This window comes from Doryrhamphus excisus, linkage group LG19 (assembly GCF_037039965.1).
Source record: "Doryrhamphus excisus strain RoL-2023G ecotype Guam linkage group LG19, RoL_Dexc_Guam_v1.1, whole genome shotgun sequence".
Taxonomy (NCBI): Eukaryota; Metazoa; Chordata; class Actinopteri; order Syngnathiformes; family Syngnathidae; genus Doryrhamphus; species Doryrhamphus excisus.
This window is the reverse complement of record NC_136375.1, coordinates 10,500,555-10,912,713: the sequence shown is the minus strand read 5'-3', so window position 1 is coordinate 10,912,713 and position 412,159 is coordinate 10,500,555. Positions and strand designations below refer to the sequence as shown.

General features: G+C 43.0%; 16 protein-coding genes, 1 long non-coding RNA gene and 1 other non-coding gene across 29 annotated transcripts; 9 read left to right on the top strand and 9 right to left on the bottom strand.

Moving 5' to 3' along the window:
• Window positions 1-1,517: 1,517 nt before the first annotated feature.
• On the top strand, window positions 1,518-87,823 carry syne1a (spectrin repeat containing, nuclear envelope 1a). 2 transcript variants are annotated; one of them, XM_078799295.1, is made up of 148 exons: window positions 1,518-1,894; window positions 4,422-4,483; window positions 9,676-9,771; window positions 10,202-10,285; window positions 11,410-11,430; window positions 11,537-11,629; window positions 11,880-12,061; window positions 12,133-12,329; window positions 12,629-12,756; window positions 13,440-13,493; window positions 14,547-14,654; window positions 15,029-15,166; window positions 15,240-15,398; window positions 15,935-16,047; window positions 16,129-16,297; window positions 16,718-16,814; window positions 17,595-17,797; window positions 18,066-18,230; window positions 18,565-18,717; window positions 18,898-19,041; window positions 19,117-19,293; window positions 19,382-19,540; window positions 19,625-19,789; window positions 20,115-20,249; window positions 20,481-20,642; window positions 20,717-20,925; window positions 20,986-21,085; window positions 21,167-21,331; window positions 21,406-21,573; window positions 21,655-21,819; window positions 22,075-22,215; window positions 22,311-22,471; window positions 22,607-22,763; window positions 22,856-23,083; window positions 23,163-23,261; window positions 23,329-23,516; window positions 24,514-24,637; window positions 24,701-24,867; window positions 24,952-25,093; window positions 25,654-26,303; window positions 26,394-26,573; window positions 26,655-26,808; window positions 26,894-27,052; window positions 27,483-27,656; window positions 27,728-27,829; window positions 27,937-28,140; window positions 28,220-28,427; window positions 28,885-28,997; window positions 29,285-29,490; window positions 29,564-29,725; window positions 29,806-30,085; window positions 30,216-30,388; window positions 30,553-30,862; window positions 30,937-31,101; window positions 31,582-31,941; window positions 33,954-34,090; window positions 37,317-37,494; window positions 38,594-38,776; window positions 39,394-39,537; window positions 41,270-41,425; window positions 41,979-42,143; window positions 42,212-42,384; window positions 42,456-42,609; window positions 42,842-42,985; window positions 43,052-43,216; window positions 43,306-43,623; window positions 43,703-43,858; window positions 45,679-45,849; window positions 49,233-49,559; window positions 49,661-49,813; window positions 49,880-50,047; window positions 50,331-50,507; window positions 51,591-51,737; window positions 51,831-51,956; window positions 52,029-52,205; window positions 52,284-52,549; window positions 52,622-52,778; window positions 52,840-53,238; window positions 53,332-54,930; window positions 55,567-55,895; window positions 56,023-56,167; window positions 56,257-56,478; window positions 57,045-57,310; window positions 57,394-57,559; window positions 57,630-57,785; window positions 57,912-58,064; window positions 58,235-58,417; window positions 58,486-58,623; window positions 58,820-59,005; window positions 59,705-59,827; window positions 59,903-60,085; window positions 60,625-60,768; window positions 62,025-62,240; window positions 63,743-63,883; window positions 64,345-64,458; window positions 64,523-64,684; window positions 64,761-64,955; window positions 65,018-65,191; window positions 65,400-65,591; window positions 65,950-66,081; window positions 66,218-66,318; window positions 66,808-66,958; window positions 67,030-67,158; window positions 67,240-67,413; window positions 67,503-67,718; window positions 68,317-68,418; window positions 68,744-68,863; window positions 68,951-69,151; window positions 69,227-69,400; window positions 69,481-69,612; window positions 69,748-69,944; window positions 70,012-70,144; window positions 70,213-70,395; window positions 70,471-70,620; window positions 70,694-70,870; window positions 70,927-71,082; window positions 71,318-71,473; window positions 71,554-71,724; window positions 71,798-71,931; window positions 72,004-72,208; window positions 72,699-72,881; window positions 72,960-73,106; window positions 73,187-73,341; window positions 73,403-73,550; window positions 73,631-73,725; window positions 74,401-74,638; window positions 74,729-74,980; window positions 75,174-75,299; window positions 75,945-76,100; window positions 76,226-76,384; window positions 76,449-76,615; window positions 78,755-78,917; window positions 79,027-79,214; window positions 79,288-79,438; window positions 79,694-79,876; window positions 79,979-80,116; window positions 80,177-80,368; window positions 80,447-80,765; window positions 81,350-81,418; window positions 81,757-81,890; window positions 82,006-82,132; window positions 82,209-82,420; window positions 82,495-82,701; window positions 83,179-83,307; window positions 83,560-83,802; window positions 83,887-83,976; window positions 84,676-84,734; window positions 86,402-87,823. In XM_078799295.1, the coding sequence occupies exons 1-148, from the start codon at window positions 1,750-1,752 to the stop codon at window positions 86,682-86,684; spliced, it is 26,658 nt and encodes an 8,885-aa protein (XP_078655421.1). In that variant the 5' UTR covers window positions 1,518-1,749; the 3' UTR covers window positions 86,685-87,823. The 2 variants fall into 2 exon arrangements, with proteins under 2 accessions (XP_078655421.1, XP_057912429.2); XM_058056446.2 differs by lacking the exons at window positions 1,518-1,894; window positions 4,422-4,483; window positions 9,676-9,771; ... (126 more) ...; window positions 76,226-76,384; window positions 76,449-76,615 and adding an exon at window positions 77,129-77,591.
• Window positions 57,900-61,420, bottom strand: LOC144902143 (uncharacterized). Its single transcript, XR_013630434.1, has 3 exons — window positions 61,261-61,420; window positions 59,687-60,079; window positions 57,900-58,037 (listed from the first exon to the last, which is right to left on the bottom strand). It is a non-coding gene; the product is annotated as an uncharacterized LOC144902143 (long non-coding RNA).
• A 93-nt stretch (window positions 87,824-87,916) lies between the features above and the next one.
• Window positions 87,917-97,430, bottom strand: esr1 (estrogen receptor 1). Its single transcript, XM_058056454.2, has 9 exons — window positions 96,575-97,430; window positions 95,839-96,065; window positions 94,374-94,490; window positions 93,873-94,045; window positions 93,641-93,794; window positions 92,474-92,612; window positions 91,187-91,320; window positions 90,502-90,685; window positions 87,917-89,238 (listed from the first exon to the last, which is right to left on the bottom strand). The coding sequence occupies exons 1-9, from the start codon at window positions 97,012-97,014 to the stop codon at window positions 88,980-88,982; spliced, it is 1,827 nt and encodes a 608-aa protein (XP_057912437.2). The 5' UTR covers window positions 97,015-97,430; the 3' UTR covers window positions 87,917-88,979.
• Window positions 97,431-99,129: 1,699 nt separating this feature from the next.
• On the bottom strand, window positions 99,130-102,108 carry dcph1 (damage control phosphatase 1). Its single transcript, XM_058056457.2, has 5 exons — window positions 102,002-102,108; window positions 101,565-101,670; window positions 101,224-101,465; window positions 100,953-101,118; window positions 99,130-100,628 (listed from the first exon to the last, which is right to left on the bottom strand). Exons 1-5 carry the CDS (start codon window positions 102,058-102,060, stop codon window positions 99,846-99,848), a joined length of 1,356 nt encoding a protein of 451 aa, XP_057912440.2. The 5' UTR covers window positions 102,061-102,108; the 3' UTR covers window positions 99,130-99,845.
• A 1,997-nt stretch (window positions 102,109-104,105) lies between these two features.
• On the top strand, window positions 104,106-111,378 carry zbtb2b (zinc finger and BTB domain containing 2b). The gene is made up of 3 exons (XM_058056456.2): window positions 104,106-104,808; window positions 107,001-107,181; window positions 108,509-111,378. Exons 2-3 carry the CDS (start codon window positions 107,009-107,011, stop codon window positions 109,830-109,832), a joined length of 1,497 nt encoding a protein of 498 aa, XP_057912439.2. The 5' UTR covers window positions 104,106-104,808; window positions 107,001-107,008; the 3' UTR covers window positions 109,833-111,378.
• A 789-nt stretch (window positions 111,379-112,167) lies between these two features.
• On the bottom strand, window positions 112,168-145,281 carry akap12b (A kinase (PRKA) anchor protein 12b). Of its 4 annotated transcripts, none has more exons than XM_058056448.2 (7): window positions 145,146-145,281; window positions 144,777-144,874; window positions 144,195-144,335; window positions 142,675-143,077; window positions 130,263-130,338; window positions 114,719-118,321; window positions 112,168-113,047 (listed from the first exon to the last, which is right to left on the bottom strand). In XM_058056448.2, the coding sequence occupies exons 4-6, from the start codon at window positions 142,816-142,818 to the stop codon at window positions 114,723-114,725; spliced, it is 3,819 nt and encodes a 1,272-aa protein (XP_057912431.2). In that variant the 5' UTR covers window positions 142,819-143,077; window positions 144,195-144,335; window positions 144,777-144,874; window positions 145,146-145,281; the 3' UTR covers window positions 112,168-113,047; window positions 114,719-114,722. The 4 variants fall into 4 exon arrangements, with proteins under 4 accessions (XP_057912431.2, XP_078655346.1, XP_078655347.1 ...); XM_078799220.1 differs by having other exon boundaries at window positions 130,263-130,329; XM_078799221.1 differs by lacking the exons at window positions 142,675-143,077; window positions 144,195-144,335; window positions 144,777-144,874; window positions 145,146-145,281 and adding an exon at window positions 130,941-131,472.
• A 593-nt stretch (window positions 145,282-145,874) lies between these two features.
• On the bottom strand, window positions 145,875-167,607 carry mthfd1l (methylenetetrahydrofolate dehydrogenase (NADP+ dependent) 1 like). 2 transcript variants are annotated; one of them, XM_058056451.2, is made up of 28 exons: window positions 167,234-167,607; window positions 166,005-166,089; window positions 165,831-165,881; window positions 165,702-165,755; window positions 165,217-165,341; window positions 165,021-165,121; window positions 164,808-164,944; window positions 163,967-164,078; window positions 163,687-163,730; window positions 163,518-163,615; window positions 163,270-163,443; window positions 163,064-163,200; window positions 162,738-162,784; window positions 162,491-162,598; window positions 162,343-162,417; window positions 162,014-162,116; window positions 161,279-161,355; window positions 160,512-160,652; window positions 159,778-159,846; window positions 157,346-157,457; window positions 154,389-154,528; window positions 153,177-153,218; window positions 151,947-152,050; window positions 151,673-151,850; window positions 151,154-151,261; window positions 150,935-151,087; window positions 146,767-146,876; window positions 145,875-146,018 (listed from the first exon to the last, which is right to left on the bottom strand). In XM_058056451.2, exons 1-27 carry the CDS (start codon window positions 167,467-167,469, stop codon window positions 146,787-146,789), a joined length of 2,901 nt encoding a protein of 966 aa, XP_057912434.2. In that variant the 5' UTR covers window positions 167,470-167,607; the 3' UTR covers window positions 145,875-146,018; window positions 146,767-146,786. The 2 variants fall into 2 exon arrangements, with proteins under 2 accessions (XP_057912434.2, XP_078655348.1); XM_078799222.1 differs by lacking the exons at window positions 163,518-163,615; window positions 163,687-163,730; window positions 163,967-164,078; ... (5 more) ...; window positions 166,005-166,089; window positions 167,234-167,607 and having other exon boundaries at window positions 163,064-163,094; window positions 163,175-163,200; window positions 163,270-163,290.
• A 687-nt stretch (window positions 167,608-168,294) lies between these two features.
• Window positions 168,295-171,271, top strand: stx11b.1 (syntaxin 11b, tandem duplicate 1). Its single transcript, XM_058057882.2, has 2 exons — window positions 168,295-168,613; window positions 169,952-171,271. The coding sequence occupies exon 2, from the start codon at window positions 169,959-169,961 to the stop codon at window positions 170,853-170,855; it is 897 nt and encodes a 298-aa protein (XP_057913865.2). The 5' UTR covers window positions 168,295-168,613; window positions 169,952-169,958; the 3' UTR covers window positions 170,856-171,271.
• A 132-nt stretch (window positions 171,272-171,403) lies between these two features.
• On the top strand, window positions 171,404-174,077 carry LOC131107658 (syntaxin-11-like). The gene is made up of 2 exons (XM_058057883.2): window positions 171,404-171,630; window positions 172,656-174,077. The coding sequence occupies exon 2, from the start codon at window positions 172,661-172,663 to the stop codon at window positions 173,537-173,539; it is 879 nt and encodes a 292-aa protein (XP_057913866.2). The 5' UTR covers window positions 171,404-171,630; window positions 172,656-172,660; the 3' UTR covers window positions 173,540-174,077.
• Window positions 174,078-176,589: 2,512 nt separating this feature from the next.
• Window positions 176,590-176,672, top strand: trnal-uaa (transfer RNA leucine (anticodon UAA)). Its single transcript has one exon. It is a non-coding gene; the product is annotated as a tRNA-Leu (tRNA).
• Window positions 176,673-178,091: 1,419 nt separating this feature from the next.
• utrn (utrophin) lies at window positions 178,092-295,377 on the top strand. 5 transcript variants are annotated; one of them, XM_058055990.2, is made up of 79 exons: window positions 178,092-178,470; window positions 180,611-180,718; window positions 190,849-190,910; window positions 191,333-191,425; window positions 191,891-191,968; window positions 193,585-193,677; window positions 193,770-193,942; window positions 194,476-194,591; window positions 195,295-195,461; window positions 197,207-197,413; window positions 198,727-198,908; window positions 199,243-199,393; window positions 200,533-200,652; window positions 200,794-200,895; window positions 200,959-201,066; window positions 201,144-201,323; window positions 201,388-201,551; window positions 201,629-201,752; window positions 201,833-201,920; window positions 203,003-203,247; window positions 203,318-203,486; window positions 204,849-204,967; window positions 206,364-206,501; window positions 206,575-206,688; window positions 206,846-206,998; window positions 207,577-207,747; window positions 207,810-208,001; window positions 208,071-208,205; window positions 209,941-210,090; window positions 210,215-210,376; window positions 210,455-210,586; window positions 211,236-211,409; window positions 211,483-211,638; window positions 211,706-211,876; window positions 212,087-212,266; window positions 212,363-212,491; window positions 213,493-213,663; window positions 214,257-214,313; window positions 214,407-214,541; window positions 214,852-214,989; window positions 215,061-215,144; window positions 215,214-215,387; window positions 215,483-215,655; window positions 216,711-216,861; window positions 217,144-217,319; window positions 217,605-217,740; window positions 218,163-218,312; window positions 218,614-218,766; window positions 218,841-218,942; window positions 219,130-219,250; window positions 219,760-219,977; window positions 220,449-220,566; window positions 220,638-220,843; window positions 221,364-221,518; window positions 221,999-222,188; window positions 249,207-249,379; window positions 251,067-251,223; window positions 258,503-258,632; window positions 260,181-260,449; window positions 261,120-261,266; window positions 261,529-261,607; window positions 262,922-262,982; window positions 267,726-267,787; window positions 268,812-268,886; window positions 270,346-270,547; window positions 271,778-271,863; window positions 273,147-273,304; window positions 274,824-274,990; window positions 276,551-276,662; window positions 277,110-277,246; window positions 279,563-279,601; window positions 279,980-280,045; window positions 282,664-282,729; window positions 289,035-289,196; window positions 289,873-290,110; window positions 291,573-291,651; window positions 291,729-291,812; window positions 292,188-292,213; window positions 293,320-295,377. In XM_058055990.2, the coding sequence occupies exons 2-79, from the start codon at window positions 180,646-180,648 to the stop codon at window positions 293,326-293,328; spliced, it is 10,563 nt and encodes a 3,520-aa protein (XP_057911973.2). In that variant the 5' UTR covers window positions 178,092-178,470; window positions 180,611-180,645; the 3' UTR covers window positions 293,329-295,377. The 5 variants fall into 5 exon arrangements, with proteins under 5 accessions (XP_057911973.2, XP_078655275.1, XP_078655274.1 ...); XM_078799149.1 differs by lacking the exons at window positions 178,092-178,470; window positions 180,611-180,718; window positions 190,849-190,910; ... (17 more) ...; window positions 203,318-203,486; window positions 204,849-204,967 and having other exon boundaries at window positions 206,357-206,501; window positions 291,624-291,651; XM_078799148.1 differs by lacking the exons at window positions 178,092-178,470; window positions 180,611-180,718; window positions 190,849-190,910; ... (18 more) ...; window positions 204,849-204,967; window positions 279,563-279,601 and having other exon boundaries at window positions 206,357-206,501.
• A 19,321-nt stretch (window positions 295,378-314,698) lies between these two features.
• epm2a (EPM2A glucan phosphatase, laforin) lies at window positions 314,699-320,841 on the bottom strand. The gene is made up of 4 exons (XM_058057229.2): window positions 320,354-320,841; window positions 319,727-319,901; window positions 317,109-317,353; window positions 314,699-316,986 (listed from the first exon to the last, which is right to left on the bottom strand). The coding sequence occupies exons 1-4, from the start codon at window positions 320,607-320,609 to the stop codon at window positions 316,703-316,705; spliced, it is 960 nt and encodes a 319-aa protein (XP_057913212.2). The 5' UTR covers window positions 320,610-320,841; the 3' UTR covers window positions 314,699-316,702.
• Window positions 320,842-320,929: 88 nt separating this feature from the next.
• On the bottom strand, window positions 320,930-326,644 carry LOC131107320 (hydroperoxide isomerase ALOXE3-like). Its single transcript, XM_078799061.1, has 14 exons — window positions 326,477-326,644; window positions 325,219-325,423; window positions 325,069-325,150; window positions 324,886-325,005; window positions 324,680-324,783; window positions 323,808-323,980; window positions 323,576-323,719; window positions 323,286-323,489; window positions 323,124-323,210; window positions 322,877-323,043; window positions 322,683-322,804; window positions 322,507-322,607; window positions 322,252-322,422; window positions 320,930-322,180 (listed from the first exon to the last, which is right to left on the bottom strand). The coding sequence occupies exons 1-14, from the start codon at window positions 326,621-326,623 to the stop codon at window positions 322,001-322,003; spliced, it is 2,007 nt and encodes a 668-aa protein (XP_078655187.1). The 5' UTR covers window positions 326,624-326,644; the 3' UTR covers window positions 320,930-322,000.
• A 300-nt stretch (window positions 326,645-326,944) lies between these two features.
• Window positions 326,945-332,559, bottom strand: LOC131107319 (arachidonate 12-lipoxygenase, 12R-type-like). Its single transcript, XM_058057226.2, has 14 exons — window positions 332,328-332,559; window positions 332,050-332,254; window positions 331,263-331,344; window positions 331,075-331,197; window positions 330,902-331,005; window positions 330,662-330,834; window positions 328,757-328,900; window positions 328,467-328,670; window positions 328,315-328,401; window positions 328,086-328,252; window positions 327,664-327,785; window positions 327,492-327,592; window positions 327,266-327,436; window positions 326,945-327,134 (listed from the first exon to the last, which is right to left on the bottom strand). The coding sequence occupies exons 1-14, from the start codon at window positions 332,472-332,474 to the stop codon at window positions 326,958-326,960; spliced, it is 2,007 nt and encodes a 668-aa protein (XP_057913209.2). The 5' UTR covers window positions 332,475-332,559; the 3' UTR covers window positions 326,945-326,957.
• A 944-nt stretch (window positions 332,560-333,503) lies between these two features.
• On the bottom strand, window positions 333,504-336,908 carry LOC131107288 (F-box only protein 30). The gene is made up of 3 exons (XM_058057180.2): window positions 336,746-336,908; window positions 334,363-336,234; window positions 333,504-333,948 (listed from the first exon to the last, which is right to left on the bottom strand). Exons 2-3 carry the CDS (start codon window positions 336,217-336,219, stop codon window positions 333,754-333,756), a joined length of 2,052 nt encoding a protein of 683 aa, XP_057913163.2. The 5' UTR covers window positions 336,220-336,234; window positions 336,746-336,908; the 3' UTR covers window positions 333,504-333,753.
• Window positions 336,909-338,102: 1,194 nt separating this feature from the next.
• grm1a (glutamate receptor, metabotropic 1a) lies at window positions 338,103-362,015 on the top strand. Of its 3 annotated transcripts, none has more exons than XM_058057177.2 (9): window positions 338,103-338,199; window positions 338,994-339,827; window positions 342,192-342,441; window positions 353,403-353,638; window positions 354,223-354,469; window positions 354,865-355,033; window positions 355,646-355,772; window positions 356,366-357,302; window positions 359,671-362,015. In XM_058057177.2, the coding sequence occupies exons 2-9, from the start codon at window positions 339,125-339,127 to the stop codon at window positions 360,380-360,382; spliced, it is 3,381 nt and encodes a 1,126-aa protein (XP_057913160.2). In that variant the 5' UTR covers window positions 338,103-338,199; window positions 338,994-339,124; the 3' UTR covers window positions 360,383-362,015. The 3 variants fall into 3 exon arrangements, with proteins under 3 accessions (XP_057913160.2, XP_057913162.2, XP_057913161.2); XM_058057179.2 differs by having other exon boundaries at window positions 359,706-359,951; XM_058057178.2 differs by lacking the exon at window positions 338,103-338,199 and adding an exon at window positions 338,579-338,597.
• A 1,589-nt stretch (window positions 362,016-363,604) lies between these two features.
• On the top strand, window positions 363,605-375,022 carry rab32a (RAB32a, member RAS oncogene family). Its single transcript, XM_058056786.2, has 3 exons — window positions 363,605-364,035; window positions 372,590-372,867; window positions 374,166-375,022. Exons 1-3 carry the CDS (start codon window positions 363,822-363,824, stop codon window positions 374,313-374,315), a joined length of 642 nt encoding a protein of 213 aa, XP_057912769.2. The 5' UTR covers window positions 363,605-363,821; the 3' UTR covers window positions 374,316-375,022.
• A 599-nt stretch (window positions 375,023-375,621) lies between these two features.
• adgb (androglobin) lies at window positions 375,622-408,789 on the top strand. Its single transcript, XM_078799254.1, has 34 exons — window positions 375,622-375,755; window positions 375,983-376,121; window positions 377,627-377,762; window positions 377,846-377,938; window positions 380,375-380,446; window positions 380,549-380,728; window positions 381,594-381,760; window positions 383,101-383,187; window positions 383,876-384,021; window positions 384,902-384,978; window positions 385,098-385,272; window positions 385,588-385,681; window positions 385,814-386,010; window positions 392,556-392,625; window positions 392,703-392,766; window positions 393,314-393,416; window positions 394,128-394,266; window positions 394,980-395,094; window positions 395,633-395,800; window positions 395,943-396,081; window positions 397,003-397,137; window positions 398,354-398,447; window positions 399,661-399,792; window positions 399,921-400,074; window positions 400,155-400,342; window positions 400,633-400,835; window positions 401,033-401,202; window positions 401,815-401,917; window positions 403,908-404,047; window positions 404,796-404,951; window positions 405,669-405,792; window positions 406,080-406,179; window positions 407,305-407,488; window positions 407,962-408,789. The coding sequence occupies exons 2-34, from the start codon at window positions 376,057-376,059 to the stop codon at window positions 408,097-408,099; spliced, it is 4,308 nt and encodes a 1,435-aa protein (XP_078655380.1). The 5' UTR covers window positions 375,622-375,755; window positions 375,983-376,056; the 3' UTR covers window positions 408,100-408,789.
• The last annotated feature ends 3,370 nt before the right edge of the window (window positions 408,790-412,159 follow it).

Sequence of the window (412,159 nt, the reverse complement as noted above, 5' to 3'; positions counted from 1 at the left end):
CATGTGCTGATTAGCTAATGTAGCCTCCGTCATTATCGTGGCTAAATGTTTTCGGGCTTATTTTGAGTCTATTGTAGTTCTCACCGTGCAAGGAAAGGCACTGTGCATAAGATATAAGTATATACAATAGAGAGAAAGGTGAAATGGAGAGTGGACTTGCCTGAATAGGCCATGATGGCCTGTTTCATGGCTGTTCACGGCCAGGGAGAAGTGTCATATTGCGTGATTATCAGCAGATAGATAACAGACGACAGCTGCCATTGGTTATGGATGACTTTTATAATTAAAATCCCTTGCATGTGTATGGACGGCGGGATGGGGGGGTCACCCTAAAAGAACAAAAGAGGGAAATCGTACAACATGATGAATGGTTCTCTCATCTTTAAGGCTGATAGGAAATCCACTGCATGCTGCATGGTAATATTGCTTCTCAGCCTCTTCAATGGGAGATTTCAAAGTAGAGCTTTTGTGCTTTGATATTGCATCACGCTACTTGTGTGTGTATGTGTGTGTGTGTCAAAGGAGGGCCTGGAAGGCGAAACGCTGTATAAGTAAGAGGTTGTATGGGTCAGGCAGAGGTCGTGATGGAGATCGATGAAAGGAATAGTGATTCTTCTACTCTTGTGTTCGTGATGGGAGTAGTGTGAAGTAGTGTATTGAGTTTAGTAGGTATAGTAAGAGTCTACGAGAATTGACCAAGTCAACCTCTGATTTGTTCACATTTGGAAACTTTTTTAACCAATAGGAAGTATTTAAGGCGGGCCACATTCTTATCGATGTTGTGATATATATTGATATTTTGTTCTTTTCAAATCAGCCTCCTTTCAGTCAAGTGCCATTAGGTCAGTATAGGCGCTACTTTTAGTTATTGCTAGCCTCAGCAAGTTACCGAGCCGCTGATGCCGTCAGATGTAAACATTCCTAGTGCTTAAAATTGGACGTGTGGGAGCACTTTGACTTGTTGGAGTATAAAATACTCGCCAAAGTAATGCTAGCGTAGGCTATCAAGAAGCTACAAAACAGACCATGCTTGTCTTGGAAGTGAGTTGTTTTGCAGAGTAGAGGATGAGACAGTGCCACAGTCATCGTGCACGTGATGCTGCAGGCTGTGTGCAAAAGAAAGTTGGCAGCCTGGTAGCGCAGCATGCCGTCAGCTCGGATGAGAGAGCAAGACGAGACGGCGTGTATTTGCGAGCGCCTGGAGCTCGCAAGGCATGCTTCCTGGATTCCGCCATTGTGAGCAATGTTAGTGTAGAAAGAGAGCTCCCACTTCCTCCCATCCCGACCTGCTTGTGAACGGTGCCCCTCAATGCCACCAAAATGCTCTGTGACATCACACATTCCCGTGCCTTCTGATTGGCTGGCAAGTGGAGGGAGGCTTGGTACCCACTAGCCTACAGTAGGAAATGAAGAGGGAGGGGCTGAGGTGTTAGTGAGCGTGCTTGATAGAGAGAGAGACGGAGAGCGGCACTAAGCAAGAAAGATTGATGCTGAAGCAAGCCGGTGCTGCACACACACACACACACACACTCACTCTCCCGCCACACACACACTTTTTCACACTCCTGAGCTGCTTAGCAGGCAGGAAAAACACTTGACTGTTACTGCGGGACATGAGGACATTGAAGAAAAGAATCTGAAGAAGAACAGCCTCAAAGCAACAGTTCTCACCAAAAAAGGTAGCAGCAAGGGCAGGCACAAGGGCAAAGTGTAGCCTCTCTCTCTCTCTCCTTCGCTTTTCTTTTTCGGATGTCCTTCCGACGCCCCCATGACAGCAGGTGGGAACAGAGGCGCATTCCGGGGTACGACATGGCAAGACGAGCAGGGGGCGACGCCTCCCCGAAAAAGAACGTATCATTCAACCTTGTGACCGGCTTCTACCGCTACCTGCGCGGTGAGTGAGTGTGCAGTCTGCCCGTGAGTAAAAAAAAAAGACAGTAGAAAGCATGGAGTGTGTGTCAGGGTTGTGTGACTTTAATATGGCACTGCAGTACAGACGGTTAAGAAGTATTTGGACAATGAGTGTAGTTGCTGAAGCTGTGATTGGCCAAATACTTCTGAATGGAAGTGTATGTCAGTGTTTGGGCTTGGTGTGTGTGTCTTGAGTCAGATATTTGTTCAGCTGTGGAGAGCGGGTGATAGATATACTTCAGGGGATGGGGGTGCAGCATGAGCTCCATCTGTAAGGACTTATAGAGGGTGGGGTGGCAGGTTCGAGACCCACTGTGGACTCAAATAATTATGGTAATTTGGATGAGTTTTTGGAGAGATGCCACTGCATCAACTGCAGAAACTGATGAGTGTATTTGGACTATATGGACTATATGGACTATATGGACTATATGTGTGTACATGTTACGTAGAATGTCATGAACTTGATTATTCATACACAACAACATAATTAATAAGGTGAAATCATATTCAGACTGTCAATATTGTTGGGTTTCTTTTTAGTTGAGATGTTACGTCAACTATTGACTATGACATCCGAACCTCTTTCTGTAGTTAACTGAAAAGAAAGGCACTACTCATTTTTTTCCTGTATGCATATTTTTAAGTCATACAAGTAAAAATTTGCTCACATGACAGGAAGCCACCAAAATTCTAAACTCATGTGTTATTTGTATTGTATATTTCTTAGCTACCCTTTGTTGTTGTGTAATGGTTTTAGCATTCTTTGCATGATGACCTCTTGCGATTTCCAATGGGATGGTAGCTCTCCGTGAGTTTCTTCACAGTGCATGATTGGCACCTGTCAAATGAAGATTTTTTTTAAGTGTAGAAGCGATTTTATGGTCACTGAATTGAGATGTTGTGTCATGTCATACGTGATGGTACTTGGAACTTGCAAATTTAGAGGCCTCTGAGTTGTACTTGGACTTCAAGACGTCTGAAGTGAGACTGGCTTCATATTTTGAATTCTGTCCAGATTTGATTTGATTTGAAGAAAATGCTTTTGTTTTGTCACCTAACTCTGCCACTTTCCACATTGAGTTTTCACTTCTGCTTCCTTCCATTTGTGTGGACCTGTGCTTGTTACCACAGCAACCACCATTTAATGATATTTCATTAAGATAAGAGACTAGCGGCTGTTGATGAGACTAATGATATAGGCTAATGCTGCCCGAGTAGGTAATCAAGAGTGGTAAAATGCCGCTCTAAGGCTTGCTTGCTGAGGTTGCCGTTTTCTTACCCCCCCCCCCCCCTTTGTGCTATTGAATGGATGCCAGCTCAAAGTCACCTCGTCCCACAGACCGACTGCACCACACACAGCCATCGATGCTCACCGTCAGGCATGTTCTGTCTTTAGAATGGATGGTCGGGTGAAATCATTCCTTTACGATATTACCGGTCATCAATATTTGATCATTGCTGCAACCAATCAAAAGATGAATTCATCCAAGAGAGACCTGCTCACTGACTCGTTTTAGTATCTGCATTATGAATGAACAGCCCACTCGCTCTCTGTCTGTCCCCCACACACACACACACACTCACACACCTGACTGCCCACTGTACCTGGTGACCCACTAGCCAACTTGACTTTAATCATATTGTCAGCGTATTTATTAAAGGAACCCAATATAGACGTCCCTCTCTCACTGATGACATCTCAAGGATATTGCAGTGTGCCGCAGACAAGATGGCAAGAAAAAACATTGTCACACTTGCCAGCAACTAAACTTAATAACTCCTGATTCTATTTCCAGTACCCCTGCATACTGTGTGCACATTTGATGGGAAATATTTATACATAATCAATAATTCATCGTGTTTTATATTCATGTTTTATACTCATTTCAAATAACATAAAATACAATGCAAAGTGTAACTACTGTATCTCCCACCGCAAATTACAATGGAATGTTGACTACTAGACCTGAGGCTCAGAGCTAAATCTCCTCATACCGTACTTAAATGTGCATATGAAATTTAGTAACGAAATTCTCGTCAATCATAATCAATCCAGGTACCAAAATTGATATGAAAACGAGAGGCTAACTTTACCAGCCTCAGGAACCCAACTCCATTGTTCCTCATTCTCATTCTCAAAAACTCCAGAATTGTCTCCTTTCTTTGTGTTGGAGCAGGATATAACTCGCCATGTTCACTCCACGCTGGTAAGACGTTGCTCGCATGATGATGTGTTCGAGGGCACTACATAACTCTTAATGTGAAAGTACAATAAAATACAGTATAAATACACTGAAAACATGGACATTCAACTTGAATTATGGCTTTTTTGAGATGTTTAAATGTCAAGTTGCTCATTTCATTGCTTTAATATGAAGCTCTTAACAATTGACAACACAGATTTTGAGAGAAAGTAATAAAGTTATTATGACAAACAATAAACAATGGTGATATAATCCCCCCCTTTGTTTATGACTGATGGCGACACTCTGGGCTCTGATTTACAGATGAGCAGGAGGCTGTGCAGAAACGGACGTTCACCAAATGGATCAATTCCCACTTGGCAAAGGTAAGAGGGCGTTTGATGCCAGCCGCCAACACTATTGTTGTGGGTCCTCACTTCCTTATGCTTCTTTGTGTTTTTTTTCCTATCCTCCAGCCACTATGACATTAAGCTCTATTGCTCAAAACACATTGCTGAGCCGGTCATGGGACCCACGTGCTGGCTTAGACGGCGCACATACACCAACAGGCACGCAAAGTTGTTATTTTCATCCTCCCGGTCTCATTTAGCTGGGAGCAAGGATTTATGCTCACTCTAATTACCACTTTCACATTACAGCAATTAACACAGCCGACAAGTTAACATCAGTTATTTAAAGTCTTGGTAACCTTTCCTCTCTTAATATGGAACTATTTCCATTGTTGTGGATACCAGCTTAATACGCACAGACAAACTGGAACTCAACACTGGACATCTGCACCTGATGCAGCTGCCAGACTGAAGGGCTTTATTATGAGCGTGTAATTGTTTTATTACACAGCATTAACTTGCACAATTTAACCCATTACCGCTTGGGTAGCGGGTCAGGAATGTGCGGACAAGGTAAATATGTCACAGTGCAACGCAATTAAGTTTTCTTTCAATCTGCTTTTTTTTCCTCGTTGACTTTAGACAGCTGTGGAGACCTTGAACCGTGCAGAAAATTCATTTGAAAAGGCAGCCCATGGAGAGGAACACTTGACATAATATAGGATATCATGGTTCCGGATAGTGCCAGCGGAAAATTATCCACGGGAAAATATATCTAAATGGCTTGAATCTTTAATAGCAGCAAAAGCAAACACATGGTTTATTTATTGTGTAGGATATTTAGGCGCACTGGGGTGGAGCCATGATCTGTTTTGGTTGTTTAGGAATGATTGGAGTGGCGTGGTGGGCATTGTGGCACAAACAATTTCTAAATACCATCTGAATTATCAATATTTCCTAATAAATAGATATTCATAACACATAACACAAAGACATCCTCCCAAGGTGGCATCCCACTTCTGACACCATTGACCCCTCCCAAGGTGGGCCACACAAATGCCCCATTCTGATCAACTTAGTGCACCTAATGCACCTGGGTAACCTCTTCCAAAGGTTCTTTCAACTGGGCATACCATGGTGGCCCATCCCATTTCTGACACCATTGACCCCCCTCCCAAGGTGGGCCACAGAGATGCCCCATTCCGATTAAACTTAGTGCCTTAGTACCTTGTCTTCCAAAGGTTCTTTCAACTGGGCATGCCATGGTGGTCCATCCCACTTCTGACACCATTGACCCCTTTCTGAAGGTAGACCACACAAATGCCCCATTCCGATCATCCTAGTGCACCTAATACACCGGGGTAACCTGTTGCAAAGGTCCTTTCAACTGGGCATGCCATGGTGGTCCATCCCATTTCTGACACCATTGACCCCCCCCTCCCAAGGTGGGCCACAGAGATGCCCCATTCCGATTAAACTTAGTGCCTTAGTACCTTGTCTTCCAAAGGTTCTTTCAACTGTGCATGCCATGGTGGTCCATCCCACTTCTGACACCATTGACCCCTTTCTGAAGGTAGACCACACAAATGCCCCATTCCGATCATCCTAGTGCACCTAATACACCGGGGTAACCTGTTGCAAAGGTCCTTTCAACTGGGCATGCCATGGTGGTCCATCCCATTTCTGACACCATTGACCCCCCCTCCCAAGGTGGGCCACACAAATGCCCCATTCCGATCAACTTAGTGCCTTAGTACCTTGTTTTCCAAAGGTTCTTCCAACTGGGCATACCATGGTGGTCCATCCCACTTCTGACACCATTGACCCCCCCTCCTCCTAAGGTGGGCCACACAAATGCCCCATTCCGATCAACTTAGTGACTTAGTACCTTGTCTTCCAAAGGTTCTTTCAACTGGGCATACCATGGTGGTCCATCCCACTTCTGACACCATTGACCCTCCCCCCTCCCAAGATGGGCCACACAAATGCCCCATTCTGATCATCCTAATGCACCGGGGTAACCTGTTGCGAAGGTCCTTTCAATTGGACATACCATGGTGGTCCATCCCACTTCTGACACCATTCATCCCCCTCCCAAGGTAGACCACACAAATGCCCCATTCCGATCAACTTAGTGCACCTAATACACCTGGGTAACCTCTTCCAAAGGTTCTTTCAACTGGGCATGCCATGGTGGTCCATCCCACTTCTGACACCAGAAATATGATTGGATGTCATCGCATTGTGCAGGTGTACCTTATCTTTTGTTTGGCATATGGCTTCACAGTGCCATCCTTCCCCTTGATTTACTTCCCCATTTACAGTAGACACTCCTTACTTTCTCGTCTCGCCCTTGTCACCTAACAGCTGGTGTTGCCTTGGCGATACTGATTGGCCCACAATTGTCTTCAAAAACGTCTAAAAGTGCTTTGTGACGAGCTAGCAAGGTCATTAAGGCCACGGTCATAAAAGAGATGCTCCTCCAAAGAAAGCCTGTGCAGTGTGAGAGAAAGAGGAGCTTTAACAGTTGGTTTAGCAGTCGGCTCTCCGAGGGATAGATCACGCCCTCGGCTATGCAGATGATTAGGGCACTCCAGTTATCACAGGTCTTTAATTCAGCGCCTAAAGCCGTGTGATTAATCGTTAGGTGAGTTGAGACATGGCGTTGGCGTTGGGGGTGTTTTCTTTTCACCGTCACTCCCCTTCCCCCTCACTTTTTTTTTTTTTTTTTTTTTAGTACTCCACAGGTATAACAAAAGGAATCTTCTCAGAGAATTTATGTGTGAGAACCGGTAATTCACAAAGACGATTAATGATTCTTACTACTGGGGGTATTTCACCAGATTAAGTTAGCAGTTAATGCACGAGCAAAACCATAAAGATGTCTGAAGAGATACATTGTGGTTGGCTGCAACCTAAAATTGCTCTTCGGGGTTTCAGTTTGTTTTCAGAGTGACAACATTGAGTATCCAAGTTTGCGTTATGACAAATCCTCTCTGAGTGGGTTAAAGCTTAATTACAGAGTGGCCGGTGTGAGCTGGAGAGGTCTCGTCGTCACTGAGGCGTTTTCTAGGCAAACAGATTTACTGTACTCAGAGATGACTTAGCCAAGTGGAACCTCTTATGATGTTTGATTAGCCTCACAAACACACTGTATGCATATACTAAATACTGTATAGTAGGGCTCTATTTCTGTACCCCAATATGTAGGACTAATTACCTGGCCCCCGAGGCAATTAATCTACCTGCACCTGAAATGTAAACACAAACAGGGTACCACCCACCAATGCCAACCCACACACCTCTAAAGGTACAATCATGCACTTTTCTTCTCTGACTCACTTTCATATGCATTGCTTGGAGTTTTTATATTCCCTGGTGTTAAAATGATTATGCAAAAAACTACCTGGTCCAAGAACCCATTAACATTGGCCTTGGCAGAGGTGTGCACCACCGCAGGCTGCACCTCAGATTCAGGCCCAAATGATAGTAATGATGCATAATTTCAGCATAATAAATTCTGACAATTTTTTGTCAGGATCTGCAGTTATCGGGACACTGGGGAGGTGGGGAGGGGGCCGTTTTCACCACCAAATATAAAAATGTACACTATGATTTACATGTGGGTAGGCTTTAATTTATCTTAAGGCAGGGGTGTCCAAAGTGCGGCCCGTGGGGTCATTTGTGGAACGCAGCTTGTTATTAATTGGTTTGTGGCACATTTTAGAAATAAAATTAAGCAACAAATGCGAACATGTTGATACTACAAACTTAGCTTAACTAATAATGTTAATATAAATACATGAAAATATTACAAATATCAAGAGGGAACCAAATATGGTTCATTTCCTTGTAAAGGGAGAGCTCCTGAGTTTTTTTTTTATTGCCCCCCACCCCTGTGTCTCCTTTACTGCTGATCTTGAGTGTGGAGTGCCTGGGGAATCAAACAAGAGCCCAGTGAAGACAAGCGTCCCCGAGCTCCTCCGCTCACAATCAATTATGGCCCAGACACTCATGTGTAATTAGCTCATTAAGCCCCTTGATTTATTTTTTTTGTGGTTACGCTCATGTGGCTCAGACGAGGAAATGAATATTACTTTCTTATTTTGTAATTATCCACAAATATCCTCATTAGCCTCGGGATCATCAAGTACAAAAAAGGTACATTTGACTGCAATTAGCCCATGGGGTGATTTAACCCTTTTTTGGAGGACTTCCTGTCTGTGTATTTTAACATCCAAAGCAATGCAATGCCATTATAGTAGAAGCCTGCACTGTTTGGGTTAATTGATTTTTAGCCAGATGTGAGCTTTGGGGTCTCTTCACTGGCTCTCTGTCCTCCATTATTGGTCTCGCTGCCACTCTTTCCACTCAATTATACCCCCTCTTGCACATCCACACACACTCATGCACACGTCTTTCCACCCTTTTTCCCCTGCTAATCTCCCTGTGAATGGCCCGCTAGTTTGAACCTCCCCCCCTCCCCATCCAGCATGTGACTGTACTTTAAGAGAAGTCCTTGATGTGGCCAGAAACACAGATATGTGGATTTCCCCCCGCCCCCGCCCCGTCTGCGAGGTTAGCGAGGGAGTCAATGAGAAGGATACAGTTTGACATCATCAGCATATTTGGGGGATTTGGAGACCCCACTCGGTGCCTGCTGAGCTTCTGACTGACTCCACTTATCACACATATTCGGCACATGAAACCACTCTTTTGGGCACATTTGCAGCAGGATTTCCTGTTGAAATTAATGTCTTATTATGTATGGGAGGGGGGTTTAATGCCTCACATATATCCTTGCTCTTTGCATCCCCTTCAAATTAAGAATAAACTCTCTTGGCAATTAGATTACATATGTAATTATGTTGCTGCACGGCGATCGAGTGGTTAGCGTGCAGGCCTTACAGCTTAGGAGACCCAAGTTCAATTCCTTCCTCGGCCATTTCTTTGTGGAGTTTGCATGTTCTCCTCGTGCATGCGTGGGTTTTCTCCGTCTTCCTCCCACATTCCAAAAACATGCTAGCTTAATTGTCGACTCCAAATTGTCCATAAGTATGAATGTGAGTGTAAATGGTTGTTTGTCTATATGTGCCCTGAGTACCCCGCCTCTCGTCCGAAGACAGCTGGGATAGGCTCCAGCACCCCCGCGACCCTTGTGAGGATAAGCAGTAGAAAATATAATTATGCATATTTAGTTGTTTACATGTAGTTCTTTGTCTTGCCAGCGTATCCCGCCTCTTGTTGTGAGTGATCTATTTGAGGATATCAAGGATGGCGTCAAGCTGCTTGCCTTGCTGGAAGTCCTCTCTGGGCAGAAACTGGTGAGGAACATACGTTATGATCACTTTCACGTATTTCCTTCTGAACATTTGGTTTAGTTTGGATTTAGCGCGTTTGTTGATACGGTTGCTTTTCAGTTCAATCTTAGAAGCTAAATAAAATGTGTGAACTCGGTGCATGCAGACCTTCCACATGGAAAAGTGTATTGATCGGCTCTTATTGGGATGTTAGAATTAACAGAAGTAGGCAGATTCACAAGGACAGATAAGACAAATAGCTTGTGGTATTTACTCATGTCAATATTGCCTCAGGTCTAAGTGATCTGTGTTCTATTAATCAGCCTCTCATTTATTTTACAGTCTGTTTTGCCATGAAGGCTTTTGCTGGTTTCACATCTCTTACTACAGCACCCCCCTCTTTCCCTCCCATTGTGTCTTTACTCCCTCATTGTTGTCTGCATCTCCCCTGCAGCCATGCGAGCAGGGCAAGAAGCTAAAGAGGATCCACTGGCTTGCAAACATCGGTACTGCTCTCAACTTCCTCCAGGGGAGGAAGGTAGGAGATCAGGGTTTTCTTTTTATGTTTTTTTTTTTTGTGGTTTCCATTTTACTGCTGAGCTTGGGGCTCAGCTGTTTTCCTCCTGGGTGCAAACATGGAGAAATCTTGACCTTTAACCTCCCCCCCCCCCCTCGCTCACTTCATATCTCCACCTGCTGACACCTTGAATACACCATCAGTCGATACAACCTCAGACTTTGTATTCATGCTGCTCACATCCCGTTGGCATTTTTTCGACTTGTTTGGCAGCAAACAAGCGAAAAAAACAAAATCGAGTCTGTAAACCGATACGTAAACACTTTTTACATACATTAGCCTTCAACAGTTTTCCCGCCATCTTATAAATCCCCGAGCAGAATTACATAAACTAATTATAAACTTCCCCTTCCGTGAGACCCCCCCCGCCCCCTTCCCCCCGCCTCGTTCTTGGTTATCCACATAAAGCCAAGAAGTATGAGCTGGCGTCTGCAGGAACATTGATTTCCCCTCTTCCTCAAGTGTGACAGGGTTAAACCATAAATCCCGTGCCAGTAATCTGCAGGCAGGAGATGAGACGTCAGCAGGCTGTGTATGCGTGTGTGTCGGCTGTGTAAATCAAAGTTTCAAATTAAATGTAAATACACACGGCGTGTAAATCTGATTTATGTCTAGACTGTATTTACGTTTAGCCTTAGAGGCCCAAATGCTTCATATGTCTGTTTGGGGAGTGTGCGTTTATACCTCGGTGACCCTATATCAAAGATTTGTGTAATTGTGGCACAATGCGGCGTGTCAGGTTTTATAATAATATAACCTGCTGTGATTTCAAATTTAAAGTCATGTTTTTCTTATCACCCTCCACACGCCGACCCCCTCCGAATCCAGCCACGACTCCTTGTACCTCCTGTCTATCGATGACCAAATGATAACCCAGATATAGGATGCTTATCTATATCACGACAGATCACTACATACTCATACCTCCAGCGGTGTAATCGGCGTGGTGTGAGTCGTGGTGATAAAGCTACGCTTCCACGCCTCATGATAGCGCCATCATGTCTGTCATCCCACGCTCAATGGGGCGTTCATTTTCAGTCAAACACATCTTGAGTGCCTCTAAGTTCTTTTTTCTCTCTCTTTAGTCTGCCTACAGGGGATCACCGGTCAGTATTTGCAGTATTCTTTTACATCCTTTGTGTACTTTAAGGACTTGGAAGTCCTCTATTGGATTATGTTGATTTGTAGGATCTTTTGATCCTGTCGAAACAGATCAAGTTGGTGAACATCAACTCAACAGATATTGTCGATGGTCGGCCGTCAATTGTTTTGGGGCTGGTGTGGACCGTCATTCTCTACTTTCAGGTAATATTTTGGTAAATTCTGTCTCTTTTGTATCTTTTTCCAGCCAGCAAAAATGCTAATGAAGCTGAACAGAAAGGAAACGTAAGCTAAGGGAAATCAATTTTACACTGGAAGCAAGTAGTTTCCACCTCAGGCATTTCAGACATGCACACGTCGACAAGAGCTTAATAATAGCGATGCTACGCTCTCTTTGCAACACCAGCTTAATATTTGCCTCCCTCGTTGAAATGTACTGACTATCACTCTGCAGATTGAGGAGCTAACCAGCAGTCTACCAGCATCCCAGGCCTCACCCAGTAGCTCCTCATCACTGGACAGCTCCGCCAGCAGCAACGAGGCCACTAGCCCGCCTCTCAAGAAGAAACCCCTCCCACTGCTGCAAGGTGGTGCCAGGAAGGCCCTGCTCAGATGGGTCCAGGAGACAGCCACTAAGTATGCTACCCAGAGACTAAAAAACGCTTGCTGAATGGAGATCCACGTTTCATTTCATGTCATTTTCCTAGACATGTGGGAATCGAGGTGAAAGACTTTGGTCCTAGCTGGCGTACAGGTTTAGCCTTCTTTGCCGTCCTCAATGCCCTCCGGCCCAATCTGGTGGACATGGAGCGAGTAAGGAGAAGACCCAACCGGGAAAATCTGCAGGAAGCCTTCTTAATAGCTGAGACGCAGTTAGGCATAGCGCAGCTTCTTGACCCTGAGGGTAAGTCACGTTTCCTATAACACTTCCAAGAGACTGTACTTCCAAAACTACCCCACAGGTTCCAATTATGATTGTCTATAATACAATATCACATCAGCGGACACGCTGCCAAAACATCTGTGCCACTTCATGCTGGCTCTTCAGAAAAAAAGCCAACAAATCAAGCCTGACATCACAGTCATTGAGCCTCATTTGGCTGTGGCCTTCATTACTGCCGATAATAATCCAAAGTCTATTTAGAAGCTTGATTTTCACATCAGCTTGATGTCTGATTACATTCCCCCGGCATCACTTGTCAGACGTGGACGTGGACAAGCCAGACGAGAAATCCATCATGACGTACGTGGCCCAGTTCCTAAAGCATCATCCTGAGCGAGAGCAGAGCGCCTCTGATGGACAAGCGGCGGCAGACGAAGAAGAGGAGGAGGTAAACAGCTGTCAGATTGATCTTGTTTTTGTCTTTCTGCTTCCCGCACGCCTTGTCCTGTCTACCAAATGTCACTGTAGCACATTTCAGTCATGACATTTTCCACTTAAAGCATGACTTACTAGCTTTTCTCATCATTTGTGTGGTCAGATCCGTAAAGTATTACTTAGATTTGGTGTGAAAAGTAAAGGTTCTCCATCCTTGTGAGTTACACACACAACATCCTTGAAAATACGTAATGTAAATATTCCAATTAAATTCATCACTCAGTCAATGAACACCCGCCGGAGTCTCTGATTAAAGGCGGTAACAACTGTGACTGTGGTCAGCATGCAGCAGCTTCATCGACCCTTCCGCTACTCAGCTACTGGTGTGAAACTCATTTGTCATTTGTTTGTTCCTTACTACTATTACAACATTGGTTCTGTTGCTGCTTTATTGTGCAATATATCTACTTAATGAGCGAGCTCAAAAGAGAGCTATTTGTCAAGCACTCCAAATCATTATTGAAGTCGTTTGAGCATTCATACTTTTAAACTTTTTGCACAAAACCCTACTAAATTCTCCCATCTTTTCAGTTAAATGACATCCAGCATCGTCTTACGTCTTTGCACGTTTCGGCCTTGTCTTTGTGCAGCTTTGTGTCTCTGTGTGGTGACTACTGTCCTGTGGTTGTTGTGCAGGCGTCTGTCACGCAGCATGGCCTCGCTCCTCGTGATATAGAGGAAATGTTGGAGGTAGGTCAGGGGCCTAGCTTTATCATTGGCATTTATTTGTCTGTCACGTCAAATTGGTACCACCCGGATTTCCATCTGAAGTTGCTTTTCCACCACCAATACCCTATATAGGCGGCACGGTGGTCTAGTGGTTAGCGCGCAGACCTCACAGCTAGGAGACCAGGGTTCAATTCCACCCTCGTCCGGTTTCCTCCCACACTCCTTCATAGGTATGAATGTAAGTGTGAATGGTTGTTTGTCTATATGTGCCCTGTGATTGGCTGGCCACCATTCCTGGGTGTTCCCCTGCCTCTCGCCCGAAGACAGCTTGGATAGGCTCCAGCACCCTCGCGACCCTTGTGAGGAAAAAGCGGTAGAAAATGAATGAATGAATGAATACCCTATATACTGATCCAGAGCATCTGGGATGTTTTTAGCTTCCAGGAATTGTCTACATATCCTTGCAACATGCGGGGCTATGCATTATAATGCTGCAACATGAAGTGATGCTTATGGACGAATGCCATCAATACAATAAAAGAGCTATATTTTACTGCTGCACTTTTGCAGTCCGATTCCCATAACAATGAAAGCCTCCAGCATCGGCGCTAGGTTTGTTGACAGTGCACTGACACATTGTTTGACGCCGGCTATCCCTGACGACTGTGACTATTAAAGAAGTTAATTCTAGAATTAGCTTAATCTATACCCATGTATTAAGCTGTCATTAATAATAAAGTTTGGGGATTGGGCTTCCGACAGGAGAGAAGTGATAAGACTGAATAGACTGGGAGTATTATCGTCATGGTAACTTAAAATCCACTGGTAGAGGGTCTTAGACAAAGTAGCATGTTTAAGCAGAGTGTTTTTGGCAGCTGTGACTGTTTGACATTTTGTCCAACAGAGCAACACACAAGATTAGCAGAGCGTGTTTAACCGTACCACTCTCACCTCCTTCCACCCTTTTCCTCCATCCATCACCTTTGCTCCTTACATGCCCTCCCCTTTTCCTCAATTTCCATGTCTGTGTTTCCACTCATCTTTCACCCCTCCACCACGGACGGCCTCCTACAGCGAGAGCAGAGAAAAAGCCTGAGGGAGTTGAAAATGTGGCTGGACCAGCTGGAAACAGACGCACTACACGCCCAGAAGACTGAGGGCAATCTCGCTCAGCAGTACCAGGTGAGAGGGTACAGTGTGTGCGTGTGTGTGTGTGTGTGTGTGTGAGCTGGCACACTGGCCGCAGATGCTCCCATTATTGGCTTTAATCTGTGTGGCAATACACTGAAGGGATCAGACGACAGCCCCGTCATATTTTCAGTCTGTCTGGCTTATACCGCCAAGCCTGGGGGATAAGTTCCATTATCAGCAGTGTGTGGGGTATCCCCATTCACTTTGCGGAACAGTGTGCTAATCATACTGTAGACGCAGGAGCGGCATTCACAGGCAATTAGGTGAAGGTTTTTTTTTTAAATCCTGATGAGAGCGCTCTGGTTTGTTTTATATTTGGGGACTTTCTCACAAATTAACCACAAATATAAATCTATTTATTATAGTTGTTTAAGAATCTGCGTGTCCAGCTGGAGATGAGGAGGAAGCAGGTGGAGGATTCCTTAAAGTCCACGCAGAAGGAAGGGATGCTGACTGTGGATCAGGCTCTGGTTAAGCAAGCTTGGGAAAGGCTTTCAAACAGGGTGAGTATGAAACAATGAAACATTATACACACAAGCACTGCCTAGGCTCCCTCTCATTTTGCCGCATATTTAGCTGCTGGACTGGCATCTGCTGCTGGACACATCCCTTCCTGCTCCTCTGGATGCGCTGGGGGCCTGGCTGCATCACACCGAAGGAGCTCTGCGGCAAGAGGTCATCACCCGACAAGAGAATGATGAGGCAGCCGTTCAGAGCTCTTTGGAACGACACAAGGTTTACAGACACTCACTGGGTTTATATGCATGTGTGACCTCGCAAGATTAAAACGTGACAAGATTCATTCGTGCATTCATTTTCTACCGCTTATCCTCACGAGGGTCACAGGGGTTCTGGAGCCTATCCCAGCTGTCTTTGGGCGAACTGGTGGCCAGCCAATCACAGGGCACATATAGACAAACAACCATTCACACTCACATTCATACCTATTAACAATTTGGAGTCGCCAATTAACTTTGCATGTTTTTGGAATGTGGGAGGAAACCGGAGTACCCAGAGAAAACCCATGCATGCACGGGGAGAACATAGTACATTGTCTGTTTTGCCTCCAAACAGACAAGAAGAAGGTTCACTCTGTGCATTGTTTTGTTCCGTAAAACAACGGCATGCATGGAGTGAGCCCTTTTGTCGGTCATACAGTCTTTATCTTGGTGGGAGGAGGCAGGACCTGTAGCATACACATAGAGTGTAACGTAGCAGATTGCATATATTCTCATACATATATATCCCCTATTGTGTTCATTGATGCACAGGATGTCTTGAGGAGCCTTGAAGAGCACCAGCAGGTTTTCCAGAGGATCCATAAGGATAGAAGCATCGATGGCGTCCCTGTTCCCCCAGAACAACTCCAAGATATGGCTGAGAGGTTGGAAGGGCAACACCCCTCACATTATTCAATAGAGAATACTCATAGAAGTACTCTTTTTTTTTTTTTTTTTTTTTTCAGGCTGAACTTTATGTCCACATCTTGCAGCATCCATCAGGCCAAGATGGAATTCCTGGAGACTAAACACCACATGCAGGCTTTTCTCACTGCAGCTGAGTCTAAGCTCAAGTCCTGGATCATTAAATACGGCACACAGGAATCTGTTGAACTGATGCTCCGCGATTACGTAGTAAGGCAGTTTGTTTGTCATATAGCCTAGTATTTTCATCCTGTGGATTATTTTTTTGAAGTATTTTGAATATTATTATGATTTGCATATTACAGGTAATTTACTACAAGGATGTATTATTTGTTTACTTTTTAAGACGAGTGATCCAGAGGTCAAAATAGGTGTCAGTTTCAAATGTTTTGGTTTTGGTGCCACAGCAGTGCTGAATAAGGTAAATTACTGTGTACGTGTATTATATATACTACATACTCATGTTTTTGCAGCAGGACTGCTTACCAAAGTGAAGAACTATATGAATTTTTGCAACTTTTGCCACTTTCCAATACCAAAATTGAGCACTTGCATTGGAGTTCTTGAATGCATAGCTTCATTTTTAGCGCACAGAAGTTGAGAAACCAATGTCTTGTCTGTCTCTGACAGGTTTTTGTGGAGAAGCAATATTTCTTTGAAAATTATAAGACCTTGTTCCAGTCTCTGAAATGTGCCGCTGAGGTTTACACCAGCGCTATCAGCTCAGGTAAGGACGACATCACCATCCATGTTGTGTTGGTCTCTTTGCGTCAATTAGTGCCGGGTCAAATCAGCATTAATAGCTGTGGCTGTAGACAACCTCCTTGTATTTGAGGCATCCATCAGCTTTATCTACCTCTGCATGCGCTTTAAAGAATGTTGGTTGCACCGTCAGCCAATGTTGCTGCTGTGTTATATAATTGCAGTATACGTGTTATTAAATAGCCATTTTATCAAAGAAATAGCACTTTCTCATGCACTCCGTATCATTACAGTTTTTATATATAATGACTTTAAAACAGCCTCCTTGCACCTAATATATATTAATGGCTTTTAGCTATTTTTAGTTTGCAGTGACATTAAGTTCCATCCCTGTGATTTGCTGCGTCTCACTACAAATGTATGCCCCCCTCCCTCCCCCTCCACCGCTAACAACAGGCTATAACCACCACAGCAGTGTCTGCTTCCTGGTCTTCAGGCTACAGCTAAATGAGGTTCCTCCACCGTGGGGACTTTCAGTGGGGAATACAACCCCATTTGGTAGTTAGGGGGCTGTTCCATTTCTGTGGGTCTCCGGGCACAAGCTGAGATGCTGGTTTCATTATTAGGTTTTTTTTCTGGGGGTTATTTTGCAAGCTTTAGGGTATGCAGAGCAAAAAGGCAAGGTTTCATTGGTTGACCCTACAAGTGAGGTCTGTTGTGAAAATAATATGGATATGGCAAACTAAAATCTGTTTGTGTTCACATGAACACAATCAGCATTGCTAATCTTGACATATACCAGCAGACGAGGGAGAGATGTGGGTGTCCTGTTTTGTGCGGGATGTGGCGGCCCAATGGAGGAGCCTGTCCATGGAAGTGCGCAGCGTGAGGAGCATGCTGGAGGAGGTGCTTTCCAACTGGGACAGGTACACATCCACGGTGGGCTCCTTCCAAGCCTGGTTGGAGGATGCGGAGGAAGCCCTGACCCAGCCAGAAAGCACAAAGCAGGTATTGATGCAGGAGTTGTGGAGGCCATGTTGCCACCTTAAGTGGAGTCTTATCAGCAGTAAGCGTTCAAGTAGCTGAGCTCAGTGACATGCCGCTGAGGGTGATTCCACATGTCTGACTGTCTCCACCGCTTTGTTTCTTTTTTGATGAGCTGTCCTTTTTTCCCTTGTTTCTCTAAATTTGCATGTCTAAATCTTTTTCTTGATTAACGCTCTTTGTTTCTGCATTCGCTTCTTCTTGTCTCTTTATCTCTCCACCCCCGATTCAGGAGTTCTTCAGGAATCTAAGCTCCTGGATGGATCAGCACACCGCCATGAACGACGCCGGAAATTTTCTCATCGAAACGTGCGACGAGAGCGTGTCATTTGAGTTAAAGCAGCAGCTCCTTCTCTTGAATGGACGATGGAGAGAGCTCTTCCTTAAGGTCAAACAGGTATCCAAAAACTGAAATTATTGTTTACCACCTTCTAAATATGGGTTAATATTATTAGAGCCCTCCAGACATGAAATAACACCCCTATAGTCTCCTTTACAGTCCTATTGGGTCTCCTTGCTGTGTGGCCTGCGTGCTAACCACTCGGTCCACCGTGCAGCCCTTAAAGAATAATAGAGTATAAAAGTGACTATAGGGGTGTTATTTAATGTCTACAGGACTCTAATCATGTTAAAACCCTGTGTTTCGAAAGTTCTAAACAGTTCTAAATACAAAAGCATTCCGTTTTCCACTTATCAGAGAGATACTCAATCTATTGCTTTCTGTATCGTAGCACACCCGAGCTAATGAGTTGGAAAAGTGGAGAAAAGACCACCTAAAGGCGATGTCGTCTTTGAAAGAACTTTTGGACACAGCCGAGGCAAAACTCAGTGCTCCTGTCCACGTGTCTTTCCTCAGCGTTCGAGCCTTTCTGCAGGATGTAGAGGTGAGAAAAGACATAAATGGACGTCTGTAGATAATTTTTTGATATTGTCCATATCACGTCATCCTTGTTCTAAAGAGTTCTAAATGCTCTTCATGTCAGGTTCAGACCATGTCAAAGCCCAGAGGTGTTTATTTAAAAAAAAATCAAGAACATGACCCCTCTCTGTACCTTTCATTTCAGAATACCAAGCAAAAGGTTGTTGCCATGGAGACTCAATATAAGCTGGCCGGCCGCAGCGCTCAGCTCCTCGCAAAGGATGCGGCGCACGACGAGGCCACTCGGGTCATCGCAGCCATGACAACCACAAAGAGTCAGTTGAGTCGGGTAGGTGTTCACCTGAGTCACTGTTTTCATTTCATCCACAGCATAGTCCTTTTGCCTGACATATCCCGTTGCCAGGTAAGGGAGCGGTGTCCCATTTTTGTGAGGGAATGTCATGCCCTTCTGCCATTGTTGGAGGAGATGGAAAAACACATCACTGCCTTTTATCAAGCGCTGGAGCGTGCCAGTCACATTACTGCCACAGCCAGTGACGCACGCACACAGAGCCCGACCATGCGCAGACACGAGTGGCAGGTTCGATATTATCATCATCATCATCCGGTTCGACTAAAGCTGTGGGAATTGCATCCTACAGCCACAACACTGTCCCCATTGTCCTCAGGATTTGTTAAACCAGCATCAGACCTGTAAGCGATGTCTGTCAGTGATGGAGAGGAACCACCACACGGTGCAGAGGGCGCTCTCCACCAGCAAGGTGCTCCAACACTTTGACACGAGCCTGCTGGACAAGACAGTTGCTGACGTGCAAGGCTCAGCACAGGTTAGAACAACAACAACAGGACTCAGGCACCTCATTAATAATAATTTTAAAAAAGCAAATATTATAACGACTTGTTTCAATCAGGCTCTGCTGAAGGAGGTCGGGGATTGGAGAAGGCAGCAAGAGGCCAACAGCTCTCTCAGGAGGAGGTTCGAGGAATCCCGCCAAGACCTGGAGAGAGTGCTGAAGAAAGCCCAGGAGTGTTTGGGAGAGAGCGGAGACGCTGAGGAATTACTCAGGAAGCACACAGTGAGATGAAAGCCAAATGTTTCCCCCAAGGGCAGGGGTGTCTAAACTTTTTCCACCGAGGGCCACATTTTGAAAAATGAAAGGATGCGAGGGCCACTTGGATATTTTGTAATGCTGAGATGTTATATTTATTTATTATTATTATTATAACATCCATTTTGGATTTTTTTTGGCCACCCCTGTCCTACCATCCCCGATAATGACATCACAGCAATCCAATTGGATGTCAGTGAGTGCTTTGAGATGATGCCATGACATCATCGCCTCATCAATGCCTTCTAACTCATTGTGGTTAGTCACTTCTGTTTCTTTTTTTGTCAAACAGGATTTTTTCAGCCAATTGGACCAGCGCGTGCTGAGCGTATTCCTGAAGGCATGTGACGAGTTGACTGACATCCTACCGGAAGAAGAGCAACAGGGGCTCCAAGAGACAGTCCGCAGGCTACACAAGCAGTGGAAGGTCAGGAGGTTAACGTGCTTTGTAGCACACTCGCTTATTACTCTTCATAGTGCGAGGAGGCATCACGGATACTTCATTAATTTAACAAAGGGGGCCTTGTGCTTTGAGATCACACGTTTAGTCTTTTATGATAATTTAGTAGGCAGTTGATTTAGCAATACACAGGCTTACACGTGCACAATACAAACGCTGCATCACATTCTTTCTATTTGATGTTGTGTTCTACCTCAGGACATCCAGGGTGAGGTACCATCTCACCTGCTGCGTCTCAACGTGGAGGTGGAGCAGAGTCGAGTAGACGACGTGCTACAAGACTGCAGAGCAGAGCTGCACAGAGAAATCCAGTCCTTATCGCACACCTCCACCAGTGAGCATGTGATCAAAGAGCATAGGGTGAGCCTCGTTGCAGTCGTAATAAAATCGCTGGGCCCCATCACCATCAAATCCCTTCTCTTTCATATCTCCAGACGTTCTTCAGGGAACGCAAACCTCTAACATTGTGCGAGAAGAGGATTAGGAACATGGAGGATCTGTGTCATAAATTGCCCGACAACGACTCGGCTTACAGGAGGCTAGACTCCACCAGGAAGTCCGTGGACCAGGTTACGGAGCAGATAAGGAGCACTAGCCTGCAGCTGGAACAGCATCCTGATAAGTGGAAAGACTGGAACGATAGGTACAGTATATGTTGATTATGCCCCTCCAACACAGGTTCTAAAGTTCTTGTTTTTCTTAGATTTTGTGAGCTCTCAGGCTGGCTCTCATCTCAGCGGAGGCTCCTCAAGGAGACGGCAAGAACTTCCACACATAAGGAGCAAGTTGAAGCTGCCGTGCAGGTGCACACGTGTGCTTCATTTGCATGCAATCAAGCTCAAAGTCTAGCTAACTAAGTCTAGTTAATTTGAAATGAATTTCAGGCATTGCGAGAGGCGGGAGAAGCTCGAGAAGAGAGCCTCTCGTGGCTTAAGAGTCGTCTTTCTAGCTTGACTGACGTTAGCTCTGAACTGGAGATACAGAGACAGCAAACAGCCCTGACCAAACTTTCAGCTGACTTTAGGGACCTTTTTTCATCACTCTGCCAGGTATTCCAACCCTGAAAGTTTGCAATCTGACCCAGCTTTTATTTGCTCGGACCCTAACATTTGTTTACTCATAGGGTAGTGGAGAGGGCTCAAACATGTTCCAGTTTGAGGAGCTCAGGGAGGAGGTGCGTGGTGCTTTGAAAGAGGTACTGAAAGCCGGGAAGGAAGCCGGGGAGCAAATCAGCAGGATCCTGGATGCTGAGGACCTGAGAGAAGCCCAGGATCTGTTCCTTATACACCAGGTGTGCATGCCGAGTTGTTGTTGTCATTTACAGGTCTGACATTGGTTCTCCTTGAGTGTGTTATTGTTTTTTGCATTACAGCAACGCCTAAAACAGCTGCAGGCTCTCAGGAGGGAGGCGGAGCTTCTTGTGTCCCACTCGCATCAGTTGCATACAGGAGAGACGCTAAGTCGCTCTGTGCACGAGCTGGAGGAGCGTGTCAGAGAAGTTGACCGCCAGTTCAGCGCCAAGGAACACAACCTGAAGGTAGTGCGTGAACATTAGTGCTTGCTTGTGTCATTAATCTGTCCACATGCTTCCTGCTGGGGGGAATCGATGGGTCCGCGTTCACGGGGCTTAACCAAGTATTGATTGGTGTGCTGGTTCGTTAATGTTGTTTGGGCACTGTCAAAGTCGATTCCATCCTGGGGAAGTAGCATTTCCGCTTGAGTAGCATGCTAAGAACAAGACGGCCTGCTATAGTTGCATATGTTTCTGAAAGCTTCTGATCTTATTTCCCAGGCCACTCTGGACTCCTGGCAGAGCTTTGAAAACGAGCGACAAACAGTCTGGAGTTTTATTAGGCAGACAAAGACTGAGCTGCGCAAAGAGCTGATATTCAACAATCTGGACAGCTTGAAAAGAGAAACGGATCTCAACAAGGTATCTGATTGGTGTTCCTCTATGCATGCAACTACAGTACTATATGTGATGTGTGTGCACTCATCATCTCATGTTGTCCATTGTATTGCTTTAAGGAGCTTTTCCTAAAGGTCGAGGACTGCAGCGTGCGAGCAGACGTGCTCCTGGAGGATGCAGTGGATCTCCAGCTGGGTCCGAAGAATCAAAGTCTGGTTCTGCAGCAGGCCCAGTTGGCCAGAGAAGCCATCAAGGAGCTTCAAGACCACCTCAGCAAAAAGTATGTTTTATCTACACGAGAGAGTTTTAAATCGCACTCGAAATACATGGGTTGTAGATGTCCACCATGTATTCCATGGGGCATCCTTTGATTGTTTATGATATTGATATTGTCAACTGTTTTTTTTTCCCCTAGTGTTGTACATCTAGAAAGGGTGTATACATCGTGGGAGCGCTTCAGTGTTGAATCGGTGAAGTTCTCCTCATGGATCAATGAAAATCAGAGGAAGCTGGAGGCCATCGAGATCTCCTCACCGTCAGATCATTTGGACCAACACATCAGCACAGTAGAAGTATATAGATTATTCTCATCGCTATCTTTGGAAATTTTTGGAAATTTTGGAATTTTCCAAGAAAAGTTTCCAAACCATTCTTCATTCTCCAGAGAGTAGCAGAAGGTCTAGAGGAGCAGAGAGCCGCTCTGGTGTACATGGAGGAGGATTGCAAGGTCCTGTCCAGATTGGTGACACCTGGAGAGAGCGGCTGTATCCGTGCGGACCTCACCCAGATGAGGCGCTCCTGGGAGGAGCTGATGGAGAACACAGAGAGGTTAACAGAGCAGCTGAAGCAGAGCTCCACTTACACCGAGAGATGCAATGAGAACCTTGAGCAGGTGCTAAAAAACCAGGCATCCAGAAATGATGCCCTGGGAATGAGCTGCTTATTTTTAACGCAAGTTTTTGTCGTTCTAGGCCAAGGAAACAATGAAGCATCTTAAAGAGAAACTTGACTCTCCGGCTACATTTTGCTCTTCATCATCTGAGACTTCCAAGAACTTGCAGAGTCACATGGTAAGAGACCAAAAGTCTTGTGTATTGTGTCGTGACACCCCTACTCATAACACTTGTTGTTTTGCAGGATGTGTCCCAGGCTGTGGAGCAACTGAAGCCCAGACTAATGGCGTTGTGTTCAGCTGTGAGGAGGCAAGGAGAGGCTACCACAGTGGAGCAAGACGTGCTTGACCTCCAGAAGCTGCAGGAAGAGTTTGTAGCAAAGGCCGCAGAGAAACAATCTACACTAGAGAGCCTTCTTGCACTGTGGCAAAGGTATTTTATGTGTTTATAGTCCATTTGTAGCTGAATATTCCATCCTTGTTCTTCCATTTAGCCTTAAACATAATCATTGGCACAGGCTTTTTTCAAAGTGGCCATAAATTCAACTGTCACAGCCCGACGGAAGATTATGTTTGCAGGATGAAAGGCGGACTGGTGCTAATTCCCAGCTAGATGATGCAATCATGCTGACAGAAGAGGTTAAACAGGCAGATAACACACGCTAAACCCTGATGCTATCATTCTGACTGCAGAGGCTACTGACAACATGCTATGGGGCGAATCAGCTACTAAATAAAATATAGTGTACTATATATAGTATAGGGCTGCATGGCAACCGAGTGGTTAGCACGCAGGCCGCACAGCTAGGAGACCCGAGTTCAATTCCACCTTCGTCCATCTCTGTGTGGAGTTTGCATGTTCTCCCTGTGCATGTGTGGGTTCTCTCCAGGGACTCCGGTTTCCTCCCACATTCCAAAAACATGCTAGGTTAATTGTCCATAGATATGAATGTGAGTGTGAATGGTTGTTTGTCTATATGTGCCCTGTGATTGGCTGGCCACCTGTCCAGGGTGCACCCCACCTCTTGCCCGAAGACAGCTGGGATAGGCTCCAGCAACCCCGCGAACCTCGTGAGGAAAAGCGATAGAAAATGAATGAATGATTATAATAACATTTTTTGCGTAATTAATTCATGCGAATCATATGCAGGATAGTTTCTTGGACACATATCTAATTATGTTTGTATGAACGCTGCTCTTCCCCTTTGTCATCTGAATCTGCCACTTTTTGTTCCATAAATAAGCGCCATCTTATCTAGAACTCCCATCTGTCTGTTTGCGCAGTCAGCCATCCGTATTTTTTTTGTTTTTAATAATACGCTTTTGTCGCCATTGTCTTAGCATTCATTGTTTTATTTATGAGGAACTAATAGCGATGCCGCCAGTATCTGCCTGTGCTGAAACGATGACACTTTTTTTTTTTTTTTTAGATTTGAAAAGGAGACCAAGTCAATGAAAAGCTGGCTAGACCATGGCGAGTCTATTTGCTGTCCTGACAATGAATTACTGTCTGCAGACAAGATGAAGATAAGGATGGAGCTCCTGCATGTGAAGGTAAATCACTCCATCATCCATCACTTGTTCCTCTTTTACTATTATTTAATTTTGCATTACCAGGAAATGCAGAGTGAGACGCCCTCCAATGACGCCCTCCTTGAGGGTCTGTTAAATCTGGCGTTATGTCTCCGTCCGTCTGCCCCTGAAGCTCCAGTGCAAGAGCTCAGTGATGATCTCACACAGCTCCAGAAGCGATACACTTCACTGAAGAACAACATGACACAAAGGCAATCATTATACTTATGCAAATATGTGTAGGACAAGGCTTATAAGGCATGAATTGCATTTAATTGTTTGAGGGTTTTTTTTAGATGCAAGCTGCTGGAGACTCAGTTGTCCCAACTTGAGCTTTTTGACCAGGAACTTCTGACACTGAGCCAAAAGAGTGAACACTTGAGAAGCTCTTTTCAGGTGGATATTATTGATCTCAACGGTGCCTTCACAAAACTCATGGTGAGTAGTTAGCTTCTTTCAGCATGTATGACCATTCAAATGAACGCAGGGTATCATGAGATTTTGTAAGATATCGCTAATTAATCAAACAATATATGAAAATAAACTCCCATCATTTTGCCCGCCTCATATATATTTCCATGTGTATGTGGCTCTGTTTTCCTGGATTCACTCGCTGCGTTTATTTTAGCACCTTGGCCTGTTTGTTCCATAGAACAACGGCATGAACGGGGTGAGCTCTTCTGTCAGTCATATAATCTCTTTGTCTCAGTAGGTGGAGGTGGGGCCGCTAGCGTACACACAGTGTGCAGAGGAGTGTATTGCAGTATATTTTAAATATATATTTTTTACATTTTTTTTTTAAAAAGTAAAGTCAAAGTCTCATCTCCTTCTCGGAGACCCAATCTTATGTACACAGTCTATAAATTAATAATAAAAAAAATGCTTGCACAGTGAATAAAAGTTTTATGATTGCCACAGTTGGACCCAGGAACAGACTTTTCCTGTTTATTTATTCAGGATATAATGGAAATATGTCTTATATAATGCTCTTATTCCAGGAACATGAATCCGAGTTAAAGGATCATGCATCACTTCGAGAAGCTCTCCAACAAAGAGAATCCTCCCTGCTTGACTGCTCCACTCCCGAGGCCCAGCAGCAGCTCCAGGCCCGGAGAGAGGACTGCCTCCAACCTCTCAGTGAAGCTGAACGTCTGCTGTGCATGCGAAAAGCATGTCTGAATGAATTAGAGTCCTTCCTGGAGAAGAACAAAGCAGCAGCTCAGGATGTCGACTGGATTCATGAAGCCCTGCAGAGCGGGGGCACCTGGACTCGATCAAAAACCGTAGAGCTCCATGGCCTTACAGGGAAAGTTGCTAAAGATGTGGTCCAGCTTGAGAGCGAGGCAGTGGGGTTGGATGGGATGCTGACCAAGGCCCACCTTCACTTGTGTGCCTCAGAGGAGCACAGCTCAGCGGGAAGAACCAAGGGAAGAACCTCTTGCAGCGGGCTAGTTGTTTCCCTCGTCTCATCCCTGGAGGAAGTGCAGTCGGGTTTGGGATGGAGGCTCAGTGAAGCAGACGCTCTTGCAGACATGTGGAGGTCTTTCACGGGAAAGAAGGTGGACGTGATGAAACATTTTGAGAAAATGGAGGATGAATTAAGGCAGGTGGTGGTCAGTGAGTGCTCGGTGCAAGCATTTCAAAGCAGGTATATGAATATTACAACACTTCATTTGGAAAAAAGATATATTTACTGTATTAGGATGAGCTAAGTTTGGGAATGACTCTTGTCTCCCAGGCTGCGCTCCTTGACCCAACTGGAGGAGGAGCTCCATTCCTTCCAACAGTGCCAGCAATGGTTAGAGGAGAGGGGAAGCCAGCTTGCCCAGAGAGACACTGAGCTGGCAGAGGAGGCTCTGAAGGAGCTTAAACTGGTGAAGGCGGCCTGGGACAATGTCAGGTCTCTTATTACCAGCAGGTTAGTCTGAGGTCGAACAGAGATTGACCTTCTCATCCATCGGGTTGCATAGTGAAAGCTCTCTTTCCATCTCTTTATTAGTCAAAAACAAACTACAGTTGTACTAGATCTTCTTCACCATTACCATCAGCTGAGGTCTACCCTCTGCATCACGGTGGAGAAAGCAGAGTCGCTCGCTCACAACCTGCCTGATCACAACCACAGCGCTCAGGAGGCCAGGAGCTCCTTCACAAGGGTGAGAAGTGGAGCACACATCCTTTCATCTCTCTACTCAGGCTTAACGCTGGATATGTAGCCATTCATAGTACAAATTGTTGCAGCATGAGAAGATGCAAGGAGAGCTGAGAGAAAAGCAGGAGGACATGGACCAGCTCATCAGCACGGTGGAGGATCTGCAGAGAGAAGTGGATGACATTCCCAACTGTGACATGTGCATCATCCAGGGAGAGATGGAGACATTAAGGGAACAGTGGTTGGGGGTATGTAGGACATAGAATTTGGTTGGTAATAATAATAATAGTCATAAAACTAGTGTAGATTCCTGTTGAAGGGGGCATGGCTCTATCCAGGTGGACCACGCCCATCTACTGGTACGTGTTGTTAAACACATACCAAAGAACAATGGAAGTTATGACCTTTAACCTTCTCCTACAACAGTACAAGGGAGGAAAATGTAGTTTCCTAAAACAATAGGTAAACAATAGCCCGTTGTTTACCTCATTTCATGGTGCTCAGCTGTCACTCCTAATTAGCCTGAAATATAAACAGGTCCTGACACGTCGGCTGCCTCACACCTATTTTATCCTCACACTTATCAAATTAAAGACTTCCAAAGCTCAAGAGGATTTCCAGTTGTGTAGAGCTGCACTTTGTGTCCTCACATTACTGAGTTTTCCTTCCCTGTTTTAGGTATCAGAGAGAATTCAAACTAATACGGAACAATTGAGCTGCTGCATGACCCTGTGGGATGACCTCAAGCTCATGGAGCAGGACATCTGCCAATGGACTATCACCTCCATTGCTGAACTCAGTGTTACTAATCTGAACGACAAGGAGACGGAAACTCGCCTCATTACCTTTCAGGTAGAATTATGCCAATAATATTTATGGATGGGGTAATATATTAGCTCAATTGGGTTCACTCTGACTTACAGGCTGATATGGAGAAAAGGGAGCACTCGCTGGATGCTCTCCAGGAGAGAGTGGAAGACCTAAAGGACCGAGCTAAACTGGAGGAAACGCCCCTACAGATGCAGGTGATAATGTTAAGAATAGATGCAATCTCCGCAACAATAAGAATAATCATTTACACTACATCATTGCTGCCTATTGTTATTGGTGACTGTGTATTTCATTGGCTTAGGTCCTGGAGTCTGACTTGAGGAAAAAGTTGGCCCATGTGCAGGAGATGCACGACCAAGCCAAACACAGCCTGACGTACTTCACTTTCCAGAAGCAGCGACTCGAGGACCTCATGTCCCTGATGACTGAGCGCCTTGATAAAATGGAAGGTTCCTTGTCGGGCCTCCCTGAGACCGCCTCCCCTGAAGCGATCAGTGCCTTAAAGGTACCCCGCCGCTGTTTCCTTTATTATGTAGCAGCACTTTGTTGTGTACTGTCCTCCATGATGATGCTGATCTCAACAGGGTCTGCAGGATGTTGTGGAGGAACAGAGGGCAGACATGGACTCCGCCAGAGAGGCTATGAGCGTCCTGTGCAGGTCTCATCCCTCTCAGGAGTTGTCTCGCCTCTCTGCCGACCTCACTGCCGTCGCCAATCGAACCGAGGTGGTCGCCCAGCGTTATGCTAAGGCCAGGGGCAGCCTGCAGGATGTGTTGCAGATCCACTTCAACCGTAAGCCATATAATATTATTTGTCTTTTTAAGTAGCGGCAATAAATGTAGCTGTTAAAATCTTATAATCAGATATTAAATCCTACTTGATCCATGTTCTCTGTTCATGTCAGAGATTAGCATCAGATTTTTCCCAAGAGGACTCTTTAAACGGCCCCACACTCCACTGGCACTCACTCGCCAGCGCATAAGTGCATACTGTTTGCTCTGACACACACCTGTGCTTCGCAAGAGTAATGTTGTTCTTGTCACATTTGCTCTCAAGGGAGTCATTTAGGGCTTGTTGCCAGGGCAACCCGGCACTGCACTGTGTCGTGTAGACACGCCCACCCCTCCCCTTTGCGTCAGCACCATTCTGTTGCCTCTCGTCCCTTCAATTTTCATATACAACGTCGCTATGCCCACCTTGCTATTATAGCTCCTGTGGTGTTTGTTGTTTTCTCTTTGCCCGGGAGCAGAGCTTTTCCAAGGATTTCACTCCTGGCTGTCTGGATTGAAGTTGGAGTTGAAAGAATGTTCAAATCAGTCTGGAGACGCTGCCGCCCTCGCAGCAAACTTGCAAAGACTGAAGGTACTTGTACAAATTGTGTTGCTGCAGTCAATCATGAAGTATTTATTCTAAAACTAAAATGAATCATTAGTGAGATATATTCATTGTTAATACACTAATTGGCGTTGCCGCATTTAACACAAAGATGATGATGTTTGATATTGACCTACATTGGATTTTAAATAAATACATTTATTTAAAATTTACATACAATTTACATACAAGTGGCCCCTGGTGGAAATGGTCTGGACAGCCCAGTTTTAGGATATTACTACGAGTTTGGATGGAACTTTCTCCTTCGTTCACAGTCGTTAACAGAGCGAGTGTCAGAGGGCGAGGAACGTCTCTCTGGGTTCTGTGAGGAGGCTGAGAGGCTCCACCTCCACCTGCCAAAAGCTGCACAAACACAGCTCCAAGAGCATCTTTCTTCTTGCCAGAGAGACTGGAGAAGCTTTCTGGACGGCTCTTCTCAGAGCCAACAAGACCTGGAGGAGAGTATTCAGCTCCTGAAAAGGTCAGTGTTGGCTTTTCAGTTACGGTGTTATTGATGGTGTTTGCCAAATTAATAAGGTTGCTCTTGTGTGCAGTTTTGATGACACTGTCGAAAGTGTCAACGAATGGCTTAAGCAGATGGAGCTCATCCTCAGCAGGGAGTCTCTTACCGGAGAAGATGGCCAACAACGTGCCCCTGATACCAGAGAGGAACTGGAGAGGATGGAAAATTTCCATAAGGAGCTTTTAGATAGACTGTATGTCTTGTGTGAGATCATACCATACTTTAGAACCTTCTAGTTGATGAATATTCACGCTTATTTATATTCCTCTGCAGGGACTCAATTGATGGTGTTGTCCAGGAGGCGCAGTCCTTGTCCGAAGCGGGACGTGGCTCCGGTGGAGAAATCCAAGTAGCGGGCCGGCTCCAGATGGAGTACCAAGCCCTGTTGAAAGTTGCCAGGGAGAGGCTGCGAGGCTGTCAAGAGAACCGAGCCTTTGGGGAGACCCTACAAGCGGTGTGGGCCTGGTTAGAGGAGATCCAGGAGAAACTGGGTACAGTTGATAGCACCATGGGGACCAAAGAGCAGTTGGAGCAGAGGCTGGAGACTGTACAGGTAAACCCCCAAACCCCCAAAAACTTTGCCGGCATTCACTCAGTCACACACTAGAGGGCGCTGTTTCCCTCTCCATTAGGATGCATAAATAATACACATTCCTGTGACTGTCCTGCCTCTGTTTGTGCAGGATATCCTGCTTTTGAAGGGGGAGGGAGAGGTCAAACTGAATATGGCAATAGGTAAGGGCGAGATGGCCCTGCGCAGCTATGGATCCACTGGACAGGAAGTGGTGCGCTCTCAGCTCCAGGAGTTGGAGGATGCTTGGGCCACGCTGCTTGTGACCGCCATGAGCTGCCACAGGTACACAAGCTGTGGGCCTATGTGTGTAAAATCAGTCCTCATCCCTGTCTAAATGTTTCAATCATGGTGTTTATGTGTATAGGAGAGGGAGAACAAGGGGGGTAAAGTTAATGTATGGCTATGTAAGGCATTTAGGGAAAATTGGTGCTGTGTTTGTCTTGTAGCCGTCTCGAGTGGACCGTCTCACAGTGGAGTGGTTACCTGGAAAATGCGGCCCAACTCCGTGGCTGGATGGAGGCTGTGGAGCGGGAGGTAGGGGCATCCCTCACCCCTCAACCGGGACCCCGAGAGAAGGCCTCGCAGCTGGAGAGGCTCAGATCCCTGCTGGCCGACCTGGAGGACCACCAGATGGCTTTATCCAGTCTGGAGGAAAAAGCCCGAGAACTCTTCAAGAAGACCGGGGATGCCAGTTTTAACCATGGTGCTCGAACGCAGTTGCAGGTGCACTTCGACGAGCTGGCAGCTTTAGTGGAGGTGCGGAGGATGTTACTTTTTTTTTGTAATGATGAAATGATCTTACCTCAAAAATAAAATGTTTTCCAAACCAGGCGCGGGTTCATCGAGCACAGAGCGTGGTGCTGGAACACCAGGAATACCTGGAGGCTATCCGGGAGCTCACTGATTGGCTGATGACCGCAGGAGAGGAGCTTCAGCATTGGTCGGACACATCTGGAGACTCCGCCTCCATCATGAAGAGACTCCTTGAAGTGAGGGTGAGGCACAATCACTCTGTTTTCCTAGTTTATGGTAGCACTAACCCTAAATGACATCATGTTTGACCGCTCTCAGATGCTCCATTGTAGTCTGTTGCTATGGTGATGTCCTCCATCGCTATCTCTTCTTAATGGACTTTAAAGGAGGCCAACATATGTGGAGAATTTCAATGTATTCAGCGCGGTTACTTTCAAATCCCCTGTAGGCACGTTTCACTTCTAATAAGTTGGTTTATTAGCCCGTGAATGAAGGTAAAGGAGAGCAGCATGTGGAAAAAATGAAATATGCAAATTGATTTACATTCAATTTTCACGCTGGGATCCTAATTATCGCTATATAAATTGTTTGGCGGGCACTAGTGTGAAAAACGCAAGCAGACTCAAAAGACACACAGAGGAGACTTTATAAATAGCATCCTGTGGTTGCCGTTTCTGCAGCCGCCAGTTTCCGTAGCAACTTTGTCTTCTCTCAACCCTCAGGAGCGTGTGGAGTGTGAACTCCTGGAGGGTCGGGAGCGCCTCAGCCGTGTGCGTAGGACGGCGGCGTCCGCAGCAGAGCACACGGCCGCAGGAGGCTGCGAGGCCATGGACCGACAGCTGGGGGCGCTGGCGCAGGCGCTTGAGCAATGGGAGGGCGCTGCTCTGAGGTCCCGGGACGGGCTGGAGGCCGCTCTCGCCTCTGCTGCCGCCTCGGAGGAGCAATACGAGGGTCTAACCTGTCGGCTGGATGCTGATTTGAAAGCGCTGGATGGACGGCTGCGGGGGTGGAGCCAGGATCTGATTAGAGCCGAGGGGCGGTGCAATGGCGAGGAAGCAGTGGCGGGATGGCGGCTGGCCAAGGTACTGTAACACGGGTTTAATTACATATGTCAGTGTCCTAATTGTGTATTGTTCATGTCGTCATATTGAAATAACGATAAACTGTAACTTGGGGAGTGGGAAAAAAAACTGTAGTGCTGTATTAATTTTGGTGATTAACGTCGTTCAATGGACACATTAAGGCCCTCCCTGCTTTCCCCAGCTGCAATTATTCATTCTTTTTGTCAATCAGAAAAAACAAATGAGTTTATAAATCAGCTTTGCCGAGACGACAAGGCAGTGGCGGCTACAATCCAATCAGTCAGCCTCATTTCCTACCCATCATCCCCCACCGTTTACCTTCCCCACCAATGAGGTTATGTTGTTTTAGGATTAGGCAAAAGCCAATTCAATTTTGGTGCGCATCCAGAATGATTTTTTTTCCATTAACTCCCCCAATGTATAGTCCCAGTCAAAATATAGTCTCTTATAGGCTCTTTATCTCATCCTATTGAATGAGAGAATGTGTTGAGACTTTTGACTGATACTGTATGCATTGTATTGTTTACAACATCACTTTTGGTGTGGAGTTTTTTAAAAGGGTCTGGAATGGGGATGCCGAGGTGTGGACTCGAGTCACATTTTTGATTGACTTGGGACTCGAGAGGTTTGACTTGAAGTTTTCAGTGAATGTGAGTAAAATGTGTCCCCATTCAAAGTATCCAGTGTGTGCCCCACATGATGGTTTGCTAGTATAAATATCTAGACCCGCTGCTAGTCTGTTTCAGACTTTACGCAGGGGGGAAAAAATAGCAGGTCGATGTGGTATGAGAAATCAGTTCAGATGTGAGATGAGGGAGTGTGTTGCTAGTCGCAAGTCAAGTCATGGGCTTGAAATTTGTGAGTCTTTTCAAATCATAAACACTGTTTAGATGCCTTGCATCATCACAAATTTCAAGCCCATGACTTGACTTGACTTGCGACTTGCAACACGCTCCCTCCCACATCTGAACTGATTTCTCATACCGCATTGACCTGCTATTTTCCCCCCTGCGTAAAGCAGAGGGTCTAGATATTTATACTAGCAAACCAGCATGTGGTGCCAAAAGAGGAATTTTGCCTAAAATGAAGACATTGAAAAAGAGAAGTCGTTTTATTCTAGCCAGGGGCCTCTTCTATTGGGGTCAATATGGTAAACCTGGTGTTTGGCTTTGGTATGACCCAAGGACCGATTGATCTTTAAATGATTTTGTGGTTTTGCCTTTAAGATGAAGATTATCGTTAAAATGTTCCTCAAAGCCCTAATTATTATATGACACGTCTACTTCTTCCTCCTAAGGTCTTTACGGTTGTCGTCTCCATTTGCAGTATCATGTAACGGCCTGTTTTCGGCCATGTGCTGTTAAAGCAAAACACAGCAGAGAGGCGGAGTCAGTCCCGCTAACATTCTCTCCTCCTCTAGCCTGTTTCCTGTGTCCTGCGGCGGGTTGTTTTTTTTTATATGTTCATTTCAAGCAGTCCTGCATCTGCGCCGGCTGACAGCTGAATTCCACCGGGAGCAAGCGTGAGAGAGAGCGAGAGAGAGAGAGAGAGAGAGAGAGAGAGAGAGAGAGAGAGAGAGAGGAGGAAAGCATGTGAGAAATAAAAAGTGGTGGGATAGGAGACGGAAGAGAGCGAGTGGTACGGAGGGAGGGAAGGGGTGGGTTAGCTGGTCATACGTCAGAAAGTGAGCGTCAGGGAGGCAGAGCGGCTGCACATATTTCACAGGACAGGATTTTCTGATTGGGCGAGTGCAGTGCAGTGTGTGTGAGGCGTGCTGAGGAGAGCGGGAGGACGTTGCTCTCGCCTCCTTCCTGCCTCTTCCTCACGCCTTGGAGAACAGACATGCGATTGTGCAAGCAGCACTGTGAGTATGTGTGTATGCATGTGACAAAAGCCAGTGTGAATAGGAATGTGAGGGCACTTTTTGAAAGCTGTCATGCGCACACACACACACACACACACACACACACACACACTGATCCAGCTGGGATCTTGTTTTGCGTTGTGTTCAGGACATACTGGAAGGCTTGCAGAGCGCCGAGCCCATGGCAGAGAAGTTGAAAGGTCAACTGAACGAGCTGGTGCGATACTCCAGAGACTTGGGATCCCAGTCTGACCGAGTCACCGCTCTTATCAAGCAACACAACAGGTGAGAAGACTTTTTGGTGTGTGTCAAAAAGGTGAAAGTGGGATACTCGTGCATGATGTGTATATCGGAGGAATGAGCAGTAACAGGAATGTATCATATGAAATCATGATGAAATAGAGGAAATAGCAACTGTCCTTCTGTCCGGGAGCACTCTATACACTTTATCAGTGTCTGCAAATTGTTTATACATTACATAGTAATTGGTTTGTCACTAATAAAATGCAAGTGGCGGCCGGTGCATTTGGTACCGGGACTTCCAATCCACCTCTTAATACCAACACATGTCTGTAAATTGAGCACTTTGCCAAATATAACAAGCGCACAATATAAAAAGAGTTTTGCGCTGATCAGCCAATCAGGAAAAATGTTTATTATTGTAGGCCAGCTACCTGGCCCTGAGTGGCGAATGTGAAATTCATTCATTCATTTTCTACTGCTTATCCTCACGGGTGTTGTAGGGGTGCTGGAGCCTATCCCAGCTGTTTTCGAGCGAGAGGCGGGTTACACCCTGGACTGGTCGCCAGCCAATCACAGAGCACATATAGACAAACAACCATTCACGCTCACATTCATACCTATGGACAATTTGGAGTCACCAATTAACCTAGCATGTTTTTGGAATGTGGGAGGAAACCGGAGTACCCGGAGAAAACCCACACATGCACGGGGAGAACATGCAAACTCCGGGGCTGTGGGTGGAATTGAAATCGGGTCTCCTAGCTGTGAGGCCTGCGCGCTAACCACTCAACTTTTTTTATTTTTATTGGTAAAAAAAAAAAAAAACAGCCTCATTTGTATTAGCCAAAGTGACATCCGCCAGCACTGTGGATTCTGAAGGCCCTGAGCAAATTAGACTAACATGGCAACTTCATGGAACAAATACTAGAATTTAAGGCCCTATTTCAGGCGATGTTATACACAAGACACGTTATACGTGTTATACGGGTGGCGTTTTCGTCAAAGCTCACTTCTGGTCACATGATGGCGACGGGACGGTGATGTCATCGTTTTGAAAAAGTACACAAGGAAACCACAAGACGGCGTTTCCCACTCTGGAAGTTTATTGTGTGGATACAATAAAAGTTACAAATGTAGATCAGACGGTCTTTAAGCCATCAGAGAAGGCCTTGCTGGCCCTGAGCGCCCACCACTGATAAAATGTAATAGTGTACTCTTATGCAGCTTGTACGGTGTCGGGAGTCACAGAAAGTAATGTAAGCAATGTGAGGATGAGTTTTGTAGGTGTGGTATAGTAAAATGTTTACATCATACTTGGGTGGCCTCCCCTATTCCTGGAACAAAATTAGCTACATTTAGTTTAGCAGGTTTCAAAATGTGTTTCTTTATGTTTCTCAAGCTTCTGGCACCCCTGATGTAATATTAAGCATTATTGTAATATTAAGGTCAAGTGGTTAGCACGCAGACGTCACAGCTAGGAGACCCGAGTTCAATACCACCCTCGGCTATCTCGTTTGCATGTTCTCCCCGTACATGTGTGGGCTTTCTCCGGGTAATCCGGTTTCCTCCCACATTCCAAAAACATGCTAGGTTAATTGGCGACTCCAAATTGTCCATAGGTATGAATGTGAGTGTGAATGGTTGTTTGTCTATATGTGCCCTGTGATTGGCTGGCGACCAGTCCAAGGTGTACCCTACTGGAATAGCCTCCAGCACCCCCGCGACCCTCGTGAGGATAAGCGGTAGAAAATGAATGAATGAATGTAATATTAAATCCATAACAACATTGCACCTGCAAAACTGGGTCAACATTTTTTTTTTTTGAAAACTGTGTTAATAATTTACCATAAACTAGTGGCCTCGGCTCTAATAGACACGAGACACTTTTACATTGCTTTCCCACCGTGACATGAAAGTCCCACTTTACATAAACATGTTCAAATAAACGCCTGGTACTCTCTGCAGGTGAGCAAATAAACACCCCAGATTATTTGAACCTATAAAGAAACACAGCACACATATGCATCACAAGCTGAATGACACATTTATTGCTTTGGGGGTACGTTTGTCAAATTGAAGAAAACGTCTGCAAATATCAATATCAGCTTATTACTCGCTGTCGAGGGGATGGCTTGCCGCACATGATGAGACGCTGTAGAACATCCTCATTCCTTGCCATAACAATGACTCCCTGAGGAACAACAGTTGGCGTGAGTGGGCCGGATTTCTAAAGCACGACGACGCGAGGTGTTTGGAAGCGGAACAGCTAAGCTTAAGTTGTGACATGTGTCAGGAAAAGACCGAGGTGAAAGTTGACCCAGACACCAGTTGCTTAGCGACATATCGCCTGGTTTGCTTTTTTTTTTTTTTTTTGGCTTGTGTCCGTCTTCACTTTCATTTTGGCGGATGAATGCCTTTTTTAAAGCCACTCAAGAACACTTGGGTGGGAATATACTGTCCATTCACTACTACACCACAATTCTAGAGCTCAAAGTGAAAATGGAAGTGCGTTGTTCTTGTAATATTTGGACTTATATGTAGCTCGGTGGATGTGTAAAATAAATAAATAAGCATGGTAGGAATAATAAAATGTCTGCAGTTTGGATCACATCTGTTGTTTTTTGGAGGCTGGGCATTTTTCACCGTAAACAGATGTGTGTGTGTTTTTCTTCCTGCTGCAGTTTACTGACACACTAGTGAATAGCTAATCAGTCTCCTCACTCGTTTTAGAACAAAACACCCACTCTTCTTTGACCTTCCCACTAATGCATATACATGAGCAGGAAAAGCCTTGCATGCTGCCCTGACAGATACTGATGTGTACTATATTTTGTACACAATTTTGTGTAGCACCTGTTTTGTATTATAAACTGCAGAAAGGATAGACCTGAATAGGACGTGTGTGTGTGTTAACCCACGCCTCTTTGTTAAATATGGCTGTCATGTCGCTTTGACGTCACCCTTTTCCTCACAGCATCGACCCGTCATCCCTCATCCTCCTCATGCTGTATGATCACCCTCGTGAACTCTCGCCCCGCTCATATGTTGCCTCCCGTTTAACCCCCACAGCCACCATCCCCCACCTTATACCCACAGCTCATCGCTTCCACTTCACCCACTTTTTTTCCAGCTCTCCACCTGCCTGCTTCTCATCCTCGCATACATCCACTTTGTACGCTATCACGCCATCTTTATCGATCGGACAGTCGGCACTTTCTTCTTTGTTCCTTCACCAAAGTTTTCACCCACTTCTTCTTTCCTCTTTTAGCCTCAGCCTCCGTGCGTCCAGGGAGTGCCAAAATAAGGAGCGCCTCCTGGAGCAGCGGTTCCGGGCCGCACTCAGAGACTTCCAGCAGTGGTTGGTCAACGCCAAAATCTGCACCGCCAAATGTTTCGACGTGCCACAGAGCGTTGCAGAGGCCTCCACCGCTCTGCAAAGAATACAGGTGTGATGTTTTGCAGAATTCTTGGCTGTTAATCGTGGAGTAAAAGTATACTTTGAACTGCATTGAATTTAATTTAGCTTGGAGATTTTGGAGACACGTCCAAATGGGACACAAGTGTGCTTCTCCTTTGGAAGTATGTCTTCTAAGGTTGTCCTCTGAGAAGCTGGCAGGTGCTCTTTGGAGCACCGCAGGGCCTTGGCGAAGGGGCGGGTTCTTGCTGGTTCAGGTAGATACCCCTGTATTGCCTCAGCGGATAATTACCTGCCTGTGTCTGTCACAACAAAGACTAGTCCACATTTATTAGCAGTCAGATTTGCGTTAAGTATGTGGAGAGTTCTATTTTTGTCTCATTGTCAGCGAGGATTTCAAAGACGGGAGGAAGTTGGCGTGCGTCCTCTTTCCCAAGTTGCTGCTGTTGCTTTGTGAGGATGAGAGGGATTGTCACCGAGTGTACGGCGGCCCAGAGAGGGAGAGTCATGTTTTATTTATCATTGACCTGGTGAGGAATGTGGAACAATGTTTCCACATGGCCGACCTCCAGGAGGACTGGCGTGGGAGGGGGGGGGTGGCTGTTTGGGGATGGGGGTTCATAAACACACGGATGTGTCACCCTTAATTGGTGGTGTATGAGAAGGAGGATAGAGAAGAAGCGGGAAGTTAAAAAACAAAAATGTGTGTGAGGCACAGATGGTAGAGTGGTCCCTGCTGCGCTGCTGTCATTTGCCGTGCTCTGAGGGAGGGGTGTTTTGTGTACTGTACATACATGTGTGTGTGTATGTGTACGTTTAGTGTGTAAAAAAAGACTCGCTGACTTCTCTAATCTGCCTACGCGGGTCAAGCCCCTCCTTGCGCCCACGCATAGGGAATTCATAATGGCTCTAATTGCGCCTGATTGTGTAAAGTGTCCATCATTGTGTTGAATTACCCACAACCGGGACAATGGAAGACAAAAAGTAAGTCACTTGGTTGTCACTCATTCTCTTTCACTTGCACATTTTCCTCCTGTTGTTTTCACTGTATATATATATATATATATTTGTGTGTGTGTGTGTGTTAAACAGCTCCTTTGTCTTTGTCTTCTCCCGTGTCCCCCCCTTAGGAGTTCCTGAGTGACAGGGAGCACGGCCAGGCCAGGCTGAGTACAGTAGGAGCCAGCGGGGAGCTGCTGATGGCGGTGGTGTCCAAAGACAGAGTGGAGGGGATCAAGGCCAAAGTGGCGACCGCCAGGGAGGACTGGAAAAGCCTGATGAATAACTTGCAGCTGAGGCAGGATGCGCTCAAGGTGGGGGTTTTTGTAGTTTGCCTTTTATTGAGCATGTAAAGGCAACATGGTGATGTTAAAATGAAGAGTTAAGCACGTGAATAGACTAATGTCAATAAGGATAATGAGAAAGAATGACAATAAAACAAGGCAGACTATAAAATAAATAGGTAGAAGAGGATAACAATGGCGGACATCCAACATTGGGTGTTCTTTCATCTGGGCATATGGCCGTTTATTACATCAACAACAAACGTTTGTGTTTGGAAATGTTTTTTGTAGTCTTCCCCATTCCATTCTCGCCAAAACTGATTAAAAAAAAAAATCTGATTCTCTGTCGACCAATCAAAAGACCACACTGATGCATCTCATGCCACCCTTTAGGCGGCATAGTGCTGTGGTTATTGTGCTGGTCTACGGCACTAAACTACAATGCAAACTGCATTGCTTTGTAGAAACTGTGCTGAAGAGACAATGCGGTATGCTAACTGTGTGGTTTTGCTTTGACATGAATCAAGTCATTGTCTTTGCTTGCTCGACTTAAAACCCTTTTATTTTTGGGAGCAAATCATGGAACTTCTCCATCTTAGTTGTGTATTTATTCTAATGAAATGTGTGTCTTTTTTTATATTTCACAGAGCTTGTATTGTCAGATGACAGAGTTTGAAGCCAGCGCACAACCCTTGCAGGTGTGGCTCAACAGCGCCGAGGTCAAGGTTCAGGAAAGCAGCGCTCGACTACACGACCTCTCGGCCAAGAAACAAGAGCTTAGCAAACTACAGGTCAGCGCCATGTTATCCTTCAACGGAACGCTATTGCACATCATCCACAATCCTTATGTGAGACATGAATGCACTTTCTATTTTCTGTATGTTCTAAAGATATACAAACAGCTAAAAAGAGGCAGGTAATTAATGCATGTATGCCTAAAAAGCCCGCTATTAAAACTCCTCTGAAAGGTTTTATGGATTTATATACATAACATGTAATACTTACAATATTTTGCCCTATTTTGGTCTTTTTAAGCATCTCTAGATTATTGATCTTGTGTTAACTTTTCCAAACTCAAAAACAAAAACACAGCAGGAGCTGTGAGGCATTGTGAGGGCGACGCTGTAAGCAAGCATGTCATGAAGCTACTACTACTAGTAGCCAGCCGGTGTCGTGTCACTACACAGTAACTTATAGTTCTTTGGCGTAACTGTGTTTAAAACAATAATTATAGCAATGTTGCTGTAGCTTGGTTAATATGCAGGTCGCATTTTGTAAATAGGACATTGTTGACAGTTTTTTTTCTCAGAAATAGGAATAAATTCGTCCCATTACGTGTATTCTTAGCTGCCTTTTTTAGCTGTTTGTATATCTTTAGAACACACAGAAAAAGACATCATGTCTGACATAATGGTGGGCCAATTTTTTTTTTTTTTTTTTTTACAAAAGTGCAGTTTTCGTGTAAGATGTTTAACTTCTATTTTCCCTTTGTCTTATAAATTGACGACTGAGTTGATTTTTCAAGGGCACAAAATACTGTACTCCCCGCTTTTCATCAGATAAGCATCCCCAAAGTGTAATCTGAAATCAGATGGGAAAAGAAGACCTAATTACATTTGTCGAGCACCACTGGATCAAAATAGAGCAGCGGCTTGACATAATAGTCACAGGCAAAGTCAGGGAATCTAATTAAATCCCCCTTCTGTCAAAACCCCGTTTTACCAGGATGCGATAACAGGATCTGTCATGTCTGGCAGAGGCACAAAAAAAAAAAAAAAGGAGAGGAGCGTTAAAAAGATAAAAGCGACAAAGGAGGGGGAAAATATATCAAGCCTGTCGCAAAGCTCTGCCCTTATCATTGTTGGTATTTTTTTGTATGTACTCTGTTGCTTTTGTTTGGCCCTGCTACCAATTACATGCTTCCCCTCAGCACCTCAAGTACAATACAATACATGCTGCATAAATCCTCTTTTCATGTTTAGACCTCGTACTGTCACTACTTTTTGTCTGTGCTTGGCTTAAAGGTCTCCTATTTTGCCACATTGGCTTCGTGAAAAAAAAAATATCCATCATCTCATGTTTGCTCCACTTTGGAGAGGTTGCTTTTGAAATTTCAGATGTTCATGACATGGTGACACCTAGAAACCGTTGCAGACTGCCACTCTACTGTCGCTGTTTATTGTTCAAGTAGAGACCCACCATGCACTTCAATCTGTTTATTAACAAGCAGAGAAATACACGTAGTGAACAATATCACAGGAGCTGCTGTCGGCCGCTCTCTACACCGCTGACATGCTGCTAGCACTCAGCTGACGTCAAACATGTCACTTCATTTAGCTGCATGGTGACATCAGACCTGATAAATAGATAAATAATCATCCTATAATCCCAGCATCAAGGTCTTATTTTCATCCGATTATGGGACCTTTAAGTATTGGTACATTTTATCAATGGAGGTCAGAAACAGCTGTTTTTACGAATGAACCCTCATCTGTGCATCTCCCTCTTCAAATGGGACACCAGAATGTTCTGGAGGAGATGTTTAGTCGCGACGCAGAACTGGGCCAACTCAGAGAGAGAGCTCATCGTCTCTGGGAGGGACAGGCTGCGGGCAAGGGCTTCGTCCATCGAGTGTCGCAGCTGTCGGCGCAGTACTTGGCTCTCAGCAACTTGACCAAGGTAAGACCGTGTAAACCTGCCTGATGACCTCCGCTGTCCATCTTTCTGTTCTTGTTCCTTGCTCAACATCGCTGATGGTTACCGTACCTGCCACGTGTAATTGGTCTCGCTAGCTGAAAAACCCATTTCCGAAAAAAGGTCCTGCAGCCGTATCATCACAAGAAAGGGCAAACGCTCTGTTAGCCCACCTACATCTTTTATCTGAAAATGTCATCTTTGAAATGTATGAGTGCTGCGGCAGCTGACCTTTGGCAAACCCTCATTAAGTGTCTACTCTATCTCCTAGTTGATGAATTTGACACACAACTTGGCTGCATCGTTCTTGTAGAATTGAAGTCTCTGCTTCCTTTTTAGGCTTGTTTGAAACTGTTGATTATTATTGCAGCTTTGCCTTGCCTATACAAGTAGGCTCGTATTAAATATGCATGAAGGATAACTGCAGACAAAATTAATCATGTTTTTCTGGTAATGTGGGGGTTGGGCTAGTGAGCCCAAAAAACATAACGTTACTGTGATAATAATCACGTGGTTTTATTGTCACTCTTTTCTGCAGGACAAGGCCTCCAGGGTTGAGCGTATCGTAGGGGAGCACCGCCTCTTCTCTCAGGGCCTCGTAGAGCTCCAGGAATGGGTGTGCAAAGCTCAGAGGATCCTGGGCACGTGCATCTCTGCCACTTCTGATAAAGTTGTGCTGGAGGACCGCATGTTACAGCTGGAAGTAAGGAGGAACACATTGATTAAGCTTGACAACTTGATGTTTAATTAGCTCAAATCCCCGCGTTGCAGACTTTGCTCGCCGCACGTCAGGAGCGGGAGATCCAACTGAAGATGCTGCTTACCAGAGGAGAAGCGGTCCAGCGGAACACGTCGGCTGAGGGTGTCCCGGTGATCCGGAAACAGATCCAGGACCTGAAGGACTCGTGGGACTCCTTGCTTTCTGCCTCCATCAAGTGCAAGAGGTTGTGCAGGATATGACAGTTAAATGTGGAGTTTAATCCAAGTGTTGACATGAGCTTGTGGGTATGAACAGCCAACTGGAGGGTGCCTTGTCGCAGTGGACCAGCTATCAGGAGGATGTGGGGCACTTTGTGCTTTGGATGGACCGTGTTGAGGAAACACTGAGCTGCTCGGACAGACAGTACTCTGAGATGAGAGACAAGACTGCCAACCTGGGAAAGACTAAGGTACTGGAATGTAAAATAAAAAAGAAAACATCTTGACAGGACGGATTTTATTTTAAGATGTGTAGCAAAGCCTGCCTTATTTTGTTTATTTTATACAAAGCAATGAGCGCATACATGGGGCTCATCCTGCTGGCTCACATTGTCATACTGTTGTGCTATACATGTATGCCTCGGGGGGCCCCCTTTGGGGTCTGCAACCTACAATGAATGTATGTGCGTGTTTTCATTCCAGCTTCTATATGAGGAAGTGCTGAGTCACAGCTGTCCCCTGGAGACCATAGCAACAAAGGGAGCCAACATGGCGGAACACTGCACCACCCAGCAGGAAGTGAAGCAGCTACAGACCAGATACACCGCACTCAAAGAAAAAGCCAAGGTATGTGAATGTGTTGGTTTCCCATTGCTTTTATCTTGAATAGTTATCTTCAAGCTTGTTCTCCAGAACGCCGTCAGCAAGGCTAAGGGGCTGGTGCTGATCCACCAGGACTACCAGCGAGGGCTACATGTGTTTGAAGATTGGTTGGAGCAAGAACAGGCCACTCTGGCGTCATTATCCCATCTGGAAGGAGATGTGGAGACACTTGAGGGAACACTGAAGCAGCTCCAGGTATCCATACCGAACCTTCTTGACACTTAGAAGCCTTTTTAAAGCTCCAGTTCTTCAGGTTCTTACTGCACCTGTTATGTTCATCCTAGCTTCTCCAGGAGCACTGCTCAGATGGCCAGTCGCTGCTGTCGTCAGTGCTGACCACCAGAGAGAGGGTCATCCCATGGGGTGTACCCCAGATAGAGGACAGAACCCTTGACACTGCACAAAGGGAGTGGGTGTCTTACCAGGACCGTTTGGAGGAGACCCAGACCCAGCTGAAGTCCACCTTGGCCAGATTAAAAGAGATGGGGCAGAAGTTCCTTACTTTAGCTCAGTGGCTTGAGGAGATGGAGAAAGGGGCTAACTTGAGACCTCATCGGAGGTCTGACAGAGGCACCAAAAAGACTCAGTTGTCGAAACTCAAGGTTAGTACTTAGTAAGGCCCGGACATTCACAAGGCAACAGCAAATAATCTCTAATCTTCTCTGCGTTGCTTGTGAGCAGTCGTGTCTTCAAGCTGTGCTGACACGGCAAGGAGAAGTGGATGGCCTCTCCTCGTTATCCCAGCAGATTTTGGAAGAAGCCTACATCAGTGGTCATGTTAGCGTCACGACAATGCAGCTCACCGCCCGCTACCACTCCCTGCTGCTCAGCATACAGGTTAGTCACTCTTTTGTTGAACAACATTTACCATAAACAATTCTGGTTGTCTATGACCTTGCAATAGGAGTTCAATTATGATGATTTACTTCAATAAATAAATCAATTCATAAATCACAATACAGTCGTCCCTCGCAACATTGTGGTTTGAAAATGGCTTCCTTATTGTTATCTAATTTTTGTCCAAATTAATTCATAAATAAATGATTGACAGACAATTTAGTCTGTAGTCTTAGTATGTTATCTTCTGGTCACCAGGCTTCTGTAATGTTACATAAACCTCACATTACATTAACTTCACACTGCATGTTGTCAGCTATGACACATCCAGCATGATGAAGTAAAAAAAAAAAAAAAATCCTCCTAGTCCATGTGGAAGCGGTACGTTTTTGGCTTCATTTTTACCTTCTTCCCTACTCTGTTTGAAACCCTTGCTCGAAAGTTTTCTATGGTAGCGGTGTCCGTCTCTTGTGTTTCTGCAGTGATTCCGTACCATAGCCTGTGCATTAGCAAAGGCGTCCATAAGGGTTCTGTTTCACGCCTGTTATGCTGTAACTACGAAAATATTGAATTTATTGATATTGAATCCCACTGTGTGGACTTTGCATGTTCTCCCTGTGCATGTGTGGGTTTTCTCCGGGTACTCCGGTTTCCTCCCACATTCCAAAAACATGCTAGGTTAATTGGCGACTCCAAATTGTCCATAGGTATGAATGTGAGTGTGAATGGTTGTTTGTCTGTAATTGGTAATTGTAAGTGTGCCCTATAATTGGCTGAATAGAACATGAATGAATGAATGAATCCCACTTCACGGAAATTCACTTATCACGGACGAGGCAAGAATCAATTAACCATGATAAACGAGGGATGACTGTAACCACATTTCTTTTTAGGGCTCCTGTTATTTAATTGGAGGTTGTAAAATAGTCTGTCAATCAATCACAATACGACCTTTTATACTTCCATGAAAAGCCGGGACCTAGTGTGCAGTGTCATTATAGATTGTATATATTGCCTGTAAGAGGGCTTTTCATCCCATGCTATTATTTATTCCATGGGGTATTTGGACTTGAAGCAGCTTTGAAGAGACCGTGTACTGTTCTGTGTACTCAGATCCAGCCTCCCCATGTGTTGCCTGCTGCTTTTATGGGGGGTTCTTTAAAGAAAAATTGATGGGACACAGGCGCTCACAGTGCACAGCATCTGGAGTGAAAATGCTACACACGCACTTGATTGATTTTTACACCTTCAGTGACACATCATAGCACGCACACGTCTTGCCATCTTTCCACACTCTCAAACTTACTCCAGCTTCAACACTGGGGGTGGGTGGGGGGTGGCTGTTAACTCCCTCTCAGAAAAAGGTGTGCGCTCAGCAATACCAGCTAATTGGAGCTTCTCACTACAGGATCCACATCCCCAATCCTGTAGTGAGAAGCTCCAATTAGTGTCAATGCCACTAGAAGCCCGCCACCCCTGTTTTCTCATCGCAGCAAGGGAGTTAACACGCCACCCTCCCACCCCCCCCTCTCTTGTAATAAAAGGGGGTAGTAGGGATTGAATATTTTTTGTTTTGATGGCAGTTCACAGAGCCTTTTTCCCTGGTGGTGGAAACCTGCTGGGAAGCAACTTTGAAAGAGGAAATGAGTCTTATACTAACAATACCAGCAGAAACAACCTGCAGGCTGTAGTTGTTTTGTATGAAATATCCAAATAACAGCAACTGAATCATGATAGATTCACATGCAGTCATACAAGAACATACAATATTGATTTTTTGTGCTCTTATATTTGCTTAAATCTATTTTCTGATCTTGCAGGACTCCATCAAGCAGCTGCAGGAGGAGCTGAAGAGTATTGAAGAGGCCGAAAACCTTTGCATGACCTTCACAGATTGGCTCAGCTCGGCGCAGAAAAGCTTCACAGAAGTAACTGACACCTCCGAACCCCTGGACCGCAACACGATGGACAAGAAGCTGAAGAAACTAGAGGTACTAGTCAACCCCTACACCCAATTATTAGTCAGAAATTACTACCTGAACCAAAATACAATTACATAGATGGACTCCAAATTGCCATAGTGTGAATGGTTGTTTGTCTATATGTGCCCTGTAATTGGCTGGCGACCAGCCCAGGGTGTAACCCTGTTGGGATAGGCTCCAGCACCCCTTGTGAGGATAAGCAGTTAAAATGAATGAATGAATGACTGTTCCACTAGGCATCACTAATAACACAGCAATAATAGCAGGTACAGTTTGTGGCTGTATTCTAGCTAAAACTCAACTCTGAATCCCTGACGTCACTTCCTGTCCACAAGTCCGGAAGGCATTTATTGCAACACACTTGAGCACGAGTCTTATTTATGTCTTAAATGGTTTATTTCCTCAGATTACATCTGCTATATTGGTTAGTATATGCGCAAATGTGACTGTAGGGGTGTTGTTATATCTGTAGAGGGCTCTAATAAAACAAAAAACTTATGTAGAAGGTTGTAAACTGGTATTCTATACTCTAACTATGAAAATACTTGATTCATACATAAGGAAATTAATTAATCCCAATCGGAACCAACTAACTACAATAAAGGAGGGATTACTGTAGTTAATATTGTGAGTTAGCCATACTATGTAGGCTGTACTGTAGGCTGGAAAATTTTATCTAATCTTGTAACTGTAGAGCTCTTTTTTGGCAGCTTCAGCATGCTTGGCCAAGGAAAATGTGTGATATCTGCATTTTCTGTGATTTTCAGCTCAAATGGCCACTTTTGGCTCGGAGCTATTGCTTGCTAGATTTGAAGTATTTTCCACAAGTGTGATACGGCCTGGATCACAATGCTCGTATCGATTGTCTCTTTATGAAGACAAAGCAGGCGCTGCCTTAGAAGAAGAGCGTTAGCAGGGTGCGACACCCCCGCTGTGAAGGCGAGGATGAAGAAGCAGCAGCAGTGTCAGGTTCCTGCTGGCTCAGACTCCATAATTGATGTGGCGCCCTTACTGCTTCACAACACTCTCATTTCCAAAGTAACAACTAATAAGCTCCTACACATCACATGCAGACGCTCACACTTTCAGTGACTATTTACGCCACGTGGTGCACGTCACGCAGCCCGGCGGAGTCTGCACTTATCCTTGCATCAGATCGATGGTGGTGCTTCTGAACAGAAAGTTGAGGCGTTTGGTCACCACATGTGCCCTTCCATTACTTCACCGGTCGTCATCCCCCTGTGGTGAGCTCTCCAGGGCTATTCATTGAACTGAGATAATTATGCAACGACCCAAAGATTACCGATCAATAGCAGAGCGACGGGCCATCAGTTGGATTTGTACTTTGTTTCAGGCTAACTTGTAACACTAGAAAGGTGTACTGGCCCTTCTCTGGTAAGTGATCGTGAGCTTCTAAAGGTTTAACCCCATATGTTGCTTGTCTGTTTTGCCACTGAAGGGTACCATTCATTCATTCATTCATTTTTTTACCGCTTATGCTCACAAGGGTCACAAGGGTCGCAAGGGTGCTGGAGCCTATCCCAGCTGTCTTCAGGCGAGACCCAATCACAGGGCACATATAGACAAACAACCATTCACACTCACATTCATACCTATGGACAATTTGGAGTCACCAATTAACCTAGCATGTTTTTGAAATGTGGGAGGAAACCGGAGTCCCCGGAAAAAACCCACGCATGCACTGGGAGAACATGCAAACTCAAACAGAGATGGCCGAGGGTGGAATCGAACTCAGGTCTTCTAGTTGTGTGACCTACACGCGAACCACTTAGTTGCTAAACACCACTTGTTTTTTTTTAGAAGTCATCCTTCATATATCAGTTAATTGTGATACTTGAATTTCTGCAAATTAGGATTCGGTATTTACTGCAGATGTCCAATATTGTTTTTTTTTTTAATGAAAACCCATATGCCGATATTGTCCAACTCTCAATTTCTGATACCGATACCATACCGGTATGTGTAACATGACATATCTCCAATGGTGGAATTAACACATATGTGTTGTATACAGCATTTTAATATTGTTTCTCTTGATTGTAAAAAAATGTAATACTGAAATCAACCTATGCTGATATCGGACATCCCTAATATTAACGGAATGTTTTGTTTTTGTTGTAACATTTGTTTTAACATTATTAGAGCTCCGTATACATGAAACAACACCCCAATAGTCACATTTACACTCCTATTCTTTGTTTACATCACATTGCAGGCAACGGTATCACTGCAGGGACATAAAAGTGAGCTAACTAGTTAGCCTCTCCAATTTGCTTATTCTAAACTTCAAGTGTTTCAGACGGACAAAGAAGCCAAAAACCTACCACTTCCACATGGAACGAGAGGAACTTTTTTTCCACTCTCTCTCGGCTCAAAATTATTTTTTATTTATTCTCAGGAAATTAAATAGGAGCTTTAGATGTATACAAAAAAATTGAAATATATATAAAGTGTAGAATATGATGCAGACAGGATGTTGGCACACACAGAGGGTGTACACAAGACTTTGAATAATTAATGTTAGCATGATAGAAGACCGTTTAACAACAGCCTAAAGGGCACCCAGTGTGCAGGACCTCATAAATAATGTTCAGCAGCCTGTAATGTCTGCTACTTTATCAGCGTTAATGAATGAGTGTGGCACCTAAATGCACCATATGGACCCTGGGATCGTGAAACGCTGGCAGCCGATTATACAGACACTTGATGCGCGCTGGGAGGTTAGAGGAGAATGTGAAGTGGGCAGAACGTGACACGGTCGCTTGAGCAATTATGGCAAACGTTTCTTGTTTTCGTTCAGGTTGTGTGATGTGTGGATGTCTTATTAGGGTCATCAAGAAGGAACAAAGGTGGGTCGTTAGAATGATTGGGCGTCTCGGTACGCAGCAAACACGGACGTGTGCAGGCAGACACATCATATCATTAGCAGCCATAGCTGGAGATGTCTCCTGGCATTGCGTAGCACATCTCCACTCGAGCAGTAATAGAAGCATGATGAAAGCTAGAAGGCGTCCCATTGAGCTTGTGTTGCGGTTACCCTGGAAACCCCCGTGGCTCCTTCTCCCCGTTAAGGGCCTCTTATAATTGGGTCCTCCTTTCATATTATTCTCTGTGGTTTCTCCACACCATGACCTGCCAAGCCTCTCCCCAACGCAACACACAGGTGTCAGCCTACCTGATGGCTACTGAGCCTTTTGAAACACTACCAGAAGGTGAAGGACAAAGAGAACCTGAAAGTCCCTTCAATGTGGGTCACATTTGCTATAAAAATACAATAGTACAAATAATGGGAAGAACAATGTGAGAATCACTTTGTGATTGTTTACAAACTCCTGTTTGATTGATGATGATTAATTGACTCCATCACCCAGACTCTGCAGGCTGATCTCCATCACGGTCACAGCTTCCTGAAGTCCCTGAGGGAGACGGCTGAGCGGGCAGCAGGTTTCCTGAACGAGGCCGGAGCAGAGAGCTTAGGAGGGGAGGTGGAAGCCCGTCTTTCCCAGCTGGAGGAGCTCTCGGGTTGGCTCAGGCAAGAACACAGCTTCCTGGAGCGTGCGTCGCTGCTGGCGAAGGAGTTTCAGGACCGCTACAAGGCTCAGGCCCAGTGGCTGGTGGAGACGAAGGCTTTGCTCAGCTCTCCAGTGGAGCCCAAGGCTGAACTATACCAACGGAGGGCACAGCTTGCCAAGTACAAGGTTAAAATGGCTACTTTTTACATTGCAATCATGAGTAAGATTCTGGTAGATAAGCATCATTAATGAGAAGGATTATATGTATTTTTGTTCTTCCCACCCAGGCTCTGCTACAGATGGTCCAGTCCCAGGATGGCTCCATCAGGTCAGTGGTGGAGAAGGGCGATGCTTTGCTGGCATCTGTCCATTACCCCTCCGTCAGAGACAAGATGAACAAGCTGCAAAAGGACTACAGTGACCTGTGCAATATGGCCATGGTAAGAAAACATGAAGGGGACTTCTCCTCACGGTCATCCCGTCTTACGTATCCTTCCAATGTTAAGTCCCACGTGGAGCATCTCAGCGGCCATGTGAAGGAGCAAGAAGTGTACCACAACAAGCTCCAGGAGGCGGAGCGATGGCTGCTGCAGATGTCCAGCAGGATGGTGACGCCTGACCCCAGCATGAGCCAAAGTCTGGAGGCGGCCACTCAACAGCTGGCTAGGCACAAGGTGACCATGACATGTTGTCACATGATATAAACACATAGGAGCTGTGTGAATGATGCAGCTTTGAATACACACTGTACATGTATATTATATATACTTTATATAGTGTAGTGAAGTAGTGTCCTTCAGAGCCTTAACCTTCAAACTCGATCCCTTCACGGCTGTCATAATAATTATCCCGTAAGACCACATTGTGTGCTATCGGTCTGTTGTGACATCCTGTGTCATTGACCATCCTGACATCTTTTTTTTTTTTTTTTTTACTCTGTCCCTTTGTCCTCCACAGGCCATCATGGAGGAGATAGCAGGCTTTGAGGATCGCTTGGCAGGCTTGAAGCAGCGAGGGGACCACCTGGTGCACGGCTGCGACGAGCGCGTGCAGAGTCGGCTGAGACAGCAGGTCCAGGCTCACCAGCAAGGCACCAGAGACAGCTACTCTGCCATCTGTAGCACAGCACAGAGAGTAAGTAAAGATGGGGGGGGGTTCTATGCTGGCTGAGCATTTTGCTCCTTACCATTATTACACCATTGGTTCTGTTGCTGTTTTGTTGTGCAGTACACCAATTAATAAATGTCTCATGTGAACATGAGAGAGCAATGTTTTCCTTTCTATGTTAAAAAATGTAGCCGTTCGGAAATCATTTTCTCGCATTATCTTCCAATGCATTATTTGCTGTTTGAATGAACAAACACTAATTAGATTATTACAGCAGCAAGTCTCATAGTGGTTTAATACGTTTGCAGCATACGGAATGTAATTTAAAGCAGTGATTGTGGCACACTTCTGTTCTAATGGATGAGTAAACATTTTTCCACGGCGACACGTGGACGCCAAATAAGGCCACAGCCAACATATCAATGTCATTACTGTTCCAGCCGCCAAGGCGACCACTTAATCCTAACCCAATCTGACACCTTAACCGTCTCTTGACGACAGTCCTTCCCCACCAGCCTAGAGGGCACGGCGGCGGCTGCCAGGCGGAGCCCAACAGCCGCCACTCTCAGGCGGACCCCCTATGCCAAAGTGGCTAACTCAATCCCGCCGTATTAATCTCCAGTTTATCCCCCTGTCAACTCCATGGTTTCATGCCTGTGCCACTATTCCAGAAGCCCTCTAATCCAGCGCCACTCTGTCATTCTGGCATCCTCCACTCTTGTCATCATTGCTCACCTCCCGAGACGCCATCATTTTTTTTTCCACCTCAGCCAATCTGGCATTTCCCCCTTTAGATGCACCAGTGGCTGCCAACTGCATCCCAATGTAAGCTCTAATATCCTGCCTGCCACTTTGCACCGAGCCAGCCAATAAGCCTTTGCCAGAAACTTAGGGCAGCGTGCCAATACATACCCCCCTTCTTCTGTCTTTAGAGCTTCCATATTAAGATTGTCAATCAAACATTGCTGTTTCATTCTCCCCTGGAGGGTATGGCCACCTCCGCATTCAACACCTGTCAAATACGCTGCTTGCTGCACAGTGTCTGATTTGCTTTCCTCAGTGCCCATCAACAAAAACAACAATGCTGATATCTTCTGAAATGGCTTTTAGGTATATCAAAGCCTGGACCATGAGCTTCAGAGACACGTGAATCTCCAAGACACCCTGCAACAATGCAAGACTTGGCTGACATCTGTCTCGGAGCAGCCCGAGCCTCCTGCACAGACCCCTCTGAGCCTGGAGGAGGCGCTACAGCAGGTCCCAACACATTTTTGACTATTTTATGCTTCCATTTTTTTGAGAACTGAATTGAATCCAAAATCTGTGAACAACATTGCATTGTTTTGACAGGTGAAGCAGGAGCGGGCCCTCCAGGAACAGGCCAGCACTTACCTCCAGCTGGTGTGCTCCTCCTGTGACCTCTCACTCTTAAGAGTGCAGGAGGTGGCTGCCGCTATCCAGCAGGTCAAACTACAGGTCAGTCGGCTTCATTATATTTATTATTTCATTGTTGGAGTTCATTGTTTCGTGTTTTGTTTCTACTTATAGGTTGAGGAGCGCATGTTGCTTTGCGAGGAGGTTGTAGATGGCTGGAAGGACGTCGAGGAGGAAAGGGCATGTCTGGAGGTCCGGCTGAGAGAGACGGAGCAGCAACATGAGAACCTCATCAGGTGTCCTGCAGAGCTTGAGCCCAGAATTGCACAGAACCAACTGGACAAAGCGCAGGTGTGCATTTATTTTACATGCATGATGAATAATATCCTTCCTGTATTGGAATTTCATCAAGATGTTTTGTCGCTGCAGGAGTTCCTCCAGCATGTGAGGGAGAGGCAGTCTGAGGTGAGCCGTCTGAATGAGACCATCGTTCGAATGACGGGGGGACAGGACTGTGCCACTCTGGAAGACATGAAGAAACTGAGGAGGAGCTGGGTGGAAATGGGCCAGCGTGCAGAAGAGCTAGAAGCGGAGCGAGGGGATGACATGCAGCGAAGCGGCGAGTACCAGGAGAGCGTGGTCGCCGTTGAGGAGCTTTTCCATCAAGTATCCAGGGAATGGGACTACCTCGCCAGGTACTCACCTTTTTTAACGCTGACCTTGATATTTAGAGCAGATATTCCTCAGTTGATGATATGTGTGATCAGGGCTGACACTGAAAGTACAAGTGAACATCTAGAGGCTCTGAGGAAGTTGTCCAGTGACCTAGTGGAGCAAAAGTCAACCCTAGAAGATCTACGGGACCAGAAACAAAGTATCCTACCTCGAATAAGCCTCCTTGACAAGGAACTGGTCAAACAACAGGTGAGTAACTTAAGAGCTGTTTGAATCGTTCTGTCTTAAACATATGCTCGCCCTTTTCTAGGTGGGTCACCTGGAGCAACGCTGGGCTCAGCTCGAGACTCTTATCCAGCACAAGATCCTGGACTCCACACAAACTCTAGAGGATCTGACACGGGTGGAAACACAGCTGAAGGACGCCCGCGAGTGGGTGGAAGAGCAGCGACCTGCGCTCACCTCCGGCCTGAAAACCAGCCCCCCACCTGACCTTGCCCAGAGTTTCCTGTTCGACCACTTGAGTGTGTGCGTGGAGCTGGAGGCCCGTCAACAGTTGCTGGGCCGAGCTTTGAGTGAAGCACAAGGTGTCGCCTCCAGGCTGGGGCTGAGCGAGAAGAGAAGTCTGCAGGAGCTTGTTGAACAAGCCCAGACTGAAGTGGAGGCCTTGGAGGCTCAAGTGGCCCAAAGGAGAAAGTACCTCAGCAAGGTAAGGTGCAGGTGGAAATTCCGTTCCTGGTTTTTCCCCAATTATAATTATTGCACCTAGACTAGGCATTCATACAATGATTTGTTTTCTCAGGCCTTCACAGAGAGGACTCAGTTCCTTCAGGGTCTGGGAAGAGCACTGTCGTGGGTACAACAACAAGAGAGGAAGGCCCTGATAGACGACCATATTGCGCTCCTCCCTGAAGACCTGGCTAAACAGGCGTCTGCATGTCACAGCATCCAGAGCAGCCTTCGAGCCTACCAGAGGGAGTTGGCATCTCTTTGGGTTCAAGGTCGGGAGCTGGAAAGGGACGCCACAGATAAAGAGAGAGCAGAAACCTTGGCAAAACTGAAGGAGCTGCAGTCGGTATTCGAAGCGTCTCTCCAGACAACCAGCCGGCGTGTTACAATCTTGGACAAAGCCTTCACATCCAGGAAGTACTTCCAGGTGGACCTGAATAAGACTTGTCACTGGCTGAGACACGCAGAAGCCATCACCTTCCCGGAAATCAGTCTCAGCGACGTTGAGGATACCTCAGAACTGCAAGAGCATTTATCCACTTTTCAAAAAGTCCTGGAACAAGCGTCGGAGAATGAGAATCTCCTTCTGATCGTGCAAAGGATAGGCCAGGAGATCCTTCCTACTCTGAACGAGATCGACCACTGCTACCTGGACGAGCGTCTCAACGCCCTCCCCCAACAGTACAACAGCATCCTGGCGCTGGCCAAAGAGAAAAAAGACAGGGTTCAACAATTAATCATAGAGAGGAAAGAATTCAGCACTTTGTTTGATGCGACTCGAAGCACGGTGGAGAACCTTCAGGAACAGTTGGACAATCTGGACAAGAAGACTATCAGTACCAGCGAAGAGGAGCTTGTTTGTCTAAGGAATGACTATCAGAGAATCGGTGAAGGTTTATCCCACATCAGCCATGCGGTCAGAGATCTTCAGGGTAAAAATGAAGGCTTTCTCAGTATGGGCCACACACACAGAGCTGAGGAAACACGTCAGCTCGTGTGCCTTCACAGCACACTGAGAAGAAGAAATAATCAGAAACGTAAAGATTTGGATGATGCCCTGGAGGTCATAGAGGAGCACAACAGACAAGCAAACCGCTTAGACCAGGAACTGAAGTTTGCCAAAGACAATCTGGTTGGACTCAAGTCAGATTTAGAACTAGATGCCACACATAAAATGGCAGCTCTTTATGCGTTACTTGAACGTCTGGATTGTGTATCTTTAGAGGCCAAAGAATGTAGCCCACAGACCCAGACCCTCGGCTTGAGCTTTGACCCCACTGCCTTTCAGGAAATGACATCCCTGCGTGACTCCCTGCAGTCCTTACGTTTGGATGTGAAATGCTGCATTGAAGAAAGCGTAAAAGACATCTCGCAAGACTTCTCAGGGGAGATGGAGAAGATGTCAGAATGGCTGAATGAGGTTAAAGCCGCATTAGGGGAGCCTGTAAGCTTCATGGAAGCCAAAGTTGAGAGGGTGGAGGAGAAAATGTGCAAACTGAGAATCACGGAAGAGGAAGTGAGGAGCAGAATGTGCAAGGTGGATGCCTTGTTTAGCCAGGAAGTGCAGATATATAGCAGTAGAAAGGAAAGCATTCCGGCCCATGTGGAGGTAAAAGGAGAAGAGCTGAGAATGCTGGGAGATGAAGTTCTAAAGGAAATTAACCAAAAGCGGGTATGTGTACAGTCACAGCCAGCAACTGAAAATGCACACAACAATTAAAAATGATTTGAAATGCATAAAAAATATAATTGTGAGTGTAACACCTGAACCAACATTTTAAAGCGCATGTAGAGAGCTGTTGCATGCTAACTACGCATTCATTCATTCATTCATTTTGTACCGCTTATGCTCACAAGGATTTGGGTGGGGTCTTGGAGCCTATCCCAGCTGTCTTCGGGCGAGAGGTGGGGTACACCCTGGACTGGTCGCCAGCCAATCACAGGGCACATATAGACAAACAACGATTCACACTCACATTCATACCTATAGACAATTTGGAGTCGCCAATTAACCTAGCATGTTTTTGGAATGTGGGAGGAAACCGGAGTACCCGGAGAAATCCCACGCATGCACGGGGAGAACATGCAAACTCCACACAGAGATACCTGTGGGTGGAATCAAACTCAGGTCTTTTAGCTGTGAGGCCTGCGTGCTAACCACTTGTTCACCGTGCTGCCACATGCTTACTTCTCATGGTACTTAAAATGTAGCTACTGCCATTGCGCGGTGGCACCTTTTGTTACAAATTAGGCTTGCATTTTTAAGAAAGAAGTGGAAGTTAATGTAATGACCTTCTGTGTTTTCCAGCTGACTCTGGAGCCAGCTCTTGGTGTGGTCCAGAGGCACCAGTCATGTCTGCAATCCGTGCAGAAACACCTGAATCATGCAGCGGCTTTTCTTCAGAGTGCCAACGTCGGCGTGGAACTTGAGGGCCACATAGACTGGATTGTGAACCTGGAAGAAATCGCAGCGCAGGAAAAAAAGTTTACGGGGGTCCTAGAGGAGATGAGGACGACAGCGGAGCCCCTGTTGACGGATGGCGCCATGACCCTGCTCAGAGGAGAAGCTGAAGCCGTGCAGCTGAGGAGCACGGAAATCAAACAGCAGATGGAGGCCTTCAGAGACGTTCATGAAAGGTGTTGATTTATTCTCATGTGTAATTTTTGATACATCTCACTGGATTGGGGACAAAACTTCAAACAGTTTGATGTTTAATGCCGTTAAATCAAAGCGGTGCGTGCTTTGTATGATTATTTTTCTTAGGTCTGCGTCTCTTTGGGCCTCCATCCAACATGAGAGAGACCGGCTGGTTGAACAGATGAACGATGTGGGGAGCAAGATGGCTGCCTTCTCCACCGCTAAAGCGGACAGCCTCCAGCAGGCGGAAGACAAGTGTGAGAAATACAAGGTGGGAGAAAATAAAGTGTCATCTACTACACCTTGAAAGCGCAACACACCGTTGTCATTGTAACGAAAGTCTGTTATCATTTTTTCCAGTCTTTGGCGACTCACACTGACCTCCAGGAGTTTGCTCTCAATGCTCTGAAAGAGAAGGCGGCCGAGTTGGAGCAGCTTGTCGCCAGAACTGACGCAGCCGTTGTTGTCAGCCATGCTCTCTCATCACTACGGCAACGATGGACCAAGCTACGCAGTGTGGTGAGAACCCAGGAGAGGGCACTGGAGGACACTGCCAGGGAGTGGAGGAACTTCACACAAAAGGTGAGAAGAATGTATAATGTAATTATGGGAAATGTAGTGGACATGATTGGAAGATAATATGAAGTTGTTGATATCCAGTTTTCTTTATTTTCATTGCCCCATATTGCTTATTCCATGTTCATTCCATACACCAATCTGTTTCCAAATTCACACTAGCAGCAGACAGACTCCGCTCAACTGCACCTCTTTTTGTTAGATTGAGGTCAAATAACTGAAAACTAGTTGGAAGTCTGTGATGTAACTCCACAGGCTTCAGGCCAGTGGTTTCCTGCTCTTTGCCAAACATGCAGCCTCTTTCCCGCGCTATTTTGAGTGTGAACGCGTCAGCTATCAAGAATTCCCACAAAGCACTAGTGTATGCCTAAAAGGGGAAATGAGGTCATTGTGTGGGAATGGTCGTTTCCTAATATGTGGCACTATCCAGCTGTCCACTACTTTTTATGAGCTCTTTCAAATGCAATAAACATAAATTGTTAATACAATAAAATAAAATGTTAAATTGTTAATAGTTAATCAGTTAATCAGTAACTTCTCTGCACACGCGTTGATGAAAAACATATCCTTAGATGGAGAAAGTGCGCTCCGTCTCAGCAGACCTTCACAGCCGTGTCCCTGACAGCACCGTCGAGAAGGCAGCCACCAGGGCGGCGCTCCAGAGCCTCCTTGAGTACCACGACTCCTTCACCCTGGAGGTGGAGAGGGAGCAGTCCATCCTGGCTCTGATGGGGCAACATATCCACAGCCTCAGAGGAGATGAGGAGGAAATGGAGAAAGGCCATCAGGACCCACAGTGCCTTCAAGAGATCAAAAACATGCAGGGCCGCTATGACAGGTGGGTGAAAGAAGACTTTTTAGCATAGTCTGGTACCTTTCTACTGCTAACTCTACTGTCATGTCTTGTTTGGCTTGTTCCAGTTTGGTGTTACAGGTCCGTGCTAGCAGGGCTCAGGTGCACCAAGAGTTGAGGGAGCGAGAGGATGTCGAGAAGGAGCTGGGCTTGGTTAAAGGTTGGATTCAAGACACTCGAGGCTTGCTCTTGAGTCCCACTGCAGACCTGGACACTCTTTTGCAAGAGTTGGAGGTACCGATAGCACCATTGTCTGCACTACAGCAGTAAACGTTCATAGGTGTCACGAGTGTTTCTACCCCAGACGGCACACGGCGAGGTAATCAGTCGACGACAGAGTCTGGAGCGCATGACGGTGCTGCAGCAGTCAAAGTACCAGGACCTCCAGGCGGGGCTGCCGTCGGAGCTCAGCATGCAGCTGGCGGAGGTGGCGCTGGCTCTGGGTTCTGCTGAGGACCAGGTAGAGACTGAACATTCTAAATGGGAATACAGTTGGAATAAATAAGTTAACCACTGGTTATTGTTAATCATACTAAACAATAAATAAATCAACCTTAGCTGAGTGTTTTTGTGCCTTGTGGTCCAGGTCCAAGCCAGAGAACGAGAGGTGCAGCAGACCCGAGACGTAAAGGAGGACTTCAGCTCCAGACTGCAGGACATCCAGTCCAAGCTGAAGAGCATCACGTTGAGATTTGAAATGAAGGGAGCCAACCTGGAGGAGGCCAAAGAGGAGACCAGGGTAATCAATCTGACTGATCTGAATAATTAGCAAGCAATTAACCCCTGGTAAATTAGCTATTCATTGGACAGATGTTGGGGTTAATGAGTGGCGGAATGGCACACAGTGGATTCACTGCCCTCTAGTATTCCAGACAGTCCAAGCTTCATGTCGCTATGCTTCCTCTTCAGACTCTTCGGGAAGAGTGCGAATGCTGCGCTCACACCCTGGCAGAGTTAGCTGCGGCCTTGCAGGAGTTTAGTGAGCAGAACCCTCTCTTGTGCAAGCAGTTGGGCGACGCCGTGGCCAAAATGGCCCAAGTGCAGCGCCACACCACACAGCAGGTCCAGGACCGAAGCAACAAACTGAAAAAGGTGAGCACTATAAGCTCCCTGGGAAAACATGATCACTCTCAATGGTGTTGTCTCTCTAAACTGACCAGGCGGAGAAGCAGATGCAGGAGTATCAAAGTATGAAGGAATTTATTTTGAGTTGGATTGAAAAAGCAGAGACTCTGGTGACTGGTGACATCATCTGGAACCCGGTATCTCAGCTCCAAGAGCAAATCAGAGCATATCAGGTGAGGCTTCACCCTGTGTTAATATCTTAACAGCCCACAAATACGATGCTGCTAATTAGAGTCCCTTACTCTCATTTCCAGCTGAATGTCAGACTGATCATTGTGTTGGCCACCCCTTAATTAGTGTCATTTGACAACCCGAAAGGCTCCTCCCCCTTTTTCTTTCCTCTTGTAATTTATCCTCTCGTGTTGACAGGCGTTGCTGCGGGAGTGTCGAGGTCTCCATGGTGACTTGGAGGCCATGGCAGAAAGGGAGGCGCAGCTGGGGGAGGTGTTGACGACTAAAGGGTGGAGCCAGCAGGTGAAACACCTCAGCAGACGCACTGAGGAGCTTCAGCTATCAGCCAAGACTCGGCTGCAGAGTCTGCAGGATGCGGCCAAGGTAAATGACGGTCACATTGGTGTGGAGTCACAACACACTAATGCTCTCAGCCGGCGCTTTCAGTTAAGAACAGCAAAATGAAATCTGTGAGTAGGCCTGTCGTGATAATCAATAAATAAAAAAATCAATCAAAATAAATGAAAAGGTTGGAATTTACGTTTCAGCTGATTCCCCAAAGTATAACACCTCATTGTGCACCAGATACATCCATGTAAACATACGCAGCGTATTCCACAAACACACACATGGCCTGCTGCTGAGCATCTACAGCTAAATGTCAACAGTGCAACAGTGCCATCCTATGGTCATTGCATGTACTACATCCTTTATGACTGTATCTGTTGAACCCTGCAGCAATCAATGGACACTAATCTTCTGTTTTTTTCTGGAGTTTGCCCTCATGGCTTGTCTGTTAGTTATGCATGATGGTTGCGTCAATTTCTCAATTTCAGGTCAATCTGGATGTATCCAGTATTTATGATCCCTCACAAATATCCTTGCACTAGTCTCACTGATGAGTAGTTTTCTTAAAGCGGCGCAGCCGTTTAGGTCCAGTTATTTGACCCTTTTGGAATAAGGTAACATGAGTTTAAAGACCACATTTAGTGTCTTTTTAAGTGAAAAGCTACTCACTGTGTCACTTCTTTCCTTTGCCAGTTATTTTTAACCCACATAACTTACCTCCTCGTGTTTTTACAGGATATTTTGCGTCTGGAAGCCGAGGTGAAGAGTCTCCACGCTGCAGTGGACCAGATCCAAGTCACGCTGGCCTCCCCGGATCTCAACAGGCTGAGTCTGAGAGAGCAGCTCACACAGAGACAGGTACAAGACGACACACATGTTCAATGTGACATTCATGTTTGAATACACATTTCTCCCCCGACTCTTCTCCTCAAGCGTCTGTTGGCCGAGATGGATGGCTTCAAGCGGCAGGTGGCGGCTGTACAGCAGTGTCAGAGCGCCCTCCGGCTTCCGGAAGAGGTAGTGGCAGGTCTTCCTGCGTGTCGCACAGCTCAGATCTTGCAGCAAGAAACCAGCCAGCTGCAGCATACAACCATCCAGCAGTGCAATATCCTACAGGTAGGGGGCAGTCAAATACACAAACACGCAGTTTAGTGACCCTCTTCACTGAATACATTATCAGTCAGTCTTCATAGCTGAATGGCTTCACTGTGTGTGAAGTTACAAGATGTAAACATCTATATAAAGTCTTTATAAAATGATTCAGAGGGGCCACTTTCATATATTTTGTCTATTAAAAATTCTAAAAAGCAATCCAGTGTAGGTCAATATATGTGAATGTTATTATTATGTTATTAGTAATGAATCAATTAGTTCACACTGTTGTTATATTATGCCTTGAATGATGTTGCCGTGTCCCTGCAGGCTTTTTCAGGAATATCAGGGTTTGTTTTGAAGCCCCTTCAGACTGGTATTATCCTCCAATCCTCTCTTTCTGGGCTGATTTGCTTTTAAGCTCATTGTAGTGAAGATTAGTCATTAAAGGATATGTCCTTGGAGACGACGCAGAGGACGAACAACTAAACTAAAATACATCATTTTACGCCTTTGCCTGCATTCTATTCCCCCATTCATGCTGACTCACTATTTCATGCTAGGAGGCTGTGGTGCAGTATGAACAGTATGAAGTGGAAGTGAAGAACTTGCAGAGGTTGATAGAGGAAGCCCACCGCATCATTCAGGACCGACCCGTGTGCACCAGCAACATTCAGGAGCTTCAGGCTCAGATACAGCACCATGAGGTGAGACCGTGTTTAATCGTGATGGTTCATATTTGGAAATATGATCAACAGCGCTCAATATGATGCAGTGCAGTTCTACATCACTGCGTGTTGTGGACGGCAAAGAGGAAGTGGGGCGGTTACACATTTCCTGCACTAATCTATCAACAAGTAGGAACAGGAAATACATAGCATATAGATACAGTGTATATATATATATGCAATCACAGTCGTGACATTGCATTGTGCTACTTCCTCACATAATGTTTTGCAAGCAGTCTTCAAAAGAAAGTTGTACTCCGCCTTTGCAAGCCCAACCCACTCTTTATCTGATGTGCAGAATCCCGTTTGACGCAGTGTGCATGCCTGACTTCAACTTTAAAGTAGAAGAGAGCAATGTGTGTGTGTGCTCAACAAACTGAGGCAGGGAATCTGAAAAAGAATAAAAAGAGCCACGAGGGACCAGATTCCCTGGAAGCGTGTTCTTCTATTTCATGTTATTTTGAGACTCACTCGCTCGTGACGGAAATCTCTCCATCACCGCACAGTGTTGATGTCTGCGGCCGGCCTCTTAAGCTGAGCATGTAGCCACGACTCCGCTGGCCTAGTTAGTCACATGACCTGATTATATGTGCATTGACCATCTGCAGCACTCAGAGAGGAGGAGGCGGGTTCATACCATAGCTGAAACCTGACACCATCTATGTCACTCCTCCGAACACTCCCTCTCTCCTTGCTGCTCTCTTTTGTTAGAAGGAATCTGCCCAGATGATTGGCGGAGAAGAGCAGGGTGCAGGAGGGGTATAGGCTGTGACATCACTTCCTGTTTTTCCTTACACTTTTGCCTATGTGGAAGAGAGGGCGGGTCGTAGGAATTTTGAACTAAATCTATGAGAGAGTCTCTTTTTTTTTTCAAGCAATCATCCTTCCTGTTGGCCTGACCGCCACTGAGTCATCGCCCGCTCTCTGCTCTGATTGGCTCAAACATACAGAGGAGAATAAGCGAGAGAGGACTAGGGAGAGTGAGGCAGAGCTATTCTCTTTCTGTGCTCACTCTGTGAAGCCAAAAGCAAAAGAGAGGCTGAGCAGTGAGAAGAATGCTACGTTTACTCTTTACACACCAACGCCACATTCAACATGGAGCCAACTCGGCCAGACCCTTTTTGTTAACCAGGAACTACTGTTCATCCATTGTGGACTGAACCACCTTCTCTGACCCCTGGGGGGGGGGTTCTCTTCTGGTGTGTGTGTGTTTTATGGGGGCTATGTTGTGACAGGAGCTAGCCCAGAAGATCCGTGGCTACCAGGAGCAGATCGCCTCGCTTCACTCCAAGTGCAAGATGCTGACGGTGAAGGCCAAGCACGCCACTATGCTGCTGACGGTCAGCGAGGTGGACGGCCTCTTGGACGGCATGGACGAGCTCAGCGACGAGGAGCTGCCGAGCGCCGGAGCCAGCGACAAGCAGCTTGCTGCTCACCCCTCTGTCGTCATGGTGAGTGGCAGAGCCTCTGTTGGTGTGTGTAGTTTGTGTCGGTTGGTTCTGGGTGTGTATGAGCGATGGTGGGACCTTAAATTTGGTGGTCAGTTGTCCCATCAAAGTAAACATACAGTTCTGTACCAGCGGTGGACTTGCACTTGCTAACATCTGTATCTGTCAGCCAAGTTGAGATAAGGGTTTATAAATATAAATTTCACTGTCTGTAGACCGAGTACCCCATCAAATCATATCTAAAATATGTATTCATATCATGACTGATTTTAAAATATTTTTAAAACTCTGATTAATGTCTTTTTCGTGATGCTAACACATAGTGATAAGCACCATGATAAGCATGGACAGTTAAGAAATTATTTCTTCAATTTGACAAAAACTTTTATTTTTATAATAATTAAATTCAACAATATTTCAGTATTTGTATATTTAATTATATTAATTATAATATATAATATATTGCAATTATTTATTAAATATTTATTAAATATTTATTATAATTATTATAATGTAATTATATTAATCTGGTATAATTATTATAATATAATTATATTTATATTTATTAATTATATTGTATATTTAATTTAATTTAATATATTTAGTATTTTTATTGTTTATAATTGTTTATATTGTTTAAAAAAAGTGACTGATAAGATAACCATACCTCACCATAACCCACAGTGACTGTGTCTTTATGTATTTACGGTATATTTGTTTTTGTTCATTCTGATTTAGCTTAGTTGAAATATTATGTGCTTCCTGTCTGTGTGCTGCTCCACCTTTTGGTGTCATTCATTAGCCTGTTGTGTTTACACATCTCAAACTATTCTGTCTGACTCAGATTCCATCATCATGTCGCTGTGTTTGCTGTTTGTTGTGTTTTTTGGCCCCCAGCAGGCCTGGAAACAAGATATCACAGTATGCGTATGTGTGTGTGTGTGTGTGTGTCTAAGCGGCAGCATGTAGGATCGTCTGACATTGACCTAGTGACCGTGCAGCTGCAGAGCTCACTTGTTTTTTTTTTTTTTCCTGTGCACACACCACATGCCAATGTCCTCCATTACACCGCATTGCATCATAAAAAGCATTTTTAACAAGGCCCTGAGTGACTTGGTAGCCAAGTTGTGCGTGAAGTGCCAAAAAGCAGCACAGTAGGGTTTGGCTGACGTTTCAGCTTGGTCTCTCATGCTCGTGGAGTCTTGCAGACAACCGGGACAATTCTAGGAATTGTTTAAATATGTTGCTTTTTCAGTGTTTTCACTGCAGTACCTCACAATTATTCCGCAATAAGCACACTGCAACCTGCTTAACCTGCGCACCCACTTTGATTTGAATGCCTATTATTTGCGCTTCCTTTCCTTACTTCCTTACTCTTCTGGTGTCTTACTTTTTTCATTTGACCCTTTTTTCCTGTTTGTTTCCCGTCCTGTGTTCCTACCCCCCAACCCCCCCTCAATTTCCCTTATACTCCCGCTTCTTATGGTGTGCTGCGCTGTGGCCAGATGACAGCGGGCCGCTGCCACACGCTCCTCTCCCCTGTGACCGAGGAGTCAGGGGAGGAGGGCACCAACAGCGAGGTCTCCTCTCCCCCTGCCTGCCGCTCTCCCTCCCCTGGGGCTAACGCTGACGCTCCTCTTAACCAGGTACTGCCTAACCTGCGCCCCCGGTAACCTGCTTAACCCTGCTTGGCCTGACAGCTCATCATACCCTCACCCTCTAGTAGGAATGGGCATCATAATCCATCGTTGGGGGGGTTAGTCAGTAAAATGGAGCGCAATAATTTTCTGCAACCAAGAGAAACGCTGTTACTACTGCAATTTGACATCATCTTAAAAAGTTTATTGAATTAATCTGTTAATTCTACCAATTAATTAATCAAGGAAATGTAGTCCAGTGCCCATCCTTACACTCCCAATTTATTTTTCACCTCACATTCCCATCAAATTAAAATTATTTTATTCCTTTACTGTATTTGTTTGAATATATTAACTTTTCTACAAATTATAGTAATGAGATATGAGAATTAAATGTGCATCATGAGTGCACTCTAGACCTCACGAGTCAGATGCTACTCAAGCAACTGAGATGTGTCCTCGTGCCACAGGGTCGAGGCGGTCTTAGTCGAGTCCCCCTGCAGGAACTCTATGATCCGTCTATGGAGAGCAGCACTGCCAACCTGGATGACCTGCAGAGATCTTGGGAAACACTCAAGAACGTGGTAGGTTTGATGTCAAAGCAAGCCCTCGTTCAACTTTTTGGAGATTAATTGCCCCGTCGTTTAGATAAGCGAGAAGCAGAAGAGCCTGTATGAAGCCCTGGAGCGACAGCAGCATTACCAGGAGTCCCTCCAGTCCATTTCTACCAAAATGGAGTCCATAGAGGCAGCGCTTAGCGAAGGCCTGGAGCCCAACAAGAGCCCAGAGAGCCAGATGGCGACACATCAGGTGAGAAACCATCCCACCACATCTAGCAGGTGTTTTTGTTTTATTCTTCATTTGTGGTATCTCAACGTTCTTACAGGCTCTAATGGACGAGATCCTGATGCTGCAAGATGAAATCGGGGCGCTGCAGACATGTTTCTCAGAGGAGCTGGCTGACGGAGACAGTGACGCAGAGGCTGCTGACCAGCTCGCCCTGCAGTCCACGCTCACTGTGCTGGGGGAGAGAATGGCCACCATTAGAATGAAGGCTTCTGGAAAGCGCCAGCTGCTAGAGGTGAGTGGTCATCTACAAGCACCATCAGCCTATTTCCCACCATGCCTCATCTTCGGTTGCAGGAGAAGCTCAGTGAGCAGCTTGAGGAGCAGCGACAGGAGCAGGCACTGCAGCGTTACCACAGCGAGGCCGAGGAGCTCGACCACTGGCTGCTCAGCACTCGTGCCACCCTCAGCTCGGCGCTTCAGCTTCAAAATGAAGACTTAGACATGGAGGAACAGCTCATTGACTGCCAGGTGACTTTTATGGAGTATTTGCATTGCAATGCATTGGCCTGTCAGGGTAACCAATCAAATAAACACAGAATTTGCTTATTTTTATTAGTTAATGTATTTGAATGTATTTTAAAATGTTTGTTGCTGTACTTCATCTTCTTCAACATTTGTTCTTTGTTCGACCTCAAGCAAGCCATTCATAAAAGCATTTCTCTTGCTTCTTCTCCAGAACATGCTGTTTGAAATCGAGCAGAAGGTGTCGTATCTCTCTGAGCTGTCCGTGCACAGCGAGAGCTTACTTTTGGAGGGACGGGCCGAGACCAAGGGCGAGGCGGAGCAGCTCACTTTCAAACTGCACTCTCTGAAAGACAGCCTGCTGGAGCTGCAGCAGATGCTGCAGGACAAACAGGTGGACATACAGGTCGGCTGATAGCATGTGTCATATTGATATGACGGATAAATGCTCTTTTGTTTGTGTGCTGACTGTGTGCTGTTTAATGATGCTGTGTTGCTGCAACAATGCTAGGATTGTTGAAATACCAAAGGTCACTGTCCCAGCATAAAATATGCACTCTTTTTCACTGTGGATAAACAACAAGAGCTTGTGTGCCTCATAAGGACCTCTCAGACAATGAGATGCTAACTCATGCTAAAGCTAAACGCTGTATGGTACCAGTACTTTAACATTGTTATATTAGACTATTACTTTTGGCTCCAGTAATTGTGCTACAAATAGCTCCTTTTCACCTCCTCCTGACCTTTTTGTGGCTTTTTCCCAGGGTTCTTTGCAGGAGCAGGATGACAGTGAGCCAGACTCGACGCTTTCGCAGAGCCCCAACGTGCAGGATTGGCTGTCTCAGGCCCGTTCGTCACGCACGCAGCAGCATCATGACAATCTGCTTCGCCAGAGAGTAAGAGCTAGGATGTTGGTCTATGCTTTTTTTTGTTAAGTGATTAATGATTCTATCATTTATCACCACTTGCCTTATTGCATTGCATGAGGAATTGTCCACATCCTTACATTTTACTTGCTTTTTGTGCTTGTAGGAGCTGCAAGAGCATGTTGCTGAGCAGAGGAGGTTGCTTCAGTCTGTAGCCAGTGTTGGCGAGAACTTCCTCAGCCAGCAGATCACACCAAATGGGGACAGGTAGAGTCTCTTTCATTGGACAGTAATTCTTCGTTTATCACGGTTAATTGGTTTCAGGCCCGAATATGAATTAGCATTCCTTATTTATGAATGGAATATTTTCATAGTTAGAGCATAGAAATCTTCCTACAATATCTCCTACAATAATAAGTATGGTTTTTAACATTAGTAGAGCCCTCTAGACATGAAATAACACCCCATAGTCACCTTTACATTTGAATACATTATAGTAGATATATAATACGAGTAAATAAGACATTAATATGTGTGTTGCAAATCTGTTACTTGGGGGAAACAGGCGGACAGGAAGTGTCAAGGGGGGTTCAGAGTTGAGTTTGAGCTGACTAATAATAGGCCATAGTCAACTACGAAACTGTGATTTCTTAATTAATATAGTCATTTTGAAAAACTGTGATAGAATGAATATGACTGTATTAAATGATGACAAGAAATAATCAGGTAGTACATTGTTTTCTTCTCCTTTGGCAGTGAGGTATCTTTTCCTGGGGGAGTATTGCTGGAGACGGAGAGCCTGTCCCCCGTTGACCACTTGAGACAACGCTGGGAGAACCTGAACAAAGATCAGAGTACCAAGCTGCAGCTCTCGCTCAACACGCTGGAACAGGACCAGTTTAGCCTGGTACTTTGCTCTCGTAGTGCATGTGTCCAAAGTTCATATGGGGTCATCTCTAATATCATTCTTGTGTGCAGATCGTCCACCGGTCCCGTCTGACTAGCCCTAGCATGGTCTTCAGGGGCGAGTCCATCAGCCAGGACTCTCACTCCCCGACAGCTTTATTTGAGGCCTGCAGCCAGACTCTGGAAAGAATTGCTGAGGAGGTAGAGCCTTGATTTCTAACCTCTGTTGCTTTCCTGACGTGGCTTTGATGCACCGGTGACTCTTTTTGCCTCTTCCTGCAGGCAGAGAGCGGGGACAGAAAGATGGTGCTGTCCACAGTGGGAACCACACTCCAACAGACACTGTACACCGCTGTATCAGCAGCCTCCACCTGGTTGGACGCCGCTGAGAACGAGATGCTCTCCGGACCTGTGTTGCTGTCTGAAGATACAGAGACGCAGCTCACAAGTCTCGAGGTAAGACCAAACATGCTTTCATTTCACAACAAGGTTAGAAAGGTGCTTGCAAAATGGTAACAAGTAATGCTGGCGTTTCAACTGCACAGTGCACAAATAAAGATCTGAAGGACATGAGCAGAGAGGTGAACCAGTGCAGAGACCTCCTGGGTGGAGGAGCAGGCCGCCTGTGTGGAGGGGAGGAGCGAGCCTTAATGGAGGACACCCTGGAGGGTCTGCAGGAGAGGATGGGGTTGCTGGACTCCACCCTTGAACAGCACTGCGACACCATGAGGGACAGGCTCCAGGAGCACCTAAACTTCCAGGTAATATAAATGATTAGAGATGCTCCGATCAGATTTTTATGCTGCCAATTCCGATACTGGGCTGCATGAGTGGTTAGCGTGCAGACCTCACAGCTAGGAGACCAAGGTTCAATTCCACCCTAGGCCATCTCTGTATGGAGTTTGCATGTTCTCCCCGTGCATGCGTGGGTTTTCACCGGGTACTCCGGTTTCCTCCCACATTCCAAAAACATGCTAGGTTAATTGGCAACTCCAAATTGTCCATAGGTATGAATGAGAGTGTGAATGGTTGTTTGTCTATATGAGCCCTGTGATTGGCTGGCGACCAGTCCAGGGTGTACCCCGCCTCTCGCCTGAAGACAGCTGGGATAGGCTCCAGCACCCCCTGCGACCCTTGTGAGGAAAAGCGTTATAAAATGAATGAATGAATGAATTCCGATACCTATCATCCATGAGTGAAATTGGCTCATCACATGGACAATTTCAATAACCGCTGTTGACTATATGATACGAAAAAAGGAACCATCAAATCACATCAATCATATTCCGTAGCATCCCTACTTATTATATATAACAAGACATGTCCCGTTTTAACACTGCCTGCTCTCCTCTGTGCTAGAATGAACTCCGGATGCTGTTCACAGCTTTGAGCGGGAGTAAAGACATGCTGCTACAGAAGATGGCTGCAACAGTGGAGCGGCCTGCTGCCAAACAGATTGAGGTTCGATCCCAGCACCAAAAAATAACAAACAAAAAAATGTTCATCTGTCATTTTTGAGTCGATTGAAAGCATCCATCCAGTATGTGTGTGCTCCTTGAAAGGTGGTAATTTCACAATGTATGTTATTGTGGCTATTTGGTTAACTGATAATTGAGTATGATGCAGTGCAGTTCTATAGCACTTACTGTAATTACTGTAATTACTGTAATTATCATCTTTTATACTGTCTTCAGGCGGCATGGGTGTCTTTGGATTGTACGGGTGTACCTAATGAATTACATCTTAATTAATATAAGGTGATGAAATGGAGGTGTTATTTTTCCAGACGTTATCAGAGGTAGAGGACAGTCTCAGGGAGTTTGAGCAGAGAGTGACCGAGCTCAAAACCAAAGCTGAGGGACTGCAATCCGACCAAATCTCCCACCAGGAACTTCTCAAATTCCAGGTAAAACTAAAGAATTATTTCCAGGCTGTTTAGTTAGCGAAACCGCACCGAGGATGAGGCGTTGATGATGATGGCGGCTGTGCTCAGGATGCATATGAGGAGCTGCTGCTGATGGTGGGCTCCAGGCGCAGCGGCCTGAATCGAGCCTTGTCGCTGAAAGCTCAGTACGAAGCTGCGCTCCGTGACCTTAAAGATCTGGTGGACACGGCTCAAGACAAGATGGCTGCAGACCAGAAGATGACGGTAGCCTCCGTAATTGAGGTTCAGATGCTACTGGACAAACACAAAGTAAGTTGGACTTTTTCTCATGTACTCATTTTGACACCCGTGTTGGTCCCGCTAACGTTTTTGTATTCCCTGCAGGACTTCTTCCAGAGTCTTGAGTGCCATATGATCCTTACCCAGACCTTTTACAGTAAAGTGTCAGGTCTGGTGGCACAGCGGGAAAGCCAGGCCCTGGAGGAGACCATGTCTTTAGCCCACAGCGTCCTCAAACAGGCCCACAGGAGGGGGGTGGAACTGGAGGGCATACTGGAGGTAGGAAGGAGGTTCACTAGTTCTGCATCAATTCATACAAATGTGGTTGAATACAAAAGATTTTTTATTTCCTCCATTAGTCATGGAGCAGGCTTGTGGAAGACTACCAGGCTTTGTGTAGGCAGTTGGAGGCTGTGGAGTGCAGCATACCTACTCTGGGCCTGGTGGAGGAGACGGAGGAGAGACTCCTTGAGAGGATCAGTCTCCACCAGGTAAGAAACTCATACAGGAAGTCAATAATGATCATTCATTCATGGGGCTGAGGTCAGAGTTCACACTTTATTTATTTATATTTCGAAGTAAATAGTGTATGTACACACTTGCCTGTCCTTGCTTTGGTTCTCTAGCGTCTGAAGGCCAGTCTGACTGAGCATCAGCCCCAACTGTATCAGGTTCTGGAGGAGGGCAAGAAGCTTCTCCTGTCTGTTAGCTGTCTCGACTTGGAGAACCAGCTGACGCAGCTGGGAGAACACTGGCTTTCATCGACCACCAAAGTCAACAAGGAGCTCCACCGCCTCGACTCCACACTCAAACACTGGAGCAGGTCAGCTTTGGGCAAAGTTAACATTTGCACCTTATTTTCTCCAGTTTTAATTTTTTTTCTTCCCTAGGTACCAAAGGGAGTCTGCAGAGCTGAGCCACTGGTTGCATTTAGCGCTAGACAGGTTGGAGTTTTGGACAACCCAGTCGGTCACTGTGCCTCAGGAACTGGAAACGGTTCGAGACCACCTCTGTGCTTTCCTGGTAGGTACAAATATTACTTTGACTGTACTTCTGTGCGTCCTACTGAGAGTCAATTGTGCCTCTTGCAGGAGTTTTCCAAGGAAGTGGATGCAAAGTCTTCCCTGCGTTCGTCCGTCCTGAGCACGGGCAACCAGCTGCTGAGACTAAAGAGAGTAGACACAGCTAGTCTGAGAACAGCACTAGGCCACATTGACACTCAGTGGGCCGAGCTGCTCACATGGATTCCCGTTGTCCAAGAGAAGCTCCATCAGGTGCAAAGAGCAGCACACTTCCGAGAGCGGATGTGTCTGATATCGTTGTAACCAATCACCTTTTATCCATCTCAGCTGCAGATGGAGAAGCTGGCATCAAGGCACGCCATAGCGGAGCTGATAAGCTGGATCTCGCTCATGGAGAACATCATAGATGAAGATCAGGACAAAATAGCTGCAGCTGTGGGCTCTGAAGTGGTCCAGAACTTCTTGCAGAAGTACAAGGTAAAATGAAAATAAAACCTTTTATTTCCTGCTTCCGTACCTCTTCTGATGATGCCCTCATGGTCTTCCACAGGGGTTCCGCATCGATCTGACCTGCAAGCAGCTGACTGTGGACTTTGTGAACCAGTCAGTGCTACAGATCAGCAGTCAGGACGTGGAAGGAAAAAGGAGTGATAAAACGGACTTTGCAGAGAGGCTGGGAGCCATGAATAGACGATGGCAGATACTACAAGGGCTCATCACGGAAAAAGTAAGCAGACTTTTGTCCTCTTGTGTCCACCGCACTGACTGAATTTTTCTTTTTAGATTCAGCATTTGGAAGGACTTTTGGAAAGTTGGTTCGAGCATGAAAATGGAGTACAGGCCTTGAAAACATGGCTGACACTCCAGGAGGAGAAATTAAAGAAGAGACACAGGATTGAGGATGTAGCATCAGTGCAGAATGCACTTAAGGATTGTCAGGTAGGTTTCCTAACATGGACTACAGCATATCTGATTTTATAGAGGGGGGCACATACACCTTGTCCGTTTCATTCACTAAAGACAACACAGCAAGGAAACTGCTCGGTACGGAGCGTCTGTGTGGAATATTCTAAGACACCTTTATTGGAATATGGTCTCTTAAGGCTCAGCGATAGTATCGCTCACTGTTATTCTAGTTTTGTTTCTTCCTTCAAATACATTGAACTTTTTTCAGGAGTTGGAGGAGTTAGTGAAGGAGAAAGAGAAAGATCTAGAGAAGGCAGAGGAACGAGGAAACGCTCTCATCCAGGATAAGAAAGGAGAGGCTTGCTGTGTCGTAAAGGAGACCCTCAAGGGACTGAGCCAGTCCTGGGCTCATTTGGACCACATGGTAAGTGCGGCACTGTTGAAGTCATCAACGGTGACTTGTCATTTTGTGCTAAAATAACATTGCCTCCTGTTTGCAATCAGATAAGTCAGATGAAAGTGAGTCTGCGGTCAGTGCTGGAACAATGGACCTTATACAGACGAGCTTCAGAGGAGATTATTGGCTACCTGATGGAGGGGAGGTACTGTGTGTCCAGGCTGCACCTTGTTAGTGGTTCTCTGGAGGCTGCGCAGCAACAGGTGGAGAGTCTAGAGGTCAGTCAACTGCACAAACATTATTGTGAGAGTTGTCGTATGTTATATTTTACTATATTTCTTGTCGTTTAAGAACCTGCAAGAGGAAATGGACAAGCAGGAGAGCAGTCTGCGCAAGTTTGGCTCTGTAACACAGCAGCTCCTCACAGAGTGCCACCCGTGTGTCGCCGAAACACTTAACAGAGCCCTGCGGGATGTCAACATGAGGTAACATTGAAGAAACAATTGATTTAAGAAGCAAGTTAGCAGAAATAACATTCTTACGTCATTTTATTCCAGGTGGAACGACCTGCTAGAGCAGATCTCGGAGCAGCTGAGGAGCAGTAAGGCCTTGCTGGGCCTGTGGCGGCATTATAAAGAACTGTATGGTAGTTGTGTGAAAGCAGTGCAGAGGCAGGAGGAGCGTGCTGACCGCCTGCTCAAGAGCGCCACCGACAAGGACATCACTGAAGAGGAGAGCAGTTCCTGGATGAAGGACTGCAATGTGAGTGTTGTCTCTTTTGACCTTAAACGTTGCTGTTTTAATACATCTGTGGCTGAAACCTCATTTGCATGTCATTGGGTTTGTTGGACACGGGACAATACTGCGATGTGATTTACAAGTCCCCTCTGCGGAATACTAAATTGCACCCCTTCTCTTTTAATGTGCTTGAATGCAAAGTCACAATCCAATTCAACAAAAGTCTTTAGAGGAGAGACAGGCTCCTGATTTACACAACAGGGGTCCTCTCCTATGCCCCACTGGGATTATGGGGCCTTGCTGGGAGATTTCTCCTGGAATGCTTGCCTTAATACTCTTCCCAGACTCTGTAATTTAGGAATCTAGTGCAGCAGCTTTTCTGGTTCCGTCCATTTTTTTTTACACCCCAGACAAATACAAATAATATAGTCACTATGGCTTGTAATCAAGTATAAAAGCTCAGGTAATTCCATGCCAACCTCACTTCCAATGACGGCACTTGTGTTGTATACAGGAGTGTCTTGGTGATCAAGAATTTGTGCAGCATTCCCTCCAGCAGCTGCAAGCATTGGGAGAGCAGCTGAGGACCAGAGTGGATGCCTCCTCCTTTGCAGCCCTTCAGTCGGACCACATGTCTCTGAGGCATCGCCTCGCAGCGCTGACACACGCCCTCCACAGGCAGCAGGAGGTATTGCAGGTAGGAGCAAGCATAGAGAGGTTAACTGCAGTCACAGTGAGACTAAAGAGTCGTGATGGTGATTTGTTTGTTGACTAGTCTGGAGGCCGGGCCTGTGAGGGCTTCAGGGAACAATTGGACACGCTTGTCCATACGGCGGCTGAGGCTGCAGAAGTGTTGAAGGAGTCTGACCAGCTTGGCTCGCCAGCGCTTAGTGAGATACAGACACGTATGGACAAACTGAAGGTACCAAATACATTTCTAGATGTGCATGTCTTTTGCTTAGGAGACATCTGGATTGATGGCTGTCCGTTTGTTGTTCCCAGGCTCCTCTCGCTAAGCTGAGCAGCCTTTCTCCAGACCTGGAGCGCGTCAATTTGCTCATGTACAGACTCCCAGTCAGCGACAGAGACCTGAAGCGTCTTCAGTGTCTGAACAGAGCGTGGGCGTCCCACTTGGCTCACCTCAGTGAGCGGTTCAGGTACGTAATGATTACTTATGGTGGCACGCCATCCCTTACCAAAACATGCATCCCACTCCAGTAAACTGCAGGCGGTGCTACTCCTGCACCAGAGCTTCCTGCAGAAGTGCGAAGCCTGGATGGACTTCCTGTCTCAGACTGAGCAAAAACTGGCTGGGGAGATCTCAGGCAACCATGAGCGTCTGCTGGAGCAGCAGCGAGACCATGAGGTCAGAGAGGCGCTGTGTGGTTGTTGCGTGCTAAATGTGTCAGACGGTGTTATCATGCGGTGTATGTTTTACATTTGCAGTTGTTTCAGGCTGAGATGTTCAGCCAACAGCAGATTCTTTACTCCATTATCAGCGATGGCCATCGTATGCTGGACCAAGGACAAGTGGATGATGGGTAACTTAAAGACCCGTGACATTACCTTATGAAAACATCTCCTGCACTCAAAAAATAAATGTTTAGCGTAAACAAAAAAAATCAATGCAACAGTTTCCATTCGTCTTTCTTAGTTCTGACAACTTAATTTGAAATTGCTTTGAACCAACAAACAATATTGCATTGCACGAATTAGCTTTTCCTCTTCACTCAAAGCTTATTTTAAGTAATGCTTACTGAATAATTGTTGTTAATAATTGTTGAATAAAAGTTTTTAAGTTTGTAACTCAAAAAAATATGTGTAATAAAGTGAACTGACTTAATAATTTTATTCAAAGTAGTTTAATTTGTTGTCTACTTAATTATAATAACAATGCACACAGCTTTTTATATATATCTATATATATATATATATATTCTCTAAATAATATTTGTTGCCAAGCTAATTTTATTAAGTCATGGCAACTTGAATTTTGTTTTAAGCTTACTAACAATACATTTTTTTGAGTGTATATGACATGCTACATTAAGTTCATGTAATAGCCAACATTATTATTTGAACATAACTTAAAAAATCTAAATCAATTATTTACATTTTCTACATTGCATTTATGTATTAAATCAAGTGGTGTCAACAGATACTCTGAATTACTGTGTGTGTATCCTTATCATGTAACGTTTTTGTAACATTAACAGAGACGACTTCAGTGTTAAGCTGGCCTTGCTGGCTAACCAGTGGCAGGGTGTGGCGAGGCGGGCCCAGCAGCGAAGAGGCATTATTGACAGTCTGGTCCACCAGTGGCAGAACTACCACGAGATGTCTGAAAAGCTGCTGCGCTGGCTGCAGGACGTTTCTCACGACCTGGATGTGCATCAGCCAGGAGGAGAACCAGTCGCTCTGCAGCAGGCTAGAAACCTGCTGGATCAGATACAAGTATGTAATAATAATAATAACACGAAGGAGAAAAAGTCATTCTTAACTAATCCCACGCTGATAAACATTCACCCCATCTCCCGACTGTAGATTCCCTTAGTTAACCTCTACCCCCTCGGTCCACTCTCCTTGTCCTCACTCATGCAGCTGAGAGAGCGTGTCCTCCAGAGGCAGCAAGGAGGCTACATCGTGACAGTGGAGGCCGGCAGAAGCCTGCTGCTGTCGGCCGACGCCCAAGCCGAGTCCATGCTGCAGACAGAGCTGATGGAGATCCAGGAGAGGTGGAGACACGCCCACCAACGCCTGGACCAGCAGAGGAAGGAGCTGCATGGTCTGCTCAAGGTCAGACTCAAGTGGACCTGCCATCATTTCTACTCTGTCTGCTTATTAGATTGTGCAGGTGTACCTTATGCATGAGCTCCTTGCATGCTACTTTGCATACGCTAAAAATAACCATAATCTGCACCCTTTGGAGCAGAACCTCCCCAAAATCTCCCCACTGGAACTGTTATTTTCGTGTTTGTTGTGTGTTTAGAACTGGGAGCGATGCGATAAAGGCATCGATGCCTCTCTGGAGAAGCTGAGGGCCTTCAAGAGGAAACTGTCTGTGGCGCTGCCTGACCATCACGAAGAGCTGCACTCGGAGCAGATGAGATGCAAGGTGATGATAGCGCCACTTAATATCCTGTTAATAATACACAGCCGTGAGATAAGCAAGCTGGGGCAAAATGATCTTTATTGTAGCATTGTTTGACCTGCTAAGGTGTTGATATAGTCGCTTTTTTTATGTTTTTGTGTAATAAGGATGCTTCAAGGCAATAACATGAAGGATGTGATGCTTTCATCATTGTTATTCAGCAGCGGCCCCATCTGAGAATTGACATCATAGCCAGTCCTGGTACAGGATAATTACTGGACGTGGTGTACATTCATGTTTCATGCACGACACATCCTCGGCCCCTCGGGGGAGGAGCAGAGCTGCACATGAGAGGGATGAAAAGATGGGGGTGGGGTGAAAAAGAAGGCGGGGGTGCATGCGCAGTGAGAGGATGTAAGTGGTGGGGGTGCATGGATGCATACATTTGTGTGTGTGTGTGTGTGTGCCTGGTCCACACATGATTGCACCAAAGCGAAACCTTCACAGTGACAGAAGAGGAAGAAGAGATGCAAGGTGATGATGTAGCTGGTATATTCTTAGGTATATTCTTAGGTAACCCGCTCATGTTTTTGGTTGTGGTCTCGAAGTCAAGTTAGGCTTTGACTGTCCATGAAGTGTGACCTTCTCCGTTGTCATGTGTGCATGCAGGAGCTGGAGAGCAGCGTGGAGGGCTGGAGCGATGAACTCACTTCCTTGTTCCTCCTGAGGGACTCCTTGGTGGGCGTGGTGGGCAACGATGACATCACTGTCCTTCAGGAACGCCTCCATCTTCTCCAGCGCCAGTGGGACGAGGTGTGCCATCAGGTAAAGTCACTTTTCCCCTTGTTTCAATTATTATTATTATTTTATCTAATAATAATAATTAGATCCAATCATAAAATATAATGCAGTATAGTATTCATAGTTATATTTGTACTTTGTGGCCTCAGCTTTCCCTGCGCCGGCAGCAGGTCAGCGAGAAGTTGAACGAGTGGGCCGTGTTCAATGAGAAGAACAAGGAGCTGTGCGAATGGCTCACGCAGATGGAGAGCAAAGTCTCTCAAAATGGGGACATCAGCATTGAGGAGATGATCGAAAAGCTGCGCAAGGTGACATATTACGTGTTATAGTACTAGACTTCATGTGCTAAACTGTCTCCCGGCTCTCCACCAGGATTACCAGGAAGAGATCAGTGTTGCTCAGGAGAATAAGCAGCAGCTTCAGTTCATGGGAGAGCGCTTGGCTCGGGCCAGCCAGGACAGCAAGGCAGCGGAAATACAACACAAACTCAATAAAGTCAACGAGCGCTGGCAACACCTGCTGGACCTCATTGCCGCCAGGTAGGTCAATATGGCCATATTTAATTTGAATACATTGATGGCCTCATTGATGGCTGCACGGCGGGCATGTGGTTAGCGCGCAGGCCTCACAGCTAGAAGACCCGAGTTCAATTCCACCCTCGGCCATCTCTATGTGGAGTTTGCATGTTCTCTGTGTGTTTCCTCGCACATTCCAAAAACATGCTAGGTTAATTGGGTACTCCAAATTGTCCATAGGTATGAATGTGAGTGGGAATGTTTGTCTATATGTGCCCTGTGATTGGCTGACCAGTCCAGGGTGTACCCCGCCTCTCGCCCGAAGACAGCTGGGATACCACTCCCCCCCCCCCCTTCCGAACGAACATATGAACATTGATGGCCATTAATGAATAATAAATAGTTCTCCATACCTTTAGCGTATAGAGTAAAATCCTGACCTCCTCCCCCTGCTATAACCCAGCTGTTGCCCCGTGGGACTGTACAGGAGGAGGGAAGCAAGGGAGGACACTCTGACCTCAAACAGACAGCTGCGTTCTTTGCTGTAAAGTCAGTCGAATGCTATAACGTTTTTCCTGATGCATGACTCCTGCCGCCTGTCCTGGTGTGTGTGTTTGCTGTGTAACAGTTCAGCCTGGCCACATGCCTCTGACTGTAAGTCCGCTTTTAGAAACAGCAGTACTTGTCACTCTCAGGCACGCGTGTGCGAACCCGCCCACACTTTTTTTTTTTTTTCCAACAGTTGATAAGTCACACTTGTGCCACCTCACAAATACCAGCTGCCTCCCCCACCCCAACCACCCCCATTGCACAGACTCCTGTTGGGAGAAAGTCCCACACGGAGACGAAAGAGAAGACGGTTTGCATGCAGACGAGTAACGCTTTCTTGTTAAAGTCATCTCCGGGAATCTTGCACCCCCATGGTTTTGGATTTAGGCTGGGATAAGATGGCAGACAGCCCGGGCGAGGATCTGCCACAGTGTGACTGCGATGTCAACAGGCAGGACAATCTTTGAGAAGCGTTTCTGTATTATGTTTGTGTCTTCTAACCACACTTTGCTGTCTGGAGCTTAAGTGGACTTGGATGGGGATCAAATGAGGATTCTTGTGTGGCTGCATGCAAACAATACACTTGTATCCAGAAACGGGCAGCATACAAGTAGTGTTTTACTTTTTTTTGCAGGAGGCTTGTTTGTGTTTTTAGCAAAGCTTTGCATCAAATTGAACATGAGTGATAGTCATGTAAGAATAAGAGTCAACAACAAAGTGCTCCAATTTATTTCTCCAGCCCGGATCCATAGTCTACAAAAGCAAAGAACTCTATTTAGGGCAGCATTCAGCTGCTTTGTCTACCTCTGTATGCACTTTAAATCGTTGGTAGTGTTTAGGTGAAACAATTATTTCTCGTCGCTATTAAGGCTGAGCGATTTTGTCCTATCTGCTTTTACAACATTGGTTTTGCTGCTACTGCAATGTAGCTATTTAAGCAAATTGTACTCATTCTTGGCCTAAATTAACCATTTTCAAGCATAAGAATGACTAAATGAACTAACCAAGGCAGAATAAGCGTACTAATTGTGAATGTAGTGTTCTACATTGGCCACTAGGTGTCATTAATTGTGTGGAAATTCACTTATACAGTCGGGTAAACAAGGGACGACTGTATACTTGTTAAGAAATTACCATGTTGTCATTGATTTTTTTTTTCTTTTCCACTTTCTCATGTACTCCAAATCATGATTAAAGTTCCAAAAAATAAGCCTCTCACCGGTTATCACAGGCTTCCAGTTAACATGGCGTCCTCTTTGCAGTTTAGGTGCAGGTATAATACCCAGCTATGAGGTAGTGCATTGGTTAGTTCTTCTTCTACGTAGCAAGCTTTAGGACAAATTGACATGAGAAGGAATGTCACAGCCACCTTCACCTTTATCAAGTCTGTGGCGAGATGGTGAGAGCTGTGTTGCTTTGCTGGGTGAGGCACTGAATGTCTTAAGTAGGTCAAATGCAATCAGATAAGATTTGACTATCATGATCATTGTTCTCCCTCTGCCTCCCAGCAAGAAGCTTCAGGTTATTTCTGTGTGTGCTTGTAAATAAAATATCCTGGATGAAGTAGTGTTTACAGTTGTGTTACTCCCCTCTATGGTTTTGCTTCCCTGCCAGGGTGAAGAAGCTGAGGGAGACCCTCGTGGCGGTGCAGCAGTTAGACAAAAACATGAGCGGCCTGCGCTCCTGGCTGGCTCACATCGAGACTGAGCTGTCCAGGCCCATCGTATACGACACGTGCGACGACCAGGAGATCCAAAGGAAGCTCAACCAGCAGCAGGCAAGACAACTTTGAAACAGTCAAGTAGTGATGCATTGCAGGAATACAGAGAATTGGGGTTAGCCTGTTTTTGTGTACATGAGGATAAGACTTGTATCTCCTTTCTCAGGAGCTGCAGAGGGACATCGAGAGACACAGTACAGGCGTGGCTTCCGTGCTGAACTTGTGCGAAGTGCTCCTGCACGACTGCGACGCCTGCTCCACCGAGACGGAGTGCGACTCCATCCAGCAGGCCACCAGGGGGCTGGACCGCCGTTGGAGGAACATCTGCGCAATGTCCATGGAGAGGAGGCTCAAGTCAGTGAGGCGCTGGTTGGCAAATGAATGCTCATTAGCGATGCCAAATCATGCATGAGCTTCTTCTGTGCAGGATTGAGGAGACATTGAGGTTGTGGCAGAAGTTTTTAGACGACTTCTCACGCTTTGAGGAGTGGCTGAAGACTTCAGAGAGAACAGCCGCCACGCCCAACTCCTCTGGCGTCCTCTACACTGTTGCCAAAGAGGAACTCAAAAAGTTTGAGGTGGGATTTATGAGCATTTCATGCTTATTTTGCTGTTTTGCTTCTTAGCCAAATACTGAGACGCTGCTGGTTAGAGGAAACGGAAAGTGTCATGTTACGCAAACTCGCCTGAGCTGGTCCTCTCAGCTGCTGCGGTCCATCATACTGCACATGCACACTGCTTCTCAGTGGTTCCTAAATGCTGTCTGCCTGCCTCGGCTCTCGTGTTAAGCATGCACAAAGCCTCCTTTCATTGTTCTTTAACAACACTTTCAGGCCTTCCAGCGCCAAGTACAGGAGTGTTTGACCCAGCTGGAGCTCATCAACAAGCAGTATCGACGCCTGGCCCGCGAGAACCGCACCGACTCATCCTGCCATCTCAAAGAAATGGTGCATGATGGGAACAGGAGATGGGACAAGCTTCAGAAAAGGGTGGCGGCCATCCTGCGCCGACTCAAGGTAGTGCCTGCACATGACACAAAGCTCATTATGTACTACAAGGATTCAAATATTCAGGTGATGTCAGTGAAGTATTCACATCCGCGCTCTTGTTTTCCGCAGCACTTCATCAGCCAGAGGGAGGAGTTTGAGACGGCTCGGGACAGCATCCTGGTGTGGCTGACTGAGATGGACTTACAGCTCACCAACATTGAGCACTTCTCCGAGTGTGACGTCCACGCTAAGATTAAACAACTCAAGGTAACCGTGCACTTTTCCACTGACTCTAAACGGCGCCTCATGAGCCCTTTATTGCTTTAGGCGTTCCAGCAGGAGATCCACTTGAACATGGGCAAGATCGATCTGGTGTTCAGGCAGGGCGATGCTCTGATTGAGAAGAGTGAACCCCTGGATGCAGCTGTGATCGAAGAGGAGCTGGAGGAGCTCCAGAGGTACTACCAGGAGGTATTTGGACGAGTCAACAGATACTACAAGAAGCTTACACGGTTACCTGTAAGTAGACTGTGGTGGAATGCTCCACTTCATTTGCTAGTACTACATTTTCTAATGTTTCCCGTACTTGTCTCACAGCTTGTGGACGATGAGCTCGACAGTTCAGACAGAGAGCTGGACATGGAGGAGGGTGCCGATCTCTCCGAGCTGCGGTGGAGCGACTCAACACCTCCACGACCCTCCAGCCGACCACCTTCTGGGGCGACCACCTTGATTCGTGCAGACCGCTCAGGCCGGGACACCCCAGCCAGTGTGGACTCCATTCCGTTGGAATGGGACCATGACTATGACCTGAGCAGGGGTCTGGACAGCCCAGGAGGGCGGAGTCACAGGGAGAGGAACCGAGGGCAAGAGGAAGAGGACGAGTATCTGAGGACGGCGACTGCAGTGCTGTCAGGTTAGTTGGTGACCTTTTGGATTTCTAAATGCATGAATCCCTCTTTTATCACGGTTAATTGGTTCCAGACCTGACCGTGATAAGTGAATTTCTGTGTATTAGCATTCAAAATGAAATAAACTGGATGATTTTGTAGTTAGAGCATAGAAAACTGTTTTGACTTTCTTAATACCCCTTTATAGTCACTTTTACACTCGTATTACTCAATATAGTAGATATAATCACAGACAATAAGCCATCTAAGACATAAATAAGCCTTGTGCTATTGTGAGATAAATAATAAAAGCCGTGCGTGTCACTAGTGGCCAGTGTAGACTACAGTTATCAATGTCTTGTATTGCCTTAAAGGCTTCATTTAGCCCAATAATACTTAGCATTTCCTTAAATATGCACCTTTTGTACCAATAGTAGTCCATAGCCAACCAGAAACAGCGATCATTTATTATTCATCGAACCAGAACTAGCAATGTTATGCTCTTCAAATGGTCTCCTGTAATTACCTGCTATGGCCACAGATGTCGCTGATTCCCAGCAAACACAAAGTAATGAATAAAAAGTAGTGAATGTTATGTTTTTCTCTCCAGATGTAGTTATTCCCGAGAGTCCAGAGGCGTATATAAAACTGACTGAGAACACGTTGAAATCGTCCTCTGGTAGGAACCACAGAGCTGATCAGGAATGACTCAGCATGATGACTCTGAAGCTCCAAACTAAAGCATGCTTTTCTAACAACACCCCACCAGGAGGCAGCACAGCAGCTGCATGTTCCATTCGTAGGGAATCATGTAGCTCTTTGTCCATCAGCATGCAGATGACTATATTGCATGATGAAGGTCCACGTGCTTTAATCATTGGTCATTGCAGGGATCATCTTTTGTCCTTGTTTAACCTGCCTTCAGTCACAACTAATGCATGCATCATGTCCATCTGCGACCTGCATGAACAACACTTCCATTTTCCATCTTTTCAACCTGATGTTGTTTCTGTGCAGGTGAGCCAGGACAGCTGGAGGCCAGTCTCAGACAACTGGACCAGGTTCTGGATGCAGGACGATACCACCTGCAGGCAAGAGAAGACGCCGCCAGCCGTTCCAGCCCTGACGCTGACTCCACCTACATGGGCTACGTGCGTTATATCACTCACTTACGTAACTGCTTCACATGTTACCAATGTATTTGACATTACAGTAATTGGATTTAGTTTGTATGATTGCAAATTAATGAAACTAATTTTGATGCAGATGCGTTTGATGGGCGAGTGTCGTGGCAGCATCGACGCCGTGAAACGAGCTGAGGAAGAACTCACAGAGGATGAAGATGAAATGCCAGGACTCACAAACCCAACCATTGCAGACAGTCAGAGCACAGGTCCGTCATACACACACACACACACAAATAAATATGGTGTGAGTTGTGTTCAAAGGCTCTTTTGTCCCCTGCCTAGGTGTGATCAAGCGCTGGGAGCTGATCCAGGCTCAGTCCCTCAGTGAAAAACACAAGCACAAACAGAACCTGCAGCAATGGCAGCAGCTGATCTTAGACCTGCAGACCATGCGTGCCTGGTTGGGTCAGTGCGAGGCAGAACTGGGCCAGCTGCGAGGCCTGGAGCTCCGCACGGACATCCACAGCATCCAGCAGAGGATCAAGAAGCTCAGGGTTCGTCGTACAACCCGTCTCAATTGGGTTTGTCAAGAGTGTTCTTGAGTCCTCAATTCTCCTCTGGTGCTCAGGAGCTGCAGAAGGGGATGGACACACACAAGTCGGAGGTGCTTTCCATCAACCTGAGCAGCGCCAGCTTCCTCCAATCGGAGCCCGACTCTGAGGAGGCGTGGGAGCTGAGGGATGGTCTGAAGGAGATGAACGCACACTGGGATCGCCTCGGCACTTGGCTGGAGGAGTGGAGGGAGGAGCTGCAGCGGGCTCTCATGCAGTGCCAGGTGCAGAAAAACGATGGAATACTTTTTTCCCCTGTTTGAAGTCATCACAGAGAATCAGTCGCATGGGTTTGACTTAGTTTGGATTCGGCCCTGTTATTATTCATTCATTCATTTTCTACCACTTATCCTCACGAGGGTCGCGGGGGCGCTGGAGCCTATCCCGGCTGTCTTCGGCTGAGAGGTGGGGTACACCCTGGACTGGTCGCCAGCCAATCACAAGGCACATATAGACAAACAACCATTCACACTCACATTCATACCTATGGACAATTTGGAGTCGCCAATTAACCTAGCATGTTTTTGGAATGTGGGAGGAAACCGGAGTACCCGGAGAAAACCCACGCATGGGGGGAACATGCAATGATGGCCGAGGGTGGAATTGAACTCCGGTCTCCTAGCTGTGAGGCCTGCGACCCTAGTGAGGATAAGCGATAGAAAATGAATGAATGAATGTCTATAACACGTCTTTCCTCTCAGGAGTTCCACGAGATGAGCCATGGTCTGCTGCTATGGTTGGAGAACATCGACCGGCGGAGGAACGAGGTGGTGCCCGTGCCTCCCAACCTGGACCGTGAAACGCTACAAGCTCATCACAGGACACTAACTGTACGTTAGAAGAGCACATCATCATGCTATTGTCCCATGATGCTGATTTGATATCAGTAACCACATTTCAAAGCTTTTATTTGATTTTATTTTATTTTTGGTACAACAGCAAAAATGTGTTTAACCAAAACAAAGTGTCACAGGAGTATTTTGTGAAGAAAAAAAGGCAATCTAATTGAAAAAACAGCATCTTCATCAAGCCTCTCCATATTTTTATCCCTGCTACATCACCTATCCTTTTTTTCTGTGCAGCAAATCAAGCGTGAGCTGCTGGACTCTCAGCAGAAGGTGTCGTCCCTACAGGAGCTCTCAGCTCAGCTGCTGGTCAGCACGGCCGTGCCCACGCCCACCCCTCACCTTTCTCCGGGCAGCGAGTGCCTGGAGGCCCGGGAGAAGGTGCACGTGATCTGGAATAGGCTGCGTCTGCTCCTGCGGGAGGTCGACTACGACCTGGAGGGTCTGCACAGGCGACTGGAGGCCATGAGCACGCAACAGGTGGGACATTGCCTCCTTGTGGATGCCGGCGTCATCGTCATGAGATGCTACTTGAGCTGAGTTGTGTTATTTTGTTGTTTGAAGGATTTCATACCCCTGTCTGTTGGGAAATGTGACATGACTGCTGCTTTTCCTGTGTCTGAGTCAACAAACATCCAACCTTGCAGACGACTGGTAATGTTTTTTTTCATTTAATATCATCATAACTGCAGAAAAGCAATATTATGAAGGAGTATTAAGGCCTGAAGAAAGTGTTTTTCATTCATAATGTGACTTTTTTTTACAAAAATCTGTATTTATGCGTAATATAAAATTATTTTTTTTGCCCGAATAACAAATTTTTTGTTGTAAAATTAAAATTACAATTTTTTCCTTAAGTTTCAGTTTATTTTCATAACATTAAGACTTTTTTTCATGTCAAATGAAACCCTTTCTCCTGCTGGGGGTTCTTTTGAAATTGCCCTTTTTCCTCATAAAATATATAAATATGTAATACTTGAATTTCTACAATGAGATATGAAACATGTTTTTATTTTTTTAGCATTAAAACAAGAAAGTGTCTCCTGTGTACTTTCTAGTACTCCCTGCTTTTTTAGATGCTGCTTTCAGCATGTTGATCCGCAAGAAAACCTGGCTTTCTCCTTTTTTTTTAAAACTACTAGAGCCTAAAAGTGGTTGATGTAATAATTTTCAGGAGTTGAGAAGCCAGATTTCTTGCACGTTTCAATCAGTCACATCATTGATTACGTTGCTGCTTTATTGATGATTCTTTCTCTCCAGCAATTTTAGTTCCTTTATGGCCTCATTTGCCTCTTGACTGAAACATTTCTTTTCTTTCTTTTTTCACCCCTCCCTGCTCATTACGCCGTTCAGCCTCGAGGCAAAAGTAGTCAGGCCCACCCCGGACCCCCTGAGAGCAGCCCCCGCCACAGGTACCTCACCCTCCCCCTTGGACCTCGAGAAAGACGGGAACATGATGGAACCAAATGTGATCATCAGCTAAATTGATGTTCCATGAGCTTTTTCTCGAGGTCATGTGACCAGCTCCTACGACGAGCAGGGTCATCAGGCTGTCCCTTTTTTTTTTCCCGCCGCTTCACCTTGATCTGCTGCTGCTTCTTTCATAACATTGTAACACTGTCCTGGCCCATAGATGGCGGTAACGCCTTTCACCCCATTTCCTGCAGCAAGCAGAAGTCTCCAGAGAGACATTTTTACTTCAGCATTAGTGCTGCTTGTGTTTGGAAAACAAAACAAAAAAAAAACAAAACATGGCATTGAACTCTCACACACTCTGTCCTCCCACTGACTCGTCCGTGCGTGCGTGATGCTTGGTGGTTGACGTCTTTGGTTTGCGTATGTACCAGTGTTTGTGTCTGCCGGTCATGTGTCTTATCTGATTGTGTGTCTTCTGTGTACAATTGGATGCACTTTTCTTTTAACCTCCCTCTTCTCCCCTGCCCCCACTCTTTAACCAGACATGCTACTGCGGATCATAATACATACAAATGTTAGTAATTGTAAATGGCTAATATATACTGGATATAGATATGTAGTCACAGGATTTTGTGCTAAAAATGATACAATAGTAATATACAGAAAAGTGTTAACATGTAGTACTTTGAAATTTGTGCCAAAATGATATAATGACAGTAATTAGGGATGTTCGACTTTGGCTTTTTTGCCGAAAACCGATATTGCCCAACTCTCCGATACAGATATATGACATATAACATGATATCTCCTGTGGTGGAATGAACACCTATTTGTTGTATACAGCATTTTTTAATATCGTTTTTTCTGATCAGGAAAAATTACCAGTCAAGCTTGTACGCCGCCTCTCACCCAAAGACAGCTGGGATAGGCTCCAGCATACCCCGGCAACACTTGTGAGGATAAGCGATATAGAAAATGGATTTATGGATGATCAGGAAAAAAAAAATCAGATACCAATGTTGACCGATATCACATTTTTATGCTTATATCAGACATCCCTAGTAATAATACATTTTAAAAATCATTATTTTTTATTGTATATATTATTTGATCACATTGATATTATAAGCTTTCAATATGGAAAAAAAGCTTAAAAATAATTAATATTCACATTTTGTGTCAAAATTGTGTAATTTTAACAATATACAAAGTATACTTTGTGCAACATGCATTATCATATGAATTTTGCACCAAAAATAATGACTTTTACATTAGTAGCCACAACATTAAGTACGTCTGCACAATAATGCTCATTTAAAAATTTAATTTTTCATTCAACAATCCCACTGAGAGCAGTTTCTAATATCTATATGTGCCTAAATCATATAACTAAAATGTTAGGAACAGCCCTCAGTAGTCCAAATGACAAGTATGATAATAGATATTATAAAATAAAAGTGATACTTTTTGACAGTATCCAGATTGATGCGGCTCGTATGTTGGATATCAGGTGTACCCAACGTTGTGTTGTGACGTCTGGACTGGTGTATTTAGATAAGATAAGAACGGTATGGTGCCTCAATTAAAACAAGTTTGCCTCCACGAAGTAATGCTTTGCAAATACTTGGCATGTCTGACTCCTTTTGTGTATCCTCCCTCCCAGCCGCAGGAGGTCACCCGGCGCCGCTGGCTGCGTTTCCTCCCGTTCTGACATTTTGGACGGTGTCTCCTGGCCATCCTCCTCCCCCTCTTCCTCCAAGGGCCAGTCCTTCCTGCATCGTGTACTGAGGGCCGCGCTCCCTGTGCAGCTGCTGCTCCTGCTCCTCATCGGACTGGCCTGCCTGGTGCCCATGAGCCAGGAGGACTACAGCTGCCACCACGCCAACAACTTTGCCCGCTCCTTCCATCCCATGCTGCGCTACACCAACGGACCTCCACCGATATAGCTGCCTCCGCCACCTGTATTGCTTTGCCAAGGACTCACTCCTATGAATGTGCCCTTTTTCACCCTGTGCCCTACAGCGACAAGCTCCGCCCCCTGCTGGGATGCACCATTATGACAGCCCTTTAAGTACGAAAGGACCTTTATGTGGAAAACCCAAATATTTTTGTTTTGTTTAAACTTAAATGTGTATATGGGTTTTTTTAAGTGATATCAATAAGGAGGAAGAAAGCACTCTTTATCCACACTTACTGATGGGAACCAAAGTCGTCCGCTATTCCCAGTGCTGCTACTATTTATTGAGTTGAAGAATATTCGTGTGAACAAAGCTCAAGTGTTTAAGAATAATGGTCCAAAAGAGATTTAATGATTATACAACTCAGTAAATATAAAGTATGACGCCATTTCGATTACATTATGGCCGTTTGTTTACAGACACAACGCTGTTCGTAAAATACCCGGATATACGATATTGCGAGAGTGAAAATCCCCGGATGTTGTAGTCCTCGCGGACTCAAGTACCCGGATGTGGTTTTGCGCGTCAGTTTGTTACGTCCCACACTAATGTTGACACGACGTTGTGAAGTCCACTACCTTTCTAATTAACGATTTTTTTTCATGGACTAAATTGCCAACTTAATTTTTTTCGGATTCTTACCGACTTTGCTGAGGAACTGTCTGCGCACTCGTGTGAAGGTACTGCACTGACTGATTGAAGCCTTTGAGCCAACATGGCCGACTTCTCTCCTCCAAAAGCTAAGGCTTGTATTCCAATTTGTTTTTAAATTATTACCAGTATTTAAACAATTGGGGCACTTGTGATAAAGATTTTTTTCTGTTACATTTTTGCTTCCGTTGAATACAGGCTATGTTATATATATTTATATCTATATTTTTAAACATTTCTGTTTGAGCATGCACTTGAAAGCCCCAAAGCCAATCACTGGTTGTGTAGCTGTAGATTTAATAATCCTCATAATAATGTGCTTTGTTATAATGTTAAAAATTACTATTCATAAGTGATCAAACATCACTACCTTATCTCGACACAATGTGTAAAAAAATGTTCTGAAAATTATTTATGTTTGTACAGTTTGCTAATGCCGAATTCTCTTTGCAGATAATAAAACATTAAATATTTAACACTGTGTAAATTGATCACTTCATAGTGAAACCCTGTATTAACTGTGGTAAGTGGAGGCTTCATGTGTGTATACATCCAAATGGTTGTTTTTATTTTTTTCTGCAATTCAATGCACACATTACACTTACTTCCAAAGACCATCAGTGAGTATTTTTCACCTCTTAACAATATTTTCACCAGAAATAATTGTCATTAAGAATAAAAGACAAAAATCAATTATCACCGAGAGAATGTAGGACACAAATATACACTTCTGCCCAAAAGTAAAGGGAACACATCCAAAATCTTGAGTGAATTAAATATTCCACTTGAAATCTTTATTCATTACATGTTGGAGAACATACGCAAACTCATGAACCCATGGAAGTCTGGATTCAAAATCATACTGGAAAGTGGAAAAATCATCTCACAGGCATCTGATCTAACTTGTCTTTTTTTTCCCCTAGACTCTTCAATCTTTTGGCGTCTTCACCTGCTTCCTTCTTAGTCCTCTGCGTTGGTGATGTAAGCGATTCCTTGACTATTTTTTGTAATCAAGGTATTCAAATTATCTGAATAATTGTTGCAGCCCTACATTCCGCTACGGCATGAATGGATTTGCAAATGGAATATTTAATTCATAGAGATCTAGGGTGTTTTGGGTGTTGTTTATTTTTAGAGCATGTTCCTTTAATACAAAACAAGTTCACTTTGAAAACAAATGTTCAAAGTTAACAGATGATACAGTTTGGCTTGGATTTTGAAGCTGTATTTTTTTTTTTTAATTCACCAACAGCGGACTGAAACACAAACACTTGAATTCTTATCAATTGTTTCCAAATATGACAAAACCACAACACCAGACATGCTGATCTCAGCTGGCAGTTGAAACCTAAAATACATTACACATTTAATCACATTCTGCAACAAGGTGAAAGTAATGCCCAATAGCCCCTTAAAGCCAAGAGGAAGTGCACTTTGGTTGAATGGGAAAATGAAAACTGAAGAATAGCTGCTCATTAATTTGAATGAGTGTTACTCACAGTTTGCTACAATGTGATGTAAAAGCTGGCACTTGCAATGTAAAAGTGATGATTTGTGCCTGAACGAACCACAGAAATTGATCATCTTAATCATGAAATCACCTCCACAACAACACCGATTGTTTGTTCCGTCTCATAGGATGTCGGCGCAGTCAGAGCGGGACCCTCCAAACTGCAGGACTCCTGGACATGGAGGGGCTCTGCTGAGGCTCTCCTGGCTGCTGTTGCTGCTACCTCCTGAACTGGAGGAGGGGCCACCGTTGCTGCTACCGCTGGGAGGCACTTTGGTCGGACGGTGCAAGCGATGGGCGTCCAGCATCTCCAGCAGCAAGTCGTAAAGTGGCACTTTGTTCTTACACTTCATGCTGTACAGGTGCTCCATGCCTTTGTTACTGTAAGTATACATGTCAAGATATGGTCAAGGTCTGTAGTTATGTCACTTGTAAGACCACTTTGTCCCTCTAGGGGCAATGAAATGCAGTCTTGTGATCTTGTAATACCACTTTTTTTCCTCAATAGATAATAAGTCTGTTTTGCAATACCACTCTGTTCCTCTAGGCACAAAATAGTGACTCATTATCACCCCTAGAGTAACAAAGTGGTATTACAATACTTACTCATCGCCCCCAGAGGAAGAAAGTATTATAGACTAATTGACCCTACAGGAACAAAATGGTATTACAAGACTGACTCACCATCGTCCCTCGAGGACCAAAGTGTTCTAGACAGGGAGACTGCATTCCAATGGCAGTTTAAGTTGCCCTTGTTGACTTTATCTAGGTGCTTGGTATTACGCCACTACCGACGTCATTCGGAGACCACTCGCAGAGCCGAGGGAAAGTAGATGTGGGAGGAGTAGAAGTGATAAATGGAAGGCACCTGCCCTTGTTCGCATACAGCCAGCAAGCATTGGTTTGGCCAATACTTGTAGGTGTAGCGCTGAATGACATTCATGACGGCGGCACAGATTCCCCCGAGGGCAAGTACGGAGGGGAAGTCAACAAGGGCAACTCAACTGTCATGAGTCCTGTAATACCAGACTGGTCCTCTAGGGGCAATAATGACTTGTAATGCCACATTGTTCCTCAAGGTGTGATGATGAGTCATAGTCCTTCATTCATTTTCTACCGCTTTTTCCTCACGAGGGTCGCGGGGGTGCTGGAGCCTATCCCAGCTGTCTTCGGGCGAGAGGCGGGGTACACCCTGGACTGGTGGCCAGCCAATCACAGGGCACATATAGACAAACAACCATTCACACTCACATTCATACCTATGGACAATTTGGAGTGGCCAATTAACCTAGCATGTTTTTGGAATGTGGGAGGAAACCGGAGTACCCGGAGAAAACCCATGCATGCACGGGGAGAACATGCAAACTCCACACAAAGATGGCCGAGGGTGGAATTGAACCCTGGTCTCCTAGCTGTGAGGTCTGCACGCTAACCACATGTCCGCCGTGCCACCCCGAGTCATAGTCCTGTTATATTAAAATAATCAATGAGGCATAATCATCCAACAACTTAATGATGAAACGTGATTTCACTGATATTTAAATGTAATGAAAAATGTTCCTGTTTTTGTCTTTGATTTTGTTCGAAAAATTGTTTTCCAAAAAGTGGTTTAACACGGTATGTTTTTTGCGAGTAGGCTTTCACCTCATGTGCCTGATGTGAGATAGTAGGAGGAGCAGCTGGGCCTGGCGCCTGGCCTGCTGCTGCACTGAGCACCCTGATTGGCTGATGTGATGTATGAGGGCGTCGGTGATGGTGTCCAGCATGCCTTGCACCGCCACGCTGTCATGGAGCGGCTCCATGGTACCCGTGCAGAACGCAAAGGCGCCTATATAGAAAGACACGTTTTTAGAAGCAGCATGTACTATGAGCTATGTTCAGAGACAAAACAATAAAAGATTGAGGGCAGAGGTTGAATTGCGAGTGCCCACGCAGCAATCGCGAGTTCATCGGGCTCCAGCAGCTGAGTCGTCGCTGTCATCTCTGTGGTATTTTCACTTTGCTGCTCTATGGAATAGCTTCATCTGTGGGACGAGCTCAGCCCTCTTGGGTGCGCTGTCATGTTGCCATGGCAATGCTTATTGGCCTCATCCGTGGTACGGGCCTTCCAGGACACCATGTTCGCGTTCAGTGCTACGTCTCAGTGTACCATACACAGGTGCATCTCATTAAATAACCAATAGCGTGCCAAAGTTATTTCATATCAGGAGTTCCAGTCAGATTAAGAGACTAATTAAAGGCTCAGGAAGTTTTGGCAGTTCTTTTGCTGATTTGAGCGCCAACCAGTAGATTATTTTTCACATAATAAACAAATAAAATGTCTCCTTACCAGAGTTGAGCAAGATAATTGCTTTGAGGCAGACAAACTCCTCAGGCTTGAGTCTGAGCATGCGAAACCGAGAGGCGGTGGCCAGCAGCATGTCAAAGATCTCAGCCATGCCTTCAACGCAATCTCCTTCGCTCCTGCACACCACAGCATGTCAGCAAACAAACAATTAGAAGTGCAGTTTTCAAATTTCTGAACAAGTACAGTATATTGCGCAACATATAACTATTACAACTTGTAATAGCTATATAGCTCAGGCAGCATTAATACAGCACTACAGCAAATGAAACACACGGATTTCACACCAATAGCTGAGTAACATTTTAAAGCGCATACGGAGATAGATAAAGATGCTGGACGGTCATCACACACGACTACTATGAACGACTACCTCGGGAGGTTACTACAGCCACAGCTGTGAATGCCAATGTTTAATGTTTTTTTTTATTTGCTTTTAGAGCCATTAATTGGAGTTTACAGTGATAATTAAATATGCAAACTCGATCTTAATTTCCTATCCTGCATGAAATATATATTTTTTAAAACAAGAGTTTTTCTGTCAACCAAAGGCCGCAACATAACTGAGCAAAAGGGTACGTGGTTCAAGTTTTCTGGTTCAAGTGAGGGAAGGGCAGATGATACCACAGTGGTCATGGAGCTGCACCTGAGGGAATTCATCGACCGTGACCTGCTGCGTTTTAGTCATCATGTCCAATCTAGGAGGACACTTATAGCGTGGCCAGGTTTTAGAGATAATACGGTAATACACTTTTCCGATCAAATGGGACCATCAGGCACATTGCAGGCTAAAAGCTTTGTCTGTCTGCCTCGCGTTCAGCTGTCATTCTGTGTTTTTTTTTTCCCCAGGTAGAAGTGAGGATTGGGCTAGGATGTTTACTCCGAGAACAGGAGAGGCTGGATGGAAGGAAACAGCAAAACCATCCTTCCATCTCTATTTCCTCGTCCTCTTAACTCCTTCCCACCATCGTCATTCATTTTCTATCATTCTGTGCATTGAGGCTTTGATTACATCTGTCCTGCCTGCCAGCTCGGCTCAATAATGATGACGAGGGAGGTGGTCCTGTCTTCACTGTGGGAGACGCGTAATTAGTCTTTCACTGTACGACAGACGTGTTGGGATGGCACAATGGATGCTAAGGTGCGAAATGGAAAATCTACAATGCTGATGTGTCACTCTTGAGGTGTGGGTGAGAGAGAGAGAGAGTGAGGGGAGGATGAAGAGTGCTAGGATGAGAGAGAGAGAGAAGTAGGCCAGTGGTACTCTCTTACCTGTCCAAAATGAGGTCCTGAGCGAAGATGAGCTTTCCAGGACAGTGGATGGACCTCCAGATGAGGCCGATCATCAGCACCTCCAACCATGAGCTTTCTAGCAGCTGCACCTGGTCGTGCAGGGAAAGCTGCAGGAAACCTGAGCACAAAGTCAGCATTTTGAGCACAGCTCCAGGTGACACACACACTTGACACTTTGTGTGCTGATGAATCATAACAACAGTTACTTAGCATGCAGACCAAACACAGATAGTGCTGATTAATGGGGTGGTGCAGGCGTGATGCGGCATATCAACAACATTAGCAGCATCTGCCTACTCATAGAACACAAAATATGCATGCACTTGTTTTGTGCCTCAAAGACACCATGCGCACTGTACAGTATAGCCTTATCACGAGCACTCACGTCCTTGTTAGCTGCTAATGTCTCAAATTGGGATTTACTCTGTGTGTGCATGTAAAAAGGTGATGTTCATGTAGGCACTATGGGGGGCCTCCCTAATGGCTCAACAATCCTGTCAAAGGTGATGACTGTAATTACCAGCACTCTGATAGCTCTGCTCTTCCCTGTGTGTGTTGCAGTGACATTGATTTGAAATTGCTTTCAAACCTCACACACACACATTTCTGTTTACAACTGTTATACAAATTTTAATTTAATGCTTTTACATCCCTGCCAACCTAGTGAGGACAAGCAGCATAGAACATGGATGGATGGATGCTTTTATATTAGGAGTAGGGGTGTCACAAGACACGTGATAAGTACCAGATGAGATTTCAACATTAGTTTTAACAAAAGTACCCTACCATTTGTTCACGTTTCCCCACACAAGACGTGTCCGATATTTTTCTGCTGAATATATTTACTGTATATCTCTGAATTTTGAGGCCAGTTGAGGAATCACTGCAGACGCAGCATCAATCAGCCTGAAATAGTAGTGATCTGTTCCAGAGTCAAACAGTCACCAGTTTGTGTCATACAGGCGTAAAATTAACTGACAAAGGTGTAATGCAAAACGTGAATCACGTCATTGATGCACACCTCACCATTTTCAAACTGTCACTTTTACAGTAGGTACAGAAAGTACAGTAAGTCCAGAACTGAGCTCTTTTTTTTTTAGATGATTGTACCGTCAGCTTGAAACTGCTAACATGAATCAGCCTTACCAGGAAGCTTCTTGGCCCAGGCGATCATGTGGACTAGTTCCTTGTCAGCCATGCTGGTGAGCAGGGTCATCATGGTGACCTCCGTGTAGGGTCGGCTCAGCTTCTGCCGCGAACACAATATCGGGGGTTCGGCCCCCTGTAGCAGGAGAAGCACCTGTCGACGTATAAGATATTAACATGTTTACATGATATGAAACAATGGCTATATCCACTCAGGAGTTTTGAAACAAACCTGGTCAGGTGGGATGTCCGTTACAGATGATCTTCCCACACCGGCACAGCTTCCTTGTTTCCTCCCGTCTTGTGGGGACACTTTTCTATGCTCTGCGTCCTTGGTATTCTTCTCAGATGTGCCTGTGCGCCGCTTGTCACGGCGTAGCACGCGACCGCGGTCTTTGCGCACACCTTGTAGCAGACAGTACAACTCTCACACCACAGAAGATACATCAGGCTGTGTCTCAAATAATAATATATGATCATTGTTGCACATTCTCCACTCAAGACACAGACACAGGTCTTGGCATAGAATCCAGCAGCACATAGTTTAAGGATGCTGTGTGTCCAACAAGTATGAAAACAAAAAACGTGGGTGTGCACTACTTACTCCTTAAGAAGGAAATCACTTCAAGGTCGCATTAGAGTTAAAGTTAGACTCAAGCATGCCAGTGAATGCAACAAGAGCCTCTCTTACTAAGTGGATATTTTTCATATATAAAATGAAGTTCCCGCCCACCTCCTTTCATCATGCCCACTTCGTAGCACTTCCTTAGTCGGCATGCCTGGCAGCTCTTCCTGCGATTCCTGTCAATCGTGCACTGATTGGTTGCAGGGCACACGTAGTCATTGTGGCCTGAAAATGTGGAGGGAGAGTGAAATCTATTACTACGAGGCTCCAGTGTTCAGTTCAGATTTAGGTTATTTAGTGTCCAGGAACACTCCATTCCCATTTTAAATGGATCTGTGATGGAGGAAATTAAAAGGTGGCGTCTTTGGCTTTGCCATCCCCATGGAGACTACTGGTTTCTCTGCATCAATATGGCGATGCATGACGTCACAAACATGACTAAGCCTCACAGAGGAGATGGAGCTTTGTGGTCTGCACAGAGTGAGGCACTCGAAAAATATTTGACAAGCTGTTGCTCGTTTTGTTTCTTTGTTTGCATTCGTGTGGCAGCTATTGGTTTGTCCGTCATGCTTAGATGCACACTTTTACACACATCACTCATTTGACACTTTCTGTATTAGAAAAAAGCAGTGCCTTAGGTTAGTTTCTGGGTCAAAGTGCTGCCATTCTACCTTATTAACAGGAAATGTTTCATTCACTATAAAGGGCTGTTGTGAGATTAAAATGTGATGAGATTTCTCACCTCGAAAAAAAACTAAAAATAATATTTTTCTGATGCCCATTACATTGCAATGCGGATGCACATCTCGTGCCACTTTGCGCATTGGTTCAGCACCGACAAGCTTTATGTTGATACATATATTCAACGGCAAACAAGTGAGACCTCTTGTCAGTCTTGCAGTTGCTTAGCTTTGTTGCTTTGTCAAGTCAAGTCAATACAAACGTAACGGTGCCAAATTGCATGCGTTCACAGAAAATCATCGCAAAAAGCAATGCTGCTCTTTAACACAGTTAAGAAGCCAGCATTTCAAGAAATGCTGCAAACAATTGACAGACTTGCCTGTGAAAAAATACACGTCACAAACACCAAATCTTTGGTGATTACTAGTTATTAGTATATATAACATTAGTAGTTTATTTGGTCTCAAAAAAATATGGACAATGATATCATTTAGCATCAATTTCTGTGTCTATAAAAATTTCCAAATGCACCCGCATTGTTTTGTGACTCGGTTAAATAAAGTTTGTTTATTCAGTCGTATTTTTTTCATTGCACATCAAATCTTGTGTGTCGTCTCACCTCGTGAGTTGGGTGTCTTGTGACACTCTTAAAAAATAAGTTAAACACTATTCATGTAAGATGGTGTTTCACATGACATGATGTTCATGCTCATGTTCATTTTATTTAAAAAATATTGTGGGATATGTAACTTTTGGCACATTTTTTCCAAAAATCTTGGTTGACTGGCATTTGCCTGGTACGTAATCCACTATAATCCAGCGTGTTTTGTACATTTTCCCACTACTGTGAGCTATACTTATGACTGTTTGATTTGTAGGAAGTTGTCGCTACCTTGGATGCTCCTCTTGAAGAAGGCCTTGCATCCCTCACAGGACCACACCCCGTAGTGGTAGCCGGAGGCGTAGTCGCTGCATACAGCACAGAACCGTGTCTCCTTGGCCATCTCGAACACCCCAACGGCTGCGGCGACCTCTGACCCACCCACAACGTAAGGCTCTGCACTGGTGCCACACTGCTCATCCCTGGTGACCTGCTGCTGACCGGCTGGCTCGCTGGACCTGGGACAGGTCAGACACTTTCTTATTCATCTCACTTGCTTATTCATCTCTCTGTAAGACTTGGCTTAACTCAGTCAAAGGGCACCTTTTATCGCGTAGCAGCTGATAAACTGCACTATAATCCTACATTGGTTTACCATTTAATTGCACGCACATGGAAACATCGCTGTGTTGCTCTTACGTATTGTTCCTAGCTCAAGGTTCCTGACAAAGTGCTTAATCTGTGGAATTAGGAAGCAGAGTGGAGCTTGAGGCTGCTTCCAGTGATAATGGCCATGTTTTAACAGATTAAACGTAATGTTGCATAATTAGTATATGCGTGTCACTGCATGGGTATATTTTACACAAGCTTATCAAATGAAGCGATGTAAGACGGAAAGGAATCCAGGAAACTTGACTGGTTCTCGTGGTTGTTTTTGAGAACTGTCAAGTTGCATAAACAACAAATAAAACTGACCAATCAAAGTCATTAAAAAGCGACAAAGAAGTTGACAGACAATACAACTGACCTGTAGCCAGAGGTTGAAGTCGCTTCCAGATAGTGATGGCCGGGGGGGTGCATGAAAGGGCTGAGCCGGGGGCTGGTGGGCACAAAGACGAGGGGGCTGTTGGGCCCGCTGCCCAGCGACTGAAGGCTGCCGTCCGAGGGAGGGCCGTGAGTGTCCAGGGGTGCCGAGTAGTAACCCGTGGTGGGGTGACTGTAGAGCGGAGTCGGAGCCGGAGTTGGGGAGGCATAGTCGTACGTCCCCTCCAAGAAGTCCACCGTGGCGACCCCTCCGGAACCCCGGCTGTCTTCGGGGTACATGCCGCTAAGGGGGGCGGCGCGAGGTGGGGGCGACAGGCGCGGTGGGGACAGGCTCTCCAGCTCTGGGGCAGCTGGGTGGATCCCGGGTCTCGGCGGAGGTCCACAATGTTTCCTGCTCTTTGCCGGGCTGTGCCTGAGCAACATCACAGCACAACAGCACTGATAAGCAACATGATTTAGACTTGCTCTCCCCTTGGTGGGGAGGGGGAGCGGGGACGAGTGGTGCTCTCTCTCCTATTCAACTGGATCCTCAAAAACTGTCTCATGTAGTTGTGATACTCTTCAAGTCCATTTGCCGGGTCTGCCTTAAGCGTTCCCTCATCCAGACCCCCCAAAGACAACCCAAAATGGAACACCCACCCTCCTCCTTTCCTCTTATGTGTAGGAGGCAGAGAATGCTTGCGATGAAGACAAAAACAAAGAAACAAAATGGAAATGGTGCTTCCTGGACAACTTCACTGCCCTGTCCCACGCCACGATATCATCGCCTCCTCTTCCTCCACCTTTGTTTCACATGGAAAGGCTGCTCTCAGAATATTCATGCTGCATTTAGCTGATATTCAAAATGGTGTACGGGCCCCCATATTAATGTACACACCTGAGACTCCCTAAATCAAATAACAGTGCAAACCAGGACGGCGGCTTTAAAACAAAACGGCCTAAAAGCAACGTTACGGCGCTTCACTGCTCACCTTATTAAACAGGAGTCATCCCTGTGCCGCTGTGCTCGCCTCGTTCATCATCCCTCGCACATCCAGCTGGACTCACTGGGAACAGTGGAGAGTTTAGAAAAAAAAAGGAAGCAAAAGGGATAAACAAATTAAAAGATGCAGTCAAATCGATGGAGGCAGTGCATTTGAGCGCCAGGTCACCATAACACAGCAAACAACGCAGGAGGTCAAATCTCATTTCAACAGCCAGTAATTACACAATCCACCCTGAATGACGGAATAGATGCTTGCTTTGAAAGAGATACTGAATATTTGTATTTAGCATCTAATATTTGGATTTCAACCACAGTGAAATTCACTCGTACACATTTGGGTATTAATGCAAATAAAAGCTTTACGGAAATATGTTGAGATTGGAGTTAAAACAGGGGTGTCCAAAATGTAGTCAGAGGGCCTCTTTTGAATTGCAGCTCATGTTTTAGTGGCATATTCTAAAAATGAAATAAATTATCAATACCAGGTAACTTGCATGATTTTATATACACTAATAACTTGTTTTGTTAACTATAACATAAAATAATTATTTTCTTCAGAAATATTAGCACATATTGACCTGGACAGGTGTCAGCATCTTAACGTACAAAATGTATCAAGGTGGCCCCAAAAGTGCAGCCCTCAGTGGAAAACGTTTGGACAAAAGCTGCATTTGTCAGGAGTCCTTGCATGTTTTGGGTCTCCGTGTCAAGGCAAAGCAAGGAAAAAGCCTTGCACTGGAGGAATCCCAGTAACAAACTGTAATGTAGCTGCTCCCTGCGTAAACGATAAAAGTGGTGATACCTACCAGTACCTGCCAGAACGATTCTCTGCTTGGGTTAATATGTTTTGGTACCCCTATAGGCCTCTGTTGATACGTGAGCCTTCAAGGCAACTGCAGACCTCCAGCTTTAAAGAGGAAGCGCTCAACATTTGGCAAAAGCTTCATTTTCCCATCTCTGTGCAACATCTTTCTTAAGTAAACAGCCCCATTTTCAGAACATGTCAGGTCAAGTGGAAAACAAGTAGCCCTGATGATATATATTTTTTTATTGCAAGTCCCCAGAGAGGGTGGGGAACAAATTGAGGCTCTATTAGATAACGGGGTAAATGAAGGGTCCCAACTCGCCTAATTGACTCATTTGGGGTGTAGTTTAAGCTCTTTTAGCATTGTTATGCACCTGCATTTACAGCTGTTTTCTCGGGTGTGTATTTAGTGTAAGCTGACCTTGAATGCACAAGGTCAACAAGTCAAAAGTAAAATGAAAAAGCACTGAAGCACCAGTATTAGTTTTTGCCAGCATATCACCTTTTCTTTTTGTTGCCTTTCAAAAAAAATGCTATTTTCATAAAAGTGAATTTAAATGCCAATGAGGTTGATTTTTGAGGTCTTACATGAAGGCAGGGAAATAGGGGGAAAAACAAGTCACCGCAGTTCTTTATTTGATGAAAAGCCATTCATTAGAATGATAAGATCTTGCCAGGAATCCAGAACGAGCTACAAACTAAGACAATAATCGCATCACTGTGCAAACAACAAAAAAAAAAACAAATATGAGGCACACACACTTGCCTTTATTGCATCCAGTTTATGTTGTGTAAGTACATAACACTATCCTTGTGTTTACCTGAATGCAAAACAAGGTAATGGAAGTTTAGAATCCTTCTCACCTGTCGACATGTCACAGGAATTTAGTCGGACAAAAAAAAAAAAAAACATTTTCAAGCCATACTGCACCCACCAACCAAAACAAGTGTACAAAATACAGTACATTAATTCCTATACAGAATCCAACTAAATTGTTATGAGATATGGCTCCTGTATTAAACATTAAGCTTAATTCTTCAGGTTCATTAACCTGGTAACATTCAGACTAAATTTTACATTTCATGCTTTTTTTCCTCCCCTGCTCCTCTAATCTGGTTCTGGGTTGGTTGTATTTCACTAACTTTGTGTAGCGATATGTGCCGTGTTGGGATGTGCAATGTTTTCACTGTGAGTCGTCAAAAATACAGTATTTTCCCGCTTTTTTGCAATGAAGAACCATCCAATTGTCTGTGTAGGTTCTTAGTCATCCGGGTCATGGTAGTCCGCAATGGTTAAATGTTCCGATTCAACCTTTGCAGGTAGCTTTGCCCCTCTAACTGACACTTCCAGTTAAGAATCACGATTTGTTAAAAAGAAAGAAGCTGACATCCTGAGAGAAATCCAAACATGATATTTAAGTGCTTTCTGTATTAAAAACAAGGTCCAAAGGCTTCAAGTCAGTCTCATTGTTCTGAATTGGGACTGTAGAACTGAATCACAGCGTACTTGCCACTGGTCATCCAGTCTGGATCCTGGGAGCTGAGCTTGCTCCCCTGGCCTGGCTGTAGGCCCACTTGAATATTAGCCTTTAGAGTCCTTAAGCTGCACAGAGGGGCCGGTCCAAAACCCCTCAGTGCGGCTTCAAAGCCTGCCGTATGGTCCCAGTCCCGATCCCCTGCCAGCTTTCTGTAGTTGAGATCACCTTTAAACAGCACCAGGTTTGCCTCCTGCAGAGTGGCGTACAGGTCTGGCGCCTCAGTTGCCATATCACAGAACTCGTGTGGTTGTGTCCAGAAGGGGTGGTCGTGATAGGACCACACTCCTTCCTTCACATAGCGTTGCCACTGCACACCCCTCTGAGACATCCACTTGTGATTGGCCGCCATAGTCTGTCGAATGGTCCAATGAAAATCATTGGAGGTCACATCAGAGACAAACCACGGGAAGGATTTGCCGAGGAAGCGGACCTCGTGGGCCAGACCGAAGGACACAAGGAAATCGGCGAGGACCAAGTCGGTCACTAACTCAAAGCCGGCGTTGTCGAGAACAATGTCCACTCGGGTGGAGCACGCTTTCCCCGACTGTTGTTGTCTACGGGTAGAAATGAGGGTAGACCACACTGCGTCAGAGTGGTCCACTAAGATGAAAGGCTGCAGGCTGACGAGGGAGTCGATGGGACTGGACTTCTGGGAATTCTCCATCCCAGCAGAGATGGATAGATCACATTTGTTTCCCCATAGAGAAACCTTAGAAGAGCCAAGTAAGAACAGTGAAGAATCACATCAAAGCATTCATTGCTTTAAATTTGTTAGTGTCAGTTTGACAGGCCGGTATTTTGTGATAAGGTTAGAACAGGTCGTTAATTGATGTTAATTCACGCTGATCAGGATATTGCCATTTGATACCTAAATTTTCTCCTCTATATTACCACCTGTGGCAAGGCTATTATAAAAGAGTTATTTTCATTTTGAAGTAAATCTCTAATGTTCCTGTGCACCACTAGATGGAGCCCATTCACCATCAGTAGTAGTCTCAGATTGGGAATCATAGATGAATGAGAATATGCTAACCTTAAGTAGCTGGTTGAAATGCAGCTGCAGGTGATGTTCAGAGATGTCATCTATGTTCTTGCTGATGCCCTCAAAGTATGTGCATAAGGTCATGATGGCCTGCTGCGACTCAAAGAAGCTCTGAGTCTTCCCCTCATTGAAAACATCATAATCACTGATGGGTGGGCTGCAATAACAACATAATCACTTAACTACATAAACTGCATGTAATGCATATTGCCAGCTTTGTCAAAACATGTCAGAATGTTTTAATGTAACATTTGCTTCTCACTTGAGCCAGAGGGCCTCTTGTATCTTGCGGTACATGTAGCACTCCACAAACAGCCACGGAGACTTGAACCAGCTGACCACTTCCTGGTCCCCCTGCAGGCCCTGTTGCCTCAGCAGGTATCGGTTCCAAGAGTCCGCATCCGCCAGCCCATCGTTCAGAGCGACTATGGGTTTGTCTGTTTGCAACTCATTTCTCAGCTTGGACAGCAAGGAGATGGTTTGCTTCTCCGCTTGGATCCCCTCCTGATGACAAATCCACAAAAGACAGAAAAGTCAGATTCACAGATTGAATTTAATGGAAAATAAAGTGGAGGGAAATTAAAGACACAAATATACACATACCTCTCCATATTCCTCGAAAAACTTGTTTTTATTGCGATGAATTGTGTCAATAACCTTAGTGAGGATTGTAGGCAGCCGGTCTTTCACTGTCAAATACGCGAATGACCTACAGGAAAAAGATACACAGTATATAATTGAGGCCAACCTAGCTAGCTCCTACTTAGCAACATGTACTGATTCCCCACAAGCTTTGCATTTGATTAAAATGAATATATTTACATCACACTACGTAAATATATAATTAGGCAGACTAAACGAACGTCATATCTTCCCAATGCAGACATTACAGTCAGGCATTGGCAGCTTAAGCTAAATGCTAAAGCTACTACTAGTTCGGCCACGTTCGTCCTCGCATTAATACACGGTTATCCAATACCGCAGTGTTTCCAACAATTTTTCCAATTATGGCAACGCATTAAAGAAGCTGTCAGTCGTACCCAACCACTTTAGCTGACAGAGAAGGAGGAACTACGATGCTGGTCTGGTCGGCTGCCATGTTTCACCCTAACAGCAGCTGAGCTCGGGATTCAACAGGAAACTTTATTGATTGGATACAAATAAACAAACCGGAAGTTGTTTCGATTACTTTGAAACGACGTCGTCTGGAATCCTTATTTAATTCATTTCGACTTATTCAGCTCATTTTCACAAATAAAACTACGTTAGTTTAGAAATATTTTACCAAAGAAAACTCTTGGTCGTAGTTGTACTCGTTTTATTTATGGTTCTGTGCTGCCACCTAGCGTTTACAGTCAATTCTAAGAAACCATGACGTTGTTATGTTTTAGCTAAAAAAAGAAAAGCACCTCAAAATACTTACAAAAAGTAATCAGAACGTGCTATGTGTCACATACATTTGTGGCCGACATCCTCGGGCATCCCAGATTGTCAATGGCAACGGTTGTCAAGGAAACCTGAGATGGTCCAATCAGGAAACGGCACATTTTGAAGCCCTGGGGCTTTTTTGGCGGGAAAGAAAGGATGGTGGGGGTCATGCTCAATTCGGGTGGGGGGAATAATTTACTTTAATATAACATATGGCGCTATAGTATGTGTTTGTAGATAAGTAGTTGCCAAACAGTCCCGCCAATGGTCAACAAATAAGTTGAAGAACAGACATGTTCAGGATCCCGGACGTCACTCTTCATGACCAAATGACTGGCCCCAAGCTATCCTGCTTACTTTGCAAGAAAATATAAGCATATCAATTGATTGTGGCAGCGTCACTATGGAAACATGGCAGAGCATTGTGAGGATGTTGGGGGGGCCTTGAGTGTGGGAGTCCAGCTGCGTCCACCTCCGGTGTTCAGCCACTGCCGGCCAGAGCCTCCCTTCCCCCCACCGGGCTCCAGCCTGGCCGGATCTGTGAGTCCCCCCCCACCCCCACCCCTCCCCTTTCTAGACCGAGAGAGAAGTGACTCACCACTCCGGTTTCCAAACGGGCGGTGGACAGAGAGTGGGGGAGGGCGACGGTTAAAAGACCTGTTTAAACAGGTGTTGCGGTACATGCTTGTGGCGTTCACCCGGTTGCATCCGCGGCAAGTTTGCTATGATGTCAGCCAAATTTCACCGTGCTCATTTCTTGGTTTTACGGCAGGGACAAAAATCAATTTAGCGGCAATCACTAGTGAGACAGTCATGTGAAACGTCCAGGCCTCAAGAGACAGAAAGACTAGAAGACTAGATGTCTCTCACTCATCTGAAAGGCTTTTCAGAAGAGTCAGTTCATCTACCTGCTGTGAGCCAGCCAGCATGAGTAAACATGCTTTTTATCCTGCCGCCATTAACTACATCAACTACAGCTCCACCATTGCATTGTTTGTCAAAGATTTTTTTGTGCCCCCGGTCAGCCTCTCAGGCTCAGATGTGGGCCTGTTGTTTGTTGATAGGACAAACAAAACAGTCACAGTCCTGCCCCCTCCTCCTCCCATGTCTCCTTTTACAGACTCTTTTCCTGCAGCCCGGCTAAGCATCCTGTGGACGCTATCAATCAATGGCAGCATCTGATGACGACACATTGCATACTGAGAGACTTTCTACTGAAGGTTAAAGAGCCAACAAACACCTGGAATAACAATAACCCATTAAGTGAGCAACAAGCAGCTGATTACTAATTATGTGTTACTGAGCATGTGATAGTAGCTATTATACAACGTAACCAAATTTGTTTTGCATTTACGCAGATATGCTGTCAGAATGTAAGTTTCTTCATTTGCACTCGTAAATAGTGTGACAGTTATGAGTATTATGGTGACATTAATTGGGTTTCCATTTAGGTAAAAACGCAATACGGCCATTGGATCACATACTGACCTGCATGTCCAGGTCAAAAACTGGGATAGACTAATGTTTTTTGCAGTAGATTCTCAAAAACTGTAGTCCTAATGGGATCTTTGATTAGATTTTTTTCAGAAGATGCTTAAAAACAGCAGAACATTTCTTTAATGAACAGCATGATGGACTAACATTTTTGTCATAAATTCCTAAAAACAGCAAAGCTCTCCGATTATATAAAAGATATTTGACTGGGGCATTTACAATCAGTCCTTAAAAGCAGCTTAACTCAGATGTCATATGGAGAATCTCTGACTAGCATTTTTGTAGTCGATCCTTATATACACCAGCTAAAACTATGGATAACATTGTGTTTCTCTTAATTAATGACTTTCCCAATACCACTTGAAGTCACTTTTTGATGTGACATAATATTCAAAATAGGAATAATAATAATAAGCTACCGGGAACAGTTGAGTTGAACAGCCTTGTTCTATATAGGGTCAATCAACAAGTGTAAATATGACATTTAGATAATACAAACGGTGAAGGGTAAGCTAGCATTTAGCATGTAGCAGAGGCTAAAGTCGCCGGCTTGTCTCCGCACCGCCGGGCTTTTTTTTTGGCTCCAACGGCGGTTTAAACCAACAACAAAAAAAGGGTAGAGCGTTGTGTGCATGTGTGTGTGTTGGTGTGTGTGTGAAGGGGGGAATTAACGTTAACGCGACCGCCCCCTTGCCCAACGGATCCTGCAACGGCTGGCTGGCTCCTTCGCCACAGTCATGTGATTGTAACGTAAAACCCCCTAAACCGGAAAACAACCGACGACCCTCTCCGCCGCCGCTACAAAGCTGCTGGGAGCCCGGAGAGGACGGACGGACGGCGCAGAGCAAGAGTCCCCCACCCCGGTGACAAACAGACGGTGGCGGCGGCACGGCAACGACGATTCAGACAGACGGCGAGTGCTAAGGTACGGCTAGGAATATGGAGTAAGATAGCTCCATATAGGAAGAGCTTAGAATACACCATTTGAATCCTAAGTTGCGTTATTTTCACACATTAGCTTGTTTGTCACACAGGGAAGTTGTTCGTCTTTGCTAGCAAGCAGCCCCATCCCCCTCGGTGCGCGCGCTCGCCGGGCCGCGTGCGCGCAATGCACGTCAGTTTCTCGTGCTCGTTGCATTGGGTCAAATTTGTGTCGAATCTGCCGTTTCTGTTCTCATTCACAGAAAAAAAATGTTAACGTCGCTTAGGTGCTGCTCGTATATACATAGTTTTATTTTTGACCGTTTAAATGTAGGAGTAACATGAATATACATTTTCCGAAGTGGGAATAACTCTTATGTTGTACCATGGAAGTGGTTGCTCCACGTGTCTGTGTGCTATCCCAGCGGGGGCGGCGCTATGTCGCCTGCAAACAAGCCGACACAGTAATGCTACCGAAACTGTTCAATAACTCTCAGGCTGGGTTCAAATTTACTGCCAATTCGACTTGTTAATGCCCAGTTTTGCCACTATTGCTACACAGACGTTGTTCTGAACTAACACGTATAAAATTAATTTTAATCTTTCAAATGTTAACATTTTTAATTATCTATATTTTCAGTTCTATTTGGTGCTTTTCATGTATTTTCAATTCATTAATTCTCAAAACATGCTAACTGACCCTTTTGGGTTGCTTGTATCAAAACAATTGCACTATAATAGGCACAATTCTGTGTCTTTTACTATTTTATTATTTGACGTGACTGAGGTAGGGAATAGTTTTGCAAACATAGCTAGAACTGTCTGGTATATACGTGGATTACTTGGGATATTCAATGTCAGGAATTTGAGTGACTTTTACTTGGGTAAATAACAAACGATGATGATAAACATAGAACAGATTGACATCAATTTTCAGTCGTTATAGCCATTTAGTGCTGAGTGAGTCTTCTATTTTTTTTTTAAAAACCTATTTAACGAGGTGAGGGGGAGACCCGAGACTAGGCAGCACCGGACGCCGGGGGTGCGGCCATCTGCTCGAGGCAGATGGTGAGATGGGCTGCCGGTTTATAGGTGCGCTGAGCTAATGCCGTGTAGAGATAATATTGTCTAAACAATCCTCGTTCACACTGAAAAGTCTGCAAAACCTAAAAAAAAATATGCAGTATGCACACCAGGCGGGTAGTTGGACAGGCACTACACACTTGCAGCAACAACTACCATGAGTACCCTTCTTTGGCGTATATGTGGTGTGATAATGCTACTTTGTATACACAAAGTACACCATAGTTGTTTTGAGTGTGCACACCCTCCATTGGAGCAGCGCTGTGTAAATGCCCCCATCGAAAACATCGTTTGTGGTGTATGATCACATCCTCTAATGCCACATCACTGGAAGTCTTTGCAGCCATACCTCTTGTAGTATATGCCCGTGAAGTATCACGTGGTGGGGGTGCACAGTTACACACTGGAGGTTATGCGAGGTAAATGAACCGAGAAGCAACCGTCTGCCTTCCTGATGGAGAAAGTCCTCCTCTTGGGAGGAATGTGTGCCGACACCCATCACCCTGATCATGTGATGGCCCCAAGCCTTCCCGCTCCTCCAGTGACCTCTAGGGTTGACAGCGCTTGTTCCAATAGGTCAACGGGACATGCCGAGCTCTGACACGTCCTCTGTGATTGACTCGAGAAGAACAGGGTCCTGCATGAGCAAGCTTGTTGGATGTCCGTCTCAGCAGGCCCACCATAGTGTATTGGAAGTGTGGTGTCCATCATCTTATAGTAAACAAGCTATTGTGCTCTTTAGCCACTTTTTACATATACACTGTTTACTCTGCACTTAAATTAAATAAAATAACTAACTTTCCTACGGATAGTTGGCAGAGCTACAGCCTTTATTTTACAATGTGTAGAGAAGCCTCTCCCCACCCTTCATGAAAAACATTATCCACCTCTTCTGTCGTAAGTGGAGCAAACAAACAGCAGCATCATTAAAAGGTCACTTTTGTGTAACGGGTGATGTTTAAACCAGTAGATGACCTCTCTGATCATATGAGTGGTGCTCATGAACAGAATGAGCACACTGTCTTTGTAACGTAGTGCTCATTCTTTGCGGTTGCACCAACCTCCGGCCTTGTTGCAGACAGGAAACTGACTTGTGTGTGTGCGTGCGTGCAGGTTGAATAATGGAGTTGGCCAACCACGGTCTTATCCTGCTGCAGCAGCTCAACGCTCAGAGGGAGTTTGGCTTCCTGTGTGACTGCACGGTGGCTATAGGAGACGTCTTCTTCAAAGCCCACAAGGCCGTGCTCGCCGCCTTCTCCAACTACTTCAGAATGCTCTTCATTCACCAGGACAGGTACAGAGGACACACAGGCAAAGTGGCACCTGAATGAGGGCTTTTAGCAAGCAACCACACTTTTAATATAATATAAATATATTCAAAAATATATTTGGCCTTTTGTCAAACAACTCAAAAGTTGGTTTGTGCCATAAGAAATGTGGGCCAATGTCTTCTTTAGCATCAGAACCTAGCGTTATTGACTTAGGGGTGTCATGTCATGCCATGCAAGCAAGCACATCATTGTACATCTCATCTATAGCTATAGTCCTTATCAGGGGTGTTATAATGGCCGACCTAACCAGCTGGAGGGTTCTGATTGGCCAAAATGTGCACCACATCCAATGAATGTTTTATTATATGGCCACAAAATGTATGGTAATGTTTTCATTTTATTTGAATATACATCAGGTTCCAATGGAACGTGTCTCATAATCAGTGTACAGTTCCACGTGTCCCAAAGGAGTAGGAAGAAGCAAAGCTTATTGAACCCCCCTCCCCCCATCTATTACTTTTACAGTCTGTATCAGTTACATTTGATCACTTCCTGCCTTTCTGGTATGATTGTTTTTTTTAACACGTACATACAGGCGTATAAGGTGACGTAACCATATACATTTACTTGTATTTGTTATTTAAAATGCACAATTATCTATGTATTTTTATTAACAAAATTATTATATATTATTATTTTTAAGGTATATGTTTTTATAATCTGTTTTTGAAAGATTAGTTACACAGCTAAAGAGTCGACTATGACTCAGCAGCGCCTCTGCTGGGTGCTGCAGAGTAGTGCACTCCATCTTTCCTTAATAGCTTTAAGACATGACAATCAATTGGTCACATCATCCATCTATTTTCTATATCGCTTATCCTCACAAGGTGGTATGCTGGAGCCTATCCCAGCAATGGTCTATTATTATTATGAATCCCATGCAGCCCGTTTAGTCATCGTTATCCAACTATTGGCTGCTGACTAAAAACTTTTCTACTCCTGAACGGCTGCACACAAAAGGGTGAACATTTCTCCAAATGTGCACCCCTGCCGTTTTGCCTGTGCTATTATTTTTCTGACAAATACGCCACATGGTGGCGCTGTTATTAAGCACCACTATAACCCCATAAGTGGGGTAGAAATGTTACTTTATGGTGGTTAGTCGGATCAGGGAGAAATTTGGTACACATCTAAAGGGGCTGACGTGTGTGTGTGTGTGTGTGTCTGTGTGTGTGTGTGTGTGTGTGAGAGAACTTTGAGCAAGCTTGGTTGAAAAACATGGCTGCCATCAAGCAAAGCGTCCTTGCATGGTGACTGATGCAGTCATGTTGCTAATTGTTGTTTTTCCAGCGACTGCGTGCGTCTGAAGGCGGCCGACATCCAGCCTGACATTTTCAGCTACCTTCTCAACCTGATGTACACTGGCAAGCTGGCCCCCCAGCTCATCGACCCCACTCGGCTGGAGCAAGGGGTGCGCTTCCTCCACGCCTACCCTCTCCTGCAGGAGGCCAGCCAGTCGGCGTACTCCCACCCGGAGCAGAGCCTCAACCTCTCCACCTCCCTCTACGGCATCCAGATCGCCGACCAGCAGGCGGCGCTGTCGGCGAGGAGGCCGCTCTCCTCGCCCGTTGACATGGAGCAGCTCCCGGCGGCCGCCGCGGCTCCGTCCAAGCTCTCCCCGCCGGAAGCGGAGGCCTCCACCAGCGGAGCGCCGCCTGCCACTGAAGAGGGGGCGGGGTCAGACATGCTGACAAGCGCTGATGTGGCCTCCGCCAACGCCATCCTGCATGTGAAGCCCAGCATCATGAAGAGGAGCTCCTCCTTCAGGAAGCACTACTCCTGCCACCTATGCAGGAGTCGCTTCAACCAGAGGAGCCTGCTCAGGGAGCACCTCCTGCAGCACACCCAAGCGCTGGCACAAAGCTCAGGGGAGCTCAGCAGCGCCCCCTCCCCCCTAATGCCTGCTGACCAGACCATGCTGGAAGGAAGCAAAGCCAGCACCTCCGTGGAGATCATCAGCGACAGCGAGCAAACGCCGGCTTCGGGCAACAACTCCGACTCCCCCCGGGCTGAGGTGTCCACCTCCGGGTGGGGGATGGGCGGTTTAAACTCCCAGGCGGACACGCCGCCCCCGTCGGACATTGCGGACATCGACAACCTGGAGACCGCCGACCTGGACCGTGAGCTGAAGCGGCGGAAATACGAGTGCTGCACGTGCGGCCGTAAGTTCATCCAAAAGAGCCACTGGCGAGAGCACATGTACATCCACACGGGCAAGCCCTTCAAGTGCAGCGCCTGCGGCAAGAGCTTCTGCCGCGCCAACCAGGCCGCCCGCCACGTGTGCCTCAATCAGGGCGCCGACGCCTACACGCTGGTGGACCGGCAGAGCATGGAACTGTGTGCGGCGGGCGACGACAGCAGCCAGATGGAGGCCATGTTCCTGGCCTCCTCCAAGCCCTACAAGTGTAACATCTGCGCCACCACCTTCTCCAGTCCCAACGAGGTCATCAAGCACCTTTGCTTCACCCAGGGGGGCTTGGCGGGGCTGCAGGGGAACGCCACCGCGGGAATGCTGGTGCAGCACGAGGAGGTTTCCAAAGACGACGGATCCGATTTGTCCAACTCGGGCACGCCGCTCGACGCCATCAAAGTGGAGGACGTGCTGGTGGAGTAGCGGCGCCACGTTTCCCGAAATGATCTTTCATGGGTAAGCTAACAGACGTCAGTCAGGGCCTTTTGTCAGCCCGTCGCGTACACAGGGACGCCACCGCCATCTGGCCTCACCTCGCAGGGAGGGGTCTTTTACTTTCAAACAGGAAGCGAGAGGCCCGACTTAGAGATGTTTGACTGCACACAACTCAAGCATGCTTTGGCTGCAGGGAGACCAACGGGGACAACGCCTGAGACAATCTGGCTCTTGCTGTCTTCCTTTTGACTTCAGATGAGTTTTCTCCATCGACTTTAATGTAAGCTGCAACTTCTCTTTGGTTGTTGGTGTCCTTGTCTGTCCACCACTGGAAAAGCACACTTACTTTGACAGTATCTTGCTTTGGTAACCTCTAAACTAATGGAAGCCTGTTTCCCCCACGGAAAGAAAAACACTAATCGTGAGATAAAAAGGCCAAGTTATAGGCTAAGAAAGTCAAATGATGGGGTCAAAGGTGGAACTGATGTGATAGGAAAGTCATCATGAGATAAAAAGTTCAATATAGGAGACAAACTGCACATCGTCACACGGGACACATTTTCATTTTTTATCTCATGATTATGACTTATCTTATAATTGACTATCACTATTTCAACCTTTTTATCTCATGATTACTACTTGATTATCATGATTTGAAATTACAGGTCATAATTGTTATCTCATAATTGGTTTCCATTATTTTGACTTGGCATTGGGATTGCTCAGTGGCGGAAACAGGCATCCATACAAATGTGCCATTTTCACTATTATTTGATACTCCATCCCCACACAGATTTTATCTTTTTGAATATCAACTTGAATGCACCCCCTAAATATTTTTCAGGCTAGTTTTTGAAAAATTTACAAAGAACCTATGAAGAGAAAATGTAGCTTTTATGTGTAGATTTCCAAGAGGGATGGCCAAGATAGACCATTACCATAACTTAGATATTTTAACGCCCTGCTAGGAATAATCAATAGAGTTGTCATTTCATAGAATCCATCTCGCTATAATATTGTAGTAAGATACAATTCCTTGTATCATCCCAAAGAAAAGCATGCATCTCCAGATTTTATAAAAACAAACTATTTTTAAATGCCATGTCATGTTTGTTTTATGTGGGGAAAATGTAGAGGTGCGTGCTGTTAAATAAAGTGAAATGATTTAGTTTAATATGCCCCCGCTCCTCCATAGAGGCCCGGAGTAAACATTAAAAGCCGTGGTTGTTATGGCAGTATACCGCTAGATGGCGCCGCTGAGAGGTCCAGCACTCTGATCAGTCATCGTGTGCGTGCGTGTGTGCAAGACAAGTGGCTATCTCAGGAAGTTGAGAAGTTTGACACCGTCCTGTCTGTCCCTCACCTTGTTTATGACATGAGGACTAGTCCATCCCATAATACTTGAGTTAACACATGATGTCCCCGCCACCCTACTGTGATCAATGTGCTCTCAGGAATGTCAGTCTTTTTATTTTTCTCTAACAACTACTTTTTTAAAGTGAAGAGCAAACAAATAAAATGTGTCTTTTGATAACGACGTGTCGTTTTATTACACTAGCTTTCTTGTGCGACGTTTTAAGTGTTTAGACCAGTGATTTTCAACCATTGGGCCGATGTACAACGTAATAGTCGTCCGTGTTGCAACACGTAGCTGATTACCTCGTTCCTCCATTAGACCCAGTGATGCACGTGAGGTGGTTAGTGGTGTGCCGCTAGATTTTTCCAATGTAAAAAAACGTGCTCAAAAAAGGTTGAAAAACGCTGGTTTAGACCACATACTCCCAACATTAAGAAAAGAACATGCTTTCTAATCAATTGTTTGAAAAACTATTTATAGACAAAAAAGTATTTTAACCCCCCCCTTAAATCACTGCAATTGAACAATCCCACTGGAATACATAAGTGGAACCCATTTCTTGTTGTCATAAGTCGTACGTTTTCATTTGATATAATCAGATACTAATATCTTAGTAATCTTAGCCATCATTTTGCTTGTTACTTTCGGCCTTTTCCTGGCTAAGGTATGAAAATGAAAGACACTTTTTCCTCCCCTCTCCAACTTTATTGAATGAAATATAGACAAGGTTCTGTATCGTTACTATGAACAGCTTGGAAATATAAAAGACAGTTAAAACCATGCTTACATGATTATTACAGTTGAACTTGGCTGTCGGAAGGAGATTAGTTATTATAACAATACGTACATACGGTACAAGGGCATACATACAATCTGTACAAATGTTAACAGGCTCCACAGTTAAAGTGTGTTACAAAAAAGCTACAAGTTGCTGAGATCCACTAAGTCAATGCAGTTTTGTTCAGATTGTTTTTTTGTACAAAAATCAAGGATTGATACAGCAACTCATTGATTTACTTGGTACTAATGTGTTATTTGATGGAAAAAAAAATAGCGTCAAGTCAAAGTATTCACGCACTACTGTCTACAGCCACTAGAGGGCGCCGTTTCACCAGCTAAACCGGATGAAGCAAAGTTGAGTGACACTCACCCGATAAAACAGCATGTTTTTGTATTATTATAAGAAATAATGTTTCACAGTAAATTAGGCAGCTTATGTTTTTCTTATATACAATAAATGAAAAAAATAACTCCCAAAACGCTGTAATTTGGGAGTTTTGTGGTATGGGAATCACAGTTTGTACCATGGCTGCTACAAAACCATGCAAGGCATCAGTCCTTGTATGCAACAATTTGCTTTGGTAATCTTGTTGTTGCTCGCATTGTTTGCATTATCTTAAGGGGGGGGGGAAACACAAAATAGGGCTCAAAATGGAAAAAAAATAAAGGGCAACTGAAAGAATATTGGATATAAATACAATATACAAGGTAATAATCCTCAATCTGTTTACCTTTTGATATACTCTGACACCTATACAGATCACACACTCACACTCACGCAGGTAAACACTCGTCCAGGTGGGTGATGCTTGCGTCATTACAGCAATAGAAGAGGTCACTGAGACACTGCTGGATGCTGGGTGGGTGGGCTTGGTTGGATGGATGGATGGATGGATGAGAGGATTACTCGGTCTCTCTGTCTCGGGGCCGAAGGAGTGGAGCCCAGTCTCAGTGTCTCGATGTCTGCGTTAGCACCGAAAAAAATTTTTTGTCCTCTCTCGTTCTCGTCACCCTCGTCCTGGTGTAGACGGTGCGTCTCCCAGGCAACATCACTGCATCTTCTCATCTGGAGGAGGACAATGTGTGTCATGAAATGGACTTGAATGCAACATGTCTTCATCATAAGGGAAAGAAAGTTTGAACACTATTGTTTTTCGGAGTTTTTCCTTGCCTTTGTCGCCAAAGTGCCTGTTCAGTATATAATACCAGTCAAACGTTTGGACATATTTTCTCATTCAAAAGTATGCAAAAGTGTCTTCAAACGTTTGACAAAAGTCAAGCCTTTCCACATCATATTGAATGAGAAAGTGTCCCCAAACTTTTGACTGGTACAGTAAGTCAAGTCAATTTTATATCTACAACAGAGACACTTTTGCATCCTACTGAGGCATAAAAGATTAAACATGACAGTATGAATCTAAAAAGTTTGGAAAAACTTTTGACATTCGACAGTTTATCAAAGTGTCTCAAAATATTTGACTAGTACTTTATACTGTAAGTCAAGTCCATTTTATCTTTATACATTAGAAACTCCTTCACATCATATTTAATGGGAATGTGTCAGAAGTACTGTATACAGTCAAGTCAAGCAAAGTCAATTTTCTTACTAGTCAAAAATTACTTTCACATCCTTTGGAAGTACAGTAAGTCAAGTCAATTTAATTTTTTATCAATAGAAGTTTAAAGACACTTTCCCATCCAGTTAAATGAAAACGTGTCTCTAAACTTTTGATTATTACTGTATACAGTCAAGCAAAGTCAATTTTGTTAGCAGTCAAAAGTTACTTTCACATCCTTTGGAAGTACAGTAAGTCAAGTCAATTATTTTTTTAATCAATCAGAAGTTTAAAGACACTTTCCCATCTAGTTAAGTGAAAATGTGTCTCTTAACTGTTGACTAGTACTGTATACAGTCAAGCAAAGTCAATTAATTTTGTTACCAGTCAAAAGGTACTTTCACATCCTTTGGAAGTACAGTAAGTCAAGTCAATTTTTTTAATCAATAAGGAGTTTAAAGACACTTTCCCATCCAATTAAATGAAAACGTGTCTCGTAACTTTTGACTAGTACTGTATACAGTTAAGCAAAGTCAATTTTGTTACTAGTCAAAGGGTACTTTCACATCCTTTGGAAGTACAGTAAGTCAAGTCAATTAATTTTTTTATTAATCAGAAGTTTAAAGACACTTTCCAATCCAGTTAAATGAAAAGTTGTGTCTAAACATTTGACTAGTACTGTATACTGTCAAGTTAAGTCCATTTTTGTATTAATAGCAGATACAGTCTGTTTTGTCTCTTTTGTAGGAACAATTTCTGGAATATTGTTAGCCACCCCCCCCCCACCCCCCAAATAAACGACCTGAGATAAGACATACTATAAAAAATGTTGCTGGTATAAAACTTGCCCTGTCTTGGTATATCAAAGCTGTGATTCACATCACTGGAAAAGACATCTAGAAGGGGGGGGGGCATAATCAGTCTTTCAGCAGAAGTTCATCTCCCCCCCCCCCTTTTTTGCACAGCACTTCCCTTTAAGATCCTGGCCCACAAAGAATAAGTGGGTCCACAACCACATTCCTACTTTGATATCAAAGGATGCCTGGTAACTCAGCGCCTGAACAAAAAGCTTTTTCATTTGGACACGTCCCCCCCCCCCCAATAAAAGTAGAGCCCATTGATGTTTAAAAAACACATGAGATTGTTTGATGAAGGAATCTGGGATTAAAAAAAATCCTCACCTGCTCACGATGCTGGCGTGACCTCTGTGGACACGGGTTCGATCTCCTTCACCGCCTCCTCGATCACCTCCATCACCTGCGCCATCACCGCCGCACACTTTCCCGATGTCGTTCTCTCCCCCTCCGCTTCCAATGTCGCTTCTGCCGCGGCGCCGTTCTCCTCGGCGTCCACGAGGCCGTTGGTGTCGAATTCCTCCACTGCCTCCTCTTTGATGGACTCTTCCTCGACTTCCTGCCCGGCCTGCAGGACCACCTGGACGGGCAGGTGCATCGCTTTCTCCTCTGGTCGGAGTTTCTCGTCTTCCGGCTCCTCCTCGTCCAGCTTGTCATCAGTCTGTAAAGGGCTGATGATCTCTACGACTTCTTCCATGATGGTTTCTCCACTTTCTTCTGCAGCTTTCTTCAAACCTTCCTGTGGTTTCTTGTTCTCGGAGGTATCAAGGATCTCTGCGACCTCGATGGGGATGGTTTCGCATTGCGTGGCAACAAAAATCGGCTTCTGTGCTGGTTTCTCACAGAAGATAGGGGTGGGCGTGTCGGTGATGATGGGGGTCTGGATCTCTAGCTCCTTTTCCGTAGCGGCAACTGCCTGGGATGGAGTTGGACTGGAGGTTTCTGGGGTGGTTGGTTGTTCTGCAACTTTATCCATGGCATCTTGAAGGACCGTCTGGGCGATGACCATACTCTGGACCTCAATTTGATTGGCGTCATCTGCCAGGGGCTCGGCGTCCATTTGGTCTGGACTCATGGAGCTGACGAGGACGACGGTTTCTTTGATGACGCATACTTCCTCGCTTGCGGCTACGACTTCACTTGCAATTTGTTGCTCCACGTCCGTGGTCTCCTTGTCGGTTTCGGTCTCCTCGGTCTGAGATAAGACAGCGATTTCAACGGTATTGATGGGAGTGTCGTCGGCTATGATGGCGGTCTGGACGGCGGAGGTGACGGCGCTGATGCTTGGAGGCTCAGGTTCACAGGTCTCTCTCGCGGTCTGAGTGTCAGGGATTCGGTTTTCAGAACTTTCGATGAACTCAACCTCGGTTGTTTTCATTTGTTGGACTTGTGCAGTCAAAGGTGGATCTTCTGTAACAATGGCCTCCTCTGTTTTTAGTGAAGGTTCTTCCAGTGAGACCTCTGTGCCATCAGCATTGCTGACCACAGCAACACACTCTACGATGGGCGTGGCAGGTTCCTCCACAGACATTTTGGCAATCTCATTGGTTTCCAGGCCGGTGCAGATCGCCGTGGCCTCGTCGTGGACATGTGGCTCCAGGATGGTGTTGGTCTTGGAGTCGGCATGCTCAACCGTTGGTTCAATCTCCGTTTTTTCTAAGGCGGCCTCCACTGGTACGTCTTCGCTGATCACAGTTGTCACAGGTGCAACTTGACTGATTTCAGCCTCCATACCTGCAACATCTTCCTGGGCGTTTTCTGACGTGGGTGCCTCAAGATCATGGGTGGTTTCTGAGGGAGAAGCTTGGGCGACCTCAGCTGTGGATACTTGCAGAGCGGTTTGGTTTTCACATTCATCCTCCGCGATGTCAGTGTCCACGGACTTGGGCGTGGCTGCTTCCTCTGTGATGTCACTCAGCTGATCTCCATGTTCCACCGAAGCTGGGATCCATGAAGGGGCTCTCTCCGTGGAAGACGCTTGACATGCGGTTCCGGCGACTTCTGTGGGTTGTTCCTGCACATCTTCTGGTTGTGCGTCAAACTCCGAGAGAGGAACCACGGCTGGGGTGTCATCCTCACCCTCAGTAGAAGATTGTTTTTCTATCTTCTTCTTTCTGAGACCAGGGAATAACTTCCTCAGAGAGAAGGAGGACTCATCTTTTGGTGCTTCACTTTCAGACTGGACCTGCTCTGTGCTCTCCTCTGTCTTCTCCTCAACTTTGGTCTTACTCTTTGGCATAACCATGCGTTTCAAGGTGTCCCAGGCAGACTCCCTCTCGGGGGGGCTCAGAGCTTCTGGAGAGGAAGCAGCTTCTACTTCACCTTCAACATTTTCAGGGTTCTCCACAGCTTCCTGGGTTTTGTCCTGCTTCTCGTCCTCACCTGCATCTGGTGCAGGACCCTCCTCTGCAATGTTGGTCTCCTCGTCATCAGAATCCGATGTCTTCCTGGTTCTCTTTTTGGGTCCGCCCATACACATCAGCGCTTCCCAAGAAACGGAGGTGTCCATTTTCTTTTTGGGCTCCTCTGTGCTGCTGACCAGTTTCTCTACACATTCTGTCTTCTCCTCTTCTTCAGAGGGTTTATCTTCTTTGGCTTCTTCCTCCACGCTCTTATCTGCCAGTGGAGCACTCTCAGAAGAAGACAACGTCGCTGACTTGGCTGCTTTCTCACTCGTGGCTTCATCATCACTCTCAGAAGGTCTCTTAACACGCTTCTTGGGTGTCACCAGTTTCTTGAAGGAAGACCAAGCGATGATGCCCTCTTTTTTCTTCTCCCCGTCAGAAGCTACTTCACTTTCTGGTTCTTGGTTGGACTCAGCCTGTGTGGTGTCTGCTTCGATTGTGTGCTCTCCTGATTCCTCCGGTGACGATGGTCCGCTGTCAGGTCTTGCCGCATCTGTGGACTCGGTGGAGGACTGAAGTGGCTCAGATACTTGCTCACCAGATTCAGTCAGCTTGGCCTCAGCATCTTTCTTGCTTTTCTGTTTCTTGGAGAGCTTCTTCAAGCCAGCGCCGGTGAAAAGCTTTTTCAGTGGACTTCCTTGGGGCTTTACCTTCTCCTGTGAAGTCTGAAGCTCGGAATCGGAGGTTACCTCTGTTGGAGCTTTCTCCTGGTCTTCAGCTTTCTCCTCATCTGGTTTTGTCTCATCAGAAGAGGCGGAAGGGCTTTCGGCGGTGACATCAGGTTCTGGTTTAGCTTCTTCAGTTGTTGCTGGGGACTCTTCACCCTCTGGAATGGTTGGTGCTTCCTCGTTGGTCTCTTGCTCCGCTTCTCCTTTATCTTCAGCAGTGGTTTCCTCAGTCTTAGAAGCTTCCTCCTCCCCAGCTACCTCCTTATCTTCTTCCTCCTTTGTCTTCTTGATGCTGGACTTCTTTCGCAGGTTAGAGAAGAGGCCCGTACTGAAGAGCTTCCTGAAGGGGGACACGGTGGCCTCCTGGGCAGGTGGACTGGCCTCACCTTCTTCTTCTTTGACTGCTTCATCTGTGGTTTCAGCAGCCTCGATGGGACCATTTGGGGTTTCAGTGTTGTCTGTATCTTTGGTGGCTTCAGCCTCATCGGTCGGCACCTCTTTGTTGCCCTCCGGAGCTTCAGCGGCCTCCTTCGAAGGTTCATCAATCCCGTTGACCTCATCTCCGTCCTTATCTCTCACCGTCAGCAGCTTCACTGGGTCTTTCTCCTCGCTCTTGTCCTTCTTCAGGGTGAACTTGAACCCCACAAAGCGGAAGATCTTCTTGAACCCCACCTCGCCGGTCTCGTTGGCTTTTTCCTCCACCGCCTTCTCCTCCACGGGAGTGATGTCATTGGCGTCGGGAGACTCCTTGTCCACTTTCTCGCCGTTCACTTGAGGGGCCTGCTCGTCTGTGACGGTGTCCACGGTCTCTGGAGTGTCCTCCTTCTGAGCCACGGCCACACCATCAGGCTGGCCAACTGAAAGTAGAAAATAAAGAATCTAAAATTCAAATTGAAAAAGAGCGGCTATACAAAATGTTGTTACCGTCTAGTATTTGATTTTCTTTGCCTGCTCCCACCACAGTCTGTAAAACAACACCCGATACCCTGGGACTCACACAAGTGTCATTTGTAGATATCAGGTTACCCCGATTACACGCATTAACACCCTGTGTAAAGCAACACTGTGGGAAATACCATGTTCTCTTTATGTCGGCTTTTACAAGCAAATGATTTCAACGCATGGTATGTCACCTGAATGCACAGACCACATAACTAAAATCTAAACCACAATGGCAAAACACGATGTAGAAGGACTGAGAACCATCGGTTTCAAATAGAAAAAGACACAAAAATGTGGCCACAATACGTCCGCAGGGTAAATTATAGGCTGACTACATTCTTTGGATATTTGAGTGCTAAAATAGAAGCATTGTTTTCAAGGTTTTGAGGAAATGATGTAAAAAAAACAGCATTCAATTCAGTAAACTGTCCCACGGATTTGTATAGTGAAGCCACGCCCAGAATGCTTTGACCTATCAGGGAATGTGAGTTATGTTATTCCCGCTTACTTTTAGGACCAAAGGGGGACCACAAGACCGGCTGTTTGTCTTTCAGCTCAACTGTATTTTCTAAATCTAAAACCAAACAATGGCAGGGTTCTACCCCCCATCCTTGAATTAGGTTCCAATCCCCTTGACCCACATTCCACCACATTGGAATAAATGGGGAGCCGCCCCCCAACCACCACCCCACCCTCCAAGGCACAACACAATAGCCCTCTAACCCTTGCTGGCCTCTGGAAATGAAGCGACTGGGGGGGGTAGTGGTGCTCCCGAAATGTCGGTTATCACGAAGAAATCAATCAAAGAGTCAGCATATTTACAAAATAAAGTCACGCCCGGGCGGCGTATCACAAGCAGTGTCGCGTGGACGTGGGGTCTCTACCGTGTACGTGTCGCTGGCAGACTTGCTTTTTTTTTTGGTTCACACGAGCAAACATACAGAATTAACTAAGCATGGCGTCCCTTGGCAATAAGTTGTAAAGCCGGGGTCAGGCTGCCGGATGAGGCCATGTGTATCTACACGGATCATAAAGCCGGAACCATGTGGATTTAACACACTGCTGGCATCTCGCTCGGCTTTTTGATGTTTGTTTTTTTTTTTCTTTTTACAAGTACACAACTGTGAACGTCCCTGAACTGATTTGATTCTGGGGTGGGGGGGGGGGTGTTATGTGTGTGTGTTAAATAACGACTGTACCACAAAGAATGTTGCTGGGGTGAGGGTGGGCAAGAGGTGGATAGACGGGTTCTTGGTTTTGGGGAAGGGTGTGGACCAGACCGGAGCTAAAAACTTATTTGGGGGGGGGGGGTCCACATATCATGACTACCCAACCCAATGCACTTATATCATGGTATTGTATGTTTTTCATTGGACAGCAATGATATTCTAAAAGCTACTATAGACACTTGTTTACCAACTTTTACCAAATGTATGCAAATCCTTAGCAAGACTAGTCTGGAGCAGCAGCAGCTCTGTAAACAAAAGAAGTCAATTCAGGAAAAAGAGGCCAACCCCCTCCAAAAAACTGACAAAAGACTGCACCCCCCTCTTTATCTAAGGTCAGCGTGAACAGAAACTTCTTAACTCAAGACTCAAACCAACTAAAATATACCATATTCATGCCATAATAAATGATAAACAGCACAGAACATTAATTTACAAAAAAATAATGACAAAGTTAATCTAAGGTGTGGTCCAAGGGTCTTACATAGTGATGGGGGGGCAGTCACAACACCATCTAACTCCATCTCATATACTATAATAAATCAAAGGTAAAAAAAAAAACACCTTCTACTATACAAGTGACGCCCAAGGTGAGCATAAATCAAGTGGCTGCATCCCCACCATCATCACCGTAAAGCAAGTCCTGGTGTTTAATTCATTCCACACCACCAGCACCCCCTCCCTCTGTGGCTTAAATGGGATTCATCATCCTACTCTAATCTAATGAAATGCTGTGACATGAACTAAACAGCTTGGAAAAAGTTTGTATCATGCCACATCTTTATGATGTAAAGCACATGTGGGCATATTGGTTTCTCACCAGGATGTAGGATGATGCTAAGAGGAAGATAGCAAGTACTTATGATGTTATTTCATGTTTTAATCATGCATGATGACTGTCCAATGCCCGAGTGAGTATACAGACACACACTACTATCCAACCACACCCTCAAGACAACAGCTCATGTATAATATGGAGACACAGCAGCACATGGGCACAAAAACAATATTTTAAAGAAGCATTAGAAATATGAAAATGTTTACCTGTTAGAGTAATTGTCCCAAGCATTTGTGAACGTTAAAAAAAAAAATCCTTTCTTTAAAAAAAATTTAAATAAAGACGGAAAAAAGCCAAAAAAGTCACAAATTTATGTGATAATTTCTTCTATTTTAATTAATTGTAAATAATTCTTTAAAAAATAGTTTCCCTTCACTTTTTTTCTGCAGTTCCTCTGCTGGGAGTTGTCCTTGGTGCGCCGGTCTGAGGCTGAGTGTGCAGAGCGGCCCGCCTCACACACATTTCTACAGACTGACACACATGTCATGTTTGGGACCACCCCTGCCTCCCTCCCAGCCCCCTCCTCTTTTCTTCAGCTGTTCTGAATGAGCACCCCCCCCCCAACACCACCACCTATGCTGAGCACTACCGCCCATCCCTCCCTCCTTTACTCATCCGTCCCGGCATGACCACATCATTACTATAACTATTGTATATGATCACACTGCATGGTACCCCCCCCCCCCAGTCCCCGGTCTCCTTTTCTGACCTTAATACCCATGCTTGACCCCAAAAGACAGATTGGCACAGACGGTGTAAAAAAAATCGCTAAAAGTGGCCAAGCATAACACGCAACCTGCCCTCCCACCCCACCCCCGGTATTCATCATGCCAATCAAACTAGAATGGGGATGTTTTGGGTATTGCGACACCCACCTAGGCTGAACTGATCTGTTTCGAAATGTTTTCGAGGTTCCGAAACACCATTATCATGTAAGGAAACAAACACAATGGCCGTTTTTTTGTATAAACATTCCCTTAAAGGAAAACTGTACATCCACAATCCTTATGTGAGACTTGAACACTCTTTTTCTCTATTTTGTAAAGATGCAAATGAGGCAACTAAGAATGTACATCATGGGACGCACCTATTCTGAAAAAAACACCCCGTTTACATAATGTGACTTAGATATATCAAGCTACAGCGACATTCTTATGATTAACATTGTTAAGCCAAAGAACGACATTAATGGTGTAGTGACACCTTGCCACACCACACCAGCCGGCTGGGGGAGGGGGTGTTGTATATTGCATATTCGTAGTAGAAATTGTGTTGCCTGACGTTTATGATCTTTAACTGCCGTGAAATAGTTTGACGGATGACGTAGATTACATGGCTCGTACAAATCCTGTGACTGCTGAAAAAAATAGTAGACGTATATAGACGTGTTCTGCACATGCATAGCTACAGATGTGTATTACGTATATGATGGATATTATTTTATTTAGGTTTATATCAAACCACTATACTATACTAACATATGCTAGCCGGGGATGGTAGTAAATCGCCACAAAACGACGAAGCAGAAAATCATCCAGGTGTCGTACGACCAGTTGGGGGTTTCGAATTGCTAATAATGCCCAAGACGCTATTTAAAAGTGAGTCGTCCGATGTAGAAACAGGCTTAAATTATGCGGTTAATGACTTTCATACACATTTACATGACAATAAAAACAGGCGGTTTGTGTTTTACGCATTTACAAAAACATCTAAAGCCATTTTAATTTGCATACTATGCCTGTCTAACCCCAAAATGGCATATACATGACAACAAATGAGATAAAGTGTTTTGGAGTCAAAGTGTTTATATATAAAGCTAGTAAATGCTCCAACCGAGCCACAGGTAGGCCATTGGGGTGCGGTGGGGGTGCAAATGCTAATGGCCCCTTCTCAATGACCACAATCCAGACACATTTATTTAATTCAGCTTTTGTCCGAGGTGCTGTAGGTGAGATGGGGGGGGGGTGCAGACAAGAAGGAATGCGGATAAGTCCTCAGGTAAATACCGTGCTAGTCTGATCTGTAATCTTCCGCATTGTCACGAGAGGAATGTGCGAATTGTGAGCGCCGCGTTCCCAAACGGGTGATAACAGCCGTAATGGAGTGCTGTCTGCAGCCGGAATCATCTCCATACATGAGCATCTTTAGCCTCGTCAACAAAACCTCTTCTTTTCTATCCCACTGATGCCATTTCCTGAGCTTGAAAGAGCTGGAAAAGGCAGATTAAATCCTCATGAAAGGCGTTACGGATGGCCAGACAGGCAATAAGACAAAACTCTATTCAGGGGAAGGTCTCACAGAACGATGTGTTCCCAAGTTTTAATTGAAGTATTGCAATTGAGCGAGTCATGGCGTGTGACACATCACAGAGGATTTCTGTCAATGCAGTGACATATAAAGTCAATACGCCACTCACCATGTACCACTGTACATCACGTTGAGTGGCAGTGAGTCAGCCGGTAGGGAATGCATAGTTTGGTGGGAGTATACCCCCCCTCCTCCTCCCGCCCCTTCCTTTTACGCCCCAACTTCCTTCATATGACTCACACGGTCGCATTCCTCCACTTCTATACACGCTGCCACACTTTCATTGACACATAAAGCTTTAGGCCGTGCTGATGTGGAGCCAAAAGATCCTTACTTGGTGAGTCGGTTTTTCACCATTCAGTATAAAAAGTCACACAAATCATAGGAATGTGTCCACCCACATAAAATACAGAAAAGTGACAATTTAGTAGGATTTTTTGTACGACTTATTATTAATGATCCCTAATTTACCCCCTTGCTGTGGGGCCACATACAAAGAAAGTAGAAGAAGAGCAGATATTATCCAACTCTCAATTTCCGATACCGATATTTCTGTAGGAAAACTGTCATACAAGTCCACCAAACTGTAAAAAATACCTAATAAATAGATTATTAGTAATCCCTAATTTTCACAGTAAATGCATTCCAGACACGACTGTGATCATTTTTAAGACACCTTAAAAATGTATAGTGGAATATTTACAGCATTTCAAGCTATTTACTACCTTCTAAATACAATTTTTAACATTATTAGAGCCCTCTAGACATGAAATAACACCCCTATAGTCACCTTGACACTCATATAACCCAATATAGTAGACATAAATAAGACTCCTGCTCGTGTGTGTGTGTGTGTGTTGCTGACACATAAAATACAGAAAAGTGACAACTTAGTAGGATTTTTTGTACTTGAAAAAGTGGGACGACTTATTATTAATGATCCCTAATTTACCGCCTTGCTGTGGGGCCACATACAAAGAAAGTAGAAGAGCAGATAACTCTCAATTTCCGATACCGATATCAGCCGAGACTGATACCAATATGTGTTACATTACATATCTCCTATGGTGGACATTTTTTTTATATCAGGTTTCATAATTGGGAAAAAAATCAACTGATATTGCATTTTTATGCTGACGCCAATAATTACCGGACATCCCTAATGTGTTGCTGTCAGTCAGTTTCCAGTAGCCTTTTTTCCTCCAGTCATCAATACGATAGAGTAAAGAATCCCACTTCGGGTCATATTGTATTATATACTGTATTTAATATACTTTTACATTCCTGCAGCACTTTTAACAGCGCAAATGGTTTAATATATTACAAGAACTAAACTTAAATCAGCCTTCCAGATGGATTTTTGATCAATGAATCCACAGAGTGCTTCCAAAGACACGGAATATGTGAGGGGAAATTCTCCGAATAAGCACAGGGGAGCGGATAAGACATTTAAAATATTGACTGGAACGCTGCAGCCTTAAAGGATTTATGCATTTTAAAGAGGAGAAATAAAGAAGGGAATGTATTTGGCTGGTTTGGTGGGATGGTGAACTTTCAGCCTTTCCGTCTTGAGGCTGTCGTGAGGAGAAGATGGGGGCCACGATCTAAATGAAAATACATGGCAAGACTGCAGGAATGTTCGAGGAGGGGTCTTGAATGGCTGTGTGTGGGTGGGGTGGGGGGTGCAAGGAGGAGTAGGGCGGAGGCCCTTTCTGTAGCGGGGCATGACATCATCGCAGAGGACGCAAGCAACGGCCTCCCGCTGTTGTTGAGAATTCCAAGAAGTGTCTCGGAAGATGGCGGAATAAATGGCGGAAAAGGGAAAGGACAAGTGTGTGAAACTACTCAAAGAGATCAGAGAGATGTTTCCGCTCAATAGAACGTTTTGATGTCTTTCACACGTTTCAGCTCGCTTTTCTCTCGCTCGCCTTTCTCTATTAATCACGAGAGCCCCTCTCCTCTTGTGTGTGTGTGTGTGTGTGTGTGTCGGACAGGAAGCACAATCAGGTCTTGACATCACGGTTTCCTTTTCCTTTGCACGTTTCCTCGTGTACGTCTAGAAGACACTATGTTTATACATCCAGTCACGTTCCGGGAGATCAAATCAGTGTTGTTGATCATCTTGCAGGAAACCATACCAGGAAACCATAGAGTACACTGTAGCAATTTAAATATGGGGCTATTTTTTTTTTTACTCTGTGTGTAGCCAGCTTTACCATCTGTTGTCTACGACCTCACTTTTCGCTGCATTCCTGACATTTTATTTCAGCAATTTGGGCCAGTTGTTCGTCGGAGGAAGCATCTACTGTAGTTAACTTTAAAGAAAAAGCTGGATCGAAAAGACTTGAATTACTTTTTCAACACTTTGGAAATGTCCCCACATTGGCAAAATAAAACAAAGATTACAGTTTCATAGTATTTAATTTGGGTTTAAATTAGGTATGTGAAATGCAGCTAGATTTACACCCCAAAGCGTACAGTGGAACCAATTTTTCTGTAGGACAAGTGTCATACAAGTCCACCAAACTGTAAAAAAATACCTAAAAAATAGAATATTATTAGTAATCCCTAATTTTCACGGTTAATGCATTCCAGACACGACTGTGATCATTTTTAAGACACCTTAAAAATGTATAGTGGAATATTTCCAGCATTTCAAGCTATTTACTACCTTCTAAATACAATTTCTAACATTATTAGAGCCCTCTAGACATGAAATAACACCCCTATAGTCACCTTGACACTCATATAACCCAATATATTAGACATAAATAAGACTCCTGCTCGTGTGTGTTGCTGTAAATGTGTTCTCGTGTTAGGGGCGCTCAGTAGGAAGCAGACAGGAAGTGACATTGAGGGATCAGAGTTGCATTTTAGCGTGGCGCCCGGTTACGGTTGCGACATTAGCTCCTGTGAGGCATTATTGTGCCGGTTGTGAGAAAATTCAAACCTGCAGTAAAAGCCTTTGGTCCCAGCAATCAAGACTGGTGCTTGTGTGTCTCACTGAAAATGACACTGAACATTAGTGACACCTAGTGACCCGTGGAGAATACTTCATTCACAGCGTCTTTGAATACATCACCCGAATGCCCACAATTTGAAGCACTGATCGTAGGTTCTACCACCACCCTTGAGACTCGCTCCCCAGGGCCTACTCGTATCTACGGCCGCTACTCTCTCATCTTTCCCGGCATCAGGGAACCTAATCTCCTCAGGCTCAACCCCTAACCTCCCCCAGGCACAAGGAGGATTGGGAAAATGGAGCAGGAATGTGGCTATTCTCCCCCTTTCCACGTTCCCCCCTTCCTTCTCCTTCTGTTGGGAGCCTAATGGCCCCCCGTTACATTGCCAGCAAGGAGGAGGCTTCTTCTGTCTCATTGTTGTTTAGCCTCAAATGCTGCAAAACTGTTTTTTTTTTTAGGATGGTTAGACTGAAGCAACTTCGGTAAGGCTATTTTAACAGACATTAATCCTTGTCCCAAACTCTTTCTGAGGCCAACGTGGGTTAGCTTGTTTTTAGCCTGCCGACAACAGAACAGCAGGAGCTGTCAGATGTTAATAGCTCCAATAGCTTCTTTTGGTCATTTTGATTTTCTTATATTCCACCATGCAAACCAAGAAAACAAATATATACACCAACTATATAACAATTTTAACATTATTAGAGCCCAGTGGACATGAAATAACACCCCTATAGTCACCTTTACACTCCCGTTATTCTTTGTTTACATCACATTGTGCAGGCAATGGGTAGAGTTATGTATTGACATGGATAATAGTGCGCTATTAGTGATGTTTTCTCATGGAGCTACAGTGCACGTCTACTGGAGAAATGACGAGAAGACACAAAGGCCTCTTGTCCAATCAGTTGGACGGCCGATGATAAATGACAGCCTTCTAATAGATACTTCACTGTCTGGTCAGCCTCTAAATAAAAGATGCCGCTAAGATGAACATAATTGGCTGGACAATGATGGATCTCCTGGGACTGACTTGGGCGGCTTTTAAGCACTCCACTTTAAAACTGAACAACACTTTCCTCAGGGATCTTTCTGTGAAATCACAGCGAGATATTATGGAGGATAATTGTCCAAACAGCGCAGTGAAAATGAGCACCTTTCGTTGGAATGTGTAAGCAATATGGGCAGAACCCGACTGGTTTGCGTTAGGATGACGTTCGGAGCATGAAGCCGTTGCTGGCAGACGTCACGCACAGCTTCATTTGAAGGGAGAGGTCTCCAGTATGATAAACACACCACCTCCGAGTCTGACATGTGAACGCAGGTTGTTGTCGTCGTGTAAAAGTAACCTAAATTTAAAACGAAAAAACACATTCAACAACTACACAATTTAACTGATAAATGGTGTCCAGAAAATTAAGTCAACTATCAGCACATCTTCCCCCAAAATCCCATACTCAGCACATTCCTCTGCAGCCTGCAAGCCATCAAGGAGGGACACACTTAAGACTCGGGCCAATGCATTACATCAACTACATCATTCTTTGGACTGCACCCATGAACTCATCAGGCAGCCGACTCCCCTTGCCGAAAAGTACCCCGCGCCCCCCATTCTGCCTCAAACATATGTCCTCTTTTTATTTACTTGATTCCGCCATGTCTACGTCTAGGATGTTGGAACTTCAGTTGGACATTCTGCTTGAATAAAAAGATGCCACAGAACAAGATATGAACTATGGTTATACTATATTTGAGAGTAGTCAGTGTACAGTCGGCATAGCAGTATCAATTTATTATGCAGTCAATTAGCAATTATTGTCTAAATAGCCAGCAAGAGTGGTCTTAGGTCTCTGGGGAGCTGTGGTTCTAACATGATTTTGAAGCAGCAACTTGGCAGCAATGGTTTTCGGACATGATAAGGAACCTGAGTACACGTCGATGGATGGCCAAGTGTGTCTCAACCAAATGACCACCTATGGGGTGGGGCTATCCTCAAGGGGTCTAAGAAGGCTGACATCATGGAGTAGAGGAGGAGAATTCCATGCCCAAGAGGATTAAGGGCAGCTACACTAAATATTCATATGTTTACTACATACGTATGTTGCCAGCTTTTTAGACAATGATGGCAGGATTTGCATACAAGCTGGACACTGACTATTCTAAAGTACTGTATATCTAAGTTTATTTTCTATTGGCCCTTGGGAAGATCTAATCACATGGTTGTCAATCACGTTTGTGACAATGAAGCAGAATATTGCGGCCTATGTGTTCAGGGGCTAAAAACACTGCCGCATACTCACGGGTGCGTGTTTGCGCCCAGGCAAGTGTGTGTTTTTGTCCTTTTGATGTGCAGCCTGTCCTTTTGTTATGCTTGGCCGCTATCAGTCAGATTGTGCTTCCTGACTCCCACAGTGCACCGCTTTTGCACCACTTTGGTCAGGTTTCCACATAAGAGTGTTTTCATACTTTTTCACTCTCCTCCTATCTTCTCCATTCTGTCAATACCTCCCTTCCTTTCACTCCCTGTGCCCTGCAGCCTTGAAAACCTTTTTTTTTTTAAAAAAAAAAAACAATCTCACTTCTTTATATCTCAATTTGTCTTCCTTAAAGTACGCATACTTGAAGCTTTTGTGAGGAAAATGTTCATGCATGGATTGCAGCTTAGTCATGCATCATGATCCTGCCCAATTTGTCATCCTCACAGCACCTTTGGAATGATTATTAAACATTAACATATGTCAGGAAATGGGAGAGAAACAGAAGATCCCCGGTGTAATGTTGACATCAATACTTGTCTTCTTAATTCATCAAACCTGGAAAAATACGACCTACTTTTCCATCACATTAGTTAGAGTTTAAAAGGATGCAGCCAAAATGCAAAAGTGTCTACAATACAGGGATGTCCAAAGTGCAGCCCGGGGCCATTTATGGGCTGCGGCTGTTCTTTGTATGTAATAGAAATGTAAAACACAGCTGTCATATGAGAGATATGAGAATAATTCCAGATGATCCACATCTGGAATAATCCATTATCACATGAGAATAAAGTCCTTCGTTCAGTCATTCATTTTCTACTGCTTATCCTCACAAAGGTTGCAGGGGTTGCTGGAGCCTATCCCAGCTGTCTTTGGACAAGTGGCGGGGTACACCCTGGACTGGTCGCCAGCCAATCACAGGGCACATATAGACAAACAACCATTCACACTCACATTCATACCTATGGACAATTTGGAGTCGCCAATTAACCTAGCATGTTTTTGGAATGTGGGAGAAAACCCATGCATGCACGGGGAGAACATACAAACTCCACACAGAGATGGCCAAAGGTGGGATTGAACTCGGGTCTCCTAGCTGTGATGTCTGCGCACTAACCACTCAACCGCCATGCAGCCTGTCAAAATATTGAAAAAGACAAAAAAAAAGGACAAAAAAGTTGCACTTCTGCAATTATAAATAGGAATATTTGAAGCAGATGTGAATTAAGATTAAGGTTTTTTGTGACTCCAAAAGAGAATAATTCCATTATTTCCTATGACATAAAAGCCTCACGTTTCTTATGTCTGTGTTGCTGTCCGCAAAGAAAGCCAAGAAATATGGATGATAAACTGCTAACATACCCAGTTTTAAATCTTACGCGTCACGTCATCCATCAGTGTCCGCCCCCTTCCTCATATACGACTTGTTTTTCCTCGGAAATAATTCACATACAGTAACAAGGCCCTTTCAACAAGTCGCTTACTCTCTTCCGTCGACAAGCTACATCGCCTCATCCAATCTGAAGCCGCGCGCCAAAGAGGGGTGTAGGGTTACTCCATAAATGGACAGAGTTGCTTAATTAAAATAGCTTATTAAACTGCTTATTTGAAAGAGCGGTATGTGACATTTCTCAGCGTTTTAAGTCGCGTCGGGTTACCCCTTTCCCCTCGGGCCATAACATATTATGAAGCACGCAGGCTGCTTTTGTGCGGGGGCCCCGGGTCATGGCCCGCTAAATATTTAGGGAGGGTGTCCACGCCCCTGCGGCCCTCCCAGATTGAGGTTGATACAATAGCGATGGCAAAGAAAATAAACAGATGCAGCTGTGGGGATGGAGCACTGCAGGTTGAGGATGAAGGCGAGCAATCATAATAAATTGGACACATCAGATCTGTATCTCAGATGTCTCATACCGAAACGTCTGCAAGTGTCCTCACAGCAATGGACTGTCTCACAGATCATTTCCTCAGGTTGGATCTATAATGTTATACTGTATATCTCCAAGATGATCTTCTATTCTATGTGTATTTCTAAATGATTAGTCGTTGAAATGGAAATTCCATGGTTGCAATTGTTGACAATAATTGACATTATTGTGACTGCGTTTGACTCCCAAGTTGCCAGGTTTTAGTGTCCTATTGACAGAAATCAGAGTCCATACAAACAAGCTAATACATACCTTCTGCAAAAACAGTCCAAATAATCCCAGACACAAACACAAACACACACAACCGCAACGCCCGCTCCCCTGTAAATAAATAGCACAGACCTTCTGCCAGTGTGTCGTCCTCAGAGTGTCCATTCAAACTGGTCAGACTGGAGATTTGTCCATTCTTCTGCAGGGACTGAAAGAAAAGTAAGAGTATGAATTATTAAATGTATGTTTCGCTTCCTATTATCGTATATACAGGTCTGAATATGCCAAACTTTACAATAAGGCACAAAGATACTGAGGAACTAATGACTAGAGTAGTTACTGAGGAACTAATGAGTAGAGTAGTTACTGTGGAACTAAGACATTAATTTAGAGTAGTTACTGAGGAACTAATGAGTAGTGTGGTTACTGGAAAACTAAGACATGTGCATTTAGAGTAGTTACTGAGAACTAATGAGTAGAGTAGTTACTGAGGAACTAAGACATACACATTTAGAGTAGTCACTGAGGAACTAAGACATGTACGTTTAGAGTAGTTACTGAGGAACTAATGAGTAGCTACTGAGGAACTAAGCCATGTACATTTAGAGTAGTTACTGAGGAAAGAATGTGTAGAGTGGTTACTGAGGAAGTAAGACATATACATTCTGAGTAGTTTGCTAATTAAAAACTAATGATGAACTAAGAAGTCACTGAGGAGCTAAGGTACAGACATTTAGAGTAGGTACTGAGGAAGTAATGAAGGACTAATAAGGAACTAATCACTAAGGCACACAAATTTAGAGTAGTTACTGAGAATGTTGCTCGAAATTCGTAGATTCCCATGCAGGCATGAAAAATGGAGGTGGAATAAATGTTGTTTTGTTATTTGACTTATCATTGATTTCAGCAGGCTTGTCCCATTGAGATCAAAGACCTCTTTAACAGGAGAGACTTGGCTAAAAGATAATACTAACTATCAGGGTGTCCAGAGAAAGACTATTTGTTGAAATGTTTTACTTCATTTAGATATTTTACTACAAAGCAGCTGCCTTTGGCGTACTGTGGTGGCCCCAGGGTGACCATTTGGACGAAGGTGGGCTGACAAAAGTGTGAAGAGTCAGGTGTTGGTTGGGGGGGGATCTGTGGAATCTTGGAGAAGAGGGCAAGGAATCTTGGGAATGTCAGTCATGTGGTGGACGAGGGCAGGGCAGGGTCTGCACGAGGTCAAAGGTGAAGCGGACGGATCGCATGTCAAATCTGATCAGACGTGCTGATGGCTGTCGAAGGTCAAAAATGACTGAGCGTGTGTGTGGTCCTGATAGCAGGAGGCTGTCCATCTTTGTACAGAAATGGGTGTGGTTTTATCTAAAGATGAAATAAACTCTGGACATGTTGAACTGTGTAATGAGAAATACTTTATAAATACTATTACAATGAACATTGTTAGCAAGTCTACTCACAATTGTCTTCTCCAGCCAAAATAAATATATGCACACACTATTCAAGATCTTTCAGTACCTCCAAAAGTAGCACCAATATTTGTTAGGCGTCCCTTTCTTCCATCTTTTAGCACACCTCATCTTTTAGTGTCTTCTCCGTGGTGTCATTTTCCATGTGCTTCCTGAAGGAGGAGAACGTAGCCTGACCGCTCCATTAGTTATATCAGCAGCCCTGCAGGGAGGCTCTGGTTCCCTCACTCCACAAAGAACCCGTCCCGCTGGCCATTGTACAGCTGTCAGTCTAAGATGGTCCCTGCCAGGAGGAAACACTCTCCTGGGGTCTCTGATTCACTGATAAGGGCTCTGCCCAGTTAGGCTGTGTCTTGTTAACTTGTTAACATGCTTGTTGTGTGTCTTTACAATCAAAAGAGCCTGTGAGTCTTTTTTGAATGGTGTTGGAATGACTGGAGCTGTGGTTTTGTCTTCTGTCACAGGAGCAAAAATATCCACTAGAGTGTTTATCCGGCCTCTATATGTAACACGGTGCATTCAAGGATGCTTCGAGGTTGGGGTTTCCAAGTCCAACCTTGAAGCATTCCAGTCAAAAGTAAACAACACCACATTAAGACACCCTGTACATTATATTTTTCATTTATAAGTATATGTTTACAAACCTATGATTTAAGTTTAGGCAGTGGAATTTCCGAAAGGGCAACTAAGGATATTTGCTTTTGCTGACCATGCACCCGGCAATGTTTACTAACAGAGGGATTAATCGAAATGTTTACGATATTGTGCAAAGTGTTTCTAACAACTATTTAATCATGTTTCCCGACTCACAAAGAATGTTTCTAATTGTAATTTTTTTCCTATATTCTTGTAATTTTGCATTTTTTTTGGCGTATTAGGCAAATTGACAATAAAATGTTAAAGGATTGTCTTTGGCTGCAATGTCGGGTAAAAATCGGGGCTACTTTTTACGTAACAATGAAACAATTACTCCTGATCACAGCTGGGGCTGCAACAAACGATTATTTTTTTTGTTAATTAATCTGTAGCTTGTTGTTTTGATTAATTGAGTTATCAATTGAGCCCCAGATATGCCAAATCAATATGAGCCAAACACAAACAATTAGTGTTTTGGTCTGCAACATATCAGAAAAGAAAAACAGTTGTTGATTAATTGAATAATGGATGAATTATTGCAGCTTTAAACACATCGTTGACCTAAAACTGAACCGTGCCAAAACATGTGAGGTCTCCCAAGTAGCTGAATTCTTTTCTCAGACAGGTTTCGCTTCCAGTCAAGCATTTTTCTGGTGTGGCTCAGGCCATTGTGGTCCACCACAAAGACCGAAAGACAGACTTAGACAGTCAACCAAACGTGCATGAAGGATAAGGTCACCCGACAATATCTGCTTTGGGAAAACCCCAGAGAGGAAAACAGGGCTGCTCTTATGGTATTGCGACACGATTGGTGCAATTGGTTTAGATCGGAGTGGCCTCATGCAATAACAATAAGTCTGTCTAGGATTACTGAAGTAATCCTCCTACCACCGACTGATACTTGGGGAATCCTCGCAGGATAAAACATCACATTAAGAAGTCCTCTGTGTTGGAAAATTGCAGCGCTGTGCTCCATCATCATACTTTTTTTTCTTCACTGCTTTGATTCTGCCGGCTTCATTTACTTTTTGGCTACAGCTCGCAAAAGGCGGCCCAGTGGCTTCCTAAAAAAAGAGACGACCTGCTGTCTCCTCAATCTCTCCACAAAGGCCGGCAGAGGAGATTTATATCTCTTAAAGAAAACAAAGAGCTGGGGGGGGGGGTGGGGGGGTGGGGGACGCAAAAAGGAAAAGAAGAGGCGAGCTGTCCAAGTCATTCACATAAAGAAAACGGAGGTTGCTCAGATGAACAGACGCTACGGTAGCAGCATCACAACGGGAGCTAACAAGCTTAAAGATTCAGGGCTGGGGGCGGGTTCGCATGTTGTTCGCCACGGTTAACCCGGCAACCTTTGACCTCAGAGGTGTGGACAATGTCAGGGGCAGACGACAGGAGGATGACGCCATCAGAGGCGTGGCTGGGAATGGCGGGAGGGAAGATAAGGATGGGGAAGCGCAGACAGACGACAGACACACTTTAAGGTAAAGACGGAAAAATTGAGTTAATCATGTTGCTTATTTTAAAATGTAATATTAATTTGTGGGCGGCACGGCGGTCGAGTGGGTAGCGCGCAGACCTCACAGCTAGGAGACCCGAGTTCAATTCCACCCTCGGCCATCTCTGTGTAGAGTTTGCATGTTCTCCCCGTGCAGGTACTCCGGTTTCCTCCCACATTCCAAAAACATGCTAGGTTAATTGGCGACTCCAAATTGTCCATAGGTATAAATGTGAGTGTGAATGGTTGTTTGTCTATATGTGCCCTGTGATTGGCTGGTCACCAGTCCAGGGTGTACCCCGCCTCTTGCCTGAAGACAGCTGGGATAGGCTCCAGCACCACCGCGACCCTTGTGAGGATAAGCGGTAGAAAATGAATTTGTTTTGTCATAAAAATTATTAATCGACGAAGTTCACTCAAAGGTGTTACAAAGAACAATGGCGAACAGAGTAAGACCTCTTGCCAGTCATACAGTGGTTTTGTCTCTGTGGAACGAGTGGAAGGAGCTTCATGAGGAGCAATGCAAGGTAACCCTAGGTCACTATAGTTAGCTATACGTTGTTTCAAATGTGTAAGGGGAAAATGAATGAAAATTCCAGCTAAAGGCAGCTTGTGTCAGCAAGGACTATTTATTAAAGGGACGCCGCCGCTATTCATTTTACAGGTCTAACAGACAGTTTAAGGGCTTGTGTCGAAGGCTCCCACAGTTGCCCCCCTCCTCACGTCTACTCACCCTTGTCAGCCTCCAATCTATTACCTCTGACCCGAGAACATACCAAAGATGAAAGACAAGAGCCCACGAAGAACACTCTCGCTGTTTCCACACGCCATTAACTCTCAAGTCTACCCGGCTCTCTGTGTGTGATAAATCCGCATTTAGGTACATGTCGTATTTCTTACATTAGGCCGAGTTATGACTTTGTAAAAAAAAAAAAAAAAGCAGGCTTTGCTACACATCTTAAAATACAGTCCAGTACAAATCGGTCAGTCAACTAAAGATGCGGGGGCTTTAAGTTTGATCACTTTGCATTTCTTCAATGATATATGTAGCTCACATACTGTACCTATGCTAGTGTTGTTGTATGTCATATATCACAACTATTATTATTATTATTATGTTCCAGAGTGGCGGTTCAGTGCTTGGGCGAGTCTCAAGCTGTGTGCTGAAATACTGCCTATGACTATGGCGACAAGTCTTTGGTGACATTAAAAGGGGAACTCAATCAAATTAGCGTGATTTGCTAAGTGAATTTCTGCTTGAAAGAACAATTAGAAAACAAACAACAATATACAAAGCCCCTGTGTCATTGTGATAGCACGAGGGGGATCGACAAAAAAACAGTCACACTTAGTTAATTAGTCTTTGTATTTTTTACCTTCTTTTTTTGTTGTCTTGTCCAGCAATTGGCAGATAGTATTATTGATCTAAATGCCCAGTTGGTTGTACTGGCTCGTACAGTGCAAAAAAACATCAGAAAAGCACGGAAGGCGCACATGTGATGTGCTGATTTTCCAGCCATAAAACCAGAGGCTCTTTGTTATGTCAAACAAACTCGACTTTTTTTTTTTTTCGTACATCGCACTTACGGATTCATATATGTGTCTTAGTTTGGCCAGTGCTTGTTTAGATATTTCGTACGTCTTCCATGTGTCTTACTAATGTGACCTACACTTAAGCTAGTAGCGGCAAGCTAAGCTTCTTAAATAGTATGTGAGGTGTCAATGCGGCCTTTCAGTATCAGTGTCTTCATGCTTGGCTCCATGCTTGAACAATACACAAGCATCCCACACTAGGGGGCAGTGGTGCTCAGACTAATGAGCCAGCTGATTAGATACATCGAGCTTGGTTTTACGTTCGGAAATGAGCAAGGACGGATGTGGGTTTCTCTGTTTTCGGAAACACAATGACTGAGTATTCTTGTTGAAATGTTATAAATGGAGTTAATATAGCTAACTTTGAAACTGTTTGAAGCTGTAGAAGACATTATCTCATCTCATTTTACTAATCTATTTTGAGAGTCAGGCGATTGTATGCGGAATGCTGGTGCCAGCAGCTCATTGAGGGGTTTGATAAGTAATCGGTTTATCAGTAGGTCTAAACAGGTTCTAAACATAAGCATTATTATTATTACGTTTTTCTTTTTTTAAGAGCCAGGGCAACCACAGTGGAAATTAATAAAAGGAGCAAGAAGTCAATTAAAACAAAAACAAAAACACCAGAACACGCTTGTGTGTGTGAGTGCATTGCAAAGAAAGAAATGCAAACACACCTGTTAGCTGTGTGCTACCTCCATGAGTGCTAACCCTTGTACCCAAAGCCTCCATAGCTCCCACCACTTGTCTGCTTTCCGTCAGTGCCATCCCTTCATGTGTGCTGCTGTTGCCGCTGCACTTGAACAGCAAACAACAACAAACGGGTCACAGGAAAGACCCCCTCCAGGACAAGCTTCTAATCGGGACACACTGGCCAGGATATGACTCCAGGAAGTGGGCTGCCTCGCTAACTGGCTTCTAATAACAAATATGAACCGTCAATCACTATTCCAAATATCTATGAATGTGCTACAGCAAGATGCAAATGGCCACAGGGTCACACTCGGCCGTAAAGAACATAACTGGGAAGTTCAATTAACAAACCAAGACAGCCAGTCCTACAAGGAAGGTACCGGTAAGCAAGTTCACCGAGCTCCCGATCTCATACCATGTCACTGACTCCATTGAATTCTTCACAGGATCCTAAAGCAACGGTCAAGAATAAAGTCAGCCCCTTGTCAGTTAGTATGAATTAACATTTTGAATTCTATATATTTTTTGCTATATACTATAAGTGGCAGGACCAGCCAAACTATGACAAAAAGTAAGGAAAATATGGTAGTTTTGGACTAAGACGGATTGGCCTTCAAGGAGTTCTGTATTCTGTGTTCCATACTAAACTAGAACTCCAGAAAGGGCTAATACTGCACATCTTCAACATTTGAGGCCACACCCACTTGGCTATGCTGTTAGTGTGCTAAACCAGAGAGCAGCTGCACAGAAGCAATGACTCACCAGCTTGTCCTTGAAACTGCACCTTGAGTGCACACACGCACACACACACACATGATCATCCACTGTGCTCTGAGAAGCTTTTAACTGCTGCATCAGGACCAAAAGTGATGAAATATGTATGTGCATAGAAAGAAGCAGCAAAGGGGGCATGGAGTGCATGGTGAGTGCAGGTCTGTCTACATGCCAGTGTAGACCCCGCAAGATTACGTCTTTAAGGTCTATCAAGGAAGCTATCATGTAAAGCGGTGGCTCATAGCTAGCTTGAGGCCATGGAAATCCATGGATGCTTACGTATTCATGAAAGGCAGAATCAGATAAAATCGCTGATGCAAGAACGTCTCCCCAGCACGGTGATTGATTGGATCAGAGACTAAGCAACAGGCATGGTGGGCGGAATAGAGCGTCCAATCTCTCGTGACAGACACCGCCAAGTCTACTCAGTGATGCTGCATTGGCTCATATTGATGTTAGCACAAATTAAAATGATGCTTTACACCTTGGATTAACAACAGCGTGGTAAGAGTGTGAATGTATCATTAGACACACACACACACACACACACACAAAATATATTACTACTTTGCAACTCCTTGTCACAGTTTGCAGACGTGTGTTGGTCGCACACAAGTGACAACTTGAGAAGAATGGAAAGTATCCATTTATGAGAAAAAAAACACATTCATTGTGGGTAAAACTGTCAAATCCCCTTTTAATCTTGTATTATCTATTCATGGAGACTTAATTGGATGCTTATGCATACTTTCATTTTCTCTTATGCTTAATGGATGAAAACAAGCAGAAAGAAAGGACGTGTTTTTAGTGATGCCAATTTGGTCACCATGTAGACTCATTAGGAAATAGTTGAAGTCTAATTTGTTAGGAAGACGTGGGAGAGGAAAATAAAAATGAATTGGTTCTTCCACAGTTGAAAAAGTATTATACAAGATGCATGAAATTAGAGTCAGAATATATATATTTATAGTATTTCAGTATGTGGAATCAAACTATGGAATGGATTGAGTAAGACCCTCAAACAATGCACAACGATGAGCCAATTCAAGAAACAATACAAGCAGTTGATTTTTGTTAAATACAAGGATGAAGAGTCTTGAACCAGTCATGATCTGCTATACATATCACTATATTAACAGTTACTATGGTACCCATTATGTCATTGTATGGTCATATCACCTCGTACTTCGGTACGTGACAAAAATAAAAACAAAATAAAAAAAACTATATTAGGAAAGCAGGAAGTGAACAAATGTAACAGTTACTGATTGTAAAAGTACCAGATGAAGGGGTAGGATTTAATAAGCTTTGCTTCTTCCTATCTGATGCATGTTCAAATGAAATAAAACCATTACCATTACTAGAATATATCACTACAGTAATCTCACTTTTGCTGACTTTGCAGACTTTATTTTAAGATGTGTAGCGAAGCCTGATTTATTTTTTTCTCCCAAAAGCGACTATTTGAGCACTTGCATAAAAAGGGATGTCAGACATGTTTTTGTTTACTCCCAACTGGAATGCTCTACAGACAAGGTGCAGATGTGTTAGTGTCTGTCATGTACTGTAAGAACCCAAGGTAAGCAAGAAGCTTGACGTGAGTCTTCGTTCATGTTCTCCCACTTTCAACACATGCACTTCTTTGTTTCTCCTCCATCCCAGCCCATTCTCACTCACTCAGGAGAACAACGATGTGATTCATGTGGCTCTACGTGACGTCCTATTCTATCTCTCCTTTTGGACACCCTGCTATGACCCCCCCCCCACCCTACTCATGCTGGTTCCTTCCTCTTGTTTAGCACCGGTGCACACAGGGGGCCCCCGGCTTGTCCCCCCGTCCCAGCCCATCCTCAATGGTTCCTCTGTTTGACCCCCACTTCCCCCTCCCTGCTAGAGGATAATAAGAGCCAGAGTAGTGTGTGATCAGCCGCCGCTCATTATAGAGGAACGTAGCAGGCTTTATCAGTGCACATTACATTACATAATCATTGGAGTCACCTGACGCTGACATGCTGCTTGTACTTTTTGTGACAAAAGTAGGCTCAAATGTGAGCACCACGAAGGTACACTGTAATTGCACCCAGCCAGGAAGTGATAAGAAGCGCAGAAGCCGTTATTTGTGAGGTTGTCGTGACAAAAATGGTAAGGTGGCGGGCAGATGTTGCACGGGAAACGCAGTCGTCTTTAACACGTAATTCCTGTCTCGATACTGCAGGTCTTGAGGTAGATACAATTCTGGCAAAAGGCAGTAGACCACAGGTTCAGGTTAAATTTAAAACAAAAGTGAGCAGAAATGTTTCTTCTGACTTACTGTACCATTTTTTTATATTGGGGAAGGGGCGACTGAAAAATTGGTTAATTGAGTATTGTGTAAGCAGACGGGACTGCACCATTAATTTTTTAATGGTTAATGGTTCCAAGATGTCAGGCAATAAAAAATGGAAAAAAAATTGTGGAGATCCATATTTGTGTTCCTCTAGCATCCAAAAGTAATTTTTGGATGCCGATGGAACGGTTTCAACATCACTCACATAGTTTTTTTTTTAAATTGATGAATAAATAAATATAGTTTTGGGTTTGACGCTGGACTATTACTTAAAGAAAAGTTATCTGTAGTATTCTATATAACTGACTGCTGTGCCCCACTTTTAGCTTTGTTTTTACTCAACTTTGTCTTCACTGTAAAGCATCTTTGAGTACTCTGAAAAGCGCTATACAAATAAAATGTATTATCATTATTATTATTATGGTCACCAGGCATCAGTCACATTGATGAAACATTAGCTTCCATTATATTGCCGTAATTTATTACCTTAAAAAACAGTTCTCCTCCCATTCCATGTGGAAGTGGTTAGTTTTTGATCCCGGAGCAGGGTGGATATATTTTTATTTCTTGACAGTCTATTTCCTGCTCTCTGGACAGTCATATAATATGTGAGGAATACATGTACAGCATTTGGTACGGCTCAATGAAGACATATTTTTTATCCAGATTTTCAAGATAAAGTGAGACAAGAAACACGCAACATTGCATTCACCATCAAAGTCTTTCTTATTGTTTGTCTCGCCAGCTTCTGCTTAAGTGTCCTCCGCCCTCAGCGGCTGATTTCCTCTAATAGACCACTTCCTGTAGCACAAGTGTACTGCTGTACTGTTGACATACAGCATACAAGACCACACATATGAAATGGCAGGTAATCTTGCTGGCCTTTGTAATCCAAAGACGTCTTTCGGCTGGTAATAAAAATCTTGGAGGTTGTCTGAGGTGGCGTGGTTATGGAGGAGGAAGCAGCAGCGGTGTTACAGAGGCAAGCATTGCTGAAATTCCTCCATCAAGTGAGGAAAATATTTATTGACTGCATGTTGGACACACGCTCATCTTTCTCCTGCTGGAATATATATGATGCAACCCTCATCCAATCTAACTCTAGACATGAAATAACACTCCAATAGTCACTTTTAATCTCCCATTATTCTTCATTTTCATCACATTTCCCAGGCTATATAATCACTGCAGGGACATAAGCTAGTATAGCAAGCTTATTCTAAAAGCTAAGAAAGGGTTTCAAACTGTTTGGGTAAGAATGACAAAGAAGCCGAAAATGTACCACTTCCACACTTCCAATGAGAGGAGTGCCTTTTTTTCACTCAATCTCAGCAATGGCATGTCGGCATGGCTCTGCTGGCTCAATAGTGCAGTGTGAAAGGTCATGCCTTGTGACCGCAATACTACATCGAAGTTGTCTTTGAAATATTTTTGGACTAATAATAGGCCAAAGTCAATGACACAACAGTGATCATTTATTAATAAAGTCATTTTGGAAGTAATGCAATATAGTGAAGTAGCAATATTGGAAGTGTTATATAGAGAGGGGTGACATCTTTTGCAAACTGTTGAGAGCCTCAGGGGAGGTCTGCAAGCTTAGTGACATTCTGAGCAGTAGCATAACTGCTAACACATCATGTGATCATGCCCTCTTTTTAAGTTAATTCATCAGTCAGATCGTGGAATTGATCAAATTCAACTGATCAAAGAACAATAACAATCTTGTGATACGCTTCCATCCCGCCAAGATGGCCAGGATGATTGAAATTTGAGTTACAGGGTTTGTTTCACAAAGAAAGCAGAAAACAGAGGCTATGCATGGTGTATGGAAACATTCATTCATTTTCTACCGCTTTTCCTCACGAGGGTCGCGAGGGTGCTGGAGCCTATCCCAGCTGGTGGGGTACACCCTGGACTGGTCGCCAGCCAATCACAGGGCACATATAGACAAACAACCATTCACACTCACATTCATACCTATGGACAATTTGGAGTCGCCAATTAACTTTGCATGTTTTTGGAATGTGGGAGAAAACCCACGCATGCACTGAGAGAACATGCAACCTCCACACAGAGATGGTCGAGGGTGGAATTGAACCCTGGTCTCCTAGCTATGGAGGTCTGCACGCTAACCACTCGACCCCCGTACAGCCTTGTATGTAAACAATCACAATAAATCCTACACCAACACATCCACATGTGACAACCACATCCAACATTGTGTCTCGCTGACCTTTCAAGGACAGACAAGTCGCAAAAAAAATGTGACCCGTTGACCCAGCGCTCATAAAACTAACAAAAAAAAAACGTCAATAAGTCTGATAGAATATATGAGGCGTGAACACAGCAGCTGGTAGAAACATACCAAGTCATTAGCGGCCGCTTTCCAAATATTCCTTCGCACAATGCTGACTAATTTACACCCAGGTAATAGTGCTGAGTCATATACCAGATCACATGATGCCTGCTGCACCACCACAGCTCGTCACATCTGCTACGTGAGATACGTGAGAGTTACTGCACAACAGACAAAAAAAACCCCAAACATCTTTTAGTTTGAGCTAAAAACAAACCTTGCACAGTGCAGAGAAGCAGCTGGTTAATTATTCATCAAGCCTTTATAGAATTCTGAAGTCAGGAGGTGAAAATAATTGATGTGATTACGTATGAAAGAGTTGTTTCACACAATGCACAATGTAGTAGGATGGGGAAAACAGTGTTTGCATTAGAAAATCAATTTTGGCTGTAGATGTAGGTTTTTTTATGTTCTAGTCCCCCAGGGACGGCTGCCATGGTGAACAAATGCTAATTAGTATTATGGGTATTTGCTGGTTTTGGGGCTATTTCTAACAGTTCCTCTGAGGAAATGGGCCGGATACAAAGCTCTCACGGTCCATATATGGCCCACGGGGCATAGCTTTATCACCAAAAACATATCTACAATGTGCTGGAGTAATAACAATAAAAATATGATACATATAAATAAAAAGCAAAATAAAAAATAAAGTAGAAAAATGATTGTCTTGCATTTTTGTGTGAGGTTTTAGAAATTCTCACTGAAAAACTCACTGACAAAAATAATTTATACATGATTTTCATTTCCATCAAAGCACAAGCTGCCTTACCCTGCAATTAATATTCATTACTAGACTCCTATGTTTCCAGGGCAAAAATATTATGATTCCCAAACTGTAGAAGTCTGGTGCCAATAGATACTTTTATATTCAGAAGTTATATTAATATAACTCATAACTATAAGTCATATTCAAGAAGTACATTAAGGCACTTATGTGATAGTGGTACCTTTAAAAGAGTGTAAAGCTGCAGAAAGCTAATATATTAATAATGACAACAGCTTTACAGTAGTCATTTTGGTGTAGACTTGGAATAGATGTATTGGATTATAAATCTGTTTTATTACTGCGGGACATGGCCACTGTCAAAGCATTACTCAGCAAAAAAAGAAACTGCGTCAACATTGGATTCGTGCATCGCAAGTGCAAATGAAAAACACCGCAGGTGGTGTGAGAATAAAGTAGAAATTCTTAGAAAAGCTACCTTGTTATCGAGGACGCCTGCTCCTCCTTCCTTCTGGGACGCCATCACCTCCGCGCCCACCTCCCCGGCTGTGGCTGCCACTGAGGCCGAAGCATCCTCCTCCACGCTGCCCGCGTCCCGCTGCGCTGAGCTCTCTGCTCCCATGGCCGAGCTACGGTGCTTGGTGTGCAGCTTGTTTGCGGAGATCCGTCCACCACTCAAATCAAAACCTCCCCAAATGACTACGAGCTGTTACTGAGGCGCTGTACTGCGTGTGTGTGTGTGTGTGTGTGTGTGTGTGACCTCTGGGAGTGATGAAGAGTGAGACAACTCTTTTAGTGCACCCGCCTCCCTCCTTCCTCCTCCAGCGTCACATGGGGATCCACGCCTTGCAGCATCAGTGAGGTGCTGATGGAGGACACACCTGCACCATCCAATACAAGAGCTGCTTTAGATGTAATGCTCAGTATGAAAAGGATGTCGTTCATTTAGCAAAGTCTTTATTATCGTGGCAGTAGGTTGCTATACTGCCTCATATAGTGATGCTGTGTAATTCTACAACCTTTTGCAATCTCATTTTCTACCGCTTATCGTCACGAGGGTCGCAGGGGGTGCTGGAGCCTATCCCAGCAGGAGGCAAGAGGCGGGGTACACCCTAGACTGGTCACCAGCCAACCATTCACACTCACATTCATACCTATGGACAATTTGGAGTCGCCAATTAACCTAGCATGTTTTTGGAATGTGGGAGGAAATGGGTACCGGAGCAAACCCACGCATGCACAGGGAGAACATGCAAAATCCACACAGAGATGGCTGAGGGTGGAATTGAACTTGTCTCCTAGCTGTGTGGCCTGCATGCTAACCACCATGCAGCCCATTGCAAAACATTACAAAGTAAAGATGAGACAATCAGTGCTAAAATTTATTTTGAAACTTATCTATTTTTTATCAGTTTTACACCTGTACGGAAGTAAAAACGCTTCTTAAAACAAAGCCTAAAGAGTTAAAAATAGCTCATGATGGCTACAGTTTGACGCAGGAACCGATGATTTCATTATCTCCGATGGGGGGAAAAATGTTTCTCCCATCGGAAATAATGGAAAGATTGTTGTCAACCATCACAAACCTGTATGAACTGCACAGGCATTTTTTCCATTTACTATGAACTTAACCACCACAAACAAAACATAAACACTCCTTGACTATGCTGGCTGTAGCATGTTTGTATACGTTTCTTTAACGGGCGCACTAAACTCAAATATAAGGTCAATGATGTAAAGTCTCAACAACTCACTCAACAAGTGCAGCGATTCAGTATCGGATGTTAAATGAGGGGTCGACTCATGCGCCATTTGGTCTGGAATTTTCAAATTACACCTCCTATCATCCACAAGTCATGTTCATACAGGCCTGCTTGAATGGAAGTGTGTATGTGTAGTGGGACGCAAACATGCCATTGTGCAATAATTACTATACATAAACTACACAAATGAAATATGATCAGGTGTCTGGATGGCTGGACTTCCAATACTACACACCACTGAAGGAGGTGATCTTGGGTTGCTATGACGCCAGAGGTTGCGTCAGGTTGTAGATGTAGTCGGGTCATTTAGTGCCAACATCTGCATCTCTACTAAGAACCCAGGATGATTACAGGGTGTTCGGAAGTCACACGAGGCCTGATAGGAGACAAAATTGGCACCTTGCTTGACAAATATGTATGACAATGACAGCTCAACTTGCAATGTCATATCAAACTTTTGGAATGCCAAGCAAATTTAAATAAACACTGGGATGATATTTCTTATGGATGACGCTGTTTTGGGGTGTTCATAAAAAACTGTAAATAGGACACACATGACTAGAAGGATGACAACGTGATTTTCATGAAGGGATGATGCATCGACTAAGGAAGAACATACCAAATTTTTGTGAAAAAATACCTGATTCCATATCGTGCATTGCTAAAACAACAAATCCAATGGCGGCCAAAGACTGTACACATTAAGGCTCAAAGATGAGCAAAACAGCATTTTGTTTGTATAATGCCACACCCAACCACACATACACAACGGTTGACCAAAAACATCATTATGCTTGAATTAATGTTAGAGACTGACCTTCATGATGTCATGTGGATGATCTCATTACAGTGAAAGCCTCATGGGCCAGTGGATGGAGTTCGAGAGGTTGACTAATTCTCCACGACTCGTTGAGGCTGCTCATTTTGGATTAAGTGTTACACAAGCCAAAGAAAAAGCAAAACACGCACATCAAGGTTATTTTTGAGTCCCGATGACGCCATTTTATTACTCTTTCACACACACACAAGATGAAGTTGGGAACATCATCTTAAACATGACTCAAGAAGACTCAAGTTAAAGCAGACATTTTCCATCACATTACAAGGCAATGACGTCTGTCAACCACTCAAGAGGCGTCATTCTCTCCCATGCACGCACAGATTCTGCTATTGTTACACTACTCACTGTATACATGAGTGCATTCCTGCCGTCTTGACTGCAGTAAAAAGTGTCAGATCCTGCCTGCTGCACACATACTGTACACCTGAAAACAGTAAGAGGCTGTACACATATGGAATGCTGCCTGCGCCCAAACACCTCATCATGACAGATGGTGCACCCTGTGGGTGATGCCGGGGGGGGGCACCACCCATCCCATCAGGTGCAGCACCCAAACCTGCAAGGCAAAAGCTGCAAATAAAAACACCAAGACAGTATTAATAGAAGGAATGTATTTTGTAAGGCTCACAATTGATTCCGTGAATAATACTAAAGAGGTTTTTGAAACTGCCAGCCTCAGTTAAATTGTCACAAATTGACCAATGGAAAAAAAAATAAAAGATTGTCACATCCAGTTTTGCTGATTCATATCTTTTAAAACATGCTTTCATATTTATAGCATATTACAAGTATAGGCTGTCATATAGTAACTACACTTAGACCTATACCCACAAGAGGCTGCTTGGTGACCTTGTTAAATAAAACGTAACAACATAAATTGTATTAAGATTAGCTGCTGTAGCTGTTAAACATAATGATTAATTGTGCGTCTATCAGCTAGTTAGTTGTGCCCAAGCTTGCAACATGTACAAACGCAGAACGACTTAAAATACCTGAGTAACTGCTTACACAAATATTAAAAGAAAACATTAAAAAAGGTTTGCAAAGGAGAGGTCAAAGACGACCTATATGCAACAAGGTTATCTTTGGCAGGTTACACTAATATGTGCAAATACAGCAAAATGTGAATGTGAGCTGCTGGGAACCATTAATAAGAGAGCAGTTCCCATCAGTGATGCAGTGATGAGTCTTCACAGTGGAGCATCCTGAGAACGCCGGCTGGGGAACAGAAGCAGAATGACGCATTTAAAAACAAGCGTGTGTCATTTTTGTATCCCATTGTGTGTGATTAAAGTAATAGGAAGTGGTGTACTATAGAGCCAAGAAGGATGGAAGTGGATCAATAATGTTGGCCAGGAGGCAACAACATTGAGCTGATGGGCATTGGCAAGGACAACAGTTGTCACTCACAGCATTCCTGCTCATTCCAATAAGTCAAATCAATATGTATATAATCACCATTTCCACCAGAATTTTGCAGCCTTTAAAATGCTCCCTAAATATCAAGACTAATCTTGATATATCAAGATTAAAATGAATGTTAAGAGTTAACTTTGTGCTGGTGGTGGTGGTGGTGGTGGTGTGTGTGTGTGGGGGGGGGGGGGGGGGGGCTGCGAAAGCCAAACACATCACTTGAAACTAGCAAACAAGTAAGGAAAATGCGGATCAGTAAATATTATCCAGGAGACCGGGGGCAGCAAGAGTGCTGCAGTAAAGCGGAGACTGTGGGATATTTAAGAACCTCCCCCGCCGCCCCATCCATGCTGTGGGGCACTTGGGAGGGGCGACTCCCCTGGGTACTAGAAAAAGTACCACTGGTTTGGCCAATGGGAAAGCGGCAACAGCGAGTAGAGCCATACAAAGCATAATAACCAGTGGAAAAAGGCAACCATGTTGTGTAGGAATTGCACTGTCAAATCTTGGTGGAATCGTATCTTTAGAACCATAAAAAAGGGAATAAAGGGACCTGTAAACATCTCTTTATGCTTAAAAGAGGCCTGTGATCTCCTCCGTGACCGGGTCGAGGTCAATGTCGTAGAAACAGGGTCGAGTCGGCAGCCCGGGCATGGTGCTCATCTGAATGAAACAAAGCCACAAACAATGCATGCATGGATCAAACTGAGAAGTACAGTTTATCTGTGTAACGAAAGAGACGCTTCTGTACAAGTGTAATGAAAATTCAGGCTCCAATAAGAAGTGCAATTTAGATAATAGCAGTAGCTTTATATTAACACTGACCCCACAACACAGCCATCAGCGTCTAAGATGCTCTATCAAAACAAGATTGCAGGTTCCAAATGACTATAATTTAGGTCATTTAACTCCAAACAGATTGAAGAAGAGCGGCAGTGTGGTGACAACCTTCACTTTAGCCGTGATGAAAGGATAGGACTGGTGCTTCGGACGGAAAAGGGTATGAAATAAAAGCTGAAAAAATATGGTCACTAATGCAAAAAGAAAATGTAGTCAGAAGAGGATGGCTGATTTTAACACAACGTGCTCAGTGCAATAATTGAATAACTTCTCAAGTTAGTACGTGAACTAAAAATCTAAATCAAGTTAAGACTTGGCATGCTACTTGGCATCTGATGATAAAACCGAATATATTGTATTTGGTGAGTAATCTTTTAAGTCGAAATCTACTGTTAGAAATCTTGGGGTTATCTTTGATAGCAGCTTCAAATTCGACAAGCAAATTGACAGCGTGGTCAGGGCCAGTTTTTATCAGTTACGGGTTAAACCATTCTTAAATCGTGCAGACCTGGAAAAAAACATTCATGCTTTTATTAGTTCAAGAATTGACTGCTGATTTTGACTCATGATTTTAGACACAGCTTTGCCATTTTTATTGCATTGTATTGTTATTGGATTGGATTTAAATTGTTTTAATGTTGATTTAAATGGAAAGCACTTTGGTCACCTTGTGTGTTGTAAACGGCTCTACAAATAAAAGTTGATTGATTGATCGAGTTGATCTGCAATGCTATTTTAGTGTAACACAAGCATAATCCTTCCCATCTACATGAAATGGGAGGAAACCAAAACATCAAAACTAGTCGATTTGACCCCGAGAGTTTGTCCTTTTTCACTTTGAGACGACTCTGCAAATGAGACGCAAAGGTCTGTCTCGTAACCCCCCCCAATCATCCATCTGTCTGAGAGAAAATGATCTAGCTCTCGTCCACCACATTCTTTGCGTGCCTGACCCAGGGCCAGCTTTATGAGCCCATTAGTGGAGATGAGGCAGAAGGAAGTGACCAGCCAATTTCCTGCGTGAAGAAAAGGCGGCCTTGCAAGTAAACAAAAACAGGGAGGATGTACTTGCAGCTCGATGCCAACAAATTGCTGATGACTGGTCCTGAGGTCATCGTGACTCCTCCACCAAACATGACTCAACGTGTGAGTAGGCTTGCAGGAATTCAATACTGCTGAATTATGTCAGTGCCTAATGAACTGCGGGGGGTGGGAGCAATAGCGCTGAAAACTACTTTAATCCCTTGGGCCTCCTTTGACATCATAACGTTAGATAAAGTGATGATGATATCTGCAGAAAGTTCTTTCTCGCAAAATGAGTCACAGGCTTTCTTGTTATTTATTTCAAACTTAAAGGGTTTCAAAAGGAGTGGGGTAGACAAATAATTTACCACTTCCACATGGAATGGGAGGAGAACCTTTTTCACTATGTCCCTTGCCCTGTCTTGGAATATTTTTTGACTAATAATAGGCCAGAGGCAACCATGGAACAGTGATCATTTACTAATTATTATTATTTGTTTAGAAAAAAAACTCAGAGAGTGAGTGAGTGATGTTGGAATTGGATTGTTGGAAGTAGCTTCTGTACCACGACAACTAAAACATGTGAAGTAATGTAGGAAATTAATCTCGATAGAACCATTACATACTAATTTTTAATATTGAGACGCAACAAGACAGTCACTGTAGACCAAACCTGAGAAGTTAGGCAGTCCACTTGACCAAATAAGACCCAGCATTATGCTCAAACACAGCGTGTCTTTGTCTGGGAATACCCCCGGGGATTTCTGACTGCTGTTAATTGTGGAGAAGGGTCTCGGCCAACAAACAGCAGTAGCTTACTGCAGAAATGGGGGACTACGGGACCTAATGTTAAAACAGACCATTTATAAAAATGATGGATTTAGACAAAGTGTGACACCACACAGGTTTTCATCGAGAAGTTGCATTTCAGCTTTAAAGAGTTCCACTGTGATTGATAGGATAAGGGGAAAGCAAGGGAGCACTGGGAACTTGATAAACTTTGAACTGTTTTAAACAACACAGACCACAGACATGAGGCGGTCTAGACAGATGCAGATGTCGTCTACACAGGTCATAGATGGGTTTTTGTTTGAACTAAAAGACAGGATAACTTGTACTTGCTGGACTTTCTGCCATGAAAATGATATAAAAGTTGGACCTAATACACTGGATACTTTACGGGTTCGGTAAATCTGTTTGGGTTGATGGTGCAGTGGAGGCAACTCCAACGGGATATGAACTCTTCAGAGTCCTATTGTTCTGTTTTTGACCCCTCCCTCACATTTCAGACAAATGACATCAGTCCCTTTCCTGATTCTCAACCCTGCAAAGACCCTTTACCCCCTTTTCCCAGCACCAAGTCTCCCCCTTGGTGGACTGAATGGTTGGGTTCCCACCACGCCAAAACTCAAAACAGCCTGCGGCCATGTTGGAGGTAGCACGGGTATCACAGCAGCTGGGATTCATTACTTACTTATTTTCCAGCAAATTGTTTAGTGAAAAACATCTTTTGGATTTGCGTTTTTTTCATTCATTCACTGATGACAAGTGTAGTATAAAAAAATCAATCTACTGTATGGACCAAGACATTAACTTAATTAAAAAGAACAACTAATAGACGCTGTTTATGTTCTGGAGTCACACTTCAAGGGTCATCAATGTACTGGTGGCTCCATGGGCCACAGCAGATCAAAGGCAGAGTTTGGAGACCGAGCAGACGCCACATTGCGACACTCCCACAACTTTCCCAGCATGCCCTGTGTTTGACACCTCTTTCTCGGGCCAATCAAAGCTAAGACCCTCGGGGGAATCGTGGTGAAACAGCGGGAGGTGAAATGTTTTGGGAACCTGCGCCCTTCCTGCATAGCTCATCACCAGCTGAGAGGCTCCAGGTCTAAGCAGCTTAATAATATGCCTGGCCACTGACAATTTTGAAAGAAAAGGAAACTTGGGAGCTTATCCTGCAAAAACAGGAAGAGTTGTTAAGGCCAAAAGTCATGTTAATTAAGTTTGTGTAATGTCATGCACCACAAAGCTTGTTCAATTGAGGTAACAATTGCGGTTCAAGTGACGGAAATGATGGATTTTTCTCACAACGGGGCAAATATTACTGGTATACATCATTAAAAAGTGTGTAGGAGAATAGTATTAGGTATTAGTATTTTGTTATTACAGGTTGCTCACTAAGATAACAGGAAAAAGAAGAGTATAATTCACTCCTGTTAAGAAAAGTTTTCAAATACTTAGTCCGATGTATTTTTTTTAATTAACTGAAAACATTTGTGGTCCTACCACCTTACCTTACTTGTATGTGAAGTACATGCACCCTATCTTTTATCATTATACGTTTTTATACTTACTGTAACAAAAGGATATATCATCCTCCATCTTGGCAGTTTAATTCACTCATTCATTCATTCCAGCATATCTTCATACATTTGACTAGCTGCTCTCCACCTGGTGCTGTTGCTGTCAAAATAACCCAGCTGGCTTTTCCTATCTATGGAAGGACATCAGTGACAAACACGTTCCACCACAAGGAGGATACTGTGGCGCCTCTGCGCATGACATTTCTCAATTTTTTTGTCTGATTAGCAATAATAATGATTCCAAAATTACATTTTAGACATTACACTGTCCGCAGTAAGTAATGGTGTATTACACACAGACGGTAGGCTTAGCTTGTGTACTAAGCCAAGAGGAGATGCTCCTGGAAGCCTCATCTTGTGTGCAAATTTAGCAACTTTTGCCCAAGAACATGTTTAAATCGACTTTTAAACAAAGTTTATGTTATTATTATTTGTCTTTCATCGTGACAAAGTGCATCTGATACTAGGCCATATTTAGCGATCACTTACCGTTCCCACGAGTGGATAAATGAAGCCAGCGCCGATGCTGGCACGAACATCTCTGATTGGCAAAATGAATCCGGTGGGTGCACCCTTCTTTTCTGGCATGTGGGACAAGGACAGGTGAGTCTTGGCCATGCAGATCGGTAAGGAAGCAAAGCCCTTTTGAAGAGACAGGACCGTCAAACATACTTATATCATTAGCTTCTGCAGACATCGCAACTTCACCTGTTGATTGTAGTAATTGATTTTGGCCATGGCCTCAGGAGACAGCTCAATGTCCTTGGCGCCATACACCTTTTGGGCTATAGTTCTAATCTTCTCCACTATTGGCATCTATGGGACACAACAATTGAAGACATGAAATCAATATAATAATGTATTGACTCTGTCGCAAGAAGGTTGCTATATAAAATACAAACTACTTTGTGATTATCACTTTGTGATACTTAGATTATTGGGCTTTATTGGATTAGTTTTATATGAATATTGTCCTCCTGTTATTGGCGCTTTGGTGAGCACAATGCATACTGTAAATGGGTATAAACAGCATCAAAACGGGATAAGTTAATTGAAGTCACAACTTCCCAGCCTTGCTAACTCAATCCAGCTGATGTTGTCTGACATCTGCATTCTCCAACTTAGCCAACTCCTTCAAAAAAAAATAAATCTCGAACTCATCCTAACCAAACATATCCGCAAATGCCAGGAGTTATTTTTTAAAAACACCAAACACCAAAATCTCACCTCGATGTTGTAGAGGAACTGGAAGTCACTTGGTCTGCTGGCGGCAGCTTTCACGGCCTGAGCCAGTTCCAGAGAACCTCGCCCGCCCTGAGCCCAGTGGTGGCACGGCACAGCATCTGACGCCCCACACTCTTTGGCGAGCTGACAGACAAGGTCGATCTCTGGCTTGGTGTCTGTCCTAATAAGGTCATGTTAGCAGTGCTGTGTGGTAATGAGAACAACCTATACTCCACCTACCGAAGCAGTGAAGTACTACTTCCAAAACAGATCTTACTTGAAGACATTGAGAGCCACAACAACCGGTACTCCAAAGAGATGCGCTATCTCGATCTGTTTTCGCAGATTGCTGAGGCAACCACCTCTAACAAGAGAGAGATTCTGCAAAAATACGAAACAAAAGTGTCATAAGTGTGTGTGTGTGTGTTATAACACACAACATGTACAGTATATATTACAACACAGCGGGCTTCCAGAGCAAGTATTTGGACTCTTACAGAAGCTACTAAAAGCAAACATTACATTTGTGATGGGTGTTTCCTCCCACATTCCAAAAACATGCTAGGTTAATTGACAACTCCAAATTGTCCATAGGTATGAATGTGAGTGTGAATGGTTGTTTGTCTATATGTGTCCTGTGATTGGCTGGCCACCAGTCCAGTGTGTACCCCGCATCTCGCCCGAAGACAGCTGGGATAGGCTCCAGCAGCCCCTGCAACCCTCGTGAGGATAAGCGGTAGAAAATGAATGAGTTTTCAGTGTTCTAGTATCCCACCATGAGAGCATTTTTATATTTAATGTAGAATATTTTACAGCAGTGTTTTAATTTCCTTAGTTACGGCAGCCAAGCTCATTAACAACATCACACAGCTACACCCACGTTTGACCATGGTAACCCAATCTGTGTGTGTAGCCCTACAACCAGAGCCATGCGGGTCTCATAAATTCATTTCACCAGCTCTGTTTTCCTAACTACTTCTGGTTCTCATTACAAGCTCCACAATTAAGCATCACCGCCTCATTATTTGGTCAGCTGTATCAGCCTCGGAGAATCGGTGATCCCAACCAAATATGCACGTCAACACATGAACACACATATAAAAAAAAAAAAGTGGGTGCGACTAGGTTGTAGCCACATTACCGGAAAACCAAAGTTGTTTTTGACTGCTATTTACTGTCTATGTATTGCTTACAATTAAATGTCAGAGTAAAAACTGGATTGGGCATAAATTAGACAAATTAAATTGAGTTTTTTAACCATGGGATGCAGTAGCAATGTGTTTACAACTCATGCCACATTTTCTCATTCTAGCTGATGCCATGGGTTCACGCAAAAAGTCCAAACGCGCAGCCACTCCATCAAACAATGTGACATTAATGAGCAGAAGAATGTTTCATAATTGAAGTCTTGCCTCAGCTAATGAACTAAAGAGCTTAAACAGGGCTGGAAGCATCCTGACATTTATGCCTGGTTGGGATAAACAAGATGAATAAGATACAAACATACCTCATCAATGTATTCCTTTGGAAGAGGTGCGCCTGCTGATACCTGTAAACAGAAATAAGATACAAATCACACACACGGGTAATAATGCAATATCCTGGCCTTGCTCCAGTCAATCCGTTTCTGTGAAGGGTAAATTTAGAATATATTCCAAGAAGCATTGTTTGACATTCTAAGGGTTATTCTCGTTCAAATTTCTCTTTGAGGAAATGCAGAAAAAACTGTGTCCAAGAAAAACACTGGCCTTATCAGAGTTCTCTGAAATGCATAATTGAATGTACGCAACCTATACTTCATATTATGGCAACGTATGTATGAGGTATGTGGTATGTTTGTATTTACACAGGGGATGACAGCTTGGCTGATGGTGAGAAAACCAGTCATAATGCACCAGAGGAGTGAACAAGTGAAAATTTCATGACCGAATTAACCGCCAAAAATACTTTAAATGCCGTTCCAGTCAATTTATCCTGTTAGTCCAGTAGGACATCTGTTGCAAATTCAAATAATATTGCCTGTAGGACTTCCTTATGAATCACATTCACATGACAGGAGTTGACATGTGGATGGACGGCAAACACCCAGAAACAATAATGCCTCCGGCTGCTGCCAGCGCAGAGCCTCCGTAACTCAATTTTGCCATGCGTGTGTTTGTTGAATCTGTTATCACAGCTGGATCTACAGAAATGAAATCTCAGTGAGCACGTCACGTAATTACTCAACTTCTGTAGTCTCCTGGCTTTAGGGCATCCCTTTCAAATATAAACAAAACTACTATAAATACTAAAGAAAACACATCATATCCTAACACATAGCACATAGAAAGCAATTTGGACATAGTTTAGAGTAGTCCGTGTATAGCTTTACTAACCACTGAAAATGACCCAACACACAGCCATTATTGTCAGAGTGAGTAGCTTAGGCATGGAGGTCTTAGTGTCATGGTCTGGGGCTACATGAGTGCTGCTGGCACTGGGGAGCTACGGTTCATTGAGGTAAACTGGGGCTGCATGGCAGTTTTCCAACATAAGGAGCCCAAACACCTCCAAGATGATAAGTGAAGGTGAAAGTCATAACTGAAGTTAGACAATAATGGCTGTGTATGAACTTATTTTCAGACCACATTAACTTTCCTTTCATAATAATGTTATAATAAGGTTATGTTTCACGTCATAAATCTATATTTACTTACAATGGCCCACTTTTACTACTTACATTAGGGCCTCCGCCGTGCATCTTGAGAGCTCGCACAGTAGCAACAAGCACCACCACACTGGGCCTAAGTCCTGAGGCCCGACATTTGATGTTGAAAAACTTCTCCATCCCGATGTCTGCTCCAAATCCGGCTTCAGTCACTGTAAGGCAACAAAATATTAGATTCATGTTGCTCACCCTCCCTAAAAATCTTATTAGCAGCACAGGTCAGCTAGTATCAGCATTTTGATAAAAAACGTTGAGCCTGAACATGGCTTTATATATACACAAGTGCATGAGGACAGATACTGTCTGTAGGGAGGGTGTTTCACTGTGGCCTCAGAGTCAGAAGGCCTCTGATACGGATGGCCTAACAAAACGGGCCTCTTGAATGAGGGCCAAACAAAGCAAATAGTTCACCTGGCATGGTGACCTTGTTAAGATAAGGTTTACTGTTGTGTGTTGGATGGGTCTACGTGCGCGATAGTGCTGTAACAACACTTGCTTGTTTGACCTGATCTTGAACTTGCATAGACGTATGTAAACCTAAGTAATGTTAATGAGCTTTTAACACACCGTGTGAGTTTGGAACAATCTGGTATCCACAATAACACATGGAAACACATTAAACATTTTAAGTTGGACTGACCTGGAATTTCTTTCGCATATCAACATGCCAGAGAAAACACTTACTATAACTTTAAATCGCCACCAAATAACATTGTTCACCTCTCATTCCGTGTGGAAGTGGTTTTTGAAACCCTTTCTCAATTGTACAATAAATACATTGGAGAGGCTAATGAGTTATCTCGGTAGCTTGTGATGCTAACGGAGACCAGCTGCTATGTCCTAGCATTGATTACGTAGCCTGCCCGATGTATGTATAAATGTAAACAAATAACGAGGGTAAAAGTGACTCATTAAAAAGGGTCTCATTTTATGTCTACAGGTTTCTAATAATGTTAAAACCCATATTTAGCAAGTCATCCAGGTCTCCTATGCTCTAACTCTGAAAATATTCAGTTGAATCCTGCTTTGTGGAAATTCACTTATTGTGGTTGGGTCTACAAACAATTAACTATGATAAACGGGGGATTACTGTATTCCATAACAGCTTTGATTTGACTGTTACAGCACTAGCTCAAAACTGAATTTATTGTTTGCAATTTGACAAATCGATTTCTACACATGGCCAAATTTGCCTCTCTTTAGGAAACAGAGGGTTCTATTTAATCTGTTATCACCCAAACAGCTGGAATGTGGATGTCAATCTACAGAGCAACTCCATTTTAGGTCAAGATGACTTGAAAACAATAATACAGAGCACGGTGATGAAGCAGGGCCATGAATTTGAGCACACACACCCTCGGCCCCCTCCGCAGACATCCCTCAGTGGGTTCATAAGGAGTTCATTTGTGAATGAGGAGCAAGATGTTACAATAAAATGATAAACGTAGCGTAGTTATGTTGTCAATTTGTCCATACGTGTCCACTAAAAATGTGGTACACGGTCAAACTGGTTTTCTCAAAAGTAGCAAATAAATGTCAAGTACAAAGCATGATTACCTACGATAATATATTTACAGTGAATCCCCACATCTTCTTGATTCAGCATTTGAAAACCCACACATTAAGAGATGTTTTTATTGGTGGAAAATCTGCTCCTCTCCATATTTCGGACGTTATTTGGGGGTCAACAGGCATCACAGCTGCCACATAGGGGCTTGGAGGTTGAGTTCCTGGCATACTTGAGGCTTGTGTAACAATCACACAGATGGGTAGGGATCTATACGGTGTGACAGGTCATAGAGCTTTAAATTTGTATTTTTTCCCCCAAATGAAACTTCATTCTTTAGCATTTGTCTGTTCATCATTACATTGTAGAAAATAAATGTAATTAAATATATTAATGACAATTTCAACAAAAAAATTATTCATTTTCATCATAATTTTCTACATTTTATCATTAAAAGTTGATAATTACATTCATTATTCTCTTGGGCGTATTATGTCAGTCTGGCTATGTTTTTAATCAAATGGCCTCCTCAGACAGGGAAGGGTGGGAATGAGATGGACAAACAAGATGGAAAACAAGTGTGGAAAGTGAAAAAAAAAAATCATCTGTGTGACAGAGTATTGTGAAACGCAACTCTCCACCCACACCGTCGATACACACCTGCCAACTTCACAACAGCTGACAGCGACTGCTCATGCTAAACATGCCAAGTGTTGTTTACCTGTTACTGTCAAGGAAACTTGTCCTTGGACGCAAAAACAGAAAGTATCCATTAAAAAAAAGGCTACATATCGGTGGTGTCGGCCTGCCAACACACACAAACATTCCAAACATGTTTCTGCAGCCAAAGAAAATGTAGACAAAGAGGGACGAGGGCGAGATAGACAGATAAAAATGGAAATACTCATGTATGTCTTGACGTTGAAGGGATTAGTGTGGCTTACTCTAGAATTCCACAGGCTCTTAAGATTATCATTTGACTTCCTTCCTCTCTCCTGTCTGATTTTTACGCAATCTTTCCACTGGTTTCCTAGAAAGCCGCACTGGAGAAGGATGCCAGAAGCAAATGGGAGCCAGTGCAGCCAAAATGAATCTGGGCCAAAGGTTGCAATTGTAAAAAGGAAGCAAGACCACAGCTGGAGTCTATTTCAAAAGGTCTTCTATTATGCAAAGTTGACATGAGAAAAATTGATGAGCTCCACTTATTTGATCCACTTTTGAGAAAAGAAATGTGCAAAGGCTTCGCTACACTTCATTTAAAAAAATAAAAAGGCTTGGAACTCTGCCAATTACATTGTTGTACTGCAGTACATCTTTTGGACAAGTGCAGAGTTACAGTGTTTATTCTTGGAAACACACACACTGACTAAAAGTACTTTTATACTGTTTAAACATAGTATAACACGGGACCTGCTATCATTATTCAGTGTGATGTGCATGCAAAGGCCGTAGGCTCGCTTACCCACAAAGCCATCCCGTCCAACCAACTTCAAAGCCAGCTTGTCTGCAAGGACCGAGGAGTTGCCATGGGCGATGTTGGCGAAGGGCCCGGCGTGGACAAACACTGGCGAACCCTGCAACAGTGGAGAGTGGCACACAAGACACACAGACGTTTAGGGGAGATCGTAACCCGCGGCAACTCACCCTGCTGGGTTTAAATTGGAAAGGACTTTTCTTTCATTTAGTTCAACAATCAGGATAAATGTTTACGTTTCGGCTGGCAGCGGGTTTGCCTGACTAGCTAGCCCGTTTGTCCCGATCATTAGCAGAACTCCCTAAAATGCAACATGTGACAATGGGTGGGAAAACATTGTGAGGTCAAAATAGGCTTAAAAGACGGCTCTTTGTAGGGTAAGGAACCATATTTGGTTACTTAAACTTGAGCAAACATGAACGACAGATGCCTCAACAATAATCAGTTTACTGCACACGAGGGACTTGAAAACAGCTAGAAACTCTTGTCATTGTTGTACTGCGTGTGATGAGGAAAAAGGAAGGATGGGAAGGCAACACCATTTTCAAAGCTTTTGTTTGCATCCCGGACTCCCCTCACCACTGTTTACATAACACTCTCGCGTCGCTGCTTCTTAACAAGCAGCTGACAAATGCTAACACTTTTCCTGATTGTTTCGACATGTGATGTGCCACTTTATTACCATCCCTATCCTCCCAATAAGGCGAATGGAAATACACAACATCACGCAGGTCATTGAAGAATTCCACTTCACTCTTTCCACATCCGCATGTAAATGACAAGTGATGAAAGTGGCCGTGAAAGATAAGTACATGTGTGTCATCTATTCAACAGATGGACATGAGGATTTCATACAAAACAGGAAGTTGGAGGTCATGTCACCGTTTCCTCTTCCTGTGCACCTCCAGTCTATCTCCGCAACAGCGCTAACACGAGTAGAAGATCTGGAGGCCAACACAGGGTGGGGTCTGCTGAGAACAACACAAGTTCTCTGAAATGGCACGTGGGCAGGATGTTTGCATCCGGCCCCATCTCACAGATGCATAAATACACACGCAATGTGTATGGCAAGTGGACACGCCCTTGGTAACAGCTTTAGTTGAAGCACTTATAGTTCTAATGATTTTCCAGCACCCGAACTTCCGTTCCGACACCGTCTGATTGTGAGGGCAATTCTTACACACAGGTTCCTTTAAGGTCAGCGCACACATGAAGCAGCTTCTTTTTTTTTTTCTTTTTTTTTTGAAGCAGCTTCTTTGTTGATGTCGATGTGTGCTTAAACGGGGAGGGACATGCTGAAAGTTCCTCCCTCAACTTTCCAGCAGAAAGTCAAAGGCAAAATTGGCTGCCGTTTTCATACCTGTTTTAGCATTATGGAGAAAACAAACAACTTTCAGTGCTTCACTATGAAGCTAAAATACACGATAACCTTTACAGGTGAACTTAATTTCACCTTCTATAAACTTTTCAATGCACGTGTCAAACTGTTAAATGTTTCAGTACTTTTTATACAATTTGCTGTTGTGTAATAACAAGCTAAAGAGCAATTTCACCCAAAAGCTGAACATCCCTAAGTTTCTGTGTGTAGTTAATAGGGATATCCCAAGGAAATATTGATATCGGGCCAATATCAGCTAAATATCAAATGTCTGATATTGGCACTCTGACACAATCAGTCGGTGGAACTCCATCCCAACATCCGCAACTGGAAAAGGTACTACAGTGCCTTTTCTGTGGGGTGTCCTATCTGAAAAAACATGAAAATACTCTGAATACACACGTAAACTTCCACTAGTGTGTGTATGTATTCAAAGAAATCACAAGCACACACACACACAAGCCACAAAAGGACGCAGGCGGTCTGGGCTGGATGGAAAATTCACACGGAGCATGGAGCCCCACTGGTCACGATACGGGCTCCCTGACCAGAATCGCAGGAAAACCACACAGGAAACCGCTCGCACAACAGGACCGCAATGCTTCCTCCGAGAAAACAAGAAAAAGTTATCACATCCCTGCTATCTGCACGCTCTGCTCAGCCTGTACTGGCGAAGAGGAGTCTGGGACATTCCGTGTTTATTTTCAGAGGGTCCACTGCAAACACTGTGTACACTTACAGTGTAATTGAACAAAGTTGTTTCTTTAGGATGTCTGTTACAGTCTCAACAGGGTGACCCAAGTTGTAACCGTCTCCACCACACTGCTTAAACAGCTCTTCAAATTGAGAGCCGGGAGAGGAAAAGGTCAATATATCATCTTTTAAGAGCTCTCTGCGGACCACTCTCTGTCATTTGTCTGACAGGGGAGGCCCGGGGGTGGGGAGGCCTTTAAATTTCCCCGTGGACCGCTGCCCTATTTACTCTACTGAGATATTCATCAGAGCAAGAACTGTTGGTGCGTGGTTTAAGTGAACGACTCACCTCAAGGGTTTGCATCAGCGTGGGCTTGATGGCATCCTTCATTAGCACGGCCAGTGCTCCACTCACGCCCTGAGGAAGAAGGGTGAGGGTGGTGCTTAGAAATAAGGATAGACAATTAAATAGTAACAGCTCACAGTGAGTACAAGCCCCTTATTTCAGCCCTCGCTGGAAAAAGTTTGGATACCGCTGCTCTACAGTATACCCAAGTTAATTTCTTGTGATGACATGCTGTTGTAAAAATGGTTACTGACTCATTCCTCAATATTATATGACCAAACAGTCACGCTCCATATTTCCTCCACAAGTCCTGGTTGTGGTATTGTTTGGCTCTTCTCCGTCAAGAAAGACTAATGTAACTTTATATGGGAGTCTCGTCCACCCCTGAAACAACACATGCCACAGTCAAGTATGGGAAACCAGAGCCAGTTGACCTCGACGGCTGGACCTGCTGAGAGGTACTTAAATGAGGTGTTTTCTTTCAAAAAAGGAATGCACCAAGTTGTTTGGGCTGGTTCAACTGCAAATCTCCTCATGCTGGTTGAAAAATGGCACAGGTTTATCAACCAAAAAAAGGGGCACTATTCAACATCATAAACACACCGCGATGAAATCTGCATTTTCCTGCAAGGAATGTGGAGACATAGCCATGATAAAGCGACTGGAGGAATGGGATGGGGGGGGGGGTGTGAGTGCAAATTCTCACACTCCGGGTATGCAAAAGATCAAACACCCACCAGGTCCTCTGCAGTGACGGGCTGTCCGGAGCGGCTGGTCCCCACCACCATGCGCGCCAGTCTTGCTTTCATGTCCTCCAGGCTGTCTGCCAGAGCCAAAATGGCCATGATCTCGCTGGCCACCGCAATGTCGAACCCGGTCTGGAGGGCACGAAAACAATGCAAACCACAAAATGGCTCCATTAAATCAGAAATGACACATTTTAAGCTGCGCTTTTCAGTGTTATTAAATGTTATGTTAATGTTATTAAAAGAACAAACAGTTTGGACAGACATGGTCTTTAGAACAAATGAAGTGTATAACCTTAAGCTGACTGTGAAGAATGCATGTGATAACTAAATAACTGTGGGAGTTGGACTAGCAGTGAGCACGAGTGACGACTACCCGCTGGGAAGCGTATAGAAAACCAATGTCCACATTGAATAACCACTTTTAACCACATCAATCCACCAACGGACATAACGTTTCTGTTCCCAGTCCCTGTTGGAATACCCTCAGGGGCTATAGTGTATCCAGTGGAGGATGAACCAACTGATGGCGGTAAATGTAAGCATATGTTGAAAAAGTTTAGAGGCTATGCTAGGTGAGTGTGTGTTTTTAAATATTTGCTTTCTTATCTTCACTCGCTTGCTTCCTGTTGGAGGTGTAATGTTAAAAGATTGTCGCCAATTTCATTGTATACCTGCTGTGCAATGACAATAAAAGTTGGTATTGTGTTTTGGGTAATGAATGGACATCTGGTTATCATGCAATACAACACACAAACCTCTCTGATTTGTCCTTTTTCAGTGCTGGCCTGTCCTATGGTGATCTTCCTCAAAAACCGGTCATTTGTATCAACCACTGAAAAAGAGAGACATGCAGATAATGGTTTGGGAATATCATGAAGCATATGGACATTAGTACATACAAGTAAATACGTAATTAGGAGTTCATACCTCAGGATTCTTTGACATTATTGCACAGCAGATAATTGTTTGAATTTTACTTGTTTCACTTTTGCATTTACTGGTAGGATTACACAACTCATGCACAGTTTGCAGGCCATTAACATGCACCAGATGCAAACACTGACACACCCCAAAAACTGTCAAGGAGGAGAGAGTGTTATCTCTTATTGCGTCAAATGTTTACACACTGAGAGCGGTTAGGCTAAACATGGGGGGAGTAGCACTATAGTACAGCATATTTAAAATATATATATATATATATATATATACACACATAAGGCATGCAATCACAACATCAGGAAGTCTGTTTTGAGTCCCTCAGGTTTTGTTTTATAGACTGTCTTCTGGAACCGCTAGACTAAAGAACATGCATCTACCACTGTCAACACATGAAGGATGTGCCAATGGTGGACCTGCAGCTTCCAAGCACAACGATATTGAAAATATAACATTAAAGTAGCAATTATTACGTATGTCAACAAAAATATGACTTCAAAGGACCAATGGATATTTTAGGCTGCTAATTGCTATTGTTTTGATTTTATTTTTACCTCTCTGCCAGGTGATCTTGGAGGGATCAAGGTCAAGACGGACAAAAGAGCTGACTTCCTGTGGCGTGATGGAGGCGGGGTCGGTTTTATTGATGCCAAGACGCTGTAAACAGTAGGCGGAAGGTGTAAAAAAATAAAATTGCTGTAGAATATGTATTTTTTGTGAATATACAAATACTACAGCTATACATAGGATGCATACATAAAATTGCCAATACACTGTGGTCATTTTCTGTGTTAGAAGCCTCACTATGCATTAAGTACTGTTTAGATTATTTTTGTGAAGCTAAATGAGGCCCTCTAGTGGAAAGGTGGGTGTTGCAACTTACACGCAGCCTGGCAATCTGGATGGGTGAAAATCTTCTGACTCCATTGATGGAAGGGACCAGCCTGCTGAACAGAGCCTTGGATGGGACAGGCAGCATAAAGCAGTTAAATAAATTGACTCATTTTAACACTCAAAGTGAAAGCATCTACCTTGTCTGATTGGGTGGCCTCGTGGAGCATCCTGGCATCAATGGCCGCCGCCACCAGGTTGTTGGCCGCGGTGATGGCATGAATGTCACCGGTCAGATGAAGGTTGAACTGAGGGGGTTAAGACACAGAGGAGCTTTCTTTGAAAACGAGCGGCATCCCTTGTGCCGGCACACCCCTCCCCGTCAAATCTTTTAGGCATTTTGGTTCAAAGCAATGTTTTTTTTTTTTCCTTTTTTTTGTGTCTTACCTCCTCCATTGGGATGACCTGGGCATATCCCCCTCCTGCAGCTCCCCCTAGACACAACAAAGCGTAGCACAGTCAGAGGCAGACAACGGGACACACACAAAGGAGCGGTGCTGAGCGCTGGACCTTGAATGAACTTCCCCCGCCCCGACGGAAAAAAAAAAGACATTAGGCTTTGAAATGTTAGCTTCACACTGACAAGAGACACAAAACTTGTGATAACATTCCCAACTGCCTGTTGATGGCTGTGTCCGTGTGTGTGTGTGTGTAGCCATGTGCATTTTTTGAGTCTGCTGCAAAAATGTTCAGACAAGTCATAAACAACTGACCTTTAACCCCAAAGGTAGGTCCCTGAGAGGGCTGTCGGAGACAGGCGAAAGAGTTGAGCTTCAGGTGAGCAGACAGGGCCTGGACTAAGCCGATGGTCACCGTGCTCTTACCTTCGCCAAGTGGGGTGGGCGTTATACTAGAAAAAGAACATATAGTGCATTGGACCTTAATATTCATTATTAGTAGAATAATGAGCTCAACTCACCCAGCCACCAGTACATATTTCCCATCAGGCTGTGCTTGGAGGCGGTCTAAGAGGGAGAGGCGGACTTTTGCTTTGCTCCTTCCATATGCTTCAAGTTCTTCCGGCAGCAAGCCAATCTCTTCTGCAAGCTGCTCCACTGGCTTGGGTGTCTGGGCTCTGGAGATCTCTATGTCACTGGGGAACAAAAGTACACACAAATTAATGCAACAGTTTTGAACGGGTTTGAAGTGACTGTTCTTGCCATGTACCTTGGTACCGGCATCAGGGGCTGCAGTTTGAGGCTACGCAGTCGCCATTGTCGGTACTGTTGCTCCTGGAGCCGCCGACTGCTGCTGTGCACCACATTCTTGTAGACAAATGGCACATAAATGGTCAAAAAAGGTTCTGATAAATATAACAAAACAAAAAATCACCCACCTGTATTCTGTATGCTGCGGTGAGATACGCCAGCCCAGACGCATCTAACATTAAAGAAAATGATGAATATTTCAGTTATTGTGTTCTGGTCAGTTACATTAAACCTAAAAGAACCTCATCAGCAGTGTATCATTAAGTAACACATAAAGTGCAATTGCTACATCATCAAAAGCCAGCAAACTAAACTACTGAGAAGTAGACTGTGAAAAGAAGCGCAGTGAGTCAATCTGTGTAGTCATGCGACACAGTCATTGACCACAATGTGCGTTTCTACAAGTACCTGTGTCAAGGGTGGGCTCCAATCGGATGACAGAGGTCCCTGGCCTGATCCAAGTGGGTGGCACGTCTATATCTCCTGCCCCTACCAGCACCACAGCATCAGCTTCCATGACCTAGAAATTCATATAATGGTTAAAAAGGACTGATTGACCCAATTACAGTGGATCCCTGTGCTGTGGATATAGTCTCATCAATATATCTTAATGGTGGATGAACAATTACTGACACCTAGTGGCCAATATACAATACTACATTCACACTTCTTAAAGCTTCTTCTGCCTTGTTCATTAAGTTATTTTTAAGCTTCAAAATACTGCATTTAGGCCAAAAGAAAGTACATTATGATCAAACATTCATGAAAACAATAATCATAGGCAGTATTCAACCACGAAACAGCCATCATTATTTCATTGACTGTTGAAAACCTGCAACAAAGTGAGGGCGCAATGTTCCAATTGCAATATAGTGAAGAATTGTTTTTTTTTTTCCCCTCGCAAAAAGTCAGTGATCAATTTTCAACATGTGATAATACAGACAAAATATACAGCATAAATGTACCACTGTTTCAAAGCCCACAATTTGACATGTTTATGTATGTTTTTTCGCGAAGCTTTGTGATTTCACACTTTGTTCTGTAGTGCTTCAACGCAGTGAGACACAAAAGTGAAACTTGCATATAAAAGTCTGGCCTCAAAACTTGCAACAAGGTGATCACCACTTAATATATGATCATAAATCGTCGTTGGAATCACAACAGGCAAGCAGTGTTGATTATGTATATGAGACTTGGAGAAACATCTTGTCCAACAGCGAGCAGCGAGTAAAAAAAAATACCAACGGACCTGTCTCTGTAGATTCTTGACATGTGGATGAGTTTTAAAAGCGACTATTCCACTTCTTTCCATCAGGCACTGCAGGGCCACCCCAAGGGGTCCTTCAGCTCCCATCATTAATACTGTTCTTTCCTCTATGGGAGCATCTGTAAGAAAATGTTTGAAACCATCACATTTGAGCACATGACATGTAAATAAATCACACATGCAGGATGAACTCACCATGTTTCTGCAACAGATCCACAACAGCCCTGGCTATAGGCAACGTGAAGCCTTTGCTCAGGTCCCCTTGTATCAAACGACCCATATTCAAATAGGTTATCCTATGACATAAGAAAGAGAGAAGCACAATTGATTGAATTACTCTTAGAAACAAGAAATGGAATCGGCTAGAAGGACCATCAGATCAGCTTTTTACCCGTCTATGTCCTTCTCGGGCTTGAGAGTGTTGCGTAATCGACTGGTAAGGTTAGCCGGGGGAAGGTGGAGGTAGACTCCGTGCACCCTGGGGTCCTCGTTCAGCTTCAATAACTCCTCGACAATCTGTTTACAAGGACACAAAGTCACAAGTAAACACATGAGACACAACATACAGCAACTACTGAGGAAATAACACCACATGCAGGGATAGTGATGCAATTCATCATTTATTTGCATTGATTCTTGGGCAAAACATTATTCTCTTTAAAAACATTTTCACTGCATGATCATTTTTAATCCTGTTAACATGACATAAGGGCAACAGGAAGTATATATTAGTCTCATGTGAGTGGCTATTGAGTCACAGCAGAGATACTACTAATTGAATTATGCACTTCAAATGTCAAAGATCACATGGTGCGTACAAAAAAAATAAAATGGGACAGGAGGCGTTTGCTCGGCTATTTGTACATTTTTACTTACCTCATCTTCACTGCAATCCTTCGCCAGACAAATCTGAGTGACGTTTAAGCCAACCTGTCAGTGATATAGGAAGAGGTTGTCAGCTTGACGCTTTGCACAACATCTATTCACACCAAGAGATGGAGTTACCTTTGCTGCTATTTTTTTATTCATCTCCAATAGGCCGTCGTCTTCGCCCGCCTTTGAAAGAGAATAAGCACAGTGAGCAGCAATAGTAACAACAATCGGTGAATGGATTATTGAGACATTTGATCTAATCCTGCGTTCTGATGTATAAAGTACACTGTACACTCCATACTGTACCTGTATAATGGCAAGGAGAGGCTGGACCCCTTGGTTAGTTCTCTGCAGGGCCACTATTGCCTCTTTGGTGCTCTGAATCACATCCCTGTGACAGCAAAACAACATGTAAATCATGTTATTTCAAATTCCAGCTACAAATGTTCCTGAATACCCATACAAGGGCTAGCATGTTAGGTAAATCTATGGCATCCTGACCAATATTTTCCATATATCACAGTGGTTCTGAACTGGTTTGGTTGTGGGACCCTCCATCACCCGTCAATGGTAATTGGTGACCCAAATTGCAGGAATATTTCAACTCAAATTGCTCTTTTTTTTTTTTTTACTTTAAGGGTCTGTTTTAAACACAAGGTGAGCTGCAACACTGAGATGCTGTTTCTTCTTGGCATGCTCTTCTCCAGCAGATATCTGCAGCTGTGTGTTGCATGGCCAATTGAAGCACTCCCTCTCCCACTCGATCTGCGACCCACCAGTGGAGAACCACTGACAAGAGTGTTGTGCTGTTTTTAAGGACCTAAATCAAAAACAATACTCAAAGATCCCTGATAGGACAACTGCAGTCTTGTGTCTGGAGGAATGAATCTACTTCAAAAACGTTTGCCGTTCATATGATTTGAATTGAGGCTTCATTTGGCCCATGGGCCACCAGCTTTGCCCTAGAGACAGTGGGTAAGATACAGTCGGCCATTTTGTTACAAAAGGAGGGCAAACCTCTTTTACAAACAATGTGATACAAATGAGTGAAAGATTAATATGACGTTTTGGCACCGATTGTGGCCATTTACGTTACATTTACCATTACACAGTTAAATTGTCAGCAACACTTTTGGGGATACAGACAGTAGTTATTAAACATGAAAAAGTGCAAAATGCTTTGAAGGTAGGCCTGGTTTACAGAAACGATGTAAATAATTTAATACTTCTATACTAGTAAAAAAAGTGATGTTTATGTACCAAGCCATACATGAACAACTGTTATTTACACGACAAACTAGGAAGTCTAATGAAAGCCCATTCAGCAACGGCGTCATCTTGGTGATTAAGAGCCACATGGAAGGCAACTAGGAGGTAAAGTTACATCAGCTAACAAGCGAGGGCAAAGCCTTTAATCGGAGCCAGAGAATGTGTGGCCATGCCGCTTACATAAACCGGAAGCGTGGTACACAGAGATAATAAAACATGACTATACGTTCATCACATAAAACCTACATCGCTTATCTTCTCCTTACCTCAGAGACTGGTCGAAGTCGGTGGGTTTCTGTGACTGCTTCCCAAAGTTGTCAACCAGTTTCGCGTTGGTGCCACTGTTAGCCGAAGCGCTCACCGCTCGGACGACAAGCCGGCTATGAGCAGCACCGGTCGGGGTGCATCTCCGCGTTAACCCGCTGACCCTGCTTCCGTGTCGGGCGTGAGGCATCCGAACAGCAACGTTAGTACAAGCACTGCGAATGACGGATAACTTCATGTTTGCGGTCTTTCTTTTAAATCTAACGTTTATGACCTGTTGCGTCTGCCGGGTTTGTTGTGTTAGCTAGCGAGGAAGCCAAATTAGCCACTGGAGAAAAACGCTGGGTCCTGATGGAGGCATGGCGCCTTCACGGAGCGTATGAAATCTGGAATGTTTAGTGGTGACGACAAGCACATTATGGACATAGCACAAATGAATGCTTTCATTTAATTAGAAAAAACAATTGTTTTATGTTTTTATTCAAAGTCGAATTGCATAAACCACAAAGCAGATCAATGAAGTGAAGCGTGAGTTATTACGTGTAGAACTTAACATTAATACAGCATTTCTGAACTGTGTGTATAATATATCATCAACGTCGTGAGTATATCTCCCTTTCTATTGATTATGTAAATATTTATCAAATAAACACGTATTTACTCTGATAGTGGACAACCTAACCGTCTATATATTTCCTATGTACGAGTATCCTTTGAACGCAGCAACTTGATGAGCCAAAGAAGCTCGCTGTTACATTCCCCAGGAAGGAGGTCACATTAGGCTAACGATATTAGATTAATAAAATATTTATTTTGAATCTACTTAGAGGTATCACCTACAACTAATAACCAGACAAAACAAAAAAGCACCACACTGCTCTTGATAGCTACTCTTTACAAAACACATTTCTGCCAAATTAAATAAACTGTTAAGGCTACGTTTTAATGAATGCACGTGGGCTCAATTGGGCGTGGTTACAAAAGTCACATATCATTTAGCTGCAGCACATTCGTCATCAAAACAGACCACTTTAACAACAAATGGGGGGGGGGGGGGAGTCAGTTTGTGCGAGTGTAATAATGATTTCACCCCAAAACACCCCACAATTTATCCACTGGGTGCTCCAGTTGAGCACACCTTTGTTCCGGGCTGCTGAAGTCTTGCAGCGTCACAAACCGACTGGGCTTCATTCCTGACTCAGACGTCGATTTGCACCCTTACCTGTCCAAAGTCACAGATAGGCTGCGGCACGCATGCATGCAGGGGGGGCCCATTGTTGCTCCTCACCGGCCCCCTCCAGGCGGCTCTTCATTCATTCATAGAATGGTGCTGAGGCAACACAGACACTATTAAGACCAAAGTGTGATACCCAGCAAACCAGGTATGACATTTGACTTTATTATACAGAAATTCATTTTTTTCATTGCATTTCAGATGTGTGATTTTGTTGTAGCTTCTCACTAGGAACTTGCATCAACTTAAAGTAATGGCAACACCAATATGCTTTAGTTGAAAATACAAAGAAAGCCAAATAAATAAGCAATACAACAGTACAATTGCTGACAGAATAATAAGGACATTCAATTTTTAGAGCCCAAATTACTGTTGTGTGTGTATATAAATATGAAGCACAAACTGTATCTTGGGTGAAACCTGTTTTTATCTCGAAAAAAATCACAAGCTAACATTCAATTCTCATGTCATCATTTTATTCCAGTATTTGCAACACGCTGACTTATATGCAGCATCAGTGGGTTTTCCAAGAGTGGAGTCCATCTTCATATACAAAATAGTCGTACATTATAATATATTAAAATATATATAGTGTCTTCTGAGTGTGATGCTCGTGTCTGATTAGAAGTTTCAACGACTGCTTGGGCAAAGACGTCAGTCACAAGAGACAGGAACTTGTTTGGTGAGGAGCAACACCTTAAAAGTATTCTCTTTAGAACCTGTTAGGCCGGTGCCAGGAGAGTTCAACCTGAAGGAAGGAAGAAGGCCTTAAAGCTAGCCTGATTTCTTGTGGAGACAACAGAATTTAAGTATTTTATTCCCCTATTTTAACATGTATCCTATTGACACAAGCCATATACTAACCAAGGGGTGTCCAAAGTACAGGCCGGGGCTGTTTTTTTTTTTATTTATTTGTTAAACTAAAAAGAAAAAGTCATAGTTTTACAAGGACGTCATTTAAGTGGAATAAAGTTGAAGTATTGCTGAAAAAAGACATTCTTTAAAAAGTCATAATTAAGTGAATACTAATAATAGGCTTTTTCACCTAAAACACAAAACTGAGTTTTTTTTTCTTGAAATATATATAGCTTCTTAGCATTTACAAAATATCAAAGTGGCCCATTCATTTTTCACCATGTGGCCCTCAGTGTAAAAAGTTCAGACACCCTGAGCTAACATTTCTATAGCTAAGGCCTGTTTTTCCACAACACAATATCACACTTTTTCCACTGGCATAACCAAGTGTGCTATAATACTCTGATGATTGATTACTTGAAATCCAATCATGCTAATGCACCTTAGCCTTGGCTCTAGCGCTTTTATACTCCACAGTCTTGGCTTTGCTGCAGTGGTCCATTGTCTTTCTGCCCTCAGTGTCCTGCCCGTGTCTTTGGTTGAAGTGGATGCATAGTTGAACCACAAAGACCATGTCCAAATATTGTGTTAGACAAGCAAAGACTAAATATCATCATCTCTTGTATTCCAGCCTAACCATGAGGGACAGACTGAGCTACATGCAGGAGTTGTCCAGCAGCCATGAGGAGCGAAAGGAGTCCGCCGAGTCTGTCGGATCAGACACTCTCAGCAACGTGGATTTGGAGGATGAGCTTCCCCATGAAGCGGTGGTGTTTGACAACAGCCCCGATATGGCCAAGATCTTTTCCCAGGCACAGGACATCCACAAGGACGTCCAGCTCATTCGCCTGGAGGTGAAAAGGCTCAGGGAGCAGAACTCTCGCATCCACCAGGGTGTCAGCACCATGAGCATCATCAAAAAGGACGCCAACGCCATAGGTGGTGATATTAAGACTCGGGCTGAGCGCGTGTTGTCGCACCTGCGGGACATGGACAGCACAGCCTACAAGCTAGAAGAAGAGCACGGCTCCAATTCCGCCATCGCTCGCATCGCTAGAACACAGTACGCCTGCCTGAGTAATGGCCTCCGCGACACCATGTTTGACTACAACGCGGCGGAGATGAGCTACCGTGACGACTGCAAAGCCCAGATCCAGAGGCAGATGTCGATCGTGGGCCGTGATGTGACGGGCGATGAGGTGGAGGAGATGATCGAGAAAGGTCACTGGAACATCTTTACCGACAACATCATGGCGGAGGGCAAGACGGCCCGTTCGGCACTGTCTCAGATCGAAACGCGCCACCAGGAGCTGCTGGACCTGGAGAACCGCATCAAGGGGGTCCACGAGATCTTCCTTGACGTCGCCTTGCTGGTGGAGGAGCAGGGCCCCATGCTGGACTCCATCCAGACCAATGTGCAGAAAACAGACGAGTACTTACAAGACTCCCTTTTCAAACTGGGCAAGGCCAAGCGCCACGACAGGAACAATCCCTTTAGGAAGATGTTTTGTAGTTGCTTCCCATGCTTCGATTAACCAGCATAGAGCAGCAGACCTATTTTCGTTTCTCCAGGAAGTTAAATACATCAAATGTTTGTCACTGTGGTTTGGAACAGGTCCCTCAAACCAGGAAACTGGGGAAATTCTGAAAAACACAACAGATCATTTAAAAAATTCCAATTGTAACTTGGTCTGCTCGCTAAAGCAAAGTTTAAGTGCGTGATCCTTTTATTTAAATGCACTGTCGAGACATGGAATCACTGTGTATAATAGCACAAATGCTTTTTAATGTCCATCGCACTGGAAAGGTGCTTGTCTCTTTCTGACTTTTTAAATTATTGCTGCTCTCTTTAACCTGAATTCCCTATTAATTCCTGTGCCGCATGTAAAGAAATGTGTCATATATGTGTCTCTTTTGATTTGAACCTGTGTATTAAAATATTGGAAAGACACACTCAAGTGATTGAAACCCCTCAGACAAGGCAGTGTAGTAAATCTTTTTAAATGTCCTACATCCAAACGCAGCTCACCATTGGACAAATACAGCAACAATACATTGTCAGAATAGCCAGAAAACATTCCTCTCCGTGTGACGATGACAGGTTTGGTGAACCGGTTCACCCTGTCTTTGACTGCCTTGTATGTATAAAACTATGCTAAAGCAAAAAGAAAAGCTAAGTCTTCCAGGAAGTATTACGTGCGGCAGTGGGAGGGCCTAGGCTATTGACATATACACCAGACTGACTTCTTTCCTCAGCACTCATGGAGACATGCTCACTAGAGTCGTTGGGATAGAAATAATCCGAGAAAGGTAAGTTAAATAAGACCTTTACATTTTGCTTTATTGTTTTAACATGTGGTGACTCCTGAGTCATTCTGCTTGTTTTTCCTTTTGGGAAACTACATTAAGATGAGTCCAATTAGGGGTTTTTTGGGTATGAGGAAATGTTTTTTTACATAAACATGATCTCACAAAGTGAGTACACAGCTCAAACATGACAGTATTTTCATGACAGTATTCTGTATATTCTTGAGCATAAAAATAAATGTGGATATATTTTGGAGTAGGGTGACCATACCAAAAACCAGAACACTCAAATAGTACTCGAAAAGTTCTTCAAAATGCCTTATTTCAACACATTTAAAGTATTCCTCTGTACGGAGATAAACACTTGCATTACAAAATACTACCTATAGTCTCATAATATCTATAACCGAAGACAACGTGTTTAATTATGCCTAAAATAATACAGTCTCAGTGGGTGGAGGCGGGGCTGGTAGCATACACACAGTGTAGTGCAGAAGAGATTGCATGTATATTGTTGTATATTTTTATTTCACTTTTCTTAAAAATAAAATCTCATCTTGTGTGTATCGTCTCATGAACTTAGTGGCTCGTGACACTCCTGGTCTTACTGGAAAAATAACAAAATTAAGAAATAATAAAACAATATATAGCTGTATGTTCTCCCCATGCATGTGTGGGTTTTCTCCGGGTATTCCGGTTTCTTCCCACATTCCAAAAACATGCTAGGTTAATTGGTGACTCCAAATTGTCCATAGGTATGAATGTGAGTGTGAATGGTTGTTTGTCTATATGTGCCCTGTGATTGGCTGGCCACCAGTCCAGGGTGTACCCCGCCTCTCGCCCAAAGACAGCTGGGATAGGCTCCAGCACCCCTGCGACCCTCGTGAGGAAAAAGCGGTAGAAAATGAATGAATGAATGAAAAACAATATAGCCATGTTCCTAAAATGTAATGGCTTGGAAACAAGCTGGTAGCATCAGAAGCAATAGAAGTGAGAACAATAACAATAACAATAACTGTGTTTCACAGGCACAATGCGGGACATGCTGGAGAGGCTGCGTAATGTGAGCGAGGAGCAGGCCGATGACCTTGACTTTGAATACGACGAGAGCAAGCTAACCATCCATCAAGAAGCAGTCGTGTTTGAGAACTCTGTAGAAATTGACAGCATCCTAAAGGAAGCCCAGTCCATACGCAAAGAGATTTCCTTGCTCCTCTTGGAGGTGGAGCGCCTGAATAAAAACAATGAACGCTTTCGCACCACGGTCCGCCACTTCTCTGCACTCAAAAAAGACTCCGACGGCATCGCCAAGGGGATACAGAAGCATGGGCAGAACTTATATGCTCGCCTCCTGGCGCTGAGTGAGGAAAGCAAAAAGCTGCAGAAAAACGGGGGACCAAATTCAGCTGCGAGCCGCATCGCCGCCATGCAGTGCGACTCGCTCAGCTGCGCCTTCCAAGCCGCCATGAGGAGCTACCACCAGGCAGAGGAAATGCAGAGGACCATTTGTAGAGACCGAATCCAGCGCCAGGCCTCCATATTAGGGACTAAAATCTCTGATCAGCAACTGGATCTCATTGTCGACAAAGGATGTGATGGCTGGAACGAGTTGTCCCAGAGCCTGCAGACGCAGCAGAATCACTCATCCCGCTGGGCGCTGAGCGAAATCAAAGACCGACACAATGAACTAGTGGCATTGGAGGCCAGGCTCAAGGAAGTCCATGAACTGTTCCTGGAAATTGCTATGCAAATGGAAGAGCAGTGCTCCATGCTCAATAACATTGAGGCCAACGTGTGTAAGACTCAGAACTATACTGAAAAAGTCAACGTCCAGCTCAAGAAGGCCCTGCAGTACAAGAGAAAAAATCCTTTTCAGCAGCTTTGCCCATGTTTTCCTTGTTGGAGACAATAAAGTCCCTTTTGGAAGATTCACAGACTGTTTGTTCTTCTTCCATAGACATTGTTGGGACACATCACTCAATCATTATACTGGCTGATGCTGGGGCTATTCTACTACATTGTTTTGGGGGACACATTTCCAGCCTACTTTTACCGGGTTCTTATTTTCTATATCCTCTTTCTGCCACACATTTACCCCACCAACGGGCTAATATGGCTAATATTAAAGTCATGAATTTAAAAAAGCAATCTATCAAAGATTCTGCACATGCTGCTACAGAATATGACAGAAGGGCTCTGATTTTTTTTTTAGAGGTCTGTTGCGAAAACACAAGTCAAAGGTTGTCTATAGTCAATAACAGGAGCTGTGCTGTTTTTAGGAGTCAGTTGTATTAGTTGTATTAATGTGGTGTAAACAAAGAATAATCAGAGCGTAAAAGTGACTTTAGGGGTGTTATTCCATGTCTACGGGCTCTGATAATGGTAAAGCTTGTACAAGGTCAGGCAAAATTATGTGACACATTTGTAGGTTAAATAAAAGGCAAATAAAGTCAAGAAACAAAAAAAGTGTTTTTATTTTCGAAAAGTACATATAATGCCATTCTGTTTCATTATGTTTTAAAAATTAAATCAGTTCTAGCGGTGCAAGGTCGGCTGGTAGATTTTGGTTTCAATGCAGATCCAGTAGCTCTGAAGTTGGAAACCCATAACAAGATGGTGTTTGGAGCTGGTACGAGATCATGTCTACCAAGATCGAAGTGCAAACGGAACGCTCATTGTGTTGCGGTTACAGATGTGTTTGTTTTGCTAAACATTTCCACAATGAAAGCACGATGCTCACCAGTCCAATTCATGGCAGCAACTGAAAGAGAAACGAAAAACAATGGCATTATAAAGAAACAAGGCAAAATGGCATTATATGTATTTTACTTTATTTGCCTTTTATTTAACCTACAAATGTGTCAGATCATTTTTCCTGACCCTGTATTTAGAAAGTCATAAACAGGTGAAAGATCCTCTATAGGTCAGGACCGCAGACTACTAAGAACTCTCTGCTGTTTTCAGGGATCTGTTGCTTGCAAAAATGTTAGTCGATGCCAAGTTTTGAACTGCAGATGGCGGCCGGTCTGATGTCAGTTGGCCTGTCAAGGTTTCTGTTCCAGAATGACTCCATGCTCCATAAATGCATGGTCTTGGGAGCCTTGACGTCAACCCCATGAAACAAAGGAATAGATTCTAAACATAAGACTGATGCCTCTAAAAATAAACTTGTACCACCCCCCCCCAAAAAACAAGTACCACCGGTTTCCATGACCAACAGAATTTTATGTCAGGAAATCTTTGTTAATACACCTCTGGGTCCCAATCTCCATTGGAACATAACTCTCTCTGGATTTTGGAAAAATATCATGTACTACTGTAGATGGGGCCTGTCACCAAGGATTTACCTCAGTTAAATCTGCAATGTATTGTTACATTGGGAAACCTGAGAGCACTACTACACTCCAAAGAGCACTGCTGATTCAATCTCACCAAGTTCATCATTTTCCAATACGGCATACGGGCTGTGATCGTTAGGTGTTTAACGAATTGGACTGCAAAATTTCTCCACATGACCAGAATGGATTGGCGCGATAAAACAGGCTGAACGAGTTTTGAATGGAACCTACTTACGCACATTAAACGCATTGTCCAATCAAAAAGCGTTGTCCAATCAAGACGAGTGACTTGTCAAGAGTGGGACTTCCACACTTGTGAAGGGAAGAGGCGCACTTAACATGCTTCCATTGAAACGATAGAACGCTCTCATCCGATGTGGCTCGGACGAAGTGAGTCAGCATAAATGGAGCGTACATAAGGTAGGTTTGGTTTGTTATATCCATTTGTCCATTATTTTTAGACAGAATTATTTGATTTGGGCTTTACCCTTGTTTTAATTGGTATTAGTAATGGTAAGAATGGTATGCAATGAACTTATATCCAGGAGTAGCAGCAACAAGCCACCCTGTCCCGTATGACATAAAGATTTGTTCCTGGTTTTACCTGTTTTCTTAAAAACTCCTCACTGTAGTTTCAAAATGAAACACATGATGCTAGAAGAGCTAAAGGCTAAAGCTAAAGCTAAGGCTAAAGCTAAAGAGTTAAAAAGACTGCTGTTGGGAATACCAAACTGTAAAAAAACAGTTGTAAATAAACACAGTTAATGTATTTAATTGTGTATTTCCAATGCTGTGTCTGTTGTTTATATTGGTAATATTTTGAGTGCTATACCTTTGTGTAGTACTGAGAGGCCATTTTGTTTCCCTGACAGCCCCCCTTTTCATTGTAAATGATTTCTGTTTTTTTTAAGAGAAATGTCTCAAGCATTTAATTAAAACAGTGCAATGATTGGTGGATGAAATTATTATGATTATATTAATTACTATTCAGTTGATACTCGAAATCTTTGTCATCAGCACAACACACTGCATATAAATCTTTGACCAACGTTTTGCAGAAGGCAATGTGATATAGAGGATCTTTGACCAGTGTTTTTACAGGAAATTCCTAAAAACTCTAAAAAGTACGCCTACCATAGATTATAGTGTTTCAACGCTTTCCAAAAATGTGAGCGCCTCCCTGGAGTAAAACAAGCATTAGCGCTAAACTGTAACTGTCTAGTAAGTTCGAGAAACTTCTCACGCATGTCATCAAATGCACTACAGGCACTACTACTAGCACACTGTGGTGACTTGCTAGGTTATGTTGCGCTGTCTCAGGCGAAGAGAGCCGCGAAGCGGACCAAGTACAATATGGGTTTGATAAAATTGACATTGTTAAAGACATCTAGCCCAATTTAGCTCATCCTGTGGGTTCATATATTGCCGAAGAAGAAGCGTCGACATTTTCAAGTCGTCGTCTTTCTTCTTCTCGACAAGTTAGCTGCTAGCTGCTAATAATAGCCGTTGTCTTCAACGCGATTCTGCTGTAGACAGCTAAGGATTAAGAATAATTTAAACCGTAATCATCGCATGGGTGTATTTATAGTTTATATTTTACAACAGCTGAAAACAGCTGCAATGTACCAGGATGGCCGAGTGGTTAAGGCGTTGGACTTAAGATCCAATGGACATATGTCCGCGTGGGTTCGAACCCCACTCCTGGTAACAATTGTTTTGAGACTACATTTCTATATGCTATAAAGCAGTATGATCACCTATGACCTTGTCGATAATCTAAACATTCCGCACGAAGATGGAAACTCCGACTCATTCTTAGTTGGGAATGCTTCACACATGCTTTTGTGCTTATACTGCGTTAGTGGCTTCAATATCTCCAATTCAAACTGAAATTGTTAATTAAAGACTGGATTTATGCCTATACAAACACAATACCGGCATACTTTTAATAACATTTCACAAAATCACATTATTTTGGGCGTAATTACATCATGTGAACACAAGGGGGCCATATTGGAGTTCTTTGCTGTTTTTGGCTCGCACGTTGAATTTCACAGCAATAAGAAGCATTCTTGTGCATTTTCCACAAGGAAATACCTGAGAATAACTTGTGCAAAGTGATTAAAACATGTCTGATACACTGATATTATTTAATATTGTGGTCATTAATACGTTAATGTATAAATTCACATTGTTTCTAATATTGTTTCAAATAGCTTTGACTACATATATATAGTATGCGTTCATGTGACTGATTGGCTGCACACTGTTCAGAGAGGGATGTGTTACATGATACGTCTTCCGGGTCAAATGTATGTCTAGTATGTGAAAACCGAGCTGTTTCCACAAAGGAACCTTGACAACTGAGATGGTGGAGGCCTGACAATGGATGATCAACATTTGTGCGTGGTCCACAAAGCTGCAGACACTATCTGGAAGGGATCTACTGTATAATTTAGTGTCTTTCTAATTCACTCACTGGTGGCACTGTTGATTTGCACAATAAAAGCCCATGCACAAGGAATAGGAATTGGCTGACAATATTTGCTGGTATATTGTTTGAATGTGTCTTGTGGTGTTTATCTGTTGTTTGAGTTATGTTTGTGTTGCACACCTGCTGCAAAATAAATGTTATTGTCATAAAGTTTGAATGTTGTTTGTTTGAATCTTTAGGCCTAGGCGGTACCAATATTTTAAGATTATATTTATGCTGGAAAACACATTGTCATTGTTCTTATTTCAAAATGTTTTTTTTTAGGGAATCGCATGTTTACGTGACGTAATACCCGCTGCGCCATGTTAGCATCGTGGCGTTGGGAAAACTTCTGCAGCCCAGGGGGGAAAGCTTGCAGATAAAAATGTCATGTAAGCCAAGTGTCAGTGTCCAGCATTGTGCTTCCTGTCTGTATTTTCAAAATAAATTTTAAACATGACTCTAATATCGTACTATATATGAAATGATGAGTAAATAATTAGAAGTATTGTAGAACTAGTGTAGCACAACTAAGGAGTGAGTCGCTGCTCGGCAAAACTATCATTTTCACCGTCACGAGCCATTTTGTATTTTACTTTGAAAAACACACCACAACACTTCCGCTTTGTTTCCATTTCTTGACAATCGATTGTCGCCAAAAGGCTGAAAACACTAACAGGAACAAAGTTAGGAGTCGCTGCTTTCTCCACATGCACAAAAAACTTTTCATTTCCAAACAGGCCAGCTTCTTGTTTCTTTTCAACACCTCACCCGCTGGATTACCACGAAAAAGGCGTACGAGTTTGGGATTTTCAGGCATACTTGTCGTGGATGTGCTTTGGGAGTTTCTCGTGAATTACTGAGCGTGGAAAAGAGAGTTTTAATGCACCCAAATGGCTTAAATCCTCTACAGAAAGGTTTACTTTTACACTTGCCATTTCTCCACTTCTCACTTTTTGGACATACTCGTTCGGTTTGGATTTAATTAGTGGCAGACGGAACCAGTCTTCTTACTCGCTGGTGACAGCAGAGGTGAGTGTCTTTTTTGGGTGATAAAGTAATTAAATGCATCAATTTAAACCTTCACATTTACCCTACAGGTCATGCATTCTTCTCATTTAGAAATTAAGTAAGTACTGCAACGGTTGTCTCCCGTCACTTGTGTGTCACTTTGTAGCCAACCCTAAGAGTATCCTACGAAAAGGAACTGGACTTGTGACAAATTAAAGGGAAAGTAAATTCGAAGCAGTGATTTTAAAACCCAGAGGACCTCGAGGGAGGCACAGCAGCTTGAGGAAAATGAAGAAAAGCATTTTTTTCCAAACCTGCTAAGCTAACTTTCGCTCTGTCAATAGAAAAACGAATGTATTTGATGAGTTCTTGCAGTGGGAGGGTAAACAGAGTCTGGAAGAGCCAGAAATCAGATTTTTGTGCAGGCAAACTAAGGTTGGGTCATACAGCAAAGTAAGCACACAGCCTGTGTTCCCTATACTGATATTGATACCGATCGTGCGTTCAAGGACCTCTGAACAAAGTGGGAAATTTCACTGCTTCACAAAAAAACATAATCCATAAAGTATCAAGAATTAAACTAAAATTAAAAACATATACTCAGACATCCCACTTCATCCACGTCTTAAAGTAGAGGTGCTCAGCCCACCAGAGACCTGGAGGCACCCTCCTGCAAAAGACATCTCCTTTTATTTCATGTTAGACAGATGCTGATATGAAGGCTCTGGGGAGGACCACTCCCATCACAGGGCACCTATGTGCTCCCCTCATAACATCCCTGGAGCCCCCTCACTGTTTGCTTCTTACGTGTTTACATTATCATGCCTGTCTTTGGTGCTATTTTGGGTTCTTGCATCACCCAGAAAGTGTCTCCTTTCATGGTCAACCAGTTTAGACATGTAAAACTGTAACAATATATATAAAAAAGCCCCAAAAATGAAGGTCAATTAAGGTCAACATGTCAATTAAACCCATTACGTACCCAAAGAGTGCTGACTCTAAGGAACAGCCCAGCCACCACATGGAGGACGCTCATTCTGAAATCATCCTGTCATTTTGGTCACTTCTTCTAGTGTAGGATGAGAAACACTGTCATCCGGGAAAAACTCGCTCCTCCACATGGAGAGGAGCCGGGTGAGGTAGCTCAGACATCTAGTTAGAATGCCAGGGAGGCGTCTGGGAGGTATCAGGGCACGTACAACCTGTTAGGCGGCCTCTGGGAAGATCCAGGACTGGGGGAGAGAATGGACCTGGGACGTCAGAGATCCGCACAAAGTAGATGGTGACGTCCGGCCTTCTCGGCTTAGGCTGCTGCTGCCTCTGCGACTCATCTTCGGATAAGCGGAAAAAGATGGATGGGTGATTTTACCCCAAGAATAGCTCTTAAAGGTCCACAGTTATGCCAAATAGGCATTATCATGATGTTCTCACGGTATGGAGAACGAGTGGTTAGCGTGTAGGCCTCACAGTTAACAGTTAGGAGACCCGAGTTTGATTCCACCCTCGGCCATCTCTGTGTGGAGTTTGCATGTTCTGCACTATAGACGTATGTGGTAGATACATGACACATACAGAGTCTGAAGTTTGACGCATGAAAAAATGTACATTTTGCCCAAACCTGACATCAAAAGAAGGTATGAAAGACACACAAAGACATATGAAGTGTGTAAATGTGTCTTGTAACCTGGACAAAAACATTAGTGGCCAGAGAGTTTGTTTGACATGACAAAGAACATCTGCAGCCAGTCTATGGCTTGAAAATCAGCAAGTCACACGCCCGCCCTGCATGCTTTTCTTGCATGTTCTTGCACATAGACCGTCCATAGGAGCCCGTACGACCGGTTGGGACCTAGGCTTTGTTTAAGGTAGTTGAAAAGTATTGTAATATGGGACTTTTAGTCGCCAACCATTCAAACAATGGACACTTTGATGTTGCAATAACAACTCACAATTGTTACCCTCGTGTATGCATTCCAAGAGTGTCAGCCTAAGGCTGTGTCTTCATGAGTGTGTCCTTATCAACCATGATGACAGAACAGGAAGTCATCCTTTCAATGCTCACGCAATCTTCATTCAAGCTATTTTTTTGTCTTTTTTTTCTGAGTTGTAAATGAGTTGATGTGATGGTGTATCAAAGTTTAATATTAATTTCTACTTGCAGGTAACGGACAATCAAACCTCAGATTGATCTGTGCCATGGCGTCGCTTGGCGACATGGCAGAGGGCGGAGCCAACGAGGAGTTCAGTGACATCATTAAGTCCAGATCAGGTATGTTGCTGCGTTTTTGGCTTTAACTAAAGATTTTGCTCCATTGTCTTGAAAACGTGATGACATAAAACACCCACTCATGGGATCACTTCCTGTTGGGAAGTAGAGATAGAGGAATGGGGATGCGTTCAAAGTCCTCACCTTAAATGTAGCCATTATAATACTCTTCAGGCACAAAGACACAGCAAGATGCCTAACAGATGACTGGACTCTCATACTGTACATACAACAATAAAAGCCGCTACTTGAATACAAATATGCTTTCCCACTCAGCTGTGAACTAGTTTTTCCTATTCTATCGCACTCTCTGCATCAGAAAGCAAGTTGAGTCCACGCCAGGAATTCCTCAGTCCCGACGCACTTTGTAATTTACGTTTGTGTCCAGACCACAATGGCTGCCCTCTCCAAGATTCGGGTTTCCTAGCAACCCTTCCCAAAGTAATGTTTTCTTTAATGGCAAAGCAAGGGTGAAAATTTGGCACCTATTCTTAGTTGCTGACACCAAAACACATCAACCAATTTACAGGAAAAGTTGGTCAACAGTGTGTGTGTGTGTGTGTGTGTTGGGATTGTTTAGTCACAGCTTCAAACTGCAGTGCATGTATGTTTAATGTAGATGGTGTGTGTGTGTGTGTGTGTGTGTGGTGGGCAGGTGGACGGATGTTTTTGCAGCTGAGACGAGCCCTTTAACAAAACACACATAGTAGCATCATTACTGATTGACAGAATGTCATCTATGGTCATCCTGATCTTTGGACGAGCCCATTCATTCTCTTATTTGGAATTTTCTTTATCTAAGCTGCGGTCCATACATACTTCATGCAAATAAATGGCTGTTGAGTGACATACAGTACTGTGTATATATCCGGAAACTTGTTATTCAATCCCACAATGCAGCAGGTGTTTGGGAGCTAAATGTTATGTTGGGGGGAAGGACTCTGCTCTTTCACCACAGGGAGGTTTGTTGACAGTGCTCTAGCTGCTCGCAGACACACTCCTTTCTGGGATGCTGTTGAACTCCTACTGTGGATTTAGAAACAATACATGCAGTAGTTGACAATACATGCAGTACATGGATACATATGTACTAGGCATGCTAGTTTATGCTGCCGATTGCGATACTGATCCTCCATAAGTGAGATTGGCCGTAATTCAGTGTCCAAGTCTCCAACATTGGTGGAAAACATTATGGACACCCGTAGGTTATGGCCGAGACCGGGGTGTTCAAAGTGTGCGCCGAGGGCCATTTTTGGTCAGCAGAACATTATAAAAGTATAATTACCAAGAACACCAAAAGGAAAAATCAACAGTAATATTCAAGAATAAAGTCCAAATATTAAGAGAAAAAAGTTCGAGAAAAAGTATCAGCCGTAATATGACGTGAAACCAAAAAAAATTTTAATTTCTGGAAAATTTGTTTGGGGAAAAAGTCACAATATTATTGAAATTAAGTCAAAATATAAGTCATAATATTAGGATGAGTATGTTTAGGAAGAGTATTTAAGAGATTATTTAAGAAAAAAAAATCAAATACCAAAATATTTGGAGGATAATCGATTAATTGTGCCACCTCCTGACTTGATTAATCACGTCCTCAAGCAGTTGTTGTATAAAGGAGATGTACTCTGCGACTTCAACCCACAGATACTTTTGGTTCAGGCTAAGCTAGTTTGCTGTCCAAATAAGTGGTAGAACTTGGTTAAGCAACATCTACGCAATCTTTTCCCAATGAATCGTTGAAGGAAATTTAACCAAATGCCCAGCAGCATTTCAAAAAATAAAATAAAACAAAGAAAAAGCATAATAGACTTTGGGGAATTGGAATTGGAACCTGACCCTGTCTTTTTTTTTCTCTGTCTTGCCACTCAGCTTAGTGGATATTTTGCCATCTGCTTGTACTTTTACGTTTGGGTGTGACGTGAAACACAATGACGACGCTGCAGCTGAGAAGAGGAACATGATTGTCGCCAAATGGAGGGTGCGGCTTGAAGATTTCTGGTGTCTGGGTGGATCATGTCTTTGGATGTGTTCCAGCTGCTGTGTGTGTGTGTGTGTGTGTGGATGGATTGCTTGTTCATGAATATCTAGGTGAAATATTGAAACCATCTGCCACCTGATCATCAGGCCTATTCAAGTGTTGATAGGTGTGTGCATGCAAACAGAAATAATCATGCTTCTCACAGCAGCCGCCCACTTTTGTTTTTGGATGTTATGACCTTGAGTTCTTTTCCTCTGTGTTGCTGTTAAAGTGTGTGAGTGAGTCCTGGTGCCTTTTGATATTTTGAGATAGGGGAGCAAAACAGAAGCACTATAGGGATAATACTCGGGATGAGCATTTGACTAGACCGACAGCTACTTTTTTTTTTTTTTTTTGAAGAAAATGGGAGCATCCCTCTCCGAACTCTTGTTTCCATGCCAGAACAAATGGTGCAATCATGATCATCAATGATGTTAGGAGCAATTGCATTGGCTTTGGTTTGAGTGTTGTCATTACTTTCTATAATGGAAGGTGGTGGTTATCAAATGTATCTGTCAAGCACAACAGCGCCTCTGCTGGTTGTTCCAAGACATGCATAGTTCATGTGAGTGTGTTCCCCACATTTCTACCCTCCCCACCGATGCAAGCTCATTAGGGCTCCCGAGCCACGTTTCCCAATCCACCTTCTGACCCCTCGCATGACAGGATTTACTAAAACAAAAAACAGAGAGAGAGAGAGAAAGATACAGCGTGCAGGTTAACTCTTTCAAACTGTGGTGGGGCTTCTCCTCATGGGGACTGAATATGCCCTATCTTTCCCTTTTTTGGATTTCGGTCACAGAAGAGCACTTCTGTCTTAACTTGTACCTTAAAATGGGTAAAAAAAAAAAACGGTGTGTGTCTCTGGTTGTCTGGAAACACAAAAAAGCCTCAGTAATGTGACCACTTGCATGTACAGACTTTAAAAGAGTCGTCTGTAAAAACGAACCTATTAACAAACATGAAAAAAGATGTATGAAGTCAAAAGTGTGTCAGTTTGGTCTGTCTCCTGACTTTACAAACTGGATGTTTGAGCTCACTGGGTCTCTTTTAGTTATCACCGACAATCACGGTGCACAAATACAGCTATATGCATGAACTCTGAACTCCGGTCCCATATCTACGACACTGCGGCTGTGCAGGCTAAGTATGGCTGATGTTTGCAAGATGCTCCCAACAGTGCCTACTGGAGCCAGTGTGAGTGCCACTTTGCGGCAAAACGGATTGGATCAGGACCGCTGCCGCAACGGATCCAGTGTGAGCCAGAGGTTACTGTATTACACTGAATATAAGACGACCCCTCTTTGTTTGATGACTATGATTCAGTGGTTTTCTGGCATCCTATACATAGAAAGTTTGCAAGTTTGAAAGTATGTTGTGCTTCGTATGCTTCATCATGTATATTACATGTTACATTTGGAGGTGTTCAAAATTGCAATGTAAAGCTCTATTGCTTATTCCTAGCGGGTATATGGGATTTTCAGTGTAAATTAGCATCAAACTAGCACAATAGATTGAATGCACTTTGTATATGTTGAATGTCAGAGGGCGGCACGGCGGTCTAGTGGTTAGCGCACAGACCTCACAGCTAGGAGACCTGGGTTCAATTCCACCTTCGGCCATCTCTGTGTGGAGTTTGCATGTTTTCCCCGTGCATGTGTGGGTTTCCTCCCACATTCCAAAAACATGCTAGGTTAATTGGCCACTCCAAATTGTCCATAGGTATGAATGTGAGTGTGAATGGTTGTTTGTCTATATGTGCCCTGTGATTGGCTGGCGACCAGTCCAGGGTGTACCCCGCCTCTTGCCCGAAGACAGCTGGGATAGGCTCCAGCACCCCCCGACCCTCGTGAGGAAAAGCGGTAGAAAATGAATTAATGAATGTCAGAGAGAAATGATTTGTATCTTATGTACAGTAAGTCATAATTAATATTCGTTTTTGTGGTGCCAGGTCACTGGTGTGTGGGAGTGACAGGAAGAAAAGCTTGCTTATGCCGCCACCTGTTTGTTTACGTATAGATGGACCGAGTTAAAGTTTCTTCTTCGTCTCACTGCTTTGTTTGAACATCTACAGGCTTGATGCTGTCAAGTTGCTGAGCGACGGAGGTTTGGGAAGCCTGCATGACTAATTCAGTCCAATGGAAATTCCATTATTTTCAGTTCTGGAGTCCTTCCTCCTTTACCACACTCTCCTAGCCCGCTTTCACTCCACGGCTAGTCACTGCTCTCTGCAGTCTTATGATTTTCCTCAACTGCTTCCTCTATGTCGAGGAAAGGAAGAGAGAATACAAAACACAGGAAAAATTCACACCCCCTCCCCAACTCCCAACCTCTATTTCACTTTCACTGTGGGAACTGGCTTGTTTGTTCAGTTGCTGCTGTGAACAAATGGAGCTGCAGAATCTGCAGAAATGTCACAATGCTACTTTACGGCTTTTGCACAGAAAATATCGTTGGAAACAAAACATGCAAGGATGGAGGTCAGCGTGGGTCGTGTTTTTGTTGTTATTATTCTAAGGGAGAACCAGTTGTCGACAACATCAGGTGTTTGCATGTGGGGGTGGGTGGGGGCTCAGGAACCCCAAATATAAACAGCTCTAGGTGGACCGCTACTTCCTCTTTCGCTTTTTACTGTCGTCCCCTCTCCTACCAACCACCTTGTCTTCCTCTTTTGGTTTTGTTGTTTGATGCTTTCTGACATGAATTTAAGTAAGTGGATGTCATGGAGAAAGCGCAGCGTCTTCAGGAGGAAACGAAAACCTCAAATAAGTCTGCTTCTTGGTAAGTGAGAGGGGAGAATTTTAAAGCCTGCACGGTAAAATTAAAGTCTCACAAAATGGTGTGTTAGTGTGCACGGTTCCGTGTTGTCGTCCGCTACACGCGAGCTGCAAACTTTGCATCAGTCGTCCTGTGTGTTGTGTCTGCGTGTTGATCTTTTCAACCATCTTGCTGCAGCTCTTCATTCCACCCTGTTGCATGCTGGGCTGCCTCTGAACACTGACTTTATCTGTGTTCATCCCTCCCCAACCTCATCCCATGGTGCATCATGACTCCCCCACCCCTTGGCCTGTCCTGTCCTGTTCTGTTCCGTTGTGCCTCTCTGCTCTTTGCTGTTGCATTCTTCCCGCTGTCTGGTCAAGGAACGAGCAGAGGGCTGGAATGTCCCAATCTATCATGTAGTCGTACTTTTGGCTCCTTATTTTGGTGATCTGTGCTGAAAGATGGCAGAACATGGGCTCAGACTCGGAGGTAGGAACTTTTAACGAGTCTTCTGCAGGAATGATCGCATCCAGGAGCTTCTATCTACAACTTGGATATACTTTGGAGTAGTCAGTGTACAGCTTGTATAGCAGTATAGATGTATGATCCACTGGAAATGGCTCGACACACAGCCATTGTCTACATAGCTGGCAACACAATATAATTGTGTTTTGCATACAGTTGGGCTGCACGAGTGCTGCTGGGAACAAGGGTGCTGCAGTTCATTGAGGGAAAACATACATTGTGACACGATGAAGCTGAAACACGAGGAGTCCAAAAGGAAGGGTGGTGGATGAGTGCAAGGTGCCTCACATTCACCGGCTCCACCAGTGATGTCATCACAGAAGAGTGGAAGAGGAATCCAATATCAACCTGAGCAACTATGGTGAATTCCACACCCAAGAGGATTAAGGCAATGGTGCTGACACTAAACATTGACACCAAGGATACAACGTGGACTAGGTGTACCCACTTGTGTTGTCAGCTGGCTGTGTGTTGACTCATTTTCAGTGTATACCGAAGTATACAGTATATCCAATTTCAATAGTATTGTTCCTTGACAAGATATACCTTAAAACAGTCGACGTAACCTCAGTCTATTGCAGTTTTTCAAAGATTAATTATTCGTTTTGCTAGAGTTGACAGTTTGCTGAATGCTAGCAGCGGGTTAGCAGTTTAGAGACTGTCTGACAGCAGCTCCTGTGGGAATGTTCTCTGCTTGTTAATAAAGTGCATTACACTTTTATCACAATGAACACAGAGTAGAATAGTATTCTCCACTGGTCTCCAAATGGCTGTAATGTTATATTTTGTGAGGTAAAGATGACATCCACCACCACTACTAACGTTTAAGTCTATCTTGTCTGAGATAGCTTATTTTGCCGACTATATGGCGTAATACAAGTATAAATGTGACTATAGGGGTGTTAATTCATGTCTGGAGGACTCTAATAATGGTAAAAATCGTACTTAGAATGCCACAATCAGGTTTTTACCAAACTATTCAATTTATTAATATTGAATCCTACTTTGTTGAAAGCCATTTATCGCGGTTGGGTCTAGAACCAATTAACCAGTTAACTGACCAGCTAATTAACACACACACACTTCCTGGTTGTTCTTTTCAAGCTGCTGCGCTGTTCTCTGATGTTTATGGTGGTGGTGAAATTGCCAGATCTTAGAGAGTAAAGAGTGTCAACAAGGCCCGGCAGCTCAGCTGGGGCAAGCCGAGACAAGTGACCATTGGAGGGAGGGAGGAATGTGTTTGGGAATTATGGGAATTCTATGCATTCTTTTCCAACCTACAGCGGCAAAATGAGGATATGATTGAGTTGTCTTTGGTTGTGAGAGAGTCTTTGTTTGCAGGAGGACTTAGTTAGTGACGCACAATGGTTGATGCCTTGAAAGGCAGCGATTGTTGTTGTGTGTGTGTGTGTGTGTGCGTGCGTGCAGTGAGCCTTGACTCCCATCAAGGTTAAGTTCACCTTGGAAAACTGTTGCGTCATACCCAGTCCTACCTGTTATAGCCACCACGATGACTTGGAGACATCCATGGTGGTTGCCAGACACCTTACCTTTTAGCTGGTCATGTGACCTACCACTGTAGCAAAATTTGGATTTTAAAGTATATATTGAAACAATGGCTGGGGTGGAACTCTGCCAAGAGAAAGTGTGGCCTGGCCTGTAAATATTACAACGGTCTCTCCATGTTTACACTGTGATGCTGCCGTGGAAACCAACACGTGGGGTTTGTTTGATTTTCACCACAGCGCCGCCCTGCCTGAGGTCATCTGTTCTAACCACCTGTGAAATATATATTCGGAAAAAGCGTATGATGTGTTCCCAGCTGGCCACTTTAGGGAATGTTCCTGTGAGTTTCCTTGGCCAGTTCTGTGTTTTCTCCCACCCCCCCTCCAATCCTCTCAGGGCTGGCTTATGTAACTTTGGCTTGGAAAAATAGGAACAGTTTTGCCGTGGGACAAATAATGGTTATATTTTATTGCAATAAAATGATACTGGTACTTCATGAGTTCACTAGTATCACTATTTTAAAGTTGAAACTTGCAGTAAGTGGTATGTTAAGTGTTCTTTATCACGATTACTAAAAAAAAAACGGACTCCAGACTGTGCCGTTAGCCTAACACAGAAGAAGATAATTCAACTCTAGGTTGAACAAACTGTTATAGTTATTTTTCGACCCTTTGTATTGAGTTGTGGTCTCCTATAGAGCAGCTACACACAATAACACGCTCAAAAAAGTTCTAAGATTTTGCAGAATCTGCACCTATTCCTTACTGCCAAAACGGTCTGTTTAAATTTATTCCACCCACAGCCCGCCTCCTGGCATACCCACTCCGCTGTGATTGGTCACACGCCCAAAGTGCTCCCTAGCTATGAACCATATAAGGACTTCCGCCCCTCTGTGATGTCACAAATATACGGTTTTACCATGCCTTTTCAAATGGAGCGTTTTGAGCCATCCCAAACTTCTTTTAGGGCTCACGTCCAAATGTGCAAATGTGTAATTTTCTGAAACTTTAACACGAGAATACAACATTCTAATGACATTTATAGGGCAGAAAAATAGGTCCCCTTTCATTTTTTTATGAAACCCAAATGTTGATAAAAACCTAACCAGACCGAATTGTAATGTTACGCCCCCTTGTTCTAAAATTGAAGTAAATATGAATCTCTTGCCAGTAGCTGAATGCAGCGCTTTTGTTATCGCAAAGCTGTGCTGTTAAGTCATAAATTCTGACATTAACTGCTATCTTGATGTGAACAATACGACAGAAGAGGAAGTTGGCTTGTAAGCGGAAATGCACAATTTGTGGCCTTCCTGCAGGGGACGTGTGTGCTTGTATACGTATATACACATACTGTAAATTGTGACCGCATGTCTGCTCACTTAGCCGTAAGAAGACACCAGTGGGATTTATGCTTCCTGATGCAATTGCAGATTGTGCACAGTCAGCGCATATTGGTGACAGTGTCAGAAACTTGTATTGCAACGGTGTATCTAATATTATGGTCAATGAGGATATATTGTTATTGCATGTGCAGCAATGTCAAATATTTGAGAACTTTGTGATGAAGAATTTCCACAGTTGGGGTCCCTGCTTGTCATTTGAGGGCCGACGACGGGTGCCGCAGCCAAACCAGTTGGGAACCACTGATGGAAACACGTTCCAGTGGCTGTTTTGCAGAGTGCATCAAGCTGTGGAAGAACATTTTATAAGGGGTTTAATTACAGCACTACTATGCGGTGTATTTCTCATAAAAATAATAGCACAGTTAACACAGCAGGGGTGCATTCTTTTGTGTGTAGTGGTTCAAGAGTAGAAGCTACATACAAACAACACAGTTACACCTCAAGCTTTTGGTGCGACTTTTATTCCAATAATCACATTGCATGCATGGCCTCTAGAACATGGAAATGTCGACATCCTCATGTTCCAACATCCTACTGCTTGATATTTTCTACAAGGTCACACCCCTGGACACGTAATTAAAGATAAGTGCCTGTGGCTAATTTAGTTGTCTGTGTATGTTTTTGTAGTCGTATATGTGTCAAGCTATAAGTGCTGATGTGTGTTATTTACTTGTTAGGTCATATGAGTAGTAAGTATGTAAGTAGACACGATTAAAAGGACATGGTAATGGTGCTTTAATGTTGTTTATACATTCCCCTCGGGAAGTTTTTTTTTCTCTCTTCTACACACACACAACACAGGAGCATACCCCCCCCCCCGACTCCCCGCCGCCACTACCTTGATCTTTCCAGCCCTTTGACATTCCTATGCTGTGGCGAGCAGGAGCAGCGCCGCCACGAAGGGGGAGCAGTGTGTATGAATTGGCTTTATTGTGTAGCCCGGGTGGCAAGGTAGAGAGAGGGCCAGGGAGACCTGAGCCAACTCTCCCGCTCCCCAGGGGGCCTCTGAGGCCCACGGCAGGGTGCTGATAAGGCTTTAAAGTCAGAGGGAATACTAGCGTTGTGTTGCAATGCACAGCTGCACCATACCTGTGTGTACCTGCACTGACATAATGATGGACAGCTGTCATCACTTCCTGTTTTGCGTCACATGCACTACGACTTCAAATTATGACTTAGTATTATTGTAATAATACTTGGATATTTTTTTCTAACATTGCAATTTTTTATCAAAAATGGAACTTAGAATTTTCAGTGCACCCTAAAGTAAATGAAAAATAACCCAACCATAATTGATTGTTAGTCATTTAAAACAATGCAAATAAATGAAGTAAACACAACTCTATTAGTAGCGGTCTCCCTGACCTCCATCCTGCCTCCAGATGGTATGTTCTTATTTTTATACCCACCCAGCAAGCGGCCACACAGACACAAAGAAGCAGACAACCGCCAGGCCTGGTGATCATAACCTTTGACATTTTGTTCAGTTCATGGTGTTTTTAGGCAGTGGCACACACACACACACACACACACACACACACACTTTTACTGTGTCTCCTCCCTCGGTGAATGCGCCACTTTCAGACACATAACTTCATTAACTTTTTTATTTTTTTGCAATGAACCACATGAATGGCACATGGGAAGGATTGACTTGTAAACAGAAGTAGAAGCACACGGCTTCCAGATGGAGAATTAATGATTCTAATGTGGCCTTTTATTACGAGCTTGAGACAGATGCTCGTTATTACAGCGGTTTATTGTTGTCTTTTTTTTTAGTTTTAAGAATTTAAGCCACAATGAGGACTTTTTATAAAGCCATGCAGAGAGGAAGAGCCAGTGAGTCAGTCTGATTAGGGTCCATCAGTCCATGTACCCATTTTGTTGTTCTCACACATCTTTTTTTTTTTTTTATCACAGATGAACATGACTTGGTGCAGAAGAAAACATTCACCAAGTGGATAAATGCACAGTTCTCCAAGGTACGCAGAAACCAGAAAATACTTCCTAGCATGCAGTCATTTACTTTTCTAGGCTTTTGGTCACTTTATTAGGTACGCCAGCACATTCAAATAAACACACATTTTGGTTATATTGTATTATTTCCTCTAATATGGTTCTTGTGGTTCCAGTATGTGACTGTAATTTCATTTAATAATTTAAACTGTTGTTTATTTTCTTTTACTTTCTTTTTTCTTCTTATTTAAATGTACTCATTTAAAATTTAAAATTAGTTTTTATTTTTGTATTTAAATCTTTTCTTTTGTTTTATTTCAACACTTTTTTACAGCACATAAATTAAAAATACTTTTTAAAAGTTTAAAATAATATTTTTTCTAAATATAAATATAAAATAAATGTAATAAAATTAATATAAAATTTCCTCCATGTGTCATCCAATCAGGCGGGTAAGACGGCCATCAAGGATATGTTCTCTGACCTGAGGGATGGGAGGAAGTTGCTGGACTTGCTGGAGGGCCTCACTGGAACCATCCTGGTCAGTTTACAACCTGTTTAACTTTCACATTTTGTCTAGGAAATGTGAGTTCCAGTATAGAAAAAGTCTCAGCATTCATATGCATGCATGCATTCTCATTGCCTCTTCTTTCTTGCAGCTGCAAAAATTACCAGTCAGTCTGTACTTAATGCGCTTAATCTCCCCCTGCTAGCATAACAATAAATCTATAACCCTGACAGCGAGAACAGCGTCTTATAAAAGATGTGCAGCTGGTTGCAATTCACCCTAGCCATCTATCTTCTTCCTTGTGAGCAGGCATTGTGCATTTATCTGCCCCCCCCATGAGCGGTCCCATTTTACAATGCCTGTAAATGGATATTTCGTGTTCCATCCTTCCATTTCCGCCATGTATTCATGATTGTCTTGAGCATTTTTTTGGTATGAGAATACTTCAAGTGCCTTCTGCTTGATGAATTCAAACCTTCATCGATTCCTCTTCATCAGACCAAAGAGCGAGGCTCCACTAGAGTGCACGCTCTCAACAACGTCAACAAAGTGCTTCAAGTTCTGCACCAAAATAACGTGAGTAAAGTGCTTTTTGGGTGTTTATTTTACACATTTTGGCAGGTTCTTGAATGTTGTCCATAATCGGGCCTTGATGCTATATATAGAGGATCGGGGCCACATCAGGCCCACCGAGTGTCCCACACATCAACACACGACGCCCAATGTAACCTACTGATGCACCTTGTGGGCATACAAACACATCTACACACAATACCCATGCCAAAAAAAAACAAAAAAACACCCGTGCAGTGTATTCCTGACACAAGGCATGCAGGGTAGCTTGTGGTACTTTTTCTCGTAACATTTCGCTGTGTGTTCGCATTTTTGCTTAATTCCAAAATATGTCGAGGAGGTCATCAGATAAGTAAACAAGGTGGAGTTAACATACTTTTCTTTTCCAATGTTTTATTATTCATTGTTCAGATTGTGGACGACCCAGCATGCCTTGTGGGCATTTGGAAATAACAGTTTATGTTTAGTAGTAGTTGATTTATATGATGCGTTGTGGTCCTCTTAAGGGGAAAGAGTTTTCAGATAAACATGTTGCTATTCACCGTTCTAAAGTCAGTCAGGTCTCGTTCATATGTTCTATTCCATTATATGTGTATCCTCCTCTTTTATCTGTACAAAATAATGGACCTTAATGCCGTGACATTAGCAGAGGTGCTCATGGGAAATGGCAAAGGCCGACACACGCATGTTGGTTTTTGTCTCCCAATTTGCAGCCATTAATAATAACCCTGTGTAATGATGCAGACCCAGAGTGCTCGTCTGTGTCGAAATGACCCCCATGTTCTATTCTATGGGAGAGACATATAAGGACATGAGAGGGAGAGATGCAAACAAAGCGGGAGAATGAGGCTAATTGGAACCAGAGTGTGGGGTCAAAGGGCAACACTGTGGTAGAGCGAGGTGTCACGAAGCTAAGCACATGACCTCATGCTTTGCCCTCTTTTAAAAACCCAAACGTGGTCTCGGGTTAAATGTTTGACATTTTTGATAATGTAAGGTAAATAAACTGATCAGTTTTCTTAGAGAGGCATGTCCTATTTCTGTGCATAGCAGCATGCCATACACTGTCTTGAATAAACTTATTTCGGTGACAGTTACATCAAAGTACAACTGTCCACAATTTGGACATGCAATTTTTTTTTTGTTCAGTCATGCACAGCAGCGAGCAGCATATCATGCACTATCTTGATTAACAACTTATTTCGTTGGTAGTGACATCAAAGTACGACTGTGTACATGTGGAGCATGTCATTTTTTTTTAGGATTCCTGAGTTCAGTAATGTATACTGCAGTAGCGGGCAGCATGTCATACACTATCTTGAATAAACTAACCTACTTTTGTGTATGTATGTCAGTCCATGATTTGGACATCCAGTTTTCTTCTGATTCCAAGACATTCCAAAGCATACCATGCACTATCTTGACCAACAAAACACATCTGTGATAGTGACATCAAATTACGACTATGTACAGTACATTTGGAACATGCCATCTTTTTTTATGATTTCTGTGTTCAGTGATGCAGCATGCCATACACTGTCGGGAAAAGAACAAAAAAGTAAAGAAAAAAGTCGAACACTGTTCTTGCCGATTCTAAGTTTATGCTTCTCCGGCCTCAGGTGGATCTTGTAAACATTGGAGGAACAGACATTGTGGACGGCAACCACAAACTTACTCTGGGCCTCATCTGGAGCATTATTCTTCACTGGCAGGTGAACTCACACACAGTAACATAATGCTGTCATATCATTGGAAACATATGGAATTCTAACATGCTTCCTCTTCACCGCTCTGCACTACGCAGGTGAAAGACATCATGAAGGACGTCATGTCCAATCTGCAGCAGACCAACAGCGAGAAGATCTTGCTGAGTTGGGTGCGCCAGTGCACGCGTGCTTACCCAGAGGTCAACGTACTGAACTTCACCACCAGCTGGGCCGACGGCCTGGCTCTCAACGGCATCCTGCACCACTTCAGGTGAGGAGCCATCCAAGTGGCGTCATGGCAACGGGCATTTTAAACAAGGATAAACAAGGAGTGGAATTTAAAAATGGGGGAGGATATGCTGACTTTCTGTGTGTGTCTATGTGGGGGTGGGTCGAACCGCTTGACTTGCCCTGTTTACACCTGCCATGTTGGTGTTTGCACATACTTGCTGTGTTTGAGGGGAATAAAGCAAATGAGTGCATCATCAGGGATATTAACACAGCCCTCCCCTTTTTGTAACCCTTATCCTTAGCCGTGACACACACACACACTCTTGGGACTGCGAGTTGTGAGAAAGGCCAGTGTTGGTTTAGACTTGGGCTGGGGTTTAGTTGGATCACTGATCCCATACATTCCACACCCAGCTAGCCCCGACAGAGTCTTTTCTCCTAGCATAGCAATCACTACGTACATATGTACAGTATGCAGAGTTCAACTAAGCATGCAGAACAGGCATTTGTTGGTATTTCAGTGTAATTATCCTCAGTATGAATGAAGTTTCTCGTCTTCTCGTTTGTGCGTAGACCAAATGCATTCAGTTGGAACCGTGTGGTCCAAATGAGCCCTGTGGAACGCCTGGAACATGCCTTCACTGTAGCCAAAGATCAGCTGGCTGTTGAGAGGCTACTAGATCCTGAAGGTAAAACATTGGTGGAAACTTTTAACCGCCTTTTATATAAACAAATTGAGGCATCCCACTGTGACCTATGCAGTTAAACAGACGGTCAATACTATAAAATAGTTCTATACTGTAAATGCTGCAATGTTTCATGAAGCGCTGGTCTCTTATAGTGGCCGGGTGTGTTGTGTTTACAAAAGCAAGTAACGACTGCCGACCATTGTTCGCTATTCCAACATTGGTTGTGTTGCTGCTGTGTTGTACAATATATGGTTTCTCTAATTTTTTGTACACTCCAAATCATTATTTATTTTTGCACTACAACATTGGAAACTGGAGGCTAAATAGCCATTTGATTGACCTATAGCGACACAGTCAATAAAATGGTAATGTTCAACTCAGCATTCTGTTCATAGACATAGACGTTCTTTATTGTCATTGCACAATAACACAGCAGTGAAATTGCCAACGAAATGTCGTTGCCTGGCTCCCGTGTGATAATAAATAATAAATAATAATGTGGAGAATAAATAGATTACATCAAATATGAACAACAATGTACCGCGTAAACAGTAATTTGTACAAATAATTTAGAATAAAAAACAATAATTTAAAGTTTTGGTTGTGCGTGTGGGCAGGTAGAGGCTTGATTTAGTTCTGCTTTTCAGCTTTAAGTTCTGATTCCTTTGGTAATATCCATCTTTGTAATGTAATGTTTTCCCAGACGTGGCGGTACACTCACCAGATAAGAAGTCCATCATCTTGTATGTGACGTCACTGTTCGCCGTGCTTCCCAAAGACATCAGCATGGATTCTATCCAGGAGGTCGAAACACTGCCGCGCAAATTTAAAGTAGAGGCTGAGGAATCTGCTCCGGGCCTCGGTGCGCAGGTAACTACCTATTTTGAGAAAGCACACATTAAGTGGGTCTGCTTATTGCATTCTAGGTTTATGGCTTCTTGCTTCACATGTTCACGCCTTGGAATGAGTTCTGGAAAAATCTACTGTATCTGATTGGTCCTGCGAGGAGCGTTTTAGTTTCTTGGCAGGCTTCCTCCCGCCATAGGAAGTGATGCAGCTACTTTTGTGACCGAGCAGAGACAGAATAGAGGCTCTTTGTTGTAGTGATCATGTTTCCCCACTCTTCATTCTTTGATTGCCTCATGGCTTTATTCACTGTTGGTGCCATTCTAACACAAGTGTCCACTCTGTGTTAAAAAAAGTCAATAACACTTCAGAGTTGAACAATTCGGCAACTAATTCGGACTGTGGGTTTTTGAAACTAGCCTTAGGTTTGAGAATGGGGGCGTGACCTGCCCTGCAAGTCAGCAGCACCTCCCAGGATCCCACATGCATTTTTCTTATTCCTTAACCGCAGGGCAGGTCGCTCCGCATGCCTCAGAGAAGTTCCAACACTCCTTAAAGTATCTTTCTATTTTTAAACACACCAGCTGATGCGCCACATGATAAAAGCAGAGTAATGCATGAAGTGACCTTTATTGACTGTGATGATGAATGTTTGCTACCTGTTTGGTTTGGGAAAACATGAACAATAAAGTACCTGGGTAGACCATCAGCTTATGAATACGTACTGTATATACCAGGGGTGGGCAAACTTTTTGACTCGCGGGCCGCATTGATATGACAAAATTTAAGGGGGGGGGCAGACTATATATTTTACACGTAACAGTCCACCTGGTATTATTGTATCTGTAAAATTGTCATGCAATCTGCTATTATTATTTATTATTTTATATTTATATTTAAATATTTTAAAAATAATAAAATATTATAATAATTACAATAAAATTAAAATAATAATTATTATATTATTATTATGTAAAATATGCAAATATAACAATATTATATATAATTAATATAATTCATTCATTCATTCATTTTCTACTGCTTTTTCCTCACGAGGGTCGCGGGGGGTGCTGGAGCCTATCCCAGCTGTCTTCGGGCGAGAGGTGGGGTACACCCTGGACTGGTTGCCAGCCAATCACAGGGCACATATAGACAAACAACCATTCACACTCACATTCATACCTATGGACAATTTGGAGTGGCCAATTAACCTAGCATTAATATAATAATTATAATAATCATAATAGTTCTAATAATAATTATAATAATCTAATAATCTAATAATAATAATAATAATAATAATAATTATTATTATTATTATTATGTGCTTGTGTCCCTTTTTTCAGGAGCACTTTGTAAACAACAGACCATGTCAAAAAACTAAATTGATAAAACCATCAAAAGGTTGGCTCAGGCCATGATGCCAGGTTGTATGTTGAGTTTAAATGAAATACTTTGGAAAGATTGGGCGGGCCGTATTCAAACACTTGGCGGGCCGGATGTGGCCCCCGGGCCGTAGTTTGCCCACCCCTGGTATATACAGTATATATATTTGCACTGTTGGGTCTTAAGGAGGTTCTAAGTAGAGCTCATGAGCTGATCAAGACACGGGATGATCCTCGGCCCAAACGAATGTTGTTACTGGTGCCGAGTGCAGTCCAATAACCCTCAGACTCATTCAGTACAAAGCCTTCATAGGTGCTAAATATGTTATGTCCTCTCTGCCACCTGATGTAAACTTGAGTTTTATGATGCTTTATGTTCTTCAGAACATGAAACTGGCGGAGGCAGGTCGCAACTTAACAGAGATGGAAGTGGAGATAGAGGGCGGCATGCTGGAAGCGGACTTGGACAGCTACCAGACGACCCTGGAGGAGGTTCTGACCTGGCTGCTGTCGGCTGAGGATGCCCTGCAAATCCAGGACGAGGTGTCGGAGGACGTGGAGGAAGTCAAAGAGCAGTTTCACACACACGAGGTAAGAGGAGACACAGCCTCGGAAGGCAGGGATTAGTCCTAAAAGTGGAGTGTTCATATTGTGAAAGAGGATTCTGGTCTTTTTATGGTCCGCTTCCATATGAGGATGCCGAATCTAGACTACTTTGTGGTCACACTTTACCAAATCAATCAAAAACTGGTTTGAATTTGATTTGAGTTTGTTTTGAGTGTCCACATGCAAAACGATGACACCTAAATCCAGCTTAACTATTAATCACAAAGCAATGAAAATGTACAATATTGCTGCAATCCTCACTTATCCCCACTAGGGCCGTATGCTGGAGCCTATCCCAGCTGTCTTTGGCCGAGAGGCGGGGTACACCCTGGACCGGTCGCCAACCAATCACAGGGCACATATAGACAAACAACCATTCACACTCACATTCATACCTATGGACAATTTTGGAGTCACCAATTAACCTAGCATGTTTTTGGAATGTGGGAAACTCCACACAGAGATGCCAAGCGAAGAATTGAACCCAGATATTCCCAATCTCTATGGGCTAACCACTCGCCCACCGTGCGATATTGGCCTTCTTATCTTCAATTAATGCTATGTAATAAACAAATTATGCTTATTTTACTGTGATGCGACGGGACACATTTCACAATTAAACACTTATAAAGATATGCGTCTTTTTTCATCTTTATTTGTCCCTCAATGGGGAAATTTACATAAAGTAAAATAAGTAAATAAATATAATAAATAGTAATAAGCAAAATAAGACAAAATAGTACTACAAAATTCACAACTAATAGTCCACAATCATAACATGTCCTCCTACTACCAACATATCGTTGCACAGCTATTTTTTTTGTTGTCCCACTCCCATTTCTTTACTTGAGTTCCTACGAAGTAACAGTGTTACGAAACCAACATTGTCCACAGCCTCCTCCCCCTACCTGTTTGGAATGCCAGGAATCCTGCATGCAACTTGATGGTGCCTTGACCCAGAGCTCATTTGTTTGTTCGAGGAGATATTTGTGTCGGTGCATGTGTGTAAATAGAGGTTGGCTGGATTCCCATTGGCCTAGATGAGAATATTTGCTAAGACGAATGTGTGGAATCCAGGTCAAAAACATCTTTGCAGGGCACACTTGACCAATTTAGTGCATTAAAAAAGTGAATGCATTGTCTTCAGCACCTCTAAACTGTCCGTCTTTGCTAGGCGACTGCGGACTGTCATGCTAATGAATATTTTGTTATTCAAGCACCTGGCATTGCCGCTGGGCCCGTTCCCGCCTGTAATTTGACTCGCAAACTCTGACCGGATCGCTTGCTTGACTTTGAAGGCCTTCATGATGGAGCTGACGGCTCACCAGAGCAGCGTGGGCAATGTGCTGCAAGCCGGCAATCAACTCATCGCCCAAGGCAGCCTGTCCGAGGAGGTGGAAGATGAAATACGGGAGCAGATGAGCCTCCTAAATTCCCGATGGGAGAGCCTCCGCGTCGCCAGTATGGACCGCCAAGCCAGGTAGAATTTTTTAAGATTAGGTAGGCTGCATTCCTGCACAATAGGGATATATTTACTGTGCGGTAGAGGTCATCTGTGCTAGTGTTGACCTCCGACGATAATGGCTTTTAGCTGTGTGGAATGTGTGAGGCTGCAAGCAATGTGAAGGTGACACCTGATAAGCGCTGAGCTTTCGTCAAGGCTTCAAGCAGTCAATCTGTTTTATCAGCGTGTGGCTGTTTCAAACACAAACACACCAACGGCACATACAAATACACATGCATGTAGACATGATATCAGCATGTTAAACTTCTTCTCTACGTCTCTTTGAGTTCTTCATCCTTTCCCCATCCAGACTTCATGAAGTCCTAATGGAGCTGCAGCAGCAGCAGTTGCAGCAGCTTTCCGATTGGCTGACTCGGACGGAAGACAGAATCAGAAAGATTGAGACCGAATCTCCTGCTAAGGACATCGACGACTACAGGGAACGGATCGAACAGCATAAAGTAAACATACTTCTTGAAGATGCATATGTGCACATCATGTGTCTGTCCATTCACGTACACACATGATCTAAACATGTTTGTCCATTTACATATACACATAATTTAAGCATGTATGACCATTCACTTACACAATTTAAACATGTCTATCCATTCACACACACACAGAATATCAACATGTTTGTCCACTCACGTACACACATGATTGAAGCATATCTGTCCATTCAGGTACCCACATGATGTAAACATGTTTGTCCATTCACATACGCACATAATGTAAACATGTCAGTGCATTCACATCCGCACACGATTTAATCATGTTTGTCCATTCACTTGCACACAGAATTGACCTTCTGTCTGTCCATTCACATACATACATGATGTAAACATTTTTGTCCATTCACATACGCACATAATGTAAACACGTTGGTCCATTCACATACACACATGATTTAAGCATGTTTGTCCATTCACTTGCACACAGAATGTAACCTTCTGTCTGTCCAGTCACATACACACATAATGTAAACATGTTTTTTCATACACGTACACACATGATGTAAACATCTGTCTGTCTCGTCACATACATACATATGTGAACATGTCTGCCCATTCACATACAGGACACATATTTGTACATTCACTAAGATATGATTCAAGCATGTCTGTCCATTCACATATACACAATAATGTAAGCATCTGTCAGTTAATTCACAAACACATAATGTGAACATATTTATCCACTCACAAACTCACATAATTTAGACATGTCAGTTCATTCTCATAAACACATACTGGAAACATTTGTTGGTTGAGTCACATGAACACTTTGAATTAAATCAGCTGTCTATCCGTTTCCTTCAAACTGTATGTCGTCATGTCTTAATCATCTGCTCTTTTACACACATGTTAATGGGAGCAGTTGTTTCTCCATTCACATACTACATGCACAATGTAAATATTTCTGTGATTTCCCATATGCTGATATTTTAATCATTTGTAGATCCTTTCACATACTAGTGCAATATAAACATATGTAAACTGTCATACATGTTAACATCTGTCATATGCATTTATGAGTTAACGTTTGTCTGTCAATTCACATAAACACATAATTTCCCTGTTCCTCTTTTCGCCCTCAGGAGCTTCAGAATGACCTTGAGGCGGAGCAGGTGAAGGTCAACTCTCTCACGCACATGGTGGTGGTGGTGGATGAGAACAGCGGTGAGAGCGCCACCGCTGCCCTGGAGGAGCAGCTGCAAGTAAGTTGTTAGCATGAGAGCATCTTTGTAGGTTTGTTGATATCGGTTAGTGTACTGTCACTTCTACTGTTGTTGATGGGGAGTACAAACACATACTAGATGGCTAGATGGTAGTAATAATGGTTTACGTCTTGTGTTCAGTCCTTGGGGGAACGCTGGGCAGCTGTGTGTCGCTGGACAGAGGAGAGGTGGCACAAGCTACAGGAAGTCTTCACGGTGTGGCAGCAGCTGGTGTCGGATCAGGTAGAGCACCCATCTACGTCTAACTCCGTTTGCTATGTTTGCTAAGGAACCATTCTCTTGCAGGCTTTGTTCAGAGCATGGTTGGAGAAAAAAGAGGAAGCCTTGAGTGAGGTGGAAACCAGCAATTTTAAGGACCCCAGTGATATAAACGCAAACGTGCGGCATCTAGCTGTAAGTAAAGAGGGAGGGGCTACATTGCAGTTGATGCCAGTTTTTCCTTTTAACTATTATGTTGTGACAATCTGTAGATTCTCAAGGAAGACATGGAGAAGAAGAGGCGGACGCTAGACCAACTTTCCGACGCAGGCCAGGATGTGATATCGTTACTGAGGAGTTCAGAGGCCGGAGCTAATATTGAGGCGGACGCTGAGGATTTGGCACATAGATGGGACAACTTGGTGCAGAAGCTGGAGGACTGCTCCTTCCAAGTAGGCATACGTTTTTGTTGTTGTTAATTGCAACTCTGCAGTGATATACTACATCTCTGCCAAGGTGATGGAAGCTGTCACAGATGTCGGGATGACGCAGGTGGACGAACAGGTTGTCATGAAGACGGTTGCCGTGGCGGCCGCTGCTTCAACTCACGACCAGGAGTTGCCCCCGCCTGCTCCTCCCAAAAAACGCCTGGTGGAGACTGACAATGAAGTCAGGAAAGTGTAAGAACTGAAACACATAGAAACATTCTCGGTGTAAACACAAACACGCACTCATGTATTCAATCTGTCTTCTGCAGGTTTGAGAATAAACTGTCAGATGTTTTGAGCTGGATGAAAAAATGGAAGGCGTCTGCTCAGGCTTTAGCCTCCACACATCCGGACACTACAAGTGATACCGAAGGCCTGCAGGAAAAGTTAAAGGTTGGGGAGGGGAAAAAAAATCACACTACATACAATGTACTGTTGGGATAGGAAGTTGAACATGTGATTTTGGCTTGTAGGCTCATGAGATGGAACTCCAAGCAAAGGAGCCTGCAATCAATCAAGTGATACAGGAAGGTCGAGGCTTGATGGACCAACTTGAGAGAGGTACGTGGTGAAGGACGGCAAGCCTTTAAAAGCACATTCATTCATTTTCTACCGCTTATCCTCATGAGGGTCGCGGGGTATGCTGGAGCCTATTCCAGCTGTCTTCGGGTGAGAGGCGGGGTACACCCTGGACAGCCAAACACAGGGCACATATAGACAAACAACCATTCACACTCACATTCATACCTATGGACAATTTGGAGTCGCCAATTAACCTAGCATGTTTTTGGAATGTGGGAGGAAACCGGAGTACCCGGAGAAAAACCACGCATGCACGGGGCGAACATGCAAATTCCACACACGGATGGCCGAGGCTGGAATCGAACTCGGGTGTCCTCGCTGTGTGGCCTGTCACTGTGCAGCCCAAGCACATACATTATTGTTTAAATCGTTTGCTACCAAAGACGTATTTATACGCCCAATCCACGCTGTATTTACATGCAAAAGGCAAAAAGAGATGATGATGCTACTGCACAATAGAAGAGATCATGTTAGGTGCATTTTAAAAAGCATTGAGCCCTGTAGCGTGCACCAACTTATGCATTAAAGGGAAATTTTACTGCATGCAGGCGTGCGGAAAAGTGTGCACGCACACCATTTAGTTCCAAATGTGAAAATTGTAAATGGCTCATGTTGTTATATTTGTGAATACATTGTTATCTTCATGTAAAGCAACCATTTTATTATTTTATTTTGTGACATAGTTGTTTGATCCATCCGTGTATTTTGTATGTTGTATCATGACTAGGGTCGCGAGATATCATGTTTATAAAGCCCAATCCAAAATGGCTGGGATTGAATGAGTTAATGTCATACATACAAAGTTTGTGCAGATTAGCATCAATTTGCCTATGAAATTGCTACCTTTCGGGGGATTATTTGCCTCTTTATTTTTATTCAGATGCTAGTTACTTGTGTGTTTTTGTGGGTGGGGTCGTAAAACATGCACCCTGCTGAGATGTTGGCTTTTTATAAATACTCATAAAAATGAAGAGGCGCTCATTAGATTTTTTATGACTTTTTTTGTTAACATTTTGTAAAATTTGCAGACTAGCCTTAGTCTTTGTTATGTGCCCCTTCAGAGGGGGTCCATGTGGACTCGGTAAGGGCGGACGTAGACCTGATCCAAACAGAATGGGACGTGTGTGCCAGGGAACTGCGGGTAGCCCGCGACCGTGTCGGCGCCCAGGCCCGGTCCACTGCCTTGTCTGCAGAGCTGGCAAGTCTGGATCAGGTCCTGACTGACCTGGATCGATGGCTGGATTCCACTTCTGCTGTGGAGAAGTGTGACGACGCCGAACTCGGGAGCATGAGTGAAGAATGTCAGGTAATTTGTCCATCGCGGCTGACGAACAATCGCATCATTTGATGAATCCTTTCTCTTCTTTGCTCCTCAGTCCCGCCTGGTCCAGGTCGCTCCCTTGGGGTCGCAGTTGGAGAGGATTTGTGCAGATGTGGAATTGTTGGAAAACATGGCGTCTTTAAAAGACAACACAGTAGTGGTGTCGGCACATCACGCTTCCACCTTGCAGCGACTCCAGAGCAGACAGGAAGAGCTGAACCGAGGTAACTCTGACCTGTCAAACTTTTGATGGGCTGCGCTCTGTGTTCTGTGGAAGAGAAAAGGGCGTACCCCAAAGCATTCCCAAAAAGGCGGAAGCATCGAATTGGCCTAAATGTCTTGGTAGAATGAAGAGTTGCGCTGAGGGATCTAGCATAATCCTGAATTGATTCCTATAGAGGCGTCTTAGATGGGATTTTACCCAAACTCAAATGTATTGTGGACATTTTGTAGGTTTTAGCAAACATTTATTTCCTCTTGCCTTAATCTGACCAACAAACTAAGCACCAGAACATAATGATCTGTACAAATTGATATGTAGTTAAATATATTTAATGCAGATTAGTAGCAACCGTACGTAACATGTCAATACAATACTTTCATGAGATTGGTTATATAGTGTTTGCCTAACTAACAAGCTGGGATCACAACATTGGTTTTATACAAACTGGTTATGTAGGTTTGTCTATGTGATCAAAATATTTGTTTATGCAAATCGGCTATGTAGTTGACCTAATCCAACTACGATGAAAACACTTCTTATATACAAATTGATTACATAGTATTTGCCTAAATCTAAAAACTGTCATGACTACTTACTTATTATAACATACATTTTGTGTAGACCCAGTAAGGAACTGATAGTTTTAGAAGTCTTTCCCCGATAGAAGCGTCTCAGCAGGCTTCTTGTTCTGTAGTAGAATGCCAATTCCTGTGATTCCTCGTTAGAAGCCCCTACAGACATGAAGAAAACTTCCAAAAGTGAGGCGCATGCTCGGTTTTACGCTAAATGCCTCACTTGCCCCCTGGCCTGTTAAGATACTTTTTTTTTCCTTCACATGCACGTATTGTTAGTATTTTGTTTATTTGACATCAACCTGGACAGTGTGGACATCGGCGTTGGTTAGCTTTTGTCCAGCAGTGTGTTATAAGATGAAACTGGACCAAAGTCCACCAGTGACCTCAGGCTGAGGTGTGTGCGTCCTTTTATGACAGAGTTGGTTGAGCATTTTGTTTCTGCCTTCCTCGTGTCTTTATCTTCATGTTCTGCTCCATCACTCTCTGCGCATACAAACATTCTCACATTATGTAAGGATCAAATCCCATGCTAATTGACACACATGACGAGGAAGGGAGGAGAGCTGTGAAGACGTTGCAAGGAGAGGAATGTCAACAGCTCAAGTCGGGGGTTGTGTTGTAGTCGATGAATGATGAGCTGGCTAACTTCCATGCTGTCAAACATACTATTAACTAGAATCCGGTTAGATTCTTTTCCAGCTCCTCACACTGCCTCCCTGTGGTGGGACACATGTACGTAATAACTCCGTACTGTTTAAACATCCTCTTGTCCTTTATTTTAATTTCAGTTTTGGAGGCCATCAAGGCTCGATCTGTCCTGGTGGAGGCGCTAGAGGCCAGGCTGGCGGCGATGAGGGACGGAATCGATGACGTTCTCACCACCGAGGCGGCAGTGCGGAGAGCACAGGTGGGTGAAGCTTTGTTGTAAAGTCAGAATAACAATCCTTAATATTCACAGTCAATGCATGCAGGTCCGTACTTAATAACACTTAATGGGTTCTTCCTTTGCCCATGCATGACCCCTCTACAATATTAGTAGAGTCCTGGTGACTCACTAAGAATGATCAAAATTAGAGATGCACGTTTCTCCTTTTTAAATTTAGATTGTACTTTGGATGTAAGAAGGACTCAAACAAATTTGGTTTTCATGAGTTATTTATGTGGTGTTGAAACATCTGCTAGTTGTACCAAATGCTCCATGATGAGGCTAAATAAAAACCACGACTGATCACACAAAAACCATATCAGCCACCTGAAACACCAGCATCGCTCCCTACAACGCCTGGGCCTTGGCGTGATGCCGCGTTTATTCATTCATTCATTCATTTTCTACCGCTTTTGCTCACGAGGGTCGCGGGGGTGCTGGAGCCTATCCCAGCTGTCTTCGGGCGAGAGGCGGAGTACACCCTGGACTGGTGGCCAGCCAATCACAGGGCACATATAGACAAACAACCATTCACACTCACATTCATACCTATGGACAATTTGGAGTCACCAATTAACCTAGCATGTTTTTGGAATGTGGGAGGAAACCGGAGTACCGCATGCACAGGGAGAACTCCACACAGAGAGATGGCCGAGGGTGGAATTGAACCCTGGTCTTCTAGCTGTGAGGTCTGCGTGCTAACCACTAGACCGCCATGCCGCGTTTAAAAAGTGCAAAATGTTTGCCGGGGACCTCCGTGGCATCACAGCCACTCGGCGTGTGTACCCGAATACAGTGCACCTTGCTGGGCCACAGCAGGTGGCTCCCCCCGCTCTAGACTCTGGCTGTAGTGATGTGGTAGTAGTAATGTAGTAGTATTAGGTACCGCTGGTCAAAACATTAGTTTTGTAAGAAAACACGCTTATTAACTGCAAAATGAGGGATTTAACTACCTAAGTAATGAACACACTCTGTGTGTGTGATAGAACAATCAGTATGCATCTTAAGTACATTATATACCTATATATATGTGTGACATCATATTTTCTTTGTTCGCCATTTGCTTCTTTCTGTGGTGTGTGTGTGTGTGTGTTAACATGTTAAGTGTGTTGCTGTGCATGCCTCTCACCCTCCTTCCATTCGGCTTTGGAATGTTGCTCGGCCTGAGCTGTTGTTATGCCGGCAGAAATTTGGCACATTCTGGGCAGCGTGCCCTGACATGCAGCATAGATTTCAATGCACAGTCTCTCCTAGTCAGGCAATAACATACTAGATGGTAATTTCCAGTACGAGACAAAAGGAGTATGCTTGATGCCGAGTGGGATATGTTGTGGTTGTCTACACTCTGTATTGAGACTCCATTTTTTGTCCTCTACAGACCTTGTGTCTGGAGATTGAACAAACGCAGCAAGCATCCGATCCGGCAGAGCAACAAAGATGGAGTCAACTGTCCACCAAGGCCCGCGAGGAGCTGGCCACACTCAAGTGTCTCCTAGGAAGCATGAAGGACCAGCAGGTCCAACACCTTTCCTTGCAGTAGCAGTAGTAGTAGGACTAAGAATGTGACTTTAATGCAATGTCGTCTTCAGGTGAAGTTGGGGGAGTTGGAACGCTGGTTGGAGGCGGTTCGGGAACTCTTGTCCCGGGATGCTACGAGGTCGGGGAACACAGAGAGCTTACAGGAGGAGCTGAATCATTGCAAGGTTAGACATGATGGAACTATGTTTGAACTGCAAAACGCAGTACCGTGAAGTGACGTAGCTTAAAGTGTCTTAACCCGAAATAGCACGAGGACAGCCTGTAGTATGGTTCTATGACTTGAAGGTTCTGAAGGCATTTCCATTTGTCGTTGTGACGCAGGAGCATGTGAACGAGATGGAGTCCATGGAGGCTTCCTTTAAGCAGATGGATGAGAATGTGAGAGCTGTGCAGGCGGCTGCAGTACCAGGATTGGCCAAGTGGGGGCAGAATATGACAGATTTGCGAAGTCAATTTGACTCGCTTTCAAAACAGGTACGATTTTTGACGTGCACTTTGCAATTTGCACCATTAGGTTGCTTGACAATAACTAATCATGGAACACACACGTCCATCCCAAGATGCCTTTATTTTTTTTATTTGAATATTTCTCTCACCATTTGTAATAGCAACCATGGACCTTGGACAGGGGTGGGCAAACTACGGCCCGGGGGCCACATGCGGCCCACCAAGTGTGTGAATCCGGCCCGCCAGTTGCTTTCTAAGTTTTAACATACAAACTGGCAACATGACCTGCAAGTCGGATGTCTTATTTAGTAAAAAAAAAAACAACAAAACTGTAAAATTAAATTACATAGTTTGATGTGGTCTGATGTTTAAAGTGACATTGGAACATACAGCTGATAGTATAACACTTTTATAGATAAAATAAAAGGAAAAGTATAAGCATAAAATATTGTGTCTGTGTTAAATATATATTCTGGCCCCCCAAACAATTTTATTAACTTAATGTGGCCCACGAGTCTAAATATTTGCCCACCTCTGACCTTGGATAACACAAATACACAGAAAGATCTAAAAAAAAAAAAAACCCCAATATCTTCTGTTTCCAGTTGCTGAGCCGCCAGGAGAGTTTGTCAGAGAGTCAGGAGAAGCAGGTGAACCTAAAGAAGGACTTGGCGGAGATGCAGGAATGGATGGCTCAAGTGGACGAGGAGTTTCTAATGAGAGACTTTGAGTATAAGAGTCCAGAGGAGCTTGAGTCAGCGCTGGATGAAATGAAGGTGCAGAGGTGGAGGTGTTCTTAGCACGGCTTCACCATTTGTAATCTTGGTCTGTCTTCCAGAGGGGTCAAGAGGATGTGCTACAGAAGGAAGTGAAAGTGAAAATCCTGAAGGACAGCATCAATATGTTGGTGTCTAAAAAGTCACCGTCTGGTGTAGGCAGCGGGCAGGCGCTGACGGCACAGCTTGAGGGCGTTCTGGGCAACTACCACAAGCTCTGTGACCGCTTTAAGAGCAAGTGCCACACCCTGGAGGTAATAAGTGTGTGTTAGGTCATCATATGGGGACCTAATAATGTTAATAATGCTTCAAATGTCATTCAGGAGGTATGGTCCTGTTGGATGGAGCTACTCCAGTATCTGGATATGGAACAGTGTTGGCTCAACACCTTAGAGGAGAAGGTCCAAGCGACTGAGAATATACCAGAAAGCACTGAGGCTGTTAATGAAGCTCTGGAGGTACTGGAAACACATTTTGGTTGAATACCGATTTATACGAAAGCTGGGGCGTTACAAAACTCAGGTTTGAATGTAACACATGCAGAAAAGTGTGACTGGCCAGCCTGCAAGTTTTGTATAAATAATATTATTGCTTCTCCCGCCATATAGTAACGTCATTGCACATAATACAATTGTATATGTATATCATATATCTAATCTTACAATATGTATATATACTGTATATTATATTTTACTATTTTTTAATTGCTGTTTTGTCCATTTAGTGTGCCATGAGAAATAATAATAAAACATATATATTTTTTACATTTATAAAAAATATATAAAAATAAATCTAATGCTAAAAATATCTAATACAAATATAAAGATATAATTAATTTTAATTTAAAGCAACAACAGTAAAAATAGAAAATAATTATTTTTTAAATAATAGTAATTTTACAAGAAGAAAGTCAAAATATTTTTAAAACATTTGAAAATGAATTAAGACCATTTTGAGTTGAACTATTGAAAAAAAAAATAAATTTATTAAATATTCAATTTAAATATGTTATTTTTTTCAAGTCATGATATTATGGGGAACAAACTAAACAAAATGAGTTGTAATTTTTGGAAAATTAGGTTCCAGAAAAAGCTGATAATGATAACAAGAATAAATTCAAAATATGGGAATAAAGTCATAATGACCAGAATTTACCAGAAGAAGGAAATAGCTGGAAAATTACAAAAAGAACAGCTGTAATTGAACAAGAAAAAAGTTGTATTATGTTATGTGTTCTGTTATGTTATGTACATTTTGCGACTTTGTGAGAATAAACCTGTAATATCATGAGGAAAAATATTTTAGTAGCAAAGATTTAAAGAAAATGTAAAGAAAAAATTTATTATTTTGTAACATTAAAGTTATAATTTATGGGAAAAGTAGAAAATTTGAAAAACAAAAAATCCCAAAAGCAAAAACTGAGAAAAAAGAGCGAAAACTGACATTCATACAAGGTATATAAATAGGCTTTTTCAGCTGTATCACAAATATACCTTCTTAGCAAATCAACATATGTTGCTGTGCAAAATATCCAAGTTGCCTTTCCATCCTTTTATTTATTTCCTTTTACTTTCATTTCTCCTCACTGGAAAAAGTTTGGACATTAGGATATTGCATTTTACAGGAAGAAAAATAGAGTCTGAATGGGAAGCATCCAATTATCCAAAATGTATTGCGATGCCCCAACATGGTCGCATTTGTGTCCCATGACTTTTGCTCTCCTAGCTTCATTTTCTGGCTCCCAGGCTGTGTCTAGCTGGTTGCTATATCTGTAGCCTGCCTGCAGCATCACTGTCAAAGCCTTTTAAAATCACACTCCTGCTGCTTCTGGAATGCTGCATTGTTATAAAAGATGGCAACGACCCTTGACGACAATAATTGTCCCTTACTCTACCGGCTTATTTCTCACTTTTTCTTGTTCTCAGCTCCCTTTGTTTGTCCATTCTGGGTGTCTCATTCTTTCGTCTGTCACCCCCACCCCCCCCCCCCCCCAAAAGGAAAAAGTGATAGACAGAAAAGTAAATGACCTCACATAAATGACAATGCTGTCTCTCAACCAGCTGATTTCTCTCGAATCTCTCAATCTTTCATTGTCTATCTTTCTCTCTCGGTTTCCTCACATGCATTTGTATTTAGTCTTAAGACTTGTATTGGGATACTCCCTCACCGACTGGTTGTCCAATCACTTGCCAGTCTCTGGAGAGCGTGCTCCGCCACCCGGGAGACAACCGGACACAAATCAGAGAGCTTGGTCAGACACTGATAGACGGAGGAATTCTGGATGAGCTCATTAGCGAAAAACTCAAGGCCTTCAATTCCCGCTACGAGCAACTCAACAACCAGGTGAGGACTTTGGAGTGCCTCATGCTGAGCTCATGAGCTGTCCAGTTAGTGTGATTATTCATATTTATACGCATTGATTTAGTTTTTGGTTGTTTCTAAACCAAATGTTTACGTTTATTTCCAGGCTGTGAAGAAGCAGATGGGCCTGGAGCAGCAGCAGCAGACGTTGAAGGAGAACGACCGGGCTCTTCAAACCCTCCAGGAGTCTCTCTGTCAGCTGGACCACACTCTCACCTCCTACCTGACCGACCGCATTGACGCCTTTCAGCTTCCACAGGAGGCACAGGCAGGCAGAAACGCCATCGTTGACACCTGATGCCTGACTAGACAAGATGTGTGCTCAATTTGACACGCCGCTTTTCAGACCATCGGAGCAGAGATCGCTACCCACGAAGTCACGGTGGAGGAGATGCGGAGGAGGAACGTGGCCAATTTGCCTCTGCCAGTCGCTGATGGCAAGGCTGCCAAAGGGGGCACCATGCTGGACCAGCTTCAGGTAACACTGACCCCCTCTGGAGTCTACTAGAAACTGCGAAAACGTTTTCACCACTTTGTATGCATAGTTTATACGATGGTTAATAATCATATTATAAACACATGCTTTTATATCTTTAGAACTCACAGACAAAAGAGACGTGTGTGTTCATGTCTCACATAAGGATTATGAATTGGATTTAAATAAAGCACAGTTTTCGATCTAAAATATTTATAACACAGGTATTATATAGTTATAGTTGCACATTACTTACAGACATAGTCTCAATTTGTGTGCCTCACTGCGTCACAAACGCAGTGAATTATTGCAGCCACTAGGTGTCGCCAAAAAACAACCACCCACACACTTTAACCGCAGCACACAAGTTGCACGTGACTGCAAGTGTCAGGATCAGCCAAACTGTGACAATATTCTTACTTATACTCCCGAAAATATGGTAGAAGCGAATATTTATTTCCAAAATGTGAAAATATATGGTATATAGCTTAATTTTGAAACTTTACTGATGATGAAAGAGGAAAATGTATCCCTCGTTTACCACATACTACACAACAGCAACAGAACCAATGTTGGAATAGCGGTAATGATGATACTCATATACTAATTGGAGTGTTCTTATTTAGTTGTTTGTCTGAAATGAATTGTGTAGAGAAAACTGAGGGAGATTTCCACCAAGTACCAGCTCTTCCAGAAACCTGCTAATTTTGAGCAGCGCATGCTGGACTGTAAGAGGGTTCTAGACGGCGCCAAGGCTGAGCTGCATGTTCTGGATGTCCGGGATTTGGAGCCGGAAAAAATCCAGGTCCACCTGAATGGCTGTATGGTGAGACTGAAATGATATTATTTGAATCTAGATTAAAAAAGGCAAACAGATTTATAATTTCTTCATTTTGCAGAAACTTTACAAGTTGCTTAGCGAAGTGAAGCTGGAGGTGGAGACGGTGATAAAAACAGGTCGTCAGATTGTGCAGAAACAGCAAACGGAGAACCCCAAGGCTATGGACGAGCAGCTGACTGCTCTCAAACTGCTTTACAATGACCTGGGGGCACAGGTAAGTAAATACCCATGTTCTGCTGTAACGTGTGAGGCCATTTAACGACCCCATCTCTCTTCTTCAGGTAACAGAGGGCAAACAGGACTTAGAAAAAGCCTTGTCTCTGTCTCAGAAGTTCCACAAGGAGAGCGACGCCCTGCGGGAGTGGCTTACTACTAGCGAGGCTCAGCTCCAGCAGAAGAACAGCAGTGGAGACATGCCAGCGGACATTGATGCAGAGGTTGGCTGGGCTAATGTGAGTCGTGGACTTTTGCCGTCCCCTTTTGTTTTGATGAGTATTTCTGCTTTTGGCCAGCAGAGTGCACAATAATACATTCCTTCTCCCTTATTGCTCAAACTGAGAGAGTTTGTAACAATTGGGTTATTTAACACCACTATTTAACACTGTATACCGATGGATACCTAAGGTAAGATAGTACTTCATGTCATGCTGCGGTGCCTCCAGGGCCTTTTAAAGGAGTCGGAGCGTCGTCAGCAGGATCTGTCCAGCTTGATGGAGACCAGCGCTGGCTTGCAGACTCTAGTGGAGGGCAGCGAGGTGCAGCTGGAGGACAAACTCAGTGGCCTCAATGATTCATGGGGCCAAGTCCACACATGGATCGAGGACTGGCTGAGTGCCGTGCTGGTGGGTGCAGTGAATAAATGCACTGTCTACATCGATTATAGCTTAGATGCTTATGTTGGAATGTTCAATTTGTATTTCCTTTCCATTTACACACAGAGTCACCAGAATGAGGTTGAGATATTTGATGAGAACTTGGCTCACATCAGCACTTGGCTTTACCAGACCCAAATCCACCTGGACGAGGCCGAGAAGCTTGAGCCACAAGAGCGAGATAAAGTGCTCAAGGTAATCTATGACATCTATTTGAAGTGTACGTACAAATAGAGGTGTTACCCTGTGGGCAACTGTGGCCCGCGGGCCACATCAGACCCATCAATCCGACCCACCGGGCGTTTGCAAATTCTTTTTTCAAAACCTTTACCATTGGGAAATAGTTAGATGGACTCTATAGCATATACACAAAAGTGATCCAAACAACACAACACACAAACACACACATTACACACAACATAACCTACCTCTTGCACCATTGTTGTTGTCGCGGGACTATCCAGCCTTGCGTACACTTGTAAATAACAGTTTATGTTTAACGCCTGGTTGTTTTTTATCACTTACGTAGTAGTTGATTGATTGTGGATGTGTTCTATATTTATTTTGTTGCACTGTGAGTAAGACCATCTATACATAGAAAGCCCCCATGAGTCAAAAAGTGAGCCCACCCCTGTTTTAGAAGCATTAGAACTACATGTGGGCTCACTATTTGGCAAGCGTTTAGTAGCTGTTAGTATTGAAGGACTTTATAGCTGTTATTAATTCTCTTAATAAGTGTTCTTAAATTCTCTTAATGAGTGTTCTTGTTTTAAAAGTGGTGTTACAAGACCATTCATTAAAAATAGGGCAGATGTTTTTCATGCTCTTCTTGTAGCCTCCTGAACTTAGATGTGTTAAGCAATTAATTCAAAACAAGAGGACCGTAACGCAATTAGGCTGTGATGTTGGTTCCGCTCTTTGGGTCTCGCCGTCAACATGGCCGACAGCTTGTTTTGACTTCAGGTGGAAAACTCACCGCTTATAGATGACACGATACCAACACCACTGTAAGGAATACATAATGATGTATTCTAGTCCAACCTCTTTCTGTGTTGTGCCAACTGAAGGTCTCCACTTAATTATCACAGCTGCCGACCTTGTTGAGATAAACCCTCCAAGGGAACGCTGCTCACCAGCAGCCCCTTAGACAAATACATAATGAGACGCCTGACTGTTGTCTGTGCCTGGTTGATCAGAACATGTTGGAGGAGCTGGAGGACATCGCTCTGCGTGTGGATAACGTGAGGGACCAGGGCGTCATCCTGATGACCAGCAGGGGGCCGGCCTGCCGGGACGTAGTGGAGCCCAAACTGGACGAGCTGAACTGCAACTTTGACAAAGTGTCGCAGCACATCAAAACAGCCAAGGTCCGATTTCTCTTTCGGCTTTTCCCTTCAGGCGTCACCACAGCAAATCCATCTCCTCCATCCAACCCTGTCTTCTGCATCTGTCTCTCTCACACCAACTACCCTCATGTCCTCCTTCACCACAGCCATAAACCTCCTTTTTGGCCTCTACGCCTCCTACCTGCAGCATCCTTCTACCACATGTCCAAACTATCTCAGTCTGGCCTCTCTGACTTTATCTCCAAGGCCTCTAACATGTAAGGTCCCTCTGATGTACTCATTCCTGATCCTATCCATCCTGGTCATTCCCAACGAGAACCTCAGCATCCTCATCTCTACTACCTCCGGTTCTGTTTACTGTCAAAATAAAAACCTACAGAATAATGGAAATAATCTGTTCCAGAAAACAAACTGTACTGTACTTTATTACTTTGTCAAACCACTGGTGTCATGTGGTTTTAATGTCTTTATTTTTATATTACAGACATGTTATTAGAAATAGTTATACCAATGCAAACAACTTGTGATTAAAATGACATTTTCCTTTGATGAAATATTGTTTAAACGCAATTACCATTGTTACATTTTGTCTTATTTGTGTGTTTCAACTGCAGATGATGAGCAATTTGGTGTCAAGAGGCGTTGATGTGAACCAGGAAGTGTCCCAGCAGGTAAAAGATCCACTCATCCACTCACTACACTTCATGCTAAAAAAAAAAAAAAAGTACAATGAAATGAATAAAGTGATGATTTTTCCTCACCAGGTTTTTCATAACTTGGAGACTGCTGATGGTCTGCTTCCCAGTGAGGTGCACATGTTCCAGACGGAGCTCCAGGACACACTCAGGACTCTGCAACTGGACCACCAGGACCCTGCAAACATCCCCGATGATGACAAGGTACATGCATGAGGTTGGAGTTCCTGCTTTCGGATGTTTTATGAAAGCTGTTTCACTCCTGTGACAAGTCCTGCTACGATTTGACCATCCAAGGCCTAAGAAGTCTGGAATTCAGCCTGCGTTATCAATGTTTATGACGCCAATCACACTACTGTAGCCAATCCCAAGCAAGGTCAACGTCCCAGCCAGGAAGCATTTTAGTCTGTTTGAAAAGAAAAGTAGATCACTTTGTTGTAGCTATACTGTTGCTCTCGGGTGTCGTCTCTGTCTGCTCCTTGTTCAACCTTTCTCACACTCGTCTGTGCACCAGATGGACGAGGAGAAAGCCAGTGTAGAAGACCTGCTGAGAAGAGGAGAAGATCTGCTGCAGCAAACGTCAGACGAGGTCCAGAGGGAGGAATTGAGGCTCCTGCTGCTTCGGCTCCAGAACCAGTACTCGGCTCACAGGGTTAGATATCCAAGAGAGACTGCAGTTTTGTGAGCTGTTGCAATTTGCTCTTAAAGGTTTGTGTGTTTTAGGAGTTGAGGGTGCTGAGAAGCAGGCATCTAGAAGCAGAGTCGTCTCACATGATCACACAGCAAATAAAAGAGAACCCACCAGAGGTGAGTTTGTTTTGGTGACTTCTTTTGGGTTTGGTTCAATTGTTTTATGTTTTTTTTGCGCGGTGCAAGGACATGCATTGTGCAGTGGAATGCAGCCGCACACCCTCCCAGAGCCCATCAGGCTACTTGCTGGACATCAACAAAGTGTTGCTGGCCATGGCCGACAACGAGTTGCTGCTCAATTCCTCCGAGCTCAGCGGGGGGCTCTACGAAGACTTCTCCAGCCAGGAGGACACACTCAGGGTCGGTCCAACTAATTAGTTGGAGTTTTTATGTTTTTCGTTTTTTGAGTTTTTATGTCTGCAGAACTAGAAGAGCTTGTCATCTCTCTTTCGTAGAACATTGGCGAAAACCTGGAGCTTCTCAGTGAGCAGGTCACCGGCATCCATGAGCGCCATCCCGATGTCATCCTGGATGCTTTGCCTGCGGACGTCTCTCAGGTGGAAGACACCGTCACGCAGCTCAACGCAGAGTGGGATCGTCTCAACCGCATGTACAACCAGCGCAAAGGGTGAGAACACCAACACCGCCATTTAAACTCAACATGCTAAAAACTGTTATTTATGAGAACAGAGCAGCCAGAAGGACAGTGAACTATGGCATCGCTACTAGAATTACTGGAGGCATCATGGGAATCACACATGACGTCCTTTATAGTATGTACTATTAGGCCTTTAGTCCAACCTACCTCCATGTTCCCAGCACTTTTTGCATCATGCATATATTGGGTAGTTTCATGCAAGCAGTCAACAAAGGTCAAGTATCAGCCACGCACAGGCGTACCGCTGTGCATAAACCTCTCCACAATACAACCCAGCCTAGCAAGGGTACTGGAGGGTACATGTGAGTTTGCCTAAATGGTCTACATGTGCTTTGTGGACTTGGAAAAGGCATTGGACCGTGTCCCTTGCTGTGTGGGGGGGCTGCTTTGGCAGTACAGGATTGGTGGCCCCGTCATTGTGCACATGAAACGTTTCCTCCCCCCCAAGGAACCGCATCGCCTCAGTGATGGCAGCACTCTAGACCATGACTACATGGAAGTGGTGGATGCAATCTTCACTATTTAGACAAAATAGCTGTCTATTTGATTTCCAGTGGCTAGTCATACAATCTGTACGCTGACTACTCTAAAGTTTCATCATCCAACTTTCATTTCTATAGTATTGTCCCTTGAGAAGACGCTATCGCTGTAATGTGAGGGGCTTACTCACTTTTGTGAGGTCTGTTTTGTAACCTCTGCAATCCCAAGGCCCTCAGGGCATCATTAAGGAAAACAATAGTTGTATATTTGATAAAATGACCCATCCAAACTCATTTCCTTTCCTCTCCTAACAGATCATTGCTCTGCTGCAGGGAATAGCCCTCATGTGGACCGTTGCAATATAAAGCTAATTTTTTCCCCCTCCAGTTTGTCAGTTGAACTAATTAGCCTCCCGGACCAGGTTGATTTATTTAGTAACAAGGGCATTTCTCCTCCCTATAAGTGCTCCGTTGTGTTGTGCCATTTCCATGTGGTTCTGTAGTTTCATTAAAACAAAGAAGTAAAGTATCGTCAACGCCCTGCAGGAGCTTCGACCGGGCTGTGGAGGAATGGAGGCAGTTCCACTGCGACATGAACGACCTCAGCCAGTGGCTGGCCGACACAGAGAGGTTGCTCTCCGAGGGCGTTGGAGCCGAGGGACAGTTGGACCTGGACTCTGCACGGCGCCACCAAGCGGTCAGTGGAATGTGACAATGATATTTTGGTGTTATTAATAGCTGGATGATAAATCTATGTCTATTTCCACCCTCTGGTGGGAGGATGAAAGGACACCAATTTGCTGCCTCAACCTTGAACGGACGTACAAATCCCTCTCGTACCTTATCAAGTGTTAATCTGTGGTCGAATTACACAACTTGATTTGCTATCTCCTTCTCAAATAGAGGCTTTCTGAACAAACTGGATTTGAACTAAAGGCTTTCTCTGTCTGTGTTAGTGATGCTTGATTCCTTGTAATAGGAGCTCGAGGAAGGCCTATCCAGCCACCAGCCCGTCCTAACCGGACTAACCCGCACCGGAGAGCGCATCATCGGCCAGTTGTCCTCCCCTGACGGGCCTCTCCTGGAAGAGAAGCTCCACACTCTGAATCAGCGATGGAGGGCTGTCAACCGCCAGGTCTTGGACCGGCAGCGCAGGTATCCATGGCAACCTTACAAATGAGCTTGACGGAAATAAGTGAGATGGTAGCGATATCTACTTTTAGCAGCGCCGTCATTTGCATGCCTGGATATATTATTAAAAGTTTGGGCTTTAGAATGTTGAACAGCACTGAGGTCAGCACTTCCTCCCCATCCTCTTTGTTTCCTTATCAATTAGTTCCTAGCGGTAATTTAAATGTAAATTTGAGGATTACGCCTGCAACCTGGGGGAAATGGAGATCCCAATCTTGGTAAATAATATGTGTGTGTGTGTACGTCTAGGCTGGCTGGAGGGGATCCGGCCCTGACGGACCTGTTGAGAAGAAGCGATGATTTGGCTTTATGGCTGCGGCAGGCGGAAGATGCCCTCGGCACACTTCCTGTCACCTCCACGGACCAAAACCTCAAAGAACTTAAGGTAGGATCACGATAAATAGTATATTTTCTTCAATTGCACTCTACTTGCTCAACTGCAGAGGGTAGCAGGCGCTTATTTGGAGGTGTTTGTTTAAGAGGAGGCCTTTATTTGTACACATCTTTGCCCAATTGTTCCTCAACGTGTTATAATGGGAGTGCTTTCTTTCATTTTATGTGTCATTATGTACATTTATTTCTTTTTAACCCTGATTTGGTTGGTAGAACAATGACTGGAAGAGTGAATGACACCCCCATCTATCTAAGAAATACTCTATATATTTATATCTTTTCAGCCCTCATTGCTACCTGATAATTTGCTACTTCCTCTATTCACCTTGATTACCTTGCACTTGATTTTTGTTACACTTTCCTCCACTCAATAGTGTTTAGCGAGACAAATGAGTGAAGTGTGTTCCCCTGCAGGCTTTAGCTGTGGAGATGGATGCACACAATGAACATCTGGGCTGGGTGAACAAACATGCCCCTCAGATCCTCGCCAGTCCCAGCGTGAGCCCGCAGAGCAGAGAGCAGCACGTCGGCAAGCTGAGAGCCATCAACCTCAACTGGAGCAAGGTGGGACAGCTATAGTGTATACATAGACACTACCAGGCCATAACATTAAGTACACTTGCGTAAGCTAATGAAATTACCAATGCAAGCGTCATGTATTTTTTGTTGCCTTTTCCACTTTCTCATGCATTCCAAATCATTATTAACATTTTATATAGAATAGCTTTTGATATTTTTAATTAACTAATTAACCCTCTGGTCAGATATGGTTAGAGCATATAGTCTATCAGTTCATAAACCATTTCCAGTTATACATTTACTGACAAACCCTTCTTCCTGTCATGGATCGTCATGGTCCCTGCAGGTCACCCATGAGTTGTTAGACCAAGTGGGGCAAGTGGAGGCCAACCTGCAGAGTCATGCACACTTCAAGGACAAAATGAACAGATTGACCGACTGGGTGGTCATCACGCACCAGACCATCGCCAACAGAGGCCTGAGTCCTGGTCAAGCCCAGGTAACTTCATGTATTCCAAATGAAGCCTTACTACAATACCCTGAGGCTGTAATGTGTTTGTCGTTGTGTTGTAGGCTTTGGAAATCTCCATGAAAGACAGAAAATCAGACTTGGAAGACCTGTTGGCCCACTCCATTGAGCTACAGCGCCGACAGCAGCTGTCTCCCCATGAAAAGGTTACATGATTTATTCAATAAGCTCTCCTAAAACGCAGAACACTGTGTAATTACACAATATTACTGCCGCGCCTGGTCATTTTCTTTCCCGGAACTGATTGAAGCTTAATTGGCTGTTTTATTAAACGCTGTCTCCTCGTCTCACCCTGTGAATGTTTCATGGCCTCTGTGCTTCCGATGCATGCAGAGTAAGGTGGAGCAGCTGGCGGCCGACTGGAAAGTTCTCGACGGTCGACTGAGGGAGACTCTCCAAGTGCATGTTTCACCATGGATGCAGCGCCAAACTGTTGTCCAGCGCCAGCAACTTGGTAAAAATAATTTCAATCAACTCAAATTCAATTACAAACACATTTTCCCATTGAAAGTAGCACTTATACTGGAATAATCTGTTCCGGGGTCAAACTGCGCTCATCATGATACATTTAAGTCATATTTTAACAGTGCAAAAACAAGTGGCATCTTAATTATTAAACTGCATGCACTTTGATGTTGCGAAGAATGAAATCTTCAAATTCAATTTTAGATTATGCTGAAATCCTTAATTTTACAACCACAGGGGCATCCGAGCTGCTTTGTAAAGTCTCATGGATCATCAGCACGATGCAAAAAACATATAAATTCAGTAGTTGTAAGCACTTAGGAGACATATTTTATTCAAATTCAAAATTGCCATTCCTGGTTTCATTCCAAACATGAAAAATGCATGCAGAAATGAGCCTCGTTCATCATGTTTTGCTGTGTGAACAGCACACCCAGCTTTAATATTCATCACAACTAAATATGTTCTCCGATATGTCAACATCGTTTTACCTGGCAGTGTCTACGGTGCCCTCCGCCGTCCAGATGGCCAGCCTGGTGAGCGAGGACCCACACCACCAGACCCCACATACACCGGAGTCTGTGGCCCCCACCGACCTCAACGAGACGGCTACGGAATTGGCAGACTGGCTGGTCCTCATTACCCAGATGCTCAAGTCCAACATCGTCACTGTGGGGGACACAGAGGAGATCAGGACCACTATGGGACGCCTTCAGGTGACAACAGCAACCTTGCAAGGGCTTATTGTTGCTCTCCATACATTAGTTTCTCTTGGGGATCTATAACGTATCCATCTATTTAGCTGTTTAGATATAACAGTATAGCTACTTCGAAGTGTACCATTCTGACCTGAGGGCGGACACATCTTTTTCAACATTTTGGAAAATCATTCATTTCCAGTTCACTATTAATAAACTGAATATTTTTGGAGTTGGTGTAGGAAAACCTGGTTATCACTTTTAGAGCCCTGTACACATGAAATAACACCCCTATAGTCACCTTTTTACTCATTGTTTTGCACCACATTGAGCAGGTTACAATCTAATAACTAATGAGTCTATAGATTAATAATAGGCCATAGTTAACTCACAAAAAAACATTATTTCTTAATTCATTAATTAAAAAAAAACATGAGCGGTACGACTGAACGGTAGTTTGAGTTTGACACTTATGTTTTTATTTCCCAGGTAACAAAAAGCGACCTGGAGCAGCGTCACCCTCAACTGGAAGACATCTTCACCCTGGCGCAGAACATCAAGAACAAGACGTCTAACCTGGACGTGCGCACGTCCATAACGGAGAAATGTACGTGCTTCGTAAGTGACGGTGGATGGTGATGCATTTTCACGGCAATGTACTGTACCTCTTCCCTCCAGTGGAGAGGGTGCGAAGCCAGTGGGACAACACTCAGCACGGCGTGGAGGCGCGACTCCAGCAGCTGGACAATATGATTGGCCACAGCGACCAGTGGGAGGGCCAGAGAAGGGAGGTGCAGGCTGTGATTGGACACAAGGAAGGATGGTTCCACAGCCTGCTCCAGCAGTCTGCAGACCCTCTGACTAAACAACTGTCTGACAGCAAGGTCAGTGCCCGCAACATCACCACACCTCATACCAATCCTCCTCCTGAGGACGTTAATCTTAGCTCCTTAACATTCTGAACTTGAATTAACAATTCTGACTCACTTCTCTGCAGTACAGTATCTTTTTAAAGCTTAATAGCAAGGGTGCCCCCACATCAGCCGTCAGCGTTAATGTGAGATGATGACAAACTGTGCCTCGGCTGACGCATTGCGGGGGATGAACGCTAGAGGGCAACTGAGGGCAACGGAATCCCAACATCTCCATTTGTTGCCTTTTAATGATGACTAATTGCACATTTTAACAGACTGGGGTTAACCTGAGGGGGGTCGCATATGCATGAGATGTTAATACGTAAGTCGAATAATCTGGTCTCCTCTTGAATAATGTTTGGAGTGTCTAACTATTACCTGACATTCATTACCATGTTAGGTCATAGGCTTCTTGCAGTTAGTCTCATTGGACGCAGCATGAAAACAAACAAGCCACATCACGCTTCTCATCCTGTTATTGTCAACACAGGCCTTCCTGCTGGAGCTGAGTCGCGGCCAGGCTGCAGTGGCGGCCTTCAACGAGCTGTCCAACCACCTTTTACACCAGTATCCGTCAGACGACACCAGGAGGGTCAAAGAGGTCACCGACGCGCACAACGCCGCCTGGAACAGCATCAATAACAGGTCTCAATGCCACAGCTATACTGCTATACAAGCTGTACACAGATTACTTTAAAGTATATGCAATATACTATAATGAGCATTCATTCATTCATTCATTTTCTACCGCTTTTCCTCACGAGGGTCGCGGGGGTGCTGGAGCCTATCCCAGCTGTCTTTGGGCGTGAGGCGGGATACACCCTGGACTGGTAGCCAGCCAATCACAGGGCACATATAGACAACCATTCACACTCACATTCATACCTATGGACAATTTGGAGTCGCCAATTAACCTAGCATGTTTTTGGAATGTGGGAGGAAACCGGAGTACCCGGAGGAAAACCCACGCATGCACGGGGAGAACATGCAAACTCCACACAGAGATGGCCAAGGGTGAAATTGAACCCTGGTCTCCTCGCTGTGAGGTCTGCGCGCTAACCACTAGACCGCCGTGCCGCCCTATAATGAACAATGTTTCTGAAATACTTGATGTGTGATGTGCAGGGCAAATGACCGCCATAACCACTTGGATGCTGAGCTGAAGAACCTTCAGGTGTCCCTCAGAGAGCTAGAAGCCTTCCTCAAGTGGCTTCAGGAGGCGGAGACCACTGTCAATGTGCTGGCCGACGCCTCCCAGAGAGAGGATCTGTCGCAGGACTCCGCCGGCGTGAAAGAGCTCAGACGACAGCTAGAGGTAGGAGAAGAATGATGTGTGTGTGTGTCCAAGTGGAAGCTATTATCTCCATGTCGGCCTCCATTAGGGCTAGCGTGCATTCACATGTGTGTTGCTGGTTAAAACGTGTCAATTAGGGAGCGTGTTGAGAGCGTCTGGACACATGTCTAGCTCATTGATCCTCAGCAACCTCAATATGTCATATGTGTGTGTGGGCTTAGTATGTATCCACGTAAGGTGGATCTCCACTCGAAGCCCTGACATATCGACTCCCGTTCGTCTCAATTAAAGCCGCATGGTCTCTCCTTCTGTCTCTGCCACAGTTGTGATTGATGGATGGCGTCCAAGTGGGAAAAGTAATTTAGTGAAATGGAAAAGTAGCTTGGTGTTTTGACCACATTTTGTGAAATTCTCACAGAATAAGACGTGATGTGTTTATGACCTGGCAGGGGGCGCCACTGGATGAAAAGAAATGAATAGTCGGAGGGACATGAGAGCGGAGGTTTAGCTTCTCTACTGATAGACACAACATTTTGAAGCAAATGTGCCTAGGAAACAATGGAATAAAAACAGTTTGTTCCATAGTGGAGCTGGGGCCATCCGAAAACCTTTACTAACTTTACAGCCAATGCTTTCAGTCACGTTCATTCATTCATTTTTTACCGCTTATCCTTACGAGGGTCGGGGGGGTGCTGGAGCCTATCCCAGCTGTCTTCTGGCGAGAGGTGGTGTACACCCTGGACTGGTGGCTGGCCAATCACAGGGCACATATAGACAAACAACCATTCACACTCACATTCATACCTATGGACAATTTGTAGTCGCCAATTAACCTAGCATGTTTTTGGAATGTGGGAGGAAACCCATAAATGCACGGGGAGAACATGCCGAGGGGGGAATTGAACTCCGGTCTTCTAGCTGTGAGGCCTGTGCGCTAACCACTCGGTCCACCGTTCAGCCCGCTTTAAGTCACATGCAAGTGGCAAAATAAGTTAGTATAATAGTAGAGTTAGTAGTTAGTAGAAGTTAGCAGAATAGTTGTTTCCATTAATGTGCATTCTCCCTTTGGAATGCATAATAAATGAGAAGACGTATGTCTCGGATATGGATTGTGGATGATGTGGAAAATCCCCCTCCCTTCATAAACGGACATCTTTATTGATAAAAATTGCAAAAAATGCCACTTTATTCCCTTAATATTCCAACCTTTTTGACTACCATTGCAATATTCTTCTTGTAACATTACCATTTTTAAATGATGACTTTATTCATTCATTAATTCATTCAAAAAGTCATAATATTGTGAGGAAAAATGTCATTTTAGTAGCATTCATTCATTTTCTACCGCTTATCCTCACAAGGGTGGCCAGCCAATCACAGGGCACATATAGACAAACAACCATTCACACTCACATTCATACCTATGGACAATTTGGAGTCGCCAATTAACCTAGCATGTTTTTGGAATGTGGGAGGAAGCTGGAATACCCGGAGAAAACCCACACATGCACGGGGAGAACATGCAAACTCCACACAGAGATGGCCGAGGGTGGAATGATGACTTTATGCTTGTGATATTACCTGTAGAGATTTTTCTATTCTCGTAATATTTCAGCTTTTTTTGCCTTTATTTTCTTCACATTACAACTTTTTCCTTCCCTACCGTTTGTCCTCTTGGTGACATCTGTGATTTTTTAACATGGCGTTTATCAAAGAGAAGTTTGCAGCTTCACATGGGAGCGCTCTGACAGCCACGGAGGCAGAACCCCAGTGGGAGACTTTGCTTCCAGGAAGCTTCCCACTGACTCCTCCTTCTTTCTGCGTATGTGTATGTGTGTTTATAATGTGTGTTATTACTCAGCCTCTCTCTCTCCATCTTTGTTTCCATTGATCTGTTGGGTGCACAATGGCATCCTCTCGTCGAGGCGCTACCTACTCTCTCGTCTCTCTTTCCTATATCGTGGCAGCAAAAGAGCCTCATCCAACTCGTGCCTTCCTTGGTGGCACTTTTCGCCTTTCTTTACTTCCTCACTTCTTCCCTTCTCTGTCGTTGATGCCTTTGACCTCAGCAGGGCGCTGTCGCGGCTGATTAGTGTGATTCTCGGAGCTTGTGAATGTCCGCGTGGAGGAGAAAGTGAGTGGTCTGACCGCCTGCATCATTGTGTGTGTGTGTGTGTGTGTGTGTGTGAGGGAGAGAAAGAGAGACAGAGAGAGCGCTCGCTGTGCGTGTGTGATTAAAAGCAAAGGCATGCTCATGTGACCGAGTGTGTACCCATCCCTGCATGTGTGTGAGTGCACTCCCGTTGCGCTCGGCTCAGGTCTCCCGTTCGGCAGGCTTTTTAGGGAGAGGGAGAACAATATGAGCGGGGCTATAGGGCAGTGATAGAACATGCGGACCAGCACCAGGCTGCTGTAGCAGTCCTAAGATGATGGCCATGGTCCGGACCTCCCTCCAGAAAGTGGTGGTCTTCCTACACAGGCTCCAGAGGATGGCCATCTCCTCGCCGCGGTACCAGAAACTCTGTAAGGTATGTGTGTGTGAGAGGAGAGGATGGAGAGTTTTGATTTTGGCTGAAACTTTGGTCATCTTCATCAGCGTTGTGTTGTCTCGACCTGCAAGTTTGTACATGCTAATGGTTTAGTTTGTTTTGAACTTGCTTAACAAAGTTACACTTGCGTAGCTTATTGAATCCTCCACCTTCTCTGTCTGTGCAATTAATGATAGGGCAACATGTACAAGGTTAAAGGAGGTTCAAAATGAGCAAAGAGGGGGCTTGCAGAATTTGGAGTGGTACGCCTTTCCCTGCTATTGCATTGTTAGTCTAGCAAAGTCCATTTTAAGTACCGTTAGCGGCCCGTGCTGTTCAATAATGCCCAGAAAGTCGATATAAAGTCCTTTTAGTTTCATTTGCATCGTTTATCAGTGGAGCCTCTCCCATGTGTTCTTCTTTTTGGCAGAATCTGTTCATTTAAATCAGGGACTCTCAAGTTGTCTCTACCTGCAAATCCTTGTGTAGCGTTAAAATACAAATATAAGGCATAAAAAATTATCCAGTGATCACTAGGTGTCAGTAATGTTCCTGTAATGTTCCATGAGACACACAAGCACCAAAACATGGTCTTTATTACAGATTTCAATCATCTCGCAACAGGCAGAAAAATCCCTAATCCCTACCGTTGCTGTTGTAACCCACGGCAAGCTAAAACTCAACTCTTAACCTGCTCATGTCAATTCCACATTTATAGCAACTTGCACAAGTCTTATTTATGTCTTAAATGGCTTGTTTTCTGTCATTATGTTTACTATAATGAGTAATATGAGTGTAAAGGTGACTATAGGGATGTTATTTAATGTCAAGAGGGCGCTAATATATGAAATATGAAAAGCTTGTCTACGCTCTGGTAATGTAAATATTTGATTTATGAATAAGGGATCTTATTTTACAGCTTGTTTTTGATTGATCCACACTTATTTTTCAAGTTATTGAGTATATAATATGTTTTTTTTGTTTGTTTTTTTATGTTTTGCTGTAAATAAGTGGCATGATGGCAGTGGACAGTATCACAAATTCTGTACCGTGGTTGTCAAACTTTCCAACTCAACATTGTTTTGCTTTCCAACTAGCATAGTTCTTTCTATTTCGGCTTGCCGTCACTGTTTAGTTAAAAGATAAACAATAATATTAAAAAAAAAATCGATGAGTTAGATAACTCAAATTCGGAAACGGCGCTTTTTGATGACAGTTTATGACACCGTAGCCTCCTTAGCTGCTTTGGCATTTTCATCATGAAGGCTTTAAGCCACCCAGAGAGGGCGGGGCTTTCTCCGAGAGGCGGGGTTGAGAGATACTGAGCGATAGAGAAAAAGAGAGAGAGAAAATGCATGGCAACAGTTTCTGATGGCTTGCCAGCTTCAATCAAAGCAACATGTGATGGTTCAGCCTAAGCCAGTCTTAATCCATAAATCCATCACTCCTCAGTGCTCAGGCTTTTTTGGTTTAATGTTAACCTATCTTAGCATGTTTGCGCTCGTGTTGAGCCTTATGTATGGATTTTTGGATTTACATCCCATTCCATTTAGGTTCCATACACAAGGGAATCAAATCTGTGGCTATTTATTGATGTTGTTAGTCCATGGTATGACATTGTGAACAATTTGCACCCAGTCTGGTTAGAAGAATATTTATTTATTAAAAATGCATGCATCCGATTCTCATAGGAATAGTGAAGAGTCGAAATAATCTGTTCCAGGGTCAAACAGTGGCCATCATTAAAGGTTGATTGACTTTACAGGTAATTTGAAGTCATATTCATATTCACAATAATTGAATAAATAAATTAACCACGCAATAAATAAATACGGGGGGGGGGTCATTTTAATGCAGACCTGCCAACATGTACAAATTTATAGTACTCAACATGCATTTTGACTCTTGAATATGCTTGTAAGCTCTCTGTAAGCATTCTTCTGGTTTCAGTTTCAAGTTCAGTCTTTATGGTACAGAAAAATAAATATTATCAGTTTCTCTAATATTTCAAATTGGCGGGGTGCGGGAAAAAAATTGTCCCTTGGATGGGGCATGACAAAAAATAATTGATTAGCACTGCTATAGCGAGTGGCTGAACCCTCCTGTCAGTACTTTAGTCTCAGTGGGTGGCGCCGGGGCCGCTCATGAGTGCACACACAGTGGTGCAAGCGAGGAATAACACTGCCTCCGCATTGGTTACGTGTGTTGGTTATGTATTTTTCCTTTAATATTTTGGAGTGTCTGGAATGGATGAATTGGATTTACATTGCCTCGCTTTTGTACGTTCTGGTTTTCATGTACGTAAGGACTCAATAACAACAACCGAGGTACCGCTGTACTGTGCAGAAACAATGACTAGCAATCTAGTCATTCATCTTTTTCAGAGGCAGGTAATACCTGTTGGGATGGATGTGATAGCCGTCGGGAGTCATCAGTCACTCCACACTCTATTAGCGCCCCCTGGGTTGCAACAGTCACTTCAGCCTCATCCAGCCTTCCCTGGAGAAAGTCTCTCATGCCAGACTTGTCGCTGTCGTCCCCCGGGCCGCTTGTTGTCCAGCCTCCGGACTGGAATGCTGACTTCTCCATGATGGATTTGGTCAGGCTGAGCCTCTTGGGCGAGGTTATTGTTTGGGATGCTGCTCGTGTTTGATATTCTTCATAATAATTTACCTGGCGTCACATCACAGTGTGGTTTTTTTTTTCTTTTCTTCATGCTCATTTGTAGTGTTTCCTTGAAAAGGTTCTCCTTTCAAAAACCGGAAACATTTTAGTGCGGTCTATTTTTAGACCTCCATCCATGATTTGGCACGTAAATAGTTCTCATCTCCATCTTTGCCTGTTCCAAATCGGTTGTGCTTAATGGGTGCTGTGCTATTAGGGGGAGTTTGGCCATCATAAAATGTTCCTTCTGGGCCCACCGTGTTCCTATATTGCTCAACGGTGTGACCATCAGCACAATGTCTGAATGAATTTCAAATGAACCCGGCAAATTTCAAATAAAGTGGCACCAGAAGCTCAGAGCTAACTCAAATGCACAACCTAACAATACAAAATATGATTGAGCATGTCAAATTAGCCTATCAAGCTAACAATTGTGTTGGTCTAAATGCCCTGAAGCGCTAACTTTTACAGCCTTGGGAACCTCACTCATTTACCACCTGGCATAGTTCCACTAATAACTACAACTATTTTTGTTGTTTTTCTAGTTCAAAATGCGTTGCATGTTTTGATTTCTATGGCTGCCTGCCTTGTTTAATCACACTAAAAATATACAGAAACACAGAGGAGGGTGAGGCTCAGAGCTAATTCAAATGCACGACCTAACGATGCAAAATATGATTGAGCGTGTGACACGCTAACAATTGTGTTGGTCTAAATGCCCTGAAGCGCAAACTTTTACAGCCTGGGGAACCTCACTCCATTCATTTACCACCTGGCATAGTTTCACTAATAGCTACAACTATTTTTGGTTGTTTTCTAGTTCAAAATGCATTGCATGTTATTGTAAGCGCTGCTGAAGATAGAGTAGTTTTGATTTAGTTAACATTTAAATAACATTGCAACAATCCTGTTTAAAGTCAACGACAGTGAAGCGTGGGGTTCAGAGCTAACCTTCACAAGCCGACTGTATGCACTAAATTATGATTCTTGTGTAAGAAAATAGCCCAGTGAGTTGACCCTTGTATGGATGCAGATGTACTGGTATGCTAATTTTTCCAGCATAGGGAACTTCACTCCAATCATTTTCCACCCTGCATTTTTTTGCAACTCATTTAGTAGTTGACAATGGTTTGTCATCAAACTTTTTATTGTGCATTACTGTATTGTATCTGTAACTGCTACAGAATACTGTGGCAGAGCATTGACACTTCAAATGTCCTATCAAAAATGGGATTTATCTTGTCCGTTGTGAGTGTTAACTGTGAGGTTGAGTTTATCACTTTGTGGCTGTTTTTCACCTGCCTGTGGCCTTGTAAGCACGCTCGTTTTGCCTCCATGTTTGTGTCAGGAAGAGTTTATTGGCGACTTGAAGATGGGCACGCCTGGTTTGTTTATAGCAGGTGCCCGGTGGCTAGTTTTATCTGTGTGTGTGTGTGTTTGATCACTGCCGTGTTGCTGAAAATTGGCTGAAGGGCCCTCTCTCCCTCCTCCCTCTTTCCCTCCCTCCCTCTCTCTCCTGAGGAGTGTCCTCCTACTCTCATCACTCCACCAGCCCAAGCTGTGTGCACTCACGTTACTAAAAGCGGCGTGAAGCCACATTTTGCCTATTCCGCTGTTTGTCTGGCTGGTGCTTTGTCCTGGAGGCATCATGCCCCATCTAGCTCTGTACTGCTGCTACCACCGCAGGGCAAGGTGAGTCAGTCACGAGCTGTCTCACCTCTCCGTCCTTCAGCTCCAAAAAGAGATCCTTTGGGTTATTAGCTCTTAACAGCAGCTCTGGTGCCTCCCGTGTAACATGACTCCTACCCACAATGCACTTCTGTCCTCGCTTCAACTCCTAAACACTTGGATGCACAAATGGACCGACCAAAGCGCAATACACTTGAGTGATGAGTCAGGAATATTTGCTAGCAGCTTTATAAATGCATCATGGTTCATGGTGGTATTTGGGAGGAGATGAGCTCCCAATTCTGGCGGCACGGCGATCTAGTGGTTAGCACACAGACCTCACAGCTAGGAGACCAGGGTTCAATTCCACCCTCGGCCATCTCTGTGTGGAGTTTGCATGTTCTCCCCGTGCATGCGTGGGTTTTCTCCCACATTCCAAAAGCATGCTAGGTTAATTGGTGACTACCATAGGTATGAATGTGAGTGTGAATGGTTGGGATGGGCTCCGGCACCCCCCGCGGCCCTAGTGAGGAAAAAGCGGTAAAAAATGAATGAATGAATGAGCTCCCAATTCTATGTTTCAGGACAAAAATGCTTAAGTTACCTTATCCCATCACTTGTAATGTCCCCAGTTAAGACTTAATAAGGCATATGCCTGTCAATGTTCTTCAGCTTTAAAAATACTTGTCGTTTAAATGTGTCCAAGTTCCCTTCCCTAACTGGCACTGAATGCAGACATTGACCTTTCAACACGGACGTACTGTCACTTTGTGATCAAATAAAGCAGTAAACACGGCTTTAAACTGAATGTCATTACATGTAAATAGCAAGTGCATAAAGCACCCCCCACCTCCCCTGTGTGTTTCCTTCCTTGCTCCACATCACACACAAGCCGGGCCACCACGCTGCTATTTAGCCACTAATGCCTGGCTTTGTTCTTCTGTGCACTAAAGCACATGGATTTTTGTTGTGCAGCCTCTTCCATTAACCGCTTTCAGGGCCGACCCGGTATACCACACAGCGGTAAGCTCGGGCTGCTAATGCCTGTGTGGTTTATCGCCCCATAGACTTTATGATGCCGCAAAGCAAGTAGAGTCAGAATCCCACGGCCAAAGAGTGAGACAGCAGTTTGTTGCTGGGGGGGGACTTGAAAAGTGGGAAGAGCTCTGTGATGCTCGTATAACATTGTGATAAGTGCTATAAGTTGAAGAAATGCACATGTATGCATTTGTATTTTTAATATTGTGTCTCATTGAGCTAACAAGTTGTGTTGGGTGATACCAAAAATTTATATTATCGATACCAAGATGTCATTATTTTATTTTTGTGTGTTGGTACATTCTTAGTGATATCGATACCGCACTTGCCTATATTGGAACATGGGATATTTACACCAAAAGACACACCATAAACCTTGCAATCCTGCCTATACTCTGTGTTTCCAAAGCCACTCGTTTTTTTTTTCATCAGAGTTCAACAGCTGCCGCAGTTCAAGCAATGAATGTAAAAAAGACAATCTAGATCTAGTAATCTACTAGTAAGACAACATCAATTTTAACTTAAAACTGTTTGGTTTGACAACTGATGTTGGCTGTGCCCAAGTTTTACGTGGTGTCGTATCTGTTTGAAAAGTTCACCAATCACTCTTAGCACCAGACAGCCACACTCTCTCGTTGCACAGTGAGAAAGTCACAGTGACCTGCAGAGAGTCACTAATTTCCTTTGCCAGCGTGAAATCTCTTTGACCTTCAGTCTGTTCTCAACACCCCCCGCTCCATGGCCGCCTTGCTACGCAGTGTACCAAAGCGAACAAGGCGACCATGCAGGGTCGACACCGGCGTGCGACATAAAAGCGATTTCTTTTGTTGATGTGACGATGAATGTCTGTTTTTAAGGACAAGTGACTGACGGGGGTACATGTGTAAACGATGCTGAGTCACAGTCACATGGTGCATGCAGTCTTTGCTTCCACGTTGGCACTTTTGAATGTTTAAATCGTCATGTTAATTATGGATGATGTGCTTTTAAGAGCTTACAATGATTACTTTCCAGACATGGAGCTGTCTGAATAGATGCTTCCGCATGGGGAACTAAAGTAAAGTTAACAAAGGATGCAGTGGCGTCTCTAAACGCCCTCCGACGTCACATCATTGGACCAAAAGAAACTCAGGAAAACTACCTCTGAAGTCGCACACAACTGTCAAAGATCAGGGTGAATTTTATGACTCACGGGTCACATTGATTTAAATAGGAGGCATCAAGCAGAATGACATACTTGGTCACAGTGCCACAAAACGTAAACCTCCACAGCAAGTTAACGCCTCACATCAATCAACAACTAAGCACTAAACATAGCATGTAACTTGAATTTTTTTCCCCCAAATGCCCGCAAAGCATGCTCGGTTGTCCAGCTGCAATATTCTTCTTCTTCTTCTTCTTAATTTATTTCAGACATGAATACTATGTTACATTATTCTTTCTCACATATACACTTACAATACAATACACTTACAATATCTATTTATATATATATATATATCTACTTTTATATGTATATATCTATTTTTATATGTATATATGTGTATATATATATATACATATACATACGTACAGGCACACACACAACACCTCATTACTACACATGTCTGAAAAGGAGCAGGAAGAAGCAAAGCTTATTAAATCTTACCACTTCTCCACGCCATAGCAGTTACCAATTCAATATGTGATTTTTTTCCCACACATAGAATCACAGAATCTTACATAAGACAAAACAACAAAAGAAGAGTGGGAACATCGGACACCCCAGCAAAACCCCAGGACATTGCCGCAGCACGCGATCAACCCCGCCAGCCAACCCACCTGGCCCCGACCCCCGTAGCCCCTGAGTGCACCCACCGAGTGCCCAGCACCCCATCAGTCCCCGCACACCCCGCTGCCCTCCAATAAGACGCCATTTTGGCTGGACCCATAAGTAACATAACTCAACATATTTTACAATCAAGCAAAGCACAAAAAAGTGATCCTTTTTGACTTGTCAGTGTCCCAAACTGAGACCAAATGAGTTTAAACAGGGACGCACCTCCTGAAAGAAGTACGGGTGGTTCTGTGGTTTGTTGAATACTGCCCTCTGCACGCCGTTTATTTGGAGGTACATTTCATAGCAAATGTGTTCTGTGGCTCTGTGACAGCAGATTAAAGATAAAGCAGGTTATATATAGTCTGTAATCCTCAGCAGGGAACAGCTGGCCAGTGGAGTCTCATTGCGACGGGAGGGATTGCTGATTTTTTTTTTTTTTTTGCTCAGAATTGTACTGTGAACTTTAGTAGTTTGTGCTCGTGTTAAGTAAGCATCAGCAGCGGGAAACCCACGCAGATTTAGTGCAGTTCTACAAACAAGTGATGCTGTTTGTGCGGACATGGCCTGGGTCACAGTCACTAATTCTCAGTGTGTTAAATATCATCAGGATTAGCAGTGGGGGTTTAATTAAAAAGCAATTACCTTTTGGTGCGGGTGCGTGTGGCGAAAGCTACTGTGGCGTTGTTACAGGAAATGGTGCAGCACCGATCATTTAAGAAGGCGACATACCAGGAAAACGACCATAGTCAGCATTTTTTTATTGTTAGAATTTCTCTTTCATTGTCGTAGATGGTTTATTGTAACACGTCCATCAGAGCACAGAGCGGGCTTCCCTTGTTGCCGGGCGGATTTCAGAGAAGACCCATTGGCTAATAAAAACGGTTTTCATAATCAACATAGCACCGAAACATTGTTTGCTAACTTGCACGTGAGTGACAGGAAGAAAAGCTCTGACTCTTAGTCTTGTAGCGCTGCCCTTTGAAACATTATTTTTTTAGGGGACCGATATGAGGGAATTGTGACATCATACGGATAAATCCCATAATATTAAAGATAGATTTTGCATTACCCGTACTGTGCGTGTGAGTGTACCAAGTGCTCTGCCACAAAGGGCAAAAACCCGACCATCCACCCATGTCAAAAGTGCAGACATTTTTGCCAAGCTACTTGGAACATGTGCCCGAATACAGTGCACCTTGCTGGACTATGCCAGGTGGTTCCTCCCGGTCGATTCTCTGGTTCTCTATGCAAGGACCAAATGGTGCTTATGAAATTTGCACTTCCTGTTTGGTCTCTTAACCCTTTTTTTTTTAAAGCTCCATATACTAAAATAGGTTACCACTCTAATTTGATGTTGCCAATAGCGCTCTCTCCCACTCGGCTTGCCTTTTGTGGGTCAAACGTGTCAAAATAGACGTAGCGATAAGGGTTGTTTACAAATAACACTAATTCTTGATTTAAGTGGGGAATTGTTGGCCCTCTGGTTTGTCGTCTTTTGCAGCAATTCATCAAGATTTGAAGTTTGCATTGATGTTTTTCATAGCCGGAGAGAGGCTATTAATTACTGCTAATCACTCAAAGAGAGCTTCAGTGCCCTACAGAGATAGAATGCTGAAGATGCTGTATAATGTGTCCTCTCTTTATTCTATCATGTTCTATTTATAGCTCATTTTTGGCCCTGCCTCCTCAGACAGTACCTTGCGAGACTAAATGATTGACAGGTCAATGCAAGCTCCGTCCTTGCTCTTGTTAACCTTCCCTTTGTCTTCACCTCTGCCTCTCTGCTGTGGTGGCTTTTGTGTTTAGAAATAAATAAAAACATACTGTATGAAGATGACTGTGCAGCAAGTGTGTGTTATTGTGTTTATGTTACAATGCTACCATGCTTATGCTGGTTGCCATGACAGTGTCACTCAAGGCCCGCCGGCCAGCATGCTGCTCAGACAGGCAAGAGGAAATGAAAAGAATGATGAAGGAATAAGAAATGTCATCCGTATCTCCGCTACACATACAGACACACACACACACTCACACACTGATCACAGATAAAGAGATGCCACTGCCACTATCTGGCACCATTTCGGTTTTGTAACCCAAAGCGGGGGGCATGGATGACCACACCAAGACCAGCTGAGCTAACCTCTTGCCTTGTTGTGGATGCAGAATATAATTCAACTTGTTTTTGGGTAGCATTTTCAAATGCATGCAGAGGTAGATAAAGCTGCTGGATGCAGCTCTTGTTAATGATGCCATAAAAGTTAAAGTTAAGTTGGTGCACACCTTTAGGGGTCAGTTGTGTAAAATCGGAGCAAGATTGGTTGAAAAATGTCCGCCATCAAGCAGAACGTACAATGATTCCCAAACCCGGCGAGTATTTAAAGCGCATGCAGACGTATGGATGCTTGAAGAAGGAAAATATTCCATTCATTAATATTGAGGTGGGAACCACTTCACCGTGATAAACGAGGGATAAGTGTAAAAGTGCAAAGGCAGTCGGAGGCCACCCTTTATTATAAATTGTCCTTCTTTATGACAAATGTCAGTCAGGCTTTAAAAAGGAGGTGACTGCCAATACAGGGAGGAAAGACACATTACTCTTGACCCTTGAAATTGCCACTCAGACCATCATCTCCGGTGCTGCTATGCTTCAGTTATGATGAAGCTGTGACGTGTTGTGCATTAGCGTAATTGTATCTGGCATCTGGAGTAAAAAAAAGCTCAAAAGCTGACCTTCCTGCTTTTAAGAAATTTTAGGCTTTCGGTTTATCCAACGTAAAAAATTGCAAGATTTATTCCCAGAATGAATGACAGAAAACTGCTGATGTTCTAGAAATAGGTGGCATAGAGTGAGTATATTATTCACTCCCCTAAGGCCAGCTACCTTCCCGCCACGGTCCTTTTGTTGCTGTTGATTGGATGGCTCTTGATGGATTTTTGGCCCACTTGTTTGAAGCGCTTATGCGCCGTGTTGCTTAAATTGCACATGGGAACCGGCTGTGCGCTAGAGGTCAATTGGAAGGGGCCAACATGGGCTGTAATGGAAGATGGGTCCTGGTCTGACTGGCTTCCTCTCCTCCTGTATGTGGAACCCCTGTCCTTTCAATGGCCTTTGTGTTTGTGTACATGCTGACATTGTTGGTTCATGTAACGGCTTTCAATTCATGATTGGACTACCTTTTCATTGCCATGGCAACCACACAAAACCTGGGCGACGTTAAGTACTGGTGGACTTGTGTTGATCAAGTGTTTTCTGCTTCATATCATTGTGGATTGAATGTAAATTACCATTCATGCCTGCAAGGACAGCCTGGGGGATAAAAGAAAAAAACACTATAAGACTATATGAAAATTGCAAGAATACATACAAAAATACATAAAATTGTATTTTTTATTTTAAGTTGTAATATGAGTAAAAACAGTCTGGATGTAAAACATTCTGAAAGACTGAACAAAAGTAGAGAATAACATGAGAAAAAAGTAGTAATTGTATGAAAATTGTTGTATGACCAGTCAAAACCATGTCATATTAAAATAATAATAACTAACATAATAATAATTAACATTTTCTCTTTAAAAAAATGCAATGTTAAGAATATAAAGTAGTAATATTATGAGAACAAGTCTGAAATGTAAGAATTGCATTTGTTCAGAAATGTATTAATAGATGATCGCTGCTTTGTGGTTTACTATGGACTGTTATTATTCTAAAAATATTGAAAGACAAGACATAAGTAGTATTCTGGCCATTGATGAGACATGACATTAGATTAGATTACCCTTTCACGCTGCATGAGTTCAGCCATGGCATGTTCTCCTCCCTTTCCGTGTGGAAGTGGTATATTGTTGGCTTCTTACTTGATCGTTACCTATAAGTGGCCGTTTGTAGGTGACTACAGCGGTGTTATTTCATGTCTGCAAGGCTGGTAAATGGTAAAAAAAAATGACAGGTTTTGTATGCTCTAACTACCAAAATATTCAATTTATTGGTATTGAGTCCTACTTATTTCTGTCGTGGCCCGGAATCAATTCACCGTGATAAACGAAGGACGACTGTAAATTGAATGGGAGCAAGGGTGAGCTCATTTTTATTTATTTGGTTGTATAAATCTTGTTCCTATGACGCACACACGCAACGCCAGCCAATTCTATCAGCACTCGATTCTAATCACCGATGTCAGAGCTGTATTAAAAATATGGAGGTTCTATCATGTTTGGAGCGTGTAAACAACATCCTAATAAGATCATGTGCACGATTACTCCCTCTCTTAATCTTCTTGTATTTTTTCTCTTAATAAACTTCCATGACTGGTTGTTTTTTTCCGGCTTTAATCCTTCTTGCTTTGCTTCTCAACGTGGCTTCGGGAGGCACAGAGGGTTAACGACGGGTTAATTGGCTACCCAGATCCGACACCTTTGATGCCCATAAGCGCTAAATAGATGCAAATCATGCGGCCATGGAAATGGATCTCGGTGATCATCTCCCACTTATCCCAGACGGACGTTAGGACCACTTAAAGGGATGAGATGAAACATCCTGATGCATGTGTCCTACATCCAAGGGTCTCTCATGGCTCTTAGTATTGATGTATGATTATGAAAGCTGATGATGTGATAAAAAGGTTATTTCTCTCATTGGCAGAGGAGAGCAGGCACCATTCAGTCCAGACCTTTCATTTTTCTTCATCAACTCAATATGTGGTACTTTTACACTTTTAACATGCACAACTTTCCCAATGGGCTCCGTTTTTGGAGAGAAAATGGGACACATTCATTTCTCATTTTCTATTTTGTTTCTGGTAGTTTTTCCTAGATAAAGTCATTTATGAGGAAAAAATTATGTGAATTGAGCAATATTTTTAATTTTTAAAAATATAATTTTAGGACAAAAGCTGGAATTTTTATAGAAAACATTTGTAATTGCACGAGAAGAAATATTTTTTTTTTTTTTTAGACAAATTTGAAAAAAGTCATAATATTTGTATAATAATGGCAACATTACCAGAATAGTAACTCTTATAGTTTTTGGAATTTTGGAGTGCCACAAAAGTCATGGTTTTGGAGAAAAAAGTGATGATTTTTATTTTTTAATTTTTGTGCAAAATATTGGAAAATGTTATGAGAAATATTCGTTTTCCAAGAAAGAAGTTGTGATTTTACAAAAATAAAGGCAAAATATTAAAATAATAAAGTAATGATTTTGATGGGGGAAATTGCAGTGTAGTATTTTTAATTTATTTTTAATTTAGTATTTTGATATTATTTTGTAATTATTATTATATTTATAATTATATTCTTATTATTTCATTATTTTAAAGTTTTTTTTAAATATAATTATGAATAATCATATTATATTAATTATAACAATAATTGTTATTATTATTATTATTATTATTATTAAATAAGTGGTTATAGGAAGCCAATATTTCAGTGTTTTGACCATAAATGAAACGTAAACTTAACAGTCCTTACATTTTCCTCCCTCCAGATTCCCTGTCTAAGTTAAAGACGGTGAGTAAATATCATGAATATAAATATGAATAAACATATCATCTCCTGTAATTGCCTACTGAAGGAGTGGCTGGGGAAGTGTAGCATGGTGTCTCTACACATCGTGACAACAATTGCGTGCGGTGTCCCGAGGTAAACGTGGTCAAACATTATGGAAAATGCGGTAAACGCATAAAATAAGCGTTTTAGGTCGGCGATGTTCTCTCAGATGTTTTTTTGTGATGAGTAATCACACTCGCACACATGCACGCATTCACAGTGTCGTTTTAATCAGCGGCGCCTTTGATCCGCCTCGATGAGGAAAACCATATTTAAGAGGGGAAAAAAAACGCATCATGAGCAGGAGATGAAAGGCCTGTCCAATTACGGGCCAGCTAAAGCTGAAATATGCGGGTTGTTCATGAAGTACTCGTACACATTGACGCAGCGCATATACGCTGCAAAGTCTCCAAACGCTGACACAAAAGAGAGATGTAGAATCTCAGTACAAATACATTTATCTATTTTATTAACAAGACGAGACGTTTGCTGACACTTTATGACAGAACAGGCAGAAATATTGCGGGAATAAAGGCTTTGGGAAAGATGTCGTGAATACAATATCATGTAGTAAAATGGATTTGCTTCTGTTTGACATATACTAGCTAGCTTACAGGCCTCTTAGTTTAAATCGGGGGCGTCAGACTCCTTTTTACCGTGGGCAACAATGCAGGTATGAGGTGCCAAGCTGAAATTGGAGTATGCAACAATGGTACTGTTTGATTTATTAAGAGTAATAAAGGAAATTATGTAATAAGATATAATAATAATAATAATAAAGATAAAATAGTTTTTTAAAAGTATATGTTTGTGTCTTTAAAAAATAATTTAAATGATTGTGTGTCATAAAAAATGTAAATAATCATAACAAACATAATTAATTAATAAATTTAATTACATTTATTCATTCATTTTTTACCGCTTTTCCTCACGAGGGTCACGTGGGGTGCTGGAGCCTATCCCAGCTATCTTCGGGCGAGAGGCGGGGTACACCCTGGACTGGTGGCCAGCCAATCCCAGGGCACATATAGACAAACAACCATTCACACTCACATTCATACCTATGGACAATTTGGAGTGGCCAATTAACCTAGCATGTTTTTGGAATGTGGGAGGAAACCGGAGTACCCGGAGAAAACCCACGCATGCACGGGGTCCACTGCATGCAAACTCCACACAGAGATGGCCGAGGGTGGAATTGAGCCCTGGTCTCCTAGCTGTGAGGTCTGCGCGCTAACCACTAGACCACCGTGCCACCCAATTACATTTAAATACATTTAAATAATAATTAATATATATTTTTAAAAAGTGACCATTTCATTGGAATAATTTTCAGGCTTTCAAGGGACAAATACATGTTGGGTCTGGGTCTAATTGCTGGATGGAACATTGCTTCTGATTTCTTCTATCTTCTTTCATTTTGCTCACAGTAAGGGAAAAAGAATATGGGCATTGATGGGAAGAAAAGCGAGTTCCTTAAAGTTGTTGATGTGCACACCGGAGGAGGGAGAATAGAAATCAATAGAAACGGTGAAGAATGCGGTGATATAACACATCACGTCTTCACCTTCCTACCTAACGGGTGGGCGGAGCTAAAAGTGGAAGATAGAGGATGTATACGACTAAGGCGAGTGTTTAGGATGAGGCCTGCAGGGGTGTAAAGGGAGCGTATGTGCACATTGTTCAATACATACAGTATACTGCCTCTTTCACTTTCTATTTCTGTTCTATTCTTCTTACGGTTGGACTGACTCACCTGCTTTATTTAGCACAAAAGCGTGCGGAATGTTCTTCTCGTAGGAAGTTGTCTCATTAGTAAAGAACACACACAGGATGTCTTTCCTGGCGATGACTGAAGACGTGATGTACGTCGCAATTTGCATTTTTATGTCGGACCCAATTATACAAACAACGCCTCAGATTTATGGAAGCTGAAGCGGAGGGAGGGAAAAGACAAACCAAAAGATGACAAACCTGTGATCAGGTTCATATTCATACAGCAATTACATTTGGACAAATGACAATGACAGGAAGGAAAAGACAGCATGGAGTGGGTGCTCCCTTTTTGTAGCCATGACAGCCTTGGTTGATTCGTGTGTACACGGCTAAGAACTCATAATATTCTGATAAAACACTTCATATTTGAAGAATAAAGTCATAATCTTACAAGGTAAGTCAATGTATTACGACTTGACCCAAGTAGTAGCCGCATGATACTCAAGTCACAGAGTAATTTAAGCTAATAATTTAGCTTGACACTCCCATTCCGTGTGGAAGTGGTAGGTGTTTGGCTTCTCAAGTGTATAAGAAATCAATTTCAGGTGAAGTGGTTAGTTCGCTAGGTTGTTAGCTCACTTGCTTGCAAGCTAATTTTTGGAGAATCAAGTCTAACAATATTACGAGAAACAATTAGTCCAAGAATTAAGTTGTAATTGTACAAAAATATGCTCCAAAATATTGAAATATCAGGCGAGAAGTCATAGTTGTACAGGAATTTCACAAGAATAAAGTCGTAGTTGTACAAGGATGACGTTTTTGTGCAAAAATGTTACATAAATAATGTTACTTAACTTGTTCGTAAATAATGTTACTTAACTTGTTCGCTACTAAACAACCGCTGGCTCAAAAACGACATATTAACACATGTTTTTTACGGTGTAAGAGGCACAAAGAGGTGATGATGCAACTCCACAATAGAAGAGAGCATGTTCGGTGCGGTTTTAAGCCAAAAAATCAGATGTACATTTTTATAATGCAACCAGGAAGTGAAAAAACATCTCGGGCCTTTTTCTGCTGATTACTGAAGAGTCAAATCAATCGTTTGGTCATGCAGCATCAGCCAAAAGTTTGAAGACACTTTGTCATGTTATCGAATGAGAACATGTCCCCTAACTTTTGACGAATACTATATTTCATAATTTGCCTTTTGAATCTTGACTGAACTCATCTTCTTGGGAACCAAGAATGCATCCTCTTACTATCAACGTAACCACTGGGCGGGATTATATAAACTCCGGGGTCTTATCTTTCCTCTGACCTCTGCCAAAGCTGCGGGTCCCACCCAGAAGCCGCCCCCCCCGAGGGGTCCCGACAGGAAGTGTTGTTGCTATGAAGTCAGTCCGACACACCCTTGATGGACTGAGAGCGATGAACTGACTGACTGAGGGAATCAGCGCTCTTACGTTCTTCTCTTACGCTGTTTAGACATTGATCCATCCAATGGTCAGTCAACAGGAAGCACATTATCTATCGATTTTCATCTCCGTAGCTCATCCATGTGTCACCCCCCTGTGTGAGCAAAGCTATTTATAAGATGTATGGATTTTTTTCTGCTCTATATGAAGGGATGGGGTAATTATTTCATCCCTGAATGCAGCGCCACAACACTGACTACCTTTTTTCTCTCACTGGAAGGCAAGGATGTTTGAATTTGAAGGGGGGGGGGCATACTGAGCAAATGAATATTTATGAAGCAAAAGTCATATCAGAAGGAATACGGGCTAGAAAAAGCAGGCCATTTGAGCGGGTGTGCGAGGGTGATGTTTATTGGAAAATAGAACATTTATGCAGGTTTGTTATCATAAAGCTGAATGGAATGTTTTGGTAGACGGCGCTGTGTTTTGAACGGCGCCCTTTCCCACGCCACCTTTTTACCCGCCCGAAGCAAACGGCAAATGTGGAAAGATTGGAGAAATGACACACACTCACGAGTTCTCGTACCGCCTTTTACAAGCGAGTCGTCATCGGCCTCCATCTGCTAGCTGCTTTTCTTCTTCCCGCTTCTTTATCCTTAAAGGGCCCGACAATTTCAAAGAAGTCTCAGAAGCCCCAAAATAGTATATATTAATATCATATTGGAAGACTCCAGGCCAAAATCTAGCATTGATGCTGGAATTTAGGCAGTACTGCTTTGTGTATATAGCTTTAATGTTAATGAGCCGTGTTTGTTGAGCGTGTAAAGTGCTAACAGTACAGTCAGATTTAACAGCAACATCATGCTAGGTTAGCCTAGCCACTGAAAAAAATCTAAACGATGACAGTTTGCAGAGCTCCAGCTTTTATTTTAAGATGAGTAGCAAAGCCTATTTGGGGGCTCTAAAAATAATATAAATATGATTTTTTTTAAAAATATCTAATTAAAAATAAATGTTAAAAATAATTGGATAAAATGTTGATAATATAATGTTTTTATAATTTAATGCATTATTAATTATGTCATTATTGTATGCTTCATTTTAATAAAATATTACAATTATTTCATATCATTTTGATAATTTATTTTGTTTTGAAACTGCAATTTAAAAATAAAAATTGATAGATATTTAATTAAAATAAATGTAAGACTATTAAATGTTTATTATAATTGTTTATTATGTTATACGTATTTTAATATTTAATAAGTTATCTATAATAAAATGCATTTTAATTTTTAAGTGTTTTTAATGAATTAAAAATAAATGTTAAAATTATGTAAAATAATATTTAAATAATAATATATTATAATTGTTTATTTTATTATTATTATAATAATTTTATAATTTCTTATAATTGTTTATTTAATAATGTTCTGATCATGGAAACTGCTATATAAAAAAATGCTGTATATAACACATATATTCATATGTTCATCAGGTATGTCATGTTACACATATCGGTAGCGGAAATTGAGAGTTGGACTCAAAAAATCCAACATCGGACATCCATAATTATTATTATTATTGATGTATATTATTAGATATTGTAGTAATAAGTATAACACAAAGTTAATTTGTAGATGATTTGCTCAGATAGTTAGCATACATTGTGGGCTAGTTTTCGTATATTTATTGTACAAAATGCATCAAAAGTTTTTTTCATCATGATTTTTCGGTATTCAGAATTGCCCTGTCCCAAGCAACCGTTCTTCCTGAACAAAATTAGCCTTGTGTTTTTCGCCTCCTTCTTGACGTTATCTCTCGAGTGTCTTGTTAGCACACAAAAAGGTGAATCAATAGCTGATTATCAGCAGCAGCAACAGCAGCAATAAATCCATTTCAATTTACCCCAAGGCACTTTGCTATGAATTCCAGAATGTGTCCTTCTGAAATGACTTGTGCTTCGTTATTGGCTCCCCCTGTAGTGAGTTATCGCCGACCCTGCTGACCTTTGATGCTCGCTTGTCTTTTCTAATGGGAGCTATGTCACATCATCTGAGGTCAGGTGTGAATTGTTGTGCTAGCTCAATATTTGTGCGTTTCTATGAACAACTTTTTGCTCTAATCAGGAGGAGGAACCCGGAGGCTGCAATTCCATTGATTTGGATTTCTGTTGCTGTACATTTGGATAGTGTGAATGATGTGAGCTCACACAGGCAGTAACTTTTGACGTATACGCAGTCATTTCGTAGAAACAGGCCCCATGTGCTCGGTTTGTCATCCTGTTACATGGTTGCCTAACGTTGTGTAGGCGGCATCACATCTGCTCCCTCTTGACATCATCTCGCATGCTGCCTACTCGCTATTTCAATTTGCCCTTTTAAAATGTGGTCATGTTATTAGTTTTATAAGAGGTTAGCATCAGTTTGTATTTTCATGACTTTGCGCCACATGCTTTTCTTGTGTTTTCAATGTTTTTGTTAAATGTAGTATGCTTTTCCACGTTCATGACCTAGAAATGTAATTAGAATTTTGTATTCTCTTATTAAACCATGCCAAAGTTTCAGATAATGAGGTTTGCACATTTGGAAGTGAGAACTGAAAGAAGTTTGTGATGGCTCAAAACGCTCGGTTTCAGAAGGTGTGGTAAAACTGGACCTTTGTGATGTCACAGAGGGGTGTGGCTGTAAGCCAGATGAGCTCTCTGCCCTCCCCCGAGCTTGCCAGGGGACGGGCCGTGGGTGGAATACATTAATACAGCCAAAAATGGGATGGGAAGCACGAAATCCAAAGAACAGCTGAATAGGTGCAGATTCTGGAAGGTCACACCTACATTTCTCATGGTCAGCCACCGGGGGCAGATAGTTTATATTGTATAATAAACTGTAGGCAGGGTACCAGCTGGCACACGTTGTCGTTTCGTAATTTGCCTCCATTTCCTGTTGTCATGGATTTTATATGATATCCCACACAGAAGACTTGAAGAATTAACAAAAGAAAAGTAAACATAAAAGTTCAGCTCTGAATATTTGCAGGGGTAGCAAAAAAGTGTAGTGCAAGAAGAAGTACAAGCAGTAACCACAGAATAACATCTTTAATTTGTCTTGATATTACGCATGCATTTTTCCAATTACATTTTCCCTCCAATCAGGGCAGTTAAAGAATGTCTCGGCGGCATCTCATTCATATATTAGACACGCATATTAGACAGAAATTCCTCAAGCGGTCTAGTTGTCAGCATGAATCAAAAATGCTGTTTAAAGGAGCCCTGAGTATGTAGATCTTTTTAATTAGCTAAAGCGTACTTCAAAGTCTTCTCCTTATGAATATTCAACCTTGTGTTTATTTTTTGTTTTTTTTTTTTCCTTCTCTCTCTTGACTTGACAGCCATCTGTCTGCTTGTCTTTGATGTGCACCACATGTCTCGGCACTTTCCCTTTCCAATGCCAACATGCATTGTCGCAAACACGTTTTAATGCATGTGTGGAAAGTTAATGCACAACCCTAAAGACTACAGCTGCTTCCAAAAGGAACATTCACTTATCGCGGTCAGATGTGGAACCAATAAATGGCAACAGATGAGGGAGTACTGCAGATTTTTTCTACGAACGCGCCATAGTTGCTGTGTAATTTTTTGCGGCTTTTCAACTACTTGCAGATTTTTGCCATTCGGAGGTGGTCAGTCGTTGGGAGGGGGGATCAACTGTAGTGGTGTCAGTCCTATTGCTCATTCATCATCATCATCTCTAGTCTCCGGAGTTGTCTGTGAATGTTACAATCAATGTCCCCATAGTCCTCAATAATCTGTTCCAGGGTCAAACTGTCACCATCATTCAATTAGGGTTGGGTATCCAGTCTCGAGCACCAATGGGAACCAGAACTAACGTTCCGATTCTCCTTGTTCCAATGTTTTTATTTTGATGCCTTTGCCCGACCGGTAGAAATACACCAAAGAAGAAGAAGCTGCTAAAAAGTTTTTTTTAAAAGATCAGTCGGCTCATTGCAATATTTGCAAAGAAGGGTGCACAATCAATATGATTCATGTTCACACATTCATGGTGTAGACATAAGAGTACCTCATCTTTGACGCGCTACTATGGACTTCCTGTCATTCTGTCAGAATCAGAGAAGCCAAACAATAAATGTCCCCTTTTTTTGTTGAACTGCACAGTAGCAGAGGTCATGTTGGGTGCAGTTTTAAGCCATAAAAACGTCCACCAAGGTGGCTTTTTTCACTTTTCTGACCTATACATATAACTAGAATGTTGTATTCTCGTAATAATGATAATGAGGTTTGCGCATTTGGAAGTGAGCCCTGAAAGAAGTTTGGGTGGCTTAAAACAGTCGGGTTTCAAAAGGCGTGGTTAAAACTGCCCCTTTGTGATGTCACAGACGGGCGGTGGTTCATAGTTAGGAAGCACTTTGGGAGTATGACCAATTACAGCGGAGTGGGCTATGGGTGGAATAAGTTAAAACGGACCGTTTTGGCAGGAGACCACGACTCAATACAAAGGGTCATAGTAAAGTAAAGTAAATTCATAGTATTAACTGTACAGTCAATGTCTTAAGTTGCGTTTTTAAACGTTAAACAAGCGTAAAAAAATAAGTTTGATTTTGAGCAACAGAGAAGTGTTATCGTCACTTTGATGAAAACATACGAGGAATCAGACATTTGTAAAGCCCAACTCACACTTCTTCCTTCTTTACCCCCTCAAAGTCTCTTGGTACATCTCGGAAGCATCACCCGACCCATGCAGCCCTCTCAGGAAGTGGGTGTGTGGTGTGTCGGGTTAGTTTAGGGGACAGAGAGGGTGGAGTGAGAGAGTGAGTGAGAGGAGGGGAAAGGGAGGATACTGATTAAAATAATAAACAGCTGTGAAAACCGGTGGGGCTCTGAGTGGCCCTCAGAGCCACCAAGGCGGCCAGCGGCACAAGGATTCAGCCGGGACTCCCTGCCGAGGAGACCATTTTCCACTAGGGAAGCAACTTCTTCTCTGTCGTCATCTCGAAGGAGATAATTGATAAAGAGGCTGGAGACTTCCCTGGTCCTGGATGGAGGTTCTGGGCCGTGAGGCGGCCCTCTATGAACACATGGCCTTCAGCTTCAGCACAAGAAGAAAGCATTCTTTGACTAAGTGCTCAAGTCGTGGCAGTGATTAGAGGGGGTGCGATGGAGCCAGAGCAGACACTGAGGTGACTCTGTGTCTACTTTTTGGAAATGAACCATGTGTCTCTTTGTTTGGAGTTGAAATAAGCTCCCTTTTATCGGAGGTCCTGGATGTTGGACCTTCAGGCCCAAAAAAAAGGCAAAGAAGCATCCGTTGGCATCCTTCAAGTCACAAAACCCTTATCTCCAATTCGCAGCCTTCCAATCCAAGATTTGTTGGATTTCCCTCAAAGCGTCCCATTCCCTGGCTGCGAGATCTGCGCTGTCAGCCTCCAGCTGCTACTCAACGCTCCAGGGCCACCGGTTGTCCAGGCTGCCGCAAGCATGACTACTGTCCTCCTCAGCAACTTGGCTGGGCGCTTCGACGAGGACGTAACTGGATCCGGTCACAAATGAGTGCGGTCAAGGGGTCTGTGAAGTGGGATCAAGACCTTGGATTTGTTTGGACTCTTCATTTGAACCTTTTTGACTGACATTGAAGGTTGAGAAGATGTCGGGAATGGCTTGATGTTTCCAGGTGAACAGAGCGGGATTGGATTATCCATGAGTGCGGTCAAAGTTTGGTGTGTGAAGTGGGATCAAGACTTTGGATTCTTCTTGAGTTGAACTTTTTGAAGCATATATGAGAATTGAGAGGATGTTAGAATTGGCTTGATGTTTCCAAGAGGCTTCAGGTCATCCATGAGTGCGGTGTGTGTGAAGAGGGATCTCCAGACCGACCTTTTGCTTTGAAGCTTTTTGACGCTGACCTTGAGATGAGAGTGAAGAGGATGTAGGGCTCGGAGGGGGTGGGTGGAGCCAAAGCACACGCTGCAATATGATTGGGTTGAATTTCAGCTTGCAGGAGCTACTCGGCAAGTTTGAACAGGTATTTATCCGCTCTTTTCAATCTTTCCAGCACAATTATAAACATCCACCATTCATTCCGCATCCTCCATTGTGGAGCTATACTGTATGTGCTATGTGCAGTCATTTATATGGAATGTATACAGAGTCTGGATTAGAATGAGACATGGGCCCTTGACAACAAACACAGTAAGAGAGCGTGTTTTGACACATTTTCACCTGTTTGTGTGAAGTTCCGGAGTAGAAGAAATACATAGTCATAACTCCTGGTTTATGTATTTGTATGTACGATGGTACGGTTGTTTGTACAACTGTTTCTCCTGTTTTTTTTAAATCCCAAACATGAATTCGCACCAATCCCACGTGAACAAAAAAATAATTATGGCCAAACAAGTTGCCTTTTGTTGCATACTATCCCTTACGTCTGTTTGGAGTGGGTGAGAGAGAGAGGAGTCAAAGTAGTCTTTTCAATTGGTAACCTAGTAAAAGGAGCTTTCATAAAGGAATATATGCTCTATGAATGCCCATCTGTCTTATATACGTGTACTTACTGTACTTGTGTTAGCTCCAGTAGCTGTGCTAAAGTTGAAGCAATAAAAGCTAGCACTTGGCTAATGACTTGAGTCACAGCCAGCTGGCTCAGTTAACAACGTGAATCTTTTCTTTTGAGTCGCAACGTGTTGTCATTGTGCCTGCGTGCCAAACACTTAGTGCATGACATGCACACACACGCACGCACAGTGTTGATCTACTTTTAACATCATGCTTTTGATATCTCCTAAGTGGTTTCAGTCGTCAGTAATCAAAGGAATTACTATAAAGAGTGTGCATTGGAGCTCTAAAAATATAACCTTTCTTGTTGTACTCTGGTGTAGTGCCTTGTATGATTGGGTAAAAGACTATTTTCACGCTTCTTAATGTTTTTATGATGTACACTGTGGCCGCTGTGCATTTAATTCCTTATTATCATGGTGAGTCCCGCAGGGATCCCTTCTGTGTCCCCTAATGTATACATTATGCACACATCTCACATGTCAGTCAATGACGCATTGAATAGTCTTTAGAGTCTCACCATTCCTTACTAAATTCTGCACATTAAACATTCATTAATTAATTTATTTTCTACCGCTTTTTCCTCACGATGGTCGCGGGGGTGCTGGAGCCTATCCCAGCTGTTTTTGGGCGAAAGGCGGGGTACACCCTGGACTGGTGGCCAGCCAATCACAGGGCACATATAGACAAACAACCATTCACACTCACATTCATACCTATGGACCATTTGGAGTCACCAATTAACCTAGCATGTTTTTGGAACGTGGGAGGAAACCGGAGTACCTGGAGAAAACCCACGCATGCACGGGGAGAACATACAAACTCCACACAGAGATGGCCAAGGGTGGAATTGAACCCTGGTCTCCTAGCTGTGAGGTCTGCCCGCTAACCACTCTCCACCGTTCACATTAAACATGATCTGTTTTTTCCAATCAAGGCAATCCAAAAGTTACATTTTTATTACATATGTTTTTCAAGAGGCTTGTTGTTTCATTAATTCAGGAATAAACAAATTAATATATTCTCTATTTGCTCAAAAAGGGATGCCATGCACCGAATTATGCAATAAACCATAGTTCGCGTCATCAGTTGTAGTTCGCGTCAGTTTTAGAAGAACCAAAACGTACTCTAACTGCATAGGTTTTTCCATTCAAAAAGCAATTTAAATCCAATTTGTTTGGCTCCGTGGTGGGTTATTTTGCAGCCGATATGATGAAGAAAAGCATGGATTGTGGTGTAACTTTGTTCGTTGGCAAAGAACTACAGAGGTGATGTCATAGACAAGCTAATCGCCTGCTAACAAGGTCGTGTTGTGTTAAAAAAAAATACATTAAGAACACAGTTGGACTCATGCAGCGTATTAATATCACAACAAGACATGTGCCATATTGTATGCTACCTAGAAAATGTACACAAACGGAGGCAAAAACAATTCACTAAATGCCTTGCTTGTCTTACTCTGAGGAAATACAGTATGTGCTAAAAAACAATTGCAGAAATGTAATTATAATAGGGTTTTGTGCTAATTATGCAACAAAAATGCACAGAATACACAAACAACATAAGCTGGTAAAACTGAGTTAATTAACAAAAAAGATTATACATAAACTATCCCAGACTGTGTAGCTCATCTTGTGGTACTAATTTTGTCCCATTTGCAAATCTGTGTCTATGCTGCAGGCAGTGCTACGCACGCAACACATCCATATGGTGCGGGAGTCTTTATTTAGCGTTCAAATGGCTCCAACGCAAAGGGAGTCCCACTCGAGAGCGTGTGAGAGGAAAGTGGAGCAATTTTACACATTCCAAAAATAAAACATTTGACAGGATCCTCTCCTTGCCTGTGATCCGCCGATACAGGCTAATACACAGATGCACAACACGCAAAAAAAAAAAAAAAAAAAAACCCTGGAGGTGTGATTGTGTAATGGATGTGGGGTAGATGCAGAGAACACTGACTCCAAAAGAGTGTACTCATGTCACCTTTTTTTTGGATAACATCTAAGGCGGCATCAGTATGGATGCCCGGGTTGACATCCCCTGTCGTTCACGTCTTTTCTCTCTGTCTCCGTGCAGGACATCCAGGCTGAGATCGACGCCCACAATGACATCTACAAGAGCGTGGACGGAAACAAGTCCAAGATGGTCAAAGCGCTGGGGAGCTCCGAGGAAGCGGTGTTCCTTCAGCACAGGCTGGATGACATGAACCAGCGTTGGAACGACCTTAAGGCCAAGTCGGCCAACATACGGTCAGTGAAAACAACAACACACTTGCCGCACTCGGAAAATAGAATTTAACAACAAAAGTTGAAAGTAAAAAAATATTAACAGTAAAAACAACAACAAGAAAACGTTGTACGTTTACAAAAATGCCGTTTTAGTAGCCTTAAGTAGAAATATTTTTTAAGAATTAATGTTAGGGAAATAACTTCATAATTACGAGAAGAAAATGTACAAGAAAAAAGTTTAAAAAAACACAGCTGTAAATGTATGAGTATAAAGTCAAAATATTAAGAGACAAAAGTCCTGTTCTAACGAGAAAAACTGTTTCAATTTTACAAGAATAATCTCATACTATTATGAGGGACAATGTCATTTTAGTCACATAGAGTTGAAATCACAATTTTTTTTATTGTAATATTACACACTTTATTTTAATAAATGTTGAAGTCATTCATTTTTTACAACGCGGCCCTCTGTGGTAAAACTTTGGAAACCGCTGAATTAAGAGTTATAGAACAATAGTCCCTTTAATTCCCACCGTGTAAGAGCTCCATCTTTCATATCTAAAAGTCATTGAGTCCAAGGCTACTCTGCTCTATTAACTTACCACTTTGCATGTTATTCATAATAAATGAGCCCGAGTAGATCGCACCATTCTCCGTGCTCACTCCATAAAAGCCAACATAGATATCCATTTTTTTTCTTTATAGACCGCGAGTCGCATGTCTGTGAAATACTTCAGATAACAGATAACTCACACTGTGTTTCAACATGACTGCTACAGGAGCTCTGGGATGAAATATATATATATATATGTATATATATATCTCCAAACGGCAGCAGAGTGGCGCATAAACTCCTGATGATACAGATAGACGCCAGTCATAAGGAAGAAAAAGAAATGTGACGAAGAGCTTTGAAGAACGGGAAGTTGGAATTAAAGTTGACAGAGCCAGATGGAGATGCTACAAGTTGAAAGTTGCGGTGGGAGGAAGACGGGAAGGAATGTGGCGAAGAGGAAACTAGTACCAAACTAGATAGGATTCTGCTTTGAAGCGTCCCTCTTCTGACACCATTTGTCACATGATTCTGTTAGGATTGGGTTTGTAGTATGGGTCTCTTATCCATACAGTTCTCCTAACTGGGCAAGTCATGGACGGCCCTAGGGCATCCCACTTCTGACACCATTTGTCACATGACTCTGAGGACTTGGTTTGTAGTGTGGGTCACCTATCCATAGAGTTTTCCTGACTGGGCAAGTCATGGACGGCCCCAGGGCATCCCACTTCTGACACCATTTGTCACATGACTCTGAGGACTTGGTTTGTAGTGTGGGTCACCTATCCATAGAGTTCTCCTGACTGGGCAAGTCATGGACGGCCCCAGGGCATCCCACTTTTGACACCATTTGTCACATGACTCTGAGGACTACTGGTCTGTAGGCTGGAGGGTCATTTACCGCAATGGTCATCCTAAGTCAGGACATCATAGGCACCTACATTGCTGAACATCCTACTTCTGACACCATTTGTTAGAGAACATTGAGTACCAGTACCCTAAACCTTCATGTACTAATTTGAAAAAAACATGCGTGTCTGACTGTAGTGACATAGAGTACTATCAACTTCTGACACCATTTGTCAGCATCCCAGTTCTGACACCAATTTGTCAGAACAGTTGCAAACTTTCTCAATGGACGCTTCACGTTGACAGAGCCCACCTAGAAGCGAGTGCCGAGCGCTGGTCTCGTCTGCTGGGCCTCCTGGAGGAGCTGTGGAGGTGGATCTGCATGAAGGATGAGGAGCTGACCAAGCAGATGCCCATTGGTGGAGACGTGCCAACCCTGCTGCAGCAGCAGAATCACTGCACGGTACGTCCAATAGCATAATTCGCAATCATTTCCTCTATTTTTCTGTCAAGTATTTCATAATGTTTATCACCTCAGCCAAGATCGTCATACTTTTATTCGGAGCTGTTTGTTGTCTTGCCAAAAAAGACCTAGAAAAATTTGTCCATCAGTTATTTCATGCATTAAAATGAAATTGTACTTTTCATAAATAAAAATGATAGCAGTTGTCAGGGACGCCCAAACCTTTGTAAGTCTACAGCTCACCCGTGACCCTAAGGAATATAAGCTGTATGGAAAATGAATGCCACAATATAGATGTCACTGATAATAAGCCCACAATACATTGTAGTGGTCTATGTTTCCAGTGACCATTCCATTTATTTCCCATGTGAAAAATGATATAGGACTCCAAACAAGGTCAAGCGGGAGCCAGACCAGTCTGTCCAAGGCGCACCTCCACGTGCATGTTACCGTTTCCATCAATAAAACAGACAGCAGTCTCGAGTCGGACTGCTGAAACCGCAAAAAACATCCTGCAACTATAAATCACTTTGCCGTAATCACCGGTGTTATTATTCATCATCAGTGCAGTCAGCAACACATCCTGTTAAGATGCATTGCACTTTGCATCAGTACCCTCCCTCCCTCAGCTCCAGCACCAAAAAAAAAAAAAACAACAACATTGTTTTGTGTGTCCTTGATTATTAATCGTCACTTTTATGGCAGACAATCAGCAACCAGCGTGCATAAACCTTGCTTTAGTGCATGTTAAATAATAACCGGTGCTACACTACACTACAATCTGTGCCGCTGCACCACTACATCCTCAGTTCGCCGTCATCCAACACCGTATCATTTATTTGTCTCTGTAATCAATACTGACCCGTTCACAACTTTGTCTTCATTGGTATTTGCCAGCCGTTGCGATTATTTATGACTACTGCTGGATATTGTTGACGTGTAATTGCGTTCAGATGGATGACTCGGCCTGTGGAGAGTGTTTACTCGCAATGCGATGCCCACTGCTGAGCTTACGTTTGACATTGTTATTGGATCTCCAATGTAAACACTTGTGTAGCCATGCATGGAATCAGGATCAGGAGCGCACACACATTTATATGTGGGATGAATGTGATGTTTATGTTGCAATTGTGGTGCTTTGTCATGGTAGTGAATGCTTTATATATTTAGTGCAAAAGCATTTTAAAAATGATATTTTATCATTATAATAACAATAGCAATCACATAGTGTAGAAAGGAGCATGGCCACATCTAAAAACCTATATATTTAACAACACCGCTAATCTGAAGTCATCAATTATGACTAGAGGGCTATTAAATCTTTAATACACGGGAAAAATTTAACTATAAAGGTGAATAATGGATGTAGTTTGGGCCTCCATCCAGCAGTAGTAGAACAATAAATGTGTCTGCTCTTGTACCTGCTTCACCTTGACATCATTAAAGAATCATCATTCAAAAGCAGAGCAGATTATTAAAAACAATAAGTGACCTTAAGTGAAGAAGAAATACAGCCTGGCTGTGCCAACGCCAGCGTAGTCACTATTAGTATAATATTCAAGGTTATTCAACCTTTTTTTTTATAGCCCTGTTATAACACAATATTTTTAACAGATCTGAGCTTAAAAGCATGCACACTTCCTTGACCCTACGATACCAGTGTGCCAATATGAACACTTAATAAATAGGTTTGGACTCCGTAACACACACAAAACGACAATGATCCAACACCGGAAGAAGCACACACATGCAGGAAGTGAATACCTCAGAAAGAGAACATAAATAATCTGTCACGCAGGAACCTACATAGAGCATGAAAGGCAGTGTCCGAAGTGCAGTCTGGGGTCCATTTGTGGCCGGCAGCACATTCTTAAAAATTACAATTGGAAAAAAATATACAGCAATAAGAAATAAAAAGAGGAAACGGTTGGAATCTAATAAGAAAAAGTTGTAATATTGTGAGGAAAAGGTTATTTTATTATCATTCATTTTGTACCATTTATCCTCACAAGAGTCGTGGGGGGTGCTGGAGCCTATCCCAGCTGTCTTCGAACGAGAGGTGGGGTACACCCTGGACTGGTGGCCAGCCAATCACAGGGCACATATAGACAAACAACCATTCACACGCACAATTTGGAGTCTCCAATTAACCTAGCATGTTTTTGGAATGTGGGAGGAAACCGGAGTACCCGGAGAAAACCCACGCATGCACGGGGAGAACATGCAAAGTCCACACAGAGATGGCCGAGGGTGGAATTGAACAAGGTTCTCCTAGCTGTGGGGCCTGCGTGCTAACCACTCCTTCGCCGTGCAGCCCATTTTAGTAGCATAAAGTTGAATTAGAATAAGAAAAGAGGAAGAACAAAGACGTTATTTCTTTAAAAGTCCCACTATTATGACCAACAAACAAAAAACAAAAAAGTTGTCATTTTTGGGAAATCAAGTTGCAGAAAAAGTCAAGGAGTTACGGGAATGAAGTCATCATTACAGGAAGACACTTTTACAAGGAGAAAGTTGAAATACTTGAATATTTTGAAAAAAAAAACAACAAAAATTGGGGGGGAAGGGACTGTAATTTCACGTGACTAAAGCCAAAATATTAAAAGGGAAAAAGCAGTTTTACGACAATATATTTGTAATATTCATTCATTCATTCATTCATTTTCTACCGCTTTTTCCTCACGAGGGTCACAGGGGTGCTGGAGCCTATCCCAGCTGTCTTGGGGCGAGAGGCGGGGATTTGTAATATTATGAGGAAAAAAAATTGCCATTTTAGTAGCATGGAGCTGAAATTGTTTCGAGAAACAATATGAAGTGTTGTTTTTTTTTTTATAACTAGCTCTGCGAAATACGGATAGGGATAAATATTATTTAATTATTTATTTGGAAAATGAAAAACAAACTGCAAAAAAAAAAGGAAGCAAGTTCATATGAATAAAAGGCTTCCGTATATTACAAAACTTTTTATTCTTGAAATAAACAATATATGACTTCTGAGCATACTTCACAATATTAATAACGTTCTCATCTCATTTGCATTATAACCTAATGTATGCACAGGCGTATTTCTTTCCATTTATACAGAGACGGTATTGTCTCACTTTGAGCTTCTTTTCATAGAGTTATCCTTAATAGAGTGAAGGTTCCTCTGACCCTTTAAGACAAGAGGGCTTGCTGCCTCGTACAGTTTCCTCTATTACTTCCTTGCAGCAACACACACACACAGTCGCTCCACTGTCAGACTGATGGGGGGGTGCAAAGTGAGTCTCTGAGGTCCTCCCTTTTTTTTTATTTTTCCTCCTGAGATAAAGGAGCTTAGCCCGGCGGTGTGCAGCAGATATTGTGCTATTAAAGAAGCGGAGGAATTAGAAAATATGAGAGCAGTGGTCCGAGAGAAGGGAATGATGGACAGGAGGTGGCAAATTAGAAAGCAAAACTTTCAGTGGATAACATTTCTCCTGTTGTTCCCTCCCAAATCAGCCATAACGCCAATTATTCATCATACATTCAATTAGCCACTAAAAGGCTGTCGTCGCTATCAGACCGATTAGAGGCGTCAATTTGCCTCATCAAATTAGCTCCGAGTGCTTGTGGCCATTTTCACGGCTCTTATCTCGCAGGAACAGTCAGCTTTTAGGTGGACACTGTCCACCGGTCATTTGGCAATCTTCCGTCCGCTGTGTTCACAACAAGGTATCAAAAACACTCGTAATTAAATTTCAAGTTGCCAGCAGTTTGGTAATTAGCTGCCAGGACCTTTGGCAACCGTGATTGCAACCTGATTAATATTAATAGGTGGAATTTGCATTCTTAAGATGCATAAACGTAAACAATACCCTAAACTAGGGGTGAGCAAACTGTGCCCGTGTGCCACATTAGGCCCGCCAACGTCTTAAAAGGAACCTATTATGTTCCCCATTGTATTGAGTTCTGGACTCCTATCGAGCAGCTACACACAATAACCCGCACATAAAGCTTTCTAGATCTTCCAGAATCTGCACCTATTCCAGTATTTTCTTTGATTTCCAAAACGGCCTGTAGCCACATTCTCTAAAATAACAAATTGTTACATACTTACATATACAAACATATTTACTCACGGTGCAACAAAACAACACATCCACAGCAAGTTCAAGCATTGCATACATCAACTACTGCTCCTACGTGGGTAATGAAAAACGACTAAACATAACTTGTAACATAAACAATCATTAGCAAGTGCCCACAGGGCATGCTGGAATTATAAAAGATTGGTCTCGAGAGCATGTGAACGTCTCTTCTTGTTCACGTACCCAACAAACTCCTCAACATGTTTTGCAATGGATAACAAAACTGCAACATGGCACCGGCAACATGATGGAGAGTAACACCAGCTGCCCAGCATGCCTTGCGGCAGATACTGTATATATGAATGTGTATTTGTAGGCCCACATGGAAGAAGCAATGCAAGCCATGTTACAGCTACAGTTTTGAGGTCAAACGTTTAAAAAGAAACACCACTTGGGCCGGATTAAGACATGCGGCGGGCGTGGTATGGCCTGCAGGCCACAGTTTTTCCATCCTTGAATTAGACCCAATAACATATAACAAAATGGCATGCAATCCAAATTTTTGTCAAGAATTTATGGTTTGGATCAGCCTATTTCTCTTATTAGCGAGAAGAACCACCTTCAGATAAAACAGTGCAAAATCTAAATTCTTGTAACTGTTCTTAAAATAATATATAACAGCTACTTGTCTATAATTATCACTAGTTTCCAATTAGCACAGCGTCTTCTTTGTTTCATGAAACTTTAGCAACAGCCTTCAAAATCAGGCCAAATTTGTAATTGAGCCACTTCGGGGACATTGAACTCTAATGATTCCCAGTGAGGTCATTTCCTTTGCAAAGTTGCCCTTGAATGAAGGTGATCCCGTTTGAGTCTGATTCTCACTCGGTGATAAGACTGTGGTGGACACAAACAAACACTTGTCTAGACCACGTAGCCTCAATCATACAGAGGGCACAACACACAATGTCAGCCAAGGTCATCATCACAAAAAGAGACAGACAAAAATCCTGCTTTCACCTACAGGCTCAGTCCCATTGTGGCGTGCCAGTGTGCGTTTTAAATTAAAGGGGTACTTTTATCTGAAACATTGCAGCCGTGTCTTATCACTCACCGGCCAGATAGGATTTGACAGAAGAATTAAACACTTTTTCAAAGTAAAGCTTGTGCAAATGCTTTATAAATGTATTTACCTTGTAGAGGAGTGTCTCATTTCGCTTCCTCTGTAGTCAACATGTTGGAAACAGAAGTAGGGAAAAGAAGATGGATGGGTGCTGCTGCAATGCCACCTCCGGGAGCCGGAGAAGCCCAGAGGGAGGCTGACATCATTGCAGTGCCCCGACAGGCACCAAAGAATGTTAAAATAAATCCATCCATCCATCCATTTTTTTATGCCGCTTATGCCCCTTAGGGTCGTGGGTATGCTGGAGCCTATCCCAGCATACCCTTGAATTAGTCTTGAATTCATATCTATGGACAATTTAGTGTAGCCAATTCACCTAACATGCATGTTTTTGGAATGCGGGAGAGAACTGGACTACCCAGAGAAAGCTCACGAGCATTCAAACTCCACACAGAGAATCGAACCAAGGTTTTCCCGATCTCCTGACTGTGTTGCCTACGTGCTAACCACTCGGTCACCCTGCGGCCCAAACTAGTACAATAGTTGTTTTCATGATTTTAAACTCATTGTTTTTCATTGCCACAGAAGCAATGCAAGCCACGTTACAGCTACAGTTTTGAGGTCAAACATTTAAAAAGAAACACCACCGGATTAAGACACGCGGCGGGCGTGATATGGCCCGCAGGCCACAGTTTTTTCATCCCTGAATTAGACCCAATAACATATAACAAAATGCCATGCAATCCAAACTCACGAGCATTCAAACTCCACATAGAGAATCGAACCAAGGTTTTCCCGATCTCCTGACTGTTGCTACGTGCTAACCACTTGGTCACCCTGCGGCCCAAACTAGTACAATAGTTGTTTTTATGATTTTAAACTCATTGTTTTTTGTGATGTATATTTCTTAGCTACCTTTTCAGTGTTAAGTTGCTGTGTGATGAGTTTAGCGTCTTTTGTAAGATGACTGCAATTTCCAATGGGTTGACAAGCTTGTTGTGAGTTTATTGTTAACTTGTCATAAATTAGCTGCAGGGTTCAAAATGTAAGAAAAAAGTAGCACCTTATACACCGGACATTACGGTTTATAATACATTTTAAAAAGAGCTCAAGCTCACCACAATGCTATGTATTGTGTGTATATCTGTGTGTATTGTTCCAAACTAAGCTCATCCCATTTATTTAAGTTGCCTCACAGCGTCGTAGATGACATGGCCTTCTCGTAAAGCAATCACACACCCCGATAGGCAACCCAGTCTCACAGGGTCACACGTATATTAAAACAAGAATAATTACACTCTTTTATAACCCCGCCTTCTCAATCTGTTTTTACGGCCGACTGTGAGGATTATACATTGTCTCGTCGTCCGAGGTTAAGAAAGTGTGATCCATTCATTGATATCATCAAGGCCATATGCTCTCAGTGAAAGAATGAGTTTGACGTTTGCTATTGTTGGCCTACTCCGTAATGATAATTCCTGCAGGGTTCTGCTGCACGGCCAGCATTTCACATTATTCTCCAGATCACTCGGCTAATTTAACAACATCCCCCTGAGGAGATACCCCATTTGACCCTTCTCGGTTCTGTCGTTGCCCTCGGTAACGCTGCCTCCACAGCACGGGAGTGTAGCTATGCGGTAGGCGCTTTAATGAGCCCTTGCCCGTGTTGTTCGTGATCACCATTAAAGCCGGAAAGTAAACATCTGCCGTGCCTCTTCGGCCCGTGATGTTAATCCCAAACACCTCTTTCATGATGTGATAAAATCTGGAGTCCCGCACAGAGCCCATCAGGTTCACTCGGAGTTCATCTGCACCGGCCAGATTGGAAGACAAGAGTCGCAGACGGGCACAGACCTGCAGAGGAAAAGCATTAATTAGCTCATTAATCAGCTCCCGTCGCTGTCGTCTTTTCTTGCAGCGAAAAGTTTAAAGCGCACTTGAGTTTCAACTTCTTCTATCACTTATTCGGCTTTTAGTGTTTACTTGTATGACTTTTATGGCCTCCGTTAAACACCTCCCTTCATTACGCTAATAAAAACACTCATTGCTTTATGCTAAAGTTTTAATACAAACCGTTAATTTGCTGACTATATCTTCCCCCGTGCAGACATTGCAGACGGAGCTGAAAGAACGGGAGCAGCTGGTGATGGGAACATTGGAACAAGCTCGGATGTTTCTGGCCGAGCAGCCCATCGAAGGTCCTGGAGAACCACGCAAGAACCTGCAGCCAAAGACAGGTTGGTTCGCAAAATGGGTGACCATCCCAGTCACTGGCCAGCTTTTTAGTCACTGTTCGGGCGGTCTAGATGTCACATAGCACAGGGATTAGTTGTCGTTATCATCCGATATACTGTACCTAGTCATTGGGCGGTCGATGTGTCAGTCAACTAAGGCCCTTCTTCCTTCATGATCTGATTTTACTGTCATTGGTCGACCGTAAAGTCCGACAAGCATTAGGTGCATCAGTTATTGGGCGGTCTACATAGCACTAATCGTCATGTGTCGCTTTTCATTCTGGTGTCACTCTGTATCATTATCATCACAACCTTATTTGCTATATTGTAACTAGTCATTGGTCGGTCTACATGTCAATCACAAATAAGGCCTGTATTTGTTGAAGGCTTCCCTTCCTCGATGATCTGTTTTTACTGTCATTGGCCGACCTTAAAGTCACTGATCAGACAAGCATTGGGTGGTCAGTTATTGGGCGGTCTGCGTAGCACTAATAGTCGTGTGTCACTTTTCATTGGTTCCGGTGTCACTCTGTGCATGTCATTATCATCACAACATTATTTGCTATACTGTAACTAGTCATTGGTCGGTCTACATGTCAATCATACATGAGGCCTGTATTTGTTGAATGCTTCCCTTCCTTGATGATCTGATTTTACTGTCATTGGCCGACCTTAAAGTCACTGATCAGGCAGTCACTGGGCAGTCAGGCATTGTGTACTTTTTGTGCAATCATATAATCACATCAGCCTCGGATTGCATTTCAATTTTTCATCACTGATGGTCAGTCATTGGGCAGTCTACATGTCAGTCATGTGACTCATTCCTGTGGTTTGCATTTGTTTTATTTCTCTCAATGTACCATCATTGGCCGACCTTTAGACACTGTTCAAGCAATCATTGGGCAGTCGAATCATTAAGAGCTTGCAGGTTTTGGGAAAAATGACAAAAATTAACACGATGAATAATTGTAAAACGGTTTCAAACGTTCAAATGTTCAAAATTTCAAGGTCAAATAGGCCGCATCTTAGAATCTTTAGAATGCTTAAATTTAAGTTGATGGTAATATTAGTTTTTGCCCAAATCTGGAGCTCCCCAAAATTAAAATCATGGACGACTCACTCAGCTATGATCGGGGCTTTTGTCAAGTCAGCATATTTGCCTTCAAACGTTTTCTTTGCTTGCGTGAATAATTAAAGCTAGCCAAGAGGGTGTGATGGGTGGGGGGGTATGTTGAGACATCAGAGGGTCTGCAGACAGTGCTGACAGGGCTATCAAAGTCTGGTCTGGTAATAAAAACAGATAAAAAAGGCAAGCTGAGATCAGAGTGTAGGCATGTTGTTTAATCAAAGGAGATGGGATGTCTCAGGTTGACACTGTGGTGTCTTTACCCTTCATCGGACTTTGTCTGGGACACAAATTGACTTCTTGTTGTTGTGTGCAGGACAAAGGATAAATTAGAAGTCAATCATGTTCTTACGATTGTAGATAACCCCAATTGTTCATGATGCGGTATGTGAACCATCAGGGTTTATCTTTTCTGTCTCCTCCAGACCCCAGCCCGGAGGAGAAGGCCCGTGGGCTGGCTCGGGCCATCCGCAAGCAGACAGACGACGTGAGGGAACGTTGGGAGCGTCTGAGAGGCCACGCTGGAGGCTGGCAGAATCAAGTCGAACAAGCCCTGGAGCGACTACAGGAGCTTCAAAGCTCCATGGACCAGCTGGATCTGCGGCTGACCCAGGCCGAGGAGGCCAAATCTAGCTGGCAGCCCGTAGGCGACCTGCTCATCGACTCCTTGCAGGACCACATCGACAAGACGGTGGTGAGTAGGTAGACTAGACGAATCCGGAATATGACATCATGGATACGTTTTCCAAAATTTTTTTTTTTTTTTTAACATTATCATTGCTATAATGTTTTTTCTCACAGTATTTTTGGATGTGATATTATTATTTTAATAACAATTCTACTTCATCCTGGTAAAATTCCTGTTATGTTCTTTTTAGATTTTTTTTTTTTTTTTTAGTTTTCTTGTTAAAGTGTATTTTTAAAATAAAAATAACTCACACTTTGGACACCCTTTTTCCCCCACTTAACTTTCAAAAAAATGCTATTTTTCAATCTTCACTTTGTTGCTCAAAATATTTTTAGTTGTAATGTTAGTTTGTTGCATTAATAGTATGACCTTATTCTAATATTTCTACTTTATTCTACTAAAATGTGTGTTTTAGTAGAATAGTATGTAGAATAAATGTCATTTTTTTATTTACTGTATTTAAAAAGTGGAAAGGAACGATAAAAAATTCAGCAAAATGGCCCCCGGGTCACATGTTGGACACCCCTGTAACTTAAAAAAAAATTGCAATAGTTTTTTTTTTTTGTTTGGTGAACATTTTTGTTCTCATATCATTGTAACGTTATGGAATAATACTAATAATCCTAATAATACTGCATGTCTCCCTCTCTGATGATGTCACCAACATTGTATTCAGGCCTTCAGAGAGGAGATTGCCCCGTTACGTCAGGATGTGCGGCTAGTAAATGAGCTTTCTGCAGACCTGACTCCACTGGACATCCAGCTGTCCTCCACTGCCTCCAGGCAATTGGACCAGCTCAACATGAGGTGGAAACTACTCCAGGTACTGTGTAGCCCTGCCAAATGGAGCGTGGGTTGCTTTTCATTTCAACTTTTTTTTTTCAACTTGGACTTTTCTATAACATAAAAAAATGGTCATTACTGTGCATTGACTCATACGGTAGGTAACACCACACCAGGACATACTGTTCCTCGGCTACATCCTGGAAAATAGAAAGTCCAATAGTTTGATTGAACATGTTGCCTTTAAAAGTAAAGTTCTTGTCGATGGAAGATACACATTTATAAGGAAACTGTGGTTGCAGGTGGCAGTGGAAGACAGACTGAAGCTCTTACAGGAAGCCCACCGAGACTTTGGCCCGTCCTCTCAGCATTTCTTATCAAGTGAGTAACAAGCAATCGCTTCAGAATTAAATTGGAATGTGGTTGGAATCTATCCAAGGAGTAGCATACTGTATATCACCATAAAAAAAAAACATTAAAATCTCCAAACAATGATACATATACACTCGTTCCTCAGTCGCCCCGACCGCGATTAGGGAATTTCTATGCAGTATAATTCAATATTAGTAAATGGAACCTTTTTTGTAGTTTTCTAAAAATGGTTTTTAACACTTCCAGAGCCCTCTGGACATGAAATAACACCCCTATAGTCACTTTTACACTTATATTATTTATTGTTTACAACATATTGTGCAACTCTTATTGCTCGAGACAACTTAAGAAACCAAAATCTTACCACTTCCACACGGAATGGGAGTGGAGTTTTTTTCCCCCACTCCAGCATGACATCATACAGTGTTAAGGTAAGGTCATGTTTCAATATTTTGTGTGATTACTGCCCCCTAGTGACCAGAATACTGCATATCACTTGTATTTCAATATGCAGTGATTAATAATGGAATAATAGAGTGTAGTCTACCGTGAAACTGCCATCATTAATGAATTTATTCAATTCGGAAAAAGCATGATATTTAGAGGGAGCGATAATAGCAGCACAGTATTGCGAGGGACCACTGTGCACTCTTGGAGATAGACACTTTTTATGCAACAGCTATAATTTATGTTCCGAAATGTTCTTTTTTTATTGTATTACTTCATTATTAAATTATGACATTGAATGGAATAAACTTTTCTTAAAAGACATTAATGGCTGACTTTTGAGATTTATGTAAGAGTTTTCCCACAGAGTGACCTCAAAACATAAAATTTTTTTTAGAAAATCATTTCGTTAATGCGACCATGGCCTTGTTTTTTTCAGCGTGTCTTTAGCACCACTGCACTATCACTACCATCTCACATTGGCTCTCATTACACCGGTAGCGTAATATTCCCTCAGGGATCAATAAAGTAGTGCTCTTATCACGTCCTATCTCTTTCCATCCCTCTACGCTATGTGTGCATGGAAGGCTTTTGACAGAGGAAGGGAAGCGGGAATACTTCTCAAGGAAAATGGACAAATTTCTACGCACATTTTGTTGCCATCGCTCATAACCGCCACCGATATTTCACACTCTTTCATTTCCTCCTCCTGCCTGGAAAAGTTATTTTTCTCTTCCTGGTTCCTTCCATGCATCCTTTCAAGCTATTTCAGGCCAAGCTTTATTAATATTATTATGCTGCATGGTAACACCAATATTAGGACGGTGTTGGATGCCTTTTTTATCTCTCAATCTTTGTCTTTTTTATCGTCCTTAGCTTCTGTGCAGCTTCCCTGGCAACGGGCGGTTTCTCAAAACAAAGTCCCGTACTACATCAAGTAAGTGTCCACACGGTAAAGCCTGTTCTTAATGTATTGCTTTGCAAAAACACAGAAAATTATCACTGGTATTCTTTCTCATGTGCACTCATTACAGTGACGACCTGTGGCGACCTGTCATATTTTGCAAGCGTTGTTAATTAGCTCCCAAACACAAGCGTCTTTTTTTTTTTTCTGCTGATTTTGCGACGTGTGCATCTTAAAAAAAAATGCAACCCAGTGAATAGATAACACCTGGTTGACAGTCACAGCAGCTCCCCCTCAGTTATTTTTACCCGCTGAAGCAATTTTATTTAGCTTCTTTGTTGAGGAAATGTCAAGAGATGAAGCTCATTATCAAAAAAGCCATTGAACCGCAAACCGTACAGTACATGCAAAACTGCCAAGTATCTTATTATCTACCTGTGTTTAGGATTTTAGGAAGACAAAAATAGGTGCTTTTAAGACGCGGCTCCCGGAAGTTGTGACGCTCGCGATGGAAATGTCACTGGCTCAATTAAAAATACATAGTGGCCATTTTTAAAGCCTTTTCCAGCTTCATGGAGCGATTCACTTTTAAATTTCAGTTGAATCAAAGACACCATTTCACCTTTGAAAACTGTGGAATATCACATCAGCCAATGTTTTGCTTTTTCTTGGGCTTACACTTAACACTTAAAGGATAGAAGTTGGAAGGTGCTGTTATTTGTTAAGTCAAGGTAGGCTGTTTATGTTTAGTTTTGGATATTCACTCTGGTTAACTTCTTTTTACACTTTAAAAAATGTTCAAAACAATGCCCGACCTTTAATGAACCTGCTGTTTTTATTCATGATTTTTGCTACTATTGTTTATTTTAAATAGTTTTTACTTTGGTATATTTACATAGGTTAACTTATTTTTACACTTGAAAAATGTGAAATACTGATGTCTTTTTGCGATTTATAATTTTATAATATTTAGTTTTTAGTTTGTTATTTTTTAAATTTATTTTTAATGAGTTTTTGGGAGTTTTTTTATATCTGAATTTGTTTTTTTTAATTATACAATAAAAATAACAATAATAATAATAATGATATTAATGGAAAATAAAGCAACACACCAAATTAAAAAATATATTTTCCCAAACACAAAATTCTTAAAAAGTCATAAAGCTTGAATAGCTGTTCATGTTTTAATAGAAACAGTAGTTAAAGGGGACCTGTTATGCTTTTTCCACTTTTCTGACCGATAAGTGTTGTTAGAATGTTGTATTCTCGTGTTAAACGATGCCAACGTTTCAGATAATGAGGTTTGTACATTTGGAAGTGAGCCCTGAAAGAATTTTGGAATGCCTCAAAACGCTCGGTTTCAGAGGGCAGTCTAACACTGATGATTTGTGATGTCACAGATTGTCGGGCTTCCTTATATGGGCGTGCACTTCTCTACCTTCCACTTACGTAGCACACCTAGATTGATCAGAAGGTGAAAATGAAGAGAGTGTGCTACCAAACTTTTATTTGGACCTGCAGCTCGGTGCTGGGGGGGGGGGTTGTATATGGGTGAAGAAGTCGTAGGGGGCTCTGTGTTCCGAGATAAAAGCCACAGACTCAACAACCAACCGTCTGATCACAGATTTGGCCGACCATTGAACCTGCATTCGCCTACTCTTATAAACAAAACACATCACACATACAAATAATAAAGACTCGACTGGAACCAACATTAAACCTACTAAAATACACACACAGCATATGTTCCTGTGCTGGTTCTGCCATCCCTCCTCTCACGCTAACTTGGTACATAATCAGCAATAAGCCCCCAATGCTTCCATGACATCTTCTGAGACATCACTTATGGACAGAAATCAACCAAAGCCGTCTCCCATCTGCTTTTTTTCTTGGCGCTGACAAAGGGCCACTGATTAAAAAGGCGCCATGTCCACCTCCTGCAGCGAGGGAGATCCAAGCACCATATTGGAAGGGGGAAATGAAAGTCCCTCCATACAAACTCATTCACAGCACTGAGCTGGCAACCGCACATGCCGTCCCGTTTGAAAGGCTTTTGGTCGCAGGGGCGGACAGAGGAAGGAGATCACACTTCATGGGCATCCAGGGAGGAAATGTAACCTGTATGCCTGCAAAGACTGCTTTTATTTGGTCAGAGACGTAAAATGCATATCTTCCATATTTGGGATAGCCTTCCAGAAATGTCCCAAACAAAATGGGTGCATTGGGATTCAGTGTAGACGTCAGCAATCAGTAAAAGTGCTTTGCCCTTTACCCGCAAATGCTTGTGCCTAACAGAAAATGTCAACAGCAATTATTTACATTTTGTTCTCCAGCCTTTGCTGCCTACTTATGAAAAACACATTTATTCCATTTGGCATATTCCACACAGTAGAAAGAAGGGATGCAGGCATTGTAGTCAGCAAGCCCCCCAGGGCCCAGGACCTCATTTGATTTGTTGATGTCTGCTCGGAAATGGCATTTAATGATGGCCCAGGTGACAAAATGTCACAAGTCCAAGTGTCTCTGTCCCCACATGGCCTCACTGTGGAGGGCTGACAGGGGAGAGGGTCCACTTGGCTTTCACTTTGGTGAAGATGAGATGAGTTCTTTCATTTCTGCGGGGGTAGAGGTGGCCAAACTGCTGGAAAATGGAAACTTATGCATCACCTTTTGTTTATTAAAGGTCCCACTTTATAGTCATGGCAACTGGATGGATCAGGTTGACTCAGAAGACATTTCGCCTCTCATCCTAGCAGGCTTCATCAGTTCATGCTTAAGGACTAGACTACACACCAGTCAGACTAGATAGGACAGCTCAAGTTTTTTTCATCCTCAAAGAATACTGTGATGGTACAAAAACCAGTCAAACTAGATAGAACAGCTCTGGTCTATAATGCTCAAATAATAGGTGGGACACACCCCAGAGCCACTAGATAGGACGGCTCTAGTCTAGTTCATGCTCAAAGAATAGGTGGGACACACACCAGTCGTACTAGATAGGACTGCTCTAGTCTAGTTCATGCTCAAAGACTAGGTGGGACACACACCAGTCATACTAGATAGGACAGCTCTGGTCGAGATTCTGCTCATACAATAGGTGGGACACCAGTCATACTAGATAGGACAGCTCTGGTCTAGATTGTGCTCATACAATAGGTGGGACACCAGTCTGACGTGATAGGACAGCGCTAGTCTAATTCATGCTCAAAGAATAGGTGGGACACACACCAGTCAGACTAGATAGGACAGCTCTGGTTTAGTTCATGCTCAAGCAATAGGTGGGACACCAGCCCAACTAGATAGGACAGCTCTAGGCTAGTTCATGCTCAGAGAATAGGTGGGACAGACACCAGTCGAACTAGATAGGACAGCTCTGGTTTAGTTCATGCTCAAGCAATAGGTGGGACACCAGCCCGACTAGATAGGACAGCTGTACTCTACTTCATGCTCAAACAATAGGTGGGACACACACCAGTCGGACTAGATAGGACAGCTCTGGTCTAGTTCATACTCAAAGAATAGGTGGGACACACCCCGTACCCACCAGATAGGACAGCTCTAAGCTAGTTCATGCTCAGAGAATAGGTGGGACAGACACCAGTCGAACTAGATAGGACACATCTGGTTTAGTTCATGCTCAAACAATAGGTGGGACACACACCAGCCGGACTAGATAGGACAGCTCTCACCTAGTTCATACTCAAAGAATAGGTAGGACACCAGCCCAACTAGACAGGACAGCTCTACTCTAGTTCATGCTCAAAGACTAGGTGGGACACACACCAGTCGGACTAGATAGGACAGCTCTAATGGAGTGTGTCCCACCTACCTAGTGTTTGAATTTGAGCTGATGAAGTCTGCGTGGATGAGAGGCGAAACGTCTTCAAGTCGACGCCTCTGATGTAACATCTGGACGATGCCCCAGCGGGATACATTATGGTTGTCTATGCATCCATGCGTTTCTAGGCCAAGGTATGCATGTCCAGTATTCATTAGTTGCTGAATTGATATTTTCCATGAGGTCGGCCATGATTGTTCTTCTTCTGTGTAACATTCCTACAAAAACTCTACATTTGCAGCCCTTTTTCTGAAGTTTAATTACAACCGTACCATCTTCGCTGCAGCAAATCTGCTTTTTTTTCCTGCACAAAAACCATTCTTGTCCTGGACAATGTCGGAGTGTACGGGGCGGGAGAAGAGTTTCCCCTCAGCCCGTTCTCATTATGACATTCATGAGCTGCAGATTTACGCACAAGCGCTCCAATCTCAGTGTTGATGGAAATCCTGCCCGTCCGTTGTGTACGGCGCCCCCGTCGTTATGAGCGGCGATAGAAGCAGCTTGAACACTGCAGTCTGCTTTATTTATTACGCTGTATTTTATTTGTATTAGGGTTATAAACAAGCAGGAAGTGGAGCGATGCAGTGTGTCTCTGTTAGCTTATTTGTGGGGGCAAAACCTTCCCTTTTGTTGGTTTGGATGAGATGTTTAAGTTTATGTATTTTCTATGTGTTTATTTTGGGTGAATAGAAAAAAATAACATACATTTGGTCGAAAACGACATAGGCATATCCCAATGACAGCCTTGTAAGCCAGCTGAAATTAACTCGTTTTGGCATATCTACATATGTTGCTTTACAAAATATCAGCAGCCCTTTCATTTTTCACTGTGTGTCCATGGCTGGAAAAACTTCTACTTATGTTTAACGTACTTTTTTTTTTTTTTTTTTAACAATGTGTTACTGAATTCTAATTCTTCTCCTGTTTTGTTTTTTTAGCCACCAGACACAAACAACATGCTGGGACCATCCCAAGATGACTGAGCTCTACCAGTCGCTAGGTGTGTAAATAAGAGTGAAAATGTGAGGTGTGAGTACATTTTGATGCTACACTGTCTAAAAGCATTTTATAAAAATGGTGGCTCAGCCATGTTGTGTTAGCATTAGTGTCACAGAGTAGCTTTTGTAGATATAGCTAATCCGTTGGCACACACCACATTTCTTTTTCCTCCTTTGATGAAAATTCCAAATCCTCACTAGGGTTGCAGGTATGCTGGAGCCTACCCCAGCTGACATTGGACTGGTCGTCAGCTAATCGCTGGGCACATATGGATCATAATGTCCGGAATAATTCCATGATCTGGATCAGTCTTTGATATTTTGTAGAACCTGTTGCAAACTTCATTCATTCATTTATTCATTTTCTACCGCTTTTCCTCACGAGGGTCGCGGGGGGTGCTGGAGCCTATCCCAGCTGTCTTCGGGCGAGAGGCGGGGTACACCCTGGACTAGTGGCCAGCCAATCACAGGGCACATATATGCAAACAACCATTCACACTCACATTCATACCTATGGACAATTTGGAGTCACCAATTAACCTAGCATGTTTTTGGAATGTGGGAGGAAACCGGAGTACCCGGAGAAAACCCACGCATGCACGGGGAGAACATGCAAACTCCACACAGAGATGGCCGAGGGTGGAATTGAACCCTGGTCTCTTAGCTGTGAGGTCTGCGCGCTAACCACTCAACCGCCGTGCCGCCCCTGTTGCTAACTTGCCCTGTATTTTTTTTTTTCAAGTATTCTGACCAATTTTTGTGAAGTTTTGACAAATCCTGAAAATGGTCCTTTCTCCCAATGTTAAAGAATCCTTTAAACAATTCCTGAATCCAGACGGTGATCCGGATCACCTCCAAATTTGACTTAGCTCTTCCTGACAATTCCTGAAAATTTCAATTGAGAACTTTTCAAGTTATTTTGAACACACAAAAAAAAAAACGAAACAAGCTTCGCAGTGTAAAGGGGAATTTAGCAGCTCTTTGTTTACCTTTTTTTTTTCTTTCTCCTCCCTTCCTCATATATAGCGGACTTGAACAATGTGCGTTTCTCAGCGTACCGCACCGCCATGAAGATCCGCCGCCTGCAGAAAGCACTGTGCTGTAAGTCAACATTGTCGTATATGTGAATTATTACTAGTGATCATGTCGCAGGCATCCATTCAGTGTTTGTGTATTCACTCCAGCGTGTGTTTATCACATTTTCGGGGCTGTTTATACCTACGTATCTGATGTGTGCAAACGTGGAACACAGCCTCACTGTGACAAATGTGATATATCAACTATCATTTACCCGAGTGGCGCTATTATTATTATTATAACAGTGCCCCCCCACACTGTGTGAGCCTCAATAAAACAAAAGTACAGGTGCGGTTTTAAGCTAATGAGTTGTAATAATTCAAGCCTTTTAGGTAGCGCTATTGTATTATTTGTCAGTGTCTTATTTTATTGTTTTTTAGCAAGGATGCATTAGCCTGAGTGATTCCAAAATGGATGAAATCCAATTTGCATCCATTGAACTGGAGCAGTGATGTCACACACACACACACACACACACACACGTACAGTATATGCCAATGTCCGTTAATTTGTGTGTGAATGGTGCCTTTGCACACAAACACGCATGACGGGCATACTATGAAATGCCTAATTGGGTTAAGTCTGTGCCGCGGGGGGCGTTAGAGACACAAAACAAGCTTGCGTGGCTTCCTGGCTAATGTGTCGGTGTCCTGTCATGTATGTGTTTGTGGACCGAAAGCTACTAGACAGCAAAGTACGAGATGCCCCTCCTGCACGCATGCAATGCAATAATTAGTGCAGCGTCGTGAGGCTGACAAATGCTAGGTACAATAACGGCTTCCTGTAACCGTCGTTATTTATTTATTTTGTGCAGCTAATGAGCCACACCGAAAAGCAGTTTGCTCATATTCATTAAACACCTGTCGAACATAGCCCTGTGTTGTTCATGTAGCAGCGATGATCTTTGGAGTTTTGCACAAATAATCCCTCGTTTATCACGTTTGTCTCCTGACTCCAGGCTGTACAGCAACTATAACATTGTAAAGCCGTGCACGGCATCACTATTCTCCTCTATCATTTAAATTAATGCGGAATTCCATTTCCTCCTCCGTCTAATGAACTTAAGTTATCTCTAAATGATTCCCATAGTTACCGCATTCCATTTGGTAGCATAGAGCAGGTCGCTAAGACAGGAAGTCAGGCCTTATCGTGGTTGATGAGCATGAGGTGAATCATAAAACCTAGAAATGAGAATATAAACCTTTATGAGAAGCCAAAAAAAAGTATCTTACTTTGCCCTTTTCAGCAACGCCCCCCTCCAACCTCACATTGTATAAAAATGTGCATAAAAGATGACAGCAAATTAGATTTATGGAAAGTTGACTTATTTCCATCATATCAATAATTGATCCGTGTTTTGGTGCTCTCTAAGCAAGTATTTCTGTCAACATTGTGTGCCACTTTATGCTGCTTGTGACCGTCCCATTTCTGGAACATTATTAACATCATCGCATCGGTGTCACTTCCTGTCCTCCTCCTGCAGTGGATCTGCTGGACCTGAGCGTGGCCCAGAACACGTTTGGGCAGCACAAGCTGAACAACAACAACCAGCTGCTGTCCGTCCCCGACATCATCAACTGTTTGACCTCCATCTACGACGGCCTGGAGCAGGAGCACAAAGACCTGGTCAACGTACCGCTGTGTGTCGACATGTGTCTCAACTGGCTGCTCAACGTCTATGACACGTATGTTCTCACAGTCCTATTTTGGGCCAGACCTAGATAGATACCCGCATCCTGCCTGGCTTTGCACATTAGCGTATTGACCCGGATATACGACGACCCTTCTAGAAGACGACAACATTCATCTTTGTTTAAAATCAGTGAAATAGCAATTGCACCGGATGTCATAATTCTTGTCAATAGTGTGTATGAGTGACAGGAAGAAAAGCTTGCATGGGGAAAAGGTATTTTGGCGCCACCTGCTGGCAAAAGATGCATCATAATAAATCACATTTATTTAGATATGTATTTCACAAAATTCAAGACCAACAACACATATTGAATCTGAAAGGGCGAGTTGTCCCTCGTTTATCGCAGTTAATTGGTTCCGAATTTGACCACAATAAGTGAATTTCCACAAAGTAGGATTCAATATTAGTAAACAAAACATTTGCCAAGAGCAAATAGAGCATAGAAAACATATCTATGATTTTCTCAATACGGGTTTTTAATATTATTAGAGCTCTGCAAACATGAAACAACACCCCTATAGTCAAGCGCTAACTAGGTAGCATCTATTTTATTTATACTAAGCTTAAGATTGGGCTTTAAACAGAGTGGGGAAGTAAAAAGTCAAACTTACCACTTCCACACAAACAGGAGGAGAAGTATTTTTCACTTTATTATGTCGGACATGCCATGGCTGACTACATGCAATGTGAAGGTAATGTAACATAATGTCTGAAACCCTTGGTTAGAGTCGTTTTTCTCTTTTCACTGCTCATAAGCGATAAGAGCCTCTGCCCGGTTCTTTGCTCCGGCTAGCTTTAGCTGGAATGCTAGCTATCAGTCTGGCAGAGTAAAAAGAGATTGTGAGTGGTTGACTTTCAGACCTTTGCGGAGGTAGCTAAGATGGGTTTCATGTCTGAAGATCTGCTGATCGCAGAGACCCTAAAATTGAGGATGCATATATATATATAGTATATATATATATATATATATATATATATATATATACTGTATTAAGCATGCATGCTTAATATACTGTCTATATTTTGATGTGTAAGGCGCACCGCACCACTATTTACCATTACTGTTGTTGATAACCAAGGTAATAACTGTTTTTCACTTACAGATCTCAATCTATTATCCATGTATTTAAATAGTGTCCTACATTTATACAATACACCCCTTGTGTATGTGTGCCTGTTTTTATTGTCACATATTGTCTGTGGTGGTGTTGGTCTCTTTAAGCGGTCGCAGTGGAAAGATCCGCGTCATGTCCATGAAGATTGGATTGCTGTCTCTCTGCAAGGGACACCTGGAGGAGAAATACAAATGTAAGTGTATGCATGCGGTTCCATAGGTCCTCGTTGCTGTGGTTTGGCTGCAGGACCCACCATTGCCTTAATTATGTAAACGTAAACAGTGGTCTTTGCAGTGGTTAAGGGCGCTGATAATGGGAGTTTGAATCAAAGCATTTGCACGTAAACATGGCACACACTTCATGGTGGCATTGCAAGGAAATAGCGCACACCGGCCGTTACACCACTACCCCCTGAAAATGTCTCTGTGACCCACTTTTGGGTGACAAGCCACCGGTTGAAAATCACTGCTCTCATAATAGTCAGGTCTGTTAGTGAGAGAGGAGCATGTCAAGGCTGGTGTAATTGGATGAGACCTCCTACGCACTGTATTTCATTCTCATTTCCTTTGGAGGATTAGGGCGTATGAATGAGGTTTTCCTGCAGAGGGAGGAAACTGTCATTTTACACCTCTTCTACGGTATCTGTCAATCTTTACTGTTTTTTTTTTTGTCATTGCTTATTTATTATTTTCACTTCTATTCTTTTCTCTCTTCTCTTTTTTTTCCTTTCACAGTACAGCATATAAAATTCCATCCCTGAGCTTATCCATTCCCTTGGCACATTCTATTAGCCCAGAAAGGGTATCATGCACGCCTGATTGCGTCCTTCCTGCTTTGCTCCTGCACCCTCATTGGCTCACAAATATCTACAGCAACACACACACACACGACAACCATAGTTCCAGCGTTTTTTGAGGAGTCTTTTACTTTAGATGTAAGGCCTACTGATGAAATAATGAATATGATATAATCAATATATTCCCTTTTTGTGATAAATGATAGTGTTTTTTGTGCAAAATATAGCACTCTATATCTTTCGGGTTTCGGGTTTTTTCATTGTGTTTTGCCTAGCGGTGAACCATCCCAGTTCTTGAACGCACCATAAATACACTACTGTTACTGATACTGTGTAAGAATGCGTGAAGGTAAGGTTTGATGATGTTACTGAGTGCTAATGTGCATATTCGGTTACAACAGCGTCCAAAAACCAAACTCCAAACCTTAGTTTTACACAATAAGTCCAATGGGGACCACTGGTCTCGTCATTAACGGTTTGAACAGCCTTGAATTTTTCTGCCAAGCAACAAGATATCAGGCAGACATGGCAGATCACCAGGAAAATGATCTATGTTGCAGCGACTGTGAGACGAAGCGTCCAATATCCAGCGAGCTATACATCAAAGATTCATTAAAAAAAAAAAGACAATGTCTCGCTCTTCTCTGATGACTTACATGTCTTTATACCGCTCTCCGCAGACCTTTTCAGTCAGGCGGCGTCGTCGGGAGACACGTGCGACCAGCGGCAGCTCGGCCTCCTCCTCCACGAAGCCATCCAGATCCCCAAACAGCTGGGAGAGGTGGCCGCCTTCGGAGGCTCCAACATCGAGCCCAGCGTGCGGAGCTGCTTCCAACACGTACGTCCTCTCACAAGAAACACACTTGTATCTACTTGTATGATATATTCAGCATATTCACTAGTGGCCAGCTTTCCAATATTTAAGCTCGACTGACCAACCACGACGCCTCTGTGGCCTCCAGTCAGCTGGTGCGTGTCCTCCGCTGCTTTTACTGCGACCAGCGAATCAATTTCACAGCTTTATCACTGGATGTTCCTGGCATTTAACGATGGCTTTATCCCCCCCGAGGATTACTCTTTCATTCCTCCTTACTTTATGTCTGGGAAGTGAACATTTAAATTAGTGGGGGGTGGGTGTTATAAATTTCCTGTTTCAATTTCCTGTGCTGCAAATTCACCACTACAAAATAAATGGCACCCAGTCAGGTTCGATTCCCCCAAAAAATGGCACGGCAGATGTGGTGCAGTCGTGCATTAATCATTCCATCATGAAACTAAGTTGGCTGTTTGAAAGTTGCCTGAAAAGCACCCCGCCCACACACACACACACACACACACACATACACAGATGTCCTACACTTATGTCTGTCTCGCCAATGACATCCAGTCCATTTGCTTTAACGAGCTCATGATGAATGAGGCGCACTGCTATAAATGTGACCTCCTTGACTCTACTTTTGTCTCCGGCTTTCATTTAACCATCCATCTGTCTATCAGGTCATCCTTTCAGACTCAGGCTGTAAACATGGAAATTCTTCCTCTGTTCTTATTTCCAAACTATGTCTGCTAAGCCAACTAACACAAACACACAACACTTTATTTGAGGATTCTCTATTCTCAGTCCAAAAGTACTGCCCTTTTCCATTTGTCAGCATTGGAAAGGTTACCTTTGATTTCTTGGGCAGCATCATCACAACCTCTCAAATTGGATTTCAATCCATCATAATGCTCCAGAAGTTTTCCACTCTACTAAAGACTTTGTGTTTAGAGGGGTTGCACAGGTAGGCTAACATGCATGATAACAATAATATCGCCTCTTGCACAAAGACAGCTGGGATAGGCTCCAGCATACCCGCAACCCTAGTGAGCATAAGCGGCATAGAAAGTGGATGAAATGAGTTTTAAGGAAATACTGACATGACATTATATGTGTATTCTGGTCAGTGGGCATCAGTAATGTTACATTAATACAAGTAAAAAAAAAAAAAGTTCTCCTCACATTCAGTGTGGAAGTGGTACTTTTTTTTTTTGCTTCTTTCTTTGTCTTTCTTCCACATTCTGTTTGGAACCGGTTCTTAAGCTTAGAATAATTGCAATGGAGGCTAACTTGTTAGCTTTCTACGTTTAAAGCGATGGCCTTTACATGTTTTCCTGTAGTGATTCCGTAGTGTTGCAAATGAAGAAGAGTAGGCGTGTCGAAGTGACTATAGGGGTGTTAGTTCATGTCTTCAGGGCTCTAATAATGGTAAAGGAACAGGTTTTCTGTGCATTTTTTCTGAATTGGTAAAGATAATGAGTGACATTTCTGGGTTCTGCTTTTGAATATCAACACACCAACTGTCTCCTTGTGTCTTTAGGCCACCAACAAGGTGGAGTTGGACCCAAGGCAGTTTGTAGACTGGATGCGTTTGGAGCCCCAGTCCATGGTGTGGCTTCCTGTCCTGCACAGAGTAGCTGCGGCTGAGACGGCCAAACATCAGGCCAAGTGTAACATCTGCAAGGAGTGTCCGATCGTGGGCTTCAGGTACACGCCTCTGCATTCCATTCCTCATTTTGAGAAAGCGGGTTTACAAGTGTGTGAGGTGTTCAAAGCCACGCGCACACCGGTGTTTGCTGTTAATCATAAAGGGCATATCGGCTCTGGAGGGCATTTATCTAAATGTCAGCACAGGCTGGACCACTGACTAAATACCAGCCAGAGCTGCACGCTCACACACTGCCAGGTTCAAAGCCTTCACAAAGAATGTTGGCAAACAATCCATAGCAGACACACACATACACACAGATTATATTTTCCCGGTGTTGTGATTGGCTGCACAATCTCAACAGGCTTTCATTTTGGGCGGCTGGAAATGAATGTAACGCCACGCTGAGCGAAGCCGGAATCGAAAGCGCAGAAAAAAAAAATGCAATGAGACGTTTGATGAAGCACGTGTCTCCAAAGTTGTGTCACTGATTGATGAGGAGGAGGAAGAAAATGCAGAGTAAGCTTTTTGTTGAGTCAAACCCTGCGACATGGAAGGTGTCCTAGGTGCTGGAAGACCGTTTAATGGAGTCCCAATTTTAGGCTCATTCAGCATTTTAGGCATTTTCGTTCAATGTCAGAGCAGGAGCCCTGTGAGCTATTTTATTGATCAACAATCAGGTATGCCATTAATTGGTTTGTTGGAAGACAGGCTTTGCTACATGTCTTAAAATAAAGCAGGGCAGCCCCATTTACAGTGTATATGTTCTAAGCAGGTTTTGGTCTTCCTATTGACTAGCTAGGACTCCATAGACCAAAAAAGTATTGTTCCTACGCTCATGATGTGCATGTTAACACGCGCAGCCCTGAAGTGGAATTAACACCCCGCCCTCATCGCCGCCTCCTCATTACAATACGAGGCGCGCATACTAGCATCTCTGACTTACTGCTGTTGTGCGAGCGGTCCACTGGGGTGATATACGACTTTCCTTGCCTCATCAACCAGCCGCTCGCTGCACAGAGGAAAGAGATGAAACACTCCAGCTATTATGTCTGAATGACACCTTTTTTTTTTTTTTTTTTCCTTTTCTTGAAGCCACTAAATGGCTTTGTGGTTGCAGCTGACCTGGATGGAGGTCTGACAGTTGTTGTCATATTGAGAGGTGTTTGAACGTGGCAGTGCAACTGTCTGCCACTCTGTCACTCAACACTTAACAGGAGGGTGTTAATAAAGTGTGTGGGCATGGAGGATGGATGGATGGATGCTGGTTAGGTCCCTAATAGTACTTGAAAAATGGAAGTGGAGGTGCATCGCAGGGCTGAATATGCATGTCCAATGCCTTACTTGTTGTGGCGCTTTCGGAAACATGTAGACAAAGCGCTGTAACTGCGTGTTTCATACTGGTCTAACAGTATTTGTAGTCCTATTAGACACAAGTTAGCATTTTTATTTTTATTTCCACCAAATGTGACCCTTAAAAGCCAAGACATTAGCGTGCACGGCAGGCAGCACACCAACTGTGACACACCAGAGCTGTAGGCTGCTTGTGTATCCAGTGGTGTTTAGTAATGTGCGTCTTTTTTCACTCTGCCTCTTTTTCTCTCCTTTTTTGTCTTCAGATATCGCAGTCTGAAGCATTTTAACTACGACGTGTGTCAGAGCTGCTTCTTCTCTGGGCGTACCGCCAAGGGCCACAAGCTCAACTACCCCATGGTGGAGTACTGCACACCGGTGAGGATACAATACCACATTATTTGGTGCATGGGTCATACCATTTAGAGTCCCCCGAGAGGCAAAGATGCTAAAAAGATGCTAAATTCCATCAAAAATGTCAATGATTTAACACATACTTTAGGAAGCCCATGTAAAGAACTCATAATACAAAGACAAAAGGTGGTTTCACTTGATGTAATAACAATCGGGCCTGAGAGCAGAGCTCCATGTGGGCGAGAATCCAGTCGCCGCCCATCAGCATCACAACAGAGGTCGTGTGTTGAGATGAATGAGCGCCAAATACTCGCTTTACAGTGGCGGTACAGCAGCTTATCTGCTGGCTGAACACTGACCTCAAGTGCAGTTCCGATCAATACTCTAATGGACCCACAAAGTAAGAAAAACAGACTCCTCGCCATTCCAACGAAAGACTCAAACCCTTTTCTGTGTTTTTCCTTCCATTAGACGACATCAGGCGAGGACATGCGGGATTTTACCAAAGTGCTGAAGAACAAATTTCGCTCCAAGAAGTACTTCGCCAAGCACCCTCGATTGGGCTACTTACCTGTCCAAACTGTCCTGGAGGGAGACAACATGGAAACGTAAGTGTCACTTCTCATCCACAAGCCATTCTGGTGCTGCTTACTGGCTGTATTGTGTTTTTGTCCACAGAGTGTGTGTGTGTGTGTGTCTCCAAGAAGCGCTATTATCCACTTTATCACTCTACACTTGTCCAACATAATAGATGCTATATATCACGTACAACAACATGAGGAGCTACGACAGGAGGGTATCGCCGTTAGCAACAGTAGTTTAGCTACAGTATGTGAGCTAAAGTGCTTTAGCTGACCTTTTAATAACCTGTTTGCTTACAGATCCCCAGTCCGTAGCTGGCAGAGCTCCAAACTGCATTTTAAGATATGTAGCGAAGCCTGCTTAGGCAAACAAAACCGACCATTTGAGCACCTCTTCTTTCAAACGTGGAGCAAACAAGTCTCACGTTTGGTACGCATTGGAGGCCCCAGGGCAGGGGTGTCCAAAGTGTGGCCCGGGGGATTGTCTTCGGAACATTCTAAAAATACAGTTAAAAATGAGAAAAAATAATTAATTCACTTCATTAATAACGTTACACTCCTCTGCACTGTGTGGATGCTACCCACACCGCCTACACCCACCAAGACAAAGAGACTGCCAAAAGGGCTCATTCCATTCATGCCGTTGTTCTGTGAAAGAAACATGCCAAGGTGTTGAGTGAACCCTTTTGGCAATATACTGATGCCAGATATATTATGGACTTATATTCAGTTGTTGTGTGATGAATAAAATCATTTAGTTATTATAGTCCCGTTTTAATATTGTGAGATCTTGCGGCACAAAGACCAAAAATGTACTTTTATAATAGTTATAGAAACAAAGAAAAAGAAGAATAAAGTTGCAAATGTAGCTCATTTATAATAAAGTAAAAATATGTATATATGTATATGAAAAATGTACCAAAAAAAAACAGCAAAAATTGCAAAATTAACACAAGGTGAAAAAGTTAGTTCATACGAATATTATGCTTGTCACCGATAACACAAGTGAGATCCAAGCTGTTTATTTCTTTCACTCTTTAAATTTTCTTAGGGATGTCCGATATTGACTTTTTTGCCGAAAACCGATTTTTATTGTCCAACTCTCAATTTCCGCTACCAATATTAGCTGATACCGATATATGTTGTATACAGCATTTTTTAAATATCGGTTTTCATAATCGAGAAAAAAAAAAGATACCGATATCAGCTGATATCAGGCCGATAATTACACATCTAGTTGGTTTAAACAATATAAAAGTGGCCCTCGCTTCCTTTTATTGTTCAGTAAGCATTAAAGTTTGGACTCCCCTGCTCTAGGAAGGCTTATTTGTGTTAGAACACCATTAAAAAGGTGGGTTTTGCGTAATAGGACACTTTAATAAATGACTACAAACTTAGTCCTTAGTCCTAGAACATTGTGACCCAGTAACATGTGACCATAAACCTGATATAGTCTTTTTAATCCGATAAAATAAAAACACACACATCTGACACCTGTGGGCTAGTGAATGGAGAGTGTTTTTGTTTAATTATGTGTTGGCTGGTTGCAGCTGCATCGTAGATCTTCTTAATGTAGACGCAATGCCAAGTCTGATTAACATCTCCGAGCCTATGAAGTGTAAAAGAAGGAAGAAAAAAAAAAGAGAAAGAAAACACACACACAGAGAGCCCTTTAACTAAGCTGGCATGATGCTGAGCTGACATCCCAGGTGGGTGCGTCAGCCCCACCCGACCCCCCCACTGGCAGCTCATTTATTCTGAGATTTTTTTATACTCATTATTCCTTCCTATTTAATCTCTGCTTGGTATTTTAGCTTTCTAGCATACCTTTAATAATCAGGTGTGTATAGTACTCGTGATTCACCTGCGAAGGATTTTCTCAGTCATCCACTTGCACAGTCACCTTGCAGATGAATGACTGACTGTCTCACCCCCCCCTCCTTCTTGATGCTCTGGGAAATGACTCCTGCGGGGCTAGCGGCCTGACAGGCAGGCAAGGGCATCGTGGAGAGGGGAAAAAAAAAAAGGTGGAAATGGAGGTTTGAGGTGGTCATCATTTGGGCTGTCTGTACTCCTGCTGTGGGATGTGAGCTGTCCATAAAGGTCGGATCCGTGCGCTCGCCAATAAGTCTTTACACGTAAAAACCAAAGGTCACATCCGTGTGGCTTTGAAGGTTTCTCCCCTTTGCTCCACATATCGATATGTTGTCCATCCTTCCTCCTTCCCTCCTCCTCTATCATCTACTATGTCTTATTCCTCCTGACCCACTGAGTGGATTTGACCCAGAAATGTTTTGTGGCACCCCTCCACCCTCCTTCCCTTTCCTTCCGACTCTTTTACAGTCCCGTCACCCTCATCAGCATGTGTCCGGAGCAGTATGAGTGAGTATCTACCAACGACAACACCTCGCCTACTGACCGGAATGCCTTTTTTTTTTTTTTTTTTTAACAAACACACTTCCTGTTCTCCTTACGTCCTCACACCAACTGCATGTTGCCTGCCTGCCTGCCTGATGCATCCACACTGATTGCACACAAACATGTCCGCTCACTCCCTTGATGCTGAAAGCCGTCCTCATAGATCATCCCGTTCCCTCATTCCTCTTTGTAGGATCATCAGTGGATGTTATGAAGGGTTCAGCGGATGGCGTATATATATATATATATGTGTGTGTGTGTGTGTGTGTGCATGTTTTGTGTTAATAAGGTCTCGGTCACACGCTCAATCTCATTCATCTCCATTACGCCATTCGTCTCCAGGCTGTCCCAGTCACCTCACTTCTCCCATGATGACACCCATTCCCGGATAGAGCAGTACGCCAGCAGGTACCGCCGCCATCCTTTTATCTGTTTATTTGACATATCGCCAAGCATATAAAGGTCTTTTCCACCACTTTGGCTGGCTTAGTGGCTTGAAAGTGATACACCTGCATGAGCAACATTTGAATGATACATGCGTTTTTTTTTTTGCTTTAAAAGTCCATCTTTCAATGTAACATTTTGCCTTTAAATCACCCAGGAACAATAGCATACGTATGTTTTCATATGTTCTCATAGGAAGTTATTGAAATAGGATTCCAGAGTCAAACTGTCACCATCATAAAAGCTTTATTAAGTGTCCATACAGGCATGTGACATTTTAACACATTTAACTGTCATGCAAGTGTAATCATAACCTCAAGGCAGTAAATATTTTGGATCATGTGACCTTTTGGAACTTATATGTTCTGAAATTCCAATTTGTGTGGCCTCCCGGGGGGCGTTTGAGTCGCTGTAAATGAAAACCTTTTTTTTCATTTTGTAAATGAAAAAAATGAAAAAAAAATTATGTTAAAAGAGAATAACATAAAACTGGGAATCACTGTAAACCATAAACGTTGGCATCATAAAATTAATACAACTAAAATTATTAACATAAAATTAATAATCCAAATGAATCAATTTGACTTTTTATGTTTTTTTTTTACCACTAATTACATTATTATTTTGTCCCTTAGCTATTAAAAATGGAAGTCAATCATTATTACTGAGACATATTATTCAAATTTTCTTGGTCACTTATGAAACAATGCTAAAATGGGAATGTTTTGTTCAGATTGCTTAGCATAGGAGTATCCAAAGTGCTGCTTGGCGGCCCACAGCACGTTGTAGAAATAAAATGAAGAAATTCCTTTAAAAAAAAAAGCTGTCTAATTTTTGAAAAAGAAGGCTGATGCTGTAATTTCAGAACAGAAAAAAAAGCAAAGCCTGTCAAACGAGCGAGGCAAACATGCTCCACTGACACAAACATCATCATTTTGATCATTACCAGAGAGCTGTTCAAACAAACGCACCAAAGGGATCCACTCCATTTTTCCATCATAAATACAGTGGGGGTGGGGGGGGGGGGGGTGATGCTATGGTACAATAACATAATTAGCCTCATTTTGTACCACTCCTTTTCAAAGAAAAATGCTAATGACAACAATTTCCAGTCCATTAGAGTGACTTTAGGATGAGGACGTGACAGGCTGTTTTTTTTTTGGCCACAAACTTGCAATCATCCCGCTGTGTGGTGCATCAAACCAACATCCAACGACACAGTGTGAGCTGCTCTTAATCATGCCAAACATCACCAGTACGTGATTCTTCCATACTGGGGATTAATTTTAAGACACAGATTTCACATGGGGACAAATTACCCCTTGCTCCTCATCCGTTCTGTTCGTTACATGGCAAAAAACACACACAAATGAAATTATTTTGCTATTTTACCCCGAAAATGCTCTTGTTCTGCTAATTTTCTGCCAAAGTTTATTCATCATCGGGAACAGTGTGTGTCTGATGCTGCGACTGAGTTTCAGTAATTACAAGCTTTGCCTCATTAGCTTTTCCCCTGAAGCCACATGCTTCTTCCACGTTTTTGGGGTTTTTTTGAACACAAAACTACAACAGACCCTCAGAGCTCAAAATGATTCATAATATAGTAGTTTCAGATTGAAAAGGAACACACAAAAGGGTCCAACTGGAAGAGATCTTTGGATTTATTTGTGTGTTCAATCATCCCTCACAATATTGCACTTCGATTATCGCTCCCTCGCTCATCACGTTTTTTTTTTTTTTTACAGAAATGAATACATAAAAAATGTGGCTGTTTTGTGGTAGAGTATGGTCTATTGTTAGTCAAAACATCATTAGTACAACAGTAGAAGTATTCCGGTCACTAGGCGGCAGTAATGATGCAGTCAGCCATAGCATGTCAGATAAAGGTTCTCCTCCCATTTTGTGTGGAAGTGGTAAGTTTGTGGCTTCTTAAAGGAGGCCTGTTATGTTCATTGTATTCAGTTGTGGACTCCGATTTTGGAGCAAAATACGACATACGCACAAAAAGCTTTCCAGATCTTTAAGAATCTGCACCTAATTAATTATTTTTTTTTCTTATTTCACCCATGGAACGCCTCCGGGCACACCCACTCCACTTTGGTCACACTCAGCTTGTACAGCTTGTACCTGGGCACGTACATTTAAGGAGGGTCACTGTGACATCACAGTGAGCATTCAGAGCCATCCCAAACGTCTTTTAGGGAGTTCTTTCAATACGCAAACCTTAATATCTGCAACTTTGGCATCGTTTAACACGAGCATACAACATTGTAACTACATTTCTAGGTCAAGAAAAGTGGAAAAGGCATAATAGGTCCCCTTTAAGTTTAGAAGAAATACATTCAAGGAGTGTAAAGGTGACTATAGGGGTGTTGTTTTCATGCCTACAGGGCTCTAATGTTAAAAACATACAGGTTTTCTATGCTTTAACTACAATAGTAGTCGACTTATTAACTCATTGATCATGAATTTCAAATGGGAATGCGTTGTCACAGATGCCCCCCCCCCCGGAATAGGTTATGTTTGAGATGCCGAATGTGTGACATTGGCGGGCAGGTTGAATGATGATGTTTGTCTCTCAGGTTGGCTCAGATGGAGAGGTCCAACGGGTCACTGCCCACGGACAGCAGCTCGGCAACGGGAAGCATGTAAGCCTTTTTTTGTTTTGCTGAATTTTCAATGATGTCACATGCACCCACTTTACTGCGTATTCATCTATGAATGAGTATAAACGGAAGTCAGGTTGGCAGAGTAATCCAAGGCTCGGTATCAGAGCAAAGAAAGAGTCAGGTGACTTTTCCTATACCTGGAAAACTCCCAGCCTAATAAGACTTTCTCCAAGAATTGTTGGAGACTTTTTGCAATGGCGGGGATAGATTGGAGTGCCAAGCGAGTGATTGCTTTCAGCCTCTCAGATAACCACGCTTTATCTTGATCAGACGGAATGAGAAAGACGTAAAACTGTGGTGAAAAGTGCTGAACTCTCTCATTTTGTGTGTAGCAGCCATCCTCTAGTGTCTATTACTTCTTTTACCCAACCGAAGGAATTAACTCTGGGGGATGAAGCCCCCCCCCACCCATGAGATCACAAGCGAGCAGACACTCCCTGGCCATAGATTTGTGTCAAAGAAGATGTTTCTAATATTCATTTCAGTTGTATTTGTATAGCACCACTTCACATCATCATCATTATACATTTTGAATTGCATACATGCTGTAACAAATCATTATTATCATTATGTATATGTATATTATTATGTTATATTATTATCATTATTTATTATTGAGGATCATTTTTATGTGCAGTACCCGGTTTCCTCCCACATTCCAAAAACATGCTAGGCTAATTGGCGACTCCAAATTGTCCATAGGTATGAATGTGAGTGTGAATGGTTGTTTATATGTGTCGCCTGAAGACAGCTGGGATAGGCTCCAGCATACCCACGACCCTAGTGAGGATTGTAGTATTGTATTTATTATATGTAGGTAGTTATGGATTAATACAGATACATTGCTACACATTTTAGGTGGAACCCAAGTTAGTATTTGTTGGCATTTTTATTTTATGTTATCTATATTTATGTTTTCTATATTTTTATTTAATTTTTATTTAGTTTTTTATTTTGGGGGGCATTTTTATTTAATTTTTTTTAGCTTTGTTTTTTTTTTTTAATTTTGTAAATTATTGCTATACTTTCCAGTCATTTTTTTAAAAACTATTTGTTTTAATTTTGGGGCATTTTTATTTTTTGTGTGTTTTTAATTGTTATTTTTTAACATGAATATTATTGCTGGATTTTCCAGTCATTTTTTTATTAAATTTTTCTGTTATTTTTATTAAAAAAAAGGAATTGACTCATGCCTCAAGAATGAATACATAATGCTAATTATAGCCAAGCGTTGCACGGCGCGCAATAACTCAGTCAAGCCCTTTGAGAGGACAGAATGAAGAGCATCATCATCATCCCCCATATTGTATGCGTCCCCTGCTGGGGCCAAGTGCGCTTGTCTTCACTTGACCTCGATGCTTTGATCTGAACTTTTACATCCCCAAAGATTTATTTGAAGGCTTCCTCCAGCGATCAATACCCAAAACAACCCAAACATATTGCTGGATGTATTTTTCTGTGGCACAAACACATTAGCCCCACTCCCACTCGATCTTTTTGTCTTCTTTAAGACACAGCTGCCGCCCACAAATGTGCCGTAACGAGGTGAGGAAAACGATGACGGGTTTGTGAAGGCTGCACAAAAACACCCACTGGCCCGCAATTAGATGCTAATTCTCATTTCTTTTGACACGACTGTCACTTTAAGTTAACATCCTGCAAGCCACAGTGTGACGGAGAACTGAACGGGACGTTTTGGTTTAGAATGTATTGCAGCTTGGAAGTGGGGCTAATTAGTGACTTAATCAAAGCTATATTAGGGCTTCTTCTCTAATTTAACTTGGCTCTCATCTGTGCTTTTATGGGGGGTCGTTTCAAAGGCTTTTATGGGTCTTCGCCTCACACTTTGCTCCTTTTATTTTATTACCGAGTGATGTTCATTTAAAAAGTTTGCCTTTCTGAGAATTTGTGCTCTCCCGTGTGCGGCGTTCCGTTTTTTCAGATATAGCATAGTACTCAAACAACCGCTGACTCTGCATCAGCAAAGCTTCTTTTTTTTGGATTGTTTGTGCAGCTATGCAGCCAAGACACAACTCCTTCCTCCTTTGTTCCAAACTTGTTTGAAGTGCTTATTGTCGCCGCCTCCTCGCGTTCCGTGCTAAATCCTCTTTGTCTGCGTCTCTCTCTCCTCGCATGTGAACACTCCAGTTTTTGATAGAACGAGAAAAGTTGTCCTCAATGTGGAGTTCATCCTGGAGTTCTCACCTGGACGTGCTGGCAGCCGTTTTCACTCTCGTTAAAAGAGAATCTTTAATTAGGACGACATCCAAGTCACCGAGGGCTACAACACCCTACTTCTGTTTTCCTCTTAATTGTTTTTAATTTCTCGTACACAGCGATTTCGTTTATCACGGGTGATTTGGAGCTGTTCATGCACCCCCAAATATATATTATCCTGTCCTTTTGCTACAATCATTGCAGTAAAAACTGGCATATTTCACAAATAATCACAAATGCTGATTAATCATGATTAATTAATTCAATCCCAGCCTTTTTGATGATTTTTACTCATTTTTCAAGGCACACAGAATATTGTTCTACGGCTAAATAGACATGGTACGCACACAGAAGAAAGATTAGACTCTCAAAAAAAAGACAGGAAGCAGCAATCGAACATACAAGTTTCTCAACAAAAAGGGAGAAAAACAGCTACATTTGAAACATAAATTTCACTTTTAGCTGTATATATTTAGCCAAAATATTGATCTCACAACTATGCCATAACAGAAACAATACAAAGAATGGTTGTTTTACAATTTATTTAACAATATAACGCTTTTAACTAATTACAATTTTCACATCTGAACTGTGTGTGTGCAGGCGTTTGCGCACATGTGTATAAAAAATGTATAAATACGTCCTGTTTTTTCTTGTATGCAATGTACTATATGGTAATGGTAATGGTTTAATTTCATTTGAACATGCATCAGATTACAATTGAGTACATCACATAATCAGTTCACAGTTCCACATGACCAAAAGAAGTAGGAAGAAGCAAAGCTGAATAAATCCTACCCCTCCATCTGGTACTTTTACAATCAGTAACTGTTACATTTGTTCACTTCCTGTCTTTCTGATATAATTTAATTAATTTTTTGTGTAGTTTTGTATTATTATTTCTTTCTTTTTTTTGTCGCATACCAAAGTACGAGGTGATATGACCCTACAATGACATAATGGGTACCATAGTAACCGTCAATAACATAAAACTGCTTGTGTTGTTTCTTGAATTGGCTCATCGTTGTGCATTGTTTGAGGGTCTTACTCAATCCATTCCATAGTTTGATTCCACATACTGAAATGCTATGGCTTTTTAACGTAGTCCTAGAATATAAGTGTTTAAAATTTTAATAATTTCAAAGGGTGATTAATCATGATTAATTAATTTATCATAATTAATTAATCATGATTAACTGTGATTTATTTGATTATAATTTGTATTCATTTGACAGCCTTATTTTTTTGTTTTTTTTGTTTATTTAGTTTTTGGGCGGCTATTTGTTGTTGGGTTTTTTTGTCACTTTTTTAGCTGTGACTATCAATGAAAAGGGTTGTTATGAGGGAAGATTATTCAGAATGGAAGGTTGAACAACCTCATGGAATGAATTGTACTTAAATTCCCATGTTCTGCTGTATTTCAGAAAAAAGGACTATTAAGTTCTATTATTATTATATTTCTCCTCCTCAGTGTTGAGAAGGACTCGAGGGGCCCACTTCCTGCTCATTAATGGCTCTAAATATAGAGTTATTTCATAGCAAGGATATTGTTTTAAAATGATAGCCTTAGTAACCTTCAACAACTGAAAAACACGACATGCTCTTATCTTCATGTGTTTTTTTATACCCCAATTCTTGTTGTTGCTCACTCAGCCTCTCGCTTTGGGATATTATAGAGACTGTTGTTCTTGAAGGGGAAGGGGGGGGGGGTGGAAGCAGCCGTGTCCTCTGCTCGCCCACACTGAGAATGAGTCATTGTGCACGAAGCATCGTGGGTAACGTAAGCGAAAAGACATCCATAGGCCTTCTTAACATCAAAACTAAAAGAAGACAAACCTGATACAGTAAGTGTGCCGGCTGCAGTCACTGCACTTCTTCTAAGAGCCTACTAATGCATATCAGTCATTGGGATGGTGCTAAAACCGCTTATTTCAGCAAAGAGACATTATCTTTCCGCTCCATTCCACTCTTGGTGTAAATCAACTTCAAGCCTAAAGTGTTTGAAAAATGAGGGCATGTCAAGGACACAATTATATGGAAACGATTCCTAATAAAAATCACAAAAAATGTAGCTCTACCAGTCAAATTGTTTAATAATGCCCCAACAACCTCTCACTGGGTTTGGAGACAAATAAGTTACCGTTTGCTTGACCTCCCATTTCAAAACTGGGTCAAAGTGTCACTCAATCATCAGGTACTGTGAACTACTAGCATAACATTTTAAAACTGTCAAAGGTAAAAAAGTGACATTATTAATTGGGAATCAAAAATAAGAAAGCTGTTTTCAAGTAACATTTGTAATTGTTATACAGGTGTAAAAGTCATCTAAATATTGGCGTTTTTGTAAGGTGAAATTTTTAACTCAATCTAATCCCGTTTTTTAAAAGACAACCCCATCAGTTAGACCATTTTGCCCGATATTGCGAGGCACACAAACTGGCTCCACAAACACAGAACCTACCAAAAGAAAGATTCGACTCCGGTCTTTCAGCAGGAAGAACTGTTTGTTTCTATCTTTTTCCGTTCTTTAGTAAACATCAGTAGAAGATAGAAAAGTTTCAGGAAAATATCAGTTCCCAACTAAAAATGGAAGAAAAGTTTTTTTTTTTGTTTTTGTACAACTATACCAACATAAACAACACAAATGGGTTCTTTTACATCAAAATAACAATTTATTGACAAATATAACATTTTGGGACAGAACTATGCACGCCACACTCCTCCACGCTCTCTCACTCAAAAGCCTGGAAAAGATGTATAAACACATTGTTGGGATCAGGCTTTCGGGTTTATAAAAACATAAACATCTTTTGTATTGAATGAGTTAATCTGTCATGGGTATGCTGGAGCCTATCCCAGCTGTCTTCAGGCGAGAGGCGGGGTACACCCTGGAGTAGTCGCCAGCCAATCACAGGGCACATATAGACAAACAACCATTCACACTCACATTCATACCTATGGACAATTTGGAGTCGCCAATTAACCTAGCATGTTTTTGGAATGTGGGAGGAAACTGGAGTACCCGGAGAAAACCCACGCCTGCACGGGAAGAACATGCAAACTCTACACAGAGATGGCCGAGGGTGGGGAAAGACAAAATAAGAAGCCAAAAAGTTACCACTTCCACAAAAAATAGGAGGAGAACTAATTTAATTAATTTAACTAATTAATTTATTCATTTTCTACTGCTTATCCTCACGAGGGTCACGGGGGTGTTGGAGCCTATCCCAGTTGTCTTCGGGCGAGAGGCGGGGTACTCCCAAGAGTAGTCGCCAGCCAATCACAGGGCACATATAGACAAACAACCATTTACACTCGTATTCATAGCTATGGAGTCGCCAATTAACCTAGCATGTTTTTGGAACGTGGGAGGAAACCAGAGTACCTGCACGGGGAGAACAGAGATGGCCGAGGGTGGAATTGAACTCGGGTCTCCCAGCTGTGAATGAATGAATGAATTTGAATGAAATCTAGGAAATGTAATTGTCCCATTCATAAGCAGAATTCTCCTTGACATCCAGTACATGGCTGAGGATCCTGCATTGTGCTTCTGCCAAGGCTCAAGATTCTTATCTTTCTAATGAATTTACAATAAAGCATACGTACACTCCAAAAGTGAGTGGTGGCCATTCAAGCACATAATCCAGCAAGTAATGTATGATGGATAAGATATACAGTATATTGAAGATGTTATATGGAGTTATTTCAGCCCTGCTTTGGCTTTAAGATCCACAATCCCTGGATATACAATCTACCTGTCAATGTGATAACTGGAATGAGGGAGGATTTAGTTTGAGGTGGAGGGAGCAGATGGAACGATAAGAGATGGCGGGGAAGAGAAAATAGCTGCAGGTGACAGCTACTGTTTGTGTGTGCGTGGCGTGTGTCTTTACAAGCTACCGCTGTGATCCAAAGGAGTTCTTTCCATGTCGATGTGAGCCTTGCACATTCGACTGTACAAAATAAATAAGTATTCTCAAGTCAACTGCATTCAGACTCAATTTCTTAGGAAATTACGATTTCTAGTGAGACTCGCCTAACCAAGAGGATTTTTGTCGTTTCCTCAGGGATGACGAGCACACACTGATCCTTCAGTACTGTCAGGCGCTGGGAGGGGAGGGGTCCCCCACCAGTCAGCCTCAGAGTCCTGCCCAGATCCTGCAGGCCGTGGAGAGGGAGGAGCGCGGTGAACTGGAGCGGGTCATCGCTCGCCTGGAGGAGGAGCAAAGGTATGTATGTATGTACTGTATGTGTAGTAGTACACATAGTACACTGCATGTAGTAAAATTTCCCTCCAATGCATAACCCAATGTCTCGTGACACCCCTAGTCAAAAGAGAAGTTACCCATAGATGATTCCATCCATCCATCCATTTTCCTCCGCTTATCCGGGTCCGGGTCGCGGGGGCAGCAGTCTTAGAAGGGAAGCCCAGACTTCCCGGTCCCCGGCCACCTCCTCCAGCTCCACCGGGAGGACACCAAGGCATTCCCAGGCCAGCTGTGAGACATAGTCCCTCCAGCGTGTCCTAGGTCTGCCCCGGGGCCTTCCCGGCTGGGCATGCCTCACCAGGGAGGCGTCCGGGAGGCATCCGGACTAGATGCCCGAGCCACCTCAACTGACTTCTCTCGATGTGAAGGAGAAGCGGCTCTACTCTGAGCCCCTCCCGGATGGCCACCACCTACGGGGGCAAGCATAAGGGTCCGGTGCAATGCGTGTTGGGTGGCGGTCAAGGGCGGGTGCATAGGCGACCTGGTCTTCGGCGGCCAAATCTGGTTCCCATAGATGATTTTTAAGTACAATTTATATATAATTTTCTGTAAGCATTAGTTAACCACAAGTAGTGTAAAATGAAGTCATTCCAAGTTCTTATTCTTAACCTCGTGACCAATCATCCTCCTTTCCCAGGACTCTACAGAGGGAGTATGAGCAGCTGAAGGAGCAGCAGCGAGGGGCCCCAGCCGGACGCCCTTGGGAGTTGGAGAGTCCACCCGGGGGGGCTCACCCCGACGAGGCCGACCTCCTGGCCGAGGCCAAGCTGCTGCGGCAACACAAGGGCCGCCTGGAGGCCCGCATGCACATCCTGGAGGACCACAACAAACAGTTGGAGTCTCAACTGCATCGCCTCAGGCAGCTCCTGCACCAGGTGAGCAATATTACAGTCGTGGTGTTCATTAAAAGGATTATAAACTAACGCCATAAGCTTTTTTTTCTTTATAAAACAACACAATATATTATTCATATTCATTAATGTTAATATAAATTAATTAATACATTTAAAAAATTAAACTTTTCCGTCAAAATTCACAACAAATACATTTAACACAAAATATTAATTGTTTTGTTGATCTAAAAAATACATATATTTTTTAACAAAATATAATATCAGCTCTCCTCTTAATAATTATTTAATTATTATTTATTTAATAATTACTTTAATTTAATAAGTACAAAATAATGTCAAAAATTTTGAACGATTTATGATGACTATTTAAATCGTAAATAATGAATGTATTACTATATTTTAAAAATGAATATAAAAAGAAAATTAATATATGTACAAATATTCATTCATTCATTTTCTAACGTTTTTTTGCTGGAGCCTATCCCAGCCGTCTTTGGGCGAGAGGCGGGGTACAGCCAATCACAGGGCACATATAGACAAACAACCATTCACACTCACATTCATACCTATGGACAATTTGGAGTCGCCAATTAACCTAGCATGTTTTTGGAATGTGGGAGGAAACCGGAGTACTCGGAGAAAACCCACGCATGCACGGGGAGAACATGCAAACTCCACACAGAGATGGCCGAGGGTGGAATTGAACCCCGGTCTCCTAGCTGTGAGGTCTGCGCGCTAACCACTCGACCACCGTGCCGCCCTTGTACAAATATTAAAACAAATAATAAATCAATTTGGTGGTCCATATGGGGCATAGGATATATACTATGTATACTTTGTGTCAATGTGAAAAAAATAAAAAATGATATACTACTGTAATTTCACTCAATAAAAATTCACTATTATAATTAAATACAAATAAAATAATAGTAATATGTATATTAATGTGTAATTTAATAAATGACTGTTATTAATCTTACAAATAATTGTATAATATATATAAATAATAATTTACTGCCTTTGCTTTCATGACAAAATATGCCAAAAATAAATATATATTTATTTATATTTGCTCCAGCTCTTCCATTTGATGTGCAGGTGTACCTCAGGTGATGGTGGAGTCAGAGCATATGAGTTTCTTTTGAGTTTCCTGTTCCTCTTGGTTTCATCCCAGCCTTGACCGTGCTGTTTGTGAGCCTCCAGTTGTTTGAGCCTCCTGCTTTGAGCTTTTCAACATGTTAGCGCCGCGGGAGGCGGGAGATGAAGAAGACGACGAGGGGAAAGGGATGAGAGGGAGGATAGCGCCATTGATTTCTTGCAGCTGAGCTGTAAAGGGAATCTGGGATTGTGTTCTAAATGTCACTGGCTATAAGTTGCTTGTCATCACCGACCATGTTGCATAAAAAACTGAAGCTAAGTAGTTTTTTTTTTTTTTTTTTAGATTTATTTCATCTTATGTCTTGATTTTTTTTCTCTCTCTCAGCCGGAGGGGGACTTGAGGTTAAATGGAGTTTCTTCTTCTCCCGCCGTGCAGGATGGAGAGCCACTTGCAGAGAACTCAGGTGAAAAACTCGCTGACCTGTTCTTTATGGCAGCGTAACTGGCAATCAAACCTTGCTGTGTATGCACGTGTGTTCAGATGAGCTGCTGGACCCTCACAACAGCAGCTCTGACCTGGCCGATGTCATGGAGCAGATTAACAACTCCTTCCCTGCATGTAGTCGTAAGTTTACCCCCCACCCAATCCGACTCTCTGTCTTTGCCTGGAGGTTAGAGGCGGCCTTGCACGTGTCGTCCATCTGTCCGAAAAAATGCTAAAACTTAACGGCAGGATTGTAAAATGTCGCCGTAGATGATAGCAAATAATAAAGATGTACTGCTCACATTAAAAAATCCTAATCTAACTTGTCGTTCCTTGACTTAAAATAGCATTCCGCAGCAGACCTGCCAGGCTTTTTTTGTTATAAATTGTACGCGGCAGATGCTACGTTGCTATTTGCATATCACGGTGCACAGCAGTGTGCATCCGTGTGAGACACTGTATTGTTATTGTTCCACCAAAACAGGACTAGACAAGCCTTTGTTTTGTCTCCCGCAGCCTCAAGCCTCTCGCCAAGACCACAGGTAAGATGGAGCTAAAGATACTTGGGGGGGGACTCCTGCTAGAAGCCATCTAAGTCAGCGTTTGAGGACCGAGGGGCAGCCACTGTAATCATTTACCCCCATGAATCCATCTTCAGGCAGGCTGGCTCCCTAAAGGAGCGCTGCACTCCATCTTATTGACTCCAGCCTTACCAGGCATACACTGAATCTCAGTTCAGGCAGGCTCTGTAAAGTGAATGGCTCACATCTTTACGTTGAATTCCTCATTTAATATCATGAATAATTCAAAATTCCCTAATTTCCCCTCACAAGATCACTCTTAGCTAAAAATTCAAAATGGAAAAATAGGTCAATTCTACAAACACAGTCCTTCAAGTTCATCATTTAATTTATTGGGCTGCATGGCAGACAAGTGGTTAACATGCAGGCCTCACAGCTAGGAGACACGAGTTCAATTCCACCCTCGGCCATCATTGTATGGAGTTTGCATGTTCTCCCCGTGCATGCGTGGGTTTTCTCCGGTCACTCCGGTTTCCTCCCACATTCCAAAAACATGCTAGGTAGACAGCTGGGAGAGGCTCCAGCATCTCCCACGACCCTCGTGAGGATAGGCAGTAGAAAATTTATTAATTAATTAAATGTTTCTGTTTTTAATGTATAATTTTAATGTACAGTAATATTATTTTACTTTTCTACCTTAGTTTTAATTGGAAATTGCTGAATTGACATCAAGTGATGCTGCTGTTTATTTATTTTAATGTATTTTTTTAAAACAGGGGTGTCCTAACTTTTCCCACTATGCTAAAAATCAAAGGGGTTATTTTTATTTATTCTTAAATTGTGTAAAGAGTCTAAAAAAATTTTTTTCATTTTAAATCTGATATTTTTTTATTTATATTATGAAAATGTGATGTAATATTCCTAAAAATACACATGGAGACAAAGCTTTGCGTTATTGTTATTAGTATCATTTTTGTACTTTTCATTGGTTTAAGTTTATTTCTACAGTGTGTCACAGGCCAATAAAAAAATGGGGTTGCTGCAAACAGCCCCCGGGTCCCACTTTGGACACCCCTTGTATTAAACTGTATTTTGATGGCACGATTCTCATTTGGCATGTTTTGCAGGTGATGTGATCAAAGAGCGACTCAGCCATTCCACAACAAGACCGTAAATCCCAAAGATGCACAGGACCCGACAACTTGTCTTCTTACACCACCTTGTCGTCGTGTACTATGCAATGTGTACAACACCCCCCCCCCCTTCTGTCCCATTCTCTTCTCTTCTGTTTTCTATGGTGGGATTGGTGATGTCCACTTAGAATCAAACTGTTACATTTCCTTTGTCATTCCACGGTTTCTTCTAACGCAGAAGAATCACTGGGATTGAAATGAGGAGTCAAAGTTTGAGGACCTTGAACATGTGGTCGCTCTGCAGGGTTACCTTCCAAGTACAAGGGAGTATTGGGACCACACTAAAAAAAGAAAATATGATCATGATACTGCAAGAATCGGAGTCCAAATAGGAAGAAATATATGAGGATAGGCTCATCATTTTGTGAGAGAACACAATAAAACTCATCATTGCTGCTCTCACACAGAATGCTTTTTTTAATTTAATTTTTATTTAATTTGTCTATGGAAAAATCCAATCTTTTCTCAGTAATGTGACATTATTCTCCGACCATTACCACTTCTTAAACAAAACAGCAACATTTTTTTTTAAATTCTGAATTAATTTATTGTGACACAAGTACAACTTTTCTCAATTTTTTTTTTTTTTTTTTTTAGCATTTTCTAACTTAATTCCCATAAAATTATGACTTTTCTCAGAAAAAAAACGTTTATATTTTGGCTTTATTTTCACAACATTACACTTTTTCTCTCAATGAAAAGTCTTTTAAAGTTCAGACTTCATAGTTTTTAAAAACTTTTTTTTTGCAATATTCTGACGTTTTTGTACGATTACAAATCTAAAAAAAAAACCCTTTTATTCGGATCCAATAACTGTTTTCAAAATTTGTTTTCTAATATTCTTCTCTTAATACTTCATTCACATTAAGACTTCTTTTCTTCGAATGTTTCTTGCAATATTCCAACTGTTTTCGTATGATTACGACTTAGGAAAATAAAAACCCAAACTTTTTTTCTTGCAATATTCAGACTTTGTTTTAATTACATTACAACTCGTCTCAAAAAAAATTTTGGACTTTAAAAATTTCTTAAAAATTCTCAAAATTCTTTTGGGCAATATTCTGACTATTTTCTGTTTTCCCATGATTATGACTATCGCCGAAAAAATATACAATATTCTGACATCATACTCGCAACATAACAATTTAAAAAATAAAAAATAAAATTCTTGAGATAATCTGACTCGTAACACTACAACTTCTGTTGGAAAAAAACTATTTCCTTGCAATATTCTTGTACTCTTGTATTCTTGAGTTTTGTCGCAAAAAGGCCAAACCAACTTTTTTCTTGTAAGATTCTGACTATATTTTCATAAGATTATGAATGTTGACTAAAATGAAACATTTCGGACATTTATCTCCTTACATTATTCCAATTTCCACGTTTTTTGTGGTTATGATGTTTTCTCTTTTGAGCGTGGCCCTAAAATACTGGTCGCTTGAAAGCATCAATATGAATGATGAAAGTGCATTGTTATGTTGTATTACGTCACTCCTTGCGTGCCTATACAGTTTATCATTCCACGCGTGGAAGATGGGTGTGTCCATGAAGAGACATTGTGGAGAAGACACACTGGGTGTAAAATTGAGCTTGTACGACAAGTAGAGTAGTGTTTTTGTTTTCCAAGGAACGTTATCAATCAAGAGGAAAGCCATGATTGCCTTGCTACCTCAGACACAAAAGCTCACTGTATGGGTGTACACTGCAATGAGGAGGAAACCAAGTTAGTAAGTGTCCGAACAACTCCAGTCACTGTTACTGTACCGCAATGGGTCCTGCTGAAGCCTCACTGTCGTCGTGCTCTTCATCCTGTTGTGACGCTAAACAACACTACTACTATACAACCCTCCTCTTCCTCCTTCCTAGCTTCTTCATGTGGGTGATTCTCGTACTTTACAACTCTTTCTGTCCTGAGGTGTGTAAAATAGACGAACCACGTCAAGTGTATAATGGCTACATTGTTTTATTTCCAAATAAACATTTTATAACAATGACGCTTCTCTGTTAAAAAATGTCTCTTTGAGCCATTTACTCTTCGATAGGTGCCACACACATATAATTGGACATTGCTGACTAATTAAACATAAAAAACAAATATATTGTTATTAAATAATTTTTAATAATTTCTTTCTGTGAATATTGTTTTTCTTTGAATATTAGACGATTGAATTACATTTTAATAATTATTTCTAATTCAGTAATATTCCATTCTTAAGCAGAAGAATTAGTGAATGCACTTCAAAAAGTTATACATTTGTTTCGTTGATCCTAAATGACAATATAATATGCTTCTATCAGATATATTTTGTTATTAAATAATTTTTAATAATTTCTTTCTGTAAATATTGTTTTTCTTTGAATATTAGACGATTGAATTACATTTTAATAATTATTTCTAATTCAGTAATATTCCATTCTTAAGCAGAAGAATTAGTGAATGCACTTCAGTTATAAAAGTTATACATTTGTTTCGTTGATCCTAAATGACAATATAATGTGCTTCTATCAGACAGAGTTAGCTTTTTGTCATCTTTCCAAGTGTTTTTATGACTGTGTGTTCCGCTGGCTTGGTGGAACTAATTGCATTCTGGAGGACGTAATTAATGGATACTTTGGTAATGATACGATGACAAACAGCAGATGTTACATTTGCGGTTCCTCCATGTGCATTAGAAGTTTGATTTGGCAGCAACAAAGCACAAATTGTATATGTTTATTATTATTTATTATATTGAAGTTAGCAAATTGCTAACAGGCACCTCTCAGGGCAGCTATTTTGACAGTATGACTGAAACCATAACTAACTGCATTAATAGCAGATGTACTGTATGTTTTCAAATTACTTGATGGAACCTTGAAGCGTTATATGCGGTAAGTCAGCTGTTGAAATATTGACCTTTGTTTTTGTTAACAGTCATGATAGCTGTCTGTGTGGCTAACAAGTTAGCTAGCTTTCATTTGAAATATAGCTAATATAGCTGGAAATATACTATGGCTACTATCTTTACCACTGTGATATGTACTTCTTTAAAATGATAAATATTTGTACATTTTAATTGTACATTTAGTACATTTGGGTTTAATATGAGGAAATAAATGACCCTTCTTGCATTAACTGTAACTTGTCAGCCATTTTATGGCTAACAAACTAGATTTCCTCAGAGCCTGATGTTTTGGGGGTTTTTTTGCACCATATATACTATTACTTGTTGCTAGTGTACTGTAAAGTGTTGTTTTATTAACTACACAACACTAACCATCTATGTTGAATATTTGGGTTTAATATAAGAAGGAAAATCATACCTATGCTACATTTGTTAAACAGTAAAGGGTCAGCCATTTTGTGGCTATCAAACTAGCAAGCTTCACTCTGAGCCTATTGCTAGCTCACAATAAAGGTATTTTGCTACCTACAGTACAAAAGTTACTGATATATATTAATGTTTGTTTTTTGCAATTCTATTTAGAAGACACCCGAGGAAGACAACATCTTGTACTTGTGTGTAAAGGTAAATTTGTATTTATATATTAATGTCTTAAAACAACACATGTAAATATCTGTTTATTGAGTGTTAGAGTATCTTTATTTTGTGTTTAATCCTGAAGATGGTCTTGAAGTCACTTGCACATTTGACACTAATGGCAAAATATAGCCACTTCCTAAAAAGTACTGTAAAACTGTATGCACTATATATATTAATTAGGTGTCAGCATGGGGAACCAAATTTGAGGTGAAAGAAAAAACTTTTTAAAAATAAACAATTACAGTATTTTCTCTCAGTGCAGCATAGGACAAAATTAGAAGGTGTTTTCAACTATCAAAAAAAGATATACCAAATTTGATATATTGTTGCATTAAATCATTTACCACAAAAAGATTTGCATGCCTACTTATTATAGATAAAAAAATTTAGCTGTGGTTAATTGCGAGTTAACTGTGGCCAAAATATGATTAATCGCAATTAAATATTTTTAATCAATTTTAATCAATAATAATTTTTCAATTTTAAACAATTTAAAACTACTAATACACTACATCCGAAAATATATATTTTTAAACATTAATAGAGACAATTTCAGTAGAAAATAAAAGGTACACATTTACTGCATGCCTTGAATGGGGGAAAAAGTGGTGAACAAATCAAAAAATAGAAACATGGAATGAATTTCCTGTCATGAGGAAGAAATGTGTCCATTTTAGGCTAATTTAAGGAACTTTTCCTGTTTCTTTCCATGAATATCCTCGGGTAAATCCAACCTATATTCATTCAACGCAGGCAACATGGTTGGAAATATCCAAAACCTGTTCCCAGGATCTCTTAAGGGTTAATGTCTTTGACCTCCACTGAGAGAATCACCGTCTGTTCAACTCCTGGCAAAAACAAGTCTTGGCTTGATGGCCTTTTTTTTGCCTCCCCCCCACTGGCTAAAACTGAAGGGCACACTTATTCCTCTGCTGCCATTCATGCGCCAGCACTGGCTCGCCACGTCAATTGGACAGCTGTCCCCATTCGATGTGATGTTTTGGCGCAGTGGTGTCGGTTGTGGTGTCAGGCCGTCCTGGCGGCGGGTGGCTGCCTCTGGCAGGAGGTGAAGGACGGGGAGGAGATGGCGTATGCAGGCAACAAACAGACCAGGCTAAAAGCTGCTTTTGACTTGTGCTGACACCGTGATGAAGATCGTCTTAACGGCTCTCCTGCAGGCCATTAACCACGGCCTCCACCTCCTTGCCTTTTTATGTCAGCATATTTTGTTTTTCCAGTGCGCTTTAAAAGACACATAAATAACTTGACCGTTTATGAACTACTGTATATATGCTAGAAATAACACTTTACACATAATAATGCTATGTTCCTGAGTCGCTTCCCAATCTGATCCCTTAACATTTTATAACTGGACTTTTATAGGTTTCACTGTACACTTGGCTACTTTTAATGAGCTTAACTTAATTATTAGTATCAAAAATATGCTATGTCCTTATTAGACATTTACTGCATAAATAACATGTATGGTTTTATGGGTGTTTATTGCTCTTTATGTATGATGTCGGGTTGGTGGCGGGTTCGAATGAAGGCAGACAAAGTGGAATTGATGAGTCTGTGCTGGAAGCAAAGGAACCGTAGAGCATCTACTCACTTTCATTACCGCATGGACCACTAGCTTGAGGCAGCTTATTGGAATTGCACCCGGCAATCACAATCCCAACCACTTGTAAACACAAAAAGGCTTTAATTAAACAATGTTTATGACGTATTTGCAGGCAGAAATATGAACTGCACCTTTGGTCTGCTGGGCCTGGATAAAATTGGTATTGACTACGCAGCACTGAGCGGCAGGGATTGTTTTCCATTTACTTGCTGATGTATGCAACCCCCCCCGCCCCATTGCCTGCCTGCCTGCATGCATGCATGTGTTAGTTTATAACGACATTCCCAGACATTCTTTTTTCCCTGGTGCATTTTTTTCATAACAATCCAGCTGCCGCAGGAAAAACAATACAGTCTCTAAATGATTCACCAAAACAATCATACACTACTTTCCTACAGGTGGGAACAGGGCCGCCTCCAGCCAAATTGGGTCTAAGGCAGAATTATATTTTAGAAGGCAGCAGCTGTACCATTACAGCATTTCTTATTCTGCATGAGTTTGGCGACATAATTAATTAGTCATTACTTAATAAATGCTGTTTTGTGGTCGACTACGATCTATTATTAGTCAATTCAGTTCATTGTAAACACGATTATGACAAATGTAACATGCATGAGTAGCACAATGTGACATTTTAAAGTGCTTGCAGAGGTAGATAAGCTGCCGGAAGTGGACCACACATGAGACTTCCAACATACAGTAGCTACTGCCATCTTATCACATGGATAAAAGCTTCGTCACTTGCTGTAAATGTCAGTGTCAAACAGCGCTTGTTTGCTTTTGTAAACCACACAATCGGACACTACAGGAGACTCTGTGGGGTAAATGAAATAGAGGCATTGATTGGATCATTTACAGTAGTTTACAATATGAATGATATAATTTAAACACCATAGCCACACACTGAATGCAGCTCTGACTGTTTGGTTTTAGATGAAAATAAACGACAGACCTTTGTCATTTGTTTTCAGTACATGTATCTTCATTGTAATGATCGACTATGCAGATCATGTTCGGTGTGCTTCTCCGGCTCTTTTTTGAGCAAGCTTTGACATGTCAACACATATCTGTAATCCCAGAGAATCCATCCTAAGATGAATTGTGACATTTATTGACGCTAAAGCCCACGAATCTAAGACCCTCGTGCAGACGGCCGCTCTCCAAATTGTCCCAGAAGAACGACACTTTAGAGAATCAAGCTGTCAGTGATCAGTGGCCGCCTTCCGCCTTTGTGCTATTGTGAGCATCTGATCCATGACAGTCACGGACTCTTTCTTATTTACTATGCTAGACTGTAATATAAGTTGAGTTTTGAGTCAAATGGTGGACTTAAATGCTTAATGCTTAATTAACTCCGAAGCCACAGAACACACACAGTAATAGAACACTGCATACAAAAATTCCATGTCATTATTAAGACTACACTGCTTAGTTCAGTCGTATCTCGCTACATCGCGGTTTGAATATTGTTCCTTGACTGAACTGCAGTGTTTCAAAAAAATAATTCATTTTGTAATTAAGCATGGCCTATTGAAAGACAAGTTATATGTAATGGTAATCATTTTATTTCATTTGAACATGCATCAGATTAAAATTAAGTGCATCACATAATCAGTTCAAAGTTCCACATGTCCAAAAGGAGTAGGAAGAAGCAAAGCTTAGTGGTATTGTGTTCACAAGGCGTCTGTAGACTGGCTACTGAGGCAGCAAAGCCGAGCCGACATGCCATTGCTGAGATCAAATAAAAGCAATGTAGGAGTGGTTACAGCATCAAAGTATCTAACTGAGCATTGCAAGCATTGTTGTGAAGTGTGGTCTTCATTAATGTATCGCTGCTTGGGTTTGACCTATACTGAAGCCAATGAATATCGTGTCCCTGTCTAAAAACCTAAAGACCGCATTGGACGGTTTTCACTCTCATCAATATACTACCCCATTGTCTGCTTTTTATGTCAAATCCAATACGCAAGACAAGACATAAACAAAGCACTGCAAGCTTTGCGAATGGAGGGGAATATTCTGCTTGAAATGGATTTTATTCAGATGAACACCGCTCAAGTCGATGCCCTTAACTGGCAGGATGACAGCCAGCCAGACAGACAGATAATCCAATTGGTGCAGTCTTGGACTACAAGCCTCTTTCTGCCTTTTTGTAAGGTTTGTAGTTGAAGATTGAGCCTTAGTGGTCACACCTATTATTTTGGAATGGGTTTATTGGTCCTACAGTACATTTGGGGGGGAAAAAGCAAATACTTACATAGCCTGAAGTTTGTTTGGTTTCCATATTGTGCTACCTTAAGAATGTCTGAAGATGGAGGTTTCACTCTGATTTACAAATACTTTCACCTTCCGGGGTAGCCCCAGTAGAATTTTTTTTTAAATTTATTAAATTGGACTTTAGAGCGGGTTGCACGGCGGTCAAGTGGTTAGCGCGCAGACCTCACAGTTAGGAGAGTTCCACCCTCAACCATCTCTGTATGGAGTTTGCATGTTCTCCCTGTGCATGTGTGGGTTCTCTCCGGGGACTCTGGTTTCCTCCCACATTCCAAAAAAACTGCTAGGTTAATTGGTGACTCCAAATTGTCCATAGGTATGAATGTGAGTGTGAATGGTTGTTTGTCTATATGTGCCCTGTGATTGGCTGGCCACCAGTCCAGGGTGTACCCCGCCTCTCACTCGAAGACAGCTCGGATAGGCTCCAGCATACCCCCCCAAACCCTTGTGGGAATAAGCGGTAGAAAATGAATGAATGAATGGACTTTAAAGTGGATGCCCTGGGTTTGAATTTCCACTGGTATTTGTCAGTAAGGGAATCTGGAACATAAAGGGCTCAAGCCAAAAATCACTGTGCGGATCAAAAAAGATCTACTTTGGCGACTCCGTAATCAAGAAAAAGCCGAAAGAAACAAACCAAAAAAACGTCACGCTTTGGACTCAGATGGGTACTTATATTTTTGCCACTATCAAAACATCTTTTAATTAGTTGCAGTCTTAACCATAATGATAGTTGATGATAATGTCACCTTACATATATGTGAGCTAAATGACATGACATTATACTGTACTGGTATATTAAATGTAGTTTGAAAGGCTGTAGAATAAATGGTTTAAGTGTTCCGGGAAGGTTAAGGTCTCCATGCATGTTTCCAGCCCGTCCCCAGTTTACATTAACACAACAGGAGAGAGGCTATAACATTCTCCCATTGTTATATTGTTATTGATTCAAGCTAATGCCTCCGTCTCTGCAGGATTATCTCTATGTGACCGTGTACAAGCCGGTGTTTATCAAAGATAACAACATGTAGCCGGCTCTCGCTGCCTTACAACCGGAGCGATGAAAGGAATGACCTGCTGTCTGTGTGTGTGTGTGTGTGTGTGTGTGTGTGTGCATCCAGTCATTTTAAAAACAAATAAGTGTATAGTGGTGGAGCAGTCATCACATTATTTCAATATCTTGCCTTAAAGTCAATAAGAATCAATCCTCTGGTCACGGCAAAATAAATGAATGTGCATACACAGAAAGGTGACACAAAGTACACAGCACTTTGACTCCATTTTGTGGCTCTCCGATGTGTGGCGTCAATACATTCCATATTGTTGTTATTCTGGTCTGATCCTCTCCCAGGAAAGAGGACTACGGGCGATGTCTGTGCCCAGGTGTATGTGCTGTGACTTTGTGTGTGTGTGTGTGTGTATCTGCAGAATGAAAAGCCGATCGAATCTTTTTTTTTTTTGTGCTGGATTTGAGTTCATTGTGTGAGGTGTGTGCAAAAAGTGTTGCAATGCTTCATGTCTCCTCCAAATGTTCGAATGTGTGTCAAGTATAGATATTTAGAGTTGGAACGCTATGTAGCACTAATTCTCTGTTGTTTGTTTACTGCTATTTATAATATTGCATTGTCAAAAAACAAAGACTCTTCTGACATTTGAATATTTATTGCTTTATGAATTCTATAAATATCCGATTTGATATATAACATTCCGTGTTAAATCTGCTGTAAGACCTCTAAAATCTCTTCAGTGTAAATAATATAACTAATGGAACACCATCATAATTAAATTAAAATTAATAACATATTAAATTATTATTAAAAATAAATTATTAAATTATTAAATTATTAAATTATTAAATTATTAAATTATTAAATTATTAAATTATTAAATTATTAAATTATTAAATTATTAAATTATTAAATTATTAAATTATTAAATTATTAAATTATTATTAAAATAATTATTAAATAAAAAACATATTTAAATTAAATATCACACATGTGTAAAAAAAGATGTTGTTAAAAGTAAAAACAAAAGGCAAAGATAAAGCTAAATAATCATCATTTTTTTTAATAGTAAAGTCTCATTCAATCTCAGAGGTTCCGTTGTAGTTTTATTTTCTGTCACATTTTTTATTTTTTGTATTTGGAATGTTGCCACGTCAACAGATCTATTTGTCATGGTGGTGCACATAAGGCCTGAAAGGAAGCCATCGTCAATGCCCTTTCTTTCACTCTCCTAAGATTACCTGCCATGCTTGGCTGATGCCAGCGTTGTTTCAATTCTTTCTCTCAGTGTGTGAGCGAGTGAGAGCCATCTCCAGTCTGTGACACTCTTTATCTCCATCTCCAGACGTGGGACGTGTCTCCAAACCTTTGCTGAGAGGCTGTGAATAGATCCCGCGCTAAGTCAGTCACGGCCTGATAGTGTCGCACGGCAACGGAGATCCCTCGATACTCTACTGCTGTTCATGTGTGACACCACACTGTACACCTTGTTCTGAACAAGTTTGTATTTCTACTTAACCGTGAAGACATTTTTAAAGTTGGCTCACACATTTGAACCGTATGACCAAAATATATAATAAAAAGAAGTGAAACATCAGGGAGTAAATGAAACTTGAGTCGAGCAGTCGAGCACCCGTGAGTCAGTGAAACTCCCGTCCCCATCGAGCACACTTGAATCAGCAAAACTCCAATCTTTGTTGTGCACCAGTGAATCTGTGAAATTCAAATCTGTGAGTCAATAGCCACATATACATGGACCCAAATATTCAAATTGCATTCGGTTTATTTGCTCAAACGGAAATAATTTAACCTTTGTATACACCTCACTCCGAAAGAAAAATGCCAATCTGAATGAACATATAATTGGATTGACAGGGATGTAATATTCCTTTCCCCAATCCCATTGCAGTATCTTGTACCCACTCAAAAAGTTGTCAGTGTGCGTTCTTCTTTGTTGTGTTTTTCTTCTTCTGTTGTTTATTGGTGGTTGGCAAGCAGCTTTTGTGTGCCTTACTGCCATCCGTCACAGAATCTACACCCTTCTATACTTTATTCACAAGTCCAGTTTTATTAAAAAAAGAAAATATATATCAATATAAAACATGTCCCGACTTTAATTATAAAATATTAGCAAGATTGAATTTGATCTTTTCCTGTTTAAATTCATCCCTGTGTTCTTTCAGCACATGCTCAGATATGACGCAACATGTAGCTCACAGCGTTCTTCAGTGGAGGCGAGCAATCGACACTGGACTGCTACGTAAAGTTTGTTTTTTATCCAAACTAAATTTCAATGCTGGAGAGATGATGTTTATGTTTTACAGCGCATGCCCCATTGACTATTATGTTTGATTATAGCGACACAGGTAGACAAGAGATTGGAATATTCCTTTCCATGTATACCATGTTTTCGGAAAAGGCATTCGGAAAGAGGAAAAACTCCTCATGTAAACGTGACTAGTGAAAATTGAGTCTTTGTCGCAAACCTGTGAATCAGTGAAACTGGAATTTTTGTGGAGCAAACGTGAGTCAGTGAAACTCCAATCTTTGTCGAGCATGCGTGAGTCTGTGAAACTTGAGTCATAGTTGAGCAATGGGAGTCATTGAAACTTGAGTCTTTGTCATGTACGCATGAAGCAGTAAAATCCGAGTCCAGCACCTATAAATCGAATGGAATAAACACCTGTTCTTGCTTTAAAAACCAAATGACTCGGTGCATTCGATATCTTTTGCCCACAAAACCGTTTTGGAAGGACAGATCTTCTACTGCTTTGGGCAAACCCCAACAAATCACATTAGCTATTACAAAAACCCAGTGTCTGAGGGTGAAGTCTGTTTCCTAACAGATATTTTTTTGCTCAAGCCATTGTCTCCTACCAAATATCAATATTTGGATGCAGATTTTAAAGTCTAAGGAGTTGGTTGCCTTCCCAGTCCAACTTACTTCCTTGGAAGAGTTCCAAAAGCATCATTACTTACGGCTTGCATGGGTCTTAGATCAAACTCCCATTGGCTCTTTTTCCTCGTCAATAATCTGCTAGCTTTTGGGAAATTCTTCTGTATTATTACAACAAAACATGTTATCATGCCACCACAGATGGAATTGCCCGCCAACGTCACGTCATGTCACGTCACGGTATCGGTATGGTTTGTAAAAGTCATTAATAAGAATACAAAAGAGTGTTTAATTTGACACACACAGTCATAATACCTAAATGTTCTCACATAGCAGGACTTTTTAATGACTTGCGATAATTAATTTTAGGCTTGTTTTCCTCTAATGGAAACGTATCCAATGATTTATGAGTTTCCCCACTGGCGGCTTAACAATACAACAAAACCCGCTAGATTCACTACATTTCATTCAAGGGCAAAATGTTCAATTTGCACTGTGCATATTTAATTCCTGTCTAGACATTTTCATCCCCAGAACTGAAAATGAAATCTTTTGTGACTCCTCGAGACTTTAATTGTTAATCAAACACGGGACATCTGTGAACTATCATGTAGAGGTCATTGAAATGTGGACATAATTCAATTTGAACACAGATTAGTCATGTTTGTAATTATCCATTATGTCTCTTAGAGGCCACGACAGGTCAGCAAATAATACAACATGACGGTTAGCTTTCCTCCACCTGACGCCTGACCTCAGAAGACGTAATTACCGTGACCTGAGGCACCGGCAGCCAGGAGCAACCAAAAATTAAGGCCATGACATTTGTGGACCATTTATTTGTATTTTCAGGCTGCTTTTTATGCACTGTATCTGACTTTGGAGTACACAGGTACTTTGATTTTGGTTATTAATTTGTTCCAAAGGATAGATAGGGGTGATAGATTCCACTGTGTACAGGTTTCAGTACAGTACTGGGAATGACAGTAGTTCATTAAGGGTCAGGCAGGGGTATTGGTCACAGCCTGAAGGAGCAGCTAAGCAAAAATGAACCAGATCCTTAAAAAAGAATTCAAGAGATAAATGCGGAGGCCATTGACAAAATCCCACATGGACACCTTTTCTTTGCTTGTGTTGAAAGTCACAGAATCAACACAGACATGGAGGCAAGAAGCGGCGCACAAAAACACTACAGACGCTTTGAGTGAATGACATCTTAGCCAGATGGACCTTCACAACTTCACTATAATGACTCACTCGTTTCTAACAGCTTTTTTTCAGGCCCTGAATGTGCTATTGGAAGTGCTATTTACTCCCATGCAATAGCAGGTCCTCTAAAGCAAGCACGGGTGATGGAGCGAATGATCACCTTCTTTACCAGCCGTAAACGGTAAGACCACTTTGACTTTTACGCTAAAATCTCTGAAAGTGTCTGCTCCATTTTACAAAGTAGTGTACAGCATGCAGACACCCAGCATGCCTTGAGGCAGGAATAAGTGGGTGTTTTTTTTATTGGCATGGATTCTGTGTGTAGATAATTGTGTGTATGCCCACATGCGTGGTGCTGTACGTCGGTTACTGTGTGTTGTGTTGTTTGGATGGCTTTTTTGTGCTAGCTACAAATTGACTGATCTGACTATTTTGGCGAATCAAGCGTAGCACTGTAAGTCATGTTGCCTGCTACACTTTCCATGTCAAAGATTTAAGACACTTGGGTTTCGGATGTGGCCTGCGGGTCAATTAGTTAGAAAGTAACTTTTCCATAACCTTAACCTTCCACATGCTGTATGATTATGAGTCAGACACCATAAACAAACTTCACAAATTGACTCTGCTGATAGAAATCCTAATTTTCTGTTCCAGCAATTTCTGTCAGATCTTTTCGAGGAGTAAATGCAAAAATAATTAGGCAATCCATCAATCAACGGCCGCAAATACCAAGGCCCATACCATCTGTTTTCCGGTTGAAATAATATTTGACCAACATCTGAGAAGTTAAAATATATTTCTTTGAACGTCTTGCTCTGAAAGCTTTCCTTCCAAGGTTGTATTCATGTTGGACACCCAATCATCCTGTGTTGCGTATCCAACTGAGACGTCCGTAGTCAGTTCTTGTTCCATCCTGCTCATCGGTATCAATCCTCATTTCCTCACGCCGCCTTTAAGCCTCCAAGCAATCAGAGGACAACATCGTCTCAGCCTCCAATAATCCAATTCAATCAGGGGCATGTTTGTGGTGACCAAGCTGGTTGATCTCTCACCATGCCTTGAACTCACCACAGTGTGAAACAAGCATGCAATCATGTACACACGGCATCTAATATAACAGCATCATGTTGTGTGCTCATTGTTTCACAATTAGTCGCTTCGATTTGTTTCTAATTTCATGTTCGGACTCATTGCATTCATTGTTGTCATATTATCTTGAATATTTGTCTTTGGTGAAAGCGATTATTAGTTCAAAAGTCAAATGATACAAACTATAAAATCATTAGAGATGCTTGATGTTGGCTTTCTTACTGATATCTGATATACTGATATGGTCCAGCACTTCCTTATCAATACTGATATCAAGCAATACCAATATTGGCACTGGCGATTACCAATCAGTAGCAATACTGACACCTAGTGACCAGTGTAGAATACTGCGTATCATCCCAGCGATTTTGAATGCATTTTCTGCATGCCTTATTTATGTGTTTTAGTTCATATAGCCATTTTCATGTAATTTAGGCTGAAAATATGCTTCAATGTGCATATTATTTTTGACTCTGACTATAAAGTGTATTGTCCCCGAGGAAGATATCATATAATAGTCGGTGAGACACAAAAAACTTTCATAAGAGCAACTAGTTGAGCAATGTAGCAAGTGTAATAAAATGTATATTGTCATATGACATGGCCCCTAGAATAAAATGTGTGAATACGCATACCCTTACTTGCAGGTTTTGAATGAAGGGATGGTGACGTTTGACGTTGGAAAACACACAATTTTCCAGGACCGCCGAAGCACAGAGTCGCGCACAATTCTCCTACTCATGAAGACGCCAAATTGAATTCATAGCAAACACAAAATAATGAGGCGGCGTGAGGTTTCTAGTTCAGCTGGCTGGTGTACTACAAACTGGAGGAGATGATTTGCTCATGCACAAGCGAGAGCGAGAGAGCGTGAGAGGAAGTTGGAAGCGTAGGGAAAAGGGATAAGAGGACACATTGGGATGGCGGAATGTGGGCTCATTGTTAGGCAGCACAAGACCCAAATGAGTCGTTTTACGTGCAGCAGTTATGAAAAGGCCCGAGAAAGTCGTTTAGAGTGCGACAATAATAATAATCATTTGTGCACTAGCGTGAAGGCAATTAAAGATGACGCAAACAGCCAACAATGCCAAAAACATGACAGATTTCATCAGGCTTTTGTTGAAGAGGGGAAGTTTTGCCCTAAAGTTTTCTCACTTGGGTTTAATTTTTCATGCTGCTCGCAAAACAATATATAAAATATGTCTGCAGCTGCTTTCATACTATTCTCATGTTGGAATATCTACATTTCTAATGCGATCCAGTGAGTTAGGTGAGTACACTCCTCACATTTAAGCATTTTCACATTTTTACCACACTCTATGTCCTTGTATAGCGTTATACTGTAGATCGGGGCTGTCCAAAGGTCTTACACCCAGGGCCACGTCATGGAAAATGAAAGGATGCAAGGGACACTGATATTTTTGAAGCAACTCATTTAGATATGCTGAGAGGTTATACTGTAAATAGTTCAAGAAAAACTTTGTAATACAGTAGGTGAAAAATTGTATTATTAGTACCAACTTTGGTTTTTGTTTGTTTTTCCCCCATTATTGCTGTTTTTTTTCTTAAATAATCATGGTAAATGTACTGTAATATGTTGACTTTAAGTCCATAATATTTGGATTTTATGCCCAACCGAATTTTGCTTTATTTAATTGTTAAATATTATTATTTTAACTTTATATATTTATTTTTGTTTGTCATAATATTGTGACTTAAAACTATATTTTTCATTAATATTTAAACTCTGTGCTACTAAAATGACATTATTTTTTAACTTTTTTCTTTTGATATTTTGACTTTATTCTCGTAAAATTGATTGTAAAAAAGGTACATTTTAAATGTCTTCATGTAAATAGCTTTCTCCTAATTTTTACTTTATTCTAAATATATTACAACTTTATTTTATTTTGTTTCATAAAAGGTCTTTCCTTCTTTAACATTTCCACTTTTTGCAACTGAAATTAAGTTATTTTTCCACATGATGTAAAACATAAAATTACTTTTTCTTGTTAGATTACAATTACTTTTTTCGCTAAATAGTTTTACTTTATCCTTGTAGCATTACTATTTTTTTATTTTTTTGTTTTAGTTTTCCTGTTAATTATAATTTTAGAACTTCCTCGGGCTGTTGTAGATTGATCTCATCTACACATAAGTGTGTGAGACTGCATGAGTGCTGCTGGCACTGGGGAGCTGTGGTTCAGTAAGGGAAATTCTAGCATGTACTATAACATCCGGAAGCAGATCATGAGCCCCTCTCGCAATTCACTAAACATTTACATAAACAAAAAAAACCCAAACTCAGTGGAACACAACCACAGGGCTAGCCAAAGCCACGACACACAGGAACTCTTAAACGGGTTTGAGCAAGGAAGATGATTTTTTCAGGTTAATCCAAGTGAGAAAAATACAGAAATTATGACTTTATTCCTCCAAAAATAGTGGAAAATGCTGAGTAGAAGTAGAAGTGATATTGAAGTGAAGGAGACTGTGCTATCACTTTGCCTCTGATGTCACAAGGTTATTATCTGTCCCAAAGTGACATTATTCTGCTGAAAATGTGACATGAAATTACCCACATTTCCCTCCTGCCCTCTCACCACCTTCTCAAGCAAAGTGTGTGTGTGTGTGTTAGAAGAAATGGAAAACAGGTAACTCATCTTCTCAGGTGGAGAAAGATTGACGTTAAATTGAACGGAACTTCCTTTGTGAAGATAAATTGAGCTCCAGCAGCATGGCCGTCTCACGTTACCGCTTCATTTGCAAAGTCATTACAGATGAGGCTTCGTTCCAGTCGTTTTGACAGCAAAGATAAACTGTTTAGGTGTCACCGAACACACCCTCTCGCTTTTTGTATGGCGGCTTACTCAACTCAATATGACATCTTAGTAAAGCTAATTTGTGTATTTGCTTGTGTGGTTTTAGATCAGCATTGTCAGATTCTCGCTCATTCTTCTTTGTTTTCCTTTTATTACAAATAACATAAGTGTAGTTTAGCTTCTGCGTCCTTGTGCTTACATGGGTGTGCACCTGCTTCCAAGCCTGCAGACAGACGGTGTCTGCAGTCTCAGCATGGGCCTCATCTGCTCTCCATCTGGCTTCCTACAGGGATCGGACTCTATCCTTGAAAAGATGAGATCTTAAATGCAAAATGTGGTGGAGTTTCTTGAAGTCTCTTATTGGCACATAGGGGCACTGCAGATATCATCTATTTGACAGGAGCATTATGTGTTTTTTTTAAGAACTTGCTGCAAAAATGCCTGATTCAAAGATCCTCTATGTGACAGGAACACTGTTTTTAATGACCGGCGGTAAAAACGGCAATCAAAGATCATCTATGTGACAGGAGTATTCATTCATTTTCCTCACAAGGGTCGCGGGGTACACCCTGGACTGGTCGCCAGCCAATCACAGGGCACATATAGACAAACAACCATTCACACTCACATTCATACCTATGGACAATTTGGAGTCGCCAATTAACCTAGCATGTTTTTGGAATGTGGGAGGAAACTGGAGTACCCGGAGAAAACCCACGCATGCACAGGGAGAACATGCAAACTCCACAGAGAGATGGCCGAGGGTGGAATTGAACTGTGGTCTCCTAGCTGTGAGGTCTGCACGCTAACCACTAGATCACTGTGCCGCCACAGTATTCTGTATTCTGCTGTTTTTAATTACATCATGCCAAAAGATCCTCTATATATGACAGGAGCGCTATGGTGTTTTTAAGGACCTATTACCTCATCATGACCTACTCATAGATCCTTTATATGAGTGCTGATCTGTTTTTTTTCGTTTTTTTTAACTGCTAAAAGCACCAGTCAAATATTCTCTATATGACAGGAGCGCTCTTCTATTTTGAAGGACCTACTGCAAAAATGATAAGTCAAAGATCCTCTATGTGTGTCAACTATGGGCGTATGTTGGGTCTACTGTACTTTTTAGTTCAAACTGCTGGTCCTAATTGATCCTATATACTCCTAGGCACGAAACATTTTGTATTAAATATCAATTCTGCCACCTAGTGACACCCAGAGCCATCATAAAAGGGGGCAAGCAAGTCTTGTATGATGCATTAAGTGTTGTCACTGGTGATTTATGAGCGTGCGTACGAGTGCCGGCTAATGGCCGCCATGTGTCTGCTCATCCCTGCACAAACACAGCCATCCTATCAAGCGTGTTTGCTTTCACCAAAGTCCTCTTAATGCTATCGACAGCACAGAACCTTTTTACTCTTTGGGAATTCCTCGCTCCGCTGAACAGGCCACTTTCAATTGGGAGACTGCAGATAGCACCTCTGTTCCAATTAGGTGGGGTTTCTGGTGGCACACTGGCGAAAAGCATCATTGTCGTTGTCCTAGCAACCGCCAATCAGGAGTTTGACGTTGTGTCTACACTAGCTTTGACTCGCCGAATGCTGCCGAATCATTTAAGCTTCCACGGATTCAATAATTAGCATGTGAACGCAGCTGTCAGTTGGCATGAATGATGATTTAGGTGAGGGACTTGTCATGCATGGCCGCCATTCTCTCTTCTCCGGAGGCTATTCCACTTGATTATATGCTAAAACAAGTACACAAATGAGCTCTCTTTTCCCGGATAATACATTTGTTCAGTCTTAATTGGTTTGCATGGACATAACCCCATGGGTTGTCTTCATTTTTCACGTGATTTGTTTGTGTAAACTAACTCTTCTTCTCCTGAAACGCTGCACAACAAAGGGTGAACGTTTGTCAAAACACACTGCGTTGCTTGTGCTAATATTGTGCTAATATTTTTGCTAGATTTTTCAGACAAATACATCACATGGTGGTGCTTTCCATGAAAATTATAAGGCATCCTTGGTGGAGGCCAACGTTGCAATGTGGTTCTGTGCTGATATGAATCCCCATAATCAAATTTGACATGAACTTTATGACACTGCTCAATGTACATAACAAAACTTTAGGGTGCTTAGCCGAATCACCATGAAATTTGGTGCACACCCGTGACAAGCACATGCGTGCACAATTTGAGCACAACTGGTTGCAAAACACGGCTGCCATGGAGCAAAACATTTTAAGCAAAAACGTAAGAAACCACATATAGTTGGTGTGTAGACAAATTTTTTTTTTCAGATTAAAATGTACAAAGCATTATTAGAGCCCTGACAAAACACGACTATAGTCACATTTATACTTTTTTTATTAACAACATATTGCGCAACTGCAGGGTCTTGAGACACATGCTAACTCGCAAACTAGAGAGCTAACGACCTAAACGGTAGCCTTCAAGTTATTTCGTTTAAACTTAAATAGCCAAAAACTTACCACTTCCACACGGATAGGGAGGATAACTATTAACTTTCATATCAAGGCGGGGGCCTCAAACTAGTGTCCTACGGGCCACATTTGGCCCACGGGCCGCGTGTTTGAGACCCCTGATTTAAGGGAAACACATATTACATATTAAATCGCACATGTTCAAAGCACTTTATCATACCGTACTGTTTTTACGTCTTTTACTTTTTGATTTTCGAGTTTTTAACAGCACAAGCTCTGTCGTGCACCATTGAGAAAGCTTTTTAACATGAGACTCGAGCCCCGGGCCTTCTGTCCTTGAAGTCAATTTACAAATATCCAATGATTCTTTCCATCCTCAACATATTTGCCGCATCCAATCATGTCACACACACACTTGGCACCGATCCCAAGGTAATGCATCGATTGAGGAAATATCTATCTCTATTAGCAACGTACTCGGAGGCCATTGAACCTCATTTGTTCCTGGTGTTGCGCAGAGCATGACAACTTGACAGGCCATCTGTATCCATACGGAGGACTTATACATGTATACATCACAATTACTTTAGCTGGTAGCCCACCACTCTCACTCCTTCTGTGATGAACTGGTGTATCAACCACCTTTAGGTGACAATCACAGCAAACACTTAACCATAAAAAGACACTTGCTCGAGAACACCGTGAATAGCGCAGCCTTTACAAATGGACAGGTGCTGTACGGGGGGGGCAGGCAAAGTTAAGCACATCACCGCCATGAGGCAAAGAACACCAAGTCAGCCTGAGGCAAAAAAGGTACAAAGGGGAGGAGTAGTGTCACTGGTGGTGTAATGGTATAGCTGCTGCCTTTTTAGGCTTGAACTAAATTCCAGTTCAAGTCAAATGAAAATAGCTTTGAATGGCTCAGTTTGCTCTCAGAGATGTGGTGACCACAGCTGCTCAGGGGGGCTAATTTGATTTTTTTTTTTTTTTATGGAGCCCAGAATTCCTGGCGCCGCCCCTGTTCATGGTACAAAAGTGTGTGTGTGGGATGCCAGACCTATTCCAAAGGTCTGGCATCCCCCAGTGGTCTTGGCATGTGGTTTAGTCGTTTGTGTTTGGCATTTACAGCATTAGTTTGGATCCAGCAATGTTTATGTAATTGCAGCATCCCGTTGCTTGACTTTTATGTTGTTTGTGTGTTCCTGGACTTTGCTGTGTATTGCTGTCGGCCACCGTCTTTTCTGAGCATAAGAACAATCTGCAGAAATGTTTTATTCATTGTGGCTCTGCGATATGTGAGCTGAGATGATTGAAAATGAAATAATAATATAGAAATGTTGTTTAAATTAGCCATTCCTGCCCTGCTGTTTTCTATGGATTTCATTTGTGCCCCCCAAAAAGTAATAAAACTTCGGTTTGAAGGTCAAAAAAACATAAAGTCTGTTGCATAATGGAGCTGTGAAATGGCTTAGAATAAATAAATGAAAGGCATAATGGAAGCGTAAGAGAGTGCCCATGAAAATAAAAATGCCTATAATAAGAGCACTCAGGCTACAGTCAAAGAGAAACAATGATAAGGAAATTATTAGGATACATTTATGGGCTGCTGGAGTAAACAGTTTTTCATATTGCATGAGTTTGCATATATCAGTATGGTCATTATGAGGGTGCCCTGAGACAAAGGCTGCGCTTAATTGAATAGCTCTCAGCTTGCCTTTATAGTGACTGTCAAATAATGCATTCACGGTAGTTGAAGGTGGTTGGCTGTTTTTGCATAATAACACGATCTTCCTGTTCATGGGTGCTGGATAAACTAAATTAGCTGTTCCGGGATCAAGCTGTCGCCTCAGTAAAATCCTTTTTGAAAACAATCCAAATGTGTAAAATCTGTAGGGATTTTAAATGGATAGTTTGGGGGGGTTTTTTGGCATAAAGTTGTACGACACCCCCAACAGAATTGTAGTAATACGTATGAATGTGAGTGGGAATGATTGTCGAGTGTGTACCCCGCTTCTCGCCCCAAATCAGCTGGGATAGGCTCTAGTTACACTAGTGAGGACAAGCTGCACAGACTATAATGATATTAGTTACAGATATGCACAAGTACACATAATACTGTATGTATGCTCAAGGCTAGAGGCCGCTTGCCTGCTTATCACCCGACAGACATCGCCATGGGTGTCTAGGCATGTGAGATCACCCCTACATTAAGTGACATTTTGGCATGACTACTCAGACATTCATAGTAGAAGCGGGCTGTTCAAGGTAGTACTAATTAGTCTCCTTGCATGTAAGTTTGATTATTCTCAAAGAAATTGTCTTTTCTCTCATCTAGTTTGGAGCCAGTAGCAGAATTTCCCTTGATGGTAATCTTTTGAGACAGTAATGCTTTTTCCATGGATAACTAATAAATGGGGGGCGGGGGCAAGAAACCAGGTTTGAGGTGCGCAGGATACCACCCGTGTTGCCTGTGTATCCAATTACTCCTCGTCTTGCCAAGGATGCTGCAAAAATTGCGTGGATAAATGGCACAATTTCCTAGGTTCATGACAGGGTGGCTGCCTCTCTGCCTGGGAGCAAAGTCAAGAGTCATTGCAGGATTCTTTCTTTCACACACTGACAGCACAACCCCCCCCCCGTTCTTCCAACAAGGCAAATGATATGACTTACTCTTAGACGAGAAAGAAAGCAGGACTGCTTCAAGTGGTTGTGATGAATATAAATCATTTGTGCCAGTGCGTTAGTTAAAAAAAAATCCACTTCTCATTGATGAATGGGTGTGCCGAGACACAGTGTAGGCTTAAGTGCATGAAAGATGAATGGCAGCCTAAAGTTCATATCGGCAGTGTCAGAGAAATGTTTAATGAGTCTTTCCTAGACGTGTGATGTGTGCATTGTGTGATTATCACAATAAATACTAGCTTGGTGAGATACTATTTGCACTACAAACAATAGGATGCTGTCATCAAACCTGAGCATTTACTGGCTCTTACCTTTCTGTTTCACATGCCCAACTTGTCTTTGAACCTACCATGAACCTTCACTGAATTTAAAAAACACAGTGACTCATAACCTGAGAGGAAGGACATCTTTGGAATATGTCTTCAGTTCCTTTGAATGTAAGGCCGACTCCTTGCCTTACAGCACTGCAATGATCATCCTTTTGATGAATATCTCCATACATAACTGCATTACCACTTTTAGAAGGCTCCGTACCTCAAATCAATCACTTATTACGGCTTTAAGTGTCTTTAAACAGGTCAGGCAATTTCTTACTGTTCTAGATTTCTTTGTAATCTATTCTGTACCATAACTATCAATATAACCAGTCCATCGCTGGAATTGCTGAAATTATGCTAGAATAAATAGGAATTGCTACATGTGATTGTTTTATTTACATTATTTATTTAATATTATTTATTTATATTATTCTTAATTTATTAGAATTGTGAAATTTTAAAAATAGTTATTGAAATATTTCCTCTCTTTTTGACGTTATAAAAATCCAGTATATCCAATTTTTCTGTTTCTTTTCAGCTGAGACACATATTCATATAAATACGTATATACACATTCATTCATTCACATATTCATTTTCTACCGCTTATCCTCACGAGGGGTCACGGTGGCTGCTGGAGCCTATCCCAGCTGTCTTCGGGCGAGAGGCAGGGTACACCCTGGACTGGTGGCCAGCCAATCACAGGGCCCATATAGACAAACAACCATTCACACTCACATTCATACCTATGGACGATTTGGAGTCGCCAATTAACCTAGCATGTTTTTGGAATGCGGCACTTGCACGGGGAGAACAGAGATGGCCGAGGGTGGAATTGAACTCAGGTCTCCCAGCTGTGAGGCCAGCGTGTTAACCACTTCCCCGCCGTGCCATCCACATCGAGTGTATGTTACCCTTAAAGATAGTCAAAGATTTCATATGCAAAAAATGTTTTTTGTCGTGTCACCAATTCATTTTTTTTCAATTACCAGCACATATACTTATCCAACATCCTAGACTCACCCATCCAATCTACCATTGTAAGACTTCTACATGCACACATGAAAGAGTTATGTGAAAACACACAAAACTCCTACATCACAGACTCAATATGAGTCTTGTCCAAAAGTGCATTCTGATCATAGGGTAGCTTTTAAAGGAAACAGGACAATGAAATGATAGCTCAGTGAGCCATCTGGGCCACAAATCTCCCAGAGGTTTCCCAAAATGCCAATTCAAAAGTTCCGACAGTGAATTTCTAACTCCGAGCATGTTATATCTCTAAAAAAGTTTACTTAATTGGGTGTAGCACGCATGGCAGCGTGCCACTTTCTGGAAATTTGGGGATAAGACACAGCTCAAAAGCCCCACAGATAGATTGTAGTATCCAGTGAGGCGTTCAAAGTCACAATTCTCGGCATCCCCACCCTCATGTCTCTGTATAAGAGATGGATGATCTCAGCAATCCAAACTTGCGTCTAAAGTCCGCCTGGGCTCTCACTAAAGCTTCCTCGTCGATGTACACAACGGGCCTCCTGGCTGCAAGCATGTACTGCACCTTCCTTAGGCTCCAGCCCAGCACGTACATGAGCAGGCCGCATACGGCAGCCGTGGACCGACCCACTCCGGCATTACAGTGGACGTAGATGGTGTGGCCGTTCTCTAGGAGGCCGTGAAGTAGGAAGACAGCCTGGGGAAGCATCTGGACGCGGCCTGCATGGGATAGGAACAGAAAAGACTCTTCCTCAAATTGCTAGTAGTAGTAGGCAGCAGGGAATGACTTGGTAAGATGAAGAATTCTATCTGGGTGCGTATATCGCCGAAAATCGTCTTACCCTCAGTGCTCATGTCGGGCGTGGGCATCCACACGTACACAAGGCCGCAGTCGTTGTACAAATGCATCATGGTGTCGGCCGTCATGGCGTCCCCAAGGTTTCGCCTGCAGCCGTGAGAGTTGTTCATCACGTCCCCCTCTGTCTGGAAGTTCATCACCGCCGTGATGCCGAGGTCGTGCTTCATCTTGATCGTCACATGTTCTGCCAGCCGAGGACAGCTGCCCAACCAAAGCCGCGGCAGCACCCTGGGAGCAATAAACACGGCTTAAAGTTGAACTTTCAAACTGACAGTAGTCGGTGTACAGCTTTTATTTACTAGCCACTGATATTGACTCTAATCAGTCTAAATAGTACAGAGAAAAATAAGTGTCTTGCCTATAGTCAATCATAGTGGTGGTAGTGTCATGGTCTGGGGCTGCACGAGTGCTGCCAGGACTGGGAAGCTGTGCTTCATTGAGGGAAATTAGATTTCTGACAGTATGTATTTGTTAGCAACTGAAAATGACTCATCACAAAACATGGTGGCGGTAGTGTCAAGGTCTGGGGGGTGCACGTGTGCTGCTGGGACTGGGGAGCTGCGGTTCATTGTGGGGAAACAAGAATTCCAACAGTACAAACTTCTGAGCCACTGACTCAATGACTCAACACACACCAAAATATGGCGGTGGTAGTGTCATGGTCTGGGGATACACGAGTGCTACCGGGGCTGGGCAGTTGAGGTTCATTTTGGGAAACCAGAATTCCTACAGTTTAGATTTATGAGCCACTGAAAATGACTTGACATATTCCACAACATGGTGGTGGTAGTGTCATGGTTGCTAGTGGAATGATGTGCTGAAATTGACTGCTTGTAGCAAAGTGGCAATGTCGGAGATTTGTGATGAAGCCGGATATAATCCGATATTGTTTTGTTTTTTTTGCTGATTTCGGGCTACTATCAATATCGGATTGGTACATCCCTCGTCTTCAGTGGCGAGTAAATCTATACTGCTATAAAAGCTGTACACTGACTACTCTAAACTGCATCCATTATCCCTTCAGAAGATATAATCAAAGTCTTGTTGAAATATAAAGGGTGCATTCACTTCTGTGAGATACTGTATATTTAAATAATGACTGCACAACCCTGCAGCCACCTGTTCCGAGTGCATTAGCATGAGCGATGACGAGGTTGCTGCTTGAAAGCAGATTCCTGCACTACTGCAGAGGCAGGAATGATCCATGGGGCTACGTAAATGCAAAGTCTGGGCGACTCATTTAAAAAGCTATTATTAGGCCAGATACAACGACACGGCATTTCAATCTCGCTCTCAACGCAGAACACACGGGTCCTCGACATAAGCCTTGTAAGGTCCTCAGGCGCAAATTAAAAGCTAACAGCATTAGCCGGGCTGGTGTTCTTCTTGTGAAAGTTAATGTGCCAAGTCACTGGAGGCTTTTAGAAAAGTGATCTGACTGGTCCAGTATGGGTTTTGACTCTTACTGGTGAACTTACTGGTGCTGTTGACCTCACCTGTGTTCTCTGGGACACTGGTAGCAAACCATGACACCAAGTAGCACATATGTTTCAACTCAAATTTCTCAAACATCTCATATTTAATGAAAAGACTGAGGTATCGCAGGGTTACCCAGCATGCCTTGCTGCTTGTGGATGCAGTTATAGCTTTGCATGTATGTTAGCGTGTAAGCGTTATTTCAATACCCGCTTAGTCCATGTGGTGCAGCTGAATTGTGGTTGGTTTTATTCGCACAGCAAATTAGACAGGCGTCTGTGATTATGACCTCCTGTCCGTTTGTGCAGTGTTGGCATAGTATGTTATTGACTTGTCGCTTTCAAATTAAGAGCACTTCTTTAAATCAACCTTAAGATACCCACAATATTTCCGTGGTTATTGCAAAGAACACAGGGTTGCGATCTTCTAAATATTGTTTTGAACATTATTAGAGCCCTCTAAACATGAAATAACAACCCTATAGTCACATTTACACTTGCATTACCTAATATAGTAGACATAATAAAATGGTCAGAGATTCCAACCCAGGTCTTCCTGATCTCCTGACTGTGTGGCCAACATGCTAACCACTGGGCAAACGTGTGACCCGCCCTCACATTAGTACACTCCAAATGAAGCCAGTAGTAATTAGCTTAGAATAAAAAAAACATGTTGACAGACTGTTTTTCCGCTATCCAAGCGCCATTAAATCCTCCAAGTAGTACTTGTTTAACGCAGCAATACAGTAATTTTTGTTTGTGGCTTTCAGGGATACTGTAAATGATTCTCTACGGTTCCTGGAGTCTCCACCGGTTGCCTAGTAACCAGAGAACGGTAAAGATCCTATTGCTTTTCTTTTTTCTGAACTGTAAAACAATTTCAGTGGACCCTCATGAGCAACAATGATGTCAGGCGGGCGCTTGTGTTTATTAATGCGCTCAATAAGTACAGTGTGTGCATCTTCAAAGTTTACTTTCCACGGACCTAATTTTCCCTGGCAAAGAAGCTGTCATGGTTCATTTGCTCTCAGACACTCAAAGCATCCCTCTCCCATACTCCACAATGCCGCAACCTTTAGGCTTCTCTATTTAATGCATTAGTAATGCAGGTAATGCAATGCATTACCTGGAGAAATGCATGGCATTCTGACCAGCCACGCTCAGGTAAAAGTTGGTGGTGTGTTTCATCTCGTCTGTGCGGCCCTCCTCCTCGATCCAGTGGTCGATGGGGTGGCAGTACACGCCATCCACTACGTTCTGCTCATCGTAACGGCATGTTCTGTCATGATGGGGCCCGTTACCTGTGTGGAGGCAAATTATTTTGTCTAAAAAGACATTCCTGCTAAGCTAATTCCAGTTATGTTTGAATCCAAAATGAATTGTTGTTCTGTTTTGGGGTGGGTAAGGGAGGCAAAAATGGCAAAATAGTATTTGTTACAAAATAATTAGTTTGACCAACATGTAAATCACTCTGAAGCCTAATTTTCAATTTTTGTATGCAACACAAATAGAAACACAATTGTATATTTTTAGTGTTCTATAACATATTGCTATAATAATTGATTTTTAATTCTATGTATTCATTCAAAACACTCAGCAAGCCATTTACCGCCATCGCGTGGCCGAATGTCACATTACATCACACTGAAACAAAAATGGCGATTGGTTTAAATATAAAAATATTAATATAACACTCAGTCTATATTACAGAGGCCACATGTGATGTGCACAATGTATCTAAATCGTTGTATACCTTCCCAAATATACGCTCCTTCTGTCCTTTTGATGAACTTGAACCACAGCGTGTCTCTATAGGGTTCACGCAGCAGCACGTCCCCGATCCAGAGGCACGGCTCCCGGGTAGAAACCGAGCTGCGACTCGCTCTCATCCGGACCGCTTTTCCCGGGTCCCATTGGCCCATTTCCTCACGGGAACCCAAAATAAACAAGTCAACATTCGGCGAGTCCGGAGTAAGAATGACACCGAATCGGAATAACATGGTTGTCATGTTATGTCCTTAATTTATCCTGTACAGTTGGCGTTGCCGTCTAAAATTAAACCACCATGTGTGTTGACGGAAGTAAAGATGGCGTAAAGCAGCAGGACAGTAGCTCCCTCTACTGGTGTCCTTTAGAAATACACCAGTAGCATGGTGAATCTCACTGTTGTGAAATTACTTGGCTTGGTTGATAAAAACTGTCAGTATATGGTCAGAATGACGCAGAACTTAAAGGTACTTACAGCCTGCTGCTGCAAGGAAATATGGAAATATGGCGCATATTGCATATTGATGTGAGCGAGTAAAGAAAAAAAAGACAACTACACAGCAATGCACATTTATTTTGATTATCTGGGTCAAACTACGCATTTAAAGCATTGTGTAAATAGTAAAGTACAAACATCGTAGCTGCTATCATAACCCCTCTCAAAAGTGACCTTTTAAATGGTGTTTATTGGGGAGGTTTCCTATATTTGAGGACTTAAAAGTGAAAGCACCCATTCTTCGGCATTGTGTTCTCCCTGAGCTTACACAGCAAGATCTAAGTAAAAAGTATTTGAACCCTTTGTGCTTTATTGGATTTCTGCATAATTTTTAAAATTAATTTAAGTCACAATACAATCATACATTTTGGTGCTGGGCATGGTTCCCATCAGACGATGCTTCTTCTGAGAAGCCATTTCAAAACTAGTGTAAGTTTTTAAAGGGCAGGGCAGCTGGATACGGCTCCTGCAAACTCGTCACACGAATTGAACTCCATGTTGGATGTCACCTGACTCAAATTAGCTCTTGTATTGTCATTGACCAAGGGGTTCACATACATTTTCCACCCTGTACTGTGAGTTTTTTACATGATGTGTTCAGCGAAAAGATGAAAATATTAAATTGTGTGCCGTATTAGTTACAACAGAAGTTTATCTATTGTGGTGACTTACATGAAGATCAGGTCACATGTTATGCCAAATATATGCAGAAATCCCAAAGGGTTCACATACTTTTTCTTGCCACTGTATATAGCCAATGTGTGATGGGAGAACTCACAGGTGCTGGCCAAGATCAAATAATTAGGTTTTTTTATGAAACGATGGCCAACTTTAAATGGACAAACCAAGTTTGTCGTTCTAAACGACTCTCCTACAAGATTGTTATGCTTTTCTCTATCAGCATTTTACAACATTATATGCAAATAATTGACTATGACATCTAGGGACTTCTAGGATAGCCAATAGCTACTTTTCTTACTGAAAAGGTAAGAAAGCCACTTAAGTACCATAATATCCAACAATGTAGTCCTGCAGTAGCTCATGCTAAAGTCTAATCTAATAAAATGCTATTGTGACTTTTAAAACAACCTGCCAGCATGAAAGACAGGCACTATTATGTCATCCAGATAAGACCCCTTACTGGGTGACACCGTTCTCTACTCGAACTGGGTTCATATACACGTACGGCACTGCAAGCTGTGCGTTTCTGGCATTGATTACGTCAGTGAGTTTGGATAACTGTGCTCGAAACTCCTTGGCCATCTCCTGGATTTCAGGCTCTTGAAATCGTTCCTCAGGGTATGAACCCAGGGCCACCTGAAACACAAAGACAACTTGACTGGTATTTATGTCGTCATTGCTTTGAAAAGGTATGGACCTAAACTTACAAAATCCAAGTATTTTAGTGAGAGCACATAGACGAGGCTCACTATCTTCACCGACTCGCCAATGTTTGGGAGCGTCTCCAGAAAGGTCTTCATACTCGACTGTCCTTTGACGGTTGGAGGTAGCTTGCGTACAGTGGTGCAGCCATTAGGGATGAAGGACTGGTAGTCAAACTGAAATAAACACAACAGGTTTGACACTAAGTCAAGTTCAGCCTATTATATAGTAGATGAATGGAATGTTTACTGTCGCTTCACCTGTCCGGCATTGATGGAGGAATGCTGAGCGGACACAGTGAAGATGACCATGGTGATGAACTTGACCACTTCCTCAACATTTTGGAAGGATTCAGGAAACCCTGTCACAACAAGGTGTCAAGAAAGAGTTCCATCCTAGCCTGCATCCATGCAAATTGTGTTCACACATTGAACACCTGAGGATTTGTTCCCTAAAAAGCATCGAGTGAATATCTCATGGATCCAGCCCTGGAGCTCAGAGTCTTTTACCACCTCAATGTCGGAACGATAGAAGTGTCCCACGACCGCCTTCACAAAGCTGAAAGAGGAAGGATTCATACATCAGCCAACTTCCGTCAATTTCTAAAGACAATTCAAAGTGGAAGACAACCTATTGATCATGTCCCATAGCTGAAGGCCATCATCTCTGTAGTAGAAGTTGGGGATGGACTCCAGTCCCCGAGCGGCGATGTTCTCCGGAAAGCACAGATTGCTGTAGGTGAGCTCAGCATGGGACCTTGCCATTGCCTCATAAGTGCCGTCGAGGCCAAGTGTACCCTGTGGCACAAACATGGTGTGGAGTCAGACATCAAGTGGAAAATCATGGAAAGGATTGGCATACAAGCAATCAAACATACCGTTGCAAAGGGTCCACCGGGTCCAAACAGAATGTCACGGGCCATTGCATTAATATGGAGAATCCAGCGAAAGTGAGGGATCAGGAACTACGGTGAGAAGGAGGAACACCCCTGATATGGTTCCCAATGACATTCTCAACACCCACACTGGAACCAACGTACCTTGTAAATTGGATGAATGACAGGGAAGTTGCGGATAAGGCTCGTAACCCAGACCTCGGAGAGGAAGTGAGTGTCTTTAAAGTGGTGGTTTGCCTGATGATCCATCATATCTGTATTTTTAATGAATAACTTGGCAAGAAGCCAGTCAGTCTCCGAATCGCTGGGCAGAAAAATGGGGTTGTCCTCCGAGGGTTGTTGTTGCAACTACAATAACAAAAACAGATTTGTCGAGCCTCCATTTGCAACTTCTCAGTTGAGTCTATGGTACTATTATTATACAGTAAAAATACCTGTATAGCAATGGGTTTCAGTTGCTTCTCAGGATTCAGGTAAAACAGACAGAGACCAGCACACACTTGGAGACGTACACCATTATACATCCTCCCAGGTATGCCATTCATTTTCTTCTGGTCATAAAGGAATATATTGCCTTTCTGTGTGACAGATCAAAACAACCCTGGAACCTCCACTTCTAACTTCTAACCTATACACAAGCTCACATTTCCAATGAGTCCACCATACCTGGATTTCATTGTCCAGAGTGCTACCTTCCTCAAGGAATGGTTTCACCATTTCCTCTGTGACTGGGAAATTTGGAGGAAGCGCGGAGCAGAGTTTGATCATATTGGGGTTGATTCCGTTTAGAAACTGGTATCCGTAAAAGTCATCTTCATTCCAGTGTTGGGAAACGTATTCTGGAAGAAACACCATTGATTATAATTATATGATTCATGTTATTAATAGGCGGCATGTCGGTCTAGTGGTTAGCGCGCAGACCTCACAGCTAGGAGACCAGGGTTCAATTCCACCCTCGGCCACCAGTTTGTATGTTCTCCCCGGTTTTCTCCGGGTACTCCGGTTTCCTCCCACATTCCAAAAACATGCTAGGTTAATTGGCGACTCCAAATTGTCCATAGGTGTGAGTGTGAATGGTTGTTTGTCTATATGTGCCCTGTGATTGGCTGGCCTCCAGTCCAGGGTGTACCCCGCCTCTCGCCCAAAGACAGCTGGGATAGGCTCCAGCACCCCCTTTTTCCTTGTGAGGAAAAAGCGGTAGAAAATGAATGAATGTTATTAATAATTGTATATTTACATAAATACATTTATTACAAATAATTAGTGATAAATATTCATATTACACTGGTAAAATACATGATACAACATCGGGAAAGCTTATTCCTAATGCTAATGCTAATGCTGCATGTTATATTGTCCAAGTAAAACCGAGTGGGGCTGGTACCCAAAGTGCGGTGGAGGGACCATTTGTGGTCCTCTGTTTTTTTTTTATTGGCCCAACATATTCTAAAAATTTTACAATAAAACTTGAAGAAAAAAATTGTATGTAATGTCGGAAGAAAAATGTAAACATATTTACATAAAATGAAGTCAACCACCTGATAATGTTGTTTTTCTATTCCAGAAGATTTTTTTCATTTCGTCAATGTTTTCCCAACTTTCCTCAGATCCGAGCATCCCTTTCACCTTCAGCTCCAAGGCACTGAAGTGAGGAAACAAATGAAAAGAAGAAAAGTGAACAGTCACGATACAATACCATACCAACCAAATGTGATCCTAATGCCAACTAGAGTTTGAGCCCCACCCCATCAGGACGGTCATCTTGGATTGCCCCATTCTGGACACGGTCATGCGGACTTCAGCCGGAACATTTGATGTATTGAAATCAGCGTGGAAAGGTAGTCCTTCCTTCATGACGCTCCATCTTAAACCAAACAAAGTACTAAGTCTCTTTTCTGATTTGATGCTTTTGCTGCCAAAAACTCACTTAAACAAGCTCTGTTTAGATGCCAGCTCTTTTTTGCGGTGTTCAATCAACATCGGGTGGTCGTCTTCGAAAACTTTCATGGCTGAGTTGTTCAGAAAACCAAAAGATAAATCACATTTTTAAACTCTGTCATGGGCATGTGAACCAGACCTTTTCCTCCTCTCAGCTCCACCGCTTCGTTATTAGTCAGCCATCGGTAACACGGGAAAAGAACGGCCTCTCCCTCTGGGGTGGTCACCACGATTTTGGAGCAGTACCACTCGTTGTCAAAGGAGAAGAAGTAGGGATCTTTCTCGACCTTGACCAGCAGGAGTTTTCCCAGAGACGTACCGGTTTTTACAGTGTAGGTCCCAGTCTAGGACGACACGTATTCTTTTGAATGCATTCCATTTGTATCTGGTTTGCATCAAAATGACACTTCAAAATACTTGTTTTGCAAATCATTTGGCGGCTCGGAGGCAAATGATCCAAATTTTTAATAACATTTACGTTGAACTTATTGAGGACAACTGGCATAGAAAATGAATATAAATTTGTGTAAGTTGGATAAAAAAAAAAAACATTTTACAGACAGTTTTCAAAATCACACTTCAAAATATTTGTTTTGCAAATCATTTGGCGGCTCGGAGGCAAATGATCCAAAGTTTTAATAACATTTACGTTGAACTTATTGAGGACAACTGGCATAGAAAATGAATATAAATTTGTGTAAGTTGGATTTAAAAAAAAAAAACTTCTACAGACCGTTTTCAAAATGACACTTCAAAATACTTGTTTTGCAAATCATTTGGCGGCTCGGAGGCAAATGATCAAAGTTTTTAATAACATTTACGTTGACTTTATTGAGGATAATTGGCATAGAAAATGAATATAAATTTGTGTAAGTTGGATTTAAAAAAAAAAAAAACATTCTACAGACTGTTTTCAAAATCACACTTCAAAATACTTGTTTTGCAAATCATTTGGCGGCTCGGAGGCAAATGATCCAAATTTTTAATAACATTTACGTTGAAAAAAAAACATTCTACAGACTGTTTTCGCTAGAAAAGTCACTTTTCTAAGGTGATTTTTTCCCCAAGGAAAAAAAGTTTTATTATAGGAATTAAGCTGTACCGTAATTCTCATAACAGATTATAACATTTCCCACAAGACGAGCAACCTCTTGCTAAACTGAACCCTTTTTCTGTATGTTTTGTTCAACCTTTGTGATATTAAGACAATTAACTTGCTTTTCAATATTATGTTAAAAAGCAATCCAATATCTCTCTCCTTAGCTGTGAGAATACAAAATGATACACACATCATCCATTCTCAAACCCTGCAGGTATGTACGTGGGCTACTGTACATCCAGCAACTGATCTATAGCCAATATTGAATACAAGCATATTGTTGTGCTGTCCAACTCACTGTGCCACTGACAACGTAAACGCCCCAGCTGTCCAACGCCACTTTCTCGCTCTGGCCTTCTGTTCCCAACAAGGTGATGTAGATGTGGTCCGACGTTCCGGAGCCTACTCTGTCTCCGGTTGTTACATCTACCTTGTACTCGGCCATGGTCACTCAGCGCTCTCAAAACTTCAAGTGTCTTCGTTGAAGCCACAGGTACAATGGTTGGGGTGTATTACCTTCTGAAATGTTGCTGCAAATGAGCTCTGTTGAGTCTTATAAAAAGGGGGGGGATGTCACCACCGCCCAAATCTAAGTGAAATAAACTAAGCGCCAAACCAAACTAGTTCTAGCCCTCAGGGGGGGAAACCTGTTCTACCTTTGGGCTGCTTGGTTTGTTTTGAAGCATTCCATCTGCTCCACAACATGCAGTTACCTTTTTTGACAGGTGACCATATTTACTATGACAAAGACAACCATGGAGACTTGTATTTAACTTTATTTATATCGTCACACTGTTTTCTACTTCCTTAGGGTTCAAGTACAAATAGGGCAGATCAAGATCTTTGTTCCTTTTTACGATGGCCTTGCTGAGGGTGGACAGCTCTGCTTGAAAATCCTCAATCATCTTTAAAGCGGCAGGCTCACTAAAATGTTGAGGATACTGGCCTAGAGGAACCTGGCAACACACAAAAAAAAGAAATGTTCAATGCTCAACAAAGATCTTTGCGCGCTATTTTTATAGGTCTACTGTAAAAATACTTGGCAAATATTTGACCCTTTTTGAGTCAAATATTGGATTCAACTTACAAAGTCATCATACTTCTTGCCGAGGAACCATGCAAGAGACATTGACAGGGTTCCGATGGATTTGTTGGGCAGAGTCAACAGCAAGTCGTCCATGGTAGCGTTTCCCTTTACGCTTGGTGGAGGCCGATGCAGCAACAGTGGAGCATTAGGGATCCACACTAGATAATTCATCTACAGGAAACAATTAAACACGCTCTATAGACATTACGTCTCTAAACGTGTTCACCTGGCCCATGTTGACTGAAGCGTGGCGAGCCGATGCCGTGAAGATCACCATGGTGACGTACTTTATAAGCTCCTCCACTGTTTGAAAGCTTGAAGGGAAACCTGCATAAAATACATTGATATCTTCCTTTTACAGCCCAGTGGAACAGAAAATACTGACTGGGGAGTACAACCTGAAGAAATGTTCCCCAGAAATCCATAGTTGAAGATCTCTGCCACCCATTCCTGGAGTTCAGAATCTGCCAACACCTCGCTGTCCGATGGGTAATAATACGACACTACTGCCTTGACAAAGCTGCAGGTGGGAGAGAATTACAGCACACCTTTACCCCCCCCCACTCCAAAACAGCCGGTTTTGGGTGCTCATGCAAATGACTGAGGTCCTCTGTGCTTCATGCTGGGTTGTGATGATTAGGTTTTTAGTGTCAGATCATTTCAACCTGCAATAAATGCCTCTTCTAACACTAACACCTAGTGGCCAATATAGAAGGAGAGACTGAGGTGTGATCTGTGCATCCAACACTGTTAAGCGTGGAAACTAGTGTAATATATTCCCTTCAAAACAACTCCAGGCTGCTGCATAACCAGCAGATACCTGTGAATGATGTTCCACAGCCTGAGAGCGTCATCTCTGTAATAAAAATTAGGAACAGCCTCCAGGCCTCTGGCAGCAATGTCTTTGTGAGGGCAGAGTGAATGGTAGGTCAGCTGGGCCAGTGCCCTTCTCATTAGCTGCACTTGTCCTTCTGCGGAAAGAGCACTCTAACGACAACATTCAATTAGTGAGGAGAAAAAAAAAAGATAAACACAAAAGCGTTTCATACATTATCAAGAGCTCTCCCAGGACCGTAAAGAGTAGCACGGGCTATTGTGTTAGCATAAAGGGTACTTCGATGGTGGGGTATCAGCAGCTGGAAGACAATAGAGATGGGTTAGCGTCAGATACCATCAAGTCACCCACTGCGACCTTGTTTACCTTGTACAGGGGGTGAATCATAGGCAAGTTGCGAAGGGTCGCCATGGCGAAAACCTCCGCTATTAAATGAGTGTTGTGCAAATGGCTGACCAGCTGGCTGCTGATGGTGTCAGCGTGTCTCACGTACAGCTTCGCCAGAAGCCAGTCCACCTCAGAATCACTGGGAAGGAAGATAGGATTGTCCTTTGAGGGCGTCTGGCCGAGCTGTGGGAAAGAAATTGGGTTTAGTTTATGCAGAAGCTCGTATTTGTTTAATACATGCAAGCAATGACATGGAAAACAAGGCAGACCTGAATGGCAATGGGCATTAGTTTCTTCTCAGGAGTCATGTAAAGCAGGCACAGCGCAGCCGTCAGAGGAACACGTTTACCATCCATTATGGTCGTTGGCAAGCCCTCCATGATTTTGTAGTCCACAATGAAGATATTTCCCCTCTGTACATGTGCAAAAACAAAAATCGGCAAATTTCTTAAGTAATCCTGATGATTTTACAGGGAAAAGTCCCGCTGCAGGAACCTATGCAAACCTTGTGATGCATATACACTGTTAGCATTTATTTACTCATATTCATTCATTCATTTTCTACCGCTTTTTCCTCACGAGGGTCACGGGGGGTGCTGGAGCCTATCCCAGCTGTCTTCGGGCGAGAGGCGGGGTACACCCTGGACTGGTCGCCAGCCAATCACAGGGCACATATAGACAAACAACCATTCACACTCACATTCATACCTATGGACAATTTGGAGTGGCCAATTAACCTAGCATGTTTTTGGAATGTGGGAGGAAACCGGAGTACCCGGAGAAAACCCACGCATGCACGGGGAGAACATGCAAACTCCACACAGAGATGCCCGAGGGTGGAATCGAACCCTGGTCTCCTAGCTGTGAGGTCTGCGCGCTAACCACTAAATGTAAATTTGGGCTGCGTGGCACAGGAGTGGTTAGCACGCAGGCCTCACAGCTAGGAGACCAGGGTTCAATTCCACCCTCGGCCATCTCTGTGGAGTTTGCATGTTCTCCCCGTGCATTGGTGGGTTTTCTCCGGGTACTCCGGTTTCCTCCCACATTCCAAAAACATGCTAGGTTAATTGGCGACTCCAAATTGTCCATAGGTATGAATGTGAGTGTGAATGGTTGTTTGTCTATATGTGCCCTGTGATTGGCTGGCGACCAGTCCAGGGTGTAGCCCGCCTCTTGCCCGAAGACAGCTGGGATAGGCTCCAGCACCCCCCGCGACCCTTGTGAGGCTAAGCGGTAGAAATGTAAATGCATATGTGGCATGATGTAGGGACACTGTGGAATTGCCTTGGGACTTTAGCTACTTAGTGCTATCTTGCTAGGTGCTAGCATGCTAACTTGTCAATATCATGGAACCTTGCTTAGCCTCAAGTAGCTCCACATAATCAGACTCTAACCTAAACTTTTCCGCATAAGAAATGATGCAAATCCAATTAATCCAGAAAGCCAAAAATGTTAAATGTTATGACTGGAAACAGGAAAGTGGTGGTGGTTGATCTCACTGCCACATCATGTCTTTGGGACAGTCATGTCTTCAATGAAGGTAAAAGTAACCTAAATGTTAATTTGTACATTTTCATTATTTCTATGCAATTGTTTAATGAATGTAAAACTAATTGTAAAAGTATATAAAAATGTGTTTTGTGCTAATATTTTCCAACAGTCTGGCAACGTAGTAACTTCCGGTTTCCATTTTTTTGTTAGCTAGCTAATTAGATGCCAACTAGAAAAAGACGTTTTGTGATTAAACTGTTAACACAGTTGGACATAACACGAACCAGAATGGACGCAGAGAGGGAAATTTAAGGGGTAAGTTTTTTAACGTTAAAAAAAAAAAAAACACAATAACAGACGCTAACCGATGTTCCACTGTCCCACTTTTGAGCTTGGGATCAGATAGTTGAATACAAATGTAAATAATGGAAAGTTATATTTTGATTGATGTAAGAAATGCACTGTAATGATTCATATATTTGCCCAAATAAAGGAAAATAAATAAATAAATAAAATAACTGACATTATGCTAATGTGACGTCAGGGTGAGGTCAAGGCTACATAGTTTCCTTTAGATGCAGCTTTCAGGGACCACATAGACAGCAAGTATGCAAATGTTCCATTGCTGACGTAAACAGCATAATAAGGCCAAAATCCAAACAAAACAGTCTTGACTATTCTACCTCCATCTCTTTAGTGAGAGTGGTTCCATTGTCCAAAAACGGCGACACCATGTCCTCCGTGACCGGGAAGTTGGAGGGCAGCTCGGAGCAGCGTCTGATCACGTACACGTTGACTCCGTTAAGAAACTGGTATGCAAAAAAGTCATCGTTCCTCCACAGCTGTGGCACCATTTCTGGATAGAGTCCATTGATGGGTGTTTTTTTTTTTTTTTTTTGTCACATTTTTGTCACAGACAGTACCTGAGAGGGGCGACCTTGGGAACCAGGACACCTTCATCATGGCCTCGAAGCTTTCCCAGCGCTCTGTTGAATACCGAATGCCTTTTTCCGAGAGCTCTTCCTTCCTGTATGGGTAAAAAAAAACAAACACATTCTGTCATGCTATTATTGTTTCTATGAATCCATGCACTCACGCATAGTTTTGTCGGTATGCAAACTCAGCAGCCTTTGAGAATGAGTATCTGGCTTCTGTTGGAATCCGGTTTACATCTTTAATGCTGAAGACGTAGGGCATTCCTTCAGCATACTCATCCCATCTAGAGATGACAGGGAAAGATTCATCAGACTAGAAAAATCAGCCTAATTAACAACCACTACTCACTTGTATGTTAGTTTCTGTTGGACCAATTCCTCTTTTCGGTGCTTCTTGAGTCGTGGGTGCATGTCTTCAAACACTTTTGTAGCTACAATTCAAAATATACATATGTTTTTATTATTATTAACCACATATACCATGGATGTTTTTTATTGGCCCACAGCACATTCTAAAATTTCATGTTTTTAAAGGCAAAGATGTGAAAAAAGTCAATTTATATTGTATACATATAAGTAAAAACATTTGAGTTGTATTAAGTTGAAATATGAAATAGTTGAGATACTGAAAAAAATATTAAAGTTGCAATTTTTGGACAATTTGATGGGGGGGGGGTATTTATAGAAAAACTGACAATTTGGTAATGCCATAACCTTACGAGAAAAAAATTTAAATAGTTGGGGAAAAAAATTGAACAGCTGTCATTTCATGAGTTACTTTACAACAATGAACTCCAAATATGGAGGAAAAATATAATTTTAGTAGCGTAGAGTTGAAATATTACATTTTTTGAAAACTAATTCTAATAATATTAAAAACAAAATAAAGTTTACATTTTTTTTTAAACTAGGAACCATAACTTTTAGGTTGGGGAAGTTAGGTTGGGAATGAAATCAAAATACGGGAATAAAGTCATATCACCACAAGAAAATATTTTTTTTAGTGTGCTATATTTTCTATATTTTGACTTTATTCTTGTAAATTTAATGATACTATTTTCCATTTTTGCTTTTAGTTTTCTAGTCAAGTGATATCTCTAAAGGTGACCTGGCAGCTGATTTGAGGTCAGACTCACCTCTGCCTCCTCTCAGCATCACAAGTTCTCCCCTGGACAGCCATTTGTAGCAGGGGAAGAAAACGTCATCCTTCTCAGGCGTCCTCACTAAGATAGTGGCACAAAACCAATCCTGGTCTTTGAACTCGTGGAATGGATCTTTCTCTACTTTGAGCAGGAGGAGGCATCCTAAAGTAAAAGCAGTCGTCACTGCGAATGTCCCCACCTGCGTTTGAAAATGTGATAAAATGTGAAAAGTCCAAATCAATCAAGAAGAAAACTACAATTGGTCAACATACCTTCCCAGTGTCATTACCCAAGCCGGCACTGGTTAGCTGTGTGCGCCCAGACTGGCCCTCGGTGCCCACCAGAGTAACAAAGAGGTTATCGAAGGTACCGGCATGCAGCATGGCGCCTGTTGTCACCGACAGCGTGTACTCGGCCATCTTGCCTACACGATTGCTCCAGCAAAGAAATAAACAGATGACAAGAGAGAAGATGCCTTTTAAGTGAAAAGGCAGGTCCAACCCACTTTGGCAGCCCATCAGCAGTCCCAGGTGTGTGCCGTTGCCTACTTAAAGCACTTTGGTGTGTGAAAATCATTGATAAAAAAGATTAGATGTACAGGTGATTTCTACAACATAAATACAGTTGTTATGCATGAACTGCACACTAATAGTCATTAGTAACTGTAGTGTGCAAGGCATACGTATGTTTATTTGTTGTTGCATTGGTTGCATATGGGTCCACACGGTGGATGAGTGGCAAGCATGTATGCCACACAGTCAGAGGATCAGCAAGACCTCGGTTCAATTCTCCAATGTGGAGTTTGCATGTTCTCCCCTGGCATGCGTGGGTTTTCTCTGGGTACTCCAGTTTCCTCCCACATTCCAAAAACATGCATGTTAGGTTCATTGGCGACTCCAAATTGTGCATAGGTATGAATGCCATAGGCTGGCGCCCACCCCAGGGTGTACCCCGCCTCTCGGCACAAGACTGGGATAGGCTACAGCATACTCCCATGACCCTAGTGAGGATAAGCGACATAGAAAGTGCAGTCTTCGAGCAAGAGGCGGGGTTCACCCTGGACTGGTGGCCAGCCAATCACAGGACAGAGTACCTGGAGAAAACCCACGCATGCACAGGGAGAACATGCAAACTCCACACAGAGATGGCCGAGGGTGGAATTGAAATTGGGTCTCCTAGCTGTGTGGCCTTCAAGCTAACCACTTGCCCACCATGCAGCCCCTGAACATACCTGTAGGTCTTTTAATTTTCCAAATGTTTCGCAGTTTTTAGAAAATTATTAATTTTCATGACAGTACATGGTTTGGTTAAAAATGTATGCGGCCCTCAGTGGAAACGGTTTGGACACTTTGTGGTGTGAAGTGAAAGTGGATGTTATTGCTGAGGACAACCACCACCACATAAACAAAAACTACAATTTAAATTTTTATTATTTTTTTTTTGTTGATGCTGAATAATAACAACAGGCGTTAGCAATATTAAGGCAACAGTGTATTATGAGAAATTGTTTTTAACATTCATCACACATCACAGTATTCCATTTAGCTGACTTGTGTTGCATATGCGGCCATGCTTGTGGAGTGTATTACAACATGACTTTCTATTGTTGGAGACAGCATTGCAGGTACGGTGATATTGTCATACAATTTCCCATTAATGGCTTGTGATCAGTCTGGTCCCCACTCCCCAGGGGTGTGGTCAAGTGCTGACATGGCGCAAGGTGCGACGCAGAGAGAAGCCCTCCTGCTCGGGACACATGGCGGGAAGGGGCACGGGTTCGGTCCTGTGCTCCGCCGTGTTGTACTGGCACTTCTTTAGGTGGTCTGACATGCTGGGGAGGTTGGCGAAGCCCCATTTCAGCACCGGGCTGAAAGCGGTGCTGAACCTCCACACCTGCAACCAAACAAAAACGCTCACTATTAGGTTTGCTCACGTAGCCAATTTGTTTGATTTTGTAGCACAAATACTCGACAGCAAAGAGGGAGTGGGTTATGGTGGTATTTTGCACTGGTTATGTTGTGGTATATAGTTGAGATACTTGAGCTGTCACAAAAGCAAACATTTGTGTCAAAGTGACATTATTTCACAAAAAGCATTTTTTCCCTCTTTTAGTCGGGAGCTGATATTTTCCTTAAATTTACTCTTCTACTGCTAATTACTAAAGAACAGAAAAAGGTAGAAACAACCTAAAGGGGTTGTCTTTTGAAAAATGGGTGGGGTTGAATGAGTTAAAGATCGTTTTTATGTAGTAATGTTAACAGGGTTTCACTTATTTTTACACTTGTATGACAAAGCCCTCCTACTTACTTTGTGTTTAATCTGCCATGATACTGTCCTGTGTCCACTGGAACACTGCCTCCGTTCCCACTGCAGCTCCACGATGCCTCTGGTCTGGAGGAGACTGGCGCAAACGTCCCTCATTGTCCGTGATACCAAAGACAGCTGGCACAGACTGAAGCTGTCCAAGAAGCCGGCTATGTGCCACAGTATCTCATTGGGTAATCCGCTGAACTGGTCAGACTGGGAATCGCCAAAAGGTTTTAAAGCAGGGCATGGCTGGACGCCAAAGGACCTGAGGTGCCTGTCGTGGACCACCTTGGCCTCTGGACAAGAGGGGTAAAACCTCCGCTGGGAGAAGGTGCAACCGTAAAAAGCCAGGGGGCACCGGTGCTCCATCCATCCATTCAAACCAGCGTGAATATCACCATGGATGTTGGTGAAATGCGAGGAGAACTCATCGCGACGGAAAGGCTGAGCACAGACGAAGGGGAACATGTGCTGGTAGCGACCGTTATTCTGGAGGTAGTAGTTATGCGGGACCGCCTCGACCTCCTGGGCTTCCAGGACGAGACCAAGGCGGAGGGTGCGGAAGGGGCTGGGATAGGAGAGCTGGGGGGCGGCGTGGTCACAGGCAGACGCGGAGGCCATGTCGCCGACCCTCGTGTTGGTCACCAGGACGGCTGCCGGGAAAGAGAAGGTCTGCGTGCCGAAGTTGATGCGTCCGCCCTCGACGCGGATGGTATCTGAGATCCTCCTACATTCTCTGGACTCTTCCAGGCAGAAGATGAGCGCTGCTGTGATGAGATCCATTTCTCCGATTCCCATAGGGTCATCACCCTGCTCCAGATCTGAGGTGTCCACATTTTTGTCCTCCATCTTGGCTTGCGATCGGCACAGAGACTTGTCTTGGCCCCTAAAACTGTGACAGCTCTGCAGCATCCACTCAGGCTTGTGGTTTTGTCGGACCAGGCCCCTTTCTTGGAGCACCACATGCCCAGCCCTCTGTGCCAAACCCTTGCTGACGTGCATGGGAGGTACCAGTTCATCCCGAGCGGCAACTATCTCTAAGCAGTCATTAGTTAGTGAACTATTTGGATAGGGTTCTTCTTGAGACCCATTTGTGCTCAGTCCACGCTGCACAAGGCGGCCCAGTCTACTCGCCTGGAGAGCGGCCTCTGCTCTCATGCCTTCAGTGCCGCTATTAGGATTGCTCGCACTGTTGACCAACTCCAAAGTGGTGGCTAAGCTCCTCGCCGTATCCAGAGTGGCCTCGTACAGTTTGGTGAAGTGCTGCTCGTTCAGTCCATTAATTCCATTGGCGATCCTCTCTCTCGCAGATGCCGCTTTTGTCGGATGCGAGGATGAAGACTCCGATGGGAACTCGATAAAAGCTTCCGGGACAGTCGGCTCCGTTACCTTGGCAACCTTACTCGCCGGACTCAGCGACTCCCTTTCGACAGTGGGTGCAACGGCAATCAACTTGAGGGACTCCAGAAGGGTCCGCTGGTCCTGGAGAGCGAGCGCCATGTCCAGCTGCTCAACCTCCTCTACGCCGCGACTCAAGCTCTCATACGAGGAGTAGTCCATGCAGCTGACGGGCCACCTGTTCCACTCCATGGTGCAGCACACCACCCCGGCAGGACACACTTCCAGGTGTGCATACATTTGTTGGCGAACAAGAGTGGCAGGGCAGCCATAGGCTCTATTAAGGCAGGGGACCCTCAAAAGGGGGCACAGGAGGTGGTGCTCCTCGGCTTTGCAGGCGTGAAAGACGGCACCACACACCAGTGGACAGGTGATCAGATCACAGGAGACGCCTGACTGAGATCTGACCATACATCTCTGGTTAACACAGCTCATGCAGTGAGCATGGTTGCCATCCATCTTCACAGTTCTTTACTGACAAACACAAGAACAAAACACATTTGTTAGCCTGCGTACCGCCAGTGGCACGCGCTCCACAGTTAGATAGTCAGTAGTCTTAAGTTGTGGGAATGGCGACTGACATTTGACTTCTGACTCAGCATTTTTCTTTTAATGAAGAAATGCTGTCTACAATGCTGTCAAGTGCAAAGGTAATAATGCTACTCCACGCACAAAGAATACAATGATTTCAATAACAGATAAACTTTTAATGATTTAACGAACATAAGGCGCGGCAGTTTGTTTTGCTTCGTCCAACAAACATTAGTTCATAGGTCGACTTTGTTACTTGTGTCGTTCTCTGAACACATTTTAAAATGGCAAACGGTTGTCATGTTTTCAGTTTGTAACGTTAGGCAGAGTCATTACTACTCAGCTGTGTAGCTAACGCTGGCTAACAACAACTAGCATTGTCGGAAGTTTACGTGTCCCTGCATGCTAAAGTTAGCATTGAAACGTTTCGTTAACAAAACAAGGATCCTCTCACCTTTCGCCGTTCAGTGACATGTGTAGACACATTTAATGAATCTAACGGTGGGTGACTCTCCAGGCAAATAGTGAATGACAAGTGACGCTACAGTTCCTTTTCGCCAAACCGAGGCGGGTCACGTGACCGACGAAGTTACACCAGCTAGCTAACAAGCCGCTGGAGCAGTGGAAATTTGTCTTTTGTACAACTTATTCAGCAAAGAAATGCAATTTCGGATGTTACCGATTGATGACACTGGCAACAGATGATGATGATACATTTGCAGTGCATGATCGATGCAGTCGAAGCACTGACTGCCCACGCCCGCACCACTGACACGTCAAAGCGGCCGCCATATTGGTCAGGGCAAGATTGCCTCATTCAAAACGAATTTTTATCTAGTGGTCTTGACATTTGTTAACATTTCATGATCAGTTTGAATTAAATACGTTGTAGCAATTTAAGCAGTTCTTAAAATACAATATAATGTACATAAGGGATGGAAATGTATTTTGAATATAAAGCAAACACACATTATAGCCACATCATTGCCATCCTTTTATGAATATTAAAGTTTTTAAATTAAATTTATGAATCGGAGACGGTACGGTTTTGCATAAACATACAGCCATTTGCTAAATTGCCCTTTGATAATCAACCTATAAAAATATTTGTGCTCGTCAGTCATTGTTTTTATGAACTGCAGTGTTCCGTAACATACACAAGAGGTCAGCATTGTGCCATTTGCCGACACCTAAAACACTGCAGTGTCTTGACAGAGGCAGCATACCGTGTCGGTACCTGTTTAAAAGGAACTACATATTGATTTGAACGCTGGGTGGCGCCATCCACAGCAGACTGCTATCCATGGTCCTGAAAATCATCTGAAGGCTTCTTTAAGCCTGCAGCTGTCACCATTCACACACCCCTTGGCCCCCTCAAGTCAAACTCAGGGAGCGGAAATTACTGGAGTTGTCAATCATTTATGTGTGTTGTTGTTTTCTGTATATCAAGGCTGTTGTATAGTCAAAGATCATTTATATGACAGGGCTGCTATGATATTTGTCGGAATTTGACTGCAAAAACACTTGATAAAGAGCCGTGGAATATTTAGGGATCTACTGCAGTCAAAGAAGTCAAAGATGCTCTATATGACAGGAGCTCATCAGCGTTTTTGATGTATTAGTAGCTCTCTGCTGTTTTTGAGGAGTGACTGTAAAAACTAGGCAAAGATCCTCTATATAGCAGTTTATGCAGTTGTCTTTTATTCCAGCGAATAGATGGAGTGCCAGAGAGGGGGAGAGATATAAAGAGAGAAATGCTGTATATAATAGAATATGCCCATGGAGCAAGAGAGAGAGAGAGAGAGAGAGAGAGAGAGAGAGGGAGAGTGAGAGGTAGGGAGCGAGAGTGCAAGAGAGCAGCACCAGAAGACGAGCGAAGTAGGCACGAGACATGTCTCCAGGATTCAGGTAAGTTTCGCCGCTTTATAAAGGCACGAAATAAATATATAAATGTATTTAAATACACGGAATGTACGAATAGGGTAACAATAACACGTCAGGCACAAGTGGGCTTCGTTCTGCTGTCAAACGTGGCACGTTCTTTTCGTCTCTTCACTCGATGTTTAAATATCGCTTGTGTAGGTTTCATGGCGAAAATGATGGAAATGACAATTTCCTCCTAATGTATTTTATTTGATTTATTTTTGGGTGTTTGCTGTCCACAGTGGTGGAATCCGGGTTGCGTCTCAATTCAATGGAAGATCAACCGGCGCCTTCCACATTCAAATAGGAGGCTAGGTGTTTAGTGTCTTGCTCAAAAATACCCGGATGGAAGTCCATTGAGGACCTTAGCAAGGTGCTACGAGGTACTCAATTACGGTTTAAATTTACCCAAATTACATAAAAAAGATACAGTTCTATATTCATTGTTGCTGGAAGAGAAAAGCTATTATTTAGTTTATGTTAACTGACTCCATTTATGTGTGTTTTGTAATTAGAACAGTGTTTTTAAACAGGCAGTGCTAATTAGCACATGTGCCACATAGTCGGGCAATGTGTGAATGTGAATAGCTTATATGTCATGTGATCAACTGTCCAATCCGTGTCGTACCCCTCCTCCCGCCCCAAAGTCACTTGGGTTAGGCTCCATCTCATCTCATTTCATCTCATAACAGAGCAGAGTCCACCTACCGAGACCCTCAGTTGCACTTCCCTCTAGTTTAAATGACACATCTAATTGCTTTGTGTTCTACTTCCTGTAGGTGCGCGTGCACGTGGCCCAGGTGCGGCGCTCACAGGTCGCTGGGATAAACGTGCACGTGACAGCAGCTGGTATGCACGCACACTTGACTTGTCTAGGGCGACGTGGCTCCACGACAAGGCAAGCGTAAAGATGGGTTCGCTCGGCTTGCTCCTGCTTCCCACCCTGCTCTCCCGCCTCCTGCTCCTCTCTCACGGCATCGGCATCCACGAGCGCGCTGCTGTCCCACGCGCCGTGTCCCGCTCGGTGGCCCGGATGGACGGAGACGTGATCATCGGCGCTCTCTTCTCCGTGCATCACCAGCCGTCTGCAGAGAAGGTGGCCGAGAGGAAGTGCGGGGACGTCCGTGAGCAGTACGGCATCCAGCGAGTGGAGGCCATGTTCCACACTTTGGACCGCATCAACGCAGATCAGAACCTGCTCCCCAACATCAGCCTGGGTTGCGAGATCCGGGACTCCTGCTGGCACTCCTCAGTGGCCCTGGAGCAGAGCATCGAGTTCATCCGGGACTCGCTCATCTCCATCAGGGACGACAAAGACGGCTCCAAGTGGTGCGTTGACGGCACGCACTCCAACCAGCCGCCGCCGACCAAGAAGCCCATTGCTGGGGTGATCGGACCCGGGTCCAGCTCTGTGGCCATTCAGGTGCAGAATCTTCTGCAGCTCTTCAACATCCCGCAGATCGCCTACTCCGCCACCAGCATCGACCTGAGCGACAAGACTCTGTTCAAGTACTTCCTGAGGGTCGTGCCCTCTGACACCCTGCAGGCCCGAGCCATGCTGGATATTGTGCAGCACTACAACTGGACCTACGTGTCTGCGGTGCACACTGAAGGTAAGCCCTAAGATGTACCTGTACCCAGCATTAGCCCATCCTGCATGCAGAGCCCAAACAAAGCAGACCATCTGAATGTGTGCTTTTATTTCAAAAACTTTATTTATACCGCATTAACTCCCCAACCCTCGTTTCAGGACACTTTTCCATAAGAATAGGATCACTCTCCTCATGGAGACCAACCAGTCGGGTTACCATGGTGATAGAAAAACTTCCCTTACCGGAAAAAACACTTCTTGTGGGTCCGCCATTTGCCTCAACCAATTGGGGAGAAGCGCTGGTGGGATGATTAAGAATGAGACTCGTAGCGTTACCAACTGGGATCAGTCTGGCACAAGAATGAAGTCATATTTGAGGAGGGGGTGGGGGGGGTCAGAATATTATGATTTGGAAGTAAAGACAGTAGTTACATTTAGTGTAAGAAAATAGTGACGTAATGTTGACGACGCAGACTTGAAATATTCTGAGAAAAGTTACAAAAAAGTTAGTTAGTAATTAATTTCAATCACTATTTAATTAATTTTATTATTAATTAATTAATCAAACTAATATTTGGACTTTATTCTCCATGATGTTATGTTCATATTACTGTTCATAGACCCTGACGCTCCTTCATAGTAACCATGTCCAAGAACATTGGCTCACTCTCCTTTTGGCAAATTGCTCATTTGTTCAGCCTAACAGCCAAAAGAGTGTGAGGTACTGTGAGGTGAATTGTCCCTGTTGTTGTGCAGTACTCTTAGTACTAACTAGGGGGCGTCAGCTCTCTCAACCTTTACTGTTTCTGTTAATATTTGAGTTGCCAAATTCACACATATTGTTAGAATAATACATCAATGAAGAATAAACATGTTTATCTTATAGGGTTTGTTGCTTGTGCACGCTTATAATTACGCTTTGGTGTCATGAGCGTCAATAATAATGAAGCCTTTCTAAGTCTTCCTCTTTAGAGAGAAATTATAAATGCAGCTCGTCGTCATGGCAACAGCTCGGCCTGCGAAATTGCATAAACTACCTGTGTACTGTGGTGTCAAGCAATGTGTGGCGCAGGTTGTCAACTGGGCCGTCCGCTAATGCGCCCGCCGGAAACCTGACTCAGACAACGGCGAGAACGGTCTGGGTCAAATAATTGGATGTAAATATTTGCATCCACTAGTGGCGGGAGGGGGAATTAAATGAGGCAATTAAATCACTGTGAATGAGCTGTTTAAGCAAATTCTTTTATCATTGTTGTAAATTACCTGAGGGCAGAACCACACTGAGGCAACAGTGCTTACACATGCATTCATCTTCACAGATTTACACACGCACCGCTGATTGGATATGTGTGTGTTGTAATCCAGCACTACAAGCTTTATGGACAATCCAGCCTGTGACACACAGGGCAAGCTAGCCACGGTGGACGTGGAAGATTTAGACGCAAACAGCTTTGCGGGGGCTCTTGATTGCGATGGAAGACGAGAAGAGCTCGCTCAGCCCCTCTTCTCGCCTTTGATTGCAATTATTTGCCAGTCATTATCAGGGATCAGTCAGGGCTCTAACCACTGCTGGGTGCACTTAGGGGTGTATATCGGTCAATTTCTCTTCTTTTAAGTAGTCATGGGTGTTTGACTACGTTTATAAATTGTTTCCACTTGGGCATCATACAGAAAAATGTAGAATTCTTAATGTATTTTTAAAGGGGACCTATTATGCTCATTCTTGGACATTTGTATTGAGATGTGGACTCCTATAGAGCAGCTGCACAAGATAACCCGCTTAGAAAGCTTTCTAGAGCTTCCAGAATCTGCACATACACCAGCTGTATTCCCACGACCCGCCCACTCCCAAGACAAAACAGTTTAGCAGAGCGGGAAGGAGAGCACCCGGCCTACAGCTTGTAACCGGACATGCCCATATAAGGAAGTCCAGGTCACTGTGATGTCACAAGGAGTCAGTGTTAGAAAAAACTCAAGCAAAACCAAGCATCCAGAGCCATCTCACACTTCTTTCAGGGCTAATTTCCAAATACGCAAACCTCATTATCTGAAACTCTGTTGCCGTTTAACATGAGAATACAACATTCTAACAACATTTGTAGGTCAGAAAAGTGAAAAAAGCACAATAGGTCCCCTATAATGTTATTAGAGCCCCGTAAGCATGAAATAACATCCCCATAGTCACCTGTACACTCCTATTATTAATTGATCCCACCACATTGGGCAACTCTGATGCTGCAGGGACTCCAGACGGCCGCAAATATAAAACTAACAATGCACATAATACGACGCAACAATTGTTCTGATCTCCTGTTTCTATGGTAGTGTCAACTGCCAACAAACAGTTGGCATCCTGTAAAGTCATCCTTTCCCTTGTCCCCCACAGGGAACTATGGCGAGAGCGGGATGGAGGCCTTTAAGGAGCTGGCCTCTCAGGAAGGCTTGTGCATCGCCCACTCAGACAAAATCTACAGCAACGCCGGCGAGAAGCAGTTTGATCGCCTTCTCAGGAAGCTCCGCGAGCGCCTGCCCAAAGCTCGAGTGGTGGTGTGCTTCTGCGAGGGCATGACCGTCCGTGGGCTCCTCATGGCCATGCGGCGATTGGGGGTGTACGGGGAGTTCCTCCTGGTGGGCAGGTACGCTCCCTTCCTTTGAATTGATAGTTGTGGATCCATGAGTGGTGGGAGATGCTGGTGGAAAATGCTGCTGTGCGCCTGATGTGCACGTCTCCACGGCAACACAGACACCACAGAAATGGAAAGAAATGTTCTGCAGTGATGAATAATTGCTCTTTCCATCCAGAGTGAAAGAATACCTCCAGTCCATTCTCCCCTCATTTCCATTATCAGTCCTCCTGGTGCAAGAAAGAAGCATACGTAACCTTGATGTTACCGTTTAGTTCTTTCTTCATGGAAAGACAATCACATCTGAGAGAACATTTGTACAGTCGCACCTCAAATTTAGAGGCACAATTAGTCATTTTCTACCGCTTATCTTCACAAGGGTCGCGGGGGTGCGGGAGCCTATCCCAGCTGTCTTCGGGCGAGAGGCGAGGTACACCCTGGACTGGTCACCAGCCAATCACAGGGCACATATAGACAAACAACCATTCACACTCACATTCATACCTATGGACAATTTGGAGTCGCCAATTAACCTAGCATGTTTTTGGAATGTGGGAGGAAACCGGAGTACCCGGAGAAAACCCACGCACGCACGGGAGAACATGCAAACTCCAAGCAGAGACGGTCAAGGGTGGAATCGAACTCGGGTCTCCTAGCTGTGAGGCCTGCACGCTAACCACTCGGCCGTTTTTAACATTAGAGCCCTCTAAACATGAAATAACACCCCTATAGTCACATTTACTTTCGTAATCCCCAATATAGTAGACATAACCAGAGATAATAACATTCATTCATTCATTTTCTACCGCTTTTTCCTCACGAGGGTCGCGGGGGTGCTGGAGCCTATCCCAGCTGTCTTCGGGCGAGAAGCTGGGTACACCCTGGACTGGTGGCCAGCCAATCACAGGGCACATATAGACAAACAACCATTCACACTCACATTCATACCTATGGACAATTTGGAGTCACCAATTAACCTAGCATTTTTTTGGAATGTGGGAGGAAACCGGAGTACCCGGAGAAAACCCACGCATGCACGGGGATAACATGGAAACTCCACGCAGAGATGGCTGAGGGTGGAATCGAACTCCGGTCTCCTAGCTGTGAGGCCTGCGTGCTAACCACTCGTCCGTTTTTAACATTAGAGCCCTCTAAACATGAAATAACACCCCTATAGTCACATTTACTTTTGTATTCCCCAATATAGTAGACATAACCAGAGATAATAACATTCATTCATTCATTCATTCATTCATTTTCTACCGCTTTTTCCTCACAAGGGTCGCGGGGGGTGCTGGAGCCTATCCCAGCTGTCTTCAGGCGAGAAGCAGGGTACACCCTGGACTGGTGGCCAGCCAATCACAGGGCACATATAGACAAACAACCATTCACACTCACATTCATACCTATGGACAATTTGGAGTCACCAATTAACCTAGCATGTTTTTGGAATGTGGGAGGAAACCGGAGTACCCGGAGAAAACCCATGCATGCACGGGGATAACATGCAAACTCCACGCAGAGATGGCCGAGGGTGGAATCGAACTCCGGTGTCCTAGCTGTGAGGCCTCATTAGAGCCCTCTAAACATGAAATAACACCCCTATAGTCACATTTACTTTTGTATTCCCCAATATAGTAGACATAACCAGAGATAATAACATATTAGACATAAATAAGATAACACATGACCTGATCCTTGTTGTTTGTATCAGGACAGTATACTTCCTGTGGTGGCTGTATTTTAGTTCATTGAAAAGTTAGGCCAAGTATATGTACGTTAACGGTGTGGACAGGCGGTAGATACAGAACTGCTGTTATGGAGCATCACATGTCGCTGATGCTTTTTTCTAGAACATGTCCACATGGAGGGAAGAAAATGGAAGAGTCTTTATGTTGTATGTGTTATATTTAATTCATTCCCGCACGTTTAAGTCGCTGGCGGGGGGAAAGGCACTCATTCTTTTCAGATGCGGCGGGTAGCTTTTAAATTATCCATTATGATGACACTCTGGGGTTCGACATTCTCCTGCGTATCCTTCCTTAGGATCCATAGGAGTTTTTTGTGCATGGGAGTCTCCCAGTTGGTGGGTCAGAGAGAACGTCAAATGGAAATGATGGCATGCTCATATCTCTAGCGCTTCCTCAGCAGTTATGGCGTTATTGCCTACGTGAGAAATGAAAATGATTTGGGACGAGCATCCACAAGCTGTATGAAAAGTGTTTGGAGAGCTTTTTGTTTTGGTTGCTGGCTGCTAGGCCGCTTTTCAGACGAGGGCCAGGTGTGCCAGGCGCTCGACCCACTTCATCTGTGACCCGCAGACTCCACTCTGCACCACGCTTTGCAGCCACTCTGCACCAGTGAGTGTCTCTTGTCTTTCCCTCTGTGGGATGTCGTCACTCTGCGTTTCTGGATAACTCATGCTGTAGTCTTCAGGTTGAACTAAACATATCTATTACGTGGTCCTTTTCATGCTTAGCGATCAGATCAATAGACAACGTCCTGATTCCCAAAGATAAAAAATGTCTCCTACATTTTGGCTAATGATGTGTGCCTGTCCTCACAGGAAACATGACACGAATCGCTGTTTTGCCGCTTATTGCCTATTGAAGAATCGCCATCACGGTGATGGATTTTCAGCGACGCAGGGCAACAGTGTGTGCAACACTGATGCTGAGTGATGGCCGCATTCAGTAGCTGCTGTTATTCCACCATAGGGAGCAACACACCAACAAATGTCTCCCGTGAGCTCCATTGGAACATATGACACTGTATAACGTTGAAGATCTCGGCATCGCTAATAACTTGGCATTGTTAAGACACTAGGAGGAATAACACAAAGAGGAATAATGCTTTAAATGTGTATGGAAACACGGCTCCTTGTTATTCTAATAGTATCTTTACCCACAGCTGCATGATAGCACATTAAAAGCTTTGGGCTATTGGATTCCTGTAGCCAGGGAGATACAGCATGTTTATACATCCGCATACTAATTTGCAGAGTGCACGACGGAGTGTGTGCTGTGTTGTTACCAATAGCTTCATAAAATAATCTGACAACAATGCAGGCATGCTGTAAAATAACCTTTTACGCCTCCGCACAAATCCATTTGGATGGCTGATTTCTGTTACATGCCGTATACTGAATGGCTGTCTTGAAATGAGCCGTGACGGGATCACTTTGGACATATTTTGGTATTTTTCGACCACTCTCAGAAGTACCACAGCAGTGTAATGGTCAAAATCTAGCGCCATCAAAAGCTGCAAAAAAAAAAAAATTTAACTGCGTATTGTTCGATACAAGGGCCACGGTTCGGTATGCATGTATTGTTGCACCCCTACAATGAAACAGTACTAGTATGAGCCTCCACTGTCCAGTAACTCCACATTTGTTAGTGGTGGGCAAAAACATTCATTTCAGTGAACCGAATCATTACGGTTAATTCAGTAAAAAGATCCGTTCATTTCAGTCGTTTCGGTCAATTGGTTGGATCAGCCGTGTCGAGTCAGTCTGTTCACTCATGTTCACATTCCTTCCGACTCAACAGGGCAACAACACGTGATGACTAGTGGTGTATCGGTCTTGAACGAACGGGTCGAAAGAACTAGTTCTTTTCTGTGAATGGAATGAACGAGGTCACCGACAGTGTCGGTCAATCTCTCGGTCTCGGTCTTTCAGTCAGCTAACCCCACCCACCCACAGAGCGAGGCGCGAAGATAGGATAAGACAGGCAAGAATGCAGATTGTCCCGCCTTGCAAAAGGAACGGTGAACTGAATCACCAGCCAATCAAAAAAAAGCATTTGCAACTGAACGAGTATTTTTTGGCGGTGGTGACCTCGTTCATTCTGTTCACAAAAAAAACTAGTTCATTCATGACCAACACACTATAGTCCCAGTAATAGAGTTCTTATATCACATCAAACACCGTGACTTTAAGTGGTAGAAACACGAGTATAGTGAATTACAATGCTAACAAACCGTGTAGTCAGGGGAGGCAGATGATGATGAAACAATAACGATACCGTAACATCAATATGAATTTTGAATATTTTTTCTATAGAACAGTACAGTTCAAAATATATATTTAGTGGACCCGTTGTGTTTCGCAGTTGAAAGTGTACATACACCTCTGTTTGCGTGCATTTTCCGGTTAGCGCATCTTAAAATTGTTACATCGATGGAACTGTGTTACTGCCGTATTGACACTTAGCCATACCACATTGGGTAGCTGCTCGCCGCGCTATAGCGACTGGCTTTAAGTAAGGCTACATATTCGAGATACCGCTATTGCTGCTGGGTTTTTTATTGATGAGTTGGAAAAAGTTAGGTAATGCTTGAATCGGCCAAAATACACAGAAAACTTGAAGTATTACATGTTATCATGAATGTACCTGCTAAGGTGCATGAACAACAAGACTATGATGGAATGGAGTGTTTGTGTTTTAACAATGCAACATTATCCCACGTTGTGATGCTAATTATTTACTTTTCCTACTGCATATGGTGGCTATTCTTAAATGTTCCTTTCCACCTACTCAATTATCTCAGGACATTGCCAAACATACCAGCCTCGCCCTCTCTCTCGCTCTCGCTCTCTCTCCTCTCCGAAAAAGTCAATAAGCATCTACTTTTGTTATCATCGCCCTCTCCTCCTTGTACCTCAAGCAGCTGCTCCTCGACGCTTCCTCCTGAGCGCCAGCGGGTTGTGAACCCATTCGCCGGCCCGCTCGCCTTTTCCCCCTCTCCCTCTAATGCCGCTTGAAGGCTGTTATTACTAAACATCATTTGCATAAGCTGCTTTTCTGCATGTAACACTAATTTCTGTGCCTGTCTTGTGAGCAAAGGCGCAATCTGGATCTCATTTCCAGCGATTCTTCTTCTTCTTTTTGACAAACAAGTGTGCATGTGGTACCTCTGTAGAAGGTTTGACACTGTCCACCCGTGTCATTTTAGACGCTGTGGGTTGCCACCAAAGCTGTGAACTCATATTGTGCGTATTTGGCTGTCCTGTTCCATTTCCTCTAAAATAGGAGCACATGCGTTTTACTCCGGAGCTTGAATAAATGAAAGGTTGAGGGATGTTGTAGCATGACACATTTAGCTGCCTCTTTCGCTGCCATCTCCAAGGCTTTCATCTCCTCGCCCATCTCAGGAAGCGGCGCGCTGAGGATGTGGAATCGTGCCCATTGACTTTGTGGAAGCAATTTGGCAAATAGCAGAGCGTGTGCAAATAGAGACTTTATCTCCTCAACCATCATGCCAAAATAGATCTTTCCCAGACCTTGGTCCTGGCCCTAAACACACCGCTTTAAAACATCTGTAAATTGATGCTACCTGTTTTAGATATTTCACGTAATTGTGATATTTCTAGACAAATCCAGATATTGTTTTGGTCCAGTTCATTTTAGGTGTATAATAATAATAAACCATAGCATATAGTTCTCAAATAAAAACGATTTTGGGGCCCTTTGCAGTGGAACTGCAGATAAATATGTACGCTACTGAAGCGCTTGGTCGAAACGGAGCCTTTGAGTTATGTGCTCCAGTCTCCTGACACATTATCCCGTCATTCGGCTTTCATTTTTATCACTCTGCCGACTGCTACATTAGTCATGACCGTGAAGGACCGACAAGACTGCGAAAAAAACGAGGGAGGGTGTCCGTCGGATACTAAAGATAAGGCGTAAACTGCCATTTTCTCCACGCCGTCCTTCCTCTTCAAGCAATAAACATGTAAGTGTAGTCAAGCACATCCTATCAGGCTTTATTTCCTTTTCACATCGACTACGCTGTTTGTCGCCATGGAGATTTACTTTGGGCTCATGGCGGAGTTGCTTCTTGACGGCGGATCTGTCACTCAATCTGTCAGCAGGGCCACAAAAATATGGCGGCTGTGTGGGAAAACAACAACAAAGACTGTAATTATAAGATAAGGACACGTTGTTTGCCTTGGCAGTCACTTGGAAGTATTTACACCATCCCGATTGGGGACGTGTGCGCTCGTAGACTACAATAGGCTGGATGTGAATATTTATCACACGCTTCTGATGTTAATTGACAGCAATGGGAAGGAGATCTCTCCCTCTGGGCAACCGATGCCTTATATTAAAATGGCACAGAGCTTATCGTGTAACTTGTATTCAATATATACTGTATATTTACTGTAAATATGTACTGTACATCTACTTTTAGGACACCGCATCATTGGGCGTGGAATCAAATCCACCCGACGAGTAATCAATATTTCACAGCTGGCGCTTGTGATTGGTGTGAGGACTGACGATGGTCTGTTTGTTTTTCACCGCACGCATCAGCCTGTCCGCTCACCTACACGTACGCTTTTGCTGACAACTGGCGGGCCGCAGGAACGAATCCTACACTTCACAGACATCAGACCGACCCTGAAGTTTGCTCCAACTCTTTGTAGTAGATTCCTAAAAAAAAAAAACAGCGGAAAATCCTGCACTATGGACAATCATTAACAGGTGTTTTTGCAGTAGATTCTCAAAAATAGCAAAGCACCCAAGTTGTATAGGGAATATTTAACAAGTGTTTTTGCAGTAGATTCTTAAAAACAGCAGAAACCCCAGTCATGTAGATGATCATTGACTCGTGTTTCTGCATTAGATTCTTAAAAACAGCAGAGTGTTCAAGTTGCATCAAGGATATTTAGTTCATGTTTTTGCAGAGGATACTCAAAAACAGCAGAACACTCAAGTTATATGGAGGACATTTTACTGGTGATTTTGCAGTAGATTATTAAAAACAGCAGAAACCCCAGTCATGTAGATGATCATTGAGTCGTGTTTCTGCATTAGATTCTTAAAAACAGCAGAGTGTTCAAGTTGCATCAAGGATATTTAGTTCATGTTTTTGCAGAAGATACTCAAAAACAGCAGAACACTCAAGTTATATGGAGGACATTTATCTAGTGTTTTTGCAGTAGATCTTTAAAAACAACAGTGCGCAAGTTATATAGAGGATATTTTTATCAAGTGTTTTTGAAGTAGATTCCCCAAAACAGCAGATCACAGTTGACATATAGAGAACATTAACAACTGTTTTTGCTAGAGATTCCACAAAACAGTAGAAAATCCCTGTCATACAAGATCATTGCCAAGTGTTTTTGCAATAGATTATCAAAAACGCCACTTAAGATATTTAACTTGTGTTTTTGTGGTAGATTCCTAAAAACAGCAGAGAAACCCTATCATAGAAGATCAATGACAAGTGCTTTTACAGTCGATCCTTAAAAATAAAAATGTTCAAGGTATATAGAGGATATTTAACAAGAGTTTTTTGATTCCCAAAAACAGCAGAGAAACCTTGTCACAGAAGATCATTGACAAGTGTTTTTGCAGTAGATACTCAAAAACAGCAGAAGACTAACTTGTGTTTTTGCAGTAGAGCAGAGCATTCTTGTCATGTCGAGAACTTTTAACAGCTGTTTTTGTTGGAGATTCTAAAAAAGTGTAGACAATCCCTGTCATACAAGATCATTGCCTCATGTTTTTGCAATAGATTCTCAAAAACAACAGAGTGCTCAAGTCATATGGAGGATATATTTTTGCTGTTTTTTTGCATTAAATTCCGAAAAACGGCAGCACACTCCTGTCATATAGAGGATATTTAACTACTGTTTTTGCAGTTACAACAACAACAACAACAGTAGAGCGCTCCTGCCATATTGAAGATCTTTGAATAGAGTTTGGCTGAATAGCCGTGGCTAACAGTTAATCCGTTTTGCATTCTGATATTGTATATCTTTTCCTTTCCAGGTAATGCTACTGTATCCTCACTTGACTTTCTAGTGGTCTGCAGAAGGAGGGGGAAAAAATCTCCTGAAACTTTTTCCATTAACTACCTGAACTTTTATCTTAACTCTCACGCACAGCAATTAGGGAAGCTCCTTCCACTCCTACCTTTCCTCTTTTTTTTTTACAGTTACTCTTCCCATTCGTCCTCCAGGGGAAAGAGTGCATGTGATTAAATATCTGCCCTGCCAATTAATTCATGGCTTCATAAATATACAAATGATGTTCTATCCAACTGGAAGGAGGCCGGCGAGTGGTAACATCGTCAGGCTATCGGCTGTCACGGTTATAAAAGAACCCATCAACAGCTCATTTTTAAAGAGTAATGTTTCTGAAAGTTAGTAGAATATACGTTTTGCATACATTCCGCACATTTCCAGCAGAAATGGATAACTGATTTGTAATTCTGGAAATGTGTGCTGCATAACGAGGAAGAGGTGTGTTGACAGCACTGCTGCTGGCGTGTTAAGGTCAGCAATGAAGTGTAAACAATAATAATAATAATAATCAGCATCTGTTGGGATCTATTTGCCAGACATTTACTTGCATGATATCAGTCATCTTTAATCTCTTGTTGCAGGTTGCTGAGGCACCAACACCTAATCAATTGGCAATCGTCATGCTATTTCTTTTCATTTCCCGCAGTTGTACTTTGAATGTCGCTGGAAATCGGTGGTTATTAACAGTTTCGATAAAAATATTAAGTCAGGGAGAGGGGACAGAACAACAAGAGGAGAGAGGAGGAAAACAAAAGACTTCTACGGGGTAGTACAGTATACAGCAGTGTACAACATATACATGCAACATGAAATCAAGGACAGCCAGCCCCCCCCAAAAAAAATTAGATGTAGCGAGGGACAAATGTATACAAATATTAAGCATATAGAATGTTTCAGACAATATTTTTGGTTGAAAACCTAGCTGTTCATTCCAAAATATGTGATCCAATACGTTCTATTAGCACTTTGCTGACCTTACTTTGTGTCTACTTTCTCACAAACTTCAATTATCTGTGCATTATTGCCACGTATGACGAGTCATGGTCCAGAGAGAACCCCTCCTCTGAGAATAGATGATCTTTGGGCTCCTAAGAGGCAGGAATGACCTGACATTCCATTATCGGCCTGCATGCATCATGTACTCCAGAACCTTTTACTTGACCCCTTTCCTGATCCTTGATGGAATACATGGTCTTTTCTGTCAAGCACTCTTTCTCCTATCACATACAAGACTTTAGTGGACCTACAAAATAACCAGGCAAGAACGTACGATTTTTACCACAGATCGATTGACCTCTGCCTTCTCCAGTGCTCCTTGGGAAAGAGTGATAGGCACCATTAAGGTGTCACACACTGTAATGGTTTCACAATATGTGCTGAGGCGTCTATGATTGCTGGTCTTTCCGGTAGTCCCTCCCATCCCATCCCATCTCTGTATTTTAGGCCACAGAGGAATACAAACAGAATCTTCAGTCCTGTGGAGATTTCCTTTAATCTAGTTAAACAGGTGCTCCTCAGGTATTCCTACCGGGCCCCTTGATAATGCGTTGTGACGTTGCAGAGCTCTTAAGGTGACATGAAATTAGATTTTGTCCCACAATAGACCCGGTGCGCGCCCCCCCCCCCGGTGGGCCATAAGATATGATGAGCTGAGCAGTGAGTTTTTGTGATCCTGAGAGAGAGGAATGTGAGAAGACAGGATGTAATTTTTGCCGTGGAACATTGGCATGCGCATGTCTCCAGTGCATTGTGAATTATTTGTGCAAGTTTAGACTGATTTTCTTCCGCTTACCCGTGTTTGTGCCTCAAAACCAGAACCAGTTTCATGTTTTATTGAAGAGACCTTAACATCATCCCGGGGGAATTAAGTAGCAAATGGTACAAAAGTTTAGCATGGCCTTGCCTTTCATTTGGACGGAAATGTTACATTTTGATGTGAATTTCAACCATTTTAAAGGAGACCTATTATGCTTTTTCCACTTTTCTGACCTATAAGTGTTGTTAGACTGTTATATTATCGTGTTAAATGATGCCAAAGTTTCAGATAAGGAGGTTTGCGTATTTGGAAGGGAACCCTGGAAGACTTTTGGGATGGCTCTCAATAGAGTTTTGGATTGGAATGAATTAAAACAGACCAGCTAGAATAGGTGCAGATTCTGGAAGATCTACCTCTAAACTTAGTGACCTTTTAAGTGTAATAGCTGTCAAAAATAGCCTGTTCATTCATTATGTTTATAACATTTTTACCCTCATGAACACATATACTCATCATGAACAAATATTGATATTTTTGCTGACTGTATTTGTGGAGCAATGTTTTCATCTCCCATAATGGAGTCTGTGCTGTGCTGAGTGACCATACCACGCCTCAGGCTCCATGGACTGTTTCCAAGTGGGCGTCTGGGCACGTCTGGTACCTTCAGACGTGTGATTACTTTGAAGGAGATAACAGGTTCAGCAAGAATCACTAAAGGGTCTAATTCAGCTCCCATCACACGCCGGCGCTATGTATTGTCTTCTCCTCACACTCACGCTCCTTTCCCTTTGACTGACACTAATTGTAGCCAGAAAGGTCAGAGACTCTGACCTGCACATGTCTTTATCCATCACCGTGAACATCCCCGATGTGTGTGAGGTAATTGCTTCCATGGTGAGTCACACCTAATTGGTGTGTCGCTGTCAATGGTGCAGGTATTAAAGCCACAAGCCCAATTTGAGCACGGACGACAATCCCCGGAAGGGCTCAGAGTGGTTTTGTTTATCTTTAAATTTATTTCTCTCGTATCCCGTCTGCTGGTGTTTTTCATTCGTCTTTGAGGTCACCAGCAGGGTGCATGTCTAAATGAGCTTGTTAGCCTGCAAAGACAAGCCGAGATTTAGTGAAGCCACACAAACAGGAAAGGCTGTACCTTCATGCATGATTGTTGTTTGACTTTAATACATTGTCTTTATTTTAAGATCATCCATCCATCCACCCATCCTTCTTTCATCCATCTAACACGGTCAAGGAGTTGGAGCTGGTGTCTATCCCAGGTACCCCCCCGTTTGGTGGAAAGTTAATGGATCTGTGGTTCAGGTTCAAAAGATGAACTGGTGTCGCTATTTTGACCTTCCTAACAACCCGGCGTCTCCCTCTGTCTCTCCATCGGCACTGTAGTGATGGATGGGCCGACCGCTACGAAGTGGTGGAGGGCTACGAGCAGGAAGCCAAGGGAGGAATCACCATGAAGCTGCAGTCGGAGGTGGTCAAGTCCTTCGACGATTACTACCTGAAGCTGCGTCTGGACACCAACACCAGGAATCCTTGGTTCCCGGAGTTCTGGCAGTACCGCTTCCAGTGCCGCCTGCCCGGCCATCCTCAGGAGAACAAGAACTACAAGAAAGTCTGCACCGGTGAGTGGAGGCAATAAACTTTAGAAAAAGATGTCTCACTTTGGGAATGAAATACGAATGTTTGCTGAAAGAACTGGACCTCATGAATCCTTTTCCTCCCTTTCTTTGCCCTCAAAAGGTGACCATGGTAAATCTATCAAAAAATAATCAACTTTAGTACAGTAGTACCCTCTCTCTTATCATGTCATTCTTTATTCTAATTCCCAAGACCTCCAAGGTGGTAAGTGACCTTTTATTTTCCAGCCAGCTGTTTCCACACTCGTTGTCCAAGCCACACCCAGCAGGAGTTTGACCGATGCTTTGGTTAAAGCTGCATTTTAAAAAACTCTACAAGGAGAATGTTTCACCTTGCATTGTTTGAGAGCACTAAACACTGACGACGTTCACGAAGATTGCACCTTTTAATTTCCATAGAATGTGCATGCGTGTTTCTGAGCCTTGAATCCAGTGGGGGTACAAGTCCTTGTTCTTTTGGTGTGATCGTAGGGCCCTAAAAAGCCAAAGAAAAAGTTATTGGACTTTAGACCCATTAGACCTCCACCTTCTTAATCCTCCTCTTTGCATTTTTTTTAATCGTCAATCAGGAAATGAGAGCCTGCAAGAAAACTACATGCAGGACAGCAAGATGGGCTTCGTCATCAACGCCATCTACGCCATGGCCCACGGCCTCCACGACATGCACAGCGAGATGTGCCCGGGCCAGCCGGGGCTCTGCAACGCCATGGACCCCATCGACGGCAGCAAGCTTCTAGACTACCTGCTCAAGACGTCCTTCAGAGGCGTCTCGGGGGAGGATATCTACTTTGATGAAAACGGAGACACCCCCGGAAGGTAGGAAGGAATCTTTTACATAAATTGTGACTTCACGCTCCTCTCCCATGCGCACACGTGTGCGCTGATTTTGAGCTGGGAAGGATGTAATTAGTTTGGACTGGAACAGATTCAGCCGATTGTCCACAGAGGGAGCCGGCTTTCATCTCCCCTCAGTCCAACAGACAGCGTTTGACAGTCAAAAAGCTCCGGCGTGTCATTCCTTTTGTCATCTCGAGCTTTTCAGCTGCAATGAGCCCACGTCATGCTACTGGCATGGCTTCTTGGCGTGACGCTCACAGGGCCGCGGGCTCTCTTTAAGCGGCTCCAGATAAGAATCCTGCTAAGCTGTGGAATTTGTTTGTCAATGAATGACGTGTCTCTCATAGCGACCTCCCCCTTTTCCAACCCTTTAGGTATGACATCATGAATCTACAGAACGTGGACGACGGTCGCTATGACTACATCAATGTGGGATCCTGGCACGAGGGCATCCTGAACATCGACGACAACAAGCTGTGGATGAACAGCAGCGACATGGTGCGATCGGTCTGCAGCGACCCCTGCTCCAAAGGACAAATCAAGGTTCACATTATTTCACTTAACTTTGACAGTCAATGACAATAAATAATATAATAATATATAATAATATTGCAGTGCAACCCCGGGAATTGTCTTTAAGTCCATTGAAGTATAGCGTACATATTTATTTGTGGTCAAACATCATTTAATGTTATTATAAAAATGCACTTATACAATTAGAAGCACCCCCCTGCTATTCTCTGCAGTTGAGTAAATAGACTGAGTGCAGTGTAGTGGTCTAAAAATATTTGAAAGGCAAAGTGTTTTGGGAAATGCCCTGATTTTCTTCATCTACTGCTGATTGTTCGCAGTCAAGCCTTACACTAAGTTGCCCTGAGGGAGGATGCATCCTCTCCTCTGGCTGCACCCCCTCATCGCCCCCCCCCCCTTCACTTTCCTTCCTGACCCACTTATCACCCTGCTTTACATATCACAGCGCCGTTAACAGCTTCTGCGGGTGCAGAATGCAAAAAGCTACCGTCCTTGTTCTATAAACAGTATTGGGGGTGGGAGTGTGTGTGTGGGGGGGGGGGGGTATGTGAAACGTCAACTTGATGAATTAGGAATGTTTTGTCACATGCGTCGCTTGTGTGACCCGCCTCTTTTGCCTTGCAGGTGATCAGGAAGGGCGAGGTGAGCTGCTGCTGGATCTGCACCACGTGCAAGGAGAATGAGTTTGTCCAGGATGAGTTCACCTGCAAGGCCTGCGAGCTGGGTTGGTGGCCCGATGACGACTTGGCAGGTAGGAAGGACTAAACCCTCCTTTCTGCTCTTGGCCTTCATGTGACCATCACTTTGTTTTGACAGTGAGGCATTGAGCTGAGCTTCCAATTCCCGGGTGTAAAGTGCTATTTTTATGTGTCACCGCTCTATCACTCACGTTACATTCACAATTGTGTGCATTCCCAGGAAGGCAAGAATTCACACATGATGTTATTTTGCATCAAAACAATGTACTTTACTACTCCAGCTATTATCCATCAGGAAAGTTTGGGTATTGTTACCATATTATCCAATTCCAGTGATTGGGACTTGTGTTTAAACGGTAGCCAAACACGTGTTGAGCACTGCTGTTGGCGTGCTAAAGTTGCTAAAGAGCATCCAAGATGTTACCTGCAGAATATCACCTTCAAGCACCCGTTGCAGGTGGCTGAGTCTGCATTTATTTAGCACTGAAATGAGGCACTGCTAGGTACCTTTTTTTCGGTCCGCATCCGTATTCCTTTGTGTGCCCTAATCTGTTTCACTCTCTTGTGTGCGGATCTTATCGCCTGCCTCGTCGCTGCTTTCGTCTCTTTGTATTGACTCCAGCGACATCTCCTTTGTGCTTTCCAGGCTGCCAGCCTCTGCCGCTGAAGTATCTCGACTGGGCAGATGTGGAATCCATCGTCGCCGTGGTGTTCTCCTGTGTGGGCATCCTCATCACCTCCTTTGTGACGTTCATTTTCATCCAGTACCGCGACACTCCCGTCGTGAAGTCGTCCAGCCGGGAGCTCTGCTACATCATCCTGGCGGGCATCTTCCTGGGCTACATCTGTCCGTTCACGTTGATCGCCCGTCCCACCGTGGCCTCCTGCTACCTGCAGCGCCTCCTGGTGGGCCTGTCGTCGGCAATGTGCTACTCTGCGCTGGTGACCAAGACCAACCGCATCGCTCGGATCCTGGCGGGCAGCAAGAAGAAGATCTGCACCAGGAAGCCGCGCTTCATGAGCGCCTGGGCGCAGGTGATCATCGCCTTCATGCTGATCAGCGTCCAGCTGACTCTGGAGATCACGCTCATCATTCTGGAGCCGCCTGAACCCATCAAGTCGTATCCCAGCATACGTGAGGTCTACCTCATCTGCAACACCAGCAACATTGGCATGGTGGCGCCGCTGGGCTACAACGGCCTTCTCATCATGAGCTGCACCTATTACGCCTTCAAGACGCGGAACGTCCCGGCCAATTTTAACGAGGCGAAATACATCGCCTTCACCATGTACACTACCTGCATCATCTGGCTGGCCTTCGTGCCCATCTACTTTGGCTCCAACTACAAGATCATCACCACCTCCTTCTCCGTCAGCCTCAGCGTCACCGTGGCGCTGGGCTGCATGTTCACACCCAAGATGTACATTATCATTGCTAAGCCGGAGAGGAATGTCCGAAGCGCCTTCACCACCTCCGACGTGGTTCGGATGCACGTCGGCGACGGGAAGTCTGCGGCGGCCTGCGGCACCAACAGCTTCCTCAACATGTTCCGCAGGAAGAAGCCCGCATCTGGCAATGCAAAGTGAGTCTACCATTACGTCATTAACTCCATGCTAATGCTGAACACTCACATGATGCAGGAAGTTACCTTTAAACAATCATTAGCCCTTATTAACTGTACAAGACGCTTTGTAACATTTTAGCATTTCTAACTGCCAGTGGAAAAAACACAAAACGCATAATTAGTTACCCACAGGACAGCAACGTATTTGTCCTTTAAGCGCTTTAAGGTGCGGTCCCGGGCCCACCCACTGCTTGTTGAGAAGAGCAATCCAGTCATGTGATTACTCATGTCCCGGAAAACAACAAATCAGAGACACTTGTAACTTGCAAAGGTTGGATTGGTGCATCATATGAGTGTTCACGCATGCCTTTGATGGTGTGTGCATGTACTTTGAAGTGTGTACTTTTGCTGAGTAAAACACACAGCACTTAAGTCATTTGGATCCAGCAAGTAAACACTGATTTATTGACATCACGCCACATTACCAATTAGAGACACCCATTACGGAGACGCCATGTTGCGTTTGAAATGACACCCTGCATAGCAAGTAAGATATTTCCAGTAAGACTAACTCTCTTGAGATTCACAGCAAATGACAAGCAGACAGTAAGGATCTGGGCAGAGTATATGTTTTCATAATCATACTGTATCATCTGTATTGCTGTCCCCTTTAAATAAGCAGCATATCGGTTTCTCTTTCCTCTGGGTGCTGCACTGTCAACAAAGAGACACAAACAATGCACAGTAGCTGCTAGCTCGTGGAGCCTCAAATGGACGAACGTGCCACACGTGAATTGGGCAGCGCTTTTTAGAAATGAGACGTTAGCGCTCTTCTCAAGTTAGCGTCCCTCTCTGTGCCGGCCATTTTTGATGATTTTGACAGATTTTTCAAGGCACACAGAATATTGCCTTCTAGGGATTTATAAACATGGTACATACCAAAAAACAGGTTAGACTCTCATCTTTCTCCAATCTTTAGTCATCACTACTTTCAGGAAAGTATCAGTTCCCGACTAAAAAAGTGAGAGAAACATAACTTTGACACAAATGTAGAAATGTATTTCGCCAAAATATACAATAAACAACTACCCCACAACATAAACAACACCAAAAATGGTTGTTTTACATGAAAATTATTTATTTACAAATATAACACAATTTAACTATTTGGTTTGGAACCAAACTGTGTCTGCACGTAGTTCAATACTGCAAGACTCCGTGCCTTTTCACTTTCTATAGGAATGTAATAGGCCAGGTTCTTTTAAAACGGACTTCTGCCACCTTGTGGTCATTTTTTTCTGGCTTAAAACTGCACCAAACATGCGCTCTTCTATTGTGGAGTTGCATCATCACCTCTTTTTGCCTCTAGCACAAATACATCTTTGGGAGCAAGCGGTCGAGTTGAAAAACTGTATGAATGCGTCTTTTTCTGATTTAACCAAGCTACAGCAATATTGATATTGTTACAGCTAACATTAAAAACTATATCTATCTGGCAGAGTAACGCGACGCCTCGCTAGTCGCTAGTCTCAGCGTCAGTCACATCAGGACAGACGCAGTACTGGCTCTCAGTTTCGCTGCAAAGACTTATTTGCCATCAGCACATTTTACCTGAGGACTGGAGTGCAGCACGTCTTGTGCTGGAAGACACAGCCATTCCAATGAGAGCGGCCATTGTTAAGTGTCGTCACTGTATCTATGCTGGTGTTGTTGACGGAAGTGAGTATTACATGTTAGCATCAATGTATTGTTAAAGTTAATACAGACCCAGGATCAACCAGTGTGACAGATCGTGTTCGACTTTAGAGGTTCCACAGGGCTGGCTAGTTAGCTGCTTTCAAAACAAAATGACCTTTGCGTTACTTTGTGTTTTGTTCTGCTGGCTAAATGTGGTTGACACTGCAGCTCTCCAAGAAGGAGATGGACACCATGACCCCCTCACGCCCCCCCCCCCCCCCCCCGCTGCTTTTGATTTAACCTGAATTAACCTCATATTTAACTTTTCTCAGCATGAACGCCCTCTGCCCTCCCCCAACTAATCACATTAGCGCCACTCCAAGAACATTGTGCACTAAAACCACCCTGCGGCGTCCTCAGGCCGCCGCCGCCGCCACCACCACAAGAGGTGCTAGTTAGTTGAGTTAGTGCAGTGCATGCGTCCACTGGTAATGAGCACATGCGCTGGTGTTTATGAAGCCAATGGGAGGATCATAATGCTGTCATGGAACGCAGCACATTATGAATCGTCACGCGTGTGGAGGTCAAAGCTGCTAAATGTCAAGTCGCGTGTGTGTGTGGTCATGTTGGCGTGCTGCTGCTTTCTCTGCTTTTGGACGTGTGCCCGCCTTTCCCCAGATGGTAACTTGAGTCTTTGTCTCGTTCGTAGTTCTAATGGCAAGTCTGTGTCATGGTCTGAATCAGGTGCAAGACACCCTCCTCCGAGGGGAGGGAATGTGTGGCACAGACTGTCTGTGCATGTGAGGAAACAGGAAGCCGGCCTGAATCAGACGGCGGTCATCAGGCCCCTAACTAACACCCCCGACCCCCACAGTTGTGAGCCCTCCGCCCGCGACCCTGGCACAGACCCGCACCCCCCTCAAGAAACGCCACACGCCAGGCCCCCGCCCGATCCCGTGGAGGAAGACGACAAGGGGCGCCCCATCTATGCTGGCCCCGTAGAAGGGGCGCAAGGGCCAGCTTCCTACCTGCCCCCCCGCGCTCAGCGGCCCCTGGTGGAAACACACTGCTCCCACGTCCCCGCACGCATTGACCGCCCCCCTCGGGAGCCTGTCAATGAGCCTTTGAGCTCAACACAGCTTCCTTTGGCCCCAAAAGGGCGGCCGTTTGAGGAGCCCCACGAGGAGGAGCTGGACCTTTTACACGAATATATTTACGACGCCAAGGAGGAAGGGGACGTACCCCACAACATAAAGCCAACTTTGGAGGACACCCTTGCTCTTTCCCCGCCTTCCCCGTTCAGAGACTCTGTGTGTTCAGAGGAGTCTGTCCCCGGCTCCCCCACATTAGAGTCCATGCTCGGGGGTCCCCACACCGCTAACATCCTCCGAGACTTCGCACACAGCTCCTCAACACTGTGAGAAGCAGGAAAAAAAAACAAACACACTTTCCATTTTACAAGCTTTTCTTACTTCTACTTCTTTCATGTTTTGCTTGCTTGTGTTTCCAGTTAGGGCTCCAATAAAAGTCAGCACACACAACACAACAACAACAGTGCCAAACCAACGTCAGCAGCTCTCATTCTCTTGCAGCATCGTGCAAAAGTATTTGGCCACCACTAACTCTAAGTCTTACTATCACATTTCCTCACATGGTGGCGCCGCTCATTTATTTACTCAACTGCAGAGAGTGCCGGGTGTCTATTAAGGGTAAAAGGAGCAACTCTTATTTTTGCACTCTTTCACAGTCCAGTCATCATATGTGCCTATATAGTGGCTGCAGGCATTTAGTTGCTCAACTGCAGAGAGGATGAGGCATCTATTAGGGATAAGACTTTTTTTTTTATTCAGACGGAAAGCAGTTTAAAAATAATAGTAAATCATTAAGTCAAATAAATAAATACATAAAATAGTAAATAAATAAGTAAAATATATAGATTTATTGTAATATATTTTTGCGGGGCAAAAAAATAAAATAATGCAGTATATTATATAATAAATGTAATACAGTGAATGAATTGTTACCATTTTAGAGCGGAGGCCAGTATTTGAGGAAATCTGATTTTTGTAGCTTTGCTAAAAATCACACATCTAGTGGTGGCCTAGGACTTTTGCACCTTACTGTTTAAAAAAAAGTATCAATAAATAAAGGTCTATATTTGCAAAAAAAACATCAATAGAGTATAAATATATATGAATGAAATAACTCAAGAGGACTTCATTCCAGTTTTGTATTAGCTCCCAAGCAGCACAAGCCAGTCTAGAGGACATCTTTACCCGTTGTTTTGCGTTTTTTTTTTTTTTACTCTTAGACGTCACGCTGGACGCCTCATTAGAATTGAAATACAACGCAATGGTTGGGTTGAATGCTTGGTTTTGCCGTGTCGCTTGGAATCTTTCTTGGGCGCTGTATGTGGACATGACGTGCCAAATCCAACGTGTTCGTACATCCTGGCTCGGTGCTGAGCCGTGCTACCAGCACAGCACCACGAAAAGAAGCTTTTGGGGTATTTTCCTCATCTTTTATGCTGTGTCATTGTAACGCAAAAAAAAAAAACACACAAAAAAGAAAAAACACAGTACTTTGTAATACTGTTAAACCATCTCTTGTTTTTTCACACAGGTGGTATGTTTGTAATACGGATACATGTTTCTATATTTAGAATGTCAACAGTCCCAACAAAAAAAAAAACACACAAAGTTTATACATTTTGTCTTGTGTTTGCTTTTTTGGAGGGGCTAACTTTCAGACTAGCTTGTACAAGTAACCAATGACTAGTTGCTTCTTGTAATGACATATATTTACTTCTACTTTTCTCAATAAGAATGCACATGATTTCCAAGTATAAGACTATATACAGTACATAGTGCTAGTGTATTGTATTTCCAAATGTTTATCATAGTGGATTTTGTTCAATGATTTCTCTCCGATGTGAAAAAAGAATAAGAATAAAAAAATAACAGGTTGCCACCATGTTGAAGGACCATAGAAGGAAACAGGCCTTTATGTTTCAGTTGAACCAGGCTGTCCAATAAAAACAGTTTATACTGAAAAGTCACTCAACTTCCATTGGCTTGTCATTGGACACCTCATTAGGTACACCCATGCACTGGCGCAATAGGACAAAGACACCAATACACAACAATATGGTTTTGACTTACTTACTTTTATTTACTACTCTTCATCTTAAACTACGTTACTCACTAACTCCTGACATTGCTTACCTATTCTTCAACCCTAACATGAAACTACATGACTAACTACTCTTCAACTTCACATGAAACAATTGATTAACAAACTAGTCTCCGACCTTGACATTAAACTACATGACTAAATAACCCATTATTCAAACCTAATGTTCAACCACATAAATAACCACTCTACAGCTTTCACAAACTGCATGACTAACTCTTCTCCGATCTTGACATTAAACTACATGACTAAATAACCCATTATTCAAACATAATGTTCAACTACATAACTACTCTTCAGCTTTCACAAACTACATGACTAACTCGTCTCCGACCTTGACATGAAACTACATGACTAACTACATGCATGACTAACTAGTCTCCAACCCTTTCTCCGAAACTACATGGCCAACTAACTACATTAAACTATATACTAACTTTCAATTTTGACATTAAACTACATGACCAACTAACATGAAACTGCATGCCTAACTAGTCTCCAACCTGTATTTTTAAATTAGATGACCAACTAACTACTCTTCATCCTTGATATTAAACTGCATGACTTACTAGTCGTCATGACTAACTAGTCCCCAACCTTGACATTAAACTAATTCTCTTCAACTTTGACATGAAACTACATGACTAATTGGTCTACAATCTTTTTTCCTACACTACATGGCCAACTAACTACTTCCCATCCTTGTTGTTAAACTACATGACTAACTAACTTGTCTCCAACTTTTTCATGAAACTACCCGACTAACTAGTCTCCAAACTTTTTTCCCAAACTACATAGCCAACTAACTACTTTCCATCCTTGTTGTTAAACTACATGACTAACTCGTCTTCAACATTGTCATGAAACTACCCGACTAACTAGTCTACAACCTTTTTTCCCAAACTACATGGCCAACTAACTACTCTCCATCCTTGTTGTTAAACTACATGACTAACTAACTCGTCTCCAACTTTGACATGAAACTACATGACTAACTAGTCTACAACCTTTTTTCCCAAACTACATGGCCAACTAACTACTTTCCATCCTTGTTGTTAAACTACATGTCTAACTAACTCGTCTCCAACTTTGACATGAAACTACATGACTAACTAGTCTACAACCTTTTTTCCCAAACTACATGGCCAACTAACTACTTTCCATCCTTGTTGTTAAACTACATGACTAACTAACTCGTCTCCAACTTTGACATGAAACTCCAACCTGTATTTTTAACTACATGGCCAACTAACTATTCTTCAACTTAGACACGTAGCTACATGACTAACTCGTCTGAAAGTATATATTGTGTTGTGTTATGACTTTATGACATGAAAGAAGTCATGTAAGCAGAGAAAAGGGTGGAGGTGTTCTCCTTTCTGACATTTCCGGGTCCTGTGACCGTGCGTGCAAGAAGAGGGGGAGGAGGAGGAGGAGGAGGAGGAGGAAGCAACGTAATGAGTGTTGCATGTGGACCAAGTCTCTCGCTTGGTCCGTTACAGCCCCCTTCCTTCTTTCTTTCGTCCTTTCTGTGTATGTGTGTGTGTGCGCGTGTTTGTGTGCGCGCGCAGACCGGAGGAAAGCCTCCTCTGTCCTCATGATACAAGTTTGTCAGCTAATCTAAACAACACAAACACACAACACACAAGTTGTCTGTAGGTCGTCATCATGGCCGGAGGTTCGGTATCGGAGTGCAAGGAGTACTTGTTCAAGGTTCTGGTGATCGGAGAACTGGGCGTGGGGAAGACCAGCATCATCAAGCGTTACGTGCACCAACTTTTCTCCCAACACTACCGCGCCACCATCGGCGTCGACTTCGCCCTCAAAGTCATCAACTGGGACAGCAAAACGCTGGTTCGCTTGCAACTGTGGGACATCGCGGGTAAGAGCGCTCACTTTCAGGAGAAACGTCTAAAAAGCCTTTAATTGTGTGTTTATGCTTGTTAGTCCTCCATGTTGGGTGTCTAGTTTTCCACTTTATGGTCAGGACAGATCATAATTGTGAGTGGAATGTAGGTCACGTTGTTGTTATCCACTCAAGCAGCCAAATCACCCCTCCTGCATCATACTACAAAGTACTACTTTCTCGTGCACTGTCACAGCTCCCCCATTGGGAATAACACGTAGTCTGTTCCTGAGTCAAACTTTCACTATCCAAACATTGAGTCATGTTTTACTCACATTGTTTAAAAAACTCAAAACACTGATTTCAATCATGTGACAGACACACCTCATTTGTCGAATTTTTGTAATGTTCCTAAGCGTAAAAAGAAGCAAACCACGAGAAAAACTTTTTTTTAATTTTACCCATCATTCATAATCCTTATGTGAAACATGAACACATATTTGTTTACTTTTTTTATGCATTCTAGCAGCAGAAAGCAAGTTAATATGAGCTAGCTAACAATAGACATCAAGGGAAATACCTATTTTGAAGCTAAGGCCCTCACAATAATTTTTTAAATGCCAACAGTGTTGCATATTATATAAATTATTATTGTACCAGCTAACATGAAAAACTATTTATCTGGCGGACTAACATGCTAACCGCTAGTCTCACAATATCAAAAAACAAGCATATTGTTCATATCGACACAGAGGTGTCATGTTTCAAGATGGCGGCGTCCGAGTGCAAGCTAGTTATGGTAGCTCTGTATCTTTTCTGGCGTTTTTAGTGTTTAATAGTGCTTTATTTTTTACTTACTTAGTGCTTATTTGGGTTTCTTTGTCGTACAACCCCATAAGAAAGTGAAAGTGTACAGCTATGAATGTTCATCTTGTTACGTTTATAGCATGCCGCTTGCTCCATTGTTTACACTAGGGAGCAGCTGTTAGCTTTGAGCATCCCGTCGCTACAGCGAACGATCAGCTAATGTCTGCTAACGGTGGTAGCCCGGCTGCAGAGACTACCGTGAGTTTTTGTTTACATTTTAATGAAACTTTGCTCACATATTTGGCTTTGACATTTTGGTCTAAACTCTGGAAAAACTACAGTAAAGTCTCGTTATATCGATATTCTCGGGAGTCGGAAAAAATACCGATATAACCGGACTATCCATATATCCGATCCTGCGCCGAACTGCATTAAAAGTGGGCGGATCTTTGATATGGCATGTAATTTTCTCCTTGAGTTCATGGATTGTGTATCTAGCATGCTTTTGTACTACAATACATTTTGTACTACAGTAAATAAAAATAAACTTACGCTGTAGTGATTACCGGTTACCGGGACATAATTCACCCCGGAACATAATTCACCCCGGAACTATCGATAGGGAAGGTGTTGCCACCCGGAGGGGTAGGCGCGAGGGACGGGTGTTTTCCGCTGTGTGTGCTGCACTCTGGTGGTGGAAGTGTGAAAAATAAAGTTGACTGGAAGCAGCCGTTCGCCGTGTTCTTTTTTGGTATTGAAATCCTTAAGCAAAGATTGATTTAAGCTGCTTTTGTATCGATATAAGCAGACCAAATTGGCTGGCGGGAGATGAAAAGGGCATCCTAGTAACCGGATTATCATAATGACCGTGTATCGTACTAACGGAGCTAATTATATCATAAAAGACTAGAAATTTGCCGGGAAATAGTATCGTAATAAGTAGTAATTCGTTTTAACCGATATCGATATAACGAGACTTTACTGTATCGGGATATATGCCGTATATCGATATTCTACCTAAATATGTCGGGGTATGGGTTTTGGTCCATATTGCACAGGTTTGCTTCATAGTCGAAATAGGTGTGTCCCAATGATGTGCATTGTTAGCTGGCTCAAATTAACTAATTTTCAGGTGTTATAATGCGCAGAAAAGTGAACAAAATATGTGTTCATGTTTCACATAAGGATTGGGAATAATCGGCAAAATTCCAAAACAAGTGTAGTTCCGCTTAAACTTTAGGACTGAAGTTGTAAAGCAAATGAGCCTCATGTAAAAACAACATGACTGATGCTAAGAGTCCACTGGGCCGGTGCCAGTTGGTGCCAAAGATTATGTGATTGGCCCGTACTGGCTCGCTATGGCGTGAGCCACTACGCGCGAATCACATAATCTTTGGCGCGAAGTGGCACCACCTGGCGCCGTCCCAGTGGACTCCTAGCATCATTGGCGCAACTTGGCTGACGCCATTACATTCCAGTGGATTCCAATAGGCGGATTGTTTGCGCCATTACATTCTAGAGGATTCCAATTGGTGGATAGTTTGCGACATTTGGTTCCACTTGGTGAACTCGATTACTTGATGCAAGTGGCGCGACGAAGATTTTAAACATTTTCTTGCCGCCTAACTCAATTTTTGGCCCCTTACGAGCCAGTTACGAGGCAGTTTGATCCACTGCACGCCACTAGGCACCTTAATGGTGACACTAGGCGCCACAGCAAATTGAATTGGCGCGAACTGGCACCAACTGACCCAGTGGACTCTTAGCATAACAAACACGTATTCAACCGGCATATCTACATGACTAACTGCTCTTTGACATCAATATTGAAGTCCATGGCTAACTACTCCACAACAATGACTTACATTACACCACATCACTAACCAACCTTCATATAAAACGACACGACTGACTACTTGCCGTGTTATTGAACATATTTAGCGATTCCTTGGCACACTTTCCAGCGCGTACATTCCAACAGCTTGAGTAAGCAAGGCTGTAGTAGTTGTGAGACAGATGTGTAAATAGAAAGTTATCCTGCTCAAACAGCTATTGTTTGTCATACACACACACACTGTAAACACTTGAAGGTGACACTATGGGAGTAGTTTTAGGAGTGTAAAGCTTCCAAGGTCAGCTTACTATGTACTAGTGTACAAAGGTAGCGTGGGATCGCCATGTCACAATAATCTGCCTACAGAGAAATTCAAAATTAATGCTTTTTTACATTTTTTCATCATATTTCTTATGATCATTATATTCCTATAATATTTCACAAAATATGTTCATATATTTTACAATTATTTCTTTTTCTTCGGGGGTAAAACATGTGAAGTCCCATGTCATGGACGTCCTCTCCTCCCTCGATAAAGAGCTACTTGTGTGCATGCATGTGAATACACTTAACATACGTCGCATTTGAACACCGTTTTGTTCTGGATTTGTTTTTTATCTCCTGTGCACTGGAATCAAACTCCACTCTCGACTGGGGGGGGGGGTGTTATTTTAACGACTTAATGTCATGTGTTGACCATGAGGATTCATTGAATAATTTAGCAAATAAAAAGTGTGATATTGATTTTGCAAGCGATGCAGAGAGATATTTGTTGTGTGTTGTTTGCTAAAGTCACAATCTTAGTTCCAATCACATCGTTGCGTATCGCCATGGCAACTCATGCTACTAGCTGCAGGGCAGGTTAAACAGAAGGTACAAAGGAGGGGGGGCTCAAGTATGTTTGAATATTCTACACATTTTTACTCTCCTGTAGTTTTGTGCTACTGTTATTGCTTAGAATAGCTCTGTGTTAACAATACTTTCTCGTATTTGTGTGCTTTTAAAGCCTTTTCCGCAAGTGTAAAATAGTGTAAAAAAGCAGCCTTTCCTTTCAATCACGTTAATAAGTATGCTGTCTGTGGACTGGAGCTAATCCAAGCGAGCGTAGCGCTTGTGTGTGCGGAAAAAGGAGGCGTGAGATTTGGATGCTGGAGGCCGATTACTATCATTCCACCCCAAGTGGAAAGACGATTAACGCTGGTGGAAGACAAGTGATGATAATACCGTCTCCTTTCTTTCTCTACACCTTCAAATAGCCTGATGCTTCATGACTGGCTAGCTTACCTCCACTTTGCACTCTTACTTAGCGTACTTTACACTCGCTGTCCTCAGGCGCCAATAATGAGCTGCAGCGTCTACACTCATCCACCTCATTACTCCATGTTGCTTTCAACTGCTGGCCCCAGGGCCAAATACAGCACATGGGGGACATCAGACCGCCCCACGACTGACATTGTAGCAGAAGATTCCATATACAGCATCTTAGACTGGCGTTTATGCAGGAGAGATTAACACAATACTTCTGTCATATATAGGATCTTTGAAAAGTCTTTTTGCAGTAGGTACTTAAAAACGGTACAAAGGATCTTTGACAAGCATGATGGCTTCCTAAAAACAACAGAACAAGCTTGTCTAGTAGAGAGGTCCTTAGCGCCTGTCATATAGAGGATCTTTGACTAGTGTTTTTGCAGTAGAATATTTGATGAGCATCATTCATTCATTCATTTTCTACCGCTTTTCTTCACGAGGGTCGTGGGGGGTGCTGGAGCCTATCCCAGCTGTCTTCGGGCGAGAGGCGGGGTACACCCTGGACTAGTCGCTAGCCAATCACAGGGCACATATAGACAAACAACCATTCACACTCACATTCATACCTATGGACAATTTGGAGTCGCCAATTAACCTAGCATGTTTTTGGAATGTGGGAGGAAACCGGAGTACCCGGAGAAAACCCACGCATGCACGGGGAGAACATGCAAACTCCACACAGAGATGGCCGAGGGTGGAATTGAACCCTGGTCTATTAGCTGTGAGGTCTGCGTGCTAACCACTCAACCGCCATGCATCATTGCATTATGTTATTAAAAACAGCAGAACACTTTTGCAGCCGGTTCTCCAAAACAGCAGAGCGCTCCTGTCACATAAAGGATCTTTAGTAGATTCCCAAGAACAATAGACTGATGTTATATAGACAATCTTTGACTGGCATTAGTGCAATCGGTTCTGAAAAACAGCAGAAAGCTCTTGTCTTATAGAGAATCTTTGGCTTGTGTTTTGCATCTGGTCTTGAAACTCAGCAGCATACTTTTACAATAGAGCGCTCCTGTTACACAGAGAATCTTTGACAAGTGTTGGTGAATTTGGTTCTTAAAAACAGCAGACGGCTCGGGTCTTGTCGAGGATCTTTGACAGATGTTTTTGCAGCTGGTGCTTAAAAGCATCAGATTTATGCTCACATAAAGGATCTTTGAGAAGTGTTTTTGCAGAAGAACAGCACCACTCCTGTCATGTAGAGATCTGTCATGTAAAGATGGTATTCATAAGATCATCTAAAATAGTTTTAATGAAATGCTGCCGTACTTTTGCTTTAAATCCAGCCAGTGAAAGCCATCGTTTCCACCTGGGGTGGCTCCACTCATGCTAAGCGTGGAATAAGAGCTAATCTGCAGTAAACTCACGTGGTCGGTCATGTGTTGAGAAGTATCGCCGTGACTTTATTATTATTTATTTTAACATCGGAGCCCTCGCAGGCGCCCAACAACAGACAGAGCGCCGCTGTTGCTATACTGCCGTGTCTGGCTTGTACAGTTTCCATGGCAACATAGAATTGCAAAATGGACTAGCGTAGAGGGAAGTAGACTTGTTGGCAGCAGTATGGATAATCTCACCCCCCACACGAACACATTACTGTAGTGTTTTTACAACGTGTGTTGTGTAGCGTTATTTGTGTCCAGCGCTGCAACACACGGACGCCGTTGTCACTAATGGCGCTTGAATCCATTCCTGCTTTATTGCGTTAGCCGGCATATGACGTTCATTAGTGCTTTTAGCTGACATAACTTTATTTGTCCTCATTTGGGGCCGCCAAACAACACGGCAACTGTGGTGATGTTTAAATTGAGCGCAGACCTCTGCCAAGGCTTTATTGTTAACTGAATCATATTTGTGTTAGCTAGCAGGCTACTTCCTGGTTCACAATTCGCAGTGGCTACTCAAATGACCCAAACTAAACGTTAGCCAGCAGGCGAATTCCTAGCTCATCGAGAATGATGTTAGAATGGAAGGAAAATACAAATAAAATACATGTCATTTAGACATGAAGTGAAAATGCTAGCTAGCTAGCTTCTTAACAATCATGGATTAAAGCACAGGTATCAAACTCCCTGCTTCATTTGCCATAAACCTTTGACAAAAGAACCAATCAGCTCCGAGATAACAGGAAGTCACAACATAATTTTCTCATCGAAATTAAACACTAATCCGCAAGCCGCAGAGGATTTGTTCGTGGTCACCATCTAAATGGTAATCAGCAGGCTTACGTGAGAGATCACGCATCACAGGTTTGGTTGTGAGTAAAAGTTAGCCACTTCTTTGGCGTATTGCTACTGTATCTCACATTATTATGCTCCTACTGCTAGCTAGCACTCCGTAGCATCAGTCAATACGATTCCTTCCCTGGAGGACGGCGGCTGGCTGATTATTGATCAAGTGGCTCAGTATTGATCTAGTGTTAACCAGTCCACGTGCCACAAAATCTAAAGTGTCCAACGTCGGTCATTTATTTAAGCTGCCGAATGGCATTTTTATGCCGTTAAACCTATCTTCTAAATGTCAAAGTCCTGTTTCTTACCTCATTTTCTTACTTTTAGTGACTTCTGTCATCTCTTCTTGTTCTTTCTTTGCTGTGTGAGGCAAAGGTCCTTCAATATGCCAACACAATGTGTTGTCTCAGGGCGGCATGGTGAAATCTGTGATAAACAAGGGATTAGTGTATAGACTATGTTGTAGATGACTAAACAAAATAGTTATACAAGTTAGCTATAGCAGTGAAATATTTGTTTTTTCACTCAAAATCGTTCAATTCCGTTCGACTCAAATGTCCATTTATCGGCTATACAGTACAAACGTATGCACAAGGACTGGAAATGAAACCATCCTATCTCTTTATTCCACTGTGTCGTGTCTCTGGTGGATTCACCTGAGGTTATGTTGGCTAAAATTAGACTCCCAATTATGAGCAATTATCATCAGGCCTGTAGGCCCCACAGTGGACTGTTCACTGGAACACCAACTCTGCGTCACTGCGCCGCTAGCTCACTCGCCCGCTTACGTGCTTGGTAAGTACCTGCGCCAAAGAGAAAGTCGCACGCTTGGTTACGTTGTCGTTTCACTTCCTCTACGTTTGTTTGATTTGTTATTCTGGATGTTGGTGTATATTTCTGTATGGGCTGAATATATCCCCTCAACGCTGGTTTGTTTTCAGTCTGTTGGATGGTATTTTATTGTGACTAAAACGGCGAGAAATGCTTTTTAATGAAGAAGAAATCATATGTACTTGTCCGTACATTTGTTAGTAAACAAGCACCATCCCAACAAAATGTTGTTCATCAAACAAAAGTGAAAAAAAATTGCATAGCATAATAGCTTAGCATGTTAGCATGCTATTTTCTAGCTTTCAGATGATGATGTAAAATGATGGAATCATACCATTTTTTATTTTTGGGTTGAGGGAATAGGCTAATCGTGGCTGAAACAGCAAGGAATTACTCTAGTAAAGTCAAAAAATAATAATAATGTGTGTCTGTGCATTTGTTGGCTAGCTACCTCCTACCCAATTAAGACAATAAGAACTGACAGAACACATTTAATAAGAAAATTTAACTAAAGTGAAGTGTTGACAATTCATGTGCATTTGTTAGTTCATATGTTAGCATGCTATATTCTGGCTCACAGATTATTTATTTTAAATCAGCAATAATAAATAAATAAACATAAATTAATTCTAAAAATAAATTCCATTAAAAAAGTGAAGACATTTCAGTGTGTTATAGCTTAGCATGTTAACATAGCATGCTTTTTCCTGGTTTGCAGAGGATGACATATAGTGACGGAAACAGGAAGACATTACTCTGATAAAGCTTTTTAAAAATTTTTTAAAAATTATGTGCGTTTGTACATACATTTGCTAGCTAGCAAGCTACTTCTCAACTAAGACAATAGGAATAAAATGGACTCCACCATACGCCAGATGGGGCAGTTCCATTCTGACTTATACAACAAATACATCATTTTTTTGTAATGCTAAAAAAAGAAAATTAAAATGTAGTCTATTTAAGTGCATTTTTAGTTCGTATGTTAGCATGCTACTTTCTGGTTCACAGTGGATGGTATAATACGTAGCGTACAGTATTGTATTTTTTATTTTCACAATTTGACGGACTCAATCAGCAACAAAATAAGGTAAATTCCTCAAACAAAAGTGAAAAAAATGCTTAGCATGTTAGCATGCTATTTCCTGGTTTGCGGAGGATGATAATGATGGGAATGTACGATTTATTTATTCTGTGTTGGCCGGTTTGCAATGACATTGAATGCCCTCCCTGCCTATTTGAGAAGTGTTAGCAGGTCATTTCCCATGAAGGAAAGCGGGCTGAAATGTTCATGTAGGGAATTTGCTGCAAGGTTTCTGGAGTTAACGTGACCTGGTATGCTTGTGCTAATTCCATTGTGATGTCTCACCTCAGATGTTCTCAGCGGCAGCCTATAGAAAAAAAGACTGCTTATGATGGTGGATTACTTCTGCCATTCTCTGGCTGGATTAGTCCTTTGGCACATTAGGGGGAAAGTGGGTCACATGACAACCATCATTTTTTGGGGAATGAGGAGGGGGAAAATGGTCGAAAGCCTCTTAGTCGAGATGGAAATGTGCTTCTCTCCGTGTTCCTCCAGGTCAGGAGCGCTTCGGGAACATGACGAGGGTCTACTACAAGGAGGCCGTGGGGGCGTTGGTGGTGTTTGACGTGACGAGGGGCTCCACGTTCGAGGCCGTGTCGAAGTGGAAGCACGACCTGGACAGCAAGGTGAAGCTGGCCAACGGCAGCCCCATCCCGTCCGTGTTGCTGGCCAACAAGTGCGACCAGAAGAAGGAAGGCTCCAACAACACGGCCCTAATGGACAATTTCTGCAAAGAGACCGGCTTCCTGGGATGGTTTGAAACCTCGGCCAAGGTGAGACATTGACGCACCGAAGACATGAAGGTAGAATGTGACTTCCTGATAAGTGCTGGCTGTTAGAAAGAGCGTGACGTCTTCACTTCCCCTCTTGGGAGACACAGGTCCTCCTGCGACTAAATTTAAGGGATGTGAAACAGTGACATGTCGCTCTGTTAAACACTCCCAAACGTCACCTTTTTACAGCTTAATTGCTAAAAGACTGCATGGGAGCATGTCTGCTGTGATATGATATCACATGACAGTGACTGATGCTGCAGCCCACGCCTAATAGGGTTAAAGGTCATCTGGGAGATAATTGTGTTGGTGTTTTTCTCATGTTTGGTGCACGTAGTATTGATGATTGACTCTTGATGAGTAATAAACAAAAAGCAAATGAAAATGGCAACAAAAAGACTCAGAAGCATCTATAATTGAAAAAAAAAATGTGAAAAAAGCGACTTCAATTGGGGGAAAAAAATGCAAAAGAAACAAAAAATGTGAAGAATGTCTTCCCCTTCTTCCTCTTCCATTCTTTGCTAACAGTCCTAGTGAGGTCCTTCAACACGCTTTTCCCCCCTGCGTCATGTGAACAGGGCGTGGGTGTGCCGTGCCGTCGTTCTCTTGCATTCATGTGCTTCCTGTCATGAGGAAAGGAGATGCGAGTGAGCTTGAGTCAGGAGGTTGCCCGCTGCAAAGAGACTTGATCATATGACTCCATTGATGATGATATTTGACCTACTGGAACTGCCATTGATTGACGTAAGATGGGGGCTGCTCGGGGGGGCGGGTAATTAATATTCATTAACTGGCCAAGATACATGATGGCAGCTTCCTGGCTGCAGTGTGAAGGACACAGCAAAAAAAAAAGTCTGTTTTCACTTTGTCTCAGTGGACCTCAGGCTCGTTTCCCAGCTGTTGTCCAAACATAGCCCTTCATATAAAGATGCAAGCATGCGGGGCTTGACAGATGAGAAATAGCCAACATGAGATGCTCATTAGCAACCTGGCAGCACAGATGGAGAAGATTGAGAGCGCTGGGTTGGGGGGGCCAGCGTCTGCACCCAGGTTAGCTATGTGAACCACTACACTACACTGTTGTAGTGGGCTGGACTCCCTTATACCAATGTTTTCATTGGTTTTTAGGGTACATATGATGAACTCTGCCTAGCAACAAGTGACTGTTGATAGGCAACTCCCCAAAGAAAATATATAAAACAATAGCAAAAATGGGGGAGGGGCGGGGCAAAGACTGAAACCGATATAATGCGTGTTCTACGGTCATTATAGTTAATAGTTCTTTGTTCTTCCCATAGGACAACATCAACGTGGACGAGGCGGCACGATTCCTGGTGGAGAACATCTTGGCCAACGACAAGGGCTTGCCCTACGAGGAGAGCAACGGAGACCGCATCAAACTGGACCAGGAGACGGTGGTGGCTGATAGCAAACCTGGCTGCTGCTAACACTCGCACCTCTTAGCCAGCATGACAACACACAAGTCCAATGCCTCTTTCAGCGCCAGCCAGGGTGGAGATATTGGGAAACTACAGGAGGAACAAGGCTTGCTTGACCTTTTTATTGTTATTTTTAATTCTAGCCTTAACTAGAGCAGAATATCTGATTTCCAAAATAGTCGTGCTGCCGAGCCACTATGTGTTTATTCCACCACTAGCGGAGAACCCAACCTTAAGTACTTGAACTTGGCTCTTCAGCCCTGGACTTTACCTGGCAACAAGGCGCAGGGCTCAGCAGTTTGTGTCTTTCTTTTATTTGTGATAAAGTAGCTTGTATTGACGACACACTTCACTTTTGAGTGTTTGTGTTTTTTTGCTGGGCTTTAAAAAGTAAAGCGAACTCCTGTTTTTTTGGATTGGACAGCTGTGGAATATGACATCACAGTTAAGTATTAACAAGGTTTCTTCTTTTTTTTTTTTTTGCATTGAAGTGCGGTTCTGACATAGCACAGCACGTCCTCCTACAGTGGCCTTCTTCATATGAGTGCCTACTGCTCTCTGCAGTTGATAAAATAACCCCAGACACATTATTTCTGTAATTTAGCTATTATTCATGCATCAGATTTTATGTTTGAGAATCAGATAAGAATGTGGTTTTTTTAGGTATATGGTGAGAAGCAAGAGATGCTGTCCAGATTAAATGTATTTATCTTCTTCACCGTGCTTTGGACTGGTCATTTATGACTCCTGTCTTATACAGAATAGAGGATCTTTGAAAACAGGAAACGGTTGGATCATTGACCAGCGTGAACATCTTCAACTATGACTTCATGACATTATTCATGATTGCCATTTGATGATATGAAAGATTTAAGATATGTCAGAGCCTCGCATGGCTCTTATGTTCTATACCAGGGGTGTCCAAACTTTTTCCATCAAGGGAAATTTAATAATATTGTAAAAATACTTGTATATTATTTTACACTTTGTATAAAATATATATTTTAAATATATACATTTTTTTTAAAAATGGTACTTTTTTATATATAAAATATATTTCAGGACATTTCTGTAATTCGTTATTGGTATCTCAAATTTATTTGAAATAAAATTTACAAATAGTATTTCAAATTTTTGTTTTCACATTCGACATTTTGCTCTATTTTTCCAATGTTTGTTTGCTCCACATTGGGCCGCACGTGACCTAACAACGCAAGGCCCCGCCCCTTTTGCCAAGGCAACATTGCAAACATTCAAACCGGAAGAAAGGGTGCTGCTGGAAGCCGATACACATGTGGCAGCCTTACTTGTTGACTTATTTATTGACAGTTTTGTATGTATTTTTTTTTAATTAATTAAAAAATTGAAACAGACCATGTCAGCGGCACCACATTTAAAAGCTAACCAGTCAACCTCCAGCAAGTTGTCGTTATCCGACCAGCAGGTTAAGTGAGTGTGTCTTCCTGGTTAATGAGCAGTTGCCCAAACAGCTTTGTCAATCAATTGATCTTGTCGGCAATATGATTACGCTAATGGCACGTAAGATTAAAAACAGCATCACTAGTCTATTTGGTTACATTTATTTGTACAATTAATTGTCACTTAAAGTTTGCAATCGTCGTGAATTTTAGGACTATTCGCTGATATTATGTTTTGTATGCCCTTTGTTTTGACAGCTAGCGTGTGATAAAGTTGCACATTAGGAGAGAAGATGGACACAGTGTAAGGTTTTGTGTATCCATAAAACAAGATGCCAACAGACAAGTTGAAGAAAAAAGGGGACACTTCCAGCAAAATATCCGAAGAGCAGACCGAGTGAGTTTGGCTTAATGTCCAGTTAGCATTAGCATTAGCCTTAGCCCTAGCTGCCTGCTATACATTAGAAAACGGCTGAGGAACGTCAACTCCACTGGAGAGAAACAAAATGGATGAACAGTGCAGGTGCGTCTCACTCAATTCAGGATATATATTGAGTGAAATATTTCAAGGCTGTATTTTACGTATGAAAGTTTGAAAAACATTTGTGCTCTTTTAAACTGCAGTCTTTAATTGCCTGCTAAACTGCTAAAATAGCTTTTGCATGATATTCAAACAAACCTTTACAGTATATTGGCATTGTGAAAAATGTCTCCCATGGTGAATCAGTGGAGATTCAGAAAGTGCACATTTAAGATTTCCTCAGCTGTTTTCAATAGCAAATGTCTAACCCAGTGTGTATTGTAGGACGCTGATAATATTAATAAAACAGCCAAATATACTAAGATGCTGAGTCTATATAGCAACATACTGTATCCTTCAAAATTGTCCTCGCATTCCAGCAAGAATCTTCTGACTGAACCTTCTTAAGGGACCGTAGACATAAAACATATGCTTAAGAGTAGTCAGTGTACAGCTTGTGTAGCAATATACAGCTAGGGTGCGTACTGAAATTGGGTATTGTAAACAGTAGTAACCGGACTGAAAAGAAAGTAGCTATTGGTGCCCTCAATTCGGTGCTAAATGAATGCATACTCGACTTGAAGGAATGTCTTGTAAGTAAAGCAGCGTACACACAGACACCATAGAATCTGATACTTAAAGAAAACTTTACGTTAACATTGAATCTCTTGGCTATGACACAGTCTGCCCTAGCCAACATTGCTACTGGTCCAGATTTGGTAACACATGTGTGTCTGTTTTTCTTGTCTTTCTCCACCAAAGTAGATGAAAATGTTGTGCGTTCACCGAGAGTGTCGTCGAATACATCGCAAAAGAAATGCTGCCCTTAATTGTGATAGAAAAGCCAGTATATCAAGAAATGCTACAAACGTTGCACAGACTACAAATTGCCTGTGAGCATGTCAGAATCGTCAAATCCACAACTTTAGAGAGCGAGAGATGACACATTAAAGTCAATATTGCATTATTATTATGATATGTTATATATTATCATAATTAGTTATGCTAGCGAAAGAAATGCTACACTAAACATGTCCAAACACACCTGTATTCTTATGTGATTTGACGAAATAGTTTGTCCAGTCATTTTTCCATCTTGTCCATCATCTGGTTTGGTGACACGCCTCGTAAACAATACTCAAAATTGCATACTACTTTTATTGTCTATACAACAAGTAGCAAGCGTCAAGGTCTCGGGCTGCGGCTGATTGAGGGAAATGGCAGTACTCACAGCTACATAGACAATCATGTGTTGAGTCATTTTCAGTAGTTCATTCATATTGTCCTTTGAGAAGATATAATAGCATGCGTGAGGGGATTATTATGAGATACTATATGGACAATGTGGGAAAATGTATGAATATTACTTCTCCGAATTTTAGAGCAGGTTCTGTCGTTTTGACTCCCTCCGAGAGCCTGGAGGATGTGTGGCACGAGTGGAGTGACGCCGATATCTTCAGGGAGAAATGGGACTCAGGGAAACCAGAAGATCCAAAGACAATAAACAAGACTCCCACTGTAATCTGAGGCAGAAGATTGTTTCAACCTAAGTACATACTGTACTGTACGTTCTAATTTGAGTGTTCTGTGTACGTCTCCAGGTGTACTATGAAGAGCCCGAGGGAAAAATTCGCCTTCCTGAATCACTGAAAGTGTACTATTGGAGGCGACCAACAGATTTTCTAATCAACACGGTAACCTATCAATGACTTCTTATCAGCTTTGCTATGTCATCATCATAAGATGTATTCATTGATTATGTGCAGTCGAACACAAGCATAGACCATTCCCAGTGTCCCATGAATGAGTCAAAGGCTGACTTCCCCAGCGTGAAACTGCTTTTTCCCAGTAGAGTGAAGCTCAAACACTTGCATATGGTCACAAGATGTAAACGACTGAAAGGAAATAAATCGAATTGCCATGGTTTCATTTATACAGTTAGCCCACAAGGCTCAATTGAGAAAACCCATTTAAATGTGGCATTCTTTTGCAACATTTCGTCACTCTAGACAATGTTACCACAGCGCACAGAGCTGATGTGGCATCTGTAAAGCTGACTGGGGAGTTTCATTCAGTATTATTAATTTGTGGGTAAAAATGTCAATGTTGGGCGGCACGGCGGTCTAGTGGTTAGCGCGCAGACCTCACAGCTAGGAGACCAGGGTTCAACTCCACCCTCGGCCATCTCTGTGTGGAGTTTGCATGTTCTCCCCGTGCATGCGTGGGTTTTCTCCGGGTAATCCGTTTCCTCCCACATTCCAAAAACATGCTAGGTTAATTGGCCACTCCAAATTGTCCATAGGTATGAATGTGAGTGTGAATGGTTGTTTGTCTATATGTGCCCTGTGATTGGCTGGCGACCAGTCCAGGGTGTACCCCGCCTCTCGCCCAAAGACAGCTGGGATAGGCTCCAGCACCCCCGCGACCCTCGTGAGGAAAAAGCGGTAGAAAATGAATGAATGAAGGAATGTCAATGTTATCAGGAAAATGCAATGCCTGGTGCTCTCTGGAGTTGAGTAATAATTGTATCTGTATATATACTCAAATAAAATAGATCATGCACCATAATCTGATCATGTTAGTTAAACCAGTGTGGTGGGATTAAGATGTAAACATCTGCTGATTTCAGCCCCTCAAATGTGAATATTTTTTAATTTCCTTCGTCATCCATGAAAGCAGGCTTATCATCTTTGCATTTTCGCAAAACAAGATATTCATACACAAGAGCTTTGACTTTGGAAAACATTCATTCATTCATTTTCTACCGCTTATCCTCACGAGGGTCACAGGGGTGCTGGAGCCTATCCCAGCTGTCTTTGGGCAAGAGGCGGGGGTACACCTTGGACTGGTCGCCACCAATCACAGGGCACATATAGACAAACAACCATTCACACTCTCATTCATACCTATGGACAATTTGGAGTCACCAATTAACCTAGCATGTTTTTGGAATGTGGGAGGAAACTTAAGCCCCCGGAGAAAACCCACGCATGCACGGGGAGAACATGCATACTCCACACAGAGACGGCCGAGGGTGGAATTAAACTCGGGTCTCCTAGGTGTGTGGCCCACTTTGGAAAACAGCTATTGACATTTTGCAGATGACTGTTTTTTTTTTTAATTGGTATAGTATTCCAAAAAAAAGAAGAGCAAAATATTAAAATGTATTTTTAATATTTTAAAGCGAGCAAAAGTCATAATTTTACAGGAAAAACAAACACGGAAAGTCGTGGCAGATGTTATCTCAGCATCTCATCTTAATCTACCAAAGTGCCTGTAAGACTTGACATAAGGGCTCACTCTGTTCATGCTGTTGTTCTATGGAACTAACGTGCCAAGGTGCTGAAACCGATGAGTTAGGAAAACAATGTTGAGGCCGGCAAAATTAGTGAGTGAAATTAGAATTTATTGTGTGAATGATTAATTAATTTGATATTGTCCCAGGTCTAAGACATTTTTCTCTTGTCAGGTTTAACCTGGAGATATACTTTTATATCATATGGATTGTGGCCAAGAAAGCTGGTAATATGATGTTATCATTGCAACATGCCTCAGTTGCACTTCCCTCAACGCAGGATTGAGAAATTCCTGGAAGCTTCCTGCTTTTTTGTATTTTTTTTTTAATAAATCATTGCCAGATCACAATCTGCCTTTTCACTCCTGATGTCAATAGTCGTTTAATTAAATTCCCGCGAACAGCGAGCGGAGGCCACTGGCTTTCAGCCTGCGCAGATGCAATCTCCACTTTGGCTGCCATCATCGCCGTCTTCCATCTCTCTTATATCTGAGGCTTACTTTATCGACGCGAGACCCATTAAGGTTGTCTCCTCCACTGAAAACACAGCCACCCCTTGACCCCTTGGCTGATCCCTGTCGCCATCAAGTGACACAATTATTAATATTTAATTAGTCATAAGGTAGAGTCTATTAGCGCGCCAGTCAAATGTTCATTGCTCGTATTGCAGTCTGGGGAGCATCACGGCGAGGTTAGACCAGTTGAGGACCCTGGGGGAGAGTTAAGTAGGACATATATTCGTGTCGCCTTTTAAAAAGGTTACCTGCTGCACTGTCCTGTTTTTGTTACAGTGCAGGGACTCGGCTCATTTGCACGTTGTGTGCTTTGTTTGAAGGTCCCCACGGTGGTTGAGAATACACTCACCTTTGACCTGGTGTCCCCCAACCATCATCTGCTCAGCAGCGAGGTTAGTTAACAGAATTTCCCGTGATTATATTCGAATTTTTTTGATGGAATGGTGTATCGGTACACTGTAATTACTCCTCTTTCTCCCTCCTCCTCTGTCAAGGTGATGAGGTGGATCATCAGTGAGATCTATATTGTTTGGAAAGTCTTCCACCACCCCGAAGCAACGGACCAATTTGGTTGGAAGCCGTGGGAGCACATCTACTCGCTTTGCAAGCCGGGGAAAGGTCACATGCCGCTCTACAATAGCTACGGGAAATACCTTGTTAAACTGTTCTGGATGGTGAGTGTCACCCTTTGAAGGCGTTGCATCACAATCTCAATTTTGTAAGACTCACTTGAGGCAAGACGACTGCAGTGTCCTCCTTCAGCCATATTGTACTGAGCAGCCAGGACTAGTAAACAGTGTTTTCATTTGCATGGACAAATAAGTAAGTGGTCGCCGCGCCAACCATTGCACGCAAACAGATGTTGCTGTGATGGCGTTAAGCTCCCATTACCTCCAACTCTCCCCTCTTCCTCCGCTTGATTGTTTGCAGCCGCTTTTCCCTTCCTCAAGTGTCTTATTCTTAGTCTTATTCTTTAATGGTCCTTATTTTGTCCCCTTTATTTCCTTATCCTACACCCCTTCAAATAATGGGAGGTGGACTAACAGGCCACTGGAGTCACAAGAAGAAGCCTCTTTGATGTCAAGTGCAAATCCAGGTACCCTTGATGAGGGGGTTTGAAAGAATTTAACAAAAAAACAGCCAAACAACAAAAAATAAATAGAGCAAAAATGCTGAATGTGATGACAAAAAATGTCTGTCCTGAAATATATTTTTACCCCAAAAATTATAAAGAAAACTATGATTTTAGAAAAAGTACACTTTTTATTTTTGCAAAAATTAAGATTTTAGTAAAAAAAAAAAGTCAACAAAATATAAAATTTTCTTTTGACAAAAACACAAAAGTAGCAATTTTTTCCCCCACAAAAACCCTTGGTGGAAAAGTGTGGACACCCCTGCCCTTGATTTAACCCTCCTTGGATAACCATAACCTGGATAGAGCAGCGGAGTGACATGTAACTCTTTGTGTGCCTTACTGTCTTTTCTCCTTCTATTGACACACACACCATCATTTTACCATCTCTTCCTCTGTCCATTCAGGGCTGTTGGAGGAGAATAACAGTGGATGATTTGATGCCATTCGACAAAGAGAATAGGCTGCTGCTCCCGGCTTCCAGCTGCCGTTCAGAACTGTGGCCCATGCTGCTGGCCAAGGCTCTCATTAAAGTTATCAACACAAGACCTCACATTGTAGATGACAACAGAAAGTGAGTGTCCATTTCCATTCAAGACGTTCATCAACATCACCATGAACACATCAATAGTTGTCTTTTGATAAAAAATGATCAAAATGCAGTGGTGACTATATAAATGGTTGATTTTCACTTTAAATGTTTAAAAACCTGTGTAAGAACCCCCAGCAGACAGTATTTTGCTGACTCAGCCAGGCCTTGACCTGACCTTAGAATGTAGTGGCATGTCTGTGATGGAGCAACATGGCGTGTATAAAGGTGCTTGTTCCGCCGTTCACAGAACGTTCAACACATTAATGTTTAATCTGACTCAGGAAACAAAGGAGACTTTTCTCCCGGTGAATCATTCATAAGTCACGCTGGCCAAAGTTCCAAACTTTGCCCAGGTGTCCACTTACTGGGCAAAACCATGTATATACATTTTAATGATGATTTATTTTTTCAAGACCTACTGAAGTCGCTTCCACGAGTGTCATGACTGGGAAGGGGACAGGTTGGCCACAGCCATTCCCAGGAGGGGCAATTAGAGTTGTTGGGGCCATCTGTTTGGACTACCATGTGCTCTACTCACTGTGACACACTTTATTCTAGAAGATGACTGGAAGTGTTAACTCCATAATAATCATTTACTGCAGCTGCATTGACTAAGACAAAGTATCTTGATAGTACCTGGATTTGACTTTGGAAAATGTGTGATTGAAGAACCCAAATATGACTTTGGAAATGCTGTCCCTCATGGATGAGGACTTTGCTGGTGTTATGTTAGGGCAGGGTTGTCGAAACGTTTTCCAGTGAGGGCCACATCGTGAAAAACTGACAAATGCAAGGGCCCCTTTGATATTTTGTACAGCAACACTTGTATTTATGGTAAATCTCCTATATTTCAGAACTACTACTAATCATTTAAATACAGTCCACTGAGTTCCACATCATGCTCTGTGTGCCACGGAAGCTGACAGTACACCGCCGCCTTGGGACTGCCTTTGGGCGGTGCAGAACTGTCAACGGCACCCGCTGTTGCTCAGTGAGGACACAAAATGCAGAACAATACGTGCTTTCACTGTTGAGTCCCCAAATACCAGAAAACTCCCCAACGACGCCAGAAAAAGTCGCTAGATTTGTTGCCAGTTGCTTTTGAGTAAATAATCACAGGAGGTCACTACGGTGTCATCGTACAAAGAATGCCAAAATCATCACACAGCAACTTAACACTCAGTTTAAAATAAAACAATTTTTCATCCAACAGGGCAGTTCCTTGGCCAATGGCTGCCATTGTGGCCCGGCTGCACTTTGGACACCCCAGTGTTGGTCTATGTTTGAATACTGTGTTTTAAACACATTGCACTTCTTCTCAGTAAAATGTTGCAGCTTTCCCGGGAGATGGGGGACTTCACGTTCATCCACCAACTCACCGGATGGATCCCAGAAGTCAGCCTGATAAAGTAAGCTCCAGTGTCTTCCCATCATAGTGTATGATTCTCTTTGTTGTAGTCGTAAATAGAAAATCACACGGTGCCTAACATGAAGCTAGGGGTATAATAAAACTGAGTGCCATATTTTAAAGGTCCCCTATTACACAAAATTGACTTTTTAATGATTTTATTACAGAAATGCCCTCCCTCCGGGGGATGGAGGAGGACTTTCACTATCAGTGTTGTTTTGCTCCCACTAACGTTTGGTTTCTCCTTGCTAGATCAGCAGACAGGCTTACACTTAGGACAAACTTAACGTGAATGGGGGTGGGGGGTGTGGGGGGTGTATCTGTCCCATAGGATTTGCATGACAAAACCACTTAATACAGTCATGTATACTTAGAGCATGTATATGCGCTCCAACTGTTGGTGGGAACAAGATCCCACCTCTGACCTGCCCCTAGCTATATGAGCCACCACTCAAAAAAAAATCAGGCTTCTCTACACATCTTAAAGTGTCAGTCAGGTGCAGACGTGGGCTGTTTGACATTTTGTGTTTCTTCATCGAATAGGTGAACTTATTATGGTGCAGCTATTAAAAATGAGACATCACAAGGTCATGCAAAGGACTGTAATATGGGACCTTTTTAAAAAGCAACGCAATTAGTAACGTCATTTGAGTGTCAGCCCTCCTGATTCCTCTCCAACTTCCTCCCAGCGTCGTGTGCCAGAGGCAAACGTGGGATTTCATACGAGGCAGCATCCCTGAATTTGTGCACTTCAGTGAGAAAGTGGCACACAAAAAGGTGCCAAGGCGGACTTCTGCTCACGACTACAGGACCCATCGACCGGATCTAGATAAAGGTCTGAAGCGTCCCACTGTCAGACATACACACACATACTACACAACCACAAGTAACATTTGTGCATGCATATAATAAATACCTTTACTTTCATCCTCCTGCATTCATAATTCAACAAGTATAGAGCATGATGATGAATATTTCATTTAATGGCACAATCTGCCACTTGTGAATGACTAGATTGTTTCGATGCAAGCGCGTATGCAACCTTTATGATATTGCCTCAGTGATGAACTTGCGGGACAGGAACAGCTCCAGGAGCAACTCAAAGCCCTTTCAGTGTCGCTTCAAGCATCACTTCCTGTTTTCCTACGCTCATGTATTATGAAGCACGCAGGGCGGGTGCATCCGTGGATGGTGGACTATAAATAAACCAGCAGAGGGAGCAGTGTGCAGGGCAGATGAGCTTCCCGAGTTAAGTGTGGTTATCCAATGACGTCAACATCCTCAGAAATGATAGGATGATTGTCACACAATTACTTGGAAAGATCGGTCTGTCTTCCATTCTTTGTATCATATCCATTATGTTGAGAGCAATATGAACACAAAGGAGAAGGCACATTATGCCACTCGTCCCATTCTCTATTGAATCCGCAAGCATTTAAATCCCTAAATTGCTACGCAGTAGAGGAACTGCTTCTGTGCTCAGTTGTTAATGTGTTGCTGGCGTATTAATCTGGCGTTGCTCCCATCATGGCTCTCTGTAGTCCTTTTAAATTCATTTTCCATGGCCCCTAACTGCCTTTTGCCTCATAAAATCCACTTTAAGATGGGCCATGTGTAGATAACCTACACTCTGTGTTATACCTCTTTAACCTCCTTTCATTTTATGTTCGTGTTGTGTGTGTGTGTGGCTTGCCATTATTGTGCATGTTTCTCAGGTAACCCCAAGATGATTGTGTGTGCCAGCTTCTATCCTAATCAGCTGCACAACGAACCCTTTGTGTACACAAACATGGTATGTCTGCTATAGTTATTTTATTGTATAGTGTATAGTGTGTGTGTGTGTGGCCCCAGTCATCCCAGTATTTGCCAAGTGATTGATTCCCGCACTTTGTGTGTTTTACCGGCACACAGGCCGACTCCTCAGAGACTCTCCGTCGCTACACCCTCTGTTTGCCGCACAGCCACATCGTCCTGTTGACCAGAACCCGGTCCTGCCCCTTGGAGTTACCGCCTCCGCCTCCACCTCTGCCGGAATGGAAACTCATCCGCCAAACCAAGAAGATTGTGATCCGTGATGAACCACGCGGTAAGCCGGACGCAAAGAGAGGAAAAGAACGCATACGAGTGCTGGTTTTTAAGTGCTAGTACAGTATTAGGAGGGAAAAAGATAGAGAGGCGTATATCAAATGATTTCAAAAGCACATATTCGGTGATACAGTGTAGGTGAATGTCATAGATAAATACGACTAGCGAGCAAGTCTAAATCAGGAGACGCTACGGTAGAGAGGTTATACAGCGTTGGAAGATATTTGAGTAGTGAGAATAGATTCTGGCTTGCATATGTCTGACATCAGCTGATCTGCAGATAAAGTGTGATCGCTTCTGTGTTTTGCTCTTGCAGTGATTCCTTTGTCCAAACCAGAGGAGTTCATCGCCATCGCCAGCCCTTTTATCGACCAGAATGCCAAGAGCAGCTCTGACCCCGTCACAGAGCCGTGAGTTTTCCACATCAGTCACATCAGTGCCATCTTTTTCCTTCTCATACTCAGTCAGAGACAGTATGGCCCATTACTGCAAGTGCCGTCTCATATGATGCTGTAGGACATAAATATGTATCTTTGTGTCAGTGTGGAGAAGTGGACCACTCCGAGGAAGCTGCTCTACAAAGCCCCACTGGAAACCATCTCTGAGACAACGGAGATGGAAAGCCAAGTGGGCCTTGATCCTGATTCCACTGAAGTCACCACGACGTGTGGCAACACCGTATCTGACGAGACAGAGGTACTTCTAATTCAGGGGTGTCCAAACTGTGGCCCAGGGGGCCGTTTGTGGCACCTTGTAAAAACTTTAGTAGTAAAGTTTAAATGTTTGAGAGCTTATTTTTACATTCATTCATTCATTTTCTACCGCTTTTTCCTCACGAGGGTCGCGGGGGTTGCTGGAGCCTATCCCAGCTGTCTTCGGGCGAGTGGCGGGGTACACCCTGGACTGGTGGCCAGCCAATCACAGGGCACATATAGACAAACAAGCATTCACACTCACATTCATACCTATGGACAATTTGGAGTCACCAATTAACCTGGCATGTTTTTGGAATGTGGGAGGAAATCAGAATACCCAGAGAAAACCCACGCATGCACGGAGAGAACATGCAACATCATAATATGAAATATACATTTTTTTTTAAAGATTAGGTTGCGAAACAGGTTGCTACGTAAAAGTCAAAATATTATGGAAATAAAGTCATAATTAAGAGAAAAAGAAAGCTGAAAAAAAGCAGAAATACAAAAACAGAATGGAAAATATTAGGAAAAAAAGGCCTCCAATGAGAAAATTTGGACCCCCCTGTTCTAATGAATCTCTGCAGGGCCATACTCATTCATGCAGTCCAACATGTGCATATTAAACAGCTTGGAAAGGCGGCGTTCTATTTTCTTGCCCTTGTGTCCGAGTATGCGGTCATAAGGCTCGCTTTGTCTGTCAGCGACAACAAGGCTGCCATCCCCCAGTCTCAAAGTCACTTCTGTTGTCCCCCGGCCAGGCCACTAGTGACCAGGGGCACATCTGCACGAAACAGAGATCCAGCAAGAGACGGGAGATGAGGGCGCCGGGTTCGCCAACAACAGCGGCGGCAGAGCGAAACAGACAAGAGCAAAGATAGCTGGGAATAAGGAGGCGAAGGCGAGCGCTACTGCTAATGAGAAAGGAGAGGGAATGAAAAATAGGGAGACGCAGCAGAGCAAGAAAACCAAGAGATGTGAAAATAGAATCTCTGGTGTGAGGCAGTCGCGGTGGGTCTGCTACGGGGAGAGGTCGCGTATTGTGCTCATGGAGGAGAAGGAAAAAAAGCAGTGCAATTAGATGGTGAGCCATCAGTGTCTGCGTCTCCTGGGGGGGGGGCTTCATTATTACACGTCACTCTTAGCATACAGAGCAAAATAGAGTTCATATTAATTGCCCTCTTGTGTAACTGGGACCAGTTACAGCGAGGTTAGATGAGGGCGGCGTGGGCATGAGCCGAGTTGCCGGATAACGTGTGTGCCAACATACGTGTTCACGTGAGAAGGCGTTTGTTTTTTTTTTAGCCGCTTTGACCCCTCCCTCTGTTTCTGTCAACTCTTGCCAACAGAATCAACATCTGCGTTGAGCCCCCAGGATTAAAATAGAAAAGATGGTGGTGTCACATGATGTTCCTAATACCCCCCCACCCCATGGTTTTCTTTCTCCCCCCACTTTAATGTGCTTTAAAGAATTAGTCCCCTTATGCAAGCATACTGCCTTAACCTCTACTATTCTTGGAATGTGTTTAATCACCAACGGTTCTTCTGTGGTTGAGGTTACGAGACTGGTCTTCGATATCCGGTCCAAGCTGTGTATAACCACTGAAAGGTAAAGTTTTCACAGCATATTCACAAACCGGGAACAAAAATAACATAGAAGAAGTCACTCGGAGAAGAGACTTAACTCTGCTGGCTGTGTCACTTAATAAAGCTCCATGAAGGCTGAGATTAAAGAAATACCCTGTCTTCCAGTTTCCAGCCCAGGACTGTGATTTGGTCACAAAAAATAGCTTTCTAATCAGAATGCGGCAGATTAAAATCCTCAGAGTCTCGCATGTAAGATCAGTCACGTAAGACAAGCGGTCTATTTGACAGGACTTACTCTGCTTGGATTTGGTTTGGAAACGCCACAGTGAGAACACGTAGACGTACACTGGAGGACGGGGGTGTCCAAGCCGCCGCCCGTGGCTCTTTTTTCTAAAAATATATCTGCCATAAAGTTGACGTGCATAGTTTTGTAATATTACGAGGAAACATTTTAGTAGAATATTGTAGTAGTACAGCAGACAAGGTGTAGTATTATGACAAACAACCAAAAATTAGGTTTTTGGAAAAGTTATGTTACGAGAGTAAAGTCAAAATATTATGGCAATAAAATGATGTTTATGAGGAAAAAAATACAAGAAGAAAGCTGAAATACTTAGAGAATTAAAAAGAAAAAACAAACAAAAAAAATAATCCATCCATATTTTCTATGCCGCTTATCCTCACTGGGGTCACTGGTATGCTGGAGCCTATCCCAGCTGTAAAATAATAAAGAACTCCTGACATTAATAATATAATACTAAATAGTAAAAATGACGTCATTGTAGTAGCATATTCTTGTGTTATTATGGAAAACAAATAGAATATTAAAAGAATGAAGAAAAATAATTGTAGTTATTTTTTTAATGGGCGTAATATGAGAAACAACAAAAGTTAGATTGGGTAAAAAGTTTCCATATAATGGGAATAAAGTTGTAATATTTCAAGAGAACATTTACAAAATTTATTCAAAACGAAAGTTTAAATATTTGGAAAAACAGCAAACATGTGAAAAAAAGAACCAAGAGCGATGTTTGTACTAATAATGATCTTTTTCACCTACAGTATATCACAAAGCTGAGATGCAGGGTTTTCTGGAAATATAGATCCCTTCCTAGCATATCTCCTTGGACATATGTTGCATCCTTACCTTTTTCACAATGTGGCCCAGGCTGGAGAACGTTTGGACGGAAGCGACAATGGGAGGTCAATCTCCTAATCCCAATTCCTCTTTTCTGTCTCAATCCCCCTGCTTATTGAGAACGAGGCGTGACTCACACGCATAAACACACGCATACGCTGACTCATCAGTTGCCGGGGATGCTTTGAAGTAACATGACACAACGCCTGAGTAAACTCTTGGACTTCCACCAGCATTGCTCCTTGGGGCTACTTAGGAGGAACAATTACGATAAAAGGAAGCTTTGAGGAAAGTTTTGTGGTTGATGTAGGTGCATCACTTCCTGTCATGGAACCACTTTCTCATAATCCCCTGTCAGGCACAATATGATGGGATTTGTTTTTGACTAATTAGGTAAATTGAATTATTTGTCAGGCAAATGAACATGAAATCAGAGCAGTTGTATAATTCCCCCCTCGAATAGAATTAACATGCTAAACAACAACATAATAACTCCTCATCTGTTAACGACAGTCAGAGTAAATTAGCGCTGCTATTCCCGAGCGATGTTTTTTGGAGCAGCAGGGGAGGAGAAGCTCTTGTCGCATTAAACCCTGTCTGGTATCCTGTGGTGATCAGTGACGACGGCGCACCACCACAGCTGTCAAGAGAATCGCCAGAGGAGGCGGAGGCGTGTCTCCGGAGGCTCGTCTCTTGAAGCGGGTCTCTAGAGGAGGCGTGTCTCCGGGGTGTGCCTTTGATAGTTTGACTCTGTCACCAGCTCTCTGTTCATATATGCCTCACTTCTTGCTCCTTTTCTGTCCCTTCAGGTTGCTACAGAGGACAGGAAGAAGGACGAGGAGACCGTCTCTACTGGTATAAGCAGTGATGAAACACAAGACTGTACAGGCACTTCTTATGGCCAATGCTTCACTCGTTATGACAAATGAGCAGGAATGACTGCTGGGGGCACAACAATACACAAAATTCATGGTGGGGTCTGGAACCAATTAACCACGATAAGCAAGGGTTTACTGTACATATATTGTTGCACCCCTAATTAGAACTACAGTGCAAATGTGGCATTTTAACTGATCTAACAGCAGTTTCTACCTCTTTAAGTCCATATACCGTATTTTCTGGACGATAAGTCGCTCCAGAGTATAAGTCGCACAAGGCTAAAAAGCATAATTAGGTAGAAAAAACATGCATAAGTCGCACTGGAGTATAAGTTGCATTTTTTGCGGGTAATTTATTTTACAAACTACTTGACCAAAACAGACATTAGACACATAGACATAGACATAGACTTTCTTTATTGTCATTGCACAATAACAGCAGTGAAATTGCCAATGAAACAAAAGCAAGTTAACGCATCACATAAATCAACCACTACTGCAGTACGTCGGTGATAAACTAAACATCCTGCGTAACTTATACCGTTACTCCCAAAGCCCGCAAGGCATGCTGGGTAGTCCAGCTGCAAGAACAATATGAACTATGAACAATAAAACATTGGAAATGAAAACGGCAAAAAGTTAGGAGAAATAGTGCCGCAATCTGCCCAGCAGACCTTGCGGCAGGAATACTGAAAATGAGTGTTTTTTTTTTGGCATGGATATTGTGCGTAGATATTTGTTTGTACGCCCACACGGCGTAGTAGGTATGTTACTTTGTGTGTCATGTGACTATGTTAGCACTGCGAGTCATGTTTCCATGTTAAAGGTTAAAAAAATAATTTGGGAAAAATGAAAAAAAATGAAACGCATGATGTTTTAATATAATTTCATAATATATGACATATTTAATACTATATTAAATGTGTTACATTGTGTGGTATTTGTGTTTTTTGAAGTGTGCAGGAGTAGCGGGTACATGACTTCCAGTCAGATGTCTGAAGGGGAACGTGGTTGTGAAAAGTCGGGGAACCAGTGGCGTACAAAATGGCGCGCCTCTTCTCAAGTCATTGCTTCATTGCGTAAGTCCATCTGTATTCCCTTTTTTTTTAATTATCAGAAAACTGCCTTTCCTGTCAGCATCCGATTAGCGAGCAAACAAAATGGTAACCGGTCCTGAACATTATATAATCCATATATGATGTCATCAGAGGTTGACTCTCCAACACCAGACCAGGTTTTTATAGTTTTACATGAACAAAATTATTCGAAATTCAGGCAGTTTTCAATGCATGCCATCTACAATATTTGGTAATACGAGTGTAAAGCCATTTACAGCCGCCATTACAATACATTGATGAGACAATAGCCACTGCAGGAAGTACGCTGTGGGAAACTGCTAACACATGAATCTGTTACCGAGTATGTCTTATTTTCTCTGATTATATATACTATATTGGGCAATACAAATGTAAAGGTAACTATAGGGGTGCTATTTCATGTCTAGAGGGCTCTAATAATGTAAAAAAAAACAGCATTTAGAAGATGCAAACAAGTTTTCTGTGCCATATCTATGAAAATATTGAATTTATTAAGTAAATTATTGCAAAGTAGGATTTATCATGGTCAAGTCTGATAGATGAGGGACAACTGTATGTAAAAATAAGATGAATTGCAGCATACCGCCACACGCATTCGTGGACGAACACAGCTCGTTAGCATTAAAGCTGCAGACACACTAAACAACATGTTGATTTACCAAAGGCACTTTCAACTGTCTAACTTTCAGCATCACTGCTAGATGTTGGATAACACTTCCAGTACACTATTTAAAATTGTAGAACCTTTTAAACAGTTTACAACAATAAAAAAAGTCAACCTTTGAAAGCGAAATCAGGTGTATCAGCTAGCCGGGTTTCCAATTAGGACTTGGATCGCCCACTTTCCCTGCATGCCTCATTTAGTTGGCCGAGACACTTTAGAAGAAGACGGCGCTGAAATTATGCCTCACGACAGCCGTCCAATTCTCTCTGCCCTCGTTTAGTTGCTTAGTAACACCTGCGGGTTGAGTGAACGGGCAACCATTGCTCAGCATCAGAGACGCAGACCCTCTGCTCGCGACATCACTTTGCTCTGTTCGGACTCTGCAGAGAGCTCGGGGGCAGAGCCGCGTTGTGTGTCTTTAGTGTGTGTATGTCTGTATAACTTCTCTGCTCCAGATGCTTTGAGTTAGTGGGAGTCAGTGAGTGGGAGTGTGGATGTGCATGTGTGCGCTTACACTGTTGCCATCATGTGGGAGTTTGGCCAATTCCACTGGCTGTATTTAAGATAATGATTGGAGGATAACTTGCTATGAGTCACTTTTTATTGCAGCATCTCATACCATAGATTTTGACAATAATGTGTGGCATTCAAAGGGACATTCAGGGACAACAGTTTTTCTTGTATTTGGATATTAGGAATAACAAATTGAGCTTTTTAATTTGGCAACGCAGGCTGCACGGGCGGTGGTGTGGTTAGCGCACAGGCCTCTCAGCCAGGAGACCCGAGTTCAATTCCACCCTTGGCCATCTCTGTGTGGAGTTTGCATGTTCTCCCCGTGCATGTGTGGGTTTTCTCCGGGTACTCCGTTTGTCTTCCACATTCCAAAAACATGCTAAGTTAATTGGCGACTCCAAATTGTCCATAGGTATGAATGTGAGTGTGAATGGTTGTTTGTCTATATGTGCCCTGTGATTGGCTGGTGACCAGTCCAGGGTGTACACCGCCTCTCGCCTGAAGACAGCTGGGATAGGCTCCAGCACCCCCCGCAACCCTCGTGTGGATAAGCAGTAGAAAATGAATGAATAAATGAATTTGGCAACGCCTCTTGGCATAGAAAAAGAGATAACATCTTGTTTTATTCTGTCATGTATTCTTCATTCTGCTTCATAAATGTCGAAATAAATGCAATTGAATCTCTTGGATTGTGTCCAATCTCCCTTTCTAGAGCCGAGCACAGCCAAGTCTATACTACCGGAGGCTTGGGTGGAATTAGAGGACTTTCCCAAATGTTTCAGGTATCTCAAATGATGATCACAGCACCTCCAAAAATGACACTTTTTTCACATTTATGTTGTTTCCCCTCCCCCACCAGTCGCCTGCTGGTGTTCTATAACCCGGAAGCTTACCCACACCAAGCCCACAGGTCTCTTCTGAAGGTACGCTCTTTCTCATTCTTCTCTGGATATGACACATCATGTTCAGGTCAACCCTCACATTTCAGTTGGATTCTCAAACTTGTAATTTTCTTGTGGAAAAGCCAATCTTTAGCTGATTTGGGGGCATTGTCATGCTGAAAGGTGAAATAGAAGCCACCGTGCAAGCATTAGTGCCCTACTGTACTATCTGTCCTCAGGGAGTCACATCAACTCTCAGCACAGCTCTCAAGGTGTTCGTCAGTGAGTGAGTGTGTGTGTGTGTGTGTGTGTGTGTATGCATATCTGCTTGGACAGCGTCACATCTGCTTGTCATTGCAGACACGTAGGCATTATCTCCACCCTTGTCGTTGTCGGCCCTCTCCTTGTGTTTTGGTTTGTCGTGTCTATCTCACCTGACTGACTCCACTCCCATACCCCCATCCTCCGTCCTCGCTTCCATTAAGCCGAGCCTCTATCACTTTATCTTTCATCCCCTCCCTGTGGCTTCCAGCGCTTCATTTTCTTTGCCTTCGTACTGATAAGTGTGCCCTGTGTGTGTGTGTTGCAGTCTTCATGTGCAAGAGGCACTTACTACCTGTACGTGGACAGCCTGCATCCTTTTAAGATCCTCATCAGTTTCTCTGTCCTGCTTCGCTGGGGAGAAACGGAAAGTAAGTCCCTTTGCTCAACAGCAAGCGCAAAGATTAGAACCTAAACCATAAATGCTCTAATAATAATCGGAAGCAGCCAATAATAATAGGATGGTTTGATTGGGGTGCATAAAAAGGTGCAATAATAAGCATCTTACACAACCCAGCAACAAACAATACCGCCGATGAGTTAATTTTGAACTGCCATTTTAAAACACATGAAGAGGTAGAGGTTTTCTGTTATTTATGTTTAACATGTTTTAGTTTCTCTGATTATATCTACTATATTAAGTAATGAGAGTGTAGGGAGGACTATAGGGGTGCTGTTTCATGTCTACAGGGCTCTAATAATGTTGGAAATCATATTTAGAAGATTGAAAACCTTTTTTCTATGTCAAATATTGAATTTATTAACATTGAACCCAACTTCACGGAAATTTCTCAGTCCACATAAGTTGCACATTACTTTCAGATTCAGAAGAATATTTGAGAAACAAAAAGTGCCTGGTATGCATTCAACCATATCAGTTTGTGTGTTAATGCCATTATTTTGTTTTGGGTCTTTTTACCCCGTGGGTTATTTGCGTTTGTCAACCATGCACCCAACGGCGCTCAGAGTCTTGGTTAATGGAATATAGCATTGGAACATTTAAGGTAAATATGGAAAAGCATGGACGAGGTCTGTTTTTTGTTTGTGATAATTGACTCTGTATCTCCCACGTGACATCTCAGGCAGTGACATCCAATCAGCTCCAAGCCCGGGACTCCTTCAGGCCGCCCCGTACCACTGGAAGAGCCGCCAGTGCCAGCCGCCTATATTCACAATTGAAACCAACTCCTTCAAAGCCATTGTGCTGAACTTATCACCAGGGTAACAACATCTTCATGGTTTACATTTTCTTCACACACTTTACACAAGGAAGTCCTGATGAAGAGGACCAAGACTTGAATGTCCAGTGCTTGGCCCATAAGTAGAGGGGTCTGGTTTATGGCACCAGGTGCAGACAGGGTGTGCAGCAGGGTAATTACTGCCAGCTCCCAGTCACACACTCTCTGTTATTGTAATGGTCATCTGCTCTTTGCACACTCTCTTCTCTTGCTATTTCTCAGCATTAATGGCAGCTCATCTGTATGCGCTTTGCTATTTGCCAATTAGTTTCAACGCGTTCTTTCTTGTTTCCATCATTCAAACATGCTGTTCTGCTTTGATCTTTGTCATTTTTTTTCTTGAGGTCTCCGCTCCCCCTTTCTTTCACTTTGTCCGTTTTCCCATTTTCTCACCCAACAGTCATTTCCTTCATCTTAATTTTGGACGCTGTCTCTGTGTTTGATAGCGCTCGCCGGGGCTCTGCCTCGGTGCTCATCCATCTCGTTGGTATGCGACGGCTGAATTATGTAAAGCTAATGGAGCCGAGTTTCTCTTTTCACAGGTCTGACCAGACTGTGAACTCAGCTTGGTGCTTTGGCTGAGATCACGTCAGGCTGCTTCTCCTTTGACTGGGCCGCGCTCAGTGTCACCAAAAACATATTTCAAAGAAGACGGGTAGAAGGAAAAAAAAAACATGCTTCTGTTTCCTCCCTCAGGCGCCATGTTTTCGCCCTTCACGCAAATGCAGAGCTGGGCTACCATGTTCACCTGTGCAGCAAGATGCCTTTCTTCTTCGGGGACGAGGACACCATCATGTCACAATGTACCAAGGTCAAACACACTGCACAATGTATGCTCACTTGTTATACTGCTCAAGATATCGAGATCCCATCCCATAATAGCTTAGCCCGTAAACAAATGCTATATGCTTGTATGCAGTTGCACTTTGCAAGCAAACACACTGTCTGAGACAGTTAACAGTCAGTTAACGAGACGAGAAGCGATTGGGACTGTATAACTGACAAAAGGGCTCACTCTGTTCATGCCATTGTTCTGTGGAACAAACGCGGCAAGGTGCTGAAACCAATGCACAGAGTGAAACCGCTTCCTGCCTTTTTGGAGGCAGGAGATGAGGAAAACAGACACACGTGCACATGGCAAAATATTAAGGCCGGCAAAATGATCAAGTTCATTTTCATTTATTGTGTGATTCATTCATTTATAGTCATGGAAGAAATTATGAAACCACTTTGTTGCTTCAGTTTCTTGTTCATCTCACTGCAAAAGTGGTACCAAATAAGTTGGGACAGAAATATGATGGATATTTACTAACAGTACTAACTAACAGCTTCCTTTGTTGTTTAAACAGGAAAGTCTTCGTTTCACGGAGAAGGCAATGTCTATCATGCGGGCCTTGTCTAAAATGGTAGCTACTTTTTATGACAAGCGCGGACGCAACCGTCAAGCAAGAAGCACCCTGGAGGAGATTTACTGCCCCAAAGAAAAGACCCCATTAGAAAAATGGCAGATCCACAAGGTTGGACACTGTTTACACTGGAGTATATTATGTACTTATAAACATTTTCAGTCCCAGCCTCATTCAGAATCTGTCAAGACTGCTCCATCCGCCAATCACTGCTCACATCCCGCCTCTTTCTCCCATATATGCGCACCCTTAGGTGTTCAGCTTGGCCCTCTACTACATGCTGTGTGATGCCCTGGGCAGGAGAATGACCCCACAGGAGCGCTTCGCCATAATGGTCCTCACTGTTGACCCTTCACTCCTGGCTAGGGCACCCAGAGCACGCTCTCCTGCATGTAACAGTCATTTCTGGCTGGTTCTATGTGTTCATTTTATCATAGTAGTTTTTAGTAGTCTTGTACTTCAATGGGTTGGTATATGATATCTTTTGCAAACACGCACTAAAATGACAACTGACACAGTACAAGCAAACTACTGTATTAACTACAGTGTTACTATCACTAAGCCAGGCTTTTCAAATATTTCATAAATTTTTCCACAAAAAATGTTGCAAGAAAATAAATAATGAAATTATATTCAAATGATTATAATTATTTAAGCAAATCAAAAAAATACTTAAAATATTTAAATATACTTCTAATAATATATTTACTAAATAAATATACAGCTATAGCTGTATATTTATATATATATGTATTTATATAGTAGCCAGAATACAGCTATTATATTTTATATATTTTATAATTTCAGGAAACACAGTATTAACGCTTAATAAATAGAAACAATATTTTACTAAACAATCAAATATTACAAAGAAATTATGAAGTGATAAAATGAAAATACATTTTTAAGCCTGTCTAAAATAATACTTAAAATATTTCAATATGCCCTATGTACTAATATTATATATTGATTAATTAAGTATCCGAAAATGAATAGATTATAATGTATCATGCAAAAGATACTGTTTGAGGAAATGGTATTAATACTAAAAAATGCAGTATTTAACTAGGCATTTCAAGTATTGGAAGAATAGTGTTTAAATATAAACATGTTTAAATATACTCTGGCTATATATACATGGACTAAATGAAATACAAGTATAAATAACTAACTATATTCCAATATATCTATGATAATTTTGTATTTTATAATGTATTGCATAATAGCCACTATTTGAGTGGGAAAAGTGTTGATCATTTCCAGTGCAAGTGTTCATTTGTCGCTGTTGTTTTGCACGGCTATTCTTTAAAAAGTGCATGAAGAGTCGCAGCCTCCAGAAAATTGGAACGACAGGCATCCAACAGCTGAGGAGGTCAAGGCGGCAACTCTTCTGCAGGCTGCGTTCAGGGGACGCTTGGTGCGACTGGTCCTCAAATCCTCCAAATCTGGTAACCCGACACACAAAGAAAACTCACACATCCCAACTTTAATACCAACAGTTTGTGTGACAATACACGCTGTTGTCGTAACTGCAATTTCCTGCTCTCCTCCGATGATTTGCACCACTCGGGGAGGCTGAACGGACTGCAGCAGCAGCGGTAGTAGTCGCACATCTGTCTCCATGAAGGGATTATGATGCACTGTCCAAACACATAAAAGCATGCACAAGACACCGTCTGCTTTCGCTGGTCACAGTTTGATCTAGCCTGGTGGCATGTATTGAGCCTCTGAGCAGAGTATAAGACTGCCAGTCTTTCTAATACGTCCTGACAGAGCAGGGGTTGCCGCAGTGGTAATACATACACATAGCCTAAAAGGCACGCATGCACACCACATCCTTTGCAGTCTTGTTGTTTTTTTTTTTGTGTGTGCTGGAGGCGAGGGTATATTTCGCTTTGGTATGTTTGATATTTCCCGATATTTTCCCCAGTAGTGTGTCATTTTACTGTCAAGGTAAAGTCTCACTTTGCCCAGATGCTCTCTTTTTATACCAGAGGCCTGAAGCTAACTGTGCCTTCTAAAGGCACAACACATGACAATGTCACTCCCTGAATAACATGCACATATGGGAGTTGGCCACTGCCTCATTAAAGGAGCATTTGCATAAAACAGGACAAAACAATAGGTTCAGTGGGAATTTGACTCTTCTTTTATAGCTTGCATAGCAACTAGTGGAGCACATTTTTTTTTTCAAATAGGTTTACTCATTAGTCAAGAATGACAGCTGTTGAAAGCACCAAATATTAAAACGTATTCAGGAAAAGAACAAATGGGCTTTTCGATTGACACCGCCACTTTTCCTTGTCCCCCCTGGGGATATCAACATAGTAGTTCTTCATCTGTCTGTGACCTGCCTTGGCCCCAGTGATAATAGCATCAATTTAGATAAGAGGGTGTTTAAAATGATTTAATTCTTATGTTATTGTTCATTGAAAAGCCAAAACAAAGCCGCCTGTGGACGCCCTTACACTGTTGCTATGTCAATATACAGTAAGAATAATACATGTACTCCTATTTCCACTCCCCAAAATACATTGAGCAATTGCTGCTTCCCGCTGTAAAAGTAGGTCATCCTCGATGAATGTTTCATGTATTGGCAATGTGCATTGTCTTTCATCTTTAATCGTACTTTGCCTTGTGCTTGTGTCCTCCTCGTCCATCCAGCTGTAAAAGGGAAGAGCTGCGCATCTTCAGTCCTTTCAGACATGTGGTCAAGGGTTGAATCCGACACTGACAAACACGCCTCCACCTTGCTATGGTAAATGAAGGTTATACTGTCTTGAATGGCCTTAGTTTTTTCCCACAGCGTTTCAAAGCAGTGCAGGTGAGATTATTAAGAGGGCTCCCTTCTACTGCTGCTACAGTATGCGCTGTATATTTGATATCCTGTCATCCCTTTGAGCCTCTCTACGTTGCCACACGCCCAGAATTGGCTCCCTCTCCTGGTTGTGGTGGCCTGTGGCGGCCAGGCAGGGAGCATTTTTCCACATTGTGTTCCATCTTTTTCCCAGTGGTACCATCTGCTGTTTATCCTTACGTTGTTCCAATCAGCTAGCAGCGTCTGCCATATGACCTGCTGCCTGGGGAAGTATGTTTGCGCATGAGCGCCTGCTCCATGCGAGTATGGAGGCTTCTTTTTTTCCTTTTTTTAAATAGTGGAACCCTTAAGGTCAATCACAGTCTGTTCCACGATGCTTGTTGACCTCTTCATTGTTCATATTTAAACAAAAACAGTCAATGGAAATAGGAATTCTTCCTCCGTCGGCTATTATCTCATCAATGTAATGGTCGATATAGTAGACATAATCATAGAGTAAATAAGCCATTTAAGACGTTCATAAAATTCTTGCTTTTGTGTCACAGTAAATGTGTTCCCCAGGGGACCTTAGTGGCCAGCGGACAAATGTGTGGACAGGAAGTGACATCAGAGGTTCAGAGTTGAGTTTTAGCTTATCGCATCTCATTATTGTGCCTGTTCTGGTGATCATCTCTGATGCTTGTCTCACTGAACAATTACTGACACCTAGTGGCCAAAGTACAAACTACTTTCACAATTAGCATGCATCGTCTGCCTTGTAATTGTATTTTAGTTAATTTAGGAATTTTTATGCTTGAAAATGTCCAATTTATGCCAAGAATAAGCACAATTTGGTTAAAGATGTATTTTTTTAGTAGGCTGTATTTAACCATGAAGCAGCGATAGGTGAGGGATGAGGGATGTTCGAACCGTGATGTAGCAAGGACGTCCGTGTACATCCCATTCTTCTTTTACTATTAATGTCAGCCAGGACAAAGAACCGTGGACCACTTTAGTCGCTACACTACCGCTACATCACAAACAATAACTTAAGTTGGTTTTATTATTCTTCTGTCACTGGTATTTTCTGTGGAGGCATCACACCATATTTTATGTTTAGCAAGTTAAAGTTTTAGCTCTTTTGCATGTGTAATTTTGTGTGTTTCCTTCACAGGAACATGTTTGAACTTTATGATAAAAAGGCCACACTCTACCCCTGTCAGCTGGATGAATGGACCAAAATAGTTTTTGCCGATTACTCTGTCAGCTTCCCAGACAAAGCCACCTCTTGGATTTTGATCTTTAGGTTTGTCTATGTTTGTCACTTGGCGGGTTTAGAATGGATTTGACAAATAGAATGATAAATTCAGATTGCTGTAACATGGAATTTAATCATTTATTTTCTCGGTGTTGTGTGTGTGTGTGTGTGTGAAGGGAGGTGTTCTTTTTTACTAGGGAGACATTGCTGTTACCAAAGGTCTACTGCACTATTCCCCATTCCCGGCTGCACATCATAAATAACGACACGGGAGAAGAGCTGACCAAGCTCATCACAAGAATCCCGCCCCATCTTTATCAACCCAACATGGTTGCTTCTATTCACCACTAAATTAAAGATTAATGTCAAATCCTTCATGCATATATATTTTTCTAAATCTCCCATTGCAGCTGGGTTACACCTTTGTGGCCGAGGCAATCACCACCGAATGGCCCCCTGCTGGTTCCAAGTGGACCTTGCGTTTGACTTGTACAAGGGAGCCTCTGCCGAAATTGTCCCACCCATCTCCACTCAGCACATTTTCCATGCAGGAATTCCAGGATTATTATATTCCTAACAAGAAGAATATTATATGTGGGTAAGAGCAAGTAGCACCACACCTCATTAACCTTAGAGTATCTTATAACGGCCAGTTGTATGGTATACACACGTAAATTAGCCAGGCATTAACAGCAGTTGTTGCTGTTCTTCTTTTTGTACCCCTCTCATCCCTGCACTCCCCTCTCTGTTTTCTGTTTTCTTCTTTTCTATCCCCTCCTGCTCATGTTTTGCGACACTTGTTTTGTAGCAGGTTGCGGAAAGTGTTGTATTTCAGTATATATTTTTTTCAAATGTTAGATTTATCTGTAATTTGTAATGTTTTTGCAGCTACTCTGTGAAGGTGACCGAACCGGTTCTCATCACTATTCACTTTAAGACATCCTGTCCACATGTGATGATACGTTTGTCCATTTTGGACCACAAGGAAGAAATGGCCAGTGCCACCGGGCAAGGCGTCACCGTGATTCCCGTGTTCAACTTCCTACCCAGCAAAGAGGAGGAGGAGGAGGAGGTTGAGGAGGAGCCATTAGGTTTGGGATGTGTTTTTAATGTATGTTTTATGTGTTATTTTTAGAATTTAACCAAGCGGAGATAGCTTTTTTCCCATTAGAGTAAAGTTTCCCAACTATTTAATTTGCTTTCCAATTCCTGCTGTAATAACAGGGCGCAACACTCGCCATTTGTCTTCCTTTTCCTCCGACTCAGGCCTTTGCTCTCCTTGTTACAGCTCCCAGTTGCACAGTAGAGGAGGAGAACCAGAACATATCCCCCACCCAGGAGAATGAAATCAAGGAATTAGACGGCAGTCAAGAAGAAGACGAGGAGGGCAGTACATCTGGGAAATCAGACTCTGCAGCTGACCACTCGCAGCCGCCCACCGAGACGCCGGCAACACCGGTAACGCCGACTGCATGTATTCACGGGTTGCTCTGACACTTTCCTTCTCTCTCTTGCTGCTGCTTCTTCTCCTCCTCTCCCACTTGCTTTCTGCTTGTGTTTGTATGAATTTTTCACTGCCAAATACTCATAGCACCTTACTTGCAGACTCGCGCACGCACATGAACTTACCCACCCACCCACTCACATTCTCTCACACAGACAAAATGCTCAAGAGAAGAGCAGCAGAAACCAGAGGGATGCTTTTCTTGTTAGTGTCTGGCTTAGCCAGGGAGCAGTAATGTATGATCAGCTATCTGAACATACAGCATACATGCTGGTTGCAGTACACCATGTACTTCGGCATCCGAGAAAAATGAGTACCGCCGTCGCGGTAATGAAACGGATCATGTCGAATCCAGTAAATCATCAGCGGGAGGCATATTGATTTGTCCTTAAGACCACTGATCAGATTAGAGCAGACATCTGTGATTAAAAATGATGTTCTGGAGACGGTATTGGCAGCTTCTAGACTGTTTAAATATGTTTACCTAAAGGCAAAACAATTACCGTGTACATGTGCGTCATTTCTCAGTATTTTACACTCACGTTTTATCTGTATTTGTTTGACAGGAGCATAAGTATGTGGTGAGGGCAGAGGTGCTGCGTCAGAGCTGGGATTTGGATGATACTCAGTTGGCTTTTGCCCATCTGCTCAGTTACAGAGAAACCCAAGGTACCCTCAGCCAAGTTCCCCATCTCGTATCACACATGAGAACCACTGTGAACACAACACAATATGGCTGCTTCGTTTAGCAAATCAAAATTTTGCCTTGATAAACATTATGTACTGTATCTCACAAAAGTCAGTACACCCCTTACGTTTCAGCGACCATTTTGCTATCTTAAGGTGGTACAAGGTCCTCGGGGTACGTACAGCACGTGTTCCATTTCTAGACAGTGACATAAGTCTGATCTTATACTGAAATTAACTCCTAAGTCACTCATTAGTACATTAATAAAACACTATATACACAAATGAAAATAAAATCCAAAGCACTATCAACTTCATAGCACAGAGATCATTTAACAATTTTTTAGAGTCGGGGTGCACATTAAAAGTGGAAAAACGGCAAGTGTTTTTTGTGCCATGTGTTTGTTTGTTAAATAAAAACAAGCAGTCGGCAAAGGTAGTATCGGCCACACAGGTGAGCAGGTGTGAAGGTCCACATCTGTACTGCTGCTCAGTGCCGGGCTATAAGCTGCATAAACCCCTCCACAATGCAATCAACCCCTGAGGCCAAAAAGGCAACACCTCGACTTCCTAGCAAACCACGCATGAGTGTGTGAAGTGGGAAAATAGAGCAAAAAGACATTTAACTAGAAAGACTCAAATGTTGATATTAACAATTAATAAAAACACAATGACTTGTCTTTAAATATATGTCGAACATTTTTTTTTGTATGTGTGTTTTGATGAATATGAAAGGACTGCTTGACAGCCCTGACGTAAATAGACAAAGAGTAGAGGAGACAAAAACAGTGAGCTGGCACTTCAAGCTGGACCTATTAATGCTGACACGCCGATTGGAAAGGCAGCATTGCAAGAAATGCTGCAAACGTTAGACAGACAGTACAAATTGCCCTTGAGGAAAATACTTGAGACAAACGGCAATTCCACAACTTTACAGAGTGAAAGATGACATATTAAAGGAAATATTGCATTATGATATTGTTAGATATTGTAACTGGTTTATTTGGTCTCATGTTAATACCTTTTTTGTCAATTTGTGGGACAATAAGTGTTTCAAAACACAACTCGGTTAAATAAAAAACAAAGGTTCCTATTTGTCATATTTTTTCATTGTACTTTTCTTAAAATGAATGTAAAAACCTCTGGACCCAATCACGTTCAACCCTACTATCCACTGATGACTCAGCAGAGTGTCATTCCTGTCTAAGTAGCTGCCAATATATTTATATCCAAGTTTCTTTTCTGTAGTATTGTCTGTTGTGAAGATAGAATAAGATGATACTGTATACGTGAGCTTTGGTGCAGCTTTGTGTATTAGTCCAGTGACCACACAAGCCTCCTATGGTTTTCCAATAAGCTGGTGGAAGTGGGTCAATAGGAAGTCAAATGAAGTTTGCTCCTCTTGCCCCATGGTGCCCTGGGAAATATCTCAGCAGGAAAGTGAATTAATTTCACCCAGTTAAACCGCGTCTCAGCGGTGAGGCTGTGCCCTTGATCATGCTCCCTATATGCTACACGGATAGTGCACACCACGGCGCGCTCTTTGAAACCCCTTTTAACAAGCTCAAATAGTGCTGTGTGCATGTCTAATGCACAGCTGCACACCATGACTGGATGTATGTATGTACTGCTTCAGCATGTCAGTGTTTAGCACCTAAACAACGCCGCTGTGTTTTCATGAACCGACTTGTCCACATGAATATCAGGCTTTAGCATCGCAAGCGGACATCGTGCTGCATTTCCAAACGGCTTAGACGAGCCTAACTTGGCAGGGTGTCGTCTAAATGATGGATCATTGTGGGAAAGGGAGCCTTTACGTTTGTGTCCAGTTTAACTGGGAAGTGCAACAGTGCCACCTAGCAGAGGTGTGCTCACATGACAGATGCTCACACTCACAAAGTTAACATCTAAGATAATTTGTGTCAGCATCCATCAAAGTATTTACCATGCACCTTCTCTTTGCAACATGCAGTCTTCTTCCCTGAGGAAGTGGCGGACTCTGACACATCGAGCAATGAGGAGCAGATCATCGAAGTGCCAGCCAAACCTAACAAGAAAGGCCAAGACGACAAGGAAATCCACGGCGGCTCATCTGTCCCGAAGGAAGAAACGGTAATATATCACCGCCGCACTGTGACGGGACAACTGTGCTACCGTGATGTCAGCAGAGCTGCGTAAACGTGTGCTATCCAGTCCTACTAGTCACTACCAAGCTCTCCGGTGCCTGCTCAGCTGAATGATGTCATTTAAGTCCAGAAAGTGGAGAGTCACTAAGCAAAATGACCTTTTGGAGTGCACACTCATTGACTGGGAGCCGCAGAGTCTTTCAGTCTAGCGTTTTATCTGCTTGGTTGACTCCGCTGTCAGACAAATCTGTGACCCAAAGTAAGACAAGCATCATGTCAGTGTTGTGCTGCAAGTAATCTGTCTTGAAGAGGCCTGCTCTCGCTCAGTATTCCATGTTTGCTTGTGCAAATCAAAAGCCCTTAATAAGTGCTTCTTGTTTGCCGCATATCTAATCATAAGCCCAATCACATTTGAAAGGCAGATTTCCACAGCGCCTGGTTCTCTGCCGTCTATTTCCATTTGAATGTGTTTTGTTTTTTTTCTCATTAGCAGCACAACATTGTTGGAGGTAGCCGATGTCATGATCTCTGAATAAATTAACTCAACAATGACATGTTATTTTCCTTGAGCGCCGCATAAAAGCCCCGGTCCAGTGGCTCATTGAAAGAGACAGACTCATCACGCATTTGCAGCGTGGTGACCTTCAGCATCTCTGTCTATATATACACGGTGTGTGTGTGTGTGTGTGTTGTTTTTATTTTAATCCATGTGTGTCTACCTGACATTTGTGCAGAGCCTTGACCTGACGAAGGCCAACTACACGCTGTGTGTGGCTGTTGACAAGAACCAAACAGAGAGCATCGAGGTGAAGAAGGACATAGAGCGAATAGAGCAGATCAAAGCTATTAAAAGAGCTTGGGAAGCGGCAGAACCCGGCCGTGCTGCCAAGGTAACCCAGTGGCTGAATATGTATCTGGAGATGGACAAAAGTATTGGGCATCACTTAGCTGACTTCTTCGTCTTAACTAGACAGTGTGGAAAACTTGATGCTGTGACTGTGTCCTAATCCTTCTGTCCATACGGTGCAGTGGTTCTCAACTGGTGGAATCCATTCTTACATATTAAAATATGTCATATTCAACAGATGGCTGACTTATTTTCAAGTAAAATTAAGCAGTATTTTCGTCATTTCACCCTTTCTTTGACAAAATGTCATGGTAAATTCCTTTAAAATGCATTCTGGACTCAGGATTGCAGTTTTAAAGAACATAAATTTACTTGGTTTGACTTGTATAGGAGCATAAAAAATAAAATACAAAAAATACAATAAATAAATAAAAAAAAGAGAAATGACAAAGTGTAAAAATAATTTTACAAAAATCATAGAAATACATACAAATTAAAAATGACTCAAGATGTAAATAGAAATGTTCAAAAAACAATCAAAGGAAATAAAAGTGCAAAATCATAAATTAAAAATAAAATTAAATAATAAAAGTGTAAAACAAAATACAAATAAAAATGACAAAAGTGTCAAATATAAGTAAATAATAAATTAAATAAAAGTGTAAACAAATAATAAAAATTTAAAAAAGCAAATTTAGACACTGATAAACATGTATGTGTATTGTTTTGACGTTCTCCCATTGTGACGTTTTCTTTTCAGGCATGGCAATTACGCCTCAATTGGCTCAGTCAATTTCAACCTCCAAATGATGATGATGAAATTCCTGCTGAGGAGCCGCCACCACCATCACCACCACCGCCACCACCACCACCCGACGATTCTGGTCATTTTTTGTTTTTCTTTGTTTATAAGATTAGAGCTGCTCCTTCTTCACATCTAGTGCCTCCCAGACGCCTCCCTGGTGAGGTGCTTCAGGCATGCCCAGTCAGAAGAAGTACCAAGGGCAGACCTAGGACACGCTGGATGGATTATGTCTCACAGCTGGCCTGGGAACGCCTTGGTGTCCAGTGAAGTCTGGGCTTCCCTACTGAGACTGCTGCCCAAGCAACCCGGAAACTGGGAACAAAAACACATACTTCATCGCTGCTGTTTTGTTTGTTTTTTTAGCAGATGAGGCCTGCAGTCCTGTTCCTTTCAACGCTCCCAACATACCAATTGAACAACTGTTAAGCATCGTTGTTCCTCCCATGGACTGCACTCCCTTCATCAGGTGGGACTACCCAGCATGCCTTGCGGCATTTTGTGAAAACTTGTTACATGTTTAGAGTTAATATAGTTCTTTATTATTCCCCACAGCAGTAGTAGTAGTTTCCCGACTGTGTGAAAAGCTCACAGACTTCAGGCTTGGCTACTGCTTGCTCAATCAATACCTCAATCAGAACCTCCACCTTTCAGCAAGCCAAAGTGCATCTGACTATCTCTTGTGAGACTTTAATGTCAAGGAACTTGTCAGCATTTTTGCAAAGCAAGTGTCTCCCAAGAGTGGACCTCCTTTGTCTCTGGTGTCATCCGCTCTCTCTCCCTCTCACGCCCCCTCACGTTGTCTGGCTCAGGCCATCCCTGCCTGCTTGTGATAAATGAGATGGTATTTGCGTCTCTTAATCAAAAAGCTATTTCAGGACCCCCACTGTGCTCATCGTATCAGTGTGATGTGGCCTCTCCTGTCACCCCTCCATCCCTTTTCCTGTGTGTGTGTGTGTGTGTGTCTCCGGCAGTTAATGGCTGCTGACAAAGTAGTAGTCTGTACTGGCCAATGCTCATTATGCCAAAAGCACTTCAGTGGCACAGCAACTAGCCTTCCGTCATCATTAAAACCAGAAAGAGGCAAACACATTTTTTCAGATTTTCAGTCTCCATCTTATGTTTGCACCTCAGATGGTCGCTTGTACTTTTGGAAAAAGTTTTTGTCAACTTCCTGACTTCTGGCGCTGTCTTTTTCTCCTCTTATCACACGCAGACAGACTCCAGCAATAAGTTGTGCGCTATTTAATTGTTACAATGAAGTCTTATTGCAGAAATACCCGAAAGCGGCCGTGGTTCCGTTGACACCTCATGCCAATGTCATTGTGCATTGACAGCTAGTCTTGCCAGATAAAGACATGGGTGCGAGTCACATCATTTTCTCTGCTGCGTTCCCATTCATACAGACTATAGCCAATCTGTGCACAGGCTCGTTCGCCTGGCCTATCTGGCTCAATAGCAGGTATAGAACATTGTAAGCTTCAATGTAGCTGAATATCTCCTCCTCCAGCAGACTGTGATGGAACCACACTGTCTTTTTAATCACACCGCCATGAAGCACACTACATTAAGAATTCATTGTGTAATCACGCAGAAGGAAACAGGAATTTCCAACAATGGTGGATTCTGAGATGGAGGAGAACCAGCGGAGGAAGCGTTTAGAGAAGATCCAGGCCTACCAGTTGGAGCGGGAGCAGTTGGTGGAGGAGCGCTTGGAGAAAGCCACCACCAGGAAGGAACGAATGAAAGACCTGTTGAAGCAGTATGAGAGCCAGCAGGTCAGTTTGGTGGCTCCTATCACAGGTGGTCCTCGGTTTACGGCGGGGCTGCGGTGACCAAAGTGCGGCCCGGGACCATTTGTGACCTACATTTAAATAGAAAAACTTAAAAAAAATAACTACAAAAATGGAAAGTATTTATATGAGAATAAAGACAAAATAAACTGTAACGCTACACATAACTGCCAGGTCAATACAGTATCCTTGAGCATGTTAAAGGATCGGGGACAGTAATAACTAAACAGCTTGATGCTTTTTTGTTCACGTTAGGTGTACAGTATACAATTTGGATATGAGTCTGTAAACAAAGGACCACCTGTTGTCCCCTTCAATTTGGTAAAGGTCACCGAAACAAACACAGGTCGTTAGCATTAAAGCTACAGACACACAAATAGAGCTAACTGCACTTTAAATTTTAACTGGACAAACCAATCCAGTAACTCCCCTCCCTTCTGTCTTCGTGTTCTTCCCAGGCGGCCATGTTGCAAGAGCAACAGAAATTCCAGGACATTTGCATGCAGCAGAATCAGAAATCCAGTGACAATCGCAAAGGGTCAAATAACCGCTTGAAAAAGAAACAAGAGGATAAACACACTGCGGATGAGGCCTAAGCAGCTCTGTTGAGGCGGGGGGAAAAAATGCCCCTCGCCGCCAAATAGCAAACATTGATAGGACAATATCTATTGACAGATGGACACATGCGGAAGACCACTGCGTCACAAGACAAAAAAAACACAGAACATACAACTTGTGTACCTCAGCATGACTCAAAGTTGCATCTTTGTAAACAGCCATAGGATAAACGCCAGACATGGTAGAGATACATATATGGAATACACCGGAACCTGTCCAATAATGCAGGCGACTTCTTGGGCCTACTGTCGTCTTGCACAGTTTTATCTCTCCATTCTATTCTCTCTGATGCTCACGTTAATACAGTAGTTACAAATATTTGTGTTCATTGTTGATGTTGCCTTTTCCTATTCAAACCCATTTGCTTCCTTGAAGGTCACTGTATTGACTGAGAAAGCCCTAAAGGCATGCTGGGTACGTCCAGCCTCCCCACCAGCTGATTGAATTGGTCGATTGATATAGTTTCACTAAAAGAAGTCCAAATATAGCATGTCTGACTTATTTTTAGCTTCAAATTTTTCATTGACGGTTATAATCCAAAATATATAAACGCCTTAGCTTAAAATATGTGTTTTTAATTGTAGAATGTCTACTAATCTTCTGTATAGTGGGAAGATAATTGCTCATGTATGAGATGATGACGCCATCTAGTGGCTGTGCATATGAATAAATTGTCACTAATGCTTCACTGTGCTTCAACTTCGAGGTTAACTAACAAAAATGGATTGTACGGATTGTATGAAGGAACGTTTCCTATGTGTGTGTGTGCGCCATTCTGCAGTAATTGCACTCCGGCATGAAGACATTTGCACCCCTCTGCATCCAGTCCCAACTGTATTCAAGTAGGTGGGGCGCAATGAATAGAGAGATGCGTTCAGGGTGCTACTACATTTCGTGCTTGATGTGTGCTCCACGCAGACTGTCAGGCCTCATTGATTTCAACACCTATTCTGGTATTGAACATTACCTTATGTGTCAGTACTGTAGCGCTCTTTAACTCCCAAATGTGTGTCTTCTCCCGCAGGTGACATGGAGACCAATTACCTGAAGTGTGGTATTGTCAACGAGAAAATGTAGAATTAACAAGCCACCTCGTAATTGGCAGCTGCTTGCCTAAAGGTCCCGTATTATAGTACTTTCCTACCATTTAGGTAGGTACCATTTGGAAGTGAAAATAACTATGAAATTTTCTAAGAGTGATGTCTAAACTATATATTTGTTCATTTAACGTGCACAGAATGACGAACAGCCCCATGTTAAGTGCTGCTGTTTGTGTTCCTGCATTCAAGAGATCTTTCAATTTTCCGAATAGGCTTTCAAATATCAACCAATCAGAGGACAGAAAAATGCTGGGCGGATTGCGATTACATGGCAACACATAACACGGTGAAATTTGATTGGTCCCCCAAAAAATAATACAGACACGCGCACACGTACTGGAAGCATTGCAGCCAGGAGACTCGAAGTGAAGATACTAGACTGTTGGGAATAAATTCATCCGAATTCATGGAACCCCAAGAACGTGATTGCCACTTTTAGCTTCCCGGTTCGACACACATAAGCTCCAAACGAACCCCATAGCTTTTTTTCTTTTACATAATGTCAGCGCGGTAGAATGTCATATTTGTGCTCCGAAAACAAGAAGCTAGGCAGATCACTTTAGCTAGCTAGCTGCCCCAAGGCAAAAGGGGAGAAATAAAGATGTCAGAAAAGTCGAACATAAACGAGTTTGATAGGTGAGCAATCGGACATGCTATCTATTGGCTAAGTCTGTGGCAGGCTTTTATCATTGAAATTTCGTTTTTTTTCTCATGTCATCAAAAGGTTCTGGACACATTACTTTTACAACATTGTTTAAAAGTCAATTCAGTATAATACGGGGGACATTTTATGCAAGGATAACAGGAGCCAAAAGAATGGCAATGACCTTGAACGCAAGGGTTCATGTGTTTAGACTTCTCTACAAGTAATAAGACTATTGGATTCTTGAATGGAGCCACATAGTAGGATGATGCAATTAGGCGAAACTGGATACACATTCCCTGAGTGCTGTGGAGACTACTGGTGGCCCTTTAATTCACTTTTCATTTGGGAGGTCATAATTCAAGACCGGTTAAATCGATTCAGTTTCCATATGGACGACAAACGGACTGTCGGGAAGTTGTCTGCCATCTGACTACGAGTTCAAGCGGTGGCCCTCATGTGTCTTTTTGCTACGGGAGGTTGGGATGGCATATACTTCAGGTGATAGACTGGTTGTCTCTCAACCTGAAAGTTGCTGCTTCGATCCTCGATGCTGTGTCATCAGTAGGTCAATGAGACAGCAATGTCAAAGCACTTTGACTAACTTGAAGGTATGAAGCCGCTATGCAAGCGAAACCTGTTCTTTCTAGTCTTGACTGTGCATGAACTGATGAAGCCGTGTTGTGTTGTCTTTGCTTTAGTTTAAAGATCAATAATGAAACACCCAGGCAGACATGGACTGAAATGGAGTGGACGCAAGGTGTTTTTTCCTTCCAGGCTCAATATGCCCGCTGTGCCAGCCCATTCTTGTTTCTGTTACCTGCTGAGTCTCTTCTATAGAGGTCAGGCCTCACGGGTTGGCTATGTTGACAGAAGACAGGGGGGGAGCCTCTGAAGATGGAAGGCTTCAGAGTCTCATGTGATAGGAACCGAAGTCAGCAGTCTGACAAGCACTTGTAATCCCACCCTGCCTCTGTTCCCCGTAACACTCGAATGCAGCGCTGCAGGCTGAACCCCACAATGGCAGACATCCTAACTTGATTGCAACCTTATTCTTGTAAACTGGGCTCTGCCATCCCTTTAATCACCGTGCATTGACTGCACCGTCTCTACGCTGCTTGGCCGATGTCCAGCCGCGCCAGGAAAACCAAATAAGCACTTGTGAGTGCTTCATAAAAAAAACATCCAAAACTCCAAAATGGGAGTACAGTATAGACCACCAAGGACAAGACGATCAGATCCCAGCATCCCAAATCCTGTTGGTTCTTTCCTGACACTTTTACAGATGAGCTTTCGTATTAAATGTAGCTTATTTCCCTCGGGGTCCTCACTTATCAATGTCTGCCGACATCCTTCCTTGACGACCTGTTAATAGGGAAGATAAGCCTACTCCAATTTGAAGGAGAGACGGAGGCCATATTGAAGCAGCGTGGACAAACAATACTTCAGCTCTGTGTACGTTTTTGACAGTGTCAAAGGGAGACAATGAAGACTTGACAGCTGTCCTTCATATTTGTATGATTTAAGAGGAGGGGAGTGATTTTTGTCTTTATTGACAAGTGTCCTTGGCGACCTGTTTTTTTAATTTATACAATAGTGTAGCGTAGATGCTCACTATAATAACAGAGCAGTCTTGTTGTCTCTTGCTTTTTTTATAGTTTCTTGGTTGGGTACATTTGACAAGGTCATTATGCAGGACCATAAGTTGCAACTTATGTAGGTTCATGTAGGTGCTGACTAAATTAATTCAGTGATGCAGAGCCGAGGAATGTCAGTTTTCTATATTGGTTTGTGCAATGGCAACTCTTGGGAAGATTACCGTTTTGCTTCATTTACCAGCAGATGCCTTAAGGCTACAACTTCTTTGTCATGCTCGGCGTAATTTCTTCTATGACAGACAGATTCGTGTGCACACCCCGATCCGGAAATCAACCCAGAATCAACCTCAATCTTTTTTTCAAAACAATTATTGGTCACTAGGTGTCAATAAGGTTAAAGTAATGTTCGATTCAACACACAAACGGCAAACTTTGTCGCTGGAACAATCAGCTTTTATTGTAGGTTTGATATTATAATAATAATCACAAATAAAAATTCCTACTAAATGTCCCTGTTGTTGCAGTAACGTACGCCAAGCTAAAACTCAACTCTGAACCCGCAATGTCACTTCCTGTCCGATTGCCACTCAGCTTCCTTAGGGAACATATTTCTCGCAACACACAAGCACAAGTCTTATTTATATGTGTAATGGTGACTCTAGGGGTGTTATTTCATGTCTAGAGGGCTCTAATCATT

Coding starts and splice junctions, on each gene's coding strand:
- syne1a (XM_078799295.1), top strand. CDS start 1,750: ATGTCCTTCCGACGCCCCCATGACAGCAGGTGGGAACAGAGGCGCATT. Junction 51,957..52,028: donor TCCAGCAGGTCAAACTACAG/GTCAGTCGGCTT, acceptor TTCTACTTATAG/GTTGAGGAGCGCATGTTGCT. Junction 67,719..68,316: donor AGGAGCACCTAAACTTCCAG/GTAATATAAATG, acceptor CCTCTGTGCTAG/AATGAACTCCGGATGCTGTT.
- esr1 (XM_058056454.2), bottom strand. CDS start 97,014: ATGTTGCTCAGGCACAGCCCGGCAAAGAGCAGGAAACATTGTGGACCT. Junction 93,795..93,872: donor CGGACATCCCACCTGACCAG/GTTTGTTTCAAA, acceptor ATACGTCGACAG/GTGCTTCTCCTGCTACAGGG. Junction 90,686..91,186: donor AATTATCTTGCTCAACTCTG/GTAAGGAGACAT, acceptor CTTTCTATATAG/GCGCCTTTGCGTTCTGCACG.
- dcph1 (XM_058056457.2), bottom strand. CDS start 102,060: ATGGCAGCCGACCAGACCAGCATCGTAGTTCCTCCTTCTCTGTCAGCT. Junction 101,671..102,001: donor CTGTCAGCTAAAGTGGTTGG/GTACGACTGACA, acceptor TTTTTCCTGTAG/GTCATTCGCGTATTTGACAG. Junction 101,119..101,223: donor CAAGAGGCCCTCTGGCTCAA/GTGAGAAGCAAA, acceptor TTGTTATTGCAG/CCCACCCATCAGTGATTATG.
- zbtb2b (XM_058056456.2), top strand. CDS start 107,009: ATGGAGTTGGCCAACCACGGTCTTATCCTGCTGCAGCAGCTCAACGCT. Junction 107,182..108,508: donor CTCTTCATTCACCAGGACAG/GTACAGAGGACA, acceptor TTGTTTTTCCAG/CGACTGCGTGCGTCTGAAGG.
- akap12b (XM_058056448.2), bottom strand. CDS start 142,818: ATGGGAGCAGAGAGCTCAGCGCAGCGGGACGCGGGCAGCGTGGAGGAG. Junction 130,339..142,674: donor CAGGCGTCCTCGATAACAAG/GTAGCTTTTCTA, acceptor CTTTTCTTTCAG/TCCCTGCAGAAGAATGGACA. Junction 118,322..130,262: donor GGACGACACACTGGCAGAAG/GTCTGTGCTATT, acceptor TTCTACTTTCAG/TTGGCCAGCCTGATGGTGTG.
- mthfd1l (XM_058056451.2), bottom strand. CDS start 167,469: ATGAAGTTATCCGTCATTCGCAGTGCTTGTACTAACGTTGCTGTTCGG. Junction 165,882..166,004: donor CTCTCCTTGCCATTATACAG/GTACAGTATGGA, acceptor TCTCTTTCAAAG/GCGGGCGAAGACGACGGCCT. Junction 152,051..153,176: donor CAAAGGAATACATTGATGAG/GTATGTTTGTAT, acceptor GTATTTTTGCAG/AATCTCTCTCTTGTTAGAGG.
- stx11b.1 (XM_058057882.2), top strand. CDS start 169,959: ATGAGGGACAGACTGAGCTACATGCAGGAGTTGTCCAGCAGCCATGAG.
- LOC131107658 (XM_058057883.2), top strand. CDS start 172,661: ATGCGGGACATGCTGGAGAGGCTGCGTAATGTGAGCGAGGAGCAGGCC.
- utrn (XM_058055990.2), top strand. CDS start 180,646: ATGGCGTCGCTTGGCGACATGGCAGAGGGCGGAGCCAACGAGGAGTTC. Junction 200,653..200,793: donor CCCTGGAGGAGCAGCTGCAA/GTAAGTTGTTAG, acceptor TCTTGTGTTCAG/TCCTTGGGGGAACGCTGGGC. Junction 282,730..289,034: donor AGCTCGGCAACGGGAAGCAT/GTAAGCCTTTTT, acceptor TCGTTTCCTCAG/GGATGACGAGCACACACTGA.
- epm2a (XM_058057229.2), bottom strand. CDS start 320,609: ATGACAACCATGTTATTCCGATTCGGTGTCATTCTTACTCCGGACTCG. Junction 319,902..320,353: donor AGGAGCGTATATTTGGGAAG/GTATACAACGAT, acceptor GCCTCCACACAG/GTAACGGGCCCCATCATGAC. Junction 317,354..319,726: donor AATGCCATGCATTTCTCCAG/GTAATGCATTGC, acceptor TATTGCTCCCAG/GGTGCTGCCGCGGCTTTGGT.
- LOC131107320 (XM_078799061.1), bottom strand. CDS start 326,623: ATGGCCGAGTACAAGGTAGATGTAACAACCGGAGACAGAGTAGGCTCC. Junction 325,151..325,218: donor GGAGCTGAGAGGAGGAAAAG/GTCTGGTTCACA, acceptor TGAACAACTCAG/CCATGAAAGTTTTCGAAGAC. Junction 322,423..322,506: donor CCTCCATCAATGCCGGACAG/GTGAAGCGACAG, acceptor TGTTTATTTCAG/TTTGACTACCAGTCCTTCAT.
- LOC131107319 (XM_058057226.2), bottom strand. CDS start 332,474: ATGGCCGAGTACACGCTGTCGGTGACAACAGGCGCCATGCTGCATGCC. Junction 331,006..331,074: donor GCATACCGACAAAACTATGC/GTGAGTGCATGG, acceptor TTACCCATACAG/GAAGGAAGAGCTCTCGGAAA. Junction 327,593..327,663: donor TCTGGGGAACATTTCTTCAG/GTTGTACTCCCC, acceptor TATTTTATGCAG/GTTTCCCTTCAAGCTTTCAA.
- LOC131107288 (XM_058057180.2), bottom strand. CDS start 336,219: ATGGATGGCAACCATGCTCACTGCATGAGCTGTGTTAACCAGAGATGT. Junction 333,949..334,362: donor CATGGCAGATTAAACACAAA/GTAAGTAGGAGG, acceptor GTTTGGTTGCAG/GTGTGGAGGTTCAGCACCGC.
- grm1a (XM_058057177.2), top strand. CDS start 339,125: ATGGGTTCGCTCGGCTTGCTCCTGCTTCCCACCCTGCTCTCCCGCCTC. Junction 354,470..354,864: donor AACGGAGACACCCCCGGAAG/GTAGGAAGGAAT, acceptor CCAACCCTTTAG/GTATGACATCATGAATCTAC. Junction 355,034..355,645: donor GCTCCAAAGGACAAATCAAG/GTTCACATTATT, acceptor TTTGCCTTGCAG/GTGATCAGGAAGGGCGAGGT.
- rab32a (XM_058056786.2), top strand. CDS start 363,822: ATGGCCGGAGGTTCGGTATCGGAGTGCAAGGAGTACTTGTTCAAGGTT. Junction 364,036..372,589: donor GCAACTGTGGGACATCGCGG/GTAAGAGCGCTC, acceptor GTGTTCCTCCAG/GTCAGGAGCGCTTCGGGAAC. Junction 372,868..374,165: donor GGTTTGAAACCTCGGCCAAG/GTGAGACATTGA, acceptor TTCTTCCCATAG/GACAACATCAACGTGGACGA.
- adgb (XM_078799254.1), top strand. CDS start 376,057: ATGCCAACAGACAAGTTGAAGAAAAAAGGGGACACTTCCAGCAAAATA. Junction 377,763..377,845: donor CAATAAACAAGACTCCCACT/GTAATCTGAGGC, acceptor GTACGTCTCCAG/GTGTACTATGAAGAGCCCGA. Junction 397,138..398,353: donor CCTCAAATCCTCCAAATCTG/GTAACCCGACAC, acceptor TCGTCCATCCAG/CTGTAAAAGGGAAGAGCTGC.